We start from the raw sequence: 545,225 nt of genomic DNA, 5'->3' as shown, positions 1-545,225 counted from the left end.
CTTTTGCCTAGCTATCAGAGTCCACACTGTGTCCGCATCTCTAATGTTTTCCTATTGAAACTCGTGATTTGTTGGGAGAATTGTCTGTCTGAAGAGTACCCCCCCAAAAAAATGTTTTTCCCCTTTCAAAGTGGCCAAGAAAATCTGACATGATTCCCAGACCTAGTGCTGTTGCCCTAGCGATGCAGCTAATGTACTCACGTCGCCTGGTGTCACCGCTAACACACTCCTGCTCTTCTTCATCCTCAGTCACCACGTCAGTCAGACACTTTCACTCTTCTTTTATACACTTATCCTCTATCCCTCCTTTACTGGGGCCTTCACCAGCACACCTAGCATTGGAGAGGAAGAAAGGGATGGATTGAGAGAGAAAAAAAGCAAGAGAATTACATTAGATAATCACACCCTGTCGTCGGTTTTGGCATGACACAGACATTTTGTGGAATATTCTCTGTTGGATAATTGGAGTGGGTTCAGCTGACAGAGGATTACGCATTCTAATAACAGTGATAACAGTGTTATCACAAGATTCAGTGATGACATTATCATAAGTAGCAGGAAGACTTCCGACACAAAGATAGCACGAAACAAGAGGCTACTCTTCTAGGAATTTGATGTCACACAGCTATCATATTCATTGAGAGTAGAGTGAACACCAGAGCACATGCACAAATGCTTTACAGCAGGGATGGGCAACTTTGATGGGGGTGGGGGCCACAACAAATCCAAACTCATCGTGAAGGGCCGCAGAGGCTCGTCGGTCTGCGTACCCACGTCAATACCCACACATGCAGTCAGAGCCAGCCCTAGCCTTTTGGGGGCCATAAGCTACATTTGGTCAGTAGCCCATCCCTGCTTTCCAATATCTCTGAACGAGATGTGCCTCTTGCATCTCTCTGTAATAGCTTTGGGAGCACTGCTGTTTATGGTCACAATCATTTAGAAAATAAAAGGGTTAATGATTCACTGAAGTAGGTTCAAAGGTTAAATAGTGCCATTTAATCGAACGATAGCAATTGATTTTGTACAGTAACACACTCTGCCTGAAGGTCTTGTAGTAGACGTCGACTGATTAATCGGAATGGCCAATTAATTAGGGCCGATTTCAAGTTTTCATAACAATCTGTTTTTGGGCGCCGATTTGCCAATTTTTGTTTTGTTTATTTATTTATTGTTGGTTTTTATACCTTTATTTAACTAAGCAAGTCAGTTAAGAACACATACTTACTTTCAATGACGGCTTAGGAACAGTGGGTTAACTGCCTTGTTCAGGGGCAGAACGACAGATTTTCACTTTGTCAGCTCGGGGAACCAATCTTGCAAACTTACAGTTAACTAGTCCAACGCAATAACGACCTGCCGCTCTCTCGTTGCACTCCACAAGGAGACGGCTTACTGCATTTGCGTAACAGGCAAAGGTAAGTTGCTAGCTAGCATTAAACTTATCTTATAAAAAACCATCAATCAATCATAATCACTAGTTAACTACACATGGTTGATGATATTACTAGATATTATCTAGAGTGTCCTGCGTTGCATATATTCTGACTGAGCATACAAGTATCTAAGTATCTGACTGAGCAGTGGTAGGCAGAAGCAGGCGGGTAAACATTCAGTCAAACAGCACTTTCGTGTGTTTTGCCAGCAGGTCTTCATTGTGCGTCAAGCATTGCGCTGTTTATGACTTCAAGCCTATCAACTCCCGAGATGAGGCTGGTGTAACTGAAGTGAAATGGCTAGCTAGTTAGCGCGCGCTAATAGCATTTCAAACTTCACTCGCTCTGAGCCTTCTAGTAGTTGTTCCCCTTGCTCTGCATGGGTAACGCTGCTTCGATGGTGGCTGTTGTCGTTGTGTTGCTGGTTCGAGCCCAGGGAGGAGCGAGAGGGACGGAAGCTATACTGTTACACTGGCAATACTAAAGTGCCTATAAGAACATCCAATAGTCAAAGGTTAATGAAATACAAATGGTATAGAGGGAAATAGTCCTATAATAACTACAACCTAAAACTTCTTACCTGGGAATATTGAAAACTCATGTTAAAAGGAACCACCAGCTTTCATATGTTCTCATGTTCCGAGCCAGGAACTGAAACGTTAGCTTTCTTACATTCTTACTTTTACTTTCTTCTCCAACACTTTGTTTTTGCATTATTTAAACCAAATTGAACATGTTTCATTATTTACTTGAGGCTAAATTGATTTTATTGATGTATTATATTAAGTTAAAATAAGTGTTCATTCAGTATTGTTGTAATTGTCATTATTACAAATAAATAAAAATAAATTTAAAAAATTGTTTGATTAATCGGTATTGGCGTTGAAAAATCATAATCGGTCGACCTCTATCTTGTACTGTACAGTACATCCGGTCTGTATTCTCTGTTATACAGGGTTTTAGCTGGGGGCTGCGAAAGAGCTCAGTAATAAATCAGGAAACGTTGGGACATCTTTTTGACAAAAAGACCCAGTCAAGATCTGACACCATTATGGATTTTTGGAGAATTTGTGTCATAGTGATGACGCTGACAAAAACTGTATAAAGTAAGTTGGTTTGTCTGTTACTCCAAGGCTATTGTTGAGGTAAGTAACTTGGAAACAGAACTGAGGAGATGGCTGCCGTTTTATGGGCTCCGAACCAATTGTGCAATTGTGTGTTTTTTTCCCGCGTTATTAACTTATTTTGTACACAATGTTTCTGCCACCGTCTCGTATGACCGAAAAGAGCTTCTGGATATCAGAACAGTAATTACTCACCTCGGACTGTACGAAGATTTTTTCTTTAACGAGTCAGATGTTCATTGAGGAGTATACTACATCATCACTGGCTTCATGTCGTCGCCACAGTGACCGTACACACATAACCCAACCAGAAGCCATGGATTACAGGCAACATCCGCACTGAGCTAAAGGGTAGAGCTGCCGCTTTCAAGTAGCGGGACTAACCCAGACGCTTATAAGAAATCCCGCTATGCCCTCCGACAACCCATCAAACAGGCAAAGCGTCAATACAGGACAAAGATTGAATCCTACTACACTGGCTCCGACGCTCGTTGAATACGGCAGGGCTTGCAAACTATTACAGACTACAAAGGGAAGCACAGCCGTGAGCTGCCCAGTGACACAAGTCTACCAGACAAGCTAAATTACTTATATGTGCGCTTCAAGGCAAGCAACACTGAAGCATGCATGAGAGCACCAGCTGTTCTGGACGACTGTGATCACACTCTCCATAGCCCATGTGAGTAAGATCTTTAAACAGGTCAACAGGCCACAGGGCCAGACGGATTACAAGGACGTGTACTCGGAGCATGCGCTGACCAACTGGCAAGTGTCTTCACTGACATTTTCAACATGTCCCTGACCGAGTATATTATACAAACATGTTTCAAGCAGACCACCATAGTCCCTGTGCCCAAGAACACAAAGGCAACCTGTCTAAATGACTTCCGGCCCGTAGCACTCACGTCTGTAGTCACAAAATGCTTTGAAAGGCTAGTCATGGCTCACATCAACACCATTATCCCAGAAACCCTAGACTCAGTCCAACTTGCATACCGCCCCAACAGATCCACAGATGACGTAATCTCTATTGCACTCCACGCTGCTCTTTCCCACCTGAACAAAAGGAACACCTACATGAGAATGCTATTCATTGACTACAGCTCAGCGTTCAAACACCATAGTGCCCTTTAAAGCTCATCACTAAGCTAGGGGCCGTGGGACTAAACACCTTCCTCTGCAACTGGATCCTGGTCCTTCTGACGGGCCACCCCCAGGTGGTATGGGTAGGTAACAACACATCTGCCACGCTGATCCTCAACGCGGGGGTGCACCATCGGGGGTGCGTGCTCAGTCCCCTCCTGTACTTACTGTTCACCCATGACTGCATGGCCAAGCACGACTCCAACACCATCATCACATTTGCCGACAACACAACAGTGGTAGACCTGGTCACCGACAACGACAAAACAGCCTATAGGTAGGAGGTCAGAGACCTGGTAGTGTGGTGCCAGGATAACAATCTCTCCCTCAATATGATCAAGACAAAGGAGATGTTCGTGGATGACAGAAAAAGGAGGGCCAAGCACACCCCATTCTCGTCGACGGGGCTGTATTGGAGCAGGTTGAGAGCTTCAAGTTCCTTTTTGTCCACATTACCAATGAACGGTCATGGTCCAAATACACCAAGACAATCGTGAAGAGGGCATGAAAATGCCGATTCCCACTCAGGTGACTGAAAAGATTTGGCATGGGTCCTCAGATCCTCAAAAGTTATACAGCTGCACCACTGATTGCAAAGCACTATAAGAGGGTAGTGGGTACGGCCCAGTACATCACTGGGGCCAAGCGTCCTGCCATCCAGGACCTCTATACTAGGCGGTGTCATAGGAAGGCCCTAAAAATGGACAAAGACTCCAGTCATAGACTGTTCTCTCTGCTACCGCACGGCAAGCGGTACCAGAGTGCCAAGTTTAGGTCCAAAAGGCTACTTAACAGCTTCTACCCCAAGCCACAAGACTCCTGAACATCTAATCAAATGGCTACCCACTGTTGCTACTCTGTTTATTACTCTGCATAGTCACTTTACCTCTACCTACATGTACATATTACCTCGACTAACATGTGCCCCCGCACATTGACTCCGTACTGGTACCCCCTCTATATAGCCTGGTTACTGTTATTTTATTGTTGTTCTTTAAAATATTTGTTATTCTCTATATTCTTCTTTGATTTTTTTAAATGGTTTCCTTCAGTTTATTTAGTAAATACTTTAACACTTATTTTTTTCTTAAATAACCATTGTTGGTTAAGGGCTTGTAAGTAAGCATTTCACTGTAAAGTCTACTGCAGTTGTATTCGGCGCATGAGACAAATATAATTTGATTTGACAGGGGCTCTGGTAAGGACACAGTATGGTGTAAGCATTACCAGGGCAACTTGTGAGGTTTGCCTTTTCAAATATCAAATCATAGTTGGGTATCTGCTTTATAATGTATGAATTGTGTTTTGTGTGTCAGGAATAGATTATGGGTTTTGGGGTGAGTATATCCTCCATTTTTTGTGACCCGGGTCTGTAATGATGCCTTTAGCACTTTAATGCAGTGCCTTAGACCACTGCACCACTCGGGAGGCCCCAAGCAGTTTATTTTTACTGCATTCAAATGCTACATTACACAGTGTACTGGAAAAAACATCTTAGACAAATATTTTTCTAAATGCTAAGCTGTCATGTTTCCCCTCCATAACAATATCCCCTCTTTTCTTCTTTCCAACGCCAAACGGTTGGTTATACTACAAATAATCACGGATGATCATCCGATGGTCTATGAATAAAACCTACGGGCAAAATCTACATAAACAAACAACAACCAGACAAGAATAGAGGATGGGATCGCAAAAGGTTACATGTCAATGCCGTTTGGTAGACGAATGGCCAGATCCTCATCCTCTATCGTTTTTTAAGGGTCTAGGCGCAGATCATTCCTCTTCAAAGAAATCTGACCTGAAAGGGAACAGGCTCTGGGGCTTGCTGCATCCTCCTCCTTACACAGTTTTATAGGAGAACTGCTGGGTTCGGTTCTCAGTGTAATAAGTAGCCTGGGGATATACCCTGAGTTCTGACATGACATAAAGATGCCACTCTGGCTGAGGTGCTTTAGCACCAATGCAGAGGCTAATGGCTTACTCTGAGAAAGTGTATATCTTTGATGTTTATTTTAGGACTGTCTCACTAACAAGGTTTTCATCCAACCATTTCACGTGGATGAATGACCTGATGCATTAAAAAAAGTCACAACAGGCCATACGGAAAAATGTGTCAGTAAAATTTCACAACATCGCCAAAACAAAATACGCTGAACAAGGTGGGATATTTTTTTTCTTTTTCGGCTAAATACATTATGCGACAATTGCGGTGGGGCAACACTCCAGTCCAGTTGTTGGCAGTAATAAACCTTGAAAGTTGGTTGCCAACCGCCATATAAAATCCAAAGACGACGACACCGGTAGCTCGCTTAGGACACTGGTAGATAGTGTCCTTAAAAGTGCTCTATTGAAAGAATTTGGTTTCTAGCTACCTTTTGAATTTAGATCCCATCAAGCAGTTAGCATTAGTTGCTAGGACCACTACGATCTGTCCAGGGATCCTGCCAACCAAAAAAGTCTTAAGAGCTGCTAACTAGCTATCAAGGTTTCCTGAAAGCTTTAACACAGCCTGCGACCAGATTAACCCTTGTGGCTGAGATCTCGGATTGTCCTGGGCTCGTGGCGGTTTAAATCTCTGCTGTTTGTTGTGGTGTCCATCTGCCCTGCAACCTGCCCTGTCTAGAAATGCGTGGAGTACCAGCGTAAGCCTGTTGCTACAATGACACTCCCACCGGCTTTGGTTTTGGATAACGGAGAACAGTGTTTCTCTATCACAGGTGAAGGATCTTTTAAACTAAAAAAAGGTTTATAAAAGCAGTTATAACAACAGGAAAATAGCTTAAAGAGTTTTGTTCAAATACTGATGGACTCAACTAAGGGAGTGAACGTTATTTATAATAAGGGTTACATGGAGAATGTCAGACCTCTGAAATGAAAATGGATGGCCCTCCCTTCAGAGAAATACAATTACAGTACCTAAACCCTCCCTGAACACTTGAAAACAAACAAGTGACCATCCCCTGGGGGATGGCTACACATTCGGGAAGTTTTCAGACCCCTTGAAATATCACATTTACATAAGTATTCAGACCCTTTACGCAGTACTTTATTGAAGCACATTTGGCAGCGATTACAGCCTCGAGTCTTCTTGAGTATGACGCTACAAGCTTGGCGCACCTTTGAGGAGTTTCTTACTCCTCTCTGCAGATCCTCTCAAGCTCTGTCAGGTGGGATGGGAAGCATTGCCACAAGCATCCCCACAACATGATGCTGCCACCACCATGCTTCACCATAGGGATGGTGCCAGGTTTCCTCCAGACGTGACTTGGCATTCAGGCCAAATAGTTAAATCTTGGTTTCATCAGACCAGAGAATCTTGTTTCTCATGGCCTGAGAGTCTTTAAGCAAAACTCCAAGCAGGCCGTCATGTGCCTTTTCCTGATGAGTTGCTTCCATCTGGCCACTAACATAAAGGCCTGATTGGTGGATTTTTGCAGAGATGGTTGTCCTTCTGGAAGGTTCTCCCATCTCCACAGAGGATCTCTAGAGCTCTGTCAGAGTGACCATCGGGTTCTTGGTTACCTCCCTGAACAAGGCTGTTCTCCCGATTGCTCAGTTTGGCTGGGCGGCCAGCTCTAGGAAGAGTCTAGGCGGTTCTAAACTTTTTCCATTTCAGAATGATGGAGGCCACTGTATTCTTGGGGACCTTCAATGCTGCAGAAATGTTTTGGTAACCTTCCTCAGATCTGTGCCCCAACACAATACTGTGTTGGAGCACCACGGGCAATTAATTCAACCTTATTGCTTGGATTTTGCTCTGACATGCAAGGTCAACTGTGGGACCTTATAGAGACCGGTGTGTGCCTTTCCAAATCATGTCCAATCAATTGAATTTACCACAGGTGGACTCCAATTAAGTTGTAGAAACATCAAGGATGATCAATGGAAACAGAATGCACCTGAGCTCAATTTCATAGCAAAGGGTCTGAATACTTATGTAAATAAGGTATTTCTATATTTTATTTGTAATACCTTTGTAAAAATGTTTTTAAAAAAAGACTGTTTTCCCTTTGTCATTAAGATCACCATGCGCAATGCCAAGCGTCGGCTGGGGTGGTGTAAAGCTTTCCGCCAATGGACTCTGGAGCAGTGAAATGCGTACTCTGGAGTGATGAATCACGCTTTACTATCTGGCGGTCCAACAGACAAATTTGGATTTGGGGGATGCCAGGAGAACACTACCCGCCCTAATGCACTGTTCCAACTGTAAAGTTTGGTGGAGGAGGAATAATGGCCTGGGGCTGTTTTTCATGGTTCGGACTAGGCCCCTTAGTTCCATTGAAAGGAAATCTTAACGCTACAAAGAACAATGACATTCTAGACGATTCTGTGCTCCAACTTAGTGGCAACAGTTTGGGGGAGGCCCTTTCCTGTTTCAACATGACAATGCCCCCATGCACAAAGCAAGGTCCATACAGAAATGGTTTGTCGTGATTGGTGTGGAAGAACTTGACTTGCCTGCGCAGAACCTTGACCTCAACCCCATCGAACAACTTTGGGATGAATTGGAACGCCGACTGCATGCCGGGCCTAATCGGCCAACATCAGTGCCCGACCACACTAATGGTCGTGGCTGAATGGAAGCAAGTCCCCGCAGCAATGTTCCAACATCAAGTGGAGGCTGTTATAGCAGCAAAGAGTGGACCAACTCCATATTAATGGAATGATGTTAGACAAGCAGGTGTCCACATTATTTTGGTCATATGTATATGGAATTGATTTGTCATACCAAGGATAATTTTGCTATTTGATTTTGAATTTTACGACCCCTTGAAGAATCTCCCAAAAATATAACAAAAATATTTGTTGAAACTTCTGATTTGGCCTTACTGCTATTAAGCTATACAAATGCATTTGAATATCATATTCACTACATGGAACAACAGCTAGTCCCCACTGAAGTGTCTATGCTATATCTGAGCGATATAAGAAAGATCAGGACACACACACACATACAGTTGAAGTCGGAAGTTTACATACACCTTAGCCAAATACATTTAAACTCCATTTTTCACAATTCCTGACATTTAAAGTAAAACTTCCCTGTCTTAGGTCAGTTAGTATCACCACTTAAATTTTAAGAATGTGAAATGTCAGAATAATAGTAGAGAATGATTTATTTCAGCTTTTATTTCTTTCATCACATTCCCAGTTGGTCAGAATTTTACTTTAAAATTTAAACTTGGATCAAATGTTTCAGGTAGCCTTCCACAAGCTTGTTGGGTGAATTTTGGCCCATTCCTCCTGACAGAGCTGGTGTAACTGAGTCAGGTTTCAGGTTAGGTCGATATAAGGCTCATTTTACTGGGGATATTGATACTTTGGATAGAAATTTGATTGAAAACTCTAAAGTTTCTAAAACTGTTAAGATTATGTCTGAGTATAACAGAACTGATATGGCAGGCGAAACCCCGAAGACAAACCCCCCCCCCCCCCCCAAAGAAATTCAGCCTACCACTATTTTCAATGGCTGTCACTTTTATTAAAAGGCCTCCCAGATTGTTGACATCTAGTGGAAGCCCTAGGAACTGCAGTCTTTAGAAAGAGTTTCAGGCTGGTTTTTGGAAAAACGAGCCAGAAATTGTAGTTTTTCTAGGTGGCTTCCATTTTGGCTGTAGTGTTTCCAAGCACGTGAATGAGAGCACGTTCTTTGGTATTTTTCTCCGGTAAAGACAATAACGATTCTTCGTCTTAAATTTTATCATTTATTTACGTATTAGGGTACCTAAGGTTTGATTATAAACGTTGTTTGACTGGTTTGGAAAAGTTTATTAGTAACATTTGGGATTCATTTTGTATGCATATTGATGGAGGGAAACTGGGTGGATTATTGACTGAAGCGCGCCTGCTAAACTGAGTTTTTATGGATATTAGAAGGACATTATCGAATAGCCATTTGTGATGTAACTGGGACCTTTGAGTGCCAACAGAAGAAGATCAAAGGCAAGGCATTTTTTATATCGCTATTTCTGACTTTCGTGTCGCACCTGCCTGTTTGAAATATGTTTTTCATGGTTTTGTATGCGGGGCGCTGTCCTCAGATAATTGCATGGTGTGCTTTCGCCGTACAGCCTTTTTGAAATCTGACACAGCGGCTGGATTAACAAGAAGTTAAGCTTTATTTTGATGTATTACACTTGTGATTTTATGAAAGTTAAATATCGATATTGAATTCTGTAGTTTGAAATTCGCGCTCTGCAATTTCACCGGTGGGTGGCCAGGTGGGACGCTATCTGGAAACAGTGTTTAGACCCTTTACAATGAAGACCTGTGAAGTTATTTGGATTTTTACGAATTATCTTTGAAAGACAGGATCCTGAAAAAGGGACGTTTCTTTTTTTGCTGAGTTTACAAACAAGACAGCAGAATGGAGCAGAATATGCTATTGAAGAGGGCTTTCTGCCTTTGAAAGATCAGCAAGGTCTCCTGAGCCTGGAATTCAATCTTCAGGGGTCTGACTTAAAACAAACTGGTGAGTTTCATTCCACTTTGTAACCAATTGTCTTTGAAGGAGTCAATGGGAGTCAAATACTTTTTTCAGTTAAGACAAAAATCATTTTTTTTATGTCCACAAAAACTTTTTTTTAATGAAAAAGGCATCTCTTCCCAGTAAAATCTTTAAACTTTATGTAAAATAAAATCATGATGTTTCGACCTCCAAATACCATCAGAATGAGCATACAGGTACGCGTTTCCTAGGACCATATAGGCTTCCCTCACCTGGGGAAAAGCGGAAGTCACTTGTGGCTTAAAGTTTTTTTGAGGTCAATTGATACATTATTCAACTGTGTTTTTCCTTTTGATTAACCATTTGAGCCTCATTGAGGATGCAGCGTGGAAAGATGTCGTGTGGCATGTAATGAGGCGCACAATTACCAACCTACTGGCAAAAAAAAAGTAAATTAGAACACTTCTTTTGCTTCCCTTTGATTGAGGGATTTTTAAATTGGTAAGGATTTCTCATATTTACACAATGTCTCATCACAACACATCGCATGACGGGACTTGTGCTCTTGTTCATTAGCTGCTGTCCAGAGGAATCCGATAACATCTAGAGTGTCCGGGATTGCAACTAGCAGCAGACCGTGAAGGAGAAAAAAAAAAAGAGACGATCCAGGAGTGTTGAGTCACCTGTGCCATGATGGACTTTGGGAGAGGGGTGGATTTGAGGGTGGAGAATGGTTTGGAGTGAGGGTTGGTATGTGCCAGCTGGTGGAGGGAGAGATGGGGAGGATATGTTCATCCGGCACTGAGGATGGACACATCTTCCCTGTATCTCCTTCCAGCGGCTCAGGAAATATTCTAACCCTATCAACACCAGGTAGAACTCCTATGTGGAATTGTTATTAGAATTATTATTCCTTAACTGTATTAGTTTAATAACTGATGGTTTTCTCTGTTCAAATGTTGAAATAGAATGTTCAGAATAACAGACAGTTCAAAGTCAATGGATCAGAATTTCGAATTCTCTTACATAATCTTAGCCTTCGAAGCCCCACTTGTGTCTCACCTTCTACTTACAATGGCCTCACAAATAGTGTATACTATTGTGCAATTAAATACAGAAAACATTTAGCCCCATCAACACCAGTGGGCTTTCCATGGGAAGGGGAAACGGTAATTAAATGGATTGTTCACCCAAATGTCCTTACCCTGTTAGCAGTCTATGGACAAGGTATGATAGCAGGCCATGCTTTGTTTACCTGCCCAATGTTTGAAATGGTCACATTTTAGCATTTGTGGCACAACTCCAATTCCAGTCAATGGTACTTATTTTTGAAAACATTTTTATGGGCTTTTGTGGGCCTTTTTTCTACGCTTCATTTTCCCTGTTGCAACTTGTAATAAACCAAAATGTTTTGACCTTATTCTGCAACTACTCGTCTTTTGTTTATCTTCTCTTTTGTTTAAATACAGCATTTAATAGCAGAGTATCTGAATGTAATTTGGGGAGTAGAGTTGGTGTATGTAGTCCCATATAAGACCTGTGTGTCAGCCTGCATCTGTCCCATCTTTGGACCAGGGACCTAGGTGGGAACTCCGCTGTACCTTTGTGCAGTATGTGGGCCAGACTTGGGCCACAACTTTTTATTTTACAATATGTTTTCACTATTATGGCCCAGACCTTTCAGAATTAATCATTTTACAGCGTGTGCTGGCCCACACGTTTCTAATTTTGATGGTGGGCAGTGTGTGGGCCAGATCTGTGCCAGAATAATTTATATCTGGGAACAGTAAAAAAAATTTTTAAAAAAGCGTTTTGAATGTAATATCCTACACTACTGTAACTTTCAGTATTTTACACTGTTCTCACATTAGGCAATATACTTGCATTATCCATCAAAATGTACTGAAAATGAACATTTCTAACATTTCTTTCCCATTGAAAGTGTGGCGTGCAATAGAGATAGCATCATCTGTGGATCTGTTGGGGCGGTATGCAAATTGGAGTGGGTCTAGGGTTTCTGGGATAACGGTGTTGATGTGAGCCATGACCAGCCTTTCAAAGCACTTCATGGCTACAGACGTGAGTGCTACGGGTTGGTAGTCATTTCGGCAGGTTACCTTCGTGTTCTTGGGCACAAGGACTATGGTGGTCTCCTTGAAACATGTTGGTATTACAGACTCGGACCGGGAGAGGTTGAAAATGTCAGTGAAGACACTTGCCAGCTGGTCAGCGCATGCTCGCAGTACACGTCCTGGTAATCCATCTGACCCTGCGGCCTTGTAAATGTTGACCTGTTTAAAAGGCCTTACTCACATCAGCTACGGAGAGCGAAGTCACACAGTCTTCCAGAACAGCTGGTGCTCTCATGCATGTTTCAGTGTTATTTGGCTCGAAGCGAGCATAGAAGTAGTTTAGCTTGTCTGGTAGGCTTGTGTCACTGGGCAGCTCTCAGCTGTTCTTCCCTTTGTAGTCTGTAATGGTTTGCAAGTCCTGCCACATCTGACGAGCATCGGAGCAGTACAGTTTGATCTTAGTCCTGTATTGACGCTTTGCCTGTTTGATGGTTCATTGGAGGGCATAGCGGAATTTCTTATAAGCTTCCGGGTCCTTGAAAGCGGCAGCTCTATCCTTTAGTTCAGAGCGGATGTTGCCCGTCATCCTTGGCTTCTGGTTGGGATATGTATGTACGGTCACTGTGGGGATGACGTCGTCGATACACTTATTGATGAAGCCAATGACTGAGGTGGTGTACTCCTCAATGCCATAGGAAGAATGACGAAACATATTCCAGTCTGTGCTAGCAAAACAGTCCTGTAGCTTAGCATCTGCTTCATCTGACCACTTTTTTATTGATCGAGTCACTGGTGCTTCCTTCTTACATTTTTGCTTGTAAGCAGGAATCAGGAGGATAGAATTATGGTCAGATTTGCAAATGGAGGGCGAGGGAGAGATTTGTACGCGTCTGTGTGTGGAGTAAAGGTTTTCCCCCTCTGGTTGCACATTTAACATGCTGACAGAAATTTAGTAAAACAGATTTAAAATTTCCCTGCATTAAAGTCCCCGGCCACTAGGAGCGCCGCCTCTGGATGAGCGTTTTCCTGTTGGCTTATGGCGGAATACAGCTCATTGAGTGCGGTCTTAGTGCCAACGTCGGTCTGTGGTGGCATGTAAAACAGCTACGAAAAATACAGATGCAACTCTCGGTAGATAGTGTGGTCTACAGCTTATCATGAGATACACTACCTCAGACGAGCAAAACCTCGAGACTTCCTTCGATATCGTGCAACAGCTGTTGTTTACATATACTGTATGCATAGTCTGCCACCCCTTGTCTTACCAGACGCTGCTGTTCTATCCTGCCGATACAGCGTATAACCAGCCAACTGTATATTGATAATGTCGTTGTTCAGCCACAACTTCCAATGATTGCACGTTAGATAGTAGAACGGAAGGCAGGGGGGTTTTCTTCGATCGCCTACGAATTCTCAGAAGGCAGCCTGACCCCCGTCCTCTTTTTCTTCATCGTCTCTTCACGCAAATGACAGGGATTTGGGCCTGTTCCCGGGAAAGCAGTATGACGTTCGTCGGGCTCGTCGGACTTGTTGAACAAATAAAAAAGCTTCTGCCAGTTCATGGTGAGTAATCGCTGTTCTAAATGTCCAGAAGTTATTTTTCGGTCATAAGAGACGGTAACAGCAACATAAGTACAAAAATTAATTTACAAACACAAAAAACATAAAAATACAATCGGTTAGGAACATGTAAAATGTCAGCCATCTTCTCCGGCGCCGTCTTTATGATGGGATTAAAATCAAACACCTTCCACCTGTATTGTAATCATGTATTCCTTTTTACAGTAATGAATGGTACTTATGTATTGTTAAGGTCTTGTGTGGCTCAGTTAGTAAGAAAATGTCAATAGCAACACCAGAATTGTGGGTTCGATTCCCACTGGGGTCACATAGGAAAATGTGTTGACTCACTGTTGTCATTTTGGATAAAAGCGCCTGCTACGTAAAATGGCATATATTATGGTATTACAGTACTGTATTGGCAAATGCATTTTTAGTAAAGCAGTATCAAAAGCATATCAAAATGCCCCCAGCAACTTAATTTTGGATACACATTTACTGTATACTGGATGCATGTCTCATACAGTACATATAGTTAATACTGTAATGTAGTTTTATGAGGTTCTATTTATACATAAAGTATGAACATACACTACCGTTCAAAAGTTTGGGGTCACCTTTGAAATGTTCTTGGTTTTGAAAGAAACACCATTTTTTTGGTCAATTAAAATAACAAATTGATCAGAAATGCAGTGTAGACATTGTTTATGTTGAAACAGCAGATTTTTTAATGGGATATCTACATAGGTGTACAGAGGCCAATTATCAGCAACCATCACTCCTGTGTTCCAATGGTATGTTGTGTTAGCTAATTCAAGTTTATAATTATAAAAAGGCTAATTGATGATTAGAAAACCCTTTTGCAATTATGTTAGCACAGCAGCTGAAAACCACACAGCTGATTAAAGAAGCAATAAAACTGGCCTTCTTTAGACAAGTTGAGTATTTGGAGCATCAGCATTTGTCGGTTCGATTACACACTCAAAATGTCCAGAAACAAAGCCCTTTCTTCTGAAACTCAGTCTATTCTTGCTCTGAGAAATTAAGGCTATTCCATGCGAGAAATTGCCAAGAAACTGAAGATCTCATACAACGCTGTGTACTACTCCCTTCACAGAACAGCGCAAACTGTCTCTAACCAGAATAGAAAGAGTGGGGAGGCCCGGTGCACAACTGAGCAAGAGGACAAGTGCATTAGAGTGTCTAGTTTGAGAAACAGACGCTTCACAAGTCCTCAACTGTCAGCTTCATTAAATAGTACCCGCAAAACACCGGTCTCAACGTCAACAGTGAAGAGGCAACTCCGGGATGCTGGCCTTCTAGGCAGAGTTCCTCTGTCCAGTGTCTGTTCTTTAGCCCATCTTAATCTTCAGATTTATTGGCCAGTCTGAGATATGGCTTTTTTTTTCACAACTATGTTTACCTTTTTTATGGTTAATACATTAGCAAAAATGTATTAAAACTTGTTTTTGATTTGTCATTATAGGGAAGTGATGAAGATTTGTATTTATTTACTTAATCCATTTTAGAATAAGGCTGTAACGTAACAAAATGTGGAAAAAGTAAAAGGGGTCTGAATACTTCCCAAATGTACTGAATATACCGTATTTAGCTGCTACTCATTAACTTTTTTTTTTTATCAGAAGTACACATCAAATAGCCTAACACTGAGGTAGTTGGCTTGAGGATAAATTCAGCCACCATTTATTGTTTAACTCAGCGGGTTCTCTCTGGCTAATGCCCTACACAAATGTGCTGCAATATTCAAGGTAAATTAAATTAAATCTAATTAAGTCCAACTTGAGAGACTCCCCAGGTCTGTTTCCCCCACAAAATGTTTCCACCATCTACACTGAGTATTCCATTGCGCTGCACAAAATGTTAACTCAGTCTTGAATGACGCATGCCAAGATATACCAGAGATAAGGGACTGTTGTTTTCAACCACACAACTCAAATGCTGCTTCACCAAATAACGAAATTGAAAACCACTTTGTTCAAGCCCTCAAGAACGGTTGTCCACTAAAGATGCTAATCTGTTTGTATCTGCCAATTTATTGGCAGTCCAGTATTCAGATGACTTGTCCCCAGAGCTTCCTATACAGTTTCCGCAACGTGTTATGGGCCGGCAATTAAGGAGAATGAGGCTCAATTAAATGTTACAGAACCGCTGTATTTGAAGCACCACTCCCTTCTGCCCAGCTTCCCTTACGTTGCTACGGCAATCAAGTTTTTACCATCCCTGTAACTGTCTCTTCAGCAGAGAGATAATTTTCTAAAACTAAAGCTCATAATATAACTACCGAAGAAACATTAGGTTCTCGGTCTGATATGCGCCTTTGAACACCTGAGTAAGCTCCACCCATTGAACTAGCGTCATCGTAACCTTGACCATGGCATTTGTTCACCCATATTCCCCTTATACTTTCAAAATCCGTTAAAAAAATAAAGATATTAAAAAAGGCCAGAGGCACTTTTTCAGTCACAATCACAAAAAGGTTTATTACTTTTTGGAGGCTTCAATGACAGAACGCATGCAACGCATGGTGAAAGATGTCTCCAAAACAAAATTAATGCACAATAAAATGATTTGAATATAAGTGTTGCCATTTTGTTGTTTTGTCCTAAATTCACCACATACGTGTGAAAAAAGCACCAAAGCAATTGATAAGAAAACTAACATTAGGATGAATAAACATCCATTGCTATGCACAATAGGCGCTGGGTTTCAGAACTTAGTCGGAGACAATACGGAGATCAGATGAGGAGACCTCAATCCTAGTATGTTTACAGTAAAGCAAAAAAACTTTCCATGTGTGTTAAAAGACATACAGTAGGTGCAAAAAGGAAGCCTGTAGAGGGTGAGTCAATGCCCAACACACAGCCAAGGTCATTGCACACCCATTCAAAGATTGCTTTTGTGAAGCCAAAACAAAGGAGGTTAAATACGTTGTGTTCCATTGCGTTCATATTATACTGAACAAATATATAAAACGGAACATGCAACAATTTAAAAGATTTTACTGAGTTACAGTTCATATAAGCAAATCCTTCAATAGAAATAAATTCATTAGGCCATAATCTATGGATTTCACTTGACTGGGCAGGGGTGCAGCCATGGGTGGGCATGGGAGGGAATAGGCCCACCTACTTGGCAGCCAGGCCCACCGACTGTGGAGCAAGGCCCAGCCAATCAGAATGAGTTTTTCCCCACAAAAGGCTTTTAGTGTTATGCCATTATTGACTTATGATGGTTAAAACATTACTCAGACACATCTTTTAATATTAACATTGTCTAAAGAAGTATGCATTTCTCTTCAAATATATTGATAAATGTATCTTGGAAAACCGGTTTAATGTTATAAAAGTCGAAGGCTGGTATTAATTTTTTGTTTATTTAACCAGGTAGACTAGTTGAGAACAAGTTCTCATTTACAACTGCGACCTGGCCAAGATAAAGCAAAGCAGTGCGACAAACAACAGAGTTACACATGGAATAAACAAACATACAGTCAATAATACAATAGAGAAAGTCTCTATACAGTGTGTTCAAATGAGGTAGGATAAGGGGGGGGGGGGTGAGGCAATAAATAGGCCAGTGGCAAAATTATTACAGTATGGCAAATTAAACACTGGGGTGATAGATGTGCAGAAGATGAGTGTGCAAGTAGCGGAACTGGGGTGCAAAGGAGCAAAATAAATAACATGGTGATGAGGTAGTTGGATGGGCTATTTACAGTTTACAGATTGGCTATGTACAGGTGCAGTGATCTGTGAGCTGCTCTGACAGCTGGTGCATAAAGCTAGTGAGGGAGATATGAGTCTCCAGCTTCAGTGATTTTTTTCAGTTCATTCCAGTCAATGGCTCAGAGAATTGGAAGGAAAGGAGGCCAGAGGAGGAATGGCTTTGGGGGTGACCAGTGAAATATACCTGCTGGAGCGCGTGCTGCTATGGTGACCAGTGAGCTGAGATAAGGTGGGGCTTTACCTAGCAAAGACTTATAGATGGCCTGGAGCCAGTGGGTTTGGCGACTGATATGAAGCAGCCAGCCAATGAGAGCATACAGGTCGCACTAGTGGGTAGTATATGGGGCTTTGGTGACGAAACGGATGGCTCTGTGATAGACTGCATCCAGTTTGCTGAGTAGAGTGTTGAAGGCTATTTTGTAAATGACGTCGCCAAAGTCAAGGATCGGTAGGATAGTCAATTTTACAAGGGTATATTTAGCAGCACGAGTGAAGGATGCTTTGTTGCGAAATAGGAAGCCGATTCTAGATCTAATTTTGGATTGGACATGTTTAATGTGAGTCTGGAAGGAGAGTTTACAGTCTAACCAGACACCTAGGTATTTGTAGTTGTCCACATATTCTAAGTCAGAACCATCCAGAGTAGTGATGCTTGGCAGGTGGGTAGGTGTGGGCAGGGATCGGTTGAAGAGCAAGCATTTAGTTTTGCTTGCATTTAAGAGCAGTTGGAGGCCACGGAAGGAGAGTTGTATGGCATTGAAGCTCATCTGGAGGTTAGTTAACACAGTGTCCAAAGAAGGGCCAGAAGTATACAGAATGGTGTCATCTCCGTAGAGGTGGATCAGAGAATCACCAGCAGCAAAAGTGATACATAATACATTAACAACATATCTAAATAACCATAGGCTATCAATCCCAATGTCAACTGCCTCCAGACAATTCATTGGACATTTTATCCCAATTGACCTTGACTGATTTTTTGTTGTTGTTAATTCAATTTACCATGGATCATTGATCCTATGTAAGCCTAATCAATTTCAGCCGAAACGCACTGACTGTAATGCACATCACAACAGACAAAGGCCATGACACATTACCTTTGTAGGCCACTCAAAACATGGCATTATAACCATGAGTCCAAAGACAGGTAAATGTTATAGACATCAATGAGTGTTTCCAAAATGCATCTCTACATGCCAACACACAGACTCAGGGAGATGTAAGCCACAGGCAGACACACAGACAGAGAGAGACAGAGACAGAGCGTGAGTAGCAGTTGCGAGATGAGATCACAGATGACGGCCACGGTATATAGTACAGCCTGGCCAAGACAGACTCCCCCGGGGCACTGCCAGAAACAGTGTTCAGAAAACCCAGAGATACTGGATTGTTAACTAGTGTTGACCATGTTGGAACCAAACGTTCCATGACAATAACATTGTCATTTGCATCCTTAGTAAAATGTAATGATCTTGGAACTATGGGTGCCACAATGGCACTCAAATCGTTTTGTCATTGTAAATCTACGGCGCTCTAGGCTGACTAACACTTGACTCCTCCACATGAGTCCCAGAGCAAGCCAATAAGCTTGACATAGTTCCACATTCCCAATGACAAGAACAATTTTGAGGACATATGATTAGTTTTGGATTCCTTTCTGCAGTAGACCATTGAGTTGCCACACCCAGAAACTAAACGAAAATTGGATGTGCTTCCTACTAGGGCGTGCACAATTGTTGTATAATTGTGTCACCAACAATTATACGTAATAATCGTCATAATTGTATTACCACATTCATTTTATGAGAAGTGGGGAATGAATTTGATAAAGAAGATGTTGTTTCCCCATAGCAGTTTTTTTTTTTTTTTTTTTAACATGAAGAGTGTAAAGTTGGTCATTATTTTATGAGCAGACCGTCACGGTTGGGTGGAGAAGCTTCATTTCCAACATTTCAAAGAGGTCAGAACTATTCGTTTTTTGAGACGGTGTCACCAAAGCTGTGTTGCATTCGTTAGGTATGTCGTAGCTAAGTTTCAAATATGCATTATGGTGCATTACAAGTTCAAAACATTTTTCTACAAAAATGACAATTACATCCATAACCGTGCTATTTGCATGACAATTAATCCTTACCCCAAATTACATAAATCGACACAGCCCTACTTCATACCTGCTAGGCTAGATAAGCTTTTCTGGGCCCCAAAACTATTTAGTAGAGCACTTTTCTGGAAGAAAATTGGCAATTCCACTCTACCACTCAGAGAGGAGTAGTTACAGTAGGGACTAATTCATCATACGCTTTTAGTGCCGACCCGTCCCGCTAACGCGGAGCGCTGTAGCTCAGTGACCCAGCAACCCACTGCAGGAAATCTAATTGGTTAGGAACATTTATCATCTGGGTGAGCTTGTCAATTACCTTCATTCAATGGCAGTGGACAGTGTGTTGCCTGATGGATTAAAATCCCTCCTCTGGGTGAGTCGATGACAGACAGAGAGGGATAATGGGGAAATGACAAAACGGGAGACCAGGGATGGGGAATTTCTGTCAATTCCACTAGATGACATGTACTGAATCAGGGCTTGGCCCCTCGAAATGTCTAGAGACGGGAACATAATTCAGAGCGCAGCTTTGACTGACCTACCAGGCACTTCTCAAAGCTTCAGCTAGGGAAGGAAACCGAGTTAGGTGTGCAATGTACATCCATGTTAATCCATGTGTAAATCTATCATAGATGGCCTTTAGGCAAAGTCTAAAAACATTATTCCCTCGGTGCATATGTTTTGATACTGCATACACAATGGTGCATCAGCTCCAGCTGCCACAGGTTTGATATTCCATATCAGAGACCAGCCAGAAGATCAGTGGGGATCTGGGATCGAATTTTCACTCCCCTGACATATATTCTTCATCAGACAGTAATGTAGAAATTCCAGACATCAATCATCTTCAGGCTCCCTTGATGTAGCTGCACAGAAAGCATGGCATCCTGATCAGCTGGGGCTTCTGGCCAGACATCTATCACAGTCAGAATCATGAAGCATTTAATTTATAGCCGCCCTCTGGCTATTACAGTATCCACTTTGAAAAATAATGACAAATCGAGACCATGGGACTATAAAGGTTATATCTGCGCAAAACATAGTTCTGAGATATTGAGCATCAAAAGTTTTCACATCCCAGAACTGTTTTGTAAGTGAATTCTTCTTTCACAACCCATAAAAGGTCCTCCTCATCTTAAAAAAAGGTACCTAGAGTATCATATTCCTAAGACGTTTGTAAAATCACAGATTGAAAGTTATGGCAATCTGGGTTCAAACATAATGTTAACATTATTTCAATTTTAATAAGAAAGTACGGTTATTTAAATGAAAGAGAATACCCTTCTTTCTAATACATCATTAAATATATGTTCATCACACATTAGTTAAAGAGATAGTGTGTCATTTTAAGGAACTATATCCTACAGATAACTAGCAACATTGCTAAAGCTTAGCTCTGGATGAGTAAATGTATATATTTTTCTGGTCTCGGACACTGAAAGTCACTAAACTACTTGCTATTAAATCAATAAAATGTGGTAAATTTGTAATATTACCGAAATAACCTCCATGGAAAGAGTTTCGTATTGATATAGAACCAGACAAAAACAGTAATGCCTCTCCTAGGGGCTAAACATGCTCTAAGGCACCTGTATCTATTCGTTTTTTAGCTTATGGTATGCTTATCGTATGGTCATTTTTCTGAAAAAGTGGTGAAATGTAATTTTAAAAGGCGGACTACAGCCTGAAATGTGTAACATCTTAATTTGCAGGAAATGCAAACATGTAGTGATTTGAGTTTTAAAAAAGACTTCTGAAGTTTATAATTACCACTTTGAAATTTCAGACTTGATTTGCCCTAACAAAAAAAATGTATCAACCCCTACACATTTTTTTATTATAATCCAAATTTCATGTTGCTGCAGGATTATTTTACTGTTGTAGCAAACTGGCTCAAATTAATTTCCTACATCAGTATGATATGAATTAGGGCTGTCCAACAACAACAAAAAAGCAATCTGTTCTTTTGACCAATCGATTGGTCCAAATTTTAAAATGTGTATTTTTAGACACACCCTTTGTTTGAATACAATCAACTATATGTAGGCTACTTTGCCTGATGCTTTAAGCAATGCAATAAAAAATATATAGACACAAATGACCAAATAGGGAGCCAGAGACCAATATAGACTAACCAGAAGAAAAAAAATAACCTGTTCCCAACCTGACCCTCCTCGTCCCACTGCAAAGATTCTGCCATTATGCTCCTAAAGTTGCCGGTAATAGGCTACACCAGCAGTCAGCAACCTTTTCCGAGTTATCGTACCATTTCTACTGATCTGCATGCCAGTTATGATTTTCATATGCACGTTTTTGTGGAACAGTTTAATTGATCAAAATCAATGTCATGTGGTTATTCAAAATTCTATCTAAATGAAAATGATGCAAATCTAAAAAGTAACTTCTATTGCCAATATGTAAAAAATAGCCTACATGAAGCCAAAAAAAAAAAAAAAAACACTATCCAGATGAAAATAAATAACCTAATAATCACATTGGCTACGCACAGCCTGTCTGCAAGGAACTTGAAATATTGTATCAACTATTAAACTTGGGTCTGCTTGAAGCTTGTAAAATATGCTGGGCCCTACCCAGTAAGCTCCAGTCAGACAGACACAGCTGTAGGCAATTTGCGCAAGGGATAAGAAGTAATCAGGTAGGCCTTTTGATTTAAAAAAAAAATACATTTTCACCAGATCAGAGCATGTCAATTTCTTCCCCTTTCATGCGGAGTGGTTATGGAAAGGGATTTTTTAAATCCGTTGAGGAACCTTTGTATTCAAATCAAATCACATCACATCATACTTTATTTGGCACATGCGCCGAATACAATCGAATATGCACAGAATACAAAGTGTAGACCTACCGTGAAATGCTTACTTACAAGCCCTCAACTTCTTTGGGACTGGGGGGGCAGTATTGAGTAGCTTGGATGAATAAGGTACCAGAGTAAACTAAACTGCCTGCTACTCAGGCTCAGATGCTAATATATGCATATTAGATTTGGATAGAAAACACTCTGAAGTTTCTAAAACGGTTTGAATGATGTCTGTGAGTATAACAGAACTCATATGGCAGGCATAAACCTGAGAAACAAATCCAACCAGGAAGTGGGACATCTGAGGTTTGTAGTTTTTCAAGTCATTGCCTATCGAATATACAGTGTCTATGGGGTCATATTGCACTTTCCAAGGCTTCCACTAGATGTCAACAGACTTTAGAACCTTGTTTGAGGCTTCTCCTGTGAAGAAGGGGGGAATGAGAGCTGATTGAGTCAGGGTTAAGGAAAGGGATTTAAAAAAATAGGCTACGCTGAGGAAGCTTTGTATTCAAATCATACTTTATTTGCCACATGCGCCGAATACAAAGTGTAGACCTACTGTGAAATGCTTACTTACAAGCCCTTAACCAACAGCGCAGTTCAAGAAAAATAAAATATTTACCAAGTAGGCTAAAATAAAAAGTAATACAATAAGAATAACGAGGCTATATACGGGGGGGTACCGGTACCGAGTCAGTGTGCAGGGGTACATGCTAGTTGAGGTAATCTGTACATGTAGGAAGTGACTATGCATAGGTAACAAACAAACGTAACAAACAGTGAGTAGCAGCAGTGTACAAGAGGGGGTGTCAATGTAAATTGTCCAGCAGTCTAATGGCTTGGGGGTAGAAGCTGTTGAGGAGCCTTTTGGTCCTAGACTTGGCGCTCTGGTACCGCTTGCCATGCAGTAGCAGAGAAAACAGTCTATAACTAGGGTGGCTGGAGTCTGACAATTTTTTAGGGCCTTGCTCTGACACCGCCTAGTATAGAGGTCCTGGATGGCAAGAAGCTTGGCCCCAGTGATGTACTGGGCCGTTCGCGCTACCCTCTGTAGTGCCTCACAGTTGCCATACCAGGTGGTGATGCAACCGGTCAGGATGCTCTCGATGGTGCAGCTGAGGATCTGGGGGCCCATGCCAAATCTTTTTAGTCTCCAGAGGGGGAAAATGTGTTGTCATGCCCTCTTCATGACTGTCTTGGTATGTTTGGACCATGATAGTTCATTGGTGATGTGGACACTTCGAATTTATGTCATAAAAGCAAAAACTGAAGGTCAGTGGTAATTGTGAATTAACAAATGCAATACAGTATTTTTTCAATAAAGGGAATGGAGACAAAATAAATTATATAAAAAGCGATGAGCACATTAAAAGTGGAGATATGTTTTGTACACTCAATGTATATTGCAGTAATTTCAACAGTTCAGAATTATTTTGAGTTTAGAAAGCATAGCAATCGATATCCTAAACTTCTTGGAAGCGAGAGGTCAGTGGTTAACTGTCATTTTGAGCCGCATCCCATTTCTTGCTAGCCCTGGCCATTAGCCTTCAATTCCCTCAAAAATGTAAAAGCATTGGATAGGTGTAGATTGTCTACCAATAGAGTTACACCAATCACTGCTTTGAATCTTTGAGGGGGGGTGTGAATGAGTGACAGGCGAGAAGGTGTGTATGCACACGCACTCTGCCTTCAGTCAACAATTTCAATGAGTTACCGTTCATATAAAGGATATCAGTCAATTGAAGACTGTGTGAAGTAACAATGTTTATTGTAACCACAGAGGCAGGCAAACGACAGGGGTCAATAATCCAGAGCAGAGGCTAAGGATCAGAGACCGGCAGTGGTCCGGTGGGCGGGTACAGGGTCAGGACAGACTAGGGAAAAACCAGGAGACAAAACGCTGGTAGGCATGAACAAACAAGACGAACTGGCAACAGACAGAAACCACAGGTATAAATACACAGGGGATAATAGGGAAGATGGGCAACACCTGGAGGGGGGTGGAGACAAGCACAAGGACAGGTGAAACATCAGGGTGTGACACATGGGTTGGCATAGGCTCACCCACTGGGGAGCGAGGCGCAGCCAATCAGAATGAGTTTCTCTCCACAAAATGGCTTTATTATAGACAGAAATACTCTATTTCATTAGCTGTCCGATTGGCTGGTGTCAGACAATCTAGCAGGTGAAGAAGCCGGATGTTAGGTCCTGGGTTGGCGTGGTTAAACGTAGTCTGCGGATGTGAGCCAGTTGGACGTATTGCCAATTGCCATGAGGCGGCTTATGGTAGAGAAATTAACATGAAATTCTTTGGTAACAGCTCCGGTGGACATTCCTGCAGTCAAAATGCCAATTGCACACACCCTCAAAACTTGAGACATCTGTGACATTGTGTTGACAAAACTGCACTTTTGAGTGGCCTTTTATTGTCCCCAGAAAAAGGTGCACCTGTGTAATGACCATGCAGTTTAATCAGCTTCTTGATATGGAGAAGTGCTCACTAACAGGGATGTAAACAATTTTGTGGACAAACTCAGAGAAATGAGCTTTTTGTGCGTATGGAACATTTCTGGGATCTTTTATTTCAGCTCATGAAACATGAGACCAACACTTTACTTTATATTTTTGCTCAGTATAGTTAGTCCTCAATCATCGTTGAAGCTGACTTCTCAGATAAATAGCGAATTTTGCTTGTAGTTTGATTTAGCTAGTTAGTTGTCATTACTTTGAGAAAAGCTGCAACTATGCTCTGATCATGGATGGGAGCATCTTCAACGAGAAGCAAACAAGGCAAGTTATGCTAGCTAGCTGGTTAAGAACACAATGCATTAGCTAGACTTTATAAACCATCAGGCCTTCACTACCTGCATCTTCTTTGTGTTGTAGGTAGGCTGTAGCCAGTGTTGTTGGAGTGACAGTACTATTGAAGACAAGTTGCTGCTATTGCCTAAATGTTTCACTGACTATTTCACTAGCCATGGTAATTTTCATTCCTGTATCCCACAAAACAAGTTAGATAGCTAACTGAATGTTAATTCATTGAGACCATGGGAGAGATAGAGAGAAGACACACAGCGGAAGAGTGCCGCTGTGTGTGTGTGTTGAAAACGTGTCTCCATGACAATTTACTTTATTGTGGACCCAAATAATGACTGAAAGCACTGAAACATGTTTTTTCCCCCTTAGGGTAAGATGAAGGGAATGGGCAGGCTCATGAATCTAGTGGCCTGCGCTGGATTCAACGTGGTCGTTACCATGGAGCACTCAGCTAAGGTAAGAATGATGATCTACTGTAGTAGTTTGTGTTTGTTACAGATCTTTTTGTTTATCAACACACACCACTACCCAGTCACTCTGGTTTTGCACACTAGTACTGTACCATTTTACTTGCTTCGCTACAGTTGTATTTATGTTATGTGTGATTGTCTTGTAGTGCTGTGAGTATTGAATTGTTTTTATACTTTGACTGTATGACAAACTCAGTTCATCTAATCTCTCAGCAGAGATGTCGGCAACTCCAGTATCCGTTCCTGCAAGCAGAATTTGAATTATCATACGTTTTGCCATCTTTCATGCCATCCAGTGTTGTATAGTCAACAGATCTTTCTTTAAAATGTATTTATTTTGAAGGATGTTGTTGACGATTCATAGTCACACTGAAATGTACACTACTTTGGCTCCAATTCAAATATACACTTCAGTATGTATCCATTATTGTAAAGTATAATAATTTGTTCGAGTAATGATTTAAACAATACCAGTAGTTGCGGTTTTAAAAATACATAGTGGCAATCAAGCTGAGTTGTTTCTCTCTCATGCCTCAATTGAATTCGAAAACTATATTTTTGAATGCTGTTTTTTCAGCTTTAAAAGCTCATAACTCGGGCTCTGATAAATATAAGTTATTTAAAAAGAATAAAGATATGGGACAGTTTATAGGTTTCAGAACTATAAAGAAAAATACAAAAACGTGACGATGTGAAGGGTTTCGAGGTCGTCACACATGTTCGAGCCATTGGCTTCTAGCGACAAAGAAGATGTGAGTTTGGAAAACAACGTTTGACCACCCCACGTCTGAATGGTATGTAACATTATGTAGCCTAGCTAACGTTGTTATAGCTAGCTAAATGCATCTAGCTGGCCTCCGTTTATAAACTGGAGCCTAATCGCTTTGTTTATTCACTGGTTCTGAGTTTATGACGCTTATTAATAGCCGCAAGACAATGGCAACATTGCTATCAGTCTAAACGCAAATGTGTCACTTATGAGTGGTTTGATATTAGCTTTTTAGCTACCTAGCCATTTGCTTACTTTACCCACACAAGTGTATTTCCAAGCCACTGTTTAGAATTAATGGCATTTAGCTCATTACCAGCAGTGATCTGCTACTTGCTAATAACATTTATTTTTTACCCACAGGTGTTCTTGTGGCCACTGCAAAAACATGCCAACAACTGGGGAAAACATCAGGTAACGTTAGGTTTCAGTAGCCAGTGGTGCAAAATACTTTTAAAAGTATTACTTAAGTTGTTGTTTTGCAGTATCTGTATATTACTTTACTATTTATATTAACCACTTTGGCTTTACTACATTCCTAAAGAAAATAATCAACTTTTTACTCCAGACATGTTCCCTGACACCCAAAATAACTTGTTACATGTTGAGTTTTTTTATTTTATTTTATTTCACCAGGTAAGCTAGTTGAGAACAAGTTCTCATTTGCAACTGCGACCTGGCCAAGATAAAGCATAGCAGTATGAGCAGACAACACAGAGTTACACATGGAGTAAACAATTAACAAGTCAATAACACAGTAGAAAACAAAGGGGGAGTCTATATACAATGTGTGCAAAAGGCATGAGGTAGGCGAATAACTACAATTTTGCAGATTAACACTGGAGTGATAAATGATCAGATGGTCATGTACAGGTAGAGATATTGGTGTGCAAAAGAGCAGAAAAGTAAATAAATAAAAACAGTATGGGGATGAGGTAGGTGAAAATGGGTGGGCTATTTACCAATAGACTATGTACAGCTGCAGCGATCGGTTAGCTGCTCAGATAGCTGATGTTTGAAGTTGGTGAGGGAGATAAGTCTCCAACTTCAGCGATTTTTGCAATTCGTTCCAGTCACAGGCAGCAGAGTACTGGAACGAAAGGCGGCCAAATGAGGTGTTGGCTTTAGGGATGATCAGAGAGATACACCTGCTGGAGCGCGTGCTACGGATGGGTGTTGCCATCGTGACCAGTGAGCTGAGATAAGGCGGAGCTTTACCTAGCATGGACTTGTAGATGACCTGGAGCCAGTGGGTCTGGCGACGAATATGTAGCGAGGGCCAGCCGACTAGAGCATACAAGTCGCAGTGGTGGGTGGTATAAGGTGCTTTAGTGACAAAACGGATGGCACTGTGATAGACTGCATCCAGTTTGCTGAGTAGAGTGTTGGAAGCAAATTTTGTAGATGACATCGCCGAAGTCGAGGATCGGTAGGATAGTCAGTTTTACTAGGGTAAGCTTGGCGGCGTGAGTGAAGGAGGCTTTGTTGCGGAATAGAAAGCCGACTCTTGATTTGATTTTCGATTGGAGATGTTTGATATGAGTCTGGAAGGAGAGTTTGCAGTCTAGCCAGACACCTAGGTACTTATAGATGTCCACATATTCTAGGTCGGAACCATCCAGGGTGGTGATGCTAGGCGGACATGCGGGTGCAGGCAGCGATCAGTTGAAAAGCATGCATTTGGTTTTACTAGCGTTTAAGAGCAGTCGGAGGCCACGGAAGGAGTGTTGTATGGCATTGAAGCTTGTTTGGAGGTTAGATAGCACAGTGTCCAATGACGGGCCGAAAGTATATAGAATGGTGTCGTCTGCGTAGAGGTGGATCAGGGAATCGCCCGCAGCAAGAGCAACATCATTGATGTATACAGAGAAAAGAGTCGGCCCGAGAATTGAACCCTGTGGCACCCCCATAGAGACTGCCAGAGGACCGGACAGCATGCCCTCCGATTTGACACACTGAACTCTGTCTGCAAAGTAATTGGTGAACCAGGCAAGGCAGTCATCCGAAAAACCGAGGCTACTGAGTCTGCCGATAAGAATATGCTGATTGACAGAGTCGAAAGCCTTGGCAAGGTCGATGAAGACGGCTGCACAGTACTGTCTTTTATCGATGGCGGTTATGATATCGTTTAGTACCTTGAGTGTGGCTGAGGTGCACCCGTGACCGGCTCGGAAACCAGATTGCACAGCGGAGAAGGTACAGTGGGATTCGAGATGGTCAGTGACCTGTTTGTTGACTTGGCTTTCGAAGACCTTAGATAGGCAGGGCAGGATGGATATAGGTCTGTAACAGTTTGAGTCCAGGGTGTCTCCCCCTTTGAAGAGGGGGATGACTGCGGCAGCTTTCCAATCCTTGGGGATCTCAGACGATATGAAAGAGAGGTTGAACAGGCTGGTAATAGGGGTTGCGACAATGGCGGCGGATAGTTTCAGAAATAGAGGGTCCAGATTGTCAAGCCCAGCTGATTTGTACGGGTCCAGGTTTTGCAGCTCTTTCAGAACATCTGCTATCTGGATTTGGGTAAAGGAGAACCTGGAGAGGCTTGGGCGAGGAGCAGCGGGGGCGGCGGGGCTGTTGGCCGAAGTTGAAGTAGCCAGGCGGAAGGCATGGCCAGCCGTTGAGAAATGCTTATTGAAGTTTTCGATAATCATGGATTTATCGGTGGTGACCGTGTTACCTAGCCTCAGTGCAGTGGGCAGCTGGGAGGAGGTGCTCTTGTTCTCCATTGACTTCAGTGTCCCAGAACTTTTTGGAGTTGGAGCTACAGGATGCAAACTTCTGCCTGAAGAAGCTGGCCTTAGCTTTCCTGACTGACTGCGTGTATTGGTTCCGGACATCCCTGAACAGTTGCATATCACGGGGACTATTCGATGCTATTGCAGTCCGCCACAGGATGTTTTTGTGCTGGTCGAGGGCAGTCAGGTCTGGGGTGAACCAAGGGCTGTGTCTGTTCTTAGTTCTGCATTTTTTGAACGGAGCATGCTTATCTAAAATGGTGAGGAAGTTACTTTTAAAGAATGACCAGGCATCCTCAACTGATGGGATGAGGTCAATGTCCTTCCAGGATACCCGGGCCAGGTCGATTAGAAAGGCCTGCTCACAGAAGTGTTTTAGGGAGCGTTTGACAGTGATGAGGGGTGGTCGTTTGACTGCGGCTCCGTAGCGGATACAGGCAATGAGGCAGTGATCGCTGAGATCCTGGTTGAAGACAGTGCTTATTAGCAGGACAGGAAAATGGTCCAATTCACCCACTTCAAAAGAACACATGGTCATCCCTACTGCCTCTGATCTGGCAGACTCACTAAACACAAATGCATAGTTTGTAAATGATGTCGGAGTGTTAGTGTGTACCCCTTGGCTATTCGTACATATTAAAAACAAGAAAAATGGTGGCATCTGGTTTGATTTATCTAAGGAATTTGAAATTATTTATTCATGAGTATATTTTAGCAATTACATTTACTTATGAAACTTGAGTATATTTAGAACCAAATACTTTTACTCAAGTAGTATTTTACTGGGTGACTTTCACTTGAGCAACTATTTATTAAGGTATCTATAATTTTACTCAAGTATGACAACTGGGTACTTTTTCCACTACTGCAATGACCTACCTAATGTCACCATTAGCAAGCTATTGTTACTTGATGATGTTGTTCACATTCCAATTACAATTCCATTCACATACACACATTTTGCTACATGTCTAAAGTCACAGTAATGAGTGATGGTTGGGCATTGCTCTCGCAAGTATTTCTGGATCGAAGGGTGTCCGTCGGTGACAATGGCACCGATTTTCAAACAGACTTCTGACCAGACATTCCTTCTCCATGCAGATGCTGTTGCCAACTTCATTGTTCAAGAAGAGAAATGGTTAGGAAACTTCTGCAAAGCTGTATATCTACAGCTTTACAATATAGATAATAAAAATACAGTGCATTGCGAAAGTATTCGGCCCCCTTGAACTTTGCGACCTTTTGCCCCATTTCAGGCTTCAAACATAAAGATATAAAACTGTATTTTTTTGTGAAGAATCAACAACAAGTGGGACACAATCATGAAGTGGAACGACATTTATTGGATATTTCAAACTTTTTTAACAAATCAAAAACTGAAAAATTGGGCGTGCAAAATTATTCAGCCCCCTTAAGTTAATACTTTGTAGCGCCACCTTTTGCTGCGATTACAGCTGTAAGTCGCTTGGGGTATGTCTATCAGTTTTGCACATCGAGAGACTGACATTTTTTCCCATTCCTCCTTGCAAAACAGCTCGAGCTCAGTGAGGTTGGATGGAGAGCATTTGTGAACAGCAGTTTTCAGTTCTTTCCACAGATTCTCGATTGGATTCAGGTCTGGACTTTGACTTGGCCATTCGAACACCTGGATATGTTTATTTTTGAACCATTCCATTGTAGATTTTGCTTTATGTTTTGGATCATTGTCTTGTTGGAAGACAAATCTCCGTCCCAGTCTCAGGTCTTTTGCAGACTCCATCAGGTTCTCTTCCAGAATGGTCCTGTATTTGGTTCCATCCATCTTCCCATCAATTTTAACCATCTTCCCTGTCCCTGCTGAAGAAAAGCAGGCCCAAACCATGATGCTGCCACCACCATGTTTGACAGTGGGGATGGTGTGTTCAGGGTGATGAGCTGTGTTGCTTTTACGCCAAACATAACGTTTTGCATTGTTGCCAAAAAGTTCAATTTTGGTTTCATCTGACCAGAGCACCTTCTTCCACATGTTTGGTGTGTCTCCCAGGTTGTTTGTGGCAAACTTTAAATGACACTTTTTATGGATATCTTTAAGAAATGGCTTTCTTCTTGCCACTCTTCCATAAAGACCATATTTGACTGATTGTTGTCCTATGGACAGAGTCTCCCACCTCAGCTGTAGATCTCTGCAGTTCATCCAGAGTGATCATGGGCCAGTCTTCTGGCCACTCTTCATGGGCCACTCTTCTCCATCAGTCTTCTCCTTGTATGAGCTGAAAGTTTAGAGGGACGGCCAGATCTTGGTAGATTTGCAGTGGTCTGATACTCCTTCCATTTCAATATTATCGCTTGCACAGTGCTCCTTGGGATGTTTAAAGCTTGGGAAATCTTTTTGTAACCAAATCCGGCTTTAAACAGTATCTCGGACCTGCCTGGTGTGTTCCTTGTTCTTCATGATGCTCTCTGCGCTTTTAACGGACCTCTGAGACTATCACAGTGCAGGTGCATTTATACGGAGACTTGATTACACACAGGTGGATTGTATTTATCATCATTAGTCATTTAGGTCAACATTGGATCATTCAGAGATCCTCACTGAACTTCTGGAGAGAGTTTGCTGCACTGAAAGTAAAGGGGCTGAATAATTTTGCACGCCCAATTTTTCAGTTTTTGATTTGTTAAAAACAGTTTTAAAATATCCAATAAATGTCGTTCCACTTCATGATTGTGTCCCACTTGTTGTTGATTCTTCACAAAAAAATACAGTTTTATATCTTTATGTTTGAAGCCTGAAATGTGGCAAAAGGTCGCAAAGTTCAAGCGGGCCGAATACTTTCGCAAGACACTGTATGATTTTAGCTCACCTGAACAGTACTTGTTAGTTGTAAGCAGGGGTTGAAATTGGTTCAGGGAACAGAACCGAAAACTAGAAAATAACAATTTTGAGGAACAGAATCAGAACAGAAGTGATCTGTACTGTTCCAGAACCAAACCATTATTTTAAAAGCATGGGAACCGGTTAATAACGTTCTTTCATGTTCCGGCAATTGTTCATCAGTCCGCCAAAAAAAATGCAACCAAGCACCTATGCAAAGCCCTCACCATCATTCAAAACTTATTCCAGTATCTTCCTGCCACTTGGAAATGTTGCCAGTGTGTGCACGTGTGTAGGCTACTTGCCACTCCCCCACCTAAACATAGGCTACTGTAGTCGAATGTTACAAAGCGTGATTCAGAAATTAGGGAGAGAGATTTTTTAGAACAATGGATTAACTTTTTAAGTGCTAATAAAGGATACTATATAGTTATCACGTTTCACATTGGATTTATTAAGTACAGGTAAAACATGTTTTAATTTTAATTCTGGTGCAGCTCTGCACACACAAGTTTGTTAGCTAGCTAGCTCTGGTAAAACGTTAAGCCAATTCTCAGAAGTTCGAAGACAATTAAAGTTCCTTCATTAGGTATAATTCTATGGAACTAATTCTGATTATGCAGGTCACAACAAGATTTCCAGCGCTTCAAGCCAAGCCTCCTCCTACACGTTCTCCCCACCTCACACCCTACACTGGTCTGTCCAATGCATGTAAACAACTAGCTATGGCTTGCCCGTTCCATAGCAAGCTGCTCTATCCACACTGATAGGTGAAGTTAATTGATGTCGATCTAACAGTGGAACGGAAAAAAAAATAATGTTTCGGTTTAGAACGAAGTGATCTGAAAATCCAATATAAAATGTTGGGTTCCAACCCCTGGTTGTAAAGCCCATTGACGTATAGCTTCCATATTTTGCAGTGACATATAGGGGTGATACGGTACACTCGTGCTGGTAAAACGCACTACAGTGCTGTTTGAATTAATACTTACAAGCCTGCTGCTGCCTACCACCGCTCAGTCAGACTGCTCGATCAAACCATAGACTTAGTTATAACATAATAACACACAGAAATACGAGCCTTAGGTCATTAATATGGTTGAATTCGGAAACTATCATCTCAAAAACAAGACGTTTATTCTTTCAGTGAAATACAGAACCGTTCCGTATTTTATCTAAGAGGTGGCATCCATTAGTCTAAATATTCCTGTTACATTGCACAACCTTCAATGTTGTCATAATTACGTAAAATTCTGGCAATTTATGTGGCCGAAACTGTTGCATATACACTGACTCTGCGTGCAATGAACGCAAGAGTTGTGACACAATTTCACCTGGTTAATATTGCCTGCTAACCTGGATTTCTTTTAGCTAAATATGCAGGTTTAAAAATATGTACTTCTGTGTATTGATTTTAAGAAAGACATTGATGTTCATGGTTAGGTACACATTGGAGCAACGATACGCACCACATCGATTTTATGCAACGCAGGACACGCTAGATAAACTAGTAATATCATCAACCATCTGTAGTTAATCACTAGTTATGATTGATTGTTTTTATAAGATAAGTTTAAGGCTAGCTAGCAACTTACCTTGGCTTACTGCATTCGCGTAACAGGCAGTCTCCTCGTGGAGTGCAATGAGAGGCAGGTGGTTAGAGCGTTGGACTAGTTAACTATAAGGTTGCAAGATTGAATCCCCCGAGCTGACAAGGTGAAAAATCTGTCTTTCTGCCCCAGAACGAGACAGTTAACCCACCGTTCCTAAGCCGTCATTGAAAATAAGAATGTGTTCTTAACTGACTTGCCTAGTTAAATAAAAGGCGTAAAAAATATTTTTAATAACATTCAAATAAATAAAAATATTTTTTAAATACAAATAAAAAAAGCCAAATTGGTGTCCAAAAATACTGTTTGTTATGAAAACTTGAAATCGTCCCTAATTAAAATCGGTCGACCTCTAATCTAGGTGGCATTTTTCAGTTTGGCTGTACAGTGAGACTTTGTCCAAAACAATGCTACTGGGTTACCAATAACGGTAGGCAATAACTTCATTCAAAACGTTTTGCACTTTAGTGTATTTATATACCTGAGATAGTTCAAACTAATTTTTTAAAATAAAAATCGCTGGAGTACATCTTTAAAACACACTTATTTTATTTCAATGTTTAGCCTATTTTATCAGGGGTTGATGAATGACCAAATTAAAAAAGTGGATGATTAGATGCCTAAGACATGAAGGATCCCTACACTCATCAGTACAGTAACCCCTACATCCCGGATGTTTTCCCCTGGTGACTAAATTATTTACCCAGTTCAGTCACGACCGCATGCGTGTTAGGGATACACCTTTTTCCCCCAGTTGTCAGCGCGTCGATTCTGCCTACACTGATCTGTCACATATATTGCAAACGGTAACGGGATAGTTCGAAAGTAGTTTGGCAACATGCTGTATGACATTCGAAAATATTACCTAGGTGACGTAGCCTAAATGAACCCAATTTCATCCTCAAAATAGGCTGAATTAAGCAAAGCTAAAACTACGAATTGCTAAATAAATGTTCATGTGTTTCGGTTAGGGACGTCTTAGTCGCACCATTTCACATCTAGCTAAGGAGTTGTGTGCTTCATGAGCAGTACAGTGCCTTCACACCCCTGGATTTCTTCCACATTTTGTGTTAAAGGCTGAATTTAAAATGGATTGCGTGTTGGCCAGTGAAACAATACTCCATAATGTCAAAGTGGAATTATGTATAGACATTTTCACAAATTAATTAAATCGAAACGCTAAAAACGTCTTCAGTTAACCCGTTGTTATGGCAAGCCTAATATAAGTTCAGGAGTAAACATTTTCTTATGTCACATAATAAGTTGCATGGACTCTGTGTGCAATAATAGTGTTGAACAAGTTAACATGATTCTTGAATGACTACCTCTTATCTGTGTGTTTGTGTGGTACAGAGATTTGTAAGATTCCTCAGTCAAGCAGGGAATTTCAAACACAGATTCAACCACAAAGACCAGGGAGGTTTTCCAATGCCTCGCAAAGAAGAGCACCTTGTGGTAGATTGTCAAAAATAAAAAAAGCAGACATTGAATATCCCTTTGAGCATGGTGAAGTTATTAATTACACTTTGGATGGTGTAGCAATACACCCAGTCACTACAAAAGTTACAATTTCATTTGTCCCATGCGCCGAAAACAACAAGTGTAGACTTTACTGTGAAATGCTTACCAATGAGCCATTTCACCAACAATGAAGTTAGAATGAAAGACAATTAAAGACAAAAATTTAAAAACTAGTAACACGATAAAAATGGCACAAAATAACAAGGCTATATACAGGGGGTACAGAGTCAGTGTACTGGGGTACGAGTTATTATGTACATGTAGGTTTGGTGATTCAAGTACTATGTACATGTAGGTAGGGGGTGAAAATCAGAAAGTCTGGGTAGCAGTTTAATGAACTGTTCTGCAGTCTTATGGCTTTGGGGTAGATGCTGTTCAGGAGCCGTTTGGTCCCAGACTAGGTGCGCCGGTACCGCTTGCCGTGCGGTAGCAAACAGAACCGACTGTGATTTGGGTGGCTGGCCTATGACAATTTTTAGGGCCTTCCTCTGATGCCGCCTGGTATAGAGGTCCTGGACGGCAGGGAACTTGGCCCCAGTGATGTACTGGGCCGTACGCACTACCATCTGTAGCGCCTTGCGGTCAGATGCCAAGCAGTTGCCATACCAAGCATTGATGCAGCCAGTCAAGATGCTCTCAAATGGTGCAGCTGTAAAACTTTAGGATCTGAGGGCCCATGCCAAACATTTTCAGCCACCTGAGAGGGAAGAGGTGTTGTCGTGCCCTCTTCATGACTGTGTTGGTATGTTTGGTCCTTAGTGATGTGGACACTGAGGAACTTGAAGCTCTTAAGAATCTCCACTATAGCCCTGTCGATGTGAATTGGGGCATCCATCCATTTCCTGTAGTCCACGATCAGCTCCTTTGTCTTGCTGACGTTGAGGGAGAGGTTGTTGTCCTGGCACCACACCGCCAGGTCTCTGACCTCCTCCCTGTAAGCTCTCTCATCGTCGTCGGTGATCAGGACTACCACTGTCGTGTCATCAGTCGTGGGTGAACAGGGAGTATAGGAGGGGGCTACACACGCACCCCTGATATTTTCAATAAATAAGTGCAAACATTTCTAAAAACAGGTTGACTGCATCAGGGGTATTGTTGTAGAAAATAAATAACTTTTGAATTCAGTCTGTAACAACAAAATGTAGCATATATCCAGCGGTATGAATCATTTCTGAAGGCATTGTACAGTGCATTTGGAAAGTATTCATAATAATAATCCTCAATCTACACACAATACCCCATAATGACAAAGCAAAAACAGTTTAGAAATGTTTGCAAAAAAAACATCACATAAGTATTCAGATCCTTTACTCAGTACTTTGTTGAAGCACCTTTGGCAGTGATAACAGCCTTGAGTATGATGCTACAAGTGTGGCACACCTGTATTTGGGGAGTTTCAATCTTCTCTGCAGATCCTCTCAAGCTCTGTCAGGTTGGATGGGGAGCGTTGCTGCACAGCCACTCCCGCGTTGCCTTGGCTATGTGCTTGTGGTCATTGTCCTGTTGAAAGGTGAACCATCGCCCCAATCTGAGGTTCTAAGTGTTCAGTAACAGGTTTTCATCAAGGATCACTGTACTTTGCTCCGTTCATTTTTCCCTCAATCCTGACTGATCTCCCAGTGCCTGCCACTGAAAAACATCCCCACAGCATGATGCTGCCACCTCCATGCTTCACTGTAGGGATGGTGCCAGATTTCCTCCAGAAGTTACGCTTGGTATTCAGGCCAAAGAGTTCAATCTTGGTTAAATCAGACCAGAGAATTTTGTCAGGTCCGTTGAGGGACAAGCGTTATGTAGGAGTGATGGCATCTGACATAACATGCTGAGTAAACCGGCCTAGTTGCGTGTGCGAGCATTGAGAAATAAATGTACGCATACAATCATTATTCAAATTCATCCAAACTGCTTGTGCACGTCAACGGGCGTCTGCGTAGCCAGGCACTAAAATAAAACTTATATTTTAGATGCTTGATGCTTGACGTTCTGCAAGTCCCGCCACTCCCATCTACTCCAATCTCTCTCCATGATAAGAGTCACTGACTCAAAGCCACAAGGGGGTAGAACATATTTCAACATACAAACTCACGTGGGTGATTGACTGGAGTTCCACGTGGCGGTAATGCACCTTAAAAAAAAACTAGGTAGCCCTTTTATCTGTGGATTAATTGTCAGAGTAGATAATGCATGATTTTGTATGACTCAAAACGAGTCCAACTTCTACAGATCGAGCATTTAAAAAATATATATACATACAAACACACTGTATGCTTTTCAGGTAAAATAACATTAGCCAGCAACAGCAGGCTAGTGTTTCAACCCATCCCCAAATTAATTATTGGTTCACAGTTGGATTTGCCAATTTAACCTGCATGTCATGAACGTGTCTGGTGGGGTTAAGACAAATCAACATACACCCATGCGGAACTGATTAGGTCAAGGTGTAAAACAAAGACATCCTACAAGACAGATCGGTTGAGAGACAAGCATCACCTAGGAGTGACGTGATCTGATATAAGACAATGCCTTTCTCTACCTCTTTCACTCACCATGCACACATACCTTTGAATGAACTTGGCTTCTCTCATTCTTCTCCCTAATGGTAGCCTACTCTGTAAATTGCACTGATTTACACTACTTTAGGTGAAGGAGTTGCGCAAAATAACAAACAAAGCCAACACAAGATTAGCAGGTTACCAATTATTGGAATGACTCATGTTGGCTACTGGAAGCAACTCTGCAGGGTAGTGACTAGCTGGCACAGGCAGTCATAAAATCTGATTTTAAACCTAACCTTAACCACACTGCAAACCTTATGCTTAACCCTAACCTTAAAATCATTTTTATTTTCATGAATTTAAAATAGCCTATATAGCCAATTGACTTTGCAGCTGACCCATCTAGTGAGAATCGCTCAGCTCCGCCTCAAGGACAAGATTTATTCCAATAAACGTCAACCTGCACAAGATTATGGAATGAAATGTTGTTACGTGAGTTGTGTAGGGTGCAATTGCAGCCCGCAATTCAGGGCGTTCCTGCATCTGTAGGATGCAGGAACCCCTCTTCGCCCCCCTCTTCTACTTCTATTGGTCCATTTTTAAGCAAGGACTCCAGTACACAGGCGGGAGGCGGGGCACTCCAGTACAGTAGGTGGCGATAATGAACCACAACGTTGGATGTCAATCGCCGATAAACCCCACAGACGAAGAGGCAGGGGTGACAATGGTAGCTAGCTAGATAGGACTATGTCTACAGTTGTCCTTCACCCGCCTGTCGGGCACTGTTTTCCCGCAGTTCTGTTAACAAGGGCAGTTGTTCGGGAGGCGTTTAATATACTGGGTGCTAGCTAGATAATTAGCAAGCTAGGACTTCGGTACACAGCAGGTGGGAAGCCGGTTAGGCATCTAGCTAGCACACTGGTAGACAAGTGTCCTTCGCACCCGCCTGTCGGGCACTGTTTCCACAGTTCTGTCAAAGAGGACAGATGTTCTACAGGCAAAGACCTGTGTGCTAAGTTGTTACCAACTAGCTAGCTAGGAGGATTCCGGTACACAGCAGGTGGGGGCGACACCGGTAGACAGTGTCCTTTGCCCCCGAAAAACAAATACATAAATATATAAATATAAATATATAAATTTATTTCCCTTTGACCCACATTTTAAATCACATAGACAATCATGGGAAACACAAAATCACATGTGTCACACAAGCATTCCTGCAGGAACCAATGGGATGCTCGGAGGGGAGGGGGGGGGGGGGGGGGGGGGGGCTTCCTGCACATGCAGAAACGCCCAGATGCAGGAACGCCCCGAATTGCAGGGATATTGAGATATTGTTTTTTCAGTGTCCATTGCAAAATGTTTGCCTCAGTAGGCTACAGCAACTTAACCACACCTTGGCAATAGTCAATTGGCTGCACGATAAAACACACTTCCCACCGGGCACAGAAAACAATTCAAAGTCTATTCCATGTTAGGTCAACGTAAATTTCATTGAAATTATGTGGAAACAATGTTGATTTAACCAGTGTGTGCCCAGCGGGTTGTTTCCATGGGGCAGCCACTTTCGTACTCACGTGAGTGGAGCACGACTACGCTTCTGAACTTGAATTCCGACTTGAATGGGACAACATGAGTGAGTTAAGATAAGGTAGATACGTCAAGGTTAAGAGATGTTAAAATCCTCCTCACCCTCTCTCGAGGCAAAAGGCTAGCTGACTGAGCCATCTCTCCCTACATAAAAAAAAAGCTTTGAACGTGAAAGACGCCTTACCCAGAGATTAGTCCACTTTTCCACAAGGAGGGGGGTTATAGAATGACTAACGTATTTATGAAGTATGAACAGGCGGTCCGGACTCTGACTTCAGCGTAACTATCTTCCTTCTGTGTGCTGTCGCTTGCTTCTTCGAGTTTAGTCTGACTTGCTTTCCGCGTGCTCTTTATATGCCCCTTGACTCTCCAGCGTCCGCCTCTTTCTCTCTCTCCCTTTTAGCCTTGATGCAGACTACAGAAGGATCACTCTTCCGACGCGCTCATTTTATTCTTCATGGACTTCAGTCTCTCTCGTGCGCGCCCTCTCTTTCATTGTTTGTACCAGTTTTGATGCTGGCAAATAGCCTACATAATAAATGACATCAAACTGACATCATCAGCATTCATGATTATAATAGGCCTATCTCAGTCAATCCACATCAGCAGTCCATCCAGCCAGGCAATTCAAAATCTCCTGCAGTCATTATACTGCGTAATACTCCATTAGCCCTCTGACACGGCAGGGCCACCCACAGTATCCTAACAGTAACTTCCCTGCATATCTCACCTGAGGGGGAGTTTCCCCCAGGTACAGATCTAGGATCAGCTTCCTCTGCCCCTGGTCCTAACATTAACTATTAGTGGGGGAAAAGATCAGTGTCTAGGGGCAACTTCACCCTACTTCTCTAAAGTCATGCACCTGCATGGTAACTGTTGGGCGGCCAACTGTGAGCAGTGAGTACTGGCTATAACCATCTGTTACACCTTTGAGGAGTTGTGTTGAAGGCTAGACAGGCTGGTCCAAACAGCTTTGATTTCTAGGCTGTTGCCAGGCAACTGTTGTCCCTGGTGCCAAGGGTGGCCATCACAGTGTCCCTTCTTTTTGTTCATCCTTCCTTCATCCTGCTCCCTGAGCATCTGTCTCTGGTTCCAAAGGTTGCATGTTCGAATCCAGCGTTAGAAAGTTGTTTAAGACTTTTGTTTTAAGCTTATCCCAAATCTTAACCTTTACCTTAAGCATTCATAGTTAATGCCTAACCTTATAAATTTGGGGTTAACACCTAAAGGTAACCCTAACCTTAAAAACGTAGCCTTAAACGCTTTGAAATTTTACGCTTGGAACAACTTAAAAATGTGATGGTTTGGGATGAGTTGGACCTCAGAGTGAAGAAAAAGCAGCCAACAAGTGCTCAGCATATGTGGGAACTCCTTCAAGACTATTGAAAAAGCATTCCAGTTGAAGCTGGTTGAGAGAATGCTAAGACTGCCTTGATGACACCTTTGCACAAAGGGTGGATACTTTGAAGAATCTAAAATATATTTTGATTTAACACTTTTTTTGGTTACTACATGATTCCATATGTGTTATTCCATAGTTGTGATATCTGCACTATTATTCAACAATGTAGAAAATAGTAAAAAATAAAGAAAAACCCTTGAATGAGTAGGTGTGTCCAAACTTTTGAATCATACTGTAGGTAAATCAGCACTCAATGCATTAAATGCTGCTAGCAGTACATCTCCAAGAAACTAACAACTGCACCATTAATAAATTAGTCTAATTATATCCAATTCAGTAATAAGATTCAATAAAATGATTGCTCTACTTGCCAGTTGGGACTGTGCCAGTAAACTGCACTTGTTCTGGCATTCTGTCCCAAATCTTTCTCTCCATGTCAATCCCTTTGTGATGTAAAGCTGCAAAGATGGACTCAAAAGATGGCCATTGATATATTGACATATTAAAAGCAAAGAGGAAATATATTTCAATAGTGCTTTAATTAATGTTAGTCTGTTTTCTATGTATAGGACTTTGTCAGGAGTTTCAATAAAGGTCTCTCTAGTGCTCTCTAGTGTTTTGAAAGTGCTGTTAAGTTTGGGGTCCACGCTTACAGTACATACAGTACATGTATGTGCAACACAAAGACTTCATAATTAATGATAGCTAATGAGACACATATAGTATAATAACGTTTTTTTCATTTCATGATATGAGATCATGCGGAAATGTTGTTAATTAATTTGACCCTTCGGTGAAAACAAGACATTATAGCATACTTCTAGCAACATTAAATCAGTATGAAGTGGTGTTGTTACATTCGGTTATTAATTGGAATATTTCAAAACATAATTCTAGAATGCACTATGGGCTCTCAGAAGGCTATACCAATATAGAATGTAAAAAGTGACTCAAACTTTTTGAATCAGTAAAAATAGTACATTTTACTAGGCACTTTTGGGTGAACAGAAAAGTGGGCACTTCGTTAGAACAAAAAACAGCTAAATGTATAGTATTAACATTCCGTGTGAAAACTCACCATTCATCTACTGTACCAATGTAGCCCATGGTTCACAAAACCCCATTTTGGCTTCTGTCCTCAGTGAAGATAAACATATTAAACACATGTAATTCAAAAATACATTTGTTAACTTAATAATAAGGGTGTAACATAATTACTCAATTGGAATTAATAATGCGTTTAATAATCATAGACACTCGTCAGAAACCATGGTGGGTGACTCGTGTCTAACTTATTTTCTTAACTGTCGTTTGGTGTTACTGTAAACATTTGCATCAAGGCCTAGAATAAGGCTTTTTTTTGTCTTGGAGCTAAATGTTTAAAATGACAAACTACAAAAACGTGGACTACACCTTGACCTGATTATCTAGTCATACCCAAAAATCATATAAAATAGATATGGATAAACACATACAACCATAAACAAAAGTACACATGTAATCAACTGCAAGAATGAGTATGGGTAGATCATTTGAAATGATTATACTTAAAATAAGCAAGATACATTTTCAAACAGAATACTCCCTGAAAAGAATAGAAACAGAATGTGGTGATTACAACAAAAATCATTCAACAATATCCGTAATATGATACGTTCATTGAAGCATGACACATTTATAAGTTGTTGCAATCATATACAGATACATACACAGACATACATATACAGTTGAAGTCAGAAGTTTACATACACCTTTGCCAAATACATTTAAACTCAGTTTTTCACAATTCCTGACATTTAATCAGATAAAAAATTCCCTGTCTTAGGTCAGTTAGGATCACAGCTTTATTTTAAGAATGTGAAATGTCAGAATATTAGTCGAGAGAATAATTTATTTCAGCTTTTATTTCTTTCATCACATTCCCAGTGGGTCAGAAGATTACACACACTCAATTAGTATTTGGTAGCATTGCCTTTAAATTGTTTAACTTGGGTTAAACGTTTTGGGTAGCCTTCCACAAGCTTCCCACAATAAGTTGGGTGAATTTTGGCCCATTCCTCCTGACAGAGCTGGTGTAACCGAGTCAGGTTTGTAGGCCTTCTTGCTCACACACGCCTTTTGAGTTCTGCCCACAAATTTTCGATAGGATTGAGGTCCGGGCTTTGTGATGGCCACTCTAATAATTTGACTGTTGTCCTTTAGCCATTTTGCCACAACTTTGGAAGTATGTTTGGGGTCATTGTCAATTTGAAAGACCCACTTGTGATCAAGCTTTATGTTCTTGACTGATGTCTTGAGATGTTGCTTCAATATATCCACATAGTTTTACTTCCTCGTGATGCCGTCTATTTTGTGAAGTGCACCAGTCCCTTCTGCAGAAAAGCACCCCCACAACATGATGCTGCCACCCCCGTGCTTCACGGTTGGGATGGTGTTCTTCGGCTTGCAAGCCGTCCCCTTTTCCCGCCAAACATAATGATGGTCATTATTGCCAAACAGTTATATTTTTGTTTCATCAGACTAGAGGACATTTCTCCAAAAAGTACTATCTTTGTCCCCATGTGCAGTTGCAAACCGTAGTCTGACTTTTTTTATGGCGGTTTTCGAGCAGTATCATCTTCCTTGCTGAGCGGCCTTTCAGGTTATGTCGATATAGGACTGGTTTGACTGTGGATATAATTACTTTTGTACCTATTTCCTCCAGCATCTTCACAGGGTCCTTTGCTGTTGTTCTGGGATTGATTTGCACTTTTCGCACCAAAGTACATTCATCTCTAAGAGGCAGAACACATATCCTTCCTGAGTGGTATGAAGGCTGCGTGGTCCCATGGTGTTTATACTTGCGTACTATTGTTTGTACAGATGAACGTGGTACCTCCAGGCATTTGGAAATTGCTCCCAAGAATGAACCAGACTTGTGGAGGTCTAAAAAAAAAATCTGAGGTCTTGGCTGATTTCTTTTGATTTTCCCATGATGTCAAGCAGAGGCACTGAATTTGAAGGTATGCCTTGAAATTCATCCACGGGTACACCTCCAATTGACTCAAATTATGTCAATTGGCCTAAAATAAACTTCTAAAGCCAGGACATCATTTTCTGGAATTTTCCAAGCTGTTTAAAGTCACAGTCAATTTAGTGTATGTAAACATCTGACCCACTGGAATTGTGATACAGTGAATTATAAGTGAAATAATCTGTCTGTAAACAATTGTTGGAAAAATGACTTGTGTCATGCACAAAGTAGATGTCCTAACCGACTTGCCAAAACTATAACTTGTTAACAAGAAATGTGTGCATACATACATACAGTTGGAGTCATTAAAAATCATTTTAACCACTTCACAAATTTCTTGTTCACAGACTATAGTTTTGTATTACATACATACATACATACATACATACATACATACATACATACTTACTTACTTACAATTACAATTGTAGAGAGGTGGGTCCTGTCCAGAAACAACCACTCTTCCCTTGGTGATATTTCACCACATGCTTATACCTATCCAGTCTTCACATTGCCTAATCTCAAATCGACCCCTGGATCCTACACCGCATGCACTTGTGGAGATCAGAGAAGATTTGACTGGTATAAGCAATATGGTGAAACTTCCACTTAGCAAGCCTATCAGAGGGCAAGATGGAGCTATTACCATATTACTTACACCTGTCAAATCCTCTCAGATCTCCACAAGTGCATAGGGTCTAGGGGTCCATTTGGGATTGTGGCTCTGTTTGGCCAGAGATTCACAGACGGTCTATACTGCTCCTAGCTGAAGTCGTCTCCCCCTCCAAACCCCAGGAAGAAGCCAAGGATGGTGAGGAAGATGACAACGTTGCCGGCCATCACCAGGCCACAGGCCCCCAACTGGATCTGCAAGAGAACAGGATAATGTTCATTGGGTACCAAACAGAAGAAAACTAACTGAAACAGGGATGGACTACCTGGACTTGTCAAATAAGAAAGGTACATTTTCATTCTCTGTTGTAAAACATCTGAAAATGTTTTCTGTTGTGTGACATGAACACAACCTAGATAGGACACAACTAGTGAAAGTGTCATAATTGCATTTATTATATACACATTACAGGTGTACTAACCACCTTCAGTCACCTTAGCTAGTATTGGGTATCATCGGGACTTGTACTATCTACCTGTCACAACTACATGTAATTTAAGTTCAGCTCTCCCTATCCAAGTCATTATAACCATTATGAGATTCAACACTTTAACTGACCCTGAACCAGTTATTCATGGCATAAAGCAACTAAACCCAACACATGACAGTCATTGGCCATTGACAATATCAGGACTCACTACTGCACGTCGGGCCATTATGATGGGAAGCGCGAACGCAGATACCACAATTCCCGTAGTCAAGAAGTATGCCAGCTCTCTGCATGCGTTGCTGGCCACATCACTGTCATCACTGAGCCTTCTGGATATAAAGGTGGGGATAGGAGCGAGTACATAGAAGAAAAGGACGAAGAGGGGCCAGTACACCCTGTGAAAACAAATCAGTTGTGTTAACATTCATCTAGTTTATTTGTCACAGATTCAGAACATAGCAAACGCCATCAGTGTAACACCTATTGTGGGTCTCGAACACGGGCCACCCAGCCCACATGCAAACCCACTAATCACTGCTCCAATAGGGTTAACCACCTTGGGGGAAAACGTGACACTAATATAGGCATTGCATCGCAGTTAGTTACATAGTTAACTTCCACATTTTGTCCCATTTAGCAAGAGTGTCTCACAGATTTCAGAGGTAGGGGGCAAATACGTACCCATATTGCTCCAAGGCACAGCTCAACAGGAGGAATGTCAAGCCAATGGCTCCACTGAAGGACAACCCAACCAGTGCTATAGGATGACAAAAACAGAAATGTTGAGGTAGTTATAACTTTAGAGACAGGGTACTTAGCAAGATAGAGTGGTAGACTATTCAGTAGTGTCACGACGTTGCCCTCTTTGGGTACAGCGAGTACCATCCCCCTCTCTCTGTCTCCCACAACTAGGCTGCTGTGGTCAGAAAGGTCGTAAATTCCTGGAGGAGATTATCTCCTCATTGCCACAATATAGAGACAGAGTGGATTTTCATAGAGAACAAAGGAATTTCTTCCACCTCACAGAACTTGAGGTCCGAACAACATTTATGTTCTGGAGAAGGTATAAAAGATTGGTGAAGAATCCAGCTACGAACTGGTCCGTTTGGTGCAATTTTGTGGGGCTCATGGGAGACGCTGCGGCCACATTACCATAACGCTGTTTATATAATAACCTCAGACATGAGGTTTACATCTAATTGCTGTATAAGATGAATGAGTGAGGATGATACTGTTTGTAAAATTGTGTAATGTGATTTTGGACTGTTTAATGAAGGAAACTCCAATTCCCTTTTGAGTTGAACTAAATCAGAGACCGCCCATGAGCACAGTTATGGTCAGGCATCCTGGGACAGGCCCTTTTCTGCAATTTCGAATAATACCCCCACCTTGAGAATTTCTCAACAGACCTGTTTCCCTCAATTGCAAGAGGACCAAGGTTTGAGTAGACTGCTGAATATTTTAACCATCCCACGTGGTTAAACTCTTAGACTATCGATACCGACAGAACAAGAACAAGTCTTTGATATTAATTACTAGTCTGCAGCTAGGAATTTTGTATCATTAAACATGAAGAACGACAACCGCCGAAACATCTATAACATGAATGAATGTCACTGAACTATCCATTCTAACCACGACAGAGAAAGGACAGACTCTCCAACCGAAACTAACTTTTCAACATAGATCCCGACGACACACTGAGCGTAAAATATATATATATATATTGATTGCAATTGTTCCCGAATGAGTGAGCGTTGATGTGCAAAGGGTTAGCATTTCAATTGTTATAATTATCTCAGTCGATCCCAACTTCCTTTTGTACACCAAGCCGCAAAGCCGGTTTATCCCACTAGGGAAACTTGTTATCATTTCCTTGTAACTATCTACTGTTTGTTTATGCATTTCTGTGAATTACTTAGTAGGTAAATAAATGATTTAAGACAATTGATGTATGGATGACTCATACTGAAGACTGGGTTCGTGCAGATAACCAACAATTTACGACGTTTGGAATGAGACTAACGTGAGGTAAAATAAATAATTAATTAATTAAGAAGACTATTGATCAGATATGAAAATATCTGAAAAGTTATATTAGGAAAATTATAACTTTCTAAATCTGAAAATTTTCCTTGGTGCCCGACTTCCTAGTGAATTACATTTGCCTGATTAGTTAATCACGAAATGCTAATTACAGAGAATCTTTGATAAAAAAAGTATTCAATGATAGTAAAGACACGACAGTAGAATCTAAGGAGTCAAATGTCCAATCCAGGGCAAGGGATTTAAGTAGGCTATTTCAAATACTCAGGGTTATGACATATACAACTTATAACAGTAGTCCCTCAAGCAAGAGTTGGTTCACAGTTTTCAGTGTGGATTGGCTTCCACCCCCTCTATTGTGAAATTATAAGCACATAATTCTCAAGTAGCCCAATAAATCATACTTGAATCATCAATGTATGGAAATTCACAAGTAATTTGTATCCTTTTGTTATATTTCAATACTGGACAAATAAACATGCATGCAGCTCTGTAAAGTACTTAAGTAAAAAATACTTTAAAGTACTACTTAAGTCATTTGTTGGAGTATCTATACTTTACTATTTATATTTTGACAACTTTTACTTCACTAAATTCCTAAAGAAAATGATGTACTTTTTACTCCATATATTTTCCCTGACACATAAGTAGTAATTACTGGGTGACTTTCACTTGAGTCATTTTCTGTTAAGGTATCTTTACTTTTACTCAAGTATGACAATTGAGTACATTTTCCAACACTGAGTGCACGGTCAATGTATCACAACAAACCAAACGTGATATGTGACAGTAACAAGTGGTCGTATGTGGACTCGATACAGACAATGTTACACCTGACTTACCAGTGGCGGGAAAACCTTTTATGAAAACATGTTAAAGAGTTTTGTAGAGCAAGTACATGTTTTTTTAATTACCTTTAATACCCGCCATTGTCTTAAACGTCTTAAATTTTCTGTCAGTTCCTCTTCTTTGTGCTTTGTTTGGTGTGTTGACATTCGAGACTGACTTCCTATTTCCTCCTTTGAACTTTTTATTTGCGTCAAACTGACTTTCTAAAGGAGCTGTTTCTAATACCGACGCGTGCGCAACAATGGGTCAATGGGTCAATTCAGGCTTATATTATTGACAACGTGTAAACTATATCTCGTCTCCTAATGTTTATTGAAAACAAAAAATAAATGTGCACAATGAACACTTGTCTCTCAAATACATCGTTACAGTGTTGGTTAGTTAGCTAGCATTGACATGAAATCAGTCAAAACAAGACAAGTTATGAAGAACAAGATACAACTAGCTGAAACGAGCCACCTACGATGCCCCACATGCTTCATTGTAGCTAGCTTTGTGGCCACTCACTAACAAAGCATGGCTTTCCGGTGTTGTGCCGAAAATCTCCCCCAGCCAGAATTCTCCCCCCTTCGGGTTCTTCATTGCTGCGACTTGCTTGCTACTTCAGATTTCTGCTCTTTGCTCCTTTGTCTGTTTAGCCTACATTCCGCTACTGATTTTTGTAGCGGATTTAATAAATCTCTCCCATGTCTTATTCGACTAGTATTTTTGAAAGTGTAAGGATAATAATTCAGTCAAAGTTGTTCTGAAATAATTATTGCTTGCCAACAATGGTTAATTCTGGGGTGCGCTCATTTCGCTTGAACGCTTTCTACTTTGCGGAACGGTTTGTACTGAACTACACCAACACCGTTTGGTGCGTTGAAGCAATGACTGACGTATTTAAAAGTGGGTGGCCATGCTGACAGTGTCCCTCAACCCCTTCCCGTTTTTTAACTGGCTGTTCAGTACAGCACCGTTTCCGTACAGCTGAACGTTCCAGAACGTAAAAACATACTGTTGTTTCCACTTTATTGATTTACTAAATAACCAATAGACGACTACATGGGCGTGGATTCGCGACAGCGTTTACGGGAATTGACAAGACGCTTGCTTGGAAGACTCACCGTCGAGACTTAGCAACTTCATTGCACAGGATTTAAAACCCTTATCGATGATACATGCTCAAAAACATCATCATAATAGGATAATATAAGTAGCCTACACTGATATTGGGCCGTTCTGGAAGAGAAAGTCATTTTTTTCAGACATTCGTGGACGGTAATAAAGTAATAGACATAGGTGAGTTTCATTATGGGGCGTTTCATAGGTTATTGTCACTGGTCTACTGTAAGTACTGTAATACTGTAAGCAAGATGTTTATATTCAGATTTCCCTTAATTCACATACTCCGAGTTTAACATTCTGCTTTTTGAAGATACACGTGGATTTAAATATGAACAATATTTTTTGTTGTTGTCATCAATTAAAGATTTTGTACTTTTTCACCTTTACTTTCAGGTAGGCTATGATTTTGGATTAATCGGGTTTTAAATATATGAGCTAAAACGACATCAAAGTCACTATTACATATTATGCACTTATTAAAGCCATATAGTAGCCTACTATGGCTATATTTTCATCCTCTTAACATTTAATATTATCTTCTTTAGTGAATGCCTCGAAACAAGGCAATGGACATGGGCAGGCAGCTGTTGGTAAAGATGCAGAGGACGAGGAAGGGCAAGTTCACGCCAATCCCTGTATTACCACAGGGCCTCGAGGTCCACTTCTACCTGCGAGACTCTCACCAGCTGGAGTTTCTCCGGGGTTGTTACACTGCTGAGGAGCTGTGCACAGAGGCAGCCAAGAAGTGTGGTGAGTCTGAGTCAGTGTTACATACAAATAAATATATGGACATTAATACAGCAACATAATCATAGTTTATGTCCCCCCTCTTTGTTCACTCTTTCTACACTGCTCAAAAAAATAAAGGGAACACTAAAATAACACATCCTAGATCTGAATGTATGAAATATTCTTATTAAATACTTTTTTCTTTACATAGTTGAATGTGCTGACAACAAAATCACACAAAAATGATCAATGGAAATCAAATTTATCAACCCATGGAGGTCTGGATTTGGAGTCACACTCAAAATTAAAGTGGAAAACCACACTACAGGCTGATCCAACGTTGATGTAATGTCCTTAAAACAAGTCAAAATGAGGCTCAGTAGTGTGTGTGGCCTCCACGTGCCTGTATGACCTCCCTACAATGCCTGGGCATGCTCCTGATGAGGTGGCGGATGGTCTCCTGAGGGATCTCCTCCCAGACCTGGACTAAAGCATCCGCCAACTCCTGGACAGTCTGTGGTGCAACGTGGCATTGGTGGATGGAGCGAGACATGATGTCCCAGATGTGCTCAATTGGATTCAGGTCTGGGGAACGGGCAGGCCAGTCCATAGCATCAATGCCTTCCACTTGCAGGAACTGCTGACACACTCCAGCCACATGAGGTCTAGCATTGTCTTGCATTAGGAGGAACCCAGGGCCAACCGCACCAGCATATGGTCTCACAAGGGGTGTGAGGATCTCATCTCGGTACCTAATGGCAGTCAGGCTACCTCTGGCGAGCACATGGAGGGCTGTGCGGCCCCCCAAAGAAATGCCACCCCACACCATGACTGACCCACCGCCAAACCGGTCATGCTGGAGGATGTTGCAGGCAGCAGAACGTTCTCCACGGCGTATCCAGACTCTGTCACGTGCTCAGTGTGAACCTGCTTTCATCTGTGAAGAGCACAGGGCGCCAGTGGCGAATTTGCCAATCTTGGTGTTCTCTGGCAAATGCCAAACATCCTGCACGGTGTTGGGCTGTAAGCACAACCCCCACCTGTGGACGTCGGGCCCTCATACCACCCTCATGGAGTCTGTTTCTGACCATTTGAGCAGACATCATGCACATTTGTGGCCTGCTGGAGGTCATTTTGCAGGGCTCTGGCAGTGCTCCTCCTTGCACAAAGGCGGAGGTAGCGGTCCTGCTGCTGGGTTGTTGCCCTCCTACGGCCTCCTCCACGTCTCCTGGTGTACTGGCCTGTCTCCTGGTAGCGCCTCTATGCTCTGGACACTACGCTGACAGACACAGCAAACCTTCTTGCCATATCTCGCATTGATTTGCCATCCTGGATGAGCTGTACTACCTGAGCCACTTGTGTGGGTTGTAGACTCCTTCTCATGCTACCACTAGAGTGAAAGCACCGCCAGCATTCAAAAGTGACCAAAACATCAGCCAGGAAGCATAGGAACTGAGAAGTGGTCTGTGGTCCCCACCTGCAGAACCACTCCTTTATTGGGGGTGTCTTGCTAATTGCCTATAATTTCTACCTGTTGTCTATTCCATTTGCACAACAGCATGTGAAATTTATTGTCAATCAGTGTTGCTTCCTAAGTGGACAGTTTGATTCCACAGAAGTGTGATTGACTTGGAGTTACATTGTGTTGTTTAAGTGTTCCCTTTATTTTTTTGAGCAGTGTATTTTTCTCTCTCTTTCACCCTCTCGGTCTCTTGCTCTCTCTCTCACACACAAACCCCTCTCACACTGTAAACTCTCTCAGACCAAAAGTCTTACTAAGATCTCTCACTCAGACTCAAACTCCAAGTGTTCTTTCCCCCTCCTGAGTTGCTCATCTGAATGTGTGTTATGGATAATGAATATGAAAGATAGCAACTTGCTGGTTCTTTGTTGAGGGAAATCATATCTCTCTCTTTTTAGGCATTTCACCTATTTGCTTCAATCTGTTTGCCTTGTATGACGAGGGCATGAACATCTGGTACCCTCCCAATCACACCTTCAAAATCGAGGAGAGCACTTGCTTAAAGCTCCACTATCGCATGAGGTAAGCCTAAGGATATGTTGCTCCTCAGTTTGTCACAAATATTGAAGGAACAAAGCAGAGGTAATCATTTTTGATTGCAGCAGCACTTTGGTCTGCAAATTCGCAAACTTGAGATAAAAATAACTTTCCTACAAAAACGTCATACTGACATTGAAATACCACTGTCTCTTTATCCAGGTTCTACTTCACCAACTGGCATGGTGCGAATGACAATGTGCCACGTGTTTGCAGACATGCCCTCAAGAGAAAGAACGGCAATGGGCCGAAGACCGAATCAGGGGGTACGGCACTCCTTGAGGCTGCCTCACTGAAGTATCTGTTTGCCCAGGTATAATTTTGCACAAAAAAAACATTTTATAGTGTTTAAAACAGTTGTATCCTCAAATGTAGAATTCTAGCATACACAATCATATATCCTGATTCATGTGTTTGTGCATTGGCTTTTCCCAGGGTCAGCATGACTTCCTGAAGGGGCGGGCCGCAGTGCGTAACCCTCAGAATGAAGAGGAGGCCCACTGTATTGAGAATGAGTGCCTGGGGGTGGCAGTGTTGTCTATCACACACAATGCCTTGGAGAAGAACATTGTCAACCCATATTTAGCAGGACAGATCAGGTAACTAATCGTCACTCACAAAGAGGTTCAAAATTAAGCTGGTGTTACTGTCTTGCTGTCGGTTTACCATCTTTCTTATACACACTCATGCACACACACACATACACCCCCGACTCAACCAAATCTCTTTCCATCCCACCCAGCTATAAGAAATACATCCCAGAGAGCATGAACCAAATCATCAAGCAGCGGAACTTCCTGACACGACTCCGCATCTCCCGGGTGTTTCAGCACTTCCTTAACGAGTTCAACAACAAGACAGTGAAGAGCAACAAAGTCAACATCCATGACATCAAGGTCAAATACTTGGCTACGCTGGAGACTTTGACCTGTGGGTTCGGCTGTGAGGTGTGTAGCTATATGTATTACAGTACCCAAAATGCACTGCGTAACCATGCTTGCAGACACGCTATTAATTAAAGAAAGAATGGCACTGTGCCAAAGACGGAACCAGGTGGTACTCTAAAAGTCTGTGTAAAGTACTGTATGTGTAGCTAACATAATGGTATCCTGTCTCATTACAAGATGTACAAGCCTGAAGTGCTACGTGTTACTGACAGCGAAGGGGAGATCGAAGGAACACCCACTTCCTGTAACCAGGGTCAGCCCACCCAGTACCAAGTCCTTGTGTCTGGAAATACAGGGATCAAGTGGCGGAGGAAGCAACAGAATGTGAGTATAGTATTTTGTAGTTTAGAATGTGTAAATTATGGCATACATTGTATCATTATTATCTAAATGTCATCTGATATGTTGTTCATAAAGAGATAAAAACATTTAATGTTCATCTATTTCTCAGAATGCATGGACTGCCAAAGAGAAGAAAAAATCAAAAAAGTACAAAACCGACATCAACTGGAAGAACAAACCAGCTCAAGACGTTTCGAATGACTGGAAAACCTTCTCTGATTTCTATGAGATTACACACATCAACATCAAGGGCTCCACAGTCACTGTCCACAAGCAGGACAACAAAAAGATGGTAAAGTTTAATTGGTTTAAAGGTGCAATATGCAGAAATCGCCATATCCTGGTTGCTAAAATTGTAATAGTTTGCCTAATTTCAGTTAATGTGACAAAACAAGCAATGTATAGTGTAGATAATCATTGTACCATCTAAACCGATGTGAATATATATTTTCAATAACGAAAAATATTGTATTTTCAGCTGTTTGAAGCTGGTGTACAAAACCGAAAGCAAAAGAGTCAAAAACTAAATTTAAGAACAGGAATCATTGAATTTGATGGGGTCTCCCAAAAAGTTACATATTGCAGGTTTAAGCTTCAGAGGAAACTTAAACATTCAATCATGCTGAATATCTGAGTGAGCAATCTTGAATGAGACTCCGTCAGTGTATACTCTATTACCCATTTTTTCTTTCACATTGGACAAGCACCTTCATTGTCATTAGTTGTCGCTCTATCTCCACCACAGGAACTGAGCCTGGGTTTCCATGCAGAGGCATTGTCTTTTGCCACCCTCGTTGATGGATACTTCCGTCTGACAGTGGATGCACATCACTTCCTGTGTACAGATGTGGCCCCTCCCTCTGTGGTACAGAACCTGCAGGAAGGCTGTCATGGTCCAATCAGGTGAGCTTAAATATTCCCATTCATTGGTTAGAGAAAATGTAAATATTCATAAAATACAACATTTTTGTAATACTGTCAGATTATACAGATATCTTGGTCAGTAATCACATTTCCATCCACAGTTTTTATGCGAGTAAGGTCACATTGTATAGATAAAAAAAATCACGACAGCCGTGTTGGAAATAGGAAGTTTCAGTCAATTTTATCATTTCTGACAGATCATTTGTTTGTTTGACATGTTAGGATCATATCGAAGTGAACTTGGAGTCACACGATGATATGGTGTGTGGTTCTCTCACTATAACTCGGGAAACCATGCAATTTATTCAGCTACAGATTAAATAAATTATGATGAACTTCACAGGGTGGTGAAAGTGCACAGTGATGAGCTTGATGCACCTTTCCTTCCAATCAATATCGTCTTATTCTGGTGACATGATGATCGATGCTTGTCTGACATTTAACAAATATTCTCTCTCTTATCCATAATTATCTCATCATGTAGACTATCTGTACAGACTACCTGCACTGTATCTGTGATCTGTTGGTTAAAGCACACATGCCAAGACCAGAGTAGGCACATTTACTATTTAACAGAACAATTTTTGTGACCACTATTGGTCGAGTGGAAAATGAAGAAAAAAAAACGTTAGATTTTTATTCGGTCCATGAAAACGTAAGTGAAAAAGTACATTTTCTGTGCACTACTTCACTGATTTCTGTGCACTGATTGTTATTCGCAACAGGTCCGTTTGGTGGAAACCCACCACTGGTTGGAAAATGCGCATATTTTAGAATATTCGGATGAAAATCTGTCGCCAATTGGTTGGAAACCTAGCTAGTGATACAGTAATACTGCTATACTAGTGTAGAACTGAGTTGATCCACCCCTTTTCCAATTATGTAATTTGGCCCCTCCCCCTCCAGCATGGACTACACCTCCCACAAGCTGCGTCAGGAGGGCAGGGAGGAGGGCATGTATGTGCTGCGCTGGAGCTGCATCGACTATGACCACATCATCCTGACTGTCAAATGCAATGAAGTACAGTACCACTTCCACCATCTGCCTCACCCGCAGTCATTTAGACATGTATACAGCCACTCTGTTTCAGACAATGATACATTTGAACATTTTTGAGAGGCTTTCTCACTTGGCGGCGCTATCATGTTAGTGACTATCTTGTTAGCCACCATTATTTGACTGAACTGAATTGTGACAATTTGTTGCTGTAAAATGGTCTGTGTTAAATAAATTGGCTCGATTACTCTCTATACTTGTTCTCCTCTTCTTGGCTCTCCTGCTGTAGGCGGACCAGACCGATAGCCATCCGTACCGTAGCTTTAAGATCGAGGTGGGGCCGGAAGGCTACGGCCTGAGTGGTACAGCCCTGAGGCAGCCCTCTCTCAGGGAGCTGATGGAACAGCTGATTGGCCAGAGACTTAGCACAGACGGAGTCTTCTTCCAGCTCCGCAAGGCCTGCCCTCCGCAGCCCAGAGGTATGGTATGATACCCTGCCCCAATACTACACAAACTTAGAAAAAAAGGTGCTATCTAGAACCTAAAAGGGTTCTTCGGCTGTCCCCATACAATAACCCTTTTTGGTTCCAGCAACCATTCCACAGAGGGTTCTACATGGATCCCAAAAGGGTTTTCTACCTGTAACCAAAAAAAGGGTTCTATCTGGAATCAAAAAAGTTTGAGTACAGCTTAAGGACCCCTTTGGAACCCTTTTTTCTAAAGTGTATCACCACGGCACCTAATCCCTGACCATGGTCCTGCCCAGAGGTTTGGCACCTTATGCCATACAATACACCAGACCTGGATGTGTTATTCTCTTTATACCACTATCAAACAGGAAATGTTGCTCAGTAACAGTGGTTTTCCTGAATTCGGCAGCTCTGTCGCCTGTTCTCACGTCAGAGGGAGAAGATTGGTGTGTGTGTCTATATTGTTTCCCATTTCAGCTTTTTTTGTTTTTGTTTCAGAAATGTCTAACCTGCTACTAGTGACAAAGAGAGATGCAGAGCCGATGTACCCCGTACAGAGTCATGTCATCTTCCACAAGATCCTCAACGAGGACATAGTGCAGGTGTGTGTGTGTGTGCGCTTGTATATGTGGTTGTGTGTGTCTGTCTGCTTGTGTGGATTTGAATGTGCTTGTGTGTTTGCATGTTAGCCTTTACTATGTGTTTACAGTATGTTTGTGTGCACAGGATGCCCTACACTGCCAATACTACTCTTTTATTTAATTTCCTTCGATCTACAAATAATGCTATTCTGTCCATAACCGTGTCTTGTGTCTCTCATATGTCTATATAGGAGGAGCACTTGGGCTGTGGCACCAGAACTAACATCTATGCTGGCAAATTTAAGATAAAGAGTGAGGAAGAGAAGGATGTGTGGGGTTCCCAAACCTACCACGAGGTGAAAGTGGTCCTGAAAGTGCTAGGGTCCCAACACAGAGATATCTCTATGGTGAGAACACACACACACATACTGTATAAACAAAAATTGGCTTTGTAAATGAATGTGATTGGCATACACATTAACCTTTTATTGCAGTGGGCTAAATCAGGGTCACACAGAGTGTTTCTTGGTAGTCTTAAACAAATCTACTTTTGTTTCAAAGTATACACATCACACTCATGGTTATGGGCTTAGAAAATAAGAAGACGCCTCTACCGTGTCAGGTATAGAGTTGAAGTGTACTACATTTTGAGTTTACGTCCCAATATTACACTTTTATATACATCACAGAAGACTGAAATATAACAAAACCGTTTGACATAGAAACAGGATTTTGGGCTTAAAAAAAAAATATATATAATGTTTATTAATTATGAAAAATATTAATAACATTCCACCCATGAGGCTAGTAGGTCATTTGACTGCAGGAAAGGGCTCCTCCCTCCACCACCCATGTCTGACCTTGTGACTTCTCCTTTTGACTCTGACCTTTGACACTGAGCTCTTTCCGTTAGACTTTCTTTGAAACGGTCAGTATGATGCGTCAGGTGTCCCATCAACACATCACTCTGCTGCACGGTGTCTGTGTTCGCAACCATGACAGTAAGTCATCCTTCCTTCCTCTTATTTTGAATCTTCAACTGAGACTCTGCGATATGTCACAAGCCGCAGGAAGAACCTAAGTTAATGCAGATGAGCGCCATGCAAGACTATGTACTCGCATATCTGTTCATGTGTACCCTTCACACTCCGACAACATGATATCAGCACGACAACAACTAGGGAGAAGTTTACCCTCCGCTTCACGCTCTTAGTTGTTGTGGAAGTTGATACCCGATACTGCTGATTAGTTTGCATCACTGAAGGTTAGGACATAGATTGTCTGCATATACCGTATATTGTGGAAAATGTCTCTGACAGCAAAATAATAATTTATTTATTAAGTTGCAACCTACTCATACTTTTCTATCTGAAATAGGCTAGACTTTTTTTGAACCTCTAACTGTGTGTGTGTGTATGGTGTTGTCGCTGTTCAGATATCATTGTGGAGGAGCATGTGACGCTGGGTCCTCTGGATGTGTTCATGCGGGGACATCGTCTTGAACTCAGCGCCTCCTGGAAGTACCAGGTGGCCAAACAACTGACCGGCGCCCTCAGCTACCTGGTGAGATGTGATGAGACGAGACACAGTTGCGATTTGACACTACAGGGCCAAACCGAGCTGTACTGGGCTGCCATGATGGAGGGGAAAAAACAGCATAGACCAGCATAAATGTCAAGCCTGTCCATGCTGGTCAAGCTGGTCTGACCAGCATGGTCTCGCTGGCTGAATAGCTGGTCAAGCAGGTGATTCTGGTGACCAACTCATGCTGGTGTGCTGATGACCAGCTTATGCTGGTGATGCTGGTGACCAAGCTGTTCTATGATGGTCAATCTGGTCTGCAAAAGCACACCCATCATTATCGTATTTCCCAGATTGCTCTATTGCAATTGTTTTAATTGTTTGTTTCAATATCTGTGTTTTTGCATGTTCATTGGTTGATAAATTAATTGATGAATTAATCTTATGCTACACAAAGATAAATAATGGCCATTTTTCTAAACTAATCCAATCTGTTAGTTGACTTGTTGACCCCGTTATTTAAATGGTTGTTCCAGTTTAGGTTGTCTCATTTATTCATTGTTCTAACACTGGCAGTCATTCTGAATGCCATTGTGGGTGAATAAAAGTTAAAATTGTTGGACATCCCCACTCTGACTGGATAGGAATTGAACATCACTTTGCAAGCCAGCATGTGACTTTACCAGTGTCGAAAACACAATGAAAGCTGGTCACCAGCGAAATCACAGCGAAGGCTGGTCACCCGCGAAAAAACAGCGAAGGCACAAGAAGAAAAAAAAGAAGGCTGGTCACCAGCATGACCAGCCTATGCTGGTCTATGCAAAAAAAGAAAATCCAAAATGGAGACCTGGTTATGCATTCCCCATAGTTACAGTTACTGAAACCGTGGTAGAAAGGACAATGTGAGCAGAAGATACCAGAGCCAGTCCAGTATGATTCAGGTTGACCCCATAGTATGAATCGGGCATAGACATGTGCCATTATAATAACATTGCATTCTATAATCTAATGTAGAATGTAATGGTCTTGGAACTTGGTGCCAACCTGGACAATACAGTAGTAGTAGTAGTTTTGTCAAACTTGCATAGATCTATATGGCTCTAGACCTGACTCTTCCCTGTGTTCCTGTCCCCTACAGGAGGATAAGAAGCTGGTCCATGGCTATGTGTGTGCTAAGAACGTCCTAGTGGAGCGGGATGGCCTAGAGGGAGAGACTGGGCCCTTCATCAAACTGAGTAGCCCTGGGGTCTCCATCTCCGCACTCAACATACAAGGTGTGTGTGTGGTGTGTGCGTCTCTGTGTTTCTGGGTTCTCCCCCCAGCTGACAAGGCTGTGTTGTATTACAGAGTGTGTGGAGAGGATCCCATGGATCGCCCCAGAGTGTGTGAGGAACAGCCAGGCCCTGAGTGTTGCGGTGGATAAGTGGGGATTTGGCACCACACTGTGGGAGATCTGCTATGAGGGAGTTGCTCCTCTCAAGGACAAGAAACTCATAGAGGTACACCCACACTTCCCCTGACAAGACAGTGAGCAACACAATCTCTCACTCACAACCACCCCCAGACTCCTGCGACATAGCCTAAGTATTCTTTAAAAAAAAAATGTGTCCTTCATTTACCCAGGAGAGATATCTATTTCAGAGGGGAGGTCTTGAGTTATTTCATTGAATACACCTAGCATATCACTTAGAAGCAAGGTATTGGAATCAGTATTGGAACAGTCTTGGTTCTGATCCATCTCCTCTCTTTCTCTCTGTGAGAAGAAGGAGATGTTTTACTCAGCCCAATGTTCCCTGGTGACCCCAGACTGCCCTCAGCTGGCTGAGCTCATCACCAAGTGCATGAACTACGACCCCAAGAGGAGGCCCTTCTTCAGGGCCATTGTCAGGGACCTCACTGGGGTGGCCGAGCAGAGTAAGAGGACAAACCTTTTTATCTGTCTCTGTTGTTCTTGTTGTTATTATCACCTGCATGTGTATGTGCATGTGTGCACCTGTGTTTACATAGGGTTATCTCTGTGTGGCCCTTCCCCCAGACCCAGTCCTGCCACCTAGTAGGGTGCCCATCCAGGAAGTGGACCCCACTGTGTTTGATACAAGGTTCCTCAGGAAAATTGATAACCTGGGAGAGGTAGGGACTCTCTTAATACATGTATACTTTACTTTTGTGGTGCTTGTCCCCATTTTAAAGGGGCAATCTGGGATTGGTACGTACATTTTTGTTCTTTACTTTTTAAAATTATAGCCATTGATTCGTGAAGAATATATCTTATATTTAATTTAACTAGGCAAGTCAGTTGCCTACCGGGGAACAGTGGGTTAACTGCCTTGTTCAGGGGCAGAACGACAGAACACCTTGTCAGCTCTGGGATACGATCCAGAAACCCAACACTCTAACCACTAGGCTACCTGCCACCCCAATGCTTCCTTGAGCTTAGTTTCATTGTCTTACCCATTCAGAATCCAAAATATGAGTGGCAAGGTGACCGCTTAGTTTTTTTCATCCTAGTAATACCCATGTAATGTGACGATTGAGGTATGTAATTGTGTGTGTGGTATGGATATGAACTATACTTGTTTGGGTTAATATGTGCTCTATAATTGTTCTTGTGTTGTGTGTGTCTACTGTGCAGGGTCACTTTGGTAAGGTGGAGCTGTGTCAGTATGACCCCCATGGGGACGGCCGAGGGGAGCTGGTGGCGGTCAAGTCTCTGAAGCCAAACAGCAAAGGCCAGCTGCCCTGCCACCTGAGAAGAGAGATAGATACCATGAGAGAACTGTACCACCACAACATTGTCAAATACAAAGGAGTGTGTAGCGAGGAGGGTGAGGAGGGCAATGCATGCACTCCTACATACACACCTAAATGTATACTGTATGTAAATATACAATACACACACACTTGTGTGAACATCGTGTTTCTTTGTCTAGGTGGGAGGACCACTAAGCTGATTATGGAGTACCTGCCAGCGGGGAGCCTGAAGGACTACCTTCCCAAAAGAAAACACCAGACTGACCTCACGAGACTTCTCAACTACGCCCTCCAGATCTGCCAGGTATTGTAGTATGGATCTTTATTAATGACCCCAAAAATGGAATTTCATTGTTTTAACTAGCCCCTATAGGTATTTATGTATGTACTGCGGTTTCTGATTATGGAGAGAGTTGGACATTCTAAAGCATCGCAGTCCTTGTTTATATAAACTTTCTGCTACTTTCAAAGAAATGAACATCGTCGGTAACTGTGGCTAGTACTATATGGGAAAGTTGTGTTGAAATGTTTCAACGACTTCTAGAAACCACAAGACTGCCAGGTAAATAGCTATAAAAGTATACAAACTATAAAAACAAGTGAAAATGTGTGTGTGTGTCTCTCAGGGAATGGATTACTTGGGATCACAGCGGTTCATCCACCGGGATTTGGCGGCCAGGAACGTTCTGGTGGAGAACGAGAGCACAGTGAAGATCGCAGACTTTGGGCTGACCAAGAGCATGAAGGAGGACAAGAGTTACTACACTGTCAAAGAGGACACCGAAAGCCCTGTGTTCTGGTGAGAAACATAGAAATAGAATGACATGGCCAGGTCCCAGAACTTAACTTGATGGTTCACTCCCAAAACAAAGAGATAAGGTCACATTTAAAAGCCTGGAAGCCAGTCTATCGTTGCTATCTGTGATGGATCAGATTAAAACCTCTAATGATTTTGACAGGTTGGGGCTCATTGTATTGATAAGTAGATACCAGGTTTTTTTGGAAAACATTTTGCTACAGTATGTGTTGCCTTGTAGGTATGCTCCTGAGTGCCTGATGGGCTCTAGGTTCTACCCTGCGTCTGACGTGTGGTCTTTCGGAGTGACCCTCTATGAGCTGATGACCTACTGCGAGTCAAGCAGCAGTCCTGAGCCGGTAAAGAACTTTCTCTCTGTGTTTACCTCACTTCACTATGAAAATAGTTTCATACAAATTTGTTAAACTTTATTGATTTGACAAAACACTAGGAGTCAGACATTTTAACATGTCCTGTATCTGATGTCTTCTTTCATCAAGCTAGCTTGCCCTTGTCTGTTATGGGATCAAATTATTCTGCAATTCAATACTCTGACCTTTCTCCCTAAGTGTGCACTTCATGGATTTTAAAGAAAATGACTGGAGGAAACTCCTTCCCCAAGCTTGCACCAATCCAATCCTTTTAAATGCATGGGAAGAAGTGCATGAGTGTATACTTTGAGAGAAAAAACTTGGGTGTAGGTACGGCCATCTGTTTTGGTTTTGATCATGTGACATGGTTGTTCACAGGTATTTTTGAAGTTGCTTAGTCCAAGCGAGGGTAAGATGACTCTCACCCGATTGGTGGAATTTCTGATAGACGGCAAGAGGCTGCCATGTCCACCTCGCTGCCCAGACACGGTAAGAGAACTCCGGGAAGTGGTGTCATCTGTTCACCAAGGCTGTAGTCTTTCCTTCTCTTTCATCTGAAAGCTAAAGCTCCGGGATGAGGTTTTCCCGAGGTACAGGTTTAGGATCAGCTTCCGATCCCCCAATCCTAAACTTAACCATTAGTGGGGGAAATGCTAAATAGACCCAAGATCAGCGTCTAAGGGCAACTTCGCTCCAAACTAAAGATAATAGTACCCTTTCTAAAAACACATTCAGTAGTGTTATTCTATACTTAAACTATCCTCAATAGGAACGAGTGGGAATAGAACATCCTGCACATCCGATGGTTCCGAGCAGGTGCTGGGCTATCAAAGTAAATGTTTACGGCATTCACTCACTGCTGTAGAATGCAGAGAAAAATGGGGCAATTCAAGAGGGTGCTATGAAATGAATGTCAAAACTTAGGGCAAATAAAACTGTCATTACACATTATCTAGAATGAATCATTACATTGTTCTCTACAATATTATAACCTTAATATACTTATACTTGACTGTTGATTTAAATAGAAACGTTACTATTTAGAGGTGCTTCTGCTGGTTGGACCAATCAAAATCAACGTGATACCGTCATCATTTTTACCTCCAGGTCCTTCACTTTCATTGCCTATAACCACGATCAATCTGCATTGAGAGGGGCCGTTTCTATGGCGATTTAAAGGGAAAGACTAAATGAATGGCTTCTGGTTGGGATATGTATGTGTCATCCCCACAGTGACCATACATACACATCCCAACCAGAAGCCACGGATTACAGACAACATCCGCACTGAGCTAAAGACAAGAGCTGCCGCTTTCAAAGAGCGGGACACTAATCTGGACGCTTAGAAGTAATCCTGCTATGCCCTCCGACCAACCATCAAACAGGCAAAGAATAAAGGACTAAGATTGAATCCTACTACACCGGCTCTGATGCTCGTCGGATGTGGCAGGACTTGCAAACTATTACCGATTACAAAGGGAAACTCAGCCATGAGCTGACCAGTGACGCAAGCCTACCAAATGAGCTAAATGCCTTCTATACTCGCTTTGAGGCAAGCAACACTGAACCATGCATGAGAGCACCAGCTGTTCCGAACGACTGTGGTCACGCTCTCTGCTGATGTCAGTAAGACCTTTTAAACGCGTCAACATTCACAAGACCGCAGGGCCAGACGGATTACCAGGACTCCATACTCAGAATGCTCTGATCAACTGGCAAGTGTCTTCACTGACATTTTCAACCTCTACCTGACCTGTAATCTGTAATATCTTCATGATTTGAAAAGACCACCGTAGTCCCTGTGCTCAAGAACACCATGGTAACCTTCCTAAATGACTACCACTCTGTAGCACTCACGTCTGTAGCAAAGAAGTGCTTTGAAAGGCTGGTCATTGTTCACATCAACAGCATCCTCTCGGATATCCTAGACCCACTCCAATTCGCATACCGCCCCAACAGATCCACAGATGACACAATCTCCATTGTACTCCACACTGCCCTTTCCCACCTGGACAAAAGCAACACATACGTGAGAATATTGTTTGCTGACTACAGCTCAGTGTTCAACGCCATAGTGCCCTCAAAGCTCATCACTAAGCTAAGGACCCTGGGACTAAACACCTCCCTCTGCAACTGAATCCTGGACTTCCTGACAGGCTGCCCCCAGGTGGTAAGGGTAGGCAACAACCCATCTGCCACGCTAATCCTCAACACGGAGGCCCCTCAGGGGTGTGTGCTTAGTCCCCTCCTGTACTCCCTGTTCACACACACACACAACTGCGTGGCCACGCACGACTCCAACACCATCATTAAGTTTGCCGATGACACAAGTGTGGTAGGCCTGATCACTGACAACAGTGAGACAGCGTGGAGGGAGGAGGTCAGAGACCTGGAAGTGTGGTGTGCACGACAACGCCTATTCCCTCTCAGGAGACTGAAAATATTTGTCATGGGTCCTCAGATCCTCAAAGTTCTACAGCTGCACCATCGAGAACATCTGGTTGCATTACCGCTTGGTATGGCAACTGCTCTGCATTTGGCCGCAAGGTGTTACAGAGGGTAGTGCATACGGCCCAGTACATCACTGGGGCCAAGCTCCCGGCCATCGCGGATCTCTACACCAGGTGGTGTCAGAGGAAGGCCCTAAAAATTGGCAAAGACCCCAGCCACCCTAGTCATAGTGTTCTCTCTGCTACCGCAAGCGATACCGGAGGGCCAAGTCTAGGTCCAAAAGGCTCCCTAACAGCTCCTACCCCTAACTACTACACTGCTAAACAGTTAATGAAATGGCTACCCGGACTATTTGCATTGACCCCCTTTTTTTATGCTGCTACCACTCACTGTTTATTATCTACCTACATGTAGTCTTTACCCCTACCTACATGTACATATTACCTCGACTAACCTCGACTAACCTGTACCCCAGCACATTGACATGGTACTGGTAGCTAGGGTTGCAAAGGGTCGGAAACTTTCCGGGAAATTTTCCATGGGAAGTTAAGCCCTGGAATTTGGGGGATTTTGCTTAAATTCATCAGAAAAGTTTGCTTATAACAGTTAACTTTTTTGTGGGATACACAAGGCAATTCAAGGTCTTGTGGCATATTTTGGTTAAACTATCCCCAATTCAATGGAATTGCAACTCTCTGCATGCATAGTGCGCTCTTCCATCACATGTACAGCTGATTCTCAAGATCTTGCACACTAATGAGATGCTATTGAGCCCACACTACTACACTGTTGGAGCCAAGGACTACATGCTTTCTTTGAAGTTTTGATTACAATACTGGGTGGGGTGAATATACACTGCTCAAAAAAATAAAGGGAACACTTAAACGACACAATGTAACTCCAAGTCAATCACACTTCTGTGAAATCAAACTGTCCACTTAGGAAGCAACACTGATTGACAATACATTTCACATGCTATTGTGCAAATGGAATAGACAACAGCTGGAAATTATAGGCAATTAGCAAGACACCCCCAATAAAGGAGTGGTTCTGCAGGTGGGGACCACAGACCACTTCTCAGTTCCTATGCTTCCTGGCTGATGTTTTGGTCACTTTTGAATGCTGGCGGTGCTTTCACTCTAGTGGTAGCATGAGACGGAGTCTACAACCCACATAAGTGGCTCAGGTAGTGCAGCTCATACAGGATGGCACATCAATGCGAGCTGTGGCAAGAAGGTTTTCTGTGTCTGTCAGCGTAGTGTCCAGAGCATGGAGGCGCTACCAGGAGACAGGCCAGTACATCAGGAGACGTGGAGGAGGCCGTAGGAGGGCAACAACCCAGCAGCAGGACTGCTACCTCCGCCTTTTTGCAAAGGAGGAGCAGGAGGAGCACTGCCAGAGCCCTGCAAAATGACCTCCAGCATGCCACAAATGTGCATGTGTCTGCTCAAACAGTCAGAAACAGACTCCATGAGAGTGGTATGAGGGCCCGACATCCACAGGTGGGGGTTGTGCTTACAGCCCAACACCGTGCAGGATGTTTTTCATTTGCCAGAGAACACCAAGATTGGCAAATTCGCCACTGGCGCCCTGTGCTCTTCACAGATGAAAGCAGGTTCACACTGAGCACGTGACAGACGTGACAGTCTGGAGACGCCTTGGAGAACGTTCTGCTGCCTGCAACATCCTCCAGCATGACCGGTTTGGCGGTGGGTCAGTCATGGTGTGGGGTGGTATTTCTTTGGGGGGCCGCACATCCCTCCATGTGCTCGCCAGAGGTAGCCTGACTGCCATTAGGTACAGAGATGAGATCTTCACACCCCTTGTGAGACCATATGCTGGTGCGGTTGGCCCTGGGTTCCTCCTAATGCAAGACAATGCTAGACCTCATGTGGCTGGAGTGTGTCAGCAGTTCCTGCAAGAGGAAGGCATTGATGCTATGGACTGGCCCGCCCGTTCCCCAGACCTGAATCCAATTGAGCACATCTGGGACATCATGTCTCGCTCCATCCACCAATGCCACGTTGCACCACAGACTGTCCAGGAGTTGGCGGATGCTTTAGTCCAGGTCTGGGAGGAGATCCCTCAGGAGACCATCCGCCACTTCATCAGGAGCATGCCCAGGCGTTGTAGGGAGGTCATGCAGGCACGTGGAGGCCACACACTACTGAGCCGCATTTGGACTTGTTTTAATTAAGGGCATTACATCAAAGTTGGATCAGCCTGTAGTGTGGTTTTCCACTTTAATTTTGAGTGTGACTCCAAATCCAGACCTCCATGGGTTGATAAATTTGATTTCCATTGATCATTTTTGTGTGATTTTGTTGTCAGCACATTCAACTATGTAAAGAAAAAAGTATTTAATAAGAATATTTAATTCATTCAGATCTAGGATGTGTTATTTTAGTGTTCCCTTTATTTTTTTGAGCAGTGTATATGGTGCACAAAATACATGTAATAAATAAGTAGAAAAAATATTATCCAAATTTTTCTAGGCCTATCCCCCCCCCCCAAAAAAAGTCTGGCTACGCCCCTGGTGTAATGATCATGCTGTTTAATCAGCTTCTTGATATGCCACACCTGTCAGGTGGATGGATTATCTTGGCAAAGGAGAAATGCTCACTAACAAGGATGTAAACAAATTTGTGCAAAACATTTGAGAGAAATAAGCTGGAAATTTGTACAATACATGCAATACAAACAGATTGTCATAGCTAGCCACCACGCATAAAATGCAGTAGTATGAATCTGTAAGTAGCTAAAGCTAACCAACTAGGTTCATTGTTAGCTAGCAATCAAGTTAAGGTTTGCTAGCTAGCCAATAATACACAATACATACTCTTTAACTTGCAATGAAAACGACTTTCTGCCTAAATTGGAAACGTATGATATCTAAAAATGCAGCTAGACTCTTACCCATATACATGGAGGAACACTTCATGGCGGAACCCCTTAAACGAATTAAGACGTCCTGTGTATTTTTTCCGTTTTGTTTGTACAGCATGTTTGGCCCGTTGTGCACTCCGGTTCACACTGACCGTGTGCAGAAAGTAGTCCATCACGACTTTTCCCCACTGATCCTTGTCGATAGTGCCTGCTAAATTCAGGGCAGCAATGTTGTTGAGAGCAGTAACAATGCTTTTGCAGTTCTACATGGCTAACATATCTTTCAAAAAAGCTTCAGTAGCAAGGATTATCTACTTACTGAGCAGCTCAAGTTATAGACCGAAGCATGCCACATGGCAGACCAATCTGAACCCATCTCTCGGCATGTCCAGCCCATCCATTATCTCAACCAATCATGGCTAGCGTGAAGGTTCCTGTACTTTTCTGTGGCTAAACCAACTAGGCTTGTAATTTAACAATTATATTCTTATTTACAGATGGCATACAAGTTTGTTATTAAGGCACATGAAAGTTCACTTGTTCCCGAAGGTATTTCTGTAACAAAAAACGCATTTTGATGGAGAGAATAGTTTTTTCAAATGCCTCTCCTGTGAAGGAGTGATATGCGACATACTCATACATATCTCTCTCCCTTTCTTTTTGTGTGTGTGTGTGCGTGCACAGGTGTACTCTCTGATGAGGAGGTGTTGGGAGTTTGACCCGGCGAACAGGATCCAGTTCAAAGGCCTGATCACAGAGCTGGAGACGCTGCTGGACGAGAGGAACAGAGGACAGACTGGCTGTCTGAAGTGCTAGAGCTCACACATAGTTGGAAATATACAATAATATAACATACACTGAGTATACCAAAACATTAGGAACACCTTCCTACTATTGAGTTGCTCCCCCCACCCCTTTTTGCCCTCAGAACAGCATCAATTCGTCGGGGCATGGACCCTGCAAGGTGTCGAGAGTGTTCCACAGGGATGCTGGCCCATGTTGACTCCAATGCTTCCCAAAGTTGTGTCAAGTTGTGTGGATGTCCTTTGGGCGGTGGATCATTCTTGATACACCCAGAAAACAGGTTCTGCTTGAAAAACCCAGCGTTGCAGTTCTTGACACAAACCGGTGGGCCTGGCACCTACTACCATACACCGTTCAAAGGCACTTACATTTCTTGCACATCACCCTCCGAATGGCACAAATACTCAATCCATGTCTCAAGGCTTAAAAATCATTATTTAACCTTTCTCCTTCCCTTCATCTACACTGTTTGAAGGGAATTTAACAAGTGACATCAGTAAGGGATCATAGCTTTCACCTGGATTCACCTGGTCAGTCTGTCGTGGAAAGAGCAGGTGTTCTTAATGTTTTGAACACACAGTGTGTATGCCATTTAGCAAACGCATCTATCCAAATAGACGGATGGATGGATGAAAAGGCAGACAGGCTGACAGACAGACTAATGTCAGTTAACAGAAACAGACAGACGCATGTTAGCACAGATGGACTGACAGACAGACTGACATTGACTACTACATTGACTACTACAGACATAAAAATAGTAATCTAGCACAGACAAACCGATCAACATACACATGCACCGACAGACCAACACACAGAAAGACGTAAACCATCACTGACAGACAGAAAGACACACCGAAAGCACAGGAAGGACAAAAGCTACATTTCTTTACAATACAGAAACACATTGCCCAGATGTGGGCTTGATGTATATACTTTTCCACATACTGTACATACACAGTAACTCAAACGTATTCTGACCTTCAAATGCATGCTGCTGTCATTCACTATGTTCTTTAGTACAGTATTTGTTTCTTTCTTTTTACAAGCTATTGATACACATTGTAAGTTAAATAGGACCCTTTTCGATAACTGAGTTAGTTCATTTTGTAAGGATGAAAGACATTGAGGCGGTAATTTGCGTTAGCCGACAAACAGATAACGTTTTTTTTAGCCGGTGTCAGAGGTGTAACCAATGATGTATATAAACCCTGGATTGCTGATGCTATGCATTGGCCAATTAGAGGCTTTGAAGCCACCGGTTGGGTATATTGGCACTCCCCAGAAGAAGCAGTCCTCCATAGGAATTCTATAGTATTTCCATTAATTGTTTCAAGGACAAAATTGCATGTATTTAAGTACTTTTCTTGTTGTATCGGGGACATTAACATGTGTATGTTTAGCTCAGATAATATACTTAAAAAGTATGCATCAACTTGTCTGTAATAGAATAAATGTGGCAACAAATTTATTCTATAGCTTCCAAGCTATTTTTTACAATGGTGGGGGAGTGCCCCCTGTCAGTCTTCTAGTGTGTGTATATATATATTATTGGGTGGAAATCTTACTACAAGCTCTACACAGGCGCAAGATTCGGAGTGTTGCAAAAAAGGGACGGCTCCTTATAATACGATGCTATTTACTGCCTGAAAATTGAGACACACTGTATCATTCCTTCCGCAGCTGTGGGGGTAGTGTTTGTCACTTGGTTCCTTGATCTAATCTGTAGGCTACAGAGGCTATTTATCATCACAGTAGCCCATTTTGCATTGAAATATATTCTCAGTGACTGTTCAAACAGTAAACCACACGACAAGAATCCACCCCAAAAGGCATTTTAGTTTAGAAGTAATAACTATTGATTCAGGCTATTGCGAAATGGTAGAACCTGCTGTAGTCAACTAGCTAGCCATGTGCATTTTTCTCTATTACCAAAACATGATGTTCTATTTTTAGCTGATATGGGAATGAATACACAAGCAGCATATCAAACTGGGATAATGTTTTAGGTTACACCGGCAAGTATACAAATATTTGCCAGGGCATATTTTTTAAAATTATAAATCTGATTATTTCACATGGAGATGTGGGAAGGTAAAAAGGCAAGCTAGCTTGAAATGTTTTAGCCAGGCTAAAGCCAGCTAGCCATGCTGCCAGCTAGCCATGCTGCCAGCTAGCCATGCTGCCAGCTAGCTACTACTAGCAAGGGAAGGCAATAGTTCCTTGCCTTCACAAAATGGAAAGACTAAAATATTAAAACTTTGCTATTGCCCCCTAGTCAATGGGAGTGGAACCGGTGAGGATATCATGTTAATAAAGTTGTCCGCTACTCCAAAAATCCCACTCCACCCACGTGTGTACACGTAGATCAACAGAGTAAAGCTTGTAGTAACCTTTAAACTTCAATAGCTTTCACCCCATAATTGATTGAACCTTTATTTAACTAGGCTAATCAGTCAACTGTGTTAGAACTGTCAAATCTGTGAGCCCAATTGAGAAGATTATTTCACACATTCCAGTGTTCAAACTGCTGCATGGGATTTCTACTCATGATGCGACTAGGTGTGTCCAATGGCGATAGGTAACGCAGGGGACCCTTGTGGATTTGACACCTCTTAACGCAGTTATACCTCCGATAGCGCCTAAACTAAAGCAATGAAAAGCAATGCATTTGTTGGCTAATGCGGGTTACCGCTGATCTGATTTAAGCCTGGCCTGCATCTTTAAGGCATGCACTTTTAATATTATTTTAGAATACGCTAAGGGTTCTAATCTGCGAGAATATCTCCTACAATTTTGGGCCGATTTTCTTCATTTTAGGCTCATCGTCCCACATGGGATTATCCACTTCATATTCCGCTGTGTTTTGTATACATTTTCCTGGTTTATGTGTTTGGAATTGCACGGTTACTATTGCATTATCCTGCCAAAACTCTGAATCGATAATCACGTCATAAGGAATTCCCCTCGACCACGCCCAACAAATTGAGGGAAACAAACATTCTTTCCCATTGACCCCCATTGTAAAAGAGCCAACTTGGTTGTTTATTTCTAATCCCTTAATATTATTGTTTGACCTCATTTTAACAGCTAACATTTCGATGGCAATAATAAATCGATATGCCGATAGTGGACAACCTTGTTTTACTTCTCCAGATATAGTTCTGAGATGTAGCCATTATTTACTATTTTACACCTAGGGTTGCTATACATAACTTTAACCCATTTTATAAGAGATTCCCCAAAATTGAAATATTCTAGGCATTTATATATTAACTCCAGTCGTACTTTATCAAAAGCCTTTTCAAATTCAGCTATGAAAACCAGGCCTGGTGTCCCCGATATTTCATGGTATTCTTTTGTTTCCAGTACTTGTCTTATATTATCTCCACTGTATCGTCCATGAAAAAAAAACTGTCTGATTAGGATGAATAATATCTGACAATACTTTTTTAATTCTATGCGCCAAGCATTTTGATATGATTTTTGCATCACATCACTGAAGTGTAAGAGGTCTCCAATTTTTTTTATGAACTGGATCTTTATATATACACCACTTGGGTCCTGTTTCAGTAATAATGAGATCAGACCTTGTTGCGTGTCTGATAATCTGCCATTTTATATAGGAGAGGTTAAAACATGCTAATGATGGTCCTCTGAGTATATCAAAAAAAGGTTTTGTATGCTTTCACAACTTCCATTGATAGGGCAGAGACATGAGCATCTCGTCATTATATACAGAGCTCTGGTTTCAGCCTCTTGAGAATTGGAAATGAAAGTTGGCATGTGGACAGTGCTCTGTTAGGATGCTGGCTTCCCCTAAAGTAAATTGATGTTTTGCCCAAATTATATAATTCCTCCTGTCTAAATAAAAACATTCAAAATACTTCACCAGAGAGCATAACATAACCACAGAGGATCATTAGCTTCTTTACAAAAATGGCTGTGGATTGTTTCAAATCACAAGCATGATAGGCCTATTTGGCAAGCCCACAATTTGGGCAGCACATGTTGCAATATGTCCAGTTGATTGAGTTACGGCTGTCAGTGAAAAGCATCTAAAATATGTGTGAAGATAATGTTTCTTGAGTTTAATTTAAAATGTTGCAACAAGAAGGGGAGGGGTGTGTGGCATTTATTTCTCCAGAATGCATGCACTCAGCTCTCCAAAATGTACTCGACTCTCTACCGGCAATTCATGCACATTCATTGTTTAATCTTAATTAATCCGGAATTTGGTCACTTGAATTTCTGTCAATGCAAGTTTTAATTACAGTCATTTACCTGGTCTCCTGTGTAATGTAGGAAAGTGCTCATTTGGCAATGTCTGATTTCTGATTGTCTTAACTCTCCACATCCACCACTAATAAACTGAGCTTCTCAGTCATTTTCTCTTCACTTCACATTGTAGACAAAGTCTATTTCTTTTTACATCAATTATGAATGAAAGTTTGCGAATGATAATTTCTTTCCAACACACCCGGCCTCGATAATCACGAAGCTTTAGTGTGAAAGAACAAAATATTATGATCTGATGATCCCATATATGCAGTGGAAACTTCATAAAAAACAGCTGTCTGCCCCGAGCTCACTGCCACGGAAACCCGGAATAGGCTATTTGATACAATGTTGGAAGTTCGCTAGCGACAGCTTCCGGCCGGACCCAGTTGATGATTTGATGCATTGTTGCACTTCACTAGCAATAGCTCAAGTCAAAGGGAGGCAGGGAGATGAAGTAGAAAGATGAATGTGATTGAAATAACCAGAATTTCCACCGGGATATTTTCTGTTTTTATTTGTCTGCTTTAGGCCTATATATTTTACTTAGTTCACGATGGAAGTTGTAGGCCTACAGGCTATTTCTGAGCTCATTTCTTCAGCCACCAGTGTATCAATGAGGCTGGTGCTCTCACCTTAGTAGAATTTTAACTTTTCAATTTGTAACATTTTACTTGAGATTTTTATGATTAACAAAGTGACAATGATTTTGAGAAACAAAAAAGTTATTATTGAAATGAAACTGTTCCACGAAAATGTGCATATAAAATAATCAATAACTAATGCAGATCGGTGGAAGGATAAATTGTAAGCTTCCCCAAACTCAGGAGCTGCCTATGGTCTATACTTTTAAACCCAATTTAAAAAAATGGTGAATGTGCAAGCGTGTACACACAGGAGGTCCCATGAAAAAACATGCCTGCCTAAAGATAGCAAAGGCCTGTCCAACTGATTAATTCTGGTGTAACCAGGTCAAAAATCCCAACCTAAGCATTGCTCCCCACGTAGGGAAATAAAGCCTGTGAGAAGAGCCTTGTGGCTTCAGGCTATTCAGCGTGGAAGAGTGGGAAATGTGGGGATCTGGTGTCCAAGTAGGCTACACATAGCTATGTGTGTGGAAAACATTTCATCACAGGTAAGACGTAACTTGTTTAGTAGGCCTATAGTCCGTTTGTAACTCCACTCACTACTTGTAGCTTTATAGTCCATTTGTTTGTGTTGTCGGTCTTGGCTAGCTTAATGTTCCTGTAGGTACCAGCTAGCACTCATGTAACTGCTAGCTCCATGAAAAGGGGCATGAGGGAAGCCCTACAATGTAACTTTTTTCTAAGTAGTGAGAAATCTTAGGACAGGCAATGTTGAAAATACATTTCTAGACAAGTTGTACTTTTCTTAAATGTAGTTTTGTAATTGACTAAAACAAGCAGACAAGGAAATTGCATTTGAAAAAGGTCAAGTTTTTGTTGAGCCAATTGTTGTTTTCCCACAAGCGAATGGGTCTGTGACATTCTATCCAATACCGACTGGACCTATCAGAACCCCAAGGGCTACTATGATATCACTGAAGACAGGAGTTTTCCAAATTCAAACTATCATAATTATTGCGCTATCATTTATCCTATGATGACGTCACTCCCGCCTCCTCTAGCCCTATAAAAGTGTCCCCCGGTCTGTGTAAAAGTCAGTCGTAGTCTTTTCTATCGATCAGCCGCCCCAGGGTGTCCCTGCGTCGCAGGCCGCCCCCAGGGTGTCCCGGCGTCGCAGGCCGCAGGAGGTGTTAGACAGGCCAGATAACCTATCTGACCTAACTGGCCCCTCCTGGTTCTGCTAACCGATGGCTCCCCAGTAGTGTAGAAATGCTTAAATTAAAGATGGTATTTTAGGGCTGAAATCCCGTTAACAGGATCAATATGACAACAGCCAGAGAAAGTGCAGAGCGCCAAATTCAAACAACACAAATCTCATAATTAAAATTCCTCAAACATACATGTATCTTATACCTTATACTTTAAAGGTAATCTTGTTGTTAACCCCACCAAAGTGTCCGATTTCAAATAGGCTTTACAGTGAAAGCACCACAAACGATTATGTTAGGTCAGAGCCAAGCCACAGAAAAATTAAGCATATTTTCCAGCCAAAGAGAGGAGTCACAAAACTCACAAATAGAGATAAAATGAATCACTAACCTTTTGATGATCTTCATCAGATGACACTCATAGGACTTCATGTTACACAATACATATATGTTTTGTTCGATAAAGTGCATATTTACGTTCACTAGTTCCAAAAACATCTGGTGATATTGCAGAGAGTCACATAATTTTACAGAAATACTCATTATAAATGTTGATGAAAATACAATTGTTAGACATGGAAACATAGATACACTTCTCCTTAATGCAACCGCTGTGTCAGATTTCAAAAAAACTTTACGGAAAAAGCAAACCATGCAATAATCTGAGTACAGCTTTCAGACAACAAAGCAGCCAAAAAGTTATCCGCCATGTTGGGTAGTCAACAGAAGTCAGAAATAGCATTATAAATATTCACTTACCTTTGATGATCATCAGAATGCACTCCCATGAATCCCAGTTCCACATTAACCTTTCTGATCTCCCCATCCCGGATCCGGGATCGTGAATACAGACTCAAGCTCATTACCATAACGCAACGTTAACTATTCATGAAAATCGCAAATGAAATGAAATAAATATGCTAGCTCTCAAGCTTAGCCTTTTGTTAACAACACTGTCATCTCAGATTTTCAAAATATGCTTCTCAACCATTGCAAAACAAGCATTTGTGTAACAGTATTGATGGCTAACGTAGCATTTAGCATTAGCATTCAGCTGGCAACATTTACACAAAAAAACAGAAAAGCATTCAAATAAAATCATTTACCTTTGAAGAACTTCAGATGTTTTCAATGAGGAGACTCTCAGATAGCAAATGTTCAGTTTTTCCTGAAAGATTATTTGTTTAGGACAAATCGCTCCGTTTTCTGCGTCACGTTTTAGCTATGAAAAAACCCCTGTATCCAGGATTGTGTAAATCTATCAGCAAGCTCATTAGCATAACACAACGTTAACTATTCATGAAAATCGCAAATGAAATGAAATAAATATGCCATCTCTCAAGCTTAGCCTTTTGTAAACAACGTTAGCATTTAGCGTTAGCATTTAGCGTTAGCATTTAGCGTTAGCATTTAGCATTAGCATTTAGCGTTAGCATCCAGCACGCAACATTTCAACAAAAACATAAAAGCCTTCAAATAAAATAATTTACCTTTGAAGAACTTCTGATGTTTTCAATGAGGATACTCTCAGTTAGATAGCAGATGCTCAGTTTTTCCAAAAAGATTCTTTGTGTATTAGAAATAGCTCCGTTTTATACATCACATTTGGCTACCAAAAAAAATCCGAAAATTCAGTCCTCAAAACGCGAACTTTTTTCCAAATTAACTCCATAATATCGACTGAAAACATGGCAAACGTTGTTTAGAATCAATCATCAAGGTGTTTTTCACATATCTCTTCATTGATACATCGTTCTTGGACACATGGTTTCTCCCCTATATCAAATGGAAAAGTACGAGCAGCTGGCAATTGCGCACCGAATTCCACGCAGGACACCAGGCGGACACTTGGAAAATGTAGTCTCTTATGGTCAATCTTCCAATGATATGCCTACAAATACGTCACAATGCTGCTAAGACCTTGGGCGAACGACAGAAAGTGTAGGCTCATTCCTTGCGCAATCACAGCCATATAAGGAGACAATGGAAAACAGAGCTTCAGAAATTCTGCTAATTCCTGGTTGATGCATCATCTTGGTTTCGCCTGTAGAATGAGTTCTGGGGCACTTACAGACAAAATCTTTGCAGATTCTGAAACTTCAGAGTGTTTTCTTTCCAAAACTGTCATATATGTCATATAACTGTCATATAATATGCATAGTCGAGCATCTTTTCGTGACAAAATATCGCGCTTAAAACGGGAACGTTTTTTATCCAAAAATGAAATAGCGCCCCTAGAGATCTAACAGGTTAAATGTTTGATTTAGTTCGATAATGTCCATCATTTATGTCCAAATAGCTACTTTTGTTAGCTCGTTTGGTAAACAAATCCAGTCATGAAGCGCATTCCCTAGTTGCAGACAATGTCAAAAAGTTCCGTTCCTGTCCGTAGAAACATGTCAAACGATGTATGAAATCATTCTTTAGGATGTTTTTAACATAAAACATCAATAATGTTACAACCAGAGAATTCCTATGTCTGTAGAAAAGCAATGGAACGAGAGCTAACTCTCTCGTGACCGCGCCTCAGAGCCTGGCTCAAACAGCCCTTATGAACCCCCACCTCACAGCAGAATCCTCAAATAAGTTTCTAAAGACGGATGACATCTAGTGGAAGCATTAGGAAGTGCAACATAACCAATATCTCACTGTGTATTCAATAGGGGCTGGGTTGAAAATCGACCAACCTCAGATTTCCCACTTCCTGTTTGGATTTCTTCTCATGTTTTTGCCTGCCATATGAGTTCTGTTATACTCACAGACATCATTCAAACAGTTTTAGAAACTTCAGAGTGTTTTCTATCCAATACTAATAATACTATGCATATATTAGCAACTGGGACTGAGGAGCAGGCCGTTTAATCTGGGCACCTTTCATCCAAGCTACTCAATACTGCCCCTGTAGCCATAAGAAGTTAACAAAAACTTACAATTTTGGCTTATTAGATGGTTAAGAATTTTAGGCAGTAGAGTTAATAATGGATAGACTATAATTATCTACTTAGCCTATGTTAGGGATAGATACAACGCTGTATAGTGCCATAAGCAAACAAGAAAATGCACATCCAGATGTGGCGCTTCTCATGTCCGTTGATTTTAATGCAGGGAAACTGAAATACGTTTAACCAAATTTTTACAAGCATGTCACCTGTGCAACTAGAGGTAAGAACTCTAGACCACCTTGACTCCACAAACAGAGACACATACAAGTCTCTCCCTCACCCTCCTTTGGCAAATCTGACCATAACTCTATTCTCCTGATTCCTGATTACAAGTAAAAACTCAAACAGGAAGTATCAGTGACGTGCTCAATATGGAAGTGGTCCGATGAAGCGGATGCTAAGCTACAGGACTGCTTCACTAGCATAGACTAGAATATGTTCAATAACATTGAGGAGCATACCACATCAGTCACTGGCCTCATTAATAAGTACATCGACGATGTCGTCCCCACATTGACTGTACGTACATATCCCAACCAAAAGCCATGGATTACAAGCAACATATTACTGAGCTAAAGGTTAGAGCTGCCACTTTTAAGGAATGGGACACTAATATGGACGCTGCTAAGAATTCCCGCTACGACCTCCAACAAGCCATCAAACAGGTAAAGCAACAATACAGGACTAAGATCGAATCATACTACGCCGGCTCTGACGCTTGTCATGGATTACAAAGGAAAACCAAGCCGTGAACTGCCCAGTGACGCAAGCCTACCAGACGAGCTAAATGCCTTCTATGCTTGCGTCGAGGCAAGCAACATTGAACCATGCATGAGAGCACCAGCAGTCCTGGACAAATTTGTGATCTCTGTAGTTGATGTGAGTAGGACTTTTTAAACTGGTTAACATACACTCCTGCCTCCTCTAGTCCTATAAAAGTGTCCCCGGTCCGTCTAAAAGTCAGTCATAGTCTTCTCTATCAATCACAATGCCCAGAAGACACATCGCATCCACCAGCTGCCCTGTCTGCAGGGGGCCAGCTAGATTACCAGGACGCGTACTCACGAGTATGCGCTGACCAGCTGGCAGGTGTCTTCAAGGAAATGTTCAACCTCTCACCTCAATACTTACGTGTTTCAAGCAGACCACCATAGTCTCTGAACATCAAGGTAACCTGTTTAAATGACTATCACTCACATCTGTAGCCGTGAAATGCTTTGAAAGGCTGGTCATGGCTCACATCAACACTATCATCCCAGACACCCTGGACCCACTCCAATTCACCTACTGCCCCAACAGATCCACAGATGACGCAATCTCTACTGCACTCCACACTGCCCTCCCACCTGGACAAGAGGAACACCAACAGTTGAAGTCGGAAGTTTACATACACCTTAGCCAAATAGATTTAAACTCAGTTTCACATTTCCTGACATTTAATCCTAGTAAAAATTCCCTGTCTTAGATCAGTTAGGATCACCACTTTATTTTAAGAATGTGAAATGTCAGAATAATAGTAGAGAGAATTATTTATTTCAGCTTTTATTTCTTTCATCACATTCCCAGTGGATCAGAAGTTTACATACACTCAATTAGTATTTGGTAGCATTGCCTTTACATTTTTTAACTTGGGTCAAATGTTTTGGGTAGCCTTTGGGTAGCCTTCCACAAGCTTCCCACAATAAGTTGAATTTTGGCCCATTCCTCCTGACAAAGCTGGTGTAACTGAGTCAGGTTTGTAGGCCTCATTGCTTGCATACACTTTTTCAGTTCTGCCCACAAATTTTCTATAGGGTTGAGGTCCGGGCTTTGTGAGGGTGACTCCAATACCTTGACTTTGTTGTCCTTAAGCCATTTTTCCACAACTTTGGAAGTATGCTTGGGGTCATTGTCCATTTGGAAGACCCATTTGCGACCAAGCTATAACTTCCTGACTGATGTCTTGAGATGTTGCTTCAATATATCCACATAATTTTCCTCCCTCATGAAGCCATCCATTTTGTGAAGTGCACCAGTCCCTCCTGCAGCAAAGCACCCCACAACATGATGCTGCCTCCCCTGTGCTTCACGGTTGGGATGAGGTTCTTCAGCTTGCAAGCCTCCCCCTTTTTCCTCCAAACATAACGATGGTCATTATGGCCAAACAGTTCTGTTTTTGTTTCATCAGACCAGAGGACGTTTCTCCAAAATATATGATGTTTGTCCCTATGTGCAGTTGCAAATCGTAGTCTGGCTTTTTTATGGCGGTTTTGGAGCAGTCGCTTCTTCCTTGCTGAGCGGCCTTTCAGGTTATGTCAATATAGGACTCGTTTGACTGTGGATATAGATACTTTTGTACCTGTTTCCTCCAGCATCTTCACAAGGTCCTTTGCAGCTGTTCTGGGATTGATTTGCACTTTTCACACCAAAGTACGTTCATCTCTAGGAGACATAAAGTGTCTCCTTCCTGAGCTGCGTGGTCCCGTGGTGATTATACTTGCGTACTATTGTTTGTACAGATGAACGTGGTACCTTCAGGCGTTTGTAAATTGCTCCTAAGGATGAACCAGACTTGTGGAGGTCTACAATTAGTTTTCTGAGGTTTTGTCTGATTTATTTTGATTTTCCCATGATGTCAAGCAAATAGGCACTGAGTTTGAAGGTAGGCCTTGAAATACATCCACCGGTCAATTAGCCTAACAGAAGATTCTAAAGCCATGACCTCATTTTTTGGAATTTTTCAAGCTGTTTTAAAGCACAGTCAACTTAGCGTATGTAAACGTCTGGCCCACTGGAATTGTGGTACAGTGAATTCTAAGTGAAATTATCTGCCTGTAAACAATTGTTTGAAAAATGACTTGTGTCATGCACAAAGTAGATGTCCTAACCGACTTGCCAAAACTATAGTTTGTTAACAAGAAATTTGTGGAGTGGTTGAAAGACGAGTTGTAATGACTCCAACATAAGTGTATGTAAACTTCCGACTTCAACTGTATGTAAGAATGCTGTTCATTGACTATAGATCAGCGTTGAACACCATAGTGCCCTCCAAGCTCATGACGAATCTCAGGACTATGGGATTAAACACATCCCTCTGCAACTGGATCCTGGACATCCTGACAGGCCACCCCCAGATGGTGAGGGTTTTCAACACCACATCTGTGATGCTGACCCTCAACAGGGGTGCTTGCTTAGTCCCCTCCTGTACTCCCAGTTCACCCATGACTGCATGGCCAAACACGACTCCAACACCATCATTAAGTTTGCTGACGACACAACAGTGTTAGGCCTGATCACCAACAACGATGAGACAGCCTACAGGGAGGAGGTCAGAGAACTGGCAGTGTGGTGCCAGAACAACCTCTCCCTCAATGTGAGCAAGACAAAGGAGCTGATCGTGGACTACAGGAAAAGGTAGGTTGAACAGGCACCCATTAACATCGACGGGGCTGTAGTGGAGCGGATCGAGAGTGTCCACATCACCAACGAACTACCATGATCCAAACACACCAAAACATTTTCCCCTTCAGGAGACTGAAAAGATTTGGCATGGATCCCCAGATCCCCCAAAAGTTATACAGCTGCATCATCGAGAGCATCCTGACCAGTTGCATCACCGCCTGGTATGGCAACTGCTCGGCATCTGACCGTAAGGCGCTACAGAGGGTAGTGCGTACAGCCCAGTACATCACTGGGGCCAAGTTTCCTGCCATCCCAGACCTATATAATAGGCGGTGTCAGAGGAAAGCCCATAAAATTGTCAGACTCCAGTCACCCAAGTCACAGACTGTTTTTTCTGCTACTGCACTGCAAGTGGTAGCGGAGCGCCAAGTCTAGGACCAAAAGGTTCCTTTAACAGCTTCTACCCCCAATCCATAAGACTGCTGAACAATTAATCTAATGGCCACCGGACTAGTTACATTGACCCCCCCCCCCCCCCCCCTCCATTTGTTTTGTACATTGCTGCTGCTCGCTGTTTATTATCTATGCATAGTCACTTCACCCCTTCTGTATAAATTACCTCAACTAACCTGTACCCCCCACACTGACTCGGTACCGGTACCCCCTGTATATAGCCTTGATATTGTTATGTTATTGTGTTACTTTTTTATTATTTTTATTTTATTTTTTACTTTAGTTTATTTGGTAAATATTTTCTTAACTCTTCTTGAACTGCGCATTTCACGGTAATGTCTACACTTCTTGTATTTGGCGCATGTGACAAATTAAGTTTGATTTGATTTGAACACTGAATTAACAAATTCAATACAGTAACTCATCAATAAAGGGAACAGAGTGGAAAAATAGGATATAAATAAAAGTGATGAGCACATGGAAAGTGGAGACATTCTCTCACCTGTTCTTTGAGTCCAACTGCACAGCTTGTCTGTTCCCTACAGGGGAACGGTCATAATGTACAATGGCCTGACTATCATCAGCAACAGAGCATTGACAACATTCAGTATGATATGGCATATGATAACTAAGGCTATCTTAGAATAGAATAGACTAGCGGCACACCGCCCTCACCAGTGGTAAATCGGTTTGAAATGTATTTAAATGTCTTCTTTGGGGACCGACAGTGAAGCAATCCACACAATCTTCACACCAATAACCCCCCCCCCCCCCAAAATAAAACATGTCTTGTTTATATCTCTTCAGCGATTTGGTTTCCAGATACTAATTGTTGCTATAGCATTCTCAACTCGTGAGCGTTCAAATAAACTCCCAAATGGAATCTCAAGTAGCCTACCCCCTTGGTGCAAAATTAAGAAGATGCCAAATCCACCACCAGACTAACTGAATAACAGGTTGAGTTATCACACATCCTTTTACAGTGATGGATTCAAAAAATCTGATTTGAGGTCTGCTCAACAGGTGTTTCACGTCAGAAACACGTGTTGAATTCTCATGCATTGGCTCACTACATCATGAGTGTGTATAAAGAAAAGGGGACTGAGCCTCAAAAACGCCACTGTTTCTGAAGAGGCCTAATTTCAGAATGAGCAGTAGCTCTGTTGGTGTTGGACTCAGGGGGAGCATGTGGAGGGGTCAGAGAGAGTTTGATCAAGAGCCAAGAGACTGAAGCTGCTGAGACGACCCACAAACAGATGAGCGGCCAGATCCCCCCCCCTACCCCTGAGATCTGAAGTAGATGAGACATGGTAGTGGAGCAGAAGATGTTGCTGAGTGTCTCCAAGTCTGAGCTAAAGAACATGGAGGACAATGAGGACCAGGCAAAGGACCAACGATTTGAGCTTTGATTTGCCAAGAAGGAAGTGGCGTAGCGGAAGACAGAGAACGCAGCCCAAGCAGCTGAACTGTCAGCCAATGGAAGCCAGAGTGACAGCCAATGAGAGGGAGGTGGTTTTAGATTAACTAACTTCAAAGTAATGACTCGGATGTCGGGTTTGATACGAAAGCTTCTTTTTTAGTAATAATACTTGTTCACGTTACATTTAACAACTTTGTTTTGGTACAGAGCAATGCAGGTAAGATGCTATCGGAAAGTCAGCCACAATCAACACCTGCACATAATTGGCGCGTTATCTCTCTCGTTCCTCTCGCAAGGCATTCTGGAACTTGCAGTCAAAAAGCGTAATTCAACACAACCCGATACAATTACATATGCAGATAACTGTAAAGAAATATCTTTAGAGACAGCTCAATTAATAAACTTAAACATTAACTCTGTAACACATTAAAGTTACAACATCCCCCCCCCCCCCCCCCGATGAACAATTGTGTTCATCTAGATCTCTAGACAGTATATCAACTGAATAGGTCTCCTCAACAAAGTCCCTGAAGCAGTACGAACTGAACATGATCTAACTAAGCCATCTCGGCCTGGAAACAGTTCCTCAATCTTTCCTAGTTTCCAGGTTTGTCTGGGTAGGTTATCTTCTCCAATGAGTACAACGTGACCCGCTTTCAGTGGGGTGGGCTGTGGTGTGTCACAGCGGTGTGCTGACTTTAGATCCAGCAAGTAGTCTCTTCGCCAACTGTTCCAGAAACTGGTCACAAGTCTCTGCCTGTACTTCCATCTGCATCTCATTTCCCGCTCGTTTAACGTTGGATGCTGAGTGTCACTTGCTCCAGAATGCATCACCTTCTCATGGTGGTACTGTATCAGCATTTCTGAGTATCTGTACTTATTGGGCAGAACCCATGGGTGCTGCTCTCTGAATGTGAAGTTGGACTGTTGCAGTCTTCCTCCTACACTGAGCAGTTCGTGTTCGTCCAGGAAAGGTTTCAGTTCTCTGATTTTACAGTCATTGTTTTGGCTTTTTCCTGCCGTCAGTAGTTTGATCTCCTGTCCAAAACTCTGTTGTTGTGTTACCTTAATCCAGTACTTTTCTGCATCGAACTGTTCGTCAGCAGTCAGTTCACCTTGCTTCTTTATGGTTGTACGAGCATTGGCTATGAATCTCTTTATCCAGGCGGTGACTCTGAACACTCTTTTCAGTTTGCTGTACCTTTCAAGCTCCAACACAGGTTCAGTAATGTCTGTGCTGTTTTCTGTGAGTTGTACAGTAACCTGGCAACTGGACTTGAGTTCTGTATTCACTTCTTCTGGAACCTTGTTATCATCAGTCTCTTCGGACTGATTGGGTGATGAAAGAATTCTGGGTCCATTCCACCATAGCTCGCTCTGTGTCAAGTTTCGAACAGTTTGTCCTCTTGTAGGGAGGTCAGCTGGATTAGTTTTCCCTTCAATATGTGACCATGACTCTGGATTGGTCAAGGACTGGATCTCTGTCACTCTGTTCGCAACAAACTGTTTCCATTTCTGAGCTGAGCTGCATCATCGAGTCTGTCCACATTTTGATCTGGTTTTCTTCCATTTTCAGTGCGGTCATCAAGTTGTTTGCTAGTCTCGCTCCAATCACAGCTCCCATGAGCTCCAGGCGTGGCAGCATCATTTTATTAAGTGGGGCTACCCTGGACTTGGATGCGACTAGACTTGTTGTTTCCCTGTCTTGTGACTCACCTTGCAAGTAAGCTACTGCACTGTAAGCCCTTTCACTTGCATCACAGAACACGTGTAGTTTCAGGGTGTGGTTGTTCTGTGGCCGCATGTCTGTTCTGTACCACCTTGGTATGGTGAGCTGGTGTAACTGGGGTAGTTCTGAACACCACTGTTGCCATTCTCGTGTCAGATCAGTTGGTAATTCTTCGTCCCAGCTGAGTCCCCTCTCTCACATTTCCTGGAACATGCACTTGATCCTGATGGTGTAGGGAGTTAAGAAACCAAGAGGGTCGAAGATACGTGCAGGCGACTGCAGAACACTTCTCTTTGTGTTTTCCTTTTGCTTTAGAATGCTCAGTAACGGCCTGAGGTCAAACAAAAATTCATCCGTTTCCGGCCTCCATACTAAACCTAAAACCTTCAGCACTAATCCTTGTGTTTGTAACGTCAACGGGTGGTCAGTTGTCGTACTCTCCTCCCATTTTGTTTTCAATTCAGGAGAATTGGTCATCCATTTGCAGAGGTCCATGCCTGCAATCGACAGCATTCGCTTTGCAGTTGTTGTCACAAGGTAAGCCTCTTCAACATTGCGCGAACTTGCAATGAAGTCATCTACGTAGAGTGACTCTCTCAGTATCTCTACAGCTTCTGGTTGTTCTGTTTCATATTGTTTCAGGTGCTTCCTGATTGTAGCTGCCAGCAAAAATGGACTTGGGGAAGCTCCAAATACCACTCTTTTCATCCTCAGCACACGCAGCTCCTCTTCATTTTCTCCCCTTGGTGGGCCAGTGAGCCATAGAAATCTCACGGCGTCTCGGTCTCTCTCTGCTAGGGATATCTGCAGGAATGCTTTCTTGATGTCTGCCATGAATGCGATCTCATGTAGTCTGAACTTTATCAGAACGCTGAGCAGATCCGGATTCAGGTTCGGTCCTGTGAGTAGACAGTCATTGAGGGATGGACAGCCATCTTCATGGGACGAGGCATCAAACACCACTCTCAGTTTTGTTGTCACCTTATCTTCTCGGAGCACTGCATGGTGAGGTAAGTAGTATTTTACGTTGTCTGCACTTGATGTGTTGTCCTTGGGCACGTCCTCTGCCATATCTTGTTGTAAGTAGTCCTCTACTACTTCATTGTATCTGCTGTACAACGTCACATCCTTCTTCAGTCTTTTCTTCAGACCTTCAAACCGTTTCTTGGCGATTCTATAGTTGTTTTGGAGTTCTGGCATTTCTCGTTTCCATGGCAACTCCACATGGTATCGCCCATCTTTGAAGGTGGTTGTTTCCTCGAACCTTTGTAGAGCCTCGTTTTCCTCTGGGTTCTGTGTTTTCTCGCTTAGAATACCCAGAGACTCAAGCTCCCAGAATGCATTCAGTTGCTTGGAGACTAGTGTGTCTTCATCAAGTGGGATGAAAATGCAGGTTGCCTCGGCGACACTTGACATGGACACGGGTCCCTGCACCGACCATCCAAAGGTGCTCTCTAAAGCAACTAGCGTCTCCGTCAGTCGCTCCCCTCTGCCTGATACTATCTGCCAGTAGTAGTCTGCTCCTATCAGGACAGAGAGTTCAGGATCATTGTCATCTCCTGGAAAGTCTGCGAGCTGCAGTCCCCTTTTACTGAGCTCATGCTGAATCCGTTCACCAGGAACCTTCATCACAGCTGTGCACACTTGTGGGGTTTCAATTGCCTCCATCTCTATTCTCTGCTGTTTGTCCCAGACATTCTCCAAGATGACTTTCACTGTGTTGCGTTGGGACGTTGCTGGGGCAGAGGAGCCAAACGTGTGAAGAGTGAGTGCCTCTTGTCTGATTACTGGTAGCTTCAAGCCCTTCACAAGGTTTTCATGTATGAAGCTTCTCTGACTGCCTCCATCTAGTAAGCAACGAGCTATCTTCCTGCCCGATGGGCCTTCTACCCATGCCTTTGCCGTTTGTAGCAACACAGTGTTCTGTCCATCTGGTTTCATCTTCACTGAATGGGGAATAACTGAGGAAACAACAGCATCTACAGAAACAGTAGGGGGTTGCACCTCACTCCTCTTACTAGTACACACAGCAATGTGATGTCTGCTTCCACATGTTGCACATGACACATCTTTGACTTTACAGAATTTTGCTATGTGTCTCTGTCCTAAACATACAAAGCATCTTCCCATGTTCTTTAGTTTCTCTTTGCGTGTAGCAATATTGTAGTCAGGGCAGTTTTCTGATTTGTGGTCTGCACTGTCACAAAATAGACACGTTTGTTGTTCCTTCTGGCTGGCTGTATGCAGTGCTGCAGCAGAGGGCATGTTGGGTCTTTTTGGTTTCATTTCATTGGAGAAGCATGACTTGTTCCATGGTTTGCTCTCTTTCTGTTGGTTGTATGATCTTGTCATTTGTAGCGCTCTCTCCCTGCTCTGAACCTCTTTCTGTAGGAAACTGATAATCTCAGACACTTTCCATTCATCATCTACTCCCCTCTGACGACTATAGTCAAGAGCTATGTCCTCTGGAATCATCTGTAGTAAGATTGCGCATAGTAGGCTTCCATAGGTTTCTGACACTACACCTAGTGATTCCAAGCTCCTAATCTGAATTTCACATTCATCATATAGCTGCCTCAATGCATTTAGATCAGAGGATTTCTTCACAGGTGTGAGATTCAGCAGCTTTGACATATGAGCACTAATCACAAGATCTTTCCTTCCAAATCTGCTCTTGAGTAGAGTGATTGCATTATCATAGTTACTGTCTGTTAACATCAGTCCTGCTACTGCCTTTGCAGCTGGTCCAGTGAGATATGTTTTCAGATAGATAAACTTCTCCTTATTACACAGTGAATCATTGTTGTGAATAGCAGTCTCATATTGGCTCCAAAACTCCTGCCACATACTGACATCTCCATAGAATTTCTCAATAATCAACTTTGGTAGCCTTACTGATTGTTTCTGTAGATGCTGTTGTTTCCTCAGCCATTTCAGCCACTTCTTCGTCGCAGCTCATATCCCGGGTTTCGGCACCAAATTTTAGTTTAACTAACTTCAAAGTAATGACTCGGACGTCGGGTTTGATACGAAAGCTTCTTTTTTAGTAATAATACTTGTTCACGTTACATTTAACAACTTTGTTTTGGTACAGAGCAATGCAGGTAAGATGCTATCGGAAAGTCAACCACAATCAACACCTGCACATAATTGGCGTGTTATCTCTCTCATTCCTCTCGCAAGGCATTCTGGAACTTGCAGTCAAAAAGCGTAATTCAACACAACCCAATACAATTACATAGGCAAATAACTGTAAAGAAATATATTTAGATACAGCTCAATGAATAAACTTAAACATTAACTCTGTAACACATTAAAGTTACAACAGGTGGAGGAGCCGAAGAGGGAGAAAAGACAGACCAAAGGTGGCCTTCTCTGTTGGTTTGATTGATTCAGGAATTGTAGGACCATTCATTACTGAAACCCAACTGATCTACTACAAGAGAGTCATCACCAACATTGGCACGGCCTACAACCAAATTACAGGTCACTTAGAAGCACCAGTGTGAAGAGTCTACTACTTCAGATTCACTGCCTGGGGATACCGCAATTTGCAACGAGTAAGCCTGGGAGTAAACCTGTACCACAAATGACCAAAAAGTTGTGCATAATATTGTACACACTGACCATCAACATAATTATGTGCTGGAGCAGGGGGATGTGGTCTACATGAGTCTCCACTTAGGCATTGGGCTCTATGACAGTACTTGACAGGTTCAGGGAACAGAACCAGAAACTTTAATAGGAACAGAACCAGAACCTAGAACGAAATTGATCTATACTGTTTCGGAACTGAACCATTATTTTACAAGCATGGGAACGGGTTAATAATGTTATAATGTTAACGTATTCCAATATCTGCCTGTCTGCCGGCTGAAAATCTTCGCCAGTGTGTGTATAGGCTACCTGCCCCTCCCCTCCCTCCGATGCAGAGTCTACTGTAGCTACAGACGTTACAAGCATGATTCAGAAATTAGGGAGAGAGATTTTTAACAAGAGAAGAATAGATTCACTTTTTTCAAAGCTAGTTAAGGATACTATAGTTTTCACGTTTCACATTGGCTTTATTATCAATAAAAAGGTAAGACGTGTTTTTATTTTGGTGGCGCTCTGCTCACACAAGGTTGTTAGCTAGCTAGCTAGCTCTGGTCTAGCTCTCAAACTCTGGTCGGAACAGCGGAACAGAACAAGAAAAGTAATGGTTCTGTTTAGAATGAAACAATTGTACTTTTAGGGGTTTCCTGCTCTTCCCGATGAGAGGGGAGCACCGTACTGTAATGCTTTAATGAGCTCCCCAGGGCCTCCTGAGTGGTGCAGTGGTTTAAGGCACTGCATCACAGTGCTAGCTGTGCCACTATAGAACCTGGTTCGAGTCCAGGCTCTGTCGCAGAGTCCAGGCTCTGTTCCTCTCTAACCAATAAATAAGCATTTATAAAATACTGATAGGTGGAGGGGCTGGATCAGAGCATGTCAGCAGCCTCTGGGTTCACTTCTCCCTCCAGGACTGGGTTGGACAGCATGGTTAGGAGAGGGGACATAGGAGAGGAGACCAACATCAGAGTGGATACTATAAGTCTATGAACATTGTAAATAGTACTGCTTTTTATATACTAACCGCTGTTAATAAACACTTCTACGCGTTATTAGGGACAGACAAATCTGCGTAGGCTGACTCAAGGCTCCAGAAGTGATTTGCAAGACAAACACTAGTGGAATTGCACGAGCAAAATGTAACTAACTGCAGTTCTATTGATTAAATACGCATACAAAAACACTGTAAGGACATGAATATTTCCCTGCAAATGTTCGACCCTAGCTCTCTGGGGACTTTATTATATTTAAAAAAATGTGCAGTACTGTATTACGCTGAGTAGAATGCTGCTAATTGAGATGCTGGGGTTCCACTCGCTGCCCAGGCAGGGGAAACATGGTCCTACCTGCGTCCTTGTCCACTTCAGCCAAAACAGATAGGGAAACAGTTTCCTTTTTATGACACTATCATGGCAATAGATGAAGTATTGCTGACAATTCACCATTGGTGTGGAAGGGGACGATGCTGAACTCGACAGTTGAGGGGACAGAGCTATAAGCCTCACTAAACTGTGACACCTTATAGAACAGAAAGATTCTAAAAAAAATAAAGTGTAGACACATATATAGACACCAAGTGTAGACACCATATAATCATCATCATCAGTAGCTGATCATCATCAACAATATACTTTTTTGGGGGGGATGCTCTGAACACTCCATGCCATATCACACCTTCCGACAAGGTGTCCTTCAGTCCCTCCACTTTAGCCTCCCATTCACTCAGAGTTGTCACTCACTGGCTTTGCCTCCACCTGCATAAAAAACAATGACTTTTCAGTGCTCACAGGTTATTTGAAGGTGACATGAATACACACTTGTTCCAGTGAAAACGCTTTTACAAGCACACACAGGTAGGATGACCTAATATCTGAAGATATGATGGGTACAGAAAAGTGTAAAATAGCTGTAAACAAAGTTAGAAAAACTCACTGTTAGATCTGCTGTCTGCAGTTTTGTTTTCATTGCTACACAACTTGACAGCAGTATGTGGCAATATTTCATACAACAAATGCATGCTTTCCATGGTACAATATTGCATTGGAGCTAGGCACACTTGAACACATTCTTTACAGGAGAACAATGGAGCAAGTTGATATGTTTCGAAGCTGTTGTCAGCCAATTTGGTGGGAAGAACTGCTTTGGATGGAGCCAGACAGCCGACAAATAGTCCTAGCCTAGGCTACATACTTCTCAACTTCACTTGATGTAGTGTACCTAAAACGACCCATTTATAGTATGGTAGTTCTAGATAGTATTACAGAAAGCGCTTAATCTTAAATCCCACTTTAAAGACAGAACAGGCATATCAATATTTCTGTATTGAAATAGTTTCGATATGGAATGTTTCTTTCATTTTGATGATGCAAGATTTATAAAGACCAAGGCCTTCTCATTACCGATTTATTGGGGAATTTCCCATGCTACTGTATGTAGACCTATACCATCTATGGCAGGACTCTCCAACTCTCTGTTCCCGGTGAGATACCCTCCTGTAGGTTTTTGGAGTGAATATCTACAGGACAGCAGCTCTCCAGGAACAAGGTTGGCTAGCCCTGATCAATGGGGATTTCACTAATAACACCAACAACTAAATACAAAGTTGAGAATGTTTTATTTTTGGTACAGTTCACTCTTTCTCAATTAATAAGAAGCTGAGTGGTGATAGTTGGGGTTGATCTGAAAGTACAAAATCGCACAAAGATGCTTTGGATGAAGGGTAAAATGACCATCTCAGGGAAGGTAGGATGGGGAAAAGACAGTGTAGTTTGAGGCTTTTATTAGGAAGGGCAGGGGTGGTAATGGATGATCATGTGATGACTGATGGGCCACTGCGGCCTGTCCTCTCATGAAGCTGTGAAACCTTCAGGGCTACGGTAACCAAGGGTTCCAGCATCACCTGGCACACACACACACACACACATAGGTTATACACTTAGCTACATGGCCATGATGCTATTATTAGAAACACCACAGTTTGGTAAGTGAGATCTAATCTCTGAATCATCGTTTGCCTGGTCTTAGACTTACCTGTGGGTCTCGGAAGATCTTGTCAGGGTCTTTCTCATAGCTGTCGATGTAGACCCGAACTGTTGCCCCCATACTCCCTGTCCCACTGAGCCTGTAGATGATCCGGGAGCCATCTGTGAATATTATCCTCAGGCCCTGCAAGAGAGAGGACATGAAGATGAATTAGTCCAGTGTCACATGTAGGTCCAATTCTGCGTCCACGCCCGAAATAGCCACCTCACTTCCTCACTTGGTTTCTGCAGATGCGCCCGTCTACGGGATCCGTGTATTCAAAGTTGTCTGCCTTCTCCACCTGGTAGAGCTTCTCCCCCACAGCGAACCGCTGGCCCATAAAGGCCTTCCCCAGTATCCTCAGCTCCAGATCCTCCATCATCTGAATGGCTGCATCCAGGTCGACTTCCTCATAGTCATACCTGCCCAAGGCAGCACAGCAGAGGATGAAATGAGAAGCTTTGGCTACGTAGCTCACGTGTTTCCTCTTTCTGAGGCCAAACCCATCTGTCATTGTCTAAGAGAATCACACTGCCACTTTTTGACACTTGCTTTCATATCATAATGTCTTTTTTTCCCCAGCTTGATTATATTTTTCCAGCGTGTTATAACAACTCTCGGTTTCACTCAGACTTGAGCAAGTAGCCAAGCCTCACTACATCTCCCTGAGAAAGTCTGTGAAGATTCAGAAAAAAAAAGATGTCTGCAATGATATGCTTTGACCACCAGAGGTCAGTACCGTGATTCACACTGTCCATTGCTCACTTGGTAAAGAAGTTCCTGCCAAACGTCTGCCAGTGGTCCTTTATGATATCCTCCACACTCTGCTTCCTCGTTGCCAGGATTGACAGCCATGCCAGCACGGCCCAAAGTCCATCCTTCTCACGGATATGGTCAGCGCCTGACATGATAGAAACAGTGTAGATTGCTTGAGGTTCTTGCAGCGTTTGCCACGTTTCTTGTAACTACAACACAGTTCCTGACATTTTGACTCACTGATGAGATACCTGTGCCGAAACTCTCTTCTCCGCACAGTGACAGCTTGCCTGCGTCCATCAGGTTGCCAAAGAACTTCCACCCCGTGGGGGTCTCGTAAAGTTCAATCTTTGTTGCCCTGGCCACACTATGAAATGCAGAGAAATGGGGGGATTTAGTCATGAATATGGTTTATGATCATTCTGCACACATCTGTACATTCAATATTCAAGTTCGTTATCATTTGTTCATTGAGACAGGATGAAATGCAGTAATGGTCAATGGCTCATTTTCTCATTGGATAATGCCAGGCCGAGGCCTTACTTGTCCAGTGCAGCGCTGGTGGGCATGCTGCGGGCATAGCCTCTCACCCCTGTGTGCTGAAAGTAGGGGATGCTGAAGACATTGGCAGCGATGACAGCCACCGAGTCCGAGGGGTTGACGAAAAAGCCATGCTTACCCAGAATCATGCTACGGTCCTGGAAAACCAAACAGAGGTTAGAGGTCAGGCGACAAGAGAGAGGTCGTCATTGTAAATAAGAATGTGTTCTTAACTGGCTTGCCTAGTTAAATAAAGGTTAAGTAAAAAATAAAAAAGAGAGGGTTTAGCAGCATGGTGATTTATCTAAATACAATTCAAAGCATCTAACCCTAAAGTTGTGATAGAAGTCTTCAGTCTGTCTGGGATGCTTGATGGGTACTATTTTAACATTTCCTTAATTGTCTTGGATGAAAAATAATAAAACGTTTCTCAGTAGATTTTCAGTTGTTGTGTCAGCATTGACTGTTAAAGCACTTTAATATTTCTTGGGGGGGGGTTCTAGTTTTTTTTCTATATAAAGGAGAAATTCACAAATTAAAGATGATTACTTAAAATGGTGATCATTATTATATAGACAGTAAAATTATTGTTTGAGTTAGCACGCACACCGTCACCATCAAAGGCAGCTCCAAAATCGTACTGGCCACCCCTCATGGTCTCAACCAGGTCGGCTGCATAGGTGAGGTTGGGATCAGGGTGCTGGCCCCCAAAGTCTTGCAGGGGGACACAGTTAATGGCAGAGTTCGCAGGGGAGCCTAGCTCCTCACACAGTATCCTCTTCACATAGGGACCCATCACTGAGAAGTAGACAGAGGTACAGAGAGAGAGAGGAGGGAGGGAGAGAAAGAGGGATAGAGTCACGTTTAATAATAAACAGTTTAATGGGACAAGTGCCATGGGGTCCAAGAGACAGGATTAGAGAAATACAGAATTTGAATTGGACAAGTCTCTAGTGCCTGATTTATAGTGTGGCTGTTGAAAGAGACTAGAATTAGGGGAATCACAGTCTTTGACAGAGTAGAGAAACAGGATCAAGGTGTGGAATTCTGTAAGTGGGTTTTGGTGGTTATGGCGAAGACATGGCAAAGAATTTGAGAGTTAAATAGTGATCGTTTGACACTGTGATGGGGACATTTGGGGAACCATAGTAATGGAGATTTTTGAGAATTGGAAGGACATTCTATTGAAAGAGTATCCTTTCTCTTAATGGATTATTTAATGATATTGACCCTCTTCCCAGTCCTGATAAAACATTTGGCAAGTACACTGTTAGCCCACATTTTAGATACCAGAGTATCCAATTACTCATCCTCATCATAACTTTGGTCTCTCAATTTCAGAAGCTTTGAAGTCGGTTCAACATGCACACATCCTTGGGTTGACCGGCTGATTGCTTCAAGCCACATAGACATTCACTTCTTATTGGAGAGAGGGAGTAGGCATGAACGTGGAACCTTGTTAAAATTCCATTCATGTCAAGATCTTCTGCGATTTGGCAGTCTAAGGACACCGGCTTTCCTGTGCAAAGGGGGGTCCCGCCTTTGGTTTCAGTGTTATCACAGGGGAGCTGTAACCCCTCTCTCCTTAAAGACTGGATCATGTAACAGATAGTGAGATACGACAGCTGAATTCTCGACTGGGCTTCTGCTCTCACAAATCGTGCTCTGCTCATCTTTACTGTGGCACCATGTGAGATTATATGAAACCTAAGCTATATATCAACATGTGCGCTTGTGGAAACAGCATAACTATAGTATAGGTTTTTGCTGTAGTGTACATCTGAACAGAGCAGTCTTCTTCTTACCTCCTAATCTTGCAGAGCCAGTCGAGTGTGTCTCTGAATATTGCATATACTCCAACTACACGTCAACGTCGTAGCTGTGAAGTCTGGCACGCTAGATTACTAACCTCCATGCATGGCATCTAGCTGGATCTTGATGTGGTTCTCCCCAGACAGCAGCTCCTTCAGTGCAGCAAAGTCAAAGATGTTCCTTAGCATGTTGGCGTAAGACTCTACCGAGTCCACTATCTCCACTGTGGCAAGACAAAGAATCCCTTCAGTTGTACATCTCAATAAGCAAAGTGGGGAAACAGTTGAAAGAATAAAAATAGAAGCAATGTTCACCAGACAGATTAAGTCAACCCAGAAACTGTGTTGTTAAAGAGTCACATTGATCTTGCACTGCAAACTTGGACTGTCGTGGTTTTCATTTGTTTTTTTATAGTGCAAGTTTGATTTAATTCTAATATGTGAGTTTTCTCTTATTGCCTACTCTAAAACAGCCAACAAGGAACCAAACATTCAGTGTATTTCTCCTGTTCTCTTGAGCTCCTTAAACTTGGCCCCGGGGCGGCAGGGTAGCCTAGTGGTTAGAGCGTTGGACTAGTAACCGAAAGGTTGCAATCCCCGAGCTGACAAGGTACAAATCTGTCGTTCTGCCCCTGAACAGGCAGTTAACCCACTGTTCCTAGGCCGTCATTGAAAATAAGAATTTGTTCTTAACAGACTTGCCTAGTTAAATAAAGGTAAAAAAAATATTGATTTTATTTTTATTTTTAAACTTGGCCCCCCAAAAACATCTGGATCAGATGGTTTAGACCCTTTCTTCTTTAAGGTTGCTGCCCCTATCATCGCCAAGCCTATGTCTGACCTTTTTAACCTCTCTGGGGAGGTTCCCATTGCTTGGAAGGTACAGTGCCTTGCGAAAGTATTCGGCCCCCTTGAACTTTGCGACCTTTTGCCACATTTCAGGCTTCAAATATAAAGATATAAAACTGATTTTTTTTTGTGAAGAATCAACAACAAGTGGGACACCATCATGAAGTGGAATGACATTTATTGGATATTTCAAACTTTTTTAACAAATCAAAAACTGAAAAATTGGCAGTGCAAAATTATTCAGCCCCTTTACTTTCAGTGCAGCAAACTCTCTCCAGAAGTTCAGTGAGGATCTCTGAATGATCCAATGTTGACCTAAATGACTAATGATGATAAATACAATCCACCTGTGTGTAATCAAGTCTCCGTATAAATGCACCTGCACTGTGATAGTCTCAGAGGTCCGTTAAAAGCGCAGAGAGCATCATGAAGAACAAGGAACACACCAGGCAGGTCCGAGATACTGTTGTGAAGAAGTTTAAAGCCGGATTTGGATACAAAAATATTTCCCAAGCTTTAAACATCCCAAGGAGCACTGTGCAAGTGATAATATTGAAATGGAAGGAGTATCAGACCACTGCAAATCTACCAAGACCTGGCCGTCCCTCTAAACTTTCAGCTCATACAAGGAGAAGACTGATCAGAGATGCAGCCAAGAGGCCCATGATCACTCTGGATGAACTGCAGAGATCTACAGCTGAGGTGGGAGACTCTGTCCATAGGACAACAATCAGTCGTATATTGCACAAATCTGGCCTTTATGGAAGAGTGGCAAGAAGAAAGCCATTTCGTAAAGATATCCATAAAAAGTGTCGGTTAAAGTTTGCCACAAGCCACCTGGGAGACACACCAAACATGTGGAAGAAGGTGCTCTGGTCAGATGAAACCAAAACTGAACTTTTTGGCAACAATGCAAAACGTTATGTTTGGTGTAAAAGCAACACAGCTCATGACCCTGAACACACCATCCCCACTGTCAAACATGGTGGTGGCAGCATCATGGTTTGGGTCTGCTTTTCTTCAGCAGGGACAGGGAAGATGGTTAAAATTGATGGGAAGATGGATGGAGCCAAATACAGGACCATTCTGGAAAAAAACCTGATGGAGTCTGCAAAAGACCTGAGACTGGGACGGAGATTTGTCTTCCAACAAGACAATGATCCAAAACATAAAGCAAAATCTACAATGGAATGGTTCAAAAATAAACATATCCAGGTGTTAGAATGGCCAAGTCAAATTCCAGACCTGAATCCAATCGAGAATCTGTGGAAAGAACTGAAAACTGCTGTTCACAAATGCTCTCCATCCAACCTCACTGAGCTCGAGCTGTTTTGCAAGGAGGAATGGCAAAAAATTTCAGTCTCTCGATGTGCAAAACTGATAGAGACATACCCCAAGCGACTTACAGCTGTAATCGCAGCAAAAGGTGGCGCTACAAAGTATTAACTTAAGGGGGCTGAATAATTTTGCACGCCCAATTTTTCAGTTTTTGATTTGTTAAAAAAGTTTGAAATATCCAATAAATGTCGTTCCATTTCATGATTGTGTCCCACTTGTTGTTGATTCTTCACAAAAAAATACAGTTTTATATCTTTATGTTTGAAGCCTGAAATGTGGCAAAAGGTCGCAAAGTTCAAGGGGGCCGAATACTTTCGCAAGGCACTGTAGTTATGGTTTGTCCTTTATTTAAAGGGGGAGAGCAAGCTGATCCTAACTGTTATAGGCCTATTTCTATTTTGCCCTGTTTATAAAAAGTGTTGGAAAAACTTGCAAATAATCAACTGGCTTTCTTTATGTCTCTAGTATTCTCTCTGTTATGTAATCTGGTTTCCACTCAAGTTATGGATGTGTCACTGCAACCTCAAAGGTTCTCAATGATGTCACCATTTCCCTTGATTATAAGCTATGTTGTGCTGTTATTTTTATTGACATGGCCAAAGCTCTTGATACGGTAGCACATTTCATTCTTTTGGGCCGGCTAAGGAGTATTGATGTCTCCGAGGGGTCTTTGGCCTGGTTTGCTAACTACCTCTCTCAAAGACTGCAGTGTATAAGTCGGAACATCTGCTGTCTCAGCCACTGCCTGTCACCAAGGGCCTACCCCAAGGCTCGATCCTAGGCCCAACACTCTTCCCAATTCACATCAACAACATAGCTCAGGCAGTAGGAAGCTCTCTCATCCATTTATATGCAGATGATACAGTCTTATACTCAGCTGGTACCTCCCTGGATGTTGTGTTAAATGCTCTACAACAAAGCTTTCTTAGTGTCCAACAAGATTTCTCTGTCCTTAACCTTGTTCTGAACACCTCCAAAACAAAGGTCATGTGGTTTGGCAAGAAGAATGCCCCTCTCCTCACAGGTGTGATTACTACCTCTGAGGGTTTAGAGCTTGATGTAGTCACCTCATACAAGCACTTGGGAGTATGGCTAGACGGTACACAGTCCTTCTCTCAGCACATATCAAAGCTGCAGTCTAAAGTTAAATCTAGACTTGGATTCCTCTATCGTATTCGCTCCTCTTTCACCCCAGTTGCCAAACTAACCCTGATTCGGATGACCATCCAACCCATGCTAGATTACGGTGATGTAATTTATAGATCGGCAGGTAAGCGTGCTCTTGAGAGGCTAGCTGTACTTTACCATTCGGCCATCAGATTTGCCACCAATGCTCCTTATAAGATACATCACTGCACTCTATACTCTTCTGTAAACTCGTCATCTCTGTATACCCGTCGCAAGACCCACTGGTTGTTGCTTATTTATAAAACCCTCTAAGGCCTCCCTCCCCCCTATCTGAAATATCTACTGCAGCCCTCATCCTCCACATGCAACGCCCGTTCTGCCAGTCACATTCTGTAAAGGTCCCAAAAGCACACACATCCCTGGGTTGCTCCTCTTTTCAGTTCGCTGCAGCTAGTGACTGGAACGAGCTGTAACAAACACTCAAACTGGACAGTTTTATCTCAATCTCTTCATTCAAAGACTCAATCATGGACACTCTTACTGACAGTTGTGGCCGTTTTGTGTGAAGTATTGTTGTCTCTACCTACTTTCCCTTTGTGCTGTTGTCTGTGCCCAATATTGTTTGTACCGTCTTTTGTGCTGCTATCATGTTGTGCTGCTGCCACGTTGTGTTCCTACCATGCTGTTTTGTCATGTGTTGCTGCCATGCTATGTTGTTGTCTTAGGTCTCTCTTTTTGTGGTGTTGTGTTGTCTCTCTTGTCGTGATCTGTGTTTTGTCCAATATTATTATTAGACTTTTTTAATCCGAGCCCCCATCCCCGCAGGAGGCCTTTTGCCTTTTGGTAGGCCGTCATTGTCAATAAGAATTTGTTCTTAACTGACTTGCCTAGTTAAATAAAGGTTAAATCAAAATAAATACAATTCTCATGACAGGTTATGAGTGATGTGTTTGTGCTCACCTGTGAAGGGTTTGAACTTGTTCTCCAGATCAAACGTCTGTTTGCTCAGGGTAGCCAAGTCTACCCGGATCTCTGGGCAGATGGCATACTCCTCTATGGTTCTGCTGATCTGGAAGATTCTGTTGGTGACCGCATCCTGGGCTGGGCCTGGGTTGGGTCAAACAGAAGCAAGACTTAATGCTGTAGTATCCTCTGAATACACATTCAACTTCATGTCTTGTGTTACACAAGGGCACTCATTTGTGTTGATCTTAATTGTGCTGCTCTAGTCTTTTCAATTGTTAATATAGACTGAAATGGTATCAACTGTGTCAAATATCTGCATCACTGAGCATGGTACGTGTGAAATGTCTCTATCTCATTTTGTAACACTCTTGGCTAACCCTTTCCTCCTGTTCCCTCTTCTCTAGTTACAGTACCTCCATTAGCAGTGTTGAACTTGATGCCAAAGTCTCCTTCGCGTCCCCCAGGGTTGTGACTGGCTGTGAGGACGATACCGCCGATGGCCTTGTACTTTCTGATCACACAGGAAACCGCTGGCGTGGACATGATCCCATGATGACCAATCACGAGCCGTCCAACCTGCCAAGATGACACAGGTCAGTTGTGTATGTTTTGGCAGGGGTGTTGTAAAGTTGACTTTCAGGTTAGCGTATCTGTCGCGGTTACATATTTGAGCAGTTATTTTGAAACAAGCCACTATCGCTTGGAGTTGAACACGTTTTATGACTGAAAGCCTCACGTTGACGGTATAGATTTCATTTGATTCCATATTTACTTCTGGATTTTAACATGAGAAGTCCATAAGCTATGGTTGCTGGTGGTTATACTTAGGACGGCCATAGAAATGACAGCGGTGGAAACACATTAGGTGCAGGTGTCATCATGTGCAACTTCCTTTTAATCCCCCTAAAAATACCCCCATCTGCAAAAGCGTCCGAGGTTCTCTAATTTATGACCCAGCACCTCGGGGCCACATTAGTTCTGGCACTGGGACAACAACAAAGCTAGTTTAAATACACATCTATTTCAAGACAGTGAGTCCTCAGTTAAGAAAGTTTGTTTTCCAGACCAACTTCGAATAAGTATTCAACAACTGTGATGAACGTGGCATATGTAGACAGTCTTTCTTAAAACAGTATGTGATCCAAAGATACAAAACAACCAGTTGTTAATTTGTTAATTTCATCCGGGCATATTTTCAGACACCTTTAATCCGTTACTAATGTTTGCATGCCCTGGATAGGCCACGTGGTGTCAAATAGGTAACACCACCAACCAGTAATTTGGAAAAGGTGACACTGATACACAGTCGCCCACGTAGTGACAGGTTACAGTGACAGGTAACACTGACCCCGTTCGCAGCTGCCATCTGAACAATGACCTCGATGGCTGTTTGATTGAAGTAGCGTCCGTCTCCCCCAACTACCATTGTGGACCCCTGGCGGTCTAGCAGATCGATGGAGGAATATATACTCTGGACGAAGTTCTGAAGGTAGTTCCTTTTGGACTGGAAGACAAACACCTTCTTTCTCAGACCACTAGTACCTGGTCTCTGGTCTGGGTAAGGGGCTGTGGGTAGAGTCAGAACTTGCAGTGGACTATCATCCATTGTTTCAATGTGGTACAAAAACAAAACAACAAAAAACAAGGAAAGAGGGGTAACCTGTTGTGTAGATGTGATCCCCTGACAGTTAAAAAGGTTGTACAGGCGTAACGGGAGGGAAAAGTCTTAGCCACTCCCAGTATTTCACAGGCTGGTAGGGGGTAGTTATGGGTCCAAAAATAAACCAGGCAGGCTAATGTGTGTGCAGAGACAGATGGTAACTGAAGACGTTCCTTAGTTTGCACATTTACAGGGGGATCACTGTCAGGGCTGCAGCAGACCCTGTGTGGTCCTTCCAGGCAGTAGGTGGGAGTGCCATGTGGTTTAGGCTCTGTACTCGGCAGCTATGCTGACAATGATATTTGAGAGGTGGATGTTGTCTCCGTGTAAGAGATTCCCCGAGCACTGATTCCGGGGTCAGTTTTGATTTGAATTGACTTGCTGATGCACAGGATTGAGATGTGGTGGTAATACTAGTTGCAGACCAGTGTGAAAGGTCAACTTCTTCTCTGAGAGTAGAAAGCATTGCCGCTTCATAGGGCTAATGTCAGATATTGTTTTGCTAGTGCTGCATCGCCAACATTACGGAGGTCTTTCTTTCCACTTGTCTTGTGACCCTCCAGTCAGACAAAACAATATTTCCAGTTGAAAGCTGATTTAAAGTACAGGTGCACAATTGTTGGGGGGGACAAACTACTTGTGCTATAGGGCTCTGCTGCCCCACGATGTCCTCTCATTAGCTTGGTAAGAAAATATCAATTCTAGGTCTGATTTCATCAGAGATCGGTGAGATATCGGCTATTTTTTTTTCAGGTCAAGGCTGAACAGTGTATACAGGGGAAGTACCTGTCGGACACTCACCATGTTGTCATACCCTCACCGAAGGCCATCCCTGTGTTTACATAAAGGGGCCAACTTGTTCGAGCCACTCCTGGCACTTTGTGTCATTGCGAAACAAGACACGAAGTACAAGGAGAGGAGTGTTAGCTAAATAGACTGGTACCCAGGCTAAACTTATTCTGCCAATCATGACACTCCCATCCCTCCCATAACCTCTGATAAGTCCATTCAAGTCCATTCCATTGAGTAGTAATACTACACTGTGTAAAGGCTTGAATAGAGAGGGGTTTTAGGGTACAGTATATTTACAGGTATAGCTACTAACGGCTATAGATAGACGTGGACATAGATAGGCATATAGACATTCCAATCTTTCAACTGGATAGCCATGTTTCTGCTGATTAGCTAATTAGAAATCAAATGATTTGTGCCAGTCTTTCGGCATAGTCGAAATACCGTTGTAGTCTTTCGAGGGTAATTATTCAGAACCACACCCAGAAGTGTCATAAATATGATTTATTTTCCAGAACTGTAAAAATGTGACAAGTAACAAAAATACAGTATTTACAGTACAGATGTGCTGAGAGTCAATGTGACTAAGATCCTGGTGATAACTGCTGTCATTAAGGTGGATGCCTGTGTGCTGTCCATCCAATTCCTCTAAACTTCATACCTGGTTATATTCAAACTTAAGATCTGCACGTTTAACACAAATTTGACATGAAAGAATTATGTACGTTTTGCATATTTACGAGGTTTGTGCGCAGATCACAGGTATGAATACCGCCCACCATTAATTCATAGTTTCCAATGCTTAAACAAGAACTCTATAGGATTCCACAAATGCATGTAACAATAGGAGGATGTTATCAATCAATTTAGCCCAAAAATTAGAACGCTAAACGGAGTATAAAAATGTTTGACAATTCATTTGGTTCCTTGTGTCCCAAAGCCTTTAATGCTGAAGAGGAGAAGCAAGTTCTTTTTAGATTAGCTATAAGATAAACAGTGGCTTAGAGTCTATTTAATCTACGTGGTCCCACTGTGCAGTCGACAGAAGAGACCTGACTAAACTGGCCTCCTAAATCTCCTTAAGGCCTTGTTGTCAGGGACTGTCAGTCACATGTATCTTTGCCAAAGCTTGGTCAATGTCTTATTTCTGTCCATACGTCTTGTGTTTGTTCTCAGAGGAAGTTGCCTGTTTCTGAGGTGGCTGTAGTGGTGGGGGTGGAGCGAATGGAGATCTGGGTGGATCGGAGGTAGTAGGAGGCCCCTCTGGTGGGCTTCCAGTGGATTCCCCTCCTACACTCTGAACGTCCCTTGGATCTCACGTGGATGTATCTCCCGTTCAGATTGGTGTCTCCACAAGCGTTGAACCACCAGCCACCTGCGAAAGCCCAGAGGATTAGTTCAACTTGATGCTGGTGTGAAAAACAGCAAACCCCATTCAAACTAATGTTCCATCAAACCATATTCTTCATAAATTAGATGAAAATCTTTCAAGAAATAATTTAATTCAGAACAAACCCTGTACTTGAGCCTCACGATAAACCATGCATCCATAAAATGTTGTCCTCCCCAGTCCCCACTACTGTACCTGTGTAGGTGTAAGCGCAGTGTGAGTCTTCAAGGTTGTCATTGTCCCGGTCCTTAGTGGAGAACTTCATACCGGTATGGTTGCTCATTGCATCAGGCAGATTTCCGGATGCCTGTGAGAGGTGGATAGTATAGTGGGCCTCTGGTCCATCCAGAGAGAAGTTGTATTCGATGAAGCGTTTGCCCTGTTTCCAGTCCTCCAGTTGGATGTTCAGGAAAGAGTCACCTTGACTAGCCAGGGAGTGGACCTTCTTCAGACCCAGCCAGAACTCCCCTGGTAACACAGACAAATCAACAAGGCTCAGTGCTGTACACACACACACACAGGCACATGAGGTGATGACAGCATCAGTGCTTTAATAAAAGCATTGAGTACTCTGGCCTGGTGCACTGGTCATGAGAAAATACACGTTGCACCTCACAACTCGATCACTCACCTTGAAAGTCTCCAAATCCGTTTTCAAACTTCTCCCAATTCTGATCGAAATTCACGGACCCATCCTTCCTTCTTTGGATTATAGTAGCCCCTCCATCTGCAGAAAGGAAATAGGAAATACTTCATCAATAAATATACATTAGTACACAACATCGGCACTACTCGTTGTCTGTCTTACCTTGATCCATGTCACAGTAGGCCATGAAGGGCTCGGATTGGTTAGGCTTGATGGTGTACATTCCACTGGCTCTCTCGCCCCTGGTAAATAGCTCACAGCAGTCTGATGGGAGATCTGTAGCACACAACCACACTCACAGTCAATCAGCAGCACTGAGGGGTGATGGATCAATCCCTCAAACATTGTGTTTTGTAGGGCCCCTAAAACGGTAACTGTTGTCAAAGAATGAGCTAAAAGGAATACAAATCAACAAATGATCATGACTCTTTTAAGCCACCTTACCTGTCATGTTGAAGCTGCCATTTGCAGAGGTGTTGGTCAGATACCCAGTGAGGTCCGGCGTGACAGACTGGAAGTTGTCAGATGGTTTCTCAATGGTCTCTTGCATGGAAGGGTTATAGGGGAGCTAAAAATGTGAAGGAATAATGTTGTGCTATAAAAATGTAGTCAATTGCCTGCTGTCATGATTGGAAGACTGTAAGGCTCAAGCTACATCATTTGTTGCACTATAGCAGCAACTACCTTCTCCTCCAGAGTCTTGATCTTGCTCCTCTGCTGAACAAGCTGGTCGCTCTGCTCTCTCACAGCCTTCAGCAGCTCAGCAATGCTTCTCTCCTGGGTGTGGATCACATCCTGAGGGACACATGATGGGACAGGGTAATTTCTCCAGACATATTTATCATTGGGTACAATATGTCTATCTGGGAGTATTGTGCTGTTACACTTCAAGAAAAATGGAGTAGGCTAATCGCTACTGTGTGTAAAAGAACCAAAGGCGACTTTAGTTCATTTACCTTCTTGAGGTTTGTTGAAGTGTCTGAAAATCATGTAAAAATTCCCCGTAAACTTTACCTTGGTTTCTTACCATACCAATATTCTACATGGATATTTTGTGAGTTTTTTGAGAATGTTAATCAGTTTTAACCCCATGCTCAATTCAAAACAGCATTTCCCCATGGGTTAAGGTCAGTTTGGGGTGACTCACCTTCAGTGTGCTGATCTCAGCCAGCTGCTCGGCGGGCACCAGGCCCTGAGACAGGCCGCTCAATTTCTCCTCCAGCCCGCCCACCTTGCTTTGAAGCTGGCTACGCTCCTGCAGTATGCTCTCCACCTTGGAGTTGATCTCCAGCGATAGGCTCTTGATCTCCTCGTTGTTGGCCTTGAGTACTACCGTAGTCTTCTTCAACTCCTCCTCTTCCTCCTTGATCTCGCTAGCCAGCACAGAGAGCTGGTTGAAGGAGTGGTCGAATATGTTGAGTTTCTGGAAGATGTCATTGATCTGGCCCTTGGTCTTGTGGACAAAGTCCCTGAGGCTGTGGCCAAGCTGGAGGAGACCATTGGCCAGGAGACGCACGTCGTCCAGAGCGGCGAAACGGGAGCGGGCCTCGACGGCGGGAACCTGAAGGAGGGGAGGGTCTTCGGACATGGGCTCCTCCTTGGTGCATAGGACCATTGTCCAAGAAGCCACAAGTACGAACATAAAGGTTAGCGTTAGCTTCATGATGTTGGTTGTTTCTGTCTTTAGACCGTCTTGTGTTGTTGGTAGAGCTGGCCAGCCGGCCACTTGAGTCCCCTCTTCCCTTGAAAAGACGCCACAGGACACAGTACTGGGAAACTATATAGGCTGCCTTGGATGAGGTAGATTATTAACTGCCTTAGTCTCAACTGAATTTGCTTCTGCAAATATGGCTGCAGCATCCACGAGTCCAGTTTACAAAAGAGCTTAACCCTTTGATTATAGGCTTTGTTTGAAATGACTGGAGTCAGTTATTTCAGTTATGTCAGTTCTATTCTGAAATTCCAAACAAAAGAACTGAGTGGGCAGCTGTGTGTGATGCAATCAATTGGAATGTTCAGTTCAAAACACATTGGTGTGCCAGCCTGGTACCAGCAGCCACCAACAAATGGCTATTCCAAAATGTCCACTTCAGTATCCCAGTCGGTGAATCATCATGGATGCCCAAATAAATTGTTGTTGGTTCTCAATGGTGGGGCCAAAGTCCCAAAATATATTTGCACTTGGAACAGTGTGCACTATTATCAACAACATCTGTGCATAACATGTTATATCTGATTTGAGTTTATTTTCTTCCTTTGTATAGACATTCATATCATTCACGTTTAGAGAGTCGCAGGTAATGAAGGGTCTGTTTGTCTCTCTCAGTGAAAGAGGTCCTAATGAGACTGGGTTGTAAACTTCTGATGACCCAGTTTACACATTATATTGATTGTGTAACATGTCCTACAGGTGTAGGACCTTAATTGTATCACTATTTTGTTGCTGAGAAATGTCCTGCGCCACAGGAAATGCAGATGAGCTTCAAGATGTACATAAATTCAATGACAACCCACACTAAAACAGTTATATTAACATTGCTGCACTTTTCATGTATCCTCATTTTGACCAGCTGATAGCCTAACCACAGATCAAGAAACATTATTGACAAAATGTTAAAATCCTGTTGCTGGCGGATAATTTTGCTACGACAATACAGGTGTAATTAAGATCCTACATTGTCCCATAGTTTTGCAATATTTTCTTTAAGCAATTTTTTTTACCCGAGAAAAGGTCAATGATGTATAACTAAGGTTGGAAATGTAAGCAGTGTAAATATTTTAATGGCAACCCTCTGCAATGACTGAGAATGTACGGTCAACATTTCACTCTGAGATCACCGTGACATATTTTTGGTGCGTCTGATTAAATCCCCATGGGAGCATATCAGAGTTGCGGACATTCCTTTTCTACTTGTGCATCTATCCTACAAAATCGGGTAATCATTCCTACTGATACAGCTGATACTGCTACATGTATAGTAGTGGTGATATCCCAGCTAGCACACAATGTTCTGAGAACCATATATTTCTTAGAGCTTGACTAATTCCATGGATAGAGAACATAATATCATAGCTTCTAATCTCACTGATGCCATGCCACAATAAAAAAGATATGTGTTTGCATGATTACTGCCTAAGCACATTCTTTCCATGTGTCCTATCTGTGCTTGAAACATCTCAGTGTAAGGTTTATGGAAGTTATTCAAAACCCTCAAAATAATCTACAATTTACATTCTCAGAACGTTAATAAAACCTCTCAGGAAAACGTTTAAGGAACCAGATAAAAACATTCTCAGAACCTCCCTGCAACCTAAAAAATAAATGTTCCAAGAACAGGTGTAATTTTCACTTCTGTTCTCAGAACAATTAAAAAACTTAACTTTCCGGTAATTAAACATATGGCTTCTGTTCCCACAACCAATGTGAAACCAAAAACAAACGTTCCCACAACTTCCAAAGATCCAAATGTGCTAGCTGGGTAGTGTGTGACTTTCTTTATTTTTATACAGTTTATTCTTCCTTAGTCAGCACCTCCACAAACATTTTTGGGTGTGTGTCAGATCATGCTTTTTAATAGTCTATGTAAGAACCCCCCAAAAATGAAGTGCTATGCAAAATGGATGTCCTACGTAGTTGCACCGCAAAAATAACAGGACAGGCATTAAAAGTAATGGTTGCCTTGGTTGTCAACAGTCTTTTGGTTGTTGTCGTCTTTTGACTGTGGAACCAAAGGAATACAAAAAATACAAAAAGGCAACGAGTATGATGCTGTGAACTATTTACAAAAATAAACAGTATACAAGTAGGACTAGATGACCATATTATATTACTGCAACGCATTTCGACCAAACAGGTCTTACTCATCTGACCAACCAAAGGATACTCAAAAATGATCATAGTGACGCAGAAACCTAAGGTAGAAACGGCTGAGTGGAGTTCCCACATTCGTGTTTTAGCGGCAAAGGAAGCTAGATTGAATTAGCTGTATCCCTGAAAACCACATGCTTCCAGTTGTTGGCAGCTCCGCTAAGGGTGGTGATGCAGGAGCAGCTACTCTCCCCAATCAGGGTGGAATTTTGCCAAAATTTGTAAAGCGTCGCAACTATACAGTGTAGCCATTTTGCATAGCTAATTGTGGTCTTGCATTCTGTAAACACTCAATTAGGCTTCAAAATTGTCTCGGTGAGGAAAACCTGATTTTACCAATTGATCTTTAAACTCTAATATGTATTTGATGTTTAATAGATTTCCATCCAAATTGGAAAAATAGCTTTTTAGATAAACTATTTCTCAAGCAAGAATTTTGCTATGACTGTTTGGGAGTGGTCTAAATGGGGAGGGGGAAACTGAAAACTAGCTGTTATTGGCAGAGAGGTTTTGAACTCCCTTTGTTATTGGTCTATTAATCAATTTACCGTATGGTGATGTCACCATTGAAAGCCGGATCTCCCGTCCATGCAAACCTGCTGATTAGAAAGTCTTGCGTAGACTGTATTATCAACCTGCAACTATTAGGAAATAACACTGATCACATTTACAGTGTTATTCACAAGTTTACAGTGTTAGTTTCATCAGAATTTTGACTGCACTGGGCCTAAAGATTCAGTAAGTTTGACAGTTGATAACTAGTTGTTTTCCTTTAACTGTATGTGGCCAGGAAATTGGCACGCTATATGAGTGTACAGGGGAATTTTATACAGAGACAGGTGAATATTACATGTATTTGATCCTTGACATATAAACTCAGCAAAAAAAGAAACGTCCGCTCACTGTCAACTGAGTTTATTTTCAGCAAACTTAACATAAATAACGTAAATATTTGCATGAACATATCAAGATTCAACAACAGACATATAAACTTAACAAGTTCCACAGACATGTGACTAACAGAAATTGAATAATGTATCCCTGAACAAAGGGGGGGGGCAAAATGAAAAGTAACAGTCAGTATCTGGTGTGGCCACCAGCTGCATTAAATAGTGCAGTGCATCTCTTCTTCATGGACTGCACCAGATTTGACAGTTCCTGCTGTGAGATGTTACCCCACTCTTCCACCAAGGCACCTGCAAGTTCCCGGACATTTCTGGGGGGGGAATGGCCCTAGCCCTCAGCCTCCGATCAAACAGGTCCCAGATGTGCTCAATGGGATTGAGATCCGGGCTCTTCGCTGGCCATGGCAGAATACTGACATTCCTGTCTTGCAGGAAATCACGCACAGAACGAGCAGTATGGTTGGTGGCATTGTCATGCTGGAGGGTCATGTCAGGATGAGCCTGCAGGAAGGCTACCACATGAGGAAGGAGGATGTCTTCCCTCTAACGCACAGCATTAAGATTGCCTGCAATGACAACAAGCTCAGTCCGATGATGCTGTGACACACCGCCCCAGACCATGACGGACCCTCCACCTCCAAATTGATCCCATCCAGAGTACAGGTCTCGGTGTAATGCTCATTCCTTCGACGATAAATGTGAATCTGACCATCACCCCTTGTGAGACAAAACTGCGACTCGTCAGTGAAGAGCACTTTTTGCCAGTCCTGTCTGGTCCAGACACTGTGGGTTTGTGCCCATAGGCGACGTTGTTGCCGGTGATGTCTGGTGAGGACCTGCCTTACAACAGGCTTACAAGCCCTCAATCCAGCCTCTCAGCCTATTGCGAAATGTCTGAGCACTGATCGAGGGATTGTGCGTTCCTGGTGTAACTCGGGCAGTTGTTGTTGCCATCCTGTACCTGTCCCGCAGGTGTGATGCTTGGATGTACCAATCCTTTGCGGGTGTTGTCTGCCACTGCGAGGATGATCAGCTGTCCATCCTGTCTCCATGTAGCGCTGTCTTAGGCGTCTCACAGTACAGGCATTGCAAGTTATTGCCCTGGCCACATTTGCCGTCCTCATGCCTCCTTGCAGCATGCCTAAGGCACGTTCACGCAGATGAGCAGGGACCCTGGGCATCATTCTTTTGGTGTTTTTCAGAGTCAGTAGAAAGGCCTCTTTAGTGTCCTACGTTTTCATAACTGTGACCTTAATTGCCTACTGTCTGTAAGCTGTTAGTGCCTTAACGACCTTTCCACAGGTGCATGTTCATTAATTGTTTATGGTTCATTGAACAAGCATGGGAAACAGTGTTTAAACCCTTTACAATGAAGATCTGTGAAGTTATTTGATTTTTACGAATTATCTTTGAAAGACAGTTTCTTTTTTTGTTGAGTTTACTTACAGCACTTTATATGTACAGTTGAAGTCAGAAGTTTACATACACTCAAGTTGGAGTCATTAAAACTCGTTTTTCAACCACTCTACAAATTTCTTGTAAACAAACTATAGTTTTGGCAAGTTGGTTAGGACATCTACTTTGTATATGACACAAGTAATTTTTCCAACAATTGTTTACAGACAGATTATTTCACTTATAATTCCCTGTATCACAATTCCAGTGGGTAAGAAGCTTACATACACTAAGTTGACTGTGACTTTAAACAGATTGGAAAATTCTAGTAGTCATGGCTTTAGAAGCTTCTGTTAGGGTAATTGACATAATTTGAGTCAATTGGAGGTGTACCTGTGGATGTATTTCAAGGCCTACCTTCAAACTCAGTGCCTCTTGGCTTGGCATCATGGGGTAATCAAAAGAAATCAGCCAAGACCTCAAAAAAATAATTGTAAACCTCCACAAGTCTGGTTCATCCTTGGGAGCAATTTCCAAATGCCTGAAAGTACCACGTTCATCTGTACAAACAATAGTACACTTGTATAAACACCATGAGACCATGTAGCCGTCATACCGCTCCGGAAGGAGACACATTCTGTCTCCTAGAGATGCACGTACTTTGGTGTGAAAAGTGCAAATCAATCCCAGAACAACAGCCAAGGACATTGTGAAGATTGCTGGAGGAAACAGGCACAAACGTATCTTTATCCACAGTAAAATTTGTCCTATATCGACATAACCTGAAAGGCCCTTCAGCAAGGAAGAAGCCACTGCTCCAAAACCGCCATAAAAAAGCCAGACTACGGTCTGCAACAACACATGGGACAAAGATCGTACTTTTTAGAGACATGTGTGCTCTGGTCTGATGAAACAAAAATAGAACTGTTTGGCCATAATGACCATCGTTATGTTTGGAGGAAAAAGGAGAAGGCTTGCAAGCTGAAGAACACCATCCTAAACGTGAAGCACGGGGGTGGCAACATCATGTTGTGGGGTACTTTGCTGCAGGAGGGACTGGTGCACTTCACAAAATAGATGGCATCATGAGGTAGGAAAATTATTTGGATATATTGAGGCAACATCTCAAGACATCAGTCAGGAAGTTAAAGCTCGCAAATGGGTCTTCCAAATGGACAATGACTCCAAGCATATTCCAAAGTTGTGGTAAAATTACTTAAAGACAACGAAGTCAAGGTACTGGAGTGGCCATCACAAAGCCCTGACCTCAATCCTATATAAAATTTGGAGGGCAGAACTGAAAAAGTGTGTGCAAGCAAGGAGGCCTACAAACCTGACTCAGTTACACCAGCTCTGTCAGGAGGAATGGGCCAAAATTCACCCAACTTATTGTGGGAAGCTTGTGGAAGGCTACCCGAAACGTTTGACCAAAGTTAAACAATTTTAAGGCAATGCTACCAAATACTAATTGAGTGTATGTAAACTTCTGACCCACTGGGAATGTGATGAAATAAATACAAGCTGAAATAAATAATTCTCTCTACTATTATTCTGACATTTCACGTTCTTAAAATAAAGTGGTGATCCTAACTTACCTAAGACAGGGAATAAATGTCAGGAATTGTGAAGAACTGAGTTTAAATGTATTTGGCTAAGGTGTATGTAAACTTCCGACTTCAACTGTAATTCCTAAAATGCTTCCAGTCTCAGTGTGCCTAAGTAACCACAAGGCCACAGATTTGGTCACATACAGTACATATACATAATACTTTTGTGGGTGTGGATTCTAGTAAAGAAGTTGTGATTGGTCCTTCTTGTTGAAAAGGCCAGCTGTGTTTAAGGGTCTGTGAACTTCCGATCAAGGGGAGGCACCCACATCATAGAGGACTATACCAACACAGTCAATATGTAACAGATAACCACAGTGGCCTACAGTAGCATAGAGTTACATAATGCACATCAAATTAGGAGTCTGCTGGGACTGTCAAACCCAATGGCACCTACCTATTGATTGTGTATCACTTCCAATAGAATTTCTATTTTCAGTTTTCTATTTTCACACTATGCTATTGATACTGACTAAATGTGGGTTGAAAAGTTACCCACAAATATCATCACAGTAACACTTTAATCTAAAGCCTCAATTGTAAAGGCTCATATAGTAGATGCTTAAAATACGTTATAGAGCATTATACAGTGCCTTGCGAAAGTATTCGGCCCCCTTGAACTTTGCGACCCTTTGCCACATTTCAGGCTTCAAACATAAAGATATAAAACTGTATTTTTTTGTGAAGAATCAACAACAAGTGGGACACAATCATGAAGTGGAACGACATTTATTGGATATTTCTAACTTTTTTAACAAATCAAAAACTGAGAAATTGGGTGTGCAAAATTATTCAGCCCCTTTACTTTCAGTGCAGCAAACTCTCCCCAGAAGTTCAGTGAGGATCTCTGAATGATCCAATGTTGACCTAAATGACTAATGATGATAAATACAATCCACCTGTGTGTAATCAAGTCTCTGTATAAATGCACCTGCACTGTGATAGTCTCAGAGGTCCGTCAAAAGCGCAGAGAGCATCATGAAGAACAAGGAACACACCAGGCAGGTCCGAGATACTGTTGTGAAGAAGTTTAAAGCCGGATTTGGATACAAAAAGATCTCCCAAGCTTTAAACATCCCAAGGAGCAGTGTGCAAGCGATAATATTGAAATGGAAGGAGTATCAGACCACTGCAAATCTACCAAGATCTGGCCGTCCCTCTAAACTTTCAGCTCATACAAGGAGAAGACTGATCAGAGATGCAGCCAAGAGGCCCATGATCACTCTGGATGAACTGCAGAGATCTACAGCTGAGGTGGGAGACTCTGTCCATAGGACAACAATCAGTCGTATATTGCACAAATCTGGCCTTTATGGAAGAGTGGCAAGAAGAAAGCCATTTCTTAAAGATATCCATAAAAAGTGTCTTTTAAAGTTTGCCACAAGCCACCTGGGAGACACACCAAACATGTGGAAGAAGGTGCTCTGGTCAGATGAAACCAAAATTGAACTTTTTGGCAACAATGCAAAACGTTATGTTTGGCGTAAAAGCAACACAGCTGAACACACCATCCCCACTGTCAAACATGGTGGTGGCAGCATCATGGTTTGGGCCTGCTTTTCTTCAGCAGGGACAGGGAAGATGGTTAAAATTGATGGGAAGATGGATGGAGCCAAATACAGGACCATTCTGGAAGAAAACCTGATGGAGTCTGCAAAAGACCTGAGACTGGGACGGAGATTTGTCTTCCAACAAGACAATGATCCAAAACATAAAGCAAAATCTACAATGGAATGGTTAAAAAATAAACATATCCAGGTGTTAGAATGGCCAAGTCAAAGTCCGGACCTGAATCCAATCGAGAATCTGTGGAAAGAACTGAAAACTGCTGTTCACAAATGCTCTCCATCCAACCTCACTGAGCTCGAGCTGTTTTGCAAGGAGGAATGGGAAAACATTTCAGTCTCTCGATGTGCAAAACTGATAGAGACATACCCCAAGCGACTTACAGCTGTAATCGCAGCAAAAGGTGGCGCTACAAAGTATTAACTTAAGGGGGCTGAATAATTTTGCACGCCCAATTTTTGAGTTTTTGATTTGTTAAAAAAGTTTGAAATATCCAATAAATGTCGTTCCACTTCATGATTGTGTCCCACTTGTTGTTGATTCTTCACAAAAAAGTACAGTTTTATATCTTTATGTTTGAAGCCTGAAATGTGGCAAAAGGTCGCAAAGTTCAAGGGGCCGAATACTTTCGCAAGGCACTGTATCTGCAGGTGTTAGGTAAAGTGTTACCAGTATCACATGTAAACCTTGTAAAAGCAACAATCTCCCCGATTGAACATCTTCTACACCGGCTATTCCCAAACTGGGGTACACGCTTATGCTGTCGGGGGGTACACCAAATAACAGTCCATTTAGTTTTTCCAACGGGGCTATGCATTTGGGTGAGGTGTTTTTCTCGCCTGAGTAGCCTTGTTTCACTGCCAAAAATAAAATGAAACCATCTACAGTAGTGTTCAGCGAAATAACAACACAATGTCAAATGCAGGTAGCCTAGTCAAATCATTTACATCAAATCACATTAACCGTTACTCTCTCACGGGAATTCTACTAACGGTCCGTATGTAGCTAAACGTAGCTGCTGCTCATTCTGATTGCTCAAAAACGGATAAATGGTTAAAGAAAAGTAAGGCCCGTGTCCATAGAGACACATACCTGCTCTACTGGTAGTACTGCTACTGCCAGCAGTACTACACCTGTCAATGTTGTTCTGCTTCCACGAGCACATCCAATGCTAGCATCAGTAATTCTACATTTGTTGTTAGCCCACCTATCATGGACACTGACAGTTGTGAATCTGATGCAGCGGAAGAGCTACTGCCCCCTTACCCGGGAAAGCACCGAACAACAGACAGGGACGTTGGACCATCGAAGAGGCTCAAATATGATGAGAACTACATTGATTTGGGGTTCACTTATATTGGGAGTAGTGCCTTTCCTCATCCACAGTGTGTTATATGTGCAAAAGTACTATCTCACAACTCGAAGAAACCTTCACTCTTGTGCAGACATTTAGAAACGAAACATGCCAATTTGAAAAATAAGCGACAGAAGTTTTTTGAGTGAGAATTAAGACGACTTTCGAATAGTAAGACATGTATAAAAGCAACAGATACCATTAATTAGAAGGGGCTAGAAGCGTCTTATGTGGTGAGATACTGAGTGGCTAGGACAGGCAAACCCCATACTATTGTGGAGGACTTAATTCTTCCTGCTGCCGCGGATATGGCTGGGACAATTCTGGGGGAAAAGGCCCAAAAAACTATACAGACAATGTCTTCATTAAACAACACTGTTTCAAGAGGCATCAGTGACATGGCAGGAGATGTTTTGCAACAATTACTGCTTCGCATACAAGCTAGTGAATTCTATGCGTTACAGCTGGATAAGTCAACAGATGTGGCGGGCCTGGCACAGCTCCTGGTATATGTCCGTTACATTTATGGGGGGTCAATTAACCTCTTAGTGATCCCTTCACACGCCAATCCGGTTAAGTGGGATAGATTTGACAACATCCAGTGAAATTGCAGAGCGCCAAATAAGGAAGACACCCTCTTCTGCAAACCACTGGAAACCAGGACAACAGGTGAGGATATTTTTAAAGTACTGGACAGCTTTGTGACACCACATGGACTTTGGTGATCAAGATCTGTTGGTATCTGTACTGATGGCACAAAAGCCATGACAGGGAGACATAGTGGAGTGGTAACGCGCGTGCAAGCAGTTGCTCCTGACGCCACTTGGGTACACTGCAGCATCCCCCGAGAGGATCTTGCTGTCAGAAGGTGGGTGTAGCTGGTATATGAAGTCAGGCGCAGGAGAGCAGAATGAGTGAGCAACGCACTTTACTCAAAATAAAGGCACAAGGTAAACATACACTTGACCAACAATAAACGGTAATCAATTACGCACGGGTCTAAACAGCACCCATCGAAAACCAGCCAAAACGTACCGAATGAACACAGAAACAATCTTGCACAAAAACACGGGGGAAACAGAGGGTTAAATACATGAACATGTAATTGGGGAACGAAACCAGCTGTGTAGAAAACAAAGACAAAACAAATGGAAAATGAAAGGTGGATCGGCGATGGCTAGAAGACCGGTGACGTCGACCGGTGACGTCGACCGCGTACGGTGCCCGAACAAGGAGAAAGTCTTCGGCGGAAGTCGTGACACTTGCTGCCATGGAAATGCCTGACAGCTTGAAAGACGTTTTGGACACTACAGTGAAAATGGTTAACGTTGTTGAAGCAAGGCCCCTGAACTCTCGTGTATTTTCTGCAATATGCTTTTACAACATACGCTGGTTATCAAGGGGCAAAGAATTGAAAAAAAAATTTAAATTGAGAGACGAGATGAAAGTTTTCTTTACTGACCATAATTTTCACTTGTCTGACCGCTTGCATGATGACAAGTTTTTCATACAACTGGCCTATCTGGGTGATGTTTTTTCTTGCTTGAATGATCTGAATCTATGATTACAGGGATTCTCCGTAACTATATTCAAAGTGCGGGACAAAATTAAGGCTATGATTAAATTGGAGCTCTTCTCTGTCTGCATTAATAAGGACAACACACAGGTCTTTCCATCATTGTATGATTTGTTTTGTGTGCAAATTAACTCAAGCTTATGGGGAAAATGTCAAATGTGATATAGTGAAGCACCTGAGTGACCTGGGTGCGCAATTGCAACAATTTAATCAGAAGCCACTGCTAGATTTCTGGATTGGGCTGCGCTCAGAGTATCTTGCCTTGGCTGTTAAGACACTGATGCCCTTTGCAACCACGTACCTATGTGAGAGTGGATTCTCAGACCTCACTAGCATGAAAACTAAATAAAGGCACAGACTGTGTGTGGAAATGATTTGCCCCACTTCCCAAGACTCTCTCCAATACAACATTGCAGAGTTTATGTGCATCCTTTCAAGCATACCCTTCTCATTAACCTGTGGTGAGTTATTCACAATTTGTGATGACCAACTAAGGTTTAATATGTAAGATGGCTAAATAAAGAGCAACATGATTTATGATTATTATGTTATTATTTGTGCCCTGGTTCTATAAGAGCTCTTTGTCACTTCCCACGAGCCGGGTTGTGACAAAAACTCACACTCATTCTTATGTTTAATTCATGTAGGCTTACAATGATGGCAAAAAAAAAACAACATTTGAGAGTGCGCTGACCCTGGTGCTAGAGGGGGTACGCAGCTGGAGGTTGAATGTTTGAAAGGGTCCTGGACTATAAAACGTTTGGGAACCACACCAATATCCCAAACCCTGGGATATTGTTTATATAGATATATATATATTTTTAAACTACTAACCTTAGTTACAACTTTATGTGATGATTACCTTTCATCACTAGAGGGCATTCTTGGCAAATGAACAAGATAGGCAAAAGGGGAACGTTTACATTGAAAATGCATGTACAGTAGACAGAACAAGGATTTGTACAGGTAAAAACAAAACCTCTACATAATTTGCTGTCTTGGTACAAATCAAAAGATAATGATCTTCAACTAGCCTACATTAGCACTTAAAAGGGATAGTTCACCCAAATGACAAAATTACATATTTCCATGTTTCCTTACCTTGTAAGCAGCCTATGGACTAGCTATGACAGCAGTCCATGCTTTGGTTTTGTTTACCTGGCCACTGTTTCAAATGGTAACGTTTTAGCATTTCTGGCACAAATCCAATGCAAGTCATTGGTACTTACATTGAGTATACCAAACATCAGGGACACCTTCCTAATATTGAGTTGCACCCCCTTCGTCAGAGTATGGACTCTTACATACAAGGTGTCGAAAACGTTCCACAGAGATGCTGGCCCATGTTGACTCCAATGCTTCCCACAGTTGTGTCAAGTTGGCTGGATGTCCTTTGGGTGGGAGACGATTCTTGATACATAAGGAAAACTGTTGAGTATGAAAAGCCCATCAGTGTTGCAGTTCTTGACATAAACAGGTGAGCCTGGCACGTACTACCATGCCCCTCACAATGGCACTTAAATGTTTTGTCTTGTTGAATGGGACACACACAATCCATGTCTCAATTATCTCAAGGCTTGACAATACTTATTTAACCTGTCTCCTCCCCTTAATCTACACTGATTTAAGTGTATTTAACAAGGGACAGCAATAAGGGATCCTAGCTTTCACCTTAATTCACCTGGTCAATCTATGCCATGGAAAGAGCAGGTGTTCTTAATGTTTTGTATACTTAATGCATATTAGCATTTTCACACTTCATGTGCAAATCATGTCCAAGTACCTTCCAATTGCAATCCATTTTTAAATACTTTAGGATGTTTTCTTCTCTTTATACTGTAGCTGCCATAACCAACTAAAGCAGCTCTGAGTTTTCTGTTGTGTACACTGCAGTATGTGGTCAGTCAGCAGTGCTTTTGTCCAATAAAATGTTTTTTTTTGCCCTCAGTAAAACCACAATCCCTTTCGGAGTCAGTGGTCTGTGTGTGTAATGGAAAATGAGCCTTTCTTCGCTAATTCCTTTTCCATCCGTGTTATGAACACTGTGAATGTGAAATGCTGTGGTTATGGCTCTGTGGGCATCTCTTTCTGCTTAATGGAATTCTGAATGTTATTTTGAGTAAGTCAATAAGATGTGTCGTTAGTTTGTGCACAGGCTGCAAACTTGTTGAAATATTTCCCTTTTTTTTAGGGGTACATTCTTCCTCTATTGCTGCTTGGATTATATTTATCTTGGCCTAAGAAGATTGCCCCACTTCACAAACACACACACACACACACACACACACACACACACACACACACACACCTTAATTGCTCTAGCAAACAGTAGCTTGGTGGAAGGATGGGTCATAGGGCTCCTTGGTGGAAGGAGGGGTCGCAGGGCTGGTTTTTGACAATAATGGCCTTACGACAAGGGGACGATTGTAGCATTGTGAAGAGGGGGTAGACAGGATGGTGGTCAAGGGGGGGAAGGGAACTCATGAGGAATAAGAGGTATGTCCTGTGCATTAACCCCTGTGAATTGCCCCCCACATCGCTGCCTCCTTGTTATTTTCTTGATTATAAAGGGCCACATAACAGAGGATAAGTTTGCACCAGTTGCCTGTGTGTATGTGTGTCCATGCATATGAAGTGCCATTTGCTGAGTTAAAAAAGAACTGTGTGTGTGTGTGGTGTGAGTATTTTCATGTATAAAAATGCATTACTTGAGTGAAAAAAGAACTGTGTCTGTGTGTTTTGAGGGAACACTGCACACAGTACCCTCACTGACTACCTAGGGGAGTTTATTTTGAAAACCCACTACCAGCTGCCAGGGTCTGGGGTGAGCTGCTTTGAGTAAGGGGCACCACCTGCATGCTCCTATTGGTCGATATCCTATGACATGGGTGTGGCCGCTCTGTGTGGGCCCCCACCCGCAGTCTCATTGGACAGAGGGAGAAAGTCATGCTCTGAAACCCCTCCCCACTCTGCTCTTTACACACAACAACAAAACTTGTGCTATGAGAGGATTCTAAAGAGGTATTTGCCAAGCAGCCACGGCATCCCACTCTCCCTGATGGTACCTCCTTCTAGGAGAGAGACAGACAGGCAGGGCTGAGATGAGAGAGAAGTGACTGGAGAAGTACTGGAACTCAGACTGGAGTGGATACTCTGACACCCTCACATCAGGTTACAGTGGAGAACACCAAAATTGTTAAAGGTAAGAGAAAAAGTTGCTTTTTCTTCTATTTCTCTGCTAGTTGAATGTGCTGTTATTGACCGTGGGTAGAAGTTGGTCATTCAAATCAGAATGGGTTGTTTTAATTTTAGAACTGAATAGATAGGAAAGTTGTATTTAGTAGTCTGAACCAATCAGGCAAACAGGTTGGATTTGGTGCACTTAATGACCATCTGATAGACATCTGCACTCTTAGAAAAAAGGGGTCTTCTGCTGTCCCCATAAGAAAACCCTTTTTGGTTCCAGGTAGAACTCTTTTTTGGTTTCCAATTAGAACCCTCTGTGGAAATGGTTCTACTGGAACCAAAAGGGTTCTATCTGGAACCAAAAAAGGTTCTTCAAAAGGTTCTGCTATTGGTTCTCCTATTGGGACAGCCAAATAACCCTTTAAGGTTCGAGATAGGGGGAAAAAAGGTGATAAGAGTGTGACCTCTAAAAATCGATTGTCTATCACACATGCATTACCTCTCAACCCCTCACACACACACATATAAACTCACTCACTCACTCACTCACTCACTCACTCACTGTTTTGGCCCAATTATTTAAAATACAATGCTGTTTTTCCTCCCTGCGTGAAAGCCCCACTGGCAGCTTTTATCCTATGGACTTATGTCCTGCACACAGAGCGGAGATTGAGACCCTGTTGCTGTTGGAGAGACACCAGGACAGAACAAACTGGATGTAGCGATAGAGAGAAAGTGTGTGTGCGTGCATGTGTGTGAGACACAAAGACACAGAAAGAGAGAGAGTTGGGAGGAGAAAAAGAGGGGTTAGGTGGAGGGAGTTGGAGTCATAGAAGTTGGCTTTAGTTTCTAAACCAAGTCCAAATAGAAGACAAGGAATGAGGTTGTGTGCTGGAAAAACCACACAGTCAGCATGTCCATACTGGAGGAAGAAAATATCCCTTTTTTAAAGACCAGAACAGAGAGAGAGGGAGTTAAAGACAGACACATGCTGTACACATACATGTAAATGGTTATTGAGAACTTGAGAAGGGCCCACAGGATGCCATAGGATATCCAAATCATCCAAGTCACTGCCCCCTCCAGTTGTAGAGTGTGTCCCAAATGGCACTGTATTCCCTATATAGTGTACTACTGTCGGCCAGAGCCATTCTCGAGTCCACAGCACTTTGGGTTTAGGAAAAAGTGCATCACAAATAAACTGCATACACGTCACCACCACAGTTAACGAGAGAGAGAGAATCATCTGATCTTAGCAGAATAATCAGTCCAGGAACAGCTGAAAAAATTGGTAGTCTTCATGTTCATGTTCTACAACATTCTTCACAAAGCTTTTATCAGAGCCCAATTCCCAAGGCTGAAAACTCTGAACTCTTTGTTTAAGTGTAGCAACTGATGTAGCAACGTCAAAGGTAGCCTGGTCCCAGATGTGTTTCTGCTGGCCAATTATGGTCATTGTCACATCGATAGATGTTGGCAAGACAGCACAAATAGATCTGGGACCAGGCTAACTTCGAGGTGTTCCAGGAACAACAATCCATACAATGTGTGTATGTGCCCATTACATGTCAGTTGTTTGTCCCTCAGCCCAAACTAATATCTGAAATGTGATATTCTGCAGCAGAGGCCTCAATGTTTTAGAACATATCTTCTTGAGGCCTCAATGTTTTAAAACATGTCTTCTTGGTGAGGCTACCGTTTTAAGTGTCATGTGTTCAAATTTAAATTTGTCGTTTTGTAGTCAAGAATGCTGTGGACGGAGATGTCTGGATTGCAAAGTTTATAATGATGTGAGGAGGCTGTGTGAGGAAGAAGGCTGCATTTATCCCCAGGACAGGGCAGTGGTGGGAACAGGAAGAAACAAAGCCCTGAAATTGGCCGCAAAAAGGCGGCCGAAAAAATATTGAGACTTCCTTCTTCTAAGACCTTGATCTAGAAAAGTCCCGAAAATATGAACATAGTGAAAGCTCCAAGTACTCTAACCTGGTCTTAGATCTGCTTGTGCTGCTATGGGCCATAAAACTTGACAAGGTAACAAACAGATCTGGGATCAGGCTAAAAGTACTGAAGTTCATATATTTGAGGTAGCTTACTGTAGGTTACAGTTGGATGGGGCTTATGTGGGGAAAGTTAATATTTTTCCTTTTGTTTCTCCCAAATGGCTTTCCTGTGAGGTAGGCCAGTTGCTCTAAGCAGTGACAATTCAAATTTGTGCCATGGAAATGTGGAGAGGTTTAGGGTAGGACTGTAACCGATTGTGCTATATTCTATCCTCTGTGGTGAGACGGTGGGGAATAAGTGTGTGTGTGTTTGTGTGAGTGAGTGAGTGTGTAGCTGTCTCCCTCTCAAACTGTCTCTCTGTCTGTCTCAAAATTACCATAAACGTACCCACTGATACCCTATTAACATGAATGTAAACCAATCAGGTACTGTGTTTGCACTATGGAGGACAATCTCAAGACAAATAACACAACTCTTATCAATGCCTGCCTGTTTTATCATGATGCCGTTGAGAGATTGAGATGATCATAGCAGCAGCTGCTGTAGTGTTGATGTGACTCAACGCTGGAATGTCTAGCTATATGTAACGGACATGAGTTGGTCATGGTTGCTCATGGTCACGTGATAAGGTAGCCCACCTGCGACTTAAAAATCAGTGTCAAGCCCTTTGCCCTAGAGAGAATTTAATTTTGGTCTAAATGGTCAAGACGTTGGTTTCTCCCGCGGCAGTCCTGGGTTCATATCCTGCCGGTTACATGTACACGACAGTAGAAGTTATGGTTATGTCGGTAGAAATACACCACAGTTAAAGTGTTGTATGTAGCTATGCACCATAGCGTGGACAATTCAGGAGGTGGCGTACCGTTAAGCCAAGAGGCTTGAACCTCTTATCGAGGTTGCTAGGTGTTGGGTTAAAGGGGAATTTCACCCTGGGGGAATCTGGGCTTGTTTTCATCTCACTGATTCGTATTCTGGCCCCTGACCCTCCCCCACAAGGCATTTTTTTTTAAAGGAGGGCAACACTAATAACACAATCCTTTGGGCAAAACCGAAAGAACTGTCCAGATCGCAATGGCTTCAAGTGATCCCTCTTATCAACATGGAGCACTTTTTTTGATGTACTATTAGCTACATGGTGACATTCAACCATACATGTTTAAAACGGAATATAGAGAAGAGTATTCAAAACAAAGAGTTGGATAGCTAACGTTTAGCTATAGCTGATGCCAGCACCAAGAGAGCAGATGACAAATACGGTGCCTAGCTAAGTTATTTTTCCTGCAAGTCACCTAGCAAGCTAGCAAAATGTAGTTTATCTACTGAAACCCATACTGTATTGCTGGCTGACATACTACTGTGTTACAGTGGGGAGAATATAAAATTACTTTTCTGTTTGCTAACTTAGCTATGTAGCTAGCTAAACAACTACTGGTAGCCATATCTATGACTAAAAAATAGAAGAGATTTACAATTGGAGATATTTTGTATCTTGATTGTAAAACCTCTTCTCTTTTTAGTTGTAGATATGGCTACTAAACAGCAAGCTACAACATTACAACCAGCCAACTAAACCTAGGTTTACCAGCAAACGTTACCAGGCTGTATCACATCCGGCCGTGATTGGGATTCCTATAGAGCGGCACACAAGTGGCCCAGCATTGTCAGGTTTGCCGGGGTAGGCCGACATTGTAAATAAGAATTTATTCATAACTGACTTAAATAAAAAGGTAAAATAAAGTTAAATAAAGGTCAAATTAAAAAAAAAATCCAAACAGTTTACTAGCAAACAGTGAGGAGAAACAATAATACAGCAATTTACTGTTTACTGTTGTATTTAGACAATGTGCCACGCTGCAATCTTGTCTATTTCAAGTCTTCTCTCATTTACCGATACAGGTCTGTGTCATCAAGACACCCACTTGTCTAGATCAATGAGAGAAGACTTGAAATAGACAAGATGTCGACAAAACATCTTTGAGTAAATCACAATATATTGTGTAACAATCTGTAGCTACATTTCTCTGTACTTGTGTGTCTCTACACCTGAGACACACTCGGACACACTGAACCTCACTGTTCATACAATGTATTTGGTATGTTACTTTTACCATATAACATATAAATAAACATTATTTGGATGTCTGAATGCATCTGTTTGATGCATCAGAGTCCTTTACAGCTTATATGAATATATTTTGTGAATCCATAAAGGCAGACACATTTAGAAGATTAACAGAAAAGATCCATATTTATTTTATGGTGGTTCTACACCAGGGCTCTCCAAACCTGTTCTTGGAGGTTTTCACTCCAATCCTAATCTAGCACACCTGATTCTAATAATTAGCTGGTTAATAAACTGAACCAGGTTAGTTACAAATGGGGTTGGAGCGAAAACCTAGAGGTGTTCTACATGGTATTATGCTGAGCCATACTAGCTGCGTTTACACAGGCAGCCCAATTCTGATATTTTTCCCACTAAGTGGTCTTAATCACATCAGATCTTTTTCAGAACTGATCTGTTTGTTTTTTCACTAATTGGTCGTGACCAAACAGAATTGGGCTGCCTGTGTAAACACAGCCATAGTCCTTTGTCTGGCTTTGGTACACTGGCAATGGTGTTCGGTATTTTTGATTTATTTCACCTTTATTTAACCAGTAATCCAGTTGAAAACAAGTTCTCATTTAGAACTGCGACCTGGCCAAGATAAAGCAAAGCAGTGCGACAAAATCAACAATACAGAGTTACACATGGGATAAACAAACGTACAGTTAATAACACAATAGAAAATCTCTATAGTATGTGCAAATGAAGTAAGGAGGTAAGTCAATAAATAGGCCATAGTGGCGAAGTAATTACAATTTAGCAATTAACACTGGAGTGATAGATGTGCAGAAGATGTGCAAGTAGAAATACTGGTGTGCAAAAGAACAGAAAAAAACAAAAAATAAATATGGGGATGAGGTAGGTTGTTGGTTGGATGGGCTATTTACAGACGGGCTGTGTACAGCTGCAGCGATCTGTAAGCTGCCCTGACAGCCGATGCTTGACGTTAGTGAGGGAGATATAAGTCTCCAGTTTCAGTGAGTTTTGCATATCGTTCCAGTCATTAGCAGCAGAGAACTGGAAGGAATGCGGCCAAAGTAGGTGTTGGCTTTGGGGATGACCAGTGAAATATACCTGCTAGAGCACTTGCTACGGGTGGTTGTTGCTATGGTGACCAGTGAGCTGACAAGGAGGAACTTTATCTAGCAAAGATTTATAGATGACCTGGAGCCAGTGGGTTTGGTGACAAATATGTAGCGAGGACCAGCCAAAGAGAGCATACAAGTTGCAATGGCGGGTAGTATATGGGGCTTTGGTGACAAAACGGATGGCACTGTGATAGACTGCGTCCAATTTGCTGAGTAGTTTTGGAGGCTATTTTGTAAATGACATCGCCAAAGTCAAGGATTGGCAGGACAGTCAGTTTTACGAGGGTATGTTTGGCAGCATGAGTGAAGGAGGCTTTGTTGCGAAATAGGAAGCCGATTCTAGATTTAATTTTGGATTGAAGGTGCTTAATATGAGTCTGAAAGAAGTGTTTACAGTCTAGCCAGACACCTAGGTATTTATAGTTGTCCACATATTCTAAGTCAGAACCGTCCAGAGTAGTGATGCTAGGCGGGCGGGTGGGTACGGGCAGCGATCGGTTAAAGAGCATGCATTTAGATTTACTAGCATTTAAGAGCAGTTGGAGGCCACGGAATGAGCGTTGTATGGCATTGAAGCTCGCCTGGAGGTTTGTTAAAACTTCTTTGGGATAGAGGGCAGCATTTTCACTTTTGGATGAATAGCGTGCCCAGAGTAAACTGCCTCCTACTCAGTCCCAAATATATTATTAGTATTGGATAGGAAACACTCTGAAGTTTCTAAAACTGTTTGAATGATGTCTGTGAGTATAACAGAACTCATATGGCAGGCAAAAACCTGAGAAAAAATCCAAACAGGAAGTGGGAAATCTGAGGTTTGTAGTTTAACTCAGCCCCCATCGAATACACAGTGGGATATGGATCACTTTGCACTTCCTAAGGCTTCCACTAGGTGTCAACCGTCTTTAGAACGTTGTTTCAGGCTTCTACTGTGAAGGGGGGCCGAATGAGAGCTGATTGAGTCAGAGCCACAGCAGCCTCGATCTCAGTCACGTGCATTCACATGAGAGGTAGCGCTCGTTCCATTGCTTTTCTAGAGACAATGGAATTCTCCGGTTGGAACATTATAGAACATTTATGATAAAAACATCCTAAAGATTGATTCTATACTTAGTTTGACAAGTTTCTACGACCTGTAATATAACTTTTTGATCTTTTCGTCTGACGTTCAGCTGGACCTGAACGCGCGTTTGGATTTGTTTACCAAACGCCCTAACAAAAGAAGCTATTTGGACATAAATGATGAACTTTATCGAACAAATCAAAGATTTATTGTGGAACTGCGATTCCTGGGAGTGCATTCTGATGAAGATCCTCAAAGGTAAGTGAATATTTATAATACTATTTCTGACTAATGTTGACTGCGCAACATGGCGGATATTTATTTTGGCTGGTTTGGGCTCTGAGCTCCGTACTCAGATTATTGCATGGTATGCTTTTTCCGTAAAGTTTTTTTGAAATCTGACACAGCGGTTGCATTAAGGAGAAGTGTATCTAAAGTTCCATGCATAACACTTGAATTTTCATCAACATTTATATTTCTGCGAATTGATGTGGCTCTCTGCAAAATCACAGCATGTTTTTGAACTACTGAACATAACACTACAATGTAAAATGAGATATAAATATGCACTTTATCGAACAAAACATACATGTATTGTGTAACATGAAGTCCTATGAGTGTCATCTGATGAAGATCAAAGGTTAGTGATTAATTTGATCTCTATTTGTGCTTTTTGTGACTCCTCTCTTTGGCTGGAAAAATTGCTGGGTTTTTCTGTGACTGTGGTGACCGAACATAATTGTTTGTGGAGCTTTCGCTGTAAAGCATTTTAAAAATCAGACACTGTGGCTGAATTAACGAGAATTGTATCTTTAAAATGGTGTCTAATACTTGTTTGTTTGAGAAATGTGATTTATGAGTTCATGTTGATTTATATTAGGCGCCCTGCAATTTCATTGGCTGTTGGCAGGAGGTTCCGCTAGCGGAACGAGCGGAACCCCAGTCCTAGACAGGTTTTAACACAGTGTCCAAAGAAGGGCCAGATGCATACAGAATGTCTGCATAGATGTAGATAAAGAATCACCCGCAGACAGAGCGACATCATTGATATATACAGAGAAAAGAGTCGGCACGAGAATTGAACCCTGTGGCACCCCCATTGAGACTTCCAGAGGTCCGGACAACAGCTCTCCGATTTGACACACTGAACTCGATCTGAGAAGTAGTTAGCGAACCAGGCGAGGCAGTCATTAGAGAAACCAAGGCTGTTGAGAGTCGAAAGTATTGTTTTTTATCGATGGTGGTATGATATCGTTTAGGACCGTGGCTGAGGTGTATCCGTGACCAGCTCGGAAACCGGATTGCATAGCAGAGAATGTACAGTGGGATTCGAAATGGTCGGTGATCTGTTTGTTCACTTGACTTTCAAAGACTTTAGAAAGACAGGGCAGGATGGATATAGGTCTGTAAAGTTTGGGTCTAGAGTGTCTCCCTCTTTGAAGAGGGGGATGACCACGGCCGCTTTCCAATCTTTAGGAATCTAAGACGATACAAAAGAGAAGTTGAACAGACTAGTAATAGGGGTTGCGACAATGGCGGCGGATAATTTTAGGAAGAGAGGGTCCAGATTGTCTAGCCCAGCTGATTTGTTGGGATCCAGATTCTGCAGCTCTTTCAGGGCATCAGCTATCTGGATTTGGGTGTCTGGATTTGGGTGACGGAGAAGCGGGGGGCAGTATCTGCATTCGCTATGAATGCCGGACTTTGTGGTTCACTATGAGCAGACAAATACACAGGAAGTCAAAACTTCCCGATTCTACCAGTGAAATGAAAATGTGCTAGTTCTCGCTTGTGGTTTGGATAATTGTGATGTTTATGACAAAAACAGAATGCTGTTATATACAGTGCCTTGCGAAAGTATTCGGCCCCCTTGAACTTTGGAACATTTTGCCACATTTCAGGCTTCAAACATAAAGATATAAAACTGTATTTTTTTGTGAAGAATCAACAACAAGTGAACACAATCATGAAGTGGAACGACATTTATTGGATATTTCAAACTTTTTTAACAAATCACAGTTTTTGATTTGTTAAAAAAGTTTGAAATATCGAATAAATGTCGTTCCACTTCATGATTGTGTTCACTTGTTGTTGATTGGGCGTGAAAAATTATTCAGCCCCCTTAAGTTAATACTTTGTAGTGCCACCTTTTGCTGCAATTACAGCTGTAAATCGCTTGGGGTATGTCTCTATCAGTTTTGCACATCGAGAGACTGAAATTTCTTCCCATTCCTCCTTGCAAAACAGCTCGAGCTCAGTGAGGTTGGATGGAGAGCATTTGTGAACAGCAGTTTTCAGTTCTTTCCACAGATTCTCGATTGGATTCAGGTCTGGACTTTGACTTGGCCATTCTAACACCTGGATATGTTTATTTTTGAACCATTCCATTGTAGATTTTGCTTTATGTTTTGGATCATTGTCTTGTTGGAAGACAAATCTCCGTCCCAGTCTCAGGTCTTTTGCAGACTCCATCAGGTTTTCTTCCAGAATGGTCCTGTATTTGGCTCCATCCATCTTCCCATCAATTTTAACCATCTTCCCTGTCCCTGCTGAAGAAAAGCAGGCCCAAACCATGATGCTGCCACCACCATGTTTGACAGTGGGGATGGTGTGTTCAGGGTGATGAGCTGTGTTGCTTTTACGCCAAACATTTCTTCTTGCCACTCTTCCATAAAGGCCAGATTTGTGCAATATACGACTGATTGTTGTCCTATGGACAGAGTCTCCCACCTCAGCTGTAAATCTCTGAAGTTCATCCAGTGTGATCATGGGCCTCTTGACTGCATCTCTGATCAGTCTTCTCCTTGTATGAGCTGAAAGTTTAGAGGGACGGCCAGGTCTTGGTAGATTTGCAGTGGTCTGATACTCCTTCCATTTCAATATTATCGCTTGCACAGTGCTCCTTGGGATGTTTAAAGCTTGGGAAATCTTTTTGTATTCAAATCCGGCTTTAAACTTCTTCACAACAGTATCTCGGACCTGCCTGGTGTGTTCCTTGTTCTTCATGATGCTCTCTGCGCTTTTAACAGACCTCTGAGACTATCACAGTGCAGGTGCATTTATACGGAGACTTGATTACACACAGGTGGATTTTATTTATCATCATTAGTCATTTAGGTCAACATTGGATCATTCAGAGATCCTCACTGAACTTCTGGAGAGAGTTTGCTGCACTGAAAGTAAAGGGGCTGAATAATTTTGCACGCCCAATTGTTCAGTTTTTGATTTGTTAAAAAAGTTTGAAATATCCAATAAATGTCGTTCCACTTCATGATTGTGTCCCACTTGTTGATTCTTCACAAAAAAATACAGTTTTATATCTTTATGTTTGAAGCCTGAAATGTGGCAAAAGGTCGCAAAGTTCAAGGGGACCGAATACTTTCGCAAGGCACTGTAGTAATGTCTATATGCCGTGGCAGAGCCAAAGTAAAATTCCCCTTTAATGTCGCTATGTCACGCCCTTCTTTTGGGAGAGCATGTATCAATGCTTCTCTATATGTTCCAATGCTTCTCTATAAGTCCCTCACGGGTGTCATTCCACTTTTGACACCAATGCAGCAAATTTGGTGGTAGCCCCGTCCAGGACTCAAACCCAGGTCCATCAACTGTCAACTGTCAAGGTCTGAACCTCTTGACGAGATCTGTAGGTTTTGGGTTAAGGTCCTAACAATAGTAACAGTTATGTATGTATACTGAACAAAAATGTAAATATAACATATACAGTGTTGTTCCCATGTTTTATGAGCTGAAATAAAAGATCCCAGAAATGTTCCAAAAGCTTATTTCTCTCAAATTTTGTGCACAAATTTGTTTACATCCCTGTTAGTGAGGATTTCTCCTTTGATAATATAATCCATCCACCTGACAGATGTGGCATATCAAGAAGCTTATTAAACAGCATGATCATTACACAGGTGCACCTTGTGCTGCGGACAATAAAAGGCCACTCTAAAACGTGCATTTGTGTCAAACCACACAAAGCCACAGATGTCTCAAGATTTCAGGGAGTGTGCAATTGGCATGCTGACAGCAGGAATGTCCACCAGAGCTATTGCCAGAGAACTGAATGTTAATTCCTCTACCATAAGCCTCCTTCAACGTTGTTTTAGATAATTTGTCAGTATGTCCACCCGGCCTCACAACCGCAGATCACGTGTAACCACACCAGCCAAGGAACTCCACATCCGTCTTCTTCACCTGTGGGATCGTCTGAGACCAGCCACCCAGACAGCTGATGAAACTGTCTGTAATTAAGACTTTTTGTGGGAAAAACTCATTCTGACACCCATGGCTCCAGTCCTGCCAACACCCCTACCCAGTCATGTGAAATCCATAGATTTGGGCCTAATGAATGTATTTCAATTGACTGATTTCCTTATATGAACTGTAATTCTGTAAAATCATTTAAATTGTTGCATGTTGTGTTTATTTTGGGACGTTAAACGGGTGTCCTGACTCTCTGAGGTCATTAAAGATCCCATGGCACTTATCGTAAGAGTAGGGGTGTTAACCCCGGTGTCCTGGCTAAATTCCCAATCTGGCCCTCAAACCATCACGGTCACCTAATAATCCCCAGTTTACAATTGGCTCAATCATCCCCCTCCTCTCCCCTGTAACTATTCCCCAGGTTGTTGCTGCGTCAACTTACCTGGTAAAATAACGGATAAATAAAATATATTTTTGTCAGTATAGCTTTACACCACAGCAAAGGTTTTACATGTAACTGCTAAAATAATGGAAACACTCAAGTAAATGAGGGCTACAAAGTATATTTAACGCATTGAATGCTTCAACACACTGAGTTAATTAAGCAAATAACATCCAATCATGCCTGGGTCATGTTTAAAAATACTGGGAAGGTCGTTAGTTTGGCCAATATTTTGGCTACCATGGCTTTGCCCCCATTGAATGACAATGCCCCCATCCACAGGGCACGAGTGGTCACTGAATGGTTTGATGAACATGAAAACAATGTAAACCATATGCCATGGCCCTCTCAGTCACCAGATCTCAACCCAATTTAACACTTATAGAAGATTCTGGAGCGGCGCCTGAGATGGCGTTTTCCAGCACCATCCACAAAACACCAAATTATGGAATTTCTCCTGGCAGAATGGTGTCGCAACCCTCCAATAGTGTTCTAGACACCCGTAGAATCTATGCCAAGGTGCATTGAAGCTGGTGGTGGCCCAATGCCACAAGACACTTTATGTTGGTGTTTCCTGTATTTCGGTAGTTACCTGTACATACAGTTTAAAATCTCAGAGGTTTTAGAGTGTTGCAGGGAACACTTCACTAACTAAGACAGGTTGTTTTGATTGACATTTCCAACAAGAAAAAGGGGCATCCTCTCTTTCCTTCCTAACCTGTCACTGTCTTTCCCTCCTGAAGATATTAGTGCTCTGTCAAAAGTAAACTTTGAACATGGATACACGTGTCCTATGCTGTACAGTGTAACCTCTGCTGTCATGGCTCCATGTCTTCAGACTAAATATCAGCGCTGCGGGCAAGGCTTAGCTTAGTTAGGTGTTGAAAGACTTATTTAATCTCTGTGAAAATGCCTGGCAGGACAATGTATCTATCATCTCTATGTCTCTATCGACCATCGCCCTGTAATTTTTTCATTTGTTTATATCGGGGCAATTGGTGCCAGCAGTGTGTAGCTAGGGGAATAGAACAAGTCACAGGTGGTGTGTGAATTGTTGTGGGTTACATGGCACAGGTCATGTGCTTGTATGTGTGTAACAAGAGCTGTATATGTCAATACATACCATCGACACAGGATATTTACTGTACTGTAGTATGCACATGTATGTGAGTGATCTTTGTGAATCTATGCTTAGTATGTATGGAGCATGTGTACAGTGTGTGTGTGTGTGTGTGTGTGTGTGTTACTGTGTGTTACTGTGCTTATCAGGGTGTGTGTGTTGGGCTACTTTTCCAGCGGAGCTGTTCAGTCAGTGTCTTTTTTCTCTTCTGTTTACTGCATAGCTGACATTGTTTGGGTCTGTGGCTGCGTGCGGCTGTCACTGTGGTCCCCCAAGAGGCCAGAGAGTCTAGCAATCACTGAGCCTGGTGGCCAGGAGCGAGAGGAAGGGGGTTAGGGTTTGAGAGGGGGAGGACAGACAGAGGGGGGAGGGGTTTGAGAGGGGGAGATGGGAGGACAGACAGAGAGAGGGAGGGGGTTAGGGTTTGAGAGGGGGAGATGGGGGAGGACAGACAGAGAGAGGGAGGGAGGGGAAGCTTGGGAAGAGAGTAAAAGAAGAGCGAGAGGGATACATATGGATGGTCAGGAAAGATAAAAAGTAAAATAAGAGATGGGGAGAGATGAGGCAAGAAGGTAGAATAAGGAGGGAGGAGGATGGATAAGGAGAAAGAAGGTAGAATAAGGAGGGAGAAGGTTGGATAAGGAGGGAGGAGGATGGATAAGGAGGAAGAAGGTAGAATAAGGAGGGAGAAGGTTAGGATAAGGAGGGAGACGTGTAGGATAATGAGGGAGAAGGTAGGATAAGGAGGGAGAAGGATGGATAAGGAGGGAGAAGGTTGGATAAGGAAGGAGAAAGTTGGATAAGGAGGGAGAAAGTTGGATAAGGAGGAATAAGGTAGAATAAGGAGGGAGAAGGTTAGGATAAGGAGGGAGACGTGTAGGATAATGAGGGAGAAGGTAGGATAATGAGGGAGAAGGTAGGATAGGGAGGGAGAAGGTAGGATTACTTTTTTATTTTCTTTATTTTACCTTTATTTAACTAGGCAAGTCAGTTAAGAACAAATGGGTTAACTGCCTGTTCAGGGGCAGAACGACAGATTTGTACCTTGTCAGTTTGAACTTGCAACCTTCCGGTTACTAGTCCAACGCTCTAACCACTAGGTTACCCTGGAGGGAGAAGGTAGGATAGGGAGGGAGAAAGTTGGATAAGGAGGGAGAAGGTAGAATAAGGAAAGATAGAGAAAGAGGAGAAGAGAGGGGACAAAGTAAGAGGAGAGAAATATATGAGAAGAGAGAGAAAAACTTGAGAGAAAGCACTGGGAGAAAAGTGGGAGGCCGAGAGAGTAGAAGAGAAATGAGTCAGAACAATGGCTGTCTGTATTTATTTTTATATGTAGGAGTGTATTGGGTTCCATGGCTACTGGTCTCAACAGTCTCAGAGTTATTTTGAGATCTGTATTTGGAATAAGGGCTATAATCAAGAGAACATCAGGTCTACCGCTGTTGTATGCAAGCCGGGAGGGTTCACTCTGATGTGTGAGTGAGAGAGAAAGAGAAATAATATATGAATGAGATGAAAGTGAAGGCTAGTGCCACAAGTTCATAATAAGCTGTCCACTTGAAACCCTATGGCGATTTTTCATTTGGAAATACTAGAACCTAAGCACAAGTCTACCAGTAGGGCCATAATGTAATAATGATGTATTGGAAGGTCACAGAAGGTTATGTAATAACTACATTTGTAATTAGCAATTATTGTGTGTAATTTCCATAGCTTAAATATACCACGGCTAAGGGCTGTTCATAGGCATGACGCAAAGCAGTATATTGGCCATATACTCAAACTCCCAAGGTGCCTTATTGCTATTATAAATTGGTTACCAACATAACTAGAACAGTAAACAAGTATTTTTGTGTCATACCCATGGTACACTGTCTGATATACACACGGCTGGAATGCTGCTACAGCCAATCAGCATCCAGGACCCGAACTACCCAGTTAATAATTTAAATTTAATCATGGATACCTTTTTTTTTTACAGACCTGCACACTGCTCTCACCAGTATAATTTCAAATCAGTTTAAACTGCAAGCATTTCTTTTCTTTAAAGAGTTCTAGTTATTCCGACTCAGATGTGATCTTAGATGTGATCTCCCTATTTTGAATCATGGAGAAATGAATTGTGGTTAACATGCTTAAGGTACAAAAATGACTTTTTTGATCAGCAATTTCTCACCTCTTCCTTTTTACCCGTTTTCACTCTCTTGCCAGGCAATCACCTGATTTACACCACAAGAACAGAGTCACAACACCTGTAGAAGTTGGCAAGAGGGAAGACACACTCCGACTGGCACTCAGACTACCAACAACCAGATAATGTGCCAACAAACAATACTCACAGCTGAAGCCTGCAAATGATGGACAAGCAAAATGGTAACAGCCTTTAAAAACATATGAAATGTATCAACAAAAATGGTCAATGTTTTTTTATTGTTGGTTATCTATAACTGTAAGTTAGATTATTCCTAAATATATGGTTTATGGTATGATCCACATACTATAGTGCTTATTATGTGTCAATACTATGGCAACAAGTATTGAAACACTGTTATTACTCTTTTAGGAAATGGGCCCAAAGCCCCAGAGAATAGGGTGACGGGGAAGCCTCCTCTGTACTCGGTGGAGACGCCCTATGGATTCCACCTGGACCTGGACTTCCTCAAGTACGTTGACGACATCGAGAAGGGCCACACCATAAAGAGGGTCCCCATCCAGCGCCGGAGCAGGGGGCAGAGGCCCAACACACTCCCCAGACACCTCAACCTCTCTGGGCTTGGCTATCGGCCTACCCCCTGGGGCTCCACTGGAGCTCTGGCCCCCAGGTCTCGCCTAGCCGACCCCCACTATGGCTCCTGGGCTTATGATGGCAGGTCGTCAGCCTCCTCTGGACGGTATAAGTCTGTGGCTGAGATGGAGGCCAGTATCCGAGCCTTTGATGAGCAGCCCTTGGGGGAGCACATCAGGCCAAATCTCCTGCGGGCCTCCAGCCTACCTCTCACCGTCCTGCTGAGGAAAGATTCCGAGTCAACTGAAAACCCGGCCAGTCTCCGAAGCTCCAGAGACCGTCTCGGAGGAAGGGACATGTCCACAGAAGACAGCTTCTACTCCCTGGACTGCTCATCCGACTTTCGGTCAAACCAGGACTTTTCTGGAACCCTCCGCCGCCTCACCGAAGCCCTGGAGCGCGTTGGCGAGCTGGAGGAGGAGGTCCGGGTCATCCCGGAGCTCAAGGCACAGATCTGCATCCTGCAGGAGGAGAGGGAGAGGTTCCGTCTCGGACTGAATCCCCGACCCAGATCCCAAACCCTGGTCAACGGGGCCAAAAACCCCTCTTATGCGACCTCTGACCTCAAAAGACCCAGGAAAGAAAGTCATCTCTTCACCCACAACAACGATGTCACCGATGACGACTCTAACCAGACACACGAATGGAGGACGAGCACAGACCTAGACGAGCTTCTTACAGTGACATCCCTGCAAGCCAAAGTGGCCATGCTGGAGCAAAGGCTTCATGAGAGCAGCTTGGACCTCCAGAACGCCACCTTGCTGCTGAGAGAACAGCAGGAGGAGGGCCGGAGGAAGGAATTGAGGATGAAGCAGCTCACCAGAAACACTGAGGGCTGGGTGAGAGCGGAGAGAGTCCCAGTGGACCAAGATGATGAAGAGACCGATAATTATTCTAGGTGGTCTTTAGCAGGTGCGCATGGTGCGTCCAGTCGAGAAATGTTTAATGAAGGAGAATCTTTGTCGACCAATGCAGTGGCCATCGGAACAAATAGACAAAACGCTGGCACTCAGATCGAGGGCCTTGGAGATCATCACATTTGGGTTTCAGCTAGCGCTTCCATGATGGAGGCCCAAGCTGGTCAACACAATTCAGAAATGGTGCTCAATCGCTTTAACAGAGAACCAGGCCTGGCAGTAACCACGGAGCACATGCCACAGAAAGAAACCTCCTCAGGTGGCATGGAGCAACCTGTGGCAGCCCTCCACGTGAAGAGGATCCAGGTTCTCCTGGAACAGCAGTGGGGGTGTCTATGTGGGGGGACAGCAACAGAGGGGGGCAAGGCCCTGGCGCACCCAGACCCCAAGGTCAATTCGCTACAGGAGGAGATGATGAGTCTGGTTCATACTCTTTCCTCTTACTACAACAACGGATCCAGTGACGGAGAAGCTTTTCAAGGAGGTATGGTTTATCGTCACAGAACTTTGGGTTGATTTCCAGAACTAGCATGCTCAATGGAGAATCTCCATTGAAAGTGCGTTCTAGTCCAGGAAAAGCCTGGACAATAATGTACAGTCTACATTAACCATGTTTCCATCCACAGTTTTTATGCGAGTAAAGTCATATCGCACTAACAACAAAAATCACGACCGCTGTGATGGAAACAGTAAGTTTTGTCACAGAAATGTAAATGCCGACAGATCATTTCTTCATTCGACATGGCGGGATCTTTTTGTGTCGGTAAAATCAATTATGTGAGAAATGGCGGTGGAAACACCTTCATGTGCAATGTGTGTGGTCCCCAACTACAACGCAGGAAACCATTCAGTTTATTAGGCTACAGAGGAAATTAAATAACGTATGATGATCTTGATGCTCCTTTCCAATAAATATCTAGGTTCTTATTCTATCAAGTGACATGATAGATGCTTGACTGCCGTTTGACAAAAACAAATATTAGGCTATCCATGATACTCTCATCATGTATACTAGGCTACCCGCACAGACTAGCTGTTGGCTAGAGCGCACGTGCCAAGACCATAGTAGGCACATTTGCTATTTAACACAACAGTTTTTGTGACAAAAATCTGGGTATATTTGAAAATGCTATGGAAACATGAAAACATAAGTTTTGTGTGTACTACGTCATCACGCAATGATTTTTTTATCCACAACAAGTCCGTTTGTTGGAAACACATCACTGGTGGGAAAATGTTCATACTTTCTTCACGCATTTTTTATTTTTTATATTCGTAAGAAAATCTGTCGCCATTTGGATGGAAACCTAGTTACTGGCACTCAGATTTTTTCCCAGACTCCTTAAAAAAAGTGAATTCCAATGTTTATTTTATAGTGCAGGGCTCTTTTCTGTCTTTCATAAGTTATATATATATATATATTCCGACTCATTGGAATGAGTCTAACTGTAACACAATCCATTCCCAGTGTTTTTGTTTTACTCCATTCACGTCATGCCAGCACATTTCACTCATAGCTTTGAGCTATTTCTCCATCTATCCTGAAAGACCAGGTCCGATATGCGAGTCAATGGCGGAAATTCACTGTGCGCAAATTCCATTGCCAATTTAAAAGAGACCACTTTCAGACAACTTGATTTTCCTTTCTCAAATTGAGACCCACAATTTGCTATGCAGTGTAAATTGATGGTTGTAGTTAGTCTGGCTTTATGCATTATAGTTTTTTTTTATTGATGACTGTAACTCTTCCTTACTGTTTGTACTTAAGGATTTTTGTTTTTGCCATACTGGAATGCCCTGACTCAGTCCTAGGAGACTGAACCAGCACCAGTACTTCCCATTTCTTCCTTTCTTCTAAAATGAGAGCAGTTTTGGTCATAATTACAGGGAAACTATTTCGTTCTCATGCAAAGAACACTTCGAAGCTGCTATGGAAAGAACTCACCAGACCCATTTGTTTCATTAAAGCAGGGAAATTAACCGAAATGCAGTTTATATATAGTTATCATCCAACTTGAAGAAAAAAAACTCCACTCAAAAACAATATTTTTCAAAAGACGAAACAACTAATACCAACAGATAGTTTTTGACTAGAGTTTCACTTGAATTGATCGTCATCAATGCCTCCCATTGTGATTAGGCTACCAACCATGTAAAATGGAGTATGTCTACAGACTTTCTATCTCATTGTCTATGTCTTGTTGGCCTCCTCATCGTCCTCTTATACTGAGGTTGGTCCTACTTAGCAAAGCATCTACAATTCTGTAGCTTTTTATAAAGGGTTCATTCAGCCTTCAGTTGTGGTTGTTGTGGTTGTTTAGCTGTTTTTGTATTCAAAGTGGGAGAGTGTGATTTAACAGCTCCAGCCTTAAAATACGATCGTCCTCCGTCTTTTTTCTCTCTTAGCCCCGAAATCTATCATGAGGAGAAATGGCGGTGCTCAGATGTCAAAGAACCTCCACTTTACGGGTGTGAACAGCGGGTAAGACACAAGGCTCCTGCTGTTTATTGTTGACAAATAACTAACTTGAGCATCGCCCTTTGAATTTATGACCAACTTATGGCTAACCCTGAAGATTTCACTGTGCAGCAACACTAATTTTCTACTGTCTGCGTTCAGCTACAGTATAAAAACCATCATGATGGCTATAATGGGCAAAGCACATTGGTTCATAATGACACTGTAGTGTCTGATTTTTCTTTTTTTTTTTTTACACGTGTTTAGCTTTGAAACAACACCAAATGAGGATTTGGACAGTAAGAGCCATGAGAATGTGGACATCTCCGACCTACAGCAACAGCCAGAAGGACAACTCCACCCTGGGGAGATGGTGGAGAAACCTGCAGAACACGGTGGTTCCAACCATGGAGACCAGAAAGAGGGAGACCCAAGTCAAGAGATGATGGAAGGAACCGATCCAATGGACCAGACTACTCAATATGTACAACCAGACTCACGTACAGATAGTGGTGAAAATCTGAAAGCTGGAGAACCAGAAAAACAGGCCAAGATAGACACCAACAAAGAGGAACCTATGGAGGCAGAACCAGACCCAAACAGAGATTCCAAACATGAACTGAAAGACAGGTGAAGGGAACTGAGTATAATCTTTATATATCTTTTTGTTCATGAATTATACAAATTTGAGGATTTGCCAGTTAACATTTGGGCATATTTATTTAGCAATTGTCACATTTTGAAGAGTGACCAATTTTTTTTTCAGACTATGTCAAAAAACACAATATTTATTAGAATTTATTGATGTTAGTGAGAGTATATGAATATTGCTGGCAATCCAACTCATGGGACTAATGATTGTCTTTCCTCATAGGGACACGGTAGATGGAGAGTTCATAGCAGCGTGTAATTTCCTCAAAGATCACATGGACAACATGGATAACCCCAATGATGAAATGGTACGCATGGTACAGCAATACACTTAAACATAGGCACAACCTAATTACACAAGTGTTATTCGAAAGCTCTGTGAATATCTGTTAAGATAGACTAGGCACTACCAAACACAGTGTCTTAAAAAGGTGAGCACAATTTGTGACCGCATCCTTTTTCATTTATTGAACGGAAGAGGATAGTTATGCACCTCCTTTCTTTCTCTTATTTCACCTATATTTAACCAGATAAGTCAATTGAGAACCAATTCTCATTTACAATAGTGACCTGGCCAAGAGGCATAACATCGCAACAGTGAACAGGACAACACAAAATAACACAACAAGTAAATAAAAACCCAGTATACAGAGGAAAGGTAAGAAATGTTCACAGTGGGAGCAGAACACAGCAGACTTAATGATCAGCAGGTACATTGATCAGATAGCAGCTCAGTTAATATGTTTTTGAAGGAGTGTGGTGGGATGAATGTGTCAAGATTGAGGGTCGTTTGCAGCTCGTTCCAGTCATTGGCGGCGGAAAAATGGAAGGAATGACGGCTAAAGGATGTGCGGGCTTTGGGAATGACCTGTGTGATATACAGTGCCACATTTAATTGTGTTACAAAGTGGATTCAAATGGATTTAATAGTATTTTTTGTTGTTGTAAAGAATCTACACAAAATACTAACGTCAAAGTGGAAGAGAAATTCAAACAGAAAATATAGTTGTTGCATAGTTGCACTGAACAAAAATATAAATGCAACATGTAAAGGGTCGGTCCCATGTTTCATGAGCTGAAATAAAAGATCCCAGAAATGTTCCATATGCACAAAAAGCGTGTTTCTCTCAGATGGTGTGCACAAATTTGTTTTCATCCCTGTTAGTGAGCATTTCTCATTTGCCATGATAATTCATCCACCTGACAGGTGTGGCATAGCAAGAGGCTGATCATTACACAGGTGCACCTTGTGCGGGGAACAATAAAATGCCACTCAACAATGCCACAGATGTCTCAAGGTTTGAGGGCATGTGCAATCGGCATGCTGACTGCAGGAATGTCCACCAGATAATGTAATGTTCGTTTCTCTACCATAAGCTGCCTCCCATGTCTCTTTAGCAAATTTGGCAGTACGTCCAACTGGCCTCACAACCGCAGACCACATGTATGGCGTCGTTTGGGTGAGCGGTTTGCTGATGTCAACGTTGTGAACAGAGTGCCCCATAATGGCGGTGGGGTTATGGTATGAAAAGTCCAAGGCAACACAGCAGACTCAATGGGCAAGCATACGCTACGGACAACAAACACAATTACATTTTATCGATGGCATTTTGAATACACAGAGACGCAGTGACGATATCCTGAAGCCCATTGTCGAGCCATTCATCCACCACCATCACCTCATGTTTCCGCATGATATTACACAGCCCCATGTCGCAAGGATCTGTACACAATTCCTAGAAGCTGAAAATGTCCCAGTTCTTCCATGGCCTGCATATTCACCAGACATGTCACCCATTGAGCCTGTTTAGGATGCTCCGGATCGATGTGTACGATAGTGTGTTCCAGTTCCCGCCAATATCCAGCAACTTTGCATAGCTGTTGAAGAGGAGTGGGACAACATTCCCCAGGCCACAATCAACAGCCTGATTAACTCTATGTGAAGGAGAAGTGTGGCGCTGCATGAGGCAAATGGTGTTCACACCTGATACTGACTGTTTTTTTTAAGGTATCTGTGACCAACAGATGCATATCTGTATTTCCAGTCATGTGAAATCCATAGATTAGGGCTTAATGCATTTATTTCAACTCACTGATTTCCTTATATGAACTGTAACAATAGTAACATCTTTGTTGAATTTATATTTTTGTTCAGTGTATTTAGCCTTTGTTAAGCCAAGCCTAAATTATTTCAGGAGTAAAATGTGCCAATAATAATTATGCTGTGGAATATCTATTAAACCACCCAGACACATCAAAGATAGAGTCGTCCTTCTGAACTGAGCTGCAGGTAAGGAATGAAACTGCTTATGGATGTTACCATGAGGCCATTGGTGATTTTAGAACAGCTACAGAGTTGAATAGTTGTGATGGGAGAAAGGATGGATCAAAAACATTGTAGTGACTTCACAATAATTGCCTAAATTACAGAGTGAAAATAACAATACAAATATACAGAATAAAAATATTCCAAAACATGCATCTTGTATGCAACAAGGCACTAAAGTAATACTGCAAAAAAATAACACAGCAAAGGAATACACTTTTTGGGCTGTTTGGGGCAAATTGAATACAACACATCACAGAGTAATTGCCTCCTCATTTTAAAGCATTGTGGTATGCTTGACATTGGCAAATGCTGGAGAGTTTTCCAGTATGAAAAGAAACTGAATGGAGCCAAGCACAGGCTATATCCTTAAAGAAAACCTGCTTCAGTATGTCTTACAACAGACACTGGGAGAGGAATTCCCCTTTCAGCGGGACAATAACCCACAACACAACGTTGGAGTTGCTTACCAAGAAAAGAGCGAATGTTCCTGAGTGGCCATGTTACAGGTTTGACTTAAATCTGAATGGAAATATATGGCAAGACTTGAAAATTGCTGTCTAGCCATGATCCCCGAAATCTTGACATAGCTTGAAGAATTGCACAATTAAAGCTCTTAGACACTTTCCCAAGAAGACTCACAGCTGTAATTGCTGCCAAAGGTGTTTCTAACATGTATTGACTCAGGGAGCTGAATACGTATGCAATGACTTTTATTAACCATAAAAATAATTTCAAAACATTTTTCTTCCACTTTGACATTACAGAGTCTTTTGTGTAGATTGTTGACAAAAAAGACAATTAAGTCCATTTTAATCCAACTTTGTAACAGAAGTCCAAGGGGTCTGAATACTTTTGCAAGGCACTGTATCTACAGTACCAGAGCGCAGGATGCTATTAGTAGTGGAGATGTTGAGGAGTGAGCTGAGGTAGAGGAGCGACTTGCCTATGAGGGACTTGTAAATAAATTGGTAGCAGTGAGTCTGGCGTCGTGTACTGTATGTAATGAGGGCCAGTTGACCAGGGTGCAAAGGTCACAGTGATGAGTGTTGAAAGGGGGACTGGTAACAACCCACTGGGCACACACTGGTTAAATCAACGTTGTTTCCACGTCATTTCAATTAAACCAATGTGGAATAGACGTGGAATTGATGTCTGTGCCCAGTGGGAAAGCGGTTGGCAGTGTGGTAAATGGCGTCTAGTTTATTGAGGGAGGTTTTGGGGGCAAGCCTGTAAACTACATTGCCATAGTCCAGGATTGGCAGGACAGTCATTTTTACAAGGATACGCATGGCAGTGTGGGTGAAGGATGTTTTGTTGAAGTAGAGGAAACCAAATTCTGGATTTAACTTTAGACCTAAGGTGGGTGAAGTGGGTATGGAATGAGAGTGATCAGTCCAGCCATATACCAAGATATTTATAAGTGTCGACATACAGTACTCTAGCTCAGACCCGTTCAGGGTGAGAATGTTAGGAGGGCAGGTAGGTTCCGGTTGAAGAGCATACATCATTTTGTTGGTATTGAGTAGTAGGTGAAAGTCAGATAAAGCATGCTGGATGTTGTTAAGGCTATGTTGTAGGGTGGTCAGCACGGACACTTTCATTAGTGCTATTGGCCTCAAACTCTCTATGTGCATTTTCTCTCGGAAATATCCAAGCATTATGAATAGATGTTGCCCTCAGATACAGATCTAGGACTAGCTTACCCTCCATTTTGGGGAGAAAAACGGTCAAATTTCATCTGCTCCCCAGAGGCGGGCTTTGGTGGTGCTGTTCCGAGATTGGTTCCGGGTGGCGGCTGAAGAGGACTCCTTGGCCAATACCGTGTCTGTGTACCTCAGAGAGGTGAGGAAGGCCACGCCCTCGCTCCTCCCCTTCCTTGTTAACATGGCGGACGACAACGGCAACACAGTGCTGCACTACAGCGTATCCCATGCCAACTACCCTATCGTCAGCCTGCTACTGGACACAGGTTGGTACCACTGTGTGTGTGTTATTACACAGCTATGGGGCAATCTAAGGTAAGACAGTGAGTGAGTGAGTGAGTGAGTGAGTGAGTGAGTGAGTGAGTGAGTGAGTGAGTGAGCGTAAACACTTATTGTATGGAATTATGTGTATCTAAATGATTATACATTTGTACTTACGATTCCATATCTAACAAGTTGACATTGTGTATTGAGCATGTGTGTTTGTCCTTCCCCATACAGGTGTGTGTGAGGTGGACCTCCAGAACAAGGCAGGGTACACAACGGTGATGCTGGCCTCCCTAACGGCCCCGGACGGCTCTGGGGACATGGAGGTGGTCCGTAGGCTCATGGAGCTGGGGGACGTCAACGCTCGAGCCAGCCAGGTCACTACCTCTATAACTGCCAAGTACACACCTCATACTTCCTCCTAACACTCTTGTATGGCACATAATGTACTATACGATCAAGTATCTTGGTATTCCAAATGTATAACTGTGTGTTGTCCAAAGGGTTCCATAACACAAAGCAATAGACAAGAATGGCTCCAACAATCCACAGTGGGTGTTACAGAGTTGCCATGATGGTTAAAGCTATGAAACATCAAAGTCATGTACAGTAAATTGGACCTGTGCAGTGAGTACTTGTTTTGAATAATAATATATTAACAATAAACTATAAACCATATGAATCCGCACCAAGGGTCTGTCATTCTGCTCACAGAGAGGGTAAAATGGCTTTTGATAAACAGAGGCTTATAGCTCTGCTTTGGAGAGAGGAGATATTGAGTTGACCTTTACAGCTTGCGGCCTGGGTTAGGATGAATCACCTCTGTACCACTGAGAGCAGCGGGAGAAACCGGTAGCCTGGTTACACCAGAATGAACACTGTGCTCACCATTGTTCCAGAGCAGCATTCAGTCTGGTTTAACCAGGCTAAGGTACTGGAGCAGGAATGCCCTTATGTTTCTGGCATGGCTACAGAAGACTGGAGGTTATCGTGAGCTCTCTCCCGCTGCCTGGACCTCTGTCCTCTCATCTCCTCTCACATACAGAGAGAGCGTCAATCTTCTCCATGATTGATCAAAAACCAAATTACACAAAAACCATAATAACATGTCTTAACGGACCCATGGGCCGCGCCTAGGGCTGTTGCGGTGGCTGTATTACTGTCACACCGGTAGTCATGAGTCATGACCGCAGTAAAATTCCACGTGACCATCACGGCAATCTTCTCTTCTGCACTCTGGACATGCGTTGGTAGTACCCAACTCGCTAACGACCATCGGGTCGCTAATGGCCTGGTACTCAGGGCTCTACTGTCCCTCTACCCACTCTGACATAAATGCAAAAAAAAAACACATCAAAGACTATTATCATCAAAACAGTATCATGCTTTTAAAATTCACCTCACTGTGATCAATTTGAAGAAAGAAGTTTAGCAGCAGGTTGAAACGGAGTGGAAAACATGGTCGCTGTGGATGTTGTTTCAAAGCCAAACACAACGAAATGGACAGCGCTTTCTAAGGTGATGATTCATTTAAAAACACCCGTATGCATATTAAGAGTTTATGCATACTCATAGGTATGTTTTGATTTCTAAGACATTCTAAGGTTTGCATCATCATACCCAACTAAAGTTGCCAAATAACTCCAAATCTAGCATATAGGACCTGTTTCAAATGATCACTTTTAGGCTAAACATATCCACATCCTATGCGCACTCTCTCCAGAATGGGATTATATATCCTTTCTATTTTATTCAGCTAAGATCAATTATATTCTTCTTACTATAAAATCCTATAATATAAAATAATGGCATGGGACTTATAAGCATATCTTGTCTGCTAAATGAACCAGCCTACAGCACGGCGCATAGCCAGATATAATACAGGAGGCCAACTCATTTTCTGTTCTTTTGGAAACATTTTCTTCACATCATAATGTCTCTTTAGACCTGCCTAAAATAAATTGTGGATTCATTGTGATGGCGTATAGTAAATGGATGAATTCAACTTTGTCAAATGTTCCAAAGACGTGCATCAGCGGCTTGTATGCGCGGAGACCTGGAGACGCTAAACGTGTTTATGTTCATTAACGGTCAATTACCATGAGACCGGAAGTCTTTTGCATAACAATAACCTGCGGACAACATTTCATGACCACCACAGGCCTGGCCTGCATACTTTGTTTCTCTCTCTTTTAAACACACAGTAAAATATTCTCCCATAAGACTGGCCTAAAGATGAACCATCCCACCAGGAATTTGCCACAACTTCCTTATGGCCAGTCAGTTTTAGCTCGGCATATTGAGATGATTCTCCGCTTGGCCCTCCTCATTCCTCTTCCCCATCTCTCTCCCTCCAGGGGGGTCAGACAGCTCTGATGCTAGCAGTGAGACATGGCCGGGGCCTGATGGTGCGTCTGCTGCTACGCTGCGGGGCAGACCCCAATGTCCAGGACCACCAGGGGGCCACGGCCCTCATGTGTGCCTGTGAGAGGGGCCACACACACGTCGCCTGGCTTCTGCTGGAGAGGGCCGAGTGTGACACCAGCCTCACAGACCAGGTGAGTGTTGGATGGATAGACTAGAGAATACACAAACACATGTGCATAGACGCACACACTACACGCATAGTGTGTAGTAGCATCTTAAACAGGTTTTGCCCTGTGCAGTAGGTCAGGATTTGGTATCTGGTGCTAATAGGAAGTCTATGCCTGCAGTATGTCACTGGCTCTCATTGTGCCTGTTGCTATGCACTTTATCATACACACAAACACAGATATGGATGCTCACACACACAACCACACAATCCCCCACCCCCCTGCAGGCCCTCAGTTACTAACCACGACTTCAGGAGTAAGCAATACATCTAACACCCAGACCCTACGCCACCTAGTGGACAAGTATACAAAATACACCCCTGGGGGGGATAAGAGTGCCTCCAAGTATTGCCATTATAAGATTCAATGTGAACAGGACGTCAGCCCTCTTTTCTCACTAGAATTAGCGCCTTTGCTGAAAGAGCAGCTTAGGCTATTTGAAGCATTTGAAAGCCCAAATACCTTGGTTGCGTCCCAAGTGGAACCCTATTCTCTATGGGCCCTGGTCAAAAGTAGTGGACTAAATAGGAAATAGGGTGCCATTTGGGGGGCATCCCTTGACTCAGCGATTAGCTCGTCGTAGCCCAGTGAGGTTTGCCTCTACAATAGGCTTCATTAATCCACAGAGAGCTAGCAGAGCGTTAGCCAGGCGGTAATGCTCAGCTCACTAAAAAGAGGAGCGGAAAGCTCTCACGATGAAGGGCCTCCTGCCTTGAATTGACACTATCCTAGATGCAAAAGTGTTAATTGTATAAATTCTAATTCACCCGGGAATGTGAACTCTACCGTTCTCTCTCATTTTGTCTATATCACTGTCGTTTAGCATGGTTACATACCTTAGTAGTGTGTGCCAAATCTATCCTCAAGTACCCCTACCCATTCCACTTATTTGATGTATTCTACTACAAGCACACCTGATTCAATTGGTTAACTGATCATCAAGCCCTTCATTAGTTGAATCAGCTGTGTTAGTACTGGAATAGATTTTTTTTTTAAATGGAGGTACTCGAGCAGAGGTTTGGGAAACACTGCCTTCGCGCATACCTCAAGTGTTGACCTTCTCTGCTTTCTTCCGCCTCTTTTCCTCTTCCAGCGTGGTCGCACGGCCCTCTTCGTGGCCCAGCAGGGGTCCTACGGTGACATCACAGCCCTCATCCAGGCCCACCACACACATGCTGGGACATCTCTCTGAGACCTTGACCCCCCTGTTCCCGTGGATAGGTCAAAGACGCCACAGTGCAAGGAATGTCCAATCCTAAATGGCAACTTATTCCCTACTGTATATAGTGCACTTTTGACTACAATCTAACTAGCTAAGTACATCTAAAAGCTATGGTAGAAAACTGTGTTGGTAGCCTTTTGGCTGTCACTTGACTTCTCCAACACTCACCACTTACTGAGCTCAGCATGTCATGTTAGCATTTCTCACTGACTTCAAGTACTAGGCTCTGGCCAAGAGTAGTGCACTCACTATACAGTAGGGAATAGAGTGCCATTTCAGACACAGCCGAAGATCCCTCACCTCTGCCCGTCTGATTCGGAGGTGGCCCGTCTCTCTTCTCATCTCCATCTTGGGCCACTAAGGTTCAGGTTGGGAGGTCAATATCATTCACTATTCCCAACCATGCTTGGAGTTAGCTCTTCAGTCCACTTCCTGTTCCTGGACAGGAAAACATTTGATTTTAAGACTCTTATGTGCCAGTGGAAGTGTTCTTATGGCAAGCGTGCACTGCTCCAAACTTGGAGTGTGATATTGTCTGCTGGTTTTTGTCCTATTAAAATTTATCCAGGTTTCTATTCATACCTGGGCAAATAGCAAAGTGGACTCGTCAGCCGAGTTCCACAATGGGAGATTTAAAAACATTTAAAAAACAGCCAAACTGCGGCCCTTGAGACCTCGAGCCGTCTAGCCCCGTGTTATTTTCGAAAATGCATTATTACAGTATATGCTGGACCACCAATGGGTGGATGGGTTGATTGCTCTGCTGGTACTGTATACGTTTCAGTGTCATTATCCCCTGTATGGCATTAGGGGAGTGACAATGTTCTATCTGTGTGTCAACGCCTTTACATCTCTTCACATGGCCTTTATTCTGTGATTGTACGGTGGGGCTTCTATTTTTAATTTCTATTATTTTGACTCCGCCTTACACCATCTCTACCATGTGCAACAGGGAAGAGAGCAACTGTGTTGGATAATATAGAAATCTCAGAGAAATCGAATCTAATTGGTATTCAGGTCTGCACCACTACCCTCTGGGCATTTCATTCAGCTAGAGATAATTATTACAGTAAATAGGCAGTACATTTACATTGATGCTTGTCTGGATTGAACTGTTTCCCACTATCAGCAAAATGTTGCATGTATTTTAAAATATCAGTGCGCTATACTGGTAAAGTTTGTTTCCTTATTATCAAAATCCATTATAGACAAACCAGACAGTGGATTTCTCTACTCATTTTGTATGCATTACTCTTAAAGCTAAGCAAAATTGCTGACATATGACAGTTTTAATTAAATGTCTGATGTTTTTGCCAATGATTTTGTATTGATATGGGGCAAAACACATGACATCCATTGTACTCTGTCTATGCAATGACATAAATGGCCAGCGGATGGCGCTACTTTCCCATTCTGTTATAACTGCATGCATGCAATGAATGCTGTCCTGACTGAATGTCTTTCAATTCAGACACGTACATTCTGTATGTACGGGATTAGGAGGTATACAATCCCTTTGTAATATGACACACAATTCTTTCTGGTGAGTGCTACTCATTGGTAGCAGTGCATCTGCATAAGGTGAGTCCGCCCCCATGAAATGCCAAAATGCTTTTAGCATTTACGAAAAGCTCCAATCCATTACTAGTATTATAATAACCATACAAGCATTCAAAGTAATCCACCTTGCGCTTACACTTTGAAATACAATGCCCTGTCAGCCATAATAGATTATATGAATTCTTGGTACTGGACCAGTAGGTCTCATTCTCTATGCTGGTATGTGTATGTATGTGTGAGGCTTGGCTGCATGGAGAGATGGAAATTGTGTGTGAGAAATAAGACTGAGATAGAGGCAGTGTGTGTGATAGTGAAAGAGAGAGTGTGTGTGCACGTGATTGGCTTTATCGCCATGGCAGCAAAGCCCCACAATTCCCCATGGGATCCCCAGGATTGCCTGTTGCTGTCTGTCACACTGACCCCACGCCTGCAGTGTTGCATCCCCATCACACAAAGAAGAGACTGAGTCAGCAATATACTGTATCTATTACAGCCACACACACACACACACACACGCTCGCTCGCACATAAGCATGCAAGCACACCAACACACAACCACACACACTTCCATCCCTGTTACGGAATCCAACAACAACTGCAAAACCACATAAATATAAAGAGAGACATACTGCATGTCATTTATATTCATACGGTATCTGGTGTGTGTGTGATGCATCACTGTCACAGTAGGATGAAGAGCTCCATCCTCTCCCTCATCCCCAACCAGTGTTCACTGGGCTCGGATTTAAGGTGTCCATCTGGGCTCTAGTCTGGAGGACCAACATCTGTGACCCCTATGCATCCTGCATGATTTCCTGTTTAAATGGGGATCATAAAGGAACTATGCAGATGAATGGTGATTTGAACTTTTCGGGCTGTCAAATGGCTGCCTCAAAAGTTAACATCCTCGTGGAATGAGACCATTTTTGCTAGTTAGCAACGATGCGGAGTCTGTGACTTGGTTTGCTCGCGGCCGCTCCAACTCCCTGCTCTTGAATTACACACCTGAAATGTCCAGTGTCTTCCGCCAGCTACGCCATTTTAACAGAAGGCATCGCAAATGGACTACTCTATAACTACAGTGCAGACGCAGTCCACATAAGACCGTGCCGAAAGTCCCAGAGATCCTTGGTCAGTCTAATGTATTTGGGTGTCTCGATAGGTGCTCTTGACAGAAATGATGTCTGTAAACATATGAAGATACAAATATTAAGAGAAGGAGATGGGAGATTTCTAAAAAAAAGACACCGGGAAGAGATTTGCAATAAAGTTTTATATACCAATATATAGATATTTAAGAACAACTTCATGAAATAATAAAAAGGTGAGCGAGACCGGTTTTGTCAATTCTGGGTGCAGATGTTCTTATTTGCATGTTCCAGAAGTTGCTTGAAAAGAAGCCATCTCCCACAGCAAAACAGCAGTACAACAAAGAGAGAGAAAAAAAGGCACCAGAAAACAAATCGTTCATATTATAAAACACTGGGCTTGAGAAACAATGAGATACGGGGAGATATTGAGGAGGAACCACGTTGTATTACTTGTACTGATAAAGAAGTACACATTTGGAAAGAGAAAAGGTTATCAAATGAAGCAAGACCAAGTAACAACACAAAACACTTGGGCGGATAATTCATATTTCGTACAATCAGGGAATGCAGTGCTCTTTTATACAAATAAATTAATATGCTGTCATCAACACTTTATTCTCATCTAAAATCTTATGTACATATTTTTCTTTTACAGAATTGTATAATACTTTATCAAAAACTGGTTTGCAATATGAAAATGTATTTACAAATCATGATTTCAAAAAACACCCTCGCAGCTACTCCGGTCCCAAGAACATACATACTGTACTCACATGCACTCATTCTGACAAACATGCGCACACACACACACACACACACACACACACACACACACACACACACACACACACACACACACACACACACACACACACGCACGAGTACGCACACGTTCTCTCATGCAACACACACAATACAGAAGGCATTCTGAGAGGGCTGGGCAACAAAAAGTGTACAAAACGTTTCCAATATGGCTGTGAAATGAACACAAATACTCACACACACGCATAAACACACACACAGGCACACACACATATCCACCCCCACTACACACACCTATTCAATCTGGCTCTTACCAAATCCTATTTCATCCCATCACCGTGATCGACAATACTACAATGGAGGGGACTCAGAAATGTCTATTTTCTGAGCGGATCACCAATGTGCGGGACAGGACAAAAGGAGAGGTGGACAAAAGACAGTTGTGTTTACTGACAGGAGAATCCAACCTGACTGAACCTCATTACTGTTTAAGCCTGTGTCCCAAATGACATCCTTTTCCCTACATAGTGCACTACTTTTGACCAGAGCCGTATGGGTCCTGGTAAAAAAATAAAAAAAGAGTAGTGTACTAAAAAGGGAATAGGGTGCCATTTAGGAAGCAGGAAAAAAAATCTGCCACAGTGATGCCGGCCACCAAAATGGCTGACAGGGGCCTTTTGTCAGCAGTCGACCTCCCACTGACTGAGTGCCTCCTATATGAAAGCTCACATTGACATCTTTTCAAAGAATGAAGACAGGGGCATGGATGTTTGTGTTCACGTGTCTGGTGTGTGTGTGTGTCTGGTGTGTGTGTGTGTGTGTGTGTGTGTCTGTCTGTCTTTAGGGTGAGTGTAATGCTTGTGTTTGTGAAGGGCGAGTGATTATGTATGCTGTGTGTAAATAGTATCTTCTAGTGCAAGTTAATGTTTCTGTAGTTCCGTCCAATTTATGGAGTTCTGCCCTTGAGCTGTTCTTGTCTATTAATGTTCTGTATTATGTCATGCTTCATGTTCTGTGTGGACCCCAGGAATAGTAGCTGCTGCTATCTCAACAGCTAATGGGGATACTAATAGAATACCCCTGTGTGTGATCTCTTGAGGGTGAGTGACTGTGTGTGTGTTGTACTGACAAAGTGAGTAGATAAAGGGGAAATAAAATCAACAATAACAGATGACAAATTCACCTGTGGCCATGGAAAACAGCTAAAAAGAGGAGAGGAGAATAATAGCCTAAATTATTCACCTCAGTACAACAACCCTCTAATTGCTTTTCTCAAACTGTTAGCTAAGCATTAGCCTGGTAGCCATTAGCCATATCTGGTTCTGCTTTAGCCTAGTTAAACATTAGCCTTCTAGCTAGCTAATTCTGCTCTAGCCAACTCTGTTCTCATTATCATAGCTAAAGGCTGGTTTTTAGTCCATCTATTGAGATGTTGTTGCAGTGATATCATCTAAATTATATTTACAAACGTGGTTTGTTTGTATAAACACAAAGTTGATATCATGAGCATTATATTGTCACGTGATAGTGACTTACATTCTATCCCTCGTATAAATGAGAAAACAAGGAGGAAGCCGCCTTTCTCCTGAGAAGAGATTAATATTTGTTTGTTTGATTTCTCATACTCACACCTAGTCTGGAATTAGATTGACTAGATAGCCAGCTCAGCTAAAGTCAGTTTAATTACAGGTTGAATTAAGCTGGCTACCAATTGCTAACCAGGATTTTTTTGTTGTTGAGAATCTTTGGAGTCTTCACTCCCAACGGCAAAGAGACAAGGGTGCTCCATAACTAAACTTAACATATGCTCTACAAAAAATACAGTCGTCCATAATATTAAATGTATGTATATTCTGTATGCTAATGCAAGCTAGCTAGCTGTCAATCAGGCGTTTGGAATTTATTGTCATGGTTATGTAGCGCCAGTGGCTCTATCTACTCGTGACAATGGACACTGTGGCAGGGTCAAAGTAGAACCGTTTTCACCGTAGTGATGATCTACAGACAGTCAGCCTGAGTATAAATGAAATGTAGTTTTGACCAGCAATACTTGCCGCATTCTAATTGTCTAGAGACATGTCGTAGACACACACAAAAGCCTTAACACGGATACTGTTAGCCACTAGCTAGACGTCTTCACTGGGCCTAAAAATCCAGCCTACCGTTAATTACTACAAAGGCTTCTCTCGCTAAGCCTTACGCTTTCTTTTGGATCCCAAAGCTGCCACAAAACTTTCCCAAAGCTGCCACAAAACTTTCCCAAAGCTGCCACAAAACTTTCCCAATGCTGCCACAAAACTTTCTCAACGACCCTTTGCCCTGCTTGTCCTCTTGTAGCCTTTTAGGTTCAATAAGGATAACGTCAAAGAAGAACTGTAGAGAGTAGGTACACACACCTAAGTACACACACACACACCTAAGTACACACACACACACACACACACACACACACACACACACACACACACACACACACACACACACACACACACACAACAACCTCTCTCAAACCTTTCACTCCACTCCAAGACAAAAGCCCTGACCAGAATAACAAAACACCATGACATCTTTAATAATCGTGAGGTGAACGATAAAACGTGTTGAATTAATAGCTTAAAACTATACAGATTGTCCCATCAACTAAGGTGCTGCCCTCATTTTAAACCTCCCCCTAAAAAGCCAGACAATGAGGATCCACCAGGGATATAACATGGAGAGCATAGATTTATAAAGTCAAGGGCAAAATGACTCTCTTGGAACTCCTCTCGGCCTTAAACGTGAGACAGATAGCACAGCTCAATACTGCTGAAATTGATCAAAAGTGGATGAAAAACATCCAGAATTGGTGTCGACTCAGCTGCAACTCAAGTCCAGTGATCTAAATTCAATTGATTCATAGAGAATTCAAGAACTGAATTGACAGGAATTCAAACCGAACCAACCCCAACTCTGACATAACATAAATAAACCTTAGAAAGTGTCAAACTGTCAATTTTGTGTGATGAATTGGCACAGCATGGTCACGAATGGCTGGATGTGACGAGAACATCATATGTCCATCCCTTGAACAGACTCAGTGAGTGACCCCTGACCTTGGTACTGTGTGTGTGTGCATGTGTGTATGTGTGTGCGCCTGAGCAGCGGCCATCTTGAAAATTAACCCCCTGAGCAGCCATTTAGTCTAGTCTCCATCCTCCCACTTTGCCCACCTCACTTAGCCGTAGTGGACAGCATAGGCTGCTCCGTGTACCAGTGAGTCCCCGGGTCGGGCATACTGCCACCCAGTGGTAGAGCGATAAACTGAGGGCATGTATTTCCGCCCCCGCCGACTACGCCACACCCCACTCCAACTGGGTACGGGTGATGCCCGTGCTGGCCGCTCATGCCACTGTCCGTCCGTCCGATGTGAATCTCGTCCTCTTCGCCCTCGCCTGTGGTCTTGCGGTAAACGGGGTTGTCAAAGTTCATACTCTTGGTAGAGTTTACACGATAGTTCCGCCAAACCAGGTAGACGCCAGTGCAGAGCAGACCGAAGACCACTGTGGCAACAATAGGAACTGCATGCGTTTAACACACAGTGGCAGGGGGAAGGGATGGGGGGACACAGGGAAGATGGAGGAGTGTTAATGTTGTCGGACCATGAGCATCGTGAGATGACAGGCACAGAGCGGAAGTATAGCAAATCAAGACATGCGGGTGGACAGAGGGGGAGGGGACGGAGTGAACTGGCCTTTTGCTGGGGATTTCTGTGCTAGGCTTGGTGGATCAATTGACATTATGATCAGGGAATAATCTCATAACTTCGAAGAGCATGGTTTGTAGGCAGGTAGCCATATAGTTGTCACAGAACTTCTGGAGGCAACTAGGGTATGTGTACCCATGACCCCAAGCCAAGCCAGATGGGAAATTTCTGAGAGATCTTGGCAAAACTGAGCTTGAGGCAGTATTCATAAAAAACAGTGGGAATTTGGACTTTTGGGCAGTGAAGTACGGTTTGTAACAGAGGAACCACAACTGTCCAGCACACTTCCAGCAAGCTCATAAAACTGAGAATTTACTATAATCTTTTGGTGTTGTATATTTGACTAATACATTTAAGTATTGAGCGAGAAGTGTGTCTGGAAGCTAACACGACTGAATTTGCTACTTCAATATAATATTTATATTATATTTATATACTTAATGCAGATGAGAGGCGTTGCCAGGTGAAGGGGGGCAACCCAAAAATTGCTGGGTTATTTAGACTGATTGGCTAATTCCCCGCTGACCTGTGTGCCCATCACCCTTGTCATTAGAAGGGCAGGAGAGATGGGCATTTCCCAAATGCCTTCAATATGCGGTCAGCGCCCCCAAAAAAGAAGAGTAGCATAGGGTTGTGTTAAAAAATAAATAAGCGTTTCTTATTGGACAAATCCATGTACTCCCCCACTGTTTCAGTCAGTATTATTCCATTTGGAATGCGTGTTTTCTGACTGCTTGCAATAATATATCCAAACAAACCCGCCAGCCACCATGGTTGTTTTGGTTGGAACGCACCCAACACACAATAAATGAATGGATATGCAGTGGCAGAATGTCAAGACACAGACACACAATGGTTTCTGAGTGGCCATGTCTCTAGGCATGGTCCCTCTGGTCCAAACTGAACCAGGATCAGTGGATAGTGTAGACAATAGACTAAATATAGCAAGCTTGGGTTCAAATCCTATTTGAAATAATTGTAACTACTTTTATCTATGCCTGATTGAACATACCTGGCTTAATGGACCCTCCACCTGGCACTCTAGGCAGGCTAGGGCAAACACTCAAAGTATTTGAACGATTTAAAATACTATTTGAACCCAGGCATAGTAGGGAGTAGACTAAATATAGCCGGTCAGACAGGAGAAGCAGCCCCTGTGGGGTACAGATAGAGGACATGTACTTACCTATAGGGATGACTACTCCCAGAACTGCCACTGTCAGGTTCTCCCCCAGGAGAAAATGCTCACTTCCAGCTACAGAGGAGGCGGCATGGAGGCAAGAGAAAGAGAGAGGGACATAGGAGTGAGAGGGGAGAGAGAGAGGAGTGGGGGAGACAGATGGTTAAAAAAAGAGTAAGGATGACAAAGGAGAGAGAGAGAGTGAGAAAAACCGATAGGGAGTGTCAGAGAAGAAAATAAAAGTGGGGAGAGAGAGAGCGTGGTTAGCCCTGCTATTAGGTGTGTGTGCGTTTGGAACAGGGTTTCCATTAGGAAAATGTGGCACCAGACAACGTGACCGGGAAGATTGTAATTTACCGGCCATTTGAGAAATGTACCAGACCCATACGGATTGGGTTTGTAACCCATTAGGGTGTCCACCCACGGTGCTCAGGAATCCCATTTTGATTATGGTAAGACATCTTAACAGAACATGCAACTCCCTGTAATGAAATAGCCGATAAAACGTCAGTTTCTAACATTTGCCAAAATGAAATTCGCAGGAAAACACCATTCCAAAACAGCGCACCTGATGAGAGCGGTTCCATATGTGAGAGAGATGAACATCTCTGTTAAAAATTTAGAAAGAGTGGGAATCTAAAGATGAAACAACTTAGGAAAGGAACCATTTGGGGATGTTGGATTTCTGATTCTCTTAATACACCACGTCACCCCCACTAATAAGCTTGAGTCATTTTTTTCCTTCACCTCACGCAGTAAGTCAGCGAAGTCTGTTTTAATAACACCCATTGCGAATTATATTATATTAAAACTATAGTTCCCCAGAGTAGGCTATTGAATTTTCTTTCAACAATCTCCCCCTCAATAGTCACCAATCCTCGGTGTGAAAGAGCAATGTAAGTTACAGGCCTACTGCTGCATTGGCCAATAGGCTGTGAGTTCCATGCGCTCGTTTCTTTAGCTGCCAATGAATCGCGGCGTATCAATGTGTCCATATGGCAGAGGCTGGAGATCTCAAATGAGTTGATTTTTTTACTTTTAGATTGGTATCAATTTAATTCAGATTTTTTTTTTACAATTTACCACATGACAATGATTTTGAGAAACGAAAAATGTGCATATGAAAATCATAAACGGCACGCAGATCGGTAGCAATGGTAGGATAATTGTAAGCTTCCCGGAGCTTGAAATTCACGTGCCGCCAATGAAGTCTTAATAAAATAATTGCCTCCACGTTTCTATAGTCGGATTTCTGGCAATAAGCAACTTTGAAGCAAGGTAAGACATCATCATAATATGAAATAAAACATTCAGGTTTCAAACCATTAAGTATGTTTTCAGAACGCATACTGTCTCCAGCTCACATTACAAAGCGGTGGGTGACTCGCTGATAGCCTGTCGCCTGCACTTGAATGGTGAATGGGGAGGCGAGCTTCAATTACCAGTTCAGAAAACAAAATAGTAGCTTTTTTAAATTGTGCACCAAAACTGTTTTTAACAGGCGATTGCATTTAGAATTGTTGCGCAATGAATGGGCTTATAAAAGCGCATGTTGAGGAGCTGCAGGAGAAATCCCGCTCAAAATAGGCTCTATATGCTGTGCGTGTGATTGTTGTGTTGAATAAATAACATACATGACAACTAGCGAAAATACACACACAGGCCAATTGAATTATTAAAAAGTATGCAAATGAACCTATAGATCAAACGTATTTCCATTGACTGGTATTTCTATCAATTAATAAAAAGCATTATTTTGCATTGGGCAACACTGTTTTGGGGGGGGCTTTTGCCAGGTAACAGAAACCCTGGTTTGGAAATGAAGCAGTATTTGGCAGGAGACAAAGAGGTGGTGGAAGAGGCTACGTTTTATCAGATAACACTCGGGCTGTGCCCAAAATGACACCCTATTCTCTATATAGTGTGCTATATGCCCTGGTTAAAAGTAGCGCATATAGGGAATAGAGTGCCATTTGCTCCCATAATGTCCAGGAAATAAATAGATGGTTTCTGAAATATGATCATGTAAAATTCAGGTGAACTGGTCATTGTTTCGCTGTAAACTGCTGGAAATCACACTTCCATGCTAATAGCTGTAGGTAATTACTTCAAATAATGTCCCCCTCTCCCTCATTGTCCTAACCAGTTCCAAATCTGACAGGAGGGCTAGAACACCAACAGGTCTACAAAGAGCTGGTTTCTGAAATATTAAATATTGCGATCTTGCTCAAGAACTGTAGGTAATTACTACAAATTCATGTCAATTAAACATAGTACACACAGATACATATCAGGTACACACACACACACACACACACACACACACACACACACACACACACACACACACACACACACACACACATTGATGGCCACTTGATGGCACTTACAGTGGTGAGAGAGATTGCTGTCCTCCTTGATGACATTAGTGTCCCCAGACCCTACTGTGGTGGAGGTGGTGTGATCCAAACGCCGGCCATCTTTCTCCTTCACCTCTGCCCCAGGTTTGGCGATGAGGAGGAGTTCTGGGGTGCTGGAGGGGGCGGGGGTGAGGTGGCGGACCCCGGCATCTGCCTGGGACAACCCAGAAGTGGAATGGGAGTCCTCTTTGTCCTCCTCGATACTTGCCGTGATGATGGCTACCGAGCCGGTGGGGAATGGCGACGGTGTGGTAATAGTCTCATTTGCTAAAAGAACAAGGAAATACAATTAGTTACATTACATCCTTGTATGTATGCCATATCAACTATATGTAGCTGTTTTACAAGATTAGAACAGTAAGATCATCATAATAGAGTTTTACTCAATCAAACCTCAACTATAGAAAACTCCCGATGGCGCCGGAAGTACATTACATGACCAAAAGTATGTGGACACCTGCTCATCCAACATCTCATTCCAAAATGATGGGCATTAATATGGAGTTTGTCCCCCCTTTGCTGCTATAACAGCCTCAACTCTTCTGAGAAGGCTTTCCACTAAATGTTGGAACATTGCTACGGGGACTTCCTTCCATTCAGCCACAAGAGCATAAGTGAGGTCGGGCACTGATGTTGGGCGATTAGGCCTGGGTCGCAGTCGGCATTCCAATTCATCCCAAAGGTGTTTGATAGAGTTGAGGTCAGGGCTCTGTGTCGGTCAGTCAAGTTCTTCCACACCAATCTCGACAAACCATTTTTGTATGGACCTCGCTTTGTCATGCTGAAACAGGAAGAGCCTTCCCCAAACTGTTACCACAAAGTTGGAAGTACAGAATTGTCTAGAATGTCATAGTATGCTGTAGCGTTAAGAATTCCATTCACTGGAACTAAGGGGCCTAGGCCAAACAATGAAAAACAGCCCCAGAACATTAATCTTCCTCCACCAAACTTTACAGTTGGCACTATGCATTGGGGCAGGTAGCGTTCTCCTGGCATCCGCCAAACCCACATTTCTCTGTCGGACTGCCAGATGGTTAAGTGTGATTCATCACTCCAGAGAACGTGTTTCCACTGCTCCAGAGTCCAATGGCGGTGAGCTTTACACCACTCCAGCCTACGCTTGCCATTGCACATGGTGATCTTAGTCTTGTGTGCGGCTGCACGGCCATGGAAACCCATTTCATGAACCTCCCGACAAACAGTTATTGTGCTGACGTTGCTTCCGAGGCAGTTTGGAACTCGGTAGTGAGTGTTGCAACAGACAATTCTTTACACGCAATGTGCTTCAGCACTCTGTGAGCTTGTGTGGCCTAACACTTCATGGCTGAGCTGTTGTTGCTCCCAGACGTTTCCACTTTACAATAACAGCACTTAACAGCTGACCGGGGCAGATCGAGCAGGGCAGAAATTTGATGAACTGACTTATTGGAAAAGTGGCATCCTATGACGGTGCCATGTTGAAAGTCAATGTCTGTCTATGGAGATTGCATGGCTGTGTGCTCGATTTTATACAACTGTCAGCAACGGGTGTGGCTGAAATAGCCGAATCCACTAATTTGAGTATGTCCACATACTTTTCTATTTGAAGCGAGCCATATTGCTGTATGGGGCTGAATGGCACCAAAAAATTGCTAAGGATCATAGAGAAAATGAACGGAACTATCAAAGGATCATGGTCGATGTAGTCATTTTAATCCTGCCTGAGAGACATGTGCAAAGAGCGTGCATGAGGGCGAGCCTCCTCGTAGCCTACCGGCCTGTGATTGGTCTGTCAGCATGTGGTTCTGTGTTACGACAAATGCAGTAGTCAGAATGGATCAATATTTAAATTAAATATTGTAGCGAACTTTAAAATAATTCACAGTGGGGATCGAACTTGATCATAATAAACCAAAATAGGGGTCTAAAAATACATTTTCGCCTTTCTGGCGATCGTAATTTACATAGGCTTTCTAGGGCAGACCAAGGCTTTTGGCACTGATAGGTTGCTACGCAGTAGCTGACCAGCAGAGGTCGTGACTCCTCACTCCAGATCGGATACCGGGGGTCTGCAAATCACACACATCAGTGGAAGCTGGTGTCACTTTGAAATGGAGGACAGGCTCATGGTAATGGTTGGAATGAATGGATGGTACCAAATGAGCCCATCACCCCTTTTCTCCCTCCACCAGCCTCCACTAACAGCCACCCACTGACACACACACTCTCACCTGGCACACAGCCCCGCATGTCGGGCCCCAGGTCCTGTCCTGTGGGGCAGGCGCAGGTGTACTTGGGAGAGTGCTCTGTGATCTGGGGGGCTTTGAGACACAGGTACTCACAGCCACCGTTGGCCTCACTGCCCAAGTTACAGCTGTCTGGGCCTTAGAGAGGGAAATAGAGAAACACACAGTCAGAGACAGAAATACAAAAGGCCGTGTTTACACAGGCACCCCATTCTGATATTTTGCTCAATTATTGGCAAAAGAGCTGATCTGATTGCTCTAAAAATATCAGAATTGGTCTGCCTGTGTAAACGCAGCCAAAGAGACACACAGTCAGAGACTCGTACGCATTGGGGTAAGGAGAGTTTCTCTAGCTGACTTTGACACCAAGCTAGATAAGCTAATAACCAACGTGCCAGGGGAGATCTGAGGAATTCCTTGCTAGTCGGCCTATGCATTGCTTGCTCTTTGGGGTTTTAAGCTGGGTATCTGTAAATCACTTTGCGGCTGCTGATGTAAAAAGGGACTTATAAAATACATTTGAATGATTGATAATCCAGGCAAACTGTTCACTTATTCATATAATAAAAACATGAAACTACATAGTAGTTTCTGGTGTAACTGCACTGTTAAGATACACATGGCACATTTGATCTTTGTACTGTAAATACTAGCTTCTTAATGTAATAATGTGATGGGTCTGTCACATGAGACCAGGGATCAATCTGTGAAGACCAGGTGGAACTAGCGTAGTTTGTGTGTTATATGGCATTTTAGTCATTTAGCAGACACTCTTATCTAGAGCAACTTACGGGAGCAATTAGGGTTAAGTGTCTTGCTCAAGGGGACATCGACAGAGTCGGCTCAGGGATTCGAGCCACCAACCCAACAATCTTAACCGCTAGGCTTCCTGCCGTGTGTGTGTGTGTGTGTGTGTGTGTGTGTGTGTGTCTCAAAGGATCACAGAGGAAGAATGACTCACACCTTGTGTACTCAGGTAAGGACATGTGTACAGTCATAGGGAGAAGTGTACTAGAAGCATTGCATAACACACACTAGGGACACAGATAAACAACCAGACAACAAGCTCTTTCTTGTTCTTTCTCTCTCTCTCCTTCTCTCTCTCTCAAACACACACACAAAGGTACACCGACAGAACAGAGAAAACAAGTTATTTTTTGCTCTCTCAAACACACACGCACACACACACCTTGGGGCTGTCGGAGTGGGTGGAAGACCACTATGTCGTGGGGGTCGTTGAGGTGCTCGGCCAGTGTGCTGACATCTCGGCCGGTTAGCCTGTTAGCGCTGTACACCGCCTCCCTCTCCCTGTCTGTCCAGTAGATACGGTCCTGACAGGGGGGAGAGAGATGGAAAGAGGGAATAAGAAAAAAGGAGGAGAGGGAAGGAGAGAGGGATAAAGAGTAAGAGGAGGTGGACAGATAAGAGGCAGGAGAAAGGGAGGGGAGGCAATGAATGCACAGTCAATTTGTACGTCAATTAGCATTGTGTATAGGCATCTGTAAAAAATAATGCAGTAGATAGACGGCAGTTTGTCGTCTCTCTCGCCTGATTTATAAAAGGTTGAGCTACCTAGTACAAGACTTTTAAAGCGGCTAGCCAGAGTAAGGACTTTTGGAACATGCTGTTGTGAAAACACATTTGATTGTTAAGACAAAACAGAACGACAGACAGACTGACTTCTCAAGCGATGTTACGTGAATAAGCGCTACTTTTACAGTTAAAACTGTCTAGCCCTCTCTGCAGAAATCCTTGCCGAGATCTCATCAGTGCTACCGTAAAGGGTGAGCATTCTCACTGCTCCTCCGTTGGGAGGTTAAACAAACTCTGACTGCAACCAGACGTCACCTTGTGGTTGTTTATTTCATTATATCCTGTCTGTTTACCGGAACGTTCCCCTAACGTTATCAGCCTTCGGGAAGATGCTGTGCGGAGGAGAGCTGGCATCGTTCCATGGTTGCCATGGGCTTAATCCCCATTAGAGTGCGGCGGCGAGACAGCACATCCTGTGGTACAGAAGTGTGTATAGGGGGAATGTGCGTGAGAGTGTGTCTGCATGTGTGTGTGTGTGTTACAATCCACTTAATAAAACTGAAGTAGAGTATGTTTAACAAAAAGCTAACATTGTCAAACAAGGTCAGTTAGAGTAGAAAGACATTTCCTCCTCTCACAAAATGGACAATAAGGAATGTATTATTAACCACCCTCCCGCAGAAGCTTTTTCTTACTGGTCTTACATTTGTAGCAGCTTTCAATAAGAACATATTTTCCCTTTTAGCTACTTACTGCACCAGTGCAACAGAGGATTTGCACTTTTCAAAGTAGAGCTCTACTGTGGATTCAATTGTGCTGTAAAAAGCTCTGCTCCAATCCACCAGCAATGTTAGGAGCGGAGAGTTAGGAGTCTCTTTAGGAATTTGCACAGTGGAATAGGCAGCAGGGTATAATGTCATTACCACAGTGGAATAGGCAGCAGGGTATAATGTCATTACCACAGTGGAATAGGCAGCAGGGTATAATGTCATTACCACAGTGGAATAAGGCAGCAGGGTGTAATGTCATTACCACAGTGGAATAAGGCAGCAGGGTGTAATGTCATTACCACAGTGGAATAGGCAGCAGGGTATAATGTCATTACCACAGTGGAATAGGCAGCAGGGTATAATGTCATTACCACAGTGGAATAGGCAGCAGGGTATAATGTCATTACCACAGTGGAATAGGCAGCAGGGTATAATGTCATTACCACAGTGGAATAAGGCAGCAGGGTATAATGTCATTACCACAGTGGAATAGGCAGCAGGGTATAATGTCATTACCACAGTGGAATAGGCAGCAGGGTATAATGTCATTACCACAGTGGAATAGGCAGCAGGGTATAATGTCATTACCACAGTGGAATAAGGCAGCAGGGTATAATGTCATTACCACAGTGGAATAAGGCAGCAGGGTATAATGTCATTACCACAGTGGAATAAGGCAGCAGGGTATAATGTCATTACCACAGTGGAATAGGCAGCAGGGTATAATGTCATTACCACAGTGGAATAGGCAGCAGGGTATAATGTCATTACCACAGTGGAATAGGCAGCAGGGTATAATGTCATTACCACAGTGGAATAGGCAGCAGGGTATAATGTCATTACCACAGTGGAATAGGCAGCAGGGTATAATGTCATTACCACAGTGGAATAAGGTAGCTGGGTATAATGTCATTACCACAGTGGAATAAGGCAGATGGGTATATGTCATTACCACAGTGGAATAAGGCAGCGGGGTAAATGTCATTACCACAGTGGAATAAGGCAGATGGGTAAATGTCATTACCACAGTAGAATAAGGCAGCGGGGTATAATGTCATTACCACAGTGGAATAAGGCAGATGGTTATATGTCATTACCACAGTAGAATAAGGCAGCGGGGTAAATGTCCTTACCACAGTGAAATAAGGCAGCTGGGTAAATGTCATTACCACAGTGGAATAAGGCAGATGGGGTAAATGTCATTACCACAGTGGAATAAGGCAGATGGGTATATGTCATTACCACAGTGGAATAAGGCAGCGGGGTAAATGTCATTACCACAGTGGAATAAGGCAGATGGGGTATGTGTCATTACCACAGTGGAATAAGGCAGTGGGTTATATGTCATTACCACAGTGGAATAAGGCAGTGGGGTATATGTCATTACCACAGTGGAATAAGGCCGCTGGGTATATGTCATTACCACAGTGGAATAAGGCAGCAGGGTATAATGTCATTACCACAGTGGAATAAGGCAGTGGGTTATATGTTATTACCACAGTGGAATAAGGCAGCGGGGTATATGTCATTACCACAGTGGAATAAGGCAGTGGGGTAAATGTCATTACCATAGTGGAATAAGGCAGCGGGGTATATGTCATTACCACAGTGGAATAAGGCAGCGGGCTATATGTCATTACCACAGTGGAATAAGGCAGCGGGGTATATGTCATTACCACAGTGGAATAAGGCAGTGGGGTATGTGTCATTACCACAGTGGAATAAGGCAGCGGGCTATATGTCATTACCACAGTGGAATAAGGCAGTGGGGTATATGTCATTACCACAGTGGAATAAGGCAGCGGGCTATATGTCATTACCACAGTGGAATAAGGCAGTGGGGTATATGTCATTACTACAGTGGAATAAGGCAGTGGGGTATGTGTCATTACCACAGTGGAATAAGGCAGCGGGCTATATGTCATTACCACAGTGGAATAAGGCAGTGGGGTATATGTCATTACCACAGTGGAATAAGGCAGCGGGCTATATGTCATTACCACAGTGGAATAAGGCAGCGGGCTATATGTCATTACCACAGTGGAATAAGGCAGCGGGCTATATGTCATTACCACAGTGGAATAAGGCAGTGGGGTATATGTCATTACCACAGTGGAATAAGGCAGTGGGGTAAATGTCATTACCATAGTGGAATAAGGCAGCGGGGTATATGTCATTACCACAGTGGAATAAGGCAGCGGGCTATATGTCATTACCACAGTGGAATAAGGCAGTGGGTTATATGTTATTACCACAGTGGAATAAGGCAGCGGGCTATATGTCATTACCACAGTGGAATAAGGCAGTGGGGTAAATGTCATTACCATAGTGGAATAAGGCAGCGGGCTATATGTCATTACCACAGTGGAATAAGGCAGCGGGCTATATGTCATTACCACAGTGGAATAAGGCAGTGGGGTGGGTATATGTCATTACTACAGTGGAATAAGGCAGTGGGGTGTGTCATTAACCACAATGGCTAAACAGGCTGTGACAGTCCCAATGAGAGATGAAAGTGACACACACTTGTCTGTAACGGTGATTGTGTTACCGCCACATCGGTGAAGTCATGACTGCTGTCAAATTCCACGTGACCGTTGAGTCACGGTAACTACTCCAAAACTGCGCTCTGTAAATGGACGGCCGTTAATAGTCCGATTTGCTAACGGCCCTCAAGTCGCAAATAGCCTGGTACTCTGCAGTCTTTTTTTTACCATTCTAATCACTCTGACGTCAATGCAAATAAAATCGAAAATCAAACACGATTGAATTTGAGTAATCTGAATGACGAGGATAAATGATGGGAGTTCGAGGTCCCGTCCCAAATTAAAACATTCCATGGTCGTTGTGGATCTTGTTTCAAAGTCAAAGCCAAACACAATGGCAGACATTTTGATGCATTTTGGATGCAAAGCTAATAATTAGCTGGTCGACAAGCTGAATCAGGTTAGTAAAAACCTTCAGGAGGGTAGCTCTCTGGGAACAGGGCATCATCACCTGTCGCGTAGCGAGAGCCAGTTCCTCAAATAGCTGCTCAATGCGTGGAATGAATTACGTTTTCTTATAAACCCAGGAATTGCGCAACATTTCTATATGAAATCACGTGTGAAAAAAACATGTTTTGATTGCCTCTATTCAAAAGAGGAGGATCCCAGCTATATTGCTAGGCTACTATATTTATTTCTCAACTTGGCATATGAGCACACGGATTACATGTCCCGTTTGATAATGGCCCATTGTAGATCGAAACAAATTCCACACATATTATTTTGTATATGTAAAGACAAGATTCAATTGATGAATAGTCTGATAGGTGAAAATAGTATCGCTTGTGAATGAGAGACTGATGCCCAACCGTGTGCAGTCTACTGAGGCAATAAACAGAGCCCATACATTGTTGTTGACTTTTTCAAATTAGTTGCATCATGCAGCCCATATATGTTTTGATTTAAAATACATTCTAAGGATTGTACCACAACTAAAGTAGCTGAATAACTCTATATTAAGCATATAGGACCGGTTTCTAATGATCACTTTTTATAACCACGCAACAGCTGCTCAATCGCTCAGAAATCCTTTGGGGAAAAATATCCTTTATTTAACTCAGCTATGTTCAAATTGTATTCTTCTTACTCTAAAATAATATGAAATAATGGCATAAGCAAATCTTGTGTGCTAAAGGAACTAGCCTACAGCCTAGGCTATGCCAGTGGTAAGATCAGTAACACAGATCAGTAACACAAGGCCAACTCCAGAATATGCTCTTCTGCTCTTCTGAAATATATTTTCTTCATATCATTATGTTTCTTTAAGACCTGCCTAAAATAAATCATGGATTTTTTTTGTGATGGCTTTATTATTGTGATGGTGTTTATTAAATGGATTTATTACACTTTTTAAAATGGTTCCTCAACTGGTGGCCTGCAGGATTTGATTTAACCCCCCAAGATTTCTGCAAAATGTTTGTAATCAATCGTTTTCTTTTTTATTGTTGGACATAAAATAATATAAAAACCCCAGCATATCAGCTCCAAGTGATTTTCATTTTGGAAATCTGTTCCAAAGTATTCCCACGCATAATAGAGAGGTATACTGAACAAAAAATATGCAACATGCAACAATTTCAAAAATGTTACTGAGTTACAGTACATTTTTTAAAAACGGTATTGAAAATCATATCGGCGGTATTTCAGAATACCCCGGTATACGGTATAAACAGTATATTGCCCAAGCCTAGCGTCCACCTACGGTGCTCAGAATGAAAGAAAATGCACAGTGCATATAAGGAAATCAGTCAATTGAAATAAATGAATTAGGCCCTTATCTATGGATTTCACATGACTGGGCAGCGGCGCAGTCTGAGCCTGAGAGCCTGAGGATGGGCCTGAGAGGGCATAGGCCCACCCACTGGGGAGCTAGGCCCAGCCAATCAGAATGAGTTTTTCTCCACAAAAGGGCTTTATTACAGACAGATATACTCAGTTTCATCAGCTGTCCCGCTGGTGAAGAAGCCGGATGTGAAGGTCCTGGGTTGGCGCGGTTACACGTGGTCTGCGGTTGTGAGGCTGTTTGGACGTACCGCCAAATTCTCTGAAGCGACATTGGAGGCAGCTTATGGTAGAGAAATGAACATAAAATTCTCTGGCAAAAACTCTGGTGGACATTCCTGCAGTCAGCATGCCAATTGCACGCTCCCTCAAAACTTGAGACATCTGTGGCATTGTGTTATGTGACTAAACTGCACATTTTAGAGTGGCATTTTATTGTCTCCAGCACAAGGTGCACCTGTGTAATGATCATACTGTTTAATCAGCTTCTTGATATGCCACACCTGTCAGGTGGATGGATTATCTTGGCAAAGGAGAAATGCTCACTAACAGGGATGTAAACAAACTTGTGCACAACATTTGTGTCACGCCCTGACCATAGTTTACTTTGTATTTTCTATGTTTTGATTGGTCAGGGTGTGATCTGGGTGGGCATTCTATGTTGGATGTCTTGTTTGTCTATTTCTATGTCTGGCCTGATATGGTTCTCAATCAGAGGCAGGTGTTAGTCATTGTCTCTGATTGGGAACCATATTTAGGTAGCCTGGGTTTCACTGTGTGTTTGTGGGTGATTGTTCCTGTCTATGTGTTTTCACCAGATAGGCTGTTTAGGTTTTCGTTACGTTTATTGTTTTTGTAGTGTTTGTGTTTAGTGTGGTTTTTCATTAAACATGAATCGCAATCTACACGCTGCATTTTGGTCCGATCCTTGTTCTACCTCTTCATCAGAGGAGGAGATAGAAGAAAACCGTTACAGAATCACCCACCACAAAAGGACCAAGCAGCGTGTCAACAGGCAGGAGCAGCGCGAGGAGAAGCGCAATAAGGATTTCTGGACATGGGAGGAAATCCTCGACGGGAGAGGACCCTGGGCTAAACCAGGGGAGTGTAGCCGCACTAAGGTGCAGCGGGAGAAGAAACAACAGGAACAGCCCAAAGAGGAGTACAGTATGGAGTATACTACTTGGGAGGAGATCGACAGGTGGGCGGCCGACCCAGGGAGAGTTCCGGAGCCCGCCTGGGATTCGCTGGAGCAGTGCGAGGAAGGTTACCGTAGAATGGAGGCGGTGAAAGCAGAGAGGCGCTGGTATGAGAAGGCAGCTCGGCGACGCGGATGGAAGCTTGAGAGGCAGCCCCAAAAATTTCTTGGGGGGGGGGCTAACAGGGAGTATGGCTATGCCAGGTAGGAGACCTGGGCAGACTCCCTGTGCTTACCGGGGGGCTAGAGAGACCGGACAGGCACCGTGTTATGCAGTGGTGCGCACGGTGTCTCCAGTGCGGGTGCATAGCCCGGTGCGGTATATTCCAGCTCCGCGTGTCTGCCGGGCTAGATTGAGCGTCGAGCCTAATGCCATGAAGCCGGCTCTACGCAGCTGGTCCCCAGTGCGTCTCCTTGGGCCGGTTTACATGGCACCAGCCTTGCGCTCGGTGTCTCCGGTTCGCCTGCATAGTCCAGTGCGGGCTATTCCACCTCGCCGCACTGGCAGGGCGACCGTGAGCATTCAACCAGGGAAGGTTGGGCAGGCTCGGTGCTCAAGAGCTCCAGTGCGCCTGCACGGTCCGGTTTTTCCAGTACCACCTCCACACCCCAGCCCTCCGGTAGCAGCTCCCCGCACCAGGCTTCCTGTGCGTGTCCTCGGCCCAGTACCACCAGTGCCAGCACCACGCATCAGGCCTACAGTGCGCCTCGCCTGTCCAGCGCTGCCAGAGCCTCCCTCCTCTTCAGCGCTGTCGGAGTCTCCCGCCTGTTTAGCGCTGTCAGAGCTTTCCGCCTCTACAGCGCTGCCGGAGTCTCCCGCCTGTTCAGAACTGCCAGTTAGCATAGAGCTGCCAGTTAGCATAGAGCTGCCAGTTAGCATAGAGCTGCCAGTTAGCATAGAGCTGCCAGTTAGCATAGAGCTGCCAGTTAGCATAGAGCTGCCAGTCTGCAAGGAGCTGCCAGTCTGCAAGGAGCTGCCAGTCTGCAAGGAGCTGCCAGTCTGCATGGAGCTGCCAGTCTGCAAGGAGCCGCCAGAGCTGCCAGTCTGCAGGATGCCGCCAAAGCTGCCAGTCTGCAAGGAGCCGCCAGAGCTGCCAGTCTGCAAGGAGCCGCCAGAGCTGCCAGTTAGCATGGAGCAGCCAGGGCCGCCAGTCAGCATGGAGCAGCCAGGGCCGCCAGTCAGCATGGAGCAGCCAGGGCCGCCAGTCAGCATGGAGCAGCCAGGGCCGCCAGTCAGCATGGAGCAGCCAGTCAGCATGGAGCAGCCAGTCAGCATGGAGCAGCCAGAGCAACCAGTCAGCATGGAGCGGCCAGAGCTGCCAGTCAGCATGGAGCAGCCAGTCAGCATGGAGCAGCCAGAGCTGCCAGTCAGTATGGAGCAGCCAGTCAGCATGGAGCAGCCAGAGCTACCAGTCATCATGGAGCAGCCAGAGCAGTCTGCCAGCATGGAGCAGCCAGAGCTGTCAGTCAGCATGGAGCAGCCAGAGCAGCCAGTCTGTGTCGACCAGTCTCTTCCAGATCTGCCAGTCGTCCAGACTCTTCCAGATCTGCCAGTCGTCCAGACTCTTCCAGATCTGCCAGTCGTCCAGACTCTTCCAGATCTGCCAGTCGACCAGACTCTTCCAGATCTGCCAGTCGACCAGACTCTTCCAGATCTGCCCGTCGTCCAGACTCTTCCAGATCTGCCAGTCGTCCAGACTCTTCCAGATCTGCCAGTCGTCCAGACTCTTCCAGATCTGCCAGTCGTCCAGACTCTTCCAGATCTGCCAGTCGTCCAGACTCTTCCAGATCTGCCAGTCGACCAGACTCTTCCAGATCTGCCAGTCGACCAGACTCTTCCAGATCTGCCAGTCGGCCAGATTCTCCCAGATCTGCCAGTCGTCCAGATTCTCCCAGATTTGCCAGTCGTCCAGATTCTCCCAGATCCGCCAGTCAGCCAGGATCTTCCGGATCCGCCAGCCAGCCAGGATCTGCCGGATCTAACCACCTGCCTGAGCTTCTTCTCAGTGCTGAGCTTCTTCTCAGTGCTGAGCTTCCTCTCAGGGCTGAGCTACCCATCTGTCCCGAGTTACCTCTGTCCCGAGCTGTCCCTCTGTCCCATGTTATCATTGTGGTGGGTAACCTATTTAGGGACGTTTAGGAGGGGGATTAAAACTGTCATGGAGTGGGGTCCACGTCCAGCGCCAGAGCCGCCACCGCGGACAGATGCCCACCCAGACCCTCCCCTATAGGTTCAGGTTTTGCGGCCGGAGTCCGCACCTTGGGGGGGGGGTACTGTCACGCCCTGACCATAGTTTACTTTGTATTTTCTATGTTTTGATTGGTCAGGGTGTGATCTGGGTGGGCATTCTATGTTGGATGTCTTGTTTGTCTATTTCTATGTCTGGCCTGATATGGTTCTCAATCAGAGGCAGGTGTTAGTCATTGTCTCTGATTGGGAACCATATTTAGGTAGCCTGGGTTTCACTGTGTGTTTGTGGGTGATTGTTCCTGTCTATGTGTTTTCACCAGATAGGCTGTTTAGGTTTTCGTTACGTTTATTGTTTTTGTAGTGTTTGTGTTTAGTGTGGTTTTTCATTAAACATGAATCGCAATCTACACGCTGCATTTTGGTCCGATCCTTGTTCTACCTCTTCATCAGAGGAGGAGATAGAAGAAAACCGTTACAATTTGAGAGAAATAATATTTTTGTGCATATGGAACATTTCTGGAATTGTTTATTTCAGCTCATGAAACATGAAACAAACACTTGACATGTTGCGTTTATATTTTTGTTCATCGTATACAAATGTAAGCAAGGTATAAAATTGTTATGTTTTAGTCTAATATTATATCTGTTTGGGCTTCTTGCCGTCAATTTTCAGTTCCCAAATTATTAGTAAATATCCGCAAAATAGAAAGTTTAATTTAGTTAATGATCCCCGATGTAGACGTTCCAAAGTTTCATGACCACCGCAGCCCTACTTGGGAGCAAGCAAATGCACCACGCACAAACAGATGCTGTGTATGCATAAGCACACACACACATCACACATCACATAGACAGACACTTCCCTCTGGCCCACCCGTTACCCAGCTGCCAGCCTGTCTGTGTGCGATATGACTAGGGCCAGCAGTAAAACTTTAATCTGGGTGGATGCCAGTGTGTCATAGCTGTGCCTTCAGTGTGTGTGTGTGTGTGTGTGTGTGTGTGCATACGAGCATCTGTGTGTACGTGCAATAATCTGTATGTGTGTACATCAATATGCATGTGTGTGCCAGTGTTGTGGCGCTGACTGCAGTGTGTGAGTGTGTGTGTATATATGTGCCCACGCACTTGCATCTGTGTGTGCCAATGTTGTGGCCCTTGCCTGCAGTGTGTGTGTCACTAACAACAACAGAGCTCTGGGCAGCTCTCAGCTCCCTCTCCTCTCCACTAACTCCTCTGTTTATTCCGCACAGTCTGTCGTCCCAGAGGGGAAGACAAAACAAACACAGCAGTCATAGACTAAACACACACCCGCGCACACAGCAGTGGGAGACGAAACACAGATATCAAGCGCTGCGTGACACAGCAGCACCCGGCTAATGATAGCTCCGTCAGTCAGCGTTACACCATTCAATGACTTGAATGTCTTTCCGTCTGGGGTCCCTAGTCTGCATAGGTCAATAAGGACAGTCAAGCAATGAAAGACATACACAGTAAAAAAAAAAAAATTGAACGTGTGTTGATATTTGTTTAGGAGAAGATAGCAGCCCAGGGTAACGATCGCTCCGTCTGTGTAGCGCCATTAATTACTTAATGGCTGTCTCTACTTCTGGAGTTTCTGTCTCAAGAGGGTAATGGGGAGGGTAATGGGGACAGTCAAGTCGGAAATTAATGATATTTGAAACACATAAAAAATGTTTTGTCTAGATATTGAATTAGGAGGACATGGTACCTACAGTATATTAGCATGTTTGTGCTTCATGTCAAAATCATCCTTAAGGAATCCCGAGTGGCGCTGCATCGCTGTGCTAGCTGTGCCACTAGAGAACCTGGTTCGAGTCTGTCGAAGCCGGCTGTGCCCGGGAGACCCATGGGGCGGCGCACAATTGGCCCCGCGTCGTCCGGGTTAGGGGAGGGTTTGGCCGGCAGGGATGTCGCACACTAGCGACTCCTGTGGCTGGACCGGGCGCAATGCACACTGACATGGCCGCCAGGTGTGTACGGTGTTTCCTCTGACACATTGGTGCGGCTGGCTTCCTGGTTGAGTGGGTATTGTGTCAAGAAGCAGCGCGGCTTGGCTGGGTTGTGTTTCGGAGGACGCACTGCTCTCGAACTTCACCTCTTCTTAGTCCGTACGGGAGTTGCAGCGATGGGACAGGACTATAACTACCAATTGGATACCTCGAAATAGGGGTAAAAAAATCACAAGTTGATTGTGTAACTCAATGAAGTTACTTATGGATGTTTTGGACATGATGTGCGAAAATGCTAATAATGCTAATATATTTGTGCAAAAAAGTTAGCATTTGAAACAGTGGCCAGGTAAACAAAACCAAAGCATGGATTGCTGTCATGCATTGTCCATAGATTGCTTCAAAGTTCAATGCAGATGTTTTTATATCAATATCAAATCCTTTCTGGGTAACAATGAAGTGCCTTACTGTGATTCTATTCAAATAAATGGTAAAAAAACAACAAAAATAGCTTCTTGGCAAAGCTCAAATTCTCAATAAATAATTTAGCTAGGAATGTCTGAGTGGGGATGGGGAAAACTGAAAACTAGCTGTTATTGGCAGAGAGGTTTGGAACATTCTATTAACACCATACCAAAGCTCCATCCCACCAAAACAGGCTGAATTTTCAGCTTTTACAAATTTCAGCTTTTACAATTTCACAGTATTATTCCAACCTCATAGTATGGAAATGTATATAAAACTAGTTTTTGACTGCACTGGGTCTTTAAGGAAACCAATGTGTTATTTTGTAATTTGGGTGAACTACCCCTTTAACTTTTGTAGCCTGTATAACTATTGGCATTACACAAATAGTTATTGTGCACCCTGGCTGATCCTAGGATAAATTGGACAAGGGTTGCAAAATTCTGGTAACTTTACAACATTTTTCAGGTTTTCCAGAAATCTTGGTTGTAGGAATTTTGATTTCCTGCTCTTTCCTTCCTGATTCCGGTAATCTTCCAACTGGGAAACCTGGGAATTTTGGGAAAGTTACTATAATATGCAACCCTAACTAAAAGTACATAATTGAATAGACAATTGTCAGGCCTTCATTTCCCATCTTAACCCACATAGATCATTTTTTTATTACTTTATTTTTCCAGAATAAAGTTCTCTCTCTCTGCCCCTTCCCCTCTCTTTTCATCTTTTACCTCTCTCCTTCCCTTCCACCCTCTATCTGTGTCTCCAACTTCTCATCAGACTTTATTTCAGCTCATTACAAGCATTTCCACAGACACCTAGCTCATTCCTCTGCTCGCTCAACCCTTCACTCGCAAGATGTTCCCATTAGAGCGTCACACACCTGCAAAACCACACACACACACACACACACTCTCTCACCTCAAACACGGCCAGTGCGTAGGGGTGTCCCAGTCTCTCTGAGGAGGACAGGTGTGTCCGGCGGTGAGCCCCGTTCAGGTCCACGCTGGAGATGAGGTGCAGCTTGGAGTCCACCCAGTACAGACGTCTGTTGGCTACATCTGATGCGCACACACACACACACACACACATTGATGGCCACTTGGGCAGACATAAAGCTCCGAAAACACTGTTCATTATAATATTTAGTCAAACAATCAATTGGGGTTATATCAAGAAGTTTCAATTTGAAGGAGATGAGTTATCAACTGTAAAAGTCTAAGTTCACTATGTAACAAAACTAGTGAAAACCAAAACAAAACAAAGCAAGAAACTAAGGAAAAGCACTTTACAAATGGACTGTATTATCATTGTTAACATTGGAACTGCTAAACGCAGTTATTTTGACTGCTACTTTTCCAAAATAAGTCTATATAACACATTGTCAGTGTTAGACTCTTAATATCACACACAGAACTGGAGTTATAACCTTTCATTTTTTGAACAGTTTTCCCCCGTTGACCCTCCTTTTCCCAACAGTTTGGCCTGCTTCGCTCCTTCTCCCCAGCTGATAATCACGCCGATAACTGCCTCGATACTGATCCTAAAGTATCCCAAAACTCATTTTAACCCATATAACAACAGATGAAATAAACGAGGTAAAGTATGACGTGGGAGAAAGGGAGAATGGGTGAGTTGATGAGCGAGGGGAAGCGAATGATGCCTAATGATGTAATCACCAATTGTGAATGAAGAACAGGGCGGGCCATTCTATTGCATTGGTAAACTCTAATCATAATCTCTAAATGGTATGTACCCTATATCAGTCCACCAAATCAAAGCAGTCTTATCAGTCTTCTCTGACCTACTTGGAGTAGGCTACACAGTGAGAGCATGCGTAATTGTACATGCTGAACAGCTTTCAACACCTGGGAAAAGATTCACATCGGCCAGAAGGTGAGCGAGTATAGGAGAATGCGGTGATGAGGCTTGTAGAACCTTATGTTGTTGGCAAGGGGAGAAATGTCACCATGGGCAATTTCTTCACTTCACTATGGACAATTTCTTCACCTCATTGTCATTGGCGAACAACTACTGCAAAGAAAACAAGCCCAGTCGGCACCATGAACGAAGTGAGATGGGAGAACCCTCCTTCTGTGCAAAATAAGGCACCTGCACAGCGGAAAACCGGAGACTATTAAGCAATACAAGCAAACAAAGGTATGTTAAAGTGCCAAGCAAGTGACAGTTACGAAGAATGTATCAACTGTTAGGACAAGGGATAACAGCTAAATTAAATCCAACTGATTCCATTGCGCAAAGACGCACTCAATGTAAGCACGAGCTGACAATAATTGACAATTTTTTACTACTGTCATATTGACACATCCATTATAATTCATTAATAATGCCAGAGTATGTGCAGACCAGCTGGCTGGTATGTTTACAGACACATTCAATCGCTCCCTATCCCAGTCTGCTGTCCCCACATGCTTCATGATGGCCACCATTATTTTTGTACCCAAGAAGGCAAAGATAACTGAACTAAATGACTACCGCCCTGTAGCATTCACTTCTGTCATCATGAAGTGCTTTGAGAGACTAGTCAAGGATCATATCACCTCCTTACCGGCCACCATACCACCAAGTAGCACCTCCTTACCGGCCACCATACCACCCCGTAGCACCTCCTTACCGGCCACCATACCACCCCGTAGCACCTCCTTACCGGCCACCATACCACCCCGTAGCACCTCCTTACCGGCCACCATACCACCCCGTAGCACCTCCTTACCGGCCACCATACCACCAAGTAGCACCTCCTTACCGGCCACCATACCACCCCGTAGCACCTCCTTACCGGCCACCATACCACCAAGTAGCACCTCCTTACCGGCCACCATACCACCCCGTAGCACCTCCTTACCGGCCACCATACCACCCCGTAGCACCTCCTTACCGGCCACCATACCACCCCGTAGCACCTCGTTACCGGCCACCATACCACCCCGTAGCACCTCCTTACCGGCCACCATACCACCCCGTAGCACCTCCTTACCGGCCACCATACCACCAAGTAGCACCTCCTTACCGGCCACCATACCACCCCGTAGCACCTCCTTACCGGCCACCATACCACCCCGTAGCACCTCCTTACCGGCCACCATACCACCAAGTAGCACCTCCTTACCGGCCACCATACCACCCCGTAGCACCTCCTTAGCGGCAACCTCCTTACCGGCCACCATAGACCCACTTCAATTTGCATAAAGCCCTAACAGGCCCACAGACGACGCAATTGCCATCACACTGCCCTATCCCATCATGTACAACAGGAATACCTATGTAAGAATGCTGTTCATTGACTACAGCTCAGCATTCAACACCATAGTACCCACCAAGCTCATCATCAAGCTGGAGGCCCTGGGCCTCAACCCCACCCTGTGCAATTGGGTCCTGGACTTTGGGTCCAGGTGGTGAAAGTAGGAAACAACATCTCCACCTCGCTGACCATCAACACTAGGGCCCCACAAGGGTGCGTGCTCAGCCCACTCCTGTACTCCCTGTTCACCCATAACTGCGTGGCCATGCATGCCTCCAACTCTATCATCAAATTCGCAGACGACACAACAGTATGGGACTTGATTGCCAAAAATGACGAGACAGCCTACAGGGAGGAGGTGAGGGCACTCGGAGTGTGGTGTCAGGAAAACAACCTCTCACTCAACGTCAATTACCAAAAATGACGAGACAGCCTACAGGGAGGAAGTGAGGGCACTCGGAGTGTGGTGTCAGGAAAACAACCTCTCACTCAACGTAATTTACCACAAATGACGAGACAGCCTACAGGGAGGTGAGGGCACTCGGAGTGTGGTGTCAGGAAAACAACCACTCACTCAACGTCAACAAAACAAAGGAGATGATCGTGGACTTCAGGAAGCAGCAGAGGGAGCACCCCCCTATTCACATCGAAGGGACAGCAGTGGAGAAGGTGTAAAGTTTTAGTTTCCTGGGCGTACACATCACAGACAAACTGCAATGGTCCACCCACACAGACAGTGTGGTGAAGAAGGCGCAACAGCACCTCTTCAACCTCAGGGGGCTGATGACATTTGGCTTGTTACCCAAAACCCTGACTAACATTTACAGATCCACAATCATGAGCATCCTGTTGGGATGTATCACAGCCTGGTACGGCAACTGCTCCGCCCTCAACCGCAAGGCCCTCCAGAGGGTGGTGCGGTCTGCACAACGCGATCACTGGGGGAAAACTACCTGCCCTCCATGACTCCTATAGCACCCGATGTCACAGGAAGGCAAAAAAGATAATCAAAGACAACAGCTACCCGAGCCACTGCCTGTTCACATCGCTACCATCCAGAAGTAGAGGTCAGTACAGGTGCATCAAAGCTGGGCCCGAGAGACTGAAGAACAGCTTCCATCTCAAGGCCATCAGACTGCTAAACAGCAATCACTAACTCAGAGAGGCTGCTGCCTACATAGAAACCCAATCACTGGCCACTTGAACAAATGGATCACAAGTCACTTTAAATTATGCCCCTTTATATAATGCCACACAATGTTTACATATCTTACATTACTCATATCATTAATAGAGTTGAAGTTGGAAGTTAACATACACCTTAGCCAAATACATTTAAACTCAGTTTTTCACCATTCCTGTCCAATTGACTCAAATTATGTCAATTAGCCTATCAGAAGCTTCTAAAGCCATGACATAATTTTTATGGCACAGTCAACTTAGTGTATGTAAACTTCTGATCTAGTGGAATTGTGATACAGTGAATTATAAATGACATAATCTGTCTACAAACAATTGTTAGAAAAATTACTTGTAGTATATGTCCTAACCGACTTGCTAAAACTATAGTTTGTTAACAAGAAATTGGAGTGGTTGAAAAACGAGTTTTAATGACTCCAACCTAAGTGTATGTAAACGTCCGACTTCAACTGTATTTTATACCATCTATCGCACCTTGCTGTCAGTGTGCTCCCTCTCCGGCCTCTAGGTCACCAGGCTGCTCGTTAGGGCTCACACCTGTCACCAGCGTTACGCGCATAATGACACTCACCTGGACACCAATCACCTCCTCGATTACCTGCCCTTTAAAATGTCACTCCCTTTGGTTTCTTCCCCAGTCATCATTGTAGCTGTCTCATGTCGGTGTGCTGTTTGTGTTACTTGTTTTGTTAATGAATTAATTCAATGTATTCACTCTCTGAACTTGCTTCCCGACTCTCAGCGTACATCGTTACCCTTGCCTATGCAGCTCGGCCATCGCTCATCCATATATTTATATGTACATATTCTCATTCGCCCCTTTTAGATTTGTGTGTATTAGGTAGATGTTGGGGAACTGTTAGATATTACTGCACTGTCGGAACCAGAAGCACAAGCATTTCGCTACCCTCGCATTAACATCTGCTAACCATGTGTATAACATCTGCTAACCATGTGTATAACATCTGCTAACCATGTGTATAACATCTGCTAACCATGTGTATAACATCTGCTAACCATGTGTATAACATCTGCTAACCATGTGTATAACATCTGCTAACCATGTGTATAACATCTGCTAACCATGTGTATAACATCTGCTAACCATGTGTATAACATCTGCTAACCATGTGTATAACATCTGCTAACCATGTGTATGTGACCAACACATTTTTTATTTGAATGCCTTTGTGCTGATTTTCACTATTTATCAAGGTCACTTGGCATTCATAATGTTTAGGCTACAGATGTTTTCAGCATTTGACCATTTGACCATTTGACCATTTGACCATGCGTCCCGGTGATTGGTGATTCTTTTTTTGATTTTGTCGTAATAAGAAGCTGTTACCGTGTTCCAACACATATGCTTTCTGTTTCATTGTTGTAACAAAGGCACTCCATGAATAAAATTGATTGAACACTTGAATTTTGTTTTTACAAAAAGCCTGCATAACACAATTAAAATTCTGTTGTGTTATAAAATAATAATAATAATAATAATAATAATAATAGTATTCTAATGTTACCCAAGGCCTTATTATTTTTTGAGATAGCATATATGAAATGTATTAATTACACTGTTAGAATGTTGCAGTTACAATGACTGCTCATTAGGTTGAGGCCCAGCGGTTCTAGTGTTAAAAGGTTTCTAAGGCGCACAGATAGAGGAAAATATATTTTTAAGCTTACTTGAAAAAAACATATTTTACTGTTAAAACCAAAGCATTTCAGCAAAGGCTTTCAACAGGGTAAATCTCACACGGCGCCTCCTCTTGACAACGCTTTGTTCCAACCCAACGATTCGCTTGAAATTTGCATAAAGTAGAGCTGAACTTTTTCTACCACTCCACTAGCAGGATTCTCGCCGCTTACCTTCCTACAATCCCCTGCATATCTTGCTGGGGGCAGAACTTCTAATGCCGAATTTGTTGTTGGTGAAAACCCACTGTAAGGCGCTCACCTAAAAGTGGTGTTGTGTAAACCCCCCCCCCCCCCCCCCCCCCCCTCCCGTGTGTGTGCGTGCGTGTGTGCGTCTGGGTCTGTCTGGATCTGTTCGTGTTTGTGTGCGCGTATGTGTGTGTATATATGTGACCATATATGCGAGTCTGTGTGAGAGTGTGCGCGCCCTCTTACCTAGGGTGATGCCGTTGGGCCACTCGATGTTATCGGACACCAAGACCTGTCGGTCCACCCCATTCATCCCAGCCTTCTCAATCTTGGCCCGGGTGCCCCAGTCAGACCAGTACATGAACCTGGGGAGAGGAATGGTGGTCCTCTGTAGATCAGTTGGTAGAGCGCTTGCAAAGCCAGGACAGTGGGTTGATCCCCGTGACCACCATTATGTAAAATGTATGCATGCATGACTAAGTCGGCTTGGAAAAAAGCATCTGCTAAATGGCATATATTATGATAGTCTAGGTAAACCAACACGAAATCAAGCGGTTTTCTGCTGTATGCATGTTTACACAGACAGACATACTCTCTACATATTGACAAACATTCACATCGGTGTCCAACTCATGTTCGTTCGTCCTCATTGACGACAATGACAATGTTAAAACATATCACAAGTACAGTGACTGTGCTGACAGCTGGTGAGGTCATATCTGTGCCTGTAACACTCTGTGGCGCAGTGGACATTATATATTATTGGTGGAAGTTCTGCCAGAGCAGGAGCTACTCGTTTTTCACTTGTGCTCTTGTCTTTTCAACATGGCATTGTTGGCCTTTTTGATTCATGAGGTGGTTGCGCCAACATGACCACAAACCCCCACACTTACCCGTGCTGGGGGTCCAGGGCTATGGCTCTGGGCTCGCTGAGTTCCGTGTCCACCAGCACCCTCCTCTTGAGGCCGTCATAGGCCGAGGCCACCGAGACCGTCTTGTGGCCCGAGTCGGTCCAGTAGAGGTTGTGCTGGACCCAGTCTAGGGCCAGGCCCTCGGGGGAGAGGAGAGAGCCAGAGTCCACCAGGGTCACCTGCTGGAACGGGACACTGGCCTCCGGGATCAGAGCACTGTGGTAGAAAGGGGGACATGTGAATATGGTAATAGATAGGGCTGTAAAAAGAAAAGCTTGTGAATCACACTCAAAGACTTGCACCAGCTACCTCGAAAGTAAGAGCCAGGATTCAACGCAGATAGATAACCTGTGCACTGTGAATCCATTTTAAAGGGGATTTAAACTTGAGCAAACGTCAGACTGGTAACGGTCTGCCAGAGGAGATTTATATCCCTGCTGAAGACACTTTTATAAAGGTTCTTTTACATGTATGATTTTAATTAGCCGTCTTTTATTCAAATCAGTTCTTTAAATATGCAACAAGTGTTTTGTTTCATTATGTTGAGCCATTTTCTTTGGCCAAATTAAGTTCCAACTGTAATGTTGTGTTTGCCAAAACATAATAGATTTACCGGTAGGGTTACTAGGGCTACTCGCGCTCAAAACATGAAAAGGAAAAACCAAAAAAAGGCGAGATGCAAAACTTCATTTAATGCCACAATATAATAACCTGTTTATGTTTTCCCTATAAACAATAACTTACTTTTGATACTACCCTAATAAAGTTGTCAAGGTTTGACGTGGTGTGGCTATTAGTAGGATTAGCTACTGCAGGCCTATGGAGGCAGAACGCATCAGCCCTCCAACTGGCTCCGACAGAGGTGAGGAAGAATGTTTTAGGCCTACCAGAGTTACTCCTTTAATCTAACAATATAATATTATAAAAAATATTCTGATTGAAAAATGAACAAGTTAGCTTCCTTTTGTATGCTTTAGCTGTAGAGCGGACGCATGTTGCTATTGGGAACATATTGCTGGCATATCTCTATCTTTCTCTTGGTCTCTCTAGGGCTAGGAGTAAGCTTCTCTTCCTTTCTATATTGTTTTTTGCAATATTAATATCATACAGTGGATGCCTTAGCTTATAGGCCTACATGCAAGCAATGCCCTGATGAATTTAGCGCTTAAATCTCCGAGGGGGGCAATTCATGTTTCAGGAAAGTAAAAACCAATAAAACAATAGGCTATAAAGTTTTGAATATGCTACACATCGAAACACAACACATATTTTTAAGGACATGTAACTGTGGATCATTTGGACAATATTCTTTCGCTCTTTCGTTCTACTCTCAGATCTGAATGGGTCTCTGGGATCCGAACCAGCACGGGTCTGTTCGTGTCTTATTATCAACAGGCCTTTTCAGAACGGGTCTGACTGTCCTCGGGTTCATTCTGAGCGGGTCTGTTTTTTTTTATGTATATCGTGTCAGGTGGGAAAGCCAAAGATCCAATTCAGAACAGACTTAACTTTTTGGACCCGTGAAGACCTCGAGTGCACAGGTCAGTAATCTGTGTTGGTTTGAATCTCTGCTTCAATTGCTGATGGTCCTAGTTGTGCCAGTAACAGAGTGACACTTGTGGCTGGCCATGGCTTAACGAAATAAATTAACCTTGTGTAAATTTCAAAGGGTTCATCTCACAGTCAGTCTCTGTAGGTGAGACACTGTATCCAGAATAGCAGCTGTCCACACAGGGAGCTGTCCTACAAGCTAATGACTGGGCACTTTTACAACAGGGGAGATGAGTATAGGTAATGCATATAGATTCCAGTTCTCTGATATACTGTCCCAATTAGCACACTCCCATGTGGGATAAGAGACACCAGGTAGAGGTTAGAGAGGTATGAGGGATAAAACAAATGAGTTCATTAAATGTGACTGGCTCCCACCCAAGTAGGAAAAAAACGATAATATAAGAATTTACATAATCTACTAGATGAATCCATATTAATCCAATCCATCTATGTTGAAATGCGTTCAGATGAACAACTTTTTAAATATATTTATTTTTCAAGACGAAACATTTTCAAAAACAAAGGAATCCTAAGGAGGTGATTGCATAAGGACATTAGTGAGTGAGGGAGCGAGTGATTGTCCTTCCCAAAGTTCATAGGTTAACTATCCGGAAAGGGGTCAGATTTCTTCCCCTCAAAGTTCCCAGGTGGGAATCAGGAGGCAATGCTTCAATTGGAAATCCTCCAAGTAGGATCTCTGAAAAACCTGTGAACTTGGGGAAAGTTTCAGGAATTTTGTAAATTGCAACCCTAAGGTCAAGTGTCAGAACCAGTACCTGTAGATGTTGCGGTGGAAGCGGTCGCACCAGAACAGGCGGTTATTGGCCACGTCTATGTCAAGCGCCACAGCGTTTTTCTGGGTTGCCAGCACCTGGCTGTAATCCTTCTTCACTGGGTCCACCCGACGGATCTCATGGCGGTTGGTGAACATCAGGTAGGGAGACTTCCCTGTAGAAGGGAAAGTGGAGAGGTCAACTTATTTCGCCCATATTCTATGGCCAGAATTCATATTCTATGGCCTGTCTTCCTGGGCTCTTTCTATGGAAGGGGTGAGAAAGTATTCACACCCCTTGACTTTTCCAATCAAATCTCCTTTTATTTATCACATGCGCCGAATACAACAGGTGTAGAACTTACAGTGAAATGCTTACTTACAAGCCCTTAACCAACAATGCAGTTTTAATGAAGTAAGAGTTAATAAAATATTTACTAGATAAAATAAAGTCAAAAAGTAACAATAACCGAGTCAATGTGTGGGGGTACATGTACATGTAGGTAAGGGTAAACAGTGAGTAGCAGCAGTGTAAAATACAAATAGTCAATTTGATTAATTACGGCTCGGGGGTAGAAGCTGTTAAGTAGCGTTACCCAGAAAGACTTACCCAGAAAGACTCACAGCTGTAAACCATTCTACTGCCAATGTTTGTCTATGGAGATTGCAAGGCTGTGTGTTAGATCTTATACACCTGTCAGCAACGGGTGTGGTTGAAATAGCCTAGTCCACATGGCGTACATGACGCGCAAGTGCACACTGTATATACGCTTGCCAACAAAAAAACTCAAAAGCTAGTGGAGCAGGATAAAGAAACATCATCTAATTAAACCACACTACTTTCCTATCTAGCTTTAGCGACAGAGTGACATATTTACATTCTGAATCAATCCAATTACGCTCACATGCCCTCAAGGTACCAAGGTGAGTCACAGCAGTTTAGCTCATTACAACAAATTATTTCTAATAGCGTGACATGAGTACCTCTCCAAAATAACAATGCCAAGAGGGTCATTTCTGTAATTCCTGCCTCCTCAGAAAATAATCTCCAAAAGCTTGAAGAGAGAGAGGAATTGAGAGAAGAGGAGAGGCCATGTTTACATTCTTAAAAAAGCATTTCCTAATTGGAAGGAGTGGGAGAGTTACACACAGCGCTGATTCACCGACTAAAGAAGCAGTGGTGTGTGTGTGTGTGTCAGTGAGTGAGTGAGTGAATGAATGAGTGCGTGAATGAGTGAGTTTGTGAATGAGTGAGTGAGGGAGTGTGAATAAAGTAGCAGCGGGTCCCTTAAGCCTGTCGACTGCTGTGATATTACTCTCATTAAAATGCACTAATATCATTCAGCATGGCTGGGCTGTGTGTTTGTAAGTATGAGAGTGTGTGTGTGTGTGTGTGTGTGTGTGTGTGTGTGTGTGTGTGTGTGTGAATCAGTAGTCATACTGACACTTGTTAGGTGTTTTAGATGAACTACGTTCCAACCCAGGTGCATGAAAAGACAATGAGGAGCAACAAGATAATTCAGAGGAAAACGTAAGTGCTTCTTTGTTATAAAAAAACAAACAATATGGCATTAAAACCTTTAAATGGGTGCTACGGGTGTCGTTTCTTTCCTGAAATACAGAAACACCTAATTGAACCTCTTGGGTGCGTGTTGATGCAGCAAACAGAGAGCGGATATAACCTTATGATCTTTCTGTATAAATATTCAATTTTTTCTCTCCAGCTCCTGTGCCACACATCCATAGGCACTAGATCTCAGGAGAATGGATAATGAACAACGCTGAAAGCTCCACCTTGCTATCTGACAGTCTAGGTGGAATTTGAACCATACTGCTTACACCTATCCAATTCTACATGAGTGCTTAAGGGGTATGGGCTAGGGATCGGTTTGGGGTTAATCTCTTTTCCTCCTCTCTCCCTCCCTATCCCCCTCCCCCCCCCCCCCCCCCCCGCTGTCACTCACCCTCTGCCTTGCTGGTCTTGGTGACGGGGTCCATCTCATAGCCTTGGTAGCACTCACACTTGATGTCTCTACCTCCCTCCCTCTCTCTCTCTCTCTCTCTGTCCTTCCCTTCATTCCTTCCTCCCTCTGCTTCAACCCTCACTCTCTCCCTTCCCTCTTCCCTCCCACTGTCACTTACCCTCTGCCTTGCAGGTCTTGGTGACGGGGTCCATCTCATAGCCTTGGTAGCACTCACACTTGAAGTCTCCCTTGTAGTTGATGCAGATCTGGCTGCAGGCGTTGGGGCTCTCGCACTCATCAATGTCTGGGGCGGAATGGAAGAGGGGGTTATCAATCACACTGGACTCTAATGGTGGAGGTGTGTATGTTGGTTGGTTGGTTGATTTTAGGTCCTTGTGAGGACCTAAAATCCCCCAAAGTCCCCATAAGGATAGAAAAAAAAACAATAAAAAAAACAAGGACAATCCTCCCTCGTGGGGACATTTCCCACGTCCCCATGAGGACAAAGGCTATTTTAAGCTTAGGGGTTGGGTTTAGGGTTACAATGAGTGTTAGGGTAAGGAGTTAGTGGTTAGGTTTAGGGTTATGGGTTAAGGTTAGGATGGAAACACATTTTAGGTCCCCGCGAGGACAGAATAACATAATGTGTGTGTTTGTATGTGGGTGCAGTTCTGAATTTAACGTGGGGGGCAAAGAGCTGTCACCTTGGACCGACCAGATTTCGCTTGGTAAAATAAAAGGTGATCAATCAATTCTGTGGCTTAAAAGCTGTACTTTGAAGAGAGAAATTGAAATTCAAAAATAGAGGTGAAACATGAGCCTGTATCTGTGGGTTCAAGTCTTCACATTTCTTCCAACAGATAGCAGTCTAACTTTGAGTGAGATGGAGAAATGATACTTATAAAAAAAGGAATGGAATTTCGAGAAGGGGGTATGAAGGTCACGGTACTATTTATGTGTGTGTGTCTATACTGAGCTGTGTGTGTCTATGCTGTACTGTGTGTGTCTCTCTGTGTGTTTGTGTGTGTGTGTGTGTGTGTGTGTGTTGGCATCTGTATTCTGTCGTATGTGCGTGTGCACGCTCTCAATATTCACCTCCACATGTCCTCTTGTCCAGTAGCTGGTACCCGGTGGGACAATGGCACTCGTAGCCGATTGGTCGATCCAGGCAGATGTGAGAGCAGCCGCCATTGTTGAGCGCGCACTCGTTGAGTCCTGGGAGACAGAGGTCAGATATAACCACTAAGAGAGGCCTTTTAGCACCTGGGTCATGTCCATTCAGCACCAAACAAAAGAAAACGGACTGAAACAGAGATGGACTACTTGGACTTAACACTTTTTCTGGTGCGTGCCCAAGCGAACACAACCATGACAGTAAGAGAGAGAGTGGCCCAATTCCATTTCTCAGTCTCCGTTCAGTCGCTCACCCCACTTGCTCAGTTCTACTCCACGGAATCTCCCTCGAGTTCCAAAGGAGTGCCCTTCAATAATTTGTTTGGAAGCTTCTCAGCATCTCTGATCCTCCACAATGCCCAGCTTTCTCCTCTCCTCTTCGGTAAAAACCCAATCAAATAGCTGCCAGTCAAGTTGCGCTCACACGTTCCCTCATTGTTTTGAAGTAGGACTGAGCGAAAGAAGGAAGGGAATGAATGAAAGCATTCAGGAAGTGAATTAGGATTGAACACAATAAAGATGAATTTATCACCAATTAAACAATCAAGGATGGCTTAAAAATGCTTTCCACAAATAATGGCAGATCAGTGAATAACAGCGTATCCCAGCGGTTTCCAAACTAGGGGGTCGCGTGATATGAAAATGGGGTTGTGTGAGAATTTCCAAAATCATGATATATATGTATTAAAATATATACAGTAGATACACTACATGACCAAAAGTATGTGGACTTCGAATGTGTCATTCCAAAATCATGGGCATTAATATGGAGTTGGTCCCCCCTTTGCTGCTAGAACAGCCTCCACTCTTCTGGAAAGGTTTTCCACTAGATGTTGGAACATTGCTGAGGGGACTTGCTTCCATTCGGCCACAAGAGCATTAGTGAGGTCAGGCACTGATGTTGGGCGAATAGGCCTGGCTCGCAGTTGGTGTTCCAATTCATCCCAAAGGTGTTCGATGGGGTTGAGGTCAGGGCTCTGCGCAGGCCAGTCAAGTTCTTCCACACCAATCTCGACAAACCGTTTCTGTATGGACCTCGCTTTGTGCATGGGGGCATTGTCATGCTGAAACAGGAAAGGGCCTTACCCAAACTGTTACCACAAAGTTGGAAGCACATAATCGTCTAGAATGTCATTGTATGCTGTAGCATTTATGATTTCCCTTCACTGGAACTAAGGGGCCTAGCCCAAAGCATGAAAAACAGCCCCAGACCATTATTCCTTTTCCACCAAACTTTACAGTTGACAATATGCATTCGGGCAGGTAGCGGCAAAACCCAGATTCGTCCGTCGGACTGCCAGATAGTGAAGCATGATTCATCACTCCAGAGAACGCATTTCCACTGCTCTAGTCCAATGGTGGTGAGCTTTACACCACTCCAGCCTATGCTTCACATTGCGCATGGTGATTTTAGGCCTTGTGTGCTCGGCCATGGAAACCCATTTCATGAAGCTCCCGACAAACAGTTATTGTGCTGACATTGCTTTCAGACGCAGTTTGGGACTCGGTAGTGAGTGTTGCAACGAAGGACAGGCGCTTTACGCTTTATGCTCTTCAGCACTCAGCAGTCCCATGCTGTGAGCCCTGCCATTTCGGGCTGTGAGGCCTACCACTTTGCAGCTGAACCGTTGTTGCTCCTAGACGTTTCCAATTCACAATAACAGCACAGTTGACCGGTGTAGCTTTGGCAGGGCAGAATTTTAGGAACCGACTTGTTGGAAAGGTGACATCCTATGGCGGTGACACTTTGAAAGTCACTGAGGTCTTCAGTAAGGCCATTCTGCTGCCGTGTCTATTGAGATTGCATGGCTGTGTGCCCGACTTTATACACCTGTCAGCAACGGGTGTGGCTGAAATAGCCGAATCCACTAATTTGAAGGGGTGTCCACATACTTTTGTATATATCATCCAGAAGGCGAGGTCAGTACAGGTGCATCAAATCTGGGACCGAGAGACTGAAAAACAGCTTCTATCTCAAGGCCATCAGCCTAAACAGCCACCACTAACATTGAGTGGCTGCTGCCAACACACTGACTCAACTCCAGCCACTTTAATAATGGGAATTGATGGGAATGGATGTAAAATATATCACTAGCCACTTTAAACAATGCTACTTAATATAATGTTTACATACATACATATGAGATAAATAATGTAGGGTATACGTATATACTGTACTCTATATCATCTACTGCATCTTTATGTAATACATGTATCACTAGCCACTTTAAACTATGCCACTTTGTTTACATTACTCATCTCATATGTATATACTGTACTCAATACCATCTACTGCATCTTGCCTATGCCGCTCTGTACCATCACTCATTCATATATCCTTATGTACATATTACATATATATATATACATACTTTATCCCTTTACACTTGTGTGTATAATGTAGTAGTTTTGGAATTGTTAGCTAGATTACTCGTTGGTTATTACTGCATTGTCGGAACTAGAAGCACAAGCATTTCGCTACGCTCGCATTAACATCTGCTAACCATGTGTATGTGACAAATAAAATTTGATTTGATATAGTATCATAATATCGTACTTGTTTCTCAAAATCATTGTAATTTGGCTAACCTTAAAAATCTAAATGAAAATGATTCAAATCTAAAAGACAAAATTCAACCACAGAGCCACCTTACATCATGGGGAAAAGGCCGCACTTGAACGTCCCACGGTGAATGGCTACACTATGAAACCACAGACTACGGCAGAGACTTTGATATTACCAGCCGCAATTGACATGTGTTACGTCCGCCGTCGGAATGAGACCAAGGCGCAGCAAGCATACAGCTTTCTTTATTTTAGACCAACACCAAAAAAAAAAACGATCGTAACGTTCTGCAGGCTACACAGTAACTGAACAAAAAACAAGGTCTCACAAACTCAGGTGGAAAACATGCTGCCTAAGTAAGATTCCCAATCAGAGACAACGATAGACAGCTGCCTCTGATTGGGAACCATACCCGGCCAACAAAGAAATAGAAAACTAGAATGCCCACCCAAATCACACCCTGACCTAATCAAATAGAGATATAAAAAGGCTCTCTAAGGTCAGGGCGTGACAATATGGTGAAAAAAATTGTGCGGGGAGGCAAAGGCACAGAAACTCAGATCAGTACCGTAGTCAGATAACACTGTTAAACGAAGAAATGACGCTATTGCTAGCAATCAAGAGGAAACTCTGAGTGAATGCCTCAAAAACCTCCCCAGCTTATGCTCTCCAAATGGTGAGGGCCTAAATGTCCTTGAATTTGTTGACGATAAACAGATTCCATATGGGATCGAATGCTTTTTCACAGATGGGGCTCCATCTATCACGGCCTCTGCACTCTAGTTATGAATGAGTCTCCCTCTGCCATATGGACGCACTGTATGATACCCCGAGAGCAATTGGCGGCAAAAGAGCTGGGCACAGAACTCCGAGATACTGCAGCAGGTAACTTCGATTGTAAACTACATCCACTGCGCTAGATGTGTTTGTTTGCAATACTATGTGGAGATATGACACCAGAGCATGATGATGTTCTATTTCACACAGGCTTGGTGGTTATCGAGGGGGGGGGGGGGGAATAAAAGATCTGGTTGACTTTCTGTGTAAAGAAAAGAAAAGAACAGAAAACAGCATCAGTAAGTGTCCCACACGAGTGATGACTGCTCACCTCCAACGCTTGGGAAAGCACTTTGGGGCGGACCTACTTCCCAATCCGTTTGACTGTGATTCTGGATCAGTTGACATGCCAGTAAGTGGAGTCAAACAGCTGATCGGGCTGTCGTGACGGAATGCTACAGACAACGCATTCATGGGTCACTACAGTGGAGTTTTGGTTCCTGACTCAAAGGAACTGGGAACTCAGAACTGGGAAATCGGAAATCTCAGACTTCAGTGCGTTCACTGAACTGATCACTTTGAACGGCAATCCAACTCGGGAACTCAGGCCTCTTTCTAGAGCTCTGACTTTCCGACCTAAAGAACACTTGACGTCATGAGTTGACCTCGTTCCCGGTTGTTTTGAAAGCACCATAAAACTCATGGTAGGCTACCCTTTTGCCGGCTCTTATCTGTGTGAAACTGGATTCAGTAGTCTCGTCTGCATTAAAACCAAAAAATTAATAACGATCCAGGTTGGATGTGACAGCGGAGATGAGGTGCACACTGTCGACCATCTCATTAGTGGTGGTGAGACAAAAGACATTATGCCAGACGAATTTGCAATTGACTGCCCCACAAAAGCATGTGATGGTGAGTTGGGAATACAATCAGAAATGCTATTAGATGCTATGTTTTGCAATTGACTGCCATAGCCCCAAATAAAATAAAAAGTAAAAATTGGCTGTTAATGTGGGAGCAAGATGTACATATAGGGAGAAACATAATACTGTACCACAAGAGAAAGATACACTTAGAGTGCATTTGCCATTCTGGTAAAATGCCTTGTCTATTGTATAGGACAGGAAACCAAAGTAAGGCCGTGAGAGCATAGGACAGCTGGACATACCGAGGTCAGAGGGACACACAAAGGAGGGGGTCAGCTAAATTACCAACGGATGGACTATAGACATAGGGCATATATTTTTAGGACATGAAGAGAAGAGACACATAGTCTACTAGTCCTAATAAGGACAGACATACCAAAAGAACACACCAAGCTGAACTTAAGGGGCCCATAGGATAAGATGGGCATGTATTATTTTTGGGACATGAAGAGGTCCTGTCACCATTATAACTTGACTGAAAGCAGATATGGGCGTTATTGGGCGTGAACAAGCAGGATGCACAGATTGAAAGATAATGGTGGCAGATGGACTGAGGGAAGTAACTTCATTTGCATGTGGGATGGACTCATATGTTGTATGTGTATAAATCAGAGCCAGTGCTCTGGAAAAGTGTGTGTTCCGCGGACCATCTAGGCTTCTGATATGTTTGTATTAAAGGCCTATATTGAATTCACAAGTTCTTGTAAGTGTTATATTTTGTAACGATCCTCCACGCCATTAATTACATTCTTTTTTTTTCATATGGTTGAGGTCGCGAGAATTTTCATATATCAAAATGGGGTCGTGGGCCAAAAAGGTTTGGGAGGCCCTGGGCTAGCCCAAGGAAAAGAAGAAAGACACATCACAATCAATTTGTGAGAAGCCAGTCTCCACCTAGTGTGTGTGAAAGGTGTTCAATTTGGGAGGTGACCTCTAAATCATTCCTCTCTATTCATGAGAGCTGGTTTGGAAAGCTGTCACAGTTTTCACACTCAAGTAGCCTCAAAAGGACCATCCTGTCACACACGCACACACACACACACACACACACACACACACACACACACACACACACACACACACACACACACACACACACACACACACACACACACACACACAGGTAACTGCCCAAATAACAGAAACACCCATACAAAGTGTCTTAATAAGGTGTTGGGACACCACGATCCAGAACTGCTCCAATGTACCTTGGCATAAATTCTACAAGTGTCTGGAACACTATGGGACAGATGTGACACCCTAATTTGTTGATTTGTTTGATGGTGGTGGAAAACGCTGTCTCAAGCACCACTCCAGAATCTCCCATAAATGTTCAGCTGGGTTTAGATCCACTGAGCATATGGTTTACATCATTTTCATTCTCATCAAACCATTCAGTGACCACACGTGCCCTGTGGATAGGGGAATTGTCATCCTAGCCATGGTAGCCAAAATAATGGCCTGCCCAACATTTTTATACATGACCCTAAGCATGATGGGACGTTAATTAACTTGAGAATCACACCTGCTTGGAAGCCAGTGCTTCCAATACACTTTGTATCCCTCATTTACTCAAGTGTTTCCATTATTTTGGCAGTTACCTGTATGTGCACACACATACACATACACACACACACACACGTGCGAACACACTTTCTCTCCCTATCCTTTTTTTTTTATCTCCCTCCCTCCATCGGCGCTCCTCATAAGCTCATCCCGGAGATAAAAGCAGCATCTGTCCGTGTTCAAATGAGAAAGGCTGTATCAGGAAACAGCATTCAATCAATACTTGTGGTAATAGGCTTTTATTTCTAATGGAACGGTCAAATATCAAATACATAAAAACACATGCCTGAGCGCACCGAGAAATACACTCCGCTTTATTTTTTCAGCGTTAAGGTTGAGGGGAGTAAATTGGGGCCCATTATCCTGGCCGCTGTGCGTGTGTTTGTGTATGCGTGCTTATAAATACGCATATAAATGTGTGTGCGTGTGTGTCGTGTCTGTGTATACATGTTTGTGTGAGTATATAGGTGTGTGCGTGCTGTGCGTGTGTGTGGTTTACGGCATCTGTGTCTTGGTGTGTCTACCGTATGCTGTATAAACATGAGTGTGTTTGCTGGGCTGCTCCGCTTTAAAGGGAACATCTTGCCAGTGAAGGGTTGAGTGAGCAGAGGGATGAGCTAGGTGTCTGTGGACACGCTTTTAATGAGCTGCAATAAAGGCTGATGAGACCCTGAGTCGGAGAGACAGAGAGGGAGGGAAGGAGACAGAGGAAAAGGAGAAGAGAGGGGGAGGGGCAGAGAAAGAGAGAGATGGGGGCAGGAGAGGGGGGGAGATGGAGAAAGGGAGAGGGGGAGGAAGGGAAGAGGAAAAAAAAAAAGAGAGAAAAGGAGTTAAAAAAAGACGAGACAGACGGAGAGACAGAAAAAAGAAAGAGAGAATGAGAGAAGGGAGAGGAGCTCCCTTTGGGATTTCTGTTTCGGTTTCATACTTTCTCCTTCCATTGCCCTTCCATTGCCCTTCCCTCTCTTATGTTCTCTCCACCCTCTTCTCACTCCTTTAATCTCACCCTTACACCACCCCTCTACCGCCCCTTCCCCCTCTACCTCCCCTTCCCCCTCTACCTCCCCTTCCCCCTCTACCTCTCCTTCACCCTCTACCTCCCTCTCTACCTCCCCTTCCCCCTCTACCTCCCCTTCCCCCTCTACCTACCTCCCCTTCCCCCTCTACCTACCTCTCTACCTCCCCTTACCCCTCTACCTCCCCTTACCCTCTACCTCCCCTTCACCCTCTACCTCCCTCTCTACCTCCCCTTCCCCCTCTACCTCCCTCTCTTCCTCCCCTACCTCTCCTTCCCCCTCTACCTCCCCTTCCCCTCTACCTCCCCTTCCCCCTCTACCTCTCCTTCCCTCTTCACCTCCCCTTCCCCCTTCACCTCCCCTTCCCCCTTCACCTCCCCCCTACACCTCTCCTTCCCCCCTACCTCCCCTTCCCCCTCTACCTCCCTCTCTTCCTCCCCTTCCCCCTCTACCTCCCTCTCTTCCTCCCCTACCTCTCCTTCCCCCTCTACCTCTCCTTCCCCCTTCACCTCCCCTTCCCCTTCACCTCCCCTTCCCCTCTCCTTCCCCTTCTACCTCCCCTTCCCCCTCTACCTCCCTCTCTTCCTCCCCTACCTCTCCTTCCCCCTTCACCTCTCCCCTTCCCCCTCTACCCCCCTCTCTTCCTCCCCTACCTCTCCTTCCCCCTTCACCTCTCCTTCCCCCTTCACCTCTCCTTCCCCCTTCACCTCCCCTTCCCCCTCTACCTCCCCTTCCCCCTCTACCTCTCCTCCCCCCTTCACCTCTCCTTCCCCCTTCACCTCCCCTTCCCCCTTCACCTCCCCTTCCCCCTTCACCTCCCCTTCCCCCTTCACCTCCCCTTCCCCCTTCACCTCCCCTTCCCCCTTCACCTCCCCTTCCCCCTCTACCTCCCCTTCCCCCTCTACCTCTCCTTCCCCCTTCACCTCCCCTTCCCCCTTCACTTCCCCTTCCCCCTTCACCTCCCCTTCCCCCTTCACCTCCCCTTCCCCCTTCACCTCCCCTTCCCCCTCCACCTCCCCTTCCCCCTTCACCTCTCCTTCCCCCTTCACCTCCCCTTCCCCCTTCACCTCCCCTTCCCCCTTCACCTCCCCTTCCCCCTCCACCTCCCCTTCCCCCTTCACCTCTCCTTCCCCCTTCACCTCCCCTTCCCCCTTCACTTCCCCTTCCCCCTTCACTTCCCCTTCCCCCTTCACCTCCCCTTCCCCCTTCACCTCTCCTTCCCCCTTCACCTCTCCTTCCCCCTTCACCTCCCCTTCCCCCTTCACCTCCCCTTCCCCTCTCCCCTGTCTCCAGGGATTTGGAGGTGTGTAGTCCGCGAGAAATCCGTGGCCCAGCAATTTACAGATTTTCCAAATTCGATCTATGAATCCTATCAGTCTGGTTTTGACCTCACCACCCGTATAAAAGTCACTAATGCCTTATTACTTGTTATTACTTATTACCACGACACTCTCTCTATACTAATGCCTTATTACTTGTTATTACTTATTACCACGACACTCTCTCTATACTAATGCCTTATTACTTGTTATTACTTATTACCACGACACTCTCTCTATACTAATGCCTTATTACTTGTTATTACTTATTACAACGACACTCTCTCTATACTAATGCTTCTCAATTTAAGCTCAGCTTTTGACTATCACATTCTCATCAGGCGCCTAGAGACAAATGTTGCTCTTCAAGGTCAGGAGCACTCTTGGTTTCCCTCCCATCTGTCAGACAGACTCCAATTTGTGCAATTAGATAATGAATCCTCGCCCATAACCAGTGTCAGATTCGGCGTACCTGAAGGGTCGGTTTAGGGAGCATTATAGTTTTCATTGCACATGTTACCCCTAGGAGATGTAATTTACAAAATCAAAATCAATTTTCATCGTTATGCTGATGATACTCAACTATTAAATATTAAACTTGCAGAACCTACATTTCATACAAAACATAAAATATTATTATTTAACAACCCCATTGTTAAAATAGACGGCGCGCTCTTACACTTGACCGCTCTCTCCTTCAACACCCACATGAAAAACCTTTCCAGAGGAACCTTAATTTACCGATGTCGTACTGGCCACCCACACCAGTGGTGGGTTTGGCACCGAAACGAGAACGCATAAGCTGAAAAGAACCCCATACGTACTGTAAAATAGGGTGGCGGATCTATGATGTTATGGAGCTGTTTTGTTTCCACTGGTCCCGGGGCCCCTTTTTTTTTACCCAGTACAAGGACATTTTAGCCAAAAACCTGGTTTCCTCTGCTAGGAGGATGAACCTTGCTAGTACAACTAGGCTTGGGTCGCTATACCGTTTATACCGTATGCCGGGGTATATCGGAATACAGACAGTATGATTTTCAAAACAGGGGTGCGTGCTACGCCACTGCTTATGACTAACGATAAGTTAAGTGTAACTATAGTACATCTAAGATGTGTCAAATGAATTGTGTCCACCTCAGGGCTCCAGCTATGCATTTGATTTGCTAACTTGCTAGCTAATTGGCTAGATGTCAAGATCAAGCTTCTTGACTACAGCAGAAACATTCAATCCCATCATGTATCAAGGTTCCTGTTGCCTAAATTGTTTTGTCCCCCCACCCCCCCAAGAAATACACAATAACAATTATAATACTTCATTATTTTCTAAATAAATAGCGGCCCTACTTCCGGTAATACCGTATACCCTGGTATAATACTGAAACGGTATGAAAATCTAGATACTGCCCAAACCCTAAGCACAATTACTAAGCACAACAATTCAACAACTTTGGGAGGGCAAGCATGCCAAATAAGTTATGCAATTGAAGCCAAAAAAGCACAGTCAAAGAGGAGAATAATTACTCTGTCAAGGAAACTTTTTTTTTTTCTTTCTTAAGAATTAGAGGCATAATAAGACAAAATAAACCTTTGTCAAAAGCAGTGCACTATATACAGTAGAGAATAGGGTGCCATTTGGGACAGACTGCCTGTAAGCTCTACAACAATCAGGGAAATTAACAATTAGGCATGGCGCTACACCACGAGGCACAATTAGGCCAGGCGCTACACCACGTGGCACAATTAGGCCAGGCGCTACACCACGAGGCACAATTAGGCCAGGCGCTACACCACGAGGCACAATTAGGCCAGGCGCTACACCACGAGGCACAATTAGGCCAGGCGCTACACCACGTGGCACAATTAGGCCAGGCGCTACACCACGAGGCACAATTAGGCCAGGCGCTACACCACGAGGCACAATTAGGCCAGGCGCTACACCACGTGGCACAATTAGGCCAGGCGCTACACCACGAGGCACAATTAGGCCAGGCGCTACACCACGAGGCACAATTAGGCCAGGTGCTACACCACGAGCCACAATTAGGCCAGGCGCTACACCACGAGGTGCCTGCATTTTGTCCTTACCCAGAGAGAGGTGAGATACAGGGAGCGTTACAAAAGGAAGAGACAGAAGACAGTTTCTTTACCTCTCTCACATGTACCTCTTTCTCCCTACAGCAAGGCTGACACAGAACAGTCAATACCTTGCTAGCTACTTTGCCTTTGTCTTATGCAGGCCTGTAATCTGAAGGCCATGTACTGTCAAGGAAATGTATTTTGTTGTTGAAAGAATTAGAGGCATAATAAGACAAAATAAACCTCTGAGGTGTTTGAATCCTTTAACTGTAATGTGATTTGTGGATTCAAACAACGTATTTACATTGTGTGTGTGTGTGTGTGTCCGTGTGTGTGTGCATGTGTCCTTACCACACTCCTTCTTGGGCTCATCGGAGCGGTCCTTGCAGTCCTTGACGTTGTCACACACCTTAGCGCTGTCGATACACTCTCCGTTCTTACACAGGAACTTCAGGGGCCCCTCACACTTAGTGGCTGTTGCAGGAAGAGAGACGGGGAAATAGTTTTACTACAGACAGGTAGCCAGGAAGACATACACAGAGAAGCAGTCAGACAGACACAGACAGACAGACAAAAGGTCAGCCAGACATAAATCCAGCCAGTCAGGAAGTTGGCCAAGCAGCCAGCCAGCCAGCCAGATACATAAATAGACAGACAGAGGCAGCCAGCCAGCCAGTCAAACAACCAGACAGATAACCAGCCAAACAGACGGCCATCCAGACATCCAGCCCGAAATCCAGCCAGCCAACCAGCCACACACACACAGCCAGCCAGCTATCCAGTCATCCACCCAGCCAGCGAGACATTCAGTCATCCATCCAGCCAGCCACAGACAGACATGTGACCGATATCCTGCCCCGAGATGGAGGCCAGAGTAGAACGGCCAGAGTGGAGCCGAGTCCACCACCCCAGTCGCTATTAATTCCCTAGCCCAGACATGAAACTGCCTTCCTACCGTTGACACAGCCTGACTCGTCACTCTGGTCAGGACAGTCGTGGACCTTGTTACACTGCTTGGTGCCGTGGATACAGGAGCCGTCCCCACACTGGAATTCATCTGGGCGGCACGTCAGCAGAGCTATAGCACACACACATCCACACACATGGACATACCCACACACAAACGGACATACCCACACACACACACACACACACACACACACGGACATACCCACACACACACGGACATACCCACACACACGGACATACCCACATGCATTCATGCGCACAGATACACACACGGACCCACACACACAGGATGGAGAGAGAGTTGGATGAAACTAGGCTACAGGTAAAGAGGAGGAGATCTATAAAACAACATACAGTTTCTCCTATATTCATTTCTATTCATTATGAAAATGTATGCACTCACTACTACTGTAAGTCGCCCTGGATAAGAGCGTCTGCTAAATGACGTAAATGTACATTTAGCAGCGGTGGGATCTGATTAAGGCCCACTAATCTAGTGCTGCGCCACCACGAAAACACACTCTCATACACAGGCCAGACTGCGGCTGGGGAATGCCTCTCCACATTATTTAATCATACTGTAGATTCTGTACCAATAGTAGAATCCGATAGCTCAGAGTGGCTTTGCAACACAACAACAGAGTTGTGGGTGGCTGTTTTTCTCCTATCATTGTTTAATCTTCATTTGTCTTTCCTTAAAAAAGGTTGGTTGAACAGGACCTCGATGTAACACCCTGCATGGACAGGAATCGAGCTAGGGGAAACACTGCATTGTGGGTTGGATTCCTGTATATGGGCAACACACAGAGAATACAGTTTACACATACAGTACACTGTCCTACTACTGAATGTACTACAAGTAACTCAATGGATATGTGTGCTACATCGTAATATAACAACAGTGTAGCTTGAACTCGTTCTGACATGACTTACTTTTGGAATATGTGCGTATTGGTATTGAATAGCTAGATATTGCTGCACTGTTGGAGCGTGAAACATAACCATTTCGCTGCACCTGCGACAACATCCGCGAAACGGTGTACGCCACCACTAAACTTCCTGGGGCCAAAAGGGACACACAGAGACAAAGCGATGTCATTCGCCCTAGCTCTGGCGTTCTTGTCAAAACTGAAGATCTCATTATTATTCAAAAGCCTGGGCCACATAACAGTGAATAATATATATACATGTGTGAGTTACCAGTCACTTTGAATAATGCTACAAGCCAGTGATTGTGTGGTGGGCCAAAAGCGCCACAGAGACACAGCGAGCGATATGATCGTTCTCCCCCGGCCCTGGCATTCTCGTCAAACCCGAGACCTCGATATTATTCAAGGGCTTTTAAACACTCAAGGACATTAATGGGTTGCCTAGCAACTAGGGCTGGTCATAGCTGCGTGAAGTAAGGGTCCTGAGGGTACTGTAGCACCCCCTGAAAAAGCTGGGTTAAATATAAATATGATTATTTTTTTTTAAAGTCCTGAATTGGCGGAACGATATACAGTAGTTGTCTGTAGCGCAGGCAAAATACACTTTCAGCCACTAGATGTGAAATGATACGATGACTTTGAGGTTAAAGTGCAGACTATCAGCTTTCATTTGAGGGTATTTTTGAGGTATATTTTCATCCATATCGGGTGAACCGTTTAGAAATTACAGCACTTTTTCTGCATAGTCCTCCTCATTTTAAGGGACCAAAAGTATTGGGACAAATTCACTTATGTGTGTATTAAAGCAGTCAAAAATGTATTCCGCGCACACAAGTATTACATCAAGATTGTGACTCTACAAACTTTTTGGATGCATTTGCTGTTTGGTTTGGTTGTATTTTCATATTATTTTGTTCCCATTAGAAATGAATGGTAAATAATGTATTGTGTCATTTTAGAGTCACTTTTATTGTAAATAAGAATAGAATATGTTTCTAAACACTTCTACGTTCATTTGGATGCTACCAGGATTACGGATCATCCTGAATGAATTGTTAATAACGATGAGGGAAAAAGTTACAGGTGCACAAAAATCATACCCCCTTAAAACTGCGAACCGCCCCTGTTATTGTAATTGTGAGAATTGAGTCATCTGGTATTGCCCCCTTCTAGCTTGTTTCTGGTCACAGTGGCTTAAAAATCACAATAGTCACTTAAAACAAACCCTACAAATAGCACCGCTGGACGATTTGCAAAGCCATAGTCAATAAATGAATGTAATAATAATCTTAGCAAAAATATTTGTCTTAATTTACAATCTGTGAATACCATTAGAAATCAGAATTGATGCAAGACATCCCAGCACAGTTGAAAAATCGAACGCAAATGGTAATAAAGAAGGGGGGGTCTGCGGACATAGGTGGGATTGGCTGAGATTAGCTGAGGGCTGGGATTAAAAAGTCATGATCTGTAATAGTTAAGACCGAAAACACCATGTCTACCATGTAAAGTGCCTTCGTAAAGTATTCAGATCCCTTGACTTTTTCCACATATTGTTAGGTTACTGCCTTATTCTAAAATGTATGTACATAGTTTTTCCCCTTCATCCATCGACATAATGACAAAGCAGAAACTGATTTTTAGACATTTTTGCTAATTTATGAAAAACAAAAAAATAATTATAATATCACATTTACGTAAGTATTCAGACCGTTTACTCAGTGCTTTTTTGAAGCACCTTTGGCAGCGATTACAGGCTTGAGTCTTCTTGGGTATGACGCTACAAGCTTGTCTCTGTTTGGGAAGTTTTTCCCATTCTTCTCTGCAGATCCTCTCCAGCTTTGGATGGCGAGTGTTACTACACAGCTATTTTCAGGTCTCTCTAGAGACGTTCGATCGGGTTCAAGTCTGGCTCTGGCTGGGTCACTCAAGGACATTCAGAGACTTGTCCCAAAGCCAGTCCTGCATTGTCTTGGCTGTGTGCTTAGGGCCGTTGTCCTGTTGGAAGGTAAACCTTCGCCCCAGTCTGAGGTCCTGAGCACTCTGGAGCAGGTTTTCATCAAGGATCTCTCTGTACTTTGCTCCGTTCATCTTCGCCTCGATCCTGACTAGTCTCCCAGTCCTTGCCGCTGAAAAACATCCCCACAGCATGATGTTGCCACCACCATGCTTCACCGCTGGGATGGTGCCAAGTTTCCTCTAGAAGTGAAGCTTGGCATTCAGGCCAAAGAGTTCAATCTTGGTTTCATCAGACCAGAGAATCTGGTTTCTCATGGTCTGAGAGTCTTTAGGTACATTTTGGCAAACTCAAAGCAGGCTGTTATGTGCCTTTTACTGAGGAGGGGCTACCGTCTGGCCACTCTACCATAAAGGCCTGATTGGTGGAGTGCTGTAGAGATGGTTGTCCTTCTGGAAGGTTCTCCCATCTCCACAGAGGAACTCTAGAGCTCTGTCAGAGTGAGCATTTGTTTCTTGGGTCACCTCACTGACCAAGGCACTTCTCCCCTGATTGCTCAGTTTGGCCGGGCGGCCAGCTCCAGGAAGAGTCTTGGTGGTTCCAAAATTCTTCCATTTAAGAATGATGGAGGCCACTGTGTTCTTGGAGACCTTCAATTCTGCAGAATTGTTTTGTACCCTTCCCCAGATCTGTGCCGCGACACAATCCTGTCTCGGAGCTCTACTGACAATTCCTTCAACCTCATGGCTTGGTTTTTGCTCTGACATGCACTGTCAACTGTGGGACCTTATATAGACAGATGTGTGCCTTTCCAAATCATGTCCAATTAATTGAATTTACCACAGGTGGACTCCAATCAAGTTGTAGAAACATCTCAAGGATGATCAATGGAAACAGGATGCACCTGAGCTCAATTTCGAGTCACATAGCAAAGGGTCTGAACACTTACTTAAATAAGGTATTTGTTTTTTATTTTTTATTATTTTGCAAAAATAAAAACCTGTTTTCGCTTTGTCATTATGAGGTATTGTGTGTAGATCTCTGATATTTTTTTGTATTTAATCCATTTTAGAATAAGGCTGTAATGTAACAAAATGTGGAAAAAGTCAAGGGGTCTGAATATTTTCCAACGGCACTGTACCTTTTCATGTATATATCAAACTATATTTATGTCATTTAATACTGTGTATAAAAGTATAATGTATGTAAAATATATGAATAATGTATAAAAAACACAAATAAATAAAATAATGTTACTTTTGTCCTCGGAAAAGTGTGGATGGGCCAATAATAATAATATTAAATAATTACATAAAAATGTAAACACGTGACTGCCTGCTTGACACTGTCTTAGCCAGTTGCGCCACCGAAAAGGTACCAATTCGATAGCGAAGAGGAAACAGTTTAAACTGGGGAGTGAGGTTACGGTACCATTTTGTTCTGTTACACATGTCTGTATATGAGTTTTGCTCTGAATTTGAGTGTTTTTGCATGCATGTATGTGTATGTACAGGTGTGTTCACACTGTACTTAGCTTGAGGAGCAGCACAAAACTGAGCCGTTGCTATGGTTACCCAAACAGGCAGAGCAGGGGCAGCGAGGAGCGGTAGACAGACAGAGACAAGCAGCTAACTAATGGAGGAAATTACTGCAGCGAGGAGCGGGAGACAGACAGAGACAAGCAGCTAAGTAATGGAGGAAATTACTGCAGCGAGGAGCGGGAGACAGACAGAGACAAGCAGCTAACTAATGGGGGAAGTTACTGCAGTGAGGAGCGGGAGACAGACAGAGACAAGCAGCTAACTAATGGGGGAAGTTACTGCAGTGAGGAGCGGGAGACAGACAGAGACAAGCAGCTAACTAATGGGGGAAGTTACTGCAGTGAGGAGCGGGAGACAGACAGAGACAAGCAGCTAACTAATGGGGGAAGTTACTGCAGTGAGGAGCGGGAGACAGACAGAGACAAGCAGCTAACTAATGGGGGAAGTTACTGCAGTGAGGAGCGGGAGACAGACAGAGACAAGCAGCTAACTAATGGGGGAAGTTACTGCAGCGAGGAGCGGGAGACAGACAGAGACAAGCAGCTAACTAATGGGGGAAGTTACTGCAGCGAGGAGCGGGAGACAGACAGAGACAAACAGCTAACTAATGGGGGAAGTTACTGCAGCGAGGAGCGGGAGACAGACAGAGACAAGCAGCTAACTAATGGGGGAAGTTACTGCAGTGAGGAGCGGGAGACAGACAGAGACAAGCAGCTAACTAATGGGGGAAGTTACTGCAGTGAGGAGCGGGAGACAGACAGAGACAAGCAGCTAACTAATGGGGGAAGTTACTGCAGCGAGGAGCGGGAGACAGACAGAGACAAGCAGCTAACTAATGGGGGAAGTTACTGCAGCGAGGAGCGGGAGACAGACAGAGACAAAGAGCTAACTAATGGGGGAAGTTACTGCAGTGAGGAGCGGGAGACAGACAGAGACAAGCAGCTAACTAATGGGGGAAGTTACTGCAGTGAGGAGCGGGAGACAGACAGAGACAAGCAGCTAACTAATGGGGGAAGTTAGTGCAGCGAGGAGCGGGAGACAGACAGAGACAAGCAGCTAACTAATGGGGGAAGTTACTGCAGCGAGGAGCGGGAGACAGACAGAGACAAACAGCTAACTAATGGGGGAAGTTACTGCAGTGAGGAGCGGGAGACAGACAGAGACAAGCAGCTAAGTAATGGGGGAAGTTACTGCAGCGAGGAGCGGGAGACAGACAGAGACAAGCAGCTAACTAATGGGGGAAGTTACTGCAGCGAGGAGCGGGAGACAGACAGAGACAAGCAGCTAACTAATGGGGGAAGTTACTGCAGTGAGGAGCGGAAGACAGACAGAGACAAGCAGCTAACTAATGGGGGAAGTTACTGCAGTGAGGAGCGGGAGACAGACAGAGACAAGCAGCTAACTAATGGGGGAAGTTAATGCAGCGAGGAGCGGGAGACAGACAGAGACAAGCAGCTAACTAATGGGGGAAGTTACTGCAGCGAGGAGCGGGAGACAGACAGAGACAAGCAGCTAACTAATGGGGGAAGTTACTGCAGTGAGGAGCGGGAGACAGACAGAGACAAGCAGCTAACTAATGGGGGAAGTTACTGCAGCGAGGAGCGGGAGACAGACAGAGACAAGCAGCTAACTAATGGGGGAAGTTACTGCAGCGAGGAGCGGGAGACAGACAGAGACAAGCAGCTAACTAATGGGGGAAGTTACTGCAGCGAGGAGCGGGAGACAGACAGAGACAAGCAGCTAACTAATGGGGGAAGTTACTGCAGTGAGGAGCGGGAGACAGACAGAGACAAGCAGCTAACTAATGGGGGAAGTTACTGCAGCGAGGAGCGGGAGACAGACAGAGACAAGCAGCTAACTAATGGGGGAAGTTACTGCAGTGAGGAGCGGGAGACAGACAGAGACAAGCAGCTAACTAATGGGGGAAGTTACTGCAGCGAGGAGCGGGAGACAGACAGAGACAAGCAGCTAACTAATGGGGGAAGTTACTGCAGCGAGGAGCGGGAGACAGACAGAGACAAGCAGCTAACTAATGGGGGAAGTTACTGCAGTGAGGAGCGGGAGACAGACAGAGACAAGCAGCTAACTAATGGGGGAAGTTACTGCAGTGAGGAGCGGGAGACAGACAGAGACAAGCAGCTAACTAATGGGGGAAGTTACTGCAGTGAGGAGCGGGAGACAGACAGAGACAAGCAGCTAACTAATGGGGGAAGTTACTGCAGTGAGGAGCGGGAGACAGACAGAGACAAGCAGCTAACTAATGGGGGAAGTTACTGCAGCGAGGAGCGGTAGACAGACAGAGACAAGCAGCTAACTAATGGGGGAAGTTACTGCAGTGAGGAGCGGGAGACAGACAGAGACAAGCAGCTAACTAATGGGGGAAGTTACTGCAGCGAGGAGCGGGAGACAGACAGAGACAAGCAGCTAACTAATGGGGGAAGTTACTGCAGTGAGGAGCGGGAGACAGACAGAGACAAGCAGCTAACTAATGGGGGAAGTTACTGCAGCGAGGAGCGGGAGACAGACAGAGACAAGCAGCTAACTAATGGGGGAAGTTACTGCAGTGAGGAGCGGGAGACAGACAGAGACAAGCAGCTAACTAATGGGGGAAGTTACTGCAGCGAGGAGCGGGAGACAGACAGAGACAAGCAGCTAACTAATGGGGGAAGTTACTGCAGTGAGGAGCGGGAGACAGACAGAGACAAGCAGCTAACTAATGGGGGAAGTTACTGCAGCGAGGAGCGGGAGACAGACAGAGACAAGCAGCTAACTAATGGGGGAAGTTACTGCAGTGAGGAGCGGGAGACAGACAGAGACAAGCAGCTAACTAATGGGGGAAGTTACTGCAGTGAGGAGCGGGAGACAGACAGAGACAAGCAGCTAACTAATGGGGGAAGTTACTGCAGCGAGGAGCGGGAGACAGACAGAGACAAGCAGCTAACTAATGGGGGAAGTTACTGCAGTGAGGAGCGGGAGACAGACAGAGACAAGCAGCTAACTAATGGGGGAAGTTACTGCAGTGAGGAGCGGGAGACAGACAGAGACAAGCAGCTAACTAATGGGGGAAGTTACTGCAGTGAGGAGCGGGAGACAGACAGAGACAAGCAGCTAACTAATGGGGGAAGTTACTGCAGTGAGGAGCGGGAGACAGACAGAGACAAGCAGCTAACTAATGGGGGAAGTTACTGCAGCGAGGAGCGGGAGACAGACAGAGACAAGCAGCTAACTAATGGGGGAAGTTACTGCAGTGAGGAGCGGGAGACAGACAGAGACAAGCAGCTAACTAATGGGGGAAGTTACTGCAGTGAGGAGCGGGAGACAGACAGAGACAAGCAGCTAACTAATGGGGGAAGTTACTGCAGCGAGGAGCGGGAGACAGACAGAGACAAGCAGCTAACTAATGGGGGAAGTTACTGCAGTGAGGAGCGGGAGACAGACAGAGACAAGCAGCTAACTAATGGGGGAAGTTACTGCAGCGAGGAGCGGGAGACAGACAGAGACAAGCAGCTAACTAATGGGGGAAGTTACTGCAGTGAGGAGCGGGAGACAGACAGAGACAAGCAGCTAACTAATGGGGGAAGTTACTGCAGTGAGGAGCGGGAGACAGACAGAGACAAGCAGCTAACTAATGGGGGAAGTTACTGCAGCGAGGAGCGGGAGACAGACAGAGACAAGCAGCTAACTAATGGGGGAAGTTACTGCAGTGAGGAGCGGGAGACAGACAGATACAAGCAGCTAACTAATGGGGGAAGTTACTGCAGTGAGGAGCGGGAGACAGACAGAGACAAGCAGCTAACTAATGGGGGAAGTTACTGCAGTGAGGACAGGACTTGAACGTCGGTCGTGGGTGTGTGTAGGACTTGGGCTTAAATGTAATGCCCATGCAGGACTCTACATAGATAGAATGTCACATTGGTTGCGTGTTGTGTTTGTCTGTTAGCCCATGGTTTAGAAATGCTGGCGTGAATACGGGATAAGTCTGAGGCTGGAGCTTAGGAGAGCCTGAGGCTAAGAATAATGCAGTGCAATAAGGCTTAACATGTATCTAAGAGAGAAAGAAACCCATTTCCATTGACTTACGACAATCCGCCTCGTCCGATTTATCCTTGCAGTCCGGATCCCCGTCACATTTCCACGCCAGCCTCACACACTCCCCGTTGGCGCACCGAAACTCCTCCACCGTACAGTTCATCCTGCGTCGCGATTGCGACCCTTCACTCCCACAACGCTCCGGCCACTCGTCAGAGCCATCTGGGCAGTCTGGGTCGCCGTCACAGCTCCACATGACAGGCACGCACTCTGAGGTGTTGCAGCGGAACTCGTGCGGACCGCAGGTGGTCGTTGGCGAGTGGCGGGAGGAGCATTTTAGTTCGTCGGAGCCGTCGTCGCAGTCGTCATCGCCGTCGCACACGTAGACAGGTGCCAGGCACTTGCGGTTGGCACACTGGAATTCGCTTTTCGGGCAGGACTTGGCGTCTAGATGAGAAGAGGGGAGGGAGAGAGGGAGAGAGAGGTCAGCTAGAGGTCAGCTAGAGTGAGAAAGTCAACTGCTGATCGTGATATAAGGCACACAACAAGACAGAAATACCTAGCGCACACACCTCCGCTCCATGGTAGACCTCTATCTCTCTATTCTCTCGCTCTCTCACAGTCAAGAGTCAGAGAATTACAGACATCCCATCACTCCTACAGTCTCTGGTTGTGTCCCAAATGACACCCTATTCCCTATGTAGTGCACTGCTTTTAACCAGAGCCCTAGGGGCCGTTGTCAAAAGTAGTGCAGTACATAATAGGGTGTCACTTGGGACACACTTCTTTATCTCAGAAAACTCACTGAGAGCGGAGCTTTGATATTCATATAGGCTGCTGCTCTCGCCCTGGGTTTATTCTTAAAGGGGGTTTAGGTCTGGGCTATGTTCATTAGGGCCCATCTTAGGGCCCAATATTTGATTTGAAAATTAGCCTTTTTTATTACCTCCCTGTTTCACTTCGGTTTGGATAATTGTTTCCCGTTTCATCCCTAATGAACACGACTCTGGGTTGCTGTCTTAAGCATTCTGTTCTGTGTGACAAATTACAGGAGGGGGGAAATACAGCATGCAAATAAAATGTCATTCGTCAAATGGAGACATTTCATTTAGGATTTTAGTGACTAATTTCCACCCGCAGAGTTTAAACAGGGTGTGAGTGTGTTTGTGTGTATGTGCGCGTGCCCGCCCACTGGTACATCCGTACGTATGTTGACTCGACGTTGTTTCCACATTATTTCAATGGTGCACTGTATCAATGTCGATAACATTGATAACATTGAGCATTTTTTTAATCTTGCCTTTAACCAAGCATTTAAAGGCATAGCTTCAACGTTGAGTTAATCCCACATCGAATTAATGTTCATTCACAACTGTATCTCAACCATTAACACTAGAACTGCTAAAAGCAGTCAGTTTCACTGCTCATCAACGTCATTTTGTTATTACTCTGCCATTTTAAAGATATGCCCCCTTCCGTCCTTGGCTTTTCCTAAATAAGTCTATATAACACAATGCCGTTGTTAGAATCGTAATATCACAAACAGAACTGGAGTTATAACCAGTTTTAGGAGGGCATGTCATTATTTAAATGGTTTTCCATTGTTGGCCACTCCTCCTCCCGACAGTAGGGCCTGCTCTGCTCCTCCTCCCGACAGTAGAGCCTGCTCTGCTCCTCCTCCCGACAGTAGAGCCTGCTCTGCTCCTCCTCCCGACAGTAGAGCCTGCTCTGCTCCTCCTCCCAACAGTAGAGCCTGCTCTGCTCCTCCTCCCGACAGTAGAGCCTGCTCTGCTCCTCCTCCCGACAGTAGGGCCTGCTCTGCTCCTCCTCCCGACAGTAGAGCCTGCTCTGCTCCTCCTCCCGACAGTAGGGCCTGCTCTGCTCCTCCTACCGACAGTGGGGCCTGCTCTGCTCCTCCTCCCGACAGTAGAGCCTGCTCTGCTCCTCCTACCGACAGTAGGGCCTGCTCTGCTCCTCCTCTCGACAGTAGAGCCTGCTCTGCTCCTCCTCCCGACAGTAGGACCTGCTCTGCTCCTCCTACCGACAGTAGAGCCTGCTCTGCTCCTCCTCCCGACAGTAGAGCCTGCTCTGCTCCTCCTACCGACAGTAGGGCCTGCTCTGCTTCTCCTCCCGACAGTAGGGCCTGCTCTGCTCCTCCTCCCGACAGTAGGGCCTGCTCTGCTCCTCCTCCCGACAGTAGGGCCTGCTCTGCTCCTCCTCCCGACAGTAGGGCCTGCTCTGCTCCTCCTCCCGACATTGGAAGTGCCCAGTTGATAATCCCCCTAATAATTGCCCTCGAAACTGAACCTAAACTATACCGAAACTAATTTCACACATACAACAAAATATGAAATAAACGAGGTAAAGTATGATGTGGGAGAAAGGGAGAATGGGTGAGTTGTTGAGCGAGGGGAAGCGAACAATGCCTAATGATGTAATCACCAATTGTGAATGAAGAACAGGGCGGGCCATTCTATTGCATTGGTATACTCTAATCATAATCTCTAAATGGTATGTACCCTATATCAGTCCACCAATCCAAGTAGTCTACTCTGGCCTACTTGGATGGCACGGCTGTACTCTGTGAAAGGAGGCTCCCGTCGCTCCCGTTGCTGTGTACTTGGCTGCTATCAACTCACACATGTTGTTCAAGCAGTGCATCGAGAACACCGTGCCCAGTCTGGCATATGGGCTATTTAAGGGACATATGAGGGCCAAGGCAGCAGCAAAGATACCACGCGAGCCTTTGCACGAGCCAAATTGCACACAGCTTCCAAGGAGGAGACAGTGCCAGGTGGCCAGATGCACAAAGAACAGAACCCAAGACATCTGTGTAACCTGCAAGCGACATGTTTGTGGGAAGAGTGTCAAGCAAGTCAGAGTGGCAAAGATTTCTGTCAGCTGTTAGGGCAAGGGATAACCGCTAAATGAAATGCAACTGATGTCATTGCGTGAATACGCAGACCATGTAAGCACGAGCTGACAACAATTGACTATTTTTGACTGCTGTCATATTGACACTTACAGTTGAAGTTGGAAGTTTACATACACCTTTGCAAAATACATTTAAAGTCAGTTTTTCACCATTCCTGACATTTAATTAGAGTAAAAATTCCCTGTCTTAGGTCAGTTAGGATCCCCACTTTATTTTAAGATTGTGAAATGTCAGAATAATAGTAGAGACAGTGGTTTATTTCAGCTATTATTTCTTTCATCACATTCCCAGTGGGTCAGAAGTGTACATACACTCAATTAGTATTTGGTAGCACTGCCTTTAAATTGTTTAACTTGGATCAAATGTTTCTGGTAGCCTTCCACAAGCTTCCCACAATAAGTTGGGTGATTTTTGGCTCATTCCTCCTGACAGAGCTGGTGTAACTAGGTCAGGTTTGTAGGCCTCCTTGCTCGCACACACTTTTATAGTTCTGCCCACACATTTTCTATGGGATTGAGGTCAGGGCTTTGTTATGGCTACTCCAATACCTTGACTTTGTTGTCCTTAAGCCATTTTGCCACAACTTTGGAAGTATGCTTGGGGTCATTGTCCATTTGGAAGACCAATTTGCGACCAAGCTTTAACTTCCTGACTGACGTCTTGAGATGTTGCTTCAATATATCCACATCATTTTTATCCTCATGACGCCATCTATTTTGTGAAGTGCACCAGTCCCTCCTGCAGCAAAGCAACCACACAACATGATGCTGCCACCCCCGTGCATCACGATTGGGGTGGTGTTCTTCGGCTTGCAAGCAATCCCCTTTTTCCTCCAAACATAATGATGGCCAAACAGTTCTATTTTTGTTTCATCAGACCAGAGGACATTTCTCCAAAAAGTATGATCTTTGTCCCAATGTGCAGTTGCAAACCGTAGTCTGGCTTTTTTATGGTGGTTTTGGAGCAGTGGCTTCTTCCTTGCTGAGCGGCCTTTCAGGTTATGTCAATTTAGGACTCGTTTTACTATGGATATAGATACTTTGTACCTGTTTCCTCCAGCATCTTCACAAGGTCCTTTGCTGTTGTTCTGGGATTGATTTGCACTTTTCGCACCAAAGCACGTTCATCTCTAGGAGATAAAAACGTGTCTCCTTCCTGAGTGGTATGACGGCTGCGTGGTCCCATGGTGTTTATACTTGTGTACTATTGTTTGTACAGATGAACTTGGTACCTTCAGGCATTTGGAAATTGTTCCCAAGGATGAACCAGACTTGTGGAGGTCTACAATGTTTTTTCTGAGATCTTGGCTGATTTCCTGGCAATTGGAGGTACACCTCCAATTGATTCAAATGATGTCAATTAGCCTATCAGAAGCTTCTAAAGCCATGCCATCATTTTCTGGAATTTTCCAAGCTATTTAAAGGCACAGTCAACTTAGTGTATGTAAACTTCTGACCCACTGGAATTGTGATACAGTGAATTATAAGTGAAATAATCTGTCTGTAAACAATTGTTGGAAAAATGACTTGTGTCATGCACAAAGTAGATATCCTAACCGACATGCCAAAACTAAAGTTTGTTAGCAAGACATCTGTGGAGTGGTTGAAAAATGAGTTTTAATGGCTCCAACCTCTGTGTATGTAAACTTCTGACTTCAACTGTATATTCATTATAATGCCCTTATTGCTATTGTGCTGATTTTCACTATTTATCTAGCACACTTGGCGCTTATAGTGATGTTTAGGCTACTGATGTTTTCATCTTTTTACTTTGCCTTTTGCCGACCATGCGTCTTTGTGGTTGGGGTATTTATTTGTATTTATTTTTTTACAAAAAATAAGCTGTTTACGTGTTGTATGTATAAAAGGTTTTAGGTGGTGTTTTTACATATAGCCTACAGTAACAAACTAATGAAAATGCTATTTTCTTATTTGAAAAAAAATATCATTATATTCTAATATTACCTAACAGCTTCATGAACACAACCAAACTATTATTTTAGCAATAGCATACATGAGGTTTGCAGACGACACAACAGTGGTAGGCAGTGGTAAACTGATCACTGACAACGACGAGACAGCCTATAGGGAGGAGGTCAGAGACCTGGCCAGGTGGTGCCAGAATAACAACCTATACCTCAACGTAACCAAGACTAAGGAGATGATTGTGGACCACAGGAAAAGGAGGACCGAGCACCCCCCCCCATTCTCACTGACGGGGCTGTAGTGGAGCAGGTTGAGAGCTTCAAGTTCCTTGGTGTCCACATCACCAACAAACTAGAATGGTCCAAACACACCAAGACAGTCGTGAAGAGGGCACGACAAAGCCTATTCCCCCTCAGGAGACTAAAAAGATTTGGCATGGGTCCTGAGATCCTCAAAAGGTTCTCCAGCTGCAACATCGAGAGCATCTTGACTGGTTGCATCACTACCTGGTATGGCAACTGCTCGGCCTCTGACCGCAAGCCACTACAGAGGGTAGTGCGTAAGTTCCAGTACATCACTGGGGCTAAGCTGCCTGCCATCCAGGACCTCTACACCAGGCGGTTTCAGAGGAAGGCCCTAAAAATTGTCAAAGACCCCATCCACCCCAGTCATAGACTGTTCTCTCTACTGCCACATGGCAAGCGGTACCCCCCCCCCCCCACCTCTCTTTTAAGCTGCTGATACTCTCTGTTTATCATATATGCATAGTCACTTTAACCATATCTACATGTACATACTACCTCAATTGGCCCGAACAACCAGTGCTCCCACACATTGGCTAACCGGGCTAACTGCATTGCATTCCCACCACCCACCTCCCGCCAAGCACTCTTTTACATTACTGCTACTCTCTGTATTTGATGAACTGTATTAATTACACTATTCGAATGTTGCAGTCAGAATGACTGCTGGTTAGCTTGAAGAGGGGTCCCTCGAGGCCCAGCGGTTCTAGTGTTAGAGAACATTGAAATAACATCTGTTCCCATTGAGTTAAGTCTGGTTAAGGGCCTACTTTATTATGACAATCTTAGTGATACTGGCAAGAGCAGTGTGCGGGTTTTTCATTCCTCAAAGATTTCATTGGGTTATTCCCACGCACCTGCAACAAGCCAATTCAGATGTGCGAGTGCTGTTATTTTCTCACGCTGTTATTTTCTCAATACATGACTTGCTTTTTCAGAGTAGGCTTACCAGACCATTACCAGTAGCTAAAGAAGAGAGAATCAAAGAGAGACTTATTTTTTCATTCTAATAACCGCTTATTATCAAGCTGACTGCTGTAAATTAACCTCCTCTGGCAGAATGTGGGAACAGAACACCATGATCATCTTGTTTATTATACCCATATGTGCAAATCACCATGTGTGTTCCATTACACACACACACACACACACACACACACACACAAACACTGCTTAATGAATTCATTTAGCTAAGGCCCCAGATGAGGATTATCACACACTAAACTACACCCGCTGCACCACTGATAGAAACAGAAAATCAAATCATATTTTGGGATTCGGCTGAGCTGCAGGCTTCATCTAATCTTCATCGATATTAAACCACAGCGTTCCATTTGAATTTGCCGTGTCTTTATCAGTACAAATACACCCATGTACGTGCGTGCGCACACACACTGAATCAGTACACACAGACACATCATGCGCAACCTAGCCCCACTTATCAACTAATTTGCAGTTAAATTATTAAGGAGACTCGATAAACATGCATATTACACATGGGGAGGCCCATTAGTGAAATACATTAGCATTTCCTGCTACATCGGTAGAGACATAATTTCAGTTGGGGCCTGTGGTAAAAGCATTTAAAGACTTCTGACAGACTTCCCTTGGCTTTTGCCTATGGGCTCAGAGTAACTTTAATTCCTGTACATGTTCTTGACTTTGAAGGATCATGATCCAATCGGAATGTGACATCATCCCCAGCCAGCCAAACGTGAAGTGCGTGGCTGTGGTGTGACCCGGTTCTCGATCTCTGATTGGACGAGGAGCCGCAGTGATGGGGGGCGGCTGCCTCCATCCATCCACCTTACCCCTACTCACATCAATCCATGTCACGAGGTTAAGCGACGTTTGACTCTAACAAATGGCATTCATAGATACTAGAACCCTAAGCACAATTGTCACACTATTACTCATAGAAATACTAACTCCCCAAGGACCATAGAGCAAAGTGCTACCCATCGAGTCCTCCATAGGCCTTCTCTACAGGAAGGTCAAGTTACATCCCGAATGGCAGCCTAGTTTCTTGGTAGTGCACGGGACTCTGGTCAAAAGTAGTACACTCTATAGGGAATAGGATGCCATTTGGGACACAGCCCACATCTCAGGCGGTTTAGAGAGGCCAGCCCTTCACCGGGGAACGACTCAGCAGATGACCTTTCGACTAATGCCACAGACACATTTACACAGCAAAACGGTGTGATAATGGAGAGGGAGAAGTGGACGCTGGGGAGAGGAGGATGACAATGAAGGGGGAGATTGAGGAGAGAGAAAAAGAGAGATAATAGACGAGATGGGAGAGAGATAATACAGGTAGGGGAGAGAGAGAGAGAGATAGAGAAAGGATATAGAATACAGTAGAGGAAGAGAGGAAAGAGTGGAGGGATTTTTTTCCACAGTGATGTCAGTATTATTATGACCACACGTACAACTTGCTACCAGGAGTATGATGGATGGAGTGAGAGATAGAGGAGAGAGATAGAGAGGGGTTTTTTCAGCCTCGTGATTTGTTGGGAGAATTTTCTGGAGAGAAACCTCCCTGGAACAATTTATTTTCCATTTTTGAAGTTACCAAGAGAGTCCGTCATTAATCCCAGACCCAAATCACTGCTGTTGTCAGGGATTGGGAGACTATTTGACTGTGTACTGTAGGGTTGCAATAAATAAATCCCTGGGTTTTACAGAAATCCTGGTTGATAAATGTCCTGGTTCAAGACGGAATAAGCAGGAATTGGAATTAATAGGGAATATTAAGTTACTAGAACTTTCCAATTTATGTAACATGAAGTCAGATAAATTGGCTAAACTAACTCCTAGATATGATCTGGGATAATACTAGACGCAAACAGGATTGTGATAAAAAAAAGCATACTACAATGGTTCCTCCTTTAAAAGTTGCGAGGTTATTCCACGGCACTTAGAGGTAATTTGTGGTTTAGTACGATACCCTGCGTCACCGCTTCATTGCTCCAGACCAGCGCAAGGGGGAGTTAGAGCCTTGATTATGCTTTTGGGTCCCAAGGCGCTACTGTGTCTCTAACTGACAATGAATGAGCGACATAAACCTAAATAGAAACTGATAATTGTGCACGACTTCAGTATTAGACTTCAGTAGTACTTACTAAAACTGTTGTTACACTAACATTGTTATTATTTTATTTTGCTAGGGTTATTTTGCTCTTACTTTATGTAGTACTGTAGGCCACTCCCAACCAGTCACATTGTACAGCGACTGAGTGGCACAACGGTCTAAGACACTGCATAGCAGCGAAAGCTGTGTTGGCTGTCCATTCAGCCACAAGAGCATTAGTGAGGTCGGGCACTGATTTTGGGTGATTAGGCCTGGCTCGCAGTCGGCCTTCCAATTCATCGCAAAGGTGTTTGATGGGGTTGAGGTCAGGGCTCTGTGCAGGTCAGTCAAGTTCTTCAACACAGATCTCGACAAACTATTTCTGTATGGACCTCGCTTTGTGCACGGGGGCATTGTCATACTGAAACAGGGCCTTCCTCAAACTGTTGAGAATCGTTGAGAATGTCATTGTATGCTTTAGCATTAAGATTTCCCTTCACTGGAATTAAGGGGCCTAGGCCAAACCATAAAAACAGCCCCAGACCATTATTCCTCCTCCACCAAACATTACAGTTGGCACTAATCATTGGGGCAGGTAGCCCAGATTACTTCGTCAAACCCAGATTAGTCCGTTAGACTGTCGCATGGGATCTCTGCTGCCTGCTTAATGCAATGTTATGTAATGTGAGAGAGAGAGTGAGGGAGAGAGAAAGAGACGGACGGAGGGCAGGATTCGACTTAATGCATTATTTAACACGTGGATGACTCAATTAGCGAAACTCCTTGATGCAATTAACTTTTTCAAACTGACTGGATGAAGTGCAGAGAGCTTTGCTAGGATTGGGATGGCTTCCAAGAGGGAGCACAACTGTCTCTAGGGTCTCAAGGCCCCAGACTCTGGCATGGAGGGCAAGGTTGTTGGAATGTGTATGTTTGTGTGCGTGTGCATACTATTGTAGTTCTCTCTAAGCAGGATAAAACCATAGCCGGTCCACGTACTCTTGTCAATTGTTGACATGTATTTTGCGGCCATTGTCGGTAAAGCGTGAAACTCAAGCAAAACAAAAACAAGCTTATTTTTATACTATTATAAATATCTATACTTACTAACCCCGTGTCACCCCAGACACAACCAAAAGTATGTGGACAAGTGCTCGTCGAACATCTCATTCCAAAATCATGGGCATTAATATGGAGTGGTCCCCCCTTTGCAGCTCTAACAGCTTCCACTCTTCTGGAAAGGCTTTCCACTAGAAGTTGGAACATTGCAGCAGGGACTTGCTTCCATTTAGTCACAAGACCATTAGTGAGGTCGGGCACTGATGTTGGGTGATTAGGCCTGGTTCGCAGTTGGCCTTCCAATTCATCCCAAAGGTGTTTGATGGGGTTGAGATCAGGGCTCTGTGCAGGCCCACTCAGCCCAGTCAAAGCTCTTCCCTGTCCTGGCACCCCAATGGTGGAACAAGCTTCCCTCTGATGGTAGGAAAGCAGAGTCCCTGCCCATCTTCCAAAAACAACTGAAAACCTACATCTTCAAAGAGTATCTTAAATAAAACATCGAAATCTTATTCCCAAACCCCATTAAAAAAAAAAGAAGAATAAAAAAATTGCACTTGTCTTTTCCTTCTAGCACTGACTCCGCTGAAAACTTCTGTATTGAGGAGAAATGTATTTACTACAACATGTGGTTATCTCACCTAGCTGTCTTAAGATGAATGCACGCTTTGGATAAAAGCGTCTGCTAAATCACTTGAATGTAATGTAAAATGTATCTAGATGCTAACTGCCTGGCTGCGAGGAATGGCATGTGTTATTATGTGCCAGTCATTGTCCATGCACCTTAATGCACCTTCTCCTGGTGAATACCAACACAGAGACAGTGTGTTACCTAACCTAACTCCTTTGAAGTCAATTCTCCTGCCGCCTCTCTGAATGGCGAGTCAATCAAATCAAATCTTATTTGTCTCATTCACATGGTTAGCAGATGTTAATGTGAGCGTAGCGAAATGCTTGTGCTTCTAGTTCCGACAATGCAGTAATAACCAACGAGTAATCTAACCTAACAATTCCACAACTACTACCTTATAGACACAAGTGTAAAGGGATAAAGAATATGTACATAAAGATATATGAATGAGTGATGGTACAGAACGGCATAGGCAATATGTAGTAGATGGTATCGAGTACAGTATATACATATAAGATGAGTAATGTAGGGTATGTAAACAAAGTGGCATAGTTTAAAGTGGCTAGTGATACATGTATTACATAAAGATGCAGTAGATGATATAGAGTACAGTATATACATATACATATGAGATGGGTAATGTAGGGTATGTAAACATTATATTAAGTGGCATTGTTTAAAGTGGCTAGTGATACATTTTTTACATCAATTTCCATTTATTAAAGTGGATGGAGTTGAGTCAGTATGTTGGCAGCAGCCACTCAATGTTAGTGGTGGCTGTTTAAAAGTCTGATGGCCTTGATATAGAAGCTGTTTTTCAGTCTCTCGGTCCCTGCTTTGATGCACCTGTACTGACCTTGCCTTCTGGATGATAGCGGGGTGAACAGGCAGTGGCTCGGGTGGCTGTTGTCCTTGATGATCTTTATGGCCTTCCTGTGACATCGGGTGGTGTAGGTGTCCTGGAGGGCAGGTAGTTTGCCCCCGGTGATGCATTGTGCAAACCTCACTACCCTCTGGAGAGCCTTACGGTTGTGGGCGGAGCAGTTGCCGTACCAGGCGGTGATACAGCCCGACAGGATGCTCTCGATTGTGCATCTGTAGAAGTTTGGGAGTGCTTTTGGTGACAAGCCGAATTTCTTCAGCCTCCTGAGGTTGAAGAGGCGCTGCTGCGCCTTCTTCACAACGCTGTCTGTGTGGGTGGACAAATTCAGTTTGTCCGTGATGTGTATGCCGAGGAACATAAAACTTACTACCCTCTCCACTACTGTCCCTTCAATGTGGATAGGGGGGTGCTCCCTCTGCTGTTTCCTGAAGTCCACAATCATCTCCTTTGTTTTGTTGACGTTGAGTGTGAGGTTATTTTTCTGACACCACACTCCGAGGGCTCGCACCTCCTCCCTGTAGGCCGTCTCGTCGTTGTTGGTAATCAAGCCTACCACTGTGGTGCGTCCACAAACTTGATGATTGAGTTGGAGGCGTGCATGGCCACGCAGTCATGGGTGAATAGGGAGTACAGGAGAGGGCTCAGAACGCACCCTTGTGGGGCCCCAGTGTTGAGGATCAGCGGGGTGGAGATGTTGTTACCTACCCTCACCACCTGGGGGCGGCCCGTCAGGAAGTCCAGTACCCAGTTGCACAGGGCGGGGTGGAGACCCAGGGTCTCGAGCTTGATGACGAGTTTGGAGGGTACTATGGTGTTGAATGCTGAGCTGTAGTCGATGAACAGCATTCTCACATAGGTATTCCTCTTGTCCAGATGGGTTAGGGCAGTGTGCAGTGTGGTTGCGACTACAGTATTATAGCAATGTAGAAACGGTAGAAATGATACCTATTATTAAATCGAAGATCTACTGTAGCATCAGATTACCCGACCAGTATAACTCCCAATCCTAATATTACAGCATCCGTATTCTGAAGTCCTTCCGTACTCAGTCCTCAGACGAAACTTGACTGCCAAGACCGAGAGGGACTTTTGTCTGAAAACTGACAACTTACGGAGTTTTGACAATAAAGTGAGATCCGTCTGACAACTGAGGGAAATCCTAATATGGATGCCATACAAGCCCAGCAGTGTTTGAGCTCTAGGGGAGGCAGTGGCCACTGGCCTGAAGTCATCACTGAGAGGCTTAGTCTGGAGGGGTCAATGGAGAAATTAGAACGAGAAAGAGATTAGAGCAGGCTAGAAGGGCTCTCAATGGAGCCGGGCTGACTACAGCTAAAAAACTTAAGAAGGTATTACAGCGAAAGTCAGTGGGATCTCGTAATGCTAGTGGGTGTGCCATTTTCAGTCAACTATTAGCTCCTGTAGCCGAAGGAATGTTATGGGCAAAGTGGCATAGATGTATTTTACACAGACCTTGGATCAAATATGGTTGAATGTGGCGTGATTGTACTTGCGTGGTGTAATGGGACCAGTAGAATAAAAGCAAAAACACAAACCATGCCCATCTAGCTAAATAAAAAAAAACAAAGATTTAAAATAATATTTGAAACCAGGTCTATTTTTGAATGTTCTATTTACTGAAGTAAATGCATGTTCACAGACCATATCTGAGAGGAGTAAATAGTTGTTTTGATTTACAATTTTACAATTACCTGCGCAGCAGGTAGCCTGGGGCGACAGGTAGCCTCGTGGTTAGAGTGTAGGACTAATAACCAAAAGGTTGAAAGATCAAATCCCTGAGCTGACAAAGTAAAAATCTCTCATTCTGCCCCTGAACAAGGCCATCGTTGAAAATAAGAATTTGTTCCTAACTGACTTTCCTAGTTAAAAATAAGAACACACAGACACACAAGAACCTTGGGGACTCAAATGATACCAGGGAAACATACAGCATTATTTTCTCCTTCTCTCTGCTCTTTCCCTCATCTGGGGAAAATAAGACAGGGTCTCTCCAAGTGTAGCTTTCTGCGTGCGTGCCACGGCGGCACACAATCTTCAAAGTCCAAACATTCAGCCTCCCGTGGTGCTTTCGCTTCAATCAATTTTTCCCGACATGCGGGAGAGAAGAGGGCACGAGAGAAAAGGAGAAGTCAATTCTTCACGCTGCTGTGTAAAGTAGGGCAGGAGTGTAGTCACGGCGGGGTGTTTGTATGAGTGTGTGGAGACGCACCAGGGTGGCACGTGATTAGGTAAAGAGGAGGGCGATGTCATCATCCATTGTTGATGGATTGGCGCTTGCACCATGCAAAGCTGGGTCAAGTTTAATGGGTGGCTCTTCCTACCGCTATGATTGCGATAAGTCATGGGAGATACCAAAGCTCTCGCCGGCCGCCAAGGGCAAGTTCTATACACACTGATTCTCATACTTGATATTGAATTGCAACCTTTGATTTGTGCATCAAAGTCTATTTATTTTCTCGGCAGAGCTGATTTATTCATTAGCCCCCGTTTCCATCGATAGGGGATGCGTCCCAAATGGGACTCTATTCCCAACACAGAGCACTACTTTTGACAGGCCCTGACAAAAAGTAGTGCACTATGTAGGGAATACGGTGCCATTTGCGATGCCCGAGAAATCTCAAGTGCTGCACACCGAGCTGTCGTGTCCTCCATCGTCAGAAGATAAGCATACGGAGAAAATAAACACCAAAAAGCCAGATATGGAGAAGATAGGGATCTCTAAGAAGAAAACACTTTAATGTCACACAGTAGTGGGCCTATATAAAATACATAGAATTGTAACATGGCGACAATTGTTTAAACCCAATTCTAAGACAAGGGTACTGCCGCAGAATGGCATACATGTTCAGTCAGTACTGACTTTAAAATGGCTTAAATTAATATTTTTGGGGTCACTGGCCTACTACACACAATACCAAATAATGTCAAAGTGGAGTTATTTGTACAAATTAATTCAAAATGAAAAGCTGTTATGTCTAGAGTTAAGAAGTACTCATCCCCTTTTGTTTTGGCAAGCCTAAAATAGTCACATAATAAGTTGCATGGACTCACTGTGTGTAATAATAGTGTTTAACGTGATTTTTGAATGACTACCCCATGTCTGTACCCCACACATACAACTATCTGTAAGGTTCCTCAGTCGAGTAGTGGATTTCAAACATAGATTCAACCACAAAGACCAGGGAGTTTTCCAATGCCTCTCGAAGAAGGGCACTTTTTGCTAGCTGTACAACAAGCAGACAGTGAATATCCCTTTTTGAGCACGGTGAAGTCATTAATTACACTTTGGATCAATAAACCCAATCGCCACAAAGATACAGGGGTCCTTCCCAACTCAGTTGCCGGAGAAGAAGGAAACCGCTCAGGGATTCCAGCGTGAGGCCAATGGTGACTTTAAAACAGTTACAGAGTATTCAACTCTGGCTGTGATAGGAGAAAACTGAGGTTGGATCAACAACATTGTAGTTACTCAACAATACTAACCTAATTGACAGAGTGAAATGAAGGAAGCCTGTAAAGAATACAAATATTCCAAAACATGCATCCTGTTTGCAACAGGGCACTAAAGTAACACTGTAAAACATGTGGCAAAGCTATTCACTTTTTCTCCTGAATACAAAGTGTTATGTTTGGGGAAAATCCAATAGAACACATTACTGAGTACCACAGCATAGTGGTGGCTGCATCATGTTATGGATATGCTTGTAATCGTTAAGGACTGGCGAGTTTTTCAGGATAAAAAATAAACAGAATGGAGCTAAGCACAGGCCAAATCCTAGGGAAAAAACGGGTTCGGTCTGATTTCCACCAGACACTGGGAGATGAATTCACCTTTCAGCAGGACAATAACCTAAATCTTAAGGCCAAATCTACACTGGAGTTGCTTACCAAGAAAACAGTGAATGTTCCTGAGTGGCCGAGTTACAGTTTTGACTTAAATCTGCATGAAAATCTATGGCAAGACCTGAAAATGGTTGTATTTTACCATACACTTTGACAATACAGAATATTTTGTGTACATCGTTGACAAATAATGACAATTAAATTCATTTAAATCCCACCTTGTAACACAACAAAATGTGAAAAATGTCAAAGAGTGTGAATAGTTTCTGAAGGCACTGTATCTTTTCAATAACCAAAAAATGACATTTTTACAGCTGTTTAATGCTGGCGATTCAGTGCTTGTTTTCTCACATGAACTGAAATGGAGCAAAAAGTTTAGAATTTTAGCAGCCAGGAAATTAGTGATTTCCACAAAGTCAGAACAGCCAACCGAGAAGTCAATAGGCCAATGTCACAGCCAATCACAACACTGGTGGGTAAGTAATACTGTGAAACACTATCATTCCACTATTAGCGCCAGATATCCACCGTGTACAAAACATTAAGAAAACCTTCCTAACATTGAGTTTAACCCTGCTCCCTTTGCCCTCAGAACAGCCTCAATTTGCCAGGGCATGGACTCCACAAGGTGTCGAAAGCGTTCCACAGGGATGCTGGCTAAAGTTGACTCCAATGCTTCCCACAGTTGTGTCAAGTTGGCTGAATGTCTTTTGGGTGGTGGACCATTCTTTATACACACAGGAAACAATTGAGCATGAAAGACCCAGCAGCGTTGCAGTTCTTGACACATTCAAGCTGGTGCGCCTGGCACCTACTACCTGGTTAGTCTATGTCATGGAAACACTCCCGGGTGGCGCAGCGGTTTGACTACAGTCCCTGGGTCAAATCCAGGCTGTATCACATCCGGCAGTGATTGGAAGTTACGTAAGGGTGGTGCACAATTGGCTCAGTGTCGTCCGGGTTTGGCTGGGGTGCGGTTTGACAGGTAATGCATCCTATTGATTCATTTTATGTCTCAAAAGACAACTGAGCAGAACACTTTATAAATGCTTTTTCCCCCTTCTATTTTCAACATAGTTTTCCATTAAAAAATCAGTCAGGCACTTTGGCAGTGGGCTGGACTGCTGCCCGTCCTTAGCGTGAGGACACCTGTCTCTGCCAATAAGTCGTTTCTATGGCCTTCGATTGACAGCTGTCCGTTACACTCACCGGCGGCACAGTCCTCCTCGTCTGACCCGTTCTCACAGTCCCGCTCGCCGTCGCATCGCCACGACACTGAGACACACTTGTTGGTAGAGCCGCCGCAGTCAAACTTCTCCGGAGGGCAGGTCTGTTTGCCTGGAGGGGAGGGAGGAAGGGAGGGATGGCAGAGGTGACTTGTTAGGCTGCGTTCCATTCCAACACCCTCCCCTGCTGCCCTCACTCACTCCACTTTGCAGACCTGAGGCGACTGAGTAGGTGTAAGTAATTTGGCCACCGAGTTACTGCTACATTGCTCATCACCATAATACCAGATTTGTGTATCAGGAGAGCGAGCGAGCCCTTGTATCCGCTTGGGCCTATAAAACGCAATGGTGAAGCTATCAACATGATGCTTATATCTATCAAATCCTAGGTCTAGGTTGTAGAGGCTAGGTGTCGATATGGAATTCTATCCAATCCACTCATAACTACAGGAATGTCTAGGGTGTATGTAAGGGGCGAGGGGTCTAAATAGAATTCAGCCCTAGTATCTTCATGGACCTACTGTCTATAAACAAAACAACATCCCCATGTCACTGACACACATCCAGAAGCACAACCACTCAGCCAACATATTTTGTTTTCTAGCCTCAACCCTAGAGACATGACAAGAACATTTAATACAGCAAATGTACAGTTGGCCGCAGTGTGAAAGAGAACACTGGTCCCCCCAGCTCACAGTCTCCTCCATCTCCCCCTCTTTCTAGCCCAATCTGTTGGTTGGTGTATTTGGCACGGGCGCCGTTTGATCCAGATTACTCAGCGTTTAGTATCAAGCCCGGCTGTCGTTAATTATACATCTCTGCTTACAGTACATACAGCCGGCTGGATTTAAGCCGTTTTTCACAGTCGCCCCCGAATCGAATCAACGAAGAAAAAAAAATCTGCTGGTAATTTGATTTGGTCTTGTTTTCGAGTGTGTTAGATGTTAATAGTGTCACAACCTTTTATTAGCTTGTCATAGTCGAGCTGAGGGCTGGTTTAGCAGGGTCTCGGATTTTCACGTAATGCGCAAAAAAAGGCAAAAAAAAGCATTGGAGATGATTAACGATTAACGAAAATGATTAACGGTATGATGGTATACATGTACTATACATCATTGAAACGGCATATGGTATTTTAATTTGATCAAATACAATGATTTATTTCATGGTGGTAAAAAGCAAACAGGAGAAGTATCTACAGTTGAAAAAAAAAAAATTCAACCACTCCACAAAATTCTTGTTAACAAACTATACATTTGGCAAGTCGTTTAGGACATCTACTTTGTGCATGACAAATGCCTGAAGGTACCACGTTCATCTTTTTTGTTGAATCCTAAAGGAAAACCTGGTTACGTCTGCTTTCCACCAGACACTGGGAGATGAATTCACCTTTCAGCAGGACAATAACCTAAAACACAAGGCCAAATCTACACTGGAGTTTCTCACCAAGAAGACAGTGAATGTTCCTGAGTGGCCGAGTTACAGTTTTATGCTTGAAAATCTATGGCAAGACTTGAAAATGGTTTCTAGCAATGATCAACAACCAATTGGACAAAACTTGAAGAATTTCTTAAATAATAATGGGCAAATATTGTACAATCCAGGTGTGGATGGCTCTTAGTGACTTACCCAGTAAGACTCATCGCTGTAATCGCTGCCAAAGGTGATTCTAACATATTGACTCAGGGGTTTAAATAGTTACGTAAATGATATATTTCTGTATTTACAAACATGTTGTTTTCTCTTTGTCAATATGGGCAGTTGTGTGTAGATGGATTAAATATGTTTTTTATCATCTATTTTGAATTCAGGCTGTAACACAATAAAATTAGGAATAACTCAAGGGGTATGAATACTTTCTGAAGGCACTGTACAGCGTTGGAAGGGCTTTAGCAAGCAAGCTAGCATTCTTGTACCTAAACCACAATTCACAGACAGGGACGCGGCTATGCTAGCCCAGCGTAATGTAGCAGTAAATCTGCCTGTAACTCATGCTATCTGATCGTTTGGTGCCATTTATTCTGCCCAGCGGACCGGGCCAAGTTACTCTCTTATGCTCCCCACCACCCACCACCACCAGGCAGCATGACACACTGGCTGACTCTGTCTGCATTGTGGGGCTGTACTGCAGAGCCAGGAGCACTCGGAGGCAGGCTAAGAAATAGTGTCACCTTGCTTTTACAAGGTTTAACCTCGATGACAGTTCGAATCAGACCTGCATGCAAATAGTATTTGTTTTCCTGACAATACTTTTAAAACTTTAAATGCTTGATTGGGCCTGCCTGAGTGACAGATGGGCAGGGTTTGCACTTTTGGGACGATTCCATTAGTTTCATATCCCCAGACGATCTCAATCCAAAAAAAGTGGTTGAAGGAAAACAGATAGTCTTTTTAACCACTCCCCCTTTAAAGTGAGACATGCCGAATAAAACCACAACGCATATTTGGTAACAAGAAAAGTATCTACCCTGCTGAAGGTTGTGCAATGTAACAGCAATAATTAGACTTAGGGATGCAACCCGTTAGATAAAATACGGAACGGTTCCGTATTTCACTGAAATAATAAACGTTTTGTTTTCGAAATTATAGTTTTCGGATTCTACCATATTAATAACCAATGGCTCGTATTTCTGTGTGTTATTATGTTAGAATTAAATCTATGATTTGATATTTGATAGAGCAATTTGACTGAGCAGTGGTAGGCACCAGCAGGCTCGTAAGCATTCATTCAAACAGCACTTTTGTGCGTTTTGCCAGCAGGTCTTCGCTGTGCTTCAAGCATTGAGCTGTTTATGACTTCAAACCTATCAACTCCCGAGATTAGGCTGGTGTAACCGAAGTGAAATGGCTAGCTAGTTAGCGGGGTGCGCGCTAATAACGTTTCAAACATCACTCGCTCTGAGACTTGGAGTAGTTGTTCCCCTTGCTCTGCAAGGGCCGCGGCTTTTGTGGAGCGATGGGTAACGACGCTTCGAGGGTGGCTGTTGTTGATGTGTTCCTGGTTCAAGCCCAGGTAGGGGCGAGGAGATGGACAAAAGCTATACTGTTACACTGGCAATACTAAAGTGCCTATGGGAACATCCAATAGTAAAAAAGGTATAGAGAGAAATAGTCCTATAAATACTATATTAACTACAACCTAAAACCTCTTACCTTGGAATATTGAAGTCTCATGTTAAAAGGAACCACCAGCTTTCATATGTTCTCATGTTCTGAGCAAGGCACTTAAACGTTTGCTTTTTTACATGGTGTCACGTTCTGACCTTAGTTCCTTTGTTTGGCTTTGTTTTTGTGTGGTCAGGGCGTGAGTTGTGGTGGGCCGTCTGTTTGTTTTTCTATGTTGGTTTTTGTGTTCGGCCTAGTATGGTTCTCAATCAGAGGCAGGTGTCGTTAGTTGTCTCTGATTGAGAATCATACTTAGGTAGCCTTTGTCCACCTGGGTTTTCTGGGTGTTTATTTTCAGTCTTTGTGTGTCTGCACCAGGTAGAACTGTTTCGGTTGTCACTTTGTTGTTTTGTATTTTTTGAAGTGTTCAGTTGTTTATTAAAAAAGATGAACACTAACCACGCTGCACTTTGGTCCTCCTCTCTTTCTCCCGAAGACGATCATTACAGAAACACCCACCAACCAAGGACCAAGCAGCATGGTAACAGGCAGCAGCAGCAGCGGCTAAAAACACAGGACTCCTGGACATGGGAGGAGATTCTGGACGGCAAGGGACCATGGGCACAGGCTGGAGAATATCGCCGCCCCAAGGCTGAGCTGGAGGCAGCGAAAGCAGAGAGGCGGCGGTATGAGGAGGCAGCGCGGCTAGAAACCCGAGAGGCAGTCCCAAACATTTCTGGCTACGGGGAGCATTCAGCCAGGTAAGGTTGGGCAGGCTCAGTGCTCAAGAGCTCCAGTGCAGCTTCACGGTCCGGTCTGTCCGGTGCCACCTCCACGTACCAGCCCTCCGGTGGCAGCCCCCCGCACCAGACTGTCTCTCTGTCTTCTCCCTACAGGTGCTCGCGCCGAGCCGCCAGAGTCTCCCGTCTGTCCCGTCTGTCCTCTCTCCCGTCTGTCCTGAGCCGCCAGAGTCTCCCGTCTGTCCTGAGCCGCCGGAGTCCCCCGCCTGTCCGGCGCTGCCGGAGTCGGCCTTCACTCCGGCGCTGCCAGAATCTCCCGTCCATTCGGGACCCGTGGCGAGGGTCCCCAGTCCGAGGTCGGCGGCGAGGGTCGCCGCTCATAAGAGGCCACGGGGGCGGTTGAGGAGGTGGACAAAAACTATGGTGAAGTGGGGTCCACGTCCCGCTCCAGAGCCGCCACCGCGGACAGACGCCCACCCAGACCCTCCCCTATAGGTTTAGGTTTTGCGGCCGGAGTCCGCACCTTTGGGGGGGGGGGGGGGGGGGGGGGGGGTACTGTCACGTTCTGACCTTAGTTCCTTTGTTTGGCTTTGTTTTTGTGTGGTCAGAGCGTGAGTTGGGGTGGGCAGTCTGTTTGTTTTTCTATGTTGGTTTTTGTGTTCGGCCTAGTATGGTTCTCAATCAGAGGCAGGTGTTGTTAGTTGTCTCTGATTGAGAATCATACTTTTTCCACCTGGGTTTTGTGGGTGTTTATTTTCAGTCTTTGTGTGTCTGCACCAGATAGAACTGTTTCGGTTGTTACTGTTGTTTTGTATTTTTTGAAGTGTTCAGTTGTTTATTCAAAAATATGAACACTAACCACGCTGCGCTTTGGTCCTCCTCTCTTTCTCCCGAAGACGATCGTTACACACATGGCACATATTGCACTTTCTTCACCAACACTTTGTTTTTGCATTATTTAAACCAAATTGAACATGTTTCATTATTTACTTGAGGCTAAATGGATTTTTATTGATGTACTATATTAAGTTCAAATAAGTGTTCATTCAGTATTGTTGTAATTGTCATTATTACAAATAAATTTAAAATACTTGTTTTTTTTAATCGTCCAATTAATCGGTATCAGCTTTTTTAGTCCTCCAATAATCGGTATCGGTATCAGCGTTGAAAAATCATAAATCGGTCGACCTCTAGTCAATACGGAACATTTCAAGAACTTTGAAAGTTTCTTCTAGTGCAGTCGCAAAAACCATCAAGCTCTGTGATGAAACTGGCTCTCATGAGGACCGCCACAGGAATGGAAGACCCAGTTACCTCTTCTGCAGATGATAAGTTCATTAGAGTTACCAGCGTCAGAAATTGTAGCCCAAATAAATGCTTCAGAGTTCAAGTAACAGACACATCTCAACATCAACTGTTCAGAGGAGACTGTGTAAATCAGGCCTTCATGGTCGATTTGCTGCAAAGAAACCACTACTAAAGGACACTAATAAGAAGAGACTTGCTTGGGCCAAGAAACACGAGCAATGGACATTAGACCGGTGGAAATGTGTCCTTTGGTCTGGAGTCCAAATTGTAGATTTTTGTTTCCAACCGACGTGACTTTGTCAGACCGGTGTGGGTGAGCGAATGATCTCTGCATGTGTATTTCCCACCATAAAGCATGGAGGAGGAGGTGTTATGGTGTGGGGGTGCTTTGCTGGTGACACTATCTGTATTATTTAGAATTCAAGGCACACTTAACCAGCATGGCTACCAGAGCATTCTGCAGGGATACGCCACCCCATCTGGTTTTGGCTTACTGGGACTATCATTTGTTTTTCAACAGGTCAATGACCCAACACACCTCAAGGCTGTGTAAAGGCTATTTTACCAAGAAGGAGAGTGATGGAGTGCTGCATCAGATGACCTGGCCTCCATAATCCTCTGACCTCAACCAAATTGATGGTTTAGAATGAGTCAGACCGCAGAGTGAAGGAAAAGCAGCCAAGAAGTGCTCAGCATATGTGGAAACTCTCTTTCCAAGACTGTTGAAAAAGCATTCCAGGTGATGCTGGTTGAGAGAATGCCAAGAGTGTGCAAAGCTGTCATCAAGGCAAAGGGCGGCTACAAAAGGGGGGAGATGGTGAGGTTGGCCGACCAGCTGGTGATGCAGGTGACCAACTCATGCTGGTATGCTGGTGACCAATTTATGCTGGTGCTGCTGGTCACCAGTAAAAACACAGCGAAAGCTGGTCACCAGAAAAAACACAGCACTAGTCACCAGCATTTATTTCAGCGGGGTATATATAATATTAATAGATTAATGACTGTGAATTAAACAGTTTGTTCCAGTTAGAAGAAACTGACCAATCACATCAGTCAGGAGTGATTTATCCATCTACAACATAAAACAGTGAAAGGAGATACCTATGGGTCAAAATGGACTGCTTAAAAAGTACACACCATACTTTACCGACAAATGTGGACATACAAACCAAAACGAAAGCCACACTTCCCTCACGTCATAGAAACTTCAGTGAACTTCAAATTAAGTTCAATGAGCCAACTCCTCTACGACAGATTATGAATTCCTTACAGCTCCCATGTCATAACGTTGAGTCCTCGTTTGTCACTCCAGCGGTAAACAACTGAGACACAAATGTCACTCTGCCTCTGAGTAATTGTTGTTTACGAGGCCTATATGGCCCCCTTCTCCAACAAAACACATTAGCCACAACTTTAGCGGCAGCTTGTGGAAGTCGCCGGGGTTTAGCGTAATCTAATCAATCACTACCTTGTTGTTTAAGTGTCGTGAGCCACTTTGGCACGCAGTTGGTATTTGATTCAGTTGTGTGCGTCGAAGGGGGATTAAGTGTGTAGTTCATCAAAGGGCGATCGGTTAGAGGATAGAACAGCTCTATCCACTCTTTCTTTCTCTCTCTGTCATTCTCACTCTCTCATTCACCCTCTCTCTCTTGCTTGCCACCATATCTTGCTTTTCTGATTCAAAACAAGGCCTTCATCCAGGCCTCTGCCCATTCACCCCTCCTTCTCTCCTCCCTTCATTATCCTCCGCTCTGCCGCTCAGTATGGAGGGCTTTGATTTTGCTCGAGGATAAGAATTGAAAAGGTCATTTGGCAGTGCGTGTCTGTATCACAACCTCCTTTTTTCTCTTTCTCTCTCCCCATGTGTCACCCACTCCTTCCTCATCTCTCCTTCCCTTCGTCTTTCTCTTCCTGCTATTGAGCGGTTCTCATTTTGGAATTGGTAAATCTCTGTGTCATGCTGCACTCTTAGGACCTCATTCATTTCTCTATTGCTCTGGGTCTGTATCACCGTTTCTCCACTAAAATCCACTCATCTCATTTGCCCTTTGTCTTTCTCGCTCTCTTATCGCCTCCTCTCCTCTCCCTCTCTGTTTCTCTCACTTTCTCTGTCTCTTTATTGTATTAGTAAATATATAAGTGCCATACTGTGCTCTCTGAGTACTTAGGCTACCTTGTTTTGCAGCTATAACACCCAGGGTAAGGTCAGCGTTTCACTAGGGGGCAGTTGGCGGATACGTCAGGCCCCACCACTCAACCTGCCTCCCCTGGGCACCAGCTGCTTCCCTCACCACCGAGCGACCTTCACACGTTCAGGCCAGAGTCACACCAACACACACTGCCTCTAAGTGAATGTGACTTGGTGATGGGCCCTGTTAGGGTTTGCAAAATGGCGGCATTTCCTTTCTGATGGCTGGTTTGAACAGATTTAGATTTCAAAGGAAAAGCATCGATCAAAGCTTCCGGTGCATTGCTTTTCACAGATCCAATCAGTGATTACTTCTAGGAAGGAAGGAAGGAAGGAAGGAAGGAAGGAAGGAAGGAAGGAAGGAAGGAAGGAAGGAAGGAAGGAAGGAAGGAAGGAAGGAAGGAAGGAAGGAAGGAAGGAAGGAAGGAAGGAAGGAATAAAACAGGAACATGGTCTGTGATTTAGAGAGAGATGACTGAGCACCATCATCCACAATGTCTACACAGCATTGATCATCTGGCACAGTGGTTAGAATTTATAAGTCTGATTTCTGCTCAGCTGCTTTAACTGAAAGCTTAGAACATTGCTTACTGAAATTGGCATCTGATCTAAGCGCACTGTGAGGTTTTTTTTCTCCATTTTAGTATAATCTTCCAGCACCGTAGTTACTTTGTTGGCTGTGCGGTAGATTTGTCAGAAATCTGATTTAAACACCATCTGTAGATTCATTGTGACAGATGCGTACACCAAAAGAGTGCCAAATATCACAAAATAAATCCTCTTTTGGCTTTTTCTTCAAAATAGCTAGAATTCAACAGCACCTACAGTTGAAGTCAGAAGTTTACATACACCTTAGCCAAATACATTTAAACTCAGTTTTTCACAATTCCTGACATTTTATCAGAGTAAAAATGCCCAGTCTTCGGTGAGTTAGGATCGCCACTTTATTTTAAGAATGTGAAATGTCTATAAGAATAATAGTAGAGAGAATTATTTATTTCAGCTTTGATTTCTTTCATCACATTCCCAGTGGGTCAGAAGTTTACATACACTCAATTAGTATTTGGTAGCATTGCCTTTAAATTGTTTAACTTTCATCAAATGTTTTTGGTAGCCTTCCACAAGCTTCCCACAATAAATTGGGTAAATTTGGCCCATTCCTCCTGACAGAGCTGATGTAACTGAGTCAGGTTTGTAGGTCTCCTTGCTTGCACACGCTTTTTCAGTTTGGCCCACACATTTTCTTTGGGATTGATGTCAGGGCTTTGTGATGACCACTCCAATACCTTGACTTTGTTGTCCTGAAGTTATTTTGCCACAACTTTGGAAGTCTGCTTGGGGTAATTGTCCATTTGAAAGACCCGTTTACGACCAAGCTTTAACTTTCTGACCGATGTCTTGAGATGTTGCTTCAATATATCCACATCATTTTCCTACATCATGATGCCATCTATTTTGTGAAGTGCACCAGTCCCTCCTGCAGCAAAGCACCCCCACAACATGATGCTGCCACCCCCGTGCTTCATGGTTGGGATGGTGTTCTTCGGCTTGCAAGCCTCCCCCTTTTCCCTCCAAACCATCATTATCATTATGGCCAAACAGTTCTATTTTTGTTTCATCAGACCAGAGAACATTTCTCCAAAAAGTACATGTCCCCATGTGCAGTTGCAAATCGTAGTCTGGCTTTTTTATGGCTGTTTTGGAGCAGTGGCTTCTTCCTTGCTGAGCGGCCTTTCAGATTATGTCGATATAGGACTTGTTTTACTGAGGATAGAGATACTTTTGAACCTGTTTCCTCCAGCATCCTTTGCTGTTGTTCTGGGATTGATTCGCACTTCTCGCACCAAAGTACGTTCATCTCTAGGAGAGAGAAAGTTTCTCCTTCCTGAGTTGTATGACGGCTGCGTGGTCCCATGGTGTTTATACTTGCGTACTATTGTTTGTACAGACGAACGTGGTACCTTCAGGCGTTTGGAAATTGCTCCCAAGGATGAACCAGACTTGTGGAGGTCTACAATGTTTTTTCTGAGGTCTTGGCTGATTTCTTTTGATTTTCCCATGATGTCAAGCAAAGATGCACTGATATTGAAGGTTGGCCTTAAAATACATCCACAGGTACACCTCCAATTGACTGAAATTATGTCAATTAGCCTATCAGAAGCTTCTAAAGCCAGGACATAATTTCCTGGAATTTTCCAAGCTGTTTAAAGGCACAGTCAACTTAGTGTATGTAAACGTCTGACCCACTGGAATTGTGATACAGTGAATTATAATTTAAATAATCTGTCTGTAAACAATTGTTGGAAAAATGACTTGTGTCATGTACAAAGTAGATGTCCCAACCGACTTGACAAAACTATAGTTTGTTAACAAGACATTTGTGGAGTGGTTGAAAAATTATTTTTAATGACTCCAACCTAAGTGTATGTAAACTTCTGACTTCAACTGTATGTCACTCCCTTTGGTTTTTTCCCCAGTCGTCATTGTTTCTGTTTCATGTCTGTGCGTTGTTTGTGTTTCTTGTTTTGTATTATGTTACATCTATTTATTAAAACACTCACTCCCTGAACTTGCTTCCCGACCCTCAGCGCACATCGTTAAAGCAGCGGTGTATTTGATCTATGCATGTGCCAGCACCCACAGCACAAGCCTCCCTCTTATCTGCGAGTGAAGTGAGTTCGGAAAAACTGAAAGTATGCATCTGAGAAAGAGTTTTGAACTTTACATATCTGAACCAAAAATAACATGGTCGCTATGGTAGAATGTTTCTTTTGATTGCCGATTTTGTGCATTGATCAAAATCACATCAGGTATACTGATTTCAGATGTCATGTAAACGACATTATTAGGAAAATCGTGTAAATGTTGAAATCAAACTATTAGATTAATCTGACTATTCAGATTACTTATACTTATTGCCAGACGTGTTCCTAGGCATCGGCTCATAACACCAGCCACACTACACAACAAAGGCTAAATATTTTTGGACACTGACAGAACTTTGTTGGAGACGACAACAGCACATAGTGATACTTAATTGGCAGACCCTAGACCCTGTCACACTGAATGAGCCAAGATGTCCGACAATCGTTTACGACCTAACAATTTGCCCATGATGTGGAAATTTTGTCTGGGACGTCAAAATCGGTGCATAAGAAGTATAAAATCGTACAGTCCCTTAGCATAGCTAGCGTTAGCATACAACTGTAGCCTATCCAGCTCACATTGTTGTATATCACAATATGAGTATCACCTGGGTTCAATGCAGGCCATAATGCGATATGTGGCATGACTCAGTACATGTGAAGGCTCAGTACACGGGAAGGGAAGGCATGTGTTAATATAATGGCAAACGCTAATGCTGATACATGTATCTACACAAGAGTGTGAACCTTGAAAACACGTTAAATACAGTAAAGTGCATTCAAAGAAAGAAATCTTCACACACACATACTGCCACACACGCATACACCCTCCCACCCGACTGAAATGCACATCTTTACGTAACTAAAATCCTCTCCGTTATTAAGTCAATAAAGTGTGGCAAAGCCTTATTACTCATTCCCCCTAACAGTGGAAAATCTCAATGGAGTTGAAACTCAATATCTACAAAGAGACTGGATGAGGCTGTTTTCATTAAACTCCCTCCTCAGAGAACGATCCATAATCCTCTGTGGTTATGTAATTTAAATGGGCCAAAATTAGGAAATAATGCAAGAGGTTTAAGAAATCCGATGTCGATTGATAGAGAGGATTCGTATCGTGTGAAGGATGTGCCTTCAGGTATTGCAGGTTTATTCCGGAAGCTGCACATTAGTTAATACTGACTGTGCAGTAGTACTCTTTTCAACAATGAAGCTAGCTGTGCATTAGCTGTCACTCTAAAATGGCTGGTGTGTGTCATATCAAGCAACGGCTTCACAGTAGGTATGGTGTTCTTTGGATGCAACTCAGCATTTTTTGTCCTCCAAACACGACGAGTTGAGTTTTTACCAAAAAGTTATATTTTGGTTTCATCTGACCATATGACATTCTCCCAATCTTCTTCTGGATCATCCAAATGCTCTCTAGCAAACTTCAGACGGGCCTGAACATGTACTGGCTTAAGCAGGATTTGAGTCCCTGGCGGCGTAGTGTGTTACTGATGGTAGGCTTTGTTACTTTGGTCCCAGCTCTCTGCAGGTCATTCACTAGGTCCCCCCGTGTGGTTCTGGGATTTTTGCTCACCGTTCTTGTGATCATTTTGACCCCACGGGGTGAGATCTTGTATGTCTTCCATTTCCTAATAATTGCTCCCACTGGTGCAGGTCTACAATTTTGTTTCTGGTGTCCTTTGACAGCTCTTTGGTCTTGGCCATAGTGGAGTTTGGAGTGTGACTGTTTGAGGTTGAGGTTGTGGACAGGTGTCTTTTATACTGATAACAAGTTCAAACAGGTGCCATTAATACAGGTAACGAGTGGAGGACAGAGGAGCCTCTTAAAGAAGAAGTTACAGGTCTGTGAGAGCCAGAAATCTTGCTTGTTTGTAGATGACCAAATACTTATTTTCCACCATAATTTGCAAATAAATTCACTAAAATGGTCAGAGTGAGCTGTTCTCTCATTTGTGTCTGGAAGTAGCTAGTAAGCTAGCCATCGTTAGCCAGTTAGCTTGGGTGCTTGACTGCTGTTAGGCAGACCGCTCGGATCAACCCTACTCCTCGGCCAGAGCGTTCAGTGTGCGCTCTGAACGCTCCGAGACCAAAACGCTCTAAATTTACAAACGGACAATCTGACAACGCTCTCAGTGTATGAACGCCCATAGCACACTCTAGCACTCCAGATTAAATTACGAACACACCCGTAGTATAAACCAGCCTTTAGTCTTGAAATCTTTGGTTGTTTAGTACATAGTCTCACGTGAATCCTCAGAGATGGGTGTGGTCTAAAGCTTAAGAGGGTGTGAACGATGCTGAATGGGTGTAGACAAAGAAGAGCTCTCCAGTAGGTACCAAAACATTCAAGGGTCATTTTCCCCAAAATTTGGTTACAAGTTAATCAATTTTCAAAGCAGAATTACTTTCCCAATGTTCCTTAACTGTAGTGTATGATAATTTTCTAGCTCTGAGTCTCTACTTTTATCCAATGTAAAAAACACAATTTCAAATTTTGCTACATAGTCAGTCGGTCGGTCGGTCGGTCACGTACAGTATGTATATACACTGTATATATATATTTTTTTTTAAAATCTCAGAACATTAACCATGTGTGCTCACTTGTTTTGTACAGTTCTGTAGTTTCGACCCAATAATTTGTCTGGAAAAACAAAGAACTTTGCATCCTGCAGGCCCGGGCATGGATCAAAGCTGGTGAGACATTCAATAACACCATCTTCAGAGACGATTCAACCATGGCCCTTGAGCAATTTGCTCAAAATTGCTACAGAAAAAAACAAGATCCAGAAGATTAATGAAAGCATAAAGATATTGATGAAGAAATGCTGTTTTGAGTTAGAAATGTAACAGTTTGGAGTACTTATAAATCGAATTCATTGCAAGTTGATGGATTTTTACAACAGTAGCCGGACTATAAAATGTATATTGTCCTGCTAATAAGGAATCATTTAAATGATGGGCTACATTCTTTATTGTAACCACAATGTCATACATAATTTGTGTCTACCTTTCCAATTACTTTTAGAGTTTGGGAATTACAAATGTGCGCTTTCTTTTTCGTAACTGGTTTTAGGTTCGAAAGTGCAGACTTCTTTTCTTTAAATGATTGTTTGATGTAGGATGTTACATTTTTGACCAGTTGACCAAGTAGGCCTAATAAAAAAATCCTACTTCTATTAGGCTGTTAAGCTTCATAGCCTACCTCAGCAGTTAAGGTATTTTATATACAGTGCCTTGCGAAAGTATTCGGCCCCCTTGAACTTTGCGACAATTCAGGCTTCAAACATAAAGATGTAAAACTGTATTTTTTTGTGAAGAATCAACAACAAGTGGGACACAATCATGAAGTGGAACGACATTTATTGGATATTTCAAACTTTTTTAACAAATCAAAAACTGCAAAATTGGGCGTGCAAAATTATTCAGTCCCCTTAAGTTAATACTTTGTAGCGCCACCTTTTGCTGCAATTACAGCTGTAAGTCGCTTGGGGTATGTCTCTATCAGTTTTGCACATCGAGAGACTGGAATTATTTCCCATTCCTCCTTGCAAAACAGCTCGAGCTCAGTGAGGTTGGATGGAGAGCATTTGTGAACAGCAGTTTTCAGTTCTTTCCACAGATTCTCGATTGGATTCAGGTCTGGACTTTGACTTGGCCATTCTAACACCTGGATATGATTATTTTTGAACCATTCCATTGTAGATTTTGCTTTAGGTTTTGGATCATTGTCTTGTTGGAAGACAAATCTCAGTCCCAGTCTCAGGTCTTTTGCAGACTCCATCAGGTTTTCTTCCAGAATGGTCCTGTATTTGTCTCCATCCATCTTCCCATCAATTTTAACCATCTTCCCTGTCCCTGCTGAAGAAAAGCAGGCCCAAACCATGATGCTGCCACCACCATGTTTGACAGTGGGGATAGTGTGTTCAAGGTGATGAGCTGTGTTGCTTTTACGCCAAACATAAAGTCTTGCATTGTTTCCAAAAAGTTCAATTATGGTTTCATCTGACCAGAGCACCTTCTTCCACGTTTGGTGTGTCTCCCAGATGGCTTGTGGCAAACTTTAAACGACACTTTTTATGGATATCTTTAAGAAATGGCTTTCTTCTTGCCACTCTTCCATAAAGGCCAGATTTGTGCAATATACGACTGATTGTTGTCCTATGGGCAGAGTCTCCCACCTCAGCTGTAGATCTCTGCAGTTCATCCAGAATGATCATGGGCCTCTTGGCTGCATCTCTGATCAGTCTTCTCCTTGTATGAGCTGAAAGTTTAGAGGGACGGCCAGGTCTTGGTAGATTTGCAGTGGTCTGATACTCCTTCCATTTCAATATTATCGCTTGCACAGTGCTCCTTGGGATGTTTAAAGCTTGGGAAATCTTTTTGTATCCAAATCCGTCTTTAAACTTCTTCACAACAGTATCTCGGACCTGCCTGGTGTGTTCCTTGTTCTTCATGATGCTCTCTGCGCTTTTAACGGACCTCTGAGACTATCACAGTGCAGGTGCATTTATACAGAGACTTGATTACACACAGGTGGATTGTATTTATCATCATTAGTCATTTAGGTCAACATTGGATCATTCAGAGATCCTCACTGAACTTCTGGCGAGAGTTTGCTGCACTGAAAGTAAAGGGGCTGAATAATTTTGCACGCCCAATTTTTCAGTTTTTGATTTGTTAAAAAGTTTGAAATATCCAATAAATGTCGTTCCACTTCATGATTGTGTCCCACTTGTTGTTGATTCTTCACAAAAAAATACAGTTTTATATCTTTATGTTTAGTAGGTCTAGTAATATCTAGTAGTAGTTTGTAGGTCTAGGCTATGAAGAAATAAGACTCCAAATAAGCTCTCTTATTGTTTGTAAAGTCAAATTCAAAATTCAAAAGGCACTCGCACATCTGAGGTATCTTTTTTGCAGGTGCATCAGCCGGATAAGATGAGGAAAAAGAAGGAACCTGCACACTGCTCTTGATCGTATCACTGATCTTTAATAAGCCTTACGTATCGGCATCACGGCCTTCGTCAGAGCTTTTGTGAGTTTCTTAAATTAGCACCCTTATGTAGACCTGGCCACACCCACATCCGTTCCACGCATCGAAAGGGGTTGGAGGCAAAGGAAAAACAAATAAGTGCTACCAAATATAACAACATGCATTTCATAAATATTCAAATAAAGTGTGTACATAAAACGTATTAAACACATCTGTTTATATCACCTCCCCGGTCTGTTATGCTAACTTTTTCTATGCCACAAAATCTAAAGGTTGAAATGTCATGTTTTAGGTCATTAAAATGTACTGCGACTGGATAATCCCTGTCGTTTCACCTAATTTAACTTTTATGTTCACTGATTCTCTGTTTGAGAGAACGAGAGGTTTTACATAGCACAGCCCACATGGACATTTAATAATGTAGATAACATGGGTGGTGGAGCACGTGATAATGTCATTTATTTGGAACTGTTTTCTTGTATGTTCTTGTATGTTTTCTTGTATGTTGGTGGAAGAAATAATCACACTTCATCATATTGTTGCACTGTTGCCAACCTCTGCATTTATAGCTGCCATTTGGAAGATGGAGCCTGGCTGATTTTCTTTTGTGGCTGGCAGTTGGCACGCACCAAGTTATCGTGTAAATTGCGACCTCTCCAATATACAATAAGTGGTGGATTCTTAAATTCAGCAGGCAAAGCTGGGTCCGATGATAAAACATGCCAGTGTTTCTTGACCGCATCTCGCACTTTTCACGAGTTCAAAGTATATGTAGTTGTGAACATTACAGAGTAATGCCAAAGGGGGAGGAGTTGCAGTCTACTGCAGAGATAGCCTGCAAAGTAATGTCATACTTTCCAGGTCCATACCCAAACAGTTCGAACTTCTAATTTTAAAAATGAATCTCTCCAGAAATAAGTCTCTCACTGTTGCTGCCTACTACCGACCCCCCTCAGCTCCCAGTTGTGCCCTGGACACCATTTGTGAATTGATCGCCCCCCATCTAGCTTCAGAGTTTGTTCTGTTAGGTGACCTAAACTGGGATATGCTTAACACCCCGGCAGTCCTACAATCTAAGCTAGATGCCCTCAATCTCACACAAATCATCAAGGAACCCACCAGGTACAACCCTAAATCTGTAAATAAGGGCACCCTCATAGACGTTATCCTGACCAACTGGCCCTCCAAATACACCTCTGCTGTCTTCAATCAGGATCTCAGCGATCACTGCCTCATTGCCTGTGTCCGCTACGGGTCCACAGTCAAACGACAACCCCTAATCACTGTCAAACGCACCCTAAAACACTTCTGCGAGCAGGCCTTTCTAATCGACCAGGCCCAGGTATCCTGGAAGGATATTGACCTCATCCCATCAGTTGAGGATGCCTGGTCATTCTTTAAAAGTAACTTCCTCACCATCTTAGATAAGCATGCTCCGTTCAAAAATGCAATACTAAGAACAGATTTAGCCCCTGGTTCACTCCAGACCTGACTGCCCTCGACCAGCACAAAAACATTCTGTGGCGGACTACAATAGCTTCGAATAGTCCCCGCGATATGCAACTGTTCAGGGAAGTCAGGAACCAATACACGCAGTCAGTCAGGAAAGCAAAGGCCAGCTTTTTCAAGCAGAAATTTGCATCTTGAAGCTCTAACTCCAAAATGTTCTGGGACACTGTAAAGTCCATGGAGAACAAGAGCACCTCCTCCCAGCTGCCCACTGCACTGAGGCTAGGTAACACGGTCACCACCGATAAATCCATGATAATCGGAAACTTCAACAAGCATTTCTCAACGGCTGGCCATGCCTTCCTCCTCCTGGCTACTCCAACCTCAGCCAACAGCTCCCCCCCCCCCCCCCCCCCCCCCGCAGCTACTCGCCCAAGCCTCCCCAGCTTCTCCTTTACCCAAATCCAGATAGCAGATGTTCTGAAAGAGCTGCAGAACCTGGACCCGTACAAATCAGCTGGGCTTGACAATCTGGACCCTCTATTTCTGAAACTATCCGCCGCTATTGTCGCAACCCCTATTACCAGCCTGTTCAACCTCTCTTTCATATCGTCTGAGATCCCCAAGGACTGGAAAGCTGCCGCGGCCATCCCCCTCTTCAAAGGGGGAGACACCCTGGACCCAAACTGTTACAGACCTATATCCATCCTGCCCTGCCTATCTAAGGTCTTCGAAAGCCAAGTCAACAAACAGATCACTGACCATCTCGAATCCCACCGTACCTTCTCCGCTGTGCAATCTGGTTTCCGAGCCGGTTACGGGTGCACCTCAGCCACGCTAAAGGTACTAAACGATATCATAACCGCCATCGATAAAAGACAGTACTGTGTAGCCGTCTTCATTGAACTGGCCAAGGCTTGCGACTCTGTCAATCACCATATTCTTATCGGCAGATTCAGTAGCCTCGGTTTTTCTAATGACTGCCTTGCCTGGTTCTCCAACTACTTTGCAGACAGAGTTCAGTGTGTCAAATCGGAGGACATCTTGTCCGGTCCTCTGGCACAGGGTTCAAATCTCGGACAGAGTCTTTTCTCTGTATATATCAATGATGTGGCTCTTGCTGCGGGCGATTCCCCAATCCACCTCTACGCAGACGACACCATTGTATGTTTTCTTGTATGTTGGTGGAAGAAATAATCACACTTCATCATATTGTTGCACTGTTGCCAACCTCTGCATTTATAGCTGCCATTTGGAAGATGGAGCCTGGCTGATTTTCTTTTGTGGCTGGCAGTTGGCACGCACCAAGTTATCGTGTAAATTGCGACCTCTCCAATATACAATAAGTGGTGGATTCTTAAATTCAGCAGGCAAAGCTGGGTCCGATGATAAAACATGCCAGTGTTTCTTGACCGCATCTCGCACTTTTCACGAGTTCAAAGTATATGTAGTTGTGAACATTACAGAGTAATGCCAAAGGGGGAGGAGTTGCAGTCTACTGCAGAGATAGCCTGCAAAGTAATGTCATACTTTCCAGGTCCATACCCAAACAGTTCGAACTTCTAATTTTAAAAATGAATCTCTCCAGAAATAAGTCTCTCACTGTTGCTGCCTACTACCGACCCCCCTCAGCTCCCAGTTGTGCCCTGGACACCATTTGTGAATTGATCGCCCCCCATCTAGCTTCAGAGTTTGTTCTGTTAGGTGACCTAAACTGGGATATGCTTAACACCCCGGCAGTCCTACAATCTAAGCTAGATGCCCTCAATCTCACACAAATCATCAAGGAACCCACCAGGTACAACCCTAAATCTGTAAATAAGGGCACCCTCATAGACGTTATCCTGACCAACTGGCCCTCCAAATACACCTCTGCTGTCTTCAATCAGGATCTCAGCGATCACTGCCTCATTGCCTGTGTCCGCTACGGGTCCACAGTCAAACGACAACCCCTAATCACTGTCAAACGCACCCTAAAACACTTCTGCGAGCAGGCCTTTCTAATCGACCAGGCCCAGGTATCCTGGAAGGATATTGACCTCATCCCATCAGTTGAGGATGCCTGGTCATTCTTTAAAAGTAACTTCCTCACCATCTTAGATAAGCATGCTCCGTTCAAAAATGCAATACTAAGAACAGATTTAGCCCCTGGTTCACTCCAGACCTGACTGCCCTCGACCAGCACAAAAACATTCTGTGGCGGACTACAATAGCTTCGAATAGTCCCCGCGATATGCAACTGTTCAGGGAAGTCAGGAACCAATACACGCAGTCAGTCAGGAAAGCAAAGGCCAGCTTTTTCAAGCAGAAATTTGCATCTTGAAGCTCTAACTCCAAAATGTTCTGGGACACTGTAAAGTCCATGGAGAACAAGAGCACCTCCTCCCAGCTGCCCACTGCACTGAGGCTAGGTAACACGGTCACCACCGATAAATCCATGATAATCGGAAACTTCAACAAGCATTTCTCAACGGCTGGCCATGCCTTCCTCCTCCTGGCTACTCCAACCTCAGCCAACAGCTCCCCCCCCCCCCCCCCCCCCCCCCCCGCAGCTACTCGCCCAAGCCTCCCCAGCTTCTCCTTTACCCAAATCCAGATAGCAGATGTTCTGAAAGAGCTGCAGAACCTGGACCCGTACAAATCAGCTGGGCTTGACAATCTGGACCCTCTATTTCTGAAACTATCCGCCGCTATTGTCGCAACCCCTATTACCAGCCTGTTCAACCTCTCTTTCATATCGTCTGAGATCCCCAAGGACTGGAAAGCTGCCGCGGCCATCCCCCTCTTCAAAGGGGGAGACACCCTGGACCCAAACTGTTACAGACCTATATCCATCCTGCCCTGCCTATCTAAGGTCTTCGAAAGCCAAGTCAACAAACAGATCACTGACCATCTCGAATCCCACCGTACCTTCTCCGCTGTGCAATCTGGTTTCCGAGCCGGTTACGGGTGCACCTCAGCCACGCTAAAGGTACTAAACGATATCATAACCGCCATCGATAAAAGACAGTACTGTGTAGCCGTCTTCATTGAACTGGCCAAGGCTTGCGACTCTGTCAATCACCATATTCTTATCGGCAGATTCAGTAGCCTCGGTTTTTCTAATGACTGCCTTGCCTGGTTCTCCAACTACTTTGCAGACAGAGTTCAGTGTGTCAAATCGGAGGACATCTTGTCCGGTCCTCTGGCACAGGGTTCAAATCTCGGACAGAGTCTTTTCTCTGTATATATCAATGATGTGGCTCTTGCTGCGGGCGATTCCCCAATCCACCTCTACGCAGACGACACCATTGTATGTTTTCTTGTATGTTGGTGGAAGAAATAATCACACTTCATCATATTGTTGCACTGTTGCTAACCTCTGCATTTATAGCTGCCATTTGGAAGATGGAGCCTGGCTGATTTTCTTTTGTGGCTGGCAGTTGGCACGCACCAAGTTATCGTGTAAATTGCGACCTCTCCAATATACAATAAGTGGTGGATTCTTAAATTCAGCAGGCAAAGCTGGGTCCGATGATAAAACATGCCAGTGTTTCTTGACCGCATCTCGCACTTTTCACGAGTTCAAAGTATATGTAGTTGTGAACATTACAGAGTAATGCCAAAGGGGGAGGAGTTGCAGTCTACTGCAGAGATAGCCTGCAAAGTAATGTCATACTTTCCAGGTCCATACCCAAACAGTTCGAACTTCTAATTTTAAAAATGAATCTCTCCAGAAATAAGTCTCTCACTGTTGCTGCCTACTACCGACCCCCCTCAGCTCCCAGTTGTGCCCTGGACACCATTTGTGAATTGATCGCCCCCCATCTAGCTTCAGAGTTTGTTCTGTTAGGTGACCTAAACTGGGATATGCTTAACACCCCGGCAGTCCTACAATCTAAGCTAGATGCCCTCAATCTCACACAAATCATCAAGGAACCCACCAGGTACAACCCTAAATCTGTAAATAAGGGCACCCTCATAGACGTTATCCTGACCAACTGGCCCTCCAAATACACCTCTGCTGTCTTCAATCAGGATCTCAGCGATCACTGCCTCATTGCCTGTGTCCGCTACGGGTCCACAGTCAAACGACAACCCCTAATCACTGTCAAACGCACCCTAAAACACTTCTGCGAGCAGGCCTTTCTAATCGACCAGGCCCAGGTATCCTGGAAGGATATTGACCTCATCCCATCAGTTGAGGATGCCTGGTCATTCTTTAAAAGTAACTTCCTCACCATCTTAGATAAGCATGCTCCGTTCAAAAATGCAATACTAAGAACAGATTTAGCCCCTGGTTCACTCCAGACCTGACTGCCCTCGACCAGCACAAAAACATTCTGTGGCGGACTACAATAGCTTCGAATAGTCCCCGCGATATGCAACTGTTCAGGGAAGTCAGGAACCAATACACGCAGTCAGTCAGGAAAGCAAAGGCCAGCTTTTTCAAGCAGAAATTTGCATCTTGAAGCTCTAACTCCAAAATGTTCTGGGACACTGTAAAGTCCATGGAGAACAAGAGCACCTCCTCCCAGCTGCCCACTGCACTGAGGCTAGGTAACACGGTCACCACCGATAAATCCATGATAATCGGAAACTTCAACAAGCATTTCTCAACGGCTGGCCATGCCTTCCTCCTCCTGGCTACTCCAACCTCAGCCAACAGCTCCCCCCCCCCCCCCCCCCCCCCCCCCCCGCAGCTACTCGCCCAAGCCTCCCCAGCTTCTCCTTTACCCAAATCCAGATAGCAGATGTTCTGAAAGAGCTGCAGAACCTGGACCCGTACAAATCAGCTGGGCTTGACAATCTGGACCCTCTATTTCTGAAACTATCCGCCGCTATTGTCGCAACCCCTATTACCAGCCTGTTCAACCTCTCTTTCATATCGTCTGAGATCCCCAAGGACTGGAAAGCTGCCGCGGCCATCCCCCTCTTCAAAGGGGGAGACACCCTGGACCCAAACTGTTACAGACCTATATCCATCCTGCCCTGCCTATCTAAGGTCTTCGAAAGCCAAGTCAACAAACAGATCACTGACCATCTCGAATCCCACCGTACCTTCTCCGCTGTGCAATCTGGTTTCCGAGCCGGTTACGGGTGCACCTCAGCCACGCTAAAGGTACTAAACGATATCATAACCGCCATCGATAAAAGACAGTACTGTGTAGCCGTCTTCATTGAACTGGCCAAGGCTTGCGACTCTGTCAATCACCATATTCTTATCGGCAGATTCAGTAGCCTCGGTTTTTCTAATGACTGCCTTGCCTGGTTCTCCAACTACTTTGCAGACAGAGTTCAGTGTGTCAAATCGGAGGACATCTTGTCCGGTCCTCTGGCACAGGGTTCAAATCTCGGACAGAGTCTTTTCTCTGTATATATCAATGATGTGGCTCTTGCTGCGGGCGATTCCCCAATCCACCTCTACGCAGACGACACCATTCTATATACTTCTGGCCCTTCCTTGGACACTGTGCTATCTAACCTACAAACAAGCTTCAATGCCAGACAACACTCCTTCCGTGGCCTCCAACTGCTCTTAAACGCTAGTAAAACCAAATGCATGCTTTTCAACCGTTCGCTGCCTGCACCCGCACGCCCGACTAGCATCACCATCCTGGATGGTTCCGACCTAGAATATGTGGACATCTATAAGTACCTAGGTGTCTGGCTAGACTGTAAACTCTCTTTCCAGACTCATATCAAACATCTCCAATCCAAAATCAAATCTAGAATCGGCTTTCTATTTCGCAACAAAGCCTCCTTCACTCACGCCGCCAAACGTACCCTAGTAAAACTGACTATCCTACCGATCCTCGACTTCGGTGATGTCATCTACAAAATGGCTTCCGATACTCTACTCAGAAAACTGGATGCAGTTTATCACAGCACCTTATACCACCCACCACTGCGACCTGTATGCTCTAGTCAGCTGGCCTTCGCTACATATTCGTCGCCAGACCCACTGGCTCCAGGTCATCTACAAGTCCATGCTAGGTAAAGCTCCGCCTTATCTCAGTTCACTGGTCACGATCGCAACACCCACCCGTAGCACGCGCTCCAGCAGGTGTATCTCACAGATCATCCCTAAAGCCAACACCTCATTTGGCCGGCTTTTCCTTCCAGTTCTCTGCTGCCTGTGACTGGAACGAATTGCAAAAATCGCTGAAGTTGGAGACTTTTATCTCTCTCACCAACTTTAAACATCTGCTATCTGAGCAGCTAACCGATCGCTGCAGCTGTACATAGTCCATCGGTCAATAGCCCACCCAATTTACCTACCTCATCCCCATACTGTTTTTATTTATTTACTTTTCTGCTCTGTTGCACACCAGCATCTCTACCTGCACAAGACCATCTGATCATTTATCACTCCAGTGTTAATCTGCTAAATTGTAATTATTCGCCTACCTCCTCATGCCTTTTGCACACAATGTATATAGACTCTTTTTTTAATTAAAAAATAAATACATTCTACTGTGTTATTGACTTGTTTATTGTTTACTCCATGTGTAACTCTGTGTTGCTGTCTGTTCACACTGCTATGCTTTATCTTGGCCAGGTCGCAGTTGTAAATGAGAACTTGTTCTCAACTAGCCTACCTGGTTAAATAAAGGTGAAATAAAATGTAAAAAATGTAACAAAAACATTACAGAGTGTTCTTTAGCTTTAGCGGGTCTTTTTTGTAGCAGTTCATCTCGTGTTTTCCCCCATGCCAAATTTAGAGCTTCATCCACATTGTGGAGAATAACCTCTTCTTAGAAACCTATTGTGCATCTCCGCTGCTTTTCCTAGATAGTCCTGAAAATGATTTGTTGCAAGTTGGGGGGGGGGTTTCAACGCCGATACCGATTATTGGAGGACCAAAAAAGCCCATACCGATTAATCGGCCGATTTAAGAATGAATGAATAAATAAATAAATAAAATATAAAATGAATAAATAAAATATATTTGTAATAATGACAAGTACAACAATGCTGAATTAACACTTATTTTAACTTAATATAATACATAAATAAAATCAATTTAGCCTCAAGTAGATAATGAAACATGCTCAATTTGGTTTAAATAATGCAAAAACAAAGTGTTGGAGAAGAACGTAAAAGTGCAATATGTGCTATGTAAGAAAGCTAACGTTTCAGTTCCTTGCTCAGAACATGAGAACATATGAAAGCTGGTGGTTCCTTTTAACATGAGTCTTCAATATTCCCAGGTAAGAAGTTTTAGGTTGTAGTTATTATAGGACTATTTCCCTCTATACCATTTGTATTTCATTAACCTTTGATTATTGGATGTTCTTATAGGCACTTTAGTATTGCCAGTGTAACAGTATAGCTTCTGTCCCTCTCCCTGCTCCTCCCTGGGCTCGAACCAGCAACACAACGACAACAGCCACCACATCGAAGCAGCGTTACCCATGCAGAACAAGGGAAACAACCACCCCAAGGCTCAGAGTGAGTGAAGTTTGAAATGCTATCAGCGCGAGCTAACTAGCCAGCCATTTCACTTCGGTCACACCAGCCTCATCTCGGGAGTTGATAGGTTTGAAGTCACAAACAGCACAATGCTTGACGCACAACGAAGAGCTGCTGGCAAAACGCACTAAAGTGCTGTTTGAATGAATGCTTACGCGCCTGCTTCTACCTACCACCGCTCAGTCAGATACTTAGATACTTGTATGCTTGTATGCTCAGTCAGATTATATGCAACACAGGACACGCTAGATAATATCTAGTAATATCATCAACCATGTGTAGTTAACTAGTGATTATGATTGATTGTTTTTTATAAGATAAGTTTAATGCTAGCTAGCAACTTACCTTGGCTTACTGCATTTGCGTAACAGGCAGTCAGTCTCCTTGTGGAGTGCAACGAGAGAGGCAGGTCGTTTTTGCGTTGGACTAGTTAACTGTAAGGTTGCAAGATTGGATCCCCCGAGCTGACAAGGTGAAAATCTGTCTTTCTGCCCCTGAACGAGGCAGTTAACCCACTGTTCCTAGGCCGTCATTGAAAATAAGAATGTGTTCTTAACTGACTTGCCTAGTTAAATAAAGGTGTAAAAAAATAAAAAATAAAATAGGCAAATTGGAGCCCAAAAATACCGATTTCCGATTATTATGAAAACTTGAAATCGGCCCTAATTAATTGGCCATTCCGATTAATCGGTCGACCTCTAGTTCACACCTAGCTCAAGTCGGGGAGGGGTGGTTCACACCTAGCTCGGCTTTAGACAATTATTTAGTAAAGGTTGAATAGTATATTGTTCAGATAATAGAACATCCTGCTATGCTTGTGAAAAACTAATAATAATATTTTTTCCCCTTTCCACATGTTAAAGATTCCAATAGATAAAGTGTTTTTAGCCACCATCGGCCCCAACCCCAATTAATACATTTGGGCACAGTCGATTGTGTGCTGGACTTCGGGCTAAAATGTTGAGGGTTCAAAACCTACTCCCTGCTTGCTATAATGAATGAGTTTGATATACCTGGTATTGGCGGCAGGTAGCCTAGTGGTTAGAGTGTTGGACTAGTAACCGGAAGGTTGCAAGCTCAAATCCTTGAGCTGACAAGGTAAAAATCTGTCGTTCTGCCCCTGAACAAGGCAGTTAACCCACTGTTCCTAGGTCATCATTGAAAACAAGAATTTGTTCTTAACTGACTTGTCTAGTTAAATAAAAGGAAAAAAACTTGCTAAATAGCGATTTTTGTAAATTAACAAAATAATATGCACAATCATTTGTCTCCTCTCAATTGTAAATTTTTTTGCTTGACTCGTTATGACGTTATAACTACTTACATTTGCTTCCCCGTAATGTTTTGTCAGCCACCTTTGCTGAAGTCACCAGGGACGGGTGGCACGCGTCAAATTCGTCATTGGAACCACTCGATATGATTGGTCATATAAAAAGCTTGGGACCCAAATGCATAACTCCCCCCTTGTGGTGATCTGGAGCAATGAAGCCGTGAAGCTGGGTACCTCTAAGTCCCGCGGTGTAAGCTCGCAACCTTTAAAGGAGGAACCACTGTATACATGAAGGGAAGTATACATATTTTGATGGTCCTCCATGATTCAACCTTACCTCGCTAGGAAATCAATGAGGTCTGGCATGTCACATGAATCTCCGCAGATAGCCATTCATTTCTCAATACTTTTGAGTAACCCACTTGGCCAAAGCCCCAACCTAAATCTTTAATGTGACAGTGTAATGCTACTTTAGCGTGTGATTGCGAGCCCACTCATTGCGCTACAATGATCTTGGCTGGCACAGATCTAGGGCCTGTCTCTATCTCTCTCAGTGTGTGTTTCTATGGATGTGAATGAGGCAAAGATAAAAGAAAACTAAATAGAAAGAGAGAGAAGACACGCAGCATGCCTCAGCTGATCAAGCTTCAGCGTAATTGGAGCGTGACGGAAGGTGTGTGGGCTGTATGTTAATGAGCATTAGCAGATGTAAAACCGAGGCTCCACTATCACTGCAAACATAGGTCTCTGTCTGGCACCAACATAAGAGAAATGCCCACTAATGCACGATTTGTAGTATGTCAGGTCAAGGTTTCTTGCTAAATGGCGCTATTAATTAATTCTCAAAGTTCTACTGAATGTCCATCAAAATCAGTTCACAGCGTTCGCTAATAATGTGCTTCTGACACAGCAGGTTGATCAGTTCAACAAGGAGATGAGAGAAAAATGTTATTTTGATGAAGAGACGTTCACTATGGTGATGTGAACAGGTTTCCTGGCTCTCGCGGCACTATTTAGTCGCTCGCTTCTCCATCCATTTTAATGCGACCGTGACAGCAGGAGCTGCTCTCAGAGCCAGCTGTGAGGATCTACTACCTGACACCACAGCAGCCATTAGGAAGTCCTAATTTGGACACCATCATGTGGACTACACACTGTGTTGAAAAGGCCAGCCCTTAGTAAGCAGTTTCAGCACCCCTGAACTAGTAGTTTGTTGTACTTTCCCAACACCCCTACAAGTCCCCCCACTTGTATCCACTAATAACGGTCCGCTATTCCCGGAGTACCTCACTGAACCCCGCTCTTACCATTAGAGTGAGATCGTGGTCAGAAGAGAATGGACTATTCCTAAAGAGTATCTGTATTTGACTTGTATAAGTACAGTGATGTGTCATTGCATATTTAGTTGGGTGTTGCCTAGGCAGTTCAGATATTTACCGTGTTTGTAATATTTATAGAGTAATGTTCATGTGCGTCACGCTACTGCTAGCCAGCTAAGCCGAGATGTTAGCTAGTAATGCTAGCTCGTTAGGCCTGGTGTAACTCACGTATAATTTCAGGGGGAATACTATTCTGTTCATAGTCTGTATATGCTCATAGTCATGTTTATAGACATTTACAACCTTTTTGTAGCCTCATGCAACCATGCACTGTATGTAGCCCTAGTAGTAGCATGTATGTAGCCCTAGTAGTAGCATGTATGTAGCCCTAGTAGTAGCATGTATGTAGCCCCAGTAGTAGCATCCAGATGGTCATTGGCAAACTTCAGACGGGCCTGGACATGCGCTGGCTTGAGCAGGGGGACCTTGCATGCGCTGCAGGATTTTAATCCATGACGGCATAGTGTGTTACTAATGGTTTTCTTTCAGACTGTGGTCCCAGCTCTCTTCAGGTCATTGACCAGGTCCTGCCATGTAGTTCTGGGCTGATCCCTCACCTTCCTCATGATCATTGATGCCCCACGAGGTGAGATCTTGCATTGAGCCCCAGACCGAGGGTGATTGACCGTCATCTTGAAATCTTGAACTTCTTCCATTTTCGAATAATTGCGCCAACAGTTGTTGCCTTCTCACCAAGCTGCTTGCCTATTGTCCTGTAGCCCATCCCAGCCTTGTGCAGGTCTACAATTTATCCCTGATGTCCTTACACAGCTCTCTGGTCTTGGCCATTGTGGAGAGGTTGGAGTCTGTTTGATTGAGTGTGTGGACAGGTGTCTTTTATACAGGTAACGAGTTCAAACAGGTGCAGCTAATACAGGTAATGAGTGGAGAACAGAAGGGCTTCTTAAAGAAAAACTAACAGGCATGTGAGAGCCGGAATTCTTACTGGTTGGTAGGTGATCAAATACTTATGTCATAAAATATAATGCAAATTAATCCCTTAAAAATCATACAATGTGATTTTCGTTTTAGATTCCGTCTCTAGCAGTTGAAGTGTACCTATGATACAAAAAAACAGACCTCTACATGCTTTGTAAGTAGGAAAACCTGCAAAATCGGCAGTGTATCAAATACTTGTATGTAGCCCTAGTAAATTTTCAACAGCGCATTCAATGACAATAACCTAGCAAATTACATTGGTTGTCACTCAACCAATAAAGCCTAATATTGCGCAAGCCATTTTACAAACATTTGAATGCTGAAGGTGAAGCGCTCTTTCTGGCACAGGGCGCAGTTTGACTAGGCTACTGATAATGCTTGGGTTGTTGGGCATGCAAAATGTCTTGTTGATCAATGACTGTCAACACAGTTACGTACTTAGTTCAACACTGAAGGAGAGGACACATCAGTTGTCACAAAAGATGAGAGGTATTTTCGGGAAGGTAGAAAGAAAGTCATAAGAAAAAAAATGTGTGAACTGGCGATTTGTAATGTTTACAGCGATTTTATGACGCATGCATGCTACATTTGAATCAGTTTTGGGTTCCATGGATCGATGCACTCTCATCTTAAACATTTGAACCGGGGACCAATACGTATTGGTGAATCATTACATCCGTACTGCTATCATAGCCCTGCATGGCACGAGTGTGCCGGTTCTGGGGATGGAGGCCGGCTAGGTTCTCCCTGTGCAGGGGCAGCAGGCTCCATGGCTCTGAGAAAGTGTATTCCTCATGCAAAGTGTAAGCTAGCTAGCGTTCGCCATGCGGTTAATAATCTAGCTAGTTAGCACACTGCTAACCGTGATTTCTTTGGTGTAGCTAGCCTTGCATCGAGTTACATGGGTTAGATTAAGCCTTGCGGCGAGAGATAGCCCTTTGTGTGGTTAGCTAGCCTTGCAACAGACACTGTTTGATTGTTTACTACGAGCTTGTGGTCACGCCCAGGCATATCCCATAGTGAGACAACAACAAAAAAAACACTGTTGATAAAGAGGCCCAAAGACTGAATTTTTCTGACAAAATCTTTGGGCATGAATCCCAAATAATTTACCATTGACTGAAATGCTACATGAATATAAGAAATATATGATTTTTCGTGATCTATATCTCCTTTCTTCATTCTTTGTTCATGAGATACCGGCCCACTACCTGATAAAGCGGTACAAAATTAGGAGAAAAAAATGTCAAATATAAATTATATTTTTCCAATTCCCTTTCTGTATTCAAATTCATTTTTAATAACATGCACTACTGTAGGCCAGCCCAGCCCCAGAAGTGACTCTTATCAACTACATTCAAGAATTTGCTGTGTTGTCTTAGGAATTCATCATTCTGTGTTGGTTTTGCCAACCCCCACTGTCACACCTCTGAGAAGCAGAGGTTACATCATGTAGCTCTGATATCTGACTGGAGATAACTTTACAGAAATAGTATTGGTCAACAACTCAGGTTTTGAATCCAATCAACTCAGATGCTTATAAAAGGGTCTAAGATTCATTGTTCATTCTCTTATTTGTTCCTGACCTGCTGTAGTGAGATACTCTTTCTTTCTGTCTCTCTCCACCCAATGGACTTTTGGGGCATGGCCTTTCAGGTTATCATTTCTCTCTCTCTCTCTCTCTCGCACCATGCTTAGAATTGTGCCTTGTAATGCGTGTCAATGCCTTGTAACTTAAGCTTTATGCTTTGTATGTGAATCCATTTGTTTAACAAAGTAATAAAATACACTTGGATTTAGAATTCCATGCTCAGACATTTCTTCCTTGCCTATTACTGTAACTCTACCATAGTCTCTTGCATAATGCTAATTATCGTTATGGAGTCGGATAAACAGGCTAATAGCCTAAATGCTTAGTCTTATTTTGAGTCGCATTAGATGAATTTATAATATACACATATAAAAAATTACCACACAATGACAAACTTTGTAGGCCTGTGCAATCAACCAATGGTTCACCAACCACAAGATGAAAACATGGTGCCAGTGTTGTAGTATTCAGGTTGCTATGGTCTAAGTCTTGATCCCCCCTTTGTTTTGACTCAGCTGGAATACCTGTAGTCTCAGTCTTGACTCTGACTCGAATAGTTTTGGTCTCTGTCTTGACACGGAGTAGAACCCATCTTGGTTCCCCCTGGAATATCTCAGTTCTCAGATTTGACTCGGACTGAAATAGCTGTGGTCTCTGTCTTGAACTGGACTTGAAAGGCTCCAGTCTGCATCTTGTCTCAGACTTGAATAGCTCTGGTCCCCCTTGAATTGGACTCGCTGAAGGCGGTCTCGTCTACAACTCTGGTTGGTACCAGAGAAACAAGTGCTGACGGATAAATGTCAAATCAGATAAACTTAGAATAACATCTTAATGTCATTCCTCTAAATTATCTGCTTGAAAAGACAAGATAATGATCTTGTCTCAAGTCCACACTGCTTCTCATGACTCAGAGGGAAACCGACTGCGATGGGGAAACTGAATAGTTCAGAACCCCTTTGATCTCCCATTTCCCAATTCCCACACCTGTGGCCCAGCTCAGTCCAGACAAGCCGAAAAACCCGCCCTTCTCCTCCTCCCGGATGAGCACAGTCTCAGTCAGTCTGACACAGCCTAAACGAAAGTATAAAAGTGTTCCCCCTTTCCCCCTCCTACTCTAAGAGCTTGGCATTAATCAGGTTACACCTCTGCCTCTCTCCAACATCAGACGCTGGTGTAATGGGGAAGTGTGTGGGCGAGGGGAAGCGAGCCGAGGCAAGGGCCCTGGCTGGATGCGTGAGGGGGAGGCGGCTGAACCGGTGCCTGAGTGGAGTAGCAAGGGAAATTATAAACGACGGGTCTAGGTTTCAAGAGCCAAATTAGATGCTGACTGTCTGGCTGGAGCATCGGAGCGGGGAGAAGCTGCATAATATTCAAATGGGGCGTGAGTGTGAAGAATAGACCTGTAATTAAATCGGCCTGGCCTATTAGCCTCTCAAATGCAGAGGTATGATGATCTGGAATGTTAGTTGGTTAGGACCTCATCTTCCCTCTGGACCTATTTATGAATGATACTTTAGTACCAATATCTCTGGAAATTACGCTCAATGACTCGCTGAGCAGAGTGAGGTAGAGGGATAGAGTGGAGAGGAAGAGAAGGTATGGTAAATTCTGAAGCACTGGATGGGTAAATACACTGAACAAATATATAAACGCAACATGCAAAAACATTTTTTTTTTACTGAGTTACAGTTCATATAAGGAAATCAGTCAATTTTAATAAATTCATCAGGCCCTAACCTATATATTTCACATGACTGCGAACACAGATAAGCATCTGTTTGTCACAGACACCTTAAAAAAAAGGTAGGGGCGTGGATTAAAAAAACAGTCAGTATCTGTCCTGACATCTTCTTCGCATAGAATTGATCAGACTGTCGATTGTGGCCTGTGGAATGTTGTTCCAGTCCTCTTCAATGGCTGTGTGAAGTTTCTGGATATTGGCGGGAACTGGAACACACTGTCATACACATCGATCCATAGCATTCCAAACATTTTCATTGGGTGGCATGTCTGGTGAGTATGCAGGCCATGGAAGAACTGGGACATTTTCAGCATCCAGAAAGTGTGTACAGATCTTTGCGACATGGGGCCGAGCATTATCGTGCCGAAACATGAGGTGATGGTGGAGGATGAATGGCACGACAGTGGGCCTCAGGATCTCATAATTGCATGCACCCTCAAAACATAAGACATCAATGACATTGTGCTGTGTGACAAAACTGCACAATTAAGGTGGCCTTTTATTGTCCATGGCATAAGGTGCACCTGAGGAATGATTATGATGTTTAAATCAGCCTCTTGATATGCCAAACCTGTCAGGTTGGTGGATTATCTTGGTAATGGAGAATGCTCACTAACAGAGATGCTCACTAACAGGGACGTAAACAAATTTGTGCACAAAACTTGGGAGAAATAAGCTCTTTGCCTCACCCTGATCTGCTTCACCTATCTTTGTGCTTGTCTCTACCCCCCTCCAGGTGTTGCCAATCTTCCCCATTATCCCCAGTGTATCCCCTGTGTTCCCCTGTTGACAGTTTATTTTGTTTCGTGAAACCTACCAGCGGTTTTCCCCTTGAGCCTGTCTGCTCTGACCCTGAGACTGTCTGCTCTGACCCTGAGACTGTCTGCTCTGACCCTGAGACTGCCTGCTCTGACCCTGAGACTGCCTGCTCTGACCCTGAGACTGCCTGCTCTGACCCTGAGACTGCCTGCTCTGACCCTCAGACTGCCTGCTCTGACCCTGAGACTGCCTGCTCTGACCCTGAGACTGCCTGCTCTGACCCTGAGACTGCCTGCTCTGACCCTGAGACTGCCTGCTCTGACCCTGAGACTGCCTGCTCTGACCCTGAGACTGCCTGCTCTGACACTAAGCCTGTCTGATCTGACCCTGAGACTGTCTGCTCTGACCCTGAGACTGCCTGCTCTGACCCTGAGACTGCCTGCTCTGACCCTGAGACTGCCTGCTCTGACCCTGAGACTGCCTGCTCTGACCCTGAGACTGCCTGCTCTGACCCTGAGCCTGTCTGCTCTGACCCTGAGACTGCCTGCTCTGACCCTGAGACTGCCTGCTCTGACCCTGAGACTGCCTGCTCTGACCCTGAGACTGCCTGCTCTGACCCTGAGACTGCCTGCTCTGACCCTGAGACTGCCTGCTCTGACCCTGAGACATGGGACCAACACTTTACATGTTACGTTTAGATTTTTGTTCAGTATAGATGGTTGGGTGATCACGTAAGGGTGGTTGGTTGAGTGACTATGGATAGCTTGGTACACTTGGAATGGAGTGGTGGAATGACAGAATGGGGAAACGTTGAGTGTTTGAGTTAGGTGAGTGTTGCTGGGTGACTGTGAATGAAGGAAACCATTAGCGTTGAGTCGACCAAGTCAGCTCAGACTTACTACAGGTGGCGTCTGCCTCATCTGAGCCGTCGGGACACTCTGGTTCCCCGTCACAGCGCCAGCGGCCTGGTACACACTGGCCGTTCGCACAGGCAAACTCTGCCGGGGCACACGTCTTCCTGGCTGCTCAGAGAGAGAGAGAGAGAGAGGGAGGGAGAGAAGAGAGGGATGTTGGGAAGACGGAGTCACTGGTCATTCGTTCATTACCATTTCCTCTCCTTCTCCACCCCCCCCCCCAACTCTTATCTAACTCATCACGCATTCTCTCCTACCCTCTGTCTGTCTCTGAGAGCATCTAGTCTAATCCTAGCTCCAGGTCTTTCCACACGGCGGAAGACAAGTGGATGCTGAATGCTAAATGCTAAATGCTGTGTGCTCCGGGTTATACTGTTCCAGACATGGTTATCGAAATAGACGATGACTGTAGACAGCCATGGACTGATAGAAAGCAAAGGTCTTACTCATTCTGAATGGAAATGTTCGTGGGGAGAAAAGACTGAAAGGAAGACCCATACAGACAGACGTTGCTCACACCAGACCTGGGTTCAAATACTATTTGAAATCTTTCAAATGCTTTTTGGGGACTTTTCTATTGGTTCCATTGCAACAGGCAAGCTCAATCGAACACAATTTAGTAGTTGAAATGATTTCAAATGGTACTTGAAACCAGGTCTGATTAACACATAGTACAGCCCAGCCCTGCAGATCACCATGGTGATGAGCCGACCCAGCAGACTGGCTGTATTACCGCCAGAAAGTGTTCGCCACCTGTAGTGACGGCACATGCATGGCAACGAAAATGCAAACACAGCCAATACAGAGGTCAGAGCCATTCCATTTCCCTGGGCCATTACTCCAACAGCAATGGGACTGGCAGTGCAGTTCGTCTAATAAAATCTAACCGTAAGAGTCTCTCGCTCTCTCTCTCTCTCTCTCTCTCTCTCTCTCTCTCTCTCTCTCTCTCTCTCTCTCTCTCTCTCTCTCTCTCTCTCTCTCTCTCTCTCTCTCTCTCTCTCTCTCTCTCTCTCTCTCTCTCTCTCTCTCTCTCTCTCTCTCTCTCTCTCTCTCTCTCTCTCTCTCTCTCTCTCTCTCTCTCTCTCTCTCTCTCTCTCTCTCTCTCTCAAAACTCAACCAGTTTTTGCTCATCTGAGGAAGAAAATGATGTAATGCCCTGCTGTGTGCATATCCTACTGTTGGACTGTTCGGAACAACCGTTGAGTGAAAAATAGCTGAAAATGTGTTGCCTCCCCGAGCTAACGATAAGTTTAAGCTCAGCAGGATAACAATAAAGTGGTACACAGGAAACCTGGGTTGGAAGCCAAATCTTTCACACTGTTAGGAATAACAAAGAGGTAGAACATCCTTTGAAACACTGTAAAAACATAGACAAAGACCTTTGTCTGCTGGGTATTCAATTGTCCCACATCCCCTTCTCTGTCCCATTCCCTCCCTTAGTCCACAAGTAGGGCTGGCACAACTACCGTATAATCGGAACCAACGATTATGGTTGAAGACCGTCATCAAAATAAACTAACCGTAAACGAACTAATTGACGCAGATGACTAACGCCAGCTTGTGCCATCTGTTTCGATTGACTCTCTCCTTTTTAACTAGGCTAGGTTTAAATGTTAGGCCCATATGAGAGTGAGAGTGAGAGTGAGAGTGAGAGTGAGAGTGAGAGAGAGAGAGAGAGAGAGAGAGAGAGAGAGAGAGCGCAAGGCAAATTAGATGAGTGGATTTGAGTGGAGAAACGGTGATACAGACCCAGAGCAATAGAGAAATGAATGAGGTCCTAAGAGTGCAGCATGACACAGAGATTTACCCATTCCAAAATGAGAACCGAGAAGGTTAATCTAGTGTTGGGTTCTAACTTGAAATATATTTATTCCTGCCACTATATAATCACTTATTGACTACGTTACATGTATGATCTGTGTCAATGAAGGGTGAATAAGGGATGTGTATGGAAAGTCATTGAAGGAGGCGAAGGGCAACAGGCCAGCTGCGGAACTAGGGAAGAGCGAGGAATTCAGCTCGAGGTCAAGTCAACAGATGAAGTGAGAATAAACCTCTGGGAGAGGGGCCCACCCCAAAGGCCCTCCTACTACAGTCCTATCTCACACACACACACACTTCAACGCCCACGAAGGTTCTAGCATCAGGCAGGGCCACGACTACACCAGGGAGAGGAACCAATTAAGTTCCTACCCACGCATGCACCCACACACCCACCAGAGTTTCAGTCAGGAAAATGTGGCACCAGACATTTGACCGGCAACATTTTTATTTACCAGACATTTGAGAAATCTACCAGACCCATATACATTGGGTGCGTCACCTGATTAGGGTGTCCACCCACGGTGCTCTGAATGACAGAAATCACATTTATATTATGGTAATTCATATACAAATAAAAATGCAAGTGGAGGATGCAACGACGTGCAGTCCTTCTTACCGAATTCTGACGTCCACTTTGAAGATGTTAGAATAACTGTCCTCAGACAATAAGATGAGTAACAAACAGCAAAATCACGAGCATTTGTCAATCTACTATCCCCCATGGTGGAAAAGTTGACCTATTCTTTTGGTCAGCTTGTCGAGAAAGCTGACCAATTCAAAACAGACTCGGGGACAGTTGTGGGATGATAGATCACAAATTCATACAACCAGTAGGCCTAGGCTACTAAAATGCTGATAAACTATTATTTCTTCACATTATAAGCGCAGCAGCGCTCACAAGGCAGTAGGCTAGGCGTGAATGTTCGTTCCATAATGAAATTAGGCGGGGAAAAAGTGCACCACACATGCAAGCAAGCGGTTTTATGTGACAGAGATTAAAAAATATATATATATATTTGTTAGTAATTTTGAAAGAGAGGAGATCGAAAAGGCTACTTTGAAGCAAGGTAAGACATGCCTCATAATATGTATTAAAACGCTCAGGGTTCAAACAATTAAGTATATGTTTTCAAAATGCACACTGCCTCCAGCTCATTGCAGAGTGGTGCTGATGAAGCCTGCCTTCCGTTGCCGTTGGAGATGCTGCAGCAGAGGCTCTCACGCTGTTTGACAGATTTTCCGCTCAACAGCTCTGTGTCTCTGTGATAAATAAAGACACATAATGAATATACTGTACACACGAGCCAATTTAATTCCACTAAATTAAGCAAATCAACCTATAGGCAGATAAGCATGACCAGTCAAATGAATTTCCATCGACTGGTATTTCCATCAATGAATAGGCTAAAAAGCATTATTTCGCAATGGGATATTTTCTTTTTCTGACGGACAATTGGCCAGAGGCAATTTAATTGAGCGTCTTTTCTATTTGTTTAAAAATGGTCCAAAAGCCAGCTATTACCAGCTAACGGAAACCCTGACTCACACACACATTTTTCTCACGCCTTTGTTATCATTGGGTGCTGTGATGTGCACAGCAGTGATGACGGTTGCGTTCATCACAGAGGCACACACACACACACACACACACACACACACACACACAGCAACACCCTCCTCTCCTCATTGGTTTTCTTCTCCTGTAAGCAGTCAATGGACAAGGTATGACAGAAATCTATGCGTTGGTTTAGTTTCCCTGGCACTGTTTCCACATGCTAACATTTAACAAAAGTCCCATGACTTGAATGGGATTTGTGCCACAAATTGTAAAAACGTTATCATGTGGAAACAGTGCCAGGCCAACTTAACCAAAGCATGCATTGCTTTTATACCTTGTCGTACAATGACATTTTTGTCATTTGAGTGAACTATCCCTTTAATAGGTAATGCATCAACAAGCACATTCTTTTGAGCATCAGAAGAAAAATGGCCTCATTAGCCTCGAGTAAATTGGGGAAGTGTTTTCTGAGCAGGAAACATAATGGCTCCTGTTAGGCACCCTCAGCGGCATTGTCAGAAATCGGAGAGCAGTGTGACGCAACTTCTGGTATTTTGGGGAAAAAACTGGGATTTGTTTTTATTTGCTGAATCTCGTGCAACACACACACAAAAGATTGACATCTTGTGGCATTTGAGGCTAACCTACTCCCATCCATAAAATATTTTTTGCTTGAAACCCAATCGCTGTACAGTAGCCCTAGTTGCGGAAAGGGATTGTTTACTTTTTGGCACACTTTGTGACAACCACTGATGTAGGCTAAAACTGGTTAATAAATACATGTCATTGATTTCACTGAATGGTAAACAATTGGATTTCCCAATACTATTTCACCCAATAGCCAGTGGTTCCAATTGAACTGCAATCGAAAAGGGTAATTATTCAGCCAGTTGAACCAACTGTGACAAAAATTCCATATTGATCAATTCCTATTGTATTGGTTTTACTCATTCAATTAGGGAAGAAAGTGGAGACAGACAAACAGTTGCTCAGTGGTAGTGGATTACTTATTGACCTGGACACAGAAAACTGTTGCGAAGAGACACGGTGGCTGTGTTTACACAGGCAGCTCAATTTTTGATATTTTGCTACTAACTGTATTTTGACCAGTCAGATCAGATCTGTTGATCAATTCTTGTCTTGTTGCTTTTTGTTCTATGTTGCTCTATTTGTATGCTATGTCTTGCTTGTCCTATGTTGCTCTGCGTGTGCTCACCGATTGTATATATTGTAATTGTTTTTAATAACCTGCTCAGGGACTGCGGTTGAAAATTAGCCGGCTGGCTAAAACCGGCACTGAAACTTTGATTAATGTGCACTGTCTCTGTAAAAATAAAACAAACTCAAACTATTGCCAATAATTGGGAAAATTGAGCTACCTGTGTAAACACAGCCAGGGACTCGGGTGACATTATCTTCTCCGCTGCTTCTGCTGTGCATTTGAACATTCGTTAGCTGGAGTCCTGGAGCATGCCTACCCGTTTAAACCAAGATTCAATACCATGCTCACAATGATAACACACCATTGGTCTACTGAATAGCTGAATAGGGGCATCAGCACTTCTATCCCAGAGAGACATCAGTAAACTGGATACAATGCCATAACATGCTAGGGCCAGGATTTCTTCAAGACCAAGTGTCCCAACTAAGCAAAACTTTGAACCCTTGTTTATGAGGTCATCGGTGGTCAAATTCCAGTCATGTTGTTAGGAAATACTCCCGGTCCTCGGTAAGAACCATTCGTGGCCTATAATTATCCCCTAGAAGTTCAGCAGCTAAGCCTGATTTAAGACCCCGAGCTTTAACCCATGTGATTCCTCCTCAGTAGCGCATGGCCTACAGAGATCAGGGATGTGTCCCAAATGGCACCCGATTCCCTATGTAGGGCACTACTTTTGACCAGAGGGCCCTGGTCAAAAGTAGTGCACTACATAGGGAATCGGGTGCCATTTGGCCATTTGATCAGAATGTGGTTATACTGTAGCTCACCGGACAGATATGATCAGAGGATATGTGAGTGGGGGAAAAAAGCACAATGCTCCCTCTGAGCCACACTGACATTTGGGAGTAGCCTTTGATTTATTGATCTCCTTTCAGGTTTCACTGCACATTTTCTATTTATGGTGAACTTAGGCTACCCTGATCTCCTCCTCCACGGACACACACACAAAGAAACCACATCAAATACATAAAACACACAACAAATACACAGTACACACACGCACATAACAAATGCTCTCTTTCACACACACAAACTGAGGTTGGGCGGTATATCAATCAAATTTATTTTATATAGCCCTTCGTACATCAGCTGATATCTCAAAGTGCTGTACAGAAACCCAGCCTAAAACCCCAAACAGCAAGCAATGCAGGTGAAGAAGCAAGGTGGCTAGGAAAAAACCCAAGATTACTATATCAAGATTTTCATGCTGTCATACTGTTTCTGTACCATACCGGGGTATACAGTATTACCGGATGTGCACACAAGGGGCGCTATTTCTATTATTATATTTTTTTTCTTCCTTCTCGGTATTAAAATGTTTACCGTCAGTATTTCGAAATACCTGGATAGACGGTATATTGCCCAAGCTTAATACCGACACACCCACACTTCAGTACAGTTCCGGTAGTTTCACATCCCTGCCCCTTAGCACCGTTAAAACCCACTCCACTGCGGCTTTCTATGCTGCTACCTTACTCTGTGTCAACTCTGTGTGTCTATTATCACGCCATGCGATGAGAGAGCGCAAACGAGAGGTTGCGCTGTAGAGTATAGGAACACAGAGATGGGTGGAATGATTGATGGATTTAACTGACCAATATAGTGCCACCAGCAGCCAGAGATGAAACATTAGACTCTATCCGCTAACATCATTTAGGACAGACTCGTCATATTGGCGAGAGGAGATAAGTAACCGTATGTACTGGGCTGGCAACAACAAAAAAATACATGGATGAAATGAATGATTGATTTAGCGGACCAATGTAGAGGAGTAGGCAGTCTGGAGCCAGATGAGATGGCGCAGCACATCAGTTAGGTTAGTCATAGCAGTTCGTTGTGTCAACACCAGTGCAACATTGATGAAACGCCATCCAGTTAAACTACAACTGCCAGAGAGTCTAAATTCAAGACGCCTTAGATTCTCCTTGAATAACCTTTTGTTTGAAATAGCGGGTGGGGTGGGGGGGTGGGGGGTTGTGGAGAGTCTGGTATTAGGCGGCGGGGGAGTTGCTTCAATTCTCCTTCACTGCTGTTTTCAAAATCTCTAGAAAGGGTCATGCGGTGACACTATTTTCCTCAGCTGCCTCCAAATCCCGCTTTCATTAAAAAGTGAGAAGGAAAATAAAATGATTCCGCAACACATCAGTTGGGGTTTTAAAATGTGTTAAGGGGATTCATTTCTCTGTAATACTGTATGTGTGTGCATCTCCGCAAAATTCACACAGAAGCCAATAAAGTAGACTTCTGTAGTCATTTCTCGATAATGAATCAATATTTCTCATGTTAAAGAGATAGTTCACTCCAATTGCAACATAAGATGGTTCCTTACCCTGAAAGTAGTCTAGGGGCCAGAGGGGCATAATACTGTACAAAGCAAGATCAAGGAGTTAGCCAGCTAAGTAGTCTAAATATTCCGATATAACTTTTTATTTGTTAGAAAGATAAGCTTGAAATTGGTATGGTCTAATTGACGCAACAAACAAAAACACATATCTAGCTTTAGATTTTTTTTAAATGAACCAGAAAATCATATATTTCTGGTTGTTGGTCAAAGTAAGCTAGGACAACCTGTTTTGTACTATCCTCTCAGGAGCGACTGTAATCCATAGTTCAAATGTTTAGGGCTACCCACTGACACCAATTTACTACTTTTGCATTATTAACCAAAAAACTAATGGAACGAGAGGCAACATTAGTGTGTTCCAAATGGCCATTCATTACCCTCTAAGTAACATCTAATCATGTAATTGAGTGTTAAAGAAACAATCTGAACTGTGGCTAACTCCATAGACTACATTCAAGTGGGAACAAACTCTTACAACTAACATTGTAATTTGGGTGAACTATCCCTTTAAATGAATGGAAATCTTGTAACCTGAAGGACCAAACTAATATTTGGGCTTGCAGCACTGCACTAGGTGCCTCCCAACTAAAAGGATACACAAGCTGCCACTACTCTCTGTCACCTGCATCTTTAGCCATTAGGAAAGGTGTCACGCTATCCGAGTGAACATTTAGGGGAGATAGGGAGTACCATACACAGCCTAACAGCTGAAACCTTATCTGGTCTGGTCAGCCTCACATCCAATACCACTCAACCATGATCTACACACTATCCAGGGAGACACATTTTCAGCTGCTGTCATACCCAACACTATAGTAGTCATTGCCCGATGGACTGAAAACTGAGAATTCTCTCAGAATCAGTCCAAGGATATACCATTGAAAAAGCTATTTTTTTCATAGTGCCATCTTATATTATTTATCTACACTGAACAAAACCCCCCAAAACGCAACATTCAACAATTTCAAAGATTGCACTGAGTTACAGTTCATATAAGGAAATCAGTCAATTTAAATAAATAAATTAGGCCCTAATCTATGGATTTCACAGATACCAACAACAACAAAAAGGTAGGGCCCTCGACCAGAAAACCAGTCAGTATCAGGTGTGAACACCATTTGCCTCATGCAGCTCCTTCACATAGAGTTGATCAGGCTGTTGATTGTGGCCTGGGGAATGTTGTCCCACTCCTCTTCAACGGCTGTGCTAAGTTACTGGATATTGGCGGGAACTGAAACATGCTGTCGCACACATCGATCCAGAGCATCCTAAACATGCTCAATGGGTGACATGTCTGGTGAGTATGCAGTTCATTTTCAGCTTCCAGAAATAGTGTACAGATCCTTGCAACATGAGGCCGTGCATTATCATGCTGAAACATGAGGTGATGGCGGCAGTTGAATGGCATGACAATGGTCCTCAGGATCTCATCACGGTATCTCTGTGCAATCAAACTTCCAGCAATAAAATGCAATTATGTTCACAACGTTGACATCAGCAAACTGCTCGCCCACACAACGCTGTCTGCCATCTGCCCGGTACAATTGAAACCGGGATTCATATGTGAAGAGCACATTTACAGTGTGCCAGTGGCCATAGAAGGTGAGTATTTGCCCACTGAAGTCGGTTAAGATGCCGAAATGCAGTCAGGTCAAGACCCTGGTGAGGACGACGAGCACGCAGATGAGCTTCAGTTGTGCAAACCCACAGTTTCATCAGCTGTCCTGGTGGCCTGTTTCAGATGATCATGCAGGTGAAGAACCCGGATGTGGAGGTCCTGGGCTGGCGTGGTTACACGTGGTCTGCGGTTGTGAGGCTGGTTGGATATAATGCCACATTCTCTAAAACGACGTTGGAAACGGCTTATGGTAGAGAAATAAACATAACATTTTCTGGCAATAGCTCTGGTGGACATTCCTACTGTCAGCATTCCAATTGCACGCTCCCTCAAAACTTGAGACATCTGTGGCATTGTGTTGTGTGACACAAAACGGAACATTTTACAGTGGCCTTTAATTGTCCCCCAGCACAAGGTGCACCTATGTAATGACCATGCTGTTTAATCAGCTTCTTGATAAGCCACACCTGTCAAGTGGATGGATTATCAAGACAATTATCTTCGCAAAGGACAAATGCTCACTAACAGGGATGTAAACAAATGTGTGCACAAATGTTGAGAGCAATAAGCTTTTTGTGCATATGGAACATTTCTGGGATATTTTATTTCAGCTCATCAATTCAACACTTTACATGTTGAATTGATATTTTTGTTCAGTGTATTTCCTCAGCTGAAAGATCAAGAACATGAAAGCCCTAGCTCAGTTCAATTCGACCAGCTTTTAATGGCTATTGATACATATACAGTATTATTAATATTCTTTTCACAGTTCTGTTATCTTAATCAAGTACCACGGCTGAGAGATCAAGAACATGATGTAATGTGAGTTCACAGGCCATGGGGTAGAGCACAGAGAGAGCTGGCAGCCTCTGTAGAGAGATCTCAAGGGAGAAAACTAGAGGCGTGAGTTTACAGTAAAACACAAAACTAGCAGGTCAATTAATTAAACACACACACACACCATTACATACTCTTTGTTATGTAAAATAAAACTATACTGGAATTTAGAGCATCAAAACCCCACACTGTCTAAATGCTTCCTCATCTTCAAGCGCGTGCAAACGCACACACACTCATTGCCCAGCAAAGTGTATTCATCCACAGCCAAGCTCCAGTTGGATCAGTAAAAGACTCATTTTTTCAAAGGGACCAAACAGAAAAGAACAAGTATGACTCAGACAACTGGGATGTGTCCCAAATGGCACCCCTTTCCCTATGTAGTGCACTACTTTTGACAATGGTCAAAAGTAGTGCACTATGTAGGGAAGAGGGTGCCATTTGGCACGCAGTCCTAGTGTTTCAAAGGGAGATTATTGAAGATTAATGAGGACAAATTCCCACCGCTCTGATGATACTCAGATTGCCTAGTCAACAGTCTCTTTTGGCTTCAGTCAAAACACAGAGGCTTCATTATACTGATGATCCGTATCTTTCTGTCAAAATCATTACAGCACTGGGGACCAACTTTATGTGTGTGTGTGTGTGTGTGTGTATCTCATCCACCAAAGTGTAGCACCTCCACTTAGGTGACACCGCTGCAGTCACTTCTCTCAAAGTAGTAATCCATCATAACTACACACACTAGACTAAATTTAATCAATAATCAAAAAACAATGATCTGCTAAGAATCATACAACGACGATAAGACAAAACACCGTAACTGAGACCCATTAAGGCAAGAGGCTATCAAATGAACTGCCCATAAAGATACACAGAGTCTGGGCAGTAGAAAATAGTAGCTGTGTCGCAGCACTTACAGTGCCTTGCGAAAGTATTCGGCCCCCTTGAACTTTGCGACCTTTTGCCACATTTCAGGCTTCAAACATAAAGATATAAAACTGTATTTTTTTTGTGAAGAATCAACAACAAGTGGGACACAATCATGAAGTGGAACGACATTTATTGGATATTTCAAACTTTTTTAACAAATCAAAAACTGAAAAATTGGGCGTGCAAAATTATTCAGCCCCTTTACTTTCAGTGCAGCAAACTCTCTCCAGAAGTTCAGTGAGGATCTCTGAATGATCCAATGTTGACCTAAATGACTAATGATGATAAATACAATCCACCTGTGTGTAATCAAGTATCCGTATAAATGCACCTGCACTGTGATAGTCTCAGAGGTCCGTTAAAAGTGCAGAGAGCATCATGAAGAACAAGGAACACACCAGGCAGGTCCGAGATACTGTTGTGAAGAAGTTTAAAGCCGGATTTGGATACAAAAAGATTTCCCAAGCTTTAAACATCCCAAGGAGCACTGTGCAAGCGATAATATTGAAATGGAAGGAGTATCAGACCACTGCAAATCTACCAAGACCTGGCCGTCCCTCTAAACTTTCAGCTCATACAAGGAGAAGACTGACCAGAGATGCAGCCAAGAGGCCCATGATCACTCTGGATGAACTGCAGAGATCTACAGCTGAGGTGGGAGACTCTGTCCATAGGACAACAATCAATCGTAGATTGCACAAATCTGGCCTTTATGGAAGAGTGGCAAGAAGAAAGCCATTTCTTAAAGATATCCATAAAAAGTGTTGTTTAAAGTTTGCCACAAGCCACCTGGGAGACACACCAAACATGTGGAAGAAGGTGCTCTGGTCAGATGAAACCAAAATTGAACTTTTTGGCAACAATGCAAAACGTTATGTTTGGCGTAAAAGCAACACAGCTCATCACCCTGAACACACCATCCCCACTGTCAAACATGGTGGTGGCAGCATCATGGTTTGGGCCTGCTTTTCTTCAGCAGGGACAGGGAAGATGGTTAAAATTGATGGGAAGATGGATGGAGCCAAATACAGGACCATTCTGGAAGAAAACCTGATGGAGTCTGCAAAAGACCTGAGACTGGGACGGAGATTTGTCTTCCAACAAGACAATGATCCAAAACATAAAGCAAAATCTACAATGGAATGGTTCAAAAGTAAACATATCCAGGTGTTAGAATGGCCAAGTCAAAGTCCAGACCTGAATCCAATCGAGAATCTGTGGAAAGAACTGAAAACTGCTGTTCACAAATGCTCTCCATCCAACCTCACTGAGCTCGAGCTGTTTTGCAAGGAGGAATGGGAAAAAATGTCAGTCTCTCACTGTGCAAAACTGATAGAGACATACCCCAAGCGACTTACAGCTGTAATCGCAGCAAAAGGTGGCGCTACAAAGTATTATCTTAAAGGGGCTGAATAATTTTGCACGCCCAATTTTTCAGTTTTTGATTTGTTAAAAAAGTTTGAAATATCCAATAAATGTCGTTCCACTTCATGATTGTGTCCCACTTGTTGTTGATTCTTCACAAAAAATACAGTTTTATATCTTTATGTTTGAAGCCTGAAATGTGGCAAAAGGTCGCAAAGTTCAAGGGGGCCGAATACTTTCGCAAGGCACTGTATATACTGGCCAGACAGTGGAGGCTGACCCAGAGGAGCTACGTGGGAATCAGATAGTGGACTACGGCCAGTTGTTATCATAACACATGATACAGCTCTTGATACAGAGTAGAGAGTACACAGAACATTTAGGGCATAATTGCTCAACAGGAACAATGCTTTATTACCTGTTCTAAGCACATTTGTATTTTTCATTTAACCAGGTAGGCAAGTTGAGAACAAGTTCTCATTTACCATTGCGACCTGGCCAAGATAAAGCAAAGCAGTTCGACACATACAACAACACAGAGTTACACGTGGAATAAACAAAACATACAGTCAATAATACAGTAGAACAAAAGAAAACAAAAAGTCTATATACAGTGAGTGCAAATTAGTTAATTTAAGGTAATAAATAGGCCATGGTGGCGAAGTAATTACTATATAGCAATTAAACACGGGAATGGTAGATCGGAAGAAGATGAATGTGCAGGTAGAGATACTGGGGTGCAAAGGAGCAAAATAAATAAATAAATACCAGTATGGGGATGAGGTAGGTAGATAGATGGGCTGTTTACAGATAGCTAAGTACAGGTGCAGTGATCTGTAAACTGCTCTGACAGCTGGTGCTTAAAGCCAGTGAGGGAGATGTGAGTCTCCAGCTTCAGAGATGTTTGCAATTCGTTCCAGTCATGGGCAGCAGAGAACTGAAAGGAAAGACGACCAAAGGAGGAATTGGCTTTGGGGGTGACCAGTGAGATATACCTGCTGGAGAGCGTGCTACGAGTGGGTGCTGCTATGGTGACCAGTGAGCTGAGATAAGGCGGGGCTTTACCTAGCAGAGTCTTGTAGATAACCTGTAGCCAGTGGGTTTGGCGACGAGTATGAAGCGAGGGCCAACCAACGAGAGTGTACAGGTCACAATGGTGGGTAGTGTATGGGTCTTTGGTGACAAAACGGACGGCACTGTGATAGACTGCATCCAGTTTGTTGAGTAAAGTGTTGGAGGCTATTTTATAGATGACATCACCGAAGTCGAGAATCGGTAGGATGGTCAGTTTTACGAGGGTATGTTTGGCAGCATGAGTGAAGGAGGCTTTGTTGCGATATAGGAAGCTGATTCTAGATTTAATTTTGGATTGGAGATGCTTAATGTGAGTCTGGAAGGAGAGTTTACAGTCTAACCAGACACCCAGGTATTTGTAGTTGTCCACGTATTCTAAGTCAGAGCCGTCCAGAGTAGTGATGCTGGACGGGCGAGCAGGTGCGGGCAGCGATCAATTGAAAAGCATGCATTTAGTTTTACTTGCGTTTAAGAGAAATTGGAGGCCACGGAAGGAGAGTTGTATGGCATTGAAGCTCGTCTGGAGGGTTGTTAACACAGTGTCCAAAGAAGGGCCAGAAGTATACAGAATGGTGTCGTCTGCGTAGAGGTAGATCAGAGACTCACCAGCAGCAAGCGCGACATCATTGATGTATACAGAGAAGAGAGTCGGTCCAAGAATTGAACCCTGTGGCACCCCCATAGAGACTGCCAGGGGCCCGGACAACAGGCCCTCCGATTTGACACACTGAACTCTATCAGAGAAGTAGTTGGTGAACCAGGTGACAACTTTTTTGAGTTTGTGTTGCAGGAAGCACATTTCTGCTTGAAAAAGCTAGCCTTGGCTTTTCTAACTGCCTGTGTATATTGGTTTCTAGCTTCCCTGAAAAGTTGAATATCACGGGGGCTGTTCGATGCTAATACAGAACGCCATAGGATGTTTAAGTGATGGTTAAGGGCAGTCAGGTCTGGAGAGAACCTGTATCTGTTCCTGGTTCTAAATTTCTTGAATGGGGTATGCTCATTTAAGATGGTGAGGAAGGCATTTAAAATGTATTTTTATTTTAAATAATCCACATGAGTCTTTATGATGTCGCATTGTAAGGCTTGGGTTTATAAAATGGTCTCTATGTAGGACATTTTCAACTGAACCCAAATGGCTGGTATTTAGCTCGTCAGGATCATTATGAGATGATAATAATACATTATAAGAGGTCATACATGCTTGTGACAAGTCTCACAATGCCGTATAAGCACAACATTATGCATTAACGATGTACACCAATTCCTTCCAGTAATAGAGGACCTGTGAAGTTTGGTTTCGTTGCCAGATCTGGTTTCTTGACACAGGTTTTACACTGTGAGTTCCATGTAGTCATGGCTCTATGTAGTACTGTGTGTTTTCCAGAGTCTGTTCTGGACTGTGAAGAGACCCTGGTGGCTTGTCTTGCGGGTTATGTATAGATTTTACACTGTGCATGTAGAGTTTGAGTCAACTCCACTCTATTGCACCTCAGAGGAAAGCAACGGACGATGCTTAGTATTTATTAGGATCCCCATTAGCTGCTGCCGAGTGTTTTGTGTGTGTGTCTCTCTCTCTTCACAGTCTACATTGAAGCTGTGAGGTGTTGTTTTATCAGTTGTTTTTTTTAAATCAGATTTTACTGCTCGCTTGAGTTACTTGATGTGGAAGAGAGTTTCATGTAGTCATGGCTCTATGTAGTGTTTCCCAGTGTCTATTCTAGACTTGTGGACTGTGAAGAGACCACTGGTGGCATTTCTTGTGGGTTGTGCATGGGGGTCTGAGATGTGTGTTAGCTGTTTGAACAGACAGTTCAGTGCCTTCAACACATCAATACCTCTCACAGAGAGACAAGTAGCGATGCAGTCAATCTCTCCTCTACTTTGATGCATTATGCCCTAACATATTTGGGCGTCACAACGGATCACCGTGTCAGGTGGTCGGCTAAATAAAGCACTGCAACTGGAAATGGGAGGTTAGCCTTTTGCCCTGGTTTTCGAGTGATCATCTACTGTTCCACTGTGCTCTCAGAGAATGACTGCAATAACGCAGAGTAGACACACACAGAAAGAGAGAGACACACAGAGTTAGACACACACACATGCGAACAATCCAAGCAGTCAGTGGCTGAATCCCCAATCAACAGAAGGGACCCTAAAGACTGAAGAAAAGCCAGATAGCTGGAACAATGAACATTGACTGTAGTTATTATGCATTTCCCCATTGCCTACTCCAGACGTGAATTACCATAACACCGATACCGCCCGCGGGTTAAAATCCCCATTTCAGATCAAATCTGCCACCAGCTAAAATGCAGCAGTGTAATTAAGGCACTTGCTTCAGGGGCCAGCTGCTGTTTGCCAATGAGCATAGGCTAGCTGCTCGTAAACACACGTGCACAAACACACACACCAACACGTTCCATTTGTTTTGTCTTGTTTTCACACTCACCTGGTTTCAATTCCCTAATTACATGTTGTATATTTTCCCTCTGTTTCCCCCATGTCCTTGTCGGGAATTGTTTATATGTAAGTACGTGTGCTATGTGTTACTGGTGCGCTACGGGTTTTGTACCCATGTGTTTGTTGTTTTGTATGCCATTAGTTTTATATATTAAACTGCTCCGGCTATTCACCAAGTTCTGCTCTCCTGCGTTTGACTTCCCTGCCACCAGTTACGCACCCCTTACACAGGCTAGCTAAAGGTGCTAGCAATATCGCCGCATTCATCGTGACGCATTCTCCGTGACGTCTACTGTGGAAACTGACATAATTGGAAAACACCTCTCCGTTTACCAGTTATTGAGCAGTGCCAACAATCGCATTCTGAAAGCTAATTGCCCAGCTCACATAGCTCATAATGCCTGCAAGCACGCCTGCGATCAGCGGTCCGTGGATATTGAGACAATTGTTTTACAGATCTACAGCCACTTATCAGTATCTGCTTCCCGACACTGAGTGGCGTGAAATTCTGTGACATGTTTGCACACAATGGCTCTCTCTTCATCCAGCTGTCGATCGTCTCCAGCAAAGCTGGCCAGCTCTTACATCATACTTCAGGTCCCTTAGGGAGACCGGTCCTGTGGCACTGAATAGTATTTTTGAGTATGAAGAAAAAACGAAAGCTGCTGAGATTTATCTGTGCATTTTCCACAAAGTGGGTGTGTTTCTGACCAACTCCTAAAAAATCTGGACGAAACAACGCTCTGTATCACAGATGTTTACGAGGAAGTCAAAAGGTTTTTTCTAAGTAGACCAAGCAGCTGAAGGTCAAACAATTGTCAGCACACAGGTCCAAGCAGCAACAGGACTTTGTGAAGTTCTATGACACTGTCATTACATACATTGACAAGTGGTTTGATTTCTCACCAGAACATGTAATGGTGAAACTGATCGGCCTCTATGAGGAGCTCTCCTTCCCTGACCTGGAGCAGGTGGTGGTTGCCCTCAAAATGACAGAGACAGTCAGTATGGACCAACTCTATGAAGAGTTTTGTGCTAGCCGAGAGGAAATACAGAAAGCCAGACAGGATACCACAAAATCCACCAGTGAGTAGGTGGCAGTTTTCCAAAAACCTAGGGAAAGCCAACTTGATCAACATGTATAGGATTGTCTCATTTGTCCTCAGTGTGCCAGACTCAAATGCCTTTGTAGAGAAGATTTTCTGTCTGATGACCATTAAATGTCAGACTCAAGAAACCGATGTAGCACAGAGCTGATCAAAAATGAACTTCAAATTACTGGGAACTGTGACTTGTCATGTGATGACTTCTCTCTGGCTCTGCAAGAGGAGAAAGGACTGCTGGAATCAGTCAAGAGCAGCGAAAAATACAGTGCCTTGCGAAAGTATTCGGCCCCCTTGAACTTTGCGACCTTTTGCCACATTTCAGGCTTCAAAAATAAAGATATAAAACTGTATTTTTTTGTGAAGAATCAACAACAAGTGGGACACAATCATGAAGTGGAACGACATTTATTGGATATTTCAAACTTTTTTAACAAATCAAAAACGGAAAAATTGGGCGTGCAAAAATTATTCAGCCCCTTTACTTTCAGTGCAGCAAACTCTCTCCAGAAGTTCAGTGAGGATCTCTGAATGATCCAATGTTGACCTAAATGACTAATGATGATAAATACAATCCACCTGTGTGTAATCAAGTCTCCGTATAAATGCACCTGCACTGTGATAGTCTCAGAGGTCCGTTAAAAGCGCAGGGAGCATCATGAAGAACAAGGAACACACCAGGCAGGTCCGAGATACTGTTGTGAAGAAGTTTAAAGCCGGATTTGGATACAAAAAGATTTCCCAAGCTTTAAACATCCCAAGGAGCACTGTGCAAGCGATAATATTGAAATGGAAGGAGTATCAGACCACTGCAAATCTACCAAGACCTGGCCGTCCCTCTAAACTTTCAGCTCATACAAGGAGAAGACTGATCAGAGATGCACCCATGATCACTCTGGATGAACTGCAGAGATCTACAGCTGAGGTGGGAGACTCTGTCCATAGGACAACAATCAGTCATATATTGCACAAATCTGGCCTTTATGGAAGAGTGGCAAGAAGAAAGCCATTTCTTAAAGGTATCCATAAAAAGTGTCGTTTCAAGTTTGCCACAAGCCACCTGGGAGACACACCAAACATGTGGAAGAAGGTGCTCTGGTCAGATGAAACCAAAATTGAACTTTTTGGCAACAATGCAAAAAGTTATGTTTGGCGTAAAAGCAACACAGCTGAACACACCATCCCCACTGTCAAACATGGTGGTGGCAGCATCATGGTTTGGGCCTGCTTTTCTTCAGCAGGGACAGGGAAGATGGTTAAAATTGATGGGAAGATGGATGGAGCCAAATACAGGACCATTCTGGAAGAAAACCTGATGGAGTCTGCAAAAGACCTGAGACTGGGACAGAGATTTGTCTTCCAACAAGACAATGATCCAAAACATAAAGCAAAATCTACAATGGAATGGTTCAAAAATAAACATATCCAGGTGTTAGAATGGCCAAGTCAAAGTCCAGACCTGAATCCAATCGAGAATCTGTGGAAAGAACTGAAAACTGCTGTTCACAAATGCTCTCCATCCAACCTCACTGAGCTCGAGCTGTTTGGAAGGAGGAATGGGAAAAAAATTCAGTCTCTCGATGTGCAAAACTGATAGAGACATACCCCAAGCGACTTACAGCTGTAATCGCAGCAAAAGGTGGCGCTACAAAGTATTAACTTAAGGGGGCTGAATAATTTTGCACACCCAATTTCTCAGTTTTTGATTTGTTAAAAAAGTTTGAAATATCCAATAAATGTCGTTCCACTTTATTGTGTCCCACTTGTTGTTGATTCTTCACAAAAAAATACAGTTTTATATCTTTATGTTTGAAGCCTGAAATGTGGCAAAAGGTCGCAAAGTTCAAGGGGGCCGAATACTTTCGCAAGGCACTGTATGTAGACTTGGTGAGTGACTCATGCCGCTCTCTTTTCATCTTTTGCATTTGAAAAGTCGTTGTTTTTTTTGCTGTAAAGGTCCAAATTGTGATTTCTTTGATCATTTATTTTGAGGTTTATTCACATAAGTTTACATAATGATACAGTTTTAGTAAAGCTTTAGGCGAAATGGAATATACAAATGTTTTGCCATTCTAATTGAATAAGAATATACACTGTATATTCATTCATTCACACAACACCATACCCACACCGCCGTGGCACCGTGGCACCGTGCACTGGCACGCAAGCTTTTGTCCCTTATTTGGTAGTGAAAAAGTTGGCAACCCTAGCTGCACGATATGGGCAAAACATTTGGAATACAGTGGGCACTTGGAATGCAGTTTTGCTGGGCATGACTACAAATTAAAAAGTAAGGGATGAGATGGTTGACAGTAGGAACCAAAGTGTTGGTCAGTATTTCCGAGGGCACCCAAATCCGATTTAAATAGATAGGTACATTCAGACAAAGATTTTAGAATATTCTTCACTTTTTCCACTCTGATTAATAACAAGCTGTTGTACTCCACCACTGGTACCAGTCTGTATTTGAGGCAAGGTTTGCTAGCAAGATTTGACCTATCTCAGTGGAGCATTAGGTGCTATCACACATTTCTTAGGCACATTTGCAGCTTGCTAATTCCAACTGCTAATGTTTTGCAGATAGCAAATTACACAAACGAGTAGTAAAAATAATAGAACACGTGAATTTATATTAAGAAGAAAAGTGGAATGCTATGTTAATTCTTGTTGGGGAAAAAATCAATTGTTTGGTCAAACCATCAACACATGCAGAGTGAATGTCGAGCATTAGGAACTGTTTGCTTGAGTGAACAGGGGCGGGGCTTGGTGTGTGTGGGATTGGGAAGCGTCCAAAAGAGGAGCGACGGAGTAACTGTAACTAGCGTTACAGACGGCTAAGTGGCGTATCAAAATACTGCAGCCTCTTGCAATATGGATATTGAGCATGTCAATAATCACAATTTTGATTGAAATACGATTAACGGTGCAGCCCTAGCATACACACACACACACACACACACACACACACACACACACACATAGGCAAAGTGCTTTTCAATAACCCAGGCAATACCCCAAAGAACAACTAAACACCCAATACTTGAAAATACATCTCTCAGTGACGATGGACTCTCTGTGTGAACAGAGCCATGCCCTTTGTACCGAATACACCAGAGATCTGCAATGACAAGATCATGCCTGGGCTGCGCTTCACACTCGCAGAGAGACAGAGATTACAGAGCACACTGAACATGGCAAAAAGCCTCTCCTCGTCGCTGTCTGAAGAGAGTCTAGGGCCATGACAACGATGCACCAAGAACAACAAAGCAATACCGTACAGATACACCAGTGTGAAAAATTATTGCATCACAGTGTCTAGGGCTATGATGAAATTCAGCAAGAGCAACACAGCTCTGTCTGTCTGTCTGTCTGTCTGTCTGTCTTTCTGTGCTCGTGCGCTTATCGCTCGTTATTGTGCTGCTCAGTTAATCTGTTGGAATGAAAAGGGAAAATGGGTGTTGGACCTTAGAGGGTTTAGCTTAGATAGATTTAGCCGATCGTAGATCTGTACCGAGGGGAAACTTTGCCCACAGCATACTGTATATAAGGGTGGTCGAGGGGCCAAGGCCTAGCATATGTACTGTAGGGTCTGTAGGATTGTTGTTGCTAATGAGCTGGAGAGAAGCTGACTTATTAGGCTACTCCATCTCAATGATCAGTAATTTAACCTTACACATGCCCTTTCACAACTGTCACGCTGCATAAATATCCTACATCACACCCCTTTGCAGGTGTGTGTGTGTACCTGTGTTAGCATGTGCGTGTCTGTGCGTGCATGTGACTGTGCGCCTCTGTGTGTGTGCTCCCACAGTACACGTGTCCATCTGTCCGTGTGAAAATGTTCAGAGGATGCAAATGTGTATGTTTGGTGTTATAATTCCATGCCGGTACGCTGCATATGATGCTCTTTGATCACAGCTTTGATGGTTTTCTGAAGCGTGCAGGCATAAACCGAGGTGGATTCATTAAAAGCCAAGCACATTGGTAACACATCAAAGTGTTGGCATCTCCACTGACCTCAACTAACACAGGAGGGAACCTGCTTCATAAACTGTTCCATAAACACTAAACAGTCCCCCAGTCCTTCATGTGACTGCAATAGAAGGCAGGCCTGGGTATTCAGCAGACCAGGGTTTTCTTTCAAACAGCGGAGTTTGATTGAGCTTGCCAGGCTGGCTCAATGGAACCAATGGAATAGTCAAAAAAAGTGCAAACCCCGGCCATCTGGCACTACTGGCAAGCTCAGTAAAATACGCAAAGTATTTGAAAGAAAACACATACTGTTTGAACCCTGGTCTGGTATCCTTAGAGTCAAAGGTTTTTACTGACCAGGTAAAAGTGATGCAATATCTGAATATCAAAAGTCAAAGTAAGTACGTATCTGGTGTATGGTGGTTTTAAAAAGTGTGTGTCTAATATTCAGTATCCAGTATCTCACGGTTCACTAGTTTCAAACTACTTTCTGGTAGGGAAGGAGGGATTAAAACCAGTGTCAAACATTGAGCCTACACATTGAGCCTACACCTTTAAGCCAGCAAGTAGGTTGACTTGGCAATAGTATCGCTTTCTGTCAACAGGAGACTCCAATCATGACTGAGAGACAGCAAACAGACACTTCAAATAGCCTAGAACTAGGGCAGTAGACTAGAGGTACATCATGCGTCCCAGATGTTCCCCAGCACTAGGTAGACATCTGTTCCCACTGTATCAGACCCTCCCCTAAAGATGCTCTGCTCGGCTCGCCCTCTTCCCAGGTGAAAGGGGAACTACTACTAGCCTGGAACTAGGAGAAGACGACCTACTACAAAGCACAGCATTTGGCCACATGGGTTTTTGTTACTAAACCCACCCCTTGTTTCTGAGAGGACACTGATTAGAGTGGTTTTTTTTCTTCAACATGGCTTCAATTGGTTTGAATTGAAATGTTTGGTTAAATTGGCGCTGGATGTTTAGTTGGGGGCCTTGGGCACCCTGCCTAGAAAATAATGTGGGCAGGGGAAACACTGCAGACATACATCCATTGTTTTTTTGCTAGGGCTGAGTCATATGGCCAAAATATCAAAGCACTATATTTTTCTCATTTTTGATGGTATGATGGTATTTTATGTTTTTGAATACAAGTACAAGTTCTACAATACAAGTTCTAAATTGGCTTTATGAGTAGTGCATGACCCTAGGGTGGAAACACATACATTCTAAGTGATTTCAATGGGTCTTTCTGCACTCTGATTGTTTTATACTGTTCAATTAAACTTTAACCCCCCATAAATGTACGCTTTTCCTGCACTCATTTGAGGTCATTTCCACACTGCCACGTAGGGCTGCACGATTTTGGCAAAAGAAATCAAGGCCTTATTTTTAACCAAATGTTATTCTTAACTAAATGCAATTGCGAGTTGACTTGCAATTTAGATCAAAACACTTGGGTGAACTATTGGAATCATGGAAATAAAATGATTATTATAATTATATAGTTTGAATATATTTGCGGGCACTTAGAATACAGTGTTGTTTGACATGACAATGAATGAAAATGTTATTGTGATAGGGTATAAACCAAAGTGTTGCTAAGTGTTTCCTAGGGGACTCTATAATCTTTGGTTACATTAAATGTTTTCTCTTAGCTATTTCATGTAGCTAACATATTCATGCTTCACTTAATCCTTGTTGGTTTATAAGATACTGTTACACAAACAACATGCTGATTTAGGCCTACACCATCACTGGTATCAGGCTGTATAGCAAGGTACGTTTGCTCTGACTCAGTACATTTATTAGCTAGCTACCCAGCTATCTAGCAATTAGCATTAGCAGCTAACACGATTTAGCCACAACTTGCTAAGAAAATACAAACTAGCTCTTTGCTGATGTAAAAAACACAAACTATTACTGAGCTACATTTCATAGAAGGAAATATGTCAATTGAAATGAATGTATTAGGCCCTAATTTATAGATTTCTGTGCAGGGGCGCAGCCATGGGTGGGCCTGGGAAGGCATAGGCCCACCCACTTGGAAGCCAGGTCAGCCCACTGGGGATCTAGGCCCAGCCAATCATAATTATTCTTTCCCCACAAACAGGCTTTATTACAGACAGAAATACTCCCCAGACGAACCCGCAGGTGAAGAAGCCGGATGTGGAGGTCCTGGGCTGGCGTGGTTACACGTGGTCTGCGGTTGTGAGGCCGGTTGGATGTACTGCCAAATTCTCTAAAATGACACTGGAGGCGGCTAATGGTAGATAAATTAACATTAAATTCTCTGCCAACTGCTCTGTTAGACATTCCTGCAGTTCGCATGCCAATTGCATGTTCCCTCAAAAGGTGAGACATCTGTGGCTTTGTGTTGTGTGACAAAATGGCACATTTTAGAGTGTCCTTTTATTGACCCCAGCACAAGGTGCACCTGTGTAATGATCATGTTTAATCAGCTTCTTGATATGTCACACCTGTCAGGTGTATGGATTAAATGCTCACTAACAGGAATGTAAACAAATGTGTGCACAACATTTGAGACAAATAAGCTTTTTGTGCATATGGAGAAAAAAAAAAAATCTTTCAGTTCATGAAAAATGGGACCAACGCTTTACGTGTTGCGTTTATATTTTTGTTCAGTATAACAGTGTAATTATAGAATGCTTATAAGTTTATATTATGACGCAAAGTGGAGACAGCATCGTTGTCATCAACACTGTTGCATGTGCTGCATTGACCACGCAGACTGAAAGCAAGTGTCTCTTGGTCGAGCAACAACAAATGTGCTCCTTGAGTGACGGGGTGGACTATAGGTCTGTGTGGAAAGCGGCATGGAGAGAGAGAGAGAGAGCGTTGAGAGATGTCTCAAGTACAGTGCCTTGCGAAAGTATTCGGCCCCCTTGAACTTTGCGACCTTTTTCCACATTTCAGGCTTCAAACATAAAGATATAAAACTGTATTTTTTTGTGAAGAATCAACAACAAGTGGGACACAATCATGAAGTGGAACGACATTTATTGGATATTTCAAACTTTTTTAACAAATCAAAAACTGAAAAATTGGGCGTGCAAAATTATTCAGCCCCCTTAAGTTAATACTTTGTAGCGCCACCTTTTGCTGCGATTACAGCTGTAAGTCGCTTGGGGTATGTCTCTATCAGTTTTGCACATCGAGAGACTGAATTTTTTTCCCATTCCTCCTTCAAAACAGCTCGAGCTCAGTGAGGTTGGATGGAGAGCATTTGTGAACAGCAGTTTTCAGTTCTTTCCACAGATTCTCGATTGGATTCAGGTCTGGACTTTGACTTGGCCATTCTAACACCTGGATATGTTTATTATTGAACCATTCCATTGTAGATTTTGCTTTATGTTTTGGATCATTGTCTTGTTGGAAGACAAATCTCCGTCCCAGTCTCAGGTCTTTTGCAGACTCCATCAGGTTTTCTTCCAAAATGGTCCTGTATTTGGCTCCATCCATCTTCCCATCAATTTTAACCATCTTCCCTGTCCCTGATGAAGAAAAGCAGGCCTAAACCATGATGCTGCCACCACCATGTTTGACAGTGGGGATGGTGTGTTCAGGGTGTTGCTTTCACGCCAAACATAACGTTTTGCATTGTTGCCAAAAAGTTCAATTTTGGTTTCATCTGCCCAGAGCACCTTCTTCCACATGTTTGGTGTGTCTCCCAGGTGGCTTGTGGCAAACTTTAAACGACACTTTTTATGGATATCTTTAAGAAATGGCTTTCTTCTTGCCACTCTTCCATAAAGGCCAGATTTGTGCAATATACGACTGATTGTTGTCCTATGGACAGAGTCTCCCACCTCAGCTGTAGATCTCTGCAGTTCATCCAGAGTGATCATGGGCCTCTTGGCTGCATCTCTGATCAGTCTTCTCCTTGTATGAGCTGAAAGTTTAGAGGGACGGCCAGGTCTTGGTAGATTTGCAGTGGTCTGATACTCCTTCCATTTCAATATTATCGCTTGCACAGTGCTCCTTGGGATGTTTAAAGCTTGGGAAATCTTTTTGTATCCAAATCCGGCTTTAAACTTCTTCACAACAGTATCTCGGACCTGCCTGGTGTGTTCCTTGTTCTTCATGATGCTCTCTGCGCTTTTAACGGACCTCTGAGACTATCACAGTGCAGGTGCATTTATACGGAGACTTGATTACACACAGGTGGATTGTATTTATCATCATTAGTCATTTAGGTCAACAACGGATCATTCAGAGATCCTCACTGAACTTCTGGAGAGAGTTTGCTGCACTGAAAGTAAAGGTGCTGAATAATTTTGCACGCCCAATTTTTCAGTTTATGATTTGTTAAAAAAGTTTGAAATATCCAATAAATGTCGTTCCACGTCATGATTGTGTCCCACTTGTTGTTGATTCTTCACAAAAAAATACAGTTTTATATCTTTATGTTTGAAGCCTGAAATGTGGCAAAAGGTCGCAAAGTTCAAGGGGGCCGAATACTTTCGCAAGGCACTGTAAATGCACTGAGCTTGTCTGATGCTTTAAGAGCACTGTTTGATTAAATAATTAAGACACACAGATGACTAGAAGGAGTCCAAACGCAATTGATTTGATTGTGCTGGGCCAGGCTCAGATTTCAAATCAAAGCAAATTAAATTTTATTGGTCACGTACACATGGTTAGCAGATGTTAATGCGAGTGTAGCGAAATGCTTGTGCTTCTAGCTCTGACAGTGCAGCAATAGCTAACATGTAATCAAACAATTCCACAACAACAACCTAACACACACAAATCTAAGTAAAGGAATTGAATAAGAATATATACATTTGCATATGAATACACTACCGTTCAAAAGTTTGGGGTCACTTAGAAATGTCTTTGTTTTTGAAAGAAAAGCTAGTTTTTTGTCGAATTTATCATTAGAAAAACCCTTTGCAATTATGTTAGCACAGCTGAAAACTGTTGTCCTGATTAAAGAAACAATGGCCAGAAACAAAGAACTTTCTTCTGAAACTCGTCGGTCTATTCTTGTTCTGAGAAATGAAGGCTATTCCATGCGAGAAATTGCAAAGAAACATAAAACCTCGTACAACGCTGTGTACTACTCCCTTCACAGGACAGCGCACACTGTCTGTAACCAGAATAGAAAGAGAAGAGGGAGGCCCCGGTGCACAACTGAGAAAGAGGACAAGTACATTAGAGTGTCTAGTTTAAAAAACAGACGCCTCATAAGTCCTCAACTGGCAGCTTCATGTCAAGCATGGTGGAGGCAATGTGATGGTCTGGGGTGCTTTGCTGGTGGTAAAGTGGGAGATTTGTACAGGGTAAAAGGGATCTTGAAGAAGGAAGGTTATCACTCCATTTTGCAACACCATGCCATACTCTATGGACGGCGCTTAATTAGAGCAAATTTCCACCTACAACAGGACAATGACTGGATGACTGGATCTCAACCCTATTGACCTGTTGTGGGAGCAGCTTGTCCGTATGGTACGTAAGAAGTGCCCATCAAGCCAATCCAACTTGTGGGAGGTGCTTCAGGAAGCATGGGGTGAAATCTCTTCAGATTTCCTCAACAATTTGACAACTAGAATGCCAAAGGTCTGCAAGGCTGTAATTGCTGCAAATGGAGGATTCTTTGATGAAAGCAAAGTTTGAAGGTCGCAAATATTATTTCAATTAAAAATGATTATTTATAACCATGTCAAGGTCTTGACTATATTTCCTATTCAGTTTGCAACCAATTTCATTTATGTTTTAATGGAAAACAAGGACATTTCTAAGTGACCCCAAACTTTTGAATGGTAGTGTATATGGATGAGCAATGATAGAGCGACATAGCTAGGATGCAATAGAAGGAATAAAATACAGTATATACTGTACATATGAGATGATTAATGCAAGATATGTAAACATTATTAAAGTGGCATTATTAAAGTGAATAGTGATCCATTTATTAAAGTGGCCAATGATTTCAAGTCTGTATGTAGGCAGCAGCCTCTCTGTGTTAGTGATGGCTGTTTAACAGTTTGATGGCCTTGAGATAGAAGCTGTTTTTTAGTCTTTCGTTCCCAGATCTGCAGACCACACCACCCTCTGGAGAGCCTTATGGTTGTGGGTGGTGCAGTTGCCGTACCAGGCGGTGATACAGCCTGGCAGGATGCTCTCAATTGTGCATCTGTAAAGGTTTGTGAGGGTTTTAGATGACAAGTCAAATTTCTTCAGCCTCCTTCACCACACTGTCTGTGTGGATGGACAATTTCAGTTTGTCCGTGAAGTGTACGACCGGATAGGGGGGTGTTCCCTCTGCTGTTTCCTGAAGTCCATGATCATCTCCTTTGTTTTGTTGACGTTGAGTGAGAGGTTGTTTTCCTGACACCACACTCCGAGTGCCCTCACCTCCTCCCTGTAGGCCGTCTCGTCGTTGTTGGTAATCAAGCCTACTACTGTTGTGTCGTCTGCAAACTTGATGATTGAGTTGGAGGCGTGCATGGCCACGCAGTCATGGGTGAACAGGGAGTACAGGAGGGGGCTGAGCACACACCCTTGTGGGGCCCCAGTGTTGACGATCAGCGAAGTGGAAATGTTGTTCCCTACCTTCACCACCTGGAGGCAGCCCGTCAGGAAGGCCAGGACCCAATTGCACAGGGCGGAGTTGAGACCCAGGGCCTCAAGCTTAATGATGAACTTGGAGGGTACTATGGCGTTGAATGCTGAGCTATAGTCAATAAACAGCATTCTTACATAGGTATTCCTCTTGTCCAGATGGGATAGAGCAGTGTGCAGTGTGATGGCGATTGCATTGTCTGTGGACCTATTGGGGCAGTAAGCAAATTGAAGTTGGTCTAGTGTGACAGGTAAGGTGGAGGTGATATGATCCTTGACTAGCCTCTCAAAGCACTTCATGATGATAGAAGTGAGTACTACGGGGTGATAGTCATTTAGTTCAGTTACCTTTTCGGAGCATGTGGGGACAGCAGACTGGGATAGGGAGAGATTGAATATGTCCGTAAACACACCAGCCAGCTGGTCTGCACATGCTCTGAGGACGCGGCTAGGGATGCCGTCTGGGCCGGCAGCCTTGCGAGGGTTAACGCATTTAAATGTCTTACTCACGTCGGCCAAGGAGAAAGAGAACCCACGGTCCTTGGTAGCGGGCCGCGTCGATGGAACTGTATTATTCTCAAAGTGGGCAAAGAAGGTGTTTAGTTTGTCTGGAAGCAAGACGTCGGTGTCTGTGACGTGGCTGGTTTTACTTTTGTAGTCCGTGATTGTCTGTAGACCCTGCCACATAAACATCTGCTATCTGAGCAGCTAACCGATCGCTGCAGCTGTACATAGTCCATCGGTAAATAGCCCACCCAATTTACCTACCTCATCCCCATACTGTTTTTATTTATTTACTTTTCTGCTCTTTTGCACACCAGTATCTCTACCTGCACATGACCATCTGATAATTTATCACTCCAGTGTTAATCTGCTAAATTGTAATTATTCGCCTACCTCCTCATGCCTTTTGCACACAATGTAAATAGACTATTTAAAAAAATTATAATAATAAAAAATTATACTGTCTTATTTACTTGTTTATTGTTTACTCCATGTGTAACTATGTGTTGCTGTCTGTTCACACTGCTATGCTTTACCTTGGCCAGGTCGCAGATGTAAATGAGAACTTTTTCTCAACTAGCCAACCTGGTTAAATAAAGGTGAAATAAAATGTAAAAAATAAACATACATCTCGTGTCTGAGCTGTTGAATTGTGACTCCACTTTGTCTCTATACTGAAATGTGGCTTGTTTGATTGCCTTGCTGAGGGAATAACTACACTGTTTGTATTCGGCCAAACTCCCAGTCACCTTTCCATTGTTAAATACGGTGGTTTGCGCTTTCAGTTTTGCGCAAATTCCGCCACCTATCCACAGTTTCTGGTTAAGATACGTTTTAATAGTCACAGTAGTTACAACATCTCCTATGCACTTCATTATAAACTCACTCACTGAATTAGCATATACGTCAATATTATTCTCTGAGGCTAACCGGAACATGTCCCAGTCTGTGTGATCAAAACAATCTTGAACAGTGGAATCCGACTGGTCAGACCAGCGTTGAATAGTCCTTAGCATGGAAGGGAGGAGCAAAATGGAGTTGTGCTCAGATTTTCAAAAAGGAGGGCAGGGGAGGACCTTGTATGCATCGCGGAAGTTAGAGTAGCAGTGATCCAGTGTTTTACCAGTGAGAGTGCTACAGTCAATATGCTGATAGAATTTAGGTTGCCTTGTTCTCAAATTTACTTTGTTAAAATCACCAGCTCCAATAAATACAACCTCAGGATATATGGCTTCCAGTTTGCAGAAAGTCCAATGAAGTTCCTTGAGGGCTGTCGTGGTATCGGCTTGAGGGGGGATATACACGGCTGTGACAATAAACGAGGAGAATTCCCTTGGGAGATAATACGGTCGGCATTTGATTGTGAGGAATTCTAAGTCAGGGGAACAAAAGGACTTGAGTATGTTGCTACAATTACACCATGAGTCGTTAATCATCTTCTTCCCAGAGAGATGTTTATTGCTGTCGGCGCAAACACAAAGAATCCAGGTGGCTGTACCGACTCCGACATCATATCCTGAGAGCCATGTTTCCGTGAAAGCAACCCTTGCCCTAATTTTGACCACCGTGTTATCTAGAGACTGGACATTAGCGAGTAATATCCTCAGAAGCGGTGGGTGGTGTGTGCGCCTCTGAAATCAGACCAGAAGACAGCTCCATCTACCTTTTCTCCGGTGGCGATGTTTTGGGTCAGCCTCTGGAATCAGTTCAAATGCCCTGGGTGGTCCAGACAAAGGATCCGCTTCGGGAAAGTCGTGTTCCTGGTCGTAGCGCTGGTAAATTGATGTCGCTCTGATATACAAAAGTTCTTCCCGGCTGTATGTAATAACACTTAAGATTTTCTGGGCTAACAATGTAAGAAATAATACATAAAGAAAGAAAATACTGCAAAGTTTCCTAAGGACTAGAAGCGAGGCAGCCCTCTCTGTCTGTGTGATTAGCACCCTTTGTCTCTCCTCCCTGCTGCAGCGACCACCACCGAACATCAACAGTGTTTATCGCACTGTCCATCTTGCCGAAGCTACAACATAACTGGTTCCGTTATCAAATTCTCTAATTTGTTTAGGAAAAACAATTCTATTCCCTCAATGTTTGGTTGCTCAGGAGGTAAAGGGGAAATCCGATGTGTGGAATAAATTTGACTAGATGTGGAAAATACTGGAGATCGTGGAAAATACTGGAGATCAAGAAAAATAAGTTAAGGAGTATGCGCTGCGTGCATATTATGTGTGCCAAACATGTGTTGTTAGATTACAATGTACTTTTTCTGACCGTTTGGAACATTGTAAACATTGTAAGAAATGATAAACGGCAAACTGTTGAGTGTGAAAAACCCAGAAGCGTTGCAGTTCTTGACACATTCAAACCGGTGCACCTGGAACCTACTTCCATACACCGTTCAAAGGCACATTCACCCTCTGAATGGCATGCGCACACAATCCATATCTCAATTGTCTCACGGCTTAAACATACTTCTTTAACCTGTCTCCTCCCCTTCATCTGCACTGATTAATGTGACATCAATAAGGGATCCTAGCTTTCACCTGGCCAGTCCACGTCATGGAAAGAGCAGGTGTTCCTAATGTTTTGTACACACACACACACACACACACTTTTATAAATTGGTCTTTATTGTAGAATAATAAACTCTTAAACACATATGGAATCATGTAGTAACCAAAAAAGTGTTAAACAAATCAAAATATATTGAATATTTGCCACCCTTTGCCTTGACAGTTTTGCACACTCTTGGCATTCTCTCAACCAGCTTCATGAGGTAGTCACCTGGAATGCATTTTAATGAACAGGTGTGCCTTGTTAAAAGTTAATGTGGAATTTCTTTCCGTTCTTAATGATTTTGAGCCAATCAGTTGTGTTGTGACAAGGTAGGGGTGGTATATAGAAGATAGCCCTATTTGCTAAAAGATCAAGTCCATATTATGGTAAGAACAGATCAAATAAGCAAAGAGAAATGACAGTCCATCATTACTTTATGACATGAAGATCAGTCAATCCGGAACATTTCAAGAACTTTGAAAGTTTCTTCAAATGCAGTTGCAAAAACCATCAAGCGCTATGATGAAACTGGCTCTCATGAGGACCGCCACAGTAAAGGAAGACCCAGAATTACCTCTGCTGCAGAGGATAAATTCATTAGAGTTAACTGCTCCTCAGATTGCAGCCCAAATAAATGCTTCACAGAGTTTAAGTAACAGATACATCTCAACATCAACTGTTCAGAGGAGACTGCGTGAATCAGGCCTTCATGGTTGAATCGCTGCAAAGAAACCACTACTAAAGGACACCAATAAGAAGAAGAGACTTGCTTAGGCCAAGAATCACGAGCAATGGACATTAGACAGGTGGAATGTCTAAATTTGAGATTTTTTGTTCCAACCACTGTGTCTTTGTCAGCATTATAATTCAAGGCACATTTCACCAGAATGGCTACCACAGCATTCTGCAACAATACACCATCCCATCTGGATTGCTCTTAATGGGACTATATTTTGTTTGTCAACAGGAAAATGATTCAAAACACACCTCCAGGCTGTGTAAGGGCTATTTGACCAAGGAGAATGATGGAGTGCTGCATCAGATGACCTGGCCTCCACAATCACCCAACCTAAATCCAATTGAGATGGTTTGGGATAAGTTGGACCGCAGAGTGAAGGAAAATCATTCCTCACTCCTCAGCTGGTTGAGAGAATGCCAAGAGTATGCAAAGCTGTCATCAAGCAAAGGGTGGATACTAGGGATGCAAGATATATCGGTGAACATATCGGAATCGGACGATTCTAAAAATGGCAACATCAGTATTGGCCCAATGTCTAGTTTAACAGCAATGTAAAAAATCGATGTCAAAGCTACCGTGCATACCTATATAACGTAGGTAAATCACGTATTAACGGCACGTAAAATTTGCCGCTACACGTGCAACACAAAATTCCTAACCTAGCCCACACAATGTCTGCTGTGTGGATCGAGCAATCAACAAGTCGATCAGTCATTTGAAAGAGTAAGAACATTTCAGCGAGACAACTCAAAAAGCAAAATCCATTAAACCCAAGATAATGGAATTCATTGCACTTGACAATCAACCGTTCTCTGTCGTGGATGATGTTGACTTTCACCGATTGGTTGAGCACTGGTACACCGGTTTGCCTTTAAAATAAAAGTATGTCCTTGACAGTGATTCAAATGAATACACAAAGTAGAATTATGCCATTCTTTTATTTTCAAGGCTAACCACAAAGTCCACTAATGTGGCTAATCCTTATTGTGGCTAGCTTCACATAGATGGGTCCGACCACCATTACTAAAATAAATTAGGATATAAATTATATATTAGGGTTATTTTAGAAGATGACACCTAGCTATATAGTTAGCTAGCTAACTATGGCTACTGAAACAGATTATGTTGTGTTATTTGACACGTCAAATAGTGTTATTTGACGTGTATCTTTTTTGACACGCAAAGACCCAAATGGCGTTCCATAGAGATCCTGGTTGAGAATGAAACGACTGAACAAATGAAACAGCACAGCAAGTAAGTGAAAGAAATAGGTTTTGATTATGTTTTGCTGGTAATGGGGACATACAGCCAGGATTCGAACCAGGGACTGTAGTGACCCTCTTGCACTGAGATGCAGTGCCTTAGAACGCTGTGTGTCACGCCCTGGTCTTAGTATTTTGTGTTTTCTTTATTATTTTGGTCAGGCCAGGGTGTGACATGGTTTTTTTATGTGGTGTGTTTTGTCTTGAGGTTTTTCGTAGGTATTGGGATTGTGGCTTAGTGGGGTTTTCTAGCATAGTCTATGGCTGTCTGGAGTGGTTCTCAATCAGAGGCAGGTGTTTATCGTTGTCTCTGATTGGGAACCATATTTAGGCAGCCATATTCTTTGAGTGTTTCGTGGGTGATTGTTCCTGTCTCTGTTTTGCACCAGTATAGGCGGTTAGGTTTTTGTGGTTAGTTTGTTCATGTGTAGAGTCTGTATTAAAGTACCATGAATAGAAACCACGCTGCATTTTGGTCCGACTCTCCTTAGACGGAAGAAAACCCTAACAGAGTCCATGTGTGTGTTAACTATTTAACTGTACTAGAACGCTAAGATTTTAAATATCGGTAATCGGTATCGTTTTTTTTTTGTCAAGGAAAATATCGGAGATCGGCACAGGCCAAAAATGTCATATCGGTGCATCACTAGTGGCTACTTTGAAGAATCTAAAATATATTTTGATTTGTTTAACACTTTTTTGGTACTACATAATTCCATATGTATTATTTCATAGTTTTGATGTCTTCACTGTTATTCTACAATGTAGAAAAAAGTAAAAGTAAAGATAAACCCTTGAATGAGTAGGTGTGTCCAAATTTTTGACTGATACTGTATGTAGAAAATATAATATAATCTTTGAGAACTAACAATCACCAAAATAAAAGCTAGACAGCCAGGGAAAATTGAAAATTCCAAAAACACTGAATTTAGCAGTATTGATTTTGTTATATTTGAGCAAAAGAATACAGAATTATCCATGGCAAAATGCATAGAATTCCAGGAAATTAGCTTTAAAACTGCAACATTTTCTCTCAGCTTCATAGAATAATGTGTAGAATTTCAGGAAATTGGCTTAAAAATGCAAATATTTCTCTACACCGCCAAGATCGAGGACTCTAAAATGTTCTCTAAAATTCAGCCACGCCAACCAGCTAATGTGTCCATTGCCACAGCCACCACCCAAACCCCTTGTTGATCCAGAAAACCCCAGATCTCATCTCCCCTCTTGGCTTCTCTCTCCTCTGTCCACCTCCACCTTCTTTTTTTCTCTTTTCTTATTCCCTCTTTCTGTTGTGATCAGCGTCGGATTCAAGGGGGACCCTAACATGTCCGAACCCGTTCTGTGGGATGGGTACTGGAGGGTGCAGCGATCAATAGAACGAGCTCACACTGTGTGTGTGTGTCCTTCCTCTTTTTGTGCCTCTCCATGCGTATCGTGTGTGTTTGTGCAGTGTTTCAATTTATCTATGTGTGTGTGTGTGTGTGTTCCTAGCTGCCAGAGTACAGTGGCCAGCAACATTGCATTAAAACCAATCCACCTCCGGGCTGGGCTCAGCTCAGCTTTGGTCACAACTCGAACGGACGTCAAAACTCCCTCTTTAACCAGAGAACACCATTTTTTTTAAATACTGTAAAACTATTTGGTATTACATTTTATCTTGAAGACAATGTTAATTTGCTTTGACTCTAGTGTTCCATTTGTACATGTGCATTTGCGGGACAAAACAAAAAAGAAACCAAGCCCGTAATTCATCCCCATGCAACGTTCAATATGGAATTGTTAATCCATTCAGAAAATTCCAAAGAACATGCCGAATAAACTAAATTGAATGTCTGTATAGCGAAAAGACAGATTTCGGTTTGTAACCCTGAAAAAATTGTCTTTCAACTCACCAGATAGCAATATTATTGCTGGTACTACAAAATCTACTACTGATGCCTACACTAAAACTGTATTTGTATCATTATGTGCTACTAATACTACTACTGATGGTTACTCTGCTCAATCGCTGGGCTGGCAGACGGTGTGATTTCATGTCTCTGACTGACTGCCAGCCCAGCGATTGAGCAGAGTAACCATAGCCGAGCGGATTGACTGAGCAGAGTAACCTTAGCCGAGTGGAGTGACTGAGCAGAGTAACCGTACCATACAGGCTTCTACTATTCTACTACTATTCTAATCCAGCCCTCTGTGGGAGTCAGTGACACCTAGGCTATGTCCCAAATGGCACACTAGTCCCTATATAGTGAACTAGTGTTGGGCCATATTACCATAGTCTCTTCTATCGACAATAATTGACAGCCATAGTCGATGGTGACATTGTGATGTGACAGATGATGGTTTAGCCTATTTGAACTTGACTGGTGCCGCACAGTAGGTCTAAAAACGGAGCCGGGCAGCACACAGCAGGGCAGAACATGAATGACATTAAGAGTAATCTTCCTGTTCCTATTGCCTATTTCAATAAATAGCCTATGTTTTATAGGCCTACATAATGCACGAGAGGAATGTAGGCTAGACAGAGTGGAGAATTCCACCAATCTGCACAAAATCTCCAGTCAGAAAATATTGTCTCCCTCTCTCTCGGATGCATGGGCCTTGTAGCCTAAACTTTTTTTTTTTTTTTTACAACAGACACTCGTTATTGTGTTTAGCTGTTTTAAAAGTGTAGGCTATATTCCTTGTCTCTCCATTCAATATGAATATGACTTTGGGCTAATACGCTTTCATCTAACAGAGTTCCATCCTAAAAACTTAAGCTAGCAGGGACTAATAATGAGAGAGAACAAATAATATCAATGGCATGTAGAAAAATTGAATGATTTAATCAGGTTTAATTATTAAATTACGTTTAATCAGTTTAAGCTTATTAAAAGATAAATGATCCGTGCAAGGTGGAAAAATCTCTCCATGCAAGGTTAAAAACCAAATGGCCAATAACCTATACTCTACTAAGCCTATCATAAAAGCTTTAAGACAAATGAAAGTTATGAACAGTAGCCTATTTACAAAATATTCTAATAGCCTCAGAAGGAACAATTGTCCTAAAGTTGCCGCTTTCAAAAAGTTGGAGATATAGGCCAGGGGTTCCCCAAACTTTTTTAGCCCATGGCCCCATTTTGATATTTGAAAAATCTCACGACCCTAACCATATTAAAACAATTATGTAATTAACATCCTATGTTTATTTTTTTATTTGGTGCTATGGCAGTCAATTGAAAACCATTCTAACATTATTTCTGAATATCTTTTCAACTCACCATCACATACTTTTAATGTGAGGCTTTGACAGTTAAATGCAAATTAGTCTGAAATAATGTAACTTCTCACCACCACTAATGAGATGGATGTGCTTAATGCACGTCGCATCGGAGATTCACAAGTCAGGGGGCGTGGACGACAGTTTGCTCCTCATCTTTGCTGTCACATCCAACCTGGATCGATATTTAGTTTTAATGCAGACGAGAGCAGGTCAGTGATCTTCAGGTCAGAAAGTCAGAGCTCTAGAAAGTGGCCTGTCAACTTAGCCAGGATGACAGTCAAACAGATTGGGAAGTAGGTCCCAAAGTGCTCTTCCAAGCGTTGGAGGTGAGCAGTCATCACTCGTGTGGGACACTTATTGATGCTGTATTCTGTTAGAAACATGCACAGCCGAGGGAAGGAGGCATGGTTCGCTTTTGAAAGACTCTCTTCAATAAGATTCTTTCCTTTGAATCCACTGATTCGGTCACTCATCTGTAGAATGTTTTTGTATTTCCCTTGAATGCTTGCATTCAGCTTGTTCATTTTCCAAATAGGCAAGGAGACACATTTTCTTTTCAATACACAGAAAGTCAACCAAGTCAGATTTTTTTTTACATCCCATTGTTAAGGATAACAGTTAGTCAGTCTCTCAATGCGAAAAATCTTTCCAACACTCCCCCTCGATAACCACCAAGCCTCAGTGTGAAATAGAACATTGTCATGCTCTGATCCCATATCTCCACAGAGTTTTTTTCGAACAGGTGTTTGATGTAGTTTGTTGAAGCACCTTGCAATGCAATTACAGACAAGAGTCTTCTTGGGTATGACACTACAAGCTTGGCACACCTGTATTTGGGGAGTTTCTCCCATTCTAATCTGCATATCCTCTCAAGCTATGTCAGGTTGGATGGGGAGTGTTGCTGTACAGCGATTTTCAGGTCTCTCCAGAGATGTTAGATCGAGTTCATGTCCGGGCTCTGGCTGGGCCACTCAAGGAAAATCAAAGACTTGTCCCGAAGCCACTCCTGTTTTGTCTTGGCTGTATGCTTAGGGTCGTTGTCCTGTTGGAAGAAGAACCGTCGCACCAGTCTGAGGTCCTGAGCGCTCTGGAGCAGGTTTTCATCAAGGATCGCTCTGTACTTTGCTCCGTTCATCTTTGCCTCGATCCTGACTTGTCTCCCAGTCCCTGCCGCTGAAAAACACAACCAAAGCAGGATGCTGTCACCAACATGCTTCACCGTAGGGATGGTGCCAGGTTTCCTCCAGACGTGACGCTTGGCATTCAGGTCAAAGAGTTGAATCTTGATTTCATCAGACCAGACAATTTTGTTTCTCATGGTCTGAGAGTCTTCAGGTGCCTTTTGGCAAACTCCAAGTGGCCTGTCATGTGCCTTTTACTGAGGAGTGGCTTCCATCTGGCCACTGTAACATAAAGACCTGATTGGCGGAGATGCAGAAATGGTTGTGCTTCTGGAAGGTTATCCCTTCTCCACAGAGGATCTCTAGAGCTCTGTCAGAGTGAACATTGGGTTCTTGTTCACCTCTCTGACCAAGGCCCTTCTCCCCAGATTGCTCAGTATGGCAGGGCAGCCAGCTCTAGGAAGAGTCTTTGGTAGTTCCAAACTTATTCCATTTAAGAATGATGGAGGTCACTGTTCCTGGGGGACTTCAATGCTTCAGATTTTTTGGGTAATCTTCCCCAGATCTGTGCCTCGACACAATCATGTCTCAGAGCTCTACAGACAATTCCTTCCACCTCATGGCTTGGTTTTTGCTCTGACATGCACTGTCAACTGTGTGCCTTTCCAAATTATGTCCAAAAAATTGAATTTGCCACATGTGGACTCCAATCAAGTTGTAGAAACAGCTCAATGATGATCAATGGAAACAGGATCCACCTGAACTAAATGTCGAGTCTCATAGCAAAGGGTCTGAATACTTATGCAAATAAAGTATTTCAGTTTTTTTTAACATTTTTAAATTTGTAAACATTTCTAAAAACCTGTTTTGACTTTGTCATTATGGGTTATTATGTGTAGATTGCTGAGGGAAAAAAATATTTTTTAGAATAAGGCTGTAACGGAATAAAATGTGGAAATAGTCAAGGGGTCTGAATACTTTCCGAAGGCACTGTAGGGAATGGAGTTCCTTTTGGGACGCAAGCTTATAGGAATAGAAATACTAGAACGGGAAAAGCCTTTCAGACCATGGTACTTTGAATGCACCCCTCATGGGTAGTTCTAATTCTATGGAGACACTCCAGCTAAAGGAGCTGCTATTGTGACTGGTAGGGCTGTGGCGGTCATGATATTTTGTCAGCTGGTTATTGTCATGCAAAAAACTGCCGGTCTCTCGGTAACTGACCGTTAATTAACATAAGCAAGTTTAGCATCTCCAGACCTCTACGTATACAAGTTCCGTTCAAGCCGCTGATGTGCGCCTTTGTAACATCTACATTTAAAAAGTTGAATAAATCAATTTAATATACACCATCATGGCCTCCCGAGTGGTGCAGTGGTCTAAGGCATTGCATCACAGTTGCTAGCCGTGCCACTAGAGATTTTGATTCAAGTCCAGGCTCTGTCGCAGCCGGCAGCGACTGGGAGACTCATGGGGCAGTGCACAATTGGCCCAGCGTCGTCCAGGTTAGGGGAGGGTTTGGCCGGCAGGGATGTCCTTGTACCATTTCACTCTAGTGACTCATGTGTTGGGCCGGGCTCATGCACGCTGACACGGTCGCCTGGTGTACCGTGTTTCCTCCGACACATTGGTGTGGCTGGCTTCCGGGTTAAGCGGGCATTGTGTCAAGAAGTATTGTGGCTTGGTTGGGTCGTGTTTCAGGGGGACGCATGGCTCTCGACCTTCGCCTCTCCCGAGTCTGTACGGGAGTTCCTGGAATGAGACAAGACTGTAACTACCAATTGGATACCATGAAAAACGGGTAAAAGTTTTTTTTAAATAATAAAATAAAGATTACAAAAAATATGCACCATCACAATAAATCCATCCATTTACTTTAGTCAGGTCTAAAGAAACATGATATGAATAAAATATGAGTTGCTCTACTGTATTATTTCATGCCATAGGCTGTAGGCTGGTTCATTTAGCAGAAAATATATGCTTATAAGTCCCGTATCATTATTTTATATTATATGATTTTATAGTAAGGAGATTATAATTGAACTTCACTGAATAAAATAGAAAGGATATTTTTCACATTCCAGAGAATCTGTGCATATGAAGTGGCTATGTTGAGCATAAAAGTGATCATTTGAAACAGGTCCTATAAACTAGATTGAGAGTTACTTGTCAATTTTTGTTCTGAATGATGCAAACCTAAGAATGTCTTAGAAAGCAAAACATATATGGGCTGCATGATGCAACTATAGTCTACTGATGACTTGAGAAAGCCGGAAGTAAAGCATGCGCTCTGCTCCTTGCCTCAGGCTGCACAGCTGTTCTCTCATCAAGTGATCCTATTTTCACCCATCAGACTTCTCAATTGAATCTCGTCTTTACTAAGATGTCAAACTAGTTTCAATTTCAGGATGGGCAGAAACGTCAAATGGGCAGAAACAGGGGCAGGGGGAAAAAGACATGTCATCCGTTGGCACTCGAATAACTAATGGCGGCAGCAGGCTTTCACACCTGTACTTACCCACAGGTCTGTTTTTCAGTGATGCCAGAGACAACTTGGGTTTTATAGAGGAGCTGTGCTTAATATGAGCAGCTGAGAAATACATTTAAGAAGACTTATTTCACTCCACACATCAAACAGTGTTTGAGGAGCATGCTCTCGCTGACCGACAGGTGATATTCTGCCCAAACTCTTTATGAGACGGGGCTCTCCAACCCTGTTCCTGTAACTACCCAGTGCTTCATTCGGGAAACCAAGTGAAATCTGTTCAGGAACATCGATAGCGTCATGATTTCGCAACTAAACGTATTACACTCAACTGGGATTTCGCGAAACGTATTTCACAAAACGTATTTCACTAAGCCCCTCTATGTGCTTGAGAAAGGGGGAAAAAGAGAGAGGCGATGGGAATGCATGGTGGTGAGATATTCTCTAAAAGGAACTGTGTCAGCCTATTAATTATGAAAATATACAACAATTCCTTATGACTAGGCTATTAAAAATCACATACAAATGCACTATAAATTGTAAGCTAACTGTAAGCCGCCCTGCACAATCAATGAACCAACAGCCTCGCCTAAGGCTATACTTTCTCTCCCAAACTCATGGATAGACATTTGGGAGTGTAGTATAAGGTAACCAGTCCATCCAGTATGTAAAGTAATACATTCCACACTCAAAGGTGATTACTCAAACGTGTTTCATTTTGGAGTATAGGCTAGACCAATTATGTACCAAATACATCTTAAAATCAGTTTTTTTTTATGTTTTTCGGGCTTGGAATTTTTGCCTATGGATATTTTTTAATTAATCCTCAATTTAGAAAACGCTGTCCATTTCGTTGTGTTTGGCATCAAAACATCCACAACGACCATGTTTTCCACTCAGTTTCAACCTGCTGTTGAACTTCTTCAAATTGATCATCAGAGTGAAGTGAGTTTTAAAAGCATGATAAGGTTTTGATGATAAGTGTTTGATGTGATGTTCGACCGCATTTGCATTGATGTCAGAGTGTTTAAAGGGACAATGGACCCCTGAGTACCAGGCCATTAGCAACCCAATAGTCATTAGGGTACTACAAACGCATGTCCTGAGTGCATAAAAGGAGATTACCATGGCTCAACGGTCACATGGAATTTGACTGCGGTCATGACTCCTGACTGCCAGTGTGCCGGTAATACGGTCAACAGAATAGCCCTAGTGACTATTGAAAGTCAGAGACTGCCTTTGAACCACTCCTAATGCAGCCTGCAATTAAATGTCATACTTCACACCATACCAAAGGGGCCAAGAGGAATTATCTATAACTAGTATTATAGGCTAGAATTAAGGCATGCGTATTCCCCAGTTAATTCAGGTGCTCATGAAAAACTCCTGGTTTGGCTTTGATAGGTGACCCTTTACTTAACCATCACAAATGGGCCAATGAATGAAGTCTTACACCAAAGCGGAGCAGCTTTTATACCATTTACTCCGAGGGAGTGCTTCTGATTCCGAATGCAGTTATATTCCTAGAATTAAGTCAAAAAATGAAATCAACCAATCGCAAACCAAATAAGCCCATCAAAACAACACACAGGCCAGTGCAGCCAATCGGATCATCCATCCTCGCGGTTGTTCTGCTGTGGATTAACGAGAATGCTAGCTGAGGCAAAAGAAACAAGTTTTCCCCGCAGCGGAACATCAACTAGCAGTGAGCTCTGAGTGAGGAGCAAAAAGCAGAGTATTTGGTATGTGTGCAAACATCCCTCTTGTGTTAGGCCCAATCTGGCTGACAGAAGCTGTCTGCCTGTATCCCTGTGGTTCAGACTCGGGAGTCTCCCCAACAGGCAGACTCGCTCTACAGCAACTAACCCAGATCCAACATGTGTCTTATCGATTTCATTCTCTGACCTTAACCTTGCTGCTCACCCAGTAGACTGCTTCGACATTGGAAAAACAATATAAATACATTTACTGTATCTATCGCTATAGGGAAATCTAACTTGTTAATGATTTCTTAAACATTATAGTAGCAGTCTAGCACTATACGATACAGCCTAGAGGCACACAGCAGGTATGCTACACAAACCTAAATAAAAATGAGTTGTGACAGTCAGGTCGTGTAATGGAGTTAACATGACGTGTCTATTGGGCCTTGTCCCCAGCTTCTGTTCTCTGTCTACTTATCATTTGGCAAAGTGTTTCTACTTTCTAGCAGTCCCGCTGTGCCTCCAAGGGAGATACATCCGAGTAGCACTTATGGAAATGATAGCACATCTGGTACTACTGTATCCCCATTGACTGGAGAGTGGAATAATGTCATTTCCACAACCTTCTATCAACGCCAAGCTGTCAATAAATGAAAACTTTGTGTTGGGGTTTGACTAATGGTTTTGCGATGCAATAGGAACACAATAACACAAGGCTTTTGAGGGCACTAGCAATTCATAGAAAGTCAGTTGTGGTCTGACACAAACCGACAAACGGGCCTTGTCACCGCCGAGTTCCAGGCGACGGCTATTAGGATAGCCAATCACAACCAATCTACACTTTAGCTGTTGTGTATTATTAACAATTTACAGTGCTGTTTCAATGCTGAAGCAAAGCAGAACCGAAATGCAATGTTTTTCAAGGGAACGTGTAGCTCCTACATGTGACTCCATAATAACCCCCAACCCCAAATACATTTTTAAATTGTGCCTTAAATTGTACTTTAAAAAGAATGCCAGAGACGTCTGAGGGCACTGACATTCAAGGCTAAAAAAAAAGGCTAATGAAGCAATTAAACTCCCATTCTCACCAACAAAAGGGGGTGAACAGTGAAAAGGGCATAGAGGGAGCTAAGCTGTGCCAGCGTGTGTGTGCGCACACACACATTTCTGTTCATGTGTGTGCGCGACGGTCCGTTTGTGTGCTCATTTTAATGAGCCCAAGCCCAAAAAAGACCAAAAGATTGTGCTGTTATCCAACAAGCTACATATGAAAGGCCAGGGGTAGGCAAGCCTAGTCCTGGAGTGCAGCAGATACTTCATGTTTTTGATTTAACCGATCTGGAAGGGGAAAGGGGGATACCTAGTCAGTTGCACAACAATGCATTCAACTGAAATGTGTCTTCCACATTTAACCCAACCCCTCTGAATCAGAGACCAGGTTTCTTGAATCGAGGCAATCACTTAACTGATCAATTAGCTCAGTTAGCCAGGAACGGTGCCTACTAGTTGGAACAAAATCCTGTGGCATTCCAGGAAAAGGTCATCGCACATTACGCACGACAGAAAAACATAAAAGCCCATTGACCCTCTTGGGTAACTAAATGAATCAAGTGTGGACTGTATTACTGTACATTATATGGATTATTTTATTTATCTATTTTAAATTGTTATATTTAGTAGGCCAACGCATTAACTTTTGATAATATTTCCCCTAAGGTTCTTGCCTGCTTATTACGTCCTCTTTCTCTCTCCAGTCACCTATTGTCGCTTCATTCATTCATTCCTTCCTTCCTTCCTCGCGCTCAACAGTTAAATGAAATATGTTTCGTTGACACAATGATATTGTTACTGTTTATTTTACTTTTTATTTTAGTCTACTTGGTAAATATTTTCTTCTTCTTGAACTGCACTGTTGGTTAAGGGCTTGTAAGTAAGCATTTCACGGTAAAGTCTACACTTGTTGTATTCGGGGGCATGTGGCGAGTAAAGTTTGATTTGATTTGGATTTGACATGCTTGAGTAATATAGGACTAGAATAAGATGCAGACGGCGTTCACGTCTCTTCACAAAGATTGAATGGTTATGGGTCTGCACAAATAACTGCTACAGGACCTCACGCGTTCTCACTCTTCTTTCAAAATCATCAGTTATTCTGCTGTGCTCTATTAGTATAAGAACTGCAACAACAAAATCCAACAAGCACTTACATTTTGTGTCTTGCCCATTCACCATCTGAATGACACACACACACACACACACACACACACACACAATCCATGTCTCAATTGTCTCAAGGCTTAAAAATCCCACTTTAACCTGTCTCCTCCCCTTCATGTATACTGATTGAAGTGAATTTAACAAGTGACATCAATAAGGGATCATAGCTTTCACTTGGAGCAAGAGGGTGCCGGAGGGGATGGCTGCCGTTTTATGGGCTCTTAACCAACCGTGCTATTTCATTTGTAACTTATTTTGTACATTATGTTGCTGCTACAGTCTCTTATGACCAAAAACAGCTTCTGGACATCAGAACAGCGATTATTCACCTTGAACTGGACAAATCATTTTTCTTTAATGAGTCGGACAAGAGGGATTTACTCCAGACAGCAAAACAGTCCCTCATCCCTGTCATTCGCAGGAAAAAGAGATGGAGGTTTCCCGGGAAGGAGATCGTGGTAACTTGTGAGGATCCGGCGAAGAGGGGCTAATCTTCCTTTGCCATCGGCACTATTGGCCAACGTACAATCACTCAACAATGAAGTGGACGAACTACAAGCACGTATATCCTACCAACAGGACATTAAAAACTGTAATATCGAATGTTTCACCAAGTTGTGGCTGAACGACAACATGAATGACATACAGGTGGGGGGTTATACACTGTATCGCCAGGATAGAACAGCAGCATCTGGTAAGACAAGGGGTGGCGGTCTATGTATATTTGTAAACAACAGCTGGTGCACGCTATGTGAGGAAGTCTCGAGGTTTTGCTCGCCTGAGGTAGAGTATCTCACGAGAAGCTGTAGACCACACTATCTACCTAGAGAGTTTTCATCTATTTTCTTCGTAGATGTCTAATTACCACCACAAACCGCTGCTGGGACTAAGACTTCACTCAATGAGCTGTATACGGCCATAAGAAAACAAGAAAACGCTCATCCATAGGCATCGCTCCTAGTGGCCGGGGACATTAATGCAGGGAAACTTAAATCTATTTCCACCAGCATGTTAAATGTACAACCAGAGGGAAAAAAAACTCTAGACCACTTTTACTCCACACACAGAGACGCGTACAAAGCTCTCTATCACCCTCCATTTGGCAAATCTGACCATAATTCTATCCTCCTCATTCCTGCTTACAAGCAAAATGTAAGCAGAAAAGCAACAGTGACTCTGTCAATAAAAAAGTGGTCAGATGAAGCAGATGCTAAGCTACAGGACTGTTTTGCTAGCACAGACTGGAATATGTTCTGGGATTCTCACGATGGTAATGAGGAGTACACCACATCAGTCACTATCTTCATCAACAAGTGCATCGTTGACGTCGTCCTCACAATGACTGTACATACATACCCCAACCAGAAGACATGGATTACAGGCAACATCCGTACTGAGCTTAAAGGGTAGAGCTGCCGCTTTCAAGGAGCGGGACTCTAACCCGGAAGCTTATAAGAAATCCTGTTATACCCTCTGAAGAACCATCAAACAGGCAAAGTGTCAATATAGGACTAAGATCGAATCGTACTACACCGGCTCTGACGCTCGTCAGATGTGGCAGGGCTTGCAAACTATTACAGACTACAAAGGGAAGCACAGCCGAGAGCTGCCCAGTGACACGAGCCTAACAGACTAGCTAAATGACTATGCTCACTTCAAGGCAATTAACACTGAAACATGCATGAGAGCATCAGATGTTCCGGACGACTGTGTGATCATGCTCTCTGTAGACGATGTGAGTAAGACCTTTAAACAGGTCAACATTCACAAGGCCGCAGGGCCAGACGGATTACCAGGTCGTGTACTCCAAGCATGCGCTGACCAACTGGCAAGTGTTTTCACTGACATTTTCAACTTCTCCTTGTCTGAGTCTGTAATACCAACATGTTCCAAGCAGACCACCATAGTCCCTGTGCCCAAGAACACTAACGTAACCTGCCTAAATGTCTACCGACCTGTAGCACTCACGTCAGTAGCCATGAAGTGCTTTGAGAGGCTGGTCATGGCTCACATCAACACCATTATCCCAGAAACCCTTGACCCACTCCAATTTGCATGCCACCCCAACAGATCCACAGATGATGCAATCTCTATTGCGCTCCACACTGCCCTTTCACACCTGGACAAAAGGAACACCTATGTGAGAATGCTATTCATTGTCTACAGCTCAGCGTTCAATACCACAGTGCCTTCAAAGCTCATCAATAAGCTAAGGACCCTGGGACTAAACACCTCCCTCTGCAACTGGATCCTGGACTTCCAGACGGGCCTCCCCCAGGTAGTAAGGGTAGGTAACTACCCATCCGCCACACTGATCCCCAGCACACCCGGGCCCCTCAGGGGCACGACTCCGACGCCATCATTAAGTTTTCCGATGACACGACAGTGGTAGGCCTGATCACTGACAATGACGAGACAGCCTATAGGGAGGAGGTCAGAGACCTTAGTGTGGTGCAAGGAAACAACTTCTCCCTCAACGTGATCAGACTGGAATATGTTCCAGACAAAGGAGATGATTTTGGACTACAGGAAAAGGAGGACCAAGCTTTCTCATCGGCAGTGCTGTCGTGGAGTTCCTTGGCGTCCACATCACCAACAAACTAACATGGTCCAAGCACACCAAGACAGTCATGAAGAGGGCACGACAAAACCTATTCCCCCTCAGGAGACTGAAAAGATTTGGCATGGGTCCTCAGATCTTCAAAAGCTTGTACAGCTGCACCATCGAGAGCCTCCTGACGGGTTGCATCACTGCCTGGTATGGCAACTGCTCGGAATCCGACCGCAAGGCACTACAGAGGGTAGTGCGCACGGCCCAGTACATCACTGGGGCCAAGCTTCCTGCCATCCAGTAACTCTATACCAGGTGTTGTCAGAGGAAGGCCCTAAAAAGTGTCAAAGAATCCAGCCACCCTAGTCATAGACTGTTCTCTCTGCTACCGCACGGCAAGCGGTCCTGGAGCGCCAAGTCTAGGTCCAAGATGCTTCTAAACAGCTTCTACCCCCAAACTCCTGAACTTCTAATCAAATGGCTACCCAGACTATTTGCATTGTCCCCCCCCCCCCCCCCCCTTCTACGCTGCTGCCACTATCTGTTATTATCTATGCATAGTCACTTTAATAACTCTACCTACATGTACATATTACCTCAATTACCTCGACTAACTGGTGCCCATTGACTCTGTACCGGTACCCCCTGGACATAGCCTCGCTATTGTTATTTTACTGCTGCTCTTTAATTATTTGTTACTTTTTATTATTTTATTTCTTGTTTTTTTAGGTATTTTTCTTAAAACTGCATTGTTGGTTAAGGGCTTGTAAGTAAGCATTTCACTGTAAGGTCCACACCTGTTGTATTCGGCTCATTTGACAAATACAATTTGATGTGATTTGATTTGGTTCACCTGGTCAGTCTATGTCACGGAAAGAGCAGGTGTTCTTAATTAATGTTTTTTATACTCAAGAGTATATTAGTGTTTTATTTTCCATTCATTTTGGTTCTAGATAGCACCTTTTTTTCTAACAGGGTACTTTCTGAATACACTGTATATACTGTATGTCTATATTAATCTTTTTTGCAATTTGATTTAAAGAAACACCTATTCGAGTGATAGGCTGTTTTAAAACTCTGTAGCTACAATGATCCCCGAAAGACAGATGTATAAATTACACATGCATTCAGATATACAGTATTAGTCCTAATATTACTGTAGCATAGGCTATGCTGCAGAAAATGTAGCATACCTGTCACAAGAAAAAACGTTTCCAGCTAATGAGATGATACGTGCATTGTGAACTGCGCTCCATACTGAGATGCGCTGTCTGTCCCCACCCTGATCGATCATGCTGATAGCAGAGCAAAGAGGACAGATTTTGACATCGCATATAGACCTAATTTAACAGTTCGATTTCACGTCATGCTGTTCATAGAAACAATGTATTCTATTTTACCGGTTTTCCGCAGTTATTTATCCCGGGAAACAACTGTGGGTTTGGGTGGGACATCTCAGTAACCCGGTTTCCCCAGTTTCTGCTATTAAACCCTAGTGTGTGTCTGTCTGTCTGTCTGTGTCTGTGTGTTTGTGTGTGTGAGTGAGAAAGTTGTTGTTTGTGATGCCTGCCCCTGCCACCCCTATTAATACCCTTTCCTCTCTCTGTGAGGACACACTAATCTCCCTGCAGCATCACGCCCTAATCGGAGATAATAGCTGGACTTAAGCCGCGGATTCCTTAACGATTACATTAGAGGACTGACTAACTCGGACACAGTGCCAATAGTCCAGGGTTGAACACGACAAACAGACACAAGTACAGACAAACACACACAAACACATTCGTGCGCACACACACACATACATGAACATGTACACACAGACTGACTCACAGACTCCCTCACATGATAGACACACTCACATAGATACACATAGCAAGACTCACAAGGATACTGACTGAAACATACCTCTGAGAGCTTCTCTTTCACACAGAGAAATCCCACGGTAACAGAGTGACGCTGAGACTTACTTTCTCACATTAAAATGTATGCCAAGCAAAAACCATTGATTGCAAAGTTTAACAAACCATACACCTATGAGAGTCTACTTTTAACAATTGCCACTGAAAATTTCCTACAAAATATTTACTTGGGGAACAGAGCCGATGCAAAGTTTGGTTACAGAATGACAGTAAAATCCCCCTTAGGTTTTTTTATGTGACCACGTTTTTCGAAATCTCCTAAATATCTAGTCCGATTTAAGATTCAAAGATGTCTGCAGAAAGAATGGGGTGTCAGCTATGACATGATACCTTGAGTTTCCCCAAAATGTATTTTGGTTATTGAACTACAGTAAGTAAAGTGGATCAACAGGCAGTAACATAATGACGGTAACAGAATGACATCCTGGGTCCTTGATCTGTACAGTACAGAAATGCATAATTGTTTATGTCATTCTCTTCATGGTAATGGTAAATAGGTATTCTAATGAGCTCTGATCCCAGGTGAGATGAAATATGGTTGATCCAAATCTGTCCCAATCATAGACTTCTATGCATCACAAGTTTGGACATCACAGTACAGCACAGCACAGTATTCAGTACAGCAAAGAAAAGTAGAATAGAATATTAACTCAGCAAAAAAAGAAACGTCCTCTCATTGTCAACTGCGTTCATTTTCAGAAAACTTAGCATGTGTAAATATTTGTATGAACATAACAAGATTCAACAACTGAGACAAACTGAACAAGTTTCACAGACATGTGACTAACAGAAATGGAACAATGTGTCCATGAACAAAGTGGGGGGGTCAAAATCTAAAGTAACAGTCAGTATCTGGTGTGGCCACCAGCTGCATTAAGTACTGCAGTGCAGCTCCTCTTCATGGACTGCACCAGATTTGCCAGTTCTTGCTGTGAGATGTTACCCCACTCTTCCACCAAAGCACCTGCAAGTTCCCGGACATTTCTGGGGGGGGGGATGGCCCTAGCCCTCTGATCCAACAGGTCCCAGAAGTGCTCAATGGGATTGAGATCCGGGCTCTTCGCTGGCCATGGCAGAACACTGACATTCCTGTCTTGCAGGAAATCACGCACAGAATGAGCAGTATGGTTGGTGGCATTGTCATGCTGGAGGGTCATGTCAGGATGAGCCTGCAGGAAGGGTACCACATGAGGGAGGAGGATGTCTTCCCTCTAACACACAGCATTAATATTGCCTGCAATGACAACAAGCTAATAACCGGCTTTTGGCCAATACAAAAATATGAAAAGCCTCTAAATAAATTGGCGCCAGCTAAATGTTTCGGGAGAAGAAAAAAAATCACATTAATTGATGGAAATACCAGTCGATGTAAATACATTTGATCGGTCATGCTTATCGGCCTATAGGTTAATTTGCATAATTTCGTGGAACTAAATTGGCGCGTGTGTATTTTCATTAGTCGTTATAAAAAAGCATACAGATAAAGAGCCTATATTTAGCTGAAAATCTGTCAGACAGCACAAGAGCTGCTGCTTTTATGTATTTTAAATTAACTAAGCAAGTCAGTTAGGAACAAATTCTTATTTACAATAACAGCCTACCCCGGCCAAACCCTAACCCGGATGACACTGTGCCAGTTGTGCGCTTCCCTATTGGACTCCCAATCGCAGTCTGTTGTGATACAGCCTGAAATTGAACCAGGGTCTGTAGTGATGCCTCTAGCACTGAGATGCAGATGCTGCGCCACTCGGGAGCCCCCTGCTACAGCTACTCACACAGCTCGTTCGTTGCTGCTGGAGTGAAACATGCTTTTATAAGCCCAATCATTGCGCAAACAATTCAAAATGCAATCCCGTGTTAAAAACAGTTTTAATGGCCACGATTAAAAATATATATTATTTTTTTTAAGACTTCCATTTGCCATTGAAACCAGTAGCCTATTTCTCTCATGTTCTATTGGTTTTCAAATCAATGTTCTTTCATTGTCCAGTAGCCAAAGACACAATCCTAGTCATATTAACAACCCATGCTTGTTGTTGCATCTTTAGATCTATCTATCATGTCATCTCTGTGACATGAAACCGCACGCATGTGTGGTGTGCTTTTGGCAACTGTATTAGGGAACGAACATTTGCGCGTAGCCTACTGGTTGTGCTGCCCTGCTCATATTTGAAGAATATTTCAACATTTTAAGCTAAACTGATCTGTTGCATTGTTTTTTAAAGTTTTGGTTTATGTAAACTGGGCCTACTGGTTGTATGAATTTGGGATCTATCGTCCCACGACTGTCCCAGAGTCTGTTTGGAATAGGCTATTTCTTTCTGGTACAGAACGACAAGCTGACCAATAGAAATGGTAAACGTTTCTACAAAAGAGGGATAGTAGATTGACAACGGCTAGTGATTTTGCTGTTTGTAACTCGTCTTGTTGGCTGAGGGAAAGTAAATGTGGACAGTTATTCTAACATCTTCAAAGTGCGCATTGGAATTCGATAAGAAGAACGCATGCTGTTGCATCCTCGAGTTGCATGTCATGTTAAGATGAATAACCATAATCTACACTGAACAAAAATATAAACACAACCTGTAAAGTGTTGGTCCCATGTTTCAAGAGCTGAAATAAAAGATCCCAGAAATGTTCCGCACAAAAAGCTTATGTCTCTCAAATGTTGTTCACAAATTTGTTTACATCCCTGTTAGAGAGCATTTTCCCTTTGCCAAGAAAATCCATCCACCCGACAGGTGTGGCATATCAAGAAGCTGATTAAACAGCATGATCATTACACAGGTGCTGGGGACAGTAAAAGGCCACTCTAAAATGTTCAGTTTTGTCACACAACACAAATGCCACAGATGTCTCAAGTTTTGAGGGAGCGTGCAATTGGCAAGCTGGCTAAAGGAATGTCCACCAGAGCTCTTGCCAGAGAATTGAATGTTCACCTCTGTAACATAAGCCGCCTCCAACGTCGTTTTAGAGAATTTGGCATTATGTCCAACTGGCCTCACAACTGCAGACCACGAGTAACCACGCCAGCCAAGGACCTCCACATCCAACTTCTTCACCTGCGGGATTGTCTGAGACCAACCACCTGGACAGCTGATGAAACTGTGGGTTTGCACAACCAAATAATTTCTGCATAAACTGTTAGAAACCGTCTCAGGGAAGCTCATCTGTGTGCTCGTCGTCATCACCAGGGTCTTGACCTGACAGCAGTGTGGCGACGTTACTGACAGTGGGCAAATGGTCACCATTTTTTGTTTTTTTGTGGGGGTGGGCCCCTAGCAGAGACATTCAATCCCCTCCTGGATCAAGATCCCTGTTGGCTAAATTGTTTTGCGCGTCCCTCCCCAAAATTATTTATATTTATAGGGACAGCCCTTCAAATTAGCATATTCTGCTATTTCAGCCACACCCGTTGCTGACAGCCTTGCAATCTCCATAGCGAAACATTGTCAGTAGAATGGCCTCACTGAGGAGCTCAGTGACTTTCAATGTGGCACCGTCATAGGATGCCACCTCTCCAACAAGGGAGTTCGTACAATTTGTGCCCTGCTAGAGCTGTCCCGGCCAACTGTAAGTGCTGTTATTGTGAAGTCGAAACGTCTAGGAGCAACAATGGCTCTGCCGCAAAGTGGTAGGCCACACAAGCTCAAAGAATGGGACCGCCGAGTGCTGAAGCATGTAGCACGTACAAATCGTCTGTCCTCGGTTGCAACACTCACTACCGAGTTCCAATTGCCTCTGGAAGCAACGTCAGCACAATAACTGTTCGTCGGGAGCTTCATGAAATGGGTTTCCATGGCTGAGCAGCCAGACACAAGCCTAAAATCACCATGTGCAATGCCAAGTGTCAGCTAGAGTGTTGTAAAGTTTGCTGCCATTGGACACTGGAGCAGTAGAAACACGTTCTCTGGAGTGATGAATCACGCTTCACCGTCTAGCAGTCAGATGGATGAATGTAGGTTTTGGAGTATACCTGGAGTCGCTACCTGCCCGAATGCATATTGCAAACTGTAAGGTTTGGTGGAGGAATGGTCTGGGGAGGTTGTTTATGGTTCGGGCTAGTTCCAGTGAAGGGAAATCTTAACACTACAGCATACAATGACATTCTAGACGATTCTGTGCTTCCAACTTCTATAGCAGCAATAGGGGGACAAACTCCATATTCATGCCCATGACTTTGGAATGAGATGTTGGATGAGCAGGTGCACACATACTTTTGGTCACGTAGTGTATATATATATATATATATATATATATACACATACATACACACACACACCGTATAACCCGGAATGGTACAGAAACAGTATGAAAATCTGGATACTGACCAACCCTAGTGGATAACCCAGGTTACCCTCCCAATGCAAATGGGTCCAGTAAATTTCTCAAATCATTTGATAAATTAAAATGCTTCTGATCAAATGTCTGGTGCAACACAGAAACCCTGAACTATAATCTACTTTTCTTTACTCTACTGCAACTGTGTTTTGTGACTACTATGATTTCCTATTGTGGCTAATTCAAATCAAATAAAATTGTATTTGTCACATGAGCCGAATACAACAGGTGTGGACCTTACAGTGAAATGCTTACTTACGAGCCCCCAACCAACAATGCAGTTTCAAAAAATACAGATAAGAATAAGAGATAAAAGTAACAAGTAATTAAAGAGCAGCATTAAAACAACAACAGCGAGACTATATACAGGGGGTTACCAGTGCAGGGTCAATGTGCGGTTTCACCGGTTAGTTGAGGTAGTATGTATATGTAGGTAGAGTTATTGAAGTGACTATGCATAGATGACAACAACAGAGAGTAGCAGCAGTGTAAAGAGTGGCGGGTGGGGGGGCAATGCAAATAGTCTGTGTAGCCAATTGATTAGATGTTCAGGAGTCTTATGGCTTGGGGGTAGAAGCTGTTAAGAAGCCTCTGAAAAATAATCATTATTGTGTTCTAACTACGCGCTATTCAAAGTGCTCTGAACAAATTAAGGGAATCGTTCAAACATTGGCACATTCTAAGATCGGATGATAGTATTGGTAATGTGTTTTCGGACCTTCCCTTGGTCGTATTCTAGCGGGGCAGAAACCTCAGAGATCAATTGGTAAACTCTGATTTACCACACCAAGGTATCCCTGCACAACGTGTATTTGCGCCCCTACTGGACGGAAACTACAAATGTAATGGCTGTATGCAATGGCACTTATAAATGTAGATCCTTCAAACACCCCCCAAAACAGGGAAACAGATCCCAATCAAAGGTGTTATCACGTGCTCCACTAAGGCAGTTATTTATCTTATAACTTGTCCTTCTGGTAACAATTCTGTGGGTAAAAACAAAGCGTGAATTAAAAGTACGTATCTCGTATCTCATCGTAGCACCATGAGGTGCAAAAACTCGACTCACCCTGTTGCGGCCCACTTTTTGGAAGAAAACCACTGGATTTCGTCTCTACGTTATTTTGGCGTCGAACGTGTCACCCTCCCTAAGAGAGGGGGAGACCTTTATTGTTAAAACGAGAGGCTGCCTGGATCTTTAATCTAAAGACCCTTGCTCCCTTCGGTCTCAACGTAGACTTTGATCTGAAGCCATTCTTGTGACGATTGTGATTTTGCTATTGTAAATGTTTGTAGGCTTATGTAGCCAAATTGTATCTATGATCGTACGCTATCCATTTATGTTTTTTTGTATGCTATTTTAAGATATGAGAATTAACCAATGATATCAGGCCACACCCGGCCATGATTACAGACACCTGTGTGTGTCTTTTGACACTATATAAATGAGTCATCTCGCAGTGTTTGTCATTATACCCTGATGAAGACAGCCTGTCGGTCGAAACGTTGGACATAAATATTTTTGCATCTGAGCTCCTAGAGTGCGCGGTTCTCCTTTATTTATTTTTAAGTCTTCCACTCCGCTAGCCAGCACCTCGCCTAAATAGGTGTGTGTTTCTTCCGCCTCAAGAAGCCTCTTGGACCTAGACTTGGTGCACCGGTACCGCTTGCCATGCGGTAGCAGAGAGAACAGTCTATGACTAGGGTGGCTGGAGTCTTTGACAATTTTTAGGGCATTCCTCTGACACCGCCTGGTATAGAGGTCCTGCATGGCAGGAAGCTTGGCCCCAGTGATGACCTTCAAGTCAGCTTCGCTGGGAGAGTGGCAGTGGAGAGCACACAGATGGAGCTTTCTGGCACTGTAACCCTTGGGACCATACGATGTTCACAGAGCGCGTTGTACACCAAAATGTCATTTAGGAACCGGTCCAGGACCATATAGGGGACTTAACATCGTCCTATAAACTTCACATGTTGGTGCTCATGGGTCCTTTTACGTGGAAATGACCAACAGGTACAGATGACTGACCCTAAGACAGAGCTAACGCAGATCTCTTGGGCCGAGTTACTGCTGGATTTTTGGCACTAGCCAGACTGACTTGGGAACAGAGTAGTTGGAGATACTGCAGGAGAAGTCAAATTTATTGCGTTCTCTAAAAGCCTTCCTTCGGTAGGACTGACTGATCAACCTCTTTGTTTAGGTGGAAAAAGATTCCCATAGGCATAAGAAAAGACAGGCATTCTGTTTAACACTATAGAACTCAGCTGTGTTTTATAGGCTATTTCATTCAACATTTATTCATCCAGACGAGTTGGTTAAGAGCAGCCTGGTTTCTGAATAGCTGAAATGAGAGGGGCAATGAAAACACTTAATTCCACTGAGGGATTATCATTTTCATACATCTGCAAAAAAAAATACAGAGATGATTAAAAAAGCGGTTGACAGAGACACAAACCTCCCGAACTCTATGTCTCTCTATGACTGTTCTCTTACCCAGTCTCCATCACTCCACCTCAATCCCTAGTTGTCACCCCACCTCCTTTCTCCAACATCACGCTTCTCTCACCTACACATCCACTTTACCGTCAAATCCATCTCTTTGTCGTGTACTCTGTCTCACATCCCTGCGCGTGCCTAGACGTAAGACACACACATCCAACCTGTTTCCTTTCAAATGCTTTGAGTGTTTGATTAAACCTGCCTGGAGTGCCAGAGGGGTGGGATTTCTCAGTGTTGTGACTATTCCAATGGTCCCATTGAGCCAGGCAAGCTCAAACAAGATGTATCACTGTCACTGATTATTCGCAGAAAGTATTTGGAAGAGAGTAAAAAAAGTATTTGGACATAGACATCAGACACGCAGATTCAGAGACACACACCATTCCAAATAATATAAAAAATTATGAAGCTGAATACGACCACTCATGTATTGACTGTGATGTCTATGGCTCTCTCTATTGCATTGTGTGGTGGATGACAGCACACAGGAGAGACTCACATTATGACGCAAGTATTAAAAAGAACCCTGTCGGTATGTCTCAGTCTCACAGCATCCCCAAGGCTTACGACAGGCAGGGGAGGAATAGAATGTTAGTGGAGCGCCATTGAGCACTGACAACACACAGTGGCAACAGCAGGAAGGAAAGAGACTTGGAGAGATGGCTTCAACTGTAGTATGCCTTTAGGGTCTGGAGCGTGAAATACGAAGGAGAGGAGAAGATGTAAGGAAGGAGGGAGGGAGAGGATGAAGGGAGAGGGGGAGGGAACGAGGAGAGGAGGCAAATTGAAGGAGAAAAGAGGGTTGGATTGTCCTCAAAAACGCTATCCTCACAGAAATTCCCTTCAACCAGTATTCTCTCCCACAGTATTCTCTTCTAAGTTGTTTCGCAGTGAAAATCCTAGGGAGGCTTTAAATTTGAACAGTGAAGCAGTTCTCTCCTGACATCATTAGCCTATAGCAAATCATTAATAGAGTTCAATAGGATTTCAAACTAGTGGGTTCTCTGCTCTTTTCTTAAAAATGTAAGGGGGCTTTAAAATTGCAAGCAGGGAATATTAGGTGATAGATACGTGAAACTGTAAAAACATAAAACAAATCCTAGTTAAAGCCTGCTTGCTTACTGTTACCTTCGGTAGGCCTATATGGGATTATATTCATCTTCTCGTGCGCACACACACACACACACACAAACTGTATGCTAAAGACCACAAGGTTACCTGAAAAATGTACTCTGCAACTTGTCACCTGACAAAGATACCATTGGGATAGAAACATTGTCTGATATGTGTCTAAAAAAAATTCAGACATTACCTTTTCATACAGGTAAACAACATACGGTTGAAGTCAGAAGTTTACATACACCTTAGCCAAATACATTTAAACTCAGTTTATCACAATTCCTCACATTTAATCCCAGTAAAAATTCCCGGTCTTAGGTCTTTTAGTATCACTACCTTATTTTAAGAATGTGAAATGTCAGAATAATAGTAGAATGATTTATTTCAGCTTTTATTTCTTTCATCACATTCCCAGTGGATCAGAAGTTTACATACACTCAAATAGTATTTGGTAACATTGCCATTCAATTGTTTAACTTGGGTCAAATGTTTTGGGTAGCCTTCCACAAGCTTCCCACAATTGTGGGTGAATTTTGGCCCATTCCTCCTGACAGAGCTGTTGTAACTGAGTCAGGTTTGTAGGCCTCCTTGCTCACACTTGCTTTTTAATTTCTGCCCACAAATTTTCTATAGGATGAGATCAGGGCTTTGTGATGGCTACTCCAATACCTTGACTTTGTCGTCTTTAAGCCATTGTGCCACAACTTTGGGAGTATGCTTGAGGTCATTGTCCATTTGGAAGACCCATTTGCGACTAAGCTTTAACTTCATGACTGATGTCTTGAGATGTTGCTTCAATATATCCACATAATTTTTCTGCCTCATGATGCCATCTATTTTGTGAAGTGCACCAGTCCCTCCTGCAGCATAGCAACCCAACGACATAATGCTGCCACCACCGTGCTTCACGGTTGGGATGGTGTTCGTCGGCTTGCAAGCCTCTCTCTTTTTCCTCCAAACATAACAATGGTCATTATGGCCAAACTGTTCTATTTTTGTTTCATCAGACCAGAGGACATTTCTCCAAAAATGATGATCTTTGTCCCCATGTGCAGCTGCAAACTGTAGTCTGGCTTTTTTATGGCGGTTTTGCAGCAGTGGCTTCTTCCCTGGTGTCTGGCCTTTCAGGTTATGTCGATATAGGACTCGTTTTACTGTGAATAAAGATACCAGATACAAAAGTATCTGGTTCCTCTCTAGGTTTCTTTCAAGGTTTTGGCCTTTCTAGGGAGTTTTTCATAGCCACCGTGCTTCTACACCTGCATTGCTTGCTGTTTGGGGTTTTAGGCTGGGTTTCAGTACAGCACTTTGAGATATCAGCTGATGTAAGTAGAGCTATATAAATACATTGGATTTGTTTTATTTTGTACCTGGTTCCTTCAGCATCTTCACAAGGTCCTTTGCTGTTGTTCTGAGATTGATTTGCACTTTTTGCACAAAAGTACGTTCATCTCTAGAAGACAGAATGCGTCTCCTTCCTGAGCGGTATGACAGCTGCTTGGTCCCATGGTCTTTATACATGCGTACTATTGTTTGTACAGATGAACGTGGTACCTTCAGGCGTTTGGAAATTGCTCCCAAGGATGAACCAGACTTGTGGAGGTCTACAATTTTTTCTGAGGTCTTGGCTGATTTCTTTTGATTTTCCCATGATGTCAAGCAAAGAGGCACTGAGTTTGAAGGTATGCCTTGAAATACATCCACAAGCACACCTCCAATTGACTCAAAGTATGTCAATTAGCCCATCAGAAGCTTCTAAAGCCATGACATCATTTCCTGGAATTTTCCAAGCTGTTTAAAGGCACAGTCAACTTAGTGTATGTAAACTTCTGACCCACTGGAATTGTGATACAGTGAATTATAAGTGAAATAATCTGTCTGTAAACAATTGTTGGAAAAATTACTTATGTCATGCGCAAAGTAGATGTCATAACCGACTTGCCAAAACTATAGCTTGTTAACAAGGCATTTGTGGAGTGGTTGAAAAACGAGTTTCAATGACTCCAACCTAAGTGTATGTAAACTTCTGACTTCAACTGTACATGTACCTAACAAGTTGGAAGACATTGGTTGTTGAAATACTAAAGTTTTATATATATATATATATATATATATATATATATATATATATATATATATATACACAGTGGGGCAAAAAAAGTATTTAGTCAGCCACCAATTGTGCAAGTTCTCCCACTTAAAAAGATGAGAGGCCTGTAATTTTTATCATAGGTACACTTCAAATATGACAGACAAAATGAGAAAAAAAAATCCAGAAAATCACATTGTAGGATTTTTTATGAATTTATTTGCAAATTATGGTGGAAAATAAGTATTTGGTCAATAACAAAAGTTTATCTCAATACTTTGTTATATACCCTTTGTTGGCAATGACAGAGGTCAAACGTTTTCTGTAAGTCTTCACAAGGTTTTCACACACTGTTGCTGGTATTTTGGCCCATTCCTCCACGCAGATCTCCTCTAGAGCAGTGATGTTTTGGGTCTGTTGCTGGGCAACACGGATTTTCAACTCCCTCCAAAGATTTTCTATGGGGTTGAGATCTGGAGACTGGCTAGGCCACTCCAGGACCTTGAAATGCTTCTTACGAAGCCACTCCTTCGTTGCCCGGGCGGTGTGTTTGGGATCATTGTCATGCTGAAAGACCCAGCCACGTTTCATCTTCAATGCCCTTGCTGATAGAAGGAGGTTTTCACTCAGAATCTCACGATACATGGCCCCATTCATTCTTTCCTTTAGTCCTGGTCCCTTTGCAGAAAAACAGCCTCAAAGCATGATGTTTCCACCCCCATGCTTCACAGTAGGTATGGTGTTCTTTGGATGAAACTCAGCATTCTTTGTCCTCCAAACACGACAAGTTGAGTTTTTACCAAAAAGTTATATTTTGGTTTCATCTGATCATATGACATTCTTCCAATCTTCTTCTGGATCATCCAAATGCTCTCTAGCAAACTTCAGACGGGCCTGGACATGTACTGGCTTAAGCAGGGGGACACATCTGGCACTGCAGGATTTGAGTCCCTGGCGGCGTAGTGTGTTACTGATGGTAGGCTTTGTTACTTTGGTCCCAGCTCTCTGCAGGTCATTCACTAGGTCCCCCCGTGTGGTTCTGGGATTTTTGCTCACCGTTCTTGTGATAATTTTGACCCCACGGGGTGAGATCTTGCGTGGAGCCCCAGATCGAGTGAGATTATCAGTGGTCTTGTACGTCTTCCATTTCCTAATAATTGCTCCCACAGTTGATTTCTTCATACCAAGCTGCTTACCTATTGCAGATTCAGTCTTCCCAGCCTGGTGCAGGTCTACAATTTTGTTTCTGGTGTCCTTTGACAGCTCTTTGGTCTTGGTCATAGTGGAGTTTGGAGTGTGACTGTTTGAGGTTGTGGACAGGTGTCTTTTATACTGATAACAAGTTCAAACAGGTGCCATTAATACAGGTAACGAGTGGAGGACAGAGGAGCCTCTTAAAGAAGAAGTTACAGGTCTGTGAGAGCCAGAAATCTTGCTTGTTTGTAGGTGACCAAATACTTATTTTCCCACCATAATTTGCAAATAAATTCATAAAAAATCCTACAATGTGATTTTCTGGATTTTTTTCTTCTCTGTCTGTCATCGTTGAAGTGTACCTGTGATGAAAATTACAGGCCTCTCTCATCTTTTTAAGTGGGAGAACTTGCACAATTGGTGGCTGACTAAATACTTTTTTGCCCCACTGTATATATATATATATATATATATACACACATACACACACTTTTTTAAATAGCACCAAACAATTGGATGTACATATTTATTTCCTTGTGAAGCGCCGCAAGGGTTCCATGAACCATTGAACCAACCCACATCAATACCTGCTGTCTATCATGATGACGCTGTAGGGAAATGGGGAAAGAAGTGTAAAAACATTTTGGAAAGCTTCTCATTATCGCTTTCAGAAAACAATACTGACTGATTCTTCACGAATCCAAGATGAGAAAGTACCACTATTTTGGGGATTTCCATGATATTTACCCATAGAATGGTCCTTTGGAGGAAGGATTGTTGACATATTTCTGACATTTGTATCGAAATGATTTATCAAAGGTGGCATATTTATGAGATTTTGGCCTCATTTAGGATGCCACAATGTTTCATCTGTAGGTGCTACAAAGCAAACACTGGTGTCATAGAAGACTTTACTGCTGGATCTGTGTGAGTAGTATTGAGTAGTATTGAGTAGTATTGAGCAGTATTGTGATTTCAATAGAACACAATTACAAATATTTTTTAATATTGAAAAATATAAACATGAATATTGAAAAATCCCCAAAAATTATTTGGTAAATTTTCTATATATTGTTGAACATTATACAGTGCCTTGCGAAAGTATTCGGCCCCCTTGAACTTTGCGACCTTTTGCCACATTTCAGGCTTCAAACATAAAGATATAAAACTGTATTTTTTTGTGAAGAATCAACAACAAGTGGGACACAATCATGAAGTGGAACGACATTTATTGGATATTTCAAACTTTTTTAACAAATCAAAAACTGAAAAATTGGGCGTGCAAAATTATTCAGCCCCTTTACTTTCAGTGCAGCAAACTCTCTCCAGAAGTTCAGTGAGGATCTCTGAATGATCCAATGTTGACCTAAATGACTAATGATGATAAATACAATCCACCTGTGTGTAATCAAGTCTCCGTATAAATGCACCTGCACTGTGATAGTCTCAGAGGTCCGTTAAAAGCGCAGAGAGCATCATGAAGAACAAGGAACACACCAGGCAGGTCCGAGATACTGTTGTGAATAAGTTTAAAGCCGGATTTGGATACAAAAAGATTTCCCAAGCTTTAAACATGCCAAGGAGCACTGTGCAAGCGATAATATTGAAATGGAAGGAGTATCAGACCACTGCAAATCTACCAAGACCTGGCCGTCCCTCTAAACTTTCAGCTCATACAAGGAGAAGACTGATCAGAGATGCAGCCAAGAGGCCCATGATCACTCTGGATGAACTGCAGAGATCTACAGCTGAGGTGGGAGACTCTGTCCATAGGACAACAATCAGTCGTATATTGCACAAATCTGGCCTTTATGGAAGAGTGGCAAGAAGAAAGCCATTTCTTAAAGATATCCATAAAAAGTGTCGTTTAAAGTTTGCCACAAGTCACCTGGGAGACACACCAAACATGTGGAAGAAGGTGCTCTGGTCAGATGAAACCAAAATTGAACTTTTTGGCAACAATGCAAAACGTTATGTTTGGCGTGAAAGCAACACCCTGAACACACCATCCCCACTGTCAAACATGGTGGTGGCAGCATCATGGTTTAGGCCTGCTTTTCTTCATCAGGGACAGGGAAGATGGTTAAAATTGATGGGAAGATGGATGGAGCCAAATACAGGACCATTCTGGAAGAAAACCTGATGGAGTCTGCAAAAGACCTGAGACTGGGACGGAGATTTGTCTTCCAACAAGACAATCCAAAACATAAAGCAAAATCTACAATGGAATGGTTCAAAAGTAAACATATCCAGGTGTTAGAATGGCCAAGTCAAAGTCCAGACCTGAATCCAATCAAGAATCTGTGGAAAGAACTGAAAACTGCTGTTCACAAATGCTCTCCATCCAACCTCACTGAGCTCGAGCTGTTTTGCAAGGAGGAATGGGAAAAAAATTCAGTCTCTCGATGTGCAAAACTGATAGAGACATACCCCAAGCGACTTACAGCTGTAATCGCAGAAAAAGGTGGCGCTACAAAGTATTAACTTAAGGGGGCTGAATAATTTTGCACGCCCAATTTTTCAGTTTTTGATTTGTTAAAAAAGTTTGAAATATCCAATAAATGTCGTTCCACTTCATGATTGTGTCCCACTTGTTGTTGATTCTTCACAAAAAAATACAGTTTTATATCTTTATGTTTGAAGCCTGAAATGTGGCAAAAGGTCGCAAAGTTCAAGGGGGCCGAATACTTTCGCAAGGCACTGTATACTCCACAGCATATCAAAGCTCCAGAGTGGGATCTCTGATACTTTTAGAGTTATGATCCATTTTGTAAGCATTATCACCAGAGTGAGTGTGAAAATGGATTGAAAATGGTCGCCCTCTGCTGGTGATTTGTAAGATCAAATCAAAATCAAATCAAACTTTGTCACATGCGCCGAATACAACAAGTGTAGACCTTACCGTGAAATGCTTACTTACAAGCCCTTAACCAACAGTGCAGTTCAAGAAGAGTTAAGAAAATATTTACCAAATAGACTAAAGTTAAAAAAACAAGAATAAAAAGGAACACAATAAGAATAAGAATAACAAGGCTATATACAGTGGTACAGGTACTGAGTCAGTGTGCGGGGGTACCTAGTAGACCAAGTATGATAACTGCTGGTGGTGAAGAAGACCAGACTACAGTTTTAAAGAGGGTTTACCCAAAAGGGCTTTGTAGATGAACACATACAAATGTGTCTTTCTGCGCATATTAAGTGAGGTCCAACCTACAATTTGGTACAATGTGAAACGGTGGGTGAGTGACTTGGCATTTGTAATAAAGTGCAAGGATGCATGATAAACAGAGGCCCGTCTCTGTAAGACGGAGGATGTTGCATGCATAAAGCTCTGCCTTATCTCAGCTCACTGCATAGCAGCATAGCACCATAGCAGCACCCACCCGTAGCATGCACTCAAGCAGGTATATTTCACTGGTCACCCTCAAAGCCAAATCCTACTTTGGCCGCCTTTCCTTCCAGTTCTCTGCTGCCAATGACTGGAATGAATTGCAAAAATCACTGAAGCTGGAGACCCATATCTCCCTCACTAACTTTAAGCACCAGCTGTCAGAGCAGTTTACAGATCATTGCACATGTACATAGCCCATCTGTAAATATCCCATCCAACAACCTCATCCCCATACTGTTATTTATTATTTAGTTCCTTTGCACCCCAGTATCTCTACTTGCACATTCATATTTTGCACATCTATCACTTGTGTTTAATTGCTAAATTGTAATTATTTCACCACTATGGCCTATTTATTGCCTACCTCCCTTATCTTACCTCATTTGCGCACACTGTATATAGACTTTTTATCAATTGTATTATTAACTGTATGTTTGTTTATTCCATGTGTAACTCTGTGTTGTTGTTTGTGTCGCACTGCTTTGCTTTATCTTGGCCAGGTCGCAGTTGTAAACGAGAACTTGTTCTCAACTAGCCTACCTGGTTAAATAAAGGTGAAATAAATATATATATATATATATATATATTTATTTATTTATTTATTTAAATGCATACACAACAAGTCACCATAATCAATTACATAGAGAAAAGTGGCCTTAAGCTTCTTTCTAGCCATAAGCGGGAAGCATGCCTTATTACAAAAATAAAAACCTAATTTAAATTTAAGCCTTGTCACAAGATTATCCACATGAACAATGCATAGACAGTAAACAGAGAGTAGCAGCAGTGTACACAAGGGAGGAGGGGTGTAAATGTAAATAGTCCAGTGGCCATTTGATGAATTGTTCAGCAGTCTTATGGCTTGGGGGTAGAAGCTGTTGAGGAGACTTTTAGTCCTAAACTTAGTGCTCCGGTACCGCTTGCCGTGGGGTAGCAGAGAAAACAGTCTATAACTTGGGTGACTGGAGTCTGACAATTTTTAGGGCTTTCCACTGACACCGCCTATTATATAGGTCCTGGGTGGCAGGAAGCTTGTCCCCAGTGATGTACTGGGCCGTACGCACTACCCTTTGTAGCGCCTTACGGTCAGATGCCAAGCAGTTGCCATACCAGGCGGTGATGAAACTAGTCAGGATGCTCTCAATGGTGCAGCTGTAGAAACTTTTGAGGATCTGGGGATCCATGCCAAATCTTTTCAGTCTCCTGTGGGCGAAAATGTTTTGTCGTGCCCTCTTCACAACTGTCTTGGTATGTTTAGACCATGATAGTTCGTTGGTGATGTGGGCACCAAGGAACTTGAAAGATGTGCAATGATACAGGTAAAAGGAGGGCTGTGATTGGTTACATTGCCTACTATGCCTATTTATCTGTTTAAAATGGGCCACAACTTTAAAACTAGCAGAGATCCCACTCTAGAACTGGATATGCTCGTAGAGTAAAGCTGGGTCTGATAAACCAAAAATTATCGACAACGACCATACTGATCGCTTATCGCAGGCATTTTGCTGATTGTCTTAATTACGATAAGTAGCATATACTAAAGAAATGTGAAGTTTTAAATGAAATACGTTTGCTAATATGGGTGATGTTAATGGAACAATTGACGGCTACAACCATCAAACTAGTAGTCGTGGTTTAAAGGATCATTAAAAAAACATATATAAAAGTGATGCCCTCGAAGCCTGTGTTTGGAGGATATATTGGCACGGTTTGCTGGCCCTTGATTTCATCTAGGGCCTAATGCCAATATATCCTCCAAACACCGGCTTCGAGGGCATCACTTTTATATGGGTTACCAACATATTCAAACAATGATTGACATATTTTCAGAAAAAAAAACATATTATTTCATCCTTCCACGAGGTATAGTCCCGACACAAATCTAAGGTTGCTGCCCAAGCCAGCTGGTCGTTCGTTCGGTTCGGTTGCCAGACATGAGACCCAGTCATTAAGTATTTTTGTTCTGTATCTATGGACGCGTCCCAGTCATTCGCGACCCAGTGAAATAAAGGTTTAAATCAAATCAAATAAAAAATACAAATAAATAATATGATCCAAATAAGGCTGTAACATAACAAAATGTGAAAAAAGTCAAGTGGTCTGAATACACTATATCAGGACAGGAGGAAATACATTCTGAAAGGCTTTTGTTTTTAAGTTGTCAGAAAATAACACTGCAAACGTGGAACCAACCACATGATAGAAGGCAATACGTTTCTAAAAAGCGTTCATTTTTGCGGTCAGAACAGAAGACAGTACTGTCAACGTGGGTAAATAAATCATCTCTTTGTCCCCAAAGCACAATGGGGATTGAGTGCTGCATTGGGACACAGCAACACTGCAGCTCCAAAGTCATGACTAACCTCTGCCGCCAATCAAACTGGTGCCCCTACCCAAAATAACTTCCCGATATAAGCGGATTGTGGTGGGTATTGGAGGAAGTGTTTTGGCACAGAATAAGAAGAGACCACATCCAATCGGAGACTTGGTGTGCATCCAAAATAGCATCCTATTTCCTATATAGGTCTAGTGCTTGTCAAAAGTAGTGCACTATACAGGGTATAGGGTACCATCTGGGATGCACACCTGGTATGAAGAAAGAAGAAATAAACAAACGCTACAGGGGGTAAGAAGAGAGCGAGTGAGAGAGCGTCCAAGGTTTTTTACCCCAATTTGCCTCCAAAAGACAAGCCTGGATTTATCTTAGCTATAAAAATAGAGCAAATAGACAAGGACTCAAACTTAGGCTAACTGTTGTTCTTGTCCATTGTTCGTACTTATACAAGCACTGATATTTGTAGATAGAAGCAATTTCTTGTAAATCAAATCCAATTTTATTGGTACATACACATGGTTAGCAGATGTTTATGCGAGGGTAGCAAAATGCATGTGCTTCTAGTTTCGACAGCGCAGTAATCTAACAAATTCACAACGACTACCTTATATATGTACATATAAATATATGGATGAGCGGTGTCCGTGCGGCATAGGCAAGACGCAATAGATGGTATAGAATACAGCATAAACCTAAGAGATGAGTAATGTAGGATATGTAAACATTATTTAAGTGGCATTATTTAAAGTGACTAGTGAGACCTTTATTAAAGTGGCCAGAGATTTGAGTCTGTATGTTGGCAGCAGCCTCTCTATGTTAGTGATGGCTGTTTAACAGTCTGATGGCCTTGAGACTGATTGTGATATGTGGTTGCTTTACCTCCCATAGTTGAATTTACTGGTTCGTAAGTTACTCACAATAATCACAATCATCTGCTAAATGACTAAAAATGTAAATGTCTGTTTATAGACAAACAGAACTGTTTCAACCTGACACGGACAATGGAGAGCCTCCCTCTCCTGGTGTCGATATCAAAACATGTTATATTCATGAGTAGCCTATTGTTTTTGGAATAGGCCTAGATATGGTATAATCTGCCATCTGGATGACAACCCAATAAAAGAAAAGGGAAAAGAGTGCGGCCAGCGAGATTTTCAAGGGACGCTTTAAAAGAATACATGGGAGAGACAAACTCAGCGTTCCATATGGAACCCTATTCCCTTTATAGTGGGCCCTGGCCAGAAGTAGTGCACTACAAAAGGAATAGGGTATCATTTGGGACGCAACCTGGGAGATATTGCTATATTAGGCACCATGTCAGGGTTGGCACAAATATGACTTCAGAACGCTATACAGGATTCCTTTGTGCGATCCACAGTGCTGTCAACTTGTTAGAAGATGAGAAGAGTGTCTCTGCATTATAAAATTCTGTTTGGCCGAGAATGGAATAACTAAGTTACGTAACAACAGAGCATATCACAATGGTGTTGTGGTATTGCATATTAACTAAATTGATTGTTTTAATTTTTTCATAATTCATAAGCAGAAAAATAAGCTGTGAGTGCAAAATGTGCCACTAATGCCAGTGTGTGTGTGTGTGATTGGGGCATGCGCACGTATGTGTGTGTGAGATTATGCATGCAAGTGTGTGTGTCAGTGTGTGAGGGTTTGTGAGGGGGGCCAGTCAGTGGGGTCTATGGAGCTAGGATGAGAGTTGGAGGGCATGGGATTAAGAGAGAGTGGGGTGTGCTTAGGGGGAGGACTGGTGGGGGATGGAGTAGCAAGAGGAGGATGGTGTAGTGGTGGAGAAGATGGTGGGGGATGGAGACCAGGAACAGTGACAGACTAGCATCAGTACCACCATCAGATGGTTGGTTTGAGAACGCACCTGTCTGTCTACCCAAGAGAATGGCCATATTCCTAAGGATTGCAACGCATTATTCAAGCCAAAGGAACACAGAACAGATTCCTTCAAAGTTTTCATAGCATTTGACTCAATCTCCAACATACACACACACACAGCACTTTATACAGTATAAATGCACAATGCTGGACACGCACACACACACATTTTTCAAACATGATTCTACAGTGTATTGTGAAATGTGTACTGACCTGACTGGGGCATAGTGTGAGATGCAGCACAGTAGTTCTTTAACCAGAACATTAGTAAGATTCACTCCAAATAATTGGGCAGTAGTTTCTGGAATGTCTTTGCTCTCTGAAACATCTAAATTCTCCCCATTCTCTCCTTCTGCACAAAATAGGTTGGAAACTACAGGATGTAACAATTCACCTATAAAGATCGGTCCACGGACCAAATGTTTAAGACAAGAGTGCATCAGTCCACAAGACGCCAAACCGATCCAAATCTAGCATGCATGTCAGAAAATCAATTCAAACATTGCAAATCGTCTGTTCACTAAAAAAAATTTTTTTCATATTACTTTTTCTCTTCCTTCCGAAAATACATCTTTTGTAATAACTGATGCTTCCTCTCCTTCAGTGTCGATCTAAGCACGTAACTGCATTGACAGTCATTGATCTACAACTCATTTTGCATGCTGAACAACCCCAGGCTACAGTAGTAGCCGAGACAAACTACGCACAATGCGCAGCAAGCGCTGACCAAAAAGAGGTATATTCCTGATCTTGCATATCTGCACGTTCAGCATTCAAATGCTTGTAAAATGGCTTAGGCAATATTAGGCTTTACTAGTTTAGTGTCAACCAATGTAATTTGCTACGTTATTGTTATCCAATGCGCTGTTGAAAATTGTGTTTTACCGGATTTAAAGCAATCTATTATATGACCAAAAGTATGTTGAAACCTGCTTGTTCAAAGTCTCATTCCAAAGTCATGGGCATTAATATGAAGTTGGCCCCCCTTTGTTGTTATAACAGCTTCCACTCTTCTGGGAAGGCTTTCCACTAGATGTTGGAACATTGCTGCAGGAACTTGCTTCCATTCAGCCACAAGACCATTAGTGAGGTTCAGCACTGATGTTGGGCGATTGGGCCTGGCTCGCAGTCTGCGTTCCAATTCATCCCAAAGAACGATGGAGTTGAGGTCAGGGCTTATGTGTTTCCACTGCTCCAGAGTCCAAAGGCGGCAAGCTTTACACCACTACAGCCGATGCTTGGCATTGCGCATGGTGATCTTAGGCTTGTGTGCGGCTGCTCAGCCATGGAAACCCATTCCATGAAAGCATTCCAGGTGAAGCTGGTTGAGTGAATGCCAAGAGTATGCAAAGCTGTCATCAAGGCAAAGGGTGGCTATTTGACAAATCTCAAATATTTTTTGATTTGTTTAACACTTTATTGGTTACTACATGATTCCATAAGTGTTATTTCATAGTTTTAATGTCTTCATTATTATTCTACAATGTAGAAAATAGTACAAATAAAGAATAACCCTTGAATGAGTAGGTGTTCTAAAACTTTTGACCGGAGTGTGTGTATATGTATATATATATATATATATATATATATATATATAGGTTGTTGTTTTTTTATGGCACACAAGACACCCGTCTGATTTACACTGATCTCAGTGAACTAATGCATTGCGGAGGCCGAGACTAATTACATTGCGGAGGCCGCAGGGATGGAACAGTCCAAGAAGAAGGGGAGTGTGGCTCTGGAGAGAGATGTGCACAGAATGCACTCTCTCCCGCCAATTTGTGCTCAGTCATTATTTCATAACTTCATCGTGTGAATTGTTTGCATTTGTGTCTATCAATTCCCCATTAAATACTGTATATCAACAGTAGTACTTTTACCATTCATTCCTATAATTTGTCATCTACAATGTTTGCTTGGTTACGGTAATTTCTGTTAAATCAATCAATATATTATTATTCCAGTCTTTTACCTTTCCCATTGTCAGAGTGGACATGTTGTTTGCAGAGTAAACAACCTATCCTACACGTGAGAAACGAGAAACATGTTTTTGTTTATTTCATTCCATTTACAAGTTTTGTCAATTTAGTCATTGTCTTTTGTTTGGAGTGCTCCTATCAATGTTTAGTAAGGACGCGGACCTGATTACACATAGTAGTAGGCCCATAGGCTACCTGGCCTGCACGCAAATTTAGGAATATAAATGTGCCGATTTGGGGATCTGATAGTATTTCTGACTGGCTTAAAGCATCACCGCTAATGAGCTGTAGAGCTTCTCAAAGTAATGTTTTCTTCACCTCAAACAGCAAGAAAGCAGAGTTTTTACATCCATTGAGGATGACAATAGTTCCTCAAAATATTTAACAAATCTTTCCAGGTCTCTCCCTTTCAATAACCACTCAGCGTGAAATGGAAAAAATGTAATGCTCTGATCCAGTGGAAACGTCCTAAAATACCTGATGACCTGTTATCCCTTGCACAAATAGCATACAGCTGTGTCTGTCCTGAGCTCACCGGTGCGGAAAACTCGAGGGCCCAGAATATTTTATCCAATGTTGCAAGTTTGCTGGCCGAGCTTTAGCCGGACCTAAGAGAATAAAATGTTTACAGTTTGTTACAGACTGGCCATGCGTAGCCAATGTGATTCATAGGATATTTCTTTTTATCAGGATATTTTCTACCTGCAGATGGCAATATTTTTATTTTGTTGGCTTTATGTACACTATTTTTACATAGATAGTAATGGCAATAGAAGCAACTTTTTAGGTTTGATTCATTTTCATTTATATTTCATTTATATTTATATTTCGAATTTTGATTAACCACATGACAATTAGTTTGCGATACGAAGTTGTTATAAATTAAATTAAACTGTTAATGAAAATGTGCATATGAAAACCATAACTAACACACAGATCAGTAGAAATGGTAAGATAAATTGGCATTCCACATGAAAAAGTTTGCCGACTCCTTGTGTAGCCTATTACTGATCCTTTCAGGAGAGTGGTTGGGTCAGGTTAAGGTTTTTTTCTTCTGGTTATCTTGATATCTGGCTCGCTCTTGAGTCATATGTGTCTTATTTAATCAAACAGTGATGCTTAAAGAATCAGACTAGCTCAATGCATATGGCTGATTTGATTAAAACAAAGGGTGTGTCTATATATGGAAAAATACACGTTTAAAAAATGTAGACCAATCGATTGGTCAAAAGAACAGATTACTTTTGGACTACCAAGAATTGTTGTGACGGACAGTACGACAACAAATGTTCGTAAAACCGAATCGCATCTATTTGTTCCTCTAACAAAACGAATTGCACTGAAACGTTTCACACTAAAACGTATTAGTCCTGTATTGTATAAGAGCACATGTACCGTTGAAGTCGGAAGTTTGCATACACATTAGCCAACTACATTTAAACTCAGTTTTTCACAATTCCTGACATTTAATCCTAGTATAAATTCCCTGTCTTAGGTCAGTTAGGATCACCACTTCATTTTAAGAATGTGAAATGTCAGAATAATAGTAGAGAGAATTAGTTATTTCAGCTTTTATTTCTTTCATCACATTCCCTGTGGGTCAGAAGTTTACATACACACAATTAGTATTTGGTAGCATTGCCTTTAAATTGTTTAACTTGGGTCAAACTTTTTGGGTAGCCTTCCACAAGCTTCTCACAATAGTTCTGCCCGCACATTTTCTATAGGATGAGGTCAGGGCTTTGTGACGGCCACTCCAATACCTTGACTTTGTTGTCGTTAAGCCATTTTGCCACAACTTTGGAAGAATGCTTGGTGTTACTGTCCATTTGGAAGACCCATTTGCGACCAATCTTTAACTTCCCGACTGATGTCTTGAGATGTTGCTTCAATATATCCACATAATTTTCCTTTCTCATGAAGCGATCTATTTTGTGAAGTGCACCAGTCCCTCCTGCAGCAAAACACCCCCACAACATGATGCTGCCATCCCCGTGCATCACGGTTGGGATGGTGTTCTTCGTCTTGCAAGCCTCCCCCTTTTTCCTTCAAACATAACGATGGTCATTATGGCCAAACGGTTCTATTTTTGTTTCATCAGACCAGAGGATATTTCTCCAAAAAGTCTGATCTTTGTCCGCATGTGCAGCTGCAAACCGTAGTCTGGCTTTTTTATGGCAGTTTTGGAGCAGTGGCTTCTTCCTTGCTGAGCAGCCTTTCAAGTTATGTCGATATAGGACTCACTTTAATGTGGATATAGATACTTTTGTACCCGTTTCCTCCAGCATCTTCACAAGGTCCTTGTGTTGCTTGCTGTTGTTCTAGGATCGATTTGCACTTTTCGCACCAAGGTACGTTGAGCTCGAGGAGACAGAACATGTCTCCTTCCTGAGCGGTATGACGACTGTGTGGTCCCAATGGTGTTTAAACTTGCATACCATTGTTTGTACAAATGAACGTGTTACCTTCAGGCATTTGGAAATTGCTCCCAAAGATGAACTAGACTTGTGGAGGTCGACAATTTTTTGGGGCTTATTTCTTTTGATTTTCCCATGATGTCAAGCAAAGAAGCACTGAGTTTGAAGGTAGGCCTTCAAAATACATCAACAGGTACACCACCAATTGACTCAAAATATGTCAATTAGCCTATCAGAAGCTTCTAAAGCTATGACAATTTTCCAAGCTGTTTAAAGGCACAGTCAACTTAGTGTATGTAAACTTCTGAACCACTGGAATTGTGATACAGTGAATTATAAGTGAAATAATCTGTCTGCAAACAATTGTTGGAGAAATTACTTGTGTCATGCACTAACCGACTTGCCAAAACTATAGTTTGCTAACAAGAAATTTGTGGAGTGGTTGAAAAACAAATGTTAATGACTCCAACATAAGTGTATGTAAACTTCCGACTTCAACTGTATCTACACCGAACAAAAATATAAACGCAACATGTCAAGTGTTGGTCCCATGTTTCATGAGCTGAAAGAAAAGATCCCAGAAATGTTCCATATGCACAAAAAGCTTATTTTTCTCAAATGTTTGAGAGAAATAAAAATGTTTACATTTGTTTACATCCCTGTTAGTGAGCATTTCTCCTTTGCCAAGGTGTGGCATATCAAGAAGCTGATTAAACAGCATGATCATTACACAGATGCACCTTGTGCTGGGGACAATACAAGGTCACTCTAAAATGTGCAGGTTTGTCAAACAACACAATGCCACAGATGTCTCAAGTTTTGAGGGAGCGTGCAATTGGCATGCTGACTGCAGGAATGTCCACCAGAGCTGTTGCCAGATAATTGAACGTTGCATTGAATGTTGCATATATATTTTTGTTCAGTATAGATACAGTGGGGCAAAAAAGTATTTAGTCAGCCACCAATTGTGCAAGTTCTCCCACTTAAAAAGATGAGAGAGGCCTGTAATTTTCATCATAGGTACACTTCAACTATGACAGACAAAATGAGAAGAGAAAAATCCAGAAAATCACATTGTAGGATTTTTAATGAATTTATTTGCAAATTATGGTGGGAAAATAAGTATTTGGTCACCTACAAACAAGCAAGATTTCTGGCTCTCACAGACCTGTAACTTCTTCTTTGAGAGGCTCCTCTGTCCTCCACTCGTTACCTGTATTAATGGCACCTGTTTGAACTTGTTATCAGTATAAAAGACACCTGTCTACAACCTCAAACAGTCACACTCCAAACTCCACTATGGCCAAGACCAAAGAGCTGTCAAAGGACACCAGAAACAAAATTGTAGACCTGCACCAGGCTGGGCAGACTGAATCTGCAATAGGTAAGCAGCTTGGTTTGAAGAAATCAACTGTGGGAGCAATTATTAGGAAATGGAAGACATACAAGACCAATGATAATCTCCCTCGATCTGGGGCAAGATCTCACCCCGTGGAGTCAAAGTGATCACAAGAACAGTGAGCAAAAAACCCAGAACCACACGGGGGGACCTAGTGAATCACCTGCAAAGAGCTGGGACTAAAGTAACAAAGCCTACCATCAGTAACACACTACGCCGCCAGGGACTCAAATCCTGCAGTGCCAGACGTGTCCCCCTGCTTAAGCAAGTACATGTCCAGGCCCGTCTGAAGTTTGCTAGAGAGCATTTGGATGATCCAGAAGAAGATTGGGAGAATGTCATATGGTCAGATGAAACCAAAATATAACTTTTTGGTAAAAAAAGGAAAGAATGAATGGGGCCATGTATCGTGAGATTTTGAGTGAAAACCTCCTTTCATCAGCAAGGGCATTGAAGATGAAACGTGGCTGGGTCTTTCAGCATGACAATGATCCCAAACACACCGCCCGGGCAACGAAGGAGTGGCTTCATAAGAAGCATTTCAAGGTCTTGGAGTGGCCTAGCCAGTCTCCAGATCTCAACCCCATAGAAAATCTTTGGAGGGTGTTGAAAGTCCGTGTTGCCCAGCAACAGCCCCAAAACACCACTGCTCTAGAGGAGATCTGCATGGAGGAACGGGCCAAAATACTAGCAACAGTGTGTGAAAACCTTGTGAAGACTTACAGAAAACGTTTGACCTCTGTCATTGCCAACAAAGGGTAAATAACAAAGTATTGAGATAAACTTTTGTTATTGACCAAATACTTATTTTCCACCATAATTTGCAAATAAATTTATTAAAAATCCTACAATGTGATTTTCTGGATTTCTTTTCTCATTTTGTCTGTCATAGTTGAAGTGTACCTATGATGAAAATTACAGGCCTCTCTCGTCTTCTAAAGTGGGAGAACTTGCACAATTGGTGGCTGACTAAATACTTTTTTGCCCCACTGTACGTATCGAATCGTCTTGAAAGGGAAAGATGCACATCCCTATTGGAAACATTTATATTCCTCTGCCCCACATTACCCCTTTGTCATTACCTTCATTACACCATACAGTAAACGCATCTTATGTTTAGCCTTAAACACTGTCTACATACTAATGCATTTATCTCAATATCGAATAATTTCTGTGTTAAGTACCTTACTGCGATTGTTTTCCATTACAATTTGCCCAAATAAATAAAAATAGCTTATTTTTGCTAAGAGCGATTTCTCAAGCAAGAATTTTACTAGGACTGTCTGGGAGTAGTCTGAGTTGGAAGGGGAAAACTGAAAACTAGCTGTTATTGGCAGAGGTTTGGAACTCTTTCTTATTGGTCTATTAACTGACCAGGCAGGCCAAAACTCTAACCTACCAAAACAGGCTGAAATTTCAGGTGGCCTTTTCAAACAGCCCTTACACTAAATTATCATATTTTTTACCATTTCACAGTATTATTCCAACTTCATAGTGTGGAAATATATATATAAAACACGGGAAAATCATGTTGATGACTGCATTGGGCCTTTAACATAGACAAAATGCATACAATGTAGTATGCTGTCGAACCATCACACAATTGGAAACTCATATTATTATACAATAGCCTCGAAAAGGGGATACTCTCATACAGTACAAATAGCCTACATGCATTCTTCTTTAACATACAGTACATGTATTCATTTTATTATTTCCAACCTTCGTAATAAAGCCTAGTCCTCTGAAAACCTAGCCTATTTGAAAAGGGAGTAATTCTCCAATATTGCAAGGGTCTTGGCCCATTGAGAGCAGGTCAACTGTGTGAGGAATGAGGATGATGGCGACAATCTGGCTAACATTAAGGCAATTCAATCAGCCTTTTCCGTGGGCTCACACAGATATGGCACACCACACACAGCAGCTAGTCACCATAGTGAAGACTTTAAACTAAAAGAAAAATGTGATGCAATTTTGAAAATGTAATCATCAAATAGCAGGTGGCCCCTGCTAAAAGCATGTTGGTAGCATAGTCATTTACCTCGATTAGGTGTCAAAGGAAGGCCGTAAGGCCCAAAGAGTCCAGCCACCCTAGTCATAGACAGCTCTCTCTGCTACCGCACGGCAAGTGTTACCGGTGCCCCAAGTCTGGAACCAACAGGACCCTGAACAGCTTCTACACCCAAGCCACTGCTAAATAGTTATTTAAATTAACGAGTAGCTACAAGGACTATCTGCATTGAACCTTTTCGCACTAACTCGTTTTGACTCACATTTGCTGCTGTTACTGTTTATTATCGATCCTGTTGCCCAGTCACTTTATCACTACCTATATGTCCTACCTATATATCTACCTCAATTACCTCGTACCCCTGCACAGCAACTCGGTACTGGTACCCTGTGTATATAGCCAAGTTATCGTTACTCATTGTGTATTTAATCCCTGTGTTATTATTTTTCTATCATTTCTATTTTTTCTCTCTCTCTGCATTGTTGTGAAGGGCCCATAATTAAGTGTTTCACTGTTAGTCTACACCTGTTGTTTACGAAGCATGTGACAAATACAATTTCCAGAAGTATTTGCAAAGTCGGCATTTCCAAAATGCAACCCACCCAAACGTAACATTCCGTTGTACAGCAGGATTCAAGTCAATTACATGTCAGTCCAGTCAACTCAGGAAGTAAACAGAAATGTCAATGTTCCTCTATGAGAAAAATGTGGTTTACTTCCTGAATTGACAGAATTGAAAAGGAATTGAAGCCACCAGCCCTGTTGGACAGTAAAGAAGGAGAAAATGGGTCCACCAGACCGATACCATTAATCTTTAATAGAAAATAACAAAGAACAAAAAAAAAACGATAACAAAAATGTCCCACACAGTATCGCGGGTGTGGAACAGTGACACATTAATATTTTAGGGAGACGAAGAGAGAAGCTCCAAATGACCTGTTTTCACTGAGGCCTGAGGACTCAACCTGCTGGTGTCACTGTCAGAGACGAGGGGGCAAGGATACCAAGCGACCTCCGGAGACTGGCTTTATCGCCACAATAGATCTAAATGCTCTACAAAGTGTGTGTGTGTGTGTGGGTCAATGGAAGCTGCTGAGGGGAGAAGGGCTCATAATAATGCCCAGAATGGAGCGGATGGAATCCATTCCAGCCATTATACTCTATTCCAGCCATTATACTCTATTCCAGCCATTATACTCTATTCCAGCCATCATACTCTATTCCAGCAATTATACTCTATTCCAGCCATTATACTCTATTCCAGCAATTATACTCTATTCCAGCCATTATACTCTATTCCAGCCATCATACTCTATTCCAGCCATTATACTCTATTCCAGCCATTATACTCTATTCCAGCCATTATACTCTATTCCAGCCATTATACTCTATTCCAGCCATTATACTCTATTCCAGCCATTATACTCTATTCCAGCCATTATACTCTATTCCAGCCATTATACTCTATTCCAGCCATTATACTCTATTCCAGCCATTATACTCTATTCCAGCCATTATACTCTATTCCAGCCATTATACTCTATTCCAGCCATTATACTCTATTCCAGCCATTATACTCTATTCCAGCCATCATACTCTATTCCAGCCATCATACTCTATTCCAGCCATTATACTCTATTCCAGCCATTATACTCTATTCCAGCCATCATACTCTATTCCAGCCATTATACTCTATTCCAGCCATTATACTCAATTCCAGCCATTATACTCTATTCCAGCCATTATTATGAGCCATCCTCCCCTCAGCAGCCACCACTGGTATGCGTGTGTCCATCTGTGTAAGTAAAGGCGTCCACATGCTTCCCGTCCGAATCAATTCGGAACCGTTTGTGACGTTTTTTTGTTTGTTTTGGTCTTCGGCAAGGGATTTTTCAGCTGTTCATGCACACTACAAGCGGAGGCTTGGAGATGAAGTCTACGCCCCTTCGTTGGCCATTGGTCAACAGTAGGGATTTTTCAATTAAGTGTTTGTTGTCATTCAACGATTGATGACTAGTTTTCGTGCGCATTTTTTTAACTTGAGAAATAGATGTAAAACTGCACAACTGAGATCTCGGCAAAAACGTCCAAATTAATGAAAGATTTATTGAATTATTTTAGATTAATTGGGACGATTTTGAGGAAGTGTATCCTGGACAAACAGTACTATTGCTGCTTTTTCTCATTTTTCAAGCAAAGGTCTTTTAAGGCAGCACGCAAGCACGCCAAACCGAAGCATGCAGAAGCCTTAAGACAGACACAAAGGAGAGAGAAGAGCGAAAGATAGTGAAAATGTGTGTGTGTGTGCGCGTGCGTGTTCGTAAGAGAGGGAGACAGAGAGAGTTGTGCACAGAGTGGGTACCAGTAGGAATTTCTCTTGAGCCACAATTAACCCAGAGAGACAAAAGAGAAACGCATGCCAAGAGTACAACCAATGTTTTTGTTTGTGCTTCTCCTGAAAATATAGGACACGGGCTGGGTACACAAAGAAAGGGGGTTGGAATTCTATTATTTTTTCTGAGGGAGTCTGACAGGATTCTGGATAACTATCAAAGCTCTATAGGCTCTCATAGCCTGCTATATACTATCTGTCAGCTGGTTTCTCTATGTGGGTGGGAAGAGATGGGAAGATGTGCTGTCCAATCATCGTTCATGCCTCCACCACAAATTGCCCCTGAGGCCTGAGAACCAAACATAGCACCACTGCCCTAAATGAAAAATAGCCAGGAACTCTCGACAGAAGGAGTTAAATCACCTGCACACAAATCGGGCCCATCATGCAAAATAGTGTCCACCTGACAAAAAAAAGTGCCCCCACCCCCCGCGTCACAAGGGGATTCGATGAGCTCTAGCTTCTGTTGCTAGGGCAGTTTCTAGAACTGGCAAAATTCTGACCGGCCTACATAATGAACCAAAGCGCCCGTTGCTTGCCTCTGTTGCGGTCGTGGAGGACGGAGGACGCGGAGGACAGTTCTAGTTTTATTTCACCTCATAAGCACTCGCTCGGTCAGCGCAAATTTACTAACTTAAAATCGCTCTCCAAGGACAGTGTTTTGAGGGTGACTACCTGCCTGCTACCTATTGCTTCAGAAGACTGAAAAGACTGGATAGACAAAACTTTCTTTACCACATGTCGCTAGTACCAGTCAAAAGTTTGGACACACCAACTCATTCAAGGGTTTTTCTTTATTTTTACTATGTTCTACATTGTAGAATAATAGTGAAGACATCAAAACTATGAAATACCACATATGGAATCATGTAGTAACCAAAACAGTGTTAAACAAATCTAAATATATTTTACATTCTTCAAAGTAGCCACCCTTTGCACTGTGCAAAGCTGTCATCAAGGCAAAGGGTGGCTACTTTGAAGAATATCAAATAGAAAATACATTTTGATTTGTTTAACACTTTTTTGGTTACTACATAATTCCATGTGTCATTTAATAGTTTTGATGTCTTCACTGGTATTCTACAATATAGAAAATAGTAGAAATAAAGAAAAACCCTTACACCGTAGGTGTGTCCAAATGTTTGACTGGTACTCTGTCATTATATAAGAAAATATTGTTAAATAGGAATAAATATTGACATTGCTAGCTACTCAGCCTGCCTAGTCAGCTAGCTAGCCAGAAAGTTATATTTAGCTAACGTTAGCTAGCTAGCTAACGGTTATTGTTCCTTTCTGTTTGTATGTAGCTTGCACTTTAATGGCATCCCTCGAGGAGTTTATTTTATTTTCTAACCAGCCAAAAGTGCTATGAAGGTACCAGTGATCTCGACAAGAGGCGCAACATTCGTAGGGGGGCAGAGTAATTCACCATTCAGAGAAACGTTAAGTAGTTGACTATTATTAGATCACTGGAAGGATTTAGTGTACAGCCATTTTTCAATACTTAGCCATCTACGTGTTGCTAGCTATACATTTAGTTACAGTATATGTCTATGTCATATTGAGGTATCTAGCTATAAATTAACCCAGATCAAACAAACGGATTAAGCAATAGTAAGCAATTATGGTCACACCAACTGCCCTTAACTAGTTGTCACAAGGAGAGAGGGAGAGAGAGAGAGAGAGAGAGAGAGAGAGAGCGAAACAGACTGACAGAGAGAGAACAAAAGTAAGTGAGAAAGAGGATACAAGTGAGAGACAGAGAGAAAGCGAGAGAGAAACAGAGAAAAACGGAAAAACAGAGAGAAAGACAGGGTGGAGATGTACGTAAACTTTAGTATTTCAACAACCAATGTCTTCCAACTTGTTAGGTACATGTACAATTGAAGTCGGAAGTTACCATTCACTTAGGTTGGAGTCATTAAAACCCGTTTTTCAACCACTCCACAAACTTCTTGTTAACAAACTATAGTTTTGGCAAGTCGGTTAGGACATCTACTTTGTGCATGACACAAGTAATTTTTCCAACAATTGTTTACATACTCTAAGTTGACTATGCCTTTAAACAGCTTGGAAAATTCCTGAAAATTATGTCATGGCTTTAGAAGCTTCTGATAGGCTAATTGACATCATTTGAGTCAATTGAAGGTGTACCTGTGGATGCATTTCAATGGCCTACCTTCAAACTCAGTGCCTCTTTGCTTGACATCATGGGAAAATCAAAATAAATCAGCCAAGGCCTCAGAATTGTAGACCACAAGTCTGGTTCATCCTTGGGAGCAATTTCCAAACGCATGAAGGTACCACGTTCATCTGTACAAACAATAGTACGCAAGTATAAACACCATGGGACCACACAGCCGTCATACCGCTCTGGAAGGAGCCTCGTTCTGTCTCCTAGAGATGCACGTACTTTGGTGCGAAAAGTGCAAATCAATCCCAGAACAACAGCAAATGCCCTTGTGAAGATCCTGGAGGAAACGGGTACAAAAGTATCTATATCCACAGTAAAACGAGTCCTACATAGACATAACCTGAAAGGCCGCTCAGCAAGGAAGAAGCCACTGCTCCAAAACCGCCATAAAAAAGCCAGACTACGGTTTGCAACTGATGATAGGGACAAAGATCATACTTTTTGGAGAATGGGCCAAGGCTACCCAAAACGTTTGATCCAAGTTAAACAATTTAAAGGCAATACTTCCAAATACTAATTGAGTATACTAACAGAGATGGCCGCCTCGCTTCGCGTTCCTAGGAAACTATGCAGTTTTTTGTTTTTTTACGTGTTATTTCTTACATTAGTACCCCAGGTCATCTTAGGTTTCATTACATACAGTCGAGAAGAACTACTGAATATAAGATCAGCATCAACTCACCATCAGTACGACCAAGAATATGTTTTTCGCGACGCGGATCCTGTGTTCTGCCTTACAAACAGGACAACGGAGTGGATCCTATGCAGCGACCCAAAAAAACGACTCCGAAAGAGAGGGAAACGAGGCGGTCTTCTGGTCAGACTCCGGAGACGGGCACAGCGCGCACCACTCCCTAGCATTCTTCTTGCCAATGTCCAGTCTCTTGACAACAAGGTTGATGAAATCCGAGCAAGGGTAGCATTCCAGAGGGACATCAGAGACTGTAACGTTCTTTGCTTCACGGAAACGTGGCTTACTGGAGAGACGCTATCCGAAGCGGTGCAGCCAACAGGTTTCTCCACGCATCGCGCAGACAGGAAAAAACATCTTTCTGGTAAAAAGAGGGGCGGGGGCGTATGCCTTATGACTAACGTGACATGGTGCGATGAAAGAAACATACAGGAACTCAAATCCTTCTGTTCACCTGATTTAGAATTCCTCACAATCAAATGTAGACCGCATTATCTACCAAGAGAATTCTCTTCGATTATAATCACAGCCGTATATATCCCCCCCCAAGCAGACACATCGATGGCTCTGAACGAACTTTATTTAACTCTCTGCAAACTGGAAACAATTTATCCGGAGGCTGCATTCATTGTAGCTGGGGATTTTAACAAGGCTAATCTGAAAACAAGACTCCCCAAATTTTATCAGCATATCGATTGCGCAACCAGGGGAGGAAAGACCTTGGACCATTGTTACTCTAACTTCCGCGACGCATATAAGGCCCTGCCCCGCCCCCCTTTCGGAAAAGCTGACCACGACTCCATTTTGTTGATCCCTGCCTACAGACAGAAACTAAAACAAGAGGCTCCCACGCTGAGGTCTGTCCAACGCTGGTCCGACCAAGCTGACTCCACACTCCAAGACTGCTTCCATCACGTGGACTGGGAGATGTTTCGTATTGCGTCAGATAACAACATTGACGAATACGCTGATTCGGTGTGCGAGTTCATTAGAACGTGCGTTGAAGATGTCGTTCCCATAGCAACGATTAAAACATTCCCTAACCAGAAACCGTGGATTGATGGCAGCATTCGTGTGAAACTGAAAGCGCGAACCACTGCTTTTAATCAGGGCAAGGTGTCTGGTAACATGACCGAATACAAACAGTGCAGCTATTCCCTCCGCAAGGCTATCAAACAAGCTAAGCGCCAGTACAGAGACAAAGTAGAATCTCAATTCAATGGCTCAGACACAAGAGGCATGTGGCAGGGTCTACAGTCAATCACGGACTACAGGAAGAAACCCAGCCCAGTCACGGACCAGGATGTCTTGCTCCCAGGCAGACTAAATAACTTTTTTGCCCGCTTTGAGGACAATACAGTGCCACTGACACGGCCTGCAACGAAAACATGCGGTCTCTCCTTCACTGCAGCCGAGGTGAGTAAGACATTTAAACGTGTTAACCCTCGCAAGGTTGCAGGCCCAGATGGCATCCCCAGCCGCGCCCTCAGAGCATGCGCAGACCAGCTGGCCGGTGTGTTTACGGACATATTCAATCAATCCCTATACCAGTCTGCTGTTCCCACATGCTTCAAGAGGGCCACCATTGTTCCTGTTCCCAAGAAAGCTAAGGTAACTGAGCTAAATGACTACCGCCCCGTAGCACTCACATCCGTCATCATGAAGTGCTTTGAGAGACTAGTCAAGGACCATATCACCTCCACCCTACCTGACACCCTAGACCCACTCCAATTTGCTTACCGCCCAAATAGGTCCACAGACGATGCAATCTCAACCACACTGCACACTGCCCTAACCCATCTGGACAAGAGGAATACCTATGTGAGAATGCTGTTCATCGACTACAGCTCGGCATTCAACACCATAGTACCCTCCAAGCTCGTCATCAAGCTCGAGACCCTGGGTCTCGACCCCGCCCTGTGCAACTGGGTACTGGACTTCCTGACGGGCCGCCCCCAGGTGGTGAGGGTAGGCAACAACATCTCCTCCCCGCTGATCCTCAACACTGGGGCCCCACAAGGTTGCGTTCTGAGCCCTCTCCTGTACTCCCTGTTCACCCACGACTGCGTGGCCACGCACGCCTCCAACTCAATCACCAAGTTTGCGGACGACACAACAGTGGTAGGCTTGATTACCAACAACGATGAGACGGCCTACAGGGAGGAGGTGAGGGCCCTCGGAGTGTGGTGTCAGGAAAACAACCTCACACTCAACGTCAACAAAACTAAGGAGATGATTGTGGACTTCAGGAAACAGCAGAGGGAACACCCCCCTATCCACATCGATGGAACAGTAGTGGAGAGGGTAGCAAGTTTTAAGTTCCTCGGCATACACATCACAGACAAACTGAATTGGTCCACTCACACAGACAGCATCGTGAAGAAGGCGCAGCAGCGCCTCTTCAACCTCAGGAGGCTGAAGAAATTCGGCTTGTCACCAAAAGCACTCACAAACTTCTACAGATGCACAATCGAGAGCATCCTGGCGGGCTGTATCACCGCCTGGTATGGCAACTGCACCGCCCTCAACCGTAAGGCTCTCCAGAGGGTAGTGAGGTCTGCACAACGCATCACCGGGGGCAAACTACCTGCCCTCCAGGACACCTACACCACCCGATGTCACAGGAAGGCCATAAAGATCATCAAGGACATCAACCACCCGAGCCACTGCCTGTTCACCCCGCTATCATCCAGAAGGCGAGGTCAGTACAGGTGCATCAAAGCTGGGACCGAGAGACTGAAAAACAGCTTCTATCTCAAGGCCATCAGACTGTTAAACAGCCACCACTAACACTGAGTGGCTGCTGCCAACACACTGACACTGACTCAACTCCAGCCACTTTAATAATGGGAATTGATGGGAAATGATGTAAATATATCACTAGCCACTTTAAACAATGCTACCTTATATAAATGTTACTTACCCTACATTATTCATCTCATATGCATACGTATATACTGTACTCTATATCATCGATGGTATCCTTATGTAATACATGTATCACTAGCCACTTTATACTATACTATGCCACTTTGTTTACATACTCATCTCATTTGTACATACTGTACCCGATACCATCTACTGTATCTTGCCTATGCTGCTCTGTACCATCACTCATTCATATATCCTTATGTACATATTCTTTATCCCCTTACACTGTGTACAAGACAGTAGTTTTGGAATTGTTAGTTAGATTACTTGTTATTACTGCATTGTCGGAACTAGAAGCACAAGCATTTCGCTACACTCGCATTAACATCTGCTAACCATGTGTATGTGACAAATAAAATTTGATTTGATTTGATTTGTATGTAAACGTCTGATCCACTGGGAATGTGATGAAAGAAATAAAAGCTGAAATAAATAATTCTCTATACTATTATTCTGACCTTTCACATTCTTAAAATAAAGTGGCGATCCTAACTGACCTAAGACAGGGAATTTTTACTAGGATTAAATGTCAGGAATTGTGAAAATCTGAGTTTAAATGTATTTGGCTAAGGTGTATGTCAACTTGCGACTTCAACTGTATTTGAAACTTGGCAGTAAATGTGTACATTTGCATAGTAAATATATTTATTGCAAGTAAAATGTTCAGTTGACTGAAATTGACTGTTCAGTTGCCCAGTTCCTTATTGGTCATTATAGCCCCTTCTCCCTAACCATTCATCTTTGCCCAATTCCAAATCAAATTTTAGGCCAGGGTTGGTTTTGGAATTGAACATTGGTTTCTAGTTAGTGTTTGCATATTTGTAGGTTCTAGATTTGTGTAAATAATATGACAGAGGTGTCCCAGGGCCCATTACACAGCAGGGTCGGGTCATCACCATATTGTTACACCTACCTGAGCCCCATCAGATCAAACACTGAAAAAATAGAGTAGGGGGTTAAGGGACTTAATTTAAAAAACGAAAAAACTCACAGCCTATACCTTGACGTAGTGAGGGCTTTGAACTAAACCAGGCCCATGATATTGAAAATGAAGTAGCCTTTGTGTTTGCTTTTTCATCCCGCCACCTCTTTTCCCTTTACTCTGCTTTTGATCTCCAGGGGTTCTGCCATGTTTCAAGACGGCGAGGAGACAAGACGATGACTGTCGATTACAAGTGACAGGAAAAAGTAGCACCTCCTGTCTCTTGTTTCTGTCTCTTCCATCATCCTTCAACTCTTTCTCCTCTCACTCCAGACGAAATTCTGCATCTAGTGACATCTGATTGCAGAACAATCTGCCCACTCATCCCATCTCTTCTCCATCTCTGGAGACCTCCTCCCATTCCTTCTCAATCTCTGGAGACCTCATCCCATCCCTTCTCCATCTCTGGAGACCTCCTCCCATTCCTTACCCCTCTGGTGTCAAAAATTAGACAGATATCCTTTCTTTTTTGACTGCCATTTACATTATTGCATGTCTAATCGAACACTTAAATCAATCAATACCTGATCTACCTGTAACCTGTGTGTTTGCTTGTTTTCATCTCGGTCCCCTTCTCTTAACCCCCTAGAATCGATTGACGCACCTGTTTCACAAGGCTGTTCACTGTTTCACAAGCTGTTCACTCTTTCACAAGCTATTCACTCTTTCACAAGCTGTTCACTGTTGTAAATTGTAACATAGCCCGTGATGGTAATTTGTTAGTTTAACATTATTCATTGTTGGCCTAGGACCGACAGTAGGTCATCACACACCGCTGATATAGCAACAGACGCTAATACGGACGCTAATAGAATATCGATTCCCATTGTGATGCAGGGAGGACACTTTTTTGGAAGGTGGACACTGTTTGGCATGACAGGCCCCTAGAGCGTCCCAACTCAGGTGTGATGTCGCACCGGTCCCCTCTGTGTGTTATTCCCCCAACTGTATGCCATGGGTCCCTCCCTATCCACCTGTTCTTTCAAACATTAAGGGGAATGGTTTACATGCAAGGCACTAGCCACCCGATTCAACATAGCTACTGTGGAGAGTAAAATTAACGTTACTTGCTTTTAACATCATCTGACATAGGCATACATTTTTTTGGTGATAGAACGAGACCAAACCATCATAGTCTACAAAATAGCGTGGAATAAGGAGCCCCTTCAAAGCCTTCAGAGAAGGCCTAAGGATTTATAAATAAATGTCAAATAAAATGTTGTTTTAATTTCTATTTCATCTTTACAATCAATTGTATGATCTTCTGATTTCATCGCTTCAGTTTGTGTTGGAAAGACAAGGGTTAATACTGATTTATATCCAATCAGGATTTATTTTCATTGGTGGTCTATGGTTAGAAAAATCTAGCTCAGCTAGCCATTGGCTAGGCCTTCAGAAGCTAGACAGAAGGCCTCTGCCATTAAACTCTATTAGAGCAGAATTTTGGAGTGACAGTGCAATGAACCAATCACATTTTGACTTGTAATTGGTGGGTCTGTTAAAAAATATTCTAATTGAAATGAAATGTCTATTGGTGCTTTCAAGACAACAGGGAACTCAAAAAATATAAACGAGGTCAAAATCATGACATCAGTGATCTTGAGGTCGGAGCTCTAGAAAGAGGCCCGAGTTCCTGAGTTGGAAATCTGAGTTTGATGACAGTTCAAAAAATAATCATCCCAGTCGGAGCTAGTTTTTGGCAGGATTCCCAGTTGTCTTGTTTGACCAAAACTGTCTCTCCTTCAGCGCTATGGAGTGCACAGGTATTACGGTCCCTGTCCTTTTGGTGATAGTGGTGTTGGCCTACCATAGGTTGTGTAAAAAGTCTGTTTTTTGTTTTGCTGGTCCAATTATTTTATGCTGTGTGTCACATGTTGTGTCCATGCCTGTTCTATCTCTGTTTGTGCGGCAGCCCAAAGCGCAGCCAGGCCTGTTTGATTCATTCATAATGTCAAAAAGCATTGTTCCTCCTTCACTATAACTAGAATGTTCCATCTACAGAAGATATGTTGGGCACATTAAGTAATGCTATGTTTTCTTCTTGATTTTTGAGTTTGATACAAGGTATTGGAAGATTTTTGATCCCTCTGATGGTCCTATAGTCACAGTTTGCCACCGCCACCAAATGTGCCAAAAAGTCACTATTATTCTGAGTAGCCTAGTCATGGTCTGTTTCTCAAGTGTCCATGTGTGTTTTTAGAAATTGAAAAGTTGCCTAAGTGTCACGTGTAGGCAATTTGAAGGCAATGTCAGACATTATTATGAATTGTTTTACTTACCACAGTTTTCCTCGTCGCTGTTGTCTGAGCAGTCGTCATCATCGTCGCACCTCCATATGGTCGGTATACACCTTTTGTTATTGCACTGAAACTGACCATCCTCACACTCTTCTGCCTCTGCTCCTGCAATGTTGGAAAAAACATCAATAATAAGCGCACATCCCGCCATCCACATAACACATGGGCTCAAACTGTAATTTGATAATGAATGCCTATGATATGCCGCATATTCAGCCAGTCAGTCAGGATTGAAATAGGATTCCGTTATGAGCGTCACTTTGGGCTGTTGTTTTGCTACAATAGACACATAACCCACTTGGCAAACTGGTTGAATCAACGTTGTTTCCACGTAATTTCAACAAACAAAAAGAAATGTGATGACGTTGAATCAACGTGTAAAACTGATTGGGTTTGAAAAAAGTAATCAATGTAAGAGAATTTCGTATTTTTTTTCACACAACTTTTAACCTAAATGCAATGACATGGTACATTTTTTGTTTGTTTATTTCACATTGATTTCACGTTAGTTGACATTGACCACTCAACCAAATGTAAATCTAAACTAGAAGTTGAACTGATGTCTTTGCCCATTGTGAGGACCGATTGTAAGGACCGATTCTGTCATTTATAATTATAGCATTTTAAAAGGGAGTGGGCGCACGTTAGGCCTAACCATCGTATCGTTACAATGAAACAAAAATTAATGTAGCCTAGGCTACTACCACCTATGTTGTAATTATATGGATGCTCTCACATCCAAGGAACACATGTCAACATTGCCAAGTAAACGCTGACGCACACATTCCCCATACATTTTCCCATAAATGTTCATAAAACATACAGTTTAAATTACCACAATTTGTATTGTGATATTTTCATTCAGTTTTCCACTAACAATGAGTGGTTCTCCCACATCGTTGCAACAGTAGGCTAGCGCATGAAATCATTCGCTATCATCCGGAGGAGACCGCGTTAGGCTGGATCCCTCTCCGTTTAGCTCATTACCGGCATACTTTCATCCGATTAGCATCATTTTAAGGATCGAAGAAAATAGGACAAACCTTTTGAGGAATGAAGTTTCAGGGCTAACAAATGAAAGAGCAGTAGTTTCCTTATATCCGTCCACATTTCTGGGAGGAGGTGATGGAGCTCATCCACAAACAAAGCCTGACCTAGTATCCGTTCCTCTAGCGATGCGACAGTGGTACTTCACCGAACTAAAACCTCTCTGGCAATTTGAATCAGTGACGACGCCGTGTATGGGCGGGAATTGTGCTTGTAAAAATAACCATAAAGCAGTCTTTTCAATTATGTTCAGGCCTACTGTCGAGTATAATTATTTTTATCAATGTTCTTCACCGAGCCAAAACATTGTCGGGAATTGCCGAAAATATTGAACTTTGTTTTACACGCGTCAGTAGGCAGAAAAATATGAAGATGCATTGACCAAGAACTCGTGAAAAAAACGTTATTAGGCTACAGTAGCCTATTCTATTTGCAAAAGATGAAAGCAATATATTTCCAAAGTTTTAAATGATTAACTTCACAGTGGACGTTCAGAACAAAGCTCTCACCCGAACATCAGGTCTAAGGTTGAATTAATATATTTTACTAATTGGAGTCCCCTGGAAAACACAGACCAAAACTAAGGTTCCTCCTACCACAATAATACAAAAAAAAAAAAATGTAATCATTAATTGAATGTCTAATTTAATATGTTCTGAAAAATAATTGTATGTAGGCCAACACATAAATATTTAAGCGAGAGAAACACTTCCCTGGGGCACACACACGCACACACAGAGCGAGCGAGATATACACAATCACATCTACCCAGCCAGATTCTTTGGGGGGGACATGATAGGCAGTTAAGTGAGGTAGAGGAAGGTGCTAGGCAGAGGAAAATAGGTATACAAATAATACATGGGACTTGTTTAGCACTTTAAAGACCCAAAATCACTTTACAATTGTAGAAATAAAATAAAAAACAGGAGTCAAAATATAACATCAGACGAAACAAAAAACAAAGAGAGGGGTCGGCTCAAGAAAGGGAAAGAGTGTGACGTACTGTATCAGTGTATGAGGAGGGTAAGATTTGGGTTTAGATGCAAACCCGGTTTAGGGTAAGGGGCGAGATTGGGGGGGCTTTAGGACCCTGAAAGGTGGTGAAGGACTCAGAGTCACAGATGGCTGAAAGGAGGGACTTCCAGAGCCTAGGAGCAACCCTGGTGAGGTCCCTGTCGGTGAAGCTTTGGAGCTTCGACCTGGGGATGTGGGTTGGTAGGGGAGAAGAAGGTCTGAGAGGTAAGGAGGGGCAAAGCGGTGAAGGGCTTTTTAGGTACGAAGGAGGATATTGTAATCAATGTGTTGAGAGCCAGTGGTGTTCACGGAGAACATGGGTGACGTGCTGCCAAGACTTAGTGTGGTGAGCTGCAGAGTTTTGAACCATTTGGAGCTTATGGAGGCAGTTTGAGTTGATGCCGTAGAGTAGTGAGTTGCATTAGTCAAGACGGGAGGAGATCAATGCATGTATGAGGGTTTCAGCGGCAGAACGGGAGAGGGAGGGCCTGACTTTGGCAATGTTGCGGAGGTGGATGAATGAGGATTTGACCATCTGTCTTGTGGTGGTCAAAAGAGAGGGTGGTGTCTAGAATGACGCCAACGTTGCCTGTGTGGGGGAGGGAGACACAGTGGTGTCGTCAATGGTGAGGGTCTTAGCTTTGTTGAGGGTGGATTTGATGCCGAGGAGTAGGAGTTCCATTGTATCACTGTTGAGGTTGAGGATGCTTTGCTGCATCCATGTATTTATCGCAGAGAGGCAGGATTCAATGTGGGTCAGAGGTGGGTTGAGGAGAGATTTGGTGCTGAGGTAGATCTGGGCGTCATCGGCATAGCAGTGGAAGTCAAGGTTGACGTGATAGAGGATCTGGCCAAGAGAGGGAGAATGATCGGTCAATGGTGAGTTTATTTTGGTGTCTTGTCCTTGGAAAAACTGAAGGAAGGAGTGGAGGGAGTACAGAAGGTGTCGTAAATGAGGTTACGAAGGTTAAATAATTCTGCACCTGCAGGTGTTCAAGACCTGTTTACCAAAAACACTCAATTTGGGCATCTTTTAAAAAGGGTCTGCGAGTCCCTAAGTGACTTTGCTGTCCCCACCTGCGTGCATAGTTACAGAATCGATTCCCTTTGGACACTTCCATATCCTTTTAACAACCCTAGTCTTAGTAGACTATTCACCAAACAATTATGCAAAATAATACTCCTCGGCTACAGCTAGGTAATGGCCACATATGAGTGAACAGCACTACTACTTCCCCTCATTACCCACCATGAAACTGTTATTGGTCTTGCCCAACACTATGAGGTTGCTGCACTGTGGCAAAAAAAGTGCAATATTCCGAATCTACAGGACGAACGATGCTGTCAGTCAAATCTAGGGCACGACCATTGCTGACAGCATAATAAGTCATTTTAATGGAGATGAACTGAAGCGGAACTTATATTCTAGTGCTACAAAAAAATACAACTGAGTAGATTACAGAGTAGAGTGCTTGGCAAAGAAAAATACAATAACTGACTTCAAGACCTCCATGGAAACCTGCTCTCGCCCCAGTGAGCAGAAGCAGAAATTGGGGGCCTGAATATCACTGATTAGGGGTGTCTCATTCTCCACAGGGCTATGGGCAAGAGGCATCTGTTCCCTTGCCAGCTGAGAAATACTGGAGGACTGTACTCTAGACCTCTTGAAAGGTACATGCACATGATCTTCCATATTATTATTATTTTTTTAAAGTCAGTTAAGAACAAATTCTTATTTACAATGACGGCTTACCCGGGCCAAACCCTAACACGGATGACGCTGGGCCAATTGTGTGCTGCCCTATGGGACTCCCAATCATGGCCAGTTGTGATACAACCTGGATTCTAACCAAGGTCTGTAGTGATGCCTCTAGCAATAAGATGCAGTGCCTTAGACCGCTGCGCCACTCGGGAGCCCAATATAAGGATAAGTGAATTATAATAATTCTCAGACAAAGATGATGTTACACTTGTTGTCACCGTCTGAGTAATTTAAGTGTTAAAATAAAAAATAAATCACTGTCAGGTTTAAGGTGTAATGCTTAGTTATGTAATAGGCATGGGAACACCACAGGCAAAGTTTGGATGCAAAAATATGCAAATGTATACCTAAATATAAATAGTCTCAAACCTGTAACCCCACTCATAGAACAGAATTGCTGGCCACAGCACAACCGAGAATGATAGATGGCACAGTGTTGTGAAATCACTTGGAATTTGTAAGTGTCAGAAATTCACTAGATCAAATTGGAATCTCATCTTCTGAAGATAACGCAGACGGAATTTAGTTTTCAGCCAATTTGCCGCCGAGAGTGAATCAAGATTGAATGAAAATGCATTTGGCACACAAAGAATTAAGTAGGAGGCACTACATAATATATATTGTGTGTGTGTGTCTGTGTCTGGTTTTATTATCCTTGTGGGGACCAGAAGTTCTGAAAAGGATAGTAAAACTAGGAAAATTAAATTGTTGTTTTTCAGCGACAGGGACTGGGAAACTAGTCAGCATCGAGGCAAAGATGAAGGGAGCAAAGTAGAGCGATCCTTGATGAAAACCTGCTCCAGAGCGCTCAGGACCTCAGACTGGGTTCACCTTCCAATAGGAAAACGACCCTAAGCACACAGCCAAGACAACGTAGGAGTGGCTTCAGGACAAGTCTCTGAATGTCCTTCAGTGGCCCAACCAGAGCCCAGACTTGAACCCGATCAAACATCTCTGGAGAGACCTGAAAGTAGCTGTCCAGCGACACTCCCGATCCAACCTTACAGAGCTTGAGAGGATCTGCAGAGAAGAATGGGAGAAACTCCCCAAATACACATGTGCCAAGCTTGTAGCATCATACCCAAGAAAACTTGAGGCTGTAATTGCTCCCAAAGTTTCGTCACCAAAGTACTGAGTAAAGGGCCTGAATACTTACGTAAATGTGATATTTCCGTTATTTCTTTTTACTAAATTGCCAACAATTTCTAAAAACCTGTTTTTGCTTTGTCATTATGGTACTGTGTGTAGATTTATGAAGGAATGTTTTTTCCTTCATAAATCTACACACAATACCCCATGATGACAAAGCAAAAACAGGTTTTTAGAAATTGTTGCCAATTAATACATTTTAGAATAAGGCTATAATGTAAAAAATTGGACACACCTACTCATTCAAGGGCTTTTCTTTATTTGTACTATTTTCTACATTGTAGAATAATAGTGAAGACATCAACAATATGAAATAACACATATGCAACCATGTAGTAACCAAAAAAGTGTTAAACAAATCAACATATATTTTACATTTTCAAAGTAGCCACCCTTTGCGTTGATGACAGCTTTGCAAACTCTTGGCATTCTCTCATAGCCCTATTTGGTAAAAGACCAAGTCCATATTATGGCAAGAACAGATAAAATAAGCAAAGAGAAATGACAGTCATTTGTCTTGAGTCTGCACAACTCTGCCAGGACCTAGGATCAAGGGAGACACTCAAGTGTTTTAGTACTATATCTCTTGACACATTGATGTAATAATCATGGCCTCTAAACCTTCAAGCTTAATACTGGACCCTATTCCATCTCAACTACTGAAAGAGCTGCTTCCTGTGCTTGGCCCTCCTATGTTGAACATAATAAACGGCTCTCTATCCACCTGATGTGTACCAAACTCACTAAAAGTGACAGTAATAAAGCCTCTCTTGAAAAAGCCAAACCTTGACCCCATTCCTCTCAAATTTTATAAAAAGCTGTTGCGCAGCAACTCACTGCTGTCCTGAAGACAAACAATGTATACGAAATGCTTCAGTCTGGTTTTAGACCCCATCATAGCACTGAGACTGCACTTGTGATGACCTTTTAATGGCGTCAGACCGAGGCTCTGCATCTGTCCTCGTGCTCCTAGACCTTAGTGCTGCTTTCGATACCATCGATCACCACATTCTTTTGGAGAGATTGGAAACCCAAATTGGTCTACACGGACAAGTTCTGGCCTGGTTTAGATCTTATCTGTCAGAAAGATGTCAGTTTGTCTCTGTGGATGGTTTGTCCTCTGACAAATCAACTGTACATTTTGGTGTTCCTCAAGGTTCCGTTTTAGGACCACTATTGTTTTCACTATATATTTTACCTCTTGGGGATGTTATTCGAAAACATAATGTTACCTTTCACTGCTATGCAGATGACACACATCTGTACATTTCAATGAAACATGGTAAAGCCCCAAAATTGCCCTCGCTGGATGCCTGTGTTTCAGACATAAGGAAGTGGATGGCTGCAAATGTTCTACTTTTAAACTTGGACAAAACAGAGATGCTTGTTCTAGGTTCCAAGAAACAAAGAGATCTTCTGTTGAGTCTGACAATTAACCTTGATGGTTGTACAGTCGTCTCAAATAAAACTGTGAAGGACCTCGGCGTTACTCTGGACCCTGATCTCTCTTTTGACGAACATATCAAGACTGTTTCAAGGACAGCTTTTTTACTTCTACGTAACATTGCAAAAATCTGACATTTTCTGTCCGAAAATGATGCAGAAAAATGAATCCATGCTTTTGTCACTTCTAGGTTAGACTACTGCAATGCTCTACTTTCCGGCTACCCGGATAAAGCACTAAATAAACTTCCGTTTGTGCTAAATACGGCTGCTAAAATCCTGACTAGAACCCAAAAAATGTATCATATTACTCCAGTGCTTGCCTCCCTACACTGGCTTCCTGTTAAGGCTAAGGCTGATTTCAAGGTTTTACTGCTAACCTACAAAGCATTATATGGGCTTGTTCCTACCCATCTTTCCGATTTGGTCCTGCCGTACATACCTACATGTACGCTACGGTCAGAAGATGCAGGCCTCCTAATTGTCCCTAGAATTTCTAAGCAAACAGCTGGAGGCAGGGCTTTCTCCGATAGAGCTCAATTTTTATGGAATCGTCTGCCTACCCATGTGAGAGACGCAGACTCAGTCTCAACCTTTAAGTCTTTATTGAAGACTCATCTCTTCAGTAGGTCCTATGATTGAGTGTAGTCTGGCCGAGGAGTGTGAAGGTGAACGGAAAGGCACTGGAGCAATGAACCACCCTTGCTGTCTCTGCCTGGCTGGTTCCCCTCTCTCCACTGGGATTCTCTGCCTCTAACCCTATTAGAGGGGCTGAGTCACTGGCTTACTGGTGCTCTTCCATGCCCTCCCTAGGAGGGTTGTGCCGTGGCAGAGATCTTTGTGGGCTATACTCTGCCTTGTTTCAGGATGGTAAGTTGGTGGTTGAAGATATCCCTCTAGTGGTGTGGCGGCTGTGCTTTGGCAAAGTGGGTGGGGTTATATCCTGCCTGTTTGGCCCTGTCCGGGGGTATCATCAGATGGGGCCACAGTGTCTTCTGACCCCTCCTGTCTCAGCCTCCAGTATTTATGCTGCAGTAGTTTGTTTCGGGGGGCTAGGGTCAGTCTGTTATATCTGGAGTATTTCTCCTGTCTTATCCGGTGTCCTGTGTGAATTTAAGTATGCTCTCTCTAATTCTCTCTTTCTTTCTTTCTCTCTCTCGGAGGACCTGAGCCCATGGACCATGCCTCAGAACTACCTGGCATGATGATCCCTTGCTATGCCCAGTCCACCTGGCCATGCTGCTCCTCCAGTTTCAACTGTTCTGCCAGCGGCTATGGAACCCTGACCTGTTCACCGGACATGGTACCTGTCCCAGACCTGCTGTTTTCAACTCTCTAGAGACAGCAGGAGCGGTAGAGATACTCTCAATGATAGGCTATGAAAAGCCAACTGACATTTACTCCTGAGGTGCTGACCTGTTGCACCCTCGACAACTACTGTGATTATTATTATTTGACCATGCTGGTCATTTATGAACATTTGAACATCTTGGCCATGTTCTATTATAATCTCCACCCGGCACAGCCAGATCTCCACCCCTCATAGCCTGGTTCCTCTCTAGGTTTCTTCCTAGGTTTTGGCCTTTCTAGGGAGTTTTTCCTAGCCACCATGCGTCTACATCTGCATTGCTTGCCGTTTGGTGTTTTAGGCTGGGTTTCTGTACAGCACTTTGAGATATCAGCTGATGTAAGAAGGGCTATATAAATCAATTTGATTTGATTTGATTTGACAATGACCCAACACACCAGGCTGTGTAAGGGCTATTTGACCAAGGAGAGTGATGGAATGCTGCACCAGATGACCTGGCCTCCACAATCCTCCGACCTCAACCCAATTGAGATGGTTTGGGATGAGTTGGACTGCAGAGCGAAGGAAAAGCAGCCAACAAGTGCTCAGCATATGTGGGAACTCCTTCAAGACCGTTGGAAAAGCATTCCAGGTGAAGCTGGTTTAGAGGATGCCAAGAGTGAACCAAACTGTCATCAAGGCAAAGGGTGGTACTTTGAATAATATAAAATGTTATTTCATGGTTTTGATTTATTCACTATTCTACAATGTAGAAAATAGTAAAAATAAAGTAAAGCCATGTCCAAACTTTTGACTGGAACTCATTTTTATATATACGACATTGATTGTCCTAATATTTCCATATTTCTTAATTCCATTATTTTACTTTTAGATTTGTGAGTATTGTTGTGTATAGTGAGATATTACAGCATTGTTGGAGCTAGGAACACAAGCATTTCACTACACGCGCAATAACATCTGCAAAATATGTGCATGCAACAAATACAATTTGATTTGACTTGATTTGATTTTCTCAGCGGAGGGAGAGTGGAGAGACGGTGCGAGGCAGCCTCAGCGTTGCTCCCGCCCTCCTCTCAGACTGACCATCAGATGCAGGCCATCGGTCTCTAAAAAAAACAAATGATTATGCTCACTCAGCAGTGCCTGTCAGGTGCGTGAATGAGGACCCAAAAGCGAATTAACAAACAGAGTTTCTTTAATGATGAACACACGTGGGCTCAGATGGACAGGTAGATTCCGACAGGACAGGACAAGGTTGCAGCAAACACGATGATAGTCTGGTTCAGGCATGAGACACACAAACAAGAATCCGACAAAGACAGGAGCAGAAACAGAGAGAGATATAGGGACCTAATCAGAGGGAAAAAGGGAACAGGTGGGAAAAGGGGTGAATGAGGTAGTCAGAGAAGACAAGGAACAGCTGGGGGAAAGAGGGACAGAAACGGTAACCTAGTACGACCAGCAGAGGGAGACAGGGTGAAAGGAAAGGACAGAAACAAGACACAACATGACAATACATGACAGTACCCCCCCACTCACCGAGCGCCTCCTGGCGCACTCGAGGAGGAAACCTGGCGGCAACGGAGGAAATCCTCGATCAGCGCACGGTCCAGCACGTCCCGAGAGGGAACCCAACTCCTCTCCTCAGGACCGTACCCCTCCCAATCTACGAGGTACTGGTGACCACGGCCCCGAGGACGCATGTCCAAAATCCTACGGACCCTGTAGATGGGTGCGCCCTCGACAAGGATGGGGGGGGGGGGGGGGGGAAGACGAGCGGGGGCGCGAAGAACGGGCTTGATACAGGAGACATGGAAGACCGGGTGGACGCGACGAAGGTATCGCGGAAGAAGAAGTCGAACTGCGACAGGATTAATGACCCGAGAAATACGGAACGGACCAATGAACCGCGGGGTCAACTTGCGAGAAGCCGTCTTAAGGGGAAGGTTCTGAGTGGAGAGCCAAACTCTCTGACCGCGACAATATCTAGGACTCTTAGTTCTACGCTTATTAGCAGCCCTCACAGTCTGCGTCCTATAACGGCAAAGTGCAGACCTGACCCTCTTCCAGGTGCGCTCGCAACGTTGGACAAAAGCCTGAGCGGAGGGGACGCTGGACTCGGCGAACTGAGATGAGAACAGCGGAGGCTGGTACCCGAGGCTACTCTGAAAAGGAGATAGCCCGGTCGCAGACGAAGGAAGCGAGTTGTGGGCGTATTCTGCCCAGGGGAGCTGTTCTGACCAAGACGCAGGGTTGCGAAAAGAAAGACTGCGTAAGATGCGACCAATAGCCTGATTGGCCCGTTCTGCTTGACCGTTAGACTGGTGGTGAAAGCCGGAAGAGAGACTGACGGAAGCCCCAATCAAACGGCAAAACTCCCTCCAAAATTGAGACGTGAATTGCGGACCTCTGTCCGAAAAGACGTCTGACGGAAGGCCATGAATTCTGAAAACATTCTCGATGATGATTTGTGCCGTCTCTTTAGCAGAAGGAAGCTTAGCAAGGGGAATGAAATGAGCCGCCTTAGAGAACCTATCGACATCCGTAAGAATAACAGTCTTCCCCGCTGACGAAGGCAGTCCGGTGACAAAATCTAAGGCGATGTGAGACCACGGTCGAGAGGGAATGGGAAGCGGCCTGAGACGGCCGGCAGGAGGGGAGTTACCGGACTTAGTCTGCGCGCAGACCGAACAAGCAGCCACGAAACGACGCGTGTCATGCTCCCGGGTGGGCCACCAAAAACGCTGGCGAATGGAAGCAAGCGTACCCCGAACGCCAGGGTGGCCGGCTAACTTGGCAGAGTGAGCCCACTGAAGAACGGCCAGACGAGTAGGAATGGGAACGAAAAGAAGGTTCCTAGGACAAGCGCGCGGCGACGGAGTGTGAGTGAGCGCTTGCTTTACCTGCCTCTCAATTCCCCAGACAGTCAACCCGACAACACGCCCCTCAGGGAGAATCCCCTCGGGATGAAGAGACGAGATAAAGCATCAGGCTTGGTGTTCTTAGAGCCCGGACGATAAGAAATCACGAACTCGAAACGAGCGAAAAACAGCGCCCAACGCGCCTGACGCGCATTAAGTCGTTTGGCAGAACGGATGTACTCAAGGTTCCTATGGTCAGTCCAAACGACAAAAGGAACGGTCGCCCCCTCCAACCACTGTCGCCATTCGCCTAGGGCTAACCGGATGGCGAGCAGTTCGCGGTTTCCCACATCATAGTTACGTTCCGACGGCGACAGGCGATGAGAAAAATACGCGCATGGGTGGACCTTGTCGTCAGAGAGGGAGCGCTGAGAAAGAATGGCTCCCACGCCCACCTCTGACGCGTCAACCTCGACAACGAACTGTCTAGAGACGTCAGGTGTAACAAGGATAGGAGCGGATGTAAAACGATTCTTGAGGAGATCAAAAGCTCCCTGGGCGGAAACGGACCACTTAAAGCACGTCTTGACAGAAGTAAGGGCTGTGAGAGGAGCTGCCACCTGACCGAAATTACGGATGAAACGACGATAGAAGTTCGCGAAGCCGAGAAAGCGCTGCAGCTCGACGCGTGACTTAGGGACGGGCCAATCAATGACAGCTTGGACCTTAGCGGGATCCATCTTAATGCCTTCAGCGGAAATAACAGAACCGAGAAATGTGACGGAGGAGGCATGAAAAGTGCACTTCTCAGCCTTCACAAAAAGACAATTCTCTAAAAGGCGCTGGAGGACACGTCGAACGTGCTGAACATGAATCTGGAGTGACGGTGAAAAAAATCAGGATATCGTCAAGGTAAACGAAAACAAAGATGTTCAGCATGTCTCTCAGGACATCATTGACTAATGCCTGAAAGACAGCTGGAGCGTTAGCGAGGCCGAAAGGAAGAACCCGGTATTCAAAGTGCCCTAACGGAGTGTTAAACGCCGTCTTCCACTCGTCCCCCTCCCTGATGCGCACGAGATGGTAAGCGTTACGAAGGTCCAACTTAGTGAAAAACCTGGCTCCCTGCAGGATCTCGAAGGCTGAAGACATAAGAGGAAGCGGATAACGATTCTTCACTGTTATGTCATTCAGCCCTCGATAATCTATGCAGGGGCGCAGAGACCCGTCCTTCTTCTTGACAAAAAAACCCCCCGCTCCGGCGGGAGAGGAGGAGGGGACTATGGTACCGGCGTCAAGAGCTACAGACAAATAATCTTCGAGAGCCTTACGTTCGGGAGCCGACAGAGAGTATAGTCTACCCCGGGGGGGAGTGGTTCCCGGAAGGAGATCAATACTACAATCATACGACCGGTGTGGAGGAAGAGAGGTGGCCCTGGACCGACTGAACACCGTGCGCAGATCGTGATATTCCTCCGGCACCCCTGTCAAATCACCAGGCTCCTCCTGTGAAGAAGAGACAGAGGAAGCAGGAGGGATAGCAGACATTAAACATTTCACATGACAAGAGACGTTCCAGGAGAGGATAGAATTACTAGACCAATTAATGGAAGGATTATGACAAACTAGCCAGGGATGGCCCAAAACAACAGGTGTAAAAGGTGAACGAAAAATTAAAAAAGAAATGGTTTCGCTATGATTACCAGAAACAGTGAGGGTTAAAGGTAGCGTCTCACGCTGAATCCTGGGGAGAGGACTACCATCCAGGGCGAACAAGGCCGTGGGCTCCCTTAACTGTCTGAGAGGAATGTCATGTTCCCGAGCCCAGGTCTCGTCCATAAAACAGCCCTCCGCCCCAGAGTCTATTAAGGCACTGCAGGAAGCTGACGAACCGGTCCAGCGTAGATGGACCGACAAGGTAGTGCAGGATCTTGAAGGAGAGACAGGAGTAGTAGCGCTCACCAGTAGCCCTCCGCTTACTGATGAGCTCTGGCTTTTACTGGACATGAAGTGACAAAATGACCAGCAGAACCGCAATAGAGACAGAGGCGGTTGGTGATTCTCCGTTCCCTCTCCTTAGTCGAGATGCGGATACCTCCCAGCTGCATAGGCTCAGCTCCCGAGCCGGCAGAGGAAGATGGTAGTGATGCGGAGAGGGGGGCAACGGAGAACGCGAGCTCCTTTCCACGAGCTCGGTGACGAAGATCAACCCGTCGCTCAATGCGAATAGCGAGTTCAATCAAGGAATCCACGCTGGAAGGAACCTCCCGGGAGAGAATCTCATCCTTTACCTCTGCGCGGAGACCCTCCAGAAAACGAGCGAGCAAAGCCGGCTCGTTCCAGCCACTGGAGGCAGCAAGAGTGCGAAACTCAATAGAGTAGTCTGTTATGGATCGATTACCTTGACATAGGGAAGACAGGGCCCTGGAAGCCTCCTCCCCAAAAACAGATCGATCAAAAACCCGTATCATCTCCTCCTTAAAGTCCTGATACTGGTTAGTACACTCAGCCCTTGCCTCCCAGATTGCCGTGCCCCACTCACGAGCCCGTCCAGTAAGGAGAGATATGACGTAGGCGACACGAGCAGTGCTCCTGGCGTAAGTGTTGGGCTGGAGAGAAAACACAATATCACACTGGGTGAGGAACGAGCGGCATTCAGTGGGCTCCCCAGAGTAACACGGCGGGTTATTGATTCTGGGCTCCGGAGATTCGAAAGCCCTGGAAGTGGCCGGTGGATCGAGGCGGAGATGGAGAACCTGTTCTGTGAGGTTGGAGACTTGGGTGGCCAGGGTCTCAACGGCATGTCGAGCAGCAGACAATTCCTGCTCGTGTCTGCCTAGCATCGCTCCCTGGATCTCGACGGCTGAGTGGAGAGGATCCGAAGTCGCTGGGTCCATTCTTGGTCGGATTCTTCTGTCAGGTGCGTGAATGAGGACCCAAAAGCGAATTAACAAACAGAGTTTCTTTAATGATGAACACACGTGGGCTCAGATGGACAGGTAGATTCCGACAGGACAGGACAAGGTTGCAGCAAACACGATGATAGTCTGGTTCAGGCATGAGACACACAAACAAGAATCCGACAAAGACAGGAGCAGAAACAGAGAGAGATATAGGGACCTAATCAGAGGGAAAAAGGGAACAGGTGGGAAAAGGGGTGAATGAGGTAGTCAGAGAAGACAAGGAACAGCTGGGGGAAAGAGGGACAGAAACGGTAACCTAGTACGACCAGCAGAGGGAGACAGGGTGAAAGGAAAGGACAGAAACAAGACACAACATGACAATACATGACAGTGCCTCACAAGTAATATAACAAATGATCAATTACCAGTAATTATAATTTCCAAAAATTTCCAATTTCCAGAAATATAATTTCCAAATGGTCTGAGAAGAACAACAATGGCAGGGCAATTCCAAGCATAGCCAATATGCAGTGATAATGTATTGGCCCTATAGCCTACTGCACAAATGTTCTACAGAACTGTTAATTGGTAAATGTTGCATAGGCACGTTATTTTAAAAAAAAATAGTATTTTACCCTGTGTCTGTAGTAACGCCTTAGACCGCTGCGCCACTCAGGAGGACAGGCTTATGTTTTTTAAGTAATGTTTAAAAACAATCTGAGCGGTAGATCTCGGCTTACATTTTGACTCAGAAAGTTATCTTGACACAGAAAAGGTTGGTGACCACTGGTATAGATGAAGGGACGAAGACAGGTTAAATAATAATTTTTAAGCCTTAAGACAATTGAGACATAGATTGTGTGTGTGTGTGTGTGTGTGTGCGTGCCATTCAGAGGGTGAATGGGCAAGACAAAATATTTAAGTGCCTTTGAACGGGGTATGGTAGGTGCCAGGTACACCGGTATGAATGTGTCAATAACTCCAATGCTGCTGGGATTTTCAAGATCAACAGTTTCCGGTGTGTATCAAGAATGGTCCACCACCCAAAGCGTTGGAGTCAATATGGGCCAGCATCCCAGTGGAACGCTTTCAACATGTTGTAGAGTCAAAAGGGGGTGCAACTCAATGTTAGGAAGGTGTTCCTAATGTTTTGTACACACAGTATATGTACAGTGCATTCGGAAAGTATTCAGACCCCTTCACTTTTCCCACATTTTCTTATGTTACAGCATTACTATAAAATTGACTAAATAGTTTTTTCCCCCCTCAACATTCTACAAACAATACACCCTAACGACAAAGCAAAAACATTTTTTTTGAATTTTTGCAAAGGCTTTAAAATGAAAAAAAAAAACATCACATTTGCATGTATTCAGACCCTTTAAGTACTTTGTTGAATCCCCATTGGCAGCGATTACAGCCTCGAGTCTTCTTGGGTATGAAGCTTCATGCTTGGCACACCGGTATTTGTGGAGTTTCTCCCATTCTTCTCTGCAGATCCTCACAAGCTCTGTCAGGTTGGATGGGGGGCGTCGCTGCACAGCTATTTTCAGGTCTCTCCAAAGACGTTTGATCGATCGGGTTCATGTCCGGGCTCTGGCTGGGCCACTCAAAGACTTATCCCGAAACAACTCATGAGTTGTCATGGCTGGCGCTTCCCCAGAACTGTGCCTCGACACAATCCTGTCTCGGAGCTCTACGGACAATACCTTTGACCTCATGGCTTAGTTTTTGTTCTGACATGCACTGTCAACTGTGGGACCTTATATAGACAGGTGTCTACCTTTCCAAATCATGTCCAATCAATAGAATTTACCACAGATGGACTCCAATCACATTGTAGAAACATCTCAAGGATGATCAATGGAAGCAGGATGCACCTGAGCTCAATTTCGGGTCTCATAGCAAAGGGTCTGAATATATTTTATATATATATATATATATATATATATATATATATGTATGTATATATATACACAGTGGGGCAAAAAAAGTATTTAGTCAGCCACAAATTGTGCTAGTTCTCCCACTTAAAAAGATGAGAGAGGCCTGTAATTTTCATCATAGGTACACTTGAACTATGACAGACAAAATGAGGGGAAAATCCAGAAAATCACATTGTAGGATTTTTAATTAATTTATTTGCAAATTATGGTGGAAAATAAGTATTTGGTCACCTACAAACAAGCAAGATTTCTGGCTCTCTGTAACCTGTAACTTCTTCTTTAAGAATCTCCTCTGTCCTCCACTCGTTACCTGTATTAATGGCACCTGTTTGAACTTGTTATCAGTATAAAAGACACCTGTCCACAACCTCAAACAGTCACACTCCAAACTCCACTATGGCCAAGACCAAAGAGCTGTCAAAGGACACCAGAAACATAATTGTAGACCTGTACCACGCTGGGAAGACTGAATCTGCAATAGGTAAGCAGCTTGGTTTGAAAAAATCAACTGTGGGAGCAATTATTAGGAAATGGAAGACATACAAGTCCACTGATAATCTCCCTCGATCTGGGGCTCCACACAAGATCTTAACTCGTGGGGTCAAAATGATCACAAGAACGGTGAGCAAAAATCCCAGAACCACACGGGGGGACCTAGTGAATGACCTGCAGAGAGCTGGGACCAAAGTAACAAAGCCTACCATCAGTAACACACTACGCCACCAGGGACTCAAATCCTGCAGTGCAAGATGTGTCCCCCTGTTTAAGCCAGTACATGTCCTGGCCCGTCTAAAGTTTGCTAGAGAGCATTTGGATGATCCAGAAGAAGATTGGGAGAATGTCATATGGTCAGATGAAACCAAAATATAACTTTTTGGTAAAAACTCAACTCGTCGTGTTTGGAGGACAAAGAATGCTGAGTTGCATCCAAAGAACACCATACCTACTGTGAAGCATGGGGGTGGAATATCATGCTTTGGGGCTGTTTTTCTGCAAAGGGACCGAACGAAGGAGTGGCTTCGTAAGAAGCATTTCAAGGTCCTGGTGTGGCCTAGCCAGTCTCCAGATCTCAACCCCATAGAAAATCTTTGGAGGGAGTTGAAAGTCTGTGTTGCCCAGCAACAGCCCCAAAACATCACTGCTCTAGAGGAGATCTGCATGGAGGAATGGGCCAAAATACCAGCAACAGTGTGTGAAAACCTTGTGAAGACTTACAGAACATGTTTGACCTCTGTCATTGCCAACAAAGGGTATATAACAAAGTATTGAGATAAACTTTTGTTATTGACCAAATACTTATTTTCCACCATCATTTGCAAATAAATTCATAAAAAATCATACAATGTGATTTTCTAGAAAAAAAATTCTCATTTTGTCTGTCCTAGTTGAAGTGTACCTATGATGAAAATTACAGGCCTCTCTCATCTTTTTAAGTGGGAGAACTTGCACAATTGGTGGCTGACTAAATACTTTTTGCCCAACTGTATATATATATGGAGAGTGAAAGAGAGAGAGCGAAAGAGAGAGCGTGAAAGTGTGAGTGAAAGAGATGTTTGTCAATCGATTCCAGCAAGGTAGAATTCCCAGAGGGAAGAGTTACAAAAAGTTTTTACAAAATGCATTTAAAAATATCAGCCGGGAAGGTTTAATTTAACAAGACAGAGCTGCATACAGATAAAGACAGTCTGGTTACATTAGAAGGATATGTCTGTGGCTACACAGTGTGTGGTCATTGTGATTCTCAGTGGTGACAAAGGCAAATCACTAAAATGGATTAACCTGAACGAAATCACTGGACAGGAACCAAAATAAGGCAGTGTACATAATACTAATGCAAAAAACTCTTCAGATGAGTACAACATCTTACGTGGGGAAAAAAACATTCAGATTTGAAATTATACCTCTGTCTAGTGCCATAATATTAATAATAACTGGGTAGCTCTTCCCACAGCCTATACCAACAGTATTGTGTCAGAGGCTGGAAATGCCAATGCCTTTCTCAGCTGAGTTGCCAATTAGTTACTCTGCATATGTCACCTCATATCCAATCAATGATGTGCCATTCTGCCAGAGAACACCATGGGTCCTGTTTGAATACTCTGAAAATGCTTCCTTCCTTCCTTCCAACCTTGAAGGAATCACAGATCTGACATGACATAATAGGTGAACGCTATGAAATGGAAAGCTTACTTACACCAATCCAGTATGTCAGATCAGATCACTTCAATGAAGGAAAGAAGGAATGATTAATTGATGAGTACTGGAACAGGGCCCATGTACCATATCATGAAACGCATGATTTAATAGCAGCAGCATACCCACAGCACAACTGCAACTGTTGTTATGAGTTTGGATACACTTAATCTGGGTAAACCAAAAAGTAGTGTCACGTAATTTGGTCAGTTGCATGATTAACTTTGTTAGAAATTGAGAGTTACGGCGGTTTGCGAAGTCTCCACCCTTGCAAAAGGAAACTCTCAGCCAAAGCTCACATTTCTACTAAGCACTCGAAGCGAAGAACATGCAAAGCTCTCGAAGCAAAGCAGTTTAAGCACTGCCTTTGCCCAATCCTGATATGTCCATACTACCAGTGACAAAAACCCAAATACCGGAAATACTGCATCTCATTATCTCAATTTTGTGTGGTTATCCTTCAATATATTCTCGAGACTTGCCCAGAGGGAATTGTTAATATGTTGTACATTTTTGAATCTATACTGAACAAAAATATAAATGCAATGTATAAAGTTTTGCTTTAGCTCATGTTTCATGATCCCAGAACTGTTTAGAACGCACAAAATGTTACATCCCTGTTAGTTAGCATTTCTGCTTTGTCAAGATAATCCATCCAGGTGTGGGATATCAGGAAGCTGATTAAACAGCATTATCATTACACAGGTGCACTTGTGCTGGGGACAATAAGAGGCCACTCTAAAATGTGCAGGTTTGTCACACAACACAATGTCACGGCGCACAATTTGCCTGCTGACTGCAAGAATGTCCACCAGAGCTGTTGCCAGATAATTGTATGTTAATTTCCCTACCATAAGCCACCTCCAACTTCATTTTAGAGAATTTGGTAATACGTCCAACCGACCTCACAACTGCAGATCAAGTGTAACCATGCCAGCCCAGGACATACACATCCGGCTTCTTCACCTACAGGTTTGTCTGAGACCAGCCACCCGGACAGCTGAGGAAACTGAGGAGTATTGATGTCTGTAATAAAGCCCTTTTGTGGGGGAAAACTTTTTGCAATTGCCTCAGACTGCCTGCCCAGTCATGTGAAATCCATGGATTCTGTTCTAAAACATTTACTCAAATTGACAGATTTCCTGATATGATCTGTAACTCAGTAAAAGGGTTGAAACTGTTGCATGATGCGTTTATATTTTTGTTCAGTATAGATAAAACTTTTTTTTAAACGTGCAAAAAATGTCTTCAGTGTTTTACAGATAGAAATATGAAAAAAGCATGTATCTGTAACAGTACCTCTTTAGACCGTCCCCTCGCCCATACCCGGGCGCGAACCAGGGACCCTCTGCACACATCGACAACAGTCACCCACGAAGCATTGTTACCCATCGCTCCACAAAAGCCTCGGCCCTTGCAGAGCAAGGGGAACCACTACTTCAAGGTCTCAGAGCAAGTGACGTCACCGATTGAAACACTATTTAGCGTGCACCACCGCTAACTAAGCTAGCGTTTCACATCCGTTACATATCCACAAGTTTGTTTGTTTTATTCACTGCTTTAGCACACTGCCAACCTGGGTGTCTTAGCCGTGTCTGAATCCTGGCTTAGGAAGGCCACTAAAACCCTTTAAATTTCCATCCCTAACTATAACATTTTCCAACAAGATAGAACTGCCAAAGGGGGCGGAGTTGCAATCTACTGCAGAGATAGCCTGCAGAGTTCTGTCTTACTATCCGGGTCTGTGCCCAAACAATTTGAGCTTCTACTTTGAAAAATCTACCTTTCCACAAACAAGTCTCTCACCGTTGCCGCTTGCTATAAACTGGAACATGCTGGGACACCCAGGCCATCATACAATCTAAGCTTGATGCCCTCAATCTCACACAAATGATCAACGAACCTACCAGGTACAACCCCAAATCTGTAAACACAGGCACCCTCATCGATATCATCCTAACCAACCTGCCCTCCAAATACACCTCTGCTGTCTTCAACCAGGATCTCACCGATCACTGCCTCATTGCTTGCGTCCGTAATTGGTCTGCGGTCAAAAGACCACCCCTCATCACTGTCAAACACTCCCTAAAACACTTCAGTGTGCAGGCCTTTCTAATCGAACTGGCCAAGTATCCTGGAAGGATATTGACCTCATTCCACCAGTAGAAGATGCCTGGTTATTCTTTAAAAGTGCTTTCCTCACAATCTTAAAGCATGCACCATTAAAAAAATGTAGAACCAGGATCAGATGTAGCCCTTGGTTCTCTTCAGACGTGACTGCCCTTGACCAGCACAAAAACATCCTGTAATGTACTGCATTAGCATCGAATAGCCACCGTGATATGCAACTTTCAATAAGCATTTTTCTACGGCTGGCCATGCTTTCCACCTGGCCACCCCTACCCTGGTCAACAGCCCTGTTGCCCCCACAGCAACTTGCCCAAGCCTCCCCATTTCTCCTTCACCCAAATCCAGATAGCTGATTTTCTGAAAAGTTGCAAAATCTGGACCCCTACAAATCAGCAGGGCTAGACAATCTGGACCCTCTCTTTCTAAAAGTATCAGCCTAAATTGTTTCAACCCCTATTACTATCCTGTTCAACCTCTTTCCTATCGTCTGAAATCCCCAAAGATTGGATAGCTGCCACGGTCATCCCCCTCTTCAAAAGGGGTAGACACTCAAGACCCAAACTGTACAGACCTATATCTATTCTACTCTGCCTTTCTAAGGTCTTCGAAAGCCAAGTTAACAAACAGATCACCGACCATTTCAAATCCCACCGTATCTTCTCCGCTATGCAATCTGGTTTCAGAGCTGGTCATGGATGCACCTCAGCCACGCTCAAGGTCCTAAACGATATCATAACCTCCATCAATAAGAGACAATACTGTGCAGCTGTATTCATCTACCTGGCCAAGGCTTTCGACTCTGTCAATCACCACATTCTTATCGGCAGACTCAACAGCCTTGGTTTCTCAAATGACTGCCTCGCCCGCTTCACCAACTACTTCTCAGACAGAGTTCAGTGTGTTCTCCGGACCTCTGGCAGTCTCTATGGGGGTGCCACAGGGTTAAATTCTCGGGCCGAATTTCTCTGTTTACATCAATGATGTCGCTCTTGCTGCTGGTGATTCTCTGATCCACTTCTACGCAGTCGATACCATTCTGTATACTTCTGGCTCTTCTTTGGACATTGTTAAAACTAACATTAAGCATCTCCATTAGAAAATTAAATATAGAATCTGCTTCCTATTTCGCAGCAAAGCATCATTCACTCACACTGCCAAACATACCGTCGTAAAACTGACTATCCTACCAATCCTTGACTTTGGCGATGTCATTTACAAAATAGCCTCCAACACTCTACTCAGCGAATTGGATCCAGTCTATCACAGTGCCATCCGTTTTGTCACCAAAGCCCCATATACTACCCACCACTGCGACCTGTATGCTCTCGTTGGCTGGCCCTCGCTTCATATTTGTCGCCAAACCCACTGGCTCCAGGTCATCTATAAGTCTTTGCTAGGTAAAGCCCCGCCTTATCTCAGCTCACTGGTCACTATAGCAGCACCCAACCGTAGAACGTGCTCCAGCAGGTATATTTCACTGGTCACCCCCAAAGCCAATTCCTCTGTTGGCCGCCTTTCCTTCCAGTTCTCTGCGGCCAATGACTGGAACTAATTGCAAAAATCACTGAAGCTGGAGACTCATATCTCCCTCACTAACTTTAAGCACCAGCTGTCAGAGCAGCTCACAGATCACTGCAACTGTTCATAGCACATCTGTAAATAGCCTATCCAACTACCTCATCCCCATACTGTTATTTTTTTTCTCCTTTGCACCCCAGTATCTCTACTTGCACATTCGTCTTCTGCACATCTACCACTCCAGTGTTTAATTGCTAAATTGTAATTATTTCGCCACTATGGCCTATTTATTGCCTTATCTCCCTAATCTTACCTCATTTGCACACACTATCTAGACTTTTTTTCCTATTGTGTTATTGACTGTATGTTTGTTTATTCCATGTGTAACTCCTTGTTGTTTGTGTTGCACTGCTTTGCTTTATCTTGGCCAGGTCGTAGTTGTAAATGAGAACTTGCTCACAACTAGCCTATCTGGTTAAATAAAGGTACAATAAAAAATCTGCTCTGAGTAAATCCAGTCCTGGAGTATCTTAACAAAATGAAACCAAAATACTTAGGCTGACTTAATCCAGTGTCCTGAAAATGGATATGCTAGATATGCAAATATTTATTGAGATAGTCTCATTGGCATATTTCAATCCAATATTTGCGAATATTTTTTTATTTTTTTTATCATTCCCAGTCAGATTGAGCTTTATTTTCACGACTTCACTATTTATTTTCTGTATTCAGGGTTCACTCAAACATCGTTTTAACAACAATTTGATAAAAGGACTGTCACGCCCTGACCTTAGTTATCTATGTTTTATGTATTATTTTGGTCAGGTCAGGGTGTGACGAGGGTGGGTATGTGTGTCTAGGGTTTTTGTAGATCTATGGGGTTTTGGCATGTCTATGTTTATTGTAGGTCTATGGTGGCCTTAATTGGTTCCCAATCAGAGGCAGCTGTTTATTGTTGTCTCTGATTGGGGATCCTATTTACGTTGCCATTTTCCAGTTTGGTTTTGTGGGTTATTGTCTATGTGTAGTTGAATGTCAGCACTCATGGTGCATTAGTTTTGTTAGTTTGTTTAAGTGATGAGACCAATCACGATGCGCCTTGGTCTCATCGTTACAACGAACGTGACAAGGACTATCAAACAACAATACATAATAATCTAATAATTTCTAGAAAAACTGTCAATTTGGTTCATTAAGGTAATTCACAAACAAAACAATTAGTCTTCAAAAACTGACACCTAGTCAGTTGCACAACAATGCATTCAACTGAAATGTGTTTTCCTGCATTTAACCCAACCCCTCAGAATCAGAGCGGTGCGGGAGGCTGCCTTAATCAATGGCCACGTCATAAGCACCCGGGGAGCAGTTGTTGTTGATGGTTAACTGTCTTGTTCAAGGGCAGAATGGGAGATTTTTCCACTTTACCAGCTCTGAATTCAAATATAATCCCATATTTGTTCATGTTTTTGTTTATCTCCACTCATATGGAACAAATGTGTTCTTGCTCAATCGGTTTAGCTGTATTACGTTCACAGAAATAATGTTGCAGTGTTCATGAATACATTTGTAACAGAAAATCAATGCTGTTGTTATTACCTGTTCGTAACAACTGTTGATGCCCTTAATTAATGTAAAAGCCTGTGATTTGAAGCATTTTTTGTGTAAAGTACAAATAAGAAGAATATTACTCATATACCGGCTTGTTGTAAAGCCTCTAGGTGCTTCTTGTGACTCAGTTGAATGTCATATGGTCGGACCAGTCAAACTCAACACTTCCAATGTCTTTGCATGACAGTGCATGACACTTTTTTGGACCAGAAGATAATCTATATGGATTTATTGTTACACTGCAAAAACAGTAGTGCAGTGTCATTGCTAATATTCCATTTGTACATAAGGAATAGCTTATAGTTTTAAGATGACATGGTCATTTTAGCCAGATCTGTGTGCTTACTGCTCTCAGTATTTCTTAATTAAATTATGTATTGATTCTTATTCAGACTAGCGGAGGGAGCTTCCTTTTTTAAGGTAGCTCGAGACGAGTCACTTTCTGGGATCAACTTTCACTATAACAGGGCTGGCACTGTCTGTCAGTCCCCTATAGATTGCATGCTCTGTCCAACACATTGTTACTTTATCAAATCTAGCAACCCATTTTACTATTCATTTCTCTTCACTTTTTGCACCACTTACGTACATCTATGTGTGGGTGTACAAGTTGTATATTATAATTCCTATAGTTACTTTATCAAATCCCTAGTAACCCATTATACTCATCTTCACAAATTCCTCATTTACACTAGTGTTCCATTCATTCATTTCATATCTCCACATACAGAATCCCTATATAACTTTATAAATCAACATTAATGCTTACAGACAATTGCCATTGGGGCTTAGGTATTCACATCCACATCACTCCATGTGATTCTTCAACGATTCCTAAATGCCTACAATAACCTCGTACTATTATCAATGGTTTTCAGACCACGTAGACTTTATGTAACTTCCTATATATATAAAACACCCCATGCTCAATAAAACCTCATGCTGGTAGTCCCAGACTACAATGGGCAGTAGTGGACGGAACCCCTAGATAACGTTGTAGCTCAAACAGAATTGGTTGGGGTATTCATTCAGGCACGCACCTCATTCACTCAGTACTTAATAGTAAGAATATGTCTTATAAAAATTTCAATTTTTTTTGTTTGCTTATAGCGTAATACTGCTCATTCAATGCTGTCTTAGTGCCAACCTCAGTCTGTGGTGGTATGTAAAACAGCTACGAAAATACAGATGAAAACTCTCTAGGTAGATAGTATTGTCTACAGCGGCGTTTGGTAAGACAAGGGGTGGCGGACTATGTCTTTTTTAGTAAATAACAGCTGTTGCACAATATCTAAGGAAGTCTCGAGCTATTGCTCACCTGAGGTAGAGCATGAAAAACATTTTTATACCAGGCAGGTGCGCCACGAAAGTCAGAAATAGCGATATAATAAATGCCTTACCTTTGAAGATCTTCTTCTGTTGGCACTCCAAATGGTCCCAGCTACATCACAAATGGTAATTTTGTTCAATAAATTCCTTCTTTAAATCCCCAAAAACTCAGTTTAGCTGGCACGCTTCATTCAATAATCCACCGGTTTCCCTCCTTCAAAATGCATACAAAATTAATCCCAGACGTTACCAATAAACTTTTCCAAACAAGTCAAACAATGTTTATAATCAAACCTCAGATACCCTAATACGTAAATAAACTATACAATTTAAAACAGAGAATTGTTATTGTCTTTACCGGAGATAAACAACAAAGAACACGCTCTCATCCCAGCGCATGAAAACACTACCGCCAAAATGGGAGCCACTTAGAAAAACTACAAATTCTAGCTCATTTTTCCAAAAACAATCCTGAAACTCTTTCTAAAGGCTGCTAACATCTAGTGAAAGCCATAGGAACTGCAAACTTCAGTTTTTTGGGATGGTTTGTCCTCGGGGTTTCGCCTGCCATATGAGTTCTGTTATACTCACAGACATTATTTTTAACAGTTGTAGAAACTTTAGAGTGGTTTCTATCCAAATCTACCAATTATATGCATATGCTAGCTTCTGGGCCTGAGTAACAGGCAGTTTACTTTGGGCACACTTTTCATCCGGACGTCAAAATACTGCCCCCTAGCCCAAAGAGGAAAACGACTTAGGGCTAGCCATTGTAAGTTCAGAGTCACTTGCCCCAACAGTACTTGTGTGCTGGAGGCGAGCAAAAGCTCGGGAATGAGGGAGGAGTGTGGTGAGGGTACCTGTTTTATTGTATTTATTTTTTTTATTTCACCTTTATTTAACCAGGTAGGCTAGTTGAGAACAAGTTCTCATTTGCAACTGCGACCTGGCCAAGATAAAGCATAGCAGTGTGAACAGACAACACAGAGTTACACATGGAGTAAACAATTAACAAGTCAATAATACAGTAGAAAAAAGGAGAGTCTATATACATTGTGTGCAAAAGGCATGAGGTAGGCGAATAATTACAATTTTGCAGATTAACACTGGAGTGATAAATGATCAGATGGTCATGTACAGGTAGAGATATTGGTGTGCAAAGGAGCAGAAAATAAAATAAATAAAAACAGTATGGGGATGAGGTAGGTAAAAATGGGTGGGCTATTTACCGATAGACTATGTACAGCTGCAGCGATCGGTTAGCTGCTCAGATAGCAGATGTTTGAAGTTGGTGAGGGAGATAAAAGTCTCCAACTTCAGCGATTTTTGCAATTCGTTCCAGTCACAGGCAGCAGAGAACTGGAACGAAAGGCAGCCAAATGAGGTGTTGGCTTTAGGGATGATCAGTGAGATACACCTGCTGGAGCGCGTGTTACGGGTGGGTGTTGCCATCGTGACCAGTGAACTGAGATAAGACGGAGATTTACCTAGCATGGACATGTAGATGACCTGGAGCCAGTGGGTCTGGCGACGAATAAGTAGCGAGGGCCAGCCGACTAGAGCATACAGGTCGCAGTGGTGGGTGGTATAAGGTGCTTTAGTGACAAAACGGATGGCACTGTGATAAACTGCATCCAGTTTGCTGAGTAGAGTGTTGGAAGCAATTTTGTAGATGACATCGCCGAAGTCGAGGATCGGTAGGATAGTCAGTTTTACTAGGGTAAGTTTGGCGGCGTGAGTGAAGGAGGCTTTGTTGCGGAATAGAAAGCCGACTCTAGATTTGATTTTCGATTGGAGATGTTTGATATGAGTCTGGAAGGAGAGTTTACAGTCTAGCCAGACACCTAGGTACTTATAGATGTCCACATATTCAAGGTCGGAACCATCCATGGTGGTGATGCTAGTCAGGCGTGCGGGTGCAGGCAGCGAACGGTTGAAAAGCATGCATTTGGTTTTACTAGCGTTTAAGAGCAGTTGGAGGCCACGGAAGGAGTGTTGTATGGCATTGAAGCTCGTTTGGAGGTTAGATAGCACAGTGTCCAAGGACGGGCCGGAAGTATATAGAATGGTGTTGTCTGCGTAGAGGTGGATCAGGGAATCGCCCGCAGCAAGAGCAACATCATTGATATATACAGAGAAAAGAGTCGGCCCGAGAATTGAACCCTGTGGCACCCCCATAGAGACTGCATGCAGTCATCAGAAAAACCGAGGCTACTGAGTCTGCCGATAAGAATATGGTGATTGACAGAGTCGAAAGCCTTGGCAAGGTCGATGAAGACGGCTGCACAGTACTGTCTTTTATCGATGGCGGTTATGATATCATTTAGTACAGTGCCTTGCGAAAGTATTCGGCCCCCTTGAACTTTGCGACCTTTTGCCACATTTCAGGCTTCAAACATAAAGAAATAAAACTGTATTTTTTTGTGAAGAATCAACAACAAGTGGGACACAATCATGAAGTGGAACGACATTTATTGGATATATCAAACTTTTTTAACAGATCAAAAACTGAAAAATTGGGCGTGCAAAATTATTCAGCCCCTTTACTTTTAGTGCAGCAAACTCTCTCCAGAAGTTCAGTGAGGATCTCTGAATGATCCAATGTTGACCTAAATGACTAATGATGATAAATACAATCCACCTGTGTGTAATCAAGTCTCCGTATAAATGCACCTGCACTGTGATAGTCTCAGAGGTCCGTTAAAAGCGCAGAGAGCATCATGAAGAACAAGGAACACACCAGGCAGGTCCGAGATACTGTTGTGAAGAAGTTTAAAGCCGGATTTGGATACAAAAATATTTCCCAAGCTTTAAACATCCCAAGGAGCACTGTGCAAGCGATAATATTGAAATGGAAGGAGTATCAGACCACTGCAAATCTACCAAGACCTGGCCATCCCTCTAAACTTTCAGCTCATACAAGGAGAAGACTGATCAGAGATGCAGCCAAGAGGCCCATGATCACTCTGGATGGACTGCAGAGATCTACAGCTGAGGTGGGAGACTCTGTCCATAGGACAACAATCAGTCGTATATTGCACAAATCTGGCCTTTATGGAAGTGGCAAGAAGAAAGCCATTTCTTAAAGATATCCATAAAAAGTGTCGTTTAAAGTTTTCCACAAGCCACCTGGGAGACACACCAAACATGTGGAAGAAGGTGCTCTGGTCAGATGAAACCAAAATTGAACTTTTTGGCAACAATGCAAAACGTTATGTTTGGCGTAAAAGCAACACAGCTGAACACACCATCCCCACTGTCAAACATGGTGGTGGCAGCATCATGGTTTGGGCCTGCTTTTCTTCAGCAGGGACAGGGAAGATGGTTAAAATTGATGGGAAGATGGATGGAGCCAAATACAGGACCATTCTGGAAGAAAACCTGATGGAGTCTGCAAAAGACCTGAGACTGGGACGGAGATTTGTCTTCCAACAAGACAATGATCCAAAACATTAAGCAAAATCTACAATGGAATGGTTCAAAAATAAACATATCCAGGTGTTAGAATGGCCAAGTCAAAGTCCAGACCTGAATCCAATCGAGAATCTGTGGAAAGAACTGAAAACTGCTGTTCACAAATGCTCTCCATCCAACCTCACTGACCTCGAGCTGTTTTGCAAGGAGGGATGGAAAAAAATGTCAGTCTCTCGATGTGCAAAACTGATAGAGACATACCCCAAGCGACTTACAGCTGTAATTGCAGCAAAAGGTGGCGCTACAAAGTATTAACTTAAGGGGGCTGAATAATTTTGCACGCCCAATTTTTCAGTTTTTGATTTGTTAAAAAAGTTTGAAATATCCAAAAAATGTCGTTCCACTTCATGATTGTGTCCCACTTGTTGTTGATTCTTCACAAAAAAATACAGTTTTATATCTTTATGTTTGAAGCCTGAAATGTGGCAAAAGGTCGCAAAGTTCAAGGGGGCCGAATACTTTCGCAAGGCACTGTACCTTGAGCGTGGCTGAGGTGCACCCGTGACCGGCTCGGAAACCAGATTGCACAGCGGAGAAGGTACGGTGGGATTCGAGATGGTCAGTGACCTGTTTGTTGACTTGGCTTTCGAAGACCTTAGATAGGCAGGGCAGGATGGATATAGGTCTGTAACAGTTTGGGTCCAGGGTGTCTCCCCCTTTGAAGAGGGGGATGACTGCGGCAGCTTTCCAATCCTTGGGGATTTCAGACGATATGAAAGAGAGGTTGAACAGGCTGGTAAGAGGGGTTGCGACAATGGCGGCGGATAGTTTCAGAAATAGAGGGTCCAGATTGTCAAGCCCAGCTGATTTGTACGGGTCCAGGTTTTGCAGCTCTTTCAGAACATCTGCTATCTGGATTTGGGTAAAGGAGAACCTGGAGAGGCTTGGGCGAGTAGCTGTGGGGGGGGGGGAGCTGTTGGCCGAGGTTGGAGTAGCCAGGCGGAAGGCATGGCCAGCCGTTGAGAAATGCTTGTTGAAGTTTTCGATAATCATGGATTTATCGGTGGTGACCGTGTTACCTAGCCTCAGTTCAGTGGGCAGCTGGGAGGAGGTGCTCTTGTTCTCCATGGACTTCACAGTGTCCCAGAACTTTTTGGAGTTGGAGCTACAAGATGCAAATTTCTGCCAGAAGAAGCTGGCCTTAGCTTTCCTGACTGACTGCATGTATTGGTTCCTGACTTCCCTGAACAGTTGCATATCGCGGGGACTATTCGATGCTATTGCAGTCCGCCACAGGATGTTTTTGTGCTGGTCGAGGGCAGTCAGGTCTGGAGTGAACCAAGAGCTATATCTGTTCTTAGTTCTGCATTTTTTGAACGGAGCATGCTTATCTAAAATGGTGAGGAAGTTACCTTTAAAGAATGACCAGGCATCCTCAACTGACGGGATGAGGTCAATGTCCTTCCAGGATACCCGGGCCAGGTCGATTAGAAAGGCCTGCTCACAGAAGTGTTTTAGGGAGCGTTTGACAGTGATGAGGGGTGGTCGTTTGACTGCGGCTCCGTAGCGGATACAGGCAATGAGGCAGTGATCGCTGAGATCCTGGTTGAAGACAGCGGAGGTGTATTTGGAGGGCCAGTTGGTCAGGATGACATCTATGAGGGTGCCTTGTTTACAGATTTAGGGTTGTACCTGGTGGGTTCCTTGATGATTTGTGTGAGATTGAGGGCATCTAGCTTAGATTGTAGGACTGCCGGGGTGTTAAGCATATCCCAGTTTAGGTCACCTAACAGAACAAACTCTGAAGCTAGATGGGGGGCGATCAATTCACAAATGGTGTCCAGGGCACAGCTGGGAGCTGAGGGGGGTCGGACAGGGGCAGACAAGCCAGGGCAAATCACCATGTGGAATCCAAGCAGCAGTGCAGAGGCAACGGGAGTAGGTGTCACACCCACATGGGAGAAGCTTTTATTTCTGTAGGCAGATTTCTTGTAGAAAATGCCAGTGGAAGGTCTCTGACGAGCGGGAGGGGGCTTCAAAGGTCTCTGCATTTGGGTGGAGCAGGCTGCCAGAGACTCCTGACAATTGTTGGGCCCAAAGGCCTCGAACACCTCTCACGTCACACCTCAGTGCTAATTGAAGTTGTATCTGGACTGTCCTAGCAAGCCTGGCAGCCATAACTTAGCATTCAGTCACCATAAAGTAAAATATATCATTGTAATGTACCTTTTTTCTTATTCTTTGCTTTCAAAATAGCATCAGACCAAACACTACTCACTCAGTTCCAGGTTGGATGGTGTCCTCAGGCCTTTGTTTGCCAGAGCACCATCCACATATAGCTTGGAAAAATATATCCTTGGTAGCAGTTATCCCTCCAGGGAATTTTGTCCATAATGAGGTTGCAGGTTTGCAGTTTTGATCTGGAGCTAACTGCATGCTGTGGAGGGTAGCATCCTGCACATATCCCTGCCGAAAAATCCATGTTTATCTAACTCCAAATCTACCCTTTGTAAAAGACATGTTGAAAAATGTGAGAACTCACATGCAGCTGTCTCTCACTCTCTTTATCTCCCTTTCCCTCTCTCTCTCTCTCTCTCTCTCTCTCTCTCTCCCTCCCTCTCTCTCTCTCTCTCTCTCAAACCCTCAAAAAGTTATACAGCTGCAATATTGAGAGCATCTTGTCTATCTGCATCATTGTTTGGAACGGCAACAGCAACAACCTCGATTGCATGGCAATACAGAGGGTGGTGCGGACAGCCCAGTACATCACTGGGCTGAGCTCCCTGCCATCCAGGACCTCTATATCAAACAGTGTGAAAGGAAGGCCCGGAAAGTCATTAAAGACTCCAACCAATGAAGCATAGACAGTTCTCTCTGCTTCCGCATGGCAAGAGGTCCCGGTACATCAATTCTGACACCAACAGCTTCTATCCCCATGCCATAAGAGTGCTAAATAGCTAACAGAATGGATATACGGACTATCCGAGTTGACCCTTGTATTTATTTCTCTCTGTACACTCACAGGACTCTACACACTCACGCACACTGACACTCCAACACACAGCAGGCACACGTGTATATTCACTCCACTCACACACAATCATAATTTACACTGCTGCTACTCTGTTTATCATATATCCTGATGCCTAGTCACCTTACCCCTTTACATGTACCTGCAAGATTTGAACTTTCCCAGAACTGTTTGTGCTGTCATGCCAACTCCTTTGCTCATTGCCATGCAAACAAAAACTACCATAGGATTTGACTATACAGTGCCTTGCAAAAGTATTCATTCCCCTTGGTGTTTTTCCTCATTTGTTGCGATACAACCTGTAATTTAAATAGATTTTTGTTTGGATTTTGTGTAATGGACTTACACAAAATAGTCCAAATTGCTGAAGTGAAATGAAAAACAATTACTTGTTTCAAAAAATTTAAAAAAAAATAAAACTGAAAAGTGGTGCGTGCGTATGTATTCACCCCTTGTCTATGAAGCCCCTAAATAAGATCTGGTGCAGCCAATTACCTTCAGAAGTCACATAATTAGTTAAATAAAGTTCACCTGTGTGCAATCTAAGTGTCACATGATCTCAGTATATATACACCTGTTCTGAAAGGCCCCAGAGTCTGCAACACCACTGAGCAAGGGGCAATACCAAGCAAGCGGCACCATGACGACCAAGGAGCTCTCCAAACAGGTCAGGGACAAAGTTGTGGAGAAGTGCAGATCAGGGTTGAGTTATAAAAAAATATCAGAAACTTTGAACATCCCACGGAGCGCCATTAAATCCATTACTAAAAAATGGAACGAACATGGCACCACAACAAACCTGCCAAGAGAGGGCCAGCCACAAAAATTCATGGACCAGGCAACAAAGGCATTAATCAGAGAGGTAACAAAGAGACCAAAGATAGCCCCGAAGGAGCTGCAAAGTTCCACAGCGGAGACTGGAGTATCTGTCCATAGTAGTATCTGTCCATGCTTTACGGAAGGGTGCCAGATAAAAGCCATTGCTTAAAGAAAAAAATAAGCAAACGTGTTTGGTGTTCGCCAAAAGGCATGTGGGAGACTCCCCAAACATATGGAAGAAGGTACTCTGGTCAGATGAGACTAAAATGTAGTTTTTTGTCCATCAAGGAAAACGCTATGTCTGGCGCAAACCCAACACCTCTCATCACCCCGAGAACACCATCATTCTGTGGGGATGTTTTTCATTGGCAGGGACTGGGAAACAGGGTCAGAATTGAAGGAATGATGGATGGCGCTAAATACAGGGAAATTCTTGGGGGAGACCTGTTTCAGTCTTCCAGAGATTTGAAACTGGGACAGAGGTTCACCTTCCAGTAGGACAATGACCCTAAGCATACAGCAACACTTGAGTGGTTTAAGGGGAAACATTTAAATGTCTTGGAATGACCTAGTCAAAGCCCAGACCTCAATCCAATTGAGAATCTGTGGTATTGCTTAAAGATTGCTGTACACCAGCAGAAACCATCCATTTTGAAGGAGCTGGAGCAGTTTTGCCTTTAAAAATGGGCAAAAATCCCAGTGGCTAGGTGTGCCAAGCTTATAGAGACATACCCCAAGAGACTTGCAGCTGTAATTGCTGTAAAAAAAAAAAAAAGTGTCTCTACAAAGTATTGACTTTGGGAGGGGGGAATAGTTATGCACACTCAAGTTTTCAGTTTTTTTGTCTTATTTCTCTTTTCTTTCACAATAAAACATATTTTGCATCTTCAAAGTGGTAGGCATGTTATGTAAATCAAATGATACAAACCCCCAAACAATCTATTTTAATTCCAGGTTGTAAGGCAACAAAATAGGAAAAATACCAAGGGTGGTGAATACTTTCACAAGCCACTGTACAGCACAAACATATCTTCAACCAGGCTAGGACTTTTCTGCCTTCCAAGTGAAAGCAAATCAAATTAACACAACTGCAAACCTGCCAATCTGTAAGCATTTTGCGTTAGCATACGCACATTTCGAGATCAAAGTACGCTGGTACGATATCAAGATATCAAGATGTCAAGATATCAAGTATCAAGCTTGATACTACGCACATTTGAGTCAAGACGATTCTGTACCTTAACAAGTGCATCTGTGTAGCCTATTTACATTTTACATGACATTTTAGTCATTCAGCAGACGCACTTATCCAGAGCGACTTACAGTTGTGATTGCATATTTTGTTTTACTAAACCTTGTTTTGTATTTTTGTATTTATTAAACCTCTCTGGGATAGGGGGCGGTATTTTCACGTCCAGATGAAAAGCGTGCCCAACGTAAACTGCCTGCTACTCAGGCCCAGAAGCTAGGATATGCATATTATTATTAGATCTGGATAGAAAACACTCTGAAGCTTCTAAAACTGTTTGAATAATGTCTGTGAGTATAACCTAACTGATTTGGCAGGCGAAACTCCGAGCACAATCCATCCAGGGAAAATTTTGTTTAAGGTCAATCTGTTTTCCATGGGTTCCTAATGGCAAGCCAGTTTTAATAGAAATATGCTTGCAGTTCCTATGGCTTCCACCAGAAGCCTTTAGAAATTGGTTGATGTTTTTCTTTTGAGTAATGAAGAAGTAGGGCTGTTCAGAATGAGGGTCGAGTCTAGTGTACTCTTGTGTTTGGTGCGCGCGACCTAGTGCTCACTCCACATTCATTTTATCCGCTATTGAACACGGTTTATTCCGTCTTAAATTTGATCAATTATTTACTGTATGAAATACCTAAAGTTGTATTAGGAAAGTTGTTTGAAATGTTTGGACCAAGATTAGAGGTAACTTATTAGATAATGTTTAGTCATATTGGGCGAGTTGGAACCAGTGTTTTTCTGAATCAAAAGCGCCAAATAAATTGACCTTTTGGGGATATAACGACGGAATGAATCTAACATAAAGACCATTTGTGATGTTTATGGGACATATTGGAGTGCCAACAGAAGAAGCTCTTCAAAGGTAAGGCAAGAATTATATCGTTATTTCTGAGTTTTGTGTTGTGCCTGGCGGGTTGAAATATGATTGTCATGTGTTTGTTTGGGGTGCTGTTCTCAGATAATCGCATGGTTTGCTTTCACTGTAAAGCCTTTTTGAAATCTGACATGGTGGCTAGATTAACAAGAAGTGAAGCTTTAATTTGGTGCATTGCACTTGTGAATGTATGAAAGTTAAATATTTTTTATTTAAAAAAATGAATTTCGCGCTCTGCCATTTCACCGGATGTTGTCAAATCGATTTAATCCATAACAAGTTGCGTTGATCTCTGCAATGGTAATAGGCGCAAGCACATGCAAGGAAACATGCAGTGTTGTGGTAGTTTAGTGTGCGTCGTTGCATGGATGGAAACAGACATGGCAGAGAGAGCTGTTCTGGACGAAAAGAACGAAAAACACGAAAAGAAGGCAGACTATCCACATAAAGACACTTTATGTTAGAAAAATCATACCCCAAAATTTTACTTAGAAGAATGAGAGGGCACTTAGGGGGTCATTGAGACCACCTCTAAATTAATTCAGAATCTGACACTGTTAATTAGACTACTGTGTTGGCTGCATTGTTTGATATAATTTAAGACTATAGGTTTCAGGAAAAGGCTTGTTTTCTTCAACCGTAACCAGAGGTCTACATCAGCACCAACTTGTCAGAAAATCTTAGGGAGAATCCTGATTGTACATTGAAACTTTTTTCTAGTTACTTATCGTAGAGAAGCCAATTACCAAGTGCCCGTAAGAGTCAAGAGTCTACAATTCCCACTGAGGCAGCCTTCTGCCAACATCATTATTAGGTTGAAAAGGTGCATTTGCTAATGATTTGAGCGGTGTGTGGATGTCGCACGTGAGTCGTCCCAGGGTCTGATGCGGGGAGTGTGCCGCCGCTGCGCTAAATTGCTATTCATAGAGATTCATCAAGGTTAGCAGGTCTGCAACTGTAAAGAAAAGTGTGTTTTTGAGTGTACAAACACTGAGTTTAAAAAACATTGTACAAAACCACTGCTTACAAACAAACATGACTATTTACTCAAAATATTTAACCGATAATTTTATGGATGTACATATGCATTATCCAATGAATACATTATCCTTCTAGATAACCTTTACTCAGGGTCATGGTCCATCTGTTGTGCTTAACGAGCCACGCATATTCAGAGTATATACAGTTGAAGTCGGAAGTTTACATAAATCTTCGTCAATTACATTTAAACTCAGTTTTTCACAATTCCTGACATTTAATCCTAGTCAAAATTCCCTATTTTAGGTTAGTGAGGATCACCACTTTATTTAAAGAATGTGAAATGTCAGAATAATAGTAGAGAGAGAGTGATTTATTTCAGCTTTAGTTTTTTTCATCACATTCTCAGTGGGTCAGAAGTTTACACACACTCAATTAGTATTTGGTAGCATTGCCTTAAAACTTGGGTCAAACGTTTCCACAAGCTTCCCACAATAAGCTGGGTGAATTTTGGCCCATTCCTCCTGACAGAGCAGTTGTAACTGAGTCAGGTTTGTAAGTCGCCTTGCTCGCACACACTTTTTGAGTTCTGCCCACACATTTTCTATAGGATGAGGTCAGGGCTTTGTGACGGCCACTCCAATACCTTGACTTTGTTGTCCTTAAGCCATTTTGCCACAACTTTGGAAGTATGCTTGGGGTCATTGTCCATTTGGAAGACCAATTTGCGACCAAGCTTTAACTTCCTGACTGGTGTCTTGAGATGTTACTTTAATATATCCACGTAATTTTCCTTTCTCATGAAGCCATCTATTTTGTGAAGTGTACCAGTCCCTCCTGCAGCAAAGCACCCCCACAACATGATGCTGCCACCCCCGTGCGTCACAGTTGGGATGGTGTTTTTCGGCTTGCAAGCCTCCCCCTTTTTCCTCCAACATAACGATGGTCATTATGGACAAACAGTTCTATTTTTGTTTCATCAGACCAGAGGACATTTCTCTAAAAAGTATGATCTTTGTCCCCATGTGCAGATGCAAACCATAGTCTGGCTTTTTTATGAAGGTTTTGGAGCAGTGGCTTCTTCCATGCTGAGCGGCCTTTCAGGTTATGTCGATATAGGACTAGTTTTTACTGTGATATAGATACTTTTGTATCTGTTTCCTCCAGCATCTTCACAAGGTCGTTTGCTGTTGTTCTGGGATTGATTTGCACTTTTCGCACCAAAGTATGTTCATCTCTAGGAGACAGAACGCGTCTCCTTCCTGAGCGGTATGATGGCTGCGTTGTCTCATGGTGTTTATCTTGCGTACCATTGTTTGTTCAGATGAACGTGGTACCTTCAAGGGTTTGGAAATTGCTCCCAAGGATGAACCACTTGTAGGTCTACAATTTTCTTGGCTGATTTCTTTTGATTTTCCCATGATGTCAAGCCTAGAGGCACTGAGTTTGAAGGTAGATCTTGAAATAAATCCACAGGTACACCTCCAATTGACTCAAAGGATGTCAATTTGCTTATTATCAGAAGCTTCTAAAGCCATGACATAATTTTCTGGAGTTTTCCAAGCTGTTTATAGGCAAAGTCAACTTAGTGTATGTAACCTTCTGACCCACTGGAATTGTAATACAGTGAATTATAAGTGAAATAATCTGTTGGAAACAATTGTTGGAAAAATTACTTGTCATGCACAAAGTAGATGTCCTAACCGACTTGCCAAAACTATAGTTTGTTAACAAGAATATTGTGGAGTGGTTGAAAAACAAGTTTTAATGACTCCAACCTAAGTGTTTGTTAACTTCCGACTTCAACTATATATATATATAAATATATACACTGTATGTTTATATACATAATATGTTGCAGACCTGGCTTCAAATACTATTTGAAAGCATTACAAATACTATATTTGGCGTGGCAGAGCTTCCCTGTGTTTCAATGGAACCAATAGAAATGTCCCAAAATTACAAATCCCGTCCACCTGGCAGCAAATGCTCAATGTGTTTGAAAATGTCAAATAGTATTTGAACCCAGGTCTGATCGGTTGTGTTTTAAGTCCTGAAAACCAAGAAGGAGAAGCAGGAGTTGGCTCATGAGGAGGCTATGGGGGAGGTTGTGGAGAAACACTTCAAAGAACAGCAGGATTTTGATAAGAGAAAGAAGAAAATCTAAGTAACCACACTTGAGTGCCATTTCCTAAGAGAAACTTGAGTCTAAAAAATACTCTCAAAGAACTTAAGTATTTAGCTAGGTAAAATAAATATATATTTTTAAAGCAACGTTCAGAAACGCCACATGAGTCTAAAGATTGGGCTGTTAGTAATGTTGTATAATCACGAGTGCGAAAAAAATCATTTAGGAATAAAATCCATGATTATTATCATGAGTGCTCTTAGAAACACTAAAGAACAGCAGGATTTAGGTAAGAGAAAAAAACGCCTCATTAGTGCCTTGAGAACACAATACTGTAATGGTTTCATACTGTGCCCCATTTTTTACTGCAACATTTGCACACATACAGGGACACCCTCCACACACTGAGGGGTTGAGGTGATGGGAGGAGATCAGAGTTTGGTGGGTTTGATTTCTGTGTGGGCCTCATGAGTATATGTGTACTCTGTACTTGGTTTAAGGTAAACGTATCTGTTAGATTATCATATATATCATCTGCTTGTTAATTCCCCAGAGTCGACCAGTAACCAGAAGCTGATGCTAGAGTACGAGAACTGCCAGGAGCTGCAGATCAAGTGCAGCGCGTGGAGGAGAGCAAGGGCCGCACCCCGGAGCAGCTCAAACCTCTTCTACAAGGCCAAGCTCCAGGAGAAGATGCTCATGCTGGGACAGGTGAGGGGTGAGGGTAGAGACTGGGGGTCTGGGGGTGGTCGTATGGGGCTACGGGGCACTTTGGAGGAGATCACCCTCTTCCAAGAGACGATGATATTTCTGGGCCATTGATTTGGGGTCATCCCGAATCATTTGCGCTGCGACGGTGTAAAAACATTGTAGCCAACTGAATGCGCCGCTTAGAGCAGTAAAAGCCATTGCCATGTGTGGTCAACTAGATGATCATTTCAGAACCGTTTTGAGACTCATCTTGATAAATCAATCAATGTCCGATTCTTGTTTTCACTGAATCTCCGTTTGGATATTCAGGTTAACATTCGGATGGGAAAGTTGAGGTGAGGGGTCATGATCATTAGTCTCGTTGTCTCATCTAACGATTTATCAGGACTGATCAGAACATTTAGCTAGCATGTTAGTGGATTCTTTTGCTCTTTTTTTTTTATTTAACTAGGCAAGTCAGTTAAGGGAAATTCTTATTTACCTTAGCAACCTTTCGGTTACTGGCCCAATGCTCTAACCACTAGGCTACCTGCCATCCCTCCTACTTGTGTAGGAGCCATGATCCCATTCCTGAAGGTAAGACATGGATAGGCCTACGTGTTTTCTGTGTCCCTCTACAAAGCTCACCAGCTGCATAGGAGACGTTAGAAGGGACCGTGACAAAACCACAATTGAATGCAATGCAGATCTTCTCTACACACACAATTAGGCCTATTACCTGATGAGCTTCCCTGATGTTTACCTGAACTTTCTTTACCAATACTTTTCTAATGCATTTCAGTCATTTAACCTACTGATGCAAACATACATTTGTATACCTTTCCCATAGGCTATTCAAGTCATTTGAAATATTTTCTTATTAGCCTTATAAACATATAAACTTGGTGCGGTTTCTTTTTCTTATTGGTGTTCTTTAGTAGTGGTTTCTTTGCAGCAATAGCCCTTATGCACATTCCATGATCTAACGTTCTAAACACACTTCCTATCGGTTTGGCAATTTCCGCTCAGTGTAGTTGTTATCAACGAAATAACGTTACTACCACTATGTCGCAGTTTTTTACTAGGTGTCTTCAGGACTTGCCTCAAATTAATATTAATGATGTACATCGAATTGTTAAATCATCCTCCGAGACTCCAGCTAGCAAGAATGAAAAGGGGTTCAAGATGTATATAGGAAGCTACATAGACAACTATGAAAGTGAGTACCAAGTCAGTGACAGATATAACGTTAGCTAGCTACAATCATTAGCTAGCTAATTTAACTATTAACTGTAGCTAGCTAGTTACTTCGTAAAATGATGTAACGTTGACAGAATCTACCTAAGAATGTGTGTATTTTCGTTAGCTTGGTTAAGTTAGCTTGCTAGCTACAGTGCCTTGCGAAAGTATTCGGCCCCCTTGAACTTTGCGACCTTTTGCCACATTTCAGGCTTCAAACATAAATATATAAAACTGTATTTTTTTGTGAAGAATCAACAACAAGTGGGACACAATCATGAAGTGGAATGACATTTATTGGATATTTCAAACTTTTTTAACAAATCAAAAACTGAAAAATTGGGCGTGCAAAATTATTCAGCCCCCTTAAGTTAATACTTTGTAGCACCACCTTTTGCTGCGATTTGCTCCAAATCCGGCTTTAAACTTCTTCACAACAGTATCTCGGACCTGCCTGGTGTGTTCCTTGTTCTTCATGATGCTCTCTGCGCTTTTGACGGACCTCTGAGACTATCACAGTGCAGGTGCATTTATACGGAGACTTGATTACACACAGGTGGATTGTATTTATCATCATTAGTCATTTAGGTAAACATTGGATCATTCAGAGATCCTCACTGAACTTCTGGAGAGTTTGCTGCACTAAAAGTAAAGGGGCTGAATAATTTTGCACGCTCAATTCTTCAGTTTTTGTGTGTGTGTGTGTGTGTGTGTGTGTGTGTGTGTGTGTGTGTGTGTGTGTGTGTGTGTGTGTGTGTGTGTGTGTGTGTGTGTGTGCGTGCGTGCGTGCGTGTTTAAGTACATGTGTTTCCGGGCATACAGTGCATATCATAAGTATTCACCACCTTGGGTTTTTTCACATTGTTGCATTACAAAGTGGGATTGAAATGTAAAATGTCTTAGTTACATAAGTATTTCCCCCCTTTGTTATAGCAAGCCTAAATAAGTTCAGGAGTCAACTTGTGCTTAACAGATCATATAATAAGTTGCATGGACTCAATCTGTGTGCAATGATAGGGGTTAACGGCATTTTTTTTTTTACCCCAGACATACAATTATCATTGTCGAAAAGGAACATACAAGTAAGCATTTCGTTGGACGATGTATACCATGTGTATCCTGTAAATAGGACTAATACAACTTTACATTTGTAACCTTGAAACTATCTGAGGTCCCTCAGTGTATTTCAAGCACAAATTCAACCGCAAAGGCCAGGGGGCTTTTCCAATGCATGGTAAAGTTATTGATTAGGCTTTTGATTATGTATCAATACACCCAGTCACTATAAAGGGGCCAGCGGAGTATAAGACAGTATCATCTGTATATAAATGGATGAGAGAGCTTCCTACTGCCTGAGCTATATTGTTGATGACTATTGAGAAGAGCGTGGGGCCTAAGATTGAGCCTTGGGGTACAGTGGCTGAGACAGCAGATTTTCTGACTTTATACACTGCACTCTTTGAGAGAGGTAGTTAGCAAACCAGGCCAAAGACCCCTCAGAGACATCAATATTCCTTAGCTGGCCCACAAGAATGGAATGGTCTACCATATCAAAAGCTTTGGCCAAGTCAATAAAAATAGCAGCACAGCATTGCTTAGAATCAAGGGCAATGGTGACATCATTGAGGACCTTTAATGTTGCAGTAACGCATCCATAACCTGAGCGGAAACCAGATTGCATACCAGAGAGAATACTATAGACATCAAGAAAGCCAGTCAGTTGATTTTTCCAAAATTTTTGATAAACAGGGCAAAATTGAAATAGGCATATAACAGTTAGGATCAGCTTGATCTCTTTAAATAAAGGACGAACCGCAGCTGCCTTCCAAGCAATGGGAACCTCCCCAGAAAGGAAAGACCGGTTAAAAAGGTCGGAGATAGGCTTGGCCATGATAGGGGCAGCAACCTTAAAGAAGAAAGGGTCTAAACCATCTGACCCACATGGTTTTATGGGGTCAAGTTTCAAGAGCTCCTCTAGCACATCAGACTCAGCGACTGCCTGCAGGGAGAAACTTTGTAGCGGGGCAGGGGAAAAAGAGGGAGAAGCATCTGGGATAGTCGCATTAAAAGGGGTGGGAGATGAGGAAATGTTGGACGGGCAAGGAGGCATGGCTGAGTCAAATAGGAATCTTGACTTAATGATAGGGTGATTAGTGAGCTCAGCCATGTGCTTCTTGTCAGTAACAACCACATCCTCAACTTTAAGGGACATGGGCAGCTGTGAGGAGGGTTTATTGTCCAGGTCTATAACTGTTTTTCATAATTTCTTCGGGTTATACCCACAGAGAGAGAACTGCTCCTTAAAGTAACTAACTTTGGCCTTCCGGATAGCCTGAGTGCACTTACAGTGCCTTGCGAAATTATTCGGCCTCCTTGAACTTTGCGACCTTTTGCCACATTTCAGGCTTCAAACATAAAGATATAAAACTGTATTTTTTTGTGAAGAATCAACAACAAGTGGGACACAATCATGAAGTGGAACGACATTTATTGGATATTTCAAACTTTTTTAACAAATCAAAAACTGAAAAATTGGGCGTGCAAAATTATTCAGCCCCTTTACTTTCAGTGCAGCAAACTCTCTCCAGAAGTTCAGTGAGGATCTCTGAATGATCCAATGTTGACCTAAATGACTAATGATGATAAATACAATCCACCTGTGTGTAATCAAGTCTCCGTATAAATGCACCTGCACTGTGATAGTCTCAGAGGTCCGTCAAAAGCGCAGAGAGCATCATGAAGAACAAGGAACACACCAGGCAGGTCCGAGATACTGTTGTGAAGAAGTTTAAAGCCGGATTTGGATACAAAAAGATTTCCCAAGCTTTAAACATCCCAAGGAGCACTGTGCAAGCGATAATATTGAAATGGAAGGAGTATCAGACCACTGCAAATCTACCAAGACCTGGCCATCCCTCTAAACTTTCAGCTCATACAAGGAGAAGACTGATCAGAGATGCAGCCAAGAGGCCCATGATCACTCTGGATGAACTGCAGAGATCTACAGCTGAGGTGGGAGACTCTGTCCATAGGACAACAATCAGTCGTATATTGCACAAATCTGGCCTTTATGGAAGAGTGGCAAGAAGAAAGCCATTTCTTAAAGATATCCATAAAAAGTGTCGTTTAAAGTTTGCCACAAGCCACCTGGGAGACACACCAAACATGTGGAAGAAGGTGCTCTGGTCAGATGAAACCAAAATTGAACTTTTTGGCAACAATGCAAAATGTTATGTTTGGCGTAAAAGCAACACAGCTCATCACCCTGAACACACCATGCCCACTGTCAAACATGGTGGTGGCAGCATCATGGTTTGGGCCTGCTTTTCTTCAGCAGGGACAGGGAAGATGGTTAAAATTGATGGGAAGATGGATGGAGCCAAATACAGGACCATTCTGGAAGAAAACCTGATGGAGTCTGCAAAAGACCTGAGACTGGGACGGAGATTTGTCTTCCAACAAGACAATGATCCAAAACATAAAGCAAAATCTACAATGGAATGGTTCAAAAATAAACATATCCAGGTGTTAGAATGGCCAAGTCAAAGTCCAGACCTGAATCCAATCGAGAATCTGTGGAAAGAACTGAAAACTGCTGTTCACAAATGCTCTCCATCCAACCTCACTGAGCTCGAGCTGTTTTGCAAGGAGGAATGGGAAAAAATTTCAGTCTCTCGATGTGCAAAACTGATAGAGACATACCCCAAGCGACTTACAGCTGTAATCGCAGCAAAAGGTGGCGCTACAAAGTATTAACTTAAGGGGGCTGAATAATTTTGCACGCCCAATTTTTCAGTTTTTGATTTGTTAAAAAAGTTTGAAATATCCAATAAATGTTGTTCCACTTCATGATTGTGTCCCACTTGTTGTTGATTCTTCACAAAAAAATACAGTTTTATATCTTTATGTTTGAAGCCTGAAATGTGGCAAAAGGTCGCAAAGTTCAAAGGGGCCGAATACTTTCGCTAGGCACTGTATATTTGCTAGCTAAAAATAATTGTTATTCATGTCTTCTACACAGTATCTAACAAAGATACATTGACAGGGGAGATCACCATGAGGGCTGCCTGTCACAGGTCCATGAGGAAGAGTGAAAAGCCGCACAGCATGAGAGCAGGGAAAGGTTATAGATAGCTACTAGGGACCTTGTTAAATATCTTCTGTGAGACACTGTCATCATGGTCAAAATGTGTTGGAGACAGTGTCAACGTTTAATCTTATCAGTAAATATTAATGATGGGTCCCAATCCCAATTTAGAATTGCCCACTTAACAGGTTAAAGCACTCCGTACCAGTGATAGTGGTCCAAAGGCACTGCTCCTGTGTTGCAGGAAGTGCTCTGTGCAATCATCTTGGGCCCTTCTTTACCAGACAGCGCACTACTCTCAACTAAACATTCCTGCTGCACCACCAGTTCACAGCTGCACAGACACAGAACAGCGTTGGCACAAGCCAAGAACACTTGTGAGTATATCAATATCGATAAAAAAATGCACCTGAAAAGTATTCAGCCTATGTAACAGTGGCGTCTTTACGATGTAATGACAAATGTTTGGGACAAAGACTGGGGGGAAATATATAATCTATAAATCTGTATATTTTAATTCATTTTATTTGAACTTTCGGGCTTTTGCTGTTTCTGGAAAAATTACATGAGTCTTTGTCATAATAATCGCTCCAACCTGATGTTAAGGTTTTAAAATGTTTTGCAGAAGTTCTCTCTACATAGCACTCGATGGATACATGCCTGACATGGACTTTCTCCGCGTCTCAGAAACTTATGTCAACTTTTCAGTAGAATAGATTTGTTTAAAAAAATGTATTTCAGCAAATGTTCAACAGTTCAGTTAATCAATTACACATCTCTAACATTGTATTCAATCTTGCATTCTGGCTGTTCTGTGTTGACTTGATTTCTTTCCCCCACCCCTGTTACTCATTGCCTAATTAAAGCCAATACAAGCTCCACACAAACTGATATTCACTACAACACAAATGATTGATACATGTTGTAGATAAACAAATTATTATTTTGCAGCGAGCAAATAAACACGTGTACATTTACACTGGCTTGGCCCATGCTCTGGACCGGATCAGAGACGGCACAGTCCATAGGCAGCGCACCTTGTTCTTCATTCCCCTCAGTCGGAGCAGGAGGTTTCGGTCTTCTTTCCCAAACACCAGGTATCTTTTGAATTTGCCAGTTCCACGTGAAGACAGTAGGAACAACACCTCTTTTTAGGTACCCTCAACAAAGTCACTTTCGACAAAATGTGTACTACACACCTTTCTGTGTTTGGTGACAGTAAAGTTGTCACAACGTACTGCCACCAACCACCTTTTTCTGAGCTCTACATCAACTGGGAAACGATGGACGCTCACAATACCATTACGTTTGAAAGAAACTGAACACAGAGGTACTGAACAATGTTCATTAGCACCTCCTTCTCGGGGCTGTAATTTATTGATTTATTTTTGTTGAATTTTACCCCCTTTTTCTCCCCAATTTCGTGGTATCCAATTGTTTAGTAGCTACTATCTTGTCTCATCGCTACAACTCCCGTACGGGCTCGGGAGAGACGAAGGTTGAAAGTCATGCGTCCTCCGATACACAACCCAACCAAGCCGCACTGCTTCTTAACACAGTGCGCATCCAACCCGGAAGCCAGCCGCACCAATGTGTCGGAGGAAACACCGTGCACCTGGCAACCTTGGTTAGCATGCACTGCGCCCGGCCTGCCACAGGAGTCGCTGGTGAGTCGCTGGTGCGCGATGAGACAAGGATATCCCTACCGGCCAAACCCTCCCTAACTCGGGCAACTCTAGGCCAATTGTGTGTCGCCCCACGGACCTCCCTGTCGCGGCCGGTTACGACAGAGCCTGGGCGCTAACCCAGAGTCTCTGGTGGCACAGCTGGCGCTACAGTGCAGCGCGGGAGGCCGGGGCTGTAATTTAAACGTAGTCATTGCGAACTATTTCAGTCAGAAATGCATCGACGATAGCTAGTAAGCTAATGATAAAAACAATAGCAGAATTCGTCCGGAAGTCATCAACCTGGTCGGAAGTAAATTAGAATGTTGGAGGCGATATAATGCATAGAGCCTATTTGACCATGAAGGCCTAATTCACGCAGGCTCCTCTGAACAATTGATGTTGAGATGTGTCTGTTACTTGAACTCGGTGAATATTTTTTTGGGGCTGCAATTTCTGAGGCTGGTAACTCTAATAAACTCCTCTACAGCAGAGGTATCTCTGGGTCTTCCATTCCTGTGGCGGTCCTCATGAGAGCCAGTTTGAATATAACGCCTGCTGGTTTTTGCGACTGCACTTGAAGAAACTTTCAAAGTTCTTGAAATGTTCCGCATTGACCTTCATGTCTTAAAGTAATGATGGACTGTTGTTTATCTTTGCTTATTTTCTCTGTTCTTGCCATAATATGGACTTGGTCTTTTACCAAATAAGGCTATCTTCTGTATACCACCCCTAGTTGTCACAACACAACTGATTGGCTCAAATGCATTAAGACGGAAAGACATTTCACAAAGTAACTTTTAAATCATTTTGGCAAAACTGTCTTTTCCGCATTCATGTAATGATGGCACCGAAGCAGATAAATTGAGCACACATTTGGCATGTCAAAGCTTGTTGTACTAATTACATTTGCCACCAACAAAGGTGATGGATACAATTTGGGATTTTAACTTTCCTGACCGGGACAGTCATGCAAACCAGAAACCCTGAACATGTGAGTATATATATTATTAATGAGCTCGCAATGCTGTGTGTGTGCTCATCCGGAAAACAAGTGTGCGTGACTTTTGACAATTCAGTATGGGGTGCACGTCCAACTGACCACCAGCTGGCTAGAGATCGTGTGTGTGGTGTAACAATACTGATTCAAATAACCCATGGAATGTCAGAATACAACTATAGGGATTATATTAATTTTAGGTATAATAGATTGAAGCTAGTATAAACTGCTGATTGCTTCTTATGGGAGCATGTAGCCCAAATCTATTGCTTCATGCTAATGCTAGCTAGGTACGTTTGATGTTTTTGTAGGGGCGCGTTAGTTTTAGCTAGCTGGCTGTATATGGCTAATAGATTAAAGTTCGTATCAATTGCAGATCTCCTCTTATGAGAGCAGGTAGCATTGTTAGTCTATGCTCGCTAGCTAGTTAGAAAGCTTAGCTTGCTAGCTAGATAGATAATTAATTTTGATCTCAGATCTACTTGGCTAGCTAGTTCTTACCAGTGTCTGGATATCGGTGTTTCAGAGCAAGTTCAACCATCATTTTCTCCTGGGAATGCTGTACCATGGTGTTGTATCCCTAGATTAGCAATGTATGTGTGTGTAGCTGTCAGTCAATGTCATACAGGTTCGATTGCATCACTTTCAGAATAAAATGATATGATACCAAGGTAAAACGAAGTAACTGCAGCCAAGGGCAGGTTGAAACCAAGCTAAAAGGCAGTAGGTTAATGCCATTTACCTTGGTTTCACAGTAACTTTTTGCAGTTACTGCTAATATGACCCACATTTTCTCCAAAACACAATAGAGGCAGGATACTTGTCCACATGATTAAGCATATATTTAATGTAGCAAAAATGACATGAACAAATTTTTGACCAAATGAGCAGTTACTGCTTTTTCGCTTGGGAGGGCAGTGCAGAAGGATATACACATACAGTGCCTTGCGAAAGTATTCGGCCCCCTTGAACTTTGCGACCTTTTGCCACATTTCAGGCTTCAAACATAAAGATATAAAACTGTATTTTTTTGTGAAGAATCAACAACAAATGGGACACAATCATGAAGTGGAACGACATTTATTGGATATAAGACAAATCTCCGTCCCAGTCTCAGGTCTTTTGCAGACTCCATCAGGTTTTCTTCCAGAATGGTCCTGTATTTGGCTCCATCCATCTTCCCATCAATTTTAACCATCTTCCCTGTCCCTGCTGAAGAAAAGCAGGCCCAAACCATGATGCTGCCACCACCATGTTTGACAGTGGGGATGGTGTGTTCAGGGTGATGAGCTGTGTTGCTTTTACGCCAAACATAACGTTTTGCATTGTTGCCAAAAAGTTCAATTTTGGTTTCATCTGACCAGAGCACCTTCTTCCACATGTTTGGTGTGTCTCCCAGGTGGCTTGTGGCAAACTTTAAACAACACTTTTTATGGATATCTTTAAGAAATGGCTTTCTTCTTGCCACTCTTCCATAAAGGCCAGATTTGTGCAATATACGACTGATTGTTGTCCTATGGACAGAGTCTCCCACCTCAGCTGTAGATCTCTGCAGTTCATCCAGAGTGATCATGGGCCTCTTGGCTGCATCTCTGATCAGTCTTCTCCTTGTATGAGCTGAAAGTTTAGAGGGACGGCCAGGTCTTGGAAGATTTGCAGTGGTCTGATACTCCTTCCATTTCAATATTATCGCTTGCACAGTGCTCCTTGGGATGTTTAAAGCTTGGGAAATCTTTTTGTATCCAAATCCGGCTTTAAACTTCTTCACAACAGTATCTCGGACATGCCTGGTGTGTTCCTTGTTCTTCATGATGCTCTCTGCGCTTTTAACGGACCTCTGAGACTATCACAGTGCAGGTGCATTTATACGGAGACTTGATTACACACAGGTGGATTGTATTTATCATCATTAGTCATTTAGGTCAACATTGGATCATTCAGAGATCCTCACTGAACTTCTGGAGAGAGTTTGCTGCACTTAAAGTAAAGGGGCTGAATAATTTTGCACGCCCAATTTTTCAGTTTTTGATTTGTTAAAAAAGTTTGAAATATCCAATAAATGTCGTTCCACTTCATGATTGTGTCCCACTTGTTGTTGATTCTTCACAAAAAAATACAGTTTTATATCTTTATGTTTGAAGCCTGAAATGTGGCAAAAGGTCGCAAAGTTCAAGGGGGCCGAATACTTTCGCAAGGCACTGTATATGTTTTACAATGCATTATATTCACTGTAGTTCATCATGCTACCGCATAGAGTAGGAATTAGTAGAATGGACACTGCATTCAAGTCAACAACTACCACAGTAGCTATTAGTTCAACATCATGTTTTTTATATAAAAGGGTTATAAGAAGCAGAGAATCTGTGACCTGAAGAAGAAGAACCAGGAGCTAGAGAAGTTCAAGTTTGTCCTGGAATACAAGATCAAAGAACTGAATAAACAGATCTAGCCCTGGGAGAACATCAAGGAGATAAAGAAGCAGATGAAGGAGGACCGGGACAGGGAGATCCAAATCAAATTTTATTGGTCACATAAACACATTTAGCAGATGTTATTGCGGGTGTATCGAAATGCTTGTGTTCCTAGCTCTAGCAGTGCAGTAGTATCTAACAATTGAAAACAATACACAAAAATCTCAAAGTAAAAGAATGGAATTAAGAAATATATAAATATTAGGACAAGCAATATCAGCGTGGCATAGACTAGAAACATATGAAATGAGTAAAACAGTATGTAAACATTACTAAAGTGACCAGTGTTTCCAAGTAAAGCCCCCCCCCCTGGTCAAACCCACCTTTAACCCGGACGACACTGGGCCAATTGTGCGCCACCCTATGGAACTCCATGTCATGACCGGTTGTGACAGCCTGGTATTGAACCTGGGTCTGAAGTGACGCTCAAGCACTGTTTAGTTATAGTTCTAAGTTAAATGTATAGATCATTTATTCATAAAAATCCCATAACATATTGTTAACTGAGGCTGAAAAAAATCAGTTTTGGATTGAAACGTTGTCAGTAAAGTGGTTAATTGGGAGCATAAACAGAGTGTGCAGGCCTTCCTGTTCTTTACTAGATCTCACCTGACCTCAGAGATATCGATGACACAGTCTTTCGGCCCTACCAGGTCATTGCTGATAAGAAAGTCTTTGCCAACGTCAACAGTTTCATGGGTGTAGTGTTCCCCATCCTCCCTTAGAGGAAGCCTCACCTGCCTTTTATTTTTTTTACCCCTTTTTCTCCTCAATTCCGTGGTATCCAATTGGTAGTTACAGTCTTGTCTCATCGCTGCAACTCCGGTACGGACTCGGGAGAGGCAAAGGTCGAGAGCAGTGTGTCCTTCGAAACACAACCCAACCAAGCCGCACTGCTTCTTGACACAAGCTTAACCCAGAAGCCAGCCACACCAATGTGTCGGAGGAAACACTGTATACCTGGCGACCATGTCAGCGTGCACTGCACCCGTCCCGCCACAGGAGTCGCTAGTGCGCAATGGGACAAGGACATCCCTGCTGGGCAAACCCTCCACTAACCCAGACGAGGCTGGGCCAACTGTGTGCCGCCCCATAGGTTTTCTGGTCGTGGCCATCTGCGATAGAGCCTGGACTCCAGAATCTCTAGTGGCACAGCTAGCACCGCAATGCAGTGCAGTGCCTTAGACAACTGTGCCACTCGGGAGGCCCTCACCTGCCTTACCTACTTCAGAGGGGTTGGGTTAAATGCAGAAGACACATTTCGGTTGAATGCATTCAGTTGTGCAACTGACTAGGTATCCCCTTCCTCTTACTACCTCAACAGTTTTGTTTTTCACTGAAAACAAGTACTGTCCAATAATAGTAAACCTGCTTTCAAACTTACAAGTACAATAGAAAGGCAGGTTTTAAATTAAGATGATGCATTGTTCTAAGGCCCAAATGTAACTTGAAAGTTTAACAATGTTATCATACCATCCACGGTAAATACAACACATTATACAAAATAATCTGAATAAAGAAATATCTTACAAACAGATACATTCTTGAATATCGTCAATAGGATACCTCCCCTGAAACCTGAATGCCTAGGCTACTTTACATATTCAAGATAGACAAGGCTTACCTTGCTTCAAAGTAGCCTAGCCAACATTTGATTGAGGGGATTTTTTTTATATGAACATTGATATGCAGGGTTCAGTAGGTCTGAAGGGTGTACTTCAAAGCAGGGTCAATGAGTTAGCCAGTTAACTTTGATAAACAACCTAAAATGTCTACAGATTTTCAGGTTCATTAATAAAGCTACATTTCAATATGTTTTGGGGGGGTTTTGTGTCAATTCGACCATGCCCATTTCAATATTTAGGCAAGTTAACTGGCAAATTCATTGATTATGCTTTGTAATATAGCCCTCTGGTGTGGATTAAGCAACAACTGTCTCAACTGGGAAAAAGTATGTCCTCTCCTCGACTCCTCCATAAACCAAAAAGCAGTTGCCATATGTAGGAGTGTCAATTTGTTAATACGCAAACGAAAGTGTCCTCTCCTTGATAGCCTCCTCCTGCAGAGGAAGTACAAGTATATCCTTCCGACGGCTAGCGCAGAAGTGTTTTAAAAGCCGCCACACACCCTTTGAGTCAGCAGTTGTTTTCTCGAAGGAGAAAAGCATGCATGCATACATTTAAAAAACAATACGCTACTTATCTATTAAATGTCTCACACGAAAATACATTTCTTTTTACTACTTTACACTTATTTTAGGATTCCACCCCTGTGACATGCTAGCAAAGAAGGTGAGTCTCATTTCATACAACTACATTTGTTTCCAGGTTTCCTCCCCTCCCGTCTTCGATTACCTTTCAACTTTTTCAAAAGCAGTAGAGGACGGAGGAGTGGGCGCGAGTTGGAGATCATAGACTTAGTTACACTTCTCATCTTTGTGTCTGTGACAGCATGGGCAGCACCATTGAGGCTATCTCCATTTTAAAGTAGTCAATTTGTTATTCTACTACTTCTATGAGTTGGTAAATAAACTGAAAGGGTGCATACTGCCACCTGGAGTGTTTTGTTAGGAGATGTATATATACTGGTGATATATACTGGTGATATACTGCCACCTGCAGTTATGGAATGTTTTCTCACAAGTATAATTCAATGGATGATCTCTCCTGATTATCTGGGTGGAATTGTCTATCTAAGTCTATGGTGGAGGTGCAAAAAAACAAACAAGTGGAGGGCCAGTAACACCATCAACCAATCAGAGCCGGGAGAGCATACACCGTTCATAGTTACTCTAATAAGGACACCTCCACCCAAGAGGCTATTCATATGAAGTGTTCCCATTTTCCTTCAATAGCATAAATCACATAGCCTATCTTTATCTTCATGTTTGGCTCTGGCATAAACTATATGCAGTATTATGCCTACACATTAGGCGCTGACATTGGAGTTTGAACAGTATAAGATGGGAAGGGCCAGTTAGAGCCTTCATTGTGGCTAACACAAGAGGCAATCTTAGATCATGTGAATCAATGACGCCATGCTCGGAGTGACAGAGGGGGCATTATCTGGGGACACTGACATCAGAGCCACCTCCACAAACACACCAGCCGTCTCCAGCTCAGTCGTTGTGTCCATCGGCTGCCCCATTGTCTGTGTGTCCGCGTGCCGTCTCACTGCGAAGCACTGGTCGATGTCACCAATGCCACACCATAACAATCCCACCCTCCCCCCCTATTTCCACCATATGTATTGTGATTTGTGATTGTGCTTTTTGACCACTTAATGACGTGGTAGTTTTCCTTTATGAGAAGAGTAGAGAGGTTGTCCTCTCTCATTGCCCATGTGGAGTGGGTGGCGCTGTGTGTGTGTGTGTGTGCCGGTGCCGGTGCCCACAGTGCCAGCGAGCCCGTGATGCCAGCTTTGACAGAACCAAGTCAAATAAGTGGGCAGTGTGTCACTGTCATCAGGCTTACCATCTTGTGGGTGAGCGAAGCGTATACAAATCTTCTGCCTACCCACCCTCACTACCATTATCATCACCACCACTAGCATCCCCACTCATGATGGATGTCCTAGACTCCCTCCTTCTGTGTGTCATCATCCTTGATTCTCTACCCTGACAATTATCACAACTCACAGTGAAAGTGTGTGTGTGTGTGTGTGTGTGTGTGTGTGTGTGTGTGTGTGTGTGTGTGTGTGTGTGTGTGTGTGTGTGTGTGTGTGTGTGTGTGTGAGAGAGAGAGAGAGAGATATGAGAACAGACCAGAGCGAGAGAGAGCGATAGGAGAGCAGACCAGAGAGAGAGAGAGCGATAGACGAGCAGACCAGAGAGAGATTACACTAAGGAGGGAGGACCTGTTGACATATATCTCTCAAGTCAGCCATGAGGATCTCCTTCAGGACTGGAAACTACCTCAGATAACCTGACACCACTGCAAACAAGCATACAGTCAACGCTGGGGCACATGGACCATGACACAACCAGGATGACTCCACTCTGAGACCCACCAAGATGCACAGCTTTGGAATTATGAACCACAACTGTCTCAACCAGCCTCCAGGAAGTTTTGTGGAGTGTGTATGTCTATCATGATGTGTTTTTGTTATGACGATCTGATTGGAGGACTGACAGGTGGAATGACTAAAGAGAGGCTGGAGGAACAGGCTTGTTAGTCTGCGCTGGTAAGTAATCTATATGTGACTTTGTTACTATGGGCCAGCACCATCACGTGCACATTTCAGTACAAATCTCTGGAGAACTACTGTAGTATAGACTGCATCCCTCAAGAACTTTGAGTTGTGCATTGCTAATATAAACAATGGATGTTGATGAGGCAACTAGCACAAAAGAGAACAAGTAGAATGTGATGAGACTTGCATGGCATCTTTAACCATTGATAGAGTTCACAACATAGCTCAATGCTAGTTACACAAGCATAGAATTTGAATATGACATTTAACCCAAACTGCTCTTAACCCCCTCAGGTACCTATTGTGAGCTGGCTGGATCAACCTCGAGGGGGGCTCCCCTAGTAGCCATGGCTGAGATGGAGGAGTTCTCCCCCATGTCCCCGCGGCGCACCCCACGCCGGACCCCCCGTGTGCTGCGCCTGGACCCGGCCCTGCTCCAGCGGCGCGTGTTGGAGGACCAGGTGGAACTGTGGTGGTTCCGCGAGCCGCGGCGCTCCCTGCTCTGCTACTGCATCTCAGTGTGCCTCGTCCTGGGCTTGGGGCTGGGCGGCGTAGGCCTCCTCTCCACCACCACCAGCCTGTCCGGGGAGTGGCGCCTAGGAGTGGGCACCATGCTCTGCCTCCTAGCTCTGGCTGTCCTCCTCAAACAGCTCCTAAGCTCCGCCGTCCAGGATATGAATTGCGTTCACAGCCGGAGGCGGATAGAGTTAATGAAGAGTGGTGGGCGGGCGGACCCGGTGGTCATCATTTTCACCGGGATGGCTTTGGCACTCTGCGGAGGGGTCCTACTCTACATGTCGCTGGCCAGCGGGCACCATGGGCCCGGGCAGCGCCACAGGGATATGTTTCTGTCCGGGGTGGTGCTACTGTGGGTAGGGGGCACCACCGGGTTGGCGGTGGCTGGGTACTTGCTGGTAGTGCACCTCCAGCAGAGGAGAGAGAGGAGGATGTTGCAGAGGCGGAGGAGGGGAGGGAGAGGGTTACGGGGCAGGGCAGTCAGGGTGTTTACGGTCTCCTCTAGTAGAACTAGCCTCATCTGAGAGTGCAGACCCGGGTCTTGTTCATTAGGCACCAAACGGCGTTGCCCTAATGAAAACTACCCTTGGTTGAAATAGTATTTGTATTTCTTTAAAATACTTGAGCTGTGCTTGATTGAGCTTGCCTGGCGCAATGGGACCAGAGCCATATCATACTGTATACATCCCAGGTCTGTTGTAGAGGAGAGGAAAACAAGTGAGGAGAGGAGAGCAGGAGGTGAAAAGAGGAGTGGAGAGGGAGGCAAGTTAGGAAAGGAGAGACGAGATGAGACTAGGGGACTTAATAGATGAAGGGACTTGAGGGGAGGGAAAGATAGGAAAGGGGTATCACCACTCACTCTCCCGGGTCTGTAACAGAGTCCTGTGTTTGTTGCTGGCACTGTGACTGCGTCATCCTGTTGACTAATGCCCATTGCAGACCGTGCCTACTATGCCAACTATGCCATTCACCACTGCTGTGTTGTGGGAACCAGGCTGTGCAGGGTGACACCAGCCCCACGGACCCCCAGGACCCTCAGTCACACTGGCCATTGTTTCTATCAGTGGCAGAATGAGCGCTACACTGCCGTCGTCACAAACAAGCCACTCGCATTTGGGGAGACCCGACCAAGTCACATTGTTCTAGTTCCTCTGTGTTGTTTTGACTCACTTGTCCTATTTGATGTTATTATATTGACCCAAATTTGGTAGTCTTATCAGTGTTTAATTTGTAAATCGGAAGGTGCAGGAACCATTTTTTTGCATGAAATCGGGTGACCTGGGGGCTCAGAGGTACTGGAAAACATGACAAAATAGATGCACCTTTATAATAAAGCATAACGTGCATATCGTCGCATTCACCTAGTGGCATAGAGTAGAGGCGCTTACAGAAGTTGCACACATGGGCAGTGGTGGAAAAAGTACTCAATTGTCATACTTGAGTAAAAGTAAAGATACCTTAATGGAAAATAACTCAAGTGAAAGTGAAAGTCACCCAGTAAAATACTACTTGAGTAAAAGTAAAGATACCTTAATGGAAAATAACTCAAGTGAAAGTCACCCAGTAAAATACTACTTGAGTAAAAGTATTTGGTTTTCAACATAGTTAAGTATCAAAAGCACATTTAATTGCTAAAATATACTTAAGTATCAAAGTACAAATCATTTAAAATTCCTTATATTAAGCAAATCAGACGGCACCATGTTATTTTTTTACATTTTAATTAACGGATAGCCAGGGGCACACTCCAACACTCAGACATTATTTACAAACTAAGCATTTGTGTTTAATGAGTCTGCCAGATCAGAGGCAGTAGAGATGACAAGGGATGTTCTCTTGATAAGTGTGTGAATTGGACCTGCTAAGCATTCAAAATGGACCTAGTACTTTTGGGTGTCAGGGAAAATGTACGGAGTAAAAAGTATATTATTTTCTTTGGGAATGTAGTGAAGTAAAAGTTGTCCAAAATAGTAAATAGACTTAAGTAGAACCCTTAGTAGCCTAGGATCTGGGGAAAATGTGCCCTTTTATAAACTAATTTTATACAACTCTACTTTTACGACTGCAGACTTTGGAAGAATCTTTTTTAATACCACACAGATGATTGAAATGACAGGCTGGTTTGACACTGACAAACTGAGAATCTGAATTCATTAAAAAACGACCTAGTCTTGAATCCATCAATAGCCTAGGCCTAGATGTGTGGAGACACATATTGTACAATATGAGGAAGAAATTACAGTCCTAAAATAGCTTTCCAGTTTCACTGACTCACCCAATGATGTGCAGCGCACTTGTGGCAAAAGCCTATCTCTTTCTTGTTATACTTTGTAAAAAATTGTAAAACAGTGCTGTTCGCTCAATAGACCTATTTGGAAGTTTATCAAATATGTTGGTAGCCTACAGACAGATTAGTCTTCTCTTTTAAATGGAGTAGTATTCTGAATTATTTCATTTATTTCTGTACAGACAGCAGTAATTCTATAACTTAACGGCAAATGTATTTCAATGTATCAGGGGTGCTGACTCTATAAGGAAAAATTGGCATATTAAATAACTGAACAAACAAATGTGATGAAGTGCAATGCTGGAGAAATGAGAGTTGCAGGATCATGTCTTTCAGAGCAGAGAGAAGGAGAGAGATCATAGAAAGTGACTCTCATTCTAGTTCTGTGAGCGACAAGCGTGCTTTTCTCTCGCACCACAGCAACAACCATTCATTCGTTGGTTTCAAATATAGGCTACAGTGTTGCGCAAACCTCAATCAACTTTTTTTAATGGGCAGGAAAATGAATGGCAAGGCAACTCAAATGAACTTTGATCGCTTTTATTCACATTTTTACAATGCAATGCAAATATTTATCGTGCCTCAAGAGGTACCGGATCCTACCAAATATCCTACCAAGTTTCCCGGAATGGAACAGTCCAAAAATTAGAGGTGCCGGATCCTGTTCAAATTAAGCACGGGTAGTTTTTCTAATGAACAGTTATGTGTAAAAAATAAATAAGACCAAACGCAGGAATGGTTGCAATGTCCATATTAGGACAGTCTCAGCAGCACTTGTTCTAAGCTGTCCTAATATGGACACCGCACACTTATTTTGTATGTACTGTATCAGATGAATATCAACTTTTTTACAAATATGATGATATGGACTCAACAGCTACAGGTCAATCTGTCTGTATAGATTGTATATTCTACTGTTTTTAGCTAAATGCTGAGAAAAAAAGTGACAGTGTATATAAACCTGAGAACTGTAAACAATTGATGAGAACAAACTAAGGTTAATCTTTTCTCCATGAGACTTATTGTCTTAATTCTTCATCAATTATGATAAAGTGGCAAAGAAAATGACTGAAAATATGTTTTTTTTTGTACAAGAGCCGCATTTCAATAATTTATTACCAAGTTGATTATAATAAATGTATCAATATCAATGGTTACATGGAAGTGTTGTTCATTTTTAAGGATTGAAAAAACAACATCACTTCAGCATAGTGTTTGATGGATCTCGCATCTTGAACATAATACAATTTTTACGTCATATAAAAAGTGTTAAAAGACTACAAAGTGCCTCCAGAAAGTATTTATACCCCTGGACTTATTTCACATTTTGATTAATTACAGCCTGAATTCAAAATGGATTACATTGATAAATTGTCTCACCCATCTAGACACAATGCCCCATAATAACAAAGTGAAAACATGCGTTTCGAAAAGTTTGCACATTTATTGAAAATAAAATACAGAAATATCCAATTTACGTAAGTATTCACACCCATGAGTCAATACATGTTAGAATGAGATTTGGAAGTGATTACAGCTGTGAGTCTTTCTGGGTAAGTCTCGAAGAGTTTTTCATACCTGGATTGTACAGTATTTGCCCATTATTCTTTTCAAGCTCTGACAAATTGGTTGTTGATCATTACTAGACAACCATTTTCAAGTCTTGCCATTTTCAAGTCAAAACTGGAACTTGGCCACTCAGGAACATTCACTGTCTCCTTGGTAAGCAACTCCAGTGCAGATTTAGCCTTGTGTTTTAGGTTATTGTCCTGCTGAAAGGTGACTCCATCTCCCAGTGAATGGCTCAAAGCAGACTGAACCAGGGATTCCTCTAGGATTTTGCCTGTACTGTTTAAGCGTTTTCGTATGTACAGTTTAGTCGGAAGTTTACATACGCCTTAGCCAAATACATTTAAACTCAGTTTTTCACAATTCCTGACATTTAATCCTAGTAAAAAATGTCCATGTCTTAGGTCAGTTAGGATCACCACTTTATTTTAAGAATGTGAAATGTCAGAATAATAGTAGAGAGAATTATTTATTTCAGCTTGTATTTCTTTCATCACATTCCCAGTGGGTCAGAAGTTTACATACACTCAATTATTATTTGGTAGCATTGCCTTTAAATTGTTTAACTTGGGACAAATGTTTCGGGTAGACTTCCACAATCTTCCCTCAGTAAGATGGGTGAATTTTGGCCCATTCCTCCTGACAGAGCTGGTGTAACTGAGTCAGGTTTGTAGGCCTCCTTGCTCGCACACGCTTTTTCAGTTCTGCCCACAAATGTTCTATGGAACAAGCTTTTACTTCCTAACTGATGTCTTGAGATGTTGCTTCAATATATCCACGCAATTTTCCTTTCTCATGATGCCATCTATTTTGTGAAGTGCACCAGTCCCTCCTGCAGCAAAGCACCCCCACAACATGATGCTGCCACCCATGTGCTTCACGGTTGGGATGGGATTCTTCAGCTTGCAAGCACCTCTCTTTTTCCTCCAAACATAACGATAGTCATTATGGCCAAACACTTCTATTTTTGTTTCATCAGACCAGAGAACATTTCTCCAAAAAGTACGATCTTTGTCCCCATGTGCAGTTGCAAACCATAGTCTGGCTTTTTCATGGCGGTATTGGAGCGGTGGCTTCTTCCTTGCTGACCGGCCTTTCAGGTTATGTCTATATAGGACTCGTTTTACTGTGGATATAGATACTTTTGTACCTGTTTCCTCCAGCATCTTCACAAGGTCCTTTGCTGTTGTTCTGGGATTGATTTGCACTTTTCGCACCAAAGTACGTTCATCACCAGGAGACAGAACTCATCTCCTTCCTGAGCGGTATGACGGCTGCATGGTCCCATGGTGTTTATACTTGTCTACTATTGTTTGTACAGATGAACGTGGTACCTTCATGCGTTTGGAAATTGCTCCCAAGGATGAACCAGACTTGTGGAGGTCTACAATTTTTTTTCTGAGGTCTTGGCTGATTTCTTTTGATTTTCCCATGATGTCAAGCAAAGAGGCACTGAGTTTGAAGGTAAGCCTCAAAATACATCCACAGGTAACCCCTCCAATTGCCTCAAATGATGTCAATCAGCCTATCAGAAGCTTCTAATGCCATGACATCATTTTCTGGAATTTTCCAAGCTGTTTAAAGGCACAGTCAACTTAGTGTATGTAAACTTCTGACCCACGTGAATTGTGATACAGTGAATTATAAGTGAAATAATTGGTCCGTAAACAATTGTTGGAAAAATTACTTGTGTCATGCACAAAGTAGATGTCCTAACCGACTAGCCAAAACTATAGTTTGTTAACGAGAAATTTGTGGAGTGGTTGAAAAACAAGTTTTAATGACTCCAACCTAAGTGTATGCAAACTTCCGACTTCAACTGTAGCTCCATACCTTTTCTTTTTTGTCCTGACGATTACAAGCATACCCATAACATGATGCAGCCACCACTATGCTCAAAAATATGGAGAGTGGTACTCAGTAATGTGTTGTATTGGATTTGCCCCAAACATAACTCTTTGTGTATACAGGAATAAAAGTTAATTGCTTTGCCACATTTTTTGCTGTATTACTTTAGTGCCTTGTGGCAAACAGGAAGCATGTTTTGAAATATTTTTATTCTGTGCAGGCTTCTTTATTTTCACTCTGTCAATTAGGTTAACATTGTGTATTAACTACAATGTTGTTGATCCATCCTCAATTTTCTCCTATTATAGCCATTAAACTCAATAACTGTTTTAAATTCACCATTAGCCTCATGGTGAAATCCCTGAGTGGTTTCCTTCCTCTCCGGAAACTGAGTTAGGAAGACCCCCTGTATCTTTGTAGTGACTGGGTGTATTAATACACCATCCAAACTGTAATTAATAACTTCACCATGCTCAAAGGGATTTTCAATGTCTGCTTTGTATTATGGTACTTGTTAAGCACATTTTTACTCCTGAACGTATTTAGGCATGCCATAATAAACGGGTTGAATACTTATTGACTCAGGACATTTCAGCTTTTAAGTTTTTTAATCATTTGTAAACATTTTGAAAAACATAATTCCACTTTGACATTATGGGGTATTGTGTGTAGGCCAGTGACAAATAAATATAAATTTGAACCATTTTAAATTGAGGCTGTAACACAACAAAATGTGGAAAAAGTCAAGGGTTGTGAATACTTTCTGAAGGCACTGTACATTCTTTTAAAAAGTATATGTTGTTTTTACAAACAGATCATCAGCATTGCGGAGCGTCTTCAGAAAATGAAAATCATTGCAACTATAACAATTTGCATCATCATTACTCATCTTCAATATGCAATATCCTTATCATCCTAATAATAAACTACATTTAAAAGAACTTCTCATTCGATGAGCCACCCTTAATAAAGGGTGGCTCATTTAGTCCCACACCTGAGAAAAGTCCAACTTTAAACTAAACATAACTCTTAAATCTTAATGAAGCCGTCATAAAACCTTTATAAGGTTGACATTTAAATCATTCATAAGCAAACATCATGCCATATAAGTTTGGATTGTGTTAAATCCAACAATGTATAGTTGGTGTCCCTGTAAGGTGGTGTCCCCAAGGTTTTATTCTGGGTCCTGTGCTTTTCTAAACTGTTATTAGGCATAATTAGATGTAATTACCATTTATATCATAATTTATGTATGTGTTTGCTTACAAATTATTTCAGTGTACCAAACATTAGGAACACCTGTTATTTCCATGACAGACTAACCAGGTGAACCCAGCTGAAAGATTTGATCCCTTAGTGATTTCACTGAAATCCACTTTCAAGTAGTGTAGATGAAGGGGAAGATAGGTTAAATTAGGATTTTTACACCTTGAGACAATTGAGACATACACATTGTATGTGTACCATTCAGAGGTTTATGGTAGTAGGTGCCAAGGGCACTGGTTTGAGTGTGTCCAGAACTGCAACGCTGCTGGGTTTTTCATGCTCAACTGTTTCTCATGTGTATCAAAGGACATCCAGCCAACTTGACACATCTTGTAGAGTCCATGTCATGACAATGCTGTTTAGGCTGTTATGAGGGCAAAAGTGGTTGCAACTCAATATTAGGAAGGTGTTCCTAATGTTTGGTACACTCAGTGCACAAAGTGTGCTCTTCAAGGATGAATCCCGGTTTCAACTGTACTGGGCAGATGGCGTGTAATTGTGTCGTGTGAGCGAGCGGTTTGCTGATGTCAACATTGTGAACAGAGTACCGCAAGCTGGTGGTGGGGGTTATGGTATGGGCAAGCATAAGCTACGGACAACGAACACAATTACATTTTATCAATGACAATTTGAGATAACGTGACAAGATCATGGGGCTCATTGTCATGCCATTTATCCACCGCCATCACCCCATATTTCACCATGATAATTTACAGCCCCATGTTGCAAAGATCTGTACACAATTCCTGGAAGCTGAAAATGTCCCAGTTCTTCCATGGCCTGCAAACTCGCCAGACACACCACCCATTAAGCATGTTTGGGATGCTCTGGATCGACGTGTACGACAGCATGTTCCAGTTCCCGCCAATATCCAGCAACTTTGTACAGCCATTGAAGCGGAGTGGGACAACATTCCACAGGCCAAAATCAACAGCCTGATCAACTCTCTCCGAAGGAGATGTCGCGCTGTATGAGGTATTTGTGACCAACATATCTGCATTCCCATTAATGTGAAATCTACAGATTAGGGGCTAATGAATTTATTTCAATTGACTGATTTCCTTATATGAACTGTAACTCAGTAAAAGCTTTGACATTTTTGCATGTTGCGTTTATGTTTTTGTTCAATGTAGTATTTATGAAGACTTGATGAATGTTCTATAAAGTCTTAATAGGTTGTTGTTTGTTTAAAATGGGACCATGATAATTTCTCAGTATCTTTCATCTATCAACATATTCTCACCAGACCTGGATTCAAATACAAATGGTTTTCTTTCAAATACGTTGAGTGTTTGATTGAGACTGCCTGAAGTGCCTGTTTCACCTGGAGGGCGGATTTTTCCACTTTAAGGTGCCACACAAGCTCAATTAAGCACAACTGGAGCATCTGAAAGAAAACACATTTTATTTGAATCCAGGTCTGGTCTGGACAGCATCTGCTCTGTGAAGTGAACCCACCACTGTCACCCAATCAACAGTAAATAATCATTTTCAACCAGTCCTGAAATCACCCAATGGTGAACTGAAGATCATCATCACTATCCTCCACCACCTCTCCTTCCATCCCTTCGTCCTCGTGACTCTCTGCCCTCGCCCTCTCGCTGGCCTGGATGTAATTATCCTCTATGAAGCCATCATCGTCATCAGTATCCAACCCTCGATGGGTCCCATTACCTCCACGTCCTCGGCCCACCATGCCATGCCCAGGGAAGGTCACCTCGTCTGGGCTCTGCTGGCTGGCTGTGTCCCCCTCGGGGAGCAAGGAGTGGTGGTAGCTGGCTAGGTAGCGGTGGAAAAGGCGCAACTTGATGGCCACCACGATGAACAGGGAGACGGTCAGGGCGGAGGCCAGCGCTGCAGCCATGTAGGGCCAGGTCTGGTAGCTAACGTCCTCACCAGGGGGAACAGCCTTGGTGGAGTTGACAGCTGTGGGATGCAGGGGACAGGAGAATGGGGTAAATTCTGAGAATATCCTGAGAATTTACCAAATACCCACCACACTAGCATACTACATAGATTGAAGCAATGTATTGAGCAAGCACCCTAGGTGGTATGCTAGTGTGAAAATTGGAACATAAGCATATTTATAGTAATTGAATGATTATTAAAGAGTTACTGAACATGGTTATTTGTTCACTTTGTCCAAACTAATACTGTATTTAGCCTATACCAAACCAAAGATAACTTGTCAAGGTATGTCAAGGGTTAACACATGCCAGTAAACTGAAACAGTGTTATAATTTAGCACTGAATTAGTGAGCTTTATATGTAGTCTGGGAAGGTGTTTAATGTAACCTGGGCTGGCGTTATGGGCAGGACATAGGGGGCCTGGCCTGCCCTACCAACTCAAATTGTATTGGTCACATACACATGATTAGCAGATGTTATTGCGAGTGTAGCAAAATGCTTGTGCTTCTAGCTCCGACAGTGCAGTAATATCTAACATATTACACAACATAAACCCAATACACACAAATCTAAGTAGGAATGAATTAAGACTATATACATATGGACGAGCGATGTCAGAGCGGAACGGACAAGATACAGTAGAATAGTATAGAACACAGTATACACATATGAGATGAGTAATGCAAGATATGTAAGCATTATTAAGTGAATGAGATACTGTAGAATAGTATAGAATACAATATATACATATCAGATGAGTAATGCCAGATATGTAAACATTATTAAAGTGGCTAGTGTTCCGTACCTACCTCGCACATCGAAAATAAAATATTGAAATATTGATCATTTATCTGTCCAGACAGCATCAGATACATGGACTACATGTAGTAAAACAGTGGCGCTGTTTCGCTCACTAGGATGCATTCTCTGGTGAGAGATTCAGCAGAGAAGAAGAGGAGAAGCGAGAAGACTCACTCTCACACGAATACGTCCAGAATAAGCACAATGGGTTGCTATGGACATAATTATGCAGACCTAAGATCGTCACTAGCCTTCCCGCCTTTGGGACAACAGCTCCCATTGTTAGGGTTGAGACATGAGCATCTCGTCATTATATACAGATCTCCGGTTTCAGCCTCTCGCAAATTGGAAAGGAAAGTTGGCAATGTGCACAGGGCACTGTTAAGATGCTGGCTTCCCCTAAAGTAAATACATGTTTTGCCAAAATTATGTAATTACTCCTTTCTAAATAAAAACATTCAAAATACACCAGAGAGCATAACTTAACCAGAGGATCATTAGCTTATTTTAATATAGCTGTGGATTGTTTCAAATCACTTGTGTGTAGGCCTATGCCTATTTGGGAATCTAGCCATTTGAGCAGCGCACATGGCAAAATGTCTTGCCAATTAAGTTGCGGCTGTCAGTGAAAAGCATCTAAAATATGTGTGAAGATAATGTATCTTGAGTATAACTTCAAATGCTGCAACAAGTGGGAGGGGTGTGTGACGAAGATATGGCGTCTCGCTCCAGAATGCGCTCAGCTGTCTCCCGCCAATTATTGCCCATTCATTGTTTCCTTGTGTGAATTATTTGCCCTGTGGTGGTTTATTGTTGATCAATTCTCCATCACAGTGGCCTAGTAAATGTACTATTAATCCCACTTCATTTCGTTACGTACATTTCTGTTAACTCATTAATTACAGTAATTGACCATTCTCATTCTTGGAGGGGAAACATTGTTTGCAGAGTTCACAACATGCTACACTTGTGAGTAAAACGTTTTGGTTGATTTCATAACCATTACGCGTTTTGTCAATCTTGTCATTGTCTTTTGTTTAGAGTGCTTCGTGAGCAATGAGCATGTGTCTGGTTTCACCGTCCTGATAACACCGAGGAAGTACGGGCCTGCGTGTATGCATAAAAGTAGGCCTATCTGGTGCCGATTTGGCAATGTCTGATTTCTGATTGTCTTAACATCCATTAGGCTACATCCATTCATTAGGCTACAGATTAAATAAATTATGATGAACTTCACAGGGTGGTGAAAGTGCAAGGTGATGAGTTTGATGCTCCTTTCCAATAAATATCGAGGGTTTTATTCGGGTGAAATTTTCATCGATGGTTGCCTGCTGTGTGATAAATAAAAATAATCTTGCTCTTCTGTCCATAATAATCTCATCATGTAGGTTATATGTGTGAGTGCCAATACCAGAGTGGGCACACGCATTTTTTTGAGAGAAAACCATCAGTAGAGTTGAAAATGCGAAGGAAACCCATTTAATTTGTATTTTTTATTTGGTACATGGGAATTTACGGCAAACTGTATTTTGATCCCTACGCCATCACGCACAGCCTTTTATCTGCAACAAGTACATTTGATGGAAACATCTCTGGTGGGAAAATTCACAAATTGTTTTTATGCAGATTTTAGAATATTCTCACGAAAATCTAGCGCCAATTAGATGGAAACCTAGCTAATGTGTCCATATGGCAGAGACTGGTGATCTCTCCTTAGTTGAATTTTAACTTTTAGATTTTTATCATTTTACTTCAAATTGTTATTATTTGCCATGTGTCAATGCTTTTGAGAAACGAAAACATTATTATTGAAATGAAACTGTTCCACGAAAATGCGCATACAAAAATAGTCATAATTTTCACGCAGAACGATAGAAATGGTAGGATAAATTGTAAACTTCGCCTATGGTCTTTACTAAAACGGTAATAAAAAAAAGATGAACCCCCAAGCGCGTGAACACCTACGGGGTCTTGTGAAAAAACGTGCCCGCCTACGGACATCAAAGGCCCCTCCAACTGATTCGTTCTGGCGCCGGCCCTGAATTTAACACTCTTCGAATTAAAGATACAGGTGGATTTGCTGTGAAAATGACACGAATGAAATGCATGTATTTGTCTGTTGACAGTTAATTATTTACTGTTTGTTGAGGAAAGGTTCTCATCACCTTCCATCGGGAAGTTGCTTTGAAATGCTTGACTTTCTCCCAGGTCTGATCGAGGAGGATGTGCACCTGTAATAAGTGCCATCCAGAAACAAAAGGCCAGGATCGCACTGCAGCCCAGATGTTCCATGATGGTCCTACAGAAACAAGAAGATTTGAGTGACATGATGAGCAAGTGTACTTTAGAGAATCATTGTACCATCTAAACCGCTGCGAAATATATTTTCTATAACCAAAAATATTGTATTTTCTGCCATTTGAAGCTGGGAGAAGGGTGGAATTGTGGCCCAAACTTCAGGGCGTTCCTGCATGTGGGCATTCCTGCTCATGCAGGAACCCCTCTCTATACTTCTATTGGTACATTTTTATGTTAGGACAGGTGGGGGGCGTTAATGCACAATAACGTTGGATGCCAGCCGTGATAAACCCCTCAGAAGAAGGGGCGGGGGGCGACAACGGTAACTAGCTAGCCATACACAAGTGGTAGACAGTGTCCATTGCCCTCGACTGTCAGGCACTGTTTTCCTACAGTTCTGTTGATGACGGTGAGGGCAGGTGTTCGGCAGGTGGGAGTGAAGGACACTGTGTGCTAGCTTAGCCAGCTAGTCTTAAGGAGGACGCCGGTACAGAGTTAGCTAGTACACGATGTCACCCTAGCCTCCAGTCTGCTGTGCTAGCGGGAAGCGGGGGACGACTGGTAGACAGTGTCCTTCACCCCCTGCCTGTCGGGCACAGTTTTCTCCAGTACACAGCAGGCGGTGGTGAAACTATGCTAGCTAGCTAACTTGCAAGCTAGCATACAGTGTCGCTAACTAGCACATGGTATCGCCCTCGTCTCCCCTCTGCTGTGTACCGGAGAAAACTGCGCCCGACAGGCGGGGAGCGAAGGACACTGTCTACCCGCCTGTCGGGCACGGTTTTCTCCAGTACACAGCAGGCAGGGGCGACACTGTGTGCTAGCTAGCTAACTAGAGTCCTTCGCCCCCAGATAATACTTTTATTTACCTTTTTACCCAAATTCAAAACTGTCACACAAGCATGAAGATGTCGTGCTCATGCAGGAACCAATGGTGTGGGGGCGGGGGGATGGCCACATGCAGTAACACCTTGAATTTCAGGCTGCAGTTGCACACTATTAGAATCTGGTATTTTCCCGAAAGTAACATTTGCAAAATCAAAACTTAAGAACAGGAAGCATAGAAATAGCGCACATGGAAAATATCTACCGCTTCTTAGACTTGCTTTCAAAGAATATGGCAGATCTATAACACACATTTCTTAGTGAATTTGGTCAGGTGGGACAAAAATGGTCATATTACATGTTACACAGAGATACTAAACTCATCTGCCCTGTTCCACTCTAGCTCATGGATTGGACACATTGATAGACTGAAGGGTCGTCTCTTGGACTCAATAGCGTAAACAGTTTATGCATAAGAATGAGAGTTAACAAAATTAAGGAAAAGTATGGAATTTACACAATACTGTCCAATCCATAATTAACACTCATTCTAATGCACCAACTACACCTGTTGATAAAAACAAGATGAGAGTAATAATATGATATTCAACACAGTGACAAAACAACCACTGGGGTGACACATTTTCAATAACAACCCACAATCAGCCAAGGTTGACAGTAACAATTACATTATATCAAGGTTGTCGCCACAAGTATTGTTTTGATTATCTTAATATTGCTCATAAACATTTTCCAAAACAAATTCTGAAAATAAAAGAGGGAATCTCCAGATTAAATGTTGAGTCTCGTGAAGTCCTTTCTAGGTCAACAATATACCGTGGTCATATGACCACTGCATGCTTATAACTGGCATTACTCAAAAGTATAGCTAACTCCCTCTCCATATGAATATTAACACATAATTTATATTACATACCTGACAAACAATATTTGTTGATATCCAAGTGGATTACAGAAGCTTCAAGATTTACAGGTGTTTTGTCCCCTTGTTTAGCCTTTAAATAGCCTACTGCGACTTGTGCTAAAGGTTAAAGGAGGTGTCACTGACTGCTCCATACATAGCCTTAAGAAAGAGAAAGTTAATAAGTAACTTTATTACTGGGTTTGGTTTGTCATTCATTCCTTCATTCCTATCTCTGTCCCTTAATTCAGTCAGCTATTTAAGGCTCAACAATGTGCTGGTAATTGGCTTAGTAATGTATTAAATGGATTCAGTGGGGCTCCTGAGTGACGCAGCGGTCTTGAGGTGTCACTACAGACCCGGGTTCAATCCCAGGCTGTGTCAAAGCCGGCAGTGACCGAGAGACCCATGAGGCGGCACAGGGGAGGTAGGGGAGGGTTTGGCCGGCCGGCATTTTCTTGTCCCATCGCGCTCTAGCGACTCTTTGTGGCGGGCCGTGCGCCTGTAAGCTGACATGGTCGCCAGCTGGACATTGTTCCTCCAACATATTGGCGCAGCTGGCTTCCGGGTAAAGCGAGCAGTGTCAAGAAGCGTGTTTCGGAGGACGCATGGACCTTCGCCTCTCCCAAATTCATAGGGGAGTTGTGGCAATGGGACAAGACTGTAACTACCAATTGGATATCACGGACTTGGGGGGAAAAGTACAACAACAAAAATATATAATAATGGATTCAGTGGGGAGAGTAGTAGTATTTTCCTTGGAAATTACTTGCTGGCTGAATCACCCATCTCTGTAAGCCTTGAATTCATTTGAGATGGTTCAAATGGAGTGTCAATAATAGGTACAGTGCATTCAGACCCCTTGACTTTTCCACATTTTGTTACGTTACAGCCTTATTCTAAAATTGATTAAATAAAAACATTTCACTCATCAATTACACACAATACCCCATAATGACGAAACAAAAAACGTTTTATAGAATTTTTTGCAAATGTATAAATAAAACAAATTCAGAAATACCTTATTTACATAAGTATTCAGACCCTTTGCTATGAGACTTGAAGTTGAGCTCAGGTGCATCCTGTTTCCATTGATCATCCTTGAGATGTTTCTACAACTTCATTGGAGTCCACTTGTGGTTAATTCAATTGATTGGACATGATTTGGAAAGGCACACACCTGTCTATATAAGGTTCCACAATTGACAGTGCATGGCAGAGCAAAATCAAACCATGACGTGGAAGAAATTGTCCGAAGATCGAAGAGACAGGATTGTGTCGAGGCACAGATCTGGGGAAGGGTACCCAAACATTTCTGCAGCATTGAAGGTCCCCATTAACACAGTGGCCTCCATTATTCTTAAATGGAAGAATTTTGGAACCACCAAGACTCTCCATAGAGCTGGCCATCCGGTCAAACTGAACAATTGGGGGAGAAGGGCCTTGGTCAGGGAGGTGAACAAGAACCCAATTGTCACTCTGACAGACCACTAGAGTTCCTCTGTGGAGATGGGAGAATGTTCCAGAAGGACAACCATCTCTGCAGCACTCCACCAATCAGGCATTTATGGTAGAGTGGCCAGACGGAAGCCACTCCTCAGTAAAAGGCACATGATAAACCGCTTTGAGTTTGACAAAAGGCACCTAAAGGGTTCTCAGACCATGAGAAACAATATTCTCTGGTGTGATGGAACCAATATTGAACTCTTTGGTCTGAATGCCAATTGTCACGTCTAGGAAACCTGGCACCATCCCTACAGTGAACATGGTGATGGCAGCATCATCCTGTGCAGATTTTTCAGTGGCATGGACTGGGAGACTTGTCAGGATCGAGGGAAAGATTAACAGAGCAAAGTACAGAGAGATCCTTGATGAAAACCTACTCCAGAGAGCTCAGGACCTCAGACTGGAGCCAATGTTCACCTTCCAACTGTCATGTAGGTAAAATGAGATATGAGGTCTGTTATACTCACAGACATCATTCAAACAGTTTTAGAAACTTTAGATTGTTTTCTATCCAAATCTACTAATAATATGCATATATTAGCAACTGGGCCTGAGTAGCAGGCAGTTTACTCTGGGCACCTTATTCATCCAAGCTACTCAATACTGCCCCCAGCCATAAGAAGTTTAAGAAGCGTGGTTTGGCGGGTCATGTTTCGGAGGACGCATGACTCGACCTTCACCTCCTGAGCTCATTGGGGAGTTGTAGCAATGAGACAAGATTGAAATTGAGGAGGAAAAGGGGGTAAAATACCATGATGGTAAGCTAAATAAATACCTGCTTGTCAAGGCTAGGAATGTCCGTGTTAATGGGTGAAAATGACTCAAAACATGAGTAGGTTTGTTTATGTCGGAGAATATGCCCAGAGTTAGCTTAAATGCCGACGTACCTATTACATGTTACAAGACACCCCGTCTTTTTCTATCGTTCCATACCCTCTAAATCATTACACCCCAGAAGGGACACAGAGTTGACTTGTTCTATCAGTCCAGAGATCCCAGCAAAAATCGTCTTTTCATTTATCTGACTTTCATTTATCTGCATGTCCAGCCCTTATATTTAGCCTTCCAATGAAGTATTTTACCAGAACACAAAACAATTTGACATATAAAAACAGTTGCATTCTTGAGTTTTGTGGAAAAATGACAATAAAAAAATAAGTTCTGCCAAAAGCAAAAACCTGATAAAAAATGTATTTATATGAATGCTGTAAGTACAAAAATTGTTTGTGCACTGGGGAATGAATAGCTAACTAGTCAGTGACAACTGCAGCTATGTCTTTGACATAGACGCTTGCTAAAAAACTTTCATGAGCAAGCCTTCTTCATGAACTGGCCTCTGTAAAATGGTACAGAGTCAGCTTGATCCGCTTGGACTTTCTTTTTTGATATTTTCTGTGGTATTGTTAACAAACACGCCCACATAAAGAAAATGAGAATTAAAAACAGGTTCGACCGTGATCTTGCAGAGTTACTCCACCGCAATAATTGCATTTGGCGAAAGGCTCAGCACACGCATACTCAGGCTGACTGGCTCTCATTCAGGCAAATGAGAAATACAGTGCCTTGCGAAAGTATTCGGCCCCCTTGAACTTTGCGAACTTTTGCCACATTTCAGGCTTCAAACATAAAGATATAAAACTGTATTTTTTTGTGAAGAATCAACAACAAGTGGGACACAATCATGAAGTGGAACGACATTTATTGGATATTTCAAACTTTTTTAACAAATCAAAAACTGAAAAATTGGGCGTGCAAAATTATTCAGCCCCCTTAAGTTAATACTTTGTAGCGCCACCTTTTGCTGCGATTACAGCTGTAAGTCGCTTGGGGTATGTCTCTATCAGTTTTGCACATCGAGAGACTGAATTTTTTCCCATTCCTCCTTGCAAAACAGCTCGAGCTCAGTGAGGTTGGATGGAGAGCATTTGTGAACAGCAGTTTTCAGTTCTTTCCACAGATTCTCGATTGGATTCAGGTCTGGACTTTGACTTGGCCATTCTAACACCTGGATATGTTTATTTTTGAACCATTCCATTGTAGATTTTGCTTTATGTTTTGGATCATTGTCTTGTTGGAAGACAAATCTCCGTCCCAGTCTCAGGTCTTTTGCAGACTCCATCAGGTTTTCTTCCAGAATGGTCCTGTATTTGGCTCCATCCATCTTCCCATCAATTTTAACCATCTTCCCTGTCCCTGCTGAAGAAAAGCAGGCCCAAACCATGATGCTGCCACCACCATGTTTGACAGTGGGCATGGTGTGTTCAGGGTGATGAGCTGTGTTGCTTTTACGCCAAACATAACATTTTGCATTGTTGCCAAAAAGTTCAATTTTGGTTTCATCTGACCAGAGCACCTTCTTCCACATGTTTGGTGTGTCTCCCAGGTGGCTTGTGGCAAACTTTAAACAACACTTTTTATGGATATCTTTAAGAAATGGCTTTCTTCTTGCCACTCTTCCATAAAGGCCAGATTTGTGCAATATACGACTGATTGTTGTCCTATGGACAGAGTCTCCCACCTCAGCTGTAGATCTCTGCAGTTCATCCAGAGTGATCATGGGCCTCTTGGCTGCATCTCTGATCAGTCTTCTCCTTGTATGAGCTGAAAGTTTAGAGGGATGGCCAGGTCTTGGTAGATTTGCAGTGGTCTGATACTCCTTCCATTTCAATATTATCGCTTGCACAGTGCTCCTTGGGATGTTTAAAGCTTGGGAAATATTTTTGTATCCAAATCCGGCTTTAAACTTCTTCACAACAGTATCTCGGACCTGCCTGGTGTGTTCCTTGTTCTTCATGATGCTCTCTGCGCTTTTGACGGACCTCTGAGACTATCACAGTGCAGGTGCATTTATACGGAGACTTGATTACACACAGGTGGATTGTATTTATCATCATTAGTCATTTAGGTCAACATTGGATCATTCAGAGATCCTCACTGAACTTCTGGAGAGAGTTTGCTGCACTGAAAGTAAAGGGGCTGAATAATTTTGCACGCCCAATTTTTCAGTTTTTGATTTGTTAAAAAAGTTTGAAATATCCAATAAATGTCGTTCCACTTCATGATTGTGTCCCACTTGTTGTTGATTCTTCACAAAAAATACAGTTTTATATCTTTATGTTTGAAGCCTGAAATGTGGCAAAAGGTCGCAAAGTTCAAGGGGGCCGAATACTTTCGCAAGGCACTGTAAGTGCACTCAGGCTATCCGGAAGGCCAAAGTTAGTTACTTTAAGGAGCAGTTCTCTCTCTGTGGGTATAACCCGAAGAAATTATGAAAAACAGTTATAGACCTGGACAATAAACCCTCCTCACAGCTGCCCATGTCCCTTAAAGTTGAGGATGTGGTTGTTACTGACAAGAAGCACATGACTGAGCTCACTAATCACCCTATCATTAAGTCAGGATTCCTATTTGACTCAGCCATGCCTCCTTGCCCGTCCAACATTTCCTCATCTCCCACCCCTTTTAATGCGACTATCCCAGATGCTTCTCCCTCTTTTTCCCCTGCCCCGCTACAAAGTTTCTCCCTGCAGGCAGTCGCTGAGTCTGATGTGCTAGAGGACCCTTTCTTCTTTAAGGTTGCTGCCCCTATCATGGCCAAGCCTATCTCCGACCTTTTTTACCGGTCTTTCCTTTCTGGGGAGGTTCCCATTGCTTGGAAGGCAGCTGCGGTTCGTCCTTTATTTAAAGAGATCAAGCTGATCCTAACTGTTATATGCCTATTTCAATTTTGCCCTGTTTATCAAAAATGTTGGAAAAATCAACTGACTGGCTTTCTTGATGTCTATAGTATTCTCTCTGGTATGCAATCTGGTTTCCGCTCAGGTTATGGATGCGTTACTGCAACATTAAAGGTCCTCAATGATGTCACCATTGCCCTTGATTCTAAGCAATGCTGTGCTGCTATTTTTATTGATTTGGCCAAAGCTTTTGATATGGTAGACCATTCCATTCTTGTGGGCCAGCTAAGGAATATTGATGTCTCTGAGGGGTCTTTGGCCTGGTTTGCTAACTACCTCCCTCAAAGAGTGCAGTGTATAAAGTCAGAAAATCTGCTGTCTCAGCCACTGTACCCCAAGGCTCAATCTTATGCCCCACGCTCTTCTCAATAGTCATCAACAATATAGCTCAGGCAGTAGGAAGCTCTCTCATCCATTTATATACAGATGATACTGTCTTATACTCCGCTGGCCCCTTTATAGTGACTGGGTGTATTGATACATAATCAAAAGCCTAATCAATAACTTTACCATGCATTGGAAAAGCCCCCTGGCCTTTGCGGTTGAATTTGTGCTTGAAATACACTGAGGGACCTCAGATAGTTTCAAGGTTACAAATGTAAAGTTGTATTAGTCCTATTTACAGGATACACATGGTATACATCGTCCAACGAAATGCTTGTATGTTCCTTTTCGACAATGATAATTGTATGTCTGGGGTAAAAAAAAAATGCCGTTAACCCCTATCATTGCACACAGATTGAGTCCATGCAACTTATTATATGATCTGTTAAGCACAAGTTGACTCCTGAACTTATTTAGGCTTGCTATAACAAAGGGGGGAAATACTTATGTAACCAAGAAATTTGACATTTCAATCCCACTTTGTAATGCAACAATGTGAAAAAAACCAAGGTGGTGAATACTTATGATATGCACTGTATGCCCGGAAACACATGTACTTAAACACACACACACACACACACACACACACACACACACACACACACACACACACACACACACACACACACACACACACACACACACACACACACACACACACACACACACACACACACACACACACACACACACGAGTAATGAGCAAAGTTATTGATATGTCCACGCTTCTTCCCAAATTAGCCATTGGTAAACATACATCCTTTATCACTACCATAACAGAAACTCCAGGGGGATGATGCAGACCAGAACACTACTGCCCACAATGGCTATGGCCAATACATTGCATCAGCAATCCAGGGTTTATATACATCACTTGTTGTAACATACTGTACCTGACTGTATCCAGATGCTTTGATTGAGTCATTTGATTCCAACTTTGATGCATGATGTTTTTCTCTGCTCAGGATTTGTTTACAAAGGTGATGTTTTGACTCACCATGACTGAAGGCTTAATGTGCAGACATAACACAGATCTCATCTTTGTCTTTTGATCCAAAAGGTTTGCACCAATATGTCTACAGTACATTGATCCAAATGGTTTGCACCAATATGTCGACAGTACATTGATCCAAAAGGTTTGCACCAATATGTCTACAGTACATTGATCCAAATGGTTTGCACCAATATGTCGACAGTACATTGATCCAAATGGTTTGCACCAATATGTCTACAGTACATTGATCCAAATGGTTTGCACCAATATGTCTACAGTACATTGATCCAAATGGTTTGCACCAATATGTCTACAGTACATTGATCCAAAAGGTTTGCACCAATATGTCGACAGTACATTGATCCAAAAGGTTTGCACCAATATGTCTACAGTACATTGCACCTGTGAAAATATCTCTTTCAAAAGTAATTTGAGAGAGAATGTCAAATAATTGTCAGTTTTTCCGTGGTATATCTTGTTCAAATGGTCAAAAAGAAATTGGCCACCAATGATAGAAAATATTCTGCGTGTTGAGTTAAATGGTGGTATGAAGATGTCCTTGATTTCGTTGTTGACCTATATGTCTTTACGATCAGTAATGGGGGGGTGGGGGAGTTATGCTTGTTGTGCAGCTGTGGAACATATTTCCTCCTAAAGGTCAGTAAAGATTACCATCATCAGCAGAAGCAGCAGCAGTAGTATAAGAGCAGCTATATAGCGCGTAGCCTTAGGGCTGCACTCACTCACTTTGTTTCGAGACAAAAATACAGTACAAGCACATACACAATCATGGCTGAAGCAAAGGAAAAACCTCCAATATCTCTCTTCTTTGATTTTTCACTTGGAATGACCCTCCCCCTCAGTCCCCCCAAACAAACGAGTGTTATTTGGCCAAACTGTTGACAAGTAATTGAGGCTACGGATTGTACCTGTAATATTACTCCTGAACTTCTTCCTCCCCTCAAGGCATACAATATTGACAAGCTGACTTCTGTGTGCATGTCACGGACATGGCCCCACAATGCACCTGGCAGCACTGGAGAGAGAAGTAATTGGACAAAGCAGCAAGTTTTTCGACGGGGCCAATATTTCCCTTAGTATGCTGGTATTCATAATTCTACAATACAATGGGAAAGTACGTACACACTAGCACTATAAATGGCACGCCAAATTCATTATATTAATTATATACATTTACATTTGGATGTTGTCATTTATTTGTTATGAATGAATGGCATAACAATATAGAAAGGTAAATGCTTATTTTATCGTGAACTTGGCATACTATTGAAAGTACGTACACACCAAACACATGCAGTGCACACTAAAGGCTATGGCAACAGTGCTAGAAGACCAATATGTGACTGTGCGTTGGCTCTATCTAGTGGCCAAATAGGGAAGCACCTAAATGCCACGACACCTGGATCAGCTTGTTATACAGTACCAGTCAAAAGTTTGAACACACCTACTCATTCAAGGGTTTTTCATTATTTGTACTATTTTCTGTATTGTATAATAATAGTGACGACATCAAAACTATGAAATAACACATATGGAATCAATAAGTAACAAAAAAAAGTATTAAACACATCAAAATCCATTTTTTCAAATATCCACCCTTTGTCTTTATGACAGCTTTTAAAGATTGAAATTCAAATGTCCAATATCAACCAACTTTACCTTGGTCCCGAACCGAACCATATACCTTCCGGCTTAATAAAAAGTTGGGTATAAATTATTTCCCTCTGGATATTTTGTCTCAAATTTCAAGCAGCAGAAGAACAAACTTCACAGACAACCAGTTGAGTAAGTTTACATGTAATTGTATTCAACATCATGGGTTGTAAGGAATAAATGTCTCAGGCTGTACATACACACCAATTCATTCTATATTACAGCCTGATTAATCGGACTATAGCTAGCCTAGCATGCTGACCAAAAAGGCAGATTAAAGGCCCAGTGCAGCCAAACATGATTTCCTTGTTTTATATATTTCCACACTGAAGGTGGAATAATACTGTGGATTTAAAAATGTTTTTTTAATGATAAACAGCTTACACTAAAAGGGAATTAAGACAGATTGAAATTTAAGCCTGTTTTGGTCTGCCTGGGTACATCACCAGGCGGTAAAACTAGTTAATAATAAGAAAGAATGTTCCAAACCACTCTGCCAATAACAGCTAGTTTTCAGTTTTCCCCTCCCCACTCAAACCACTGTCAGACAGTCCTAGCAAAATTATTGCTTGAGAAATTGGTGTGTGCTAAGAAGTTATTGTTTTTTACCATTTTAATTTAAAACAATCGCAGTAAGGTTACCAGAAATGATTTGATAATGAGAAAACTGGCTGCATTGGACCTTTAATTAAAAACTAAACAGTATTTCAATCTTCTAATTATATAATTAACCCAGCAGCAAATGACACCTTTCATCCCTGGATTGAGGTACGTTTTCAAGCCATATCTCTGGTTCGTCACAGCGATGCAAATATTACGGGATAGCTGCTTTTCGACTTGAGAAGGTATTTAACTTCAAGTCGAGTTTTGGCGAGCTCTTTCGAAGCCTGGGGTTACCTGCAGATGAAAAACTTTTTTTTTTTTTAAATGCATCATTTCATGCACTAACAATTAATACAAATAAGCCAGGAAACTCAATTGCGTTCTATATTTATTGCAATGATAAGATACAGATATACAATTAAATTATATTCCAATATTGCAAGAGACAGTCTCTCTGATATTGATCCAAATATGGACAACTACATGACTAAAGACATTTTGACCAGATAGAACATGTATTTTGATGAGGGGAAAAGCAGCATAGTTTAATACTACAATATACAACAGACTGTGCACGAAGAACACTCAAAAGAACAATTAGAGATTTTCATGAAAAAGCCCAAATTCATAATACAGCTACTGGCACCTCGCTTTCCAGAAGACATCAGGAAACAGAAAAGCAATTAAAACAAACATACTTAGAAAAAGACAAAAAAAAGCTACACGATGTGCAGTTGTTAGTAGTATACGTGTCCTGTAGAAGAGCTACACGCTGTTGAGAAGAGTTCAGGGAAACACGTTGATGAAGAAACCAGCTGGAGGCCTAAAAATCGGAGGTTAACATGCTCTTCGAAGAGGAAAGCAAGACTGAGTACTTGTACCCCTTTTCACACTAGTGAGCCTGAACAGAGATGCACCGCCTGTCTGATTACACATCCAGCATAGTTCCAGGAACAAGCCGGCACTACAAAATAGTGTGATATGAGCGTCTCGAAGATACTCCTCAGTCGACTACATTGGGTCGATCTGTGTAGGGTGCGTGGTATCAAAGCCCTCAAGTGACTCTCCCCCCCCCTTGCTCTCACACGTTCTGCTCTACCATTCCACTGTGGGGAGAACATTCCACCCAGAACATTTTGTGTGGAAGAGCAATATAAATGTTATGCAAGCCACTGCCAATGAGTTTCTCAACCACTAGTTAATCATTCACTATTCTTACGTGACTTAAAGTAAGTAGCCAAATGGACAAACTAGCTACATTACTCTTCACACATTCAAAGAAATGACAGTGTAAAATCGATCAATATAAAATAAAACAAAATCTGATCCACACATAACATAATCCACATTTCTAGTGTTTGAAGGTACCCAATAATGAGTACAGTACACTCTTGACAATATACCTATTGGAGGTCAAAATTATAGCAAAAAAAGTTTAATAAAAATACAAATAAATTATGAAAATAAGTCTTGATACCAAAAACCTAAACAAAAATGTTTCTGTTCAGGTTGAACAAAGTAGGTTCATAATTTCTCAGACTAAGTTTGTGTGTGTGTATATATATATTTATATAAACATATATATATATATATATATATATATATATACACACACACACTTGATATATCAATAGATATCATTATATAAATGATACATTTATCTATTTTATCCTCACTATGAGTAAAAAATGTGACCTTACGAATGGACAGTCTTGGACCACAGCCCACATATCGCAACAATTGAGGAGAATTAGACCACGACCCCATTTGGTTTCAAATGGAGTCTCCATGCATTCACAGGGGTCTTCATCGTCGTCTGTTAGCTTGACTAGAATACCAATGAAGGCAACACAACAAACGCAATCATGAAAGGATGGGCATCCGAGTTGAACTGACAACAAGCCTACCATCTTCATTATACGATAGTTTGTTATAATAGTATTAAGTACACTGTCTGCTTTGCATGGCTTAAATAGAACTGAAGGGAGAATGGGATCGAAGTCTACAAACCAATGCCCTGGCTCCTATACTGCTCTGTATTCAAAAGGTTTGGAATTTGACACTAGTTAAAAAAAAATGAATAATTGTACCAAAATCCCTTGCTGACACTTTTGACATGTCTTCTCGTATGAAAACAGCATGCATTGCAACAACAATTTACGTGTTTGGCACTATTTCATTTTGACGCCTCATTCTAAAATGGTGCATACAAACCTCAAACCCTTTTTCCATTCTATCTTTGCTGCCTGCACATGTGTGGCCTCAAATAAAGTCATTCTAGTAAGGAATATTTTAGATGATCAGTTTTACACTTAAAATTAGTGCCACTGCTCATGGACACTACTCTTATGTAATGGACATGACTCTTGCGAAACTCAGATTTTATGTGTGTGCAGAACTGCACGATGATCATGATCAACCATACAAACAAGCATTTCTCATTGAAAACAGAAAGCACTGCAAAAAAAAAAAAAAAAACAAGGCTGGGGGAGAAACTACAGATTCTGGTCCCTCCAGATTAGTTATATTGGCGCAGCCAGCGGTTGGTCAATTGTAACTTGATGGCTGCCTACGAGAGATCAGATTCTGGCTTTAGTCCAAATACAAGAGCTGAACCGTGTAGAGGGCCAGCTGCCACTGCTAGTACAGGACACTTGGCCCAGTTGTGTGACAATGGTCCAAAGGAAAGGTTTGGTTTGAGTAGGGAAAACGTGCCTACTGGACACAACACTGAGCTTAACTTTACTTTGATTGTACCAATCACACATCTTTCATAAGACCACAGTCAGGATTTGAGGGACAGGTAGAGAAGATGGCAGTATTTATCCTGGCAAAACAAGGATTCCATTGTTCTAGAATTCCCTCATCTGTGGAGATTGACTAAAAACTTTGCCTCACGTACAAAAACAAGACATACAAGGGACCATTGTACACATAACATGTAGAGCAGATGAGTCTTTCTGAACTAGGATGATATGGGATAAAGTCATAACGTAAGTACCAAAAAATTGGGAAAACATCGGGAGAACAATCGAGACAACTTCCTCAGACAAGCACATCTGTTAAGTTAGTTTGCATTTCTCAGTTGAAATAATTTCAGAACCACAATAAGGCGTTTTTTTTCTTCTCTTCTCTTTTCCATTGTCATAGCCGTTTGCTTCGTTTCACCGGTGTCAATACCAAGACAGACGTGGTACAGTATAGTTAGTGGAAGATCGGAGCAGACAAGATGGGGAGGTGTCTCCTCAGCGAGGTTGAGAGAGGACCTGGAGGAGATCCTTCAGAGGAGGAGAAGGAGGTGGTGGTAGTGATAATGTTTATGTTTGAACAGACAAGGGCTTTGCCTCACCGTCTCCCTTCTCCTCCACTCCTCTTTCCCCCGCTCCTTCCGTGTGCTGCTCCAGCTCTTCACGGGTGATCATCTCAAAGTCGTTTCCGTTGCTGTGCTGCGAGCCCTCGTCCTCCCGGCGGTCGCTGTCCGTGTCTGAGTGGCGCTCGGCGGCGCTCGTCAACGTCCCAGCCGCCTCAGTCACCTCGTTTTCTTCCGTCCCTTTCGGCGCTGTGCCCTCACCCTCTTCTATTTCCACCTCTCCTTCCTCCTCTTCCTCCCCACCATCACCCTTCTCCTCGCTGTCCGACTTCTGGGCCTTGGCTGCGTCTGCATCGGTGGATTTGCCTTCCGTCTTGTCCGGGCTCTTCTTGCTGTAGCCCCGTGGGCCCTTGTAATCGTGCGTGTAGAGCGGGCGGAAGGAGTCGATGAAGCCCACGTCGGCAGTCAGGTTGGGCAGGAACCAGAAGTGGTGGCGACCGCCCGTCACCAGCCAGATGATCAGGAACAGGATGCAGCGAGCTGATGGAAGACAAACAAAAACCATGTCAAATGGCATTGTAATGTTAAGGTAAAAGCCTGGAAGTAACATCATTGGTTCTGAGGGGAGGTAATGAAGTCCTATGACGTCAACTTTGGTGCATTGTTACTAGTTTTGACTAGGGTAAACAAGTGGTAAACTTAGCAGGGCTGGGTTTCCCAAAAGCATCTTAGGGCTAACTTCGTTGCAAGAACCTTTCTAAATCTCAGAGCTGTTCCCCAAAATCATTGTTACTGAAGTTGCACTTAAAAACGCTCGTTATTTACTGACTGGCTCAGGACACTCGTACAATAGCTAAGCGAGACGTTAGCTCATTTGCCTTTGTTCACAGAAGACCTCCGCTAAACAGAATCAATAAGTTTATCGGTCTTTTTGTGACCGCCGATAACTTCAGAACGATACGCGTGTATATAATGTGCAACATGCGCAATGACTTGCCAAATCTACAATTTAGTGCATTATTATAGGGTAAGCATGAGAATAAGCCGCCTCAATATTTGCAGCAATATGGTTGATAATATACACTACATTACCAAAAGTATGTGGACACCTACTCATCGAACATCTCATTCCAAAACCATGGGCATTAATATGGAGTTGGTCCCCTCTTTGCTGCTACAACAGCCTCCACTCTTCTGGGAAGGCTTTCCACTAGACGTTGGAACATTGCTGCGGAACTTGCTTCCATTCAGCCACAAGAGCATTAGAGAGGTCCAGCACTGATGTGGGCGATTATGCCTGTTTTGCAGTCAGCCATCCCAAATGTGTTCCATAAGGTTGAGGTTAGGGCTCTGAGCCAGCCAATCAAGTGATCCACACAGATCTCAACAAACCATTTCTGTATGAACCTCACTTTGTGCACGGGGGCTTTGTAATGCTGAAACAGGAAAGGCCTTCCCCAAACTGTAGCCACAAAGTTGGAATTGTTTAGAATGTCATTGTATGCTTTAGCGTCAAGATTTCCCTTCACTGGAACTAAGGGGCCTAGCCCGAACCATGAAAAACACCCCCAGACCATTATTCCTCCTCCACCAAACTTTACAGTTGGCACTATGCATTGAGGCAGGTAACGTTCTCCTGGCATCCGCCAAATCCAGATTCGTCCGTTGGACTGACAGATGGTGAAGCGTGATTCAGCACTCCAGGGAACGCGTTTCCACTGCTCCAGAGTCCAAAGGCGGCGAGCTTTACACCCCTACAGCCAACGCTTGGCATTGTGATCTCAGGCTTGTGTGCGGCTACAAAAAACAATTTCATGAAGCTCCCAACTAACAGTTTTTGTGCCGACGTTGCTTCCAGAGGAATTATGGAACTCGGTAATGAGTGTTGCAACCGAGGACAAACTATTTTTACGCACTACAGGACTCAGCGTTCCCTTTCTGTGGCCTTCCACTTCACAGCTGAGCCGGTGTTGCTCCTAGACATTTCCACTTAACAATAACAGCACTTACAGTTGACCGGGGCAGCTCTAGCAGGGCAGAAACTTGACGACCTGACTTATTGGAAAGTTGGCATCCTATGACGGTGCCACGTTGAAAGTCACTAGGCCCTTCAGTAAAGCCATTTTATGGATATTGCATGGCTGTGTGCTCAATTTTACACCTGTCAAGGCGTGTCCACACACTTGTGTGTACAAAACTATTCAAAAGTTTGGGGTCACTTAGAAACGTCCTTGTTTTTGAAAGAAAAACACATTTTTTTGTCCATTAAAATAACATAAAATTGATCAGAAATACAGTGTAGACATTGTTAATGTCGTAAATGACTATTGTAGCGTGTAACAAAAAGAGGTGTTTTTCTTTCAAAAACAAGGACATTTGTAAGTGACCCCAAACTTTTGACCAGTAGAGTGAGTGAGTGAGTGAGTGAGTGAGTGAGTGAGTGAGTGAGTGAGTGTGTGTATGTATGTATATATATATATATATATTTTGTGCCGATATATACACACACACACATACAGTGGGGCAAAAAAGTATTTAGTCAGCCACCAATTGTGCAAGTTCTCCCACTTAAAAAGATGACTGAGTCCTGTAATTTTCATCATAGGTACACTTCAACTATGACAGACAACATTAGGGGAAAAAAAATCCTGAAAATCACATTGTAGGATTTTTTAATGAATTTATTTGGTGGAAATTATGGTGGAAAATAAGTATTTGGTCAATAACAAAAGTTTCTCAATACTTCGTTATATACCCTTTGTTGGCAATGACAGAGATCAAACATTTTCTGTAAGTCTTCACAAGGTTTTCACACACTGTTGCTGGTATTTTGGCCCATTCCTCCATGCAGATCTCCTCTAGAGCAGTGATGTTTTGGGGCTGTTGCTGGGCAACACGGACTTTCAACTCCCTCCAAAGATTTTCTATGGGGTTGAGATCTGGAGACTAGCTAGGCCACTCCAGGACCTTGAAATGCTTCTTACGAAGCCACTCCTTCGTTGCCCGGGCAGTGTGTTTGGGATCATAGTCATGCTGAAAGACCCAGCCATGTTTCATCTTCAATGCCCTTGCTGATGGAAGGAGGTTTTCACTCAAAATCTCACGATACATGGCCCCATTCATTCTTTCCTTTACACGGATCGGCCTGGCTCCTTTGTAGAAAAACAGCCCCAAAGCATGATGTTTCCATCCCCATGCTTCACAGTAGGTATGGTGTTCTTTGGATGCAACTCAGCATTCTTTGTCCTCCAAACACGACGAGTTGAGTTTTTACCAAAAAGTTATATTTTGGTTTCATCTCACCATATGACATTCTCCCAATCTTCTTCTGGATCATCCAAATGCTCTCTAGCAAACTTCAGACGGGCCTGGACATGTACTCGCTTAAGCAGGGGGACACGTCTGGCACTATAGGATTTGAGTCCCTTGCGGCGTAGTGTGTTACTGATGGTAGGCTTTGTTACTTTGGTCCCAGCTCTCTGCAGGTCATTCACTAGGTCCCCCCGTGTGGTTCTGGGATTTTTGCTCACCGTTCTTGTGATCATTTTGACCCCACGGGGTGAGATCTTGCATGGAGCCCCAGATCGAGGGAGATTATCAGTGGTCTTGTATGTCTTCCATTTCCTAATAATTGCCCCCACAGTTGATTTCTTCAAACCAATCTGCTTACCTATTGCAGATTCAGTCTTCCCAGCCTGGTGGTGCAGGTCTACAATTTTGTTTCTGGTGTCCTTTGACAGCTCTTTGGTCTTGGCCATAGTGGAGTTTGGAGTGTCTGTTTGAGGTTGTGGACAGGTGTCTTTTATACTGATAACAAGTTCAAACAGGTGCCATTAATACAGGTAACGAGTGGAGGACAGGGGAGCCTCTTAAAGAAGAAGTTACAGGTCTGTGAGAGCCAGTTTGCTTGTTTGTAGGTGACCAAATACTTATTTTCCACCATAATTTGCAAATAAATTCATTAAAAATCCTACAATTTGTTTTTCCCTCATTTTGTCTGTCATAGTTGAAGTGTACCTATGATGAAAATTACAGGCCTCTCTCATCTTTTTAAGTGGGAGAACTTGCACAATTGGTGGCTGACTAAATACTTTTTTGCCCCACTGTGTGTGTGTATACATACATACATACATACATACCATACATACATGTGTATGTATGTATGTATGTATCACACAAAAATAGCGTAAATACAGTGCCTTCAGAAAGTATTCACACCCTTTGACGTGTTTCACATTGTTGTTACAGCCTGAATTTAAAATGGATTAAATAGCGATAATGTCAAAGTGGAATTATTATTTTTTTTTTATGAATTACAAATGAAAATGAGTATAAGTATTCATCCCCTTTGTTATGGCAAGCCTAACAACTTCCAAGAATAAACATTTGCTGAACAAATCACATAATAAGTTGCATGGACTCACTCAGTAACAGGCTTTAACATAATTTTTGAATGACCTCATCTCTGTACCCCACACATCCAGTACAATTATCTGTAAGGTCCCTCAGTTGAGCAGCGAATTTCAAACACAGATTCAAGCACAAAGACCAGGGATGTTTTCCAAAGCCTTGCAAAGAAGGGCACCTATTGATAGATGGGTACAAAAAAACAATGAACATCCCTTTGAGTATGGTGAAGTTATTAACTACACTTTGTATCAATACACCCAGTCACTACAAAGATACTGGCGTCCTTCCTAACTCAAGAGAGGAAGAAAAGGCCAATGGTGACTTTAAAACAGTTAGAGTTTAAATGGCTGAGATAGAAGAAAACTGAGGATGGATCAACAACATTGTAGTTCACTCCACAAGAATAACCTAATTGACAGAGTGAAAGGAAGCCTGTACAGAATAAAACTATTCCTAAAACATGCACCCTGATTGCAATAAAGCACTAAAGTAATACTGCAAAAAAATGTGGCAAAGCAATTCACTTTTTGTTCTGAATACAAATAGTTGTGTTTGGGGCAAATCTAATACAACACATTACTGAGTACCACTCTCCATATTTTCAAGCATAGCGGTGGCTGCATCATGTTATCAGTATGCTCGTAATCATTACGGACAGGCGAGTTTCAGGATAAAAAAAGAAACGGAATGGAGCTAAGCACAGGCAAAATCCTAGAGGAAAAACTGGTTCAGTCAGCTTTCCACCAGACATTGGGAGATGAATTCACGTTTCAGCAGGACAATAACCTAAAACACAAGGCCAAATCTACACTGGAGTTGCTTACCAAGACGACAATGAATATTCCTGAGTGTCCGAGTTACAGTTTTGACTTAAATCTACGGCAAAACCTGAAAATGGTTCTCTTGCAATGATCAACAACCAATTTGACAGAGCTTGAAGAATGTTGAAAATAATAAATGGGCAAATATTTACAATCCAAGTCTGCAAAGCTCTTCGAGACTTACCCAGAAAGACTTACAGCTGTAATCACTGCCAAAGGTGATTGTAACATGTATTGAATCAGGGGTGTGAACACTTGAGAAATCAACTGGAATCAATTTTGAATTTATGTTGTAACAACAAAATGTAAAGGGGTATGAATACTTTCTGAAGGCACTGTAGATAAAATATGATTGTGTTGACTCCCAATCACCTCCGTTTTTAACCAAAAGATTGGGCGAAACAGTTCATCCCCTGAATGACTGAAGGCAGCAGACAATATACTAGGTGTGATTTACAACCTGATAGCAATATTTAGACTACTTAACGATTTATGGGTGAATTTTGTTAATCATGCATTGACTGCATCCATTTAATTCAGCCAACGGTGCCTTATTGTATGTAATGGATTTTTTTGTCAAGGCATAAACTGTGAATGATATTTTAGACAGATATTGTGATCATCTATGCGTTTCATTTCTGTAAAGTACTTAAAACGGTGTCGGTTCCACTAAGTTCCATTGGGCCCAGATCAACTATTAAAAGGGTAAAGAACAAAACAAACTTTTTATTGGAATTTCATTTGATTGTGATTTATTCTACCTAGCATATTAGGAGAACATGTTGAAAGTACCATATTGACTGAAACTAACCAATCTTTTCAGGGAGTACACAAGTGTCTAGAGCAGGGATGGGCAACTTTGATGGGGGTGGGGGCTCATTGGCTCGTGCAGTCAAGAGTCTGCCTTAGCCTGTTGGGGGCCTTAAGCGGAATGTTGTTCAATCAAGGCTGGAATGAAAACCCGCAGACACTCGATCCTTATATTTGAGTCGCACAAGATTAATTAATTACATCAGTCAACACAAACAGATATTGAAACAATAAAAACATCTACCTGCAATAGAGCTTGCTGGGAAATATGATGGGTGTGGTTTTGGTTCAAAGTGAATTGCATGAGTTCAGGCGAGTTAATTAGGGTAAAACTAGGCCTTGTGAAATGCGTATGACATGTTAAAATGTAAATGTATGATAACATTCACTACAGATCTCACTTGCTGAAGTCCATAGGACACAATAAATGTATGAATGCAACAACCATGTCTCTTTCACTAACAAATACAGTCATGGGTGGTATCTCTACAATTTACTCACATTTTTTTACACTGGAGAATTCTGTGAATACGAATCTGAAATGGATTAATTGAGTGACTGACAAGAGAAACTGCTGATGGACAATCCCCCCCCCAAAAAGGCGTGTTTTCTTTCTGTCACTTACCAACAGCTAACAGCAGTATACTTGCCACGAAACAGCCTGCTGCCACGCTCAGGTAGTACACACCCACACGCATCTCAGCCGGCCACAGTGGGAAAAGAGTGGCCGCAATCACTGCAATTACTGCAAACACAGAGACAGACACGCCTTAGTAGAGTGGAAAATAACCATTGTTGATCTCTTCTTTACCAATTCAGTTGCAGTCTTCAGTCATTTGTGTGAATGACTGTTTAAATCAGGTAGTTTAAAAAATGTCAACAAAATGTAATATTCTGGGTAATTAACACTACAATGCCACTCACCCAGAATCAGTCCCATGGCAAAGGTTTTAAAATGGACCGGATCATAGATCCAAACAAACACCTGGGAAGTGGAGTAAATGTAAATTTTACACTTCACCTTAAAATATTTGTTCATTTGGGAAAGAAAATCTGAATGCACCACAATTCACCGTTTTCAGATATTACATGGTGTAGTCAGCGCATGTCACATTGAACCACCTGCCATCATATGGAAACAAGCTAGCCTGGCAAACTGACGTTGCAAAGAATTTGGGTCTTATCATGACATGTCATGGAGAATTTGTCTCGTAAAGTGCACCCTCACAGTTATTTTGTGAAGTAACCTTTTTTCTTGGAATTCTCTCAAATGCCACATGGAAACACGAACACCAAAGTGCTGAATTCATGTAGAGTTGAAGTCGGAAGTTTACATGCACTTAGGTTGGAGTCATTAAAACTCGTTTTTCAACCACTCCACAAATTTATTGTTAACAAACTATAGTTTTGGCAATTCGGTGAGGACATTACCTTGTGCATGACAAGTAATTTTTCCAACAATTATTTACAGACAGATTATTTCACTGTATCACAATTCCAGTGGGTCAGAAGTTTACATACACTAAGTTGACTGTGCCTTTAAACAGCTTGGACAATTCCAGAAAATGATGTCATGGCTTTAGAAGCTTCTGATAATAGGCTAATTGACATAATGAGTCAATTGGAGGTGTACATGTGGATGTATTTCAAGGCCTACCTTCAAACTCAGTGGCTCTTTGCTTGACATTATGGGAAAATCAAAAGAAATCAGCCAAGACCTCAGGAAAAAAAGACTGTAGACCTCCACAAGTCTGGTTCATCATTGGGAGTAATTTCCAAACGCCTGAAGGTACCACGTTCATCTGTACAAACAATAGTACGCAAGTATAAACACCATGGGACCACGCAACCGTCATACCGCTCAGGAAGGAGACGCGTTCTGTCTCCTGGAGATGAACGTACTTTGGTGCGAAAAGTGCAAATCAATCCCAGAACAACAGCAAAGGATGCTGGAGGAAACAGGTACAAAGGTATCTATATCCACAGTAAAACGAGTCTTATATCGACATAACCTGAAAGGCCTCTCAGCAAGGAAGAAGCCACTGCTCCAATACCGCCATAAAAGAAAAGCCAGACTACAGTTTGCAACTGCACATGGGGACAAAGATGGTACTTTTTGGATAAATGTCCTCTGGTCTGATGAAACAAAAATTGAACTTTTTGGCCATAATGACTGTCGTTATGTTTGGAGGAAAAGGGGGAGGCTTGCAAGCCGAAGAGCACCATCCCAACCGTGAAGCACGGGGTGGCAGCATCATGTTGTGGGAGTGCTTTGCTGCAGGAGGGGCTGGTGCACTTCACAAAATAGATGGAATCATGAGAAAAGAAAATATGTGGATATATTGAAGCAACATCTCAAGACATCGGGCAGGAAGTTAAAGCTTGGTCACAAATGGGTCTTCCAAATGGACAATAAAACCAAGCATACTTCCAAAGTTGTGGCAAAATGGCTTAAGGACAACAAAGTCAAGGTATTGGAGTGGCCATCACAAAGTCCTAACCTCAATCCCATAGAAAATATGTGGGCAGAACTGAAAAAGTGTGTGCGAGCAAGGAGGCCTACAAACCTAACTCAGTTACACCAGCTCTGTCAGGAGGAATGGGACAAAATTCACCCAACTTATTGTGGGAAGCTTGTGGAAGGCTACCTAAAACATTTGACCCAAATTAAACCATTTAAAGGCAATGCTACCAAATTCTAATTGAGAGTATGTAAACTTCTGACCCACTGGGAATGTGATGAAAGAAATACAAGCTGAAATAAACCACTCTCTACTATTATTCTGACATTTCACATTCTTAAAATAAAGTGGGGATCCTAACTGACCTAAGACAGGGAATTTTTACTTGGATTAAATGTCAGGAATGGTGAAAAACTGAGTTTAAATGTATTTGGCAAAGGTGTATGTAAACTTCCGATTAAACTGTACATACGAAAACGCTCAAACTGTACACTTTCTCTGATTCAGAGGGGTTGGGTTAAATGCAGAAGACACATTTCAACTGAATACATTGTTGGACAACTAACTAGGTATCCCCCTTTCCACTTCCTTCAAAGCGGATATTACAAATACCTCTGGCTAAAGAGGTTTCTCATCTACATGTCAACTGAATGAAACATGCTCACTTATCCAGAAATTCTTGCTTTCATATTTCCCTATCCTAACCTGTTATCTGAGGTTACCCTGTGTTCCAACTCACCTCATTCCCATCCAGGAAGAGCTGGTCCTCATGAGGCTCCAGTTTGAACTTCTTCTTCGCATCTTTCTTCTTCTTTGGCATTCCGGGGCTATCATCCTGAACAAAAATAGACTGCAAGATCAGACCCATGGTCTTTATAGAAATATGACTGATCCATATCTATGATGAGACTGCTTTAGTGGTCTACTTATAACATGCATATGGCCTACATATTCACAGAATTTGCTTACACTCTTCTCCTTCTTTGCATCTGAAGCCTCGGCATCCTTGGCATCCTTCTTCTCCTTCTTCCCCTTCTTCTCCTCCTCCTTGCCGCTGTCGCCCTTAGCCTTCTCTTTTTCTTTCTCTTTCTCTTTCTCCTTATCTTTCTTGATGTCCTTCTCCGGCTTCTTCTTCATGACTTTCAGAGCGCGGTGGAAGAACTGTTTCTTCAGCAGCCTGAACAAGGAGAGCAGAAACAGTGTGGTAGATAGTTAGTCTAGTGTAAAGTTGTCGTTAACTACCACCCTACCCTGACTAACTAACGGTAAATAGTGAAGTGTATAGTCAATGTGGTAGTAAGTGTGGTGTAGCGTGGTAGTGATGGTAGTTAGTCTGGTGTGGTATGTTGTTGAAGGTAGGTGGGTCCCACCTATTGCAGTAGTCCACCACAGAGTCTCTGGTGGTGAACACAGCCTCTTCTCCCTTCTTGGCCTTGGCCCACTTGGAGTCCAGCAGAGAGTCTACTGCCTTGGAGGCTGACATGGGGAAACCGATAACATGTTCAAACATACAGACATGGAGATACGGAGTGTTGAAACTCAATGGCTATCATGCCATGTCAACCGCTGATGTGTGGGACCAGTTATCAGAAGGCTCAATCCAGGTCAAAAGTATCCTTTGTTGTCTCAATTCTGTTTATAAAGAGACAGTGATGAAATATTCCAAACAATTGTTGTGGGATCATAGACAATATATTGGTTGTAGCATGTGATGTGGTATATAGAGCTTTGGTCTAGTTTTCAAGACTAATCCAAAAAGGGGGGGGGGGGGGGGGCATAGGCTCACTGAAAACAATTATTTTGTTCTGGGTGAACATTCTGAAATCCTGGCCCCTGGGGATATGATGTGTACAAAAACTACTCTCCAACAGACACAGAAGCACACACAGACATTTAACCCACAACTGTGCAAACCACATTTACTGACACTGTTGAGAGCAGCTGCTCTGCTATGGGGCTAACATTGAAAAGGTACTAAAACGTGATAGGATATCAGTCTTTGGCAAAAAACAAGTAACCCCCTTTGAATCTTGTATTAATCCACATCTTCATTTGAGACAGACCAAATGGCACAGTTCTAAGCCATCTTGTATCTATACCATTTCAAGCCAAACCCATGGCTTGAATGTACAAAACATTAGGAACACCTTACGAATATTGAGTTGCACCCCCTTTTACTCTCAGAACAGCCTCAATTCATTGGCGCATAGACTACAGGGTGTCGAAAGCCTTCCACAGGGATGCTGGCCCATGTTGACGCCAATGCTTCCCACAGTTGTGTGAAGTTGGCTGAATGCCCTTTGGGTGGTGGACCATTTGTGATAAACAGGAGAAACTGTTAAGTGTGAAAAGCCCAGCAGGGGTGCAGTTCTTGACTCTCAAACCGGTGTGCCTGGCACCTCCTACCAGACCCTTTTCAAAGGCACTTAAAATCTTTTGTCTTGTCCATTCGCCCTCTGAAAGGCACATAGACAATCCATGTCAAGGCTTAAAAATCCTTCTTTAACCTGCCTCCCCCATTCATCTACACTGACTGAAATGGATTTATCAATAAGGGATCATAGCTGTCGCCTGGATTCATCTGTTCAATCTGTCATGGAAAGAGCAGGTGTTCCTAATGTTTTTAGTGTAGAGGGTTACCTACTGATCATAGCATGTTTGTGTTGGAGACGGTCTGATCTGAAATCCCACAGCTGAGGCCATGAACTGATTCATGTAAATGTCAAGTTTGATTTTGAAAATAGATCTTATTGTAATTCTGGCTTTTCAAACTAACACAGACATTTAGATAATTACTGATACTTGGTTAAAGTCTGTGCCGGGCGCTGATGTGTCTCTGAATGGATACAATGTTTATAGATCTGACAGAGGTGTGGGTGTCACCATATTCATAAAGAACTACTTACATGTTGCGGTGTGTACATCCACCTCAGTCCACAAACAATTGTATTATATTGTCCTAAATGTAGGCCTGGGTATTCGTGCCCAACTAACATTAGTGGCAATTTATCACCCTTCCCAATAGATCTTAGCAAATTGTCTGACTTGCTGTCTAACTACGCTGAATCTGAATGATTAACATTGGGTGATCTTAACCTGGATTGGTTGATGCCGGTATCAGACACACCAAAATATATTTGTACTAAGCTAAATTAACTCAACTGATAACTAAACCAACCCGCCCCAACTTAAAAACACCATGAAACATCTACTCTTTTGGAAATCATTCTGACAAACACCCCGTATAAAAGTATACAGCCAATGGAGTCTTTGCTAACGAGCTCAGTGACCATTGTCCCATTGCCTGAATTAAAGATACTAAGCGATCTAAAATTGTGTCCATGCATTATTACAAAAAAACATTTCAATGACCAACATTTCCTGTATGACCTGGTCGGGAGGGTGTGTTGTCCTCTATCTCCGATCGGAACAGGCCCAGAAATGTTTTACCTCTCTGTTTTAACTCTGATGCAGATAAGCATGCCCCATATAAGAGATTAAGGGTAAAAGACCGCTATAACCCTTGGTTCACACATGAATGGCCTGAAAGATTTCATGAAACTGACATTCTACTTCAAAGGCAGTCCTTCAGATATTCAAGAAATAGATTTCTTACTTTGGTTAGAAAAGCAAAGTGAACATACTTCCTGAATTGTGTATCTGAGAGGTTGAAATCCTCCCCCCCCCCCCCCCCCCCCCCCCCACTCGAATTGCCCCAGCAGGTTAAGACAGCCTCTGGTCCCATAACAGACTAAATAGACCACATTTGTGGTGCTTTACTTAACCATTTTGCCTCATTCAAATAGATATTTGAAATAATGGTTTCTGGAAATAGCTCAAGTTCCACGAGAAGGAGTCCTTTATTAATCTCTAAACAGACAGCAGAGACTGATGTACTTCAAGGCACTCTTTTTCCCTTTGAACCATTTTGTGTCAATGATGTAAAGTGCCTTGTAAAAAATGTATCAAAAGATATCCACTGGATTTGCTTTACCCCTTTCTACCTCAGCTTTTTATGCATTGGATGGTTCTTTCATAGAGCAGGTTCCACCTACATATATGGGATTTTTAATTTACAATAATTTGATGTTTAAAAAAACCCAAAACAAATTAGCTAGTTATGATGAGATTTAAAAGTAGGCTTCTTTTATATAAATAGATCACGCCTCTCCTTAATTAGGAGGAAACAGACTGACCAAAAGTATGTGGACACTAGGGATGAACATTTTGCGGAATATTCAGGTGGAAACGTAACGGGAGTATATGGGAATTAACGGGAATATATGCAATTAACAGCATTTAAATGTATATTTTTTTGTATTGGATATATTTACCATATTACATGGAGACAGAAACATTAACCTTTTACCTTGTGAGTAGACAATTGCAAATGATTAAATCCTTCCAATACAAATAAAAAACAAAACAATTTAGTTACGAATTTAACTTTAATTAAATGAGTTGACTATTCACATGGGATGATTTCACTGAACAACAAAAGGGAATATTGAATGATCCCCAATGATCCCTTCGCATCTCCCCAAAAACAGACTGTAAAATGATAGTCTGGAAACTAAAGCTTGGGTTGTCTTCCTCTCAGGCTTCTCCCTGGACCTCCTCCATGTCCACCTCTTGAACACTCTGAGGCCTCATCTTCACTGTCACTTTCCAACCTTGTTGAGGATGACTTTGTTGTCAGGCTCAAAAAAGCCTCAAATTTGCCCGGATGGCCACCAATATTTCAACCCTTGTATTGGTCAGCCTGTTGCATGCTTTGGTGTGTGTGTTCCCAAACAAGGACCAGTTGCGCGCTGAGGCGGCTGATGTTGGTGGGATTTGGAGGATGATGGAGGCAACATGGGAAAGAGCCTCAGATCCACAAAGTCCCTTCCATCAGGTGGCTGATGAGAGATGTTGGCATGACTGCCATATTGCATCTCCATCCCAATGCCCTTGCTTGGAAGTGTCCTTTTCCAGACTGCCAAGAACCTTGCCCTCATCCAGGCCAAGGTGGCGAGACACGGTAGTGATGACACCATAGGCCTTGTTGATCTCTGCACCAGACAGGATGCTCTTGCCGGCATACTTGGGGTCCAACATGTACGCTGCGGCGTGTAAGAGCTTCAGGCAGAAGTCGTCACGCTTTTTTATGCATTTCAGAACTGGAGCAACAGTGAAGTGGGCAGGGCAGTACAGATTTATTCTCTTACATTCTCTTACAAGCAGAATCTGAACATCAGACAGGATGCCATTGTCTCCCTCAATCCCTGCAATGGCTACTGCTATAGGTTTCAGGAGCTTCAGGCGGCTTACCACGCTCTCCCAAAATACATCATCCAGGAGGACCCTCTTGATGGGGCTGTCCATTTCGGCAGACTGTGATATGGCCATTTCTTGGAGAGACTCCTTCCCCTCCAGGAGACTGTCAAACACGATGACAACACCACCCCAAAGGGTGTTGCTGGGCAGCTTCAAGATGGTGCTCTTATTCTTCTCACTCTGCTTGGTGAGGTAGATTGCTGCTATAACTTGATGACACTTCACACGCCTAACCATTTCCTTGGCTCTCTTGTAGAGTGTATCCATTGTTTTCAGTGCCATGACGTCCTTGAGGAGCAGATTCAATGCATGAGCAGCGCGGCTAATGAGTGTGATGTGAGGGTAGGATTCCTCCACTTTAGAAAAAGCAGCCTCCATGTTCGCAGCATTGTCTGTCACCAGTGCAAATACCTTCTGTGGTCCAAGGTCATTGATGACTGCCTTCAACTCATCTGCAATGTAGAGACCAGTGTGTCTGTTGTCCCTTGTGTCTGTGCTCTTGTAGAATACTGGTTGAGGGGTGGAGATGTAGTTAATTATTCCTTGCCCACAAACATTTGACCACCCATCAGAGATGATTGCAATACAGTCTGCTTTCTCTATGATTTGCTTAACCTTCACTTGAACTCTGTTGAACTCTGCATCCAGAAAATGAGTAGATAAAGCATGTCTGGTTGGAGGGGTGTATGCTGGGCAAAGTACATTCAGAAATATCAGAAACATCTTGGCCATGTTCTGTTATAATCTCCACCCGGCACAGCAAGAAGTGGACTGGCCACCGTTCAGATTTCTTTTTTTTTTTTTTGAGGTCACTCTCTTTTCAATGGGTTTTCATTGGGAATCCAGATTTCTAATCGACTTTCCTGCCGTTCCTATCGCTTCCACTGGATGTCAACAGTCTTTAGAAATTGGTTGAGGTTTTTCCTTTGAGAAATGAAGTAACACTGTTCAGAATGACGGTAGAGAGAAGTATACTCTGATAGAGGAGCGTGACCTGAAAAGCTCACTCCACTTTGTTTTCCTCTGGTATTGAACATAGATCAGCCCGTCTAAAATTTTATCGATTATTTACGTAAAAAAAATACCCAAAGTTCTATTAGGAAAGTAGTTTAACATGTTTGGACAAAGCTTACAAGTAACTTATGAGACATTTTGTAGTCATGTTGCGCGACTTGGAACCGGTGTTTTTCTGGATCAAACGCGCCAAATAAATGGACATTTTGGATATATAATCGACAGAATTAAATCGAACAAAAGGACCATTTGTGATGTTTATGGGACATATTGGAATGCCAACAGAAGAAGCTCGTCAAAGGTAAGGCATGAAATATATCTTTATTTCTGTGTTTTGTGTCGCGCTTACAGGGTTGAAATATGCTTTCCTGTCTTTGTTTCCTGCTTTCGCCGAAAATAATTTTTGAAATCTGACACGTTGGCTGGATTCACAACAAGTGAGGCTTTAATTTGGTATCTTGCAAGTGTGATTTCATGAAAGTTAAATTTTTATAGTAATATATTTGAATTTGGAACTCTGCATTTTCACTGGATTTTGGTGGGACCCACATATCCCAGAGAGGTTTTAACAAAAACTCATGTATGTCATATAAAATATATATAACAGTGCATTCGGAAAGTATTCAGATCCTTTGACTTTTTCCACATTTTCTTACATTACAGCCTTATTCTAAAATTGATTAAATTGTTCCCCCCCCTCAATCTACACACAATACCCCATAATGACAAAGCAAAAACTGGGTTTTAGAATGTTTTGCTAATTTATTAGAAATAAAAACTGAAATAACATTTACATAGGTATTCATACCCTTTACTCAGTACTTTGTTGAAGCACCTTTGGCAGCGTTTACAGCCTCGAGTCTTCTTGGCACACCTGTATTTGGGGAGTTTCTCCCATTATTCTCTGCATATCCTCTCAAGCTATGTCAGGTTGGATGGGGACCGTCACTGCACAGCTATTTCCAGGTCCAGAGTCTGCGGTCCTGAGCGCTCTGGAGCAGGTTTTCATCAAGGATCTCTGTACTTTGCCCTTGATCCTGACTAGTCTCCCAGTCCCTGCCGCTGAAAAACACCCCCACAGCATGATGCTGCCACCACCATGCTTCACCGTAGGGATGGTATTGGCCAGGTGATGAGCGGTGTCTGGTTTCCTCCAGACATGAAGCTTGGCATTCAGGCCAAAGAGCTCAATCTTGGTTTCATCAGAGCAGAGTCCTGGTCAGAGTCCTTTAGGTGCCTTTTGGCAAACTCCAAGCGGGCGGTCATGGGCTTTTTGCTGAGGAGTGGCTTCCGTCTGGCTACTCTACCATAAAGGCCTGATTAGTGGAGTGCTCTCTGACCAAGGCACTTCTCCCCTAATCGCTCAGTTTGGCTGGGTTGCCAGCTCTAGGAAGAGTTGGGAAAAGTTTGGAACCACCATTTAAGAAGGAAGGAGGCCACTGTGTTCTTGGGGACCTTCAATGCTGTAGACATTTTTTGGTACCTTGGCATCAACACAATCCTGTCTCTGAGGTCTACCGACAATTGCTTCGACCTGGTTTTTGCTCTGACATGCACTGTCAACTGCGGGACCTTATATAGACAGGGTGCGCCTTTGCAAATCATGTCCAATCAATTTAATTTACCACAGGCGGACTCCTATCAAGTTGTAAAAACATCAAGGATGATCAATGGAAACTGGATGCGCCTGAGCTCAATTTAGAGTCTCATAGCAAAGGGTCTGAATACTTACCTTATTTAGGTATCAGTTTATTTTTAATACATTTGCAACAATTTCTAAAAACCTGTTTTTGCTTTTTCCATATAGGGTATTGTGTGTAGATTGTGAGGACGTATTTTTTATTATTACTTTAATCTATTTGAGAAAAAGTGAAACATTTAAGGGGTCTGAATACTTTCTGAATGCACTGTACTCCTAGTAATTTTTTCAACTGATACCGGGGAGACCTTCAGACAAGTCTTGTGAGACCTGTGGGCTTCCTAGAGCAAAACAACCGACATGTACGTGTTCGTGAGAGTCTATTGTGTAGCCCAAACTGTTCTGACAAGAGAGACAGAAGTTGGCAAAGACATTAAGAAAACCCGCTAAGACCTCCAACATTTTCAACCTCTCTCTGTAATGCCTAAATGTTTAAAGCAGACCACATAGTCCCTGTGCCCAAGATCGCCAAGGTAACCTTAAGGCAAATATTTGTCTGTTGTACTCTATACATGCTGGTTTTCGCGGGCTATACCTGAGACATGAAACAGATAGGTGGGAGGGCATACAGGCTGTCGCCAATTTATTGAAGCGCAATTTGCCTAAATGGGTAATGGAAACACTTCAACCGCTACTTTTTTATTCAACACTAGGTTTTCGCGACACTGGGTGTTTAATTGAGACGGCATTCCGTCCAGCAGTTTTTAAAATCAAAAAGATCGTTACATGGAAACGCAACCTAGCAGGCAATAGTCGCATCTATTTTCTATGCTAACTTCCTAAATGTCGACCAAAAAAAGCTTATGGAAACATATTTACTGACCAATGAAGTAGTCCACCCGATGGCCCATCATGTTAGTGGATTTGGTGGGGCAGTTGAAACGGAGGAACTTGGCCACTGCCTTCTCCTCCTTGGTGGGCTCGCTCACCTCCTACACATACACACACACACACAAGGCACAAAATAAGGCACAAAATAAGGCACAAAATAAAGTAGGCCTAAATGTTGTCCTTTCACTAGTTCTATAGACCATAGCAAATAACTTCTATATCAGACCTGTGAAGCAGATCAGCCAGTTAACCCAGGGCAGGGGTGGGCTTTAGGTCAAGTTGAAGGAAACTCCCACTCACTTCCTCACACGCAACCCAGTACCAGTTACATACATTTCCAGGTTCCTGCAGGGTCGGGACTTCCTTCCCCCAGTACACCTTAACTGGACTCACCTGCACCCTAATCAGTTGATTCCTTCTTTGTATTATCCTCATGTGTGGAATCAAAGAGGAAGAGGTGAAGCGAGAGGTTTTACTCATCCCAAAATCTGTCCACGAAAATATGCCCACGAAGTGAGGATTTTTTTTATGGAGGTCAATGGGTGTCAAATATGGTCAACAAAAAATGTAACTGCCAATTTGCTACGTGAGTCTTATTTAATCTAATAGAAGCTTCGTAATGGTTAGGTTGTTAAGAATGTAGTGATAAGTAAAACACAAGTGGCATTTTTGGAACTTTGAACGAAAGAAAAAAGGACTTCATATCAGAGTTGTCTGTTGTAATAGATATGGATATAACCCGTTTTAGCGTGAACATTGCCATTTAGGACTTCCACCATTTTAAAGTGTGGGTATTCCTAGGAGCTGGGAGCAATCAGCCAATGAAGAAGAAAATGTACTATTTTAAAATGGAGATATCATTAGCATGGCCATTGAGGCTGTCACAGACACTATAATGGCACTCATCCAAATATGCGTTCTCTTGCTCTATGGCCTGTTCACACGAGTATCTGCCCTTTCATTGGCTATAATGGTCCCACCTGATCTCGACCCCTCCCACCTGCGTTCTCTTTGAGGGCATGTATTTCCATTGTTAGAGCAGTCACGTGTCTATCTTGTCAACATTATAGACAGTCTTAGGTTGAAGTTATATGCAAGCTGGCGAGGGCCCAAAAAGGTAACAATGATTTTTCACAGAAACAGTGTAAACTGCATTTCAGAATGAGGCTGTCACATTATCAACATTTTACTAAAGATGTGATACCAGAGCAAGTATCATGATAATGAGTAGTATCGGGATATCACAGGTGATATCCTGCTATTGACACACATTAATTATGGTTGTCACATTCTGTTGCATAATTCAAATGAGGCAGTCTAGACAGCGCAGGTGAGTGCCGGTAGGCCTACACAGAGGAAGTTTGTGGTTGCAGCCCTGTTCCACCACATTGCATATATGCAAATACACCCAGAGTATAACAAACAGGCTTGAGAGAAACAGGAACCCCATCACTGTCTGCACACCTCAGCTCGCCATTGCGGGAAAATAACATTTTAAAACCGATGGAGATGCGAACGGACACAGAGAAGCAGCTGGGTAGGATAATGGCTGGCTTGGGAACGCGTGATATTGGATGAAGAACTCGTTCTGATATGACATCACGCTCTGGACTTGGTCTTCTATTTTTAGGATTCGTAAGAATGCATTCTGTGCTCAGTCATTCATTTCGATATGAGAAACTTACACAATTATCCATTTGGGGGTGGTAATGTTAGATTGCCAACTTAGATGCTTGCTAACTAACGTACATTGTGTGTGTAATAATTTGCGCTGTTGAAACACACAATACCAGTTAAAAGTTGACACACCTACTCATTCCAGGGTTTTGCCTTTATTTGATTATTTTCTACATTGTAGAATAATAGTGAAGACATCTAAACAACAAAAACACATGAAATCATGTAGTAACCAAAAAAGTATTAAACAAATCAAAATATATTTTAGATTCTTCAAAGTAGTCACCTTTTTCCTTGATGACAGCTTTGCACACTTGTGGCCTTTTTCTCAACACGCTTCATGAGGTAGTCACCTGAAATGCATTTCAATTAACAGGTGTGCCTTGTTAAAAGTTAATTTGTGGAATTTCTTTCCTTCTGAATGCTTTTGAGCCAATCAGTTGTGTTGTGACATGGTACGGGTGGTATACAGAACATAACCCTATTTGGTAAAAGACCAAGTCCATATTATGGCAAGAACAGCACAAATAAGCAAAGAGAAATAACAGTCCATTACTTTAAGACATCCTCAAGCGCTATGATGAAACTGTCTCCCATGAGGACCGCCACAGGAAAGGAAAACCCAGAGATACCTCTGCAGCAGAGGATAAGTTCATTTGAGTTAACTGCACCTCAGAATGCAGCCCAAATAAATGCATCAGTGTTCAAGTAACAGACATCTCAACATCAACTGTGTGAATCAGGTCTCCATGGTCGAATTCGTGCAAAGAAACCACTACTAAAGGAAACCAATAAGAACAGCCTTGCTTGGGCCAAGAAACACTCACAATGGACATTAGACTGGTGGGAATCTGTCCTTTTGTCTGATGAGTCCAAATTTGAGATTTTTGGTTCCAACCGCTGCGAGACACAGAGTAGGAGAACAGATCTCTGCATCTGTGGTTCCCACCGTGAAGCATGGAGGTGTGATGGTGCTTTGCTGGTGACACTGATTTGTTTAGAATTCAAGGCAACTTAACCAGTATGGCTACCACAGCTTTCTGCAGCGATACGCCATCCCATCTGGTTTGCGCTTAGTTGGACTATCATTTGTTTTTCAACAGGACAATGACCCAACACACCTCCAGGCTAGAGGTCGACCGATTATGATTTTTCAATGCCGATAATTGGAGGACCAAAAAAAAGACGATACCGATTAATCGGCCGATTTTCTTTATTTGTAATAATGACAATTACAACAATACTGAATTAACACTTATTTTAACTTAATATAATACATCAATAAAATCAATTTAGCCTCAAATAAATAATGAAACATGTTCAATTTGGTTTAAATAATGCAAAAACAAAGTGTTGGAGAAGAAAGTAAAAGTGCAATATGTGCCATGTAAGAAAGCTAACGTTTAAGTTCCTTGCTCAGAACATGAGAACATATGAAAGCTAGTGGTTCCTTTTAACATGAGTCTTCAATATTCCCAGGTAAGAAGTTTTAGGTTGTAGTTGTTATAGGAATTATAGGACTATTTCTCTATACCATTTGTATTTCATTAACCTTTGACTATTGGATGTTCTTATAGGCACTTTAGTATTGCCAGTGTAACAGTATAGCTTCTGTCCCTGTCCTCACTCCTACCTGGGCTCGAACCAGGAACACAACGACAACAGCCACCCTCAAAACAGCCTTACCCATGCAGAGCAAGGGGAACAACCACTCCAAGTCTCAGAGCGAGTGACGTTTGAAACGCTATTAGCGCGCACCCCACTAACTAGCTAGCCATTTCACATCTGTTACACCAGCCTAATCTCGGGAGTTGATAGGCTTGAAGTCATAAACAACTCAATGCTTGAAGCATTGCGAAGAGCTGCTGGCAAAACGCACAAAAGTGCTGTTTGAATGAATGCTTACGAGCCTGCTGGTGCCTACCACCGCTCAGTCAGACTGCTCTATCAAATCATAGACTTAGTTATAACATAATAACACACAGAAATACGAGCCTTAGGTCATTAATATGGTCGAATCCGGAAACTATCATCTCAAAAACAAGATGTTTATTCTTTCAGTGAAATACGGAACCGTTCCGTATTTTATCTAACGGGTGGCATCCATAAGTCTAAATATTCTTGTTCATTGCACAACCTTCAATGTTGTCATAATTACGTAAAATTCTGGCAAATTAGGCAGCCCAAACTGTTGCATATACACTGACTCTGCGTGCAATGAACGCAAGAGAAGAGACAATTTCACCTGGTTAATAGTGCCTGCTAACCTGGATTTCTTTTAGCTAAATATGCAGGTTTAAAAATATATACTTCTGTCTATTGATTTTAAGAAAGGTATTGATGTTTATGGTTAGGTACATGTTGGAGCAACGACAGTCCTTTTTCACAAATATGCACCGCATATATGCAACGCAGGACACGCTTGATAAACTAGTAATATCATCAACCATGTGTAGTTAACTAGTGATTATGATTGATTGATTTTATAAGATAAGTTTAATGCTAGCATTCGCGTAACAGGCAGGCTCCTCGTGGAGTGCAATGTAATCAGGTGGTTAGAGCATTGGACTAGTTAACTGTAAGGTTGCAAGATTGAATCCCCGAGCTGACAAGGTAAAAATCTGTCGTTCTGCCCCTGAACAAGGCAGTTAACCCACTATTCCTAGGCCGTCATTGAAAATAAGAATGTGTTCTTAACTGACTTGCCTCGTTAAATAAAGATTCAATAAAGGTGTAAAAAAATATATATATTTTTTTTTAATTTGGCCAAATCGGTGTCCAAAAATACAGATTTCTGATTGTTATGAAAACTTGAAATAGGCCCTAATTAATCGTCCATTCCGATGAATTGGTCGACCTCTACTCCAGGCTGTGTAAGGGCTATTTGACCAAGAAGGAGAATGATAGAGCGCTGCAGCAGATTGCCTGGCCTCCACAATCACCCGACCTCAACCCAATTGTGATAGTTTGGGATGAGTTGGACCGCCGAGTGAAGATAAAGCAGCCAACAAGTGCACAGCATATGAGGGAACTCATTCAAGACTGTAGGAAAAGAGTGAATGCCAAGAGTGTACAAAGCTGTCATAAAGGCAAAGTGTAGCTACTTTCAAGAATCTAAAATATATTTTGATTTGATGCCATGTGTTATTTTTGTTTTGATGTCTTCACTATTATTCTACAATGGAGAATGGTAAAAAACCCTGGAATGAGTACGTGTCCAAACTTGACAGGTACTATACTTCACTTCTTAACAATAAACCGCAGCATTATTTCAAACACAGGATGCTTACCGAGTTGCATTCCAAATTCCAAATCAGGAACAAAGTTTGTTAAGTGCAGTGAGTGATGACACAGCCACCAGAGAAGGTAACGTTACTGATCACACAGCAGGAAAATTTCTCCCTTCTAAAAACCTATTGGATGAGAAAGCCAGAGGCCCCTCCTCTCTGACCTTCTCCTCCAACGGGTTTTGAGAATGGGGCAAAAAGAGGCGACGCAAGGAGTATCCAACAGATTCTCCCAGGAGGATCTACGTGATTCACATGGATGACCCATTTTGAGATCAAAACTGAGAATATCAGCGAAGTGACAAGTTTGTATCCCTGTATATTTATTCTATATTGTTGAACTTCTCTGCGCATAGATCCCGTTAGCGGGATTAAATTCGACAACATCCGGTGAAATGGAAGAGTGCTACATAAATAGTAATATTAAACATTCCTGAAAATACAAGTGTCTCACATGGTTCAAAAAGGCTTTACTGCGAAAGAATACGATGTGATTATCTGAGGACAGAGCCCCATACCAAAATACTATTTCAACCAGCACAGGCGTAACAAAATCACAAATTGCAATAAAATAAATAATTTACCTTTGAAGATCTTCCTCCGTTTGCAATCCCAAGGCTCATTGTAACACAATGAGTGGTATTTTGTTTGAAAAAAATCAATTTTTATAGCCTAACACGAAACATTTTGTGAACCGCTTGTGTTGTGAATTACGTCTCATTCAACTTTCGACGAAACATTCGATGTAAATACGCACACTAAACGTGCGTTTATCCAGTCATGTTTGGTTTCATTGCAATCAACTGTTTGTTTGTAACACGTCATCTATGAACGTTTGAAAATCTCGGCCATGTTCTGTTATAATCTCCACCCGGCACAGCCAGAAGAGGACTGGCCACCCCTCACAGCCTGGTTCCTCTCTAGGTTTCTTCCTTTCTAGGTAGTTTTCCTAGCCACCGTGCTTCTACACCTGCATTGCTTGCTGTTTGGGGTTTTAGGCTGGGTTTCTGAGATATTAGCTGATGTACGAAGGGCTATATAAATAAATTAGATTTGATAGAGGACTGAGGGTCTTCCAAATATTGAAAGTGTGTAAATAGTTACCCATATTATTTTGTAAATGTATATTTTTTCCCCCCATTTCTGTTAGAATACATTATAGTTATTTGTTTCAAAATGTATACCTTCACCAATTTGGCCACTTGGGTACATTTGGGCTACTTGTGTGGGACACCTGGGTGACTTCATGATAAATGTCACGTAGCACACTCATTTTGGGAGTTATCATTCTGAAACTTTGCACAAGTACTGTTGCCCTCTTATGTTTTTCACTGAAATTGTCCCCATCATCCTATCTGAATGTTTGTTTTATCTTGTTCATTTTAAAGATGATGATACAACAATAAGAAAAAACATATGTTTTTTTTCATTGTATTATCTAAACCAGATATATTGTGTTATATTCTCCTACATTCAATTCACATTTACACAAACTTCAGAGTGCTTTCTTTCAAATGGTACCAAGAATATGCATATCCTTTTCTGGGCCAGAGCTACAGGCAGTTAGATTTGGGTATGTCTTCAGGCGGGAATTGAAAAAAGTAGAGGGGTTAGCACTTTTTTGGTTACTACATGATTTCATGTGTTATTACATAGATTTGGTGTCTTCACTATTATTCTACAATGTAGAAAATAGTACAAATAAAGCAAAACCTTTGAATGAGTAGGTGTCCAAACTTTTGACTGGTACTACACACACGTTATTTTTATAGCTCCGCTTGTGTGCATATTCAGTAATACTATGTGCCTTGGTATGGTACAGAAACGGTATGACGATATGAAAATCTGGATACCGCCCAACCCTAGCCAACGTCTTGGCCAAGTCCCAGTAATCTGCCTGCTAGCTAGCCAAACAAAAGTCTATCAGACCACATAAATAAAGGTCCAAATCTGAACAATCAGGTGAGGATAATCAGATAGAAGCCAGATTAGCATAGCCATTAGCCCAAACAAAGGAAGCCATGTTTCAAAGTTGATACATGTGCATCCAGGTATACATTTGCGGCTGAGTCAATTTATTTTAATAACATTATTTAATACATGTTATTAAAGCCCCATGCAGCTTTTGCTCACTGTATGTATAATAAATCACTGTGTGTGTTTGTTTTGGCTATGCTCGCTTTACGTTCACTTCACTCATGGTAAAGCAACATTACAAGCAGTTATTCCTGAATATTATTACCATACCATGAGTGAGAGAGCACGAAAACCGGAGGTAAAGGAATTGATAGCATTCTAGCTGTTGCATAATAATGACATGTCCTGTTCTTTCCGGAGAAAACTGCCATAAATAAATAGGATTTGGGCTGCAATTTTATTACATTTTGCTTGTAATCTTAGCACTGCAGTGAGGTATTTTAACGTCATCATCAGGTTTGTGAGGTATTTTATCGTCATCATCAGGTTTGTCGCGTTGAAGCGCGTTATAAGTTTGTCTCAAGTCTTGCTGGTAAAAGTATTGCAATTTGAGCAAATGACCAATACATCTCAAAATAAATCCTGATACTATCTACGTTAAGTTACGGCATCGATTGGAAAATGAGAAATTGGCTATTTTCGTGCAGCCATCAAACATTAATGAATGAGGATGTACTGGCACATCATTGACATTTGGCTTGCTAAACAGTATTTATGCATACCAAAACACTCAAACACGCCTGCACATTTGGTTACAACCGCAACATTGCCTGCTTTAAGTCAGCTAGCTACTGTCATTGGTGATGGTAGCTAGTAAGATACCGAGTTTCGCTAAAATATGTTAATAAGTAGGTTACGTGTTTTGCGCGAGCGTTCAATACATGAGGTGTATTCATTAGTATGTTTCCGATGAAAAACGGAAGCATACAGAGTAAACGTAACGGGGGGACGTACCTGAATTTGCCCAATAAATTCGTTCAAAACGTTTTGCAACGGAATACTACACCCCTGGTTTCTGTGATACCCCGACACAGTGAAATATTCGGGTTACAGATAACGGTCTACAGAGAACATTCTTCCTGCAAAATAAAATATTTTAGTGGCTAGCAAGCTAACGTTAGCTAGCTAGCTACCTGCTACTAGCAGCTTTTCGCCAATCAACTGCATCGATTCACCAGCAAGATTCCCTTCATATAAAACTAGCCTGTTGCTGAAACTTATACATATTGCCATGTCCGAAATAAGAACGGTTTTCAACTCTGTAATATATCAAACCAAATATTATCTTCTGCCAGTTAGCGTTAAAATGATTTTACCTGGATCCGTTTCTTATGCCTCCTGCGCTCCGCCATGATCCTCCAACACTGCTCGTCTGACGTGTGTTCACGTACGGGTAGTATCGCGATAGCAAAAATTATATTCGTTAGGGTTTTTACAATGGATCTTAAAGTTGTATTGCTGCCACCTACTGTTCGGGATGAAAATAAAAGATCACAAAAGACAAAAAATATGTGGATAAAAATACTCATACTGACTACCAGAAAGTCACTCAATATTCTCCTTTCCTCTACTGTTAAAATGAATAATCCATGTCTGATCCCTACACAGGCTCAGGAGCCTGGGGGAGGGGGGGGACACACACACACACACACACACATCTTCCGTTGCATATAACCCTTGCAACTCTTCCGCTGTGAATTCCTGATGCCCCAGATACTTTCCTGCCGCAGCCACAATGATGGCCAATTTCTTTGACTTCCTTGCTACTTGATCCGTGTAGTTTCACATTTGCAAATGAACGGCACAAAATCCACTTTATTTACATATTATTTACATGGTTCTCTTACATGCGTAGGGAGGTATTCATTATCAAAAACAATAGCACTGACAAACTTTCTTCCATTACTCCATTCACTATGCGGGTCATGCAATGGGCCTAACCACACCTGGGCTTCTCATTGCAAGGGTTTCCTCCTTTATTTCCACCAACACCCCAGAGATGACTCCTTTAACAGGTGCCCTACTCAAGAGTTCGAAGCATGACACTTCAGGTGGTCCTTGTCCGACATACACTTATCATCCCCTTCAGTTTTCAACAATTTCTTATTTTTCATTCCCTTCTTTGATACTACCGTTCTCCATTCCTCTTCTCTAACTCCACTCGCCTCGCTTCTCATTTCACTCTTGACATCCACTTCCGCCATGATCCTCCTTGACCGAGCAAAATGGATCAAAGCACTACATTCCCAAATACCCAAGATTACGTTTTTTCAACAACAGACCCTTCTTCAAAATATGTAATCAAATTAAACACCTTGTAGTAATGTTTAATCCAATATATGGCTACTGTTATGTGTTTTAAAAATAGCCTTACCACTTTATCTCAAATGGATAAAGAGTGTTCATTCTAATCTAGATAAACTGGAGGCTTACTGAATAATTTTAGATCATGTGTAGCTATCTAGAAATTATTTATATAATTGATTTTCAGTGTCCATTGCTACATCAAAATTGAGTAACAACTGTGATTTGATAGACTTTGTTGTGAAATTAAAATCAATCATTCATATTCAATCATAAACAGGGGCAATATTAATTGGAAATAATTATTTTACTAAAACAAAATGAATGTATTAGCATTTAAATAATACTCTTTAATCTTTCCCAAACAGGTTCTACATTTCATTGGCTGCATTTAGACAGGCAGCCCAATTCTGATATTTTTTTCACTAGTTGGTGTCACGCCTGCTCCCATCCCCCTCCCTGGCTCGCGAGGGCACCAGGCTACCCTTCTTTACATGCACCTGTCACCATCATTACACTCAACAGCGCTCATTGGACTCACCTGGACTCCTTCACGTTGTTGATTACCCCCTGTATATCTGTTTGTTCCTCGGTGGTGTTTCCTGTGTCCGCATTAGTTGTTGTTGTGTTCCTATCCAGATGCTATTCCTGTTCCTTTTCGTGTCCGTCAGCTATTAAAACTTTCATCCCTGTACCTGCTTCTCATCTCTTGCATTGATCCTTACAGTTGTTTTTTTGACAAATCAGACCAGCTCGGAAAAAAATCTAATGCTAAAAGATCTGATGTGATTGGTCAAAAGACCAATTATTGGGAAAAATATCAGAATTTGGCCGCTGTGTGGACGCCACAGTCGGAAGTAGAGTCACTGCCTGCATCGGCAAAATGGCAGCGACTTGCACAGCGCTGTAGTTGGTTGTGATGTTACGTTTAATAGCAGAGCTCCGGAGCATGTGGTGAAATCGCTAAGAAGTTTACTTCGAAGCAGTGTGCCGAAGCAGTGTGCTTTTATCACTTTATCAGAAGAACGTGAGCAATGACGTCCGAAGCTTTGTTTCTTCCAACAACCACCTGATTGGGTTTGTATTGGTTTCAGTAGAAGATAAAAAAGGCTACTCTCTGCACGTGCTACAGCGTGTGGGACGTCATCTATAATAATTTGGTTGCTCTAAATTCTTTTGACCAGCAGGTGCCACTAGTGTACACTGTGTTGATCAAAGCCTTGAGTAATGTACCTATTTTCGACACAATTGGCTGGAAAGCTCAATGCTTCAGGAAGCTTAGTTTCCCCATCACTACTAGTTGGTCTGCACTGCAACGCTGCTCAATGAACAAAGGAATGTTTGACGGGAGAGAGGGGCCGAGCACTGAAAGTTATTCTAATTTTCACAATCTACATGGGAGGTGTGAATTGCAGGCTGTTACCACTTTCCAAGTGGTCAGGTAGAAGCCACATTAGCCTAGCCATTAGCCCTAACAAAGAAAACAAAATCAAATCAAAGTTTATTTGTCACGTGCGCCGAATACAACAGGTGTAGACCTTTACAGTGAAATGCTTACTCACAGGCTCTAACCAATAGTGCAACAAATTTATTAGGTGAACAATAGGTAATTAAATAAATAAAAACAGTAAAAAGACAGTGAAAAATAACAGTAGCGAGGCTATGTACAGTAGCGAGGCTACATACAGGCACCGGTTAGTCGGGCTGATTGAGGTCGTATGTACATGTAGATATGGTTAAAGTGACTATGCATATATGATGAACAGATGTTCAGATGAATGATGTCTGAAGGAGACGACACCTGCGAGGGTAAAAAAAAAAACACGCCCTGTTAAGAACTCTTTTTATTTTTTTCAATATTTTTTATATATATTGACTTTCAATGTTCAACTTTCAAAGTTGATACATGTGCATCCAGGTATACTTTTGTGGCTGAGTCAACTTATTTTAATAACATAATTTCACATGATTTAATGCATGTTATTAAAGCCCCCATGCAGTCTTTGTTTACTGAATGTCTAATAAATAAATCACTGTGCGTTTATTTTTTTATTATTATTTTTATTTTTTAGAATTTTACCCCTTTTTCTCCCCAATTTCGTGGTATCCAATTGTTGTAGTAGCTACTATCTTGTCTCATCGCTACAACTCCCGTACGGGCTCGCTAGGCCAATAGTGTGTCGCCCCGACATGTACTTTACTCACGTTAAATGGTTGGAAGGAAATCTGGTTGTAAGTGTGGAAATATCATTACAAAAAAACAGGAAAATCACGTATTTAACTGCACTGCTCCTTGTGTGCTTTGTAAACTTTAACACGTGAAACAAAACATTGAATCATTTTGAGACAATAGGAAATATGTTGACTGCTATGTTAAACAATTGTAGTAATTGTTGCTTTGGTTGTCAACAGCCTTGTGGCTATTGTAGTCTTTTTACTGTAGAAAAACAAGATTCTCTAGGTTTAGGCAGGCAGCATGCGAGGGAGGGCTACCTGCGCAGGCGCCTAGACAGTCTGGAGCTGACCCATGGGTTATATTCCCCTGCTCAGACTTTGCTGACGCATGCCAGATCTTATAACGCCTGGATAGGTATTTTACGTATCAGCTAACAACATCATATGTTATAGCAATCTGGTTCCCAACAGCACAGTCAACCATTGGTTGATGCATGCAACTTCTGAGCAGGGGAATACAACCATGGTCTCCTGAATATGAAACAAGGTACAAAAAAATGTCCCAAACGTTTGAACTAGAACTAAATACAGTGCATACAAAACAATTCCATCATATTCTTAGCAGTTTAAACACTGTATGACACACACTAGAAAACTGAACCGAGCACGCCCCCATTCTCATCGATAGGGCTGTAGTGGAGCAGGTTGGGAGCTTCAAGTTCCTTGGTGTCCACATCACCAACAAACTAACATGGTCCAAGCACACCAAGACAGTCGTGAAGAGCGCACAATAAAACCTATTCCCCCTCAGGAGACTGAAAATATTTGGCATGGGTCCTCAGATCCTCAAAAGGTTCAACAGCTGCACCATCGAGAGCATCGAGTTGCATCATTGCCTGGTATGGCAACTGCTCGGCCTCCGACCGCAAGGCACTACAGAGGGTAGTGCATACAGCCCAGTACATCACTGGGGCCAAGCTTCCTGCCATCCAGGACCTCTATACCAGGCGGTGTCAGAGGAAGGCCCGACAAATTGTCAAAGACTCCAGCCACCCTAGTTATAGACGGTTCTCTCTGCTACTGCACGGTAAGCGGTACCAGAGCGCCAAGTCTAGGTCCAAGAGGCTCCTAAATAGCTTCCACCTTCAAGCCATAAGACTCCTGAACAGATAATCAAATGGCTACCCAGACTATTTGCATTGGAATGCTGCTGCTACACTCTGTTATTATCTATGCATAGTCACTTTAATAACTCTACCTACATGTACATATTATCTTAATTACCTCGACACCTGCCCCCGCACATTTTTTTATTTAATTTTTTTATTTACCCCTTTTTCTCCCCAATTTCGTGGTATCCAATTGTTGTAGTAGCTACTATCTTGTCTCATCGCTACAACTCCCTTACGGGCTCGGGAGAGACGAAGGTTGAAAGTCATGCGTCCTCCGATACACAACCCAACCAGCCGCACTGCTTCTTAACAAAGCGCGCATCCAACCCGGAAGCCAGACGCACCAATGTGTCGGAGGCTACACCGTGCACCTGGCAACCTTGGTTAGTTAGCGCGCACTGCGCCCGGCCTGCCACAGGAGTCGCTGGTGCGCGATGAGACAAGGACATCCCTACCGACCAAGCCCTCCCTAACCCGGACGACGCTAGGCCAATTGTGCGTCGCCCCACGGACCTCCCGGTCGCGGCCGGTTACGATAGAGCCTGGGCGCGAACCCAGGGACTCTGATGGCACAGCTGGCGCTGTAGTACAGTGCCCTTAACCACTGCGCCACCCAGGAGGCTGCCCCCGCACATTGACATTGACTCTGTACCGATACCCCCTGTATATAGCCCTGCTATTGTTATTTACTGCTGCTCTTTAATTATTTGTTTTTCTTATTCTTACGGTTTTTATAGGTATTTTCTAAAAACTGCATTGTTGGTTAGGGGCTTGTAAGTAAGCATTTCACCGTAATACCTGTTGTATTTGGCGCACGTAACAAATACAATTGGATTTGATTTGAACACAATAGCCTGATGGAAATGGTAAGCAGCTTAAAAACAGCTCTTAGGGCTGAAACACTTGCTGAATTCCAAATTGACCCCTACTTCCTACTACCTATGCACTTCTGACTGTTTGCAAGGATTGGACAGATTAAATTAACATTCCACCTTGCCAATCAGAGGGCAAGATGCATCCATTACTTATACCCACCCAAAGCTTAAAGATCTACATTAAGTCCTTAGGGGGTTTGTGTCTATATGTACAGTATGTGGTAGGAGCTAGGGGTCGACTTGGAACTGAGTCACTGGCCCGAGGACTCGTACCTCCCTCATTGATGCCTCAGGCAGTTTCACTGCTGGCCGAGGGGGGAGAGGGGTTGTCAGTCTCTGGGAGGGGGTCTGTGGGTTTCCGTCCTTCTGGGTCTCTGGTGCAGGGGCTGCCCATCATCTCCACACTGTTACAGTATACAGGGGAGCTGATCTCTGACGATCTGTCTCCTCCTGCCTTCTCAGATGTGGCCTGTAGGGCGGCGGCAGCAGAGAGTGGGAGGCTCATCATGTAGAGCATGCTGCCTAGCCGGCTCGAGACCTGGTGAGTGGGACAGAAAGAGCGATACCATGGGATATTCTAATAAGCAATGTGCTGATTTCATTATTACTCTTTTCCGAAAATGCTTGTGTGCTAGGTTATAGTAAATATAATCCATTGGAAATTAAATAGACAGCACTCCAGAAGATTTTGGTCTGCTGTCCGAATTTGTGAGACTAACTGTTTTTGATGGTTTGTATACCTGTGATCGTATCTTGAGTGCCGGGCCCAGCTTCAGTCCCATCGTGTCCAGTAGATGGTCTTCTGTCAGGAATGGCAATGTCTCTCCATCTATCATGTGGTCCTTGAACGTCTGCAGGGAATAATCAGGTATGATGAGGAGTAGTATAGTAATGCATATCCATAAGACAATTTCCTTAAAGACAGACGCAGCAGTATGACAGCAATGCAACTTCCTGCTTACATAAATTATCAACAGAATTCAAATCTGCCAAGATGGCCTCTATATGCTCTCTTCCAAAGTTTGAATGCCTCAAGGTAGGGTGCAAATTGGAAAGAGTCAATGGTGGCAGTCCTGGCCAATTTGAATTCTGTTGCTGATTAACACTGAGTGTACACTTACACTTCAGTGTTGTGATGCAAAAATCCTAGCATAATGCTTGGCACATAGAATTAAAAAAGTATTGTCAGATATTATTCAACCTAATCAGACAGGTTTTTTACATGGACGATACATTGGAGATAATACAAGACAAGTACTGGAAACAATAGAACACTATGAAATATCGGGGACACCAGGCCTGGTTTTCATAGCTGATTTTGAAAAGGCTTTTGATAAAGTACGACTGGAGTTCATATATACATGCCTAGAATATTTCAATTTTGGGGAATCTCTTATAAAATGGGTTAAGGTTATGTATAGTAAACCTAGGTGTAAAATAGTAAATAATGGCTACATCTCAGAAAGTTTTTAACTATCTAGAGGAGTAAAACAAGGTTGTCCACTATCGGCATATCTGTTTATTATTGCCATTGAAATGTTAGCTGTAAAGATTAGATCAAAAATAATATTAAGGGATTAGAAATCCGTGGCCTAAAAACTAAGGTGTCATTGTACGCTGATGATTCATGTTTTCTTTTAAATCCACAATTAGAGTCTCTCCATGGCCTCTTAGAGGATCTAGATACTTTTGCTATCCTCTCTGGATTAAAACCAAATTATGATAAATGTACCATATTACGTATTGGATCACTAAAAAATGCACATTTTACATTACCATGTAGTTTACCAATTAAATGGTCTGACGGAAATGTAGACATACTCGGTATACAAATCCCAAAGGAATGAAATGATCTCACTCCAATACATTTTTATAGAAAGTTAGCAAAAATAGATACGATCTTGCTACCATGGAAAGGAAAATACCTGTCTATTTGTGGAAAAATCACCCTGATTAACTCCTTAGTCATATCACAGTTTACCTATTTGCTTATGGTTTTGCCTACACCTAGTGACCTGCTTTTTCAATTATATGAACAAAAAATATTCAATTTTAAAAGGGCCTATTTATATAACGAATATGAATTCGGTGGGCAGAAATTATTAAATATTAAAGCATTAGACCTCTCACTAAAGGCATCCGTCATACAAAAGTTATACTTAAATCCAAACTGGTTCTCTAGTCAATTGGTATGAATGTCTCATCCTATATTCAGGAAGGGCCTTTTCCCCTTTATTCAGATTACACCTGCTCACTTTCGGTTGTTTGAAAAGGAAATAATCTCCAAAATATCCTTATTTTTTAAACAAGCCTTAGAAAGTTGGTTGCAATTTCAGTTTAATCCACCTGAAAGGACGGAACAAATAGTTGTGGTTAAATTCAAATATACTAATTGATTAAAAAAACTGTATTTATCGAAGAAATGTTTAAAAAATGTATAATTTTAGTGTATGATATCATAAATAGGACTGGTGGGGTTACAGTGCCTTGTGAAAGTATTCGGCCCCCTTGAACTTGGCGACCTTTTCCACATTTCAGGATTCAAACATAAAGATAAAAAACTGTATTTTTTTGTGAAGAATCAACAACAAGTGGGACACAATCATGAAGTGGAAGGACATTTATTGGATATTTCAAACTTTTTTAACAAATCAAAAACTGAAAAATTGGGCGTGCAAAATTATTCAGCCCCTTTACTTTCAGTGCAGCATACTCTCTCCAGAAGTTCAGTGAGGATCTCTGAACGATCCAATGTTGACCTAAATGACTAATGATGATAAATACAATCCACCTGTGTGTAATCAAGTCTCTGTATAAATGCACCTGCACTGTGATAGTCTCAGAGGTCCGTTAAAAGCGCAGAGAGCATCATGAAGAACAAGGAACACACCAGGTAGGTCCGAGATACTGTTGTGAAGAAGTTTAAAGCCGGATTTGGATACAAAAAGATTTCCCAAGCTTTAAACATCCCAAGGAGCACTGTGCAAGCAATAATATTGAAATGGAAGGAGTATCAGACCACTGCAAATCTACCAAGACCTGGCCGTCCCTCTAAACTTTCAGCTCATACAAGGAGAAGACTGATCAGAGATGCAGCCAAGAGGCCCATGATCACTCTGGATGAACTGCAGAGATCTACAGCTGAGGTGGGAGACTCTGTCCATAGGACAACAATCAGTCATATATTGCACAAATCTGGCCTTTATGGAAGAGTGGCAAGAAGAAAGCCATTTCTTAAAGATATCCATAAAAAGTGTCGTTTAAAGTTTGCCACAAGCCACCTGGGAGACACACCAAACATGTGGAAGAAGGTGCTCTGGTCAGATGAAACCAAAATTGAACTTTTTGGCAACAATGCAAAACGTTATGTTTGGCGTAAAAGCAACACAGCTGAACACACCATCCCCACTGTCAAACATGGTGGTGGCAGCATCATGGTTTGGGCCTGCTTTTCTTCAGCAGGGACAGGGAAGATTGTTAAAATTGATGGGAAGATGGATGGAGCCAAATACAGGGCCATTCTGGAAGAAAACCTGATGGAGTCTGCAAAAGACCTGAGACTGGGACGGAGATTTGTCTTCCAACAAGACAATGATCCAAAACATAAAGCAAAATCTACAATGGAATGGTTCAAAAATAAACATATCCAGGTGTTAGAATGGCCAAGTCAAAGTCCAGACCTGAATCCAATCGAGAATCTGTGGAAAGAACTGAAAACTGCTGTTCACAAATGCTCTCCATCCAACCTCACTGAGCTCGAGCTGTTTTGCAAGGAGGAATGGGAAAAAATGTCAGTCTCTCGATGTGCAAAACTGATAGAGACATACCCCAAGCGACTTACAGCTGTAATCGCAGCAAAAGGTGGCGCTACAAAGTATTAACTTAAGGGGGCTGAATAATTTTGCACGCCCAATTTTTCAGTTTTTGATTTGTTAAAAAAGTTTGAAATATCCAATAAATGTCGTTCCACTTCATGATTGTGTCCCACTTGTTGTTGATTCTTCACAAAAAAATACAGTTTTATATCTTTATGTTTGAAGCCTGAAATGTGGCAAAAGGTCGCAAAGTTCAAGGGGGCCGAATACTTTCGCAAGGCACTGTATGTCACACATGCAGCTAACACAGACATATGGAAATGTCTGCTCTACCCAAAATTACAACCAATTAATTGCAGCATTACCACAAAAATGGAAGAGGCTAGTAGAAGGGGAAAAAAGTAAGGAACTTGAATGTCGGCCCTGTATTAAAGAACATAAATGGTTAAAGAAAAGTGTGATAAATAAAAACATATACCAATTTCATTTAAGGAGATTTTCGATGTACCCATTCCATGGCACATGGTTTATGAATTGATACGCAAAACAACACCGGATTCAAAACTTCAAATTTTTCAATATAAATTACTATACAAAATTCTTGCAACTAATAGAATGTTATATATATGGGGGATACAATCTTCCCAGCTCTGCAGATTCTGCTGTGAGGAGGCAGAGTCATTAGATCATTTATTTTGGTTTTATCCATATGTAGCTCATTTTTGGTCACAGGTCCAGGAATGGCTGAAGAATTGCAACATTTGCCTAGAACTAACACTACAGATAGCAATACTGGGTGATTTGAAAAGCCATAGTCAATCAATCAATAATATAATAATTATTTTAGCAAAAAAATGTATTTTTAATTGACAATCTATAGAAGCTATGAGAATAGGAAGGTTCAATTATTTTGTGAAGCATCACAGCACAGTTGAAAAATATATGGCAAGTAGAAATCCGAAATGGATGATGTTGAGAGACAGATGGGAGGGGTTGAGTGGAGCTGAAGGGTGGGACTAATAACAGGATCAACAATGTAGGGCATAAGGGATCTGTAGAATGTATATAGGTTCGGAGCTTTTGTGAAATAGCATAGTTACAAATAGAAATCAAACTGGATGGACATCAGAAATAGAGGAAGGACTAAGAACAAACAAGAGAGAACTATTGTAAAGTAGACTGTGTCTGTAGAATGTGTATAAGATGTATGGATTGAAGGTAGAAGCAGAAGTGTTTATTAGTTTACTCCAATTGGGGGATCGGTGGTAGGGTTTGCGGGAAATAATAATGAAGGTATATTCTTTAAAAATGTATGTATGTCTATATAGGTAGGTGTATGTATATATGTATATATATATATGCATGCGTGTATGGATGTATATATTTACCCAAAAAATATAGGGGATTGGAAATTATGCAGACAATTACATTGGAAGCAACATTCTTTCCAACAATATTAAGCTGATCCACTAAACACTTTGTGTACAAAACATTAGGAACACCTTAATATTGAGTTGCTATGTCAGTCTATGTCATGGAAAGATGAGTGTATATTTGTAAGCACGAAATCACTTGTGTTTGATAATTATTAGGAAATGACACCAACCTGAGCATACTCAGAGCAGCTGGGCATGTTTTTGATGAAGATGTACACGTCATTCACTGTCCACTTCCTAAGGTCTTCAACAGAGGACATATCTTGTCCGTTAAGAAAGAGATTGGGTGGCCCTGATCAAAAACAAAAGACAAAATGTGTTAGCACACATACGGCTCACATCTGTCACATCTGTCCTTGTTCGTATACATCATAGAAATCAAATCAAAGACAGCAGCATAACCCCTGAATGGTTTGATCAAAACAAGACTGTAGAAAGTAGACCCTCACCAGGAGGGAACATGTAAGGCATGCCTGGGATAGGTCCACTGGCGGAGGGATACTGGAACGCAGAGCATTGACTGGGCCTGTCTTTGTCGCTGGCGCCACTGTTGCAGTTGGTACCGTCAGGGCAGCCATCTTGACTGTTTATGCAGGCTTTTCGCAGGCCCTGAGCCGCCTCCTTGTAGCTCTTTCTGCCATTCGACGAGAGCTCTGTGTCCATTTTGGCTTGATGTTGTTTGCCGACTGCCTCCCCTCCCATGTCCATTTTCCCCTCTGCCTCTTTCTCATCTCCAGAGGCACCCCCGGGACTCTGCTCCACGCTCTTGTCCTCCGATTGGCCCTTGTGTCCAGACGCATGGCTCTCTGCACTCTTGTGATTAGTTGCCCTGCGACCAGCCCTGCGGCCCCTCTCCCTCTGCAGCGTGCTGATTGGTGGATAGGGGCTGGAGGACATCAGGAGGTTGTTGGCCTGCATTTCCTCCAGGGTGGTACGGTGGACAAAGAAGTCGTGGCCGTCTGGGAGGCGTTGGCGCCCCCGGAGTGCCATAGCGTTGGACTGGTACATCATGGGCGCATCCATACCCATCAGACCCTTCTGATGGGCGTTCTCCATCTCCTTCTGGTGGAGGATGGCATTCATCTCCATCCTGAAAAACAACCAATGTACACCAATCAGACACAATACATCAAGACATAACAAAATAAACCAGTTAGATATAACAATACACCAACAGGACATAACAATAAACGTTTCTAGGTCACATGGGCTCTGAATATGGGCAAGGTATATATTCAATCTGCCAACTGCTCTGTAACATAGTGCATAGAACAGACCCTTGGTATCAGGTTGAAGGGGGCTATAAAAGGAAGGCTGGGATATCCAAAGCCCTATAGTCCATGACGTGTACTTTGACAAGCCCCGTGACAAGCAGCTGCAGGTCAATGTCAGACAATACCTGGCGATATTCTGCTTGTGGATGAGCTCCTGTCGCCGGGCAACTGTCTCCATGGGCTCTGAGGGCATGAAACTGTAACCAACTCCAGGGAAGCCCCTGCCAGAAATTCCAGGGTGTGGGGGCATGGGCGGACCCAGGTGACCCCCCATGTGCATCTGCCTGGCCTCGGAAGATACCATCTCCGAGGGTGGAACTAGCTCTCGTTCCATGAAGCGAGGCTCAAACTGGGTGGGCACCCCCTGTATCCTCTGCTGTCCTTGGGCCAGGATCTGAGGAGCCATGGCTATCTGGTTCCTCATCATCATCTCCTGCCTCTGACATAGCTCTGAAACGCAACACAGTAAACACAATGTTAGATGTGTTACAAGTCTACAGAACTAGGGCCGTACTGACTACTAAGTTTCTACTGACTATGTGACTTGACCAGGAAAAGCTCTGGGTCCCAGTAATTAACTTGGTTAAGGAAAAGTTCCTGACTCCAAGATTATAAAGCATAAAAATATAGAGTGAATTTTCTAAGCAAGGCTAAGGATTTGCAAGTTCATACCTATGGCTTTAACTCAGCAGACTAACAAAGTCTTGAAGCATACAGATTTAAACCAGGTGGGTCAGCCTTACCTCCAGCAGATATGCCGTTGACCAGGCGGTACCAATGTTTCTCGTCCAGAGCCCCCTGCTCCCCCATCACTGACATCTTCCTCAGCTGCTCCCTTGGGGTCATGACCCGACCTTTCTGTGGAACCGAGATGAAGAGATTAGTGTATAGATTAGTATATAAGACCAGTGTTTCTCAATCTGTGGCCCGTGGACCGGCACCTGTCTCTGGGATGTTGCTGACTGGATCTCGGCTTGGTTAGCTGACAGCAATTTAGTCTGTTTTCAAGTACTAGTTTTAAATTGGTCTGAAGCACCCTAGCTTACGTATCCCTGGTACAGGAAAGATCACATTTGCCCGGGAACAAAAACAGTTGAGTGGTGGTGAGCAGATTATTGTTTGCTCGGAGAGGGCAACCCTCTTTAAATGGCTTGTAATTTTCCTCTTTCACCACTAGGAGTCACCCATGACTTGTAAATTCAAAGGCCCTCAATGACGATGATGATGCTACACAGTTAATATTGTATGTACGAATGTAGCCTCTTCGAGAACCAGGCTTCCCTAATCTGAAAGCCCGGTGAAGTCAAATGCCTTGATTGGGCAGTGCTCAAAATGTGCCTATTAGTGCCATAGAAGCAAGAGTGCGAGAGGATGGACAAGAAATCACTGATTAACACCCCGTGAAAATGTGTTAATGTATGCCATGTTTGTGCTGACATTCAATTTCAATAAATCGCAGACTGTCGGCCACACTTGATACACTAAACTTATACCATAGCCCTTAGATAGACACGCCATAACGTTGTTTTCTGTTCAAGCAGAGGAGTAGTAATGCATTCATCGACTTGGAAAACAGTGAACATAACAGTGAACATAACAGTGCCCCTTCTACGGGCATGTGGGGGGAGGGTTCTTAAAAATGTAACAGCCAATAAAAATGGAGCCACTGGAATCCAGCAGATGTTTTGGCTAATACAATATCCTCCAGGCCTCCAAAGGAGGCATGACAACAACGCGATTTGGAGGTATGGTTGCGCGAGACTAGCACTAATGTAACTGAACAGATAGATATCAAACCTGGGTTGTTGGTTTTACACAAGACTGTGTTAGCCTAATGAGCAAAGCTATAGCCAACGAGGGATACAGCATTAGTCCACGTCTCAGAAAGATTAGGCTACTCATCAGTAATCACATGAGCGTTTGCCTGTTCGACAAACCCCTCCACTACACTATAACTATACTTATTAATAGGTTGAGCATGTAAACATAACTAGGCATTGCTAAGCATGTGCTCATCAATAGTATTTAAGGGAGAGAGCCACAGATGAAGTGTTCCTGTGGAGATTTAAAAACCTGTTGGCTGAATTTAAGTTGGCGGAGGGACCAAATCTATATCGAGGAATACTGTCTCAACATTCACCTCAGAACAGGAGAACTCAAGGAGAACTCCACAAATGGAAAATACTGTCTCCAGTACCTCCGTCTCACTTCTACAGTCATTGTAAACAAACAGACCATGTCATTATATTACACGCACACACAATGCATATCATTGGCCGTCGCTGCAGATTGTCATTACACCCGATTGACTTAGACACCTCTGATTAGCCTCTTATGAATAAATCCCATTATTAAATATTAGACAGAACAGGCAGTGCTTTAATCCAGGGATAATAATCCTGGGCCAGTATGGGCAGTAGATTTACACTTGTAAATTCAAAGGCCCTCAATGACGATGATGATGCTACACAGTTAATATTGTATGTACGAATGTAGCCTCTTCGAGAACCAGGCTTCCCTAATCTGAAAGCCCGGTGAAGTCAAATGCCTTGATTGGGCAGTGCTCAAAATGTGCCTATTAGTGCCATAGAAGCAAGAGTGCGAGAGGATGGACAAGAAATCACTGATTAACACCCCGTGAAAATGTGTTAATGTATGCCATGTTTGTGCTGACATTCAATTTCAATAAATCGCAGACTGTCGGCCACACTTGATACACTAAACTTATACCATAGCCCTTAGATAGACACGCCATAACGTTGTTTTCTGTTCAAGCAGAGGAGTAGTAATGCATTCATCGACTTGGAAAACAGTGAACATAACAGTGAACATAACAGTGCCCCTTCTACGGGCATGTGGGGGGAGGGTTCTTAAAAATGTAACAGCCAATAAAAATGGAGCCACTGGAATCCAGCAGATGTTTTGGCTAATACAATATCCTCCAGGCCTCCAAAGGAGGCATGACAACAACGCGATTTGGAGGTATGGTTGCGCGAGACTAGCACTAATGTAACTGAACAGATAGATATCAAACCTGGGTTGTTGGTTTTACACAAGACTGTGTTAGCCTAATGAGCAAAGCTATAGCCAACGAGGGATACAGCATTAGTCCACGTCTCAGAAAGATTAGGCTACTCATCAGTAATCACATGAGCGTTTGCCTGTTCGACAAACCCCTCCACTACACTATAACTATACTTATTAATAGGTTGAGCATGTAAACATAACTAGGCATTGCTAAGCATGTGCTCATCAATAGTATTTAAGGGAGAGAGCCACAGATGAAGTGTTCCTGTGGAGATTTAAAAACCTGTTGGCTGAATTTAAGTTGGCGGAGGGACCAAATCTATATCGAGGAATACTGTCTCAACATTCACCTCAGAACAGGAGAACTCAAGGAGAACTCCACAAATGGAAAATACTGTCTCCAGTACCTCCGTCTCACTTCTACAGTCATTGTAAACAAACAGACCATGTCATTATATTACACGCACACACAATGCATATCATTGGCCGTCGCTGCAGATTGTCATTACACCCGATTGACTTAGACACCTCTGATTAGCCTCTTATGAATAAATCCCATTATTAAATATTAGACAGAACAGGCAGTGCTTTAATCCAGGGATAATAATCCTGGGCCAGTATGGGCAGTAGATTTACACAACATTGGAGATATAGATTACAACACTAACTAAATGGGAGATGAAGGGAAATAGCAGAGGGCACTTAGAAATAAATGTGGTCATGGGGGAACTGAAATTACTAGGTGTCTCTCTTACTTTGTGTGTGGTATGTGTGTGTGTGTGCATGTCTCTATGTCTAGATACAGATATTGTATACCCTCCAACCATACACCCTGAGTTTATTACCCCCTCTCCCCCCTCTCATCTGCGGCCATAAGGTCCAGCCTAACCCTAACCATTAGCAGTCCGTAGCCTTAGTCAATTGTGTACCGTATTACCCCACAGTCCCCTAAAGTTACCTCAGACACATCTAATCTGGGCTCCAGTAATCCTCCTGTTAGTCCCACCCAGTCTGCCAGGCCCAGAGAACATCTGCTGACCCGCGTGTCTTCCAACCCGGTCTGGGGGCATTGGCAGGGCCAGCAGGATCCAACACCTTATCCTCCCCCTCTCTCCCCTACTATCTGATTAGCCTAAATCCTGGCTATACAGCATTTTTAAAGGGATGTGTTGGAGGTAATCCGGGCGTTTAGGAGTTTTACCCTCAGAAAACCTTGTCTGTAAGCACACTGGACAAAACACCCTGAGTGATAAACCTATTAGCCTCCATCAGCCCCTTGAGATGTCCTGAAAACACCTTGGGGGATAAACCTGTGAGAGAAACAGTTTATGGGGGAAATATCTGGCTGCAGAGTCACCCTGGTACCTGCCACCAATGGCACTCTACACACAACATTTTATCTTTCTTCTACTATACTAAGCAATTATACACAGGGGCGGATAGAGGTAAGAAGAGTGAACATTTAAAAAGATTAGATAAACCATACCAGATTACTGTAAAATGTGGTTCAAGGTTTTTTATGTCCTCCTTAGGTAGCCTGACTGTATATTTGCACAAGTCTTTACTTTGTGTATTAGGAGTTTGTGTGTCAAATGTCCCTATACAACCAAATATGGGTGTGAGAAAATCTGTTGCTTAATAGTGTCATTTTGCCTGTGTGAATGTCAATGTATGTTTGTCTATGCGTGTATAAATAAATGAAAACTCACCCAGTTAGTGACCAGACCAACTCTTCAAAACAACAAACAGACTAATGTACATTCAAGCCTGTCACACCTATCATTACTGCACTACCAGTCAGAAGAGGAACGGAGTCCTAGTCTTTGTGGTACAGAGTTCAACTGGAAAAACTATGTGTGCTCGGTAATTCATCTTATACAGGAAGAGTAGAGCTTGCATGAATTTTAACCAAAAGTTTGGGGTAAGTCCGAAAGGCCTGGCCCCTATTGCAACACAGACAGTAAGAATTGCCTGATATCAAAGCAGCTACTACTGTACAACCTTCTGATTCAGTAAAATGCCTGTTTAATTTTGGTTCCAATGGCAGCAACACCAGGGTTGTGGGTTTGATTCCAGCACAGTAGCAGATGACCTTTAGCTTGAGTCCTAAATGGGTCGGGAAAGGTTTTTCATCAAAGCGGTGTGTCTGAAAAACAATTGAGACGGAGGAGACTGAAGAGTCAGGAAACAATCAAGACACAGACCCAGGACTTTTCTCAATTAGAAACTCCTGCATCCTCTACTTCGTCCTCACTTGCCTCGTTTTGACAAAGGTCAAAGGTAATCGAGGAAAGGTTGCGTGGAGAGGGAAAGTTGCTGAAAATGCGCTGGTATGAAATTAGACTCTCCTTCTCCAATCGCGTGTTATCTGGCAAATTACGTTTACAGGGTGGAATCTCCAAATAAATGTATAAAGTCATTTTTTTAAAAGTTATGGATGAAAAAGATAAGTAGTATATCATCATTGTTCAATGTTGGCATGCCTTTCTCCTTCCTGAAAACAATAGCTGATTCAAAGAGTGCGTGACAGATTTCAAAACTCTTCTGCGAAGGACTCAGGTAGGACACACTTGTGCTTTCTCGCCAAAAGGAGGCTATTGAGGACTTTCTTCTTCTTCTTCTTCTTCTTCTTCTTCTTCGGGGTTTAAAGGCAGTTGTCATTCAATATGTTGCATCACTGTCCCCAACTGGACTTTAGTATAAATCCATTATACCTTGTGATACAAAATGGGGTAAAAAACACTCTTCCAACTAACCCTAAACTCATTAAAAACCATTAAAATCCCACTACTTTGACCATATCTGCTCCTGCTCCTGCTCCTGCACCATGATAATGGTCAATGGCCTGGGTCGACGGAACACCACCACTCAACACAACCTGTAACTCTTCTGAAGTCAAATCTCGTACATCCAAGTACATCTCTGCAGCTGCCACCACAGCATCTATATTCTGGGATTTACTTTCCATTTATGCAGCAATGTTGATAGCCATTGCTATGAATACTAAGAAGCCAACCTCTGTGGTGGCACAGATCTTCAACTCACAGGGATCCTCTCAGGATCCCTCACCCTTGACCCATCCTCCTCTACCATCTTCACTGCCTCAGCATATGACACCTTCTGCACTACTCTGATTCTGGTGACAACAACACCTGCCTCCCTCACACCGGACACTTCCGATCCTCAGAAACATGGGCACACCTACAGTACTTTCCCACCCGACCTGATACCACATATGAATCAGCCAAAATATCCACTATCTCTAAGAATCTCACTCTCACTTGACCAAACTCATCTTTATTATAACCATGTTCATCGATGCAAGGCTCGGGCTCCAAGCTCCTCACCACAAATTCCACTTCACTTAAATCTCCCTCATTCACTTCCATTTCACCTCCAAAGCTCGGTCTGGCGGACATCTCACTCTTTTTGTACTTGACCCCAGTCTGCTTCGACACACCATGTCCTTTTAAATCTTCATCAAATTCAGATTCAATCTCTGCTTTCAACCTCAACTTTCAACCTCTGCTCATTCTCTTCTTCCTATTTTTTCTCCTCCATTACTCCACTGAAATCAACCTTTCCGTGTCCCAATATTACTCTTCTCCCGTCCTTCATGGAGTCGTGGCTGCCAACGAGACATTCAAAACTGTAATATCTCATGCTTCACGGCGTCGTGGCTGAACAAAGACACTATGAACATACAGCTGGCTGGTTATACACTGTACCGGCAGTATAGAACAGTGGCATCTGGTAAGACAAGGGGCGGCGGACTATGTATATTTGTAAATAACAGCTGGTGCACGATATCGAAGGAAGTCTCGAGCTATTGCTTGCCTGAGGTAGAGTATAGAAGGTTGCAAGTTCAAACCCCCGAGCTGACAAGGTACAAATCTGTCGTTCTGCCCCTGAACAGGCAGTTAACCCACTGTTCCTAGGCTGTCATTGAAAATATGAATTTGTTCTTAACTGACTTGCCTAGTTAAATAAAAATATATAAAAAATACTGCATTGAATGAGCTGTATTCCACCATAAGCAAACAAGAAAACGCTCACCCAGAGGTGGCGCTCCTAGTATCCGGGGACTTTAATGCAGGGAAACTTAAATTAGTTTTATAAAATTTCTACCAGTATGTTAAATGTGCAGCAAGAGGGAAAACAACTCTGGACCACCTTTACTCCACACACAGAGACGCATACAAAGTTCTCCCTCACCCTCCATTTGGAAAATCTGACCATAATTCTATCCTCCAGAAGTGCCAGTGACTAGATCAATAAAAAAGTGGTCAGATGAAGCAGATGCTAAGCTACAGGACTGTTTTGCTAGCACAGACTGGAACATGTTCCGGGATTCCTCCGATGGCATTGAGGAGTACACCACATCAGTCATTGGCTTCATCAATATGAGCATCGATGACGTCATCCTCACAGTGACCGTACTTTACATACCCCAACCAGAAGCCACTCTAAACCAGAAGCTTATAAGAAATCCCGCTATGCCCTCCGACAAACCATCAAACAGGCAATGTGTCCATACAGGACTAAGATCGGATCGCACTACACCGGCTCTGAAGCTTGTCAGATGTGGCAGGGCTTGCAAACCATTACAGACTAGAAAGGGAAGCACAGCCAAGAGCTGCCCAGTGACACGAGCCTACCAAACGAGCTAAACTACTTCTATGCTACCGCACAGCAAGCAGTACCAGTGTGCCAAGTCTTGGTCCAAGAGGCTTCTAAACAGCTTCTACCCCTAAGCCATAAGACTCCTGTACATCTAATCAAATGGCTACCCAGACTATTTTGCATTACCCCCCCCCCCCTTTACACTGCTGCTACTCTCTGTTGTTATCATCTATGCATGGTCACTTTAATAACTCTACCTACCTGTACATATTACCTCAACTAACCGGTGCCCCAGCATATTGACTCTGTACCAGTACTCTTATCCGTATTTGTTTTGACTGCATTGTTGGTTAGGGGTTCGTAAGTAAGTATTTCACTGTTTCACTGTACACCTGTTGTATTCGGCGCATGTGACTAATACAATTTTATTTTATTTTATTTGCTGGCGGCCCGGTGGCATCTTGGCATAACTCCAGCATGGGAGCATAAGCAGTGGCATAACTCCAGCATGGGAGCATAAGCAGTGGCATAACTCCAGCATGGGAGCATAAGCAGTGGCATAACTCCAGCATGGGAGCATAAGCAGTGGCATAACTCCAGCATGGAAGTATAAGCAGTGGCATAACTCTCCTCTCGACTTCTTGTCAATGAACATACTCGCGTATCGGTTTCCGGGTCATGGAGGAGAGAGGGTTGAGGAAATTCCCCAAACAAGAAAATCCCCCAGTGTCTGCATCTTCTGCATCTACCAGAATCCCTGGTAGTGTTGTCAATTTAGCCACTTGTCATTCTATTTAGCAAGTTTTCAGACCCATCCAGCAACTTTAATTGTTAAAAGAGGCTAGCCACAAATTCTGCTACTTTTCGGGCTGCATTCGGGGAGTTTTTCCACCTAGTTTCTACAGTTTTGATAGCATTTAGTGACTTTTCCAACTCAATTTTGCTGCAAACAAGAGTGGGAGAAGCTGTCTGTGCAACAGAGAGACAGAGACGCAGAAGGGAAGGGGGTGTGTGGCGGGAGAGGAGGCGAAATCGCTACGTTGGGGACAGCAGCTATGCCGCAGCAAGGCAAATTGGTGATGTGACGTTGTCGCCGCAACGGCAAAACATCAATTAGCTTCTTCTAGCGACAAATCAAGGAGCCAATAGCTTTTCTCACTGAAAAATAGCTGGCAACACTGATTCCTGGCCGCATTTCAGTGACTGGCTCTCCTTCAAGCATAGGAGAGGTGACAGTGTAATCATGCAATGCAAGCTGCTTAGGGACAGTTTGAAATGAAAGACAGTCCAATCAAGATGCATTTTTTTAATCACTTCCCCAACATAAAAAATACTTTACTGAAAAAAAGCACACCCTCCACCCTCAGAATGAACTTAAAATAATGTTTACGACAACAAATAACAACAACTGTAGTGAACCTATGTTTAGAAAAGTGGTAATTTACTTTACCACTTCAGCATGCTTTTGTGGCACAGTTGATGGCATGCAGGGCTATGGGCCAGAAGGTTGATGGTTCGCCGACCACCACAGACGAGCTCACTCTCACTGCTTCTTTCATTAGGCCCACACTACGATTAGAGCCAGCTGCAGACAATGATCAGCTTAGGGGAAATCAGATTTTCAACATTTTGATGCCATATTTTTAATTCTATTAATGATATGCAACAGATTTTCCACACAGCTAATGAACAAAGGGTACTGTATGGTTTGCGTTTTCTACACCACAATAAATAGACTATGTCAACCTCCCTACCCTGTAGGCCTATCCAGCATTAAGGCATGGGTTAACAATCTCTGAATGTCATTCAACTTTTTGGTGTTTTTTAACAGATGTCTCTTTCCATTCGTCAACTGGCCTCTGCACAGTTTGGATTGATTGATTTTATTAGTCAGGAAAAAAAAACATATATATGCTATATATATATATATATATATATATACACAGAGTACAAAGAATTTAAAAAGTGACCGGGATTGCACAATGAAGTTGAGGTCTTTTTTCCATTGTGGTCCTTATTTTTACATTGATACATATACAATTACATAGATACAGAAAAAAAAGGTTGTACCGTTCACACATTAGCCAGCTTTTGACATTATTTTTTTAAGTAGTTAGGGTATATATGGCTTTTGAGTTGCTGTGGTGGTTTGTTCCACTCAACAGCACATGTATATAAAAATGTGTTCTTACCAGATAGACTCATATTTCAAATGGAATATTCGAGTCTCTGGCTCTAGTTGTATGCTGGTGGACATCTCTATCAAATGAAAGATAGTTGGATTGGTACCTGGGGGCTAAATCCTTGATAATTCTGTGGACCAGACCAAGTTGAATTAATACTACTCCACAGATGCTCGACCCCCAGATGAGTATGAGGTGGGAGTACAATTCTTACAAGCTTGTTTTAGCTGGTCTGTAGGTTCTTTTTTTAGATGTTTGGGGCTGCTGGTTAACCATGATGTGCAACCATAATCAAAGTGACACTGGACACTCGCACTTGCCAGAATCTTTAAGGCAGGGAACATCAACTAGATTCAGCTGTGGACCAATTTTTTCTCGAACAGATGGTCAGGGAGCTGGAACCCCGCTTTAGGGTGTCTATAGCCAGGTTTCCATCCAATTCACGAGAATATAAAAAAAATCTGCATGAAAACAATATGTGCATTTGCCCATCACTGTTGTGTTTTCATCAAATTGGCTTGTTGCGCATAAAAGTCTGCAAGTAAATAAGCACTGCACATAAAAATAACTTTTGTGGTTAAATTCCCATGTACTGAATAAAAAATAGAAATTAAATGGGTTTAAATCACATTTTCAGCTCTAGGCCTACTGGTGTTTTTGTCACAAGAAAACATGTGCCTACTCTGGTATTGGCAAATGTGCTCTAGCCAACAGCTAGCAGATACAGTGCGGGTATAGCCTACATGATTTACTATGGACAAAAGTGCAAAAGACACATTTTTATTTGTCGAACGGCAGCCAAGCATCGATCATCATATCACCAGAATAAGACACTAAATATTTATTGATAGAAGCATCAAGCTCATCACCGTGCACTTTCACCACCTTGTGAAATTCATCATAATTTATTTCATCTCGTGACTTCAATATGATGGTTATTATATCAATATTTTCGCATAAAAAACTATTTCTCGCATAATTAATTTTACAGACACAAAATGATCCCACCTTGTCTAGCATATTTTGTTTTGTCGACATTTGGAAAGTTTACCAACTTTCCTGTACTTCACTTGCATAAAAAGGTTGAATGGGAACCTGGTTAATGTCAAGCCAGTTTGAGTATGTTGGAATTATATTTTGGACGAATGTGTGACGGGTTGTGTTTAACGTTGTCAATAAAGCGGTGAATTGGGAGCTTTAACAGTGGGCGGTCCTTCTTGTTCTATACTGGTTGTGTTAATGCCACATGCAAAACGTAATACATTTCTTTTTTACAATGACAAATATTTAGGCTATATTGAAGCGTTAGTTACTAGGTGCGCGAGGAATTAGCCACTGGATTGGAGACAAGCAGAGGACACGTTAAGCCTGCTGGGAGCATACGTGGCCACATTATTACAGGATGACTTGGGATAATGATGATCCGCAACATACAGCACATCTCAGTATCAGAAGTAAAAACAGAAGTACAGCCAGACTGAACTGCTACTGTGCCTTTTTGGACCTTATAAACTGCTGAGAGTGGACCCACAACTGATCCAAATGGAATCAAACATTGAAATCATAGGGCTTTTGCACAGTTATTCAAATTACATTTTCACTGCAGCCTAGAGTTGAATTTTGGACTTGAAAACAATAACGCAATTAGTCATTGCATTGTAGGCTAATCTCGATAGTGTCACTGTTTTGTCCCTAAACAATAGGGGAGCTTTTTGAGCTGTCTCATGTCTTCACTGTTCTTTCATGTGCAATGATGAACCTGGCCTCTCTGCTGCCTATCAGCTATTGCTATTTTGTTGTTTTGGATTTATGTTGAAAATTGATGCATCTTTCAATTTTATGTGCAGTATGATTGCTAGTTAGCCTATTTAGATCTGGACAAATGATCCACTTCGCCCTATTGTCACTATGAATTATGGATAGAGGGCAGAATAGAAAGACTGGTAGACTATAGTATATTGACCTGTGGTATAGTCAAAGTTAGCACATGGAAAAGCGTAGTGCATACGGGAAGTATCAAAACACCTCGATATAGGGGAGATGCATGCAAGCGGTTTAGGAAATTTGGCTAGATGGAGTAACTTTAAACGGGATAAAAAATGCACTACCCTCCCGTGTGCCCAATAAAATAACACAGAACCCTCCCGAAAGCAAAAACAAAAAGTTAGTCAACCCTACCCTTACCCACCATGGCGGAGGTGACTTCATACAAAAACTCTTGTCTCGAACTTGTGGAAACATGTTGAGGTAAAATGTTGCACTGGATGTCTTTAACGCCTAGTAGCCTTCATGTCTAGCATGCTAATGTTAGCTAACTATCCTTGCAACTAAGTTAGCTAGCTACATAATAGCCGTTATTGTGGCTAGCGTTATCTGGGCTAGCTAAGAACATTAGCTAGGCTAATGCTAGTTAGGCTAATGCTAGCTTGCTAATGCTAGCTTGCTAATGCTAGCTTGCTAATGCTAGCTTGCTAATGCTAGCTTGCTAATGCTAGCTTGCATGGTCATGACACAGTATTTAGAGAGACCTGGCTAGGATTTTTAGCTATGTACTTTCTCCATGTAAATTAGGAATTCACCTAAAAGCCAGTATCAGATAGAAAGGGAAAAATTGTGTTCTTGTATAAAATTGTATTCGACTTTGAAGAATCTCAAATATAAAATAGATTTGGATTTGTTTAACACTTTTTTGTTTACTACATGATTCCATATGTGTTACTTCATAGTTTTGATGTCTTCACTACTATTCTGCAATGTAGAAAATTGTAAACAATAAAGCAAAACCCTTGAATGAGTAGGTATGTCCAAACTTTTGACTGGTACTATATATTTTTTCACTTTTACTTACTTAGCTAGCGTCGAATGCAGCTAGCTAGTTTAGCCTAGTCAAACACCCAGCTCAAACAGAGAGGGGTGTCATGTTAGCTAGGTGGCTTTCCAACAATGGAACTTTGGTTTTATGAATTTATTGCCACCGGAGCCCGATGGTGTAACTGCTAAACTGCTTGCTGCTGACTGTTCATGATTGTAGCAGGTTTACTAACACGTTAGTTCGAGTAGCTTTGTTTAAATGTTTTATTTAACATCTTATTTTTCTCATTGAGATGAAATCTGTTTTTCAAGAGACACCTGGTCCAACAGCAGCAGGGGAAACAACTTTCATACACTAACACAACATTGAACAAAATTATAGACACACATACAGTGCAACAATTACATATTACGTAAAGAAACACAAATGTCATAACTGAAAAACAGCTCTCCTAAAGACAATTACACTCTTCTATGATATTTACATCGACCAAGTGTTTAAACTCCACCAACATGACTAGATCATCAAATTTTTAAATGTTCAGGGGAGAATTCCAGGACCACGGAGCTGAGTAACTAAAATTATTTCTACCTTGTCCTGTTCTAATTCTTGGTATTGTTAGAAGCAAATAAGAATGGGGGTCTTAATGACCGTTCCACAGGTGCATGTTCATTAATTGTTTATAGTTCATTGAACAAGCATGGGAAACAGTGTTCAAACCCTTTACAAGGAAGATCTGTGAAGTTATTTGGATTTTTATGAATTATCGTTGAAAGACAGGGTCCTAAAAAAGGGACGTTTCTTTTTTTGCTTTTCCTTTCCTTTTTCTTTTCCTTAACTTGGGGATTTCCTTAACGTCAAGTGTGAGGTTAAAAATAGCCTCTTGATTACTCACCAACCACAATCAGTCCCAATTAGTCCTGGCCGGAGATCCCGTTGAGACCTGACACGTTCAGCAGAGGGTGCCATCGCCGCGTGATGTATACCTCGTCTGTCACCAGGTCTCGACAAGTCTCCCCCGGTGGCTAACCTGCTGTACCCCACAATATACAACGAGCTGCTTGTATGTGGCTGCTTTTAAAGTGTACTATGTTTGCGTGTAATCAGGGGTGTATTCATTGCACCGATTCAGTGGAAAAACGTAACAAAACAAGGATAAATATACCTGACTATGTCCAATAGAAACTCGAGTTTGCAACTATTGGAATAATGATTACACCCTAGATCAGCTGGATGCAGGCAAGAGTGTGCAAGGCGGTATTGAATGTGTCACTGTCTGTCACCTTGATTACTCAAAATTCTCTTGACCTGTGCACCTACAGTACGTCGTAAACTTTAATTCATAAGCTAGGTTGTAACAACCTCATTATTGGTACAGAGAAAAATTTGCGTATCATGTAGTAGCCTAAAACTATCGATGTTACATTGAGCTGGGTGAATGTAATATGAATGACAGTCATCCAATATGCTGTAAATAGAAATAGAAAAGGCCATGCTCATGTAAAAAAATTACCATCCTCCCTCATCTTAAACGACTGTGACCACCACTGAAAACAAGTATGGAAAGTCTGTGTTTGGGTGGGTTATTGTAATGTCAGTGATATGATGAACTAAGTTGCCACAAAGCAGAATTTTCAGAAATACTCATTGTGTATTTGCCACTATACAGGTTAACATAATGTATAGACGAGACAGAGCAACAGAGGGAGTATTCATCTGATGAAGATGATTTCTTCTCATAACTGATGCCCAAAAGGTCACAAGGTAAAGGGGACCTTGATGGGTACCTTTCCTGTGTGTTGTCAGACAAGATGGACTTGCTTCATTCCTTTCCATACATAAAAAGCTGTCTCTCAAACTGAGCACAGGCCTGCCTGCCTCTGCCACCTGTGAGAATCTTTTTAGCTGTGCTGGACGGCTATTCACTGCAAAGCGAGCCAGGATAAACTTGATTCTCTTTGAAAATCAGCACCTGCTGAAACTGAACAGCACGCTCAGAGAGAAGTGAAGGCATTAGAACAGAACTCCTTTGTTTTTGCTGAAGGAACACTACATAACCTAATGTATTCTGTACATGAAGCCTATAGGTTATCAATCTATTGCAACATCTATAGCGGTGTCTTAAAGGTTTTCTCATTCATGTGTAACAATGTTCAGGTACCCTTAGGGAAATTAGCTTATTATCAAGGTCAGTGTTTTATTTTAAAAGTAACTCAATTGCTTTTTACTCTGAGTACTTTTTAAATGAGCTACTTTTGACTTTAACTTGAGTGTAGTAGTTTTACTTCTACTTGAGTAAAATGTCATTATAGTAACAATACTTCTACTTGAGTAGGATATTTTAGTACTTTTTATATCTCTGCTAACTAAGCACCTAGCTGATTCTATGGTATATTTGAAATCAGGCCACTTTACCCAGTAGCCAATCACAGTAATGCCATTCAATTGGATGAACACTTACCTTTTTAAAACCTTAGAAAGCTTGAGGTTTCAAACAGTGAGATTTAGGAGTCTCCCCATCCAATCTGGCATATTTCCACACAACAAGTGGGATTTTGGCATGCATGTGACAAGTGGAAGCCATACTGCATCTAAGCCTAGAGCTCTGGGTGCCTGAACTTGCGGCTGCCCGGGCTAATCTCATTACAAGAATGAGCTAAGGGAAAATTGCTGACGACTTACATGAAGCCTTGCATTTGGGGAGGTCATATCAGACAAGACAGAAGAATTGTCTGAAACGTTTTAATCCCTCTAAGTGACAAACAAGTGCTAGACGTACTTTTGCTGAGACCGTAAATATCTTGTAATTATGTTTGAATGAACCTGAGCCATTTTGATATCAATTAGCTTTAGATTTTAATTCGATTTGGATTTAGTTAGATTTTTATTTAGATTTAACACGTGAGAGTATTGGGTAGGTTTGAGAAATAAAGTTTCACATTTTTTGAAAATGTTTGAAAGTGTCGGAGCTACAGACAGGTGCATAGTTCAAAGCATCATTACCTAAATATTTTACAGAAATCAAATAAATGAACTAAACAGGCAACAAGTTAAAGGGATAGTTCAGCGAATTTGTCATTTTGATATTTATTTTCTTACTTTGAAAGCAGTCTACAGACAAGGAGTGACTGCAATCCACACTTTTTTTTGTTACCCACGCTTAGACTAGCCATTGTCAACAAATGCTAAAGCTAGATATTTTGGACCCAAACCCCATGTATTTTGATACATCGCTGAACTATCCCTTTAAGGATAACATTTCGGGGATACAAAGTTGATGTAGACATTTGACCATGTCTATTTTCTGAAATGCATACAATTTGAAATACGTAGAGTCAACGTAGATATAATCAATATACTGTGTGTATGTATATATATATATATATTTTGTTTTAATGGTATTTGCTGCTCTTTACATGATGAAATGCTATAAAATCTTATTTCAAAGTGTTTAGCTCTTGCAACACATTAGAATGAATGAATGAGAGAGTAGAATAGAGAGAAGCAGGATTGAAGAGTAACAGAGAGAAAGGGGACACAAAGAGAGGTTCAACAAACTCACCTTCAAGTTCCTACCAATGAGAAGAGCTTGTGACTGGCTTGTCCCAACGAAGTAGACAGAACGAGAAGGTAATCTCGTTACAATAAAAAGCAGTACAAAACCTTAAAGCTACACTCGATCTTCAGGTTAGGAGTTCACAATATCTGATGGTGACAGACACCTTAGTGCCTTGGTATAGTAGCCTAGCTAGACACCTCTGAAAAGTTAAGTGACAACTCAAACTGATCAGCCAATCAGCCACACCCTTGTTCTGTGTCAATAGCTAACGACTAACTAAAGGCCTTAACCAAAAAATAACTTTAAATACCGCTTCGCCTCATCTCCATTAGTCTGGCTTTATCTCCAGTGTTAAGCCCCCCCCCCTTTACTGAAATCGAGGTGATCTTCTCGTCCAACTACGCACCGGCTGGACCAGGCGCTACACAGTAATTACTCCCAGGAGTTCTGCCTTAAGCGTTGGGCAGCTAAACCTCTTTTAACATTTACCCCACTAAGCCCTTGTTAGCACTTTAGGCCGCAGTTAAGACACCTAAATGCTTTAGCTTCCTTTTTTTCCGATGGCGAGGCCTTATAAGTAATCACTACCACTCGGTGGCCACTAACAGTACAGGGAAGGTTGCCCGTGTGGACTGTGTTATGTGGGAAGAACAACCATGTTTATTTTTTTTGTGAGGTTTCTGGGTTTGGCACAACTGTTAAGACTCTCTGTAGTTCAATACGTTGATTCTGGCCAAACATGCAAGCTGGTCATTTGGTAGGAAATAAAATCCTGCTAAATGTGTGACCGGGATCATCCTCTCAGACTTCTTAATCTGACAGTTTGTGCTCACCACCCGCTTACAGCAGAGGCCCCTCAAATTACGTTTTTTTTTATGCTGGAGGGATAAAGTGGGATTAGTCTACAGCTAGGTGTTCTGTATTGAGGGCCGGGGTGGGGGTGTTTTTGCATCCCTCTCCTTCCCTCTCTCTCTCTCTCTCCCCAGTCGGAGTAGGAGTGAGCATGAGGATCGGGCAGAGCTAAGTAGACTCAGGGTCATTACGCTGTTGCTATGCTTATGCACACACACAGACAGGCACACACACTCACAAAGCATGTAAATAAGTCATATTCCTCAAGATATGCAAAACAACAATGCACACAAATGCTGACATTTACCACAAATATATCAGTAGTATTTGAACATTTGTCATATATTTGACAAACACACAAAAAAAACATTCACAGTATGTATTTTACTGTAAGAAAATTGGGTTTAAATCCGGTCTGTCTGTCTGTCTGTCTGTCTCTGTCTGTCTGTCTGTCTGTCTGTCTGTCTGTCTGTCTGTCTGTCTGTCTGTCTGTCTGTCTGTCTGTCTGTCTGTCTGTCTGTCTGTCTGTCTGTCTGTCTGTCTGGTGCCAAACCAGACAGACATATTGTGAGGGGAATGCTCACTTCATCCCACCAAAAAGAAGAGCAACTCACTAATAAAGGATTTAGGAATTTGGTAAAGAGAGTATTAACACAGTTAGCTAAACTGCTAATTTAAGAATCGGGATTTCTGTTCAGCTTGGTTGCATCCTGTATTATGGAGTCACTGTGAGGCAAAAAGGTTAAAAGCGGGTTTAACCTTTAAAAAAAAGCAGGACAGGGCTGTCCAAAGACAAACAATGATCAATTTCTTAAAATTCTGTATATCATAATTTTTTTCAACAGATTACAAAAACCACACACAATCACTTATTTTGAAGCCTAGTCCTTGAGTAACAGGCATCCCTGTTGCTTTGGGACACATCAAATCAAATCAAATTTTATTTGTCACATACACATGGTTAGCAGATGTTAATGCGAGTGTAGCGAAATGCTTGTGCTTCTAGTTCCGACAATGCAGTAATAACAAGTAATCTAACTAACAATTCCAAAACTACTGTCTTGTACACAGTGTAAGGGGATAAAGAATATGTACATAAGGATATATGAATGAGTGATGGTACAGAGCAGCATAGGCAAGATACAGTAGATGGTATCGGGTACAGTATGTACAAATGAGATGAGTATGTAAACAAAGTGGCATAGTATAGTATAAAGTGGCTAGTGATACATGTATTACATAAGGATACCGTCGATGATATAGAGTACAGTATATACGTATGCATATGAGATGAATAATGTAGGGTAAGTAACATTTATATAAGGTAGCATTGTTTAAAGTTTCCCATCAATTCCCATTATTAAAGTGGCTGGAGTTGAGTCAGTGTCAGTGTGTTGGCAGCAGCCACTCAGTGTTAGTGGTGGCTGTTTAACAGTCTGATGGCCTTGAGATAGAAGCTGTTTTTCAGTCTCTCGGTCCCAGCTTTGATGCACCTGTACTGACCTCGCCTTCTGGATGATAGCGGGGTGAACAGGCAGTGGCTCGGGTGGTTGATGTCCTTGATGATCTTTATGGCCTTCCTGTGACATCGGGTGGTGTAGGTGTCCTGGAGGGCAGGTAGTTTGCCCCCGGTGATGCGTTGTGCAGACCTCACTACCCTCTGGAGAGCCTTACGGTTGAGGGCGGTGCAGTTGCCATACCAGGCGGTGATACAGCCCGCCAGGATGCTCTCGATTGTGCATCTGTAGAAGTTTGTGAGTGCTTTTGGTGACAAGCCAAATTTCTTCAGCCTCCTGAGGTTGAAGAGGCGCTGCTGCGCCTTCTTCACGATGCTGTCTGTGTGAGTGGACCAATTCAGTTTGTCTGTGATGTGTATGCCGAGGAACTTAAAACTTGCTACCCTCTCCACTACTGTTCCATCGATGTGGATAGGGGGGTGTTCCCTCTGCTGTTTCCTGAAGTCCACAATCATCTCCTTAGTTTTGTTGACGTTGAGTGTGAGGTTATTTTCCTGACACCACACTCCGAGGGCCCTCACCTCCTCCCTGTAGGCCGTCTCATCGTTGTTGGTAATCAAGCCTACCACTGTTGTGTCGTCCGCAAACTTGATGATTGAGTTGGAGGCGTGCGTGGCCACGCAGTCGTGGGTGAACAGGGAGTACAGGAGAGGGCTCAGAACGCACCCTTGTGGGGCCCCAGTGTTGAGGATCAGCGGGGAGGAGATGTTGTTGCCTACCCTCACCACCTGGGGGCGGCCCGTCAGGAAGTCCAGTACCCAGTTGCACAGGGCGGGGTCGAGACCCAGGGTCTCGAGCTTGATGACGAGCTTGGAGGGTACTATGGTGTTGAATGCCGAGCTGTAGTCGATGAACAGCATTCTCACATAGGTATTCCTCTTGTCCAGATGGGTTAGGGCAGTGTGCAGTGTGGTTGAGATTGCATCGTCTGTGGACCTATTTGGGCGGTAAGCAAATTGGAGTGGGTCTAGGGTGTCATGCCTAGAAGGCCAGCATCCCGGAGTCGCCTCTTCACTGTTGACGTTGAGACTGGATGTTTGCAGATACTATTTAATGAAGCTGCCAGTTGAGGACACACTCATTCCTAAGGACCCTGGGACAAAACACCTCCCTCTGCAACTGGATCCAGGACTTCCTGATGGGCCGCCCCCAGGGGGTAAGGATAGGGAACAACACATCTGCAATGCTGATCCTCAAAACGAGGGCCCCTCAGAGGTGCGTTCTCAGTCCCGTCCTGTATTGTGGACTACAGGAAAAGGAGGACCGAGCACGCTCCCATTCTCATCAACGGGGCTGTAGTGGGGCAGGTTGAGAGCTTCAAGTTCCTTAGTGTCCACATAACCAATGAACTATCATGGTCCAAATACACCAAGACAGTCATGAAGAGGGCACGACAACGCCTATTCTCCCTCAGGAGACTGAAAAGATCTGGCATGGGTCCTCAGATCCTCAAAACATTATACAGCTGCACCATCGATAGCATCCTGACTGGTTGCATCAACGCTTGGTATGGCAACTGCTCGGCCTCCAACCACAAGGGACTACAGAGGGTAGTGCGTACGGCCCAGTACATCACTCGGGCCATGACTCCTGCTATCCAGGACCTCTATACCAGGCGGTGTCAGAGGAAGGCCCTACAAATGGTCAAAGACTCCAGCCACCCTAGTCATAGACTGTTCTCTCTGCTATCGCACGGCAAGCGGTACCGGAGCGCCAAGTCTAGGACCAAGAGGCTTCTGAACAGCTTCTACCCCCAAGCCATAAGACTGCTGAACATCTAATCGAATAGCTACCCGGACTATTTGCATTAACTCTTATTTTTCTGTAAATAAGTATTTCACTGTTGTATTCAGCCCATGTGACAAATACAATTTGATTTGAACCCTGCTTGTGTTTTTCAAATGTATCATGGCATGTAGGCCTACATTGAACACCACACATTGGCTGCTAATGTAGGCTGAATGACAGAACAGCTTTTTCCATGTTGAAATGTTATGGGATGCATTTTCTCCGTATTTTTTTATGGCAGGCAACTCTGGTAGACCTACATGTCACACCCTGACCTGAGAGAGCTTTTTATTCTCTATTTTTGGTTAGGTCGGGGTGTGACTAGGGTGGGTAATCTAGGTTGTTTATTTCTATGTTGGCCTGGTATGGTTCACAGCCCAGTACGTTCTGTGCCAGCTCCCGCACTTGCCGGGCGAAGTGTGTCATCGTTCCGGTTCACAGTCCAGAGCCGCCAGCGACGGTCTGCAGTCCGGAACCTCCAGCGATGGTTTGCAGTCCAGAACCTCCAGCGACGGTTCGCAGTCCGGAGCCTCCAGTGATGATCCATGGCCCGGAGCCTTCAGTAATGATCCATGGTCCGGAGCGTCCAGTCACGAGGTCCAGTCCAGGCACAGTGTTCAGCCCGGGTCCATGGCGGGATCCGCGGGATGATCGGGTGCTACGTCCCGCACCAGAGCCACCACCGATGCTGGTGGATCCACGAGCTGTGCGGGTTCTTCGTCCGGCACCAGAGCCGCCACCGATGCTGGTGGATCCACAAGCTGAGCGGGTTCTTCGTCCCGCACCAGAGCCGCCACCGATGCTGGCGGATCCGCGAGCTGAGTGTGTTCTTTTTATTATCTATTTTGGTTAGGTCGAGGTGTGACTAGGGTGGGTAATCTAGGTTGTTTATTTCTATGTTGGCCTGGTATGGTTCTCAATCAGAGGCAGCTGTTTATCGTTGTCTCTGATTGGGGGTCATATTTAGGCAGCCATTTCCCCACTGTGTTTCGTGGGATCTTGTTTTGGTGTAGTTGCCTGTGAGCACTCCATAGCTTCAAGTGTTGTTTGCTCTTTATTGTTTTTTGTGTGTTTCACGAATTAAAAGATGTGGAACCCATATCATATTACCTTGGTCTGTCTCTCCTCAAGAACTTAACACTACATCATGATCAAATAGCCAACGTAGCCTACTTGACCACTGTTAAAACTGTAAGCGGGTACAGGCTCATTGTTCCCAGTAAATGTGCGCTGGCAGTTGTGCAGAATTTTCACAAAGTTCAAGTTTGTGCTCAGCGGACCTGAAATTTGCTGAGTGCGCAAAATTGTTTGAGGGAACATTGCTCTCATTCATGGTTGAGCTACGCAATTACTGGCACCCTAGAGGAGCATCATACTGCATGTTGGTTGGGTTTGAGTAATACATGTTCAATTATTATCGGTAAACTTGTCTGATTACTTGGGTTAGATTTAGGTTGTTTGTCTACTATCTACTAAGTCTCAAAACTAAAAGATTGTTTGAAAATGTTTTTTCTTCTGAAAAGCATAAACATTTTAAAAATAAGATAAAATAAAATATTTTAGAACAAATATGCCTAATTATAATTATAATTATTATAACTATCCATGTCAATAACCCAAAATGTAATTATCATTACTGCATTATAATGAATTATTCATGTCTATGTTTATATATTTATGTGTAAATATGTATATACACATTTATAGCACTTTTTACATCAGCAGTTGTCTTTAAAGTACTTCTTCACATTAAACTCTCTGTGTGTGTCAGATCCAGAATGCAGGTGTTCCAGGTGCTAGTTGTGACCCTGCTCTCCCTCCAGACGGCCCAGGCTCAGAGTCTCCATGCAGGCCCCTGCTCCATGTCGCCCATTCAACAGGAATTTGTTGTCCCCAGGTCAATAACAGTCTGTCGAGTCATTGGGATCAGGGCTTGCTATAAAAATAATGTTATTTCTCGCTCGATCAAAAACTAGGCCTAGGTCCTATTACTGCAACATTTAAATCTGAAATGCAGCCATACACATCAACAATCATTGTTTTTTTATAGCTTAATAACACAAGATAGATATTGGGCTCCACTAGGCTACAACATACAAGTGTCTAGTGTATCCTAAGGTTACAAATGAACTGTACAAATGAGTTCAATCGTGGTCTAGCGATTAGGGCATTCAGTGTGCACATACAGTGCTTTCAGAAATATTGCACATTTTTGTTGTGTTACAGTCTGAATTGAAAATGGGTTACATTTTTTTTTCTCTCACCCATATACACACAATACCACATAATGATAAAGTGAAAACATCTTTGGAGAAATTTTTGCTAATTTATTGAAAATGAAATACAGAAATTTCTGATTTACATCATTATTCACACCCCTGAGTCAATATATGTTAGAATCATCTTCAGCAGCAATTACAGCTGGGAGTCTTTCTGGGTGAGTTTCTAAGAGTTTGTACAATATTTGCACATTAAGATTATTTTTCAATTCTTCAAGCTCTGTCAAGTTGGACAGCCATAGATTTTCAAGCCGATTTAAGTCAAAACTGTGACTTGGGCCACTCTGGAACATTCAATCTCGTTTTGGTAAGCAACAGTGTATATTTGGCCCTTGTGTTTCAGGTTATTTTCCTGCTGAAGGGTGTATTTGTCCCTCAGTGTCTTTCGGAAAGCAGACTGAACCAGGTTTTCCGCTAGTATTTTGCCTGTGCTTAGCTCTATTCTGTTTCTTTTTATTCTAAAAAACTCCCTAGTCCTTGCCAATGACAAGCATACCCATAACATGAAGCAGCCATATTTTCAAGCCATGCTTGAATATATGAAGAGTGGCACTCAGTGATGTGTTGTGTTGAATCTGTCCCAAACATAACAATTTGTATTTTAGGACATAACGTTAATTTCTTTGACAATTCTTTTGCAGTTTTACTTTTGTGCCTCATTGGAAACAGGATGCAAGTTTCGGATTATTTATATTCTCTTCAGGCTTCATTCCTTTCACTCTGTCATTTAGATTTGTATTGTGGAGAAACTACTATGTTGTTGGTCCATCTTCAGATTTCTCCTATCACAGCCATTCAATTCTGTAACTGTTTGAAAGTCACCATTGGCCTCATGGTGAAGTCCCTAAACGGTTTCCTTCCTCTCTGTCAACAGAGTTAGGAAGGGCGCCTGTATCGCTGTATCGTATTGATACACCATCCAAAGTGTAATTAATAACTTCACCATGCTCAAAGGTATACTGCTTTTTACATGTTTTATATTATTGTACACAGAATGAGTCCATGCATCTTATTACGTGATTTGTTAAGCACCCATCTACCAATAGGTGCCCTTCTTTGCGAGGCATTGTATAAACTCCCTGGTCTTTGGGGTTGAATCTGTGTTTGAAATTCACTGCTCGGCTGAGGGACCTTACAGATAATTGTATGTGTGGGGTACAGAGATAAGGTGGTCATTCAAAAATCATGTTAAACAATATTATTGTACCCAGAATGAGTCCATGCATTTTATTACGTGATTTGTTAAGCACATTTTTACTCCTGAAATGATTTAGGCTTGCCATAACAAAGGGATTGAATACTTATAATCAATTTCAGCTTTTAATATTGTATTAATTTGTAAACATGTTTGTATGTGAAAACTACTTCTAAGGAGCATACATTCAGTTGTTCCAAACTCACTTCACTCGCACTAAAAGAGGGAGGCTCACTCGGCTGGTGCTAGCACCTGCGTAGATCAAATCCACAGCTGAAACGCAGATGAAGGTGCTTACATGTTCTAATAATTTGGACTCTATGTGCATGCCATGAGATGAATGTAAAACATATGCATTTTCTAGACTGAATCAGGTAGTCTCTTAGGCCCGCAGAGGCATGTCGACGCACAGCTCTTTGCTCTGGTCGGTGACGGTCATCACGTCGATGTTGATGCCGTTGGAGGTGAACACGTCGTACAGCTCCCCAAGTTTCTCCTTAGAGAGGGTTGGCTCTCTGCTCAGGATCCAGGCAAAGTCCACGTGGAAGGCACCCAGGAATTCAGTGCAGCTGTAGACCACAGAGTGGCCCTCGTAGTCAGTGGACAACACCCAGTAGGGGCCAGGGGAAGAGTCTGCAGGAGAGGAAAACATATATTCAAACAGTATACATAGACATATACGCCTCAGACCAGACATGGGTCAAAGACAGACAACATAAAATGTCAAATGGACTTATATAGGTCAACCTCACAAGAATGTTGAGACAAATATATTAGAGGTATGTTTACCCTCGAAGAAGGTGACTTCCAGCTTGGCGGGCTCAGAGGGGTCCTTGACCTTAGCATAGCCAGTAATAGCATTGACAGTGTTGTTAGACCTGAGAGAAAAAGGGAGAGAGAGAGGTTAAACACATTTAACAATGGCGTTTTGTGAGGCCTACTTACTCATCGATAGTAGATAAAGGAAAGCAGCACTTGCACGTTCACTCTGAATGTTCATGCTGTATCTGAGGTGATAACCTTGTTAACCGAGTCACCCCCACGCAAGCTGTGAACATTTTCATTGGATATTGACATCCCATCTTTTTTAAGTTACCATTCTGAGTAAACCCACAGTGCGGTTTTTCTTTAACTGTAGTTGATTGAATAGGAGCCTCGGACATGGTTTAGTAAAGGACAGTCTGCTCTCATGTAGAAATAGTTACATTTTGCTAAACTATTCCTTTAAAGTTAGAGTCAGCGATTCATGAAGTAAACAGCAATGCCGGATCGATTTCCACAACAACTAACTAACCAACTAACTAACTAATTGAAGCGCAATGATAAACTTCTCTTGCTGTTTCAGATATAGAAACTGTCACATTGTAGCTGTCGAAGCTAACCTGTGCACAGGCGCAGATACTCTGAGATTCTCTGGGTGCATCGTCTTGCGTTGTGCTCATCTGGATCTATGGTGTGCTCGTGGCAATGTCATATCGCTTAATCTCAGTTTAATGTACAAACATTTTATTTTGTTGAGCAATCTCTTAAATGTACATACAGCAGCTCCCTGTTGAGCACACCAACTACTCCGGGGCTCTTCAAGGAGTAGGTGGCAGTGCTGCACTCGCCCTTCTGGAAGATGGCAGGGAGCTTCTGGATCTCATACCACTTGCCCAGATACTGTACCAAAGACAAAGATAAAAGTTTACATGTCAATTTTATGACATGGAATGGCTTAGTGCTCTGGGGTTAGGTTCCCCCCCAGGAATAGATCTAAGTTAGGGTTAGGATAAGGGTCAAGGTTAGGGTTGGAGCTAGGGTTAGTAAGATAGATAGTTTAAATGTTACTGATAGCCTGTAGATAGTCTAGAGCATCTACAGATGAGCTATCCAAATTACTACACATTCATAGGAGCAACTTCAGGGACACTTTGTTTGGATAGTCCATCTGTAGATGGTCTACAGACATTTAGTAACAGTTCAACTATCTACTAACCCTAGCTCTAACCCTAATCTTAACCCTTACCCTAGTCCTTACCTTAACCCTTATTCTAATACGAATCCTAACTGTGACCTTAGTAAGCAGTTGCTTATCAACAGATTTGTTGATAGTATAACCATCTGTAGAGCATCTACAGATGGAAAATCCAGACTATCCAAGTAAAGTGTGTCCGCCATCTTAATATACGGTAATAAGTGTTTGGTATAGTCACCCTGGCGGTGTCAAAGTTTGCCTGGACGGGGGGTTGGGGGCATTTTCCAGGGCGGAAGGTCTGGGCGTTAGCTGCCAGAACGGACAGCAGAGTCAGAGACAAAACCTGTAGAGCCTGCATCTTGGGGTCTGTAGAGCAAAAGAAAGAAGAGTAGAGACAATCTCAGCAACTCCACTGGAGGACAATGACAATTGACTTCAAATATTCAGGACTTCATTCAAAATCAAAACATTTTGAATCAAATCACATTCTATTGGTCGCGTACACATATTTGGCAGATGTAATCACGGGTGTAGCGTAATGCTTATGTTCCTAGCTCCAACGGTGCAGTAATACCTAACAATACAAAACAATACACACAGAAATTAAAAGAAAGGAATTAGGAAATATATGAAAAGGTAGGAAACAGAAACACATACTGTACAAGCAATTCTCATAGACTCTGACCAAGCAATGTCCATTTTATGTCAGAATGGTGTTACAAATAACAACTTGCACATCATCATTCATAAGGCAAAGTGAATTCGCAGAGCTTAGAGCATCATAGAGAGAAAGAGTGGAATGAATGGGTACAAGTCCCACTTACCTTTACTTGTTCAGATGCTCAACCTGGTTACAGTAATGTTCAGTGGGTTACAGACACCTATTTCAATGTATTGGAGTGGGGGTGGCATGGTGGTGGGGTGCGTGAGAGCTTGGCACCTGTTCAAATGGCTGTTATAGAAACAAACTCCTTGCTGACTCTGCTAATGACTGACATGTTTGTGCTTTTGGTTGTTACGCAAGTGGAATAATATGCCATTTAGAAGATGCTTTAATCCAAACCGATTTACAGTAGTGAGTGCATGCATTTTCTTGTGTGTGACCCACAGTGGGAACCAAACCCAAAATGCTGCCATTGAAAGCGCCATGCTCTAGCAAAGTATTAAGTAATAACAGTAACAATAGTACAATGTTGTTAATAGTGTGATTACGGTGTTTCTACACAGGTATAAGAGTATCTTAACTTCCTACTACTTTCTTAGATATTGTACCATTGCACGACATTGCCAGCATTCAAGCTAAGACTTGAGTAAATGGGCAGTAAAAGGTCTCATTTGAGCACCTCATCCATTTGAACACCATTATTGTATTTATTATTTTACTGGGGTTACAAATGAACTTAGAGTATATTGTGGTTCATTTTGTCTACTGTGAGGACCATTTTAGGGGAAATAGAAGCACAAGCTCTCCCTCGCCCTCCATTTGGCAATTCTGACCATAATTCTATCCTCCCCATTCCTGCTTACAAGCAAAAATTAAAGCAGAAAGCACCAGTGACTCGGGTCAATAAAAAAGTGGTCAGATGAAGCAGATGCTAAGCTACAGGACTGTTTTTCTAGCACAGATTGGAATATTATCTGGGATTCTTCCGATGGCATTGAGGAGTACACCACATCAGTCACTGGCTTCATCAAGAAGTGCGTAGATGACGTTGTCCCTACAGTGACTGTACGTACATACCCCAGCCAGAAGCTATGGATTACAGGCAACATCCGCACTGAGCTAAAGGGTAGAGCTGTCGGTTTCAAGGAGCGGGACCCGGACGCTTATCAGAAATCCCACTATACCCTCTGACGAACCATCAAACAGTAAAGCGTCAATACAGGACTAAGATGGAATCGTACTACACCAGCTCCGGCGCTCGTTGGGGGGCTTGCAAACTATTACAGACGACAAAGGGAAGCACAGCCGAGAGCTGCCCAGTGACACGAGCCTACCAGAAGAGCTAAATTACTTCTATGCTTTCTTCGAGGGAAATAACACTGAAACATGCATGAGAGCATCGGCAGTTCCAGACAGGTGTGCGATCACGCTCTCCGAAGCCAATGTGAGTAAGACCTGTAAACAGGTCAACATTCACAAGGCCGCAAGGCCAGACGGATTACCAGGATGTGTACTCCGAGCATGCGCTGACCAACTGGCAAGTGTCTTCACTGACATTTTCAACCTCCCTATCTGAGTCTGTAATACCAACATGTTTCAAGCAGACCCCCATACTCCCTGTGCCCAAGAACACTAAGGTAACCTGCCTAAATGACTACCGACCCATAGCACTCACATCTGTAGCCATGAAGTGTTTTGAAAGGCTGGTCATGGCTCACATCAACGCCATTATCCCAGAAACCCTAAACCCATTCCAATTTGCATACCGCCCCTACAGATCCACAGATGATGCAATCTCTATTGCGCTCCACACTGCCCTTTCCCACCTGGACTAAAGGAACACCTATGTGAGAAAGCTATTCATTGACTACAGCTCAGCGTTCAACACCATAGTGCCCTCAAAGCTCATCACTAAGCTAAGGACCCTGGGACTGAACACCTCCCTTTGCAACTGGATCCTGGACTTCCTGACAGGCCGGCCCCAGGTGGTAGGAGTAGGTAGCAACACATCTGCCACGTTGATCCTCAGCACCCCCGGTCCCTTCAGGGGTGCGTGCTCAGTCCTCTCCTGTACTCCCTGTTCACTTATGACTGCACGGCCAGGCACGACTCCAACACCATCATTAAGTTTGCAGATGACACAACAGTGGTAGGCCTGATCACCAACAACAACGAGACAGCCTATAGGGAGGGGGTCAGAGACCTGACTGTGTGGTGCAAGGACAACAACCTCTCAACGTGATCAAGACAAAGGAGATGATTGTGGAGTATAGGAAAAGGAGGACAGAGCATGCCCCCATTCTCATCGACAGGGCTGTAGTGGAGCAGGCTGAGAGCTTCAAGTTCCTTGGCATCCTCATCAACAACAAACTAACATGGTCCAAGCACACCAAGACAGTCGTTAAGATGGCACAACAAAACCTATTCCCCCTCAGGAGATTGAAAAGATTTAACATGGGTCTTCAGATCCTCAAATGGTTCAACAACTGCACCATCGAGAGCACTGGTTGCATCACTGCCTGGTATGGCAACTGCTCAGCCTCCGACCACAAGGCACTACAGAGGGTAGGGCGTACGGCTCAGTACATCACTGGGGCCAAGCTTCCTGCAGTGAATGGCTGGAATGGAGTGAATGGAATGCTATCAAACATGTTTTTTTCTTCACGTGTTTGATACCATGCCATTCACTCCATTCCAGCCATTCACTCCATTCCAGCCATTCCACTCCATTCCAGCCATTCCAGCCATTCACTCCATTCCAGCCATTCCACTCCATTCCAGCCACTTTTATGAGCCGTCCTGCCTTCAGCAACCTCCACTGACATACAGGTACTGTAAGGTGGACTAGGGCCGTGTTATATTGGTTTCTCTTGATCAATATCTTTTATCAGAAATCTGAAAGATCTCAGTTTGGACCATTCAAAGATATTGAGTTGTTACAAATCCTCAGATATCTTGTCAGTATTTGCAGCAGCAAAAGACGCAATCATCTATTTGTGTACTCCAGGCCTCCTCGAAGAGCTTGTCAATTCCTTGTGTCCCTGTGTCTGTTTATAATGAATCCTCAGGGAAGGTTTTGCTTATCATGACATGGAGGTTGGTGGCTAAGGAAAATCATATTTTTCTGATGTGACCACCTTTACAAACCCAACTGATCGTATTTATCCTAACTCAACCCAATTGGTTACTACCTGCCTGGTACCAAATGGTGCCATGTGGACCTTGTTCGAATGATCCGCAGGTTATTGTGTGATTACAATTTTATCATGTAATATCACATTGCTTTTATGGCATGACAGGGTGAATAAAAAATGAATAGCAGTAAATAACATCTTAGGTGTTTAGAAATTGCATGGTTTTATGGTAAATACACTATTATAACCCATGCATGACTTTATTTCTTGAGTACTGTAAAAGAGAATGTGTTCTCATTGACTTACCCGCTTAAGTAAACGCAAATACAAAAGCAGTGAATGTCATTGGATTATCGACTATTTACGTAAAAGGTGAGGACGTGACAACCAGAGCCACTCAACAGGAGGTAGAGTCCCAGGAGAGGGGTACTTCCCCCCCCTTCATCAAACACGTTCACATAGCAGACCCCCTGAGTGTGTACACAGGTGTCTTATACACAGGGTTTTGGCACACTAGGGTAACACGTCAATCCTAATTATGCAAGTTCTACATCCATGTAACTACTGACACCTCTTTCACATACAGTACATGTAACACTCTCATTCAATGTTCCGTCTAAGCTGCGTGCAGTAGCTGAGACTGCCGTGCAGAAGAAATATCAGAGATTTTGTTGAAGGCAGAACGCATTGACACACATGACTCAGCCCATACTCGCTACACAGACCAGTGCGGCATAACCAATCAGAGCTGCAATAGGCCTATATGCAAATAGACCATTGCCATATATGGATCTGTGCCATTTACCTTTAACTAAACTGTGTTTACAGAATGAGTGGTCCTGAGTAGATGAGCTTGTTTTGTGATCAAAGCAAGAGCTGCATGTAGCCACATGTGCACGTTTTGTTCATCTCCTTTGCTAGGTAGTGAGTTATTAACCCAGTTACAGATCATTTGTGGACAGCAATAGGGGAGTGATTGCTTCCTACAAGACGTGTACATTTCTAGACATCTTTGAAAAGCAAGTCAGATATAGAGCTTTTTTTGTCTTAAAGGGGCAGTGTTGTATTTTGAGGCAGGCCTGAATAAGCTAAGTAGCCAATAGGCAGATAGCATCATTTGTGTGATTCTCTGTAATAATGGTACGGGAATAATAATGCACTTTATTTTGCAAAGTGGTGTCTTACATCAAACAACACAACAACATTTTCAGTCACCTCCTTGTCTGAGTGGATAAAGGTTAATGTCAAGCCCTGCATGTTTTTTTTCAAAAGTCTCATCGAATGTAGGCCTACATTGAACACCACACATTGGCTGCTACTAATTACTGATGAGACAGCCTATAGGGAGGAAGTCAGAGACCTGGCCGTGTGGTGCCAGGAATACAACCTCTCCCTCATTGTTATCAAGACAAAGGAGATGATTGTGGACTACAGGAAAAGGAGGCCCGAGCACGCCCCCATTCTCGTCGACGGGGCTGTAGTGGAACAGGTTGAGAGCTTCAAGTTCCTTGGTGTCCCATCACCAACAAACTATCATGGTCCACACATACTAAGACAGTCGTGAAGAGGGCACGACCAAGCCTATTCCTCCTCGGGAGACTGAAAAGATTTTGCATGGGTCCTCAGATCCTCAAAAGCTTCTACAGCTGCACCATCGAGAGCATCCTGACTGGTTGCATCATTGCGTTGTATGGCGACTGCTCGGCCTCCGACTGCAAGGCACTACAGAGGGTAGTGTGTACGGCCTAGTACATCACTGGGGACAAGCTTCCTGCCATCCAGGACCTCTATACCAGGCGGTGTCAGAGGAAGGCCCTAAAAATTATCAACGACTCCAGCAACCCTAGTCATAGACTGTTCTCTCTGCTAATGCAACGCAAGCGGTAAAGCGGTACCAGAGCGACAAGTCTAGGTCCCAAAGGCTTCTTAACAGCTTCTACCCCCAAGCCATAAGACTCCTAAACAGCTAATCTATAGGCTACCCAGACCCCTCTTTTACGCCGCTGCTACTCTCTGTTTATAATCTATGCATAGTCACTTTAACTCTACCTACATGTACATATTACCTCAACTACCTCGACTAACTGGTGCCCCCACACATTGACTTTGTACTGGTACCCCCTGTATATAGCCTGCTCCTGTTTAAATATTTGTAACTTTTTATTTTCTATTTTTTACATAACACTTTTTTTCTCTTAACTTCTTAAAGTATTGTTGGTTAAAGGCTTGTAAAGTAAGCATTTCACTGTAAGGTTGTATTCGGTGCATTTGATTTGATTTGATTTACTGTAGGCTGAATGGTGGAACAGCTACTTCCATGTTAAAATGTTATGGGATGCATTTTCTCCATTGTTTTTGATGGTAGGCCACTCTGGTAGGTCGACATTATGATCAAATAGCCACAGTAGCCTACTTGACTACTGTTAAAACTGTCACTTAAAGCGAGTACAGGCTCAGTGTTCACAGTAAATGTGCGCTGGAAGTTGCACCGAACTTTCAAGTTTGCACTCAGCAGACCTGAAATTTGCTCAGAGGGAACATTGCTCTCATTCATGGTTGAGCTGGTACCAATTACTGGTACCATATTGGAGCGTAATACTGCATGCTTGTTGTTCAATTATTATCGGTCAAATAGTCTGATTACTTGGGTTAGATTTAGGTTGTTATGTCTCAACTAATACTTCCTATTAAAATGTTTTTTTCTTCTTCTGAAAAACAATTTTAAAAAATAAGATACAATTGTAACGGATGGCGCTAGAGATGAGAAGCAGGTACGGGGAGTCAAACATTTTATAAGGAACAGACATAGAACAAGACAGAAACAGCATCAGCACACGGGTAACAGAGCTGGGGAACTGACAAATATAGGGGTGGTACTAAACAGGTGATTGAGTGAGTCCAATATCGCTGATGCACGTGACAAGGGAAGGCAGGTGTGCGTAATGATGGTGGCAGGAGTGCGTAATGATGGTGGCAGGAGTGCGTAATGCAGGGCAGCCTGGCGCCCTCGAGCACCAGGTAGGAAGAGCGGGAGCAGGCGTGACAACAATAAAATAAACTATAACACATGACTAATTAGAATTGCCCAATCTGATATGAATCAGACGTTTTTACTTAGTTAGCCTGTTAGTTATGGGCAGATTCAACTCAGTTCACCATATGGTGAGGTATCCATATCAATAACCCAAAATGTAATTTTCATGACTGCATTATGATGCATTATTCATGTCTGTTTATATATTTATGTTTAAATATTTATATACACATTTATAGCCGTTTTTACATCAACTGTTGTCTTTAAAGTATACTGCTTAAGATTAAACTCATTAAACACAAGATAGCCTAGACGTAGCCAAGTGGAGACCAATATCTATGTCTAGTGTATCATAAGGTTATGAATGAACTGTCAAAATTGAGTTATGCATACCCCTTGAGTTATTCCACATTTTGTTGTGTTACAGCCTGAATTCAAAATGAATTAAATCACCCATCTTCACACATTACCCCATAAAGATAAAGTGAAAACATGTTTTTACAGATTTTTGCACATTTTTTGAAAATTAAATAAAGAAATTGGGTTAGTGAGGAGAGAGTGGGATTAATGGAGAGAGAAACGCATGGAGATGTACTGTGTGACTTTCACCACTGATTCCTAGCCTTAATGATTCCCAGTCTATACTCAGGGAGTAAACAAGCAACAGAAAAAATATGTCAGGAGCTTTTGGATTTGGCTTTTGATGTTTCTTATGTCTATATAGAGATGTTACATATCTTCTTGGCCGGCTCAGTTTCAAGTTTTATTGTCACAATCACAAAGTACAGTGAAATGTTTTTCTTGCAAGCTCTTTCCCAACAATGCAGTAACTAATATCAGTAGTAAAAATATAATACTATATAGTAAAGTAGAACAAAAGCACACATGAAATAGAAATAGGAAAAACACGAGAAAGTAAGTAAGCGAAGTACAGGGTCAAATCAAATTTTATTTGTCACATGCTTTTTAAACAACAAGTGTAGACTAACAGTGATATGGTGACCCAATCTCATTTACATAAAAATTCAAAACCCTGAGTCAATACATGTTCAAATCACCTTTGGCAGCCATTACAGCTGTGAGTCTTCCTGGGTAAGTCTCTAAGAGCTTTGCACACCTGGATTGTACAATATTTGCACAGTCAGATTATTTTAAAATTCCTCAAGCTAAGTCAAAACTGTAACTAAGCCACTCGGGAACCTTCAATATCATCTTGGTATGCAACTCCAGTGTATATTTTGCCTTGTATTTTAGGTTATTGTCCTGCTGAATTTGTCTCCTAGTGTCTGTTGGAAAGCACACTGAACCAGGTTTTCCTCAAGGATTTGTCCTGTGCCATTCCATTTATTTTTATCGTAACAAACTCCCTTGCCAATGACAAGCATACCCATAACATGATGCACTATGCTTGAAAATATGAAGAGTGGTACTCAGTGATGTGTTGGATTTGTCCCAAACATAACACCTGGTATTTAGGACATAAAGTTCATTACTGTCTTATTGCAAACAGGATGCAAGTTTCGGAATATTTCTATTCTCTACAGGCTTCCTTCTTTTCACTGTCATTTAGGTTAGTATTGTGGCGTAACTACAATGTTGTTGGTCCGTCCTCAATTTTCTCCTATCACAGGCATTAAACTCTGTAACTTTTTAAAAGTCACCATTGGCCTCATGGTGAAATCCCTGAATGGTTTCCTTCCTGAGTTAGGAAGGACGCCTGTATCTTTGTAGTGACTGGGTGTATTGACACACCATCCAAAGTGTAATTAATAACTATTTAATGTCTGCTTTTTTTTTACCCATCTGCCAATAGGTGCCCTTCTTTGCAAGGCATGGGAAAAACTCCCTGGTCTTTGTGGTTGAATCTGTTTTTACATTTCCTTGCTCGACTAAAGGACCTTACAGATAATTGTATGTGTGGGGTCCAGCGATAAGGTAGTCATTCAAAAAATCATGTTAAACACTATTACTGCACACAGAGTGAGTCCATGCAACCTATTTTGTGATTTGTTAAGCACTCCTGAAATGATTTAGGCTTGCCATAAAAAGAGGTGGAATACTTGTACTTCTACTCAATTTCAGCTAACTTTTTGTATTCATTTGTAAACATTTCTAAAAACATAATTCCACTTTGACATTAGGGGGTATTATGTGTAGGCCAGTGACACAAAATATCAATTTAAACCATTCTAAACTCAGGCTGCAAAACAACAAAATGTGGAAAAATGTTGACAGTCCCGTATACCCCCAATATTGATAAGAAATTACAATACCAGACACTTTTGGATAGAAAAAAAGAGGAAACAAATAAAGCCTTAACAGTCAGCAGCCTACACCAACATTAGTCTCCATTCATACAAAGTGTCAGGTAAATTACCACGGTAGATGTGCTGTGGTAAACAAGTACACTTTATTCTCTCTGTGCAGCAAACACTTGATAATCCAGATCGAAACTGTTCTAAGGCAGTCTGACAAAACCTCTAAAGTTGATTTCCAAACTGTATCAAGGGTTGATTGAGGCTTTTCCCAATGACACAAAACATGTCAAAAAAAAATGTGAGAAAGAGCCGGGAGACGCTATTGATGATGATGATGAATGGATAGAGATATGTTTCAATGCCCAGTCATGTTCATATAATCTCAGACATAAATGACTGCAATTTAAGACCATCCATAGATCGTACTCTATGCCAGTGTAACTCAATAGCATGCACTTAGAAATGTCATTCCTCTGCTGGAGGTGTAAAACACAAAAGGGGACATGTTTGCATAAGTTATGGTCTTGTGAAGGCTGGCTAAATTCTTGTCAGTATTTGCAGCAGCAAAAGACGCAATCATCTATTTGTGTACTCCAGGCCTCCTCGAAGAGCTTGTCAATTCCTTGTGTCCCTGTGTCTGTTTATAATGAATCCTCAGGGAAGGTTTTGCTTATCATGACATGGAGGTTGGTGGCTAAGGAAAATCATATTTTTCTGATGTGACCACCTTTACAAACCCAACTGATCGTATTTATCCTAACTCAACCCAATTGGTTACTACCTGCCTGGTACCAAATGGTGCCATGTGGACCTTGTTCGAATGATCCGCAGGTTATTGTGTGATTACAATTTTATCATGTAATATCACATTGCTTTTATGGCATGACAGGGTGAATAAAAAATGAATAGCAGTAAATAACATCTTAGGTGTTTAGAAATTGCATGGTTTTATGGTAAATACACTATTATAACCCATGCATGACTTTATTTCTTGAGTACTGTAAAAGAGAATGTGTTCTCATTGACTTACCCGCTTAAGTAAACGCAAATACAAAAGCAGTGAATGTCATTGGATTATCGACTATTTACGTAAAAGGTGAGGACGTGACAACCAGAGCCACTCAACAGGAGGTAGAGTCCCAGGAGAGGGGTACTTCCCCCCCCTTCATCAAACACGTTCACATAGCAGACCCCCTGAGTGTGTACACAGGTGTCTTATACACAGGGTTTTGGCACACTAGGGTAACACGTCAATCCTAATTATGCAAGTTCTACATCCATGTAACTACTGACACCTCTTTCACATACAGTACATGTAACACTCTCATTCAATGTTCCGTCTAAGCTGCGTGCAGTAGCTGAGACTGCCGTGCAGAAGAAATATCAGAGATTTTGTTGAAGGCAGAACGCATTGACACACATGACTCAGCCCATACTCGCTACACAGACCAGTGCGGCATAACCAATCAGAGCTGCAATAGGCCTATATGCAAATAGACCATTGCCATATATGGATCTGTGCCATTTACCTTTAACTAAACTGTGTTTACAGAATGAGTGGTCCTGAGTAGATGAGCTTGTTTTGTGATCAAAGCAAGAGCTGCATGTAGCCACATGTGCACGTTTTGTTCATCTCCTTTGCTAGGTAGTGAGTTATTAACCCAGTTACAGATCATTTGTGGACAGCAATAGGGGAGTGATTGCTTCCTACAAGACGTGTACATTTCTAGACATCTTTGAAAAGCAAGTCAGATATAGAGCTTTTTTTGTCTTAAAGGGGCAGTGTTGTATTTTGAGGCAGGCCTGAATAAGCTAAGTAGCCAATAGGCAGATAGCATCATTTGTGTGATTCTCTGTAATAATGGTACGGGAATAATAATGCACTTTATTTTGCAAAGTGGTGTCTTACATCAAACAACACAACAACATTTTCAGTCACCTCCTTGTCTGAGTGGATAAAGGTTAATGTCAAGCCCTGCATGTTTTTTTTCAAAAGTCTCATCGAATGTAGGCCTACATTGAACACCACACATTGGCTGCTACTAATTACTGATGAGACAGCCTATAGGGAGGAAGTCAGAGACCTGGCCGTGTGGTGCCAGGAATACAACCTCTCCCTCATTGTTATCAAGACAAAGGAGATGATTGTGGACTACAGGAAAAGGAGGCCCGAGCACGCCCCCATTCTCGTCGACGGGGCTGTAGTGGAACAGGTTGAGAGCTTCAAGTTCCTTGGTGTCCCATCACCAACAAACTATCATGGTCCACACATACTAAGACAGTCGTGAAGAGGGCACGACCAAGCCTATTCCTCCTCGGGAGACTGAAAAGATTTTGCATGGGTCCTCAGATCCTCAAAAGCTTCTACAGCTGCACCATCGAGAGCATCCTGACTGGTTGCATCATTGCGTTGTATGGCGACTGCTCGGCCTCCGACTGCAAGGCACTACAGAGGGTAGTGTGTACGGCCTAGTACATCACTGGGGACAAGCTTCCTGCCATCCAGGACCTCTATACCAGGCGGTGTCAGAGGAAGGCCCTAAAAATTATCAACGACTCCAGCAACCCTAGTCATAGACTGTTCTCTCTGCTAATGCAACGCAAGCGGTAAAGCGGTACCAGAGCGACAAGTCTAGGTCCCAAAGGCTTCTTAACAGCTTCTACCCCCAAGCCATAAGACTCCTAAACAGCTAATCTATAGGCTACCCAGACCCCTCTTTTACGCCGCTGCTACTCTCTGTTTATAATCTATGCATAGTCACTTTAACTCTACCTACATGTACATATTACCTCAACTACCTCGACTAACTGGTGCCCCCACACATTGACTTTGTACTGGTACCCCCTGTATATAGCCTGCTCCTGTTTAAATATTTGTAACTTTTTATTTTCTATTTTTTACATAACACTTTTTTTCTCTTAACTTCTTAAAGTATTGTTGGTTAAAGGCTTGTAAAGTAAGCATTTCACTGTAAGGTTGTATTCGGTGCATTTGATTTGATTTGATTTACTGTAGGCTGAATGGTGGAACAGCTACTTCCATGTTAAAATGTTATGGGATGCATTTTCTCCATTGTTTTTGATGGTAGGCCACTCTGGTAGGTCGACATTATGATCAAATAGCCACAGTAGCCTACTTGACTACTGTTAAAACTGTCACTTAAAGCGAGTACAGGCTCAGTGTTCACAGTAAATGTGCGCTGGAAGTTGCACCGAACCTTCAAGTTTGCACTCAGCAGACCTGAAATTTGCTCAGAGGGAACATTGCTCTCATTCATGGTTGAGCTGGTACCAATTACTGGTACCATATTGGAGCGTAATACTGCATGCTGGTTGTTCAATTATTATCGGTCAAATAGTCTGATTACTTGGGTTAGATTTAGGTTGTTATGTCTCAACTAATACTTCCTATTAAAATGTTTTTTTCTTCTTCTGAAAAACAATTTTAAAAAATAAGATACAATTGTAACGGATGGCGCTAGAGATGAGAAGCAGGTACGGGGAGTCAAACATTTTATAAGGAACAGACATAGAACAAGACAGAAACAGCATCAGCACACGGGTAACAGAGCTGGGGAACTGACAAATATAGGGGTGGTACTAAACAGGTGATTGAGTGAGTCCAATATCGCTGATGCACGTGACAAGGGAAGGCAGGTGTGCGTAATGATGGTGGCAGGAGTGCGTAATGATGGTGGCAGGAGTGCGTAATGCAGGGCAGCCTGGCGCCCTCGAGCACCAGGTAGGAAGAGCGGGAGCAGGCGTGACAACAATAAAATAAACTATAACACATGACTAATTAGAATTGCCCAATCTGATATGAATCAGACGTTTTTACTTAGTTAGCCTGTTAGTTATGGGCAGATTCAACTCAGTTCACCATATGGTGAGGTATCCATGTCAATAACCCAAAATGTAATTTTCATGACTGCATTATGATGCATTATTCATGTCTGTTTATATATTTATGTTTAAATATTTATATACACATTTATAGCCGTTTTTACATCAACTGTTGTCTTTAAAGTATACTGCTTAAGATTAAACTCATTAAACACAAGATAGCCTAGACGTAGCCAAGTGGAGACCAATATCTATGTCTAGTGTATCATAAGGTTATGAATGAACTGTCAAAATTGAGTTATGCATACCCCTTGAGTTATTCCACATTTTGTTGTGTTACAGCCTGAATTCAAAATGAATTAAATCACCCATCTTCACACATTACCCCATAAAGATAAAGTGAAAACATGTTTTTACAGATTTTTGCACATTTTTTGAAAATTAAATAAAGAAATTGGGTTAGTGAGGAGAGAGTGGGATTAATGGAGAGAGAAACGCATGGAGATGTACTGTGTGACTTTCACCACTGATTCCTAGCCTTAATGATTCCCAGTCTATACTCAGGGAGTAAACAAGCAACAGAAAAAATATGTCAGGAGCTTTTGGATTTGGCTTTTGATGTTTCTTATGTCTATATAGAGATGTTACATATCTTCTTGGCCGGCTCAGTTTCAAGTTTTATTGTCACAATCACAAAGTACAGTGAAATGTTTTTCTTGCAAGCTCTTTCCCAACAATGCAGTAACTAATATCAGTAGTAAAAATATAATACTATATAGTAAAGTAGAACAAAAGCACACATGAAATAGAAATAGGAAAAACACGAGAAAGTAAGTAAGCGAAGTACAGGGTCAAATCAAATTTTATTTGTCACATGCTTTTTAAACAACAAGTGTAGACTAACAGTGATATGGTGACCCAATCTCATTTACATAAAAATTCAAAACCCTGAGTCAATACATGTTAAAATCACCTTTGGCAGCCATTACAGCTGTGAGTCTTCCTGGGTAAGTCTCTAAGAGCTTTGCACACCTGGATTGTACAATATTTGCACAGTCAGATTATTTTAAAATTCCTCAAGCTAAGTCAAAACTGTAACTAAGCCACTCGGGAACCTTCAATATCATCTTGGTATGCAACTCCAGTGTATATTTTGCCTTGTATTTTAGGTTATTGTCCTGCTGAATTTGTCTCCTAGTGTCTGTTGGAAAGCACACTGAACCAGGTTTTCCTCAAGGATTTGTCCTGTGCCATTCCATTTATTTTTATCGTAACAAACTCCCTTGCCAATGACAAGCATACCCATAACATGATGCACTATGCTTGAAAATATGAAGAGTGGTACTCAGTGATGTGTTGGATTTGTCCCAAACATAACACCTGGTATTTAGGACATAAAGTTCATTACTGTCTTATTGCAAACAGGATGCAAGTTTCGGAATATTTCTATTCTCTACAGGCTTCCTTCTTTTCACTGTCATTTAGGTTAGTATTGTGGCGTAACTACAATGTTGTTGGTCCGTCCTCAATTTTCTCCTATCACAGGCATTAAACTCTGTAACTTTTTAAAAGTCACCATTGGCCTCATGGTGAAATCCCTGAATGGTTTCCTTCCTGAGTTAGGAAGGACGCCTGTATCTTTGTAGTGACTGGGTGTATTGACACACCATCCAAAGTGTAATTAATAACTATTTAATGTCTGCTTTTTTTTTTACCCATCTGCCAATAGGTGCCCTTCTTTGCAAGGCATGGGAAAAACTCCCTGGTCTTTGTGGTTGAATCTGTTTTTACATTTCCTTGCTCGACTAAAGGACCTTACAGATAATTGTATGTGTGGGGTCCAGCGATAAGGTAGTCATTCAAAAAATCATGTTAAACACTATTACTGCACACAGAGTGAGTCCATGCAACCTATTTTGTGATTTGTTAAGCACTCCTGAAATGATTTAGGCTTGCCATAAAAAGAGGTGGAATACTTGTGCTTCTACTCAATTTCAGCTAACTTTTTGTATTCATTTGTAAACATTTCTAAAAACATAATTCCACTTTGACATTAGGGGGTATTATGTGTAGGCCAGTGACACAAAATATCAATTTAAACCATTCTAAACTCAGGCTGCAAAACAACAAAATGTGGAAAAATGTTGACAGTCCCGTATACCCCCAATATTGATAAGAAATTACAATACCAGACACTTTTGGATAGAAAAAAAGAGGAAACAAATAAAGCCTTAACAGTCAGCAGCCTACACCAACATTAGTCTCCATTCATACAAAGTGTCAGGTAAATTACCACGGTAGATGTGCTGTGGTAAACAAGTACACTTTATTCTCTCTGTGCAGCAAACACTTGATAATCCAGATGCTTCAAAGATCGAAACTGTTCTAAGGCAGTCTGACAAAACCTCTAAAGTTGATTTCCAAACTGTAACAAGGGTTGATTGAGGCTTTTCCCAATGACACAAAACATGTCAAAAAAAAATGTGAGAAAGAGCCGGGAGACGCTATTGATGATGATGATGAATGGATAGAGATATGTTTCAATGCCCAGTCATGTTCATATAATCTCAGACATAAATGACTGCAATTTAAGACCATCCATAGATCGTACTCTATGCCAGTGTAACTCAATAGCATGCACTTAGAAATGTCATTCCTCTGCTGGAGGTGTAAAACACAAAAGGGGACATGTTTGCATAAGTTATGGTCTTGTGAAGGCTGGCTAAATTCTGGCAGAGTATGTCTTTTATCTCAGCATGTCGACAGATTTCCCCTTGTCCCTGCTTTTTTTTGCTTGTAAATGTCGATACTGGAGCCTGTTATCAAACGACACTGTGTGACCAAGCATCTAAGAAATGCATTGCCATTAATTGGAAGGTTGGTTATCCTCCCACAACGTCACAATGGATGGCAGAAATGTCAAGTTATCACTAGATTAAGGTTATACCGGGCAACTTTCATAAGGCCTGGATGCCTTATATGGAATACAGTCCGACAAAAGGAGTCTGTGTTAAAAACACCTATTTAGCCTATCCCTAGCCTTGGGGGTCTACCATCCTGTGGGTTGTCACTCTGTGCTTGGCATAATATACCCAAAAGCAATAATGAATGTTTCACTAAGATCCTAAAGCTGAGTAGGATGTGTTGGGTTGGGGCACTGTAGGGTGGTGGACCCATAAGGACAGGATGGGGCGACCCAGTAGTATTGTGTGCAAGTGAAAAGAGCTCTACAATACTATTAGGCCTATGGGATTAATTATATGGAGGATGTGCTGTTTCTGTGTGTTAATGTATATGTGTATGTGTGTTTTAAAAAAAAAAAATTATTTCAAAACCTTTCCCTTGGGAATAAAAAATAAAAAATTGGGGAATTTTGGGGGGGGGGTTGAGGTATTGGCTAGACTGGTGGTGGTCAGGCGTGCAGGTGGCTCGGGCTGGCTGGGAGTCTGGCTGAAATATGATATAGAGGAAGTCTTAATAAAGACAATTAAAAGTATTTTGACTAGGTTTTTTAACGATTTGTTAGGCTTTTGGTTAAAGGTGCACAATATTGATGATTTAATTACCGTTGATCAGGTTCAGTCTTATCAATCACGCAACATATTTACTGTAACAATGATCTCTTACCTAGCTTGATGACTGGCAGCCTTTTTGCTGACATTTTGTAGTTCTAAATAGAGACAGCTAGAAGGGCCATGGGCCATATTGGATTGTCTACAAATGCAGGAAATTACAGTGCCTTGCGAAAGTATTCGGCCCCCTTGAACTTTGCGACCTTTTGCCACATTTCAGGCTTCAAACATAAAGATATAAAACTGTATTTTTTTGTGAAGAATCAACAACAAGTGGGACACAATCATGAAGTGGAACGACATTTATTGGATATTTCAAACTTTTTTAACAAATCAAAAACTGAAAAATTGGGCGTGCAAAATTATTCAGCCCGTTTACTTTCAGTGCAGCAAACTCTCTCCAGAAGTTCAGTGAAGATCTCTGAATGATCCAATGTTGACCTAAATGACTAATGATGATGAATACAATCCACCTGTGTGTAATCAAGTCTCCGTATAAATGCACCTGCACTGTGATAGTCTCAGAGGTCCGTTAAAAGCGCAGAGAGCATCATGAAGAACAAGGAACACACCAGGCAGGTCCGAGATACTGTTGTGAAGAAGTTTAAAGCCGGATTTGTATACAAAAAGATTTCCCAAGCTTTAAACATCCCAAGGAGCACTGTGCAAGCGATAATATTGAAATGGAAGGAGTATCAGACCACTGCAAATCTACCAAGACCTGGCCGTCCCTCTAAACTTTCAGCTCATACAAGGAGAAGACTGATCAGAGATGCAGCCAAGAGGCCCATGATCACTCTGGATGAACTGCAGAGATCTACAGCTGAGGTGGGAGACTCTGTCCATAGGACAACAATCAGTAGTATATTGCACAAATCTGGCCTTTATGGAAGAGTGGCAAGAAGAAAGCCATTTCTTAAAGATATCCATAAAAAGTGTCGTTTAAAGTTTGCCACAAGCCACCTGGGAGACACACCAAACATGTGGAAGAAGGTGCTCTGGTCAGATGAAAACAAAATTTAACTTTTTGGCAACAATGCAAAACGTTATGTTTGGCGTAAAAGCAACACAGCTGAACACACCATCCCCACTGTCAAACATGGTGGTGGCAGCATCATGGTTTGGGCCTGCTTTTCTTCAGCAGGGACAGGGAAGATGGTTAAAATTGATGGGAAGATGGATGGAGCCAAATACAGGACCATTCTGGAAGAAAACCTGATGGAGTCTGCAAAAGACCTGAGACTGGGACGGAGATTTGTCTTCCAACAAGACAATGATCCAAAACATAAAGCAAAATCTACAATGGAATGGTTCAAAAATAAACATATCCAGGTGTTAGAATGGCCAAGTCAAAGTCCAGACCTGAATCCAATCGAGAATCTGTGGAAAGAACTGAAAACTGCTGTTCACAAATGCTCTCCATCCAACCTCACTGAGCTCGAGCTGTTTTGCAAGGAGGAATGGAAAAAAATGTCAGTCTCTCGATGTGCAAAACTGATAGAGACATACCCCAAGCGACTTACAGCTGTAATCGCAGCAAAAGGTGGCGCTACAAAGTATTAACTTAAGGGGGCTGAATAATTTTGCACGCCCAATTTTTCAGTTTTTGATTTGTTAAAAAAGTTTGAAATATCCAATAAATGTCGTTCCACTTCATGATTGTGTCCCACTTGTTGTTGATTCTTCACAAAAAAATAACGTTTTATATCTTTATGTTTGAAGCCTGAAATGTGGCAAAAGGTCGCAAAGTTCAAGGGGGCCGAATACTTTCGCAAGGCACTGTAGCTTTAGATGCCCCCCCAAAAAATCGGGGGGAGGACCCCCAGGCCCTTCGCTGGGTTATGTCCCCCTCACTTCTAAAACCAAAGTTGCACACCTGGTAGGGGTTGTCATTCATAATATTGATGGAGGGGAGTTGGAATGATACTTTAAGTTGTGGAATCTCTGTTATTAAATGTCTGCATGCAAAGTGTGTGTTTATTATTGTCTTGACATTTGGACCTGAATATCATAGCTTACTTCTTATATTTGAGTTTGACATCATCCAAAGTGTTGTTTATATTACACATATAACTGTGGAATGGCCATGTTGTAACACATTGCTTAGTAAATACCTAGTAATGTCTGCACTGCTAAATAAACTGCTACTCAAAGATGTCCCAGTAAACTATATAAAAAAAGAGCAGGACTATCGAGTCCGGTTGAGAGCCTTTAAAGCCCTGGATATCCTTTCACGTGTCACATGACATCTTCACAATGTGCCAGAGAGGGCTATCCATGCCATCCTGTCCCATCCTATCATATTGTTATAGAACATTTATCCTGTTATGTCCCCCATAACTCCAATTTGCTAATCATTTACAATATGACAGATATAAGCACCGGAATGCTACAAAGACATTCATTCAAGACACAGAGACTTCAGTGTGGCGTGACCCAGGAGAGAGAACATCCTTGTGAGACCAGATATCCTGACCAGAGAGACAACAGAGGTAAGAGGTGCTTTTCATTGTTCTATGGGATTTTATATAAAGATAAATTAACTTTACCAATGTTTAAATGAGAACTAGTTTGGGGGGGTCAAATTAATGGTTGAATTTGGTTGGTGTGATAACAAGCGAAATAAGGTAATATTTCTGTAATAAATTATCTGAATACCTTTGTCATTTGAGGCAAAGAGAGCAATACCAACAAAGCTGATCTCTACATAGTCATAAATAGTGATAAATAGCAGTTAACTTAAAATAACCCAATGATTTATTTATGTTACTTAGGTAATGGTGGAACACATTTATATTGATTTCGTTTTTTTTTTTTTAATTAAGAAGCTTTTTTTGTCTTGAAAATGTAACCATTTTGTGTGACCATGTTTTTCATTTATGACAGATATTTCAGTTATTGAATGTTTATATTTTACATTTGATGAGGTAATGGCCGATGAGTCATCCGTCCTCCTGTTCTTCTCTCACCATGTTTATATATATATTTTTTCTTTGACTATGAAAATAATTGTCACAATGTGATTTCCTAGGGCCAGTTCCCAGACCCTAATTATGCCTAATCCTGGACTTACTTCTTGTGCCTCTGAAAGGGAAACAATTTCTCTTTTTGAAGCTTTGTTTTTTGACTTGAACTCTCTGCCGATTGATTGTAATTATTTGTAATTATCAGGTGATGGCTGCCCCTGTGACCATGAAGCCATCATTTGCCCTCGTCTTGCCTCTCCTCCTCATACCCTTCATCAGTGCCCAGGTACCCCACTGGGGGCCTTGTCCAGAACCAGCCGTCCAGCCTGCCTTCAGCATGAAAAAGGTATCACTCCCCTGCCTGACCTGTCGGCACAGACAATGTACCTATACATATATAGGATCTTAATTTGACCAGTATTGTCGCCGCAAAATAATCCTGCAGCAACAGTATTTGAACATTTAGTCTATAATCAGGCCTGGGGCCAGGAAAAGTGACTAAGAGGTCATTTGAAATCGGCGAGGTGGGATTTATTACATATTTATTTGGACAGTGAAGCTAAAACTTTTAATTTGGCTCTATACTCAGCATTTTGGATTTGAGATGACTATGACTACACAATGACTACGTCAAGCTTGAGACGAGAAACTTGTTGGATGCATTTGCAGTTTGTTTTGATTGTGTTTTGGATGATGCTGTGCCTAATAGAAACTAATGGAAAATATTGTGTATGGTGTCATTATATGTATTATGTCATTTTGGAGTCACCTTTATTGTAAATAAGAATATAATATGTTTCTGAACACTTCTACATTAATGTGGATGCCATGCTACCATGATTACAGAAAATCTTGAATGAATGGTATTATCTTTGTGCATCTGTTTTCCTAAAACTGAGGGTGCACAATGCCCCCTTTAGCCCACTTCTGGCACTGGCCCGTCCATAATGTTGCTTGATCTGTAGTTAGATTATTAGCTGGCTAAAATTAGACTACATTAGCAGTGAAATACTGTTAATATGATGGTGTGTTAGTGTGGGTTTTCAGTGAATTCATGTAAATCGCAAAGCTCATCTGCATTTGCTGCGGTGCAGGAAAATTCTCAGCAAAAAAAAAGGGTGATCAAATTAAGATCCAGCATCTCTACCTGCCAATTACTGCATTTCTATACAATTTAAACACTCAAAAATGCTATTTGGAAAACAGCAGAAGCAAGCAAAGATTACCCCTTATCACATTGGTTGCTGAAGCTTCATTCACCTCAGACGATCTACCAGCACATGTAGCCTAGTAGCTATATAATTAACTCTACACACTAGATTTAGATTTTATGTCTAGAGTTTAATAGTCACATGTACAGGGTTACAGATGTAATTACAGGATAAAAAATGAAATTCTTGAGCTCCGAGCCCGAACCCAGCCTGGTTCCTCCGGAAGTCCACAATCAGCCAATTTGTTTTGTTGATGTTGAGGGGAAGGGTGTTTACCTGGTACCATGCAGTCAGAGTGCCTACCTCCTTCCTATAGGCTGTCTCATCAATGTTGGTAATCATGGCCTACTACTCTGTCGTGTCGGCAGCGAACTTCATGATGGAGTTGGAACTGTGTGAGGCCATGCAGTCGTGGGTATACATGGAGTACAGGTGGGGACTGAGGAGTAACCCTTGTTGAGAATCAGTGTGGGGTGAGGTAATGTTGCCTGCCTTCACCACCTGGGGGCGGCCCGTCAGGAAGTCCAGGACCCAGTTGCACAGGAGGAGTTCAGTCCCAGGGCCATGAGCTTTGTGGTGAATTTGGAATTGAAAGCAGAGCTGTAGTCAATAAACAGCATTCTCACATATGCATTTTCGCATTGCACTGCACACTGCCCTCGTGCACTCCAGGTGGGTGAGGGCAGTGTGTAGTGCAATGGTGATTGTGTATTCCGTGGATCTGTTAGGGCGTTAGAGCATTTGAAAGGGTCTAGTGACTTACATGCCATGGTAATATAATATCTGAGTGAGACTGACAAACAAAATCAATAGGGGCCCTCTGGAGGTCAGGGTCCCTGGGCATTTGCCCTGCGTGCCCAGTCGGTAATTCGGCCATGATGATTACTACTAAGTTTAGATATCTGGCTAGACTAATTTAACAATGTCATTTATTTTTACTGAGATGGGCTTATTGAGTGACTGTCAGTGAGTGGAATAACAAGAGGAAAACTGCTAATGCACAACCAAGTTTCCAAATTGCACCTTGTGCATTCTACTTTTCTCATTTCCAACATTAAGTTGACACCAGATTGTTTAATTTCTGTATTTATTTTATTTATATTATTACTGAGGCCTAGACCTTGGCGTCCTCATATGTAGCTACGGCCCTGGTAGTATGTGACATTTGCTGTGATATTTTCATGATAATAATCATTTATTTAACTTCATTACAGAAAGAAACTTAAAGTGCACAAAAGCAAAACAAACTAAAGGTAAGGATGGAGATTTAAAGAATTTTGAGTGTGTATGTTTGTTTACCCAATGTTCTAGTTCATGGGAAGATGGTTTGAAATCAGCAAACTGCCAGCCCAGTTTGAGAAGGGGAGATGCATCGAGACCAACTTCTCCATGAAGGGCTGATCAGACTATTCGAGTGGTCAGCTCTGAAATATTGTGAGTTTCTTAAATACACCACTTGCTTACATACATTTTTATCCATCAGACAAGTGCTTGTGTCACAGACAACATGAACAATGTGGTTTGCACTTTCATACTAGTCGGCCTACGAATGCAATTCATTTCAATTGACATCCTCAGACGTTAATCTGATCCTTTTTATCTTTGACATGTGACAGAAAGGAAGAGCTAAGGATTATTGAGGGGAGTCACCGAGGACTTGAAGAACCCAGCCAAGTTGGGCATCAGCTACTCTTACGGTGAGGTCCGACACCACAGCATTTTCACAATATTGTACCGACCTTAACCTAAAGCTCTTTTCAGCATGGTTCCAGCAACTATGGTCAATGTGTATGTAGCACATGTGAATGTGTGAAACGTCTTCCTCAGCCTGAAGTTTCCCCAGGGCCTGAAAACCAGGCCCTGGGGAAAAATAGCTACATAGGGGTGGGAACCAGCTGTAATTCAGCAACGCCTCGCAACACGTCAAACCAATCAAATGCCTTGCTGGTGTCGGAGCTCCATCGGTGCTCACTAGATTAGTGTAGTAAGTGCAACAGTGCAAAATTGGCAATTAAAACCTCATCAAAATATGTTGCCGATGTTGTGCATAGAGCACACTTCTGGCAAAACAGAATTCAGCTTTCCACCAGGTTTTCTTCCAAAATGGCATACGGAAGGAACAAGTCTCTGCAAAATTTGTCCTACCCAGTCTGAAAACAGTGACGAACAAAACACGTAACACCAACGGGCATGTGTGGGAGGGTTCTTGAAATGTAACATCCAATAACCGTTTTGGTAACACAAAGTTCTCCAGACCTCCAAGGGAGGCATGACAACAATGTGATCTTGGAGGTATGGCTACCTGAGACTAGGTCATTAAATAACGTTTTCATAGGAATGTTCCAGTGAAATGCGAGGACTGTGTCCAAGAGACCAGAACTTCACAGAACATGGTTACCTTGTTCTCAGAATATTCAACATTAACGTTCTAGACACGTTTCATGGGAACGTTGCAACAACATTCATGTGTCCAGTTTCTGAGGGTTAGGAGAATATTCTATCAACATCCCAACAGAATTGGAGTACAGAGCCAAAACAACAACAAAAATTGTCACCGTCCCAATACTTTTGGAGCTCACTGTATCTCAGTGCTTCTCAATTATTTTCTGTTACACCCCCCCTAGGAAGAAGTAAACATTTTGCGCCCCCCAACTCTCTGCCGCGACTGTAAATAGTATAATTTGTCTATAAAATTGTTATAAGTACACCTCTGCATAACATTGTATCCTTATTAACATTAAAGAAAACAAAAAAAGAAAATAGAAAGAAAGAAAGAAATATAGATCAACTTACAACAAAGAGTAACTTTATTAACATTGTTTTTTTAGTCTGTAACAGAAAAGACTTAAAGTGCATCAGTTTGCCTGAAATCTAAAACAAATATTAAATCCTTATTTAAACTGTCATTTTTTTTGGACCATTTGAAACTGAAAAATAAAATTAATTATAATCAATAAATAGTAATACAATTCAAATTGATCAGCAACATTAACTCAAGAGCACAATATATGAAACACTTTGACCTATAAAACAAAAAATGAATAAAACAATGAATAAAACTGTAGTACTGCTGGTCTGTTCTGACAGATAACGAATTGCTCCCACTTCGTGTCCTACATCTAAATCAGTCCTAGATCTGAGGAGAATAATTAAAACCAGCAGTGGAACCGGCTTCTAGGTCCATGTTTTAGGGATGTTGTTTGATACCCCGGAGCTCCTGAGCATGCGTCGAAATCGATAAGCAGTTTACTTCGAAACAGTGTGCCGATGCCTGTATCGCTTTATCAGAAGCATGTGATCAATGACGTTTGAAGCTTCGTTTCTTCAAACAACCACCTGATTGGTTTGGTATTGGTTTCGGTAGAAGACAAAAAGGCTACTCTGTGCACGCTGCGCAGTGTGTGGGACGCCATCTACAATAATTTGGCTGCTCTAAATTATTTTGACCAGCAGGTGCCACTAGTCTACACCGTGTTGATTAAAGCCTCATAATTAACCTATTTTCGACATAATTGGCTGGAAAGCCTCAATGCTTCAGGTAATTCCTGTCAGATTAGAATTGTACTGATCTATATATCCTACTACCAGAGAAAGTGATGCTGCTGCATCCTTGTTTTTTAAAAACTTTTTTGTTCAACTGTCTGCTTATTGGTCAAGTATTGGATCAGGGCCATAGTCGCCTTTCACCTGATAGGGCTTCTACTCCGAAGAAAATTAGCATGATTCATAAAGGTACACTACATAGCCTTCATCCCAGCAAGCAAAACTGTTTGCAATGATGTCTTTTGTGTGTAACGTCATGGACAAGTTGTGTACTGACTATAAAAGTATGCTTTCCAGATGTATTTTTAATGATCAGAAAACGGTATTTAATTGACCAGTTAAGAACCAAAATATGACATCTGAGAAAGGTACGTATGTATATACTGTATTCTAGTGTCTACTGTATTCTATCCTATTTAACTATTGCTGTACAAGTAATATTCTTCAAATACTACATATTCTATTTTTAAATTTATTTAACTAGGGAAGTCATTTAATAACAAATTATTATTTTCAATGACAGCCTAGGAACAGTGGGTTAACTGCCTTGTTCAGGGGCAGAATGACAGATTGGTAGCTTGTCAGGTCAGGGATTTGATCTTTTAGTTAATAGTCCAATGCTCTAACCACTAGGCTACGCTGCCGCCCCATTCTATCCATATACTGTCCATATTGTCTACACATCCCATCACACATATACCCCGGACCCCGACATTGCTTGTCCTAATATTTCTTAATTCCATTATTTTACTTTTTGGATTTGTGTGTATTGTTAGATATTAATGCACTGTTGAAGATAGTAACACAAGCATTTCACTAAACCTGCAATAACATTGCTAAATATGTGTATACGACCAATAACGTTTTCTGACCTATCTAGACAAATAATTGATTTCCTCTCACTCTGAGCTATGGAGAAGGCATATTTAAAAGGGACAGTCTAGCAATTTCAGCAATTGTGATTTCATCTCGGCGATTTAGAGCTCTCAACATGAAAAAATACTAAATAATTTTGTAGAATTGAAGCACGACTACTTTCTCTTGACACAGAGGGACGAAATCACTTTGTGCTGTAAAGTAAAGTTGTAACGGGTCTGCAGTAGGGCTGGGCGGCAAAGTTCCCTCAAAACTGTGCGCAGTCGCCAGAAATATCAGTTCACAGAGAGAAAGAAGCATGAGATTGAATTTCACTCAATTTTCTAGAGCGGTGGTCACCAACCGGTTGATTGGGATCGATCCCCAACGCATTTCTAGTCGATTGTATTGATTCGAGATATTTGCCAAAAGGTTGATCGTACGTATCATTAGGATTGTAAGAAAATCGATACGTAAATTGTTATGATTGTAAGAAAAGCCATGTGTGAAACATGAAACGTAAACGTGAAATTGAATCTGTGAACATACAAACACCATGTTACGATTACAGACCAGGATTTTAGGCTTGAACACATCTGGTGTTTCAATTCTGATGTGCAATAATACCTTTTTGGAGTTTTGGCAGTTTTATCTCACCAACAAACAAAAAGTACACCAAATGGCCTGTGAGGAGTGCTACACGAAAAAGTGTAACACGTAAATCAGGGAAAACAGAAAGAGGTATCCTGCACATTAGCTCACAGGCCTCTAAATATAGCCTCAAATTAATTTTTCCCAATACAGTTGAAGAAGCCTGTGCAGTGGCTGATAGAGAAAAGGGTTGTGCAATGGAAATAGCTATAACAAGCCTGCATACAGAATGGATTTCACTAATGCAGCTGTCAAAATCCCCAATGTAAGGCTTACAGTCATGCGCCCAAATACTGGAAAAAGTGTGATTAGTTACCTTACATGATCACCACAGTAGCCCCACGCAGTTATAAAAATGTATTCTGAAATTATATCTCCATTAAATAACACACAGCAGCATGGCATATTCTGTGAGATTTCAAAGCGTTTAAAAACATGACTAGAGAGAGACTGTCAACGAATACAGCAAAGAGATTATGTTTTTAACGAGTGAGTTCATGTTTCTTACTCAGCCCTGTCAACACCTTGTATTCAACACTTGTATAAACTATAAAAATCACTTTCTTCCTATTTCCACTCTACAACAAGCACTGCAACAGTAACGAATGAGTAGGAACGTGTATAGGCTTGTGCTGTTATTATTAGCAGATTGGGTCGTTTTCAATATCGAGGAATATTTCACTTTCTCTGTTCATAGGAGTAACAACATGTTTTATCCATGAGGCAGAAATAATGCGGTGCGACTCGAGTTTCGCCAGCTGGAAGACGCGTCCCTTTTTGGCCAATGTCAGCGGAGGAAAGGGCGAGCGGAGGGATGTTGAGAGGCGGACCCTCAGTCTGCTGCTCTCTCCCTCCGCTGAGACTGGCCATCAGATGCATATAAAAATGTATGTTCACTCAGCTGTGCTTCACAAGTAATGCAACAATGGATCTATTACTGTTGTGATCATATAGCCTATCTCAACCGTTGAAATATAATATTTAAAAAAAATGGCCCGAACAACAGTGAATTGGCAGGGCAATTCAAAGACAATATGCGTTTATAATGTCTTGGGTCTATAGCTTACTACACAAACCTCATTGCTACAGTACTGTTTTTAATTGGTTCATGTTGCTTAGGCTTATGTTTTTTTAAGTCACGTTAAACCAAATCTGAGTGGTAGATCTCGGGTTGCATTTTGACTCAAAGTGATCTTCAAAAGGTTAGTGACCACCGTTCTAGAGTTTTCCCTGTTAAAACTATCAACGTTTCCCTTTACTGTGGCAATTGTGATCAAATCAACACAATATTTGCAAGATATTTTATTGTAGGCAGAACAAATCGGAGTAGGATTCTATTCCGCTGACATGCACTACTCAGCTAGTCCTCTACAAAAACCTGTGCTCCTATATGCAAATAGACCATTGCCATATGGATCTGTGTTTACAGCATGAGACAGGATTGAATAAGCTAAGTGGCCAATAATTTGTCTGTTTCTCTGTAATAATGATTTGGGAATAATAATGCCTTATATTTTGTAAAGCGGTTTCTTGCATCAAACAACATTTTTCATTCACCTTCTTGTCTGAAGGACAAGTGGATAAACAGGTTCATGTCAAGTCCTGCATGTTTTTTTCTCCAAAAGTCTAATGGAATGTAGGCCCACATTGAACACCACACATTGGCTGCTACTGTAGGCTGAATGATAGAACAGCTATTTCCATGTTAAAATGTTATGTGATGCATTTTCACCATTGTTTTTGATGGTATGCCACTCTGCTAGGCCTACGTTATGATCAAATAGCCACAGTAGCCTACATGGCCGCTGTTAAAACTGTAACCTAATGCAGGCACTTACAGTGTTCACAGTAAACGCATGCTGGAAGTTGCACAGCATGTTCACAAGGTTCTAGTTTTGGTTCAGCAGACCTGAAATTTGCTCAGTCCCGAATGTTTTTTTGAGAGAACATTGCTGGGCGGTATACCGTATTTGACTATATACCAGTATTGATGCATGGACTGGTTTGGGTTTTTACTTTACCTTACAGGGTTTAGATGGTGGGTCTGGCAATAAGCACGGTCGTCCCGTGAGGCCCCCATCATCCATGCAGCCAATAGTTTGCGTTTGTGTAAAATATTAATTTTGTTATGTATGAGTAAAAGAACAGAGCATAAGCCATGGCAAAATGCATTGAATTGCAGGATATCAGCTTAAAAACCACAAAGTTCTCTCAGCGCCATGGCAGAAAATGGAGAATAGCAGGAAATTTGCTTTAAAACTAACATTTTGTTAGCTGAGAGAACTTTGTGGTTTTTAAGATGATATCCTGCAATTCTATGCATTTTTCCAGGGCTTATGCTGTTCTTTTACGCGAACATAATAACAAAATTAATACTGCTAAATTGGTTGTTTTTGGAATTTTCTATTCTCCCTGACCGTCTAGCTTTTATTTTGATGATTGAGAACTAACAATGATTATATGATTTAAAAAAATATATAGGTCCATTATATATTTTCTACATACTTTATATCTGGTTTAAGTTTACACTGAAAGAGTTTTTCCATCTCGAAAATGTATTATGAAAACACTGGACATTGGCGACCCGAAAAAAAATGCGTAGGCGGACGAGTAACAGCACTACTTTTGTGAAAGCATATTTTCATGCTCGAAAACACACAAATGTTGCTGAGTTAAAGCGGTTTTGCATGGAAGAGTGCGCCAAAATTCTTCCACAGCCATGTGAGAGACTGATCAAAAACTACAGGAAGCGTTTGCTTGCAGTCATTGCAACTGAAAGTGGCACAACCAGTTATTGAGTTAAAGGAAAAGTTCACCCATTTTTTTAAATCTTGTATTGTTTTTGTGCACCTCTAAGTGATGATCTATCGATTCCCTGGGTCATTTCATGTTTTCATGTGTATCTGAGTTATTGGCATTCAAGCAGGCAGAAATCCGGCCGGTATAATGTAGCACTGTGATGAAGTCGCTCTCACTACACTGGAAGTTAATACAATTATGACTTTTAGATCACGAAAACGTTATCATACATGTCAGATTTCAATACTGTCCGATGTCATAACTCAGGAGGATGTCTTTGATAATTTCTTTGTGATAGTCCTACCTTGAGAAATGTGTCATTTAATGAAGGGTCTAGAACGTTTCTTATTTGTCTGCCTCTTTAGTCCAGGGTAAGTGTTGCCAACTCCTCAGTAAGGAAAATGGCTATTGGCTGTCCTAAAAGTCGCTCGAAGTCGCTAAATGACGTCATCACCTAATTTGCATACTTGGCCATGTGCATGTAATTGTGATGGACGCTGTAGGAGAGAGGAATAACGTCGTGGGAGAGACAAAACGTGAGTAAAAAACACCCTAAATATGTTTAGAACTACAAATGAGCAAGCTGCAGAGAGTGGCATCACACACAGCGAATAAGAACCAGATGTTTGAGGCCATACTCCTCCTTCAGCACTTTATGGACCCCATTGTTAATCACCGTCATAACAGAGGCATTGTCAGTCCCTATCCCCAGGAGTTTCTCTTTGGTAAGACAACACTTCTCGAGGAAAGCCTCAACAGCACGGGCTATAGATTTGACATCTCCTCCCTCCAATTCAACAAGTCCCAGAAATGTTGATACAATTGTCTGCTTGGTGTCACTGAAGTACCTTATCACAACACTTACATCCGTGGACTCATTGAGGAGGAGGCTGAAACGCTGGTCACCCACATCTGCGACCAACTTTTTCAGAAGGTAGGGTGCTAGCACGTGGGCTTGTGTTTGCGCGATTATGCTACCTGTGTTAATTTTCTATATCTGCTACAAGAATTTAGTTATTATTAGTGAATGTGCATTATGCATGGTTCTTGTTAAATTTGTAACAAAAATTGCATTTTCATAGACAGACTTGAAAGCCATATCAGTGATTATTGCAAAAAAAGAAGGTTAAACTGTTTTGATAAAATAATGTAATTATTATTGGTTCTTATGGTTGCAGAAGGCTTCAGAACAGCCTCAGTTCGTTGGGGCATGGACTCCATAAGGATACTTGCCCATGTTGACTCCAATGCCTCCCAGAGTTGTTTCAAATTGGCTGGATGTCCTTGGGGTGGTGGACCATTCTTGATAGTGCTCCCGAGTGGCGCAGCGGTCTACGACACTGCATCTCAGTGCAAGAGGTGTCACTACAGTCCCTGGTTTGAATCCAGGCTGTATCACATCTGGCTGTTATTGGGAGTCCCATAGGGCAGTGCACAATTGGCCCAGTGTCGTTTGGCCAAGGTAGGCCGTCATTGTAAACATGAATTTGTTCTTAACTGACTTGCCTAGTTAAATAAAGGTTAAATAAAAATGCACAAGGGAAACTGTTGAGCATGAAAAACCCAGCAGTGTTGCAGTTCTTGACACGCTCAAACCGGTGCGTATGGCACCAACTACCATACCCCACTCAAAGGCACTTAAATCTTTTGTCTTTCCCATTCACCCTCTGAATGGCACCCATACACAAACCATGTCGGATAATGTTTGTATGGATTGAGCCTATGCATGTTTGTACAGAGCTATACGATCAACCTCTGACCTCACAAACCGTACACAGAAAGACAGGAAGGGCACACAAACATCCCAGAATGTCCTTCACTTTTTACCAGGGTGCATTTCTCTGACCCACTCCTCTCTGAGAAAATGCCTGTTAGAACTGATCATTTGTGTCAATTCAATATAAACCGGATTCTTCTAAATGTATTTTTTTTCCCACAGATTTTGAAGACCTTTTTGATGACGATGATATCCAGTGAGGAAGATTATGGATGTATTTATTTTCGTATAATTTGTGAATAAGTTGATTGAATGAACAAGTGGATGAGCAAATATACAGTACTGGACATGTACATATTTTTTTCCTTCATTTTTCGGGTAGCTGTTTCAGCTCTAATGACATATCATTTCCATTCAGCCAAATAGGGGTGCTAGTCCTAGTTTTTTTTTTCCGTTGCTACTGCTGGCACCAGATGTTGCAAGATTCGTAAAAAATTCCAGGCATTCTACTATATGTTGGAATGTTAAAATAATGAGTTGCTGTCATGCTCATGTAGCTTCAATGGACTTCCATGCTGGATTGTAAATGACTGTCTCTCTCAGAACACCTGTTTGTCGGGCTTTCAGAGCTTAATTATATACGAGATGATCCCCGAGACTTGGATGCAGTCGCCCCCTAAAACATACTGCAGATGATGAATGGGGCTTAGCAAAGAATCACTTAAATTATTTGTAATGACACAAATACGTCTGTTAATAATAGCTTATCCTGTATATGGGCACAGTGGGGCTTGATGGTATAGTAGATTTAGGATGGATATCCTGTGTGATTTTGGTCTCCGGAGTTTACATAAATGTTAAGGAGAAAAATGTGTATATACACTATATATACAAAAGTATGTGGACACCCCTTCAAATTAGTGGATTCGACTACTTCAGCCACACCCATTGCTGACAGGTGTATAAAATCGAGCACACAGCCATGCAATCTCCATAGACAAACATTGGCAGTAGAATGGCCTTACTGAAGAGCTCAGTGACTTTCAACATGGCACCGTCATAGGATGCCACCTTTCCAACAAGTCAGTTCGTCCAATTTCTTCTCTGCTAGAGCTGCTCCGGTCAACTGTAAGTGTTGCTATTGTGAAGCAACAACGGCTCAGCCGTTGTGGTAGGCCACACAAGCTCACAGAACGGGACAGACGAGTGCTGAAGTGCGTCAAAATAGTCTGTCCTCGGTTACAACACTCACTACCGAGTTTCAAACGGCCTCTGGAAGCAACGTCAGTACAATAACTGTTTGTCAGGACCTGAAATGGATTTGCATGGCCGAGCAGCCACACACAAACCTAAGATCACCATGCGCAATGCCAAGCGTCAACGGGAATGGTGTAAAGTTAGCCGCAATTGGACTGGAGCAGTGGAAACGCACTCTCTGGAGTGATGAATCACACTTCAACATCTGGCAGTCTGACGGACAAATCTGGGTTTGGCGGATGCCAGGAGAACGCTACCTGCCCGTATGCGTAGTGCCAACTGTAAAGTTTGGTTTATGCGGAATAATGATCTTGTTCAGGCTAGGCCCCTTAGTTCCAGTGAAGGGAAATCTTAACGCTACAACATACAATGACATTCTAGACAATTCTGTGCTTCCAACTTTGTGGCAACAGTTTGGGGGAGTCCTTTCCTGTTTCAGCATAACAATGCCCCCTTGCACAAAGCGAGGTCCATACAGTAATGGTTTGTCGAGATTGGTGAGGAAGAACTTGACTGGCCTACACAGAGCCCTGACCTCAAACCCAACAAACACCTTTGGGATGAATTGGAACGCTGACTGTGAGCCAGACCTAATCACCCGACATCAGTGCCCGACCTCACTAATGCTCTTGTGGCTGAATGGAAGCAAGTTCCCGCAGCAATGTTCCCTTGTCTAGTGGAAAGTCTTCCCAGAAGAGTGGAGGCTGTTGTAGCACCAACTTAATATTAATGCCCATGATTTTGGAATGAGATGTTCGACGAGCAGATGTTCACATACTTTTGGTCATGTAGTGTGTATATATACTGTTGTCAGGTCCATTATTATTGGCAACCTTGATAGAGATGAACAAAAAAGATGATACTGAACTATAAAAATGGGGAAAGTATAATATTTTATACAAATACATTAGAGGAAAAAGATTTTGTTCAACAAGTAATAAAAAAACATCTAAACAACAGGGGTCAAAATAATTGGCACCCCTGTTTTCAATATATTTGACTCACTTAGCACAGTAGTGAGTGCATACATTTTTGTACTGGTCCCTGTTGGTAATTGAACCCACAATCCTGGCGCTGCAAGCGACAAGATCTACCAACTGAGCCACACACCGCGCGAAGATAACAGCACTGAGCCTTTTTGAAAATCATTTTATGAGATTGGAGTACACATGGGGATGGATCTTGGCCCATTCCTCCATACAGAATCTTTCCAGATCCTTCTTTGTGGATTTTGATGTATGCTTGGGTTTATTGTCTTGATGGAAGATCCACTTCCGGCCATGTTTCCACCTCCTGGCAGAAGGCAACCAGGTTCTTAGCTAAAATGTCCTGATACTGGGTAAAGTTTATGATGCCGTTGACCTTAACAAGGGCCCCAGAACCAGTGGAAGCAAAATATCCCATGAACTTCAAAGATCCACCACCATAGTTTAGAATAGGGTTAGGGTTCTTTTCTGCATATGACCCCTTTCTTTTAGAGAGAAAAAAAGTATTACTTGTTAAACAAAATCTAGATTTAAAAAAAGTTGTATTAGTATAAAATAATATAGTTAACTTTTTTTAGCATACACTATAGCTCAGTGTTTGTATTTATTGTATATTATGTTTTGCTAATCTTTTTCAAGGGTGCGAATCCTTTTGGACTTGACTGTATGTATGTATGTACTGTATATATATATATATATATATATACAGTACGAGTCAAAAGTTTGGACACACCTACTCATTCAAGATTTTCTCTTAAAAAAAAAACATTTTCTATATTGTAGAATAATAGTAAAGACATCAAACCTATAAAATAACACATATGGAATCATGTAGTTAACAAGAAAAGTGTTTATTTTATTATTATAATTTATTATATTTTATATTTGAGATTCTTCAAAGTAGCCACCCTTTGCCTTGATGACAGCTTTGCACACACTTGGCATTATCTCAACCAGCTTCATGAGGTAATCACCTGGAATGCATTTCAATTAACAGGTGTGCCTTGTTAAAAGCTAATTTGGGGAATTTGTTTCCTTCTTACTGCGTTTCAGCCAATCAGTTGTATTGTGACAAGGTAGGGGTGACACACAGAAGATAGCCCTATATGGTAGAAGACCAAGTCCATATTATGGCAAGAACAGCTCAATAAGCAAAGAGAAACTACAGTCCATCATTACTTTAAGACAAGAAGGTCAGTCAATGCGGAAAATGTCAAGAACTTCAAAAGTGTATTCAAGTGCAGTCGCAACAACCATCAAGTGCTATGATGAAACTGGCTCTCATGAGGACTGCCACAGGAAAGGAAGACCCAGAGTTACCTCTGCTGCAGAGGACAAGTTTATTAGAGTTACCAGCCTCAGAAATTGCAGCCCAAATAAATGCTTCACAGTGTTTAAGTAACAGAAACATCTCAACATCAACTGTTCAGAGACTGCATGAATCAGGCATTCATGGTCAAATTGCTGCAAAGAAACCATTGCTAAAGGACACCAATAAAAAGAAGAGACTGGCTTGGGCCAGGAAACACGAGCAATGGACATAAGACCGTTGGAAATCTGTGCTTGGTCTGATGAGTCCAAATGTGAGATTTTTGGTTCCAACCTCTGTATCTTTGTGAGACGCAGAGTAGGTGAACGGATGATCTCTGCATGTGTGGTTCCCACCGTGAAGCATGGAGGAGGAGGTGCTTTGCTGGTGACACTGTCAGTGATTTATTTAGAATCCAAGGCACACTTAACCAGCATGGCTACCACAGCATTCTGCAGCGATACGCCATCCCATCTGGTTTGCACTTAGTCCCACTATCATTTGTTTTTCAACAGGACAATGACCCAACACACCTCCAGGCTGTGTAAGGGCTATTTGACCAATAAGGTGTGATGGAGTGCTCCTACTGTACTGTGATTTATTGCATAGGACACATTTAGACTTTTCCAGATCCAGGAATGGAATCTTTCCTGACCTTAGAATGAACCGTTTTCCTGTCCACAAATATATATTTTTTTAATCAAGTGTGGATGACGATGGGTCTGTTCAGGAGGGTGCAGAACACAGAACATTATAGAACATTCAATGTATTGGGTAGAACAGATGATTGTCTGCCATGTAAGCCTAGATAATCATGACGTCTCTATTCATTACATTTCTAGCTGCACATTTCAGAATGTTTCACCTCATTGATTAGACCCCAATGTATGTATTACTCTCCTGTTGGTGGTATGCAGTTCAACATATGAACATGCAAGAGAACACAGATGAAAAACTGCTTACTGTACATGAAAGTGGAGGCAGGGCCTCATCATTTTTACAACAAGGGTCTGGTTTTTTATGATTTGTTTTTCTCCACAAGTGGTATGAAACCACTTTATGGGCTTTGCACACACATCGCTTGCCATGATTTTTCCAAGAATATAAAATGTTGACATATTTATATTATGGTACTATTAACTTATAGTTATTTTCAAGGCAACTGGTTCATTGACCTATGCAAAATGCACCCTTTAAGGGGAATATTGAGCATGTAATGTTTTCACTTAGCTGATTATCCATATTCTATACTATATACTATGCAAATGTAGAATAGCCCTTTTTAAAACATTTGCTTGTGAATGGTTTATGGAGCGTCTACGAAGGCCTTCTGTAGGGTCATTATAGGCTTCATAAAGCCTTTCAAGTTGATTCCAATGAGACCAGCGGAACTGACCTGGTTCTACGTGGCCTTTTCCCAGGCACCAGTCAGAGCTGAGTTGGCAGTGTGCTAATAAAGGCCTCTACTTCATTAGTGTTTCCAGGAAGTACAGTGTAAGAGGAAAGATTGGTGCAGTGGGATATATAGGACCGGCTAATGACTAGGGCTGTCTTTACAAACCTGCTGGAGACACAGAACATAGAGATATATAATAGTAGAACGTATGCTAGATGTAAGGCTGAGTGAGGGACCTTTTCGTTGTGTTATTCCAGACTCAACACAGAGATAAGTTGACTGGTTTTAGGGTTTACTGAGAGAATCATGCTGCCCGAATCAGCTCCAAGATCCAGAATAATGGCCATTCTATCCAAAGACATTGTTGGTTGATTTTTATTGGGAGCAATCCAGATGCCCCACATCTTAACCCTAAATTCCAAATCGATGTCAATAAATAAGCTATACATCAAAACTTACACCTCGTTTATCCGTAAAAAAAAAAAAATCCAGGGGTCTTGCTGTTCAGTGCGGTTAATTACAGGCCCCCTATTGGTCAGTCAGCCAGTGGTGAAAGAGCCAATCCTGGAGTGCGTAACAGCATGCTCGAGCCGTAAGACATGCCTTTTGTTTTTAATGATCAAGAGGCTCTTTAAAAATGTTACCCTCTCCCATACAGGGGGGCAGTGAGGTAGGGTGTACACACAGCTCGGTTAGCGACACCCACTAAACCAATCAACCCAGAGAGCCACTGGCTCCTTGAGGCCGTACCAGGAGGGCAGAACTTCAGTTGAACAACAGGTAAGTCATGGATTACAACGCTTGAGGATGTGATGATTGCAACACAATGATGTGCTTATAAATGTGTAATGTATGCTAATGTATACTTTATCAAAAAAAAGTTCATTTTAAATGGTTTACTTCACCATGGTTAAAGCTAGGCTTATTTTGTACCAAGTTATTTGTGTGATATGTTAGTGTCAGTCAGTAACAACATGCAAAGTTTACTTTTGAGAATCTTCAATGATTCAGTTGTTGGTTTGGGAGGGAAGCTGAAGATGTATTTTCATGGATAACAGATAAATAAGTAAAGTTATATTCTGTCAAGTCAATCCCTCCATCAGTGGTAAAGCCAATAGCTGGAATACATAGGATATCAGTACATTTACATGTTCTTCAAAATCCTTTGAAGACTTAAAAAATATGAGAAACTATGGTCTTGTCTGACCTGGCTGAGAAGTTACTGACCATTTGGTGCTCTATGATTAGTGCAATGCTCCAAGTTCAGCTGTCGTCAACGTTCAACCTTGATAGAACAACCAAATTAAAATGATAGTTTTAATTATTGACCCTTGACAGGACCACTACTTGGGCCTGAATAAACAAGTTTATGAATTTTACATGACCGTACACAAGCAGACATTTGGTGCGGTAGGGGAGGCGTTCGGTACTTGCCAATCATTGTTACATGGTGCAGGACGTGCTGAAAGGAGAACACCATTGTTACATTTGATAATAAAGTTTGAATAAGCCATTATAAATGCTTATAAATCTCTGTACAAATGTTTAATATAAATTGCATATATGACATTCTTAAATGAATTGTAACGCTTAAATGCTTATGCATGTTTATAAATGTTCACAAATGAGGAAATATTCATTTATTAAAGTTCTTTAATGCTTATTCATGAAAATGTGTATAAAGCTTCACCCATTTCTAGCATGGTCAGGAATAACTTCCACCCTCCCAATGGTTCCTTATAAAGACTGAATATTCCCAACTTTGCCCTCAGGAAACAGATAAAGCAGAATATGGCGCGGACAGGAAGGCTAATGTTTTCCCTCATATCCACCGGAATTATTGTAGTGTTATTGCCAGGTGAGTGAGACTTCTGCGCTCTAGCACTTTCTGTTTTTATTTGATTTGATTAGGATCCCCATTGGCCAACGCCCATGGCAACAGCTTGTCTTACTGGGGGTCCGACATAATGAAAAATATGACAATTTACACACATTTAATAAACATGAGCATGCGGGTGTGTGAGGGTGTGCATCTATCAGCTACACGTACCTGTCAGTAAATACACACGACAAGTAGGTCAACTTGGTGGAGAGGCGTTGTACTATGAGGTATTGCTTTATACATGGGAGATGGGAGTTCCACGCAGTCATGGCTCTGTACATTATTGAACTGTTTCTGAAAGACATGCTTGACTGATTGTCTGACCGAAAGAAAAAATAGATCACTTTATATCAGTCACTTTACAGTTGACCAAAGGCATTGTACAAGTAGATTGTAATTCATACCACACATGGATGTTAGCACACAGTCATTTATTTTCAATGTCACTAAAATGACAGGCTGTTCCTACACCAGATACAACCAGTGCATGTACTGTAGATGACAACTTGCCAGCCATCGGGGCATAACATACAACTTCTTATGTATATCAGAACTTTTTCACAACCCCACCATAAAAATACATACAGTACACCTCTGATGCCTTGGAGCGGCACTTTAGCATCATTAGTAAAGGTGAGGCCTCGGCAGACGTCTCACCACACCTGAACTAGCTGACGGGGCGTTTTTCCCCCTTCTGCCAGTAAACATCTGAAAGGAAACCCCTGGTGCTTTTAATGTATGGAGACACGGTGTACCGAACCTCGGAACATGTTCCACTCCTAAACATCTTAGTTTACAGTTGAGGTTTAATTGGGTGGGATGGAGTGAGGGGGGGGGGGGGGGGGGGGGGGCTTTTGGGCATGCTGCCCAATGCTCTTTGTAGTTTTACCGTTTCCACTGACTTCCAGTGGAACCCCGTGCAGTAGCACACAAACTCAGGCCCTTCAATCCTGTTCAAAGTGACTGGAGTGTGGGTGTGTGTGTGTGTGTGTGTGTGTGTGTGTGGGGGGGGTTATGTATTTATGTTGGAAGGGTGTGTCTAGGTGTGTGTACGTGTGAATATGTATGTATGTTGTGACGTGTCTGTGCGCTTGCATGCATTAGCGTGTGTGTGTATGTGTGCCTGCCGCCGTGTGTTTTTAGGTTAATCGGAAAAATGCGGCCTGGGCTGTACCTCTAAGGTTCGTCTCCTGCCGTGCACTCCCAGGGGTCGAGCAGAGCCAGCATTTTACCTCATCTGGGGGACACAACATCTGGTTCCTGTCGACTCATGTCCCTACTGTTGTTTTACAGAGTTTCTGGGGGCCGGCCCGGTGAGGCAGAATGCGAAGAAGGAGGGTGAGTGAGGGGGACTGGTTTGTAGGGGACAACAAGGGGAACATGGATATTAGCATGCATACTACTGGACAGTATGTCATTTCAAAATATTTTCAGACATTACCAGCAAACTCACTTACTGTGATATTTATATGCATGTACACACATCCTTACAGTACATACACAAATACTAAGTCATGTACTCACACATACTTGTGTACTGGTGTACTGGTGTTTCTTTACTCTAATATGGCACTTTTTGAGTCCACATTATCTTCTTAATATGTGCTGTCTTTCTCTCTCTTGTTCCAGCATCTGCAGTATCCAGTGATGTCCGCAGCAAGAGGAGTCTTACCGTTCCCATTCCTGTCCTCAAGAGTCTTCCTGACTTCTGGGGATGGTACAAGTTCTTCATGGATACTGGTAACCAGGAAGGGGTGAGTGGCAAACATTCCACAATCATTTTTGTTTTTAGTGAGTGTACTTTTGGTTTGACACTTACCTTTTATATTCATCCTGCACATACACTTCACTTCGTTCACTTGTAGATAAAGCGGCACTTTGTACGTCACCTGCCTCCAGTACCATCTTCATTGGCCCGTAGTAACAGTCTTGATTGAGCTTTCCTTGCACTATGTAATAGTCAAAAAAGTGAACTTCAACCCTCTGGCATTCCAGGCAGGCTCAATCAAACATACCATTTGAACCAAGGATCTGATGGGAGTCTTGTCTTTCCCCTGTCTTCACCTTATAGATAGAGCACCTGGACAAGATGTACCTGACCTACCTGCAGAACAAGCACCGTTCCGAGGAGGGTCCCACCTTCACCCATTACCTCACCCACCTCAGTGCTATCTACAAGACTGGCGCCGACTCCGACGACCCAGAGTGTATCGCCGAGTCCACCAGCAAGCCCAAGGCCAAGGTGGTGATGCCCGTGCCTGTCAAGACCGCCACAGTCAAAGTATGCAACCCTTATATCGACCCCTACTGCCCCTTCCCCATGATCCCTAAGATTGCCGCCCCAGCCACAGTCAAGGCCGCCCCAGTGCCTGTCCTGACACCCCTCCCGCCGCACCCTCAGAAGACCCCCACAGGGTTCTACTACTATGCCCCAGTCCTGGAGCCCTTCCTCACCGCCGAGCAGAAGATGGAGCTGCTGCGCATCTGCAACCCCGACGACACCGAGTGTCTGCAGTACCACTTGCGTGCCGCCTATGGCTATAGGCCCGCTCCTGGACCCGCCCCGTCCTACGCCGCCCTGGGCTGCGATCCCACCGAGGACCCCTATTGCCGGCCAAAGCTGGTGAAAAAAGCCCCCTCCAGCTTCTACAACATGTACCCCACCTGCGACCCGGCCACCGATCCCCTGTGCATGGCTAGCATGGCGGCCCCATCTCCCGCTGCCAAGGAAGCCCCCAAGGAGCAGCAATGCAACCCCCTCTTCGACAAGGGCTGCAACCCCCTCACTGCCACCAAGTTGGCCGGCCTCACCAAGCCCGTCCTGGAGAACACACCCAAAGACAAGTCGGCGCCCGGCACTCAGGCGTGTGACCCGCGCTATGACCCATTCTGCCTGCTAGGTGCCACCGCTGCCCTCCATAAGGCTCCCCCCATGCTGCCCCAGTACCGGATCCACTCCCGCCTGGGCGTCCTTGGGAAGACCAAGGAGGGCCATGACTGCTACGTGCACTACGATAAGGGCTGCACGCCCTCGGAGGCCAGTGATGAACCCAACGCCCCCGTCGCACCCCAATGCCACCCCTATGACTTTACCTGCAATGGAATGTCTGCCCCTTCTCCCCTCACCGCTGAGGCCGACAAGCCCAAGAGTGGCGTGATCCTGCCCGATCCTGACTGTGACCCCGAGTACGACTACAGCTGCCGCCTGCGTCGTGCTGAGGATGCCTCCGCCGCAGCAGAACCAGTGGCCAAGGATGAGCCAGTGCAGCAGGATGCTGCCCCCGAGTATGCCGTCCCACAGTTTGAAGACTTCCTCAGAAGCTACATGGCCATGGATCAGTACAGGAAGAAGTAAACACAAACACAAATCTCAACTAGATATCTAAATAGCTAGAACCGGAGGAAAGTGATACAAGTTCATATGTTATACATACACACACTCAGTCCTCCCAAGGTGCTAACACATCTCTAATGGTCAAATACTGCTAAAGCAGGACGACTAGGGTCATCAGAAAAATCCATACCTGCAATAGTGAATCAGATTCGCTCAGTTACATTGCCTGAAGGTGTATTATTTTACCGTCTGTGATATATGTGGGGAACCCAACATGAGTCCCTCTAAGTTTTATGAGCCCATAGAAGACTATGTGAAAGGTGTGCATTAAATACTAGGCTTGTCTCTAGAAAATGTATGTGTTTGTAGAATAGGGGAAGCTAGCATACTTGAAGACTGATCTGTGCCTATGTATGTTTTCTATGGTTGTACATTGTCTATTTCTAGTTTATTGTGAACATAGTGTCTCTTGTGTGTATTTAATGTTGTTTTCATAGCTTTTCTAAAACCTATTAACCTCAAACCCTTCCTCTGGTTAGATTTTTTTTTAAAGTTCCAAATAAAACATTTTAAAACAAGCTCCCATTTTCCTATGGAAACAGTTAATACCCCCAGTACACAATGATATATCACAGTGGTATCTGAGAGCGTGTGACAACGCACATGAAAACAGAAAAGGTAATTGCTGGCTAAAATGCCGTACTAGCAAACATGTTCAGCATTTTAGCGATAAGAACAATCACTGCTGGTCATCCCCTGAATTCAACAGTGGTGTTAGAAGTGGGACCCAGTGGTGTGGTAAGGTCATTGTTGGCGTGCCCAGGTAGTTAGAATACGTTTCAATATCATGACAAGGCTTCTTTCTATGTGATGACTGAAACAGAGCCATATAAAGATTCAGATCTTTATCAACGCAACATGCAACAATTTAAAATATTTTACTGAGCTACAGTTTCATATTAGGAAATCAGTCAATTGAAATAAATTAGGCCCTAATCTATGGATTTGACATGACTGGGAATACAGATCTGTTGGTCACAGATACCTTTTAATTAAACGGCAGGGGCGTGGATCAGAAAACCAGACACCTCCTTCGCATAGAGCTGATCAGGCTGTTGATTGTGGCCTGTGGAATGGTGTCCCAATCGTCTACAATGGCTGTTCAATGTTGCTGGATATTGGCGGGACCTGGAACTCGACGTCGATCTAGAGCTTCCCAAACATGCTCAATGGGTGACGTCTGGTGAGTATGCAGGCCTTAGAAGAACTGGGACATGGTCAGCTTCCAGGAATTGTGTACAGATCCTTGCAACATGGGGGCCGTGCATTACCATAGTGAAACATGAGGTAATGGCAGCGGATGAATGGCACGACAGGATCTTGTCACGGTATCTCTGCATTCAAATTGCCATCGATACAAGACAATAGTGTTAGTTGTCCGTAGCTTATGCCTGCCCATACCATAACGCCACTGCCACCAAATTTGAGATAAGTATGTTGTGCTTATGGAACATGTCTGGGATCTTTTATTTCATCTTGGAACCAATGCTTTACATGTTGCGTTGATATTTTTGTTCAGTGTAGGACACATAACATTTATTTACACACAGACATGGACTCTGCACATATGGGTCTTCTTATTCCTTGCACTGGAAGGACTGAAACCAAATGGACATATTACAAACCTATGCTCCTGACTGAGCAGCATAGAAGGAAATGCTACAACTGTATGAGTTTTACAGGTATCAATTTGCTTTACCCGCAGCCGTCGGCAATGGGAGGCTTCCCCAGGTTTTTCAACGGTCACCAGATGTAGCAAACATTCTGGCCTCAAGGTGTACGCTGCTGCTGACATTTTAAAACCAGGACGCAGTGGAAGACTGTAATAACTACCTGAATCCAAATTGTGCTCCTGGAAGCCTGTGGAAATATGCCCTAAATTGCAGGTGTGGTCTTGTAAATGTTTGGTTTCTGGTGTGTTTCTGCTGGTTGAAGGGAGTTAGCAAGGAACATCTCCGCCAGGGGATGCTATACTGAGGCTACCTTCGATTTCCTGCCAACTAAGTGTCTATTTTCTCAGAAGGTTTGAAAACCACAACTCATTAGTGAAAGTATAATATCTGTCACACCCTGATCTGTTTCACCTGCTGTATTGTCCAATTGGAATTCATATTATCAAATTAAATCAAATTAAATGTATTTGTCACATACACATGGTTAGCAGATGTTAATGCGAGTGTAGCAAAATGCTTGTGCTTCTAGCTTGTGCTTCTAGTTCCGACAATGCAGTATTATACTAGTGGTATACTATTATATGAAATGATATGCATATACTAACGTTATATAATTCATATTATACTAACATTATGCTATTATATTAGCATTATACTTTTTGCTTCATGTTATGCTCATATATTAATTTAGAATAATTACTCATCCAGGTTGAGGATAGTGCATCTGCAGTGGAAAGATGTAGATTGAGCCAGAGCCAGGTTGCCACTGCCACCCCAATTTTTAAGCATTTTAAGAGGCCGAAGTCAGGGGACCTAGATATGTTTTTTAGTTTCCACCTCCAACAAAAGTGAAACGTCTGTAGTATAGAAGGTTTTCTTTTGTGAAGATGGGACCAACAGGAAGTAGCTGTCATACAGTGAAGAGAACCATGCTTTATTCTGCTTCGTTTGTGTGGCATTTGCAAAGCCCACAGAGAACAGCCCTTTCATGAACGGACTGGAAGTGTATCCATCAGAGAGTGGAAGAGCATGAGAAGAGCATTATGCATAGCGGTCATGCTTAGGCCTACTTTCTAAGGTCCTCCAAAGATAACATTGAGAGCCTGCTCATCGGCAGTCAGATGTCTGCTCATAGAGAGCAAGGTTGCAGAAGATGGCAAGTGCTAGAGCGCGTTATAGATGTTGTTAAAGTCATAGGCAAAAGGTTTCTGAGCCACAGAGGCATGCAGTCTGAAGCAGCTTATACGCTAGAAGACAGCAGCATTGACCATGGCAACTTTTTAGAGATGATCATTCTGCTGGGAAAGTATGACATGTGTATGAAAGAGCATCTCACTGCCTGCATGAGTCTGGGTCAAGAGGGGTCAGAGGCTCTCTAATCACTCTATTATCAAAGACTACCATCGATAACGTCATACCACCATCAGGCCACCATAGCAAGTGAAATCCAGGAAGCTAGTATGTTTCCAGTTCAGGTTGACAGGACGTTACAACACAAGATCAATGCTCTGTCATAGTCAGATATGTGACAAACGTCATCCACGAGAGGCTTGTGGCTGTGGTGAAATGCGAGGCATCCACTGGACAATACTTTGTCCAGGTACAGAGTGAAGTACTGGAAAACATGAAGCTTGACATCAGCAAGTGCCTTGGCAATTCCACTGATGGAGCCTCCAGTATGCAAGGCCAGTATAAAGGCATCTCTGCCCTGCTCTCTGCAAAGTCCACCACTCAAGTGCATGTGTTGTGCTATGCACATATTTTGAACCTTGCGTTGGCAGACACAACAGTGTCTTGGCAGTGTGGGTCACTTTTTTTCTCCCATTAACAACATAGCTGTGTTCTTCCGGGAATCCTACCAGAGGATGAACATTGGGGAGAAGGAGAGCGAGGACCCAAGACACAGACGTCTGGCTCCAACTGGAGCTTTTGGAAATCCAGATGAGGGTCTGTATTTCGATGTCCTTCTCACTCTTTCAACCATACGAGATCAGGAAAAACATCAACACCACTGCACGGGTCAAGGCACAAGGATACATTGAGGGGGTTGCTGAAGTGTGAAACAACACTTACAGCTCAGGTATTCCTCCGGATATTTCAGGTCACCTCGTCACAGTCTCAAGATATCTTCAAACAAGTGGAATGGACATTCTGTCTGCACATCGTATGGTTGTGTCCACAGAGGAACAGCTGAAAGGAATGGCAAGAGATTTTTGAAAAAGTCAAGTCTGCTGCAGACATTTGCTCAGTGGAGCTCGAGACCACTCTGCCTACGAAAAGGTCTCGAAAAGAAGAAAAAACATGCCTGGAGAGATGGCACAAGATGAAACTTTTACTGGGGCAGAGAGCGCACACCGGATCGGTGTCCTTAATCAAATTCTGGACACAGTTATAGATGGCATCCATCGGCGATTTCTGAGTAATGGCACTTTGTATGCCGACATGGCTCTTCTGGACCCTAAACACTTTAGTCAGCTAACATCCAGTGCCAGTGGCCTTCCACAGACAGCACTTCAACAACTAAGCAAATGTTTCATCAAATTTGACAGCAGAGCAACGGTGGACAATGTACAGAGTGAGCTCATGAGACTGGCAGAACAGTGGACTAGGTTAAAAACAATCGAGATTTGAAGAATGCACAACCAGGACTACGGAGGATCATGACCTGAAGGAAAAGAGGTGGAGATGGTGAACAAGAGCTTTTCATCTTGCAAGGACTGTCCAGTATGTTGCAACAGTATTCTTAGTCAGTACAACCTACTTATTGACTGACGCGTACCACATCCCGGGCCTTGTTTACAAGTTCCTACTTACCTTGTCAGTAACCCAGGTAGCTTCCGAGCGGAGCTTCTCTACTCTGAAATTCCTCAAGAGTAGGCTCTATCTCAACAGCACCTGGAGGCTTTTATGCTCATGGCTACTGAGCGAGATGTTTTAATGGCCCTGGACAGTGACCTGGTTATAGATGGCATTGCTGAGAGAAGTGAGCTGCTGCAGAAATGGCTAATTTAAGGAGGTAGGAAATATTTTTATTTTTGCATTTTATTCCATGACTTGCCTGCTGCTCACCAATCTTTTCACCAACACATTTCTTCCTGTATTATTCATTTCTCTGCTCAGATGGTTCCAGAGATTCTTGCCACCTTGCTGACACATTGTGCCAATATGTGTTCCTTCTAGCCAGCCTCCTCCTAAGAGCAACACGTTGCCCTTGTTTTATTTTACATCTATTTTTCATCTATTTTATTTTTTATATTTTTCATCTATTTTACATAAAGTGTGGAGTGGGCAGTGGTCTATCGTGGGGGGGGGGGGGGGGGGGGGGGGGGGGGGGGTTGGTGGGCCGGTCTGAGTCAAAAAGTCCAGGGCCATTTTTCATTCCCATTCCGTCCCTGTCTGACACCACCTGATATAGAGGTTCTGGATGGCAGGGAGCTCAGCCCCAGTGATGTTCTGGGCGCACTAGGAGTGGAGAATTTTCCGAAAACGATTACGCAAGTTTTTTTGGTACTTATCATCCATCAGGAAAAGGTCATTTCCAGCAGCCAGCACACATAACTGTGTGCTCTAAACAACTATTGGCTAGTTCTTCTGTCTGTAAAGAAACAGGCGGGGAATAGGTTGAGCCTGCTGCAACGATTAGATTATAACAAGCCGCTCTCATTTCCCCATCTCCCAGTCGCAAGTCTCCCCTTCTCCAAACATTATGTGTGAATCAGAACCTGTAGCTAGTCATTTGTTGTTAAATTTAGTTATTTCCTGTCGACTTTACTGATGTCACGGTTATTTTTGTCTGTCTACGTGCAAACGTTTTGCACCTCTCAAAAGTGAAACAATATATGGGGCAAGCGAATTAGCCTACTTTCATCTAAATCTGCCTGGAATAAATGCAGACAGTAGTAGTCAGCCATGCATTAGGCTATTTATTAGCCTATTCCGTTGATAATTTAATAGGACTAAGTAAGTAAATCATGTGCATTTTCATCTGTCGGGGTCGTTTACCTTTGAACAATGTGTGTGAATGAGTGAAGGAAAATAACGATACGCTCTGAGTGATAGCACAGTAATGCATACTTGAAGTATTGGCTTTACCTACATTTAAAGTGCACTTCCGGGTTTTCCGAGTAAATCCGATTACGAGTATGACGAGATTGGCACACCCCTAGTCCGCACCATCCTCTGTGGCGATTTGCGGTCGAGTGCGGTGCGTTTGCCATACCAAATGGTGATGCTGCCAGTGAAGATGCTCTCGATGGTGAAGCTGTAGGACTTTTTGAGGATCCTCTTCACGACTGTTCAGGTGTGGGGAACGTGTTAAGTCCTTAGTGATGCGGACGCCAAGGAACTCGAAGCTTTCAACCCGCTCAACTACAGCCCCGTTGATGTGGATGGGGGCATGCTCCCCCCCTTTTTCCTCTATTCCACAGTAAGCTCCTTGGTCTTACTGATGTTGAGGAAGAGGCTGTTGTCCTGGCACCACACTGCCAAATCTTTGACCTCCTCCCTGTAGGCTGTCACATTGCCTTTCGTGATTAGACCTAACACCGTCATGTCGTCAGCAAACTTGTGTTGCTGTTGGAGTCATGTGTAGCCATGCAGCCGTGGGTGAACAGGGAGTACACGAGGGGACAATGCCACCAATGGGACTTATAAAACTGTAATATCTTACGTTTCACCGAGTCGTGGCTGAATTACGACACGGATAATATACAGTTGGCGAGTGGTGGGGATGTGTGTCTATCTGTCAATAACAGCTGGTGCGCGATGTTTAATATTAAAGAGGTCTCGAGGTATTACTTGCCTGAAGTAGGGCTTGCAAACTATTACGGACTACAAAGGGAAACCCAGACACGAGCTGCCCAGTGACACGAGCCTACCAGATGAGCTAAATATTTGTTATACTCGTTAGAGGCAAGCAACACTGACGCATGCATGAGAGCACCAGCTGTTCCGGATGACTGTGTGATCACGCTCTCCGTAGCCTATGTGAGCAAGACCTTTAAACAGGTATACATTCTCAAGGCCGTGGGGCCAGACGGATTACCAGGACGTGTACTCAGAGCATGCACGGACCAACTGGAAATTGTCTTCACTGACATTTTCAACCTCTCCCTGACACTATTGTCCCTGTGCCCAAGGAAGCGAAGGTAACCTGCCTAAGTGACTGCCGCCCCGTAGCATTCACGTCAGTAGCCATGAAATCCTTTGAAAGGCTGTTCATGGCTCACATCAACACTATCACCCCTGAAAACCCTACACCCCTCTAATTTGCATACCGCCCCAACAGATCAACAGATTATGCAATCTCAATATGAGGTTTTTTGAATTATTACATTTTTATTAAACTTTTAATCTACTTTCTCTTTTGAATTATTTGCACATCAAACTAGCTAATTAATATATATATATATATATATATATATATATATATATATATATATATATTGGAAAATTCCCCCTCCCCAACTCCTTTGCCCTTTGCCCCTGCGTGGGCGCACGCTGCACATCGTGCTGCAGCCGAACGGTAATGTAGTAGTCCCTAGTGGCTCCCTTTTGAGTTGCATATGTCATCTCACGGTCAGGTACAGGTTAAAGGCTTCAATTCAACCGTTTGTCATTAGGCCTAAGAGGTAAAGACTAGTTTGATTGCTTCAACAGCATGGCGAATGAGCTGATTTACATCATCTACATTCACTGTCATCAGTTGATATCCCCCCCCTCTTCTCTTTGAGCAGTAGACTTGCTTAGAATGGGATGAGTGATTTTGCAGAAAATAAAGCCTATGCTAATTAATATATGATTACTTTATTTCCAAAATGCTTTATCCACCAATTGTTTTATATTTTGTTTACAATAACTGATTGATTATGGATACCTCCATGTGTGTGTACAATATTACTGTTCTCAGATGTTTTCTTTGTGCATTTGAGACGTGTTTTAAATGTATTTTATTTATTTCACATTCTTAAAATAAAGTGGGGATCCTAACTGACCTAAAACAGGGAACTTTTTGCTAGGATTAAATGTCAGGAATTGTGAAAAACTGAGTTTAAATGTATTTGGCAAAGGTGTATGTAAACTTCCGACTTCAACTGTCTATACAGGCCTGTGTTTAGTTTATGGTTGTGTTCTCAACCCTTGTTCTCTTATTCCTCTACACACTACACTGAAGTTTTAAATATTCCTTTAGGTGCTTGTGAGCCTGAGGACACCACCTGTCATCCTGAACTTCCCGCTGACCACCTGAACTACATCATCTGCTGGACATGGGTCTATGCTCATGGTCTCCTGTTCTTTCGTACCTCTGTGTTAGTTATATTTATAATGTTTTACTGCCACCTAGTGGGATATATATGTTTTAACAACTGTGCAACATCTGGCTGAAGTCCTAAGGGATGTGAGAATAAGGAAGTTGGAAGAGGGAGGGGAAAGGTATAGGCTTTATTCATAGGACCACCAGGAGAGGAGTGTTGACTCCACTGGGACCAGGCAAGGAGTATCGACCGCCCCGGGCTTGATTATTGACATTTGGACAGACTCTGGAATCAGTTTGCCAATAATCCCAGAAGTAGGTAGACTAAAGAAATTGGAATTGACCTCTGGAGTAGATGCACTGCAGACTCTGAAAAAGGAACTTCCCCACAACTTGCACATCACATGCATGACTTGTTCAGAGCTTGCTACTGTAACTAACCATACATCCCATCCTTTCACTCTGCTAATCTTTAATATAGTCAATTTAGTATAAATTGGGTGTGGACAGGAAAAAGAACAGGGACAGAACAAGTACATGTACGAGTCAATTTAAGAGGGGGAAAGAAAGAACAGGAGTTGGTGTTGTAGCATATTTTAGTTGGGAAATAAAAAAAGAACGAGTAAGGCTTCAGGACAAAGAGTAGGAGGGGGGAGATATACTGTATGACTTTGCCAGAGACTGTGAGCAGGTAATGTGTGTGTGTGTGTGTGGGGGGGGGGGGGGGGGGTACATTAGTGCCGCACAAGTCTGCTCAACGCTACGGGGTCTTTCTATAAACTAGGGTGCCAGTGAAGATTTCCTAGACTGGACAACTTGTTACAGCTGTTGATAAGTCATTTATAATAATTGGCAATGTTTTTTTAATGTCAATACATGAAGATAAAAATGGGGGGATCATAGCTATATTTAATCAAATTAATGAGTTGATTTAACCCTTTATCACGATTGGTGTCTTGATGGATTTGTCCAAAGTAGTGTGACATAAAACCTTTATTTTCTGTCCATGTATTTATGGAAGTGTAAGTTGTCATATCATATATTAAGCATTAATCAGTTCAATTAGACATTGTACTGTAAGAATCCTGGATCTAGCTGTTGGGACAGTTTTTTGTATAACTACGTAACATTTTGTGTCTCCTTATGTTACGGCGTGAAAATTGTTTTCATGTATGCAAAATCGAATGCTTCAAACCAAAAGAGTCACCTTACCTTGATACTTAAAACCTAAATTGATACTGTTATCAAGGCGGTTCTTCAAAATTAGTCATACTACTTGTTGGATGCGCATTTGGTGTTGAGCTGTTTAATTACAGCGGAATATTTTCACACATCATCTGATCCAATAAGGACTTTTCTGAATGACAGTCAAGTGATGAACAGCTACTGTGATAGCTCATGCGACGCAACAACAGTCCAACTGCTGGGGGGGGGGGGGGGGGGGGGGAAGGTGTTCACGAGTAATGTCCAGAATATTTTGGTGTTTCATTCGATACATGGGTGAAGACAGTTGTGCCTGGATCCATATTGGATCCAATATCTCTAGCGAATTGATGTTGATCATCTGTTGTCTGCTTAATTTACAGCAGGGTCTCGTTAGATTTAACAGAGAAATTATTAAAGTAATGATGTCATGTTTTCAGATGTTTTTGCGCCTCGGATTAGACAGTCTACTGTGCGCTATTGAGTAGGATATACTTTTGCGCAACAGCCAAAACTATTCCTATGAATTATTCTGGATATGGTGGGTTTCTTCACAATATGACCTGGTATTGAAATAACATGACAAATACATTTTGGTTTCCATGTTACACCTGCAATTTTAAACAAAACAAGGATCTTGATGGAGACTACTTGAATTTGAATTTGAAGCTCAGAAATTAAATTACTGAAATAGACCTACCTTGAAAATCAGACATATCCTTAGTGGAAGGGTCTTATACTATCTTCTCTGTGGCGGTAAAACCATGTGCGGTTTTTATAAGCACGAGAACATTTGATGGCTTCAACTTGGCTTTCCATACAAATCCTTCGATTAAAAGGAACCTGGTTTTTGGTCACTTTCTCATAAAAATAGCGATGGTGAGATTCAAACGGTGAGATTAATGCTACCCCTATTCATGACTTTATTGTGTCCCTGTGTCAGCTACATTGGCTACAGGAAGATCGCCATGCATCCACAAGCTCCAAATCCATTGAAGCGGCGGGAAACAAACAAAAGTGGCCAAATTTCTCACAAAACGGATCAAAAATGTAATCACAGATAATTATAAGTGAGCAGGAGAACTTATAAATTGGCTGCAATAATTACAAGGACTTTTCAACCACAAAATCTATTTAGTCAGGCAATGTCCACATTATTCTCACATATTTTAGAATGTAATAATCATTTGAATATTAATGCATTGGCAAGGCCTAAAAAAATGTGGTAATGGCTTACTTTTTTGACACTTCTTGTATGTTTTTTTAACATTGAGGTCCTTGAAAATTACAATGAAGTGTTTGAAAAAGTCTTTGAATTTGACTTGGCAATGTATTTATGAACCCTGCTTAAAGGATGTATAATCCTAGGCCTATGCTGTTGTATAGGTGGAGTTACAGTATTGGACAATTTGCATGTATTAACTTTTTTCCCCTCTGTGCATGTGGAACTGCATGACAAATGTTTCAAACCATTTTACATTTTTTCTATCCCAATGTCACACAATGGCCCCATTATTTATAGAAATAACCTAAAGCACTGCAACAGTAAAACACACAGACACGCATGCACACAAATACATGTGCACACACACATTCTCTCTGTCTCCATCTCTCCCCCCTGTAGAGGACTTTGGGTTCCTCCCTGATCGATACAGTGCATTTTTCACAGCAGTGGTCTGGTGTCTTCTTTCAGGTCCTCTCATCGATCTGCCATGAACAGACGCCAGCCAGGGTCCTCTTCTGTCTGCATAAGGGTGGCAATGGCATCAGTCATGGTGTGTTGGTGTGGACGGGTACAAACTGTCACCCATTCGTTCTCTGTCTTCTTTCTCTCCCAATAACTAACCCCCCACAATGGTAGACAGCCCCAGGTGTGCTCTAACAAACCCCTAGTGTAACTAGATGGCCAATTGGAGGGAAAGGGAGGTGGTATGACTCCCTTCTCTTTTTGACTGACAGACTGACCCCAGCCCCTCCCACCACCAGCTGGTGGCAGAGTTCCATATAAGGCTTTGTAGTTACACCCTAACGCAGTGGTCTGAAACTCCTGGTTTACAAGCCAAATCAAGCGTGCAAGTCACGTTATGCTGGCTTGCGAAGTGATGTGTATATTCCTATTGAAATACAGCCAGTGTGAGGATATCCAAAAATTGGAACTTTTAATCACTGCAACCTGCATTGAGAATGACTGCCAGGGTAGGGAAGATGGATCATTGAGACTACCAAAATAATTTAAACTAGAACAGCCATCTCAGTAATGGTGCAAAAAGTCCAACTACTAAGAGATTGGTTTAGTTTAGAAAAAGGTAGCTAACACTTTACTTGACACCCAGTGTCATAACATATTATGACAGTCATAATCATGTCATAACAGCTGACATAACGTGTCATAACCTGTCATAATGTGGTCATAACACTATCATGACTTATATATTTACGCCTGTTGTGACATGCATTGTGTTATTTTGCAGCTGGTTGTGACACCTCCATAGGAGTGTTAAACGCACATTTATTCAAATTACTTTTTTCCAGCCAAGAAATTCTTTACAGTCATGTTTTTTTCCATCACATTTTAAATCACTTGTAGAAAATACACTTCACGACCCTGTCATTGAAGCATTATGACCATCCTGTGTCACTTTACTTGGACTAAGAAAATACACTTTATGACACTGTCAAGAGGCATTATGACCATCATCATCATATAAGCCAGATAGGCCTACCACGTACATGCCCTTATGTCAGTCATCAGTCAAAAAGAGGGTGTCTTGTCCTGCTCCTGAGATCTGCTCCTGCATTCATCCCAGTCATCAGCAACAGAGAATTGGTGTAGGTGCATGTCTGATATCAATGCGTGCGCAATTATACATATAATTAAATATGGTCAATTTTTAAAAAAAAGCAAGTATATATCATAAACATACTGCTGACATGTGGCCTATGGTGTAATTTAATGTTTTGCCTTGTGTGGTAGGTTTTGACTCTCTTATGTAGGTGTCATAACCAGCCATAAAATAACTACCATGGTAGGTTTTGACTCTCTTATGTAGGTGTCATAACCAGCCATAAAATAACTACCATGGTAGGTTTTGTGGGTTTTTACACTCTTATGTAGATGTCATAACCAGCCATAAAATAACTACCATGGTAGGTTTTGACACTCTTATGTAGATGTCATAACCAGCCATAAAATAACTACCATGGTAGGTTTTGTGGGTTTTTACACTCTTATGTAGATGTCATAACCAACCATAAAATAACTACCATGGTAGGTTTTGTGGGTTTTGACACTCTTATGTAGATGTCATAACCAGCCATAAAATAACTACCATGGTAGGTTTTGTGGGTTTTTACACTCTTATGTAGATGTCATAACCAGCCATAAAATAACTACCATGGTAGGTTTTGTGGGTTTTTACACTCTTATGTAGATGTCATAACCAGCCATAAAATAACTACCATGGTAGGTTTTGACACTCTTAAGTAGATGTCATAACCAGCCATAAAATAACTACCATGGTAGGTTTTGTTGGTTTTTACACTCTTATGTAATGTCATAACCATAACGTGTTATAACGCTAGGTGTCAAGTAAAATGTTACTGTTATTTTTGTTTGTGTAGCATAACATGAATTAACTAATCAATGTACATGCAAAAACACAGGTATTGAAACAAACAATTATGAAAATCAACCTGCAATAGAGCATGCTGGGAAATATGATAATGATGGGTGTGGTTTTGAGCAAACATATTTTTGTAATTTTACTCAACAAGCTTGTTAAAATTCAGCTCACTTTGAGCAGAGTTAGTTGATTCAAAGTACAACTGTAAGGCAACCAGCGGCCATAGGATTGTGTCAACATTTGGGCATATAGTTGAACCAACATACAGTGTTGCCTTAAGGCAAACAGGAATTTAGTTTTTATTACATTCAGCTAGCTCACTGTGAACAAAGTGTGTAGAGTGAACAAATGCTTACACATTAGCTAAATGTTTTGACTTTCTGAAGTCCACCCAACTCACCAAATAACGCTGAATAAACAATTGGGTAAGTTGTCTTTTTTTTGTGTGGAGTTTGTCATTAGAAGTGATAATGACCAGGAACACATTGTTGGTGTTAGTCATTTGTGGGCTTTGGTAACTCCTCTGCACCAACCTGGACCTATTTACACCATACAACATTATTCATCCATATCCTCCTGAACCTTTCTGCTTCGGATCAGGCTCTTTAGCATTATCCTGGACCAATTTACAAACTAAACCAATAGCTTTCATGCAAATAATATGTATATTTGATATAAACGAGGGACTATAGCCAAAGCCAGATGCCCTGTGAGTTTGATTTGGCCATGGGGATCTATTTCAGCAGAGTCTGGAAACAAACATATTTTTTTATACCATCAGGAAACACAATCTGTTATCATAGTGTCCTATCAGAGTGCTGACTAGAAACCAAATAGTATACCGAATTGTATTTTCAAAAAAAAAACTGGGTTAAATGCATGGGAGTGAATTTGAGTTCAGTGTATTTGAGTATTTTAATATACGTCAAAATATTTAAATAAAATATATCTGAATACTTACTTTGAATGTATATGAAAGTAAGTTAGATATTTGAAATTGTATTTGAACCCAGGTCTGCACTGCACACACATTACGCTTGTTCTTTCAGGGTGGAAGTGGCGTCGAGGGCTGAGTTAAAGTTCAAACATTTAAACTGAAGTTCGTTGATAAAATGTGTGGTACTGTAACGGTTCTCTTGTTGTGGAGTAGAGGCGGACCAAAGCGCAGCGTGGTGGTTGTTCATTGTATTTATTGACGACACTATACATGAACAAACTAACGGAAAAAAACAAGAAACGTGAGAACTCAAAACAGCCCTGTCTGGTGCAAACACAAAAACAGGAACAATCACCCCCAAACACACAGTGAAACCCAGGCTACCTAAATATGGTTCCCAATCAGAGACAATGACGAACACCTGCCTCTGATTGAGAACCATATCAGGCCGAACATAGAACTAGACCAAAACATAGAAAAACAAACATAGACTGCCCACCCAACTCACGCCCTGACCATACTAAATAAATACAAAAACAAAGGAAATAGAGGTCAGAACGTGACAGTACCCCCCCCCCAAAGGTGCGGACTCCGGCCGCAAAACCTTGACCTATAGGGGAGGGTCTGGGTGGGCGTCTGTCCGCGGTGGCGGCTCTGGCGCGGGACGCGGACCCCACTTCGCCATTGTCTCAGTCCGCCTTATTGTCCGCCTCCGTGGCTTACTCACCATGCCCACCCCTCTCAATGACCCCACTGGACAGAGGGGCTGCTTGGGACAGAGGGGCAGCTTCTCGGGACAGAGGGACAGCTGCTCGGGACAGAGGGACAGCTGCTCGGGACAGAGGGACAGCTGCTCGGGACAGAGGGACAGCTGCTCGGGACAGAGGGACAGCTGCTCCGGGCGGAGGGGCTCTAGCGGCCCCTGGCTGACTGGCGGCACTGGCGGCCCCTGGCTGACTGGCGGCCCCTGGCTGACTGGCGGCACTGGCGGCCCCTGGTTGACTGGCGGCGCTGGCGCTGGGCTGACTGGCGACACTGGCGGCCCCTGGCTGACTGGCGGCCCCTGGCTGACTGGCGGCACTGGCGGCCCCTGGCTGACGGGCGGCATTGGCGGCTCCTGGCAGACGGGCGGCACTGGCGGCGCTGGGCAGACGGGCGGCGCTGGGCAGACGGGCGGCGCTGGCGGCGCCGGGCAGACGGGCGGCGCTGGCGGCGCCGGGCAGACGGGCGGCGCTGGCGGCGCCGGGCAGACGGGCGGCGCTGGCGGCGCCGGGCAGACGGGAGGCTCCGGCGGCGCCGGGCAGACGGGAGGCTCCGGCGGCGCCGGGCAGACGGGAAGCTCCGGCGGCGCCGGGCAGACGGGAGGCTCCGGCAGAGGCGCCGGGCAGGCGGGAGGCTCCGGCAGAGGCGCCGGACAGGCGGGAGGCTCCGGCAGAGGCGCCGGACAGGCGGGAGGCTCCGGCAGAGGCGCCGGACAGGCGGGAGGCTCCGGCAGAGGCGCCGGACAGGCGGGAGGCTCCGGCAGAGGCGCCGGACAGGCGGGAGGCTCCGGCAGAGGCGCCGGACAGGCGGGAGGCTCCGGCAGAGGCGCCGGACAGGCGGGAGGCTCCGGCAGAGGCGCCGGACAGGCGGGAGGCTCCGGCAGAGGCGCCGGACAGGCGGGAGGCTCCGGCAGAGGCGCCGGACAGGCGGGAGGCTCCGGCAGAGGCGCCGGACAGGCGGGAGGCTCCGGCAGAGGCGCCGGACAGGCGGGAGGCTCCGGCAGAGGCGCCGGACAGGCGGGAGGCTCCGGCAGAGGCGCCGGACAGGCGGGAGGCTCCGGCAGAGGCGCCGGACAGGCGGGAGGCTCCGGCAGAGGCGCCGGACAGGCGGGAGGCTCCGGCAGAGGCGCCGGACAGGCGGGAGGCTCCGGCAGAGGCGCCGGACAGGCGGGAGGCTCCGGCAGAGGCGCCGGACAGGCGGGAGGCTCCGGCAGCGCTGGAGAGGAGGAAGGCTCTGGACGGATGGGCCGGAGAGACAGCCTGGTACGGGGAGCTGCCACCGGAGGGCTGGGGTGTGGAGGTGGTGACGGATAGACCGGGCCGTGCAGGCGCACTGGAGCTCTTGAGCACCGAGCCTGCCCAACCTTACCCGGTCCCGGTCGCCCTGCCAGTGCGGCGAGGTGGAATAGCCCGCACTGGGCTATGCAGGCGAACCGGGGACACCGTGCGCAAGGCTGGTGCCATGTAAGCCGGCCCAAGGAGACGCACTGGAGACCAGATGCGTAGAGCCGGCTTCATGGCACTTGGCTCGATGCCCACTCTAGCCCGGCCGATACGCGGAGCTGGAATGTACCGCACCGGGCTGTGCACCCGCACTGGGGACACCGTGCGCTCCACAGCATAACACGGTGCCTGCCCGGTCTCTCTAGCCCCCCGGTAACCACAGGAAGTTGGCTCAGGTCTCCTACCTGGCGTAGCCATACTCCCTGTTAGCCCCCCCCCAAGAAATTTTTGGGGCTGACTCCCGGGCTTCCATCCACGACGCCGCGCTGCCTCCTCGTACCAGCGCCTCTCCGCTTTCGCCGCCTCCCGTTCTTCCTTGGGGCGGCGATATTCTCCTGGCTGAGCCCAAGGTCCTTTACCGTCTAATTCGTCCTCCCAACTAGTATACTCCATGCCATTGCTGTCCATAACGTCCTCCCTTCGCTGCTGCCTGTTAACACGCTGCTCGGTCCGGGTGTGGTGGGTGATTCTGTAACGGTTCTCTTGTTGTGGAGTAGAGGCGGACCAAAGCGCAGCGTGGTGGTTGTTCATTGTATTTATTGACGACACTATACATGAACAAACTAACGGAAAAAAACAAGAAACGTGAGAACTCAAAACAGCCCTGTCTGGTGCAAACACAAAAACAGGAACAATCACCCCCAAACACACAGTGAAACCCAGGCTACCTAAATATGGTTCCCAATCAGAGACAATGACGAACACCTGCCTCTGATTGAGAACCATATCAGGCCGAACATAGAACTAGACCAAAACATAGAAAAACAAACATAGACTGCCCACCCAACTCACGCCCTGACCATACTAAATAAATACAAAAACAAAGGAAATAGAGGTCAGAACGTGACAGGTACCTTTTATCTGCTAATAGTATTTCATTTCAATGCTATATTAGATACAGTTAAGTAATGGGGCCCATTTACTTGAGACAATATCATTGATTCTCATTCATCAAATATTGATATCATTCTGCAAAACATCCTCTTTCGCTACGCTATTAATGGACTTACTGTACATTGTCATACACACGTCATCTTGCACGCGTCATAACTAAAGACTGCCTGTCACAAATTATCCTGATAGATGACTATACCGAGTCAGTGTTCTGACAGGATAGGGAAAGGGTCAAGGCCAAATGAGGTGCAGATTAACAGAGGAATTGGTTTAGGTGATGACTTAATACACTGTAGGTAAATAAATCACCTTACACCTTGACCAAACCGGCCCCACTCGTACGCCATACTGCGCATGTTGATTTGGTCTATCCCCACCAGACGCATTCATGACACCCAGGTAAAAATACCAAAACGAATACTTAACCAACTATATTAATTTGGGGACAGGTCGAAACACACGTTCAAAATCAATGGACATTTAGCAGACGCTGTTAGGTTTTATTAGGTTTTAGTGCCTTGCTCAAGGGCACATTGACAGAAGGTAATGTTCACCAAGCCTTTTTTTTGCTGGATCTTTGTAGAAATGTTACCCATTTGAATCATACTCATACTCAATCATACTCATACTCAATCATACTCATACTCAATCATACTCATACTCAATCACTCATACTCAATCATACTCATACTCAATCATACTCATACGAAAAGTAATCCACAGATAAAAGGAGAAACCTAGTTAGTTTTTATGTAGTTTTCTTTGATTAATCTCTCCTCGTTCATCTTTCAATCTCCTACGTGGGTTAGTATACTCATGAAAACCAATGAGTAGATGGGAGAGGTGGGACTTGTGGGGCATCAAGCGTCTCAAATAGAACCAAGTTCTATTTTAGTGCCTGGCTACGGAGACGACCATGAGCAGTTTGAATAAAATTATTGAATAACGTTTGTGTACATTTATTTTTGCAACACTTGCACAAGCAGCGTGGCCGGTCTTGTCAGTTTGTTTGTAAGGGGTGTTTAACTGGCGGCAGAGAAGTCAGACGCAGGAGAGAAATAACTGTGTTTCCAACGGCGCAGTTTATTACAACAACAAAAAACACAGGATAAACATAATAATGAAAATCAATGGGTAAACATAACCCGAGGCTCAGCAGTACAGACGTAAACAAACACTTACCATAAACAATCTCTGACAAGGACATGAAGGGAAACAGAGGGTTAAATACACAACATGTAATTGATGGGATTGGAACCAGGTGTGAAGGAAGATAAGACAAAACCAATGGAAAATGAAAAATGGAAAAGTGATGGCTAGAAGGTCAGTGACGTCGACCGCCGAACACCGCCCGACTTCGGCGGAAGTCGTGATACTGTTAGGCTATTTTAGGCTTACTGTAATTATTTGGGATTTATAATATTATTTATTCCATTTTCCATGTAGCAATATTCTTGCAATGTGAAAAATGTACTTCCTTCTACTGATATAAAGTCATATTTGGCAACAAAATCAGGCAGGAATATTTATTACATTGTTTGTTGTAAATTGTAGACCATCTGAACGAAGAAAAGTGCCACTGCATGAGTACATTTACATGCACACTAATCATTTGATTATAAACTGTTTATGGTAGTAGGCTGAGTGTGGCAATAGTCATGAAAAAAACGTCACTCTGCTTATCGTAATCGGCATGAGGTCAAAATCAAAGTATGCATACGCTGATTAAAACACCTGGTTTTCCGAGCAATCTTTTGAATTATTATGACATGTAAACAGCTTAATTGGCGTTTCAGCTAAGTTTTCATAACTGTGACCTTAATTGCCTACCGTTTGTAAGCTGTTAGTGTCTTAACGACCGTTCCACAGATGCATGTTCATTAATTGTTTATGGCTCATTGAACAAGCATGGGAAACAGTGTTTAAACCCTTTACAATGAAGGTTTGGATTTTTACGAATTATCTTTGAAAGACAGGGTCTTGAAAAAGGGATGTTATTATGGGCTCCCGAGTGGCGCAGCGGCCTAAAGCACTGTATCTCAGTGCAAGAGGTGTCAATGTAGTCCCTGGTTTGAATCCAGGCTGCATCACATCCGGCTGTGTTTGGGAGTCCCATGGGGCAGCGCACAATTGGCCCAGCGTCGTCCAGGTTTGGACAGGGTAGGCTGTCATTGTAAATAAGAATTTGTTCTTATGACTGGCCTAGTTAAATAAAAAAAGTTTTTTAAATGGACGAAAGATCAGCCATGTTGGTCAGGGAGATGGTCACCCATGGTTTTCCAGTGCTGTGATAAGATATTGTTTAAAACAATGAATGTGAACAATTTATCTACACTGTAGGCCTACAGAATGTGTTAGCTAACTAGCCTGACAGTTTTAGAGGAAAGATTCCATGAATTTTCCAAATTAACTGCCAATAGTCATCCATCCAAGATGGCGTAGGAGTTAGATGTCTTTGTCTTTGGCTTGTCTCGTCCCATGTATATATATATTTATACATTTTTCTTTGCATTTCTATTTACCTGGAATACCTCAACTGAAGCTAGCTAACTAGCTACCAGCTATAAGTTATTAGTCAACTAATCACTGCTAGCGGTCATCAGCTAACCTTTAGCTCGGAAAGCTCTCGCCAGTTCGTACAACACGTTTCAAACCAGAGCTTATTGGACCTATTTCTCTCTCCATATCCCCACCTTCCTACTGCAAACTCTGAACCTTTTCATCTGGATCATCGCAGCTAGCTAACCGCAACCCGGGTTGACTACTCCTGGCTGATATTTCTGTCCCGGAGCTAGCACCAACTAGCCTGGAGCTAGCCCATGCTAGACCCATCTCCCGGCTAGGGCTCCTGGGCTACTCCTGAAGCCCACTCCTCAGCTTCAATATCCGGACCCCTTCTACTGCCGGTACGGGGCACGGAACTCTGCCGATCCTTCACGACTGGAGTACCGACATAATCTGCCCGAGGATCCCCTGAAGGCCCATTCTGCTAACCGTGGCCTGCTAGCTATCTAGAGCATATTGGACTGTTAGCTGATTCATCGGACAGTTTCTTGGAACACTATACCCACTTTGCCAATTGGACTTGGACCCCTCTGCTACTTGGAACCCTACTAATTCCACGACTGGTCTATCAACGTCACCGCATGAGGAGGCAAAAACAGACTTTCCCCCATTGCGACATCCATCTAAGGCTCTTATGCTAGCTTGCTAGCCCCGGCCCCCCGCATGCCTCTCCCTAATATCAATATGCCTTGTCCATTACTGTCCTGGTTAGTGATTACTGTCTTATTTCACTGTAGAGCCTCCTAGCCCTGCTCAATATGCCTTGTTGTTCCAACCATGTTGTTCCACCTCCCACATATGCGATGACATCACCTGGTTTAAAAGTCTCTAGAGACTATATCTCTCTCATCATGCATATTAACATTAGAAGCCTACTCCCTAAGTTTGCTTTATTCACTGCTTTAGCACATTCTGACAACCCGGATGTCTTAGCCGTGTCTGAATCCTGGCTTAGGAACCACCAAAAACCCTGAAATGTCCATCCCTAACTATAACATTAGCATCGAATAGCCTCCGTGATATGCAGCTTTTCAGGAAGTTAGGAACCAATAAACACAGGCAGTTAGGAAAGCAAAGGCTAGCTTTTTCAAACAGACATTTGCATCCTGTAGTACAAACTCAAAAAAGTTCTGGGACACTGTAAAGTCCATGGAGAATAAGAGCACCTCCTCCCAGCTGCCCACTGCACTGAGTCTGTGAAACTCTGTCACTACCGATTAATCCACAATAATTTAGAATTTCAACAAGCATTTCTCTACGGCTGGCGATGCTTTCCACCTAGCTACCCCTACCCCGGTCAACAGCCCTGCGCTCCTCACAGCAACTCACCCAAACCTCCCCCACTTCTACTTCACCCAAATCCAGATAGCTGATGTTCTGAAAGAGCTGCAAAATCTGGAGCCCTACAAATCAGCCAGGCTAGACAATCTGGACCCTCTCTTTCTAAAATTATCTGTGCCGAAATTGCTGCAACCCCTATTACTAGCCTGTTCAACCTCTCTTTCGTATCATCTGAGATTCCCATAGATTGGAAAGCTGCTGCGGTCATCCCCCTCTGCAAAGGGGGAGACACTCTAGACCCAAACGGCTACAGACCTATATCAATTCTATCATGCCTTTTTAAGGTCTTTGAAAGCCAAGTTAACAAACAGATTACCGACCATTTCGAATCTCACCATACCTTCTCCGCTATGCAATCTGGTTTCAGAGCTGGTCATGGGTGCACCTCAGTCCTAAACGACCTTGAGCGTGGCTGAGGTGCACCCATGACCAGCTCTGAAACCAGATTGCATAAGAGACATTACTGTGGTTATGATATCGTGGTGGTTATGATATCGTTTAGGACCTTGAGCGTGGCTGAGGTGCACCCATGACCAGCTCTGAAACCAGATTGCATAAGTGTCACGCCCTGACCATAGTTTACTTTGTATTTTCTATGTTTTGATTGGTCAGGGTGTGATCTGAGTGGGCATTCTATGTTTCATGTCTTGTTTGTCTATTTCTATGTTCAGCCTGATATGGTTCTCAGTCAGAGGCAGGTGTTCATCATTGTCTCTGATTGGGAACCATATTTAGGTAGCCTGGGGTTCACTGTGTGTTTGTGGGTGATTGTTCCTGTCTATGTGTTTTTTTCACCAGATAGGCTGTTTAGGTTTTCGTTACGTTTTGTTTTGTAGTATTGAATTGGAGATTCGTGTTTCGTATTAATAAACATGGATCGTAAACCACACGCTGCATTTTGGTCCGACTCTCCTTCTCATAAAGAAAACCGTTACAGAATCACCCACCACCAACGGACCAAGCAGCGTGTCAACAGGCAGCAACAGCAGCGTAAAGAGGAATGGACATGGGAGGACGTTTTAGATGGCAAGGGCTGTTACACTTGGGAGGAGATACTGGCTGGAAGAGATCGCCTCCCATGGAAACAGGTGGAGGCACTTAGGAGAGCAGAGGCAGCCGGAGAGAGGAGCCGGCGATATGAGGGAACACGGCTGGCAAGGAAGCCCGAGAGGCAGCCCCAGAAATTTCTTGGGGGGGGGCTAACAGGGAGTATGGCTATGCCAGGTAGGAGACCTGGGCAGACTCCCTGTGCTTACCGGGGGGCTAGAGAGACCGGACAGGCACCGTGTTATGCAGTGGTGCGCACGGTGTCTCCAGTGCGGGTGCATAGCCCGGTGCGGTATATTCCAGCTCCGCGTGTCTGCCGGGCTAGATTGAGCGTCGAGCCTAATGCCATGAAGCCGGCTCTACGCAGCTGGTCCCCAGTGCGTCTCCTTGGGCCGGTTTACATGGCACCAGCCTTGCGCTCGGTGTCTCCGGTTCGCCTGCATAGTCCAGTGCGGGCTATTCCACCTCGCCGCACTGGCAGGGCGACCGTGAGCATTCAACCAGGTAAGGTTGGGCAGGCTCGGTGCTCAAGAGCTCCAGTGCGCCTGCACGGTCCGGTTTTTCCAGTACCACCTCCACACCCCAGCCCTCCGGTAGCAGCTCCCCGCACCAGGCTTCCTGTGCGTGTCCTCGGCCCAGTACCACCAGTGCCAGCACCACGCATCAGGCCTACAGTGCGCCTCGCCTGTCCAGCGCTGCCAGAGCCTCCCTTCTCTTCAGCGCTGTCGGAGTCTCCTGCCTGTTTAGCGCTGTTAGAGCCTGCCTTCTCTACAGCGCTGCCGGAGTCTCCCGCCTGTTCAGAACTGCCAGTTAGCATAGAGCTGCCAGTTAGCATAGAGCTGCCAGTTAGCATAGAGCTGCCAGTTAGCATAGAGCTGCCAGTTAGCATAGAGCTGCCAGTTAGCATAGAGCTGCCAGTTAGCATAGAGCTGCCAGTTAGCATAGAGCTGCCAGTCTGCAAGGAGCTGCCAGTCTGCAAGGAGCTGCCAGTCTGCAAGGAGCCGCCAGAGCTGCCAGTCTGCAGGATGCCGCCAAAGCTGCCAGTCTGCAAGGAGCCGCCAGAGCTGCCAGTCTGCAAGGAGCCGCCAGAGCTGCCAGTTAGCATGGAGCAGCCAGGGCCGCCAGTCAGCATGGAGCAGCCAGGGCCGCCAGTCAGCATGGAGCAGCCAGGGCCGCCAGTCAGCATGGAGCAGCCAGGGCCGCCAGTCAGCATGGAGCAGCCAGTCAGCATGGAGCAGCCAGTCAGCATGGAGCAGCCAGTCAGCATGGAGCAGCCAGAGCAGCCAGTCAGCATGGAGCGGCCAGAGCTGCCAGTCAGCATGGAGCAGCCAGTCAGCATGGAGCAGCCAGAGCTGCCAGTCAGCATGGAGCAGCCAGAGCAGCCAGTCTGTGTCGACCAGACTCTTCCAGATCTGCCAGTCGTCCAGACTCTTCCAGATCTGCCAGTCGTCCAGACTCTTCCAGATCTGCCAGTCGTCCAGACTCTTCCAGATCTGCCAGTCGTCCAGACTCTTCCAGATCTGCCAGTCGTCCAGACTCTTCCAGATCTGCCAGTCGTCCAGACTCTTCCAGATCTGCCAGTCGTCCAGACTCTTCCAGATCTGCCAGTCGACCAGACTCTTCCAGATCTGCCAGTCGACCAGACTCTTCCAGATCTGCCAGTCGACCAGACTCTTCCAGATCTGCCAGTCGACCAGACTCTTCCAGATCTGCCAGTCGACCAGACTCTTCCAGATCTGCCAGTCGACCAGACTCTTCCAGATCTGCCAGTCGACCAGACTCTTCCAGATCTGCCAGTCGTCCAGATTCTCCCAGATCTGCCAGTCGTCCAGATTCTCCCAGATCTGCCAGTCGTCCAGATTCTCCCAGATCTGCCAGTCGTCCAGATTCTCCCAGAACCGCCAGCCAGCCAGGATCTGCCGGATCTAACCACCTGCCTGAGCTTCTTCTCAGTGCTGAGCTTCTTCTCAGTGCTGAGCTTCCTCTCAGGGCTGAGCTACCCATCTGTCCCGAGTTACCTCTGTCCCGAGCTGTCCCTCTGTCCTATGTTATCATTGTGGTGGGTAACCTATTTAGGGACGTTTAGGAGGGGGATTAAAACTGTCATGGAGTGGGGTCCACGTCCAGCGCCAGAGCCGCCACCGCGGACAGATGCCCACCCAGACCCTCCCCTATAGGTTCAGGTTTTGCGGCCGGAGTCCGCACCTTGGGGGGGGGGTACTGTCACGCCCTGACCATAGTTTACTTTGTATTTTCTATGTTTTGATTGGTCAGGGTGTGATCTGAGTGGGCATTCTATGTTTCATGTCTTGTTTGTCTATTTCTATGTTCAGCCTGATATGGTTCTCAGTCAGAGGCAGGTGTTCATCATTGTCTCTGATTGGGAACCATATTTAGGTAGCCTGGGGTTCACTGTGTGTTTGTGGGTGATTGTTCCTGTCTATGTGTTTTTTTCACCAGATAGGCTGTTTAGGTTTTCGTTACGTTTTGTTTTGTAGTATTGAATTGGAGATTCGTGTTTCGTATTAATAAACATGGATCGTAAACCACACGCTGCATTTTGGTCCGACTCTCCTTCTCATAAAGAAAACCGTTACAATAAGAGACATTACTGTGCAGCCGTATTCATCGACCTGGCTAAGGCTTTCGACTCTGTCAATCACAACATTCTTATTGGCAAACTCTACAGCCTTGGTTTCTCAAATGATTACCTCGCTTGGTTCACCAACTACAGTGCCTTGCGAAAGTATTTGGCCCCCTTGAACTTTGCGACCTTTTGGCACATTTCAGGCTTCAAACATAAAGATATAAAACTGTATTTTTTTGTGAAGAATCAACAACAAGTGGGACACAATCATGAAGTGGAACGACATTTATTGGATATTTCAAACTTTTTTAACAAATCAAAAACGGAAAAATTGGGCGTGCAAAATTATTCAGCCCCCTTAAGTTAATACTTTGTAGCGCCACCTTTTGCTGCGATTACAGCTGTAAGTCGCTGGGGGTATGTTTCTATCAGTTTTGAACATCGAGAGACTGACATTTTTTCCCATTCCTCCTTGCAAAACAGCTCGAGCTCAGTGAGGTTGGATGGAGAGCATTTGTGAACAGCAGTTTTCAGTTCTTTCCACAGATTCTCGATTGGATTCAGGTCTGGACTTTGACTTGGCCATTCTAACACCTGGATATGTTTATTTTTGAACCATTCCATTGTAGATTTTGCTTTATGTTTTGGATCATTGTCTTGTTGGAAGACAAATCTCCGTCCCAGTCTCAGGTCTTTTGCAGACTCCATCAGGTTTTCTTCCAGAATGGTCCTGTATTTGGCTCCATCCATCTTCCCATCAATTTTAACCATCTTCCCTGTCCCTGCTGAAGAAAAGCAGGCCCAAACCATGATGCTGCCACCACCATGTTTGACAGTGGGGATGGTGTGTTCAGCTGTGTTGCTTTTACGCCAAACATAACGTTTTGCATTGTTGCCAAAAAGTTCAATTTTGGTTTCATCTGACCAGAGCACCTTCTTCCACATGTTTGGTGTGTCTCCCAGGTGGCTTGTGGCAAACTTTAACCAACACTTTTTATGGATATCTTTAAGAAATGGCTTTCTTCTTGCCACTCTTCCATAAAGGCCAGATTTGTGCAATATACGACTGATTGTTGTCCTATGGACAGAGTCTCCCACCTCAGCTGTAGATCTCTGCAGTTCATCCAGAGTGATCATGGGCCTCTTGGCTGCATCTCTGATCAGTCTTCTCCTTGTATGAGCTGAAAGTTTAGAGGGACGGCCAGGTCTTGGTAGATTTGCAGTGGTCTGATACCCCTTCCATTTCAATATTATCGCTTGCACAGTGCTCCTTGGGATGTTTAAAGCTTGGGAAATCTTTTTGTATCCAAATCCGGCTTTAAACTTCTTCACAACAGTATCTCGGACCTGCCTGGTGTGTTCCTTGTTCTTCATGATGCTCTCTGCGCTTTTAACGGACCTCTGAGACTATCACAGTGCAGGTGCATTTATACGGAGACTTGATTACACATAGGTGGATTGTATTTATCATCATTAGTCATTTAGGTCAACATTGGATCATTCAGAGATCCTCACTGAACTTCTAGAGAGAGTTTGCTGCACTGAAAGTAAAGGGGCTGAATAATTTTGCACGCCCAATTTTTCAGTTTTTGATTTGTTAAAAAAGTTTGAAATATCCAATAAATGTCGTTCCACTTCATGATTGTGTCCCACTTGTGGTTGATTCTTCACAAAAAAATACAGTTTTATATCTTTATGTTTGAAGCCTGAAATGTGGCAAAAGGTCGCAAAGTTCAAGGGGGCCGAATACTTTCGCAAGGCACTGTAATTCTCCAATAGAGTTCAGTATGTCAAATCGGAGGACCTGTTGTCCAGACCTCTGGCAGTCTCTATGGGGGTGCCACAGGGTTATATTCTCGGGCCGACTCTCTTCTCTGTATACATCAATGATGTCGCTCTCGCTGCTGGTGATTATTTGATCCACCTCTACGCAGACGACACCATTCTATATACCTCTGGCCCTTCGTTGGACACTGTGTTAACTAACCTCCAGATGAGCTTCAATACCATACAACTCTCCTTCCGTGGCCTGCAACTGCTCTTAAATGCAAGTAAAACTAAATGCATGCTCTTCAACCGATCGCTGCCCGCACCTGCCCGTCCGTCCAGCATCACTACTCTGGACGGTTCTGACGTAGAATATGTGGACAACTACAAATAACTAGGTGTCTGGTTAGACTGTAAACTCTCCTTCCAGACTCACATTAAACATCTCCATTCCAAAATGTAATCTAGAATCGGCTCCCTATTTCGCAACAAAGCATCCTTCACTCATGCTGCCAAACATACCCTCGTAAAACTGACCATTCTACCGATCCTCGACTTCAGCGATGTCATTTACAAAATATCCTCCAACACTCTACTCAACAAATTGGATGCAGTCTATCATAGTGCCATCCGTTTTGTCACCAAAGCCCCATATACTACCCACCACTGCGACCTGTATGCTCTTGTTGGCTGGCCCTCACATCATACTCGTTGCTAAACCCACTGGCTCCAGGTCATCTACAAGTCTCTGCTAGGTAACGCCCCGCCTTATCTCAGCTCACTGGTCACCATAGCAGCACCCACCCGTAGCACACGCTCCAGCAGGTATATCTCACTGGTCACCCCCAAAGCCAATTCTTCCTTTGTCCGCCTCTCCTTCCAGTTCTTTGGTGCCAATGACTGGAACGAACTTCAAAAATCTCTGAAGTTGGAGACTCTTACCTCCCTCACCAGCTTTAAGCACCAGCTGTGAGAGCAGCTCACAGATCACTGCACCTGCACATAGCTCATCTG

The 545,225-nt window shown here is 42.9% G+C and overlaps 12 protein-coding genes and 1 pseudogene across 20 annotated transcripts in view; 5 read left to right on the top strand and 8 right to left on the bottom strand.

Annotated features, from left to right (window-relative positions):
• Positions 1–39,785, bottom strand: part of LOC110530023 (cAMP-specific 3',5'-cyclic phosphodiesterase 4B) — a 135,158-nt gene extending 95,373 nt beyond the window's left edge. The window contains exons 1-2 of one of the 2 annotated variants that reach the window (XM_036985564.1): positions 39,497–39,785; positions 202–332 (exon numbers count right to left, since the gene is read on the bottom strand). In XM_036985564.1, coding sequence (XP_036841459.1) covers positions 202–243 — 42 coding nt within the window. In that variant the 5' untranslated portion in view covers positions 244–332; positions 39,497–39,785. Of the gene's footprint in view, positions 1–201; positions 333–39,299; positions 39,437–39,496 lie in introns of those variants that run through there. The other variant, XM_036985565.1, reaches the window with a different exon arrangement.
• A 1,746-nt stretch (positions 39,786–41,531) lies between these two features.
• On the bottom strand, positions 41,532–48,554 carry LOC110530022 (leptin receptor gene-related protein). Of its 3 annotated transcripts, none has more exons than XR_005052892.1 (5): positions 47,791–48,554; positions 45,512–45,587; positions 45,039–45,225; positions 44,137–44,594; positions 41,532–42,299 (listed from the first exon to the last, which is right to left on the bottom strand). XR_005052892.1 is itself a non-coding variant. In XM_021612781.2 (4 exons), the coding sequence occupies exons 1-4, from the start codon at positions 47,804–47,806 to the stop codon at positions 44,490–44,492; spliced, it is 384 nt and encodes a 127-aa protein (XP_021468456.1). In that variant the 5' UTR covers positions 47,807–48,554; the 3' UTR covers positions 44,054–44,489. The 3 variants fall into 3 exon arrangements, 1 of the variants encoding a protein (XP_021468456.1); XR_005052893.1 differs by having other exon boundaries at positions 44,145–44,594; XM_021612781.2 differs by lacking the exon at positions 41,532–42,299 and having other exon boundaries at positions 44,054–44,594.
• Positions 48,555–48,700: 146 nt separating this feature from the next.
• LOC110530021 (tyrosine-protein kinase JAK1) lies at positions 48,701–70,509 on the top strand. Of its 2 annotated transcripts, none has more exons than XM_036985563.1 (25): positions 48,701–49,225; positions 49,378–49,582; positions 51,482–51,605; positions 51,783–51,933; positions 52,056–52,219; positions 52,363–52,567; positions 52,745–52,891; positions 53,019–53,201; positions 53,655–53,812; positions 54,740–54,854; positions 55,120–55,309; positions 55,799–55,902; positions 56,133–56,288; positions 56,795–56,882; positions 57,317–57,444; positions 58,541–58,676; positions 58,750–58,901; positions 59,166–59,316; positions 59,438–59,532; positions 60,035–60,227; positions 60,333–60,457; positions 60,780–60,952; positions 61,191–61,308; positions 61,699–61,809; positions 67,342–70,509. In XM_036985563.1, the coding sequence occupies exons 2-25, from the start codon at positions 49,381–49,383 to the stop codon at positions 67,471–67,473; spliced, it is 3,501 nt and encodes a 1,166-aa protein (XP_036841458.1). In that variant the 5' UTR covers positions 48,701–49,225; positions 49,378–49,380; the 3' UTR covers positions 67,474–70,509. The 2 variants fall into 2 exon arrangements, with proteins under 2 accessions (XP_036841458.1, XP_021468454.2); XM_021612779.2 differs by having other exon boundaries at positions 48,702–49,006.
• Positions 70,510–86,481: 15,972 nt separating this feature from the next.
• Positions 86,482–99,193, bottom strand: LOC110530019 (phosphoglucomutase-1). 2 transcript variants are annotated; one of them, XM_021612776.2, is made up of 11 exons: positions 98,808–99,191; positions 97,873–98,035; positions 97,454–97,600; positions 93,277–93,402; positions 91,975–92,165; positions 91,371–91,525; positions 91,079–91,194; positions 90,837–90,972; positions 90,310–90,493; positions 90,081–90,215; positions 86,482–89,949 (listed from the first exon to the last, which is right to left on the bottom strand). In XM_021612776.2, exons 1-11 carry the CDS (start codon positions 99,063–99,065, stop codon positions 89,860–89,862), a joined length of 1,701 nt encoding a protein of 566 aa, XP_021468451.1. In that variant the 5' UTR covers positions 99,066–99,191; the 3' UTR covers positions 86,482–89,859. The 2 variants fall into 2 exon arrangements, with proteins under 2 accessions (XP_021468451.1, XP_036841457.1); XM_036985562.1 differs by lacking the exon at positions 86,482–89,949 and having other exon boundaries at positions 90,084–90,215; positions 90,302–90,493; positions 98,808–99,193.
• Positions 99,194–100,400: 1,207 nt separating this feature from the next.
• On the bottom strand, positions 100,401–103,718 carry LOC110530020 (angiopoietin-related protein 3). Its single transcript, XM_021612777.2, has 7 exons — positions 103,095–103,718; positions 102,632–102,742; positions 102,392–102,515; positions 102,110–102,223; positions 101,933–102,028; positions 101,497–101,769; positions 100,401–101,286 (listed from the first exon to the last, which is right to left on the bottom strand). Exons 1-7 carry the CDS (start codon positions 103,608–103,610, stop codon positions 101,084–101,086), a joined length of 1,437 nt encoding a protein of 478 aa, XP_021468452.1. The 5' UTR covers positions 103,611–103,718; the 3' UTR covers positions 100,401–101,083.
• Positions 103,719–117,218: 13,500 nt separating this feature from the next.
• On the top strand, positions 117,219–145,758 carry LOC110530016 (KN motif and ankyrin repeat domain-containing protein 1). Its single transcript, XM_021612772.2, has 10 exons — positions 117,219–117,420; positions 131,637–131,798; positions 131,989–133,611; positions 135,534–135,609; positions 135,853–136,215; positions 136,460–136,544; positions 140,315–140,534; positions 140,770–140,912; positions 142,893–143,093; positions 144,223–145,758. Exons 2-10 carry the CDS (start codon positions 131,780–131,782, stop codon positions 144,319–144,321), a joined length of 2,829 nt encoding a protein of 942 aa, XP_021468447.2. The 5' UTR covers positions 117,219–117,420; positions 131,637–131,779; the 3' UTR covers positions 144,322–145,758.
• A 1,405-nt stretch (positions 145,759–147,163) lies between these two features.
• On the bottom strand, positions 147,164–337,125 carry LOC110530017 (low-density lipoprotein receptor-related protein 8). 3 transcript variants are annotated; one of them, XR_005052891.1, is made up of 19 exons: positions 336,985–337,125; positions 335,924–336,046; positions 250,540–250,662; positions 218,053–218,181; positions 202,229–202,624; positions 193,708–193,830; positions 193,104–193,226; positions 182,429–182,548; positions 181,512–181,637; positions 179,374–179,545; positions 177,026–177,259; positions 176,379–176,497; positions 170,705–170,844; positions 158,521–158,662; positions 157,317–157,469; positions 155,077–155,373; positions 152,693–152,761; positions 150,219–151,321; positions 147,164–150,180 (listed from the first exon to the last, which is right to left on the bottom strand). XR_005052891.1 is itself a non-coding variant. In XM_036985560.1 (18 exons), the coding sequence occupies exons 1-18, from the start codon at positions 337,049–337,051 to the stop codon at positions 150,975–150,977; spliced, it is 3,003 nt and encodes a 1,000-aa protein (XP_036841455.1). In that variant the 5' UTR covers positions 337,052–337,125; the 3' UTR covers positions 147,164–150,974. The 3 variants fall into 3 exon arrangements, 2 of the variants coding, with proteins under 2 accessions (XP_036841455.1, XP_036841456.1); XM_036985560.1 differs by having other exon boundaries at positions 147,164–151,321; XM_036985561.1 differs by lacking the exon at positions 218,053–218,181 and having other exon boundaries at positions 147,164–151,321.
• Positions 337,126–387,559: 50,434 nt separating this feature from the next.
• Positions 387,560–389,992, top strand: LOC110530015 (transmembrane protein 125-like). The gene is made up of 2 exons (XM_021612771.2): positions 387,560–387,979; positions 388,283–389,992. The coding sequence occupies exon 2, from the start codon at positions 388,336–388,338 to the stop codon at positions 389,026–389,028; it is 693 nt and encodes a 230-aa protein (XP_021468446.1). The 5' UTR covers positions 387,560–387,979; positions 388,283–388,335; the 3' UTR covers positions 389,029–389,992.
• Positions 389,993–411,497: 21,505 nt separating this feature from the next.
• LOC110530014 (translocation protein SEC62) lies at positions 411,498–440,147 on the bottom strand. Its single transcript, XM_021612770.2, has 8 exons — positions 440,060–440,147; positions 431,795–431,903; positions 424,310–424,415; positions 423,909–424,116; positions 423,679–423,774; positions 421,402–421,462; positions 421,103–421,222; positions 411,498–414,976 (listed from the first exon to the last, which is right to left on the bottom strand). Exons 1-8 carry the CDS (start codon positions 440,093–440,095, stop codon positions 414,444–414,446), a joined length of 1,269 nt encoding a protein of 422 aa, XP_021468445.2. The 5' UTR covers positions 440,096–440,147; the 3' UTR covers positions 411,498–414,443.
• A 4,857-nt stretch (positions 440,148–445,004) lies between these two features.
• Positions 445,005–468,311, bottom strand: LOC110530925 (sterile alpha motif domain-containing protein 7-like). Its single transcript, XM_036985559.1, has 7 exons — positions 468,002–468,311; positions 452,538–452,652; positions 451,920–452,244; positions 450,970–451,610; positions 450,691–450,812; positions 446,010–446,120; positions 445,005–445,807 (listed from the first exon to the last, which is right to left on the bottom strand). The coding sequence occupies exons 2-7, from the start codon at positions 452,638–452,640 to the stop codon at positions 445,559–445,561; spliced, it is 1,551 nt and encodes a 516-aa protein (XP_036841454.1). The 5' UTR covers positions 452,641–452,652; positions 468,002–468,311; the 3' UTR covers positions 445,005–445,558.
• Positions 468,312–475,674: 7,363 nt separating this feature from the next.
• LOC110529118 (apolipoprotein D-like) lies at positions 475,675–478,508 on the bottom strand. Of its 2 annotated transcripts, none has more exons than XM_021611260.2 (5): positions 478,411–478,508; positions 477,825–477,952; positions 477,170–477,291; positions 476,419–476,507; positions 475,675–476,262 (listed from the first exon to the last, which is right to left on the bottom strand). In XM_021611260.2, exons 2-5 carry the CDS (start codon positions 477,942–477,944, stop codon positions 476,012–476,014), a joined length of 582 nt encoding a protein of 193 aa, XP_021466935.2. In that variant the 5' UTR covers positions 477,945–477,952; positions 478,411–478,508; the 3' UTR covers positions 475,675–476,011. The 2 variants fall into 2 exon arrangements, with proteins under 2 accessions (XP_021466935.2, XP_021466934.2); XM_021611259.2 differs by lacking the exon at positions 478,411–478,508 and adding an exon at positions 478,090–478,162.
• An 18,775-nt stretch (positions 478,509–497,283) lies between these two features.
• LOC118965625 lies at positions 497,284–500,100 on the top strand (annotated as a pseudogene).
• Positions 500,101–513,406: 13,306 nt separating this feature from the next.
• On the top strand, positions 513,407–518,575 carry LOC110530012. Its single transcript, XM_021612768.2, has 5 exons — positions 513,407–513,561; positions 514,554–514,639; positions 515,957–516,001; positions 516,293–516,417; positions 516,735–518,575. Exons 2-5 carry the CDS (start codon positions 514,573–514,575, stop codon positions 518,016–518,018), a joined length of 1,521 nt encoding a protein of 506 aa, XP_021468443.2. The 5' UTR covers positions 513,407–513,561; positions 514,554–514,572; the 3' UTR covers positions 518,019–518,575.
• The last annotated feature ends 26,650 nt before the right edge of the window (positions 518,576–545,225 follow it).

This window comes from Oncorhynchus mykiss, chromosome 8 (genome assembly GCF_013265735.2).
Source record: "Oncorhynchus mykiss isolate Arlee chromosome 8, USDA_OmykA_1.1, whole genome shotgun sequence".
Taxonomy (NCBI): domain Eukaryota; kingdom Metazoa; phylum Chordata; class Actinopteri; order Salmoniformes; family Salmonidae; genus Oncorhynchus; species Oncorhynchus mykiss.
Note: the sequence above shows the minus strand (reverse complement) of the source record. Positions and strands in the feature narration are given on the sequence as shown.

Excerpts from the sequence above, each read along its gene's own strand:
- LOC110530022 (XM_021612781.2), bottom strand. Across the intron at positions 45,226-45,511 it reads TGTGCCTTGGAGCAATATGG|GGTGTACTGGCCCCTCTTCG; the intron begins GTACGTATTTGC and ends TTGTTTTCACAG. Across the intron at positions 44,595-45,038 it reads TAATGGCCCGACGTGCAGTA|ATCCAGTTGGGGGCCTGTGG; the intron begins GTGAGTCCTGAT and ends GTTCTCTTGCAG.
- LOC110530021 (XM_036985563.1), top strand. The coding sequence starts at position 49,381 with ATGCCTCGAAACAAGGCAATGGACATGGGCAGGCAGCTGTTGGTAAAG. Across the intron at positions 53,813-54,739 it reads GGCTGTCATGGTCCAATCAG|CATGGACTACACCTCCCACA; the intron begins GTGAGCTTAAAT and ends CTCCCCCTCCAG. Across the intron at positions 54,855-55,119 it reads TGACTGTCAAATGCAATGAA|GCGGACCAGACCGATAGCCA; the intron begins GTACAGTACCAC and ends CTCCTGCTGTAG.
- LOC110530019 (XM_021612776.2), bottom strand. The coding sequence starts at position 99,065 with ATGGATGATAGTCCACTGCAAGTTCTGACTCTACCCACAGCCCCTTAC. Across the intron at positions 93,403-97,453 it reads CAAGTTCAAACCCTTCACAG|TGGAGATAGTGGACTCGGTA; the intron begins GTGAGCACAAAC and ends GTCTTGCCACAG. Across the intron at positions 92,166-93,276 it reads GCTAGATGCCATGCATGGAG|TGATGGGTCCCTATGTGAAG; the intron begins GTTAGTAATCTA and ends TCTACTTCTCAG.
- LOC110530020 (XM_021612777.2), bottom strand. The coding sequence starts at position 103,610 with ATGAAGCTAACGCTAACCTTTATGTTCGTACTTGTGGCTTCTTGGACA. Across the intron at positions 102,516-102,631 it reads TCAAGACTCTGGAGGAGAAG|CTCCCCTATAACCCTTCCAT; the intron begins GTAGTTGCTGCT and ends TCACATTTTTAG. Across the intron at positions 102,029-102,109 it reads CTACTGTGACATGGATCAAG|ATGGAGGGGCTACTATAATC; the intron begins GTAAGACAGACA and ends TCCTTTCTGCAG.
- LOC110530016 (XM_021612772.2), top strand. Across the intron at positions 136,216-136,459 it reads AAACATGAACTGAAAGACAG|GGACACGGTAGATGGAGAGT; the intron begins GTGAAGGGAACT and ends CTTTCCTCATAG. Across the intron at positions 140,535-140,769 it reads CAGCCTGCTACTGGACACAG|GTGTGTGTGAGGTGGACCTC; the intron begins GTTGGTACCACT and ends TTCCCCATACAG.
- LOC110530017 (XM_036985560.1), bottom strand. The coding sequence starts at position 337,051 with ATGTGGACGGATATAAGGAAACTACTGCTCTTTCATTTGTTAGCCCTG. Across the intron at positions 202,625-218,052 it reads CGAGGAGGACTGTGCCGCCG|ACGCCAAGTCCTGCCCGAAA; the intron begins GTGAGTGTAACG and ends CTTCTCATCTAG. Across the intron at positions 158,663-170,704 it reads ACGCACTGGCCGTGTTTGAG|GACCGTATCTACTGGACAGA; the intron begins GTGAGAGAGTGT and ends CCCCCCTGTCAG.
- LOC110530015 (XM_021612771.2), top strand. The coding sequence starts at position 388,336 with ATGGCTGAGATGGAGGAGTTCTCCCCCATGTCCCCGCGGCGCACCCCA.
- LOC110530014 (XM_021612770.2), bottom strand. The coding sequence starts at position 440,095 with ATGGCGGAGCGCAGGAGGCATAAGAAACGGATCCAG. Across the intron at positions 423,775-423,908 it reads ATGCAAAGAAGGAGAAGAGT|GATGATAGCCCCGGAATGCC; the intron begins GTAAGCAAATTC and ends ATTTTTGTTCAG. Across the intron at positions 421,463-423,678 it reads TCTTCCTGGATGGGAATGAG|GTGTTTGTTTGGATCTATGA; the intron begins GTGAGTTGGAAC and ends TCCACTTCCCAG.
- LOC110530925 (XM_036985559.1), bottom strand. The coding sequence starts at position 452,640 with ATGACCCCAAGGGAGCAGCTGAGGAAGATGTCAGTGATGGGGGAGCAG. Across the intron at positions 451,611-451,919 it reads CACAAGCAGAATATCGCCAG|GATGGAGATGAATGCCATCC; the intron begins GTATTGTCTGAC and ends GTTGTTTTTCAG. Across the intron at positions 446,121-450,690 it reads GCTGCTCTGAGTATGCTCAG|ACGTTCAAGGACCACATGAT; the intron begins GTTGGTGTCATT and ends TATTCCCTGCAG.
- LOC110529118 (XM_021611259.2), bottom strand. Across the intron at positions 476,508-477,169 it reads GTGCTCAACAGGGAGCTGCT|GTCTAACAACACTGTCAATG; the intron begins GTATGTACATTT and ends TTTTTCTCTCAG. Across the intron at positions 476,263-476,418 it reads GGAAGTCACCTTCTTCGAGG|ACTCTTCCCCTGGCCCCTAC; the intron begins GTAAACATACCT and ends CCTCTCCTGCAG.
- LOC110530012 (XM_021612768.2), top strand. The coding sequence starts at position 514,573 with ATGGCGCGGACAGGAAGGCTAATGTTTTCCCTCATATCCACCGGAATT. Across the intron at positions 514,640-515,956 it reads TATTGTAGTGTTATTGCCAG|AGTTTCTGGGGGCCGGCCCG; the intron begins GTGAGTGAGACT and ends GTTGTTTTACAG. Across the intron at positions 516,002-516,292 it reads GCAGAATGCGAAGAAGGAGG|CATCTGCAGTATCCAGTGAT; the intron begins GTGAGTGAGGGG and ends CTCTTGTTCCAG.